Here is a 502,071-nt window from a genome sequence, read left to right on the forward strand (position 1 = left end):
TTCAAAAAGCCGGCAAAACAGCTCCTTGCCGGCCCTTTGCCCCTCAAATTCCTTCCCCAGTGCGCGTTTACCGGCCGCTGGAGCTGCACTCCTCGTCTCTTGACAGGGGGAGCATTAACGCCTCGTTTAGATCTGCCGCCGCTAATGCTGGCTGCGCCCGAGCCGCCCGCTCCCGCCTCAGGCCGGACGCTTTTACCAGCTTCAAAAAGATTCTCAAGCAGAGCCTTCTGCCTGTTCTTTCCCCCCTCAAATCTCTTCCCCACTGCAGGTCTCATTGAGTTCCTTCACATTGCTTACTCTCCTTCCCTACTTTTGCACACTTGTGGTGATAGAATGTATTCAGAAATGTATTATGCTAACTCTTGTGGTTCCCTCAGAGACACCCTGATACTCAGTTTCTCCCTCTCCCATTCTGTGGTACGATCTTGTGCCATATGCTGTCTTGGCAAATGGCGTAAGCAGTATTGGCATATGAGTGATATTTTATCACAGAACTGCTTTGGGAAGAATATTGTCACCACAATGGGAAAGGATACTCAGAGTATTCAGGTGGTGCTCAGAAGCTTTTATTCTCTTCAGTAATAAAGAACACTTGAAAAGCTGGCATTTGCTACTCTGGAAAAAAAAATGCTAGAGAAGACAAAACTCTTGCTATTTTCACTTCTAAACAAGTTAGAAGTTTACTCTGCAAGTAAGGCATAAAATTCTGAGCTTATCTTGCTACCACAGGGTAAGAAATAGAGTTCTTGTTTCAGGTAGGCTTTTACAGCATAAATATCCCGTGTTAGCTATCCATTGGGAAAAATCCACCTTTTTTGGCTACAAAACAGTTTGCCCACTGCCCTTGCAACATTAAACAAAACTTGGTAACAGACAGATGGTATGCTATAATTTCTGGTCAATCACACGGAACAAAGGTTATCATTTCTTCCCACCAGGTTAAATAAAAGTCTAATTCAATATGATATGACCCACAACCACACACAAGCCCACTGTGATTTATTAGGTATAGGTTTGGGCACAAACACAACGTGTTCAGCTGCCAGTTCTGACCACACATCTGTGTACCTACATGGATCACCACCAGCAGCTGCCAGTGCATTATTTATATTATAAACACTCCTTAGGTCCCTTCACCCCCCCTTTACAAAATGTAACTTCATCCTGATTGTAGTTGGCTTAGGTGGCATTTTCATGTCCTCCTCTATACTGCAGAAAGCTCTTTCTTTTTAAATGAAAGTTTAATTTTTAAGCAATCAAACTCCAAGATCAAACCTGAAAGAACAATGCTGCTAATCTAAAGGCTTAATATAAACCACTGGAGACAGCAAATCCATCACAACAGAATCAAGGCTTAGCTAACTTAGATTGCCTTGTGACATGTTATTTCTTTATTGTTCTCATAAAAGTGACTTCTACATTAATGAGAAATACTCTGAGTGTGTATCATATTGAGCTCCTTTCCCTGCTACCTTAAAAAAAATGCATTCATTGTTTAATTAGTTTTTTAGTCATGTTCCTTTTGCAATGAAATATCTTCCTGCAAGTGGCTCTCTCCACCACAGGCTTAAATTAAATCAGCACTCCAGTGTCATTTTATTTAATAGGAGATTACAAGCTAAATACCACTTTAATATTACATACTAAACACTGAAAGAAAAGATCATCCAGGGGAAGACAGCAAATTGCGATGATCTGATCTTACTTGCCTCCTACTGCCATCAAGGAGAACACTTGAGGCTTAGAATGGCAGGCCTGTCATCACCATGAGATGTAGATTCTTGTTAAAAGGAAATACTACTTTTAAAATCTAATACAAATGTTTTAGCAGAATTCGAAACATACCTACAATAATGCACAAATCATTCCACACATAAAAATGGCCAAAACCAGAACAGCTGATGAAATAACACTGATTAGGCAAAAAGTGAGGCTTTTCTGTTTTGTTTTGATTCTTTCTGTAGGTAAGTTTTGACTAATGTAATGCAAGAGCATTGCAACTGCCGCCCCACTAAAGGCGAGTGACTGAAATCATGTAGCAGCTTTTCCCATTGCCGTATTTCCTGGCTCAGGTGCACCCTGAGAAAAGTCCTTCCCAAGCACACTTAGACTGTTCTGAAGCCACCAAATTGATGAGTAACAGCACCACCAAGTCTTGACTATGAAACAAAAAGGATATGATGAGATTTCTGTTATTTGCAGTGGTGCTTAGGTGACAAGCCTTGTGGAACAAGTACATTTGAAGGATGTTTGGGTCAGGCAAAACAATTCAACCAAGCAGTGAACTTGGATAACAATAATTCAAATTACAATCTGTCAGCGTTTTAAAACACAATACTGTCTGAGAAATGAAGCTATTAGCCTCATTCTTGGGTCTCTCCTCTTTAAAGGCATGAACTCTGCCTCTCCTCTGAAAGGCAGAATAGCAGCTCCAGGAAGAGCAGAGCACACAGTAGGACATAAGGCATCCCTTCACTCATTTAATTTTTCAGTTGCTTTTGTAGTTGTTTTCTAATCACACATAGAAGAGCAAGTCCCTTCCCTTCCTTTCCCCTTGGCTGCTGTGCCACTCATGCCCCAGATGAAACAGGGAGTTTCTGCAGCTGAGACCACACAGTACATGGGGAAGTCACACAACTCAAGAAGTACAGTGCTGTAAAGGCACAGATGCCTACCTTCTGGGAAAAGGGCACACAGAGTTGGAGGAAATGTGTATATCTCACACACAAACTTCTCTTTTTAAAAGAGCTGCTATCAGGCTGTAAAACCGAGCAGCCACAACAGCCCAGGACAGAACTGGGGGCACCTGTGCATCCTCATAGCAGCTCTCATCAGATTGGTTGGTTGTAGTGCTGCTCTGCACCATGAGCAAGGCTGGCTCCATCCACAGAGCTCAGAGGACTCTGCCCACTTCTCCCTGCACTTCCAGCTCAAGACTTTGACCAAGGCAACTCATATCTGCCTGCAACTCCTGGTGCATGTGATTACTGGGAGAGCAATGGCTGCACAGTCAGGCTAACGTCACAAGGCTCCTTTATACAGATACCAGTTTATGTGACTTAGCAGCAATTTCACTTTGGCTAGCTAGTGCTAGGTTCACACCAGCAGACAAGAAAATGTAATTATATAAAATGCCCTGACCCCTCAAATCAGCTGTTCTCACTTCATTCCATATGTCTTTCTCTCCATGCTTGTATCCCCTTTCTGCTTAACCCCCGCTGTGAAAATGCCTGTTGATCCCTCTGACCAAAACTTCTCCTACAGCATCCTGATCAGAAAACCCTGTTACACTAACTCCTCCACACCTTCCTCTTCAAAAATGAAATTACTGGATTTCATTTTGGGGTAGAACACGTGACGAACAGCCAACCCTGAGACCAGGACACCTTTGTCCCTACAATTTCCCTGTGTACTAGGGAAAGAGGAGCTCCATTGCACAGCCATCTAAAGAGGAAAACTTTTCAGACACCACTCTAAATTCCCCTCACACTTTAATCCAGTTAAAATATTTTTTACTTTATATCTAAAATTTCAAATGCTTTTTCCTAGTCCTTACTGCATCACTCCTTATAGACAAGTAACAGCAACAGAATACAGTTTGAAGTTTTTTTTTTCCCATTCTAGGAGAACCTGTAATATGGAAATGTGTTTGTATCATATAGAATGTAACTGATGCCAGAAATGATTGTGTTATAGTCAACCACAAGACAATGATGCATGAAGATTATTCCCCAAGGACTAGGAGTTTATAGTTTAGGTGACAGAAAATGTGTGAGCCATGAGAAAGACCACAGTCAGAAGTGTTTAACATGCTGCCCATGTCTTCATGGCAGGAATTATAGCATCATGTCCAAATCCTCTGATAACATACACATTTGAAACTGAAACCCTACATTTAAATAAGGCAGTGATGAAAGTTATAGACTGTGGGATAAAGCAGCAATTGAAGTCCCTGTCCTAAACTCTAAGCTGATGGCAGAAGAATCTGAATGCTAAAAGAAGGAGGGCAGTATCTATCAATTTTATGTCTGTTCTGGTTTTGTTGGGACAGGACAGAAGCATAAGCCAGACATGGGCTGCAAGCCATTAGCAGTTTGGTGTCAGCTGGGGCAGCTGACCTGAGCTGACTCACAGTTAATAGCCCATATCATAAAGGTCACACTCAGTAGAAAGGGGAAAGTTTGCTGATGATAGCCCTGCTAGGTCTCCTCCTTTTCACCTTCATCTTCTATCTCCTGTTCCTAAGGACTACTTTCCTGTTCAGTGCTGTATGTTCACTGGCTGAGTATAACTTTATATATTTTATATTTGCACTGGTAGCAGAGTTTTGTTGTTTCATTAAATTAATTTACATTTCAACCCACAGGTCTTTCCTTTCTCTGCTGGGGAAAGGGCATGGGGCATTAGAGCAGCTTCTGCAATTTAGCCTCAGATATAGGATAAACAAACATCCTTACATTCACGACACAGAGTGAAGATACAACATCTGAACAAGTAATGCAGAATCATCCTGCTCTCAAATACTTCATGATTTGAAAGGAGTTGAAGGCTACAACAAGCAGTAATTAATTGATCCAGTATGGCTCTGTATTTTAAAAGTGATTAATGCTCACCTATCTAGTCTTGTACTGTAAGTACACTTTCCAAAGAGGTGACTTGAACATCAGAAGGATGGGGGAAAAGATCTGTGGGGGTTTTATGTTGTTATGCAGAGCTCCTAGTTCAGAATCCACACTTTATTTGCTGTCTCCACGACTGGAATTTTAGCTTCCAGCTAGATCATGTCACATGCTTGTCTCTGTCTCTTTGAAGGAAATTCTGCACTGTAAACATGTCACCTCTTGATTCTCATTGCTGATAAAATAAACTGAGATACTTAAGTCTTGTTTCAACTCCAAATTCCCAAGCCTTCAAAAAAGAATCATTCTTGCCTCCTTTGTTCCCTCTTTAGTTTTCCATAATCCTTTTGAAATGGCAGGCAGCAGGGGACTGCAATGATCTCGCTGTTGCCAGACATTGCATCAGACACAAACTAGTACCTAATGCAGTAAACTAATCACAAGTATTACCTATATTTCATCACTCCTGTAGTAAAAACAGCTCCTACTTGCTTTATATATGCCTTCTCTCTTCTTCCTCACCTGCTTTGAAAGAGGTTCTAATTTCTGAATTCAGGTGGTATTTGAGAGTAGTATTGCAGTTCATCAACGCCTCTTTGTAACTTTAACTATAACTTACTATTCCAGTTTTCAACAGTGTTAAGACCCTATAAGTGTTTCTCCTATATTTGTGGGGGGGTTTAGCCAGTTTCGCTCCTACAGAATCTTAGAATGCATCAGGTTGGAAGGGGCCCTCAGAGGTCATCTTGTCCAAGCCCTCTGCAGTAAGCTGGAACATCTTTAACCAGATCACGTTGCTCAGGGACCTATCAAGTGTGGCCTTAACCGCCCTCAGGGATGGGGTGTGCACCACATCTCTGGGCAACCTGTTCCAGTATTTGGCCACACTCATTGTGAAGAGCTGCTTCCTATGTCTAATCTAAATCTACCCTGTTCTAGTTTAAAACAATTGTCCCTCATCCTGTCTCTACATGCCCTTGTAAACAGCCCCTCCCCAGCCTTCCTGTAGGTTCTGTTCAGGTATTGAAACATTGCTGTAATGTCTCCTCAGAGCCTTCTCTTCTCCAGGCTGAACAGCCCCAACTCTCTCAGCCTGTCTTCATAGAAGAGGTGCTCCATCCCTCTGATCATCCTTGTGGCCCTCCTCTGGACTTGCTCCAGCAGGTCCATGTCCCTCTTGCATTGGGGCCCCATCGCTGGACACAGTACTCCAGGTTAGGTCTCACCAGAGGGGCAGAATCACCTCTCTCAATCTGCTGGCCACAGTTCTTTTGGTGCAGCCCAGGACGCAATTGGCCTTTTGGGCCACAAGTGCACAGTGTTGCTTGTGTCCAGCTTCTCATCCAGCACAAATCCCTTTCTACAGGGCTGCTCTCAATTTTATCATCCCCCAGCCTGTATTGATATTGGAGATTGTGCCCCAACCCAGCTGCAGAACCTTTCACTTCGCCTTCTTCAACTTCAGGAGTTTCTCCTCAGCCCACTTGTCTAGCCTGCCCAGGTCTCTCTGGATGGCATCCCATTCTTCAGTTTCACCAGCCTTACCACTCACCTTGGTATCATCAGCAGATTTGCTGAGGGTGCACTCAGTCGTGCTGTTGATATCATTGATGAAGATTTTGAATAGCACTGGTCTCAATACAGACCCCCGTGAGACACCACAAGTCACCTGTCTCCATCTGGACATTGAGCCCTTTGTATGTGACTGTACAACCAATTCCTTATCCACCAAACAGCCCACCCATCAAATCTGTATCTCTTCAGTTCAGAGAGAAGGATGTTATGAGGAGTCTGTGTCAAAGGCTTTACAGAAGTCCAAACAGATGGCATCCCTTGGTCTTCCCTTGTCCAGTGTTGTAGTTACTCCATTCTAGAAAGCCACTTTTTTTCCTATAACAGAACAAACTCTGCTCTTTATCAGCCCACTGGACCAGCTCTGGACTTATATTCCTACCAGTGAACTGTATTGGGTGCTAGGAAAGTTCATGAGCTTTTCCAATCACACTTCTTAGGACAGTTTCCTTTTAGATCTCAAATTTAAACTCCTTTCCCTGAATATTACAGTGAAAAAAAAGCCAATTTTATGTCATGAGCTGGGATGTTCTGCATGACAATAACTACTGTACATAATAAAGCACCTGATAATATCTATTATGACATTTATTGAGACTCATTATATCTCAAAATAAAGTCTTAGCCCTGACAGTAGTATTTTGCAGCTCTGTAAATCTTGATGTTGACATTAGCAGTAGTCAGTGGGTTGGACTGAGGCCTTGATTGCATGGATATAGAGGACAACTGAAATTAAAAGCAAGCTGAGTAGATCTGGAAAAACAGCACACTGGGGCATTTTTTCACGTTAGTATGTAGAAGACAAAGATCAGGTTGATCTTTGGTTGTTCCTTATTGGTGATGTGTGTTTTAAATGGTTATTCTGAATTTGGAATATTGGTCTAAAAGAACAAAAAAAGAACTAAAAAATGTGACGTTTGTAAATTGAATTCTGCCACTGAGGAGTGACTACAACTGGGTAGGCTTAGACTGGACATTAGGAAAAAATTTTCAGGAAGAGAGTGGTCAGGCATTGGAAGGTGCTGCCCAGGGAGGTGGTTGAGTCACCAACCAGGGGTATGTTTAGAGGTGGTTTGGATGTGGTGCTCAGGGATATGGTTTGGGGTGAACCTTGTAGAGTAGGTTGGACTTGGTGATCCTGAGGGTCTTTCCCAACCTGAAGATTTCTGTGATTCCCATTGTTTTAGTGATCTGAACAATACACAGTCTGGACCCTCTTGAATCAGCAAAATCAGGGTGATAACATTTTCTGCATTATCAAATCTCCAGTGTCCACTTCATCCCTCTCTCTTTTTTTTTTCCCTCTCTTGCATTTGGTGGTGAGTTTTTTGTTTGCTTGGTTCTTAGTTTGTTTGCAGGTTGTTGGTGTTTCTTTTTTGTTGTTGTTGTTTGCTTGTTTTGGGAGGCTTTTTGTTTGTCTTGATGGTTTTTTTGTGGTTTTGTTTGGGTTTTGTTGTTGTTTGGGTTGGGGGGGGATGGTGGGGGTGGTCTGTGGTGAAAGTCATTTGCAGCAAATTGGCCTTTTCAAAAATTTCCCTCACGAGCCTAAAAACTGAAACAGAAGGAAGCAAAGACATGAAATCAAGTAAGAAGAGAGACCAATGAAGTAGCTGACCCTCCTCAAGATCAAAAGCTCCTTGCCATTTTCTACTGACTTTCCTAAGCAGGACAAAGCAATTTAGATAGAAGATCTCATTTATAATCTTTTCCTCCAGGTCAGTCCGAGACAAACAGTGCAAAGCAAAATCACTTTTCTGTTCAATGAATCATATTGCAGGTTTTTAATATGGAATGTGAATGAGCTTATTGCTAAGGGAGAGCAGTGGGCAGGAGCCTGAACTGCCAACAAATGGAGAAGTTGGTATGAAAAATGAGGTTGTTTGCGTGCCTTCTGAATGGAGGATGAATGGTCAGCAGGATGGGAACAAACAGCAGTGAGGGATCACTTGGCAAAGAAGTGACATTATTTTCTACAAAAAGCCAAGATGAATATCTGAAGAGCAATCTGCTATCACTTCTCCTCAACAATCAAAGTAGTTGGGCTTAAATTATTAAGTTGAAGAAAGCTGCATCTAAGGCCAACATTACTATGGAGAGAGGGTGCAAATGCCACCATATTGGGCTAGCCAAGGTGAAACATTCTAATGGCAGACATCTCAAGGGCTTGGAGGCTCAGCAGTTTCTGAAAATAGGATCTATTTAATGTGTTCCAGTCAGAGCACCAAAACAATGAGGCTTTGTTGCTACTGACAGACAGAAACAAACAGTCAGGGATAAAGGAACAAACATGAACAAAGCAAACCTTTCACTTCCGCAAAGAAAGCTATTTTTAGGTGCAAAATTCAACGTAAGTGGCATACAGCCAGATTCCAGTAGATGAGTGCATGAACAAATGCACACACACAGGTAGCTACTCTAAGTCTGGAGGGATTTCTTTCTAACTTCACTAAGAGCGAAAAAAGGACACTAGAGGCTAATTCTGTGCCCTGAATTATTCTGATTTGGCTGCATTCATTTAACCTGTGAAGTACAGTGCTACCAGAGGTGAGAAATGATATCAACATCTGCCTCTGAGGATTTTGTGGATCCATCTGACTCTAAAAGAACCAAAGATATAAACATTTTCCAATCTCTGACCATACACTAATCCTCATAAAGCTGTCAGTGCAGTAGACTGACAGGCAGTGCTTGAAAGGTCATAAAATCAATAAACAGGAAGTCATCTTGTGGAAAAGCTAATAGGAGAGTAACTGCCCTTTGGCTCAAAACAGGAGAGAAGGGTACACATCCCTGATGGTTTCAAGGTGGCAGTTTCTCTGTTGCTTTTAAAGGCCAGAGGGGTATCATTATTTTTCTACATCCAGCTTGTTTTTGTAATCAGTCCACTCTGCAGACACCGTCATAAGAATGGTTCTTAAATCTACATGCAAACACTATCTCTCATGGATGATTTACAAGCAAGGAATGAGAGAGGTGTTATCTGATCTGCAGGCTTTCTGGATGGGCCAGTAAGCATAGCTCTTCTGTGCAAACCAGAAATGGAGAAGAGCTCTGGTATCTGTGCTGGAAACAAGCTGTGCAGATCCAGCTGGCAGCAGGAGGAACCATGCAGGCTGCAATTGCAGTCTGAATAAGCCCTGTGGCACACCAGTGCTTTGGAGAAGCCTGATGTTGATTCACTCCCATCCCACAGGCACAGATGCTTTCAGGACTATGCCCAAACACTTCCAAGGGACAAACACAGCTTTTCCAATTGACAGTCTCTGTTCTGGGAAATGTCAGTGGAAGGAACTCCACCCTCTGGATAATGAGTGCTTTTCAGACTGGACCAGGGCTGTTTTGCCAAGACTCCATGGGCAGGATTACCCTGGCAATGATGTATTTCCTTCTCCTGTGTGAGGTGCCAATCAAAAGTATAGAAAAATGAACTGTCAGATTGCAGGTGAGGGGGAAAAGTTAAAGGTCCACAGAGAGATCACAAAGGTATGACACATAACTTGCTAGACTGCACGAAATCCCAGCAATTCAGGTTAGGTTACATGCACACGTGCATAATGCAAAGGGCACTTATTCCAGTGTCCTTTTCCTAACAAACTCCCTGCCTCCAAATTTCACAGCCTAATTTCTTTTACCCCTTAAGACCCCAGCATAGTGTCTCCTGAAGAACATTTTTCACATTTTCAGAATCAGCTCTAAGTTATGCAGCTTCACCTGAGCGTACAAATTATTTCTCTGCGGTGTTTCCAGTGCTCTTGAGGAGTGTGAAAGTGTGATGCTGTAGCAGCAGCTGCACTTTGCAGTAGTTTGAGAGAAAGAAGACCAAGGTCCCATTAATCAACAGAAGAACCAGAAATGGGCAAGCATCTCACTTGTATTCTGCTGGTAGTGAAAACACCACTGTAAACTACCCCAGCTGTCCTATTAACTGGGTAGTGAGATCAGGAGCATCCACTTGCGTTTGCTTTCCTCAAATATTTTGTCCAAGCAATAAAAGCAGAGTGCAGTGGCAACAGAGGCCACTTTCAAATAAGAAAGTGATTTTAAAAAATTAATCATTCAATCAGCAAACAGATCCATATGATCTCTACTGATCCACAGTTCACCACACTTTGGGCTTTCATACTTCTGAATAATTTGCTGTTAACTGCTGAGCATCAATGTATGGCTGAGAGCACACTGTGGTGCTCACAGGCAATATATGGTCCACAGTTATGCCCACCCAGCTTAGTTGTGAAGCATTCCTCCAGTTTTTCACATGTATATATTACATCAGTTTATAATAGAGATTGAATGACAGATATTCACATCAAGTTATTTACAAAATGAAAGACATGAGGAGACGGTCTTTTAACATTAGAGTACTGGTATCTAGTAATTTGGAGTCCTGTCATATGTGTGTGAAAGGGCAGAGAGAGAGAAGACTCCTTGCAAGACAAACAAGCTCTATGTTGAGATGGGCTGCATTGAGGAGCAAAATCTCCACCCTCATAATAAGAAATTGTTCCCAAAGAAACCACCACCCCCATAGTAAGGAAATTGTTCCTAATACCCAATCTAAATTTGCCCTTCTCTAGTTTGAAGCCATTGCCCCTTGTCCTATCACCACAGGCCTTTGTAAACGGTCTCTCTCCATCCTTCCTGTAGGCTCCCTTCAGGTACTGAAGGCTGCTACAAAGTCTCCCCGGAGCCTCCTCCAGGCTGAGCAACCCCAGCTCCTTCGGCCTATCCTCACAGCAGAGGTGCTCCAAGCCCCTGATCATTTTCCTAGCCCTACATATGCACACACCTGTACATCTGTAAAATATGCTTCAGCTTGTTCTTTCTGAATGTACAGAGATGTAAAAACCTGACTGTGCCTTTTAAAAAAAATAATAAAACCCAAAAACCAAACCAAAAACCAAACCACAACAATTATATGTGAAAGTTTATACTAGCAAACTTAGCCAGTTCAAGCAAGCTACTTCTATCACACTTGCTGTTCAGCTAAAACTATCCAGGCATACAAGCAGAACGACTTGGTAACACTGATTACCAAAGTAAAGGACAAACCCCTGTTTGTTTGAAACTTTTGCTTTGAACTTAGCAACCATTAAATACTTTCCAAAGCAATGAAAGGTGGCTCTAACTACATCAATATACAGGTTTGATTTTGCTACACCAATATATATGATTCAGCTTGGTGGCAGTTTTCATATAAACCATATCCTGAAAATTCTTGCTGTATTAAGCAATGTGTGGCAATATTTTAAACAACTTCTAAGTAGTTAATGTTTAATATAGCCATGTGTTCTCAACTGATTAAGGTCAGAGCCTTCATTTAAAGAACAAGACCTGGACATATTTTTACAGAGGTGTTTTAAGATAGTTGCTGCACAAGGTCTGCAGGAAGTATAATTGTAAGCTGAAGGCTACTTCTGCAAGTCACCTATCTCATAAGCTACAGCATTACAGAACTTAAAGGTAACAGGGGCCATTAGAGCATCTAAGCCTAATCTCATCTCATTTCCCAGTTTCATCCAAATATCCTGATGCTACAGACATGCATCACTCCTCCAAAACCACACTATAGGACACCTAGAGAGAGCAGGAAAGAGATGCCATCTTATCTTCTCTGCCTTATGGTCCTCCAGTGTCCAAGTCTGTCTGGCAGATGTAAGTGACCCCAGCAGCTGAACCTCTCAGCCCATAAAAAGATGGATGCCAACACCCATCTGATCCAAGAGGGCAATTACCTGGCTGCTCTCAGTTTTGTTGATTACCGTGGCCCAAAGCAAGTGAGCAGGGCATGGTCATCAGGCATATCAGAGAATACTCAACACCCACAGCAAGCCCAGGAGAGGCACAGGATCCTCTGCTTGAAAGCAAGCTGCGTGTTAGGAACAGGGGTTGTTCTTAGACCTGCCACAAAAATGGCCTCTGGGAAAGAGCACATCAAGGACAGAAGCCAAAGCAGGGCTGGCAGGGAAGATGTGAGACAGGACCAGGTTGATGAGGACTGACCAAGTAGGTATGATTTACCTACAAAGAGGAACAAAGCTGGTCCAGCCATGCTGGCAGCTGCTGACTCAGCAAAAGGAGTTTGGGCAGGACAGGATTTGGTCCTGCTGGGGTGCTATCATGCTGCTGGGCACCTCTGAGACACAGCCTTAGGACTGGGTGTCTGCCTGCAGGCTGCCTTCAGCAACCCCATGCCAACAGACATCTGTGTTAATATAATAGCACATAAGTGCTTTGTTTTCCACAAGGTCCCTTTCAATACAGGAATCTGGCTTTATTTCAGGTCAGTTTTGCTTATTCTAGCTCTTCCTGGAGAGGGAACTCCTAAGCTCAGCCGTTGTAATTTGTTTTCATGCCTAGGAACATTAGTACTTCAAACCTAGCTAAAGACAATAAGAGGTTCAAGCATAGCCTGAAGATTTAACAGCTGAAGTCCACCTAAGTGCTTTTATTTTACTGTGCTGTGCAGACCTTATGCATCTCTTGGTCTCTGTGCAGACTTCTCTTTATCAATCTTTGAATACACACAGAAAGAAAAAGCAAACAAAACAAACATAATTGGAGACAAGAATCTCAGGGTCTAAGTAGAGGAAAACAGTTTTAGATAAGTGCTTGGCACAGAGTGCTAATCTGATGTTCAGTAACACCTACTCACGCTGAGAGTATTTTACTCACCATTAGTTCTGGCACTTGAAACACCATTCCTTACAAGGTAACTTGCTCCATGAGAATAGAGGTGGCAGAACTGGGCCTTCATGATTTATCCACCCTCCTGGTAGAGCTGCCACAGAAAGCTGCACAAGCTGCATTGTTCCCCTTATGCAGGCATGACTGGGAATGGTGAAAAGTGATACATTGGTGCAATTAATGTGCCCATCTGCACCTATGACAAATTAATTAGGCTGGAGACACAGCTGAGCTGAATGGCAGCTTGGGACCTGCCTGCATGCCAGAGACAATTATCCTGGCTTTCTAAACAGGGCAACGATAGACGAAAACACAGGTGTGTTTAATTGTTTGCTTATTTGTTTGTTCTCATTCCCATTAATATGTCTAAATGACAGCCTTTAAAAAACATAAAATAAAATTATTTCTTCCCAAATACAGGTAAGATGCAGAGCTGGCTCACTGTCTCTGAAGGAGACATCTCATTTGTTGAAGTCTGGGGATTCTGGTCTGGCCTGGACACATCAGACTTGAAGACAACACCAAGTATTCAGATGTCTCAGCAGCAAAATCTGTATATAAGGCTGACAAAAGGCTCAAATTATTTTGTATGGGTCAGGAGACCTGATAATCTGTGCTAAAAGATAGTGTCAGCAGGAAAACCACTGGATATTCACTGTCAGCCATGCCACTGTGTTTACTCTACTAACACATTTTTCAGACATGCCAGGGACCACAACCAACACCCTTTAACTCAGTAAGGCTTCCTGAAGGATTAATTTAACCTGTTCCATTTTGCAGTCAGCCCCTGTCCTGGCAGCCTTCAGACTGTTCTCCACAGCTCTCAGCCTGTGACAGGTGATAGAAGCACACAGAGAAAAAAAATATGTATATGATAACCCTAGGTCAGGATAATGCTGCCAATAATCTGTGTTAGCTAAACCTGCCTCAGGGTTTGAATTTGCCTAATGCTGACAGCAAAGCAAATTAGATAGTAGTATGCCTTCCAGTTAGGACTTTACAAGCTCCTTTGCAGCCACTCCTCTGAGATGTTTGCATTGCTCCCCTTTCCATTGTACTGTGAAACATCTTAAACTACATCTTCAAATGCAGGCCTAAAATACCAACAAAACATCGTAGCCTTACTGCTCTCCTCCTGCCCATTCTAAGGAGCAGAGGGAACTCACACAAGCATAGCCACAAGGGATACGAATAACAGGGTCCTAGCTGGGAAAATTGTTACAATATCATCAAGCCCAGCAAAAGAAGAAACCAAAGCCATGACCATCATCAAGGTTAGGAATTCTGGATTCAGGCCTTATACACACAAAGCAATACACTCACCTGAGGGAAGCTTAAAAATGACACAGACAACAAACAGCAGGCAGCAAATCAGTCCTTCAGATAGCAGGAGAAACTTCTGAAAAGCAGTCATTAATTTGACTGTTGTGATGAATTTCTCTGTGGTGAAAGCAACAACCCACTTCACTGCTTCACAGATTCATTGCCTAGGAGGCCATGAGGAACACACTGATAATTTAACCTGTCTTCCTGCATAACACTTAACGTAGAAGCTATCTTTTATAATGCCTTCAGCTGGCAGTAAAGGAGTGGCTTTGATGAGACAACATCTTTCATACCTTTGTGTGCAGCTGTTGCCTCACTCCACTTCTTGTTGAGAGTCTCCTGTAACCTTCCCATACAGGCAACTGAGAGAGAAAAGTAAGCATCAGAATGGCTACAACTGGCCCCATTTTGCTTTATTTTCTGCTAAAAGTACAGAAATCTCACCAAAATACACCATCAGCAGAGAAAACCTGCACTGCACACTCTCCTTCAACACCCCATACAACTGTTACACAAATAGCTGAACAGGTTACAGCTGGCAAGATGCTCAGACAGATTACATGGTGCCATATATGGCTCCAACATAGTAGATGCAGCCTGGAATTGCAGCACTGTAGCTTAGGGCAGACACAAGTACAGGATTCAAGAGAACCTGGACATCCTAATGGTGATCTGACTCCCAGGTAAGCCTAGGTCAGTCTTTTTATTTCTTTCTCTCTTATCTTTTTCCATCTGTTTGAAGTAGTAAGTGCTGAGACACAATTTCTGCTCCCCAGATGTGTTTTTAGTACTTAGCACTCTTTCAGCTATTCTAGTTAGCTTGAGAACATAAGAAAGATTTTACTCACTGAAGCAATGCATCAAGCCTTTGAACAAATCTCCCTTATATGAGATTCACATCATTAAAGGCATCAAATTCCCTGGGTTTTTTTCAGCTTTACTCAGAAGCTCCATTTAGCATTATTGAATTCTAAGAGACTGGAAATGTCCATTATGCCTGGCTGTTGATTGCATAGTAGGAGAAAATACCATTACTGTTTGTGTTTCCATCTAGATGGGAAATTATCAGCTGTACCGGAGCCTGAGATTTCCTCATCTGTTAGAATAGGATATACTTAGTATGTCATGTCACATTGGAAGTCTCCCTCAAGCCTTTTGTCCCCTAACCACTTTAATTTTTTCACAGGTGAAAGTGCATCTTTTCCCTCTTCTGTTTGCTTAAGAGCTTTCCTGACTCCCAATAAAATTTCCTCTCTCCTCTATAGAGCACATCTGCCTTACTCTCTCAGTACTCAAACTAAGTGGAGTAAGGCAAACTCAGTGCAACTGTCACTTAGCCTGTATCTAGTTTTGATGTACGCTACTCTTATTTCAGACTTGAAGAAGATGAGCTTGAGGGCACAAAAGCTCATGCTTTTCCCTCAGTTTGTAATTTCATCTGACAAACCTGATTTACACTCTTAGTTCATCTCAGCAATCATAAATGACAGAGCCCTGTATGGTTTTGCCTTGCTTTTGATATAAAAAAAAAATCCATCAAACACATCTTCTTCAGGCATTTCCATTCTTTGATGATGCTCCTGTATAGTTTTGCTAATTGGTATTTGTCCCATCACAGTGAAATTAGGTGGCCCAAGCTTAATTACTAAATTACCCAAGCTTAAGTCACTAAATGCAAAGTGATGTCATAAGAGTTGTGTCACAGGTCTACTGATGAAGTTTCAGTTTCTTGTGACTGCAAAACTCCACTTGTCCAAGGCTATACACAGGCAACAAGTACCACCATAATTTGTCACTCAAGACTAATACATATAAAATTCTAGAGGAGGCTGCATTTCAAAGGAATCACATGGAAAAAAGGCAAAAAACCCCAAACCCCTTATTTCCTGTGCACTGCTGTCTCTCTGTTCACTGCAAGATCTACTTTTTTTCTTCTGCTTGAGTCATTTATCGTTGAATATCTTCCATGTTGTCTTCCTAATTTCTAGTAAGATTCAAGTGCACACTGTACCTTTTTCATGTTTGGCACATAGAGGATCTGTCTCTCTCTTCCATCTACTCTTCTACCCACCCATCATCAAACCAGAAATGTAATTATCTTTTAGATGGCTATCACTATGTTGAATTTGAGTAGAAAGCTCAGTGGAAAGGGACAGAGAGATGAGGAACATGAGTGTGCATACCCCATTTCCCTAGGAAAGCAGGCTTAAAAATGGAAGATCTACAAGGAAAATGAGCTGCACTTTTGCACACAGCAACACACTCTTTTGAAACACCATAGATTGCTGAATTAAAAAACAAAAAATCTCTATCTATTGGTCTTTACCCTGGGTGTTGTAAACCCTCAAAACTCCTCTAAAATCATTGTATTTACATTCATTAATACCAGTGGCCCATTCATTTAGCATTTGTAAGGATGTGTATTGGTTAAAGCGATAAGAGACTATCTCTAGACCAACACACAGGAGCACAGATGCGTGTGCATGAGCATGAGTACATTTGAGTACCACAGAGCATTCACAGGGATATGTCACAACACCTCCCAAAGGGTAGGAGAACCTAAGTCAAAGCTAAAGTTGTACCAAAATTGGAGAGAGAAAGTTGCCCATGGAAAGTAGAGGAGAGCAACACATTCATTTTCCCCCCTCATTTTCACAGGTTTACAGAAGCAGCTTTCTGATGGACCACATAAAAGTCACTTCCACCCATCTGAAACTTGGTTGAGGATCTCAGTCTTCCTTTATTACTGCTCAATGCTATTAAAGCTCTTAATGGAACCAGTGAGGGAATATCCCAGCCAATTTTACTTTTTGTAGTAAGAAAGAAAAGCACACACTAGTCTATTGAAAATAATTTTATAGAATTTTAATCATAGCAAATGTGTCTGAACAGTTCTCATAAAATCAGCAGTTCCACATATACAAAGGACAAGACTCCAGAGACTGGCCTACAAAAATACCACATATTAAAAGGGGACAGAGGGAAGGGGGCAGTTAGAAACTCAGCAATGTTTGCAGTGCCTTCAAGGATAGACAAGCAAACAAAGCAAGCTTCTCCAGACATTCAGATTTATTGACAGCACTTTGATTTCACCTTTATAAAGTCAATATTTGGCAAGGTTTAGTCACGGCGGCCCAGGAGCTTGTGTGTCTGTAAGGGCTGGTTAGCCCTTCACAAGAAGTGTCATCTAAAACTGAGTGATAGGTGTTCTTGCTTCTGAAACACAGCAAAGACTTCAATTCACAGCCACTGAAGAGTGCCAGCTTGCTTAACTAGAATAGAATTAAGGAGGTGTGGGGAGGGAACTTAGGGAGGAAAAGGAGAAGAGACAGTGGCAAAGCTGTGGCAGAGCCATGTAGTACGAACCCAAGGACAGACTCCAGCTTCTCCTGTAGCCACTAATGAGCACAAAAGTCCAGAAGGGGAGGAAAGAGAATATCAGCAGTGCTAGGCAGAGAGAGGCCTTTCTGCCTTAGATTTTTTTAAACTGGAGGCAACCTTTCATTCTGCTCTTGTTTTAATTCACATACTAATTGCATGAATACATATACACATCTTCAAGGTTGGCACTGAGATAGAAAACTAGGTCTCACTTCAAAGCTGTGCTGTGGACAACTTAGCTGATTGTTCAGTATCTTTCCTTTGCCTTCAACAACAGCAACGAGTTTATTTGCCTTCTACAACAACAACAAACCAAACAAAAAACCCAAACCAACAACAAAATCCCACATCCAAACCAACCAACCAGACAAACACACACACAAAAAGAAAAGAAAAAAGAAAACAACCCCAACCATCCTCACTGCTTCCTTTGGCAATACTGAAATAGTTGCTAATAAGGGGAGTGCCCTGTGGGATGAGCTTTTTAGATCTGCTTTAGATTACAGCTCACTTCCAATGCCCCATGGAGCAATTAGGGATACTGCAGCTGAAGTAATCTAAACTGGTATCGAGTGCAAGTAGCTCAAAATGCATGTTGGGAAGCAGCTCCCACAGAGAACACATGAGTGTGCAGTCAGTCCTGCTTTCTCCGCTGCAGCCCTGTGCCACACCATCCCACTGGACTCAAACCACAAGGACTGCAGCAGGGACAATGCCTTTTTGCAGGGACTGCTGCTGCACTGTCCAGCAACCACTGACAACATCTGCTGGCTCCCAGGGATTAAAAATATTTTTTTCCTCAGAGGTCCTCAGCTTAACAAGATTTAGTCTCCAAACCAGGAAGTCTATTGGAATTAAATGTAAGCATAGCTGAAATTCAGGGGCACCTCTGTTTTCTCCTGACAGTTTAAATAGATATGAAACAGATGGTACAAACGTGACCTGAATGAAGAACAACTTTATTTCTTTTTTTTTTTTTTTCATAGTACTTGTTTTTGTTTTTCTGAAACAATTATAAGCAAAATTAGGGCAGGGGAGGAGGGGAGAGGACAATAAATGATTTTTAGAGCCTACCACAAAAGAACATCTGAGCAGCATGCTCACCCTCAGCACAGCAACAGATGAAGCAGCCTGCTTTGGGACTACCTTTTTCACCCGATGCTCAATAGAAGGGCAGGTTGTCCAGTTTGTGGGATACTGATAGCCCAGTAGAAAGCTGCAGGAAATCTTACAGAAAGATTCTCACATTTCTTTTAAACTGTCATACCTACAGCCAAGAAACTGTAAGAACCCATGCTCTAACTGGAGATGTAACAATGGGCCATTCCATCAAGGACAATATTCATAGTGTGTCCTTACAGGGCCACTGTTTCAACAGAAATTTGTGGTGGATCACATCTGTATTTCAACACTCGCCCCAGGACATCACCTCCCCTTGGGCCACTCAGCAAGCACAGCAGGCACAGACAGTGCTGGGACAATTGAACCAAATTCCTGTCTTTCCTTGGCAGACATCAGGTCACTGACCCAATGAAAGATTACATAATCTCTTAAAGAGATGCATAATTTGCCCTCAAAATTAAGTATCTCCTTATCAAAGGCTGCTTGCTTTAGATCTATAAAATAAGGACTGTCACTGCACATAAGACATATGACAAAGATCCTCAGAAGCTGAGTCCACTAATGGCTTTAAATGAGGCATAAGATCTGAGCCTGATCTCAGAGTACTGACAGTCACCACTAATTCCACATAGAGTGCTCTGTGTGCTCAACATCCAGAAAGTCCAGGCTCTGCACATTTCAGTAGGCATTTTAAACTTAATAGGCAGCACATGACATTTCATTAAGATTTTGGTGCTATTGCAGTTTTCAGTTGTTAGGAGGCTTATAAGGTATTACAAAACAGAAGCACATACAAGCATTTTGGACCTAATCCAAACCATGAATATGGATTTTCCTCTTATCTTTCTCCCCCACACCAAAGGAAGTGGAATCTCAAAAATACCACATCTGATACACTCAACAAAGGCCAAATAAAAAGGTTGTTAATGAATGGTCTTATGTTAAAAATCAGTGTGTGTGTGTAGTCCCTAGTCTGAGTTGTTTTCTCTTGCTTTGCTATTGGTTTGGGTTTTTAATAGTAGGGCTATAGTAAAGTAAAGAAAAATACTATTTCAAATAGGATCTATTATAATAATGGCAGACAAAGAAATAAGACACTGGAGACCCAAAGATGTTTGTTTCTGTGGAGACCACTGAAAATACAGTAATTTGCAGTCACTCAAATATACAAAGGTAAGTTTCTCCTCGCAGATCTGCAGGGAAATAGGTGGATGCAACAATGGGATGAAGAGGAAACAGGAGACAGCATGCTCCTAAGAAAGCACAAAGAGCTTTTAAAGCTGCTTCTTATACAGAACATATAGGAATATGCCAGGGATCAGCAATAACAAACACAATATCTGGGATATTAAAAAATCTCCTCATTTATCCAGTACTTCTGACACTTCTCTCAGTCCCAGAGGTCTGCTGGAGTTGCTATCTGGATGGCTGCCGAAAGACAGCAGCTCTTGTTTATCACAAACCCACACTCCTTGCTGGTAACATTTTACAACTCTTATCATGCTATTCAATCCAGCTACAACTGTCCCAATCTTGTCTCCTCTAAACCCAAGGAGGTCAGAAAGGAAAAGAAATAACTCTTTAAGTATCCACTGCAGTTAGCCAGTTCAGCAAATACAATCATTAAGCAGGGATTCAGTTGTATCAACCTGTAGGTTTAGCAAATCCCTCAGCATTTCAGCACAGCAGGAAAGAAGTGATTAGAATTCATTTCTCATGAGTTTCTTAAATCATCACCACTCTGTATTCCTAGGGTGGGTTTTGGTGTGGGTTTGAAATGCAAGCTTTATTTTTCCGTCCCACCATAACTTAAGAATTCTCAGCTACATACGATGAGCAATTAAGCATTCTAGAAATCCAGGTCCCTGTACTTGAGCGCTTCCATACAGCTGTCTTTGGGTATTAGTCATTCCTAGTCAATATGCTTTCAAATTTCAAAACAAAATCTTGCCCAAAGCAAAGCTTGCTGCTTCAAATGGTTTTAAAGAATCACAGAATTATTGAGGCTCAAAAAGACCTCTGAGATCATCAACTCCAGCCCATCACCCAGCACCACCACATCAGCCAAACCATACCACCAAGTGCCCCATCCAATCCCCTCCTGAAGACCTCCAGTGATGGCAACTCCACCACCTCCCTGGGCAGTCCACTCCAGTACTCTGTCCCCCAGAGATCAGTGCTGGGCCCCATCCTGTTCAGCATCTTCACTGATGATCTGGACTAGCAGATGATCGTGCAGACTAGCCAAGGATCAAGAAAACACCAACCAACCACCACCCAAAAAACCAAACCAACCAACCAACCAACAAACCCAAACCACACCTAACTGTAAAGGCCACCTCTAGTCAAGAAAGTATTTAATCATGTGTTACCAAATCCCTGTCTTAAATTAATGCTTTGGTGCTTTCTCAGTTAGGATACTTTCCTGAATCACGTCCTAAATATTTCAATACATGTATTAAGCAAATCTTTGAGAGACATCTGCAACTATTATTGTGAATAATTTAAGCAAGAAATTATTCAGTTGCAGTTCAATCATCTAATTGGCCACGTGTGGGAACTGAGCTGCCTTTTATGCTCCTATCAGCCATATGCATCTCCCACAAGACTCACTGCTTTGAAAGTATTTTTAAGATCGACCACCATTCTTAAGTACATCAAAGTGAAATCATACACTTGACAATGTCAAACTGAATTCAAAACATCTTGCAGGGGAAGATTTTTTCAGATCTGGACACAGATCCAGATTTCTCTCAAGGATGCAAACCAAATAATTCAGACCTAGTTAGTCCGCTCAGGCACCTACAGGGCAATGCTTACAAAACTGAGCAGCAGTGTCAAAACACAGGGATCTTTTTGAAATTCTCAAGATAGGCAACTAAAGAACTTTCAGCATCAAACCACTCAGGTTTCTCTTTTATTTACTCCACCTTTAAAACCAAGCCAGAAAGCTACAGACTTCTAATGTAATCCTATTTCGTCTAAGTGCCATAGCTGTCAAACCAAACAGCCACTTTGTCTTTCCAGCTCCTCAGATCCAATAGGTTCAATAAAACCCATCTTCAACTATTTGGCTTTACCAACATTGTCAGCTTCACTATCTGGCCTAGGAGATGGCCACCTGTTTTTGTGTGTTCACATAATGCACATGCAACATGAACAAGTTTTTACTTTCAGCAATGTGACACATCTGCACGTACTCAGAATTCAAGGCTTAGCTTTCTTTTTTATCCCAACTTCTCACTGAATTCCTGTTCACCTTGTGGCTGAGTCACAGGCTTCAGTGATTCAGCACCCTAGAAAATGTCTGCACACCCATAAAGTTTTTCAGTTTGGTGGAAAAACTGCATTTTTTAAATAAGTAGTTTCCCTGCTCAAAGTTGTTGAGGGAAAAGCAAGAACTGGAATTTCACTGCCATCCTCAAGCTACGGTTTGACAGAAATTATATAGGCAGGCCACTGTAAAACAAGTCCAGTAGATGTTTCTGCACCTACAGCTCTGAATTTCCAGGCTACTGCCTAATCATCTGCTCAGTTCTCTTTTAGATGGACATCCTGCTCTGCAAGCACAGAGCAGTGATGTGGCTCTTCACCCAAACCCAGAAGATAGGTCACCTGTGCTACATCAAGTCTCATTAATCAGCAGTGGGAGTCGGTTTGCAAAGGACAGCTGAGAGGGGATTGTAACTTCTCTCACATGAAACACAGGTAGCAATACCTAGCTGTCATGCCACCAAGAGATCCGAGTACCTCATCATCCCAGCAACATGAAGTATAGGATGTTCCTGAAATGTAAGAGCCTGAGGGACTTTCACTAATCCTCTAGGCCTCTCTCTACCACATGCAAACATGTACTGTGTGCATACTACCCCTGAGCAATGGAAACAAGTCCCTGTGCTCATACCTATAGCAGCCTGCCTGCCCTCAAGTCATTTCATTCCCATGCTCATGTGCTTCACTGTGACACAGATGAGAAGAGTGAAAACAGATTTGTGTAGATCGGAAAGGAGATCCACAAGATGGGAGAGGGGAATTTTCTTCTGGCTAATCCCACAGAATTGCTTCTGATGTTCAGGAGCACATGCCACACAAAAATTACAGGAATTATTTATAACTAAAAGGAAAATTTATTCAAGATGGAAAATGCATTTTAAAATTCTTTATTAAACATTCAGTTTCATTGATCTTGGAAGGTCATTTTTTTTCCATTAAAGATACTCAGAGCAACTTAAGAAATGTCTGTAAATTCAGTCATCTTGAGGATGAAGCAAGTAGCTTTGCTTGTTGACACAAGCATGCAAGAGGGTAAAGTGATACAAAAAACACCCACAACCACACCAGCCCCAGCTGTCAGGCCTACAGACAGTGTACTGCACCAGGAAGGTCACTAACACACTGTAAACTCACTGCAGCATTTCCAGACAACCTTTGTCTTGCAGAAACTCTTGCACAAAACCCTCTCTCTTCAGAACTAGCAGCTCCTTCCATGGCCTCCTAGATGTACCTTCTTCTCTCCCTCTCCCCTCCATCTGCCCATAATAAGAAGTCTCAAAAAACTTCCCAAATCTCAAGACATGATTTGTGTGCAACTAGGATAAGGAAGGTTTTCAACCCCAACATTTACTTGACGGGTGCTAAACTTGACACGTGTATGTCTCCAGCAGTACTCATGCAAGCATCTCGTGCCAACAAGCCACATTCCCTAGGGGCACTTTAGCTGTGGATGGTGGGTACGGCTCCTTTCTATGACCTGGAGCGGGCAACATACTCCATGTGTGGCACTGCTGTGAAAACAACCAGGGAACACACAGGTTTTGACCAGTTTACACAGTAGACTGGTGCCTGGAGCTTTTGATACTGGGACATCTACAGAAGAGCTGAAGTCATGTATGTATTGCTTGGTTTGGTTTAGTCCTGTTGTGAATGCAACAAAACTAGTGCAACGTCAGCTATCTCTACCCTACTAAAGCATCTGTGGTATCAGAAAGCTTGGCTGCCTAGGGCTCCACTGATAAGAATGTAACTGGGAAGACAGACTCGGGAAAGACGGAGCCAGCATGCCAGCCTGTACAATGCATGCTTATGTCAAGGCCAATGATCCATTACTTCCATAAGCAAGACATTTACTTAAAATGTATGAGTTATAATCAGATAACAGAAAGAAAGGAAGTGTTGTGTGGCTCAATAGTCATCAGCTACAATTTTGTATTCCAAGGTAATTAAAAACATTAACAGTTTGCTATTCACAACCCACATTCAACATTTTGCCTTAAAACAGTCAGATTTCAGCCATATGGAGCGAATTCTGACACATTCCCTTCCACGCTCTTCATTTGATGGCAAAGGTACCACAATAAACTTGAGATCAGTTTTTCCTGCTAATGTTTTATTCAGAATGACCTTCATTAATAAAGATGAAACTGGACTCATGATTGCTCCATGTTTACAAAACATCCAGGCTCCTTTACATCTTGATTAAGCATGAACAATCACTGAACACACAATTTCCTAAAAAAGTCCTGCATACCAAAATTGCATATCTTTGAATTTTTAAAATTCACTGAACAGAATTTCACAGAGTGAACCTTAAAGACTGTTTGCCAGGGAAACACAAGCCAAAACCAGAAGCTGGGATCCCCCACCAAAAAAATGTTAAGCTGGACCCCAACACATACATCCTTCCCATTAAACAAGCAAATAAATAAACATCCACACAGAGTTCATTTGCTCTAAAAATGCAGGTGCTTGAGGAACTACCCACAAGTTTTAGCACAAATTTCATTTGCTTACCGTGTCACAGTAAGTTTTCTTCTTTCTTTGGTGGAACTGGGCAGTGATTTCTTACTGGACAGCACAGAACTGAAAACTAGCCCAGAACCTGGTAATTTGGACACAAGTTCAAATATGTCGGGACAGAGAAAAATTATGAAGACAAAAGGGGTTTAAAATAAAATAACTGGGTATTTTTTTTGGGGGGGGGAGGAAAAAAAGTCAGGTAGAGTCCATAGCAGTATCGTTCTTTAATGCCAGGTATTGGACTGAGGAATGGGACAGACCGCACTGCATTTTTAAAACAGCGTGACTAGCGACACACTTGAGAAACAGTTTACCACTGTACATTACAACAAACTATTTAGTTCACTTCTAGACAAGTCAGCGAAAAACCTAGGTGAGCCAACAAGACATGGCAGCTGCAAACGGAAAATGATAGCCACAGTCTAAAGCCAGAACGAAAACATCTCCAGAGCTCTTATAAAAAAGGAACGAACGTACACACCGTGCGCGCACACGCAGGCAACAATCTTGAGGTTTTAGTTATTGCTCTTATACAAGGCTGTGAGCAGGCAAATGTCTGGATCAGAAATTAGGTCAAACATGCATTTCAGCAGGCACAAAAAAGTACAGAAAATTCATATTAATGAAACAATGTGCTGTTATGTAATACAGGATGGTATTCTGCTAATACAATACTTACATCATTAACAGCGGATAAGCTCCGGGTCTGCCTGTTGCATAATGTATTATGCAGTGTGGTATTTTAACCTAATTTCTGATTTCTCTTTCATACTACACTCTCCATGCAAGGGTAAAGATGGTGGTTTTTCAAGACAGAGAAACCTTGGCCTCAAGACCTTCAGGCAGGCAGGTAGGTATGGCTGGAAAGAGGTTAACATTACCATCACTGCATCTCCAGGACCTGCTTTTTGACTGCCTCCCAATTTTGTGCAGTCATTGACACCTCAGATAAACAAATGCAGGAGCTGGTGCAAAATGCACCAGCATTGTTCTTGGAGCATCTTCCAACTATGCTATATGCTCCTGATTCAGCCACCAATTGCTACAGGGAATAAGGCAGTAGAGGGTTGAGTCCTGTATCTGGTCACTTCCTCGAGAGTCTTGGAAAGGCAAGATTTTTTTGTGAACTGGCTTCCCTCTACACAATAAGCAGCATAGGATGGAGATGTCAGTAGAAATTTGGCTACCTACTGGCAACAAGAGACTAGCTGGTTGACAAGACACATTTTGGAATACCTGCTGTTCCCTAATGCAACCAAAATAAATGTGCTGCAGAGAGCTGTCCATGTAATTACAATACTCATAAGCCAGGTCCGAGGCATATTACACATCGGCCTTGCAAGAAAAAGGCGCTGAATGTGCTATCTTTTTTTAGCTGTGCTGGGCATACATACAACAGGCGATAAAAATCAGCACAATGGTTCCTCTCCATACATGATCCAATACACACCATAACAATTAAGCACCATATATGCTCTTCTTCAGTTACAGAAATTGAGGAAGAAAACTGTAGGTTGGGAACAGGAAGGGGAGAAGTCCAGCACAAAATCAGAGGTATGTTTCTGACAGAAGTCCCAGTGAGAATGTTGATGGTGAACCAGCAACTGGATTTTGTGACAATCAGAAAACCACCAACAGGGCTAACCAGGTCAGCATAGCCAAAATGATGTTCTCTGGTGTTATAATATGGCATTGAGCAATTGCTAATTAATTATTAGAAAATAGCAGGTAGACAACAAGAGGTCATGCTTCAGGAAGGTTATGCTTTTTATTTGCAAAAAGAAGTAGTGCAAAATCAACAGAATTTTGCTGTCTTATTAAAGGTTTACCATGATCAAATCCCTAAATCTCACACAAATTTCAAGTTTTCAGACTTGCCAAACACCCCAGTTCACACTAAGCAGTATTTTACTGACAAGCAGTAGTACTAAAGCTAGTGGGAATGCTTAGAGCAAAGTGTTGCTGTGGTGAAGGGTCAGAAATCTGGCTCTTTCCAAGAAGTGAATGGCAAATGACTGGGGTGTCAGGACACTCACAGGTGGAGGGAGACACTTTTTTTGTTTTGTTTTCCCAATGTCTTTAAAAAGGCCAACATTTGCAAGACTGAAATATGGGAAAGGGCTCTGTTATGCCCACCCAGACATTTTGATAATACTACAGCTACAGTGCTTTAGAAGGGGCAGCCTACCCAGTAGAGTGTTAGGTTCACCTGGGTTCTTACTAGACAATTGCATATAAAGGACCTTGGTCTTGGTTGGGATGGTGAAGCTTCCTTAGAGCAACTCCTCTATTACATGGCTGCACAACTGCATGTCCTAGGAAAGAGGGAGGCAAAAGAGATCTAAATTCTTTGAAAATAACTAAGAAAACCCAACCTCTAGAAAAAGAAACAGAACAACTTGCTATCATATCCTTGTAAGAGGAGTTCTAATACTTCTCATTAGCCATTTCTTTACTAATAGCTATGAAAGGCCAGGCCATTGGGAAGCCCTGCTGCCGACCAGAGGTAAAACAGCGTGTTCAGTGTTTACCTTTCAAAGACATCCTTCTCAAGAAGTCAGTTAAGCAGAAGTGTTTTGACTGCCTTTTTAGGTATTCCTCCTAACCCACTTTGCTTCCCTGCTTGGAAGGTCCTTCAAATAAAGGATGCTGAAAATGCCACTTCTCTGTAGTTGACACAACACGGGGGAAAAACCAGAGGCAGAAATCACACATCGTGGAACAAAACAACTGCTTGTAAAATGTTTCCTTTTAAAAACTATCATACAACTCCCTAACTTGGTTTAATTAATGTGCCACTTAAAATACATTAAATGCCTCAGCAGCTAAATGATTTATTGGTTTTCTGGTCTCCCTCCCCTCATTAAAAAATAATGCGTATGTGGAGTGGTACTGAACACCTTGTAGAGCAGTCACGCATCCATTCTTTAATTCTACATGGAGCAGTTTTGGTTTTAATCTACTGTGTTTAGAGAAGAGCTCATACTGTATACTTTACAGTATAACCAGCTACATGGAGGTCTTTAATCTTGTCACATGATACAAAACAAACCAAAAAAAATCACATTAAGTTGCAGTCCTTTTGATAAATGATTGTGGTGACACATGCAGTCCTCCTTGGTGCCACTGCCACCAGACACGGGACATGATTTTCTCTGCACACTGCTGAGGCCTGATGCTGCAATGCCGAGAGCTACAGTCGGGCCAGTACACCGCTGCCCTGGGGCACAGCATTCTGCAGTCATTGGGCAAAGCTGCAGTGAATTGTCTTGCTCCATACCACCACCACCACCACTGCCCCAACCCAGAGCACACCCTTCCCTCCCCACCTCAGCCGCAGGAGATCACCGTGAAGCGCTTGGAAATGCAGGACATGTTGTGGAGGACAATGCCCAGGAGAAAGACCAGGACGCAGGCCACCAGAATCACAGTGCAAACCCCTGACCATGTAGAGCTTTTCACAATGCCTCTTCGGTCTGGCTCCTCTGCTGCCCCCTCAGCAGGAAGGCCACCCTGAAGTGGCTGCTGCTCCTGTGGGATTGTCACCACTGCCAGGGATTTCTGCTGGCCACCAGGCAGGAGGCGGCAGCCAATGTCTCCTGGCAGCAGCGCCCTTTCCTTTGAGAGGGGCAAGGGCAGCATGTAGCAACCATTGCTGGGGAGTTTGATGAAGACAGGGGTGTGCTCTGAGGTGTGGGGGATTGCAATGACAGCGATCACCTCAGGGTCATCAGGCAGCTGCGACACAGAGTACCCTGGTGGCAGCTTGGTGATCCCACGGCACCAGGGGCAACGCAGGTCCTTCTGGCTGGTCCTCATCTGCTGCAGGCACACAGAGCAGCAGGTGTGCTTGCAGTCCAGCAGCTTGGGCCGCCGCCGAGGGCTGTAGTAGTTGAAACAAATCTGGCACTCCAGCAGAGAGTCCTGGGACAAGGTCTCCATGGCAGCCGGTGGTCCAAGGAAGCACAGGAAGCACAGCAGGCCTCACAATGAGCCTCTCCCTGACACCTTACAGCCAAGAAGCAGCACCTTGCCACCACTTCTTCTCAGGTCAGGGATGGGCAGCAGTTATGGAGAGTGCAGGAAAACCTCCAGCTGGAACCTTTCAGTACCTGAGACAAACAGAAAAGCATGAAGGAACAGGTTACTTACAGAAACCCGTGGAAAAAATGAGTCCAGCTAAGGGGAAATGAAACTTAGTGCTGACCCTAGAATCTGGCAGGAGAAACTAATTTGTTACCCTTATCAAGAAAGCATCTTCCCACTGGCTTCACCAAACTGCCCAGTAGCAGATGTTCAGGTCAGCCATCACTAAATGGTTTTGGTTTTTTTGGGGTTCTCTTGCATATAAAATTTCTACCAAACTGCCAGTCTACCACTCAGTTATATTTATAACCATAAGAGGAGAAGCTATAGAACCTTCAGCATCTACCTGCTGTCATATTTTCTGGCCTTTTCAGCCCTCCTGCACTTTAATGTTCTCCTTTAGTCCTTAAACCCTGCAGATTTTTAACCACTGGTTGCAACCACTAAGTCTGCATCAAAGGTGAGGGAAAGAAAACAAGAAATAATGTTTAATCAGATGAATTTCCACAGGCTCCTGGACTTACGGAATTCATGTGCAGGAATGGACAACCAAGTAGCTATACTGAAGCACCTGGTCACAACGAAAAGAAATTACACTCTTTTTAGTTGAATTAGCTGTCTGCCTGGTTAGACAAGCAGCTTGTTAAAACATGACCCTCTGAAACATACAGCTTCTCATGGATTAAGAACTTCATGCGAGGCAAAAGGCTCTGATTAGACCCAGGCTCAGTGAACACCATGGTAAACAATGTTAATGCACTCAATAAAAGGCAAAAATTGTTACGAACTTTATTCATTATTCTTCCCTATTCATTATAAAGAGATTCTTTCTATTTCCCTACTTACTTCTTATAGCTATGCAAAAAAAAGGCAGCTGTGTTTGCTTTCACAGTGAGTTGTTTAGCTTTGTGTGATTTTGGTCATTCCAACACATGATAAATATGAAGGAATGCTATTTTTTACAACTTTTTACATTGCCTTTCCTGCTGTGTTTGAAGAAGTATCAACCTGAATTTGCATCCAGATAATACACTCAAGAAACCCAAAACATCTGCATGGTGACATTTTATCTTCTCCTATTGCCATTTTATTCCCAAAATAGAGTTTTGAGACTACAGGTGTCAGAGGACTACTTCATTTCCATACAATTATTTTTTGCTCTTCCCTCAGGATCATAGCAACTAGGTTGCAACATGCTAATCACTAGGTGACGTCAGTAAAACAGAAATAACGTGGTTCAAGAAGAGAAGACTGGCACAGATGCAGGGTTTGCAATGCAGGACAGCCCTCTGGACCACACTGTCTCATAGCCAGTTTCTGGCAGTCACCAGTATTTGAAGAGAGAAAACGAAACACATGTCATGTCTTCAGATGCCAACAACTGAAACCACTGACACTGGCAGAATTGGCCCTGCTGCTGATTTTGTAACAGCAGCACATTGTACCTCACAAGGAGGTTCAATAAACATGTAGTTACAATCCTGACTCGGGCTGCAGTTATGAAGTCAGGAGCTTGTGAAACGCAGGCAGCAGCTCTAGGGGGAAAGAGCTTGTGCCAGCTGCCTGAATGGCACTTTGGTGATGCTTTGCATGAACGCAGCAGAGGCCACTGCTGGGAGAACCCTGCCCCGTAAGTCTCCTGCTCTGCACCAGTGCCATATTACACACAGTGTTAACAGACACCCTGTGTGCAAAAGGAACCTTACTCTGCCACAGAACAGGCTGTACACTCACTGCCTGCGTGCAGGCCACACCAAGGGGAAGTGCAAGAAAATTCAAGGTTTTATCTTCTTGATCCACATCACAACAGTACAGGTAGGCACAAACAAAGACTGCTATAAAAGGTCATTAAAGATTGGAGTGCATCTGAGAGAAAAGTGGAAGAGAGCTACTCATAATGCTAGGCAATTCCTGTCTGGAAAGCATTAAAATACAAAGGCCAGATTAGAAGTTGCAGAAAGGAATCACTGAAACCATCAGATCCAGTTTTCAGACACAAGCAATCCAGTAGTTTTTGTATTTTGCACAGAAGTATGCATACAAATTTTTTTGGTTATGCACTGCTTAAGGCAAACTTTCAGCTCACACATTACATAAGTCAACTCTGACTGGCTGTATCCACAAAACTATCCAAAACAGCCAGGTATAACAATACTGCAGCATTATGAGAAGAAAACCCCCAAATGCCTGGAAATTCAGAAGCCAAAGATTATGTTTAAAAATAGGGTAGAAGTATTCCTTCTGCAGATGCAAATCAGTGTTTCTGGACAGATGCTCTGCCCTCCCCCCATTTTGGATGCCAATGAACTGGAAGATGAAGATCTCCGTTCTCTTTTAGTTGTCACCTGCAACCATCTCTTGAGTGTTAAAGGTAAACCAGTTTCTGTTGATATTAATGTAACTGGGATAAAAATAATTTGTCTGACCACAGATCCTTGTTCAGGAGTCATACACTGATGTGTTATCAAGCCCTACATTCCCATCCCAGTGACATTCTTAGAGCAGAAGATCAGTGCTAGGAGAGAATGAGGTATTCATAACTGAAGAATAAATCATGTCACCTCCAGCCAACCACCTAAGGAAAAAGAACAAAATCCACCCCAGCAAGAAAATTTCAGCTGTTCTGAATGCTAAGTAATGCTATGAAGCATGTATGCAGGAGATCAAAGTTTTAAAACATTACTGCAATCTGTAAGAAGAACATGGAAAAGAATGGAGCCAGATAAAAAGGTTTAAGATAGGGTTTACAACTTACATGACATATATCCACGTACATCTGAACAATGTGTTTGTAGAATCTGTAGATATAGTGACAACCCCATTTTGACCTGGTGCTGAATCAAGGGAAAAATGATCACTTCCAACTGTGTCTTGAAGTTACATTCCCCCCGAAAAGAACAACTATAAACATTACTTTGAATAACATGGTTGCATTGTGTGTATACTTATACTGAATTATGACGTTTCTTACTCTGCCAGAATGTCTCAAATAAGGTGGATTTTGACAGATCAGTGGTAACAACTGGTAAGCAGAGCGCATAGTATGATTCTTTCAGAGTATGTCTAAAGCCAAGTTAAAAAGTAGCCACAGCTATCTAAACCCTTGGCCTTTGCTGACACTGCCTTGCTCAAAGGTTAGACATGCAGCTTCATAGTTGAAACGTAACTTTACTCCCCATCATACTGAAAGCCCCACAGCCTTCCTGCAGTCTGCCACAGTGCAGCTTGGGAGATGAAAGAAAGTCAAGCCATCATCTACAGACAGAGTTGAATTGCTTTTCTATTTCGTTCATTTTGCAGTAAGCGGATAGAAGGAAAAAGCCACAGGAGCTGCCTCAGTACGCTTCTATCACTTCACTTTATTAACTATGCCATGATTCAACACTGCAGCAGACCTCCTCTTGGACAGGGAACTGGACTCTCTAGTTTGTGCTCAATGCACTTACATACCTGTTAAAGTACTGAATGATCACAGGTGCACATCTTGCTCGGAGCTTACTCAGAGCAGATTCTTCTCAGTGCTTCAAGCACAAAGACTGAGAGACAGCTGGGCTGCACATGACAGCCACAACCATTGTTTTGCTCTCATCACCCAGGGGCACCCAACAAGGGCAAGGGAACTCTTGACAGGAAAACAGAGAAGAAAGAAAATCAGTGTGTCAGGGATATCTGTCTGTCTCTGCATGAGAGAGAGCATATATGTATGTATACACAGGGGCACACATGGAGAAGGGAGGGCTGAAGGCTATGACACTGAAACCATATACACAAAGACAATTTCAACTGCAAGAAGTAACTGTCTGGCACAAACCTGACAGCAACTGGAAGCTCTTCAGGGCTGACATCTAATTAGCAACACAGATAAAAGCTAACTGGGTATTAAAATCCACAAACTCCAAAATGCAGGCCAGGTGCAGCAGAAGCGATGGAAGTGAGAAAAGAAAGGCCTCGCAAAGAAGCATTGAGAGACTTCTTTGCCTCTCTCCTATCCTCTTCTCTTTCCTGCAAGCCTGCTCAACAACCACAGGGCTGAAGTGAGAGATTTGCAAGCAGCTGCTCAGACCCAAAGAGGAACTGCAGCTTAAACTCAAAGTACAGCCATGTGGCTGCGAGCACAGCACAAAGGTCCTCCTTGCAGATTTGGGCTGCTCTCTGCACAAGCCAGAAGTTTTTAAGATTTGAGAAATGATCAGGTGACTCAAGAGCAATAAAGGTCTGGAGAATAAAACAGGCATTTCAGATGTTTGTCATTCACTCTATCTGTGCTGCTCACACCTTGTCAGAGGCTATGGCAGAGGCTTTTTTGATATGCAAGAGGCCAGGAATGCCAAGTCATCACCTTCCCACACCCTGAGAATGAGAAAAGCCATCTGTTTCTCTCTTGCAATTAGCAGCTTCCCAGCATAGTGCAGGGAGCTGCTGCAGGAGGTAAGAAGTTGAAGGTTGCTGCAGCTAGTGTAGCACAGCTACAGACAGCAAGAGGAAGAAGAAAGCACAGGTTTGCTGCAAAGAAAACTGCACAAACCCTGACTGGCCAGGTCAGAAAACCCAGCTATTTTTGCAACTCAGTGCAAAGAAAGACATTGAACATCCATGACAGGAGTTGGACAACAAGTCAAAGAACTGACTAATGGCAAATCCTTGCCTATGGACACGATATTTTTACTATATTTGAACAATTTTAGTGATACTAAACAACAGAAAACACAGCCCTTCAGAGGAGCTGCCTTCACTGGAGAGTTAACTCAGAACTCTCTTCACACATACCTCCCAAATTATTAGGGTACAAAATTATGTTAAATTGAAAGCCCCAAAAATACACTTTAATGATGCCCACGGAACTTAATGTAATTCACATATGATTAAGCAGTACATCACATTTTTAAAGACTGGCTTCAGGGCATGCTGATGTAGTTAGCTGATCACTGGATGAAAGCCTTAAAAAGTTTGCCCAGTCTTGGGCGTGTATTTAAGCATGCTCTACTTGCTCTATGGCAAGGTCAACGACACTTTCAACAAGGCAATGTACTGATGATTCTTCACCTTTCTCAAGAAAGGTTCATTATGTAAACTCCCCAAACACATTACAAATTCTTTCACAGCACTACCGAGTATGTATGATTTATGATGAAGTAAGATCCATTCAGTTCACGTGCCCTTAGGCTGGAAGGGAGATGGGGATGAGGAGGGAGTAGTGTTCTCAGTAGGGGAACTAATTGCAAGAATCATCTGCCCACATATATGAAAGGAAATGTGTGCTAGATTCACTTTAAACAGAGGAGGAAGGAAAAGACTCAGTATTTGGAATGATTTCTGCTACAAAATTCAGCATCTGTGTATGTCTTCAACAAAATCATATTTGAACAATACACACTGGGGCTGTTGCAAGCACCCAGGATGTATTACCTGATTTCCCCTGAATATCCTTCACTAAATGATCCTATTTATTCTTAGTCTGTTCTGTAGCACTAATTACCATAGTAACTAAGAACAACACAACAGTTAATTAAGTTATTCATCACAACATCATTGAGAGAAAAGTTTTATCATCATCTAAGGAGAGAAATGCTGAGAAATGAAGCAGCTGATCCAAGGTCATGCGAATACCACCCACACTGCCTCAAAGCTCCTTGACAAGGTCATCATAGCTCCACTTTTCACCTCATGAGCCACTGGGCAGAAGTGACATTCTTTTTTGAAACAGAGAATCAACAAAGCTCAGCAAACCACCTGTTTCTCCCCATCTCTTCCAGCTGGCAGCATGTCCATAGTATGCCCAAGTGTTTTTGGGCCTGTCATTGAACAGATTGGCTTTTCCACAGATCATGAAAATCATGAGAGGTTGTGATCCAGAATTTAAAGTATCTCCATGGACAGAGTTCATCCACCATGTAGATTACCACTGAGAGACTACATGTATTTTGAGGGGCATAAAGCTAGCAGTAAGATGATAAAGTGAATTCATTCTTCTCTTGAGAATTACCCATTTTCCAGGCACCTTCCTCTCAGCCAAGCAGCCCACACCCACACTCTTTTCAGTTTAGTTGTTCACAACTGCACAGAAATGTTGCTGAACAAAAAGTATTTTAACCTGGCCAAGTCTTTAGCAAGTGCAAGCTGGTACTGTTCCTCTAGCTTGAGTCCAGCTCTTGCCAAGGTGAAAATGAGGTGTATATACTCCAGGATGCATAAAGTCACAAAGAAATAAAGCTGAATGAAACCATGGTATTTGAGCCTACAACATCCTATGAACCAACACCAGGAGATTCATGCTGATGGAGAGAATCTGGTGTGGATGGTCTCAATAGCACAGATCAAACAGGACAGCAGCTGTCCTGCCCCTCTGGCAGCTAAGCAATTGGTAGTGGATCACAAAAAAGGAGGCTAGTTGCAAAGTATTGTCCCACAGCATTTACCTTAGAAACTGTCACCAGCCAGCCCTAGCAACAGGAGATTGAAGCAGAAAGGTCACCCACAGGAATGTAACTGGAGGTAGAAGTTTATGGTTTTAGAGCAAAAACAGAAGAGATGAAAACACCAACCTTTGGTGTTTATAGATAACAGAGAGAGGATTCACATGGTACTTGCTGTTCCATCTCACGTCGCCAGCTGTGCTGCTCCCTCCTTTTATCTGCAAACTTTGACATGTCCACATTCTCTGGCTCCAAAGACCTTATTCTGGTCAAATATGACCATGCTAAGCTGCACTTTGTTCCAACAGCAAACACCACTAATCGCCTGCAACGTGGCTGATCAGCAAACGACAGGCACAGTTTCTTACTGCTGACTCCAAGCACTGCAGTACAGCACAGCACAGCTCATCAGCTTCATGTAAGATGCTTTACCACTGAGAAACATTTTTTAACATCAAAATACTCCAGATAAATGTACCAATTTCAGCCAGGCAGATAGAGAAAGCAGATAGCTTTGCTGCCCTCTTAGCCCTTTGGCAGTCCTCCATGCAGGTCGTGTCAGAGCCCAAGTGGTTGGAGACTGACTTGGTTCCCACCAGCTCAACTGATAGGTCTGCAGGCTTTCGACAGTGACTTGTCAAGCTACCCCAGAGCTCAGGTTGCCTAAATCTCCAAAGGTCTCTCCAGCCTGGCAGAGCAAAGGGGACTCCCAGACACAGCTCTGCCCTGTTAGAAGGAGCCTGAATGTACTGTTCCCTGAAAGTCCTAGTGTTTCTCTTACTGAATAAGGAATACACTAATGGAACGAGAGACTTGACTGTGGTCTTAAGACATCCCAAATCTGAACATTTCCCAGCACAGGATATGAAAAGGTTCCTCACAATTTTTAAATAAACAAAATCTGCATTCAAATCTCTCAAGGGATGGTGTCCATTTCTACAGCTCATGCCAAACACACTTGCAGGGCCATTAGTACTTCTTCAGGTTTTTTTGGCTGCTCTCCATTATGCCTGACTTCTTCCTAAACCCCAGGTGAGAGGAATTAAAAGCCATTTTTTTCCACTACCAAGTAAGAGACCCATTTGCCATTCCAACTGACATCAAGAATGAGAGTGGGAGGGGTGGTGTGATAAGAAATCTACCACTCACCTCCTGAATGGAAGTAGCACCAGTAGTTAGTTATGAACAGGACATAAGGAGCAGGTGGTTAGGTGAGGGGTTCAGAAGTTGCTTCCCTAACTTAAAGTGAAGTCACAAGTCACTATGGCCAAAATTCCACTTTACAGGAGGAGCTACGGGCATTAAACTTGCTTCCAATAACAGCTTTTAAATGCAATGCAACATCTTCTTTCTAAGAAATCTTCATTCTTGACAACGTGGCAGAATTCTGAGGCATTCAAAATCCTAAGCCAGAGAGAGGCATGAAGCACCTGATCACTTAAATGATGAATTTTTGCTCTCCCACTAGAGCTTTCTGCTTCATCTGCCATTGATAATAGTTGCCTGATAACTAAAAAGAAACTTAATTAAAAGATTCATCCCTCCCTCCCCTGAGGACATGGACATACCAAACCAAAAAAAAAAAAAAAAAAAAAAAGTTAATTTAAAATAAAGCTCAAATGCAGGTATTTCTTCCTGATACAAGTCAGTGGGTGACTGAGTGGGAAATTGGCTTGAATTAATGTATTAAGACACCAGTTTATAATTACAGGAGAGACTGCTAAGCTCTCTGAGGTCACTGAGTGGGTTTTGGTAAAACTAGGTCAAAATCTACCTGCCTAAGGGCCCAGACAGAGGAAGAAAGTAATCAATACACATTCACATATTGCCTATACAACTCAAAAGCTGAAAAGCCTATTTCCAACTTACCTCAGGAAACAGAAGTCCTTCCAAAATGAGCTTAACCTATTGCAGTTCTGCTCTGTCCTGATGCCTTGTACACCCTGCTTGCTTTACCATTCTCTGCACTCCTCACATTCACCCAGCACAGCTTCCTGAAGACATGATTCTGTCACTACTGAACCTGCTCTCAAAGGCTGTGATGGTTTGGGTGTGGAAAAACGTTATTTCTTTCTTCAGAAAGTTAAAAAGATAAGCACAACAGACCTAGAGGACTCACAATAATGCATCCTTTTGCAATGAAAAAGATGGGGTTAAGAAACTGGAAAATGTTTTCTTAGAAGCCACACAACAGGAACTATGGAAATTCTCTTCATTCACAGACCATAAAGAAGCAGAGTAAGGAGATTTGATGGGACAGGGGGAGCTTTTTGTATCTTTTTGCCTTTCTTCTGAGATCTGCAAAGTGGGCAGCAGGAGGGAGTAAAGCCCCTTGTGTTGAGCATGAGAAGAGGTGTATCTAATGTCCTATCAGAAGAATGAGTCTGTGGTAGGTTAAGGGGAATCAAGAGTTAATGGGTATAACCACAAAGAGAGTCCAAAAAAAGAGATTCCACAAAAGCTAGAGTCCCAAGGGGATGAACAGTATGTCCCAGCATATTGTAAATTGTTCTTCTGTTCCTTTTCCTGATGTTCCTCTATTTAAGGGAGTGCACAACTGGTATCTTTCTCTTCTGCTCTCTGGTCAGGATGTGTGTGCCTGATTACCTGTGGGGGAGATGGCTTTGGTTGGTAGGGGATTTCCAGCTGTGCAATTGGGCCTGGTGACCCTGTGGTAGGCCTGCTCTGGGGGAGGGGGAAGGGGGTGCATGGAGTGGGGCGGGGGGAATTTGGCCTGCTCTCAGGCCTGCCAAAGCTGAGGGGGGTGGATGTTTCTGGAAGGTTTTGGCTTGGTAGGTCCAGGCAAAGGGCTATGCCTAGGTTGTGAATGTAGTCCTTCTACCTGAATACCTTTTGAATGTATTTGTAGATAGAATTTCTATTTAAGCATCCAATCAGTGTAGAACATCTTTATTTTTATTCCCTGAAAATGGGGTAAAATAAATTTCTCACTCCCTTCACCCTGGGCAGCTCATGGCTCAAAACTGGAACAGAGTCCCAAGAGCTTATCTTCGCAAGAGTGGAAGACAGCCAAGTAATATGCCTCCTCAAGGTCAACTGCTGTCATTTCCTAATGCAGAAAAAATTGTGATCTTCATGCATTTTTGGCCTCTGATAAGCACCACAACTACTCTGGGTCATGGCACTGGTCATTCTGGTTTGCAGTCTATACCAAAAGGAACTGGAACCAATCCAAAAGCTCCTTTCTTATTGGAAACTAATCATTCACCCTGTAACACTCTGTCAGCTAGTAATATTAATAACACACTCGCCTCCTGAATTTTGGGAACAGTCCAACTTTCACTGCAAATATGGATCACAAGCTAAGTTAGACCAAACCTGAACTGCATACATATGGATGATTTCCTATTTTGTGATTTATCACTCTGTCTTTACACCAGTAAAATCCTCCAAAAGAGATTCAACAGACTATACTGGATAAATAATTTCTCCCCTACTTTAACAAGCCACATGTTTCTACCCATTTCTGCACTTCACAAGCTCCAGTTCAGACAATTTATGAAACCTGGCAGTAGCCACAGAAGTGAATGAGATGATACATGTTCTGGAGGTCAGTTGCACACTTAACATATACTTACATTATGCATGGACACAACCAATACAGAATCTGGGGTCAGCAGCCACAGGCAGATCAAGGTAATCTCTAAATGCAGATGCTTTTGCTTCCCCTGCACCACCCTGAAAATATGTACCCTGAAGAAACATTACAACCTTTCCAAAAGAGCTGCAACTCAAGCAACTGGCTGCACATCAATTCACCTGGCCAGCTCCATATCACAAGTTCAAGTCCCAGTAACACGTGGGAAAACTGCAGACTTGTGATGCAACAATAAACTGACACTGAGGAAGGCTTTTGGCTCTCTCCTTCATGCCCATGGATGTAGTCATGAGAGAAACGAGAGGATTCACATGAATAGGCTTCTGGGATGAAACCTAGATCAGTGGCACTTGCAAGACCATTTGCAGACAAAAGCAGTCTTGCAGCTACGCAACACCATGTTCTTAAAGGTGATGACCAGGTTAGCAACTCAGGTTAGCACCATCACAACCCTCTCTGGTGAGCTGAGATAAATTACAGCTTTGCAAGACTGACCTGGTATCTGCAGACCTGATAGATTCCCTGCTCCAGCAGCCAGGCTGTGATGGGGATCAGCAACTGGCTGCTCAAATGCTCAGACACAGGAAGATAAACTATTCTTGCTCATACTTTGTGAAATCTACTATTGCTTTCCTTCATGGAAGCAGCATTCAATTCCATGAGCCACTCACCTTCTGTAGCTGAGAGCTTATCAGATCTGTCAAGTTTTGTCGGGTTGTATTTCATGCTTTACAGTGAGATTCAAATTTGGGACCAGACATCACCCATCATATTTCTGCCAGTCAAAAGTCTGGCTGCTTTTGAAACATCCTGGTGTGAAAACAGCCTCCATTTGGCAGGACTTACAGTATACAGAATTGCTGTATGAAGGACTACAAGTGTTTGGAAAGGACTGCTTTATGCTACATTAGAACAAAACAGAAAAGACCGGGAGAGGATGTTATCAATGCTTATCAGTATCTAAACAGCGTGTGTCAAGAGCATGGAGTCAGCCTCTTCACAATGATGCCCAGCTACAGGACAAGGGCAATAGGCACAGAGGAAGTTCCATCTGAACATTAAAAAAAATGACTTTGAGGGTGACAGAGAACTGAAACAGACTGTCCAGAGATGATGTGGATTCTCTTTCTCTGGAAGCAGTCAAAACTTGCCCAGATGCAATCCTGTGCAAGCTGCTCTAGGCAATCTTGCTTTACCAATCTCTACTATTCTGTGAAATCAACCAAAATGAAGTAAAATGCTTTACCTCTTAATTTTGGACCTAGTTTTGCAGTGCTTGTAATGTCTTAAGACTTCATTCCTCTCCTGATAGTATACAGCCCCAGTCCAAGGCTCATGGGATTACAATCAATTCAGTACTTGGCAAAACAAAAGCTGCTAGCCCCATTTTTCCAAAGAAAAGCCTGAAAACATGAACTTCAGCAGCCCCAAATCCCAGTTAGGTAGAACCCCTAAACTTCAATCTGTCTTTCAAGCAAGTGTCATGATTTCTGCATGTGAGTTAGAGCTAACTAAAGAAATACAGCTTTGAGGTGAACAGGCGATGGCTCAGTTGGTAGTGTATTAAGACCCTTAATGGGAAGGTTGTGAGTTCAAGCCTGCAGTGGGCAGTAGTGTCCTCCCTACTCTACTCGTGAGGTCTGTGGTGACAGGTTGGACTCCATGATCTTTGAGGTCTCTTCCAACCTTAGGAATACTGAATACTGAAATTCATTGACAGTTTCAGATCAAACTAAGCCAATACTTTCTCCTTAGGCAAAAATGGCCATTCCCATAAAACACAGGCCCATTTCAACCTCCATTTTAACTTGACTATCCTATTTCAGAACAAATTTATAATAAGGTAATACAAAGGGCAAACAAAGCTTTTTGTACTAACTCTGTAAGAATTTTCCTTCTGATGTGGTCAGCCACTGAGTGAGCCAGAAGTATCTCTTACTTACACTGCTCTACTGCTAACATCAAATGCTTAGGTCTGTCAAAACACCACAATTTCTTTTGCTTTCCCAGTCTAGCAAGAGCAAATGAGATAAATAAACTCTGACTAGTAGCAGTGGACTCATACAGCATGTTTTCAAAGAGTGTTATTCAGCTGTTTTTGGTTGTTGGCTGAATAAAATCACCATGTGGGGCATTTTCAACAGACTAGTCACGTCTTATGATGTGATCAAAGCCTGAAGAGGGTTATGTGGTTGACAGGATTGCTTTTTTTACAGGTGTCTTGCCAAGGATCTAAAGGATTTAACTTTGAAAGGGCAGGTGGTTCAGGGATTTTTCTTAAAAGTCATATTCGTCCCAGTGGTCTCAAGAGTACGTCTCAAAATCAATTCCTTTGAAGACTTACATCAAATAAGCTTCACCTCTTGTTGTGGGGTGATGGAGGAAATGGCTTCAAATTGTGCATGGGGAGGCTTAGATTGGATGTTAGGAAACATTTTTTCACCCAGTGGTTGTCAAGCATTGGAACAGACTGCCCTGGAAAGCGCTTGAATCACCATCCCTGGAGGTATTTAAAGACATGGAGACATAGTGCTTCAGGACATGGTTCTTTGGTGGTGGTCTTGGCAGTGTTAGGTTTATGGTTGGAATCAATGATCTTCAAGGTCTTTTACATCATAAATTGTTCTATGACTTTAATGATTCTGTTCCCTGTAGAATCACAGAGGATAGTACTTAGAATCGTAGCATCAATAAGGTTGGAAGAGACCTCAAAGATCATCAAGTCCAACCTGTCACCCAAGACCTCATGACTACTAAACCATGGCACCAAGTGCCACGTCCAGTCCCCTCTTGAACACCTCCAGGGATGGTGACTCCACCGCCTCCCTGGGCAGTCCATTCCAATGGCTAACAACCCTCTCTGTGAAGAGCTTTCTCCTCACCTTGAGCCTAAACAGAGGCAATCTCAGGAAAGCTGCTTTTCCAAAGTTATGTCATCTCTTATTTAGACTTTGTCATCAAAGCAAAGCAAATCTTTTCTCTGAGCTGCTTTAATTGTGCATTGTGCAAAAGACAATGAAACTGTAAAAGTGACTTCACAGAATGCAGGTGAAGGAACCAGAGAGGTGCATTATGACTGGTGCAAGAAAGGAGAAAAGGCCAAAAGTCTGTTTTTCCACTCCAGAAAGTGTGGCGTTGGAAGAGATAACCTAAGACACTGCATGCATGCACACAGCTTTAAACATCCATGCAAGATTTAACCAGACTCTACTGTGCTGAGCTCTTCCCTCCATTTTTGTATGATATCTGTGCACCTTACAGTGGTGCACTGAATACTGGAAACATCAATGCACGCACCCAAACCGACGCCAGAGGCGCCACAATGGCTTATGCCCATTGAGGATTTATCCCACAGACAGATAGTTTACTTTCTTTACTTTTTACTTGGGTCAGTGTTTTCCTAACTTTTCCTCAAGTGACTTCACTGGCATGTATTTTGGACTTCAATGATCACTGCTTTTGATTTTTTCGCCAACCACAGAAATAAGCATTTAACTAAATAAAGATGTAAATTAAAAGTACTTCATATTTTGCCAAATAAGAACCACAGGTTGGAAAAATAATTTTCTATTCTTTAAACCATTCCTCTCTGTATTTGTTCAGCAGTGATGGCTCTAGCTGGTTTCTTTCACACTGAGTTTGCAGAGCAATTGCCAGAGTGATGTCTTTGCCAATAAACAGGGTCCTTAAGTGCCATGACAATTAAAAAATAATGTAATGATCAGTACAAATAATTAGTGCTATTGTTCTAACATCCATACTCTTTGGTCTGAGCTCTCATCTTCCAGAGCAGTTGCTTCTAGAAAAGAGTGAAGAGAACAAGTGCCAGCAGGTGGCACTCCAGAATATAAAGCACCAAGAAAGCCAGACCTGTTTATCTGTTCTACTAGCTTGCTGTAACACCCTTCAGGCGGTTTGGTTTAGCATGACCATCTGTGGTAGTTTCAGGCTATGCCCACATTTTTCACAGATCTTGAACAGAAAGTAATAAAATGTAAATAAATCATTATTGGGTGTAAAAAGGAAAATAATGATAGTTCTAAGCAATCCCATTGGAGACTTATCTACCATAAGAAGTAGTCTGGTAAATAGTCTCTCTTTTTCACTTCTTTGCTCTGGCAGAGATTAATTTGTTTCTGCTTGACCTTAGCTTGGCTAAGTCTAACAAAATATCTCTCTGCTCCTTTTTCTTGTCCCCTTTGTGTACAAGAGAGTAAGGGGGGGCAGGGAGGGAGAAGCTATTAGCTGCTCCCCTGGCGTTTGGCGGGGGGGTCCTGTGCTGTTTATAAATTGTAAATACCTGTAAATATTGTACCTTTTGTACATGCTCATTACATTTCATTGTAGGTTGTAGTTTTGCTTGTAAACACAGCTTTCATTTGCTTCCATTCCAATTGAGCTGGTCTGGCAAATTTAATGTTGGGGGGGGGAATTTCCAACCCACCACACCATCTCCACTGCTCCACTCACAAACAGCATGGGCAAATGCTGCCAGTCCTAGCTTTTAGCACTGTAAGATTATCCTGGTGCTGAATGGCATGCATCAGGAAGGGAAGATTCACCTTGTATAGTCAATTCTAAAAGGCAGTCAGGTATCAAGACGTCTACCCAAAGCACTGAGCTCATCACTTGCTCCCTGACTAAAAGGAGCTCTCACAGGCCGGGCAGAGTTGCCTTCCCACATTGTGCATGAAGAGATGGCAGCATCTTACGGCCTCCACCACTCTCCTACACTCCTCCACACAAGCAGCAAGCTGGAATCTGGTTCATATACAGTGGTTTTTACTGCTTTAAGACAGTATGGACAACAAAAACGGCACCCTCATGATTAGGAAACTAATCTCTCTCCTGTTTTGTTTTAGTCATGCATTATATATTAACAGCTACAGTGTTCACCAGCACTCATGCTTCTCCTGCAGCAAAGTCAGTCAAACAGGCACTTCTTCCAACTGACTGTCAGGAAATCTTCTGTCTTCATCTAGAAGAAATGAATCCACTTCGAACACTTGTGGCTCATGTAGTCTTTGCAACTCTTATCCAACTGCAAGAGCAATTGCTTCATTTGCTCTTGCTGGAAATAGACCTAATACTGTCTTCAAAATGAGGCCAATTAAAACAATGCAGCTTGAAGGAGATAGAAGGAAGTCCCCTTAAACCTAGGAAGATTGTGCTGCTCTCATCTTAGAAAATGAAATTCTAAAGAAAAACTGTGTAAGGCAGTTGTTGTGCCTAACTCTAGGCATCTAGCATGGCAATCAACATTCAGAGAGGTAATAAATTGGTTCACTTGACAAAATGCAATTCCCACATCACTGACCTCTGGAAAAAATTAGAATTTAGAACACTAAATGAAGTTCATACAACTGGGTGGGTAAAAAGCCTACATTTTTATCAGAAGTCTTTATGTATTACCTAAAAGCTACACAAATATGGAAAACAATCATCCCTCTTGCAAAGAGCATTGAGTGTTTACTGCTTAAATGCTCCTTAAAGGCCAACCTGTACAATGGGATCAATCTGGTCATGTGGAAATAGCAGGAAAGATCTGTCAGAAAGTAATTTCCTTTCCTTTCCTTTCCTGTATATGTCAATGGACCACTGGCATTCCCTGCCCACCCCTCTGTCCCTGAATTGAACCCAAATATAAACAGACACAAAGTGGAGAAGAATAAGGTCATCTCTGTGGATATAAGCAACACGCAAACCAAATGTGTTTTGATGAGACGCTGGAAGAGGTTGCCCAGGGAGATGGTAGAAGCCCCAATCCTGGAAGTTTTTAAGGCCAGGCTGGATGAGGCTCTGAGCAACCTGATCTAGTAAGAGTTGTCTCTGCCCATGGCTGGATCACAGGATGTCAGGGTTTGAAAGGGACCAAAAGAGATCATTGAGTTCAACCTCCCCGCCAGAGCAGGACCATACACTCTAGCTCAGTGCACTGTAAGTGGGCTCTGAGCAACCTGACCTAGTGTGAAGTGTCCCTGCTCATGGCAGGGGGGTTGGAACAAGATGATCCTTGATATCCCTTCCAACCCTGACAGTTGTATGAGCCTATGATACATGACCTTTAGACAAAGAAAAGAGGCTAAATCTCAAAATATTCACAGCAAAAGCTTTCAAAAAAGGCAACTGCTGGATTTTTAAGACCACCTCAAAATCATCCTGACATGCCCTATGTTTCCTGATCTATTTTAAAATTCCCTTTCAACTGCTACTATTTGTGTTTTCTTCTGTGGAAGTCACACAAACCAGGAAGGTGGCAACTTGCAAGAGGCCGTAAACTGAAAGAAGACACCATGAAACTGAGAGAATAAAAAGAATAAGTTTCTATACGCTTGAAGACTTTCAGGAGTCAGGGTTTGCTAATTATACAGCTGCATAGCAGTAGCAACAACGTCCTTGTAGAAAGAGCTCACTACTTATTAAAAGCAAATCTGGGAGGAATACAACTTCCCTGAATCCTTGCCAGTTTGATATTATTAACCACCTCCTGTCTTCTAGATATGCTTCAACTTCAAACACTGACACATTTCCTACTCCACAGACTGACTAACTGTTCAATCAACTCCAGTGTTTCTGTTTTAAGAAGAGAGTCTACTTCAGAAGGCAAAATCACGAGTCTGAAGAGTTCGTAATTCTCATTCCCAGTCTAGCCCCACACTCCATTCCACTATTCAGAAATATTTATGCCAGACTAGCAAGAGAAGGCTCAGGAGAATCAAATCACCATCTCCTGTTTGCTGTAGTTTGAAGTTACAACAAATTCTAGCATCCTAGAGTTACCTGGGGACAAGCCCCTAAGAAAGGTAATTTTGCACTTGCAAATTAAGCCAGGATGCCGATTTAAAATAAGAGACAAGTGAGTTTTCATGGCAATTTGAGGTTCAAATTAACATCTTGCACCTGGAGTAAAGGATGTGTTGCCTTTCTACTAAACACTGGAAATTTGGCAATTCATTTTCAGAACTGAAATGTTGCTTATAGCAACTCACGGTACTTGCATACGGAATGAGTCATGCTTCCGACCGCCAATACAGATAAGGTTTCCCAGCTAGATTCCATCTCCCATTAACTACAATAGTACCTCAACATGAAAAGAGAAGATGGAAGCTAGACATAAAACCAAGCCCCAAGGGAAGAATGGGAAAGCAAAGTATGCCAATTACAGTTCCTATGGAAGAAGGTGCCAGCATTCTTAAACCTAATCCTTCAGTCCCACTTTTCAGTGAAAGGAGATTTTTTTTTTCCCCTCCCCTTGATAAAATACATCAATGAACTCTGACAAAATTAGGATGAAGAAAACACTTTTAGAAGGCAATGCAGGACCACTCTTCAGGCCTTCCAAGTGAAGAGGCAAACAGCTTCACTCTTTTCATTGTTCAGAAGCTAAAGAAGAGGTATTTTTCCCTTACAGGAACATTCCTGAGGCTTCATAGCAATGTACCCCTGGCTTCATTCTTCACCACACAATTCTTCTGGATCTTTACACCCTCAAAGCTTTAGCTAAGTTTCTGTCACCACTATGACAGGAAAACCTTCATCTACATACAATCTTCACAGTGGTTTCAGTGCTTGACACTGAAGTGAAATGAAATTAGAGGGGGTTTGTGGATTTTGGATGCTGTATGCACCCCATTTCCACATGCAGCTACCATCTCATCCTCAAATTAGAATCCAAATGGGTCTGGGCTTAGTAAAGGGACAAGACAGCTAAAACACAGCACCTCATTACATATGAAGGGAAATAATTCCTTTCACGATATCCAGATTTCTGTGCAAATTAATGCAATTCATGAAACAAACAAACAAACAAACAACTCACAAAAAACCCAACCCAAACCCCAGAGAATTAGGTCCAAAACATCTTAACACAATTAAAAACAAACAAAACAAATAATTATTTAACACAATTCAATAATCTGTATCAATATCAGTAGTGCTGATTATCTGCTCTCTTCAATGGTCCCTTGTTCTCCTTGCTCTGAAAAAAACCCCAAACATCTGTTCTGAGCTGCAACAAACTGAAGGTGCAACGAATGCGCTGACCATGTGCCCATGACAGGGCTGGCTCACCTACTTAAGGGGCTGGTTATGAATTGCAGCAATCTCTCCCAGAGGTGACTAACACTCACTTCCCTCAAGGCACAACAACCTTAAGCAGAACAAAAAAGTATAAACTAACACTTTTGCAGATAGCCCCCCAGCAGAGTCTCAACAGTAGTTTCCTCTAAGAGATCTGGGGAAGGTAACTAAGAAATCATCTGTTGATTGCAAACTTAAATTCTACACCATCAGCTGAAAAACTAGGGGGGGTACTCCTTAAGAAAAAGTTTAAACCCATAATTGCACTCCTGGGTCTGTGATCTATAGTTTACAAAGCATCTCTGGTAAGAGTAACACACTGGGGACAAACATCTGAAGTATTACCCCTGCCATTATTGGGCATCTCAGCCTTTACCTGCATCAGGAAGATCTAAGGTAGCCTAAATTTGACTTCAAACAAGACCTCTGATCACGTTAATCTGCACACAATAGGGTCAGGATTTTCCCCAAGCTACATGCCAGTGGCAGACTCAGTGAACCTGCCCAAGAACCTAGATACGCCATGACCGAAGGAAACTTTCATTCACTGGGTGTGGATCTGCCAAAATGATAATATTCTTTTCCCTTCTCCCAGATGAAAGCCTTGCATACCAGTAATTGCAGTAGCTCAGCAGAGCTCCAATGCCTCCCGTTGACCCCATTCCACTTTCCACTTTGAAATGCATAATTCAATATTCAGGTCAGAAAGGAAAAGTGAGTATGAGGGGAAGGCAGAGACCTGAGTTTCTGTCCCTGCTCCAATGAATGTTTAATTCTTTCATATTAAAAATTCATTTGGAGAAGGGCTAGAATACAGGCAGGCTAATGGGTTTACCTATGAAGAGAAAAAGATCCATGATCAAACGCTGCCAAAGGTGGGAGCTGAGTCTCAGCTTCCTTCAGGCTGAGTATCAGATCTAAGAGAGAGCAACTGCTGGCTCGCCTGCTGCTCACATCTCACCAGAAGGTATCTGACTCCAGAAAAGAATAAAAGTGAGTAGTTAATCACATTTTCCTGGAACAGAAAGCGGGCTGGCAGCTTAAAAGACCTCCTTTTAATTCTCCCTTGTTGTAGCCAGCTCATGTATCTCCTTATTTGGGATTCTGGCTTTTGCAAATCCCACTCTTGGGCCAACTTTTCTCCCAGCATCACACAAGAAGCCTCAATATCTGCATCCCACAGACTACAGTGCCTGGAAGGTTGAGATTGCAGCACTTAAGGTATTTTGTGGAACTGCTCTGGTGAAAATGCTCTTGAGTTTCTTGGTGTTCCAAAAACTTTGAGCTGATTTGACAGCCAACCTAACTGAGCTAAACACCAAACACCAAGTGCTCCATGGTCCTATCTACTGTTCCCCTTCAAATGAAAGAAGTTGAGGGGGTGCAGACATTCACATACTCAGATAATCACATCTTTTATCAGTCACTATAAAGAAAAAAAAGTGGGGCTATTGAGAGGCTTTTCACAAGCAGAGGAAAATAGTTGGCAAGTAAATTTACCTGTAGCAAACTGTTCACATGCAGGTAGTTTTTGCCTTAGTACTTCTCTAAAACAGGGCAACCCAGCAGATTTTCTTGTCAGTGAAAGCAAGCTGTCTGAAGAGCCACAACACCATACAAAGGTTAAAAAGGGTGGGTGAAAGGAGGCGTTCTCTATGCAGAAATCAGGAGCTGCATCTCCTGTACAAACAGGAAGGCACCACCCAGGCTGTCCCTCTGGCTGGCTGTCAAGCAGGAGCCAGGACAGGGACTCAGCATAGGGACTCGTTTGTCTGTCTGTCTAGGCACTGCCAAGGTGACCAGTGTTGCAACAGCCAGCAGGCAGGATGCTGGAAAACTCTGAGGAGAAAAAAACCTTGCCCTATGGATGGCCACCTTCCACCAGACACTGAGGCACAGCTTTTCAAATCAAAGCAAGTACAATTGTGCCTCCATCTCAACCACAACATCTGTCCACAATGGATGTAACAAAAATTCATTTTCTAAACAAGCTGCTCAGTTGTATTTGTTTTGTTATTTTTTGATTCCTCATTCAGTGACTGGCACAGCATTGCCTTCAGCAAAAGCCACATGTAAAGGACAGCATCCCAGGCAGCTTTCCCTGGGTGACACAAGGGTAGACAGGAGAACTTCCTTTACTTTCTAGAAGCAGATGAACTCCCACTGAGTATTTATTTCATACTCTAAGCTACTTTCACCAATCACTTAAAAGTTAAATAATTATCCCATTTCAAGAAATCTAGCAATTCTATTTTGCACTCCCCCTCCCAAGCAGCTATTGCTTTTGTGATGATATTCATCTTGTCCATGATGACTATTATCTGCTGTATAAATATTGATGATCTGAGTAATTGCTGTTCTGTACATATGCTTCTCACAGACATAAATTTCTCTGCCTGAAGTAGGCTGCTGACAAACTGCTTTCCTCCTTTTGCATGGCAATGAAACATTACTGGAGGTGCCACTGAGAGCTGTTAGTCCTTGGAGGGGAAAAAATGGAGGAAAAAAAAGGCAGCAAGGAACAATGGCCTTTGGAGAAGAATGAAGTGATGTTTGCCTGGACTGAGAAGACTGAATAGTCCCAAAGAACAACAAGTTAGCTAAGCTGGTATTCAGGAGGCTTAAGTTCAGCTTAGGCTGTGCCAACAGCTCAAAAGGAAAGAATTGCTGTGGACTAAATGCTGGCCACCACTGCTCTTGGGACATGTTAAATATATCACAGAAATTGAACCCACCCAGTGGTTCAGTGATGACAGGGGTTACTTTGTCTGGGTCACAATCCAACCAGAAAAACATACCAGTGTTGTACTGGAAGAATAATACCAAGCTGAACATTATGTTGGGGCTGACAAATGCCACCTTGTAACCTCTGCCAGTGCACAGCCAACAAGGCACACAATATCAAAACTGCTCTTGAGGCACCCAACAGCCATTCATGGATACCACAGGCACACAACACAGCATTGCTTCAAATTCTTCTCACTCATTAAATGTGTTGGCCTAGCAGACTTTGCAATCATTTGGGTAGTCCTCTGTCAGCCTAAAAACATGCCACTGGATGTCCTGGTTAATCATAATGCCTCATGGTGTGGCAGTACAAAAACCTGGTTTTGATAGACAGCTCTCCCACAGGCACATGACCTCACACTTCCAGGCTTGGATTTTGCCTCTTGATGTTAAACATTCAACAGTACAGGAGAGGTGAAGACTTTGCCTTAGTGGACACAAATCTTCTACAACATAAATCCTGAGAGTCTGAACCTCAATAAAATTAACCCCCACAGAATTATGGGTTGAGAAACAAAGATTTTTTTCAAGCCACGTAAGGAGTTGGTTTTTTTTCTTAGAAATAGATCTTTTTCTAAGTGTCCACCAAGCATTTACTGTCTCTGGAAATGAACACTGGACAAAGACTTTTTTCTTAATTAAAAAAAAATAATTCTAATTTACATATGCTACAGAAATTAAGGGGAAACTAAAAATCTGCCTGATTTACATCTGTGTCAGTGAGGATGAGAGTGGCTACAAAGAGGATGCAGAAAGCAGCAGGAAAAAGAGACATCCAACTCCCTACTGGAGCTGGAGGCCAGGGCAGGAACAAGAGTTGGGTAGAGACAGAGAGCAAGCAGGAAGCAAGGGAAAATACAGATAACATTCAAGCAACATTTGGAGCACCCGGGTGTGGAGACAGAGAAACTGAGTGTTTGCAGTAAGCAAAAGACGTAAGTCTGGAAGCCTTACTTTCTCTGTTGCCTTGTTCAAACAACTACAGAATAAGCCATTATATGTAATCACAGCAGTCACTAATTTTTTGAGGTACATTACATGCACATGAACAGCCTCAGTAAAAGCAGTTACTAAACACTGACAGAACCAATACTCTCCCTGCGGCACCACTTGTTCAGTATGGCCCTCATCATAGAATTAATTCCCCTCCTCCGTTCTGCAGCTTCTTTCCTTCCCCTGTTGAATTCTGCAGCGCTTTGTAGGTGGAGTTTACTGTGATGCAATCTCTAATGACAACTGTTACATGTCTCTGAATCTTGAAGAGAAGTTGCTTCCAGCAGAAAATAAACCACACTGGACTCTTACCAGTAACTCTGGGCATGCTTAACTAAGACTAAGCCACATAGCATAGCCTAATTAGTCCAACAGGTCATTAAGAAAAAAAATCCACATGACCTCACTGTCAGTTCTTACAATGAGTCATTTTTGGAGACCAGTTGAAACAGAGCCTTGCATAGCTCTCTACATCAAATGCACACTGCTTTGATTGAAGTGGACTGGATCCTAAGAAAAATAACCAAGTAGCCTTCACCCTCTCTGCTCTGTTTTTCCCCCTTCTGTTTTAATACAAGACACAATCTAGTGACCTCCAGTAAGTACCCAGTGGCCTCCAACATTTCTCAGACCTTCTTCATTTGCATGCAGGTAAGTTATGACACACACTATCTGCCCATGGAATGCTCCACTGCTACTGCAAATCATTTTGCATGCAAACAGAAAATGCAGGTGGCCCAGCCATTAACTGCCCAATTCACAGGCACACACTTGGCAATTTCAAGCTTTTACATGTGTACTAATTTGAATGCAGTGAAAGGTATCCAGAATTTCAAAAGTCTTACTGAAATATCTTTAAAAAGCATGACTCAGATCTCAAATGTTTACATTCCCATAGTACTAAAAAGTGAAATCAAATTTCCATTGAATAATACTCTGTTTTCCAGGTAATTATTAATCTTGTGTTTCACTCTGAAATCACAATCATGTAACTCTGCTAACACTCTGCTTGTCCAACAGCTTGTTCCTGCAAGCAGTATCAATCCACCACAGCTGCACTGCCAAATTTCCTTAGAGGATACAGAACTGCAGCACTACCAACTTGCATGTTCCCATCAAGAGAGTGACTTGTTTCCTCACGTATGTGCCAAAGTCACTATGTCCACAAATCAAAATGTTCTGTTGGGTTTGTACCCTGCTAAAGTACCCCTCATGGAGATGTGAAAAAGCAGTTTCACTATGAAAATAAACACACTGGAGTTCATAATTTCTGTGCACACAGTCATCTATTATTATTGCTTGAAAATACTCACTGCACTCTTAAGACCTAGGAAGCCAACGTGGATTGTAGGACCCTGCCTCTCTAGCTCTTTGTGATTTGCATCAGCTTTATGTGGATAGCAAGGGTTGGAAGATGGTGTTCGTGCCTCCTGGGTGCCAAGCACACCTTCTTAAGGGGTAAGAGCAGGTGAGTGCTATGGTTTGCCTTCCCCTACTGGTGTGAGAACTGTACATGGGCTATGCAACAAAGACACAGTGAAAGAGGAACTCTTGAACTGTGCTGAAGGAATGGCTAAATCATGTGCATGCATCCTCAACATGGGCCAGAGGCCTGTACAGACTTGGGAGGTGTCTGCCGGTCTTCCCCTTTGCTACAACAGACAGAAGTATTTTGTACTAACTGTTCAGGGAAAGATTTTCCCAATAGCTGGAGTTCTGCACTCTACCAAAGCAGAAAACCCATCCAAAGGACTGACAAAAAGTGCATGGAAACTATTCTAATCAACTTTCTTTGTATTATGTACCTCTGAAACAAAATAGCAGGTATCAAATACATCACCCAGTAATTCAAAGAAAACTAATAAGCAGGTTGAGATTGCAAGCAATCTCCTGAAATTACTACTCCTACAAATCTTTTTCTTTTTGCTGTTTGGTTGCAGAAGGTAAGGTGCCAGCAGTCTATCCTAGAACAGGAGCTGAAGAGATGGGGACACTTACAACAAAACTAATATAATACAGTTCACAAACTGGTCTGCTTGCCAAAAAGGTGTGTTTAGCAGTTTCCTATTATGTAGCACTAAAGAACTGCAACTTGTGTTTCATTGTTTTCTATTTTGCAGTGGCCTAAGATGTGTTTTCCTTCAGCTAATGCCAGGGTGACTCCCAGTTTTCACTTAAAGAATATTTCAAGCTCCAGAGAGTATAAATGTCTGTAACCGGACACACAATAGACTCAACTTCCTACGTGCACTACAACCAAACCACAGTTCTCTTTTTAGATTAAACTAACCTGCCAAAACGTTTTAAAATGTATTAAAGTAAGGGCAAAAATGAATGCAGGAGTGTCCTGTAGTGCTCAGTCCTCTTTGTAATCATCTCCAAACACTGATGGTTTGGTATTGCTTAGTTTTGCAGTAAAGCTCAGCCAATGTAAACAATTCCTCCCAATGTTCACCAACATGGAAGAGGAAAAGCTGATGGCAGACACTATTCCTTTTGGGCAATTCAGTGCTTTCAGTGCTCTGGCTTATAGGTTTCTCTCTCCTCACAGGGATTCTAATGGAGAATACTGATGGGATTCACTGAAGGTCAAAAAATAATGACCAGGAATCAGTTACAGACAAGGAAGATACACTAAAGAAACAAAACAAGTAGCACTGTAAACAAACTGCTCCCTTAACATTTTTTCCCCTCCTTGCCTGTGTATCTTGCCTGCACTAGAAAAGTGGCAAGAAAATAAAAATGTTAATCATAGAATCATAGAATGGTCTGGCTTGGAAGGGACCTCTACAAAGGTCATCTAGTCCAACCCCCTCTGCAGTCAGCAGGGACATCCTCAACTAAGCCCAGAGCCCTGTCAAGCCTCACCTTGATTATCTCCAGGGATGGGGCCCCAACCACCTCTCTGGGCAACTTGTTCCAGTGTTCCTGACATCCAATCTAAATCTACTCTTCTCTAATCTGAAGCCCTTGCCCCTCATCCTATCACTAGAGACCTTTGTAAACAGTCTCTCTCCATCCTTCTTGTAGGCTCCCTTCAAGTACTGGAAGACTGCGGTGGTGTTGGATGATAGGTTGAACGTGATGATCTTGAAGGTCTCTTCCAACCTGGTTTATTCTATTCTATTCTAAGATTGTGGCCCTCCCCTGGACCTGCTCCATCAGGTCCATGTCCTTCCTATGGCCATAGAGGTAGTTGTTTAACCCACAAATTGCTAATAGCTTTATTAAGTACTATCAAGGGTTTTCTTCTCTTGGAAGAGACACACTTCATAAAGCAGCTCAGAATTTCTATTATGTGTAAGTCAATTTGTAATAGTCAAAGACTGCATGTGTTTCTTGCATCCCCTTCACTGAATAAGCAAGCCATGCTGAAATAAAAGAAGACTAGCACATTACCCTCTTTTGATTTGATCGGCTAGAGGGGGAAGCTGATACATCTCAAGAGTACACAGCTTATCACACCAGCAGTCACTGGATGTTGCTCAGACCTGTGTCATGAACAAAACTGAGGAGAGCAGCTCCCAAACTGTAGTGCTGGGACAGCTAAGCAGAAGGCAAGTCAGGCAACTCAAAAAAAGTCCATGGTACACTTCAGAGCTAGGAGTTGCCACTACCTATGGTACTATTTGATCTTTTTTAAATCTAGCCAACAGAAAAATAGCTAGACATGGCTGTCTAATACCCTAGGCTAGTTTTAAATCAGTGCAGCTGTGCTGCAGTTACAGAAGGATAAGAAAGGCCAAGAAGAGAGTGGAGAATTAAGTCTATGCTTACGGGTCATCAGAATACAAAGTGGAATAACTTGCAGAGTTACTGCAAGCTGCCAAATGCATCTTTTTCCTAAAGTAAATTTATACAAGTCACTTATTTTCACTAGCCCTTTTTTTTTTTTTTTTTTTGGTAGGCCAAAAATACCCTTTTTTTTCTCCACATGTTTGTGTCCATACAAAAATTTTTCTTCAACATTTTTACTTTTTTCATTTTGCCACTAAGAGAAACATAGATGAAAGCGATTGAGAGAAGGAAAGGGAGAAGAAGGAGCCTTTTGTATTTTGCTTTCAAATTAAAAATCAGGTGGAATATTTTTTTCATGGAAGTTTTCTTGCTTGGGAAAAAGAATTTTGCATTTGCACTAATTTAGTCAGCTATGCATATAACACCTACCAAGGATAAATAGCTACGGACCATTTTCCACCTCCCCTTCCCCATTATCAGTGTGGAAGGCAACAAATAAAAGTCTTAATGGAGACTTGGGCAGCAGGCCTCCCTCACACTCTGGAATGGATTGAAATTTCCCCCCAGCATTACATTTTGCCAGACCAGATCAGTTAGAAGCAAATGAAGCTGTATCACAGTATCACAGTATAACTAAGGTTGGAACAGACCTCGAGGATCATCAAGTCCAACCTGTCACCACAGACCTCATGACTAGACCATGGCACCAAGTGCCACCTCCAATCTCCTCTTGAACACCTCCAGGGACGGTGACTCCACCACTTCCCTGGGCAGCACAATCCAATGACGAACTTGTATCTACAAGCAAAACTACAATCTACTGTGGAATGCAATGAATATGTACAAAACATACACTATTTACATACAAGTATTTACAATTGATAAACAGCACAATAACCCACCTGGCCAAACACCAAGGAAGCTGCAACAGCTTCTCCCTTCCCTGCCCCCCTCATTACCTCCCTGTACACAAAAAGAGACAAGGGATAGAGCAGAGAAGTTGTTGTTAATGCCAGTCATAACAAAGCAGTGCAGTCACGGTCAGTAAAGGCAGGAGAAGCATCAGCCAGAGCCGAAGGAGCAAAAAGAGAGAAACTGTTTTGTACAGCCAGTCTAAGTCCGTTATCTTCTCCAATGGGATTGCTTAGAACGAGCATTATTTTCCTTTTTACACCCAATGGTGATTTATTTACATTCTACTACTTTCTGTTCAAGATCTGTGGAAAACTATAAAGGTACAACCTCAAACTATCACACACAGAGACATCCCTCCTTTCTGTTGGATCCCCATCTTCCACAGGTCCCTAACAAGAATCACAAGAACCACAAACACTGCCTACTAATCTTCTCATCAGTAGTGCAAATAATCATCGTTGCTTCTCATCAAGCATCTCTCCAGCTTAAACAGCGTGCCCACGCCCTTAAATGCAGAGCCCCGGGTGCAAGAGCTGCCATGGCCCTCCGAAACAACCTCATTGTGACACCACTATGTATGTCACACTTTGCGGCAGCGGCCAGCAGCCTGCTGAGCACAGCCATGTATGGACCCCCAGTGATCCCTCAGCTACCGGAATGGCTCATGAGCACACCCATCCCTAGCTCTGCACACACAGAATAGCCAGATAACTGCAAATGCAGGGATCTCACAGAAGAGGCATTTGTCTACAGCAACATACCTCCAGGCCTCCTACAACAAAATGCTGAGTAAGCAACACAGCAGAATGGCTACAGCACTGGATTGGCATTTAAAAAAATAGAAACAAGACCTCACTTTAATCCCCCCAGGGCCATTCCTCCCTGCTCCAGGGATGCAGCAGCACTTCTGTTCTCCAGCCCTGTCCCTGAATGGACCTTAGGCTCACTCTTGCAGCCCTTATCTCCAGTCTTGCTTTCGTCCCGCCTGCTGCTGGAGGGACCCTGGCCCTGGTGCATCACTGCCATGCCCAAGGCTGTGGATGGACCCTGTTAGAGCACTTTGAAATCAAATTATGAGAAATGCATTCTTCTGTGAAACATCATTACCGCCCTGCCAGCCAGTGCAGACCACAAGAGCTTCCAAAACAAAAAGAAATATATCTGTATTAGTCCCCTAACCTTGGCATCAGGCCCATACTACCAGTTCTCATAACATTTGCTGGGAAACTGGCCTACAGAACAGTGCTGCAAGGAAAAGGAAATCCTGCAAGAACCACATCAAAAAATACTAACCAGGCCTTTATCCCACAAAAGCAAAAAGAAGCTCTAACCTGGACAAGCTGCAGTCATCGATGGTACAACAGATCTACCATGGTGGAAAGAAATAGGCTCCCAAGCATCTGCAAAATAGCATAATTCAAGTTTACTTTTGTATTACATATTTGCAAAGTATTGCTAGAAGAAAAGGGAAGGCTTAAGAAACACAAACATTCCAAATAACAACGCCAGCAATTCAGGACTCCCAGTCCTGCTGCGACCACAGATAGGAACACTGCCGAGCACAGCTCAGTCACCAGCAGCTCCCTTCCTCACTGAAGGGAGAATCGCTGAGCTTCCAGTGCCACTCTCAGCAAATTTCTACCTTCTAAGCAGCAAGTGTTTGTATAACAGAAATCATCGCATCAGCACTACCAGCTGTGCCCAAAGCACAAAGACTGCGTGCATGTACGCTGCAAAATCTCAACATTTGTGTGCATGTAAACAGTGCAGTCCTGGAAAGGCAGAAAAAACATTTTCAGAGTATACACCACAAAAGTTTCAGGTGCTTTAGTACGTCAGAAGGCTGTCATGATCTGCTGCTCACCTTCATTATTTACCACCTGCTCAGTTAAAGCACCTCTGTAACTCACAGGGATTGCAACCATGCCTCATCAGCCTGTTTTACTGCCTGCCAAGACACCAGGCTTGAAAATGGAGGAAAACTTCTCTCATAGCAGTCTGGCTCTTTGGTGTGCTACCCTCCCTAATGTCAGCCTGAAACCAACCAACAGCAGAGCAAAGAAGTGCAGCAGGAAGAACTAATCTCTAAACCCCACCACTCAGACTGCGTTTGGCTGTACCAGGGAGATAAGCAGGGGAAAACTCAGGAGCTCCTCACAGCCCAATCGGCCCCCAGAAATCCTCATGGAGGTATGTGAGAGGTAGGGAAAATAGGCATGCTAAAGCTCTCAGGCAGAAGTCTGTCTCCACACCAAATTACTCACTTGTAGAAACTAAGCAGACCTCCAAGCCCCTGAGAATACCTCCTCTTATACAATCTCACTTGCAACTCATGGGAGCAGAAGAAGGACTCATCTGCAGAAGATGCCAGGACTTCTTAAGTCTGGGACTTCATTAAGTGTTCACTCCTGAGTAGGTACACCTTGAAAGATGTCTCCTTCTCAAACTTGGAAACAAGCAGGAAGTAGCAAGAGAAAAGGCTGATTATTATTCCTTCTCTCAGCCAAACCACCTACGCATGCACTTCTTCAAAATATACACAATTAGGGCAAGTTATGTTTGGGTTAAAGAGATGTGGGGACAAGTTCTCAGGCACAGAAGAAAGACAGGCTAGGGAAAAATACAGAGAGAAAACTGGATGAAGCATACTCAAGCAAAACACCTGTCCATGAGAAAACCTCATGCAACACGCAAGTATCTGGGCCCTATCTTCACAACAGCACTCATTAAAAGGTCACTATCTCCTGCGTCCAGTTCACCAGCATCCACTATGCCTAGCTCATGATCACAGAATCACAGAATGTTAGAGGTTGGAAGACACCTCCAACACCTCCAGAGATCATTGAGTCCAACCCCCCTGCCAAAAGCAGGATCGGTTAGGCTAGTCTGCACAGGAATGCATCCAGGTGGGTTTTGAGGGTCTCCAGAGAAGGAGACTCAACAAACTTCCTGGCCAGCCTGTTCCAGTGCTCCATCACCCTCACTGTAAAGAAGTTTCTCTTCATGTTGAGGTGAAACCTTCTATGTTCAAGTTTGTATCCATTGTTCCCGGGCTTATGACTGTGCACCACTGAAAAGAGATTGGCTCCATCCACTTGACACCCACTCCTCAGATCCTTATGGACATTGATTAAATCCCCTCTCAGTCATCTCAAGACAATGATCATTATTTTCCTGCTGTCTACAAAGGGGAAGGCTATTCCCCTTATCTTGACAGACCACCTAAACCTACTACTTCAGTTTATAGGAAAGCATTATCAGGACTGCACCAACTAAGGCACAAAAACACTCCAGTAACTCGAGCCAGTCTACCAAAATTATTGAATGGCATTTGGAAATTACATCAAATAAAAAATTAACTGCTGTCTCACAAACAAGAATACTTCACCGAGTACTTGCTGGACCTTCTCTGAATACTGTGGAGTTCAAAATCCAGACTCATGAGGCAGAGAGCACCATACTGGTGACAGTAGCTCATCCACTGAGCTATTCTGCCCAACCTGGGCAGAAGCAGCCCTGATGGGTGCAGCACACATGCACCATCCATCCCTGCTCACGACCAGCATGTATCTGCATCTGATAGTGCAGACACTCCCCAGGACCCGGAAGGCATTCCTCCTAGCACTGACAAGAGCAGTAACAAGGAAAACGAGAAATAAGGCATTAGCTGAAGTGCAAGAATGCTTCAATTGTAAAGCAGGTCATCCATTTAGGAGTTCTGACTACTGATGAGTACTGAGCAGGAGGCCTTAACAGCTGCAAAATGATCTTCCCCAGGTTAGAGGCAAGCAGGTGTCAGAAGGCTGGAATGCAGGGTGGAAGAAACAGAGCCGCACTGCTGGTCTCCACAAGCCAAATAGCTCCAACATTCTCACTCCTCTCCATGGAGATGAAAGGCATAGAGGGGAAAATACAAACCCAGCACCTAGGTACCCCTCACAGGTTTGGGGACCCTGGCACCACAAGTGCTTGCAACACTCTTCTCTAGCTGTATCAGGACAGTATTTCAGATCTGACTTACTGTCTAGACATAGCATGCTACCACACAGCACAGCTGAGGAGGACTGAAAGCACCAAAGTGTGAAAAAACAGTCTAGCCCAATTTTTTTGTTCTCTAAAAACAATACATCATGCAGTCTACAACAACATCCTCACAAAAATGCTCTATCTGTCCTGCACCTCAGAAACTGGCTGCTGAAAAATATCCAGAATGCAATTAAAACACGGATTCTGTTAAGTTTCACTTCCCTCTGCAATTTTATAATCGTCTCATCCATCAGTTTTGAAAGAATATTAATACTGGCATCAGCTGGCTCTCCACCTCCTTTGCTGAGCCAGCTTTTTCAAAGCCCTGTCCCTGCCTCTCAGCATCCAACCACAGATGCTGAGAGGAAGAGCAGAGCGAGAGGCAAATGAAGGTGAAGAGACACCAGTGGGGCACAGCCAGCACAGGTGCCACCCCACAGAGGAGCTGCTTCTTTCCCAGGGGAGCTACAGCAGCTTGTTGTAGCTATGGCACCATACCTCTGCCTGAAGATCTGCCCAAATATGATTACCTCAAAGGAAAACCACACACATAAAATACAGAGGACGAGGGATTAACTGAAGCCCACCCAAATTCAAATCAAACCTTAGACATGTAGGCTCATCAGCACCTTCCAGGCTGGAGATGGCTGGGGCAGTTATGTGCAGTATTTTTGTAACTTTTTTTTTTAAAGCACTTTTTCTCCCCCCCCATAAGTTGTGTTCATCTCTCCACTGATACAAGCCATTCTCCCACCTCCTTTTCACAGGCTAGGCAATGTCCACATCCCTCCATCTTCAGATCAGAGCTAAAAACCAGCACCACACCCCCTTTTGCATACGTGAAGTTCTGTACTGAAATATCAGCTCTTGAACTTGCTCACACACGGTGGTAAAGCAGGGAAAATTAGCTGGTGCTAGTTTTGAGCATCTGGCTTATTCATGATTCTGTAAAAGGGTACAATCCATTGAGTCATCCAAATTTTTTTAAGACACTTTGTCCTGTCATTATTTTATTCATCTAGTTCATCGTATTTGTATCTATCATGGCAATGATTTATATCACAAACTCCCAACAATAAGTCTGACTAAAGTAATTGTCATCCAACTGTTTCATTGCAGGTCAGCCTGGTCTGTTCCAAAGTGAGATTTTGTTGGCAAAAGCATTTTCTTTGCTGGTATCATCCAATTTTCCTGATCTATTTTAGAGAAATAAAACAAAAAAAAAAAAGGGGGGGGGGGGGGGGGGGGGGAGAGAAAAAAGGCCCCGGGTACATAAAAAGCACCAATTGTTACACTCATTTCAGCACAATCAGAAACTTAGGCATTGGAATGTGCTGCCCAGGGAGGTGGTGGAGTTGCCAACCCTGAATGTGTTTAAAGGTCATTTGGATGTGGTACTTGGGAACATGGTTTAGGGGTGAACCTTGTAGAGTAGGGTTATCAGTTGGACTTGGTGATCCTGAGGGTCTTCTCCACCCTGAATGTTTCTGTGATTTCTGTGATTCTGCTTCCTCCTCTCTTACTGTTACATGAGGCTTATACTAACCACCATCTCCCTCCACCCCCTGGACAAAGCAGTAGGAAGAAACACTGTAAATTGGTCAGAAGACTGACATGCAGGTCAAAAGCATCTAATGACTTGCTGGGGACTATAGACATCACTCCTCTGAGAAGTGGCTGTGTTGCAACAACTTGTATTTCAACTGGAAGCCCAGCCTGAAGAACTTGCAAGCTTTTGCTTGTACTATCATGTTTCTATTCATTCCCCGAGAATAAAACAGCACAAGGGGCCAGTCTTCCTCTTTCTTCTATGAAGTGATGTAATTTCAATCTCATTTTTAACCCTGTAAAATGGTACATGCACCTAAGATTAATTGTTGAAAGTAGGTGGGATCAAGCAAGACTGCATACAAAGAAACACTCAGAAACAGGGCAGCATATTCCTTAGGTGCGTACTGGTTTTAAACAGTTGGCTTGAACCAGCCACTTGTCCACAACCTGATCTTCGGGGATGCCCATAGTAATGCTTCTGGGCTAAAAGAAAAGAGTAAGAACCCCCTAAAAATACTTCATTCAAAGGTATTGGGCTGGCCTTTATCTACAGTTTGAACACACAAAAATTCCAGATCTAAACTGGAGTCAAGATTCCACACAACCCTACCTGGGTATCCAGAGCTGGGACTTCTGAAAATTGTAGGTAGCACTGGTAATAACAAAAGGTGAGCATGGGCTAGAGCAATGGTACCAGAAAGCAAGTGGAAAAACAGGTGGTATTTGTCAGGGATGCACAGGAACAGAATGAAAGGAGGCAAAACTGGAGACAGAGAGTTTAAGGGAATGAGAAACTAGTCTGTCACTGAGCAATGAGCAGGACAGACAGAGTCAAGTCAGAAAGGACTCAAGAAGCACCAGAGCTCTGCCCACCCCATCCTCAAAAGGGATCTGGGGGTATCCTGGCTTTGGGCTATGAAAACCCCAACAAAGCAGCAGATGATCCTTTGAGCATCTACCTCAGTCTTGACAAACGCCACCATCCACAGCCAAACAGTGCTCTTAAGCAGGCCATTATCTCAGGGGCTGGAAATTAATGCTGCAACCCAGAAGTCTACACCCTCTGCATGACCTGGGTCACTGCACATTCATGTGTCAGGATTAATTTCTAGTTATCTTCCATTTCTCCTTTTGTACAGTTATAAAATTGTGTTTAAACCCTGCTACATTAATTGTTTAATACAAAGACTGCAAACTTAAGCAGTCAAAAATTAAAAGGTATCATAATGAAGCATGCCCCTACAAGCTTCATAAAGTTCCTGTATACATTTGCACCAATTCTGTCTCCAATTCAATGATTACAAATCATTTGAGATCTGGAAATCAAATGCTTTAAGAAAAAAGATAAAGTTGTGTGATAAAAGCCAGGGCTGTCTCTCAAATCCTGCCTTAGTGCAGGTCAGGGAAATTAGTGAAGGAGGCAACACAGGAAGAAAAGAAGAGATAACCACCTTGCCTGAGGAAGTTGGACATACCACCTGCAGGCAGCAATTACCTCTTTCTCAGCTCCACAGTCTTAACCAGTTATTCTTTCAGGGCAGTCTCCATCCTCTGTAAAACCAAAACACCTAGGGTTAACCTGCAAGTGTGCTGAGACTTACACCTGAGGTTAATCAGCGTTGTGCTTCCAGCAGAGGAACTGCTACATCATGCTAGGTATTCTGAGGTGTGTGAAAAATAAAATTACCCCTAACTATCTCTTTCAGGCAGCCAAAACTAAAGGTATTTCAATCATTGGAGCTTTTACTTGCTCTTTACCTTCACTCCTCAGCTATGAAAATGAAGACAGTACGTGTACCTGAGCTGTTGCAAGAGTAAGAACTTCCCCAACTTCGAAGCCCTCGGGAAGGAATTAGCAGCACTGCTGAGTTCAGGGTTTGGGTGGAGTGTAAAATAAGCAGATGTGGAGGCACATGCAAAAAAGTAAATGTGGGGGACAAAAACCATAATTATGCAGTGATCACCTATCTAGTGAAAGAGGGACTCCAAAAAGGAAAAAAGAATGTAGTTCTAGAATGTCCCATAATACAGAGGGAAACCATGCAAAATTAGTCCTGCCACTTCCTTACTTTTGTCTGCCTGATTTTGTAACCCCATTGTTCTCCTAATGTCATTATTTTGTAAGTAATTAAAATGCAACATAATTAAGAGTTCATGTTTATATCTTTTCATCATTAATAACATGTGGAATAACTAGCAGGCTGTGCTCACAGCATGACTGATGCCTCCAGCACATGACTGTGAATTACTCTTTTTTGGCTTTTTTCCCCCCCTCCACCTTTATGGGAGGTAAAGCACAGGGAGGAAAGAGAGAGACTTTCTATTTAAACTTCGATTCCATGCACAAACAGTAAGGGGAGGAATCCAAGACCAGTCTTGATCAGTTGCACTGAAATGAATCATAAGGGATCAGACTTACGCATCAGAGACACTGGGCACCTGATGTGCTTCACTCAAAAGTCAGAATTAAATCTCCCACAGCCTGGATCCTAAATGACCCTGAAGGCAGCCTTCTGCCCAAGCCACTGAATCCCTCCTACCTCCCGCATTAAAACTGAAGTATAATTATTGCTGTTAACTGCAGGTCAGGGAAGAAGCCGAACACCTCCGGGTTGTGTCTGCTGGTGAATGCAGCCAATAAGCAACTTCTAAGAGCAACTGCAAGCAAAAATTATGGTCATATGTGGATGACTAATAATTATATTGGGTTTTTACAATAAATTCCCCTGCACTCCTTGGACTTCAGGCAAATTGTTAATGCATTTCTCAGAGTCAGGCGAGCCTGGCTCACCCTCCTTCATGAGACAATGCAGCTGCAATAGCAACAACCTAACTTGTTTTATTTGTGGATTGTACTAGCTGGCAAGAGGCAGTGTGTCTGACAGCATGCTCACTATGTAGGCTTCCTGCTTTTTAAAAGAAACATATTTATATGCCCCTGTTTACAAAACACACACACTACCTTTTTTTTTTTAAAGTAGTATTTTTACCTTGTATTTCTACTGCAGGTGCTGGCAGCTACTACACAACAAGCTTTGAACAATCTTTTGCTCCTAACAAAGCCAGCTTCACTTCCATCTTTGCCCATTCTCAGAAAGCAGAGCCTGCAAAACCTGGAGCTATCAAGTGTACTGCAGCTAGTCAGAACCTGTGGCATCCTAGGCACTGGGGCCACACCAGATTTCTCCAGTGCACATCTTTTAGAAGAGCACTACTGTGGAAAAATCCATCACAGTGGCCTAAGCATTGCAATCCTCCCATCTTGGCACACAGTCCTCTTTGTTTGGTTTAAAACCTAATAGAAAAAACACTACACCATCACTAAAGGTATGTAGTTAGCACACTATAGTTAACACAGTCAGAAATGTTACAGCAGCAACATTTTACCCCATCACTGCCTGTTCCAGGATTTCTCACAACTGAAGCTTGGATGGCCAGCACCACCAGAAGAGGGACCTGCACAGAATGTGTAGTCTTGAGCCTATGAGCTCATTTTTAGTTATCACTGTCATCTTCTACTCTGCCAAGCTGCCAGGGAGGGGAAAGGAAAGGAAGCAAGAGAGGTACTCCTTCACTAAGTGCCACTTATCTAATAGAGGAGAAACTTACAGACATATGCCAGAGGTGCCCAACTCCATTTCCAGCAGGCAGAGTGGGAACAGCATCCCCTTTTACTCTGTTGGCATGGCTTGGTGCTCTACAGCTTCTGTAACCCACAATGGGGAGCCAGCTACGCAGTTCCTCCTTTCACCTCACCTTGATCTTAGCTGCATCACAGTCTGTACGAAATGGAATAGCATATGGGTGTTTAGATTCAGCTCAGCCCTCTTGGGTGCCACACATTATTCACCTTAAGAGTGACATTGCCAATCTCTGAATAGCCACACTATGCCACAGGACAACAAACAAATATTATCTGAAGACCAGCAGCAACAGAGGGTAGAAATACATGCACTGGCTGATGAATTGCATGTACATCCCATATATGCTCCTCGATACCTCAACACTCCTATCTCCTTAAGCTGGTGCCTGTCTTTTCCTTCACTCCAGATCTGGAAGTGCCCACTGCACCCAGCAAAGCTATACTGAACGGTTTTCCAGAACATGCACAGCCTTGGTGAGGGTAATACTACTTTTCCTATTACAGCTTAGCCTAGATTTCTGAGGAAGATCACCCAAGGCACCCCTGCCAGACCCAACTGCAGCTACATTGGGGTGCTCAGCAATACTGAAGCATGTCCCTAGCATCTCACAGCACAGCATCAACCCAAATACACACCTGTCTAAAGTAACCATGGGGAGGAGACTGTGTGGGAATTAAAGACTGTATTCACTCACAGAAGCTATTTTGGGAGAAATATATGGTGCTGAATGTCATCTTTTCACTACTGTCAAATAACCATTGAATTCAACATGATGACACCAGTGAACACCTAGATAATCATGCTGCCACCACACATAGACAAGTTGTGCACACACACTCCTCTGCAGAAGTTCTGCCCAGGCTGCATGTTCCAATCTACTCTGACGGCCACCTTTGTTCAGCCCCAGCTGTCCTGGAGGTCAAGGAAAGCAGCATCCAATTTATGGCAGTCAGCTTAACAAACAAAAAGGTCTGAGGTAACCTATCTGCTAGAAATTTGCTTCCTCTGCTGTCTTTCACCTCTGTCACAGCCACTGCAGCTCCTTCCAGTGTTACCCCACACTCACCTCTGACCTGGAGAACAATCATGCACACCTCACAAGACTGCCAGGGATATGAAGGTGCCACATGTTTGAGCACCATACATGCAATGCTTTGCTGGGCAGCTACTACCACACAGAATGGAGGACAGCTGAAAGCAAACCTCCTTTTCTTCAGAGAGAGCACTGCCTTGAATATTCCTCAGCTAGACACAAATCTTAACAAAAACAAGTGGGAAATTAATGATCTTCAAGACTGCTAGCCTTCGGTGCAATCTGGTTGAAACTGGCCAAAGGCAAAGGGCAGAAGACAGACCCTACTCATTTCCTGGAGAAACTAAGTTAAAATGAAATAAAATAAAACCAGATGAAAAGTATGATGTGTTTGATTAGTGGCATTTCCACATCAAGCTGCATCCCAGGAAAGACAGCTCAATCAAGCTTTCGAGCTGCACAGCACAGACTGCAGAAGAGCTCTGTAACTGCCCAGCTTTTGCACTTTGAGCAGGAAGGAAGCAAAACTCATTTACAACTGGCAGTTACTCTGAAGGAAAGTATCAAGAAGATAGGGAATGCAAGGTTGTTTGCATCTGAAAGGGGTGAAATGCCTTGTCAAGACTGAAGAACTATTACTCAGTATGTATGGAAGGTGCTGGGGCATTCCTTCATAACCCCAGCCAGGGAGGTGATCTCAACTCGGAGATTTCAGCCTTCGTCTGCTCACCATCCCTAGCATCCCTCCGCTCACACTGCTAGCACTTCACTACCTGCACTCAAGAGGGCGCCCTTGAGGCAGAGGTCAACCCTGCTGTAGTTCGATTGGCAAATGCTGGTCCCTTACCAGGCCACGACGTGAGGAGATGCTGTACCATTAGCTTGCACTGATGAGGGCTAGAAGGGTTTTACCACACTACAGAGCTATGTCAGCTCCAAGGGCTCTTCTGATCCCTTTTCAGAGCCCAGCCCAGAAGCAGGAAACCTACTTGTGCAGGAAATAGCATCAGCAAAGCAAGCAGGCAACTCTGGACAGACTCTGGAACAGCTGTGGCATTTCTCTGGAAGCTGCTTACTGTAAAGGGGAGGAAAGTCCAGCCTCTCATTTCACTTCCAGCCCACCCATCCACCTGACAGAGGCAAAGAGTAAGAAAAAGAAAGAATTTAAGACATACCAGGATCTCAGGCTCTGGAAATTAGCTTTACACAATCTCCACAAAAGTGCACTCTAACCCAAAATCTACTGCCTTGAACTCAGATTGCACACCATTTACTCAGATGAATAACCACACTCAATCTAGTGGGATTACTTGCCTGAATAACTGCTACTTGATAAACAGCAGGGCTGCAGAACTGGCTGACAAATAAGTACAGGTATACAGAAGGAAAAGTAAGACCACCCTTTTAAAAGGCCAGTACCTTAGGCCCTTAAGGTCTCAGAGTCACCAACAATGTGATCAAAACCACAGATTACTGGGTAGAGTCGCACCAACTGATCCATCCATCATCCAGATCACATGCATCCCTCTAGACCTGCATCCTTCAGACACCACCAACTGATTTGGGTCACAGTCTGAAACATTTTTTACTGACTTAGAAATCTACATTCTTCTCCAAAAGATGGCTCCAGAATTCAAGAGTATAAGCTTCATTAGCTTCCAGCAGGACTTCAGATCCCAAGCACAAACTAATCCTCCATAAAACCCCAGCAGTGAGGTACCACTGCTCCTACTCCGTCAGAATTGGTTCTAAGTAAAGTCAGCTCTTCCGTAATGAACCCAAACATGATACGACATTTGTTCTCAGCACCATGCAAGTGAAGAAGATGTGCAGTTCACACCCTGGAAAGTTTACAAGAGGCATCCCTGAGCTTAAAGTCTTTGCACGCAAGCTTGCTCACGAGTATCCCTCTTTAATTTCACTGGGACACATGCACAACTAAAGTTAGAGCTATGCTGAAGCCTCCACCAGACTGTGGCTGATGAAACCCCTGCTCCAGTTCATGGAGGGGTCAAGGTGAGAACCTTGAACTGCAGCCAGGAACAGGCACAACAAAAACATACTCCAGAGATTTTGGCAAAACTAGGTTCTAGTGAAGTCACCTGGGGAAGGGTGACCAGCAAACAGAAACATCAACCTGCCCATTTCCTGCACACTCTAAGCTATAGCCTGTCTTTGGATGAGCCCCTCGTTCAGTTACTGCATTTGCATGTACAATTTAAGCCCATTATATTAAGGCAGAAATATTTATTGTCCTGCTGGCATTTCTAATCTGGATATTTCACAGCACTATCCAGTGCTCCTGAAAAGACTCTAGGACATGCGTATAAAACTTCCATCAGGTGTGGCTCCAGCAACTTTCCTTCCCCTAGACAAGCAGCACAAAATAAACACCTTTTTCATTTGTCTTCACATACCTGGCAAGCCGTCCAAAGCCTCTAACAGACCTTACAGGTTTGAACCAGAGGTTGGGACTTTTAAACTAGACTGCCAACAACAGCGTGTGTGCGGCAGGAATTTTCCACAAAGCCCCGTCTCGACAGTCATGGACACATCAATGCCGCGAACAGCACCAGCACCAGGCTGTCCCAGCTCCATAGTCCTCGGCCAGGGCTACGTTTCGCCTTTCATGCAATTAACAAGAAGCTGGAATCCACTCGCGCATCATTACATAGCAAAAAATAACGTTTCCAGTTGGTTTTTTTTTTTTTTTCCCCTTAAATTGCTATGATTATCATCCCATGAGCTCTGCATTAGTTCAAACTCAGTGAGCATTTCAAAAAGGCCTGTGACACCAGCCTGAGTATAGGAAAGCTAAAACCAAGACCTTCATACTCCCCAAGAAGTTGGAAGGTTACCAGTATTTTCCAACGTCCTCAAATCAGACCCAAAGCCTAACCAAAACCGTATTAGAAGGAAAAAAGCTCTGAAATGCACTTTTTTAAAAGTGTAAATAAAATAAAGCAACCAAACCCCACAAACAACAACAACAAAAAGAACCCAAACCATTGACGATGTCGGTTAGGAGAAGAAAGAGTTTCAGGGAGGAAACAGGAATTACTGTTTATAGTTCGATTAATGAGACCTTATCAAAAGCCTGTTTACCCTTTTTGGCTTTTTTTCCTTCTCAGACACCTATTACACAAACACACCCCCTTAATGTCTCCCCAGATAACACCCTGGTGCAAACATCTTAAGTGTATATACATCCTAGAAGAGGCAGAGAAGTCACTCCACCGGACGGCATTTCGGAACAAAGCGCTCGGGTGACGGATGTCGGCTGGGCTCGTAAATCGTTTTTCGCAGCTCGACCTCAGCTAAGAGGCATCTAACGCCGTGACAAACTCCGAACGCTGCCACTCTACAGAAAGGGGGATCCTATCTAGGCAGAGGGCTTCGACCCTCTCCTTTTGTCTAAGGAAAAAAAAAAAAAAAAAGGGCAATTTTCTGAAAGGCCAACGAGATGTCCAGCACTTAATGACAGCACCCGAGCTACCGCATTTCTTCCCCTGTAGTAGCCAACATAAGGAGGGGAAATTAAAACCCAAACAAACAAGAAAAAAACATCACCACCAACTACTAACCCAAACCCAACACCAAATGCAACACCAAACCTCCAAGAGGAACAAAGGACCCCCACCAAAATCCCGTCTCCAAGTTCTCTGCATGTACTTGCTCATGAAGCACAAGGCTAACACTCCTCGTCTGATGCGATGCAAGCGCAACCCTGCCGGGTTTCAAAGTAACCTTCTCTCCCCGCCACTCTCCCGGGAGGCGGCGGGAAGCGGGCATCCCCAAGCACGTTTCGGTGGATCACCTGGACCTAGCATCACGCCTGGCTCCGTCCTGCTCGCCGGTGGACGGGCGCCGCGGAGGGAGCGGCGAAGCCGGGAAGCGGCCGCAACGGCGACAGCGGAGCCCTGCTCTGCCCGCAGCAAGCAGTGTGCGGCGGGGCAGGCGGTTACGAAACCCGCGTCTCCCCCTCGCACGGGCGGGAGGGAGGCGTGGCGGGGGGCATCCGCGCCCGCGGCGGCCCCGCTCCCCGCTGCCGTGCCGGGAAGGGGCGGAGGAAAAGGCGGCCCCCACCGCTGGATCTAACGCACACGAGCATCGCCCCCGAGGGGGCTGGCCGGGAAGGGAGCACAGGCGGTGGGGAGCGGATACCCACTGACCTTGCCGCCATCCACCGCCGCCGCGCCTGCCCGCGGGGTGGCAGCCCCGCGCCCGCTGCCGCAGCCGGCGCCCTCGCCCCGGCAGCCGGCACCGCCCCCCAGTGCCCCGTCTCCCCCCCCCCCCCCCGTCCCCCGAAGTGCGGGGACGAGGCGGAGCGAGGCAGCGGGAAGCGCCGGAGCCGCCGCGGATCCCGGTGCGCTCCGCCCCACCCCGGGCCGACCACGGCTCAGTGAACTACTAGAGGCGGCTGCCCAGGGGAAGAGCAGCGGCGCTGGGAACAGGAGCCCCCTTTGCCCTGGGCGGGGAGAGGCGGCAGCCCGGGCCGAAAGCAGGGTGACCCTGCGGCAGCCGCGGGTATCCCCTTCCCTACCTGATCCCGCCCGCGGGCAGAGTGAAAATGAAACGCTTGTGGGGCTCCTCAGCGCTTGGGAAGGACTCTGCGGCTGTAAAACGCAGCTTGTTCTGCCTCGACTCGGTGTGTGAGACAGCTGCACCTGAGTGTGTCCTCTCGGTGCAGCTGGCAGAGCAGCGCATGTCCTGCACACCCTTCAAAGGTGCCTCCACGAGGTGCAGAGGGCTGTTGAGGTCCCCATGGAAGGCGTGTTCTGAGGATCACGTAACCGGTGCCTTGAGCCTAGGAGATCTTCAGTCCCAGCTGGAGGTTTAGAGCTGCATTACTGGTGGACATTACAGTAATTAATAGGTACGTGTGGCATGTTGCCTTACTGTAGCAGACTTGGGCCTGGGCAAGAGAATAAGGCCTCCTTTTTAATAATTGCACCAAGGTGTACACCTTCTACAGAGCACAGAACCGCTGATTTGTTTCTCTTGAACTGCCTGCAGAGAAAATAATCCTGTTTACATCATCAGTAAAAAAAAAAAAAATTCATCTGTGCCTCCTAGTGCCTCACATGGGATCAGTAATGGCAAGCAACAAGAGCTACAAATGGCAAGGGCAGAGAAGCATCTGTCCTCGTCTCATCACCTTGCATTTCTGCAGAGCTGGCAGAGGTGGGGGCAAGCAGTTGCAAGTAGCATGAAAACAAACCTGATCTTACCCAGGTTCTGGTTTTAGTTAGAACAGCCCTCTCATAGAATCTTTTTGGCTGGAAAAGACTTTTAAGGTCATTCTCTAACTCTGACAAGTCTGGTGCTAAACCATGTCCCTTATCACCCCACCTATGTACCTTTTAAACACCTCCAGGGATGGTGATTCAACCACCTCCTTGAGCAGCCTATTCCAGTTAAGTTTCTTCAAATATCCAATCTAAAACTCCACGCTATTTCTTCTTGTCTATCACTTGTTACTAGTCAGAGACCAACACCCACTTTGCTACAACCTATAGCTGTAAACAGCAGTAATGTCTTCTTTTCTCCAGTCCAAACAATCCCAGATCTCTCAGCCACTCCTCATAAGACCTGTTCAGCAGAGCAGCTTAACTGTCCTTCTTTGGATCCACTCCAGCACCTCAATGTCTTTCATGTAGGGAGGGCCCCAAAACTGAATACAGTACTCAAGTACTCCTCCCCAGGTTCTGCAGCTCCACAAGGAAATCATTGCCTGTGGAGGAATCAGACCGCTGTAACTGTAGCTGGCAAAATAAATTGTTTTCACAAGCCTGGTTGGTTTGCTCCCTTTCTTTCTCTCTTCCATGTCTCCTTTGCAGTGGGGTAGTTTGCAGAGCAGGGGCTCCAACAAGCTAAGGAAGGTCTACAGTGCATTCAGTAGTACAACTCCAGGTTCTGTCATAAATATTTAAAGCCAATCACCAGTCTCAAAATGAACATTCAAAGCAGATTTTTGTGTTGCACCACGTTTCTTTCTTCAGGTTCTAACTTTCCTAATCAAACAATTGAGATAAGGCAGAAGTCAAATAGACCAAATTTCAGCCACCAGTTTTGAGTCTGGAGCATTAGTCACTACCATCCCTGACCTTTCATGATGTATTTTACACCACAGGCATCCTTTCAGCACACATAGCAGACTTTCACTTCTCTGCTGATTGGCTAGAAAGACTGCATAAAAGATTTCACTGCTCTTCCTTTTCCCTCCCACATGTGACTAATCTGAAGAGCAAACATCCAGGTTGTATCTCCCACTAAAGGTTCTCCAAGTTTTGTTCAGAAAAAGTCTCTGAGATGCTAGAGTGGGGGGTGTGCATGGTCGCTTTTTTACAGTTTGAAGAGATCCTTATGGCAAATGTACACTGGGTGTTGGTCTAACATCCTGGTTTTGAAGAAGTTTGAGAGAATTTTCGGAGGTACAACTCCTTACATGCCTCTGTCTTCCAAGTCTTTACCATTCCATTGATCGTTTCCTCTTTAGAAAACAAGTGGCAGCTATTGCCCACGAGCAGTGCTACAGTACCAGATCCCCATGGACACAAGAGAGGAAAATTCATTACAAAATGGAAACAAATGTCCCACCAACTAAGCACCAACAAGCACTGCTGCAAATGATGTCCACCAGAGAGGCTAGGGACTACACAGACGTAGAGGAGGACAACTTGCTCACTGAGACAGGTCCTGCGAGGAAGTGTTGAAGAGCATTGGCACGATGACTTTGTTAATTATACTGCTGCTGTTGCTGCTGTGGATTATCATTACAGCACAGTTTAGACAGCTCAGCTGAGACCAAGATGCCCCCACATACCCCTATACCCCTATGTGGGTTAAGTGGACAGCAAAGAATCAAATACTTCTCCTGCATGAAAATATAGGGTCCTGATCCTGGAAGAGAGAGTGCAGATGCTTAAATTTTAGCACTGACTTCCTCTAATGAATGGATTAAGTTAATGTATATGTATAGCTCCTGGCAGAAGTGCTATCAGAGAGATGTAGCAGACAAGGGGAAAGGCAAAGCAAGCATAATTACTCCCAGGAGGATTTGTGTATTGCTGCTGCAGTCATCCCCCAGGCTGCACCTGTTATGAGAAGAAAAGTCTTTACAAGATCTCTAGGGAAAATAATCTTGAACTTGAAATAATGGAAGGGAAATGGATTTCAGCTTCAGATTGCTCCACAAAATTTATTTCTGTAAAACTCTTTTCACCAGGACACAGATTGGTAGAAGGCATCAGGTTCTTGGGCACTGCCCTTTTCAGTGCCTACCTTATAAAATGTGTAAAAGGGCTTGTCTGGCACTAGAGGTGTGGAGAACAGCCCCATGCTCTGCCCTGCAAAGGCAGCTATGTTCTACCCATTGCTGTTCTCTCAAGGGACTTTTGTTTGTTTGTTTGTTTTACATCTGGATTTTTCTAACTATTTTATAAGCACATCACATGTAGCAATCAATTACAATAAATTGCTCTTGGAAATGTTTACTCTAGCACAGCTTGTACTGGGAAGGTGGAGTCTCCCATCACCCACAGGGATAATAGCAGCAATCTCTACACATGCTGACATAGCACTAGGACACCATAACAAAGCTAACTAACTCCTGGTTTCTCTGTTATGATCACCTAAGCAATATATTTATAAGATTTCACTGTCAAATTTTCAGCTCAGGGAGCAAGTCACCAAATGATCATCAAATCAAATTTGAGCCTGTGAACATTTTAAAAATAATCAGCACATAGAGGACCCATTCCTTTTCATTTCTGAGCCAAGAGTGGAGATTTAAATCATATTCCCAAAGTTTATTCTGTTACTAAGAAGTTTAGGAACTTCTTTTAACCTAGTTTCCTAGAGAAACAAAGTTTAAACATCCTGCTGTCTGTGTATCTTCCTGTCTTCCTGTTTTCCTTCAGCTGCCTTTGAAACCATTGGCCAAGCTGTCAGAGGAAGAAAAATCAGGGACATTAGTGTCCTTACTTTTTCTTTTTTCCCCTGTTTGAAATCACTAATGGGACAGATGAAAGAAACTTCTTTGACCGCTACTAAGCGAGAGGCAGGGAGAGTTCAGTACTTCTTCTTTCAGCCTGGGAGCCAACAAATGTGTGTTGTGAGATAGCAGTACCTAACCAAACTTAGAATCGTTACTAGTTGGAAGGGACCTCAAGGATCACCTAGTTTTAACCCCCCTAGCATGGGCAGGAACACCTCACGCTACATCAGGTTGCTCACAGCCACATCCGGCCTGGCCTTAAAAACCTCCAGGGACGAGGCTTCCACCACCTCCCTGGGCAATGTGTTCCAGCATCTCACCACCCTCATGGTGAAGAACTTCTTCCTAACATCCAATCTGAATCTATCCATTTCTAGTTTTGTTCCATTCCCCCTAGTCCTGTCACTACCTGATGTCCTAAAAAGTCCCTCGCCAGCTTTCTTGTAGGCCCCCTTCAGATACTGGAAGGCCACAAGGAGGTCTCCTCAAAGCCTTGTCTTATCCAGACTGAACAGCCCCAACCCTCTCAGCCTGTCCTCATAGGAGAGGTGCTCTGATCATCCTGGTGGCCCTTCATAATATCTCCTGCTCACATGACATCTTTCAGTGGAAAGAAATGAAAACTTCTACTGGCTAAGACCTCTGGGCCTAATGAGAAACAATTACATTAACCACCGAAATCACTGCTGAAACAGGGCCTGTCAAATCTCACGCCTGGTGCAAAGGCTTCAGGGAAGGCTGCTGCCTAAAACTTCACGGCAAAAGGCCAGGCCATAGAGATTAAAAAAGCATCAATCAGTGGAAGGAAACAGGCTCAAGCCCCACTGCCTACAGGTGATTGTCACTCCTCATATTGATACCCTGTGATAAAAATCAAATGAACATTTTGGCTCATCGAAATCTGCTTGTGCACTCTCCCTTGTTCTCTTCCATAAAAAATGGTTTATTGCATGCTTTAGAATATTCAGCAGAGTGAGTATTTTTTACAGATCACTACACTGAAAATGGGCATGCTAAAAGGCCAGGTATTTGCGGTGACTCGGTTTAATAAATTGCTTTGAACCCCTACTCTCTCTCTCTCCCTCAAAAAAATTAATAACTTTCCAGTTAGGAGGAGAGCCTTCACCCATGTGCTAGCATTAAAGGCTTCAAGCAAGAGTAGATGGTCATTGTGCTTACCACAGAAGACAAACAAGTTCTATATTCACCTGTATGCCATTCAGCCCACTTTTTGTCCTTATGTTGGGTACAGAAACCTGACCAATAGTCTTCACAGAATTGCACAATTTCAGGGACTAGAAAGGACCTCAAAAGATTATCCAGTCCAACCCCCCTGCCACAGCAGGATCACCTACACCAGATTACAAAGGAACACATCCAGGCGAATCTTCTCCTGTGATAGTTTGTAAATGGACATCTGTTAGGTATAAACTTTAAAATAAAGGTGCATTGACATCTTGAAGTACAAGAGATGGAAGTTGCTCCTTCCCTATCAGCTTCTGCCTTTACAACCAAAGGGGAGATGTCCCAGGAAGTGATTCAGAGTCAGAATCCAGCTTGGATACTCTGTGTCACATTCAGCCTGGGCTAATCTCCCTCCACAAACAAGACAAGGGAAAAAGCTTCCTGCTTTCAAATTTGGTGCCCGAAGACAGGCAGAGCAAGTAGCCCCCTCAGGGTCCTAATCTAGGAGAGCACTTGGGCCTGTTGATATATCCCTTTGTCTCCCTCAAAGTGATGGCCCAGCTAAACCCAGATTCAGGGAACTAACTCAGAGGAGCCATAAACCCTGTGTCCCACCAACTGGGGCTTTCCATCTGCAGCACTACCTCACCACCATCACAGAGCAGCCTGTGTGGATGTGCCTGAGACATGCCAACCTGGCATCCCAGCCACCAGTCTTTGGCTTGGCAAGGCTGAGGTGGGAAAGGACCTCTGAGGATTCTCCTGTCTAACTCTCTGGTCAAAGCAGGGTCAGCAAGAGCAGAGTGCTCAGGGCTGTCTCCTGCTGGGTTTTCACAGAATCATAGCAGCTTAGGCTGGAAGAGACCTTAGAGATCATCTAATCCAACTTCCCTGCCATGGAACATTTTGAACATTTACTGCCAGTACAGAGTGCTAGATAAACACACCAAAGGTTCTACCACAGTGATTACTCTCTGTACAGTCCTGGATATTGTCTCTGCTGCTGCAGTTGTCAAGAAATGAAAGCAGGGGGGGGAAGTGTTTATGAGCTCTGGCAATTATCTGCAGAGCTGTACTTTTATATCCCTTTACCCCATCACAAGGAGATGTTTAGAAAAAATACACTGCTATGAACAACATCTTTGTCCTTTGTTTTTTCCATCTGACAGGACAGAGTCATACCAGTATCTTCTCAATAATTAATAGCTCACTATATATTAAACAAAAAAATAAACATCTGTGTGACAAATATTCTCACATCAGTGAATTTCAATTACCAAAACTTGATTATTTAAAATGAAACAACACAACACAAAACAAAACAAACACTCAAACAAACAAAACCCAGACTCTTTTGTAAGTCAAAGCAACACTGGATTTGTTGCTGGGTATTAACTATATTGAAAATCCATTAGTCAGCCCCTCATTCATCCATGGTAATTCACTCTCCTCCTCTGAAGTAGCTGAGGTTTAAGAGAATTACAGCCCTCATATGTAAACACAACACAAATAAATGACACGGAGATATTTCATCATAATTTACTAAGTCAAACAACTACTTCATTCACTGTTCAGGACTTGCATACCAGAGCATCATGATGGCCCTTTGGCACCAGCTCACTACAGAGAGTCCTATTTGACAAAAGGCTCTATTCAAAAAAGAGTTGAGGTTGCAAACAAGCATTGGAAATTAGAGAATGCCCAAATTAAGGCTGACTCTGCAAGTGCCTCTTGACATAATTGTAGCTTCAATGACAGAAATGCATGCTGCTTCTCACAGCACCCTGGGCACCCCTTCCCTTCAGTTGCATAGGCTCTTGGCAGCACAACTCCCACTCCCCACTGCTGACCTCCCCTGTCACCTGTCCCTATGCCTCCACTTCAGTTCCATGTCCCAGGCTCTTTGTGCCCTCATCCCTGGTATCCAGCCCTGGTAGGCCACTCTCCACGCTTCAGTACAATCTCCTCTGTTTTCCTTGCCAGGCTCTTGCCCACATTTCACCCAGACAGCTTCCAAACCCAGTTTCCCCCTCCAACTCCCAGACCAGGCTTCCTACAGCAGGGAGCAAGTATCTTCTCAACTGCAAGTCCCCAGCCTCAATCTTTCTCTCAAGGCTGCTTTAGTCTAGTATTTATGCCACCTCCACAAAGAAAGGCTAGAACCCTTCCTCCTCACCATTTGGGGTCCAGTAGGTGAATGCCAAGCACATGTTTCTGTGGCTATGCCTGGAAGCACCAAGAAGTGCATTGCCAGAAATCTCACACAGTCCTTGCAGCTGTACATCAGACCATGGTCTCCACAGACAGAAATGTCAAAGAGATCAGAAACCAAACTTAGAAGCCTCTACCAGGTGTATTCCTACTGCAGTTTTCCAAGAGCTTATAACTTGTCAGAATCTGAGTATTTTTCATAGGAGCCACATAAGATGTGTGAATGAAACTGGATTTTCCACATAACATTATCACTGCCTGGTCATGATTTCCCTTTTGAAAGGGCAATGGCACTACCTCTTCCACAAGAAGCCATTCTGGGGAAAAAATTCTGAGAAAGAGCTGAGCAACCAGAAACATCCCTCCAGAATCAGACTAAGGTCATCATCTGGCACAGAAAATGTTAGCCCAAAAGGTTAAGGTTTCAACAAGTTACAAAATAAAAATAATAATAATTAAAAAAAACCCCTCCACTCTGACATTAATTAAAGTGAACTGAATGGAGAAAGATTATTTTCTCTAGCCTAGTACAAGCACCACATATATTAACCTTAGGGTAGTATGAGTCCACAGTTCACATTACAGGCCTTGAGAAGATGACATCAGGCTGTGTAAACACTCTAAATATAGTTCATTAGGACCAAACAATCCAGTGGGTTCAGGGTGTTTTACACTCCTTGATTGGTGTTATAAATCCTGTAGTTACTACGAGCAGAACACTCTGTGTCCAACAACGAAAGTCCAGTGATCACCAAGATACGTCCCATAATGTACTTTAGCAAAGAAAATAAAGTGAGGCACAGAAGTCTTTGTGTTTATGCAGACACATTTGTAAACCATTGGCTGATCTTTCCAGCCCTTACCTGCACAAGAAGCTACATAATTATAGAAACTTACAGGTTGGAAAAGACCCTCAGGATCACCAAGTCCAACTGATAACCCTACTCTGTAAGGTTCGACCCTAAACCATATCCCCAAGCACCGCATCCAAACGACCTTTAAACACAACCAGGGATGGTGACTCAACCACCACCCTGGGCAGTTCATTCCAGTGCCTGACCACTCTTCATGTGAAAAAAAAAAATTCCTAATTTCCAGTCTAAACCTACCTAATCACAGCTCTTGTTCTATCACTAATTACCAGTGAGAAGAGACAAGCACCAGCCTCTCTACAACTTCCTTGGAGGTAGTTGTAGAGAGCAATGAGGTATCCCCTCAGCCTCCTCTTTTCCAAAGTAAACAGCCCCAGCTCCCTCAGTTGCTCTTCATAATATTTATTCACCAGGCCCTTCACCAGCTCTGTTGCCTTACACTGAAGCATCCTCAATTGAGTAACTTTGTTCAGAGAGTTAACAGGATTAGGAACCAGGGCTGGAATTTCAGTGTCAGATGTGAAGCATGCATTGTAAAAGAAGCATACTGAGATATTTATGTGCCCAGCACTAGCGTGTGTGGCAGTGAATGTACATCACCACCACAGTTCCTGAGAATGACATCATTTCAAATTAACACTATAGCTGCAGATTCACCAACATCTAAAACTAATTAAATAACAAAGTTCTTAAGGAAATCCCATGGATTTCTTGGGATATACAATATGGCTAGTTAAGTACATTAATATGAAGTAAATAGGTGGGTTTTACTGGGGCTTCTGAGAATGAGAGCTGCTTGTCTATGCCTCAGCAGAGGGGATGCCAGGAAAACCAGTGCTGTCCCTGTGAGAGGTGCCTGGTCAGACTGCCCTGGTTGAGACTGTTCTTGCACGGCAGTCTTTCACTCAAGGCCTCATCCTGCATTCCTCAGGAAGAAGCTTGGGGGATTTCATTGGTATCTAATTTGAAAACTATTCATGCAAGCAGGCGTCTTCAGGACAGACCTACCAAGGCAGATGCACTCAAGTCTGTCAGTCTGTACAGAGCTTGGTGAAGTGCAGTTGCTGCTCTGTGTTCTTATAGGCTTTCCACCTACTGTCCTACTGAAAACAAGATGATACTGAGAGAATTTTCAACTTCTCTGACTAGAAAGCCATTGCCACTGCAGTGGTGCAGACACCTTTGCTGGTAAGTGTCCTACTAGGTTCTCAGTAATGTGGCAGAGCCATATCCAGTCTATTGTTGTGGCAGAAAAGCTCTCTAAAAGACTTTTCCCAGCCTCCCTCACAGTCAGCACATCTTTTTCCAAACAACCTCCTTATGGTTCGAAAGGGAAAAAGCTTCTTATTAAGTTGCTAGATCTATCTCATTAATACTCACTCTCCTAGAACTCCAGTCAAGTGTGTTCATATTTTCTAGCACACTACATTTAAGTCTAATGCTGGAAAATATATACAGAGGTTCCCAGTTCAGACCTCGTGAGCTGTGACACTTGACTGATCCACATATCTAATATCAGTTCTGTGACATGTCAGCTCCTATACGTGTCTCTGATTTAAAAAGCATTGTTTCAAACCCCTTAATCCACATCTCCCTTAAAGGAGCACAAGTCTCCCTACAAGTCTGGCTGAAGAGCAAGAAGAAAAGGCTGAAGGACAAAAAATTACCCAAGCCTCGATTCTGAAGCCAGATGGGACACTAGACAGGTCTTGGAAAGTTCCCTGTGTCATTACATGGACTGATGCAAATTACCTTTTAAATACCTTGCCAGGCTTGAAAAAGGCCTCTCCTTACTCAAAGAAATAAAAGGATTAAAGTCCTTATCTTGCCTTTTTCAACTTCTCAGCTTTCCCACTGATTAAATTATTCAGCAAATCACATTTTCTGAAGAAGCCAAAGGGTGTGGCTGGATGTGAGTCTCAGGGGCTAAGCCTTGTGGGGCCACACCAAGTTCCATTAAAGGGAGTGGAGGAGTTTCCATTGACTCTAATAGGATTTGGATGGTCCCATAAAGAGGTTGCTACATATCTGTTAGAGCTCATGGCCCAGCTCACCTGTCTGCAAGGAGCATGCATGCACTGTGAACACCGATGGTAAAGAGATGTGTAGGAAAAAGTGGATTACGTCTCTCTCCTCTTTTCAAGGCAGGTTAGCCTGACTCTCAGTTATTTCATCCCAACTTCAGCATTAATAATGGACCGATCTGCAAAAGGAGCTTATCAGAGTAGGTTGTAACAAAGATGCATTTTTTTCCCCCTCCAAGTAGGCTGAGGAGAAGCTTCCTAGGTCAGAAGATGACTTTGTTGAAGCTCTCAAGACTGTTTTGCACATTCAGCATCCTCAATGTGAAGTACTTGCTGCCCTCCATGGAAGAGGGGAGTGTATGGCAATGGGACTCTCAGCACTTGCCAGGGTAAAATAATCCAGAAGGAACATGAATGAATGCAGTACAGTTTACCAGTCCCAATATAACATGACTTCCTCATGCTCTTCCTCTAATGTTTTAATTCCTTTCCAAGAATTTTCTGTTTTTCTGCCAGCCTCTACAATTTTCCATGTTTCTTTCGTTATCTGTAATTCTTTATTTCCCTTTTTTCTCTTTGAAGATAAGCATCCTCAACCCTCTCATTCTCTCTTTACCATGGTGTCTTGACATGTTCTCACTGTAATCTGTACTGCCTTGTCCCTTTTTTAGTTTTTCTTATAGATTGTTCTTTCCCTCTCTCTTACTGTAAATCTTATACTGTTATTTTCACCATATCTGCACTTTCCCCCCTCCCATTGCTTAATTTTCTAATTTCTTTCTTTCAGTCTTCTTTTAACACCATTCTGACATAGCCCCACAATGCCTTGCAGACTTCTTTTATTTGTTTGTTTGTTTTTTTTCTTCCCCATCATCACCTTCCCAAATTTCTACAAAGAAAAGCCTTTGGCTCCAAACCATTGCTTATGCTCAAAAGGCAGAGGTGTAGCTATTCTCTTCTGGAAGTCTATCTTCAGCTGCTTGCCACCAGCCCACAGGCAGGAACTCAGCTAAGGAGACATGGATCTGCATGCAGGGAAATCCTCTGTGGGAGAGGTGACAGCAACATTCCTCTAGGCTTGTATCACATGTACCCAACCCTTACAGTGAAGAAGGATATTACTGGGTAAGTTACAACTGTAGCAGTCCACACAACACATGGTAGGAAATTAATTGCTAAAGTTAGGTTAAAGTTGAGTTTGGTTTAAAACTGTGCACTGTGGCTCTTTCAAATAGTGTGATACTGGTGCTTAAAGAAAAATGTGGCGAATGAACACCAAGAAAATATAGGCAGAGCTTTCCAAAGCAGGATTCACCTATGTGCTCAATTGCATTTTCAAGTCAGAAAGGTTCTGTTTTCTCTGCATGTGATTTTTGTGTTACTAGTTTCAGATGACAGCAGATGGATTTTCTACTCCACATGATAGGCTATAGCAAGAATGGAAAAATCCACTGGTCTGCAGGCTCTGAACTCAGAATCAACATCTTGTGGGTGAATTCCCAAACATAATCACGAGAGAGAGACCAACATCACCCAGCCTTTCCCCTGCTTGAGATTTCACCTTTCCTACCCATCATAGTGGTCTTAAAAAAATTGGGCTGCTCTCCACAGGAGACCCATTAGCCCAAATAGTTTCAATGTTATTCACTGTGGCTTTATCAAAGTCAGATCAAGCAGCATGGTCTTCTGTGCTAGGGTCTTATTATCGTTCCACCTCATGCCACAAAATTCCTTCCCTGCTGCTTAGGAAGTACATTCTCTGGCATGAACTCTTGTAACCACCTTCCTCATCACTCACGTGTCATAAATACAGCACCCTGCTCCAGCCAGGTCCAGCTCCAGATGGCTTGATCTAAACTGTATTTTAGGAGGAAAACTCTGCATTGCGATGGTGGCTTCAAGAGACTGCCAGGTGGCTTTAGGGGAAACACTCAAATGAACAAGAAGGATCAAGCTGTAAATCTGAGGTGAGGAAGGAGCCCTCCTCTGGTCCCTTGCTCCTGCTGCTCTCAGTGCAGCCAATCGTTGCCTTGCATTGGATTATCTTTGAGCTATGAAAATAGATGCAGCTGCGAGTTGCTGCTTGCCAGAGCCTAATATTTTTTCTACCTGTTCAGGCACCCCATACAGGAAAGTGCTGATGGCAGCATGACAAACCTCTCTCCGGAGCTGATGCTATGTAGTCATGTCTGCAGCTGAAGCATCATCACAGCCTCGCCAGCGGGTTGGTTCTTGTTGATGCTATGTTTTAAAGCATGATGGGGTGCAATGGAGATGCCACAGCACACACACACACAAAATAATATAAAGAATAAAAGCAAAGACAGCAAATATTTAAAGAGTGAGGTTATTCTGGCTGATTGTGAGCTGAGGTCTTTTTTTGCTGAGTACCTGTAGCGTACAACTTCATTTCATTCAGTCACCTGTAGTTTATGAGGTAAGAAAAGTGTACTATGGCATAGGCTTCTTCAGGTGGACCCACCACTATTTTCTCCCATTGTCTCACACAACCACTTCTGGGAAGTAGGGCTTTTTATTGTTGCTGTTGAGTGGTGTTAGAGGGAGAATCTCAGTTTATGGCCTCGGTGATAAGAGCCATGTCTGGTATTTATCCAGAGGTTACTGTATACTTATCGACATCGATAAACAGAGACAGTCACTCCCCAGTGATGCACCTACAGAGACTGCCCAGGATATGGAAGCTGATAGCTTAACTACATCCTGACTGTGCCTCTTTCAGGAAACATCCAGCAGTGTAGTCACACTGTCCAGGGATTTCATTGCTTCTAAACCTTCATATTTAATGCTGCAACACTGCAGCAGCCACACATTATTTTTTAAAAACTAGTTCCTTTATTCTCATCACTTCTCTTCTCCAGGTAACATAACCAGCAGTCTGGCTAGCTTTCCCTGTCACCACAAAGACGACAAGTTTCACTCATTAACCAGTCCTTACCATCCATCTCTCTTAGCTTCTTCCCTCGGGGCAACTATGTGACAGGCTGGGATATGGCTGGGATGTTCCTCCTAGGAGCTGATAGTAATCATGGTCTTTGTCTCCCCATCCTCTCCCTCCTGTGAGTCATTAGGATTCACTCACGGTCCTTTATCTTCTTACTTGAATGCCATTTGACTGCAATCCTGTTCCTTGTTTTCTTCCCTTAACACTTAATGGCCTAGGTTTTCGTTGGGTCCCTTGTTCTAGCTTGTCCTTTGTTTGTCCAGACCGAATCCTTGTGGAGGTGCATGCAGATTCCCAGCAATGGTGACAACCTGCTAAACTGAAGATTTTCTCTAGTCTACGAAGTTAGGAGCAATACAGCAAACGCTCCTCATTGCCATATTCTCCTTTGCTCCATTTCTCACCTTTCTTCCACTTGGCAGCTTCCCTACCACAGCAGCTGGTGGTGGTCCAGAATGGGTGATTGTCTCCCAAACTGAAGGCATGCCAAACTTACCTTGCAGGGTAACCATCACAACAGAAACATCAGTGGTTAACACTCCCATTTCCACCAAAATCAAAAAGTTTGGATGGAGGAAAAATCAAACTAAACCCAAACCCTAACAGTGTTCTGTTCTGCACAGCAACAAAGGGCACACCAAGCAATTACCTACCTATAAAGTAGGTTTTAAGGCCCACATTTATGAGGGAACAGTTTGGTACTAGCATTGGCTTGCACCAGTAGAACTGCAGGCCAATACACATTCGTCACTCTGGTTTTATACAGCTGCATTATTTTCACACTTTACGGTGGCACCATCTCATTTATGAAGTACACACAGCAGTTACACATATGGCTGCATTATTTTCAGCACTTCAAGTGCAATTAGTAATTTCATAGAGCTAACATTGTCAAAACTACAGCAGCAGTAGGCAGTGTATTGCAGCTGTCCCAGATTAAGAGAGTCCTAGACATGTTTATACAGTAAACACATAGCAGTTTGTGTGCTTACATTTGGGTCACTGGTTCTAGAATGTTATGAGATAAATCAGGTGAAATTGCCCATCACTGACTCCTTTTCAGTGATTGTGGCTCCAGCTCTTATACTTAGGATGATCATGGCTCAAAGAAACACTGCTTCTTCCCTGCCCAGAGCCATCAGGAGACAAAATACCGATCTGAGCAAACAGGTCTTCTACTCACAGACCAGGCCGTGAAACTAGCCTTTGGAGACATCTGTGTCCATAATGCATCTTCTGAGTCATTTGCCCTACCGTGAATGACTCTCCCAAGTAAGGATCGGTTTTCTAGGGAAAGAGGAACGCTGCTAAGTGGGCAGGTGGAGAAAAACGAAACAAATTTCATGGGTAATTGTGCTTGCCAAAAAAACATGCCAGTTTTCATGTCTCCAATTTATTCCTGGTGCAGTAGTCATTAGGGAGGGTAAAACCACAGCAATAACAAGAGGTGTTACCTAGTGCTAAGTGAACAGAAGATTCAAAACTTTGCTGTAGTCAGCTTCAGTGCTGACTCTCACCAGCATTTGCATGCTGGCAATTTTAGCCAAGAAGTAGCTGCTATTCAAAGTTATGAGAACAAGCAGTTGCCCTTGGTTCATCCCAGGTGCCCGAAGCACTTCTGAAACCCTGACCTTTCATGCAGGTGTTGAGCAGTAGGAAACTGTGAAAATCAACTTTACAGTGCTCCAGTTTCACACTACGCAAGCCAGAGAGAATAAAAGCTACCTCCTGGTGCATTTGAAAACTTGCTTATATTCTTCTAAGCTTTCTTCAACCCCTGTGTGGAAAGTCCTACTGGGGCATGAAGCATGGTAAAGGTTTCCCTTGGCTCCCATGGCTGGCCCTGGGACCATGAGAAGGTGAAGCAGCCTCCAGGCCCCAGATCCAAATTAACAGCTGTTTCTGGTAGTACCATCTCCCTCCTTGCTCCACAAAAGTATAGAATTATCACCATGCCTCTATGCTTGCTCAAATATAAATGTGGTAAAATACTAAAAGCAGGAAATGGAGGCCTGTTGAGGGACTCTGCTGCCTTTGGGCACATTTCCCTTCAAATCCTGACAAAGCCTGGCATAGAATCAGTCTCTGACACATAGGGGAAAGTATACCTTTTTTGCTCTACTTTTTTTTGGCAGTCACTGTTAGTTTGGCTTGCTCTCCCCTGCAATAATGTTGACAAACACATTGCTCACAGTGCTTGGGCAGCAGCATTTCAGCCAGTCCATTTGGGCAATTTATGTTTCATTATTTGCAGTCATCACTGCACCACTCGGGCAATGGGATGAGCTGGAATTTGTATCTAAAACCTTCCAGGACATGCTATTCCTTATTTTATAACTTCAGGTGGAAACTTCCAGTGCAGGGCTAAACCCCTTCCACCTTCCCTGTGTTCCTCCAGCCATATGGTTTCTATGGGGGGTTGGCATTTCACTCCCTTGGTCCTCATTTTGTCTTCCTTTTGCCTGTCTTCTCTGGCCTTTCAGAAGAGTTTTCACCAGGCTTTCTTTCTATGGTGTTTTAACATTTGTCTTACCTCATCAAGAGCAGTTGCTTTGTATCAATTTGATTTTTTTTTCTTTGTAATTAAGCTGTGTTGACTTGAGACAGAGTAGGAACGTTGCCCCTCACAGACATTGCACCTGAAAGTTCACGTCCCCAGTTTCACAGTAAAAATAAAGGTATTAAACCCTTGCACTACACTATGGCTATGTGGTTTTCTAGGCTTAACTTGGTGTGCTTCCTTCCTCTTCTGTTTAATGACTCATTTCCTTAAACTTAATTTGAGCTTGTTATTGAGTTTGAGCCTCAGACAATGCATCAGTAGTGTCCCTAATAGCCATGGATCCGGCAGGAAAAGAAGTGGCAGCAAAAGAGGAAAGGCTTTCATTACTTTCACAAGAGAGTATCAATTATTATTTTTCTGATGGGGACAAGGAGGAACAAGAGTAGACAGGACAGCCATGGAGCAGACCACATACTTCATCCAGGAGGAACCTTATCTGTCACTTGGGTATCCAAGCATGCCTTAAAAACCCCATAGAAATAATGACCTGGAATCGTGGAGTTTTCAGCAAGTCTCTCTTATAGCTGAGAGCATGTTTAAAGATCCCTATAGAAGAAGAACTGAAGCTGAGACTGCTTTTTTTTCAGGAGTTGGGGAAATTAGAGAAAGACACTTTTCTCCCCTACCTAAACAAACTTTTGAGGAAGTTTCTGCTATTCATCGTGTCTGGATTCCACTGGACATGTTACTTAAATGGAGTTCCTCTAAGTTTTTTTTAAAGAATGGGTTAAACAATTCTGTTTCTTATCCACCAGAGTGTGGTTTCAAAGGCAAATGTGATCTTGCTTTTCCATGCTCAGGCATGTATTTGCTCTGAGAGATGCCTTTGAGTGTAAATACCAACGATATTGCAAATGTTCTTGATTTAAAACCACTTTAAAGCCAGCAGCTGTCTGTCTCCTTTATATCTGGTCCATGGTTAAAGACTTTTTGTTTTTGTGGTTTAATGCTTGCCCCTGGCTCCCTTTTAGCAAGTTAAGAGACTTATGTCCAGTGAAAAACATTGTTACAGGAGTGGCTGGCTATTCACTGTTAGCTGGGCTTTGCCCAAGCCTCCAATAACTTGAGCACAACTTTCTGTCTGTTAACTGCATTCATTTAGATATCTGCATGATCTGCAAGAAGGTGCTGGAGCTCCTGCGTTATGCCCACACTTGAACATGTATTTAATATTAAACTGCATGCACCCTATTTGATACTCACTTATAATTGCACCTAAACTGTCAAAATACAGCCTTTGATCAAGAGTGAGTTTCAAGCCCTTGCTTGCAGTTAAGGAATATGTTTAGGGAAGCATCAGGTTGCATTTGGAGTGAGAGTAAAGGAAGTCAAAGAGCACAAGTGCTCTAGCAGCACAGAACACCTAGGCTTCACCCTTCCAACTTCAATCAACTGTGGATACTCACTGCCATGAAATAATGCTGGCTCAGTGTAGCCTATACTCAGATGCAGTATGTTACAAGATACCACCTCGTTCAGTCTCAAACACATCCAAGAGCTGGTCAGACAAAGCTCCTCTCTGAGGTGCACTTTCTTAGAAGCATTTCACAATTCAAACATCCATTTAGCATGAGCAGCAAGCTCTTGCAATCTTTCACTACTGTCAAAAACCCCAGAAGCAGAGGTGAGGCCTGGCTGTTTGCTGCTGCTGGGTCTCTGTAGAGCCAACTGGCTGGCTAGGGCAAGAGGCTCCTTCTCCTAGCCCTGCCTACCCAGTGCCAGCCTTCCCAAAACGAGAACCTCCTCACACTGCTGACAGAGAGTCTCCCTCGTGGGGATGGCCTTGGCCATCATACCCTGCACACCTATACCTCTGTTCCTACAGTAGATCATTACCAGATGATTACTACAGCAGCCAGCCCAGGTCACCCCAAGCTCCTAGGGCTTCTCCAAGGCTTTTTTTCTGCACAATAGTGCTGGTTCATCTGAAGAGTTTAGGTTACATGCAGGTAGCTCCCAGCCCCTTTTGCAGGTGATGTTTACTGCACCACAGAACCTGGGGAGTTGCCTCTGTCTGCAAGTCACCCATCTGACCCAAGTGAAAGCCCACCAGCTTTGGACAGAGCAGTGCTGGCCTCTTGGTAGGCAACTTCAGGAAGAAGCAGCAACAAGACAAAATAAGCATTTACCTTTTGTGCCAGCAGAGGCCAGAGAGCTTGGCAAAGGAGCTGCCTCCGAGGAGCTGTGTATGGACAAAATCAATCATGGTACTTTACACCTGCAGCTAAATCTTCTTCCAGGTTTTCCTGACCCAGGCTCAATTCACTTTAGTAGTGGCTGGGTTGGTATAAATAAGAGAATCTGGCCTTTGCACTCAATTGCATTTTTCATCTCTAAGGTATTTTGCAAACAGTAAGTACTGAGCTCACTCTAAGGAGTGAGTAGAAATTACCCCCAGCTAATTTGGAGAACTAACCCCCAAATTGCCAGACCAGCTCAGATTGGGATGGAAGCAAATGAAGCTGTATTTACAAGCAAACTAAAATCTAGAAATATAAAGTGCAATGAATATGTACAAAATATACAATATTTACATATAGTCACAGTTTGCAAACAACATGAGGACCCCCCTGAACAAAACCAGGGGGGCTGCCAATAGCTTCCTCTTCTCTGCCCCCTTGTACAAGGTGTTGCTATGTCTGTAGAGAGGCCAAAAAGGCAAAATAACTTGCCCAAGGCCAAGGACCATCAAGGCCTGAGTATTTATGAGTCCTGGGCTCAGAGCACTTTATCCCAACCACAGGGTCTCAGCTCATTCTCATAGTGTCTTTACACACAAATTCTGTGTGAAGAGACATTTCTGCTACTGTGTGGCCCTGTTTTGCAGGGAATGCTCTGAACCTAGGGGTCCAGGTCCAAATAACTAGAAGGACAAAGCTTTTTTTTAAAAAAAAGGCAGCTAAAAAAAACTATTATTGTGTTTTTAACAATCAGAACTGCTGTAGACTGATAAAATGCCCAACAACCTCAAAACTATTCCTTATTATTCTTGTCAGAAGAGACAGCATTATCTCAGGACCTTGGTAAGAAATTAGAAGAATACACATAGCAGTTTTGTCTAGCCTAGATTCTACTACAAAGAGATGCAACTTACTGTCCTTCTGCCTGCTTATCAAGAAAGGAATGTCCTCCTGCTTTGTTTTTTGGGGGGTGGGAATAATTCTTGCTACTCTTGATTATTACTGTTTGGCCTGATGCAGGAAATCAAGGGAGGCACCACTAAGGAATATAACCTGACCGTACACCCTACTGTGAATTTACTAGTGGGGTAAAGGATTTGTTTTCTTTCCTCCCCCAGCCCCACAGTCCCTGTCTGTCTGGTCCTACCTCATGGTTGGTAATAAACACATTCCCAGACCTGATAGACACAGTTGGGTTTATCAGCTCCCCCCAAACCTGGAGCGATGGCTCAGACTGCCCTTTCTCACAGCAGCCCCAGCACAAAATACACATAATAGCAAAGGTGTAGTACATATCATTCTAAAACACATCCAGATGCAGGCATCTTCCTGAGTAATGTGGATGCAGATGACATTTGTGATCCAGGGGGTCCCATCCTTGGCATGTGCCTACTGGGCCATGTGTTACACAAGTCAAACAGCAGTAGAGGAAAGTGCCAGTAGCAGCCAACAACAGTATCATTAGCTTATAAATTTTGGTAAGCAGAGATAAACAGCTATTTATGGCAGGTAAAACATGTAATTGTAGCCATCTTGTGTTTTGTGGTGACAAATGGTCAGTATTCAAGGTCACCACTGGTCAGTATTCAAGGACCACCTCCTCTGTGTCCAGGAGCTCTGTGTACCAACAAAGAGAAAAGCAGGTAAGAATGCTAGGAGGCCTGCCTGGATGGGCAAGGAGCTACTGGGCACACTATTACTTAAAAGGAAACTCTACAGGAAGTGGAGGGAAGGACAGGTAGAACAGGGGGAATACAAGGAAGCTGCCCGAGCAGCAAGAGTCCTGGTCAGGAAAGCCAAAGCAGAGTTTGAGTTGAATCTAGCCAGGGAGATTAAAGGGAATACTAAGAACTTTTACAGGTATATTAATGGGAAGAAGAAGACTAGGGAAGGTGTGGGCCCCCTCAGAAAAGAAAATGGTGACATGGTCACCTGTGATGAGGAAAAGGCTGAGGTACTTAATAACTTCTTTACCTCAGTCTTCACTGCAAGGGCCTCTAGCCACACTCCTGATGTTATGGAAGTCAAAGCCAGGGACAGGGAGGAAGAACTGCCCATTGTAAGTGCAGATCAGGTTCGTGATCATCTGAAGAACCTGAAAGTGTTCAAGTCCATGGGACCCGATGGGTTACACCCACGGGTGCTGAGAGAACTGGCAGATGAGGTTGCTAAACCCCTCTCTATTATATTTCAAAAGTCCTGGCAGTCTGGTGAAGTCCCCATGGACTGGAAAAGGGGAAACATTGCCCCCATCTTCAAAAAGGGCAAGAAGGAGGAACCAGGGAACTACAGGCCAGTCAGTCTCACCTCTGTGCCTGGAAAGATCATGGAACAGATCCTCCTGGAGTCACTACTCGCTCAAAAGAATAGTGAAGAGGTGATTGGGAACAGTCAGCATGGCTTTGCCAAGGGCAAATCCTGCCTGACCAACCTGGTGGCCTTCTATGAGCAGGTGACAAAATTAATAGATGAGGGGCGAGCAACTGATGTCATTTACCTGGACCTGAGCAAAGCCTTCGACACTGTCCCGCACCACATCCTGGTCTCCAAACTGGTGACACATGGGTTTGATTGGTGGACCACTAGATGGATAAGGAACTGGCTTGATGGCCGCACCCAAAGAGTGGCTGTCAATGGCTCCATGTCCCAGTGGAGGCCAGTGACAAGTGGAGTCCCTCAGGGATCAGTCCTGGGACCTATCTTATTCAACATCTTTGTGGGGGACATGGACAGTGGCATTGAGTGCACCTTCAGCAAGTTTGCTGATGACACCAAGCTGTGTGGTGCAGCAGACACGCTGGAGGGAAGGGAGGCCATCCAGAGGGACCTTGACAGGCTGGAGAGGTGGGCACAGGCCAACCTCATGAAGTTCAATAAGAGCAAGTGCAGGGTCCTGCATCTGGGTCGAGGCAATCCCAGGCACAAATACAGGCTGGGCAGTGACTGGCTGGAGGATAGCCCTGAGGAGAGAGACTTGGGGGTGCTGGTGGACAAAAAGCTCAACATGAGCTCTCAGTGTGCACTTGCAGCCCGCAAAGCCAATCAGATCCTGGGCTGCATCAGGAGAAGTGTGGCTAGCAGGTCGAGGGAGGTGATCCTCCCCCTCTACTCAGCCCTGGTGAGACCCCACCTGGAGTACTGTGTCCAGTTCTGGAGCCCCTATTACAAGAGGGATGTGGAGGTGCTGGAACGTGTCCAGAGAAGGGCCACGAGGATGATCAGAGGGCTGGAGCACCTCTCCTATGAGGACAGACTGAAGGAGTTGGGGCTGTACAGTCTGCAGAAGAGAAGGCTCCGAGGTGACCTAATTGTCGCCTTCCAGTATCTGAAGGGGGCCTACAGGAAGGCAGGGGAAGGACTTCTCAGGATCTCAGGTAGTGATAGGACTAGGGGGAATGGAATGAAGCTGGAGGTGGGGAGATTCAGGCTGGATGTGAGGAGGAGGTTCTTCACCATGAGAGTGGTGAAACCCTGGAATGGGTTGTCCAGGGAGGTGGTCGAGGCCCCGTCCCTGGGGGTGTTTAAGAGCAGGCTGGATGAGGCTCTGTCCAGCCTGATCTAGTGTGGGGTGTCCCTGCCCATGGCAGGGGGGTTGGAACTAGATGATCCTTGTGGTCCCTTCCAACCCTGAATGAAACTATGAAACTATCTCTGATCCAATAGTATGGCATTCCAGGGCTAACCTGCATCAATCAAGAGTAAATGTGCCTTTCTGCTGTGGCAGGGTCAGTCCTTTGGGAAGGGAGCTCTCTCAGCTGTGCCAATGGGCTGCCTCCAGTGCCCCCTTCCCTCCTGCCAGCCCTCCACAAGCTGACATCAAGAGGATGGCAGTAATTCACCTCTGGCCAGAAGTCCAGGAGCATGAAAGTCATGAGTAACACTGTCATCTCCTAGAGTGCCTTGCTAATAGCCCTAGTTCCTTGGAGGAGGGGAGCACAGCAGTGAGGTCTTATGGAGATGGGCAGAGAGGGATGTCTGGGGAGAGAAGTGTTTGTAGGCTGGTACCCATGTGAGACAGGGCTCAGCCACACATGGTGTTGCTGGAGAACCAGCATCCCAGCTACATGGCTACATGTGAAACCAGCACATTAGAAAAGGTCCCCTGGGTGGGTCAGTGGGACATGGTTTTCCCTTTTCTAATGATCCTGAGAAACTTCTCCTTTGGGGAAACTTGAGTAAGGTGCTCTCAGGAGCCACTGTGTGCTAGCAAGACACCTTGCTGATTCAGGGTGTCCCACAGTAGATTTGGCTGAAGGCCTTTGCACTTTTCTGTTGCCCTAAAGAAGAAACATTACAGTATCACAGTATCACTTAGGTTGGAAAGGACCTCGAGGATCATCGAATCCAACCTATCAACACAGACCCCATGACTAGACCATGGCACCAAGTGCCACGTCCAATCTCCCCTTGAACGCCTCCAGGGTCGATGACTCCACCACCTCCCTGGGCAACCTGTCCCAATGACGAATGACTCGCTCGGTGAAGAACTTCCTCCACACCTTGAGTCTAAACCTCCCCTGGCGCAGCTTGAGACTGTGTCCCCTTGTTCTGGTGCTGGTTGCCTGGGAGAAGAGGCCAACCCCTTCCTGGCTACAACCACCCTTCAGGTAGTTGTAGAGGGCAATGAGGTCACCCCTGAGCCTCCTCTTCTCCAGGCTAAACAATCCCAGCTCCCTCAGCCTCTCCTCATAGGGCTTGTGCTCAAGGCCTCTCCCCAGCCTTGTTGCCCTTCTCTGGACACGTTCAAGTGTTTCAATGTCCTTCTTAAACTGAGGGGCCCAGAACTGGACACAGTACTCAAGGTGCGGCCTAACCAAAGCAGAGTACAGGGGCACTATGACCTCCCTGCTCCTGCTGGCCACACTATTCCTAATGCAGGCCAGGATGCTATTGGCCCTCCTGGCCACCTGGGCACACTGCTGGCTCATATTCAGGTGGCTGTCGATCAGCACCCCCAGGTCCCTCTCTGTTTGGGAGCTCTCCAGCCACTCCGACCCCAGCCTATAGCTCTGCATGGGATTGCCGTAGCCAAAGTGCAGCACTCGGCACTTGGACTTGTTGAATGCCATCCCATTGGACTCTGCCCGTCTGTCCAGTCGGTCGAGGTCCCTCTGCAGAGCCTTTCTACCCTCTAACTGACGAACATCTGCCCCTAACTTGGTGTCATCTGCAAACTTGCTGATGACTGACTCTACTCCTTCATCCAGATCATCGATGAATATGTTGAAGAGGGCAGGGCCCAGCACTGATCCCTGGGGGACACCACTGGTGACTGGCCGCCAGCTGGATGTGGCACCGTTCACTACCACTCTCTCGGCCCGGCCCTCCAGCCAGTTCCTAACCCAGCACAGAGTGTAATGGTCCAATCCACTGGCTGACAGCTTAGTCAGCAGTTTGCTGTGGGGGACGGTGTCAAAGGCCTTGCTGAAGTCCAGGTAGACCACATCCACAGGCCTCCCCACATCCACCAGACGGGTCACCTGATCATAGAAAGAGATCAGGTTGGAGAGGCAGGATCTGCCCTTCCTAAATCCATGTTGGCTGGACCTGAGCCCTTGGCCATCCTTCAGGTGCGCAGTTATTGCCGCCAGGATAATCTGCTCCATCACTTTCCCTGGCACTGAGGTCAGGCTGACCGGCCTGTAGTTTCCAGGTTCCTCCATCCGACCCTTCTTGTGGATGGGGACCACGTTGGCCAGTTTCCAGTCATCTGGGACCTCACCTGTGAGCCAGGACTGGAGGAAAATGATGGAGAGTGGCCTAGCCAGCACATCTGCCAGCTCTCTCAGCACCCTAGGATGGATCCCATCTGGTCCCATGGACTTGTGAATATCCAAGTGGCTCAGCAGGTCCCGAACTAATTCCTCATGGATTTCCAGGGCATTACACTGCTCCCCGACCCCATCGCCCAGCTCCGGAGGCCACTTGTCCTGAACTCCTCCTGCCTTGCTGTTAAACATTGAGGCAAAGAAGGTGTTCAGGACCTCAGCTTTCTCCTCATCTTCAGTCACCATGTTCCCCTCCAGGTCCACTAGGGAGTGCAGGTTCTTCCTGCCCCTCTTCTTATTGTTAATATATTTATAAAAATGCTTTTTATTGTCTTTGACTGAGGTGGCCAGCTTCAGTTCCAGCTGGGCCTTAGCCTCCCTAATTTTATTCCTACATAATCTAACAGCTTCCTTGAACATACCTCGAGAAGCCTTCCCCTCCTTCCAAAGGTGATACAGCCTCTTCTTCCCCCTTAAATCCTCCTGGCACTTTATACATCAAAGGATGGCAGGGGCTTTATTTTTCTTAAATGGCTCCACATCAAATTAAGGCAGAGATTTTCATAACAATAAAAAATCTACTTTGGAGTTGTTGAGCAAAGAAGTTAGGGGTTCAAAGAGAGGTTTAAATAAAAGCTGCACGGGCAAAAATAATACAGATACATTTGTTTTCTCTTTTGAGATCCTTCATGAGCTACTCTGATGATCAGCTTCTGACTCATGGTCATTCTCAGGAAATTAAACACCAGACCTCAAATGATTATGACATTTTTTTTAACTGTAACGTAAGGCATGCTGGTAAACCTGATCTGTTTTCACAAAGGTGTGCATATCTGTAAGCTCAATTTGCTCTTACACTGTTAACCCAGGGTTTATCTGCCTGTTGCTAGGGATGACTACATGTCACAGCTGGAAAGCCAGGCATTTTGAGATGTACAGTATGAGGAATTCATTATTTCCTGAGCATCTGATCTGACCCATCATTAAATCAAAGGCTGGCTTTTCAAAGGCAGGCTCCTCAGCACTTCCTAAAATTGCTCAAGGCTCCTTTACAGTGTCTCAGACTGAGCCCATCACTGCAGAGCTACCTATGGCTGAGTGAAATTGCAAGATCTGTGTCCAGGTAAAAGACCATTTTTTTAAACATAAGCCCACACACACTTGTACAACCAGGTTTGACTGAATAGAATCATAGAATGCACTGGGTTGCAGGGGACCTCTTGAGGCCATATATTCCAACCCCCCTGCAGTAAGCAGGGACATTCCCAACTGCATCAGATTGCTCAAGAGCCCCATCAAGCCTTGAATGTCTCCAGCGATGAGGCCTCCATCACCTCCCTGGCCAACCTGTTCCAGTGTTCCACCACTCTCACAGTAAATAATTTCTTCCTATTGCCAAATCTAAATCTACCCTGCTCTAGTTTAAAACCATTGACCCTTGTCCTATCACTACAAACCTTTGTAAGTAGTCAGCTTAATTGTAGGCCCCCTTCAGGTACTGGAAGGCCACTATAAGGTCTCCCTAGAGCCTCCTCTTCTCCAACTCTCTCAGCCTGTCCTTGTAAGAGAGGTGCGCTAGATTTCTGATAATTTTTGTGGCCCCCTGGGCCCTCTCCATCAGGTCCATGTCCTTCCTGTGCTGAGGATTCCATTGCTGGACACAGTACTCTCACCATAGCAGAGTGGCAGAATCACCTCTGGCCATGCATCTTCTGATGCAGCCCAGAATGCTTTTGGCCTTTTGGGCTGCAAGTGAGCATTGTTGGCTCATGTCCAGTTTTTTGTCCACCAGCACTCCCAAGTCCCTTTAGGCTCAGCCTTCTCCTCATCTGTTGTTACTGATGTGCCAGTCTTGCTGATTGGGGGGGGTACAGTTTCTTTAAACTTTCCTTTCCTCCTTGACATACTTGTCAGCTTGTCCTGCTTTTTATTTTCCCAGCTGTGCCCTGGCCTTCCTGACCTCATCCCTACATAACCAGGCAGCATCCCTGCACTCTTCCCAAGATACTTGACCCTGCTTGAACTGCCTGTGCAGTTCCTTCTTGCCTTTTAATTTGAATAGGATTAAAGAGATACCATAGGGACAAACTTGGCTGAAAACACAAATATTGCATAAAAAAATGTGCACATAAATATACATAAACCCAAAAAATACCCCTAAAGCTTGTGCTTCTTTTCTCAAACCTATAAAGGAAACACTACAAAGGAGAAGACTTAAAAATTTGCCTTTTTTGTCCTAGAGCCTGAAAGTAAAACTATTTGACAGAAAATGAAGCAAAGTTTAATTGAATAGCCCTCAAATGAATTCACAGTGAACATGTAAAAAAGAACAAATACATGTGTGTCAAAGAACTGTTTTACATGTTCTTCATTCACAGCATGTCATGTTGTTACTATAAACATCAGAAAAAGATTTTCTCCAAAATGTGGTACTTCCTTGGAAATAATGTGTATAATATTGTTCACATCATGGCCCCTCAAAGGCTGTTTCAAAGCTGACAGAATGGCTTTGGGTTGCCTCCTATTCCCAGTAGGACAGCATATTGCTCTCAGGATGCACCAGGCTATGTACAACTGGTCAAAACTGTTCCCAGTTCCCTGGGTCAGCTCAGGCAGAAAATAAAAGCTAGTTTAAAGTGGCTTTAATCTAGCTCCTCCCAGGTCCCACTCCAGCAGTCATCAAAATAAGCAGGTCACCTATCTCTGATTAGTAACCACGGAGGGTCACCTTATTTCAGGAACCTGAGCAGGAAACCTGGAGAGCAGAGCTCTGAAAAGCATATGGGTTTGTAGCCAGCAAAAGTGCCCATCAGCCTTCACGAAAGGACATTATGTACACATGCATCAGACACGCTAAATTCATGCAGGTTTACATCCTGCATTTGTATCTATACAAGGGAAATCGTTTGGCCTGTGGAGATCAAGTGCAGAGGTGTGCAGTAAAGTGCATCTGCATCCATGCAATTTTTCAGTCCTTTCTGCACAACCTTTATATTCATCTCTCTCCTGGAAAACCCTCCTTCCAAAACACCTCAACCTCCAGCAGTTTAAAGAAGTAGGTTCAGCCCAGTGGAGAAATGTGGGGTAAGAATCCAGATCTGAACCTGAAACTGCAGCAGGGCTTTGATCCAGAAACACCGCTGGTAAATCCATGAGTAACAATTCTTTCAGTTCCCACATAGTTTGGGGACCAAGGAGGTGTATTGTTTTCTGTCAGAAAATCAATCCATGGAGCCCTCTTTTGGGACAGGTTTTCTTCTGTCTGGCGTGGTCATAAATAGCTAGCCCCTCTCTTGGTCAGCTGCCTCACCTCTTTCTCTGCCTAGGCTTTCTGAAATGGGGGAATCTTAGTTTAGGATGACATTGGGACTGGTTCTACAAAAATGTCAAACTAAGGAACCACTTCCTTGCCCATGCAGGTAAGGCAAGTTTTATGGTACTTGGATGCTATTTAATTCAGCTCTTGATTAGTGATGGCCATGTTCTTAAACACAATCCATTTCTTCAAAGCATGGCTGATTAATGCAGCATGTACTCCCTGGGGGGTCCTAGATACTTCAAGAAGTCCTCTGTAGCCTGGAATTGGCTTAAGAGAGACATTATACTTAGTGTGAAAAAAAAAGATGTAGTCCAACACCCAAAATACAACTACTTTGTCCTACATACACACTTGGCCAGCTTCAGTTGACTTGAAATGCATTATTACAGAAGATAGCAGTGACAAATTAAACAGCCATTTCCTTCCTCCTCCACTATCTCACAGCAGAAATAACCTTAAGCTGAACCTTGCCAGTCATGCTCACAATTAACACAGACAATTACAGATAATCATAATAATTACTAATAAAACTGTGTCAAGGGTAATGGAAGGGGTAATTGCTACCTTTTATTTAAGAAAGTCCAAGATCATGGCAAGATATGATCAACAAAGACATCACTGCTTCCCTGTGAAGAAAGACTGCAATGAAGAGTGACTGAAGGAGCTGGGGTTATTTAGTTTGGAAAAGAGAAGGCTGAGGGGAGACCTCATTGCTCTCTGCAACTATCTGAAAGGACATTCTAGAGAGGCTGGTGCTGGTCTCTTCTCACAGGTAATTAGTGATAGAACAAGAGGGAACAGCCTCAAGCTACAACTGGATAGGTTTAGACTGGACATTAGGAAACATTTTGTCAAGGAAAGAGTGGTCAGGCATTGGAATGTGCTGCCCAGGGAGGTAATTGAGTCACCAACACTAGATGTGTTTAAAGGTCATTTGGATATGGTGCTCAGGGATATGGTTTAGGGGTGAACCTTGTAGAGTAAGGTTATTGGTTGGACTTGGTGATCCTGAGGGTCTTTCCCTACCTGAATGTTTCTGTGATTCCAAGTTCCCTTCCTTCTGCAATGGTGGCTTTTAGGAAACCCCAAAAGTAGAGCTCAAGAAGAGAAACAGGGGTGTGTCCACCTACTTTCCTGGAAGCAGATTTCAGGGCAAGACTGTGAACACAGCTGCAATAAATTTAGCTGTGGTGCCCGAGGACGCTCCCCCCCCAATAAATCCCAGTTTACAAGAGAAGCCAATGCACCAATAGAGTGCTGTGCCTCTGTGCCATGGCAGACACCAAAACTTTTTGTGTACCCAATCTCAGGACCTGCAGGGCAATGCTGCAGATGAGGATCATGCCTGCAGGCTCTCAGCAAACTTCTGGCTCCAGATGGGGACATGGCAGCTCTGTAGGTGGCTTTGACCTTTGCCGCTGATCTTTGGTCTTTGTTAAGCAGGAGACCACACAGCCTCCCTTAGTCCCTTAAACCTGCCATGCTGGTTGCTACAGGGCTGAATACAGAAAGCTGTGGGAAAGGGAAAAGATTAGTGTAGAGAAGTTGTTAGACCATCTGCTTTCCTGGCTGTGGGTCAACTCTTTGCATGGACATGGGGGAATGTGGGACACGGGTGTTTTTCCAGCTACTCAGCTGCCTTCAAAGGTATGCCTTTTACCTCAGTTTCAGACTGATTTCCAACATTCTACATGAAAACATATATGAGCAAGTGGTGGCTTGTGTGCAGGGTGACACAGCAGCAGCAGCAGTTACCATGCTGAGGAACAGCTCACAGGCAGAATCATAGAATCACAGAATGTTAAGGGCTGTGAGTGACCTTGAAAGATCATCCAGTCCAACCCTCCTGCCAGAAAAGGATCATCTATACCAGATCACACAGGAATACATCCAGGCAGGTCTTGAGTATCTCCAGAGAAGGAGAATCCACAACTGCCCTGGGCAGCCTGTTCCAGTGATCCATCACCCTTACAGTGAAGAATTTTTGCCTCCTGTTTCCATGGAGCTTCCTATGCCTCAACTTCCACCCATTGCCCCTTGTCCTGTCATTGGGCATCACCGAGAAGAGCCTGGCTCCATCCTCTTGGCACTCACCCTTGCTGACAGTGCCCTCTGTACCCTCATCCAGGTAATTTATTAATATATTGAACAGTACTGGTCCCAGTACTGACCCCTGAGGGACTCTGCTAGATACAGGCCTCCAACTAGACTCCATCTCATTTACCACAACTCTCTGACTTCTTTTCTTCAACCAGTTCACATCCTTCTCACTGCCTGATCATCCAGACTCACAATTCCACAGCTGCTTCTGTCAAAGGAGCTATATTGAGATGGATGTTTTTCTCCTGTGTGAAGAAAAAGCCTCTGTAACTTGGTGTTAGCTCTTAGTTAAATGACATGTATCTAAAGCACTGGTTCCCACTGTGTTGGGGATTGTTCTGTGAAGAACAACAGAGAAACTCAGCTTGTTTGACTCATTTTAAAAAATGTAAGGAAAGGAAAGGAGTCTCAACAGCCACAGGAAAGAAAGAAGTTCAGTCTTGGTTCAAAAGTAAACCAGAGAGTAAAATTATTGCTCTTCTCCATGTCTTTTAATGATCCTTGCTGGTCCTCAAATCTGGACCCTGGCTCAATTCTCAGTATGTCTTTCCTGCCACATAGTCCCACCAAACCATTTGCAGTCATAGGTCAAAATACCTTTTACTGGTTTTACAGTCCCCTGTATATTGCTGTAGAATAAACAGTATTTGAGTCAGTAGCAACTATGTGTGGCTGAGCACAGAGCAAATTCCCAAGTCTTTTTATTGGATTTCTCTACCTACTACTAGGCAAATCACCCAGGGGGATGAAAATTACTGCACAGTCCAAGAGGAGCAAAAGTTTCACAATAAATAGCTGGCTTAGATCCAGCAGGCAGACTGGAAGGCTGCCAGGCTGCTGTTTCTCAAGTAAAGATATCTGGAATCAGGTTCCAGCAGTGTGAACAATTTCAGGGTGGGTTGCTGCACATTGCACCAGAGTGGGAAAGAAGAGTCACACAAGTCTGATGAACAGGTGGCAGAAGGGCAGAGAAGAGCATGCCATATAGGGGTGAAAAGAGAACCTCCATCCAATTAATGCACAGAAAAAAACAGGTTATTGTTACAGAAAGTGGCACAAAGGTGTATGTGAGTGCTCAGCTACACGGTCCTGTCTGCTGTGCAGGTGTGTAAATGATCACAACAGAATTTGGCTTAAGAGAAGGGCTGAAGAACCATTAAAAAAACAACAGAAAAACCAAAACTAAACAAACAAACAAAACCCCCACCCAAAACCAACAACACAAACTTTAAAATTTATCTTAGGCTATCAGCTGGCTTAGTGGAAATCTTTTGCAACATTTCTTGTGACTTCATGTTGCTCAATTGTCTTTTGAAGGATGTTTTGTGGGGAAAGTGGAGGCAACCATCCTACAACATCTCAGCAAGGATGAGAAAGACCATGAAACTTGAGCAACATGCAGAGATTTGACAGCAGCCATAAATCCATTACCCTGAACAACAGAGGAATCCTGACCACACTGCAAATTATCACTGTTAAGAACTCTGCCACTGTGAAGGCAACCTGATGTTGCCAGCAATGACAAGGAGAGGCTGAGGGAGCTGGGATTGTTTAGCCTGGAGAAGAGGAGGCTCAGGGGAGACCTTATTGCTGTCTACAAGTACCTGAAGGGGGGTTGTAGCCAGGAGGGAGTTGGTCTCTTCTCTCAAGCAACCAGCACCAGAACAAGAAAACACAGTCTCAAGCTGCACCAGGAGAAGTTTAGGCTCGAGGTGAGGAGAAAGTTCTTCACAGAGAGAGTCATTTGCCATTGGAATGTACTGCCCAGGGAGGTGGTGGAGTCACCATCCCTAGAGGTGTTCAGGAGGGGATTGGACATGGCACTTGGTGCCATGGTTTAGTCATGGGGTCTGTGATGACAGGTTGGACTTGATGATCTTTGAGGCCTCTTCCAACCTTGGTGATTCTGTGACAGCCTACAGTGGCAGTAGTGGAAGCTGCTTCTCCAGTGTGCTGCCTTTTTATGATGCTGCTGTATGGTTGATCTATAAATTCTCACCTTCAGTTGCAGGACACACTAGGAACTACTATAAAATATAAGTTTATCAGCTCTAGAATCAAGGAGAAGCATCTGGAATAAAGCCATTTGAGTGTGGATCACTGTAAACTGTAATACAAGATATAAACCACTCCCAGGGACAATCCTTTTTGACAAGGCATTTCCTGAACCGAACTACGAGTCAAAGTTAAATGCCTAGAGATCAATGAGCAGTTCTGAGAAGCATGTAAGAAATATCCCAGGCCTGGGAGAGGAGAGAAGCACTGCTTTTCTTCTGAGCTTTTTCTACAAACACTGCTGAGCATTAGCAGCATGATGGGTGTAACTTAAAACATGCTGGATGAGTAGACCAAACATATGGAAGAGTTATTTACATTAGGCTAATGGCAAGTTTATGCTTTCAATCTGTGTGACATTGCTCTGGACCTAAATCTCAGTGAACATTCCCCTCCCTCTGGACTGCCCCTGACATTGTCTTAACCACCTAGAGGGGAAGCAGCCCCTCCCTTAACCACAGCATCAAGGAATATTTTACAATTAGCCTCATTTTCACAGTCTGATCTGTGATCTCTAGAGGAAATCTACAGTGCAACTCTGCACCAGAGAACTGCCAGCAAATAAACATGGCTGTTCTATCCAACTCCCTCAAAGCCTCTGGCCTCTGGATCAAGTTTGCATGTGCAGTACAAGGGGTAGCAAAATCAGACACGCTGAGCAAAATTGCTTTTTTATCCTTCAGCCCAAGGAGCCCCAGGGTGTGTGTGACCCAGGGTTTTATAGCTTACAGGGTGGTGGCTAGGAAGAAAAGTACAGAGTCTGCTCTCACGCTGCACATAGATCTGCCAGAAATCACCACTGTCTAAACCGTGCACAGCTTTAACCTCATCTGTAGCTCGCATTGCCCTCCCCAGGAGCCACCCAGAGAGATCCCCAGATGACTGGCATCACGCTGCATGCCAGCTGCCAGAAGGGACAACTGAGACTACAGCACAGCAGCCTCTGCTGGGAATCGTGCCCTCTCTCCTTACACCTCCTTGGCTTTGCTGCAGCTGGGAAAACGGGCAGCAGTAAAGCAAAGGAGTCAACCTTCCACAAATATCCTATGGCAGAAAATCTATATCAGCTCCTTGGAGAGGAACAGTTTGCAGAAGATGCTCAGCTTTAGCCACAGTTTGCAGAAGATGCTCAGCACAAGGAGAGGGGAGCTTCTTCCTACTGCCACTGCAAGGCAAATTTTAACGATGAGCAGGAAGCATTAACTGTGGAGTTTTCTACCACCTACAGGAAACTTCCAGTATTAAGAGAAGAGTATGTGTGTGTGTGAGGACGTGTCCATATACACACATGCCTATGGAAATTGATGGTGTAATTTCAGTGTTCTTGGGGAAGCATATGGTGCAGACTCCATTGGCCTTGCATGATTTCCTACAAAGGAAGAAATAAATCCCTACTTAGACCTCAAGCAAGAGAGCAGGACTGACTAACAAGGCAGCTGTGCCTTGCTGAGCTCCTGGAGCAAGTTCCCAAACCCCCAGCAAGTCAAAATCTTGCTAATCAAACCAGAAGGTGAGAATTCCTTTAAAAGGTCTGAGCTCACTGCCTGGGGCACCAAGCTGCCCACAGAGATGAAGAATAGCTTTCTACTAGTGAATTTTTGCAGAACTCATTTCTTGACACAAGGGATACCAGCAGGAACAGCACTTTTGCTAACTGGCTAGCATCTTTGGAGAGATTTGGCAGAGAGCATCCTATGGTCTCCTATTAGCACAGTTCCAGCCGAGGAGATTGGGAGACTCAGCCTGCTTCATGAGGACAATGAGGTCTAAATCTGACCTAGATGTGCAGTAATTCAAGTCACATTCCCACCAGTGGTGCTGAAGTTCAAGCGTACCTCTTCCAACTGCGCTTGGATCAAGTTAGGACGACACTTTATTATGCAGTCATGTTTCCACAACATCTGCTAAGAAGCAGATGCAATGGGGTGTAGGTAAGCCTTGGTCATGTGGCAGCAAAGTAAATTCTGTCTGAGTTTCTTTAAAAGTCAAGAAGAGATAAAAGAGAAGCAAGATTTCCTTGAAGAAGAGATGATGTATGGATATTGCAGTGTCAGGCTACATAAACACAGCTGCAAATCTCCATGCAGAGTCAAGCTGCTTTATGGGGTGTTTATTATACATCTAGATGGATATCTCTTTACATACTTATAGAAAACAAATATTCACATAAAACAGCCCTCTGCAACTGCTCTCCACACTGCAAAGAAATTGTTAAAAGTGGGATAAGGAAAATACCTAATGTAACATCAGGAAGCTTTCAGATCTGAGAGACGACTACAGGCCAGACATCTCCATGACATCAATGGTACTTATGTTTGTGTGTGTTAGAGTCCAGCATTAACCCAACACCCCATGTTAGCAGCATCAAAGCACCTTCTACACTCCTGCAATCCTGGGTCTTTTATGCAGCAGCCTGAGGCCATCGATCATCTGCCAACGTGCCAAGGAACGCACAGGAAAGACAATTACCCAAGCAGATAGCAGCACTATGGTTTCATTAGACATGAAATAGAAATTGGCTGTAAAAGAAATGTGGAGATAAAACTGAATAAAACCAGGTGGCATAGTAAGGTATCTGTCTGGTTTATCAAAACATTTATGGACATAATACCTCAGTTTGCTTTCCTGCATGCAGTCACTAGGGAGAGAACTGTGGCTGGGGAAACAACAAATGTTTTTCATGGCTTGATGTTTTTCACCTTTTTAGCAAGCTCTATACTGATTGCTCACAGCTTGCAACTAGCAGCTTAGCAGTCTGCTGGTTCTCACACCAGTATGTCTCTCAAATGTGCAATAGTCCAAGTTCTCCTCCCTACACTTGCTCCCAACAAGAGTAACATCTTTTGGGGTGCTACATGTATTTTCAGACAGATCAACACCCTAATCTCATAGAATCATAGAGCTGTTAGGGTTGGAAGGGACCTCAAGTTCCAACCCCCCTGCCAAGGGCAGGGACACCTCACACTAGATCAGGTTGCTCAGAGCCATATCCAGCCTGGCTTTAAAAACCTGCAGGGAGGGGGTTTCTACCACCTCCATGGGCAACCTGTTCCAGCAAGCAACCCCATGGAGTATAGGTTGGGGACTGACCTGCTACCTGCTGAAGAGCAGTGATGCGGAAAAGGACCTGGGAGTCCTAGTGGATGAAAGGCTGACCATGAGCCAGCAATATGCTGCTGTGGCCAAGAAAGCCAGTGGGGGTGGATTAGAAGGGGTGTGGTTAGCAGGTCAAGAGAGGTTCTCCTCCCTCTCTACTCTGCCCTGGTGAGGCCACATCGGGAATACTGTGTCCAATTCTGGCCACCTCAGTTCAAGGAGGACCTCAGGAAACTGCTTGAGAGAGTCCAACACAGAGCCACAGAAATGATTAAGGGAGTGGAACATCTTCCTTATGAGGAGAGACTGAGGGAGCTGGGGCTCTTTAGCTTGGAGGAGACTAAGGAGTGACCTCATTCATGTGGATAAATATGTCAAGGGTGAATGCCAAGAGGATGGAGCCAGGCTCTTCTTGGCGATGCCCAATGACAGGACAAGGGGCAACGGGTGGAAAGTGAGGCAAAGGAAGTTCCATGGAAACACGAGGAAGAATTATTTCACTGTGAGGGTGATGGAACATTGGAGCAGGCTGCCCAGGGTGGGTGTAGAGTCGCCCTATCTAGAGGTATTCAAGACCTGCCTGGATGTGTTCCTGTGTGATCTGGTATAGGTGATCCTGCTCTGGCAGGGGGGTTGGACTGGATGATCTCTCGAAGTCCCTTCCAGCCCCTAACATTCTGTGATATTTTTCTTAGAGGCCTCTTACAAACTGCCTCTATGTAAGGAGCACTTTGCCAGCATTTTACCAGCAGAGAGCTTCTTACGGAGATGCCTAGTTCTGGCAAAAGTATTCCACTCATTCCTGCTCTAACCAATATTATTAGACTGGATAGGAATCATCTTCCTTACTTTTTCTCTGGCCAGTCTCAGTATCCAACAACCCACAAACTGCTTCACAACAATACAAGGCACCAATCTTATTAATGTCTGTAAATATCTGAGAGGTGGGTGTCAAGAGGAGAGGGACAGGCACTCAGTGCCACTCAGTAATAGAAGAAGGAATAATGGATACAAGCTACAACACAGGCATTTCCTCTTCAACACGAGGAGAAACTTCTTTACTGTGAGGGTGATGGAGCACTGCAACAGGCTACCCAGGGGGGTTGTAGAGCCTCCTCCTTTGAAGACTTGCAAAGCCAGCCTGGAGGTGTTCCTGTATGGCCTGCCCTAGGTGATCTGGCTTTGGCAGGGGGATTGGACTTGATGATCTCTGGACGTCCCTTCCAACCCCTAACATTCTGTCATCTGCATTGTGGATATCTCAGACGCTCTCATGCCATTCTGTATTCCCACACATTGAGGGAAAAGTGGAAAGGGGCAATCAGATCCTTTCCCAGGACAAAACAAGAGTGGTGACAACAGATGTAAGCTACATGCTCCTGTTTCAGTCTCCCTCCATGTTCTCTCTATATGGGTGGCTCTGGGATACATGGTAGAAGGTGCAAGCTGTCATGGCAGGAGGAGAAGCAACATTTCTCACAGCTAAATTTTTGCTAGCATGAGCTGAAGTTCATGAACTCAGTCATCATCCAGCCCAAGGCTAAGTTCAACTGCATCTGAGGTCTGATGAAATGTTTTACATAGGACTAATATAAATTTTTACTTCAGCTGAGATTTTTTTTTCAAGGCAGAAAACAATTCCTCTGCCTGACTGAAAAACAGGCTTTGAGCTGTGTTTGTTAATGTATTAGAAGTGATTTGCTTTGTTAATTTCAGCAAATACTGAGTCTATTCTGCATGCATAATAAAAATGCAGAAAAAAGTGCAATCCATCTAAGGAACACATAGACAGAATGAAAAGAAGAGAACCTAGTTGAGGCAATCAAACCGCTGAGCTTCAGGGGTCTGTAATTCATAGTGAAGACTTTAAAGGTATTTAAAGTTAAAAAGATATTTCTGAGAGTAGACAACTTTGTTCTAGGAGACAAATGTGTAATGGGATCAAAGGGCTGGAAAATTAGCTTAGAAACAAGATACAATTTATTTTATTTATCACAAACCACTGAAAGCAATTAGCTGCTAGACCAAACTATGGATGAATAATAATAATAAATATCCTAATTTCTGGATTCATTTAATTAAAACTGCATATTTCTCTATAAGGTACACTGTAGCTAAAACAAAAGTTACAAGACTGAAGCAGAAATAACTCAGCAAAATGCTATGACCTGCATTATACAGGTCAAGCTGCATGATCTAATAGTCCCTTCTGGCCTTAAATCCTATGAATTATGAATCCAGGGTGCTCTCCTCGGAGAGCTTCAAAACACTTTGCCAACATCAGGGTGTAACCCACTGTCACAGAGTAAGTCAGCCACAGCATCACTTCAGCATTCCAAAAGCTGTGTTATCTGGGCTTTATGGCCATCTTTAAAGGCATGAGCTTTACCTATTAGGGACTTAAATATTTCAGAGGGACATCTACCAGACTTTATGTGTGGCAAATTTCCCTTTTACAAAGTGAGAGCAGAGCCGAGAGGTGTCATGATTCTCCCTGGTCCGAAGGCCCCAAATCCTGAAAGACCTCTGTTTTCCCTGCAGAAGCACTGTGCTACCTTGAGAAAGATGTTCTGGAGCCCCCCAGCTTAGGTGATGCTAAATGAGCAATGTGGCAAGGCAGAACATGCTCATGTAGACACTCCAAGACCAGTATTAAAACGTGTATTATCATAGCAGGGAATAAATTATTGAGAAGCAACTTTCAGCTATTCAGGGATGGTTTATCTTAGTTTCAGACCAGCATGGCTTTGGCTTGAACTTGGCTATGTGAAAACTCAGCTCAAGCTTTGGGAGATTTATCTGCCCTGACACATTAACACACTGAAGACTTGGCTCCAAAGCAGACCAGCTCCAGGAGATGTCCCACTTCTGCACAGCCTGAGCTAGCTAGCCAACCTGGCTCTGGTTCCCTCAGCACCCTCCCATGGCCCACACAAAGAGATTCCCCAGGGACCCAGGACCAGCTTATGGCCAGCAGCTTGGTGACTTCACCAGAGCCACTGGAGTGCCTGCACATTGTGCTGCCTGGCACAGCAGATCTCCATGAATGGCCTCCCCAAATCATTCAGCTACCATCTGAAACACATGATGCTCTGCAGGTCTCTGGGGTAAAGGATTCACCACTGATGATCAGCCAGGCCCAGGAAGTCCAAAGACCTCCAGTGAGATAGTATTAATGTACCTGAACACAAATGGTTTCCAGCAGAGGCAAGGAGTGCTTCAGAAGCCTTTTCTCTCTGGCATACCTTTCAAATAAATGAGGGCTGACTGTTCCTGTAGAAATCTTAATAGTGAAGCAAGTGTGTGAACATAAAGGCCTGGAAACTTTGTAATCAAGGGAATCTAATCGCTGTAGTATCAGAACTGCTGAAGCAAGGTTTGAGGGCAGAAAGTAGGGAATGACCACTGAGAACATCATCCCATGTTCCTGCTCTAACACAGTGTGACCAGGCTGCTGCTCATGCTCAAGTGACTTGTTTAAACCCCCTTGAGGCATCCCTCTGTTGCAATCATCAAACCACAGATCTCTTGTGCATAAAGCAACCACAGAATGAGTCCAAATCCATTTCTGTAAAAGCCTGACACAAACCTGCTAAAAAAAGGTATTGCTATTAACTGTAATACTTTTCTATTCAAGCCAAAAATAAATGTTTTCTATTATGGCACTGTATTGTTCTTTGTGTCATTTCTCTCCTTGAGCAGTTACACAACTGTACAATTCAGCTGTATTTTGACCTAAGGTAGCATTTTCAGCAGGCACACATCACGTGAGCAAACCAACCACATCTCAGACTGGTGATTTGCTGCTGCTGTTGTTAAACAGATCATGGGAGAGCACCCATGTTTTCAGAAAGCACCACTGGAAAAACACAGCCAATGAGAGAAAGTTAGGAAGGATCAAAGAATTAGCCTTAGGACTGCTATGAACCCTTCTGAAGTCAAGTGAAGAGGGGAGGACAAAGGCACTTGCTTTCATACTGAAGCTCCTTATCTGCTTTTGCCAAGGACCCCTTGCTTCTGGAAAGGACTGGATCCCATTTCTTACCTGTGGCAGACTGCATTAAGGCTATGTGTAGGATGTGTAGGTATATGAGGCTGGCAGGAGATACAAGCACTACAGCATCAGCTGCACCATCTGGGATAATGTTTAATGTTTCTGAGTGATTGTCCTGAGGTTCTTCAAGACTTGAGCAGATAGATTAAACATGACAATAAAACATATATTGGATCAAATAATCTTCTATAAATGAGGAATAAAAGTCTTCCAAGTTCAACAAGTGCATATGCTTTGTCTCAGTTCCATTTGTGCAAAGAAGGGGATTGCTGCCAACATTAGTGCAGAGCAATATGTTGAGCTATGTATTCCAAAAGGCACAGCGACCACAATAGTGAAGCTCTACAAATATCTTAAAATAAAACCACTTGGACAGACACACATAGCTGAAGGACTTCAGACTTCATGGGCATGACCACAAGATGCCAAAATAATGAAATTCATCCCTCAGAAGGCTTGCAAACAATTTGGTCCAGTTTCCATATTTCATCCTCTCCCATTTATAAGATAATTACGACCAATCACTACACCCAGATTTTTGAAACAGAATTCTTTATCTCCTTCTCTTTTCTTTCTGCAGCCAAAAAAGTAGGTGAAAGAAACAATATCTAAGTCTGAGCACAGTTAGGCCTTGTGAGAGACTAAAAGTTGGCTCTCCTGGTGTGACTCAACAAAGATAAAATCACTTGCTGCGAGTCTCTTTCCCTCTCTGAACTGAGACAGGCCTGCAACATGCCACTAGCTTTCTTCCACACTGTTCCATTAAAGTCAGATTAGCTGATTAACTCTGAGATGGCCATCTCTGTAGAATCTCTTCTTCCACAACCAGCAAAGAAGGGGAATTGCTTTTGTGGTTGCCTGAATCAGAACAGTGCTTCTGGCATTTTTTCCATGCACTGTGCCTGTGTAGGAGAGTCAACATATCAGTGCAACATGACAAGACACTGAGCCACAGTGCCAAGACAACTTTCACACGTGGCATTTTTCCTGTTAGAGATGCATCAGTGACTCTGGAGGTGAACAGCCCTATGAGGAGAGGCTGAGGGAGCTGGGATTGCTTAGCCTGGAGAAGAGGAGGCCCGGGGAGACCTTCTTGCTCTCTACAACTACCTGAAGGGAGGTTGTAGCCAGGTGGGGGTTGATCTCTTTTCCCCGGCAACCAGCACCAGAACAAGAGGACACAGTCTCAAGCTGCACCAGGGGAGGTTTAGGCTGGATGTTAGGAAGAAGTTCTTCATAGAAAGAGTGATTTGCCATTGGAATGTGCTGCCCAGGGAGGTGGTGGAGTCACCGTCACTGGAGATGTTTAGGAAGAGACTGGGTGGGGTTATTTCTATTCTATCAGCCTTTCAGGAGTGGAAGGTTGGATCCTTCTCCAAGTCAGGCATCTCCTCAACGCTAATGTAGAGAACAGCAGCGGCAGCTAAAAATAGGCCTCATTTGCTGTAGGAGTCCCTCTCAGCGTAGCCTGCCAGTTGGGCATCCCCAGTCAGCCCTGACCTGGCTCCCCCTTTCCACCTCCAGTGTGCTGCATAGCAGGAGGCCTTTAAACCAAGCCAAGCATCTGGGGTGCCTACTTGGGACCCATGCAACTAAGTGGCAAAACTGTCCTTGAATACACAGAATCACAAAAACATTCAGGTTGAATGAGATCCTCAGGATCACCAAGTCCAACCAATAACCCTACTCTGCACGGCTCATTCCTAAACCATATCCCCAAGCACCACATCCAAATGACCTTTAAAAACATCCAGGGATGGTGACTCAACCACCTCCCTGGACAGTACATTCCAATGCTGGACCACTCTTGCCCTGACAATTTTATTTTCCCTAATGTCCAGTCTAAACCTACCCAGTTGTAGCTTGAGGCCTCTTGTTCTATCAGTAATTACCTGTGAGAAGAGACCACCACCAGCCTCTCTACAACATCTTTTCAGGTAATTGTAGAGAGCAATGAGGTCTCCCCTCAGCCTTCTCTTCTCCAAACTAAACCACCCCAGCTCTCTCAGTCGCTCCTCATAAGATTTATTCTCCAAGCCCTTCCCCAGCTTTGTTGCCCTCCTCTGCACTCGCTCCAGGTGAGTTATCACTCACCTGCCCAGGTTCACTGCCTTGCAGCAGAGCAAGTATTGCCCTCCATCTCCTTTGCACCTTGCAGGGCAGCAGGGACTCTAAAAAGAGGCTTTCAGTCCATCCATACTGCGACCTCAGTCTCACAGGGAGTTATGTGCCTTCTCAGAGTTCTTGAACTCTTTTAATCTGCAGTGACTGAGAAAAGGGTTGTCCATTGCTGAGGAACCCCCCTGCCCAGGACAGGCCTTCCACTGTGCTCGAGTACACACAGACCTGTTTGCTCATCAGGAGAAGGCAGGTCATTGTCAGCCTGCATCACTGCAAATGCATTGTCAGATTATGGAGAAGGAGGGTGGTATGATTTCCAATGGAAACTAGGTTAATTATAAATTAGGAACTTTGAAATAGGATTACACTCTCAAAGAAAAACATTAGCATGCAACTGGTTGTCCTGCTTTGAACAGAATTAATTCTGTTTAGCGGTTTTACTGTTCAGCTCAGTCTTTTCTAGGTAGCAGCATGTTTTCACTGGCCACAGAACAACTGACATTGTTAGAAAAGCTACAGCTCTGCTGGTTTGATACAGTCAATGTAAAAGCTCAAGCCTGATAAAGAATTCTCTCTCAGTGCTCTTGTTCTCAGTAGTCAGTAACAACAAGGTATTTGGATTGACTTCACTCCCCAGCCCCCACGCTTCCAAAATGTCACTAAGATGCAGCATTGTATTACTAACCTATTGGCTAGAGGTCAGGAGGAAGTTTTACACAGAGAGAGTCATTGCCCATTGGAATGTGCTGCCCGAGGAGGTGGTGGAGTCACCATCACTGGAGGTGCTCAGGAGGAGACTTGACAGGGTGCTTGGTTGCATGGGTGAGTTGATTAGGTGGTGTTGGATGATAGGTTGGACACGAAGATCTTGAAGGTCTCTTCCAACCTGGTCTGGTCTGGTCTGGTCTATTCTATTCTATTCTATTCTATTCTATTCTATTCGCTGTACTATAGATATTTGCTCTTGAAGGTCCCCAGAACCCAGCCATCTTTTAGGTCATAACCTATGCCTGGGGCCCTGGCAGAGATTATTAGCTTTACCATTTAGTTGGCTTTCTGACAGAGGTTTTTAGTTCTGTGAATTATCTTTAGAAGGGTTACATTAAACACACACATTTCAGAACTGCTTTATCATCTATGAATCAAGCCTTGGGTGCAAATTATGGACATCATCCCTACTTGAGAAAGGCAAACATATGGATATATAGGGATGTGACAAATGAGTCCTTCAGATCCAGCTTGACAATTAACCTCACAGATTAACATCCATGATAAAGATGCTGTAAAAAACCGACAGAAGGTCACAAGTTGCTTTCCAAAGTAAAGACCTATTTTAGCCCCAACACAGCTTTGCTTGCAGAACTGTGGCCTGAGATTTGCCAGACGTGCTCAGCAAGTGACAGAGAGTATTTTTCTGTGAAAAGAAAATTAACTACAGGCTTTTTTGGCATATGGCTCAGTTAAGAGTTACCCTCTGTTGAGATGCTGAGACCACCACTGAAGCAATCAAGACTTCTACATAGTAACTGTTTTTCCTAGAAAAAGAGGTGTTTGGATTTGTTGGTTGATTTTTTTTTTCCTCTCATAAAACTTTAAACACAGAAATTAGGCAAAAGAGAGCTACTTTTTCAGGTAACATTCACTTTTCAGCAAAATGTTTCCTCTTCAGCCTTGTCTTTCAGTTAAAGGTATTTTTCCAAACTGCCATTTGAAAGACCATAAAGTGAACTCAGGAAAGCTTGGGCTTTTGGGGAAGGCTGAGGCATTTCATTAGATTTCTCTTTTTTCTCCATACATATACAGAAGAATGAAGTCAATAAGATAATTTTCTCAGAGAAAACAAATCCCTACATTTTTTACCAGCTTCACTGCCATCTCTTTCTAATTCAAAGTAGATTTAAAAAATAGTCTCTGTAACCTTCAAACTCCCTAAAAGTATTTTTGACAAATGAGATTAAATAGTCCCAAACTGCTACTTTTATTCAGCTTTCTGGGGGCCAGATCCAGTCTCAGTTGTTTTATCAAGATTTCTGAGACCTTCTGGTTCTGCTGATATTAAGTAATATTTTTGTCACTTGGTTTCACTAGGAGCTGGACTAGGAATAAGGAAGATCTACTTCAGGCATTTCCCATCCAATGCAATGAGTTAATTGAAGCAACAAAGTTAGGAGCATTAACTCTGTGCAGCCTCAGTGGAGGGCAGCCAGCTGCAAATAGGGTCACATCCACAGGGATATTAGCCAAGTCCTGCAGAACATTTTTGGGGTGTGAGACAGGGAGGTAAAGGCTCTGTGTGCACACTCACAAACATCTGTACTTAAAGCCCAAGGAGAAACAGGTTTGGCATATACAACAAGCTCCTTCCTCCTCTGAGAGCTTATTAACCCATGACCTCTCTTTCATGGCTGTCATCTTGGCAGGGGGACCATTGAGACCTGAACACTGCAGGGCTGGAGAAGTCTCTCCTCAAGGCTACCAACCAGATGCTGGAGGTGCCTCATTTCTGTGGGCTTGCATCTGCCAAAGGTACCAATGGAGAAAAATCACTACAACAGCAGCAACACACTGCTAAAACAGGCATGGCAGCGGGTCTGAGATTTGTCCTTCACTCTTTTGGAGCCAGTTGGGGTGTAGTCCTGAGTATCTAGTAAGATGGGAGCCAAGTGTCACCGTGCTGGGAATCACATCTTCGGATCACCCTTTGGTTGTGTTTATGAGTGTAGGCTGTATGCAAAGTTTGTGGCAAGCTATCACTTCTAAATCATAAAAGGAGTTTACACTGTTAACATTTCTCATACTGTTAACATTTCTCATACTGAATCATTTATAAAGCCACACCACAGTGATTTCCTAGGCAAAAGCATGCAGCCTGAAGCCAGGAATGAGGTAGTTATTTGGACAGTAGAAATGTAAATTCAGTAACCTGAAAGGAGGGAGGGGAAAGACAGGAGTCATGCAAGTTCTTACAGAGCCAGGTCCCAGGAATAAGTCACAGGCACCAAGAAACAATCAGACAGGAAGAGAAGGAAGTCTTTGTATGAAGGAATATAGCAACAGCGTAGTGTCACAGAGTTTAAAATAAGAGAAAGAAGTATCAGAATATGCCAGCCTCAGGGGAAGCAACTAATAAGACACCCCAAAAAGCTAGCTGAGTTGCATAAATAGAGAAAAATACTTACAGTCAATTACAATACTAAAAATTGCCTTATTAACTTTATTCTAGTATTGTAATACTAGATTATCCCATTCCTAAGTAAACAAAATTTATCCTTCAGTTTCATCTATTGAAAATGCTGACTGTTGAGTAATGTAAACCAACCAACCAGGGCTTCCATTCCTACTGGAATGGAATCAGAGGATTAGTGTGCTTTTACAACAACTAACAGCTGAATAAAAAGTACTCCTAGGGTGTCACAAAAGAGCAGCACAGACCACCACTTAGCTGCTAGGACACAAAGAAGGAAACATCCTTCAACGGCAGCTGGACATGGGAGCCCCTCTGATGTGCAGCAAGAGAGCAGGAAAGACCCTGAGCCTGAAAGGTATCCAGCACAGTTACACTGGCAGCTTTCAAAGCCTTCCTGCTTTGTGATAAAAGCCACATTCCAAATCCCCCAAACAGCAAGAGGCCAGGACACATACCTGAAGGAGCCCAAGGCAAGAGGAACACTGGAGCCACCACGAGGAAAATAACCAGAAGGATGCCCAGTAAGCCAGCTCTCAGGCTCAGGAGGCAGACCCCCATCCTCCACATGCTTCCCATGGTCCTCCAAATCCTGCCTAAACAGGGGTTGAACCTGAAACTCATAGCATGGTGGCACTCCATTTGAGCGGCTCACAACCCAGGAGGGGCACCACAGCTCTATTTTGGCCAGACCTGGTTGAAAACCCAAGTCCTACACGCAGCAGGGTACTAGCAGCAAGCATGGAGTGTTGCATACATGTTGGAGGGCTGCTTAGGTAGAGCACTAATAATAGAACTGGAGTCCCCATGCCCACATGTGAGTTGCCTCAAAGCAGTGATTTCCTCTCTAGTTAAAACTCATCAGCTGGTGAAAATCAGCTCAGCACACTGTAGGTGCAAGGCTCAGGTCTGTGGAGTGAATCCTGGTTTCTTTTACAGCTCTGAAGACCAATCTTAGTATTTGCTGACACTTGGGTTGGGGGAGTGAGGACATGACATCAACATCCTGAAATGTTTAAATAAACAGAAGCAGCAGCATTTGGAAGCATTGCTTGTTCCTCCAGAGACTTAATTTTAAAAAAGTAAAAAGTGTGACCTTGTGACTATTTTTTTAATATATATAAACCCCTGTTCTACCAGAAAGTTTGTATTTCAAACAGCTGCTTTTACTAACTACATGAGTGCAGCTGCACTGGGCTGCCTAATCCCTGGGCACCAGTGTTTATAAGTACTGTTTCAACAGGCAGGTTAGATCAGATTTTCTCATGAGCTCATTCAGGACAGCTGACTTTCGTGGGCAGGCATGTTGTTATCTCTTCTAACTGCCAGCTTTTGAAAGCCAGCCACAGTTTTGAAAGAGTCAGTACTCAGGAGGAGGAGGTTGCAAAGGAGAATATCTTTTATCGTAAACCTGACTCAGGTAAAGCTGCAAGTAGTGTTTTGAACAACATGGGGCAAGGCCCAATGTCTGATGCTACCTTGGTGCTTTCTTCCTGTGCTGATCTCACACCAATTGTCCTAACAATCCTTGTAGCTGCGAGCCATGAGCTGCCATTCCTGTCAAAAGACATTTTGTGGCAGTCTTGCTAGGGGCGTTTGACAGATGTGTCAGAATTGTCCAGAGGAGCAGGAAGGAGGTGACTTTATTGCTGCTGCAGAAGAAAAGTGCAGATAGTGAAAATTGCAATTGTGTCAACAGTGCTGCTAAGGAAGGGCTTTTTCCTCCTTATGTTTCTATTCCTTTAAAAAGAAAAACAACCCCAAAAGTGCTGGCAAAAAGTGAGGTTTATGGGAGCCCACTGAAACATACATCCTGCAGGAAGACAGTAGAGCTTGCTGGCCTTGGTAGTGTTAAACCCAAGATGTTACTCAGCAAAGAATGATGGACAAAAGGGCTTTTTCCCATGTCTTGGTACGTGCCCTTCCTTAGGATGATCCCACCCCTTAGGGTGATGTCAGCCCAGCTGAAAATAAAAGTATTAAAAAAAGGTCCATGGCATTCTCACCAAGCCCCATACGGCAAAGAGTCTCTCACATGCATCAAGCCCACAAGGGACAGAAGCTCCCTTACTTTCCCAAATTCCCTCAATCCTGAAAGGTGAAGCTCAGGTGTTTGGGGGAGCTGATAGTGAACAGTGGGATGGATGCCCATTTGGCTCATAAGGTGCCCAGAGGCAGTGCTTGCCCAAAAATTGGTGTTCTACCTTGATGATTTCTACCAGGGGGCACAAGTCTTTAATCTCCAATTGCCAAGGGCTGCAATAAGGGAGGGGAAGGATAGGCAGAGAATGGCCAGAGTTATTAGCCCATGTCCTCAGGAGTGATGACTTCCTCATCTCTCTCTGCCTCCCTCTTGAAGCCAATTTCAGTTGAATTTAAAGGAGTCTCAGAGGTGTAAGTCCCCAAAATAATTGAATTTCTACAAGGCCTGGGCAATGCCTAAGAGATCCCAGAGAAAAGCACACAGCCAAGACTGGGCACAACTGGATGGTTTGTCAGCAAATGCTACTCATCTGGCTGTTCCTTGCCTAGGCACCTGGGGCATGTGGACAGATACCCAAGGGACAGGGACACAGGCACAGCCTTGCCCAGGCTCCACTGAATCTTCTGCTCATGGGATGTAACCTCCCCTGCTGTGGAGGGGAGAGAATGTTTATTTTCTGTGACTTGGTGGGGCGTTCTGTGCTACAGGCACAGACTCGGCATCCAATTCTGTGGCTGCAGTTTGAAGGCACATCACCCAGACTGAAAACCATATTTTCAGAGGTGATGAGGATTGTCACGTATGTTGCATGAACACAAAGTTTTCTGCTTGTAGTTGCACACCTTTCTTTAGTGGCTTACAGTTAAGAGCTGTAGGCATGATGCAGTAAAATCTGGTAGCTGACCATGCTGGTTCTTGGAGCCTTAATATTACTTCATAAAAAACCTAAGAGTAAGCTAATAATTTTCAGATAGATTTTGGAAAATATCAGACAGTACTCAGAATCACAGAATTTCAGAGGCTGGAAGGGACCTCGAAAGATCATCTAGTCCAAGCCCCCTGCCAGAGCAGGATCACCTACACCAGATTACACAGGAACACATTCAGGAGAATTTTTAATATCTCCAGAGAGGGGAACTCCACAACCTCCCTGGGCAGCCTGCTCCAGTGCTCTGTCACCCTCGCAGTGAAAATATTTCTCCTCATATTTAGGTGAAACTTCCTGTGCCTCAACTTCCACCCATTGCCCCTTGTCCTGTCATTGGGCACCACCAAGAAGAGCCTGGCTCCATCCTCACCCTCACCTCCTCCACCCTTTACATATTTATGAACATTGATGAGGTCACAACTCATCAATAAGGATAACTCATCACTTATCTTGGTCTTTCAATGAGAAGACAAGCAAAAGAGTAGGGAAGAGAACAGAAATTCCATCACCTTTGCTTGTGTATCACAAAGCAAAAAAAAGAACATTAATTAAAGCAAGCAAACTGGTGAAGACCCTTCTTTCACAGCTCGTTTTAGAGATGTCTTAAAACCAACCCCAACCACACAATGACCTCCATTACCAGGTGGATTCAGTCCCTGGCACTTCTGACATGCCTTACAGAAGTAATGCAAGTGTGTTTGTTTACAGTTCTCCATGTATGGCTGCTGATTATTGTTCTTATTGAGCAGTGGGGCATTTTTCTTTGTGGAAAAAAAAAATCTATAAATATTTAATTCATAAATTTAAGAGGGTTGACGAGAAAAATATGCAGCTAATAAAGATGAATTACTTCTCTACTCACGAAGGCTTCTTATTAGAAGAATTGGTGGGGGAAAAATAAGCATCCCTGCTGGGCAAGGAGAATGAAATAAATTGTGGACTTTTTACTGCAAACACAGCATTAAAAAAAACCACCCAAAACAACAACCACAAACCCCACAACATTAATGAATCACTAAGGCTGGACGTTTAAATCTCCAGAAGCCAGCACAGACATGAAGGAAGATTCCTGCGGCAAAGTTAATTGAGACTTATTGTGGAGTGCGTTATTGATGATCGCACGCATTCGGTTGCATAAGCAAACTGGGAACGCTGCATAAAACGGGAATGCAAATGAGAGATGTGCAGTCATGTGGCTTCCCCTACACTGTGAGACTCACTAGTGCAGCAGCTAGGGCTTATCACAGAATCACAGAATGTTAGAGGCTGGAAGGGACTTTGAGAGATCATCCAATCCAACCCCCCTGCCAGAGCAGGATCACCTATACCAGATCACACAGGAACACATCCAGGCAGGTCTTGAATACCTCTAGATAGGGCGACTCTACACCCACCCTGGGCAGCCTGCTCCAACGTTCCATCACCCTCACAGTGAAATAATTCTTCCTCATGTTTCCATGGAACTTCCTTTGCCTCACTTTCCACCCGTTGCCCCTTGTTCTGTCATTGGGCATCACCAAGAAGAGCCTGGCTCCATCCTCTTGGCATTCACCCTTGACATATTTATCAACATGAATGAGGTCACTCCTTAGTCTCCTCCAAGCTAAAGAGCCCCAGCTCCCTCAGTCTCTCCTCATACGGAAGATGTTCCACTCCCTTAATCATTTCTGTGGCTCTGCGTTGGATTCTCTCAAGCAGTTTCCTGAGGTCCTCCTTGAACTGAGGTGGCCAGAACTGGACACAATATTCCCCGATGTGGCCTCACCAGGGCAGAGTAGAGAGGGAGGAGAACCTCTCTTGACCTGCTAACCACACCCTTTAAACCACCCCAGAATGGCACTGGCCTTCCATGGTCATGGTCAGCCTTCCATGCACTAAGGCCCCCAGGTCCTTTTCCCCTTCACTGGTCTTCAGCAGGTCAGTCCCCAACCTATTCTGCACCTGCTTCCCCAGGTGCAAGACTCTACACTTGTCCCACTTGAACCTAATTAAATTTCTCCCTGCCCATCTCTCCAGTCAGTCCAAGTCCCACTGAATGGCAGCACAACCTTATGGTGTGTCAGCCACTCTAACCAGTTTGGTGTCAGTAGCAAACTTGCTGATAGTGCTCTCCATACCATCATCCAGGTCATTGATGAATATATTGAACAGTACTGGTCCCAATACTGACCCCTGAGGGACTCCACTAGATACAGGCCTAAAACTACACTCTGTCCCACTGACCACAACTCTCTGACTTCTTCCCTTCAACCAGTTCTCAATCCACTTCACTACCTGATCATCAAGAGCACATATACACAGATGCATATATATATATTACATCTGTAAGCATAAGGCAAAAAAGACCCCAAGTGACATACTAAATCTTCAAGAGACATCTTTCAGTTACTTGTGCGTACTTATTTACAGGCAAGTTAACAAAGAGTGTGGCTAACAAAGAATTTCTTTAGTGCATGCATAATTTAATTTATCTCTTGCATCTGCTGAACCACTACAAGGACGTAACACTCCCAGAGCTGTACAGTACTTCTATTTAGTCATTTCTATGGCCAGATGAAAACTTTGTGTTATTTCATGTCCCATATTGCTCATAAAACTGCAGCTGAGCTAACACACCCCAGTCCCTGTGCCTGTTTTTCAAAGCACAATGTCCTGGGGACATATTCTCTAAATTGCCTATGAAGGCTTTGGAACAACACAAAGCTAGCCCACAAAAAGCCCCCATCCATCCTGGCAAGCACACACACGTGCTAGTTTGCAAAGGCTAGTGTCTGCCTCAGCTCTAATAGCTATCATTGGACCACATCAGCACCAGGTGATGTAAACCTGGGAAAGGGCATTTAGTTGATGCTGGGAGTGGGGATTTTTGTGTTACTGGGGTTTTCAGAGACCCCAACCAAGATCAGATTTCTGCTGCAGATGGTACAAAGATAGCAACAGGAAATTGTCCCTCATGTCTGAGCAGGCTATAACCTTCCAGAGAAGGGGTAAAGTGTGGAGCATCCTCTCGAATGATTGCCATTTCACAGGGGAAGCACTGGTGAGGGCTGTACCTTCTACCAAATGCTGTGGATGGCAGCAGGCACCTTGATGTCATGATGTTTAAAATTAAATCAAGTGCAAAAAAAAGTGATCTTACACACTTTATTACATTGCCTGAGGTCACACACTGTGACAGAACTCAGAGCTTCTGGTTTCCCCACTACTGTTTCCCACTAGTCAGTCTCTTCACACCTTTTAGGGGAATAAGTCATATCAGGAGTGACGGAAGGTGCTGGGACTGTTTAGTTTGGGAAAGAGGAGGCTGAGGGGAGACCTCACAGCTCTCTACTACTACCTGAAAGAACATTACATAGGGGCTGGGGCTGGTCTTGTCTCACAGGTAATTAGTGATAGAGCAAGAGGGAACAGCCTCAAGCTGCAACAGGGTAGGTTTAGACTGGACATTAGGAAAAAAAAATCAGGGAAAGAGGGATCAGGGATTGGAATGTGCTGCCCAGGGAGGTGGCTGAATCACTAACCCTAGATGTGTTTAAAGGTCTTTTGGATGTGGTGCATAGGGATATGGTTTAGGGGTGAACCTTGTAGAGGAAGGTTATTGGTTGGACTTGGTGATCCTGAGGGTTTCATCCAACCTGAATCTTTCTGTTAGTCTGTAACTTACTGTTTTTGCCTCACCACAGGATAAAAAAAAATTCCTATGCACTGCTGTGTCTTCACTACTAGTTTTGCTTCCAGGTTCCCCAGCACCTGTACATAGAGTGGAACAGATAGGGGAGAGATTCTGCTTAGATGATTTAACTAATCTCATGCAAATGTACTCAGCAGTCTTGGTACCCCCTGTGCTTTCACCTCCATAATGGCCAAGCCAGCTGAATATTGCTTTTTCCAAAGATAATGGCATTTTTATGCACCATTTCTTAAAGCTTTTTGTGCTCATGCACTGAAAAAACAGCTCTGGCTGAGGAATAACTGAAGGCAATACACTTTATCTCTGTCCAGGTAATTATACATCCTCCTCCCCTGTTAGCTGAAGAGAGTATGATGATGATAGGACATCATTAACATGTCTATTCCCCCACTACCACCTTTTTCCACTTTAAGCATACAGAATGGAAGACTGTAGATAAACATTTACCACTACATCTTTTCTGGCTTATATTAGAAACACTGCCTGCGTGTGTTACCTTGCATGTGAGAAGAGAGAAGGGTTTTGCAGCAGGAAACAATAGACTTGCCTCTCTTGATGTGAACTTAGGTGATTTACTGATTTCTGCATTGTCTGAGTCCATAAGAAAGGGAAGGAGGGAGGGAAGGAGGGGAGGAAGGGAGAGAGGCAGGAAGGGGCGAGGGGAAGGGGCGAGGGGAAGGGGCGGGAATCCAAAGTTCCTTAGCAATTAATGGTAACAGAAGAGTTGTAACCTCATTCACATCGCTCACCCTCTCTCAAAAGTTAATTTGTTGGTGATAAAATCCACTTCAATGTACCTTCTCCTCACAGATTCAGGATTGATTATGAAATGAATGCTAGTGAATTTTCCCTTTTTACAGCTGACCAAGCGTTCCTCCTGTCCATATTCATGAGGTGAGTAATATACAAAGAGTTTTGAGTGAAGGTTGGAATTCCAAATCTGAGACCCAGGGAGGTGGAGGATTTGACTTGAAGGCAGTGGACTGGGTTGTATACAAGAAAACAGACAGTTCATTACCTCAACCAGAGCCATTACTTGAAAAAGTTGCAGCAGTGTGCTACCTGTAACAGTGTATCAGAAAGCCAGGTCTTGCATATAGGTCCAGTATATCAAACTTGGCTTTAAGATAGGAATAATAGACTCTTAAATAATATGTAAGTGCTTGAACTTTTCCATAACCAACCTTTATGTTAAACTCTTGAAAGGTTGTTTTGCCTGTTTATCTACAATTTACTTTTCAACCCATTGGCTTTCACAGATTTTGGAAACTTCCTGCTGAATTGGGTGGTTGTTTGCTTATACAGGAGGTCTATGTGTGACAGAAGCATGAAATCTAATTTGCTGCTTTAATCAGATATGGAGAAAGCTCCAGGTCTCCCTTCCCTCTGACTAGAAAAATATGGCTACATTCATAGTAGCTGTATGTCACACTGATCACTGTTCAGTGTCTTTCAAGTTATTTTCATTAGGAGGAGAAATTGCTAGGGAATTTAGGTATTTTTATAAAATCCTGTTGATTTTGGGAAAAAAAAAAAAAAAGGAAGAAGAAGAAGAAATATGAAAGGCTTGAAGAAAAATCAGATATAATTTTTTTAGCAGGTTTTAGTCTGTCCTCAAATCTGTAAAGAGACTTCTTAGTGATTTTTTCTGGATCGTATTTCCAACTTTTTTTCTGTCTCTGGGACTTTGTAAATCCTTTTTTTCTGATTGTTTCCTGGCCGCTCTGAGAAATAGACACTCCAGTAACAGTGTCTTATTGCTTAGATCTAAATTTGGGCCCTAGAAAAATCTCTTCACCATCCTTTTCTGTTTCTTGCTAATTATTCAGAGCCTGCATTTTGGGCATTGAATTAATTTATTGTTATTCCAAAAAAGATTACAATCTTCCTGCGTGACTACTGAATAAAAGACACTGACATACATTAATTAAGCTTCACCTAACCACCATGAACTTCAGACCTATTTTGAGAGAGACTGCTCTTAGCAGAGGTAAAATAAAGACCAAAAAATTACGGAGTCAAGAGCTTCTCAAAAAGCAAAGAACATGCAACAGTAGCATGCACTGCTTTGTGCTCATGGATAAGCCCTCAAGTGCTGTTGTAAAGATTATGTGCTTGTGTAAATGCCTGATGAATGTAGAGAGGCCATTGCTTTCAGGTGTCTGCTGGAGATGGAAGTGGTAGTCTCAGAACCATATTTTTCTGATGGTGATATAAATCCAAATGTCCTCCTTTAGAAGGGATGAAAAGAAAAAGGAAGGGCTTTGCTTGTAGTTCTAGTTTGCTAAATTTCCCTCAGACACATTAAAACATTCCAGCATTATTACATGGAGTCCAAAAGGAACTTCATCAGAATGACCCTGGTTTGGACCTTCAACTTTGACTTAACATTTGTGGTGCAGAGTAGCTTTTTCCACCTCCAGCCTGAGGAACTTCCAAATGTACTGTAAGAAAGTGGCTTGTGATGAAGCAAAGTCACTAACAGGATTCCTGGTACAAGATGCAAAACTAAGTACCAAATGAACACTGGAGAAGAGTTCGATGGTACTGCAAAATGACACCACTGTTTATTGGGAAGTTGGAGATTCTGTGCCCCCCACCCCCCTTTTTCTTTCTTCTTATTTAATTTCTAATTAAGCCATGTAATGAAAACAGTATTTGGCTAAAGCAGAATGAGATTTTAACAGAACAAAAATGAAATATTGCATATGTCTATGTTCCTCAAAATTAAACCCAAACCAGAACAAAATATTGTTCTGAAATGGGCAGACTAGACCAGTCTTTTGCTGGAATATCTCTATTGTTTCTCTAAGCCTGAGAAACTGACAATTCCCACTTCATACACAGAGGCTGGGGATGCTGCATCCCTGATGAACTTTGATGTCTTTGCAGTCCTACTTACTGCTGCCATCTTGATTTAACTATTACATGAGAAGGTTTTGCCTTTTTATAAGCTCTCTGGGCCAGACTCTGGTCCTTCAGGTCACTTAAACACATTTAATTAGAGTGCAGGAGCTTGAACTTGGAATAGAATCATAGAATTGTCAGGGTTGGAAGGGACCTCAAGGATCATCTAGTTCCAACCCTCCTGCCATGGGCAGGGACACCTCACACTAGATCAGGTTACTCAGAGCCACATGCAGCCTGACCTTAAAAATCTCCAGGGATGGGGCTTCCACCACCTCCCTGGGCAACCTGTTCCAGTGTCTCACCACCCCCATGGGGAAGAACTTCTTCCTGAAAGAGACGACCTTCCTAACAGAGAGAACCTCTTCCTAACTTAAGAGAGGACCTGACACTGCCACACCACAGCCAGCATAGCCAGGTTGTTTGAAGTTAAGTACATGCTTAAGTGCTTGGCTGGATTTTTTTCCCAAACTGTCAGTCTTTTCTAGTTAATCATTTATCACCCTGCTTATGTGCTGGTAGTTATGCTTCAGTGTGCAAATATGTAAATTGCTTTCATAAACCCCTGCTCCCCAAGCACAAATATTGCTTTCTCAGCCTTTTGCAGGAGTTCTCCAGTCCTGCGACATCTCACATAGATCAAACGGCACTTAGAACTGGCACGAAAGTTACTTCTCTCTTAATTAAACAGAATCATTACTGTGTTCCTCTTCTTAATAATGAGGCACAGTCATGGAGTTTCAAAATAAACAAATAAATAATGTCATTTAGCTCTAACATTTCGCCTTTAGGAGCGTGTACATCGATCCATCTTGTACACACTGCCACTCCAAGAGTCAGAAGGAGCAAGCTGTCAAATCCACGATAAGCATATTTGCATAACTGTGGTACAGATGAAGTTAAATAACTGCCTACAACAGGGCTGTTTGTAATGTATCACAAGGGACTTTATTTTTCTTTCCTTCACTGAGGTTAATTGACGTGAACTACAGGGGAACCTTGCCTCCACTTACCTGTGCCCTGCTACTTAGTATTCACAAAGCTCAGAGCTCCCATGATTTTTCACAAAGAGTTATATTGCCAAGAGGAGAGAAAATGCATCCACTAATGAAAAGGCTGCCTTTCCCCAAATGTCAGGTACTTTTGCAAGAAATGAGTATTGGGGAAAGAAAATTACAGAGTCTGTTCCCTTGCTCTGTAAAGCAATTTTGGTAAAAATTTATTCACTGTCAAGCAAACTGCCTGAAACAGAAAAAAAAAAAACAGCCTGCAGTCAGCCACTTCTAAGAGGAAACTTGAACAGCTCTCAGATTGAGTCATATTAAAATGAATTAATGCTGACAACTGGCCTGAAAAAAAAAAATCATCCTAAACTATAAGTATCATTAAAAAAAAAAAAGTCTAAACAAAGAAATGAAAGCAGTCTCCCTGATGGTAGACCAGCTGCCAGCATGACCTGCTGAACAGGGCAAAACTCAGCCCCTGAATTGTCCTGGGCGTGGGCACTGACTCTGCAAACACTCCCAACCTTCTGCTACAGAGACAGGATGGCAGGTCATGTCCTGGGCCACCCAGGACAGAGAGGGTGGAGCAAGGGTAGAAGGGATCCCCAAGGGGAATCACTGAAAGCTATGCTGGTGTGGATGGGGGGAAATCTTAGGCAGGGTTCACTGCAGAGATTGTTTTGGGATTGGCAGTGAAGTAAAGTCCCAGGAAAGAGAAGAGCTTGGGATAACATTTCAGAAGGCTTATGTTCTATTCAGGTCCCAGATGAAGATTTGGCCAGCATCCCAAATACCAGAAGGTTTTCCCTCATTATGTAATTCTTGAAAAATGACACACACTTTTTTATTTCTACTTTTGGCCATAATATCCAAGCTATCTTAAAGCACGTAAGTTTGCAGCATTCAACCCAAAATCTATTGTGTTACTGTAGGTGAGAAGAGATGCAGAAAGATACTGCTTGTATGAAAACACAGCGATGAAAAGGCTATCTTCCTTTCACAGGAGGTCACACAGAACAAGCTTCCTAGTCAGAGGCCACGATGGAAAATACCCACTCCTTTTTGGAGACATAGTGAGATGGAGACACAAATATTTGAGCAGCTAAACATAGTTCTGAATAGCAGTGCCTTGCACAGCAAGTTCTGGTGTCTCTAAGTTAACATGGAAATTAATTAAAAAATACTGAATTAGTATATTCAGAGCCCAGGTGCTCATCAGGACTCACACCACCAAATTCCAGCCCTTGTAGAAATTACTCTGCAGTTTGTCTTGCACTTACATGGCAAGGCAGCAGAATAATGATGTCCTGCACAAAAGGCCACATCTATTGAGATATATAAAGGTTACTCCACAGAAAGTCAATATGAGAACTGCAGTCTGAATGCCCTGTCCTTAAGCATTTCTGCAAGAGTGGTAAAATAAGTTTAATTAGAGGAGTTTAAGTCTCAGTCAGAGGTTTCCCCAACTCTAAATGCCAGTGGTTCAGTTTTGCAGTGGTTGTTACTGGACATGCCTTTTGGATCAGCTTGAGGTTGCTGAAGCTTGGGGTCAGGCTCGGGCAGGTACTGCTGGAACAACACTGGAAACTTCCCAAGGAGGAAGAGAAGGCAGTGAGAACAGCAAAGACCCATGCTTAGTGGCATAAAGCTTGCTCATATTTCTCCTCCCATCTTGCTATGAGGCAAAAAATGCTGGACCTGGGTGTGATCGCACTTGCAGTGATATAAGTTTCAATTCCTCGGGCCTGACTCTTCACTATCCTGCCCTCACTCAGCTACTGGCCCAAACAGAGAGCATGCAGGACCTGGCAGCCTGAATAACAGGATCATTGGATCACAGGACAATTCAGGCTAGTAAGGACCTCTCTTGCACCAGGGTGACACCCCAAAAAGCAGGGCTGCAGAGGACAAGAAAGTCAGGGCAGAAGCAGGTTCCATCACTAGTGATTTCTCATTGCAAGCACATCTGGGCAGGGTTGTCGGTGCAGTGCTCTTTCTCCCTCTCTCATAAGAATGCCCTGGATGGTATCCAGCCATGAACAGGTTTGTCAGTGGCACTGGGCTAAACAAACAGCAAACCTGTGTGTCAGCTTCACCTTATGTAACATTAAAGGAAATAAAAAGAAAAAAAAAAGGCATTTACTCAAACAACTCCTATGGATAATAAAATGCAAACAAAGAAAGCTGTGCTTTCCTCTATTTCCATTTGATATTATCCACCTTCAAAGCTAGAAAGTTATGAAGCTTGCTGTCAAGCATAGGTCAATAAACAAGCAAATAAAGAAAATATTGACAAGCTTGATTTTAAAGGTCACAGGAAGGAGATGAGTGCCATACTTTCAGTCTTCTTCTTCCCCTTTTCAGTCCTTCTCAAATGCTAAAATGCTGTGCCCTGCCCTGCGGCAAAAGGAGAGTTCTTGCAAGAAACAGCTGAGTTCAGAGCCTCTTTAAACTGATGAACTGTATTCAACCCTGCACACCCTTATTAACTTAATCAGTCTAAGACAGACTAGTTGAAGAGAGAGTTCTAAACACTTTGGTGGCCACCAGCTGCTGTGACAGTCAGTTACAACTGACCACAAGCGCTGTCTCACAAATGACCACATCTGATCTCAGGCTGTCCCATACACGTGGCAGCAGCGCAAGATAGGTTCCTGAACCTTCCCCAGGAATGGCAGCTCCCAAAGCAGCTGCCCAATAACACAGAGAAGAAAGAGTTTCTTGCCTTCAGGCTGAAGTCATATGACAACGAAGGGAGAACCTGGAGCTGCCCCACCATTGTGATGCACAGCATACCCCAAAACAGGTGCCAGACATAGGTGTTCTCCCTTCCCCACCACAGAATCACAGAATGTTAGGCGTTGGAAAGGACCTTGAAAGATCATCTAGTGCAACCCCTCTGCAAGAGCATAGAGAGTATGTCACAGAGGAATGCATCCAGACAGGTTTTGAATGTCACCTGAGATGAAGACTACAACCTCTCTGGGCAGCCTGTTCCAGTGTTCTGTCACCTTCACAGTGAAAAAGTTTTTCCTCATGTTCACATGGAACCTCCTATGCTCCAGCCTGCACCAGTTGCCCCTTGTGCTATCACTAGACATCACTGAGAAGAGCCTGGCTCTGTCCTCCCAATACTCACCCTTCACATACTCACATATTTATAAGCATTAATAAGGTCACCCCTCAGTCTCCTCCAAGCTAAAGGGATCCAGCTCCTCAATGTAGCTCCCCAAAATATTCTCTTCAGCTGGCTCATGCTCACAGCACCCCACATCTATCAGAATGCAGCAGCCAGCCTGGCATGTTCCATGCTCTCATCCTCTTTGCCAAAAGGATCTGAAAGAAGCACCACCTCAAAAGACACACAAGAAAAGGGACTGCAGGATTCATGTGGACAGTTTTGAAAAGCCATGAGCATTGAGCATTGCATCCTTTCAGATCGGCTGGGGCAGCAGGAGCTGAAATGACGTTTGTATCATGACTTGGCCAAATCACAGACTGCAGTTCAAAGGCAATACTAGAGAGCAAGGTTTGGGTAAGACCATGAATGTTCATTCATTTCTTTGCTCTCACTCAAGAATGTGAAGGCTGTAGCAGCCTTCAAATATACAAGCCAAGGCATGCATTGAAATTGCCAAAGCTTGTAAAATCTGATTTGCTTTGTGAGGGGGAAGGAGAAGTCATTTAGTTTGAGTCATAAGAGATTTTGATACAATCTAAGCTTCATCAGCTCTGAAGAAAACAGCTCACTCCCTGGACGGGCATAAAAGGCTGCTATGTACAGCCTTGATAGCACAAAAGCAGAGAACAACTCTTAGCACTGAAAATTACAAGATTTTTAGATCAGCCCTTCTTTAGTACAGCTTGCATTGTGCCACCTGACGGGTACTCCAGGTTTATCATTAGGTCTTCAGGGATCCATGGTTCTCAAAGTGAGACAACAGAATATTTGCAGAGGTTTTTACACTATTGAGTGTAGCTTAGAATAAATAAATTTGTGCAGCCCCAGGCATAAATAGCATAACCTGCCTTTCCCTGCCTGAGGTTTTCACTTTCTGGAGTCTCTCCAGCTCTAGCAGTCAGGGAGTCTAACTCTGCTGCAGGTGAAAGAAGGTAGGCAGGAGGACTAGGGGTACATCTGCCTCCATGCTCTTAGCAGAAAACACAGAGGCTGGGCGATACTTGCACTGGCACACAAGGCTCTGCTGGGTCAGAGTCCTCTTTTCTGTGGCATGGGTCCTCTCTGGGCCCCATGAAGAGGAATGATGGTCAAAGACCCACAAGTAGAAGAAAAGCAAGCTTAATCTCAGCCAAGTACAAAAATTCTATTGTCTACCTTAGCTCCTAAGGCTGGAGAGGACTCTTTATCGCTGATGACATTTGTTTCTGGAAAGGAGAGGAACATGCATCCATGGGAGGGAAGAGTCGACTTTGTCACACACTCCATGGGGCTGTGTAAAGTAGCTGAGTTGGGGAATTTTTGACACCTCCCTGTGCTGGAATAAACCCAAAAGTGTGAGCCAAGACTCAGACAAGAGCCTCCCCTGGGGAGACACAGGAATAGCACAGCCAAACCTGATTCTCATAAAAGCTGCTATCTAGCACTCCCACAGCCCCAGCTAGAAACTGAATTCTCAAACGGCATAGAGCTGCAAGGGACCAGCAGGGGAAAGGGAAAGGGCAGCTAAGGTTGCTACCACTATGGCCCAACCACAGTGCAAATGGCAAAATTTAACAGATCCCTTCAGAGCAACACTGGGGAGAGCACAATGTGTGTGTTGCAAATGTTCTCCCATGCTCATTGTCCTCTCTCTGCTTTTACAAAAATAGATCTGAAAAGCAGAACTTGCTTTGCAGAGACATTATGGAAGTCATAAACAGAAAAGAGTAATTGATGCAGGTTGTATTTTGGATAGCTGTTTCCACTTGCCTGCATACCAGAGTCTGTCCACCAGTCCCCAGAACAGGCCAAAGCCTGCCTGCTGGGAGTCCAAAAGCCATTTCTGATGATCCCCTTTCTTTACTTCAATAACTGAGAACTCTTATCATGACTGCTGTGCCCAAAACTGCCCCCAGTTGTGTGACTCCAAGAATTTATCTTTCTCCTATTCCCTGATGGTCCTCAACCTACTTACCTCCTCTTGGAGCTCCATCACTAAGTGGAGAAGGGCTTCTACCCCAGCACACCTGTAGTGGGTTAAAATTATTCCCCAAGATAAAATTGCCAGACCAGCTCAGCTGAAAGCAAATGAAGCTGTATTTGCAAACAAAACTGCAATCTAGAAATGAAATGCAATGAGTATGTACAAAATATGCAACATTTACTTATATGTACAATTTATAAACAACACAAAACCCCCCTGGACAAACCAGGGGGCTACTGATAACTTCCCCCTGCCTGCTCCCTTCCCTCCTGTTGTAATGAATTTATTGGCCGGAAATGAGATACAATATGAATATTATTTATTAAATATCAAAAATTGTTTTCCGGAGCCAATTGTACCCAGGTTCGTTTGCCCGGCCGATGACAGGGTGATTACATACGGTGGAAGGCTAATAAACAGTAGAGTAACAGTCTAGAACAATCGGAACTGGGAACACAGAGGAACAAACTGGAATCCCCCTGTGTGCAGGAAACCAAACAGCAGTGCTGCCTCGGGGGGCGTAGAGGAACCACCCTCGAGTTCACAGCTCAGCTAACGAAGAGGTGACAAGCTATAAACCTCAGAAATAACCAGGTAAAACAGCGTATTTACTCACGAACCGCCGAGCTGCTAACTACCAAACCTTCTGCTGAATGAACAGGTGTTTGAGTTCGTAGTTACAGTCCAGAGGGCAGTATCCACAAATGTAGAGGACACAAGGGAGCACACTGCTGTGGGGGAGGCCCAACTGGAGCACTGTACCGCTTTTGTTATCAAAAGAAGCTAATTGGCCTGAAGAAAGAGCAAGTAGGGTGCTTGTCGCCGCCTTGAATCCCATTAACACACGGGGGAGAGATAAGAGAGTAACCCAGCAAGCAAGCAAGCTATGACTGTAAGGAGCCAGAAGTATAGGAGGTCTTGCCCTGTAAATTGCCTTGTCGAAAGGGAAGGGCCCAAGGCACGTTAGCCATTCCCGTCCCGCCAAGCCGTTCACAACGGTTCTGTGGCAAGCAAGCTGCTCGCGCCGGCTCTCACGGCGCCTGGCACGTGCAGCGCCTCTCTGAAGCGCGAGGCTCGGGGATCAGGCGCAGCTACCGCTCCCCTCCAGGCAGCCTTCACGGCGCCTGCCTGTGAGGCTCCTCGACCTCAATCCGGACCCTGTAACAGAGAGGGGCAGTGGCTCAAAACAGATTTAGCTGTCCTGTTAATGCCTCGTCCAGGACACCTCCCCCTGTACGCCAGACAAGAGAAAGAGCAGAGAGCTGCAGTTAGTTACTTAACCACAACAATAACTCATTCAAGGTCAGCAAAACCAGCAGAAGCACAAGTTAGTATTTGCTAGAGTGAGGAAGCTGAAAAGAGAGAAAGTTAGTTTACCAAACTAACTGTTATGTTAGGTAGCTGTTCAATGGGATCATTTAGACGTTATTATTTTCATTTTACATCCAGTGGTAATTTATTTACCTTTTATCACTTCCTGTTCAAGATCTGTGGAAAATTTTCTAGGCACAGCCTAGAACTACCACACCACCTCTGACAGGCGTGCTCACTGCTGCCATCTGATGGTGCCACATCCAGCTGGCGGCCAGTCACCAGTGGCGTCCCCCAGGGATCAGTGCTGGGCCCCATCCTCTTTAACATCTTCATCGATGATCTGGATGAAGGGGTAGAGTCAGTCATCATCAAGTTTGCAGATGACACAAAGTTAGGGGCAGATGTTAGTCAGTTAGAGGGTAGAAAGGCTCTGCAGAGGGACCTCGACCAACTGGACAGATGGGCAGAGTCCAACGGGATGTCATTCAACAAGTCCAAGTGCCGAGTGCTGCACTTTGGCTACGGCAATCCCATGCAGAGCTATAGGCTGGGGTCGGAGTGGCTGGAGAGCTCCCAAACAGAGAGGGACCTGGGGGTGCTGATCGACAGCCACCTGAATATGAGCCAGCAGTGTGCCCAGGTGGCCAAGAGGGCCAATGGCATCCTGGCCTGCATTAGGAATAATGTGGCCAGCAGGAGCAGGGAAGTCATAGTGCCCCTGTACTCTGCTTTGGTTAGGCCGCACCTTGAGTACTGTGTCCAGTTCTGGGCCCCTCAGTTTAAGAAGGACATCGAAACACTTGAACGTGTCCAGAGAAGGGCAACAAGGCTGGGGAGAGGCCTTGAACACAAGCCCTATAAGGAGAGGCTGAGGGAGCTGGGTTTGTTTAGCCTGGAGAAGAGAAGGCTCAGGGGAGACCTCATTGCCCTCTACAACTGCCTGAAAGGTGGTTGTAGCCGGGAAGGGGTTGGTCTCTTCTCCCAGGCAACCAGCACCAGAACAAGGGGACACAGTCTCAAGCTGCGCCAGGGGAGGTTTAGACTCGAGGTGAGGAGAAAGTTCTTCACCGAGCGAGTCGTTCGTCATTGGAATGTGCTGCCCAAGGAGGTGGTGGAGTCACCGTCCCTGGAGGCGTTCAAGAGGGGATTGGACGTGGCACTTGGTGCCATGATTTAGTCATGGGGTCTGTGTTGATAGGTTGGACTCGATGATCCTCGAGGTCTCTTCCAACCTTAGTTATACTGTGATACAGTGATACTGTGATCTGATGTTGGTGTGAGGGTGGGGCACACCCCTCAGCTCCACCTGAGAAGTGTCAGAGAATCTTCTGTGCATGAGGCCATCTGTACTAACAATACACCCAGTAGGACCACTGGACCACTACCTAGTGGAAAAATTTCTCCCTCTCCAACACTCAGCCACTCTCAAGAGGCACTCCAAAGCTGCATGCATGACTGCAGGCCCACGGCTGGTATTTTTCTAGCACTCAACAAGCAGATGGAGGTTTGTGACTGGTTTCTCCCAGCCAAACTTCCTGTGGAGGAATGAGTAGTTTCCAGAGTGCTAAACAGACAAATGCCAGATGGCTGGAGCAGCCCTCATGACAAATGTCTAGCCTCGGCTGCCAGCATCCCATACCACATGTATCAGCTCCCAGATAGGAAGGCGTAGCTGCAAGTTGGGAGTGTGACTCAGGGATACCACAGAGCGCAATTTTCAGTGGTGCCACCACGTACAACAGGGCAGGGAGCAGAAAATATTTTCTTTCACTCACTTCCATCTCTGTGCAAAGGAATCTGTTTTAAAGGGCCTCCTAGTGATGGTGTAGACAAAAAAAAGCTGTTTCAAAGGCAAGATGCTTAGCTCTGTACCAGCCTTCTGCTGAGCTGGAGATAAAATTTTTGCTTCAGAAGACACAGTTTTGGTGCAATTCTCACAACAAATGACTTCAGGGAACAGTGAAGCATTGAGCTGTAGGCCAGTGTTGTAGTTTGTGCTACATAACTGTGGGCTAGTGGTAGAGAAGTTGATGCTTGCTGTTGTAAGGACTGCAAAGTCACAAGTCTATCTCAAAGCCTCATCCAATGGATTTACTGTTCCTGGGTCTCAGAAGCATCCACAACAGCAAAGCCTCCAAGCACTCTGCTTCTTTGCACTCATGACACCAGCATACAATCAGGGGACTGTGTCAGCGCTTGATTGACGGCGTGGCCATTACTCGGGCTGATGCTTGTAATCAGGAGCAGAACACAAGTGGAAAATAAAACAAGGAAATACAGGAGACAAGTCTCTGTGTGGCATCTCTCTATGCAAACCACTAATTCCAGGTGCAATTTCATGACTTCCTCATGCTGATCTAACTCTGGGCTGCCACTGAAACAATCAGCCATAACCTTCCTGCCTGCCCTGGCACAAGCTGGACCAGGGAATTTGAGTATTTTATAGTTCTTTCATGAGGTTCCTTTGCATTTGGATTAATTACTTGTGCTGGCATACTTGCTTATCCTGCCCAGGCACTGGAGGCAGCAGGAAAGCACAGTCAGCAGCAGCAGTTCACAGTGAGGTTAGCTAAAAGTTGTTGGCTTACAGCAATAGCCTCGCAGCACACCAGTTTTAACCTGTCTGAACATCTCCTCACAGGCACATCGACACAGTTCCACAGCTAGTTTCAGAGATATCCAAATGCATGTGCCACAAACCTCAGACTCATCAGTGATTTGCCCAGACTGATTTCGTTTATGCTTCAGTCTGCAAAATGCTTATGTCAGACATGAAATGAAGCTAGGACTTTGCAGAGTCCTAACAAGAGTGAGCACATGTGAGACAAAGAGCTGGCAGACAAGTTGTAACAGCACCGCCAGACAAGAGAGCTGCCTCTTGCTTTGCAAAAATAATGTTATCGCTGCTTTTATTTTCAAGAAATACATTCACCGAGGGAATAAAGCTGAGGCTTTTTTAGCCCAGTTGATGTCTAAATGGCAATCTCCAAGGGCAAATTTCAGTTCACAGGATTGCATTTCATCTGTATCAGCAGAGCACTCTGATCCCTGGATGGGATTTTGGCCGTTTTTTTATACATTTACATTCTAGAGGTGGTGGAGGTTGGTTCCGAGGAAGCCTGAGGAGGAAAACAAGGCAGGCACACTTATTGCTTTATCACATGGGATGGTGCTTAGTCCTTCTGGGAAGTTCAAGTCTCTGGGTAGTCAGCAGCTGGGCCAGTCCATTCATCAGCATCATAAATATGGTCAGCGACATCACCAGCACATAATGGCTAATGCTGCAAGGAGGAGACAGATAAAAGAAGTGAGAGAAAAGTGCAAATTTGCAGAGTGAAAAACCCCTGACAAAAAACTCTCTGAATTTTCTTTTTTGTAGGCTAGACCAAATTATTGGCCTAGTATGTCATCCTTTATACACTGCTCCTAGAAGGCAACTGTTAGAGCAGTTTCCAACCCAGTTAATTCTATTCTGTTCTACTACTGTGCAAAAACTGAAGTCTATGACAAAAGAAAACCATGAGAACCATAGCAAACACAATGAGCATATACCACAGCAGTAAGAGGTACTGTCTGCATTTTCCAATCAAGTGACTGAAAGCACTTGAAAACTTCCTGTTCGCTGTGAACTGATAACACAAAATCTAGGGAGAACTGTGCCATTAGGCAGACATTAGGCTCAAGGTGAGGAGAAAGTTCTTCACTGAAAGAGAGATTGGCCATTGGAATGTGCTGCCCAGGGAGGTGGTGGAGTCCCTGTCCCTGTAGGTGACCGTAAAAGGATTGGATGTGGCACTTGGAGCCATGGTTTAGTTGTCATGAGGTGTTAGGTATTAGGCAATAGGTTAGACTTGATGATCTCTGAGGCCTTTTCCAACCTGGTTGATTCCATGATTCCTTGCTAGTAAGACAACTCAGAGATTTCTGTTAACTGAAGTGCAGTTTTCTAAAGCAAACATTATTTCAGTGGTAGGCAGCTTTAAGAAAGAAAAAAAAAATCAGTATTTTTTTCACTCAACACTTTTACAAATTGCAGAATTCTCTGCTATGGTAACACATGGTTTTAAAGAAATTAAATAAATGAGTTCTAATGGCTAAGAAGCATAGTATGAAGATGCAGCTTCAGTCACTAATGATTTGTTCTCCACTTGCTCAGATTCTGATACCTGGTGTTCACCAGTGTTTTATAGTTTCATAGTTTCATTCAGGGTTGGAAGGGACCACAAGGATCATCTAGTTCCAACCCCCCTGCCATGGGCAGGGACACCCCACACTAGATCAGGCTGGACAGAGCCTCATCCAGCCTGCTCTTAAACACCTCCAGGGACGGGGCCTCAACCACCTCCCTGGACAACCCATTCCAGGGTCTCACCACCCTCATGGTGAAGAACTTCCTCCTCACATCTAGCCTGAATCTCCCCACCTCTAGCTTCATTCCATTCCCCCTAGTCCTATCACTACCTGAGATCCTGAGAAGTCCTTCCCCAGCCTTCCTGTAGGCCCCCTTCAGATACTGGAAGGCGACAATTAGGTCACCTCGGAGCCTTCTCTTCTGCAGACTGAACAGCCCCAACTCCTTCAGTCTGCCCTCATAGGAGAGGTGCTCCAGCCCTCTGATCATCCTTGTGGCCCTTCTCTGGACACGTTCCAGCACCTCCACATCCCTCTTGTAATAGGGGCTCCAGAACTGGACGCAGTACTCCAGGTGGGGTCTCACCAGGGCTGAGTAGAGGGGGAGGATCACCTCCCTCGACCTGCTGGCCACACTTCTCCTGATGCAGCCCAGGATCTGATTGGCTTTGCAGGCTGCAAGTGCACATTGAGAGCTCATGTTGAGCTTTTTGTCCACCAGCACCCCCAAGTCTCTCTCCTCAGGGCTACTTTCCAGCCAGTCACTGCCCAGCCTGTATTTGTGCCTGGGATTGCCTCGACCCAGATGCAGGACCCTGCACTTGCTCTTATTGAACTTCATGAGGTTGGCTTGTGCCCACCTCTCCAGCCTGTCAAGGTCCCTCTGGATGGCCTCCCTTCCCTCCAGCGTGTCTGCTGCACCACACAGCTTGGTGTCATCAGCAAACTTGCTGAGGGTGCACTCAATGCCACTGTCCATGTCACCCACAAAGATGTTGAACAAGACAGGTCCCAGGACTGATCCCTGAGGGACTCCGCTTGTCACTGGCCTCCACTGGGACATGGAGCCATTGACAGCCACTCTTTGGGTGCAGCCATCAAGCCAGTTCCTTATCCATCTAGTGGTCTACCCATCAAACCCATGTGTCACCAATTTGGAGACCAGGATGTGGTGCGGGACAGTGTCGAAGGCTTTGCTCAGGTCCAGGTAAATGACATCAGTTGCTCGCCCCTCATCTATTAATTTTGTCACCTGCTCATAGAAGGCAACCAGGTTGGTCAGGCAGGATTTGCCCTTGGCAAAGCCATGCTGACTGTTCCCAATCACCTCTTCACTATTCTTTTGAGCAAGTAGTGACTCCAGGAGGATCTGCTCCATGATCTTTCCAGGCACAGAGGTGAGACTGACTGGTCTGTAGTTCCCTGGTTCCTCCTTCTTACCCTTTTTGAAGATGGGGGCAATGTTTCCCCTTTTCCAGTCCATGGGGACTTCACCAGATTGCCATGACTTTTGAAATATAATAGAGAGGGGTTTAGCAACCTCATCTGCCAGTTCTCTCAGCACCCATGGGTGTATCCCGTTGGGTCCCATGGACTTGAACACTTTCAGGTTCTTCAGGTGATCACGAACCTGATCTGCACTTACAATGGGCAGTTCTTCCTCTGTTACAGAGGGACTATTTAGTGTCAGACCTGAGATCTGACCTAGCACATCCAGCATCCTGTGTTCAATGCCTGAATTGAACTGCTGTTAATGTGAGCCACTAACCATTAAGACATCAGAATTTTTCTAAATTCAGTGGATGGCTTTTCTAAATTCAGTAGCTGGATGGCTTAACATCTTATGCATTACTGGTAACATCTCAGCTTTCCTTCTCATTTGGCACTAGAACTGCTGTTTTTCATTTAAGTATCAACACCACTTTGCTTCTAGCTTTCAAAGAAAACTTGAATGAGAAATCTAAAAACAAGAAGCCTGATGAAGACCCTGCCTTTATTCCTACAGACACCCTGACATAGTCACCAGGGGATTTGCAACTTGCTGCCATCAGCCTGGTCCTTACACAGGCAGAGCTGCTATTCCAAAATGATTTTTTCCATCTGTAGGTGCCAATCAACTGGGGAAGGGGGGGGGGGGTGGGGGGGGGGTGGGTATACAGAGGCTTTGTTGAAGGAAAGGTCTCCATAAACTCTGTTTAGCTACCTGTCAAAGGATGGGGTTCTCCATTTTTCCCTTGATATACTACCAAAGGCTGAATAGTTATGCTCAGTTATTAAAATATTAGCAGTTTCAGACTAAATAAATATATTTATACACTACATCATAGAGCACAATTAAAACCAATCTCAGTCTACTCGTCACATAATTACAGCTGACATCTCTGGAGATATCAGCAACTGTTACTGCAGTGCCTGCAGGCAACTCTGCTTAGTAGAATAGTTCTCAGGCTGGAGTAATGGTGTAATTAAACAAACAAAGCAAGACTCTTACAAGTATATGCCACAACAATAATACAAAAGAACAGCAGTGTAGGTACAGTGGGGCAATGCTTATCAAGGATGAGATGGGCAAAGACAGTTAATGGTAGAGAAAATGTAGTTGGTGTAGGGGATCAGGAATGAAGGTAAGGCAGCACTGTTCAGTAAGTGCCTTATGTGCAGTCAAGAGGCAAAGCTGGTGCTAGGAAGTCTTTTTATCAGGAGGGAAGACACCCATTTCAGTGGCAAGGAACCAAAAGGAGAACATAAAAGGCACTACCATCTCTTGGCTTTGTTAGTGGCAGTGTACATAGGTGAGAAGTACTAATCAAAGACAAGAAGAAACAAAGATCAGCAAAAAAAAAAAAAAGAGGGAGGGCAGTAGGGGGAAATCAATCTTGCTCCAAAATGTGGCTCTCTCCCAAGACAGGCTAAATCCTAAGATGGCAGACATGATTAGAAGCTGGGAAGACATGAAGATGGAGTAAGTTACCATAGCAATTACAAAACTAAAAGCAAAACAAGCAAAATTCACACAACTCATACAAGGACTTGGATGAGGACTCTCCAGAAGAGTCCAAGGACCTTATTTCTACATGACATGCTACTTTGACCTGTGAGATTGTTCCCAAGCATATGCTCAGATTTAGATTCCAAATTTTAAGTAACTATATCGCCAGGCAGGATCCCATACCCTCTCTTCTCTGTTTCTTACAAAATAAATCACAAAGCACATGTCTCCTAACTCCTGTTTTAGAAATTATTGATAAGCACTGTTTTCCTTCTAGGTAAAGACCGTTGTTTTAATAGTGAGACCTAGAAGCCCCAGCATCTGTTATCTTAAAACTTATAAAAAAGTATTTTGTGCTTTAGCTATGTCTTCTGAACCTTATAACTGCAGAAAAACAGTTGAGACTGTATCTTTATCTGCCAGCAATTGTTATAGAAACAGTAAGGAAATGGTATAGTTACGTGTCTGTATAAAAATATGTAATACTGTCACATTAAAGGCTTTAGAGTTTACCTTGACTATGTGCATACACAGTATAGATACAGTAGGCTTTAAAGGTTGGATCTCTTTATCTATAGTGGTCTACAGGTGCAGAGAGATCTACAGAGGTAGATAAACATTGCTTTTAAGACAGAGAATTATTTTAGTGACAAAGAACCCAAAAAGCTGGTTATTCTACTTGTCTGCTATGAGAAAATAGAAGACCAAGTCAGAATAAAACTTCTTATGAAGTATTGAAGTATGAAGCATTGACTAATGAGGGTTTCTACTGACCTTGCACAGTCTCCGAGAGGATATAAAGTTTTGAAGCATGGCCATTAGAAAAGCCATAGCAAGCTGTCTCCATTAAAAAAAGACTAAGTATGAAAATACACAGAGGTTTTGCAAACGTGGCACACATACCACTGGATTATGACAGACTTCAGAGGCATGAAGCTTTACGGGGCAAATAAATTGCTTATTTTCCCCCTGTGACTGAAATGATGTGGTAAACTGGTAATACAAAATGAGCCCAAATAATTGTGTGTGCACAAATACACTTCCTAGTAGAGTCACAAAATCCAAAAAGAATTAAAGAAAAACAAAAACAAAAATAAAGAGAGAGAGAAAGCAGCTGCCCCTAAGGGTTCACAGGTTATGCTGAGATATAAACAGCTGGGGAAGAAAAGAACAATCATTTCCTTCACTGACTCAGACTTCTCCAGAAAATGTTGGCAACACGTAAAACATCAACTGAGATGCAATATTTTCACAGGGTGCTGTCAAAGCAACAACAGACAACACTGCAATGGGAATGCCACAGAGCTGTCACTGCAATTGCAACAGGAGGACAGGAAAGAGCCATGGTAGTAACTCACTCCCACTGTTTTTGGGAATTACCCAAAACCCCATGAAGCTCATCTTCCCTTTCAGAAATGAACAACAACTAAAAATAAGATGATCTGTTGCCTGCTGATTTTGCCAAGCTTGTGGATCACACACGAGAAATCAGCTCAGAGGAGAAGGTTCAGGTGCCAAGATATTGCTCATGTTAGGTAAAAGTAGGACCCCTTTGTCTCTGTGTCTATGGTTTAATCTCTTCTCTTATGCAACCTAGCAAATGTTATCTTCTGTGTATATACACACATACATTATAAAACACATATGAAGAAACTACAATAATGTAGGTGGCAAAGTCAAGCACTCAGAAGTGACAACAAATTTAGAGCTGCCTGAGCATTATGCACTACCACATTAAAAATTAATCACAAATTGCTCTTTTGAAAAGACATTTTCAGTGCTTTCTTCAGTGCTCAAAACACACACGTGGAGAGGCAGAATTATGGTTGTGCATAATGAGTTCCCCTAAACTCTTCAGGGTAAGGCAAACTTCCAGCTGAAATGGATCCAAAAATTTATTACCACTGTAAATCTGTTATAGAGACCATACATCAGAGAGGCTATTTGAGTACTTGTAGCAATTCATATTTTACCTAGGATCATAGAATGGTTTGGATTGGAAGGGGCCTTTAAAGGTCATCTAGTTCAAACCCTCTGCAGTGAGAAGGGACATCTTCAACTAGATCAAGTTGCTCAGCATTAGCAATTTTTGACTGCCAAGACCCAGTTAGAAAGTTTCTTTCCAAGAGAACAGAACTTTTCTGAGGTTTTCAATATCCTTTCTTAATCTGCATAGAAATTCAAGCCAAAGGATGAGGCCATCTAATTTATCCTAGACCCATCATAGCAAGGAAGTGTGCTGTTAAAGCATTGTTTGATCTAACAGTATCTCCTCCCATTAGGAAAGTTCAAAGGCAGCTGCAAGCAAGAATTTGAACCTCCAAAACAAAAAAAAGCTAGAATGTGTGTGCATGTGTGTACAAAGCCAACTCCCTCAGCTTGTCCTTGTATGAGAAGTGCTCCAGCCTTCCAATCACCTTTGTGGGCCTCCTCTGGATCCTCTCCAACAGATCCATGTCCTTCTTGTGTTGAAGACTCCAGGGCTGGACACAGTACTCTAAGTGGGGTCTCACAAGAGCAGAATAGAGGGGCAGAATCACTTCCCTTGACCTGCTGGCCAGGCAACTTTTGATGCAGCCCAGGATGCAATTTGCCTTCCAGGCTGCAAGTGCACATTGATGTCAAGCACCTCATCAAAAAGCAACCCCAAGGTCCTTCTCTGCAGGGCTGCTCTCAATGCACTCATCACCCAGCCTGTAACTGTGCTTGGGATTGCCCCAAGCCAGGTGCAGGACCTTGTATTTTGCCTTGCTGAACTTCACAAGGTTGGTATGGGCCCACCTCTCCAGGCTGTAAAGGTCCCTCTAGATGGTATCCCTTCCCTCCAGCACGTCAACCACACCACACAGAGTGGTGTCATCAGCAAATCTCCTGAGGGTGCCCTCAATCCCACTGTCCATGAAGATCTTAAACTGCACTGATCCCAGTATTGATCCCTGAAGGACTCCACTTATCACAGGTCTCCATTCAGACATTGAGCCATTGATTGTGATGCTGAGCAGCCATCTAGCCAATTCCTTATCCACCAAGTGGTCCATCCATCAAATCTTTCTGTCTTTCCTATTTAAAGACCAGGATGTTGTACAGGACAGTGTACAACACTGTGCTGCGACCCCATCATAAAATAGAATAGAATAGAATAGAATAGAATAGAATAGAATAGAATAGAATAGAATAGAATAGAATAGAATAGAATAGAATAGAATAGAATAGAATAGAATAGAATAGAACAAACCAGGTTGGAATAGAACAAACCAGGTTGGAAGAGACCTTCGAGATCGTGTCCAGCCTATCCTCCAACACTATCTAACCAACTAAACCATGGCACCAACCCATCAAGTCTCTTCTTAAACACCTCCAGTGATGGCCACCAAATTCGTCAGGCAGGATTTGCTCTTGGTGAAGCCATGCTGACTTCCACCAATCACCTCCTTATTTTCTATGTGCCCTAGCACAGTCTTCAAGAAAATCTGCCACATTACCTTGCTGGGCACTGAGGTGAGACTGACTGGCTTGTAGTTCCCCAGGTCTTCCATATCTCCCTTTTCAAAAGTAGGGGTTGTGTTTCCCCTTTCCCAGTCAGCAGCAACTTCACCAGACTGCCATGACTTTTCAAATATGACAAAAAATGGCTTTGCAACTTTATCTGCTAGTTCCCTCAGGACTGTGTACCTTCAGCTTCATTAGTCTCAAACCTGGTCTTCTCTTAAGTGGGAGGATCTTCACTCTCCTAGTCCCAGTCCTTACCTTCTGCAACTTGGATGGTATGGTTAGTGCCCTTACCGTTGAAGACCAAGACAAAAAAGCTGTTGAATACCACAGCGTCTCCATCTCCTGTGTGACCAGGTCCACCGTTTCCCTCTGGAGAGGGCCCACATTTTTCCTGTATGTCACTGATGTGCTTATAAAAACTTTTCTTGTTACCCCTGATGTCCCCAGCCAGATTTAATTCTACCTGGGCTTTAGCTTTCCTAACTTGATCCCTGGCTGCTTGGACAACTTCTTTGTATTTCTTTGTCATGGATTTAGCCACTTGAATCTGCAGATGAACATTCAATATCATGCTGAAAGTGCTGGCTGGACAAAGCATCATGGAGCTTTTAGTTTGGATTGTGACATGAGTGGCTTCCTGTTTCCAGTTTCTGCTTCTGGTTTTGGGGTGTTGGTCTTTTCCTCTGTGGGCTTGGGGAGTGAAGGAGCAGTTTTATCACTGGCTTCTGCTGCTGCTTTTGCTCTGCTTTTCTGTGAAACAGCCTAAGGTGACTGCACATTGTATCATTTCATTGGACACTCCATATCTCAACCCACTTTTTTTGTGTTGCTTTCCCTCCCTTCTGTGCGTGGGGGGCTTGCTTGTGAGAGCAGACTGTCAAACCTGGCTATTCTCCCAGGTTACCTGTCCCCATTTCCACCCTCTGTAGGCTTTCTTTGTGCAGCTAATTGCAGACAGAAGCTCCCTGCTCATCCATGCAAGCCTCCTGGCCTCAGAGAAGGGGATCCTTGAATACTAACCAGCTTATTTGTTCTCTCTCCCTTACAGGGCTTTATTCCATGGTACCCTACTAAGCAAGTCCTTGAGGAGTTGAAAGTCTGCTCTCCTGAAGTCCAGGCCAATGCACTTGGTATGCCTTGTATTTATTTCTCTCTCCTCATAAGTAAGACTGCACAGCTGAAAACCTACCCTATGCTGTATGCTGTGAAGGCTAGTAAGAATCAAAGTACACAAATCCTCTCATTTTAGCTGTTACTTCTATGTTTAAATGCTACAGATTTCCTCTTCCCCAACCAGAAGGATGAGAATATGCAGGTCTTAACTGTCACCAGCATATTTGAACAAGGTTCATTACTTCACAGGGGATTGCATGCAGAAGTTTAACTGGATTCAAGAAAATTAACAATTTTGATAAATTATAACAGTGATTACAAAGAATTCAAATGCAAAACAATAATTAAAACATGGGGGGGGGAAGGTGTTGTGTAATTAGTGTTCTTTAGAAATAAAAGAACACCTACTAACTTATTTCTTGCCATGCTAGATTCATTACTTACTCCATACTGCTCTCACACAGACTTTTAGACACAAGTTTTATCTTGGGCCACACATACATGTATACCTGTGTGCATGTGCATTTAAAGAACAGGGAACATAACTGAACTATTTGATTAAGGAGAGTAATTGAGAAACACAAGAGTTCCGAGATGATAAATGATGAGAAGCATAGCCAGCAGGTCAAGGGAGGTGATTCTCCCCCTCTACTCTGCTCTGGTGAGACCCCACCTGGAGTACTGTGTCCAGTTCTATAGCCCCTATTACAGGAAGGATCTGGATGTGCTGGAATGTGTCCAGAGAAGGGCCACACCAGAAGGCTGGAGTTCCTCTCCTACGAGGACAGACTGAGGGAGTTGGGGCCATTCAGTCTGGAGAAGAGAAGGCTTTGAGGAGACCTCCTTGTGGCCTCCCAGTATTGCAAGGGGGCCTACAAGAAAGCTGGAGAGGGACTTTTTAGGGTGTCAGGGAGGGATAGGCCTAGGGGGAATGGGAAAAAAGTTATAAATGGGTAGATTCAGATTGGATGTGAGGAAGAAGTTCTTCCCCATGAGGGTGGTGAGGCACTGGCACAGGTTGCCCAGGGAGGTGGTAGAAGCCTCATCCCTGGAGGTTTTGAAGGCCAGGCTGGATGTGGTACTGAGCAACCTGCTGTAGTGTGAGGTGTCCCTGCCCATGGCCCGGGGGTTGGAACTAGATGATCCTTCTCCCTTCCAACCCTAACAATTCTGTGATTCTACGATAGTAACCTATGAGCCTTTTAAAATGCAATGGAGGCACAAACCCCAAAAAGAAATACTGTACCTTGTTCCAATATCCAGCCAGCTCCCATAATCCTTAACCAAAAAGAAAAAATGCTGGGAAATAAAAACGCTTTTGATTAGTACAACCACATTGCACAATTTGAAATGCAGAATTAAAACCCCATGTTTTCAGGCTGTTCACTCCAAGTTTCCAATTCCTCAAGTAGGACATGGGTAAGACCTTTCCGGGAATGTTTATTTGGACCAGTTTAGGAGCCAGGAACAGATTTTAAATGGTATCAAACACCGACAGCTAAAGGGGGACTAAGTTCTGTCAGGCTGGGGTTGCAACAAGCAGATTACCATCAATGAACTTTTGCAGTAAGAAAAGCCAAGCCACCTCATTGTTTGAAATAACAGGATCACAGGATGTTAGGGGTTGGAAGGGACCTACAAAGATCATCAAGTCCAACCCCCCTGCCAGAGCAAGACCATAGAATCCAGTACAGGTCACACAGGAACACATCCAGATGGATCTTGAAAGTCTCCAGAGAAAGAGACTCCACAACCCCTCTGGGGATGCCAAACAATGCCTAGTACCAAAGAGAAGGCTGCATATGGTTTTCATGGAATTCCACCATACATTTATTTGGGTAACTCTGGCAATTCCCCACCTGTAAAACTGAAATAATGCTGGGAAAAGACAGTGCTTGTCCATCACTGAATCCCACAGATTCTAGCTGGTGGTCATATTGATTCAAGACAACAAATCAGTTGGGTTTGGAATTATTTTTTTCCCGCTAACTTTCTTATTTCTTGATACACACACAGCTTCAGAATATCAAACCTCTTTGGTAATATTTTGTTTTGTACACCAGGTACATAATTGCTAATTGATTTAAACTAGCCAAAGTGAAATAGGAGAGTAAGTGAGACAAAGATATGGATATGCTAGGGCTTGCTACACACCAGTACATGCCTGCACATTTCTTTCAGTTTAGTTAGATTTATTTTATTAGTGAAACGCTGAGTGTATTTTATGGGCATTTTAATCCTTTTCCTGTGGAAGTTATTAAAAAAATAAATAAATCAGATCACTCAAAGATTTTTTTGAAACTACACAAAACTCTACCATCTCCATTTCTCACTCTACAGACAAGTTAGTCATTATTTGGGTTTTTCCTATCAGGTGAGATCCACAAATCACAGGAGGTGCTAGTCTCTTTTCAGTGTGTCCTGTGATAGGACAAGGGGCAATGGATACAAACAGGAACACAGAAAGTTCTACCTCAACAGGAAGGAAAACTTCTTTACTGCGAGGTAACAGAGCACTAGAACAGGCTGTGGAGTCGCTGCAGACTTTCAAGATTTGCCTGAATGCATTCCAGTGTGACCTGCTCTGGTCAGCCCAATGGGTTTGGATTTGATCTTCAGAGGTTTCTTCCAACTCCTACCATTCTATGGTTCTACTGTGCAAGGAAATCAAGTCAGGAATTCTTACTCCAAAAGGACAAAACTAAACCAGCATTTATTGAGTGAGAACACCAGTTCTACTTACTGCTTAGAAAAGGTTTATGTTTACCTTGTAATGCCCAGTGGCACTGCTTGCTAGGTAGCAGACAGTCTGAGTGGGCAATAAAAACATACTGTAACCATTATGTTGCGGTATTGCTTAGCTTTGAACTGAATTTGGGTTTTTTAGCCAGCTTGGTCTGTGGATGCAAGCTTTCTGAAGATAATGTTTCCTAACAGCTCCAAAGTGTTTTTTTGGGTATTGCTGATTTCCTGGATTCTGTCAACTCCAGAGTCATTTCTCCTTGGCCCTTTTTTCCACAGGAAAGTGGGGTGACTAAAAGTTTCAACATTCATTAAAAATGAACTAAACCCTGCACACAGCTACAATTTATATTCTTATTTAGAAAGCACATGAAAAAATCAGAATGATAACTTATTACTTCATTTTTATTTATTAATATGAGGATATTGGTTCTGCAGAAACATTAATTTCATGAAATGCAAAAAGTGGTGACTGGAGGAGTTTTATCTCTAAATTATGTTGGGATTTCAATCCAATTCACTGCCCTAGTTACAAAGACTTTGAAGTCTGAAACAAATTCAGATATCTCTAGATGAAATTAGGAGAACTCTCTGCTTCTTGATCTTACTTGAAGAGAATGTGAAACAACTTACCAAAGCCATGATGTCTGAAATCACAAGAACAATGAGGAAAAGGCTGCAAAGGAAAAAAAGAGAAAAAAAGACCCAGATCATTGACCTATATTTATGGCCACAGATGTTACAGAGCTAACTAAAATCCACATAAATGAATTAAGATGATTTCTTGCCCTTGCCTTTCCATCATTCAGCTACATTTCAGTGTATGACAGAACAGTTAAAATACATGATTTGGACATCTGGCATTTGTAATCCCACCCTGCTCAGAAAAGTATTTTGTATTAAGAGAGTTTCAGTTTTGCAACACAGAAGCCTAACACAAGTAATTTACTGGAGAACAAAAGCATCTTACAATCAGCGTCTGCCCATTCCTGATACAGGGAGCTTCTATGCCAAGTGAAGCTGATTTAGAGGCAAAGCTGGCATCAGTAGATACCTGAGCTGATCGGTCCTATCCTGACAAATAGGTAGGTAGGAGGCTAGGTAGGAAGCTGTTTGATCCCTTTTCATATCCCTAGGTGACTGTAAGCTGCTTAGGGAACACTCAGTATTTTGGTGGCAGGCTCCCAAGCCCACAGGCCTCTCTGTCAGGCAGCAAGTTGCTTCTGGAAAGCAGGCTGGAGCCAGTAAAAGGAACCAGAAGGGAGCACACAGAGCTGTTTTTCCCCCCATTAAACTAATCTTCTTTTCATTAAACTATGTAAATTCTAAATTACATGAAAGTAATTGCTATAGCTAGTTAAAACTAGTTTCTAAGTTAATGACACTTTAGTAATGTTGCAAACAGTTGACCCATTAACAGAGAAGTCTTTAACTAGAATAGAGTTAGTTTGTTAGTACTACCATCATAAATCCATGAAGTTTTTTGGGGGATAAAATATCCTGCTGCAGTGTTGCATGAGCATGTTCTGGGGGAACCCCCATACCAATGCCTCCTGATGAGGAAGTTTCTGATGTTGCCTATGTCAGCCATGCTCCATTCGTAAAAAAGGATGCAACAAACTAGCTGTATCTCAGATGCACTGAAAGGCTTCTGTCCACTTGCCTATGGCTCAGATCACAGAATCACAGAATTTCAGGGTCTGGAAGGGACCTTGAAAGGTCATCCAGTCCAAGCCCCCTGCCAGAGCAGGATCACCTACACCAGATTACACAGGAACACATCCAGGCGAGCTTTGAGTATCTCCAGAGAGGGGAACTTCACAACTGCCCTGGGCAGCCTGGTCCAGTGCTCTGTCACCCTCATAGTGAAATTTTTTTCCCTCATATTTACATGAAGCTTCCTATGCCTCATCTTCCACCCATTGCCCCTTGTCCTGTCATTGGGCATCACTGAGAAGAGCCTGGCTTCACTGAAATCTTGTGGTGCCTAGGAGGCACTCAGCTAGAGGGCTGTTTCCACAGACAAGCTCCAAGAACATATTCTGACAGAACATTCCCCACAAACAGCAAAACCAATAAATCTTTAACCTGTAAACAGGGAGTTTAGAAGTAATTCATCCAGTTCATAAAAATCTGCCTTTTTTTCTCCTTTCTGAACTGCAAGAAGCCTTTCACATTAAGAAAGCACTAATCTGGGGGCATGTTTATGCACTGCAAAGACAAGACTGATTCCTGTGATGGTTTATTTTATCTAACAGGGCCAGTAAGACTTCAGTGCAGCACAGACTTCAGGATGTGCTGACAACTGGAGCACAGCCTCTCCCAAGAACCCTGGGTGCATCTTGCTTCAGCCTGGTCCCTGTGCTGATGCTGTGGCAGCATCAATGTCACTGTTACTTCAGCACAGCTAAATGAAGCTAGCACAAATATGAGCTGGAGCTGTCACTACTGCCTCACAGGTGGCACAGATGTACTCATGTCCTCTGGTTTAAGAAGCTTGGTACTGTTTCCCCTTTCACACACACAGATGCACATTCTAGGAAAGCTTTTAAGATCACCAATGCTGTCATGTTATGCATTCACAAGTTAGGAAATGCTGACCTTTGTGATGCCTGAGCTCTAGAAATGGAAGTTGCCAGCTGGTCTTCTGAGCAACCTCAATTACTCAGTGCACCCCTGCTCTTGTGTAAGCCTTAGTGAAAATGATGAAGAAAGCCTCCCTTGGGGATCAAGGGACAGCCCAAGTATGCTGCACACACAGCTGAGACAGAGAAAGTAAAGGGCTGGTAAGCCTTGTATTTATCCCTCCAACATGGAGTCAGATCTTGGGCTGTCCTGTACCTCATTAGTACTGGATGGTGCTGCACAAAGACATGACAGCACAGCACAGGCAGGATGAAAAGACAAAGGATTTCACATCAAGCAAGAGCAGCTTCTTCCTGCTCAGCTGTGCAATATGCAGGACAGAGTCCCTGAAGCTCTCTTGACATCAACACTAAGACATTTTCTTAACCTCACACACCATTCCATGGTGACAGAACTCAAAACCCTGTAGCTGATAGGGACCTCCACCATCTCAGCACCATTCACAGTCCTGCATGATGAGCAGGGAGTTTAAGTCATGTGCACTGGGTCCATGAAAAGGGGTAGGGAAGGTTAACAGTTAAAAAAGCACAAATGAAATACTTGAAATAGTGAAAAGTATGAGGGCATTTCAAATCTGGATACAGCACTCTGCAAGGCTGGACACTCATATCATGTTATCTTTGAGAAGTCTGGCCAGCAGGTCAAGGGGGTTGATTCTCCCCGTCTACTCAGCTCTGGTGAGACCCCACCTGGAGTACTGCCTCCAGTTCTGGAGCCCCTATTACAAGAGGGATATGGACATGCTGGAACGTGTCCAGAGAAGGGCCATGAGGATGATCAGAGGGCTGGAGCACCTCTCCTATGAGGACAGACTGAAGGAGTTGGGGCTGTTCAGTCTGGAGAAGAGAAGGCTCCAAGGTGACCTAATTGTGGCCTTCCACAATTAGGAAACCTGGGAGGTGGTCAAGGCCCCATCGCTGGAGGTGTTTAAGACCAGGCTGCATGAGGCGCTGGCCAGCCTGATCTAGTGTGGGGTGTCCCTGCCCATGGCAGGGGGTTTGGAACTAGATGATCCTTGTGGTCCCTTCCAACCCTGACTGACACTATGATAAGTCTTTAGAGATGGGCACTCACGTAGTTTTACTGCAAAACATATGTAATACTGAACACACCTGGGAAGAACTGATCTGCAAGGGAAAGGCATTTAGCCTTTATTATTTTTAGTGCTATTTGTGGTGAGGTCAGTACTACAAAGCTGTAAATTGGTTACATTATAAATGAGTTATTTAAAAAACATATTATGCTTCTAGCAGAGATGCAATATAAAATAAAAATAAGACTTCAAATTCTGCTAATTTTTCTGCATTATCCAGGGCAAAAAAAAACCCTCCTGTGTATTGTCAGCTGAGAATATTAAATATTTGATTGTTTCAAGCAGGCTCAATGCTTCCATTTATCTTCATTTATGACTAAGGAAAGAATTCCCGAGCTGGCAGAAATCAGTGAACAACCCCCCCCACCCCGAAAAAAAAACCAACCCAGTAACAAATCAAAGTAACATTGTGACCTACGTTTTTAAAATAAAAGTAAATAGATTGAGATTTGACAGTTCTGAATTCTTGTAAAATACATTGGAAACCCTTACAAGTGCAGAAATATAGCAGTGACTGTACCTCTTTGAAGACAGCTGTGTTGTGACTTGGATAGCTTCGAAAGCACATGACACCAAAACAAATGGGATTACAACCTGTTTAAAACACAAGCTGCATTGTGGTTTACAGCCATATTCACAAAACAACCTGGCAGGCTGGGGAAACATTTCCCTGGTTTCAACTGGGTACATTACAAAAATAAAATATTGGCAAGAAAGGGTAGAAACTCCTTTTTCAGGAAGTCAGCCTTCCCTCCATCCCCCTTCCTTGGTCATAGTTGAACTGCAGTGAAATAAGCCATGAGGCAATATGGAAAACTGTAATTAAAACACATTAATGGCCCTCACTTCGTCTACCCATTTCAGCACTACTGAGAAATACTTCAAGTAGGCTGGAAGACAGAACTACTCAGATCCAGTATCTCTTGTGACAGGCTGTGGAGCTCCAAGCATAACAGGACAATCTCATCTCAACCACACAAAGGTCTGAATATAGAATCTATTCAGTAAGGCAAGGATCATGCTGTCCCTCCAAGTAAAGTCAAGCAAACATAAACAGCTCAGTAAATTAAGGACAAAAGCAAACAAGTTAGAAACATAAATGTTGCCTTTTGCTCTTTCCCAAGTTGACTTGTAATCCTTAAGTTAGCAGTGGAAACACATTGCTAAAACTCTTGCATCCATAAGGTTTGCATTATTGACTTATGCCCTGCAGTGTAACATGCAGTGTACCTGTAACTTAAGTCACTGGGACAGAAGCAGCAGCAGGAGGGCAGAAGCAGGAAATACTGCCTATTTTAGCAATAACTCAAAAATTCCATTTCTCTCTTTCTGTTTGCCTCTTTACCCCTTTGGCAGATGCTTTACTCAAATATGGGAAATGAGCTCCTACACCTTGCCTTCAAACAGGAAGTGCAATCAAATCTTTGACAGATTACAATAATACAATCCCCCCCCAATTTTAAAATGATAATTTAATCAATGCCTGTATTAATGTACTGTAGACAGAGCTAATAAATAAACCAAGACAAATAAATAAATCCTCAGTGTTTTTGTAGCTATTGTACTCCAGGGAAAGCCTATAATTTTTAACATAAGAATTCCCAACATTTTAAATTCCCATTGTAATATAATAAACTGAGCTAATACACTTAAACTCTGCTTCCCCTCAGCTGCTTCTTTTTGGGAAGCAGAAGGACACATCTCTAGAAACACTACAAAGGCTGAAAGCTTCACATATGGTTAATAAGGCCTCTGAAACTCAAATACTTATGTGTTTGTAAACTGCAAAGTGACAGCTGTGTATGTGATATGTTAGACAGTTTACTAACCTTCAGCACAAGCAAGCCTCCCATCATGAAGGGACTGAACACAGTCAAGAAACAATAGACAGAAGCAGGATCAAAACTAGAGAAACATGAAAGCCACATTACAACCTGTCTTTGAAATAACATTTTCCATTAAACCCCAGAGTATTTAATTACCCCTGCAACACATTCTGCATGTATGCATTTTTAAACAGGACTTCCAACTTTCTATCCTCCTGCTCAAGTACCACATTAGCAGGGAAGGCCTACCTCTTTTCTTTCACAAGTTTTCTCTGCTCCTGGCTTTTGAGGTGCCACGCTTTTGGTGAGCAGTTGACCTTTCTCTGCTCATGCTGCCAACAACTTCTAATGCAAATTGAGAGGACCTCATAATCAACAAGGTCAGACTCTTAGGAAGCATGTTAGAGAGCGTAGAAATAAACTGTTATCATTACTGCACTGGCTACTGCTTTAATTCTGCTGATGTTGCTAAGCAAATTTATATTTAATATGCCAACTGCAGGAAGAAATATCCCATCTTTTGTCTCAAATAAAGGAATGAAGTTTACCTATTAACAGAAGCTATGTTTCCGGTGCCAAAAAAGGCTGTCACTAAGAAGAAAACCTAGATGTAGTTAAGGAAAATAGACCATAGAAATGGCTGCAGTAAAACAAAACCACCACTTTGCCCACTTCATTACAATTTACTTTCAAAATCCTATCATGAAACCAGAAGAAGGTGAACCACTATTGCCGCTTTATACTTCAGTATCAAAACCCAAAGTACTGTCTAGTTCTACCCCAGATATCACACATGACTGTCAATTTAAAAAGACAGGGGATGGCCTGGCTAAGGTTTCAGAGCCTCCCTTAAGGACCCTGCCAGAATGCTGCAACTTGTCTTTTCTGGCCCCTACCTAGATAGGAATATCCCTGGGCCACAATCCCAGCTGTACATTTGAAAACATATATTTGAAGAAAGTAATGCCATATGCATGTATAGTGCACACCAACAGAGGTGGCTTTATTAAGGAGTTGACTATGGAAGGTGCAGTTGGCTCTGAATCAAGACCAAAGGTTCCTCTACACCCTCTCTTCCTACAGGGTTGTTGTCCAAGGGTTATGCTCAGTCTTTCCACTGCAACTTCCATTTTTTACCTTGCTTGGGGAAGGATGACTCTGGCAGCATGAGTTTAGATGAAAGGTTTTTTATAAACCCTACCCTTTTCATCAAGGTACAACACTTGCTGATATATAAGCTCATGACAGATAATTTTCTGCCTCCTGAGCATATTTGGGACCATTGCATCTCACATCTCTTTGGTGAAAGAATGTTTTTAACTGCCTTTTTTTTTTTTGCATCAGGCAGCAAGGATGGCCAGTGACAATGGCTGCTGCTGTCAAGAACTCCCTCTGGTCCTTTCACTCCTGTTGTAGCTCCTGCACTGGATCATTTAAGTCTGTGCATAAACAATTTGCTACCAAATATTCAGCAGTGCGTGCAGTATGTTGAAAGGACTAGGTCAGCACAACTAAAGGAATTATGCTCCCCCAGAGTATCCAATCATTTCAAGTTTAGTAACACAGCAGTCTAAACAGCATAGCACAGTTCTGCCAGTTAAGATTTATAAGAACACATCTGCAATAAAATGAAAAACTACCAGTAGCACATAAGTCTAATCCAAATGCTAAGCATAAGCAATCTGAGTCTTCTCCTGAAGGATCAAGCTATAGGGTTCTTCAGCATATGCTGAGTTTTGGGTTCTATAGAAGAACCTTGAGACAACCTTAGCTAACACAACCCACAGGGTCATATGTGCAATGTGATTGCCCTCCCAGAAAAGGTTTCACACATAACACCACTGTTTCTGCACATTAGCATCTGATTAAAAAAGCCACAACATCTTTTGATGTACCTAGTCTCTGCAAAGGAGACCTGCAAAGTGTCCATTTTTTTCAGTAGCTGAAGAAAATACATTGAAGTGTTTTAGATGAAGACTAAAGTAGTGCTACATTCAAGTGCACATCCAGTGCCTACCAGGCTGCAAATGTTGATTGTGGGGCCTTTTGAAACAAACCCATTTTTTCCCTGGAATGCAGCAACTGGCAAAAGGATACAAAGAAGAAAGACCTGCGGATATCATCTAGGTGAAGCAGTCGAAACTGAGTTATATCTGTGGCACAGGCAAAGTTGAAACCAGCAAGCTGGAAAGAAAGCAGAAGAAATCAATATTGTGTATCAACAAATGTACTTTCATAGAACCAACTTTTTTTTACTGAAATGAAGGAGAAATAAACAGACTTCCCTATCAGCTGCTATTGTGATGAGGACTGCAATTCTTTCCTGTATTTTCATTATACATTAACAACTCTTCCAGAAGGATTGTACAAGTAGGATGATCAAATGAACAGTGGAGCTTCCGCTGTTATCTACACTAAAAATGAACTCCTGTGCCTCCTACTTATCATCATCTTTTTTCACCATAAATATTCCTCCTCCACACACTTCCACTGCTCACATGAGATGTGGATTAAGATTCAAAGAAAGAAAAGACTGCAATTATCCTCAGTTGACTTATGTTGTAAGGGAGAATAATAAAAAACCCTTCATTTCCTTCACCCAGTTCTCAGCACAGTATCACTTGACCTGAAAAGACATTGTCTTAATGGAGTTTAAAAGGTCAATGAACTCCTCACTAGGGAAAAGAAAAAAAATAATAATCAAGTAATAGACATTCCACATTGACAATTTTAATTAAAAATAATCTCACATCATCAGAGAACTGAGCTGGACTCTCTAATAGAAAATTTACTTTGTAGCACATATTAACAGGCGTTCTAGAGATGATTTCTATAGGCTAAAAATGGGAAGCAGGGGTGAGCATTATTGTCACAGAATCACCAAGGCTGGAGGAGACCTCAAAGATCATCAAGTCCAACCTGTCACCACAGACCCCATGACTAAACCATGGCACCAAGTGCCACATCCAATCCCCTCTTGAACAACTCCAGGGATGGTGACTCCACCACCTCCCTGGGCAGCACATTCCAATGGCAAACGACTCTCTCAATGAAGAACTTTCTCCTCACCTGAAACCAAAATTCAAGTGATATACAGGGAGTGACAACAGAAAACGTAATTATATGTCACCTTTGTTCTTTGAATTTGAATTTCATTAAGAAAAGCGTTCATCTTGTTTAATATTGCTTTAACAGAATTTTGTTTTAAAACAAACAGAAAATCATATCAAGATCAGACAGGCAAGCATCTCAGAGACCTTAGCATAGAATCAATAAGGTTGGAAAAGACCTCAGAGATCATCAAGTCCAACCTGTCACCCTTATTACAAGACACAAAAGGTACAGTGCGTTCTAGAGCATAAGAGAAAATACATCCCACAGATGACACTGCTGTGCTAGAAGCCTTCAGCTGCAATCATGGCCTCACACTAAATGTACATTTTTACACTCAGATTCCTTCTCTGTCACTGTAATGGTTTAGCCTGCTCCCCCAACACAAAACTGAGGGTAAAAGTAACACACAAAACTCAGGGTTGAGATAGAGGTAAGAGATTAATATAACGTGACATATCATAATCGCAATGCTAATAATCTAATTGATCTAATAATACAATGCATGATTAATTAGTCTGTTTGCAGAAGAAACACGGTGAAATACACAGGAAAAGAACAGCGTAAAGCAGAAAACCAAAACCAATGCTACTCAACTCAGACCCTTCCTCCACCATGCCTGCAGAAAAGAGCCAACACCCAAGAATCCAGAAGCAGCAACCGGAACAGGAAGCCTCCTGCGTTGCAATAAATCTGAACTTCAAGTCCCATAATATTTCGCTCCAGTAAGCACTTCCATTTTTTGAAGCTGGCATGACTATGGCATGGTATGACAGGTTCAATTCAATCCATGGCAGTCACTTAAGATGCTAAAAACCATGCTCACATTGAAGATGTTAATTATATGTAGCATAAATAAGTTACTTCGATTTTCATTTCTGATACTCAGCCCTGAATTGGCAATGCCTGTTCTCTTTCAAGTTTTAAAACGGTCTTCCTTGCAAGAGAATCACAAAACCAGTATGTCAGGTGCACTTTGGTAACTGCTTTGCCTTTTGAGGTCCCTTTCAGCCCCTAACATTCTTTGATTCTTTGACAAAGAGAGTTTTATAGCCTACAGAATATACCATTAAGTCAAACATTTTCTGCATTCCTAGAAATGGCCCTGAGGTGGATTGTTTTCAGTAATTTAAATCATATCTCTGTCTTAGAAGGTCTCATTTCTGTTTAATGAAACTGAAAAGCATTGTTCTAAGAATACCAGTTTGAATAATTACTATATCCTTACAAGAAAAAAAAAACAAAAGCCCCAAACAAACAACAAAAACCAAAGCCAAGCTGAAAATTAAACAGATCATGGCTATCCAGAGCTGTTACCTTTGGTTTGAGGGAAAGGCCATAGTGCTGCAGTGCTTCTTGCTCCATATTTATCCACACAAACATCACACCAGACAGCACCAGTGGAAACAGAGCTTCATACCTGAAAAGTAACATCATAAACACAGTTAAGAGCAGTCCCTAATGACATGCTTCTTTTTCCTTAACGCAAATAATATATCAAAGACATTGTAGCATTTTGGTTAGGCCGCACCTTGAGTACGGTGTCCAGTTCTGGGCCCCTCAGTTTAAGAAGGACATCGAGACACTTGAACGTGTCCAGAGAAGGGCAACAAGGCTGGGGAGAGGCCTTGAGCACAAGCCCTATGAGGAGAGGCTGAGGGAGTTGGGATTGTTTAGCCTGGAGAAGAGGAGGCTCAGGGGAGACCTCATTGCCCTCTACAACTACCTGAAAGGTGGTTGTAGCTGGGAAGGGGTTGGTCTCTTCTCCCAGGCAACCAGCACCAGAACAAGGGGACACAGTCTCAAGCTGCGCCAGGGGAAGTTTAGGCTCAAGGTGAGGAGAAAGTTCCTCACTGAGAGAGTCATTAGTCATTGGAATGTGCTGCCCAGGGAGGTGGTGGAGTCACCGTCCCTGGAGGTGTTCAAGAGGGGATTGGACATGGCACTTGGTGCCATGGTCTAGTCATGAGGTCTGTGGTGACAGGTTGGACTTGATGATCTTTGAGGTCTCTTCCAACCTTGGTGATACTGTGATACTGTGATTTTCCCTCTTCTGTACTAATTTCTGAGGTGTCCCTACAGTTAGTTGGTTGAAGCTCAAAGCCATACATGAATTTCCCTGAAGTGAAATGCTCTCTTCTTTGCTATCTATCAATCCATTGAAACAGCAGCATCAATTCACCCTCTAATTAATCATTAAGTTCGCTGGAGCATCTCTCCTATGAGGACAGACTGAGGGAGTTGGGGCTGTTCAATCTGCAGAGAGAAGGCTCTGAGGAGACCTTATTGTGGCCTTCCAGTATCTTAAGGGGGCCTACGAGAAAGCTGGTGAGGGACTTTTTAGACTGTCAAGTAATGATAGGACTGGGAGGAATGGAACAAAACTAGAAATGGGTAGATTCAGATAGGATGTTAGGAAGAAGTTCTTCCCCCATGAGGGTGGTGAGACACTGGAAGAGGTTGCCCACGGAGGTGGTAGAAGCCCCATCCCTGGAGTATTTTAAGGCCAGGCTGAATGTGGCTGTGAGCAACCTGATCTAGTGTGGGGTTGGAACTAGATGATCCTCGAGGTCCCTTCCAATTCTATGATTCTAGCTACACTCCCAATCTCAGAAGATTATTTGGCTCACACAACACTGAAACATAGCAAACTATGAGTGAATTTACATGAGAGATTAAAACTCCCAGATAATTTAGGGGTGTAGGCGGTAATTGGAGAGTATTATTTTCTCCTTGCTCTTGACATCTCAAGTGCACTATATGATGCTTCTCAGTTGTTTTCCTTTTTTCCTCTCAGGATGAAAGTGCAATAATGACAATGACTGTGACACTAATACTGACAAGATTCTAGTTTTTTTCCTTTTTATGTTTTTCAAGTACTTGTCAAAATATAAGAAACTCATTGCATTTATTCTTGGTGTTGTTTCTTTTGGGCCACGCCACTAGTGTAGCTACAAAGCAGTTTCAAACTGGAACGCAAAATCTTGAACATGTATTTCTGCTTTAATTATCAGAATGACAAGCAGCTAAACATGAAGACAGCAACAGCTGGGTTGTCACTAACAGATGTGTATCACAGTATCACCAAGGTTGGAAGAGACCTCAAAGATCATGGAGTCCAACCTGTCACCACAGACCTCATGATTAGACCATGGCACCAAGTGCAACGTCCAATCCCCTCTTGAACACCTCCAGGGATGGTGACTCCACCACCTCTCTGGGCAGCCCATTCCAATGGTGAACGACTCAGTGAAGAACTTTCTCCTCACCTCGAGCCTAAAGTGACTACAGTCCTCACCATGATCCATACCTGCCTACAAATTCAATGTTTTTAATTGAGTCAGTGAAGACTAGTTGTATGCAATCATGCTCTTATCTGGCTTCAATACTTCCATTTCACTACACCTAGAAAGGTGGTGTAATTAGCTAGGTAGTGCACTGGGTTATCATTACATAGTGCAACAGAGTACTGAGGAGAGAGCCACTGGATACTCTGGGCACAGAGTGACTTGTTTTTGCTGTGATTGGTTGTTCAGGGGTTCTGCTTTGTTTTTTATTATTATTATTAGTTGTTTTTTTAAAAAGAAATGTTCAAAATTTGTTGGTCTAATTAAACATTGTAGGGAAAGCAGACAGCTGTCAATATTTAAGGGCCAAAATACAAAGGGAGGGTAGCAGCCTCAGAGAGAACAACATTCATGTTTTATCCAGAAGGCAGGACAGGCTAAGAAGGTTGAGAGTTAAGAGTGTGCATGCAGACAAGAGTAAGATTAGCATAAAAAGAGAAGTGGGCAGAAGAGGAGTCAGGAGAGTTATTTATTTATTTATTTATTAAAGTGAGCTGCTTTATCTAAAATGAGAGTATCCACAAGAGGCATCTGTTGCAAATGTCTGTGGCGAGATAATTTTATTCCACTTAATTTTCCAGAGTAACTATATGCAGAGGATAAGTGGGAGGGGAAAAGCAAAGGATGGTTCCTATACTGCCTATGAATGATGCTCTTACAAGCTACTGCGTTGGGAAAAAAAGTTGGCTGACACTGTGTTTTCTTCAGTTACAAGCTCTGAGGAGCTGTCTTTTGTCCAAAAAGAAATGAGCTCTACTCTTTATGTGGACTAGCATCCCCCTAAAACAAAAATTTACTTCCATGAAAATCTCTCTGAACAAAGTTTTTTCCTCATTGTAGGGCTGCCTGTTGTGTGTCATTTAAGCCACAACTAGACACCAGGGCTGAGCAGCTAGGAGAAAAGAGACTTCCTTTTGTTTGTGAGCAGGAGAGAGGTAAACTAAAATTGTTTGAATGTATTTCCTTCTATCAACTGTTTGGTCTAGCTGAAAGGAATGTCACCAAAACAGTGTTCATAGTACAAGGAGGAAGGTGGAAGTTTCCCTGAAATTTTGTTTAGGAAACTAAAGCAAGGACATAAATTGGGAGGCTACAGCTGAAAGCAAATGTGACATCCTTAACAGAAATGCTTGTGAGATTCTGCAGTTTCACATTTTGCCCTTGATTTTCATATGTAAGATCAATCCAGATGCAGTAAGAATGAAGTACCCTGTGCTGAGGAGCAGGTAGGTGGACATCAGGGAGAGCAATATGCTGAAGAGTCGCTGAAAGAGAAACGTGGGACTCAGTAATGGCAACAGCAGGGAAGAAACTGCAATAAAAAAACAGATCCATCAATCACTACATGCAAAACATTTAGTTCTTGGTAACAAGATAACATTCTTCAAGTTTTGCCACTATGTACAGAAATTCAGTACTGGTCACATAAGCCTTTCTATTTTTGTAAGTTACTTTTGCCAAAGAAAACCCAGTGTTTGAAATGCTCAATATTTATCAAGAGTAATTTTAGTTCCCTATCATTTTACTTTTCTGATGTTCTATGTCACAGCCTTTATAATTTCTCACGAGCTGATGTTAGTAAGTCCTTAAGCTAATGCAGAAGCACTACCTCAAATCCTAGTCAAACTTGACTGTTTAATACACCTGATATACCTGAAGGCTATGCGGCCATTCAGCAAGTCTTGGACAGACTGGAGAGCTGGGCAGAGAGGAACCTAATGAGGTTCGACAAGGATAAGTGCAGAGTCCTGCACCTGGGAAGGAATAATAAACTGCACAGGTTAGGAGGTGATCTGCTAGAGGGCAGCCCTGTGGAGAAGGTCCTGGGAGTCCTGGTGGACAAGCTGTCCATGGGACAGCAATGTTCCCTTGGGGCCAAGAGGGCTAATGGTATCCTGGGGTGCATTAAGAAGAGTGTGTCCAGCACACTGAGGGAGGTTCTCCTCCCACTCTACTCTGCCCTAGTGAGACCACACCTGGAATACTGTGTCCAGTTCTGGGCTACCCAGTTCAAGAGCGACAGGGAGCTACTTGAGAGAGTTCAACAGAAGACCACAAGGATCATGAAGGGACTAGAGCACTGCCTTATGAGGAAAGGCTGAGAGATCTGGGGGCCTTTTAGTCTGGAGAGAAGACTGAGAAGGGATCTAATAAATGTATATAAATATCTGATGGCTGGTTGTCAAGTTTTAAACCAGGAATATTTAAGGTACCACAGAGGACCTATCTGTCATGATTCATGTACCTTGCCTTCAACTTGTAATGCATTTCTCTAATGCAGGCATGGGATCTTAAGAGTTGCATGTTGCTCCTTAGTGCAGTCCCTTGCTCAGCTGCCCAGTCAACCCTGGTTAGAAAGTCTGTGCTGCTTCTAAAATGACTCTTCCTGACAGGAAATTTCTGCAGGTGAGGACAGGGCTGAACAGCTTGCAGTAGGGTAAGGAAAATTGGGAAGATACGAAATAGGCTACTGGATGAGTGAGTAAAGAGGCAGAAAAGAAGAAGAAAAGTGATCAGTGCTTGAAGCAAGGAAAGCACTGCAGTGATTTAATCTCTAAACCTGATTTTTTTTTAAGATGAAAATTGGATGTGTTTATAAAGAAGTGCACTAACAAAATAACACCAGTGTGATTATTCATTGTGGTATAGTGCCCTCAAATTACTGAATCATTCAAAGACTGCATCAACAGTAAGTCATAATTAATAATCACTCTATTAAAGAACAGAAATAAAACTAGAATATATGGGAAGTGCTTTCTTGTGCACAGTATACCTTAGAATCATAGAATCATATAAGGTTGGAAAAGACCTCAGAGATCATCAAGTCTGATCTGTCACCCAACACCTCGTGACTAACTAAATCACGGCTTCAAGTGCATTGGCTTAGTATTTATAGTGAGCATTAAAACAAAATTAAGGCTGTTCCTAAAACCGGTGGGTCAGTATGTTTTCATTTCCAGGGCACTGCTACAATCACAGAATAAGTGACTTTATTTCAAGGATGCTCCAGCCTTTCAGTACCAATTGTGGCTTTCTATACTTAAAGAAGGCCTAATGCAAGGAGGAACTCCAGGGACCACACTGCAAGTCAGTGTCTGGAAAGAAATTCAGGGTGGCAGCTGGCCTCTGTGAATGGCACTCAGCGCATCAGATGTGTATTGCTCTCCAAGTACAATCACAGATTAGAAGAGATAAGTGGTTGGTAGGTGGTAATTAGCCTTTCAGTTCTATCTCTGGTGTGGCACTTCAGATGATGATGATGATGAACAACATCAAAAGACCTGCAGTTTTCTGGCTGACCTACACTAATCTCTGTACGTGTCCACCATACAGTGTTGTGACACCAAATGCCTCAAAATTTGGCAAGTTGCTGTGATAGACTTCCACTGGTTAGAACTTTAAAATATAATATACATTCATCTAAAAATAACTGCTAGCTTGAAGATGGTTCTGAAGAACATGGGAACCAGCTAAATTAACTGTGTGTGTTATTACGTACTGTGCACGAACCATACGGTGTAACAGCTAAAGCCAGCTGCTCATGAGCCTGCAGGAACACACCCATCATTAATTAATTTGCTTGGTTCTCCAAAAAACCACAGTCTTTCTTTAAAACAAATAAATAAATAATCTGGGCCTACATTGTAGGCCTAAGTGCTGGCTGTGGCTGTGCTAGTGACAGGGCATTTCTCTCCAACAGGAGTATCGAGGACATATTTTTTTGATGCCTTAGCTTTTTACCTGCTTAGTTCTGTGTTCAATTATGTAGAGCAACTTTAGCAAGTACATAGAGCTCTTACCTTGTATATCATATTCACTTGAAATGATTACTTCCAGTTTGAAAGACTGCTAAAATATTCAATACTACTGTGGCTAAAAGCAGACTTTTGGGGTATACACAGTTTGCTTCCTTGCTAGTTTTGTTTTTATCATAGAAACATCACCTACAGCAAAGAATTTCTACTATACATTTTCCTCATAATTCTAGACCTCTCTGACTGCCAAAATCATCTGTTTGATGAAAAATGTTTTTTCTCTCACCCTTTCATAGGAAAGATAACCTCTACCCTCAATTCCTGCTTCAATAAGCCAAGCAGGACATCAGTGATTTAATTGACTTTATAGCTGCAAGGAAATCATCCACACAGAGATCCTTAATTAGCTTAGCAGGCAATGAAGAGTTAGGAAAGCATCATGGAAAAGGAAAATGCTCAAAAGAAAACTACAGTACAAAGACAGCATTGCTCACATACACTTTGATCACCATCAGTTCTATTAATTTTGAATCCATTTGCTCAGACAGAAGCAGGATTGCGGAAACTGACAAGATCTGCTTAAAATAAAACAATGTCACCAGTACAGTAGTGTAGAAAACATCCAGCTACTTGCTGGATAATATAGACTATATACCATAATATAGATAAAATATTCTTTAGGCATCACAGGATGTGAGGGGGTTGCAAGGGACCTCAGAAGATCATTGAGTCCAACCCCGCTGCCAAAGCAGGACCATAGAATCTAGCACAGGTCATACAGGAACACATCCAAATGGGTCTTGAAAGTCCCTGGACAAGGAGACTCCACAACCTCTCTGGTAAACCTGTTCCAGTGCCCTGTGACCCTCACAGTGAAGTTCCTCCTCATGTTGAGGTGGAACCTCCTGTGCTGTAGTTTATATCCATTACCCCTTGTCCTATCATAGGGTCAACTGAGAAGAGGCTGTGTCCCCTTCTCTTGAGACCCAGCCCTCAGATATTTATAAACATCTATTAAATCCCCTCTTAGTCTTCTCTTCTCCAAACTATAAAGCCCTAGGTCTCTCAGCCTCTCCTCACAGGGAAGTGCTCCAGTCCCTTCAGTCTTGTAGCCCTCCATTGTACTCTCTCAAGTATATCCCTGTCCCTCTTGAACTGGGGAGCCCAAAACTGGACGCAATATTCCAGGTGTGATCTCACTAGGGCAGAGTAGAGAGGGAGGAGAACCTCCCTCGATCTGCTGGATATATCTGGGAGAAGTCTCATTGTAACTAGCCTCTGCTCATGGAGAGGTGGTCAACTTCCCTGATGTCTGCTGGAAATACAACACAGCAGAGAGGGAGCAGTTCCAGAGGTTCCTAGAATATGTGCCAGCAGACTGCTCTTGTGGCCAAGAAAGCCACTGCCATTTTGGGGTGTATTAGAAGGGGTGTGGTTAGTAGGTTGAGAGAGGTTCTCCTCCCCCTCTATTCTGCCCTGGTGAAGCCTCATCTGGAACATTATGTCCAGTTCTGAGCCCCTCAGTTCAAGAGGGACAGGGAGCTACTAGAGAGCCATAAAGATGATGAAAGGAGTGGAACACCTTCTTTATGAGAAGAGACTGAAGGAGCTGGGGCTCTTCCGCTTGGAGAGGAGGAGACTAAAGAGTGACCTCATTAATGTTTACAAATATGCAAGGGTGAGTGCCAAGAGGATGGAGCCAGGCTCTTCTCGGTGATGCCCAATGACAGGACAAGGGGCAATGGCTGGAAGGCAAGGCTTAGGAAGTTCCATGGAAACAGGAGGAAGAATTATTTCACTGTGAGAGTGATGGAACACTGGAACAGGCTGCCCACAGTGTTGTTGACTCTCCCTCTCTGGAAATATTCAAGACCCATGTGGATGCATTCCTGTGTGATCTGGTATGGGTGACTGTGCGCTGGCCGGGGGGGGGGGGGTTGGACTGGATGATCTTAAGGACCATTCCAGCCCATAACATTCTGTGATCTGACACAGCTGATGATGGAGCCAGCTAGGGAAGGTGCCCTGCTGGACCTGCTGTTCATGAACAGAGAAGGACTTGTGGGTTATGTAAGGGTTGGGAGCTGTCTTGAGTACAAACATCACAAAACCATAAGAGTTTCTAATTGCTGGAGAACAGGGTGGGTCAGCAGAACTGCCACCTTGGACTCCCAGCAGGCAGACTTTGGCCTGGATTGGAGCCTGGTTGACAAAGTCCCTTGAGAGGCAGTCCTGAAAGGTCAAAGAGTCCAGGAAGGCTGGACAATGGTCAAGAAACAGTGCAAGAGCAAAAAAAGGCAGCAAAGATGGTGAAAGGTCTAGAGAACAGGTCTTACGAGGAGCGGCTGAGTGAGCTGGGACTGTAGAGGCTGGAGAAGAGGAGCCTGAGGAGAAACATCATTACTCTCCACAACTATCTAAAAGGGAGTTATAGAGAGATGGAGCTCATCCTCCCTGGAGGTGTTTAAAAAAATACATAAACAAGGGACTTCAGGACATGGTTTAGTGGACATGGTGTTGGGTTGATTGTTGCATTTGATGATCTTAGAATCATTAAGGTTGGAAAGAGCTTCTATGATTGTCCAATTGTTCCATTAAGGTGTTTTCTAATTTCTCATCTTGACTTTTAGCAAAGAGCTGCTATTGAACTTTGCATGGCATATGTTTAGTTCTAGAACAAAGCCCACAATCCAGATCACTCAGCAATAAAAAGCACTTAACATTTTATAATGTAACCCTACAGACATTATTTTAGAGCTGAAATATGAGTGGAATTGTTTTACTGTATTCCTTACCCCAGTGATAATTCCATTTGCTCTGTTTGATCATTCCAAGGTTTTAAATTTTACAGTGGTGAAAACCCCACAGACTGGCAAATTGCTTGTTTCTTTAATAATTAGGTTGTAACAGATAAAAAACATACATATAAACCATAGTGTCATTAGTTCACACCTATTTTACCAGGCAGCTCTGAAAAGCTGTTACGTATCCCAAGGGTCTCTGTCATTACCTGCACCTTCAAGTTTCTTTTGAAACAGAACCCTGCAATAACCTTTCCTCACTTCCCTATGCTTAACTGCATTGCTTGCATAGTATCTCAGTTCACACTCATCTGGATCCCAGTGAAACAAAAAGAGAATTTATACCATAATATCCCTGGAAAGAGTCTTTAACATATTATGAATATTTAAAATAAAAGATAAAGCTACTTCAAAATAAAAGTTGTTTGCACTTTATTACAAATACACAATGGAGTAATATTTTAGAGGAGTTCTTAACACATTCCTCAACAAATCTCTCTCAAGGAAGAACAGTGAACACAAAGAAGAACTAGTAGTAGTCAAATAAAGGAAGATGTGCAAAAGTATGACATTAATACAGCATTGTCACTGCACCCCACCCAATCCCAAACCCCACAAAGTATCAGCATACAAGCTTGGGAGGGAAGATCGTCTTACCTAGAGTCATCCAGCTAATGATTTGATTCAATAAAGGCAACCCTTGTTTGTTCTTAAGACTCTCATGGGTACTGCTCACAACATATGTTGAAAGTGCAATACTCAACGTCTGGAAGGAAGAAATCAGACATAATTAATGTATGGATCTCTGCCAAACCACACCAAATATATAAATCTACTTGGAGTTGCTTAAACATCTCATCTGAATCAACGTGACAACACAAAGTCTGCTATGTAGTAGATATCACAGTATCACAGTATCGCTTAGGTTGGAAAGGACCTCGAGGATCATCGAGTCCAACCTATCAACACAGACCCCATGACTAGACCATGGCACCAAGTGCCACGTCCAATCTCCCCTTGAACGCCTCCAGGGTCGATGACTCAACCACCTCCCTGGGCAACCATTCCAATGCCGAATGACTCGCTCGGTGAAGAACTTCCTCCTCACCTTGAGTCTAAACCTCCCCTGGCGCAGCCTGAGACTGTGTCCCCTTGTTCTGGTGCTGGTTGCCTGGGAGAAGAGGCCAACCCCTTCCTGGCTACAACCACCCTTCAGGTAGTTGTAGAGGGCAATGAGGTCACCCCTGAGCCTCCTCTTCTCCAAGCTAAAAAATCCCAGCTCCCTCAGCCTCTCCTCATAGGGCTTGTGTTCAAGGCCTCTCACCAGCCTTGTTGCCCTTCTCTGGACATGCTCAAGTGTTTCGATGTCCTTCTTAAACTGAGGGGCCCAGAACTGGACACAGGACTCAAGGTGCGGCCTAACCAAAGCAGAGTACAGGGGCACTATGACCTCCCTGCTCCTGCTGGCCACACTATTCCTAATGCAGGCCAGGATGCTATTGGCCCTCCTGGCCACCTGGGCACACTGCTGGCTCATATTCAGGTGGCTGTCGATCAGCACACCCAGGTGCCTCTCTGTTTGGGAGCTCTCCAGCCACTCCGACCCCAGCCTGGAGCTCTGCATGGGATTGCCATAGCCAAAGTGCAGCACTCGGCACTTGGACTTGTTGAATGCCATCCCATTGGACTCTGCCCATCTGTCCAGTCGGTCGAGGTCCCTCTGCAGAGCCTTTCTACCCTCTAACTGACTAACATCTGCCCCTAACTTTGTGTCATCTGCAAACTTGCTGATGACTGACTCTACCCCTTCATCCAGATCATCAATGAAGATGTTGAAGAGGACAGGGCCCAGCACTGATCCCTGGGGGACACCACTAGTGACTGGCTGCCAGCTGGATGTGGCACCGTTCACTACCACTCTCTGGGCCCGGCCCTCCAGCCAGTTCCTAACCCAGCACAGAGTGTAGTGGTCCAATCCACGGGCTGACAGCTTAGCCAGCAGTTTGCTGTGGGGGATGGTGTCAAAGGCCTTGCTGAAGTCCAGGTAGACCACATCCACAGGCCTCCCCACGTCCACCAGACGGGTCACCTGATCATAGAAAGAGATCAGGTTGGAGAGGCAGGATCTGCCCTTCCTGCATCCATGTTGGCTGGACCTGAGCCCTTGGCCATCCTTCAGGTGCGCAGTTATTGCCGCCAGGATAATCTGCTCCATCACTTTCCCTGGCACTGAGGTCAGGCTGACCGGCCTGTAGTTTCCAGGTTCCTCCATCCGACCCTTCTTGTGGATGGGGACCACGTTGGCCAGTTTCCAGTCATCTGGGACATCACCTGTGAGCCAGGACTGGAGGAAAATGATGGAGAGTGGCCTAGCTAGCACATCTGCCAGCTCTCTCAGCACCCTAGGATGGATCCCATCTGGTCCCATGGACTTGTGAATATCCAAGTGGCTCAGCAGGTCCCGAACTAATTCCTCATGGATTTCCAGGGCATTACACTGCTCTCCGACCCCATCGCCCAGCTCCGGAGGCCACTCGTCCTGAACTCCTCCTGCCTTGCTGTTAAAAATTGAGGCAAAGAAGGTGTTCAGGACCTCAGCCTTCTCCTCATCCTCAGTCACCGCATTCCCCTCCAGGTCCACTAGGGAGTGCAGGTTCTTCCTGCCCTTCTTCTTATTGTTAATATATTTATAAAAATGCTTTTTATTGTCTTTGACTGAGGTGGCCAGCTGCAGTTCCAGCTGGGCCTTAGCCTCCCTAATTTTATTCCTACATAATCTAACAGCTTCCTTGAGCATACCTCGAGAAGCCTACCCCTCCTTCCAAAGGTGATACAGCCTCTTCTTCCCCCTTAAATCCTTAAGTGCATACATAGTGCTAAGTGTTTCCACCTTTATACAATTTATGCTTTTTTAAAATGATTTGGGTTGTTTTGTTTGTTGTTTTGAATTATTTGTGCTGGTTTTTTTCTTCTTTTTTTATAAAACAAGTGTCTGGATCAGGGAATTCACATGGTAAGCTTTCTGTCAAGAGTTACTCCTTTTAAAAATCCATGTAAACCACAGAAACTTACGCACCCAGGTTTTTTTAGGGAGCACTTGTCCTCAAAAAGCAACCGTAAAGGACTAGCAGAACCTCTGGCTTTGCTGCAGGATTGTGTTCAGGGTGAAGGGGAAGGCTAGTTAAGGCGAGAGCTTTACACAGGCAGCACTGCTCATGTAGGAGACAGCAGGAGAAGAGCAGGTTGGAGAGCGGTATTAAGAGATGGAAAGCAGCTGCAATCTTAGCAGATTGTTCAATTAAATTGTCTGAAACACCTCAAGCAAAGCCACTGCCTTGGAGAAGCAGTGAAGCTGAAGAGGTTTGGTGATTTTTTCCCTTGATTAATTCAAGAGACACCATTCAGTCATCAAGTAGGTGCAAGAAACCTTAGGAAAATTACCCCATGAGTCAGTTATGTTTGAAAGTGACAATTATCCAAGAAAATGCTTGAGCCAAGTTTTCAATTACTGCTATTTATTCACAACTCCACTAAAAGGTAAATCAAGCATGCAGGGTACTTTGCAAACACGTGCTCTAAAACTGCATTACAAGACATAATTGCTGTTGTGGCTTTTTCAGTGCAAAGCAGCTACACAGTGCTCACATCCATCAGTTTTTACCATATGAATAGCTACCATTCCTCTGTGAGACAAAGAGATACCTAGTGGAACCTGCTTAGAGGATACATTTAGTCAGCATCCTTTTTTTGGTTCACTTTCACAGGTGTGCAGCATCTGCTGCTTCTATTTAATTTCAGGTCACGAGAATACGTAACTTGTATTTCTGTGTGACATCAATAAGGTAGTTCAAAGCAGTAAGCCTTCAAAAGGCCAGGGAATTGGCTCCTTTAGAACTCCAGTGTTTATTTGGGATGCTTTTGCTGTATTCAGGGCAGATCTCTCCCCTTTGATATATCTTTTCAACTTCTTCTAGCATCATGAGCTCTGGTAATTCCTCTGATATCTCCTAGCCACTGGTGAAGTTTGCACTCACTTTGTGTCGTGCCGATAATCTATCTTGTGCCTTGGAAGACTTGTGATGACCTAGGCACATTAGTAAACCTAACTTACTGCTGCTTGGTCTACACTACTGACCAGGGAAGGGCCCAGCATCTGCTTTCAAGATTCATGTGTTCAGAGTTTAAATAATGTTCAAACTGCTCTCTGCTTTCATAAACATCTTTAGGACTGTGGAAGAGTGCAGAAGCAACTTTGAGATAGAAATTGTAGTCTCCAGCTTAAGAACCTGTCTTCTTTCCACCTTCACAACCTTCTTTGAAGCTCAGAAATTGTTCTTCAACAACTGGCATCTGAGAAACTCTCATGCATAGGCCACAGCTGGAGAGAAGAGACCAAGGGTGACATCTGCAGTCCCTATACCTCTTTGCCAGCAGCTCTGGCTGGAAGCTTTCCCAAACATCTAACACAGTAACAACCCATGCAGAGAATAGTAGGAGAACCAGCATGATCACCTAGATGCTATACAAGGCTGGTTGAAAACACTTCTCTTGTCCCCTAGTTTCATCAAACATGGCATCAAACTGTTTATTTATCTTCTAATTTAGAAGAGAAAATCAACTGAACACCTTGGACCTATATGAAGTTCAAAAGCCTTCTAGGGACAATAACTTAGGCCCAGCATTATCAGCCAGTGGAAACAGCAGTGCTTTTGGCTGAGCAGCAAAACTGGACTTCACCTATGAAAATGATGACAGAGAATTGGTGATCTCTCCAGCAAAACACTTAAGCTGTACAGTAAGCACTCCAATCCAGCAGTCTAGCTGATGGATTTAAAGTAACTCCTGTTTTTACTATTTCTGAAAGCCTTAATGTCTTCTCAAAGACCACAGAATCATGGAATCATTTAGGTCAGAAAAGACCTTTAAGATCACAGAGACCAATCTTTAACCTAACACTTGCCAAGTGCAGTATTAAACAATGCTCCTAAATGCCATGCCTATATGTCTTTTGAATACCTCCAGGGATGGTGACTCAATCAGTTTCTTGGGGAACCTGTTCCAATGCTTGACAACCCTTCCAGTGAAGAAATTTTTCATAACATCCAATCGACCTCCACCACTTGGCACAACTTGAGGCCATGTCATAGATTCATAGAATGGTTTAGGTTGGAAGGGACATGAAAGATCATCTAGTTTCAACCCCCCAGCCATAGGCAGGGACACCTTCCACTAGACCAGGTTGCTCAAGGCCTTGAACACCTCCAGGGAGGGGGCATCCACAACCTCCCTGGCCAACCTGTTCTAGTGTCTAAGCACCCTCACTGTAAATTTCCTTTCATCCTCTCATTCCTCTCACTTGTTACTTAGGAAAAGAGACTGATGCCCACCTCACTAGAAGACAGAAATAGCATTAACTAAAAGACAATTCTCTCCTTGCCCTAGCAAACAAAACTCAGGGAAAAAAAAGGTCCTTTAATGATAACAAGAGAGAACATGAGAAACTCTTAGCAATTCTCAGAAACTGTGTGTAATCACTATTTTCTGCTTCAAGCAAAAGGTGACATGTAGCAAAGCTTCAAAACAGGTCTAAACATAACTAAGTTTTTGTAACAGAAATGCAAATGGAACCATAGGAAATTACTCATGCTTGCATTTTTACATTTCTTTACAGACTTTTGCTGAAAACTCTTTTTGATCATGCTGTTAGATTGTCTGGAACTTTTTTGTTTCTTTAAGGCTAATATCCATGTTGGAAACTGACACTGTGTAGGTAGAAAAAATAATGAATAAAGGAGTAGTCTGTAAATGGCCTCCCAAATCCATGCAGGTATGTAGCTCATATTCATTTGCTATGGTGCATGCTTTGTCCCTTCTGTACAGAAATCAACACTAACAGGGCTGGATTGGAGGGATTTAGCTTTTCTGCAAACTGGCAAGTTTTTTTGCCTACTCTGATGGTCTCTGTCAACTCAGTTTTCTTTTTCTTTTAATGTAATGGAACAAGCTTTGTTCCTTACAAGGCATGATAGCTTCGCTACAGACTAATTCACACGTGGAAAAGGGAGCTCTCTTGGACAAGAAGGAAGAAAACTGACTTCAGAAGAGAAAAACAAAACAAAATATGATAAGCATAACACAAAGTTTACACTACCCTGACTCTGACTGAAGCAGGAAGAGAACTAAAAAGGGAAGTATCTTTATTCAGATGCAATTGAAAAAAAAACCTTATGAAGAACAACTCAGGCAAGTAAGAACTACTTGATCCTTGGGGAAATATTAGCTATTGTTTTGTATGGAAATACATCTCATCCCAAACGAGCAGGTGCAGAAAACTGAGGTGAGGTGAAATGAAAAATTTAAAAGAGGGTTCTTGAACATTTAAAAAAAAAAAAAATAAAAATTATGAGATACTGATCAAAGAAATCTGGCCAGATCAGTAGGCTTTTTGCTAAAGGGGAAAAATAGATCTAGAAACACCAGCTATTGTTTCTCCCTTGGGTAATTTAAAGGCTTTTAGCCAATGCTGAACCTAAGAGAGATGCTAGCAGTGGCTAAGGGAATCCCCAAGACAAACCATCAAGAGTATCAGGCAGAGACACTCTATTTTCCCTTCCACTTCAGTCAATACTTGAAAGAAAATGCCACATGAAGAAGAAAAGATGTGTAAGCAAATTAATCTTTTAACTCTCCAAAATGAATAAACATCAAGAAATCAATCCTAGTTTTTTGTCTAGGAAAAACCTTACCAGAGAGGAAAGTGAAACCATCAGTGACTGCTTCCAAATACCACATATGGGAGAGCTCAAAATGCTACTTTTGAGAAACCCTTCATCAGATGCAAAGCAGGAATAAGAAATTCAGTGTCATGATCACTGTCATTGCAAAACAACATGTTTCATCTGGCTAGGGGATTCGTCTCACCCTTAGAACTGCCTGGGAGTCATAAATCAAAACCCATGTTCAAAACGCTCCAAGCATGCATTTATGAGGATTACTCCCCTCCACTGTCCCCACTGAGAACCCCAACTCTAAAGAACAAAGGAATTCCATTGCCTAGAAACACCAGTCTTCTGACAAACATTTTCCTTTCACATTTCTCTATGTTTTAAGGTCACTAAGTGCAACCTAACCTCAAAACAAATTATTTATTTTGAACGAGGTAATGATTCTGTTATGTTCCTCTACCCCCTGGAAGTCTGGATAATCTCTTCTTCCAATCATTCTCTTACCCAGAGTACAAATGTTAGATCCCATGTTTTCCATTTCAAATAAGATTTTGGAATACGAATCCAATAGAGGCTAGTAATGAGATGTCACTGTTGCAAAATATCCTCTCATATAGGGAGAAACTTGTGGCGTTTTGCAATCTTCTCGAAGGCTGAGAGAGAAACAAAGACATTTCTCCCTGAATAAGCAGGCAGAACATTTTAATCTAATTATCTCAGGGCTCTGTGAGTGAATTTCTTGATTCTCTACTCTTGGCTCAAGAATAGTCTGGCATTACTTTCTGACTACACATCTATTTCATCAGCAGCAACTTCTCCACAGTCAGACTGCATGAAATGCTGCAGAAGTTGTCTGGTGAGTTGACACTAACCCACTGCCAGATGTCAACCCAGCTGTTCTCTCCTCCATCCAGTATCACTTATTTTCAGGTATTCCAGTCAGAAACCTACTGCTGAATATATATACTGAAAATATCTATTCTAAATGTTTTAGGAAAGAAACTGATGCCTCTTTTCCACAGTTAATCTGGCTAAGTTAAGAGAAAACACCAACATATTATACATGTGTGCATCCTCAGGTAAAGGCATTTACAGAATCACAGAATTAACCAGGTTGGAAAAGACCTTCAAGATGATCAATTCCAACCTGTCACCCAACACCATCTAATAACTAAACCATGGCACTGAGTGCCTCATCTAGTCTTCTTTTAAACACTTCCAGGGACAGTGACTCCACCACTTCCCCAGGCAGCCCATTCCAATGCGCAATCTCTCTTTCTGTGAAGAATTTCTTTCTAAGATCAAGCCTAAACTTCCCCTGGTGTAGCTTGAGACTGTGTCCTCATGTTCTGTCACTGGTTGCCTGGGAGAAGAGACTGACCCCCACCTGGCTACAACCTCCTTTCAGGTAGTTGTAGAGAGCAAGAAAGTTTCCCCTGAGCCTCCTCTTCTCCAAGCTAAACAACCCCAAATTCCTCAGCTGCTCCTCTTAGAGCTTGTGCTTCAGACCCCTCTCCAGCCTTGTTGCCCTTCTATGGGCACGTTTGAGCATCTCAACATCTTTCTTAAATTGTGGGGCCCAGAACTGGACACAGTACTTAAGATTAAATAATTCATTTTTCTTCCCCCTCCTCCTTGTAACTAATTTAACCTCCATACTTAAACACTGATATAATGAATGCATTGCTTAGCTCAATAAGAAATTCCTTCAATTAAGTTATAACAAATAAAGGTGGTCCCGAAATAAAACCATTATCTTGGAATAAGTTGTGGGTGGTTGTTTTTTGGTTTGCTACCATTATCTTGTAATAAGTTGTAGGTTGTTGTTTTTTGTTTTCTTTTTAAAAAGACAGCAGACATGCAGGGTATTATTTGAATTTTGAAGGCTCTCTAGAACTTAATTATCACTTACTATTAAAAGATGTACCTATTTCACAGTATCACAGTATCACTAAGGTTGGAAGAGACCTTGAGGATCATTGAGTTCAACCTGTCACCACAGACCTCATGACTAGACCATGGCACCAAGTGCCACGTCCAATCTCCTCTTGAACACCTCCAGGGACGGTGACTCCACCACCTCCCTGGGCAGCACATTCCAATGATGAATGACTCGCTCAGTGAAGAACTTTCTCCTCACCTTGAGCCTAAACTTCCCCTGGCACAGCTTGAGACTGTGTCCCCTTGTTCTGGTGCTGGTTGCCTAGGAGAAGAGACCAACCCCTTCCTGGCCACAACCACCTTTCAGGTAGTTGTAGAGGGCAATGAGGTCACCCCTGAACCTCCTCTTCTCCAGGCTAAACAATCCCAGCTCCCTCAGCCTCTCCTCATAGGGCTTATGCTCAAGGCCTCTCACCAGCCTTGTTGCCCTTCTCTGGATATGTTCAAGTGTTTCAATGTCCTTCTTAAACTGAGGGGCCCAGAACTGGACACAGGACTCAAGGCGTGGCCTAACCAATGCAGAGTACAGGGGCAGAATGACTTCCCTTTCACCTGGAAGATTTAACCAACACAAAAACAGCTCACTTTCAGTCTTCACATCGATATTCAACAGCCAGAAGTTGGAAAGAACCCTTTGTACCATAACAAGCCTGTCCTTAGTGTGCATGATCAGTTCTTGCAAAGGTCACTGGAAGCTAGGTACACAGACTGGAGCTAGGGCAAACTCTCCAAACACATAAATAGCCATAAGCTTAGCTTTTGGGAACACACCATTATGATATTTAAAAATGTGTATGACCATGAGCACATGGTCCTCTTGAAACAGTCAAGGGGAAAACTTTTAGGAACAACCAATTTTTTCCTTGAAAATTGTGGCACTGGTAGGAACATGCTATTGGTAGGAACATGCTATATTTAGTATCTCAGGTAGTGATAGGACTAGGGGGAATTGAATGAAGCTGGAGGTGGGGAGATTCAGGCTAGGTGTGAGGAGGAGGTTCTCCACCATGAGAGTGGTGAAACCCTGGAATGGGTTGTCCAGGGAGGTGGTCAAGCCCCCATCCCTGGAGGTGTTTAAGAGCAGGCTGGATGAGGCTCTGTCCAGCCTGCTCTAGTGTGGGGTGTCCCTGCCCATGGCAGGGGGTTTGGAACTAGATGATCCTTGTGGTCCCTTCCAACCCTGAATGATACTATGATACTATGCTGTTAGGAAGTATGTAAAAACTCACACACACAAAGTCTTTAACGTTCAGAATGACTGAAAAGTAGCAACTGACCTGATAAAAATGTAGCTTCAGATCTTTGTTATTCCTGTACTTATTTTCACTTCTACAAAGAGAGGCCAGCGAGAAGCAAGAGATCAAAAGAGTCAGTAAACCAGCTGCTGTTCTGTAAAAACAAACAAGAGAACAATAAAATCCCAGGAAATATCATCAAAAGGTTCAGGAGATTTTCACAGTAGTGTTCTTCACTAAGATGAAATAATTCATTACACTATCAAGAGTTAGCATGTTAAGGGAACTTCAACATACAGCTTTAGAAAAACAAAATCCAGTCTGGAATCAAGTGTGACTTAGGTTTGGTTTGGGTTTTGCTTTGGTTTTGATAGTGGTTGGTCGGGTTTTTTAGGTCTTGGAGTTTTATTCTGACAGGGGTCTGAGGAAGTGCTGATGGGTTTTGTAGGTGGATTTGGTTAATTTGGGGGTTTTGTTGTCTAGGTTTTTATCATTTGGTTGAGTTTTCTCGTGTCTGTGTATGCATGTGTGTGGGTTTTTCTGGTTTTGTTTGATTGATTGATTGATACAAACTTTTCCATCTGCAGAAACAGCCACGCGCTTTTCACGGCAGTGGCAAAATACTTTCATCTTGGCTATGTCTGACCTGTCACCTGTTATTTTTAGGTACTTTTGAATACCTCCAAGTAATATTTTTAATAAAATAGTGATAGTGATCAGTGACCTAGAGAGTTAGTGCATCGGAAGAAGTGTGGCAGGTCAGGAGAGGTGGGCGATTGTGCCACTCTACTCTGCTTCGGTGAGACCTCCCCTCGAGTATTGTGTCCAGCTGTGGGGCCCCTAACACAAGAAAGACATAGACCTGCTGGGGGGCGGTCCAGAAGAGGGCAGCCAAGATGATCAGTGGGCTGGAGCACCTCTCCTATGAAGACAGGCTGAAAGAATTAGAGCTTTTCAGCCTGGAGAGGAGAAGGCTCCGGAGAGACCTTATAGCTTCATATCAATAGCCAAAGGGCTGTTTAGAAGGGCTTGCAGTGACGGGATGAGGGGCAATGGTTTGAAAATGGAGAAAGGTAGATTTAGTTTGGACATAAGGAAGAAGTTCTTTACAATGTGGGTGGTAAAATATGGGAACAGGTTGCCCAGAGATGTGGTTGAGACCCTGTCTCTGGAGACATTCAAGATCTAACTTGATGTGGCCCTGGGCAATCTGATCTAGGTGGAGGTGTCCCTGCTGACTGCAGGGCATTTGGACAAGATGACCTTTGAGGTCCCTTCCAAGCCCATGCAATCTGTGAATCTTTTTTGAGGTTTGTCAGGTTTGTCATCTCACAGTGTAATTCCACCACTATTACTATCAAACAACACAGCTGTGTCTAAAAGCAATAGCAAGACTAACAGGAAGATTGTCACTCATCACGTAAACACAGGAAAAGAAAATCTAGTAATTATGATGTTGTTCCAAAATAACAGGCAGGAGTCACTAAAAGATCAATACTAATACCAATTGTTGCCCTTCAGTTATCAAGTAATTGGAGAAGTGGTAAAAGCAGCAGAAGTATTTGTATGTCTTTCTCTGCCATGCCTTGTTGTCTTTCTCTGGACATGTTCATGTTTCTCAACGTCCTTCTTAAACTGAGCAGCCCAGAACTGGACACAGTACTCAAGGTGTGGCCTAACCAGTAGCCTCCAGCTGGGCTTCATGTCACTGATTACAGTCCTCTGAAACTGACAGTTTAGCTTGCTTCTAGTCCACCTCATTGTCCACTGATCTAGCTGGTACATCAATGGTTGGTCTATTAAGATGTAATGGGAGATATTACCAAAATACTGTGTTAAAAGTCAAAATAAACACCATTCACTGCTCTACCCTGGCCAGCTCCCTCAGCTCTCTTGTGTGCACCCCAACAATGCCCATAGATGCATGCCTGTCCAATTTGTTTCAGTGTTCACTAACCTGATTCTCATTCACTAAAGTTATGTCTTCCTTGCTCCAGACTTGCCCCCAGGTCTCAGCAGTCTGAAGGCTGGGGCTCCTGATGGCCAATCTTATCAGTAAAGATGGGGACAAAAGAAGACCTCAGACTTTTCAATGTCCTTTAGCACCAGGTCACTATCCCAGTCTGCAGCATGGACACACTTTCCTTTAACTTCCTTTTGCTGCTGTACACTGTCTCGTTGCACTTCACATCCCACACCAGATTCAACACCAGGAGAACTTTGGCTTTCCTAACCTATCCTGTATATCCAGACAGTATCTCTACTTTGCTCCTAGGTCACTTGACCCTGCTTTCGCCTCTTGTATGCTTCATTTTTGTGACTGAGTCAGCAGCTCCCTGTTCATACCACAGAGGTTTTATTAATGTATTGAAGAAGCCCTGAACACAGCGCCACTGCTCAAGAACAGATTTAATAAATGCACTTTCCTTCTCACTGGCACACTAATTTCTCCTTCTTGTATCTTCTCTCCCAGCATCTCCTTAACTTCACTATCCTGAAGTGTCACATCTACATGTATTTTTAATTGCTGCTTCAAGCCTTTTCAGCTTCAGAACTCCCTTGGCAAGACTCAGACAGGTGCAAACTATTTCAGAAGTAAAATGTTTCATTAGAAGAATAAATAGGATGACATACAGCCTGGGTAAGGTGAATGTAAAGAAGTGCCACGGAGAAAGATCTGAGGGTAATTTAATTCCATTTTAATTTCTAAGCTGTGCTCAAATGTTCTAAAGAATAAAATCCCCTCAGTTTGGATCAGCAGAAATACATACATGTGTATATAGAGTTGAGAGGTGGTAATAAAGCCAAAGCAAATCTGTGAGTGTTTCTAACCTACCCAGGCATCAAACCTAAGAAGAGTTTTCAACAGATGGATTTAAATCACAGTGAAAATACAATGTGTCAACAATTTGGAAATATCTCGGCTCATCAGTCTATCTGAAATTATATATTACTGCTTAAATCCCACATTCTACTGAGTATCAGGCACTCTGGCTCTGATGGGGCCCAGCAGATCTTCTGCCAGTCATGGCAGTGTAGATCTCCCTCTGCAGTGACTACAGTAATACCACAAGTTGAACACCTTCAGACCAGCCACTTTGATTGCATCCAGATATCAGAGAATGCTTGTATGATGAAAAACTATCTGACAAGAGGAGAGGGACATATGACAAAGATGCACTAGAAAAAAATGCCAATCAGCCACTGTAGAAAATCAAACAAGCAACACCAGAAAGAATAAGGCAGAATAGAGAAGCTGAGGTGGAAAAAGAAGAGACAAAGGAGACACTGAGTAAGAAGAGAGATCTACCTCTCCTATTTGTCCTGTTTCCCTAAATATCTCATTAGGTACAGAGTAACATTAAAAATTTAATGGAAGATGCTGTCAAAGTAAACTACTTTTGAAAGAATATTCATAGAAGTCAGTGCTATTTACCAGATCTGCACCCCACCACAGCTCCTCCTTTAACAATGACCTTTATTTTCATGTAAAAGTTGCAAATTTCAGAATGTTAAGAAATGTCTTCCTCAACAAGGAAATACAAGATAATGCAAAGAGCACATGGATGAGGCAAAAGAATCAAGTCTATTCTTGTTCACATTAAATAACTGAGGTCTCTGTTATTCATGCTATTTAAATTCTCGATTTCAGTATTTGGCTCAGTCAACTTTCAGTAATACGATTTACAGACTCACAGATTGCACTAGGTTAGGGAGGGACTGTTGAAAGTCATCTTGTCCAACTCCCCTACACTGAGCAGGGTGATCTCCAATTAGATCAGGCTGCCCAGGGCCACATTGAGTCTAATCTTGAATGTCTCCAGAGACAGGGCCTCAACCACATCCCTGGCAACCTGTTCCAATATTTTACCACTCTCACTGTAAAGAACTTCTTCCTTATGTCTAACCTAAATCTACCTTGCTCCAGTTTAAAACAATTGCCCCTCATCCTATCACTACAAACTCTTCTAAATGGTCCTTCCCCAGCCTTACTGTGGGTCCTTTTGAGATACTGAAACGTAGCCCTACGGTCTTGCTGGAGCCTTCTCTTATTGAGGCTGTATTCCTCACACATACCCAAAGTCAGCCTAAATTTTGAAACATCAAAGAGGGAAATAAAAAGCTTTAAGAACAATAAAAAGTTTTAAGAATAACATAAGATTCTTACACCAGAGAAATGTTTGGTTCTCTTCCTACAACAGGCATTAAGGGAAACACTGCCAGGAGCACACAGAGAAGAATCCAGACCAATACTGTCCTCTAAAAGAAGAAAAACAAATGGGATTTTTTTTTTTGAGGTCACACTGAGAGGTGATTGTCTGATAGAAAAAAATACTTCACTGAACTACTAACAGCTACTAGTATCTCCCACAGGCAACCCCCCTCTGCATCTATCTAAAGTAAAATTCACTGAAAAAAGGGCACAGGGTCACTGGTATTACAGCACTTCAATTGAATACAGGAAAGAATCTCATTTACACAGCTGTCAGAATGCTATCAAAGACAATGTAAATTAAAGCTAAGCCTACACTTAAAAGCACTTTCTCAAAGTGTGGCCTTCACACACATTGCACTTGCCAGAAAGCTAATGAGTAACCTTATGGAAGAAAGGAATAAAACTCATCCATCAGAATTTTACAGCAGCTAATGATTTAATCTCTAGAAATATAATAACATTTTTTCAGTCTTAAAATCTGAATGCACTTGACTTGACGACCATAATTGTCTAAGCATTTCTCTAAATTCTATGCTAAGAGGAAAAAACACAAACTAACCCAGATATCTTACCCTAAATAAGGACAGTAAGAGCTCTAGCACTTAACTTTTTAAGCTCAAATCAGATTCAAGTTCATGAAAGGAAGGATGCTACAAACCATCTTCTGTATATTCCCAGCTTTAAGAACAGCAACTTAAATACAATTAAACTTGTAGATAAACAAACAGAAGCTTCCATCTTAACAGTTCTTACAGAGCATGACTTAGCAATTTGACTTTTTTTTTTTTGGTTTTAATTAAAACAGTAATTTTCGTCCAGAACTTTTTGGTTTAGCTATCCTGTGAAATAAGAGATACCTGAATAAACTAATGGAAGAAATGCTTCATATTAAAAGTTGTGGCACTTCACCTGGGAAAACCAGTACAGAAATCTGCCTCTGAGGAATGATGTGTGCCAGCTGATTTCAGACAACAATGAATTGACAAACATTTTCAAGTTACTTTTTTTTTTTTTCCCCCAATAAATGATTATATTACTTCAATAGTGGCACTAGCACCATGTCAAAACTTGTCACTATGACAATTCAATAAAGTGTGTGTATTTAAGTCAAGCATTTTTTAGTTATCATTAGCAACACAAAACTGATAACTCATAGTTACCCTGAAATTCTTAGGTAGTCTTATTATTTATCTTGTACAAGAGATGTATCCAGATATATTAAAGCTCCCTTGCCTTACTACATGCTGCATAAGCCAGAGATCACAATAAGAGCACAGCTACATAAAAATCTAAAGCAGCATTCCAAATGCAATCAATTGTTAGCCATTTAAAATGCTCCTTTGGAACAAAGCAGTTCAGTACCTTTGCTTGAACCCACAGCTGAGTGATCACTGGCCAGCCAGCAAAGACCACAAGACCAATACTAAGTGTGGAGCGGTAAAAAAAGCTGAAGACCTATTAATAAAAAAGAAGTAATTCATCAGAAGTCTGAAAACCAAACACATTAATAAAACTTACAGCTCCTCAGAGAGGTTGAATACTTGCAACGAGATAGGCTGTAGATATATATGGGTAAAGTACTTACAAGTATTTCAATTCCTAGCGTACACACCAAGAGGAATCCTACAGACTGACTGATAGGAAGCGACAGGAGATTTGTGGCAAGGCCTTGAATAACAGGAAGTCTGTTCAAAAGGATGGAACAAGACAGGAATTATTTTTAAAACCCAGAAATACTAGAGGATTTTATCATTGAAGGGTGGGAAGGAGGTCAGAGCACAAGAAATGTCTCAGGTATTGCTGATTCTGCCTGCCATTTAGAAACAGAGTGGGTGACGGCTTGAGGTTCCTTCTGCCTAGTTTTACTTGATATAAAACCTACAATAAAACCCTCCAGCTTTCCCCCTCCTATTTCCAGCACATCTTTGCCAATATTTGGATTATTCGTTATCCAAGTAGACTCTGAGTTATGAACGTTTTTGGTTGTTCTGTGCTCAGTGTCTGTCATAACTGATAATACATTCAGACTTTAGAGAGAGAGAAAGAAAAATTCCCCAGTTAGCTTTTCCAGGGTTTTATGGGGCAGCTCATTATCTAACTGCAGTTGGTCTCATTTTCTCTGAATAATACCAAGTTGGTATCTACAGAATTGCCAGTGGATTAGGTTAGTAATAGAAATCAGAAAGTAACAACTGGTTTTGGATTTGCAGTAAAAGGAGACCCAAGTAAGTCAAGCTTGTTTTAATATCACAACACTCAACTTGACTAGTATCACCAAGGTTGGAAGAGACCTCAAGGATCATCAAGTCCAACCTGTCACCACAGACCTCATGACTAGTACATGTTCTCCAGAAGCAGTTGAAGGTCACCACACTTGACAATTTGCAGGATCAGACTATTTCAAAGTTACCAAAGAAAGGGAACAACCTAGCCCATTTTACAAAAGAACTGTAGGCATCCTTTGGCTGCAGTTACAAGAGTACCAAAACCACTTCATCTTGCAAAAATATTAATTTTTGCTAATAGAAAAATATATCTTCTAGAATTGGCAGATGAATCAATCACTTTGGAATCTACTCTAATATGTCAGTGTTGTGGGTTTAAGACTGGATGTCTTGACCATAGAGAAAAGTCCTCCAGAAGTACCAGAGAAGTACAAGGAGGAGGTGGACACAGGAAAAGTGTCATCATTGTTATTTCATCCCATCATGCCTGCATATTCCCTACACAAATGAACATTACTGTCTGTCCTGCCCTTTTCTCTCTCTGCTCACAAAGTGTTCTAGACTGTTATCTCTCAGGTATTCTGGGGGAATTGTGGCTTTTTCTGCAGCTTTGGCCATGAGGCAAATTTTGTGCTACACAATTACTGTGTCCAGTTCTGGGCCCCTCAGTTTAAGAAGGACATTGAAAGTCTTGAATGTGTCCAGAGAAGGGCAATGAGGCTGGGGAGAGGCCTTGAAAACAAGCCCTATGAGGAGAGGCTGAGGGAGCTGGGATTGTTTAGCCTGGAGAAGAGGAGGCTCAGGGGAGACCTCATTGCCCTCTACAACTACCTGAAAGGTGGTTGTAGCCAGGAAGGGGTTGGCCTCTTCTCCCAGGCAACCAGCACCAGAACAAGGGGACACAGTCTCAAGCTGTGCCAGGGGAGGTTTAGACTCGAGATGAGGAGAAAGTTCTTCACAGAAAGAGTAATTGGCTGTTGGAATGTGCTGCCCAGGGAGGTGGTTGACTCACTGTCCCTGGAGGTGTTCAAGAGGGGATTGGACGTGGCACTTGGTGCCATGGTCTAGTCATGGGGTCTGTGTTGATAGGTTGGACTCGATGATCCTCAAGGTCTCTTCCAACCTTAGTTATACTGTGATACTGTAATTCGGGCCTAGGTTGCAGGGGGCAGCAGGGAAGTGTGGGGGGAAGCAGAGAGGCATGTGGCAGTGCATTGAGGACTGGGGTTTGGCCTTGCTGGGGGGAAGGTTTTGGTGTTGACCTAGTGAGGTTTTAAAAAAAGCCCAGGTTGGAAAGAACTGGACTGAGGCTGAATAGGAATTTGTGTATTTTGTATTTCTGTATATATTTGTGAATAGTATTTCCATTTAAACTTTCCAATTCTGTGGAGCATTTTTATTTTACTCCTTTGGGGAGGGGTAAAATAGCTTTCTGTCCACTCAAACCAAGACAGTCATAAGTCTGGAATGACTCAGGAAGCATTTCGAGAAGTTTAATACAATTATATCCAACTTTTTCCTCTCAAACACATGTCAGAAGTTTGTCAAGAAAAAGGAGGCACAGACCTGGTTCTATAAAATAGTCTTCAAGAAGGGTATTTTTTACTTACTCTTTCACAACTGCATACCATACTGGTACCGGCAAGAGACAGTATATGTAGTATGTCCAAGGACACATTTGAATCAACAGGAAAAAAGCTATCATCATTCCAACAAAGGCAAAACAGTAGAAGAGAAGAGTAGATTTCTGAAAAACAAATGGTTAGACAAGCATTCCTGAAAACAAGCAATGAAATGTTTTAAACTGCACACTATTTTCCAGTTGCTAGTTACACAGTAAAGCAAATGGCATTTTAACACAGACACTCAAGTTGCCTTGTGTCTGTGGACAGAACTCTGGATGCTGCTTCCAGCCAGGTGAAAAAAACAAATAGCACACAACAGTAGGACTTGAAGATCTAATTCTAAATATGTCTCTATATAAGGTCCTGCACTAAAAACTGCATAGAATTACATAGAATAAACCAGGTTGGAAGAGACCTTCAAGATCATCGCGTCCAACCCATCAACCAATCCAACCCACCTAAACAACTAAACCATGGCACCAAGCACCCCATCAAGTCTCCTCCTGAACACCTCCAATGATGGTGACTCCACCACCTCCCCAGGCAGCCCATTCCAATGGGCAATCACTCTCTCTGTATAGAACTTCTTCCTAACATCCAACCTAAACCTCCCCTGGTGCAGCCTGAGACTGTGTCCTCTTGTTCTGGTACTGGCTGCCTGGGAGAAGAGACCAACATCCACCTGTCTACACATACAAGGCACGCTTGTATGATCTGGTAGCCCAATGTATGCAGTGTTGCGTGTGTTCAATGGTTACTTCCTGTCAATTGAAAGTCAAAGATGCTGAGAATCTTGAGGAAAAAAAAAGAACTCTATTAAATTTAGATTCTAAAACCAGACTTGGAGCTTAACCTTCCGAGTTCAATGTCATAGCATTACAATCAAAATGGTGAATGAAAATTCCATTAGCATATGTTTCCTCCTTCTGCTTGAGACATTTCTAAGAGAACTGATGGAGTTAAAACGTTAAGCATTAAATCCTAGCAGAAAAAAAACCCAACACTTCAGAATCTAGGGACAGCACCTGAAGGAGGCTTGGGAGCCACCTTTCACAGAAGAGATAAGCTTCCTCAAAGAACCTACAATTTCAGAATACAACAGAGGACTAGAGTTGCATGGCATCAAAAGGTTGCTAGCATAGCTAGAACTGTTATTGTATTTAATCCTACAACACCAGCTTTGGGGTTTTCTTAAAAAAAAAATAATGAAGATATGAGATTAGAACAGTCTCCCTACCACACAGCCAAAGAAATATGTTCTTGGACTGAGAGAGCTGGAAGGAGGAATAGCAAAGAGAAGGCGTTTCAAATGGGTAATCTCAGACAAGTAGGCTTGTCCTTAAGTCACATGTAGCGGCAATCTCGTTTGTGCAAAGAGGAGCATTTAAAGAATCACTCTGCATCTGTTTTATTTAGAATAAACCAAACCAGGTTGGAAGAGACCTTCAAGATCATCACGTCCAACCCATCAACCAATCCAACCCACCTAAACAACTAACCCATGGCACCAAGTACCCCATCAAGTCTCCTCCTGAACACCTCCAATGATGGCGACTCCACCACCTCCTTGGGCAGCCCATTCCAATGGGCAATCACTCTTTCTGTATAGAACTTCTTCCTAACATCCAACCTGAACCTCCCCTGGTGCAGCCTGAGACTGTGTCCTCTTGTTCTGGTACTGGCTGCCTGGGAGAAGAGACCATCATCCGCCTGTCTACAGCCTCCCTTCAGGTAGTTGTAGAGAGTGATAAGGTCACCCCTGAGTCTCCTCTTCTCCAGGCCAAGCAATCCCAGCTCCCTCAGTCTTTCCTCATTTCCTCTTTTCCTCATTTCCTCTTTTTTCACCTGGCCATCAAATTACTCTTCATTATTTAGGGACATTCAGTTATCAGAAGAATTACTAGTAAGGGATGATTATGTACAAGTTTTAGATAAATAATTTTATGTTCTGCAATTTGACACAGCAAAGGCAGCTTTGGTGACTGAGCAGTCTTTAGTGTATTGTATGGGCAATGACTGAAGGCACTGTTCAGTTTCACAGTTTCTTTGAATGAGTTATGTAGAGAGATATGCAAGTATATAAAATATGCTGAGAAAAATCATTCAATTAGTAGTTCACATGGAGGGGTTAACATTTTTCTGGTCCTCCACCCTCTCCCCCCATAACGGGAATACAACTGTCTTGATCCAAATCTAAACTGACAGCAAATGCAAGTTCTACATGATTTTTAAAATAGAATTTCTGCTAAGATATGCCATTAAAGTAAGAAAAAATGTCATACAGAGAGCTGACCTATTGCAATTTTGTTTCACTTCTTTTTAATCTTACTGACATATAGAACAGATATGTCTAGAAACGATATGCACACATATATAACTTACTGAGCAAATGCATACAATCAACATTTCATTCCATGTAGAGACATAATAAGTATCATCCAGTCCCTCCAGTTTGCCATGCATTGAAAATGGAAACCAGATTTGCATTTTCTGTGCGTGGTTCAAAATAGATTAAAAGGTTAGACTTCTTGTGCAGCAAAACATGAAAACAAAGAAGTTTTTTTTCCATGTGCTGCATAAGAAGTCAAAAACTTTTAAAGATGATAAATATACATTATGCAGTTTCATTATTCAGAGGCTCCTTTCAGATTTCATAAGGCTGAGCTTTGCAGAAAGCTATTTCTTAATGGTAGATTAGTTCCTCAGCAACATTTTTAAAGTAGCTCAAATATTAGCTATAAAACAAACAACTTTCATATATGAAGCATTAGTATCACAGTATCACAGTATAACTAAGGTTGGAAGAGACCTCAAGGATCATCGAGTCCAACCTACCAACACAGACCCCATGACTAGACCATGGCACCAAGTGCCACGTCCAGTCTCCTCTTGAACACCTCCAGGGACGGTGACTCCACCACCTCCCTGGGCAGCACATTCCAATGACGAACAACTCGCTTGGTGAAGAACTTCCACCTCACCTCGAGTCTAAACCTCCCCTGGCACAGCTTGAGACTGTGTCCCCTTGTTCTGGTGCTGGTTGCCTGGGAGAAGAGACCAACCCCTTCCTGGCTACAACCACCTTTCAGGCAGTTGTAGAGGGCAATGAGGTCACCCCTGAGCCTCCTCTTCTCCAGACTAAACAATCCCAGCTCCCTCAGCCTCTCCTCATAGGGCTTGTGTTCAAGGCCTCTCCCCAGCCTTGTTGCCCTTCTCTGGACACGTTCAAGTGTCTCGATGTCCTTCTTAAACTGAGGGGCCCAGAACTGGACACAGTACTCAAGGTCTCACACTCTGATTCCCTAAGTATTTAGGAACACCAGAAAGAGGTTTCTACAGAAAAAGGTCTCTTACTAATACTGAGGCAAGAATATTTCTCTAGACAAAGAACTAACAAACCCTATTTTTTTTCTACCATTGTCACTAGCATAACATTTGTCAACATAAAAAAATCAATATACCAAATGCAAATCTGATTCTAACTAAAGATGTGAAGATTCTGCCTAATGTAGTTATTAACATGCCCAATACTCACTACTTATTGTAATTATTTTGGTCATTCCTAAGATAATATGCATCTTGGATTATTTCTTCTCAATTATTTGATGAAAGAGAACCTAAATCATGCTGTGCAGCACTTATGAATATTTTCCATTCCAATTTTGTTTGAACATTTTCATTAATGGCCAAGACTATCTCATTTCAGCCAGTAGTAAAAGCCTCAAGATAGCACAAGAGAATTTTTCTCAGAGTAATATACTGAAGGCGGTAAAGATGCTGAGTGCTCATTCCCATTTACATTACCGAAGGAAACAATTCCCTTTATTCTGAAACAAATCCTTGAAGTCTGTGAGATTTTTTTTTTCCTTTTCCTCCCTTCAAGGCTTTAATCCTTCTTTAGTGAAATGCTACCTTTTAGCCTGTTCACCTTTGCGAGGTATCTCTTTTCCTGACGAATGACTGAAAGTAAATGTAATTTCCTAGGATTTTGCACTTTGTGAAACATCAAACCATAATCATGCTGTCAAAAAGAGTTTCCTTCCTCTTTGATGTCTTCTGCTGTACTCTTGCACATCACAAAGAGCAAGCCAACCTGTGAAACCACAGTTCACCTACTAAAACTCTCTATAAATGTTTAAAATGCCATGGTTGGACTGCACAGCAGCTGAAAAGTGATTTTACATTGCAAAACAGGGTAAGAATAAAATGATTGACATGCTGACTTCTTTTTCTTTAGCCTTAACAGTAAAGTACTGATGCTTGCATTTTTCCAAACAAATATTTTTACAAGAGAGCACTGATGTTGCTACAACTAATGCTGAATACTGACTTTGGGTTAAAGATTGACCCTCTAATAGTTTTAAATCACTCTGTTTGCTTACACTTGCATTAGCATCCAGTAAAATGTGCAGCTACAGGACAGAAGTAATTGAGAAAGTACAGTATTGCATACTCAGAATTACACAGTTAAGGAATACTGATGCTAATAAATGGGCCAAACAGTAACACTGTGCAGCAAAACTCCACAGCTAGACAGTTTCCATACAGAATCATAGAATTGTCAGGGCTGGAAGGTTCCTCAAGGATCATCTAGTTCCAACCCCCATGCCATGGGCAGGGACACCTCACCTTAGATCAGGTTGCTCAGAGCCTCATCCAGCCTAGCCTTAAAAACTTCTAGATATGGGGCTTCTACTACTTCCCTGGGCAACCTGTTCCAGTGTCTTAGCACCGTCATGGTGAAGAGATTCTTCCTAACATATTTTGTAGTCAAAAAGAAGTGGAAGGTGTATTCACAAAGAGAGTAAGAACACATATAATGTTGAAAACTGACAGAAAAACAAAACACTGCATGTTTTCAACCTACCTTATTACTGGTCTGGACAGTCTTGATCAAATTGGTATGGGTCTTGATAATCATCAAAATCACGTAAGTCGTCCAGCCCACAAAACTCGATGTAATACTCAGACCCAGGAATAACCTGTCGTAAGTATGGTAGTAAGACAAGCCTTCCAAAGCAAGCTTAATTAGGGTTTTGCACAGAGATACCTAGAGGCAGACAAAATATATAAGCAACAGTTTAGAATATTGTAAGCTTCATTCCAAAAACAGACCTAACTGACAGCAGCTGGAACTCAGGCAGCTCCACCACTCTTGGCATATGTGTCCTCTCTGCGCTCAGTTAATAGCACTTTGGCCAGCATCAACTGCTGGAGTACACGCTGGTTTGGACTCCTGTTGGACAACGTCAACAATCATTTAGCTCCTCCACCATACCCCCTAGCCACGACAGCGTTCAGATGTTGAAAGCCACACAGACATCACACCTTGACCACTACTTATTACCAAACATGCCACTTACTTTTCCCATAATCATTTGACCATATACATATTTCAGTGTAAGTGAAGCCTCCCCAAAACCAGGTGTTTGTTTCTGAGAGCACAGCATTTACACAGGAGGATTATGGATGCAGCTGAAACGATGTCACTCTCCAAAGTTTGACATACATCCCCTCCTGGGATTTGGTGTTCTCCCACTTCAGTACTACCTGACACCCCTAGTGCTTTGCTTAAGCACCCAAAATGAATTTGGAGACAGAACTAGAGCCCAAATTTCATTCACAGAGCAGCTGCTTAGGCCTTCAGGGTGCTAATCATTTGTAAACAGAATGTCTAACCACAGGTCCCTTTACTCAGTACATCCACGGGGAAGACACCATGACAAAGAGAGTAGTTTTCCCCCATTGTGTCATTCCTTACACAGGGGTGTTTTGAGACCTATGATTTACCCAAAGATGGGAAGGTCAGCTGTGATATTTGCATGCACAAAGGATTCTCTGGTGATTAAAAAATACATAAGGAAGAGTATAAGTTGGGCATACACAGTGCTGCTTCTTTAGGTATCCAGATGGGATTCAAAACTAGCAATCAGCAGAAAAAGGTATGTCAACTACTGAAGAGATCACAAGACTGCAAATGGACAAACTCAGCCAAAATCATGTCATTTCTCAGGGTGCAATTATGAACACATAATGCAGTGCATAAAGCTGTGGAGCTGAGGAGGCAAAGAATCATAGATCCCCCAGCACTTGGTAATGCACCGACTTGTATTGCAATTCAAGAAGCTGAGAATAACCAGGGCACAGGCACAAGCCCAATGTGTTAAGCAAATAAAAAATGAACATGAGGCACTCAAGTGAGCCAGGGATAAAATTTATATATAACCAACACCACAGACTTGAAATTTCTGCTGCTGAAATGTATAAAATGTGTGCTATAAGTAAATGTGACAGCCAAGTAGAAGTAGTAGGAAAGCAGAAAGAAAACCTGCTACCACTGCAAAACAAGATCCATTGATTTAAACAGAGCTCTTGCCAGTTTACAATAAGGTAAATAAAAAGGCACAAGGTATAAAATAGATTTAGCTATGCTCTGCATAAAATAGTAATTTACAACCCTGAGGAACATATTAGGGAAACAGAAGAGCTGAACCATAACACATAATGGAATTATTCTTCCATGCACCTGGCAGGTTAAATGTAATCTTACATCCTTGACTTTTTAATGTACTTTTTAAACACAAAAATCAGAGACCAAACTAACTCTGTTTAAAGCCTTCTTCGTATCATTTAGCTCTACAAATTATTTCTGTGAATGGCAGAATACAAGCACGGGTGAACTGCACCCATCAAATACCCTGGTAGCAAACACTCAGGAAAGTAACACCAGAACTGGGAAGCACAGAATGATTCCACTTATGGCTCCCAATCAACCCCAAAAGTGAAATTAAAAACAAGAACAGCAGGTTCAGGCAAATGAAAAAGACAAAGCAGGATCTATGATGGAGCAAGGCATCATACTTCTTTTCATGCGACTAGCAGCCTAATAAGTGGCTACTCTGCCCTGGTGAGACCACACCTGCAATACTGTATTTAATTTTGGGTTCCCTAGTTCCAACCTCTAATGTTCTGTGATTCTGCGAACATGAACATCCCTCAATTTCTTTCTCAATGTACCCTTTTCTACAGTGGAAAATAAAAACATGCTATGTGTTAGAATGCTATGGAACAATAACAAAAAGAGAAGTATAAGGGAAAAATCCAGCAAGTCAGTATTATTCATTAGGTTCTCCTCTCCTTCTACTCTGCCCTGGTGAGATTACACCTGGAATACTGTATCCAGTTTTGGGCTTCCCAGTTCAGGAGAGACAGGGATCTATTGGAGAGAGTCTAATGGAAAGCTACAAGGATGATGAAGGGACTGGAGAATCTCTCCTATGAAGAAAGACTAGGAAACCTGGGGCTATTTAGTCTGGAGAAGAGAAGGCTGAGAGGGGATCTTATCAATGTCTATATATATCTGAGGAGCATGTGTCAAGAGGAAGGGGACGGCCTCTTTTTGGTGTTGCCCAGTAATAGGACAAGGAACAATGGGTATAAGTTGGAACACAGGAAGTTCCACCTCAACATAAGGAGAAAATTCTTTACTGTGAGGGTGACAGAGTACTAGAACAGGCTGCCCAGAGGGGTTGTGGAGTGTCCTTCTCTGGAGACTTTCCAGACCTGTCTGGATGTATTCCTGTGTAGCTCACCCTAGGTGATCCTGCATTTGGCAGGGGGGGTCGACTCAATGATCCCTGGAGGTTCCTTCCAACCCCTAACATTCTATGATTTGACATCGGATTAGAACCAATGTCAAAAGGCAAAATTTCAGAGGCTTACAGTGGGAGTTTATTTGTGTTACTAAGTGACATGTGCATCAGAAGGAAAGAAAACAGTTTTATTTCCCTGTTTCATTTCAAGCTAAACAAATCTAAACATTTACATGTTACAGAAGCTCCTGCAAAGTGTTTCTAGGTGGTGTAACACATCAAACCCAGGCTTACCGCTGCATCGTACTCCTGCTGCTGAATAAACAGTCTGATTTTCTTCAAAAAGTTGATCTGTTCAGCATCAGAAAGTGGTCTGTGCAAAAGTACACAGATATGTTAGTGTTTCTTCTTTTCACAAGCAAAGGGAGAGGCAGAAAAAAATTAACTTTCTAATAAAAAAATGGACACTGGAACGAGAGGCGCCAATATAGTCTGATTTTCATCAGAGGTAATTGGAACTAATCCATTCCTCTACAGTCATCTTTGTGCTGATTTTAGGCTATGCCTTTAAAATTTAGCTACAGATTTTGAGCAGAAAAGTAGAAAAATATAAATAAATCACTACTGGCTGTTAGAATGAAAAGTAAAGATTATTCTAAACAAATTCATTGGAGAAATACCTTCTATAAGATTGGCTGTACCAAAACAATTCTCTCTCTTCTGATCTCTTCTTTGCTTGCTTGGCTCAAGAGAGACTAACCTGCTTTTTCAGCTGACCTTGGCTGTGCTGTTTAAGTTAAGTCTAACCCTGCTTTCTCTCCACTCCTTTCTCTCTTAGGACATGGGAAGGGGGCACAGCGGAATGGCTTCCCTGGTCTCTGACCAGTGGGGTTTTCATGTTGTTTGCTAATTGCAAATATCGGTATAATATTGTAAATACTGTATATTTTGTACCTATTCATTGCATTCCATTGTAGAGTGTAGTTTGGCTTTGTAAATACAGCTTTTCATTTGCTTCCAACTGATCTTCCAACTGGCAAAGTTAATGCTGGGGAGGAAATTTCACCCCACCACATTACAATCTTCACACTTGTGTCAATGCTGCTGCTGTCTAAATTATCCGAAGATCTCTCTGCATTAAGAGGTACTTCTTTTATGTAGATGTCCCCACCTAATACTGCTGAAAATTATCTCCCTTGTGTGTTATTATTCACCAAGAAGCACTGTGCATGCAAGAGTTAAGTGGATTAACTGATTTGATAAATGTTGTGAGCAGTTTGTAAGCCTGTCAGAAAAGAGGTATTGTTCAGGTTCCGCAGTATATGAATATGATGCCTAACAATCTTCTCCTTGAAAAATAAGAGCTTGTCTCCTGTTACAAAGAGAGCTGTTAGCAGACTCCCCAGAGCAGGGGATAATGCAGTTAGCTGGTTAGCCTAAGGTCAGCGATAAAAATACCTTTGATTTTAATTAATTTTATCATCAATAAATAATTTCTACACTTATTATCCTACAGAAAGTAGTAACAAGGAGAAATAAGTCAGTCAACCAACTTCTACCAAACAAAGGAAAAAAAGAGCAATTTTCTCTGCACCATTTTCCCTCCCAAGTTAACAATGTCAGCTGAGTAAGTTATAAGCCACAACACAGTCACTGTAGGCACCACAAACAAACTATAGCATGTCACAATTTCCTGCTAGCTGCAAAAAGCAGTTTTTCTTCACACCTTCCACAATACTTCTGTGGCACATCATCATCTCCTCAGCATCCCCAGCACATGGCAGTCCAGTTGTATGCCTCCTTCCCTTCCACATACTCCATCATGTGCCTCATATACAACCACCACCATCATGTGCAAAATCAGATCCTCCCCTAGTGTCTCACTCTTTCTTGTTTAAATTAGCAGCAGTCACCTTAGTGGTCACTCAGCTGAACCACAGGGGCAGGTCTTACATAACTACCACACAGAAATGCTCATTCCTGCAGCTTCCAAGCACTTGTGAACCACTTCTGCCTACAACCCAGAAGCATTTGATACATAATCAATACCTTTCAGGGCTCAACAGTTAAACAGGATTCTGTACTTGAACAATCTGAATTTTATTACTGATATCATACTGTTATGTTTTTTGTACTCTTTCCTTTTGATATTGATTTTAGAGCCCAGCAGTGTAATGCAGCAGTCTTCTAAGATACTGGATAACAGGCACAGCTCTTGAGAAGCGGAAATGAAGTAACTGTATTTTTAAATGTTTGATTCTTTTTAATCTAGAAAAGAATCAAGGGATGGTATCCATAAACAGGAAGGGACAGGACCTGGGGAGAAGGATGAAGGAAGGAAAAGGTGATGACAAGATGATGTGTTTGATCACTTTAAGTTTGAAGAATAGAATAGAATAGAATAGAATAGAATAGAATAGAATAGAATAGAATAGAATAGAATAGAATAGAATAGAATAGAACAGAACAGAATAGAACAGAATAGAATAGAATAAAATTAACCAGGTTGGAAGAGACCTTCAAGATCATCGTGTCCAACCTATCATACAACACCACCTAATCAACTAAACCATGCAACCAAGCACCCTATCAAGTCTCCTCCTGAACACCTCCAGTGATGGTGACTCTACCACCTCCTTGGGCAGCACATTCCAATGGGCAATCACTCTCTCTGTATAGAACTTCTTCCTAACATCCAACCTAAACCTCCCCTGGTGCAGCCTGAGACTGTGTCCTCTTGTTCTGGTGCTGGCTGCCTGGGAGAAGAGACCAACCTCTGCCTGTCTACATCCTCCCTTAAGGTAAGGTATTCCTCCCTTGGGAGGAATAACAGAGGATTATAGAAAAGAGAGTTGAAAAAGAGCAGAGTGAATACTGGTTGCTTCTGCACCTTCATAACACATGCCTATGGAAACCAACCTTACAGCTCCACAAGTCAAGGGCTACCAGCACACAGCCTGCGAGCGTGCACCAATGAATCAAGTTCGAATCAATTCTTCAAATAGGCAAACCAGACCCAAGCATTGCCTCAAGAAAAGATGTAACCTTCAAGTTTAGCTGTATGCTTTTTGGCAGAGGAAAGGGAGCAAAGCACCAAACCAAGGCGGGATTTTTCACCATGTGTGGAGATTAATAGGAGGAGAAAAGGTACCTTAGCTTTTAGGTAAGGATTTTTTAAAACCTGGAAGAAATATTAAGCAGCTTTATTTAGGACTTAAATACACCCAAGACAATTCCTATATTCACTGTCTCATTTTTATTGTTTTACACATAGTTATTTTCTGAGAATTTTGTCCCTGCCACATTCAATGTGAATTTTTAATAAGCTAAAATTATCTTTCACTTTACATCTTTAATAATTTACATGTAAACCCTTTAATTATCTTTTTTTTACCTCAATGAATCATTTTATTATTAATGAACAATAGCCTTTACCTAATCCTTCTTAGATGACACCAACTGGAATCTCTCTGCATGGATGGTATAACAAAATAAATGGAGCTCCTAAAGAGTAAAGCTTTGGTAAGTCAAATGCAGAAGGTGATTATTTTGTCAAATGGGGTTACCATTAGCAGGTGCATTGTTCATTTTCAACACATTTTACCTTACTTGCATATGAATGCCTTTCAAGATGCTGAATTTATAATTATCTACAGATTGGTTTCACACAGTTTATGAATTCCACCAGAAACTAAGGATTTTGTATATAGCTGTATCAAAATGCAAGTTTCATCCTGAATGCAAGGGCTAATTGTGATCTTATTTTTTGCCTCTCTATTAAGAAAAACCTCAATAGAGTGACTAGAGAACTTTTACATCTCACATCAGACTAGAAGATTTACCCAATATGCTGATTATCTTTTAAGACATGAGTATAGTTCACCAGAAGCAGTTTATCATCCATTGAGGACCCTGATCCACTTCCTAAAACTGACTTCAAAGGAGCCCCTTGCTAGATGTAGCAGAAAGTGTAAAGAGATGAAGCTAAGCCATGAACAGAAGTGGAAAGTTGCCTATAGAAAATACTCCAGCAACTTCAGAAATAGTGATTCTATAAAACCTACAAGCCTCAACCAACCACAAGAAAAAAAATAAATCTGAGAAGGTAAAGCTTGAATTATTCTTAGCACCACTCAATTCTAACTTGAACTATTTTAAAGACAAGACATATAGTGTTAAAAAGGAATAAACTGATCAGTTGCTCCCTTGTATGGGCAATAACACAGTGCCAGAGGCACTGCGATGTCAACCTGTTCTAAAGGTCACACATCCATGTAACTAGCAGTGATGAAGTGAATTTTCTTTTCATTATTAGAAAGATCCTTAAGTCCATACAGAAAATTAAAGTATTTATGTATATACTCTTCCCAGATACCTGTCACCAAGAGCCAATTCTACCAAATTCAAGATGAATAGTCTTGACCAGTAAAATGCAAAGTCTTTTTTCATAAAAGAAAAATACCTGTTCCATTAATTAACAAGCAAACACAAAGAGAATTCATTAGTGGACTCAGCTCTGTCTGCCTGTTCTTTCCTTGAAAGTACTGTTAAACACATAGATTATAAAATGTAGTACCCTAAGGCTTAGCTGAGAAGAAAAACCAAGAGCTCTTATGGTCACATGTAAGCATGTGTTATTCTCCCAACCATGCAGGGTGCCATCTGTTGTGCTTCCCCCAGCTTGGGGGCCACTGGGTGACGAATGAAGACACAAACCCCCCTGCCATATAGCAACACAATTCCAGAAATGCAGAGAATCTCAGAAGTCTTCTCAGAAGTCCTCTATTGCTGTGTTGTAGAATCCCTAGCATTAGAGAGTCTTAGAGTGTCCTTAACAGCAGAAGTCCTGGAAGCCCTTAACGGAAGAAGCAGCTAGCGCAAGTTTCAAGTGTATCCCTAGCAGCATTGGAAGCCCTAGCCAGAAGAAGTAGCTAACTAACAGAAGCAGAAGACCCAAGCAACCTAAACCCCCAAGCTGTTCCTAACCTAAGTCCTTAACCAAAGTAGCTATTGCTCAGAGTAGCTGTTTATATATCTTTTGTTATCAATCACTTAACCAGTAAAATCCAACCACATATGTAAGCTAAAGTATTTTCCCAATAAAAGGTGTCAGCATGCCAAGGAAGTGGCTTCTGCAGCATGTTCCAACAACAGTGTGCCAGCGTCAGGATGCTGCTCTTGGCATACATGGAACGTTATTGCTTTGCTCTATGCAGCATGGTAAGGTAAGGAACCATGCACGCTGCATGCATCCAGCAGCTGCCCTCAGAACAGTGGCTGCCACAAGCACACAGGCATTCAGGATACCATCAGGATTCTAAAGACTTCAGATTACATTCTTCACAGAAAACAGTGGTGGTTCTAGAAGACTAATTTTGTTTTTTTCATGATGGCTATCAGAGATTAATTTCCTAGTTCCAGACAGAAATCCTGGCTTCATCTGTCAACAAACATAATTAATTATGAATCAAAACAGTTGGGGTAATCATGCAAGTGCTTGTAAAATGTCCCTTCTGAAATGTTAGCTACCCTTGTCTTAAGTCTACCTGACAAAATTAATCTTTCCAACATATCATTCACACTTCATATAAGCCAAACTATTTGACAGTACTGACAATAAAACTGTGATGAAGTACATTCACCATAGCAATGTCAAAGGGATCTTTGGCCAGTGAGTCTTAGGCCAGACCCAAGCACCGCCTCAAGAAAAGACGTAAACTTCAAGTTCAGTGAGTCTTGATTATCGTCAAAGTACAGAAATTACCATCCCAAATTACGTAGGTAGTATGCTGCACTCACACCATGATACAAAAATCTTGGAACAGAAGGAGATGTCTTCCAAATACATCTGTATCCATCACTTGTTAATTTAATTATGCCTGGTTATTTAGGTAATGATTTATAGTCCTTTTATCATACAGTAAATTTCCCTGACTTCTACTCTAAGAAGTAACCCCTTAGGATCTCTAGTAGTTTAATATTTTAAATGATGCATTTTTATAAGGAAGCAACACAGACCCGTAGATGTGATGTACAAAGAGAAAGGCTGACATCTTTGCCTAGCTCACTGTCAGATGAAAAGTATTTTCTTTCGGCTGCTTCACTCCTCCCTGCCCCAAGCTCCATACACCTGACTACTGTCAGCTCATGCATATCTGCAACCTTCATCACTGCCTTTTCACTTCCTGATCAGAAAAAAAGAAAAAGAAAAATCACTAAATATTGTTCATCCTATAATCCTTTGAGAGTGGCAAGATTTGCAGAAGACACAGTGGTCCTATTTCTATGACCCATATCCAGCAGCATATCAGAAGCAGCTGCTCAGCAGACTTCAGTCCTCTAATTTTTCACATTGGCTATCTAGGGATTGGGAAGAAAAGGACCAACTCCTCCTGCTGATGAACAACTAAAAAAGCTGGACTATACATAGCTAGATATACACCTCTTACATCTCTTGATAGCCTCAGTATCACAGTATCACAGTATAACTAAGGTTGGAAAGGACCTTGAGGATCATCGAGTCCAACCTATCAACACAGACCCCATGACTAGACCATGGCATCAAGTGCCACGTCCAATCTCCTCTTGAACACCTCCAGGGACGGTGACTCCACCACCTCCCTGGGCAGCACATTCCAATGACGAACAACTCGCTTGGTGAAGAACTTCCTCCTCACCTCGAGTCTAAACCTCCCCTGGCGCAGCTTGAGACTGTGTCCCCTTGTCCTGGTGCTGGTTGCCTGGGAGAAGAGACCAACCCTTTCCTGGCTACAACCACCTTTCAAGTAGTTGTAGAGGGCAATGAGGTCAGCCCTGAGCCTCCTCTTCTCCAGGCTAAACAATCCCAGCTCCCTCAGCCTCTCCTCATAGGGCTTGTGTTCAAGGCCTCTCCCCAGCCTTGTTGCCCTTCTCTGGACACGTTCAAGTGTTTCGATGTCCTTCTTAAACTGAGGGGCCCAGAACTGGACACAGGACTCAAGGATGGAGCAAGGCCATCTGAATGAAGCCTGCTTGGATTTCGTCTGGCCTGACTTCTCTTGAACACCACGTAAGGCAGACCTTCTCACTTTCTGTGCTATGAAATTTCTAACTTCAAAACAGTTTACAGTAAAAGAGACTGTTGCTGTCCAAACAACTCCTGGAACTTCTGCCAAAAGACTAAGTAAACAGTGGTTCTTGTTCCCTGACCCAGAAAGAGTATTCCTGGCATCCTAGTAATTTGCAATGTAAAAAAAAGTATGTCTCCCAGGTTAATGTTGCCCCTCTCACCATGAGGATGTTCTGCTGTCATAATCCCTCAGAGAAGCCCAGGCCTCTGTCACCCACCCCCATCCTCTTGCCATTTGGGCAATGAGGAGGGCAGGCACCCTTGTCTCCCTGCTCTCGCCGTAGGAGCAAACTATCAGGAACAGAAACAGCTGAATATGGTCAAGCTTGGTTGGTACACACCTCCCTCTGACAGGCCCATACTAAAGGGGAAAGTGGGTTTTCAGTCCAGCAATTCTGCCATCAGCTGAAACAATACTTATAGGACCCACTATTACTGCTTTGATCTACATCACCACTGCTGGCAAAATGGCATCTTGAAAAGGCAGAATGTAAGACTGGCCTGATGTTTTCGCAGAGTTGCTATTGAAAACTTAATACAAGTAATCAAACAACACTTTTATCAAAGCCTTGTTCAGAGTAGCAACAGACTTCAAAGGGTCTCCCGTGACAGCTGAATTCAAATATTCCCACTGTACAACACAAGACAGCACCTCAGAAAGCATCAGGTGGATAAAGGGAAAGTAGAGACACAGATCTTTCACTAAATACTATGAATTTAGCAGGAACATGACTGCATGCTATTCCTGTTCCACATCAAATTCACCCCAGTTAGCAACCCGTGAGTGCAAAGGCTTGATATAAATGACAGTAAAATCACAAAGTAACCTAAATTTATCACTCTGATGTTTCTTTTGAAAGTATGGTAGCAGCAGAATGAAATGCACACTGCAAAACCTTTTCACTTCTCTATCAGCAGCAGAAAGTCATCAGAAAGAAGTCATGAATCATTCAGCAAAACATGCAAAAAAATGCCCAAATATTAAAAAAAAAAATAGAAATCATAGAATTATAGAATGGTAGGGGTTGGAAGGGACCTCCAGATATCCAGAGGTCCAAAGCAGGATCACCTAGAGCAGGTCACACAGGAACACATCCAGATAGGTCTTGAAAGTCTCAAGAGAAGGAGACTCCACAGCTTCTCTGGGCAGCCTATGCCAGCGCTCTGTCACCCTCAAAGAAGTTCTTCCTCATGTTGAGGAATCATCAAGGTTGGAAAAATCTCCAAGACCACCAAGTCCAACCATCAACAAAGCAAATCTCTTACTCCTTTCCCAGTTAGCTGAGAGAAGCACAACATGGTGACCTGTGTCCAGTTCTGGGCCCCTCAGTTTAAGAAGGACATCAAGACACTTGAACGTGTCCAGAGAAGGGCAACAAGGCTGGGGAGAGGCCTTGAGCACAAGCCCTATGACGAGAGGCTGAGGGAGCTGGGATTGTTTAGCCTGGAGAAGAGGAGGCTCAGGGCTGACCTCATTGCCCTCTACAACTACCTGAAAGGTGGTTGTAGCCAGGAAGGGGTTGGTCTCTTCTCCCAGGCAACCAGCACCAGAACAAGGGGACACAGTCTCAAGCTGTGCCAGGGGAGGTTTAGACTTGAGGTGAGGAGGAAGTTCTTCACTGAGCAAGTCGTTCGTCATTGGAATGTGCTGCCCAGGGAGGTGGTGGAGTCACCGTCCCTGGAGGTGTTCAAGAGGAGACTGGACGTGGCACTTGATGCCATGGTCTAGTCATGAGGTCTGTGTTGATAGGTTGGACTCGATGATCCTCGAGGTCTCTTCCAACCTTAGTTATACTGTGATACTGTGACCTTCACACAAGTAACCACAGCAATGACATCAGGGCTGGTGTAGTCTTACCAGGCAGTTCAGGCAGTACCTGGAACCATGATGTTTACTTACTGTTGAACTTCCTGTGTAGTATAGGCTACATGATCCTGCTACAGGCAATGATCAGGAAAAAAAGTGTTACAGTTCTTTGGACTTCACCAAATTACATAGTTACATAAATGTTAATAGCCAGAAGCTGATTTTTCCCATTTTCAAAATGTGTTCCAGTTTTTCAGATGTGACTACTCCTAAGAAGAATTGTTTTACTGCTGAAGACAAACTGAAAGCATATCCTAGGAGATAATACTCAGAGTAGGTTTTAACTTGGAACAAAGAGTGAAGTTTCAAAAATTGAATTATTTAGTGGGTAACTTGATGATCCTCAATCTGTTTAGATGGCCTGAATTTTATGTTGTTTATGAAAATATTTTCAGGTAAGCTATTAAAATGATCAAGTCCTATGAAACTTGATTTTCATAATTCAGAAGCAAGGGGTATGTAGTTTACAGATAAAAGTAGTTATTTTTTTTGTGTGTGTGCTAAAGCTGTACCTATTAGAAGAAAAGCTACTCCACATAAACCTCCACTAAAGGGTTTGTTACAGCTTCTTGAAACCCAGTGCCCTCATCATTCCCTCTCCCAACTTACCTACACTCTTTCCCCCTGCTGTTTCACTGCCAGGAATTTCAGTGTTGGAGTGTAAATGTCAGGTAGGTTTTTGTGTTTCTGGATTTTCTGACTACCATGTTAGACTGTAAGTCAGCCAGGCTAACTGTAGAGTTGTACTCAGTTACCTTTGCAAGAGTTTGGTTCCCCCTCCCCACTTTTAAGAAGCATTAGAAAGCTCTACTGCATGTATGAGGCACTCCAAAAGAAATTAAAGAAGCAAGAAAGTCAGCAAAAGGCTCTTGGCTTAACTTCTGAGGTTCTTGCTCTTTAAACCCTAATGAAATGAATGGAGGGGACCCACACTTCCAAAGGACAAAGACAGCACAAAAATCTTTACTGCAACATTGCAAAACCCTACCAGTACATACATGCTTTTGTATTCAGATTTACAAACAGGCAAAGGAGGAAGCAGTGGGACATCAGTGAAGTGGTCTGACTACTGATGGTCTAATCCTAGACTGTCATGTCCTAGGAATTAAAATAGCCTTTTAATGTTCACAAATCAGTGTCCTTGATGCAGCATATACACAACAGCGAAGTGCCTGAGGATATTTATGTAAATCCTTTAGATAACAGAGATGAGAGAAAAAGGAACTCGGGCAAGCTAACTGCCAGCTGCCAATTCACTGAACAGAGAAACAATTAAGATAACTGGGCTGCACACAGCAGATTTGCATGCAAACGACTACAGCAAGAGCTGCCAACAACCAGAGGCCAGGAGGGAGGAGGCCATGCTCTGAAGCAGTCCCTCCGGACCCCTCAAAGCAGAACTGGGAAATTGGAAGTAGGGATCTAGCACAGGCAGGGGTTGTACCTAAAGAGTCAGCAGGACATAATGCAGTAGCCTTGGAAAGTCCATGATAAGTGCTGCATTTAGAGAAGGATAAACTTGGTAAGAGACAAATCCCCTTGTGTGTTATAGCCAGTCCTGAGATTAGAGAGGCTAGAGGCAGCTGAACTTATCTCTTACGAGATACGCCAATTATCCCTGTGACTGTAGGCCCGACACCAGATGCACAAACAGCCTGCCTGCTGTAGGTCTGGCTGCATTCAAAAGAGGCAGTTGGGTGCTTTAATAGTACAGTTTATTCATATGCAACATACAGAGGTTCTTCAAGATTGCCAGTGAATAACAGAATAGCTCTATAGCTCTAAAATACAATTACAATCACACATTCCATCTCCTGGGGCAGCACTCAGTGTAGTGGAGGGCACAAATCTCACCAAAAGATGTCCCTTTTGTTGGGAGGACAAACCTGCCAATCTCTTCCTGCTGTTTGGTATTGAACTCTCAATCTTCAATAAGATATGAAATTTGGGTAATATTTATACCTTGTTATTTACTATAGTGCAGAGTGCATTGGTGAGACCGGTCAAGCTATCGTTCCTGATGGTCAAACAGTTGTTTCTATATCAGTTGCACAAAACATTTCTTGGTTTTGGTGTAACTCAGCAGTATTGCAGTGGATAAGTAGAAGAATGCAATGGCAGGCCTCTTACCTCTTCCATTCTCCCTGTTGCCATGGCAGCATAGACCACCAGGTCTCCACCCAGCCTCTGTGCCTGCTCTGGGCACCATGTGTTTATCGGCAACGCTGCCTGTGGTAATCTTCCACTATTTTATGCTTCCAACAATAGGGAATATGAAGGAAAGGAAATTCACTCTTTCTAAAGACTCTTCTAATTCAGTAGTGCAGAGGCCATGTGTTGACTCTAAATAAAAATGCCCTCACCTTTGCAAAATGTGTGATGGATTTATGTCATAAATTGGAGCTGGACCTAGATATCTGCACTCTTCTGGATATGTAATGCTGTGACACTGGTCTGCTTCTGGTCCACAATGCCACATGCCAAACCTAAAGCACAGCTATCATTTTCCAGCTACTTGTATTCAAAGCAGGCAGCACATGCTGTATTTGGTCAGGTATTTCACAGCTGGGCCCCATGGCCACTGAAACACGTTTGGCCGGGATCCCTGTACCAAACCTGACAAAGAGATCATCTTACATTAAGAAATCAGTGATCTGCATGACAGTTAATCTCAATAGGCCCAGACCTGTGCTGCCCATCCAGCATAGCTCCATGCTGTGTTGCACAAATCCTTGGCTGCAGGACAAACCCAGACACCTCGCAGAAGCTGCACACAGCTCCCACTCTGTACCGGTGATTACGCTGCAGGGCTGTGTTCAGCTGCAGCAAGAAGTTCTCATGTGAACCTCTACTCTATTTGACAGTAAAAGTGATTACTAGAGTTGGTTTATTGCAAGCAAATAATGTAATAGCTTGAATGCCCTAAAAAAAGGGAATCTCACCAAAGACAGGATCTCTGCAGCACCATAGTAGAACACATTTGGACTCCATCTGATGCTCCATGAACACAGGATACCGCTCATCATCTGAAGGGATGTATATTTTACTTGCTATCTATATTCTTCTTTAATTAAACAGCTTTATATTAACCTATTTGTCAGGGGACCTTTCTTATTAAGATCCAGAATGCACCCTGCATTCTCTCACCTCATGCTCCAGTGCAAAACATTCTCTGCCCATCACATCCCACTACCTGCTTATGCCTTCCCTCATCCTCACTGTATGAGTCCTGACAAGCTTCAAGAAAAGGCCAAAGGGATTTATATAAGGAAATAGAGAAATACACACAAGCCTTTTGATATTTTATCTAATCCATTAGCCTCTTAGCTTCTTACCTATTTCCTACTTGATAATAAATCCAATTATGCCTGGTTCTCCTGCACAGAAGCTGCTGCCAGTAAGCTTTTCATGTACAAACTAAAATCTCCTGAGCGTGCTGCTGAAACCCTGAAATCCTGCCGAGACCAACAGGATGCCTGCTTTCTAAGAGGATTGCATCCTTCTGCAGCAGTGTTAAACAGAGCGCTTCAGACAGTCCATTCAGTGAAAGAGAAGCTGACATTTTAGCCAGAGAATGCACATTTCATAGTACAGACACTCATTTCTCTCCAAAGAGACAATACATCTACCATTAAATAAAATTAAGCTATTATTTCCATTGCAGCACTTGTGTCTCTACAGCAGTGCATTTCTATTTTTTGTTCACATATATATACACAGGTTTCTAAACCTGTGGAAGGTGGAGGCAAGAGCGCTGCCAGTCTGCCTCCCCAGTACCTAAAGGCTAAGGGCACCCATACCAGCCTGCTTGTCCCAGCTGCTCCAGAAGCAAGCTGATGGCTCAGATTTCCACCTGTTAACACAGTGGAGACAAAGTAGAAAAAGAAAGGCTGCCTTTCCAGGGTTCTCAAGAAGCTGCTGGTTCTTACTCTTGACCACAGGATAAAGGAACAGGCTGAAATGTCATACTGGATAAATCAGTGCCTTTGCTAAATAAAGGGTCCTCTGGATTCACAACATATTCAGACAAATGGACAGGGAGAGCAACTGTTCTTAGAAATACACTTCCCTACTTCAAGAGATTCAGCCTTTCTTCCTGATGATCTCTTGTGGCCAAGAAGGCCAATGGCATTCTGGGATGCATTAGAAGGGGTGTGGTCAGTAGGTTGAGAGAGGTTCTTCTACCCCTCTACTCTGCCTTGATCAGGCCACATCAGGAATATTGTGTCCACTTCTGGGCCCCTCAGTTCAAGGACAGGGAACTGCTTGAAAGAGTCCAGCACAGAGGCACAAAAATGATTAAGGGAGTGGAACACCTCCCTTACGAGGAGAGACTGAGGGACCTGGAGCTCATCAGCTTGGAGAAGAGGAGACTAAGGAGTGACCTCATTCATGTTTATAAATATGTCAAGGGTGAGAGCCAAGAGGATGGAGCCAGGCTCTTCTTGGTGATGCCCAATGACAGAACAAGGGGCAATGGGTGGAAGGTGAGGCATAGGAAGTTCCATGGAAACAGGAGGAAAAATTTTTTCACTATAAGGGTGACAAAACACTGGAACAGGCTGCCCAGAGGGGTGTGGAATCTCCCTCTCTGGAGATATTCAAGACCTGCTTGGATGCATTCCTGTGTGATCTGGTATAGGTGATCCTGCTCTGGCAAGGGGGTTGGACTGGATGATCTCTCGAGGTCCCTTCCAGCCCCTAACATTGTGTGATTCTATGACATTCAGTCCTTAATGTTTGCTTTGCAATCCATGATCACATCCATCACAAATCTCCAGCATAGTAACATTTAAATAAATGCCATTTATTTAAACAAAAGCAGGATGCTTCAAAGGATGTACTGTTTACTGCCATCTTCAGGGACTCTGCCCCACTTAATGGAGGAGAAATCACTTACTTCACTTTGCTCCATTTGTCAAATTGGTGGAAATATCTATTATTTAAGTTTTGAAAGGCCATCAGAGAGAGGGAACAATGTAGTGCTGCATCCCTACTCATTAGTGAAAGGAATAAAAGAGATTTCTGCACATGGCATTTCTTTGAAGTTGCTGCACATCTTCAAAGACACTACATTACAAAAGAACTACTTTGTCTTCTATCACCATTTCCAGATGATGCACCGTCATGTGGAACGACTTAGTCTACCTGCCTGACACTTGCATCAAATCGATGCAAATGCTTAAGGGAGTTATATCTCAGTTCATGTTGAAGTGGAGAGGAAAACAGAAAGAGTTAAATTTTCATAGTGAGGGAAAGGCACATTTTAACTGATTAATATTTAAAGTATATAATAGAATAGAACAGAATAAACCAGGTTGGAAGAGACCCTCAAGATCATCATGTCCAACCTATCATCCAACACCACCTAATCAACTAACCCATGCAACCAAGCACCCTGTCAAGTCCCCTCCTGAACACCTCCAGTGATGGCGATCCCACCACCTCCCCGGGCAGCACATTCCTGTGGGCAATCACTCTCTCTGTGTAAAACTTCCTCCTGACCTCCAGCCTGAACCTCCCCTGGCGCAGCCTGAGACTGTGTCCTCTTGTTCTGGTGCTGGCTGCCTGGGAGAAGAGACCAACCTCTGCCTGTCTACAACCCCCCTTCAGGTAGTTGTAGAGAGCAATAAGGTCACCCCTGAGTCTCCTCTTCTCCAGGCTAAGCAGCCCCAGCTCCCTCAGCCTCTCCTCATAGGGCTTGTGTTCCAAGCCCCTCACCAACTTTGTTGCTCTTCTCTGGACTCATTCCAGCAAGTCAACCTCCTTCCTAAACTGAGGGACCCAGAACTGGACACAGGACTCGAGGTGTGGCCTAACCAGTGCAGTATACAGGGGCAGAATGACCTCCCTGCTCCTGCTGGCCACACTGTTCCTGATGCAGGCCAGGATGCCATTGGCCCTCCTGGCCGCCTGGGCACACTGCAGGCTCATGTTCAGCCTACCATCGACCAGCACCCCCAGGTCCCTCTCTGCCTGGCCGCTCTCCAGCCACTCTGACCCCAGCCTGTAGCACTGCATGGGATTGTTGTGGCCGATGTGCAGAACCCGGCACTTGGATGTGTTAAATCTCATGCCGTTGGACTCTGCCCATCTGTCCAGCCTGTCGAGGTCCCTCTGCAGAGCCTCTCTAGCCTCCAGCAGATCAACTCCTGCCCCCAGCTTGGTGTCATCAGCCAATTTACTGATGATCGACTCAATGCCCTCATCCAGATCATCAATAAAGATGTTAAAGAGGATGGGGCCCAGCACTGATCCCAATAATATTCTGTTGAAAGTGCAATTCAATTCTATACAACTGTGCAAGTTATAACTTGAGTCTATAAAAAAAAGAAGAAACCATATAAAAAAAAAAAGCAAAAAATATAAGTATTTAGGATTATTAAAAATCACTATTCCAGCAATTAAATTATTTTAAAAATGCATGTTGTGAGGTTAAGCACTGGAAATCTTAACCATAAAGACAGAAAGTACTCCAGGGACTAGACAGTCCAGGAGGTGGACCAGGAAATTGCATTTCTGTTACTCAATCCCATAATTCTGCTATCTCTTTATAAGCTGGCAGCAAAGCCAAGTCGGTTTTTGTCCCTCCTTTTGGCTCTCCAGAGGGAGTCCTTATCTGGTAATACGGAGGAGGAGGAGTCCTGTCTGTGGCCTTCAGAGGCCTGGCTAATTTTTGCTGCACAATTTTTGCCTGTTTAGGCTTAATGGAAGGGAGACAAAGGGCAGGGTGGGGGGGGGTGGCAGCGAGAGGAAGGGGAAAAGGAGCCCTGGGGCTTGTGCTTTAGTCTAACTGGGGGAAGTTTATTCTAAATAAAGGTTATTTATTCTAAATAAAGTTTTGGGGGGTTTTCATGTATCCTGAATATGTATTAGGTATTTCTCTCCAACTTAATGAGAGCATCTTTACTTTACTTCCTTTGGGAGTAAAATTATATCTGTCCACTTTTTAAATGAAGACAATGCAGCAAGAAGACAGTATGGGATTTTTTCATACGAGAAGAAAAAAATCCACCTCTTAATGATACAAACTGCTCAAGACCTTTGGCAGAAAGAGCAAAGCTAGCGAAAAGAAAGCACTAAAATTCATCTGCTCATTTATTTGGGTTTCTTTTTTAATATGGTTCTTAAACTACTGCTCTTGCCATCTCAATGTGAGGCACCAGAACCTGAGCAGCTGAAGTACAGCCTTCTCTGAAAGCACCGTGCATACATAAAAAGCATTCCTGTGCTTTTGTGTAATTTACCATCTTAAATCTCTAGCACTTGTCAGGATAATCAAATTGCATCAATTGGTTAAGAGGATTTCAATGCCCCATCAGGAATCTCTTTGGAGATATTCAAAACCCACTGGGGTGCATTCCTGTGTGATCTGGTATAGGTGATCCTGCTCTGGCAGGGGGGTTGGATTAGATGGTCTTTTGGGGTCCCTTCCAACCCTTAACATTCTGTGATATATTCACCTCACTAGGATAGTCTTCCTGCTGCTCCTTGTAGAATCATAGAATGACAGAATAGATCTGTTTCAAAGAGACCTCCAATATCATCCAGTCCAACCCTCAACCCAGCACTGAGAGGTCAACACTAAGCCATGTCCCTAAGTGTCACCCCCAGGGAGGGCAACTCCACCACTGTCCTGGGCAGACCATTTCAATGTTTGATAACCCTTTCAGTGGAGAACTACTTCCTGACATCCAGCTTAAACCTCCCCTGGCCCAGTTTGAAACCATTTTCTCTAGTCCTGTCACTTGACACCAAGAAGAGGCTGGCCCCCCTCCTTGCTCCAACCTCACTTCATGTTGTTGTAGAGAGCAATGAGGTCTCCCTTCAGTGTCTTCTTCACTAGACTGAATAACCCCAGCTCCCTCAGCTGCTCCTGTAGGCCATGTGTTCCAGGCCTCTCCTGAGCCTCACTGCCCTTTTCTGAACATGCTCCAGTATCTCAATGCCCCTTCCTATAGTGAGGAGCCCAGAACTGAACACAATACTTGAGGTGTGGCCTCACCAGTGCTGAGTACAGCAAGATGAATTAGCTTCACAGTCCAGAGATGCCAGCCTTGGGAATGCTTTTGCAAAAGCAGCATCTGGCCCTTTGGCACACTCTTCTTCAAACTGTGCCAGCACTGCGTTTGCCTTAATGTACATCAAAGTTCAGAAAGCTAATAAGATAGTTCACTATCCTGGACATCAGTTGTCCTCCATCAGCAATCTTCAGAATTGTCCTCCCTTAAGTTTCCTGTTTCCTTAAAACACCTGGCATCTTAGTACCTGCTGATTCACACCATCACAGATGGTCAAAGCAGGTCTCAGAATCCTGAGGAGAAAGTTTCTGATTTTTGCTAAGCAAATCATTTTTGAAAACATGTCTTTCATAGCTGGGGAAAAAAATGTTATAAAGAGGAAGGAAAAGGCAAGGAAACTTAATTCAGACAGTAAATCCCTTCAGGTATCCAACTGGAACTGCAGATAAGCCTTCTGAACAATTATTCAATATCAGCAAGGGAGACACTTGCAGCTGAGCTTTCTGACATGTATTCTGAACAGCTTCACAGGTAACCTCAAGATACACTTTTACACAGATTTGTTCCTTGATGAAGGCACTTTGACAAAATGAAAATGGCATTACTGGCAGCCAGACGTATCCTTTTAGTAGGTACAGCTATCCAGATTCTAACCTGCCTCAAACCTGCTCAAGTAGACACTACTGAAGTTTCTATCACAGTACACAATGATCAGCTCCATGATTCTCATTATTACACCTCTGACAGATGGATTAGAGAGAGATGCAATTTAGATCAAAACAGGAAAGGGCACATGTCTAACAAACTCCTTCATTCCCTGTACATATTGCCAGTCATGCTTCTACCAGGAATTTGATTCTCCAACAAAATCAGAAGCCTGCCTGTGCTGCCATCCAACAAGATCTGGACAGGCTACAGGGCTGAGCAAAGGTGAACCTCATGAAGTTCAATAAGGGTGAGTGCAGAGTCTGGCATCTGGGGAGGAATAACACCAGGCACCAGTACAGACTAGGGATCATCGTGCTGGAAAGCATGGACAAAGACCTTGGAGTCCTAGTGGACAGCAAGGCATGCCATTAAACCTGGGCTGCAAGTCCAAGTACCGTATATCTGTGCAGAAATACAATTTCCATAGCACTGCCAATTCCTCTGAAACACAGCACAGTATGCCAAGAGAGCTCTTACACCAGATAAAGGAGTAAGCTCTCTCCAACTCTGCCTCTTTAACTTCTGTAAAAAAGGTAGTGTAACTGTACTCTTCTACACCCTTTTTCATCTATTGCTATCTACATTTAGCCTGTATCCAGGACTAAACTGTAGCAGGTGCTCTGCCACCTCATGACCCCTCAGTACCCAAGAAGGGGGGTTAGGAAAATGAGAGGACATCCATGGGTTGAAATGAAAACTGACTGAGCAGCAAACTACCAAAATAAAGTACCAAACTAGTACCAAACCCCAGTTATACTCAGCCGAGTGAATGCACAGTGCCCACAGTAAATGGGAAAGCAGTCCTCGGGAGCAGAATGATAAGCAAACTCCTCCAGTATTGGTAAGCAGAAGGAGGAAAAGGAGCCCCTGTCCTGGGCAAAGTTCCCCTTTTAGAACAAGCAATAAGTTTATGGTATGGATACCTCTGTCAGTGAGCTTGGGTCAGCTGCCCTGGCTTCAGCACCTCCCAGCTTAAACTCCTGACTAAACTGCCAGTGGCCTGCACATCACGGCTGGTCTATGATTCTGTCCCAGTGAAACCAGGACAACCACCAAAAGACATTATGAAAAATATATCCTATCTGACAGGATCAGTGTTATTTCTTGGTGAAAGGTAAAACAAAAGAAAGCTGTGAAATAAAATTAATAGCAAACATGACTGACCAACCCTTCCATGTGACATTTTGGTTCTACATTAGGAAACTCTTTGATAATGCACCTGTCATTCTTAATCAGAATTTGTTCTAAAACATTCAATATGAACCCAGGATTGACTTGACTATCTATCCAAGGCAGAGACTCCCGTCTCAGAGACTATCTTGAACCTTCCCCTTTAAAGAAACTAGTGGTATAGAATACAGTAAATCTCTCTTCAGAAAGACAGCAATCTTATTTAGCAATTAAACATACTTCACAGGGATAGATTCAAGTACTTTTTACCACTCCTATGATTTACAGATCTTAATTAACATCAGTTTTATTTCCCAAAGGAAAACAGCTGCTCTTGGTGAAAAAAAAACAAAACCAAAACCAAACCAAACAAAACAAAAACATTCTCAGAGCATTCCACAAACCCAAAGCTGAACTGGAAGCAATCACATGCACCCATAGAAAAGCTTTCAAAAACCTTTCACAGAGCAAAGAAAAAGCAGCTTTAATTGGAAAGACTGAAGGGTGAGTAGGTCATGAACTGCTCCCACACACTGCAACAATGAGCTCACAGATAGACAAGCAACTAGAGACTCCTTCACAGCACTGGAAACACCACACTAAGCACCAGGAACCCCAAATAAATTTTACTGAGTATTTTTTATGGATGCTGAGAGCAGCTGCTTTGGAACAGGTCTGGCCATGAGTGGAGAGAACAGACCTGGGTGTACAGGACATTTCCTGCAGTTTTCCTTTAGAAAGGTCTGGGAAGCAGACACCCACTAGGAACCTGCAGCTCTTGCACGAACAGGCTGATGAGGTTTGGGCATTCCCAGGAAAATGGCAGGAGATTTAAACCTTCCGTAATCTGAACTAACTGCTGGTCACCAGGAGCAGCTGCTTTGGAATTGGCTTGGCTAGTAGTGAAGAGATCTTGGAGTATAGGGGGTTTCCTGAAGTTTTCCAGTGCTAGGGAAATGCCAGGGAAGCAGAGAGATGCACCAAGGAGCCAGCAGCTCTCGTAGGACAGGCTGACAAGGGCTGGGCATTGCCAGCACAGTGGCCACCACATTCACACCTTTAAAGGAAACTGTGAGGGAGCCCAGCAACCCGGTCACTGTGTACTGAGCAGGTAAATAGGGTGTGGGACATCAACCAGGCCATGGTGCAGAAATCCACCCAGGACATGGAAGAAAGGTGCTAAAGTTTGGTCAGCTAAAGCAGAGAGTGAGGAGCATCTGATGGAACAGGGGTTGTTTAGATGGGAGAAAAGAAGGCTGAAAGGAGACCTTCTCACTCTCTACTACTACTTGAAAGGAGGCTGTAGCAAAGTAGATGCTGGTCTTCCAGGTAGTAAATGATGAGATAAGAGGAAATGGCTTCATGCTGCATCATGGGCGGTTTAGATATGGTATTAGGAGAAACTTCTTCATTAAAAGGGTTATCAAACGCTAGAATAGGCATGCCAGGGAGGTGGTTGAAAACCCATCCCTGAAAGTATTAAGAAGATGCATAGATGTGGTGTTAAGGGACATGATTTAGCATCAGATCTGGTAGTTACATAATGGTTAGGCTTTATGATCTTAAAGGTCTTTTCTAATCTTAATGACTCCATGGTAGTATAATCTTAAAGGTCTTTTCCAAACAAAACAATTCTGTGAATCTGTGCAAGGAGTTTTGTTTATTTTCCATTAGAATTTAAATCATAGAAGAATCAATTCATAGTTCAACTTGTATATACCTATAAACAAGAACAGATCACACTTCCTGATTCTACAGGGGCTTAACATCTCCCAAGAAATGCTACAGAAATATAGCAAGAAAGAGTCGAGGAAACTACTGTGCAGTCTATATGTAGTTATAGTGTCAAAAAGCAAAATAACACTTAACAGAAAAGTAAATATAAGGAAAATCTGGTTTGGTTTTTGTGCCCTTTTGTTGTTGTTTTTTTTAATCTAATTCTAACCAGATTTTAAAACGAGAAATTAATTGCAGAGTTCTAGAGCAAAGTTTCAGTCAACACTATTGTCAAAAAAAACCAACAACAAAACACTGAAGAGACAAAATTTCTGTTGCTGCATCTCACTAAAATGGCACAGTGATAGGAAAAATCAGGTAAAAATAATGTGTATAGTTTTTGCAGGCACTTACTTGAATGGTGTGAACAGAAATGACAGTGTAGTTTTCTTTTTCTGATACATCTTAACCTGCATTAAAAAGAACATATGTAAGTTGTGACAAGACTAAGAATTGTGTCAGGAATTAAATCTAAAATGACAGAAGAGTTCCAAGACATTGGAAAAAGAATGAAATTACATTGTCAACATATTGTCCAGGAAACAGGGTGTTATCCTCCTATATGTCTAACTCCTTTGAATTCCTGGAAATGCAGACCTGCTCTAAAGTAGTCAAAATAAACCACTTGTGGCAGTGTGAGCTGATGGGTGCCTTTAAGAGGCCCACAGAGTTGAGACCTCCAGTGTCCAAAGTGTCCAGCCCAGTGGGTGGACACAGGAAATAGTGTATTTCTTCCTATAAATCCTGCATCCCTATGAATCTGTCTGCAAAGTTATTGTCTTTCTCTTTTCTTCCCTCTCTTCTCCCTGGACACAGTGAGCTACCTTATCCAGTGTGTTAGGGGGAAGGATGGTTCCAGGTTTGTCTGCGGCCTTCAAGGCCAGTCCAGTCTCATCTTTGGCCTTCAAGGCCTGACAATTTTTTCCTGCACAACTTTGCCTGTCCATGCCTACTATGGGGGGGGAAGAGTGAACCCTGGGGTTTTGGCAAACCCCAGGTGGCCAGATGAAACAGCACTGAGGTTTTAGTCTGAATTGGTTGGCCTGGTGTCAAGGGAGTTTTGTGTAAAGCTTTGGCTTAATGAGCTTATGTGTAGACTGTATTTTATATGCTTTGCTATGCTCACCACTATGTAACTGTAGCATTATGGTTTGTGAATTCCCTTTCCAGTTGAGCTTTCCATCACTATCCAATCCAATTGTGTGACTGTTATTCTTTCCCCCTTTTTGGAGCACTAGAGCAATCTGTCTGCTCGTTAAACCATGACACCACTCCTCAGTAATTTTCAGAGAAGGACTTCTAGAGTTTGCAGGATAAAGAGAAGTTATGGCTAGAAGTGCTACCAAACTTCAGTGCTGACCTCCCTTGATCAAATGGATACTACATATATGTATGAGAGGAACTAGCACACTGTGGCAACAGTGCCAAAGTTATGCTGTTAGATTGATTAACCTGCACAAGCATAAAAAGTTTTGATGCTGTCAGAGCCACTTTGCCCAAGGCCCTTCAGAACATCTTTAAAGCCTTCTACAGCATCCTGACTTGAGGCTGACTGTTGGCATAAAGTGCAGATAGGAACTTTCTAAGAGCACTGCTCCCAAAACCTGACAGCTTGAAGTAGCAACTCACAAGTCTCATCCTATCCATCGAAGGCAGCATCCTCCCCAGGGAGTACAAACTGTGGCCAGGTCAGTCCATCACAGGAAAAATATAAACCAACTTGGCATGTCTAAGCCAGTGCACTTCTTTGGCTTCAGCAGAGAACTCAAAGAAAATTCACATGTGATCCTTCCAAACAATGCTATAAACAAGCCAGCCAACTACAAACCCAGAGAATTTAGCACTATGAAATGATGGAATAAAAATGAACTTGAAGAAGCAGAGGACCAGAGCCATTTCTGTTTTTAAATAATCCCCAAGACATCAATATCAAGTCACATCCTTAAGGAGCAGAGCTTTTCCAGCTGTGCAGTGTGCTTCAATGTCACAGCCAGCCAGTCACCTCCCCTCCTACATGCCAGCTTTCCACCACAGATTTGGAAGCAACTCTCCTACTAATGCTACCAACCTGGTATTCACACAAACTACACTGTGGAACCTGTCATCCTAGGGATAGAATACTTTGATGGTTTTAATGTCTAAAAGGTACTCCCAGGGTAAATCCTTGTCCAACTATTCTTGCACAGATTACCCTGCAGAGCAAGGCTTCTCTCTCTCTCCGCTTCCTCTCTGCGGAAAAGGGAGTTTATATGGTTTTTGTTTGTTGGTTTGTTTCAGTTTTGATTGGTTGGTTTGTATATGGTTTATATGTCTTGCCAAAACTCAAGACTTTTTTTGCATTTGGGGCCATTTCTTCTTCCACAGTTGAAAAGCATATTGAAACATCATGGTTTTTGTTTGGATCATGTATGTGTTCTTGTAATATAATATTTGACATTAGATGACTCAAGACAGAAAAGCCAGAGATGAACACTTACAGAGTAAACCAGTTAAAACAGCTTTAGCTGAAAGTTAATTAGGCCACTAATTTAATTTCTCTAATGGAGGGTTACCTTTTTGATCTCTTTGTGTATTCATCCTAACTTACAGCCTTGTTTCCCAACCCCTGTTGCAAAGGTAATACTTTCCAAATATCAGCACCCAGATTCTATGTACACACTGCAAGCAGGTTTACATTAAAATCAGTAAATATCAGCATTTATGTAAATAATCAATAGAAAGAATACTCATTCACCTTATCAAAAAACTATTTATTCAGTCTTTCCAACTCCTTCAGATATGGCTCACAGCTAGTCCATCAACATCAGCCAGCATGCACATTCAATTTCAGTCCTCTGAATTACAGCATTCTACCTACACTCTATGGCCTACTGTAATCATTTTAGACATAGCCAACAACTGTTATTCAAAGAAATGTTTTTCTTTACCATATGTTTAGTTACCTTAAATTGCTCAAGAACTTGAACAGCATTGGTAAACATGCTCTCTGCTTTGAAATGAGCACTGTTGTTCAGATATTCCAGAGGCAGAGTTCCCTGAAGAAACAAAATACACATATACACAATAAAAAAATATTAAATTAAGAAACAGGAATTTCTCTAACTGAACTGCAGGCTAAATGAGCAGTAAGAATACTTCAAATTATGCTGAAATAACTCCTGTAACTCCTTTGAAAATACTCTGCCGTCATTTCTCAACATCACAGCAACAGTTTATAATATCCCAGCCCCTACAGGAATGCAACAAAAGGTAAACAATGGGAGTAGTTAATAAACTGTATGTTATACAGCAATACAATCTCAACCTCTAATAAGAAGCTAATTTCTAAATACCTAAAATTTTCCATCCAAAGCCTCTCCTGGGCGTGACTCACACAGGGCTCTAGGCGGGAAAGTGAACAGTTCCTGTGCCACCCTCTGCTGCACAGCTTTCTCTCATGACCAGCAACGAGAGCAGGATTTGGAGCAGAGTCTCCAGAAGAAGTATTTTGAAAAATATGCTGCAAATATGTGTTCTCTATGTGAAACATGAAAGCAGTATAACATACTGCTAACTGTCAGTATAACATAATGCTAACTGTCAGTTGGATATTTATGAAACGCTTTTTGGACTATGGAATAACATACGAAACAAATTCAAAGAAAGCCATCTCAAGGAAGGCACACACTGTTCACTAAATTAAAGGCACAAGATATCATCTCAAGAAAGTACACTGGTTTAAAAAAGAAATACTTAAGCATTAAATTGCAAGAGCCAGCTTGTTTACAAGCTCAGGTTTCATGGCCAAAATCAAGCGTTATTCAAACCATATTGCATTTTTACCACACCTAAAAAGATACCAAGTAACAAAAACCTTTTATGCAGTTCAAGAGTATAAAGTTCCAGATTATGTAAGAATCAGCTGTCTCTCCAACTGCAAACATTACCCCAAACATAAAAAGATAAAAGATTCACAGATGGCATTGGGTTGGAAGGGACCCACAAAGGTCATCTTGTACACTCTGAACTTAGGATGCATACATATGAAGTTAAAGCTAGAAACAATCTCCATATAGCACTTTACCAAATCCATCACCTTTCCTCTCACTCTTGGCTCCAACACATCCTCCTCTAAGATGAGTGTATTTCTGTTACAGAAAATGTTTGTATGTCTTACCACTGAATTCAGGGGGAAGGGCACACCAATAAGGGAAGCCATCAGTGGTGCAATATCAGCCTGTGCAAACAGAAGCATTTCCATTTTAATACAAATCCAAGCTCTAGAGCAAATAAATTCAGGTTTTCTTTAATGTATCTGCATTTGCAGAACTAAATGGCACAATACTGTGAAGTTATAACACACAATTCTCCTTTATATTTTATTTTCTAGTAGTCATCATGACCTGATTAGATTCAAATTGTGAGGCACCACTACTGACAAAGCTTCAAAAATACACTTAGTTTAAAAAAGCAAATATAACCCCTCACAGGATTTATTCATAGGAATTCAGTACCTCCTTCATTGCTCTCAGAGAGGTACAGCAGAAAGAACTAATGTCATATTTACAGTTTTGAGCAGTGCACTGAAGATATTGCTCTTCACAGCACTCATTATCCCATGTTTTACAGTGCCAATTACTCACCATCTCCCCTTCAGAGGGGGGATTCTGCACTTTCATTTGTGTCCAGTCAGCCCTCAATAGGTCTTTCACAAGGCATATCATAAAATAAGTTACCATTACCTTCTCCTGGTAGTGATAAACACTGCCTCTCACCAGGTTTATATTTTCCCTTAACATAAAAGTAGGCATCAGAATTTGTTTCTCTGGCATGAATCAGAAGAAATTACACTAAAACCACAGGCACAGATCCAGCCTCAGATCTCCTATAATGAAGTAGACTCTGAACCAGTATTTGTAGAGGACAATATACATGTAAGGTAACAGTAACTGGACATCTAGTTTGCTGTTTTTACCCATAGCTTTGTCAAAAGCTCTGTCTTTGGAGATACTTACCCAGTGTCTCAAGCAACACTTGAGACCCTTCTACACCATCTCAAAATAACATTCTCTTAATTCCTGCCAGTCTTGAAAGGAAAATTTTGTAGCAGGGTTTTGGTGAAAACAGTTGATCTAGAACATTTTCAACTTCCACCTTCTAACATGAGTTTATTTCCCTTGTTTGAGCATGTGTAGAGTTTGTTATTTACATACTGGGTTCCATAGGCCTCTCAGTTTGACTTTGGTGTCAGGGAAGCTGATGGATCAGATCATCCTAAGTACGTGCAGGGCAACCAGACAATCAGGCACAGTCAACACAGGTTTATGAAAGGCAGGTCCTGCTTGACTAACCTGATCTTCCTCTACAACATGGTCACCTACTTAGTATATGAGGGAAAGGCTGTGGAAATTATCTATGTGGACTTTAGTAGAGCATTTGACACCATTTCCCACAGTATTCTCCAGGAGAAACTGGCTGCTCACAGCCCAGATAGACATACACTTTGCTGGGTAAAAACCTAGCTGGATGGCTCGGCCCAGAGTGGTAAATGGAGTTAAATCCAGTTGGTGGCCAATCACAGGCAGCATTCTCAGGGCTCAGTACTGAGGCCAGTCCTGTTTAACATCTTTATCAATGATCTGGATGAGGGGATTGAGTGCTCAAAAGCACCATAAGTAAGTTTTCAGACAACATCAAGCTGGGTGGAAGTGTTGATCTGCCTGGAGCCAGGGAGACTCTGCAGAAGGATCCAGATGGACTAGGTGGATGGGCTAAGGGCAATTGTAGGAGTTTCAATAAGGCCAAATGCCAGGTTCTGCACGTGGGCCACAACTACCATGCAATGCTGCAGGCTTGAGGAGGAGTGGCTGGAAAGCTTGTTGGCAACAAAAAGAGTGACCTGGAAGCATTGACTGATAGCCTGTTGCACATGAGCCAGCAGTGTGCCAATGTGGTCAAGAAGGCCAACAGCATCCTGGCCTGTATCATGAACAGTGTGGCCAATAAAACCAGGGAAGTGACTGTGTACAAAGCTCTGGTGAGGCCACATCTCGAGCATTGTGTTAAGTTTTGGGCCCCTCACTACAAGAAGGATGCTAAGGAACTACAGCATGTCCAAAAAAGGCATGAAAATGCATCCCTGGGAGGTGAAGTTGTACATAGCTGCCACATGCAAACAAGCAATTTCAGCTATTTCATACCATGTTCAGTATGGCTGTGATTCCTGCAGCTCTAACTTTTAAGTAACACATTCCAGAGAAAAGCTACATCAGTGTGATCATTACATCAAATTCTATGAATTAGGTTAAGTCACACAAAACTCATAATTTCAGGTGGAAAAATGATGAGCTATTAAATTAGGTATATTTGATACCTGATTGACATCCAGCCTCTTCAAATTCTCTAGTTTCCATTCTGCAAGACATAACAGAACACATGACCAGCTAATTTACACAGATTTGAAAGGGATAACTCAGCTGACATTTAATGTCTTGCTACTGTTTTCTGTAAAGTGCTGTTACTAAATAAAACTATAATTTGGCTTTAGGATGCTTGCTCAAAAAGGGTTACTGATGGAAGTCAACAGGCAGAAATAAGAAAAGGCATTCATTTCAGTTCACTTTTTTTTGTATCCACCACCAGGATACAGTGCTGCCTGCAATTGTGACCCAGATCAGTTGAGGAAAGTCTAAGGTTTCAGTTTTTTTCAGCACAGGACAGGCAATGATATATTACCTCCTGGGCCAACTAAAAAATTCAAAGTCAGGTTCAGGAGGAGGGCTGTTAAATTTCTTCAGTAGTTTTAAAAGAGATTAACTCAAGGTCCCAGATACACTAGTATACAGTGGTACAAACATACTTCATATCTGACATAAGCAATACCAGCCAACAGCAAGCTCAAGGGAGAACAACTACAATGAATGCAGAAACAATGTCAAATGTACAAGACTCTAAATGTATGGGGCATCATACAAAAAGCATGTTCAAAACTGTATTTTCCTGCTTCCCAATAGTCTCTAAGGAAATAAAGAGGAACTTGCCTGTTTTATTTGGAGGGGGGGGCCATAAAAGTTATGGAAACACCAGAGTGTAGCAAGGTGTCATGTCTTCTTTTCCCAATGTTTAAATGCACTGCCCCTCTACCCACAGCAACAAAATGAGCAGGACAGGAAACAAAATATAACAAGAAACAGAACACCAAAAAGCAGACACATACACACACACACACACACACACACAAAATAAAGCCCCAATACACCCCCCAAAAAAAGACTACACACAGATTTAAAAAAGTTATATTATTATAGCTTTAAAAACCAAAATCATCACATACACAGGAAAATACAGGAGGGGCGGAAATAGACTTGCTGGTACAGTACTTAGAGCTGATCCCAGGTACAGCAGTAAAGATGCTGGGGGCACCTATCCTCAACTTAGGAACCAAATTTCATGTTAACAACAGGGGCACAGCCACCTTCCTCAGTACAAATCAAAAGCCAGATGGGCCAAGCACTGCCTTACTAATTCCACTTGTCAAAGTAAAAGAGCATAGAAATAGCACAGAGGGAAGGAGGCCACCTAGCATCTCAGACCATTAACAGTGTAGCTGTGCTGCCAAAAGAGTCCTCTGGATTTATGTGAAGTGAAAGTTTAACTGCACCAGAAACAGGCTTCAAAAAAATACCAGAAGACCATCACTCAAAGGTCTGTCTTAATCTCATTTATCTCCTCCAAACAGGCATTTAAATCTTAGGCCATACCTCCCTTTCTCTGTCTTTCAATATATACTGTTTGTACCAGACCCAAATGTGTCTCAGATGAAAATGTCTTGAGACAGGAAACATTCACATTTGCAGTACTTGAGCCAGGGGCATCCTGGCCTGTATCGAAACCAGCGTGTCCAGAAGGAGCAGGGAAGTGACTGTGCCCCTGTACTCAGTCCTGGTGAGGCCACAGCTTCAGTGCTGTGTTCAGTTCTGGGTGCCACAGTATTGGACACTGAGGTCTTGGAGGGTGTCCAGAGAAGAGCAATGAGGCTGGTGAGGGGTTTGGACAGCATTTCATACGAGGAGTGGCTGCAGGAGCTGGGGTTGTTTAGACTGGGGAAGAGAAGGCTAAGGGGAGATCTTACTGCTCTCTACAACTACCTGAAAGGAGGCTGGAGTGAGGCCAGTGTTGGTCTCTTCTCCCAAGTACTAATGATAGGATGAGGGGAAACAAATTATGCAAGGGGAGGTTTAGATTGGATATTAGGAAAGATTTCTTTACTGAGAGAGTGGTGAGGCACTGGAACAGGCTGCCCATGTACCTTAACAGCAGTAGGACATACAGGTACAGAGAGTTCCCATGGCAACACAGGGGAAGTATTATCAGCACTAATCATGAACTGTGTTAAACTCACACCAAAATGAACATTTGCTTCTTTTGGCTTCCCAGAAAAGGAAATAGATTTATATATCTAAAGATACAATCTTTGGCTTTCTTTAAATAACATTTTCCAACAAACTGTGGAAAACTGTCCACGCACATTATGTGCTTAAGGTAGGAAGAAACTGCAGCTCTGCTAGAGAAACACCTAGCTTTGTCAGAAGCTTTTACATCTCTTTCTCCTACTCAGATATTCCCAACAGGCAGAGTTAAAGACATCTGCCTTGGACTGCCTCTGCCTGAGGACTGGGATGCATCTGCAGACCATCCAGTTCAGGTTGTACTCCCAAGAGTGAGGCACTCCTCACATTGGTTTATGATTCTAGCTCACTCCTTAGGTTTCCTGCACCATGCTCAGAAATTTTTCATCTATGTGCTAAGTTTTATTTGTTTGTTTTGTTTTTTCCCCTTTATCCTTCCCTGCTTTACTGCAGTCTGCTGGGCAGCCAGATGCAAAACAGCGCAGGGGAAACAGTAGGGAAGCACCGGCTGAAGAAGAGGCTGAGACTACATGTACAAAAGGGAATGTCACAAAGTCTCACAGAAACAAAAACAGTGAAGGGGTACACCGAGCTCCCTGGTACAGGGCATAGCAGGCTAAGTCCCCTGAAAAATAAAAAGGGATGTATATAGATAAACACAGCCACTGCCACATCCTTCTGCTGCAGAAAGCTGTACCTTCTCTTACAAGCCTCTTTGGACTTGCGCCTCAAGGTTACCCAGTGAGGCCTGTGTTGGAGAGTCAGAGAGAAGTTCTGTTTCTGTTTCCTTCTGAAGGGGGTCAAGCCAACAGCCAAATGGGTAATATTGCACCCTGCCCACAGGATGCAGTGCTGCCATCAAGAATCTTTCAAAAATGGTGCATGGCCAAGCCTGAGGGAAGGCAGAGCACAGGTGAAGGCTGTCATCCCAGAGTAAGCACTATACCCTTTGAGCCATGCAAGGAGCACATTAACCTTTCCATGACAAATTGGACAGGCTAAGTCCTGCCTATTGGCACTGTCTTTAGGGTTATCAACCCTTGATAGCATTGATAAGAAGACAGACAATTCACCGAGCTGCCTATAGCCTGCTTGCACTGAACAGAGCACAAGAACTTTGCCAGCTTTGGAAATAGTCTGCTGTTTCCATGAGCTCTTAACCTGGGGGAATTCAGAAGGGTTGTCAATAGATGCAAGAATGAACATTGCTGCATGGAGTCACAAATGTTAAGTCAGACACCTGCATACATCAGTAACACAGCAGTCTTGGAAACATTCTCCTCTCCTGGACAGTCTTGGCTGCATTAGGATGGAGCAGGAAAGGGAAATCGGAAGAACTTTTCAAGAGACCTCTTTTAAGCATCTTTACTTTCATATCTTAGCTTTATGAAAATACCTGGTTTGTAACTTGATGGAGTACCTGAACTATGTTGACCTGTGACAGTACAGAGTTCCCTTTCAACAAGATTTTTTTTTCTTTACTTTTAAGCTCTGTAGCCTACTAAAAGCTATAATGTACTGCCACAGAGAATGGTCACTTTTCAAGAAGATACTTAGTACTCAGATTCAAATTCCCAAGACACAGAGACTCATATCTCCAGTAATGATTATCCCTAGCAATTAAGAAACTGTAAAGACAGCATCTAAACAGACCAGCAACATTCCAGACAGCTGGAAAGACACAGAGCAAGTCCAGAACAAAGAGAGGCATTCCTGCTGTTGGATTTGGGCTGTTTGGTTTTTCTTTTTCTGTCTGGTTGTTTGAGGATTCTTTTTAAACCATCCGAACAAAGACACAAAGCAGGCACAGCAGGGTGCACACATTCCCTCCTTAAAAGAAAATACACATTTCCTAAAAGATGACAACCTAAAAGCTTTCCCTATTGTGTGCACCTGGGAGTCAGCTCAATACTCATCTTCTCTGAAATGCTCTCACTCCATTTTCATTATTACTTGAAATCAAATGCTGAGTTTTGCACTAAAGCTGATGAGAATCAAGGAAATCAGCAGCTGTAGAAATAAACTGTCACAGATCAACCCTTATAGACATAAGGTGTCCTTAAGAAGTCTAGCAAATCAGCCATCACAGATACCAAAATCAGTTGATTTTACTGTTTCCTAATTTTTATTCAACAACTAATTTTCAATTTTATCAGCAATGTCACAGTTTCACAGCAGCAGTAAATCACTATGAGAGAAATGCTACATGGCCTAAATCTGAGAAATCCTCTTTATTTAATGTTACCAAATACCTTCTCAAGAGCAGGGCAGGGTTAAAACCTCAAGACTGAACTAATTTTTGCCTTTTGTCTCTTCTCTGATGTAGCTCAACAAGCAATCCAATAAAACAAAGTCAATACCTCATTGTTCTCAGTTCTCAAGTAATAATCTGCAAGATTCAAGGCATCTCAAGAAACAGAGCAGGCTGCAAGAGTGGGGCAACATGGAAGAAGAATCACAGAATCACCAAGGTTGGAAGAGACCTCAAAGATCATCAAGTCCAACCTGTCAAGAAGAGCTTGCACAGTTTAATCACACAGTTCTGGAAATTCACTGATACTTCAGTAAGCCAATCTTCATTATATATTTGAAATATTAAAAATTAATTAATTTTTAGAAAGTTTACTCTTAAATAAATCAGAGGGGGAAAGTAACAGTAAAAAGTCAACACTTTTTCATTGAGAAAGACTGTTTACGTTTCCACAACTGCCTCAAGGATGCAAGTGAGACAAGACAGCCCCAGGAAAGTTCCCAGGCTTGTACAGTGAAGCTAGAAAATGATCTTTGGACACGTTAACTTCAGTCTCTGTAAAAAGAGCTTTTAAGCTCTGGAAGTCTTCCTAACAATTAAACCACAGAATCATAGAATTAGTATGGTTGGAAAAGACCTCTAAGATTAAAAGTCCAACTGTCAACACCACCATGGCCATTAAACAATGTCTCAAAGTGCCACGTCCATATGTTTCTTGAATACCTGCAGTGACAGTGACTCCACCACCTCCCTGGGCAGCCTGTTCCAATGCCTTACCACTCTTTCCCTAAAGAAATTTGTCCTAATATCCAATCCAAACCTCCCCTGGCACAATGTCTGGCCAGTTCCTTTTGTCTTATCACCTGATACTAGACAGAAGAGACTGACAGCACCCCCCCCAACCTCCATTCAGGCAGTAGTATGTAGCAATGAGGTTTCTCCTCAGCCTCCTCCAGACTAAACAATCCCAGTTCCCTTAGCTGCTTCTCATAAGACTCATTCTCTAGACCCTTCACCAGTGTCCCAGTTTGAGCTGAATGTTTTAAGAAAGACCACAAAGTTACGGACCTCCAGAAGCTGAGTATCCAGAGTGTCCACCCCAGTGGGTAGACACAGGAAATCATGTTTTTTTTCCCATAAATCCTATATCATTATAAAGCTGGGTGAGAAGTCAGTTGCTTTCTCTTTCTTCTTCTGCACATCCACATCCCCAGATGCAGTGAGCTCCCTTATCTGGTGTGTGGGGAAGAGGGTTTCAGCCTTCAAGGCTGAACTAAGTTTTGCTGTGCAATATTGGCCTGCTTGGGCCTACTCCAAGGGACTAAGGGGAAGTAGTTTCAGACCTGGCTAGCCTGAGACCAACCTAGCAACTGGGGGGAAGAGCGAGCCCCGGGGCATATGTTAAACCCCAGGCTGGGAAAAAAGGAGTACTGGATTTTGGTTTCATTTGGTAGAGGTTTTTGTGGGAAGCTTTTTGCTTAATGAGCCTCTTTGTTAAACCCAGATTATGCATTCCATTGTATTTTATATGCTTTGCTATGCTCATCACTACGCATTGCAATATTGTAGTATTGTAGCTTGTGAAAAGCTTTTCCATCTAACTTTCCAGTACTCCAGTCCTGTGTGTAAAGCAGTCTCCTTTTGCCACAGAGGCATTAGAGCAATCTGTCCTGCTCTGAACCATGACAACCAGCTTTATTGACTTCCTCTGGACATGTTCCAGCACCTCAATGTCCTTCTTATACTGAGGGCCCCAAAACTGAACACAGCAAGTTGCAGCCTCACTAGTGCCGAATAGGGGCACAATCACTTCCCTCCTCCTCCTGGCCACACTCTTCCTGATACAGGCTGACCTCCCCTGGGTTTAGGAGTGTGAATAGCCTCCAGTACCAAAGAAAGAATCTCTTCAATTCCACTGTGCAATATCCTCCATAGGCATGCCCTGTCGCCTTTTCATTCCACACTACATTAAGTCAGTCACATTTACTGTAATGAAGCAGAAGCCAGTGACAATCAACAGGTGTAATGGTTAAACACCTCCCTTTCCACCAAAATCTTTCACTTCAGTTTTATGCTTTACCTACCTTTCAAAAAATTGTCTTCAAAGAACTGGGATGTGACTCTCTGTGGATAATTCACACCAGCACCCCAAACAATCAGTGGTGTCAAAGTTTCTGAGGGATGACCAGCTCCATGGGAGCCTACAACACACCAAATCAAAAAGAGTAAACTTCAATAAGACATATGCTGTATAACCAGACAAAACACACACATATAGAAACACACACATGTAATAAGTTCTTGTTAAAAGTGTACATTACAGACAACCACATTGGTTAGGGGAACACTAGTCCTGCAAGAAGCTGAGGGACTGGGACTTAAGACCTAATGGCTTTGGGGAGGATGTAAAAGAACATCCTGCCTGTGTCCCACTGTGTGGGGGCGGGGTTAAGAGAAGATGAAACCTGAGGCTCACTGCATTGCATGGTGAGAAGGTGTGAAACACTAAGCATAAGTTCAAACAAAGAAGGTTCAGACTGCAGACAAAGAAAACATTTTTCCCCTCCATAAGGGCAGGCAGGCAGGCAGTGGAGCAGGATGCCCAAAAGCATTGCATAGGCTCCATTCTCTGAGGCCTTAAAGGCCATTACTTCAGCAAAAAATATAGGCCAGAATTAAAATTGTACTGCAAGCAGCAGTAAGACCAATAGTAAATAAGATTCAAAACAGAGTGTCTTGCAAATGAGCAGAGGAAAACTAGGCTGATTTGGAATGAATACATGAACACTTTTATCATCTCTTATGACAGAGAAAGTCTGCATCCCTTCCATTTGCAAAATGGAATTTCTCCAGACCATGCCTGAAGCATCATTAGTTTGAGAGTATCACAGTTAAAATTAGTTATGCTAAAACTGCCTCAAGTCATGCAGCCACTATGGTCATGCCCTTCACAAGTGCCCTGTGCCACAAGTGCCACCTGTCTGGCTGCCTGCCTCGTTCTGCTTTCTGTACTAAGTTGCTTTATCTGCATTTCAGAGACAGCCTTCTATAGAAGGATCACATAGCAGTCCCATCCTTTTTGCTATGACTAAAAGGCCAAAATAAAAAGACATCCATCCCTGCCCTCCCCACTCCCACATGAACAAGAAAGTTGTCACCCTCCCAGGTGCTTGAGAGCAAAGTGATAACTATTTCTGTCCCACATTGGCTGCAACAAGACCAGCTTTGCAGCTGGCAGACAAATTAAAACAACCTCCACCTGCTTGGGCTAGTTTTCTGCAGGGAGGCTCTGACAGAGATGATACTCAGATCTTTTTCTCCCCACTAGCAGCCACTGAGTGACTTCAGCTATTAATTTCCCTCCATTCTGTTTTCCAGATATGCAACTCAGCCATCACAGGGCTGATGAGGACCCCTGCAGCCAATTAAACATTTCCTAATTTTCACAGGTTTCATACAGGAGCAACACTTACAATAGCAAATCAAAGCACAGGCTCAAAAGCTTCTAAGGGGACAGAGCTCTGACCACACTCCAGATAATCACTCAAACTCAACATTTAAATCACTCACCCCAATCTGTCATTCCATGGTCAGAAGTTAAAATAAATGCAGTTTTCCTATCATTTCTATAGAAATTCTCAATCATTGAAGCAATTTCCTTTACACCTTCATCAACTGTTTTAATATTCTCCTTGTATTCCCTAGAAAAACAAGAGAAAATGCTGTTAGAATAAAGGCAGTTCTCACACTTGGTATAAAGCAAGTCCTTCGATTATAGACAGTTTAATACTCTATAGAAGCTCAAGCTAACAGGACATCATAGATGTAAAATCTCTCTACCTCTAAGAAGTACTAAAATTTCCCTCATGTTTCCATGGAACTTCCTGTGCCTCACCTTCTACCCCTTGCCCCTTGTCCTGCCATTGGGCATCACTGAGAAGAGCCTGGCTCCATCCTCTTGGCACTCACCCTTTACAGATTTATAAACATTAATGAGCTCACCCCTTAGTCTCCTCTTCTCCAAGCTACAGAGCCCCAGCTCCCTCAGTCTCTCCTCATACAGAAGATGTTCCACTCCATCATTTTTGCAGCTCTGTGCTAGACTCTCTCAAGCAGTTCCCTGTCCTTGAACTGAGGATCCCAGAACTGGACACAAACTTCCAGATGCAGCCTCACCAGGGCAGAGTAGAGAGAAGAGAACCTCTCTTGAACTACTGACCACATCCCTTCTAATACACCGCAGAATGGCCTTGGCCTTCTTGGATACAAGAGCAAATTGCTGGCTCACTGTCAACCTTCCATGCACTAGGACCCCCAGCTCCTTTTCCCCTTCACTGCCTTCCAACAGGTCATGAACACAGGACTATAACCAGGAATATTATATATGCCAAAATTCCGTCACTTCCACAGAGGAGATATTAAAACCAAAAATGCAATCAGAAAATGCAGAACATCAGTAAATACAGTGACATGCAACCTACTGTAGAAGTCATCAGGATTACAAGTTGTTTCAGGCTTGATAAATAGCACTGTTAAAAAAGTTCCTGTATGCATGTAAAACTAATAGGCAAGATGTGCTTAATCTCTCAATTACCTTGAGTTTGGCCGATGAGCATGTCCATTTGTGTCTATGCCCAGCAAATGCAGGAACAGAACCACTTTCTCTTCGTTCAGTGCAGAGAACAATGTTTGGTTACTTCTGGAAGAATTCAAGAAGCTCTGTGTGGAATAAGCCATTAAGATATTAATCAGGGGAAAATGGAAAAAAATAATGATAGGCAACCTCTTAAAAGGAAACTACTGTGGGAAGAGGGTTGTTTTTAGATGGCTTTAGAAGAGTATCACAGTGTCACAGTATCACCAAGGTTGGAAGAGACCTCAAGGATCATTGAGTCCAACCTGTCACCACAGACTTCATGACTAGACCATGGCACCAAGTGCCACATCCAATCCCCTCTTGAACACCTCCAGGGACAGTGACTCCACCACCTCCCTGGGCAGCACATTCCAGTGATGAATGACTCTCTCCATGAAGAACTTTCTCCTCACCTTGAGCCTAAACTTCCCCTGGCGCAGCTTGAGACTGTGTCCCCTTGTTCTGGTTGCTAGAGAGAAGAGATCAACCCCTTCCTGGCTACAACCACCTTTCAGGTAGTTGTAGAGAGCAATGAGGTCACCCCTGAGCCTCCTTTTCTCCAGGCTAAACAATCCCAGCTCCCTCAGCCTCTCCTCATAGGGCTTGTGCTTTGGGAATATTTGCCTTTGCTCGAGTTAGAGAAAGCTATGTTTTGTCTTTGACTCTGAAAGCAATGTAAACTCCTTGTAAATGAAGGAGAGAAGCTTGGCAGAATTTGGCTGGATGTGTTAAAATATTGTTTTGTTATTTTAGAATAATAGAATAATAATAGAATAATAAACCAGGTTGGAAGAGACCTTCAAGATCATCGTGTCCAACCCATCAACCAATCCAACCCACTTAAACAACTAAACCATTTGGACCTATTTTGACATTTTGACCTGTGGTGTGCCTTAATCACAGGTATGCCAGTAGAAAATGACCAATTGAGAGGAGACACATGTGCCTTCTGATACACCAGTTGTTGTTAGAGTTGGAAAAGAGGAAACTTAATTACTTCCCAATTTAGAATAGAATAGAATAGAATAGACCAGACCAGGTTGGAAGAGACCTTCAAGATCATCACGTCCAACCTATCATCCAACACCACCTAATCAACTAACCCATGTAACCAAGCACCCTGTCAAGTCTCCTCCTGAACACCTCCAGTGATGGCGATTCCACCACCTCCCTGGGCAGTCCATTCCAATGGGCAATCACTCTCTCTGTGTAAAACTTCCTCCTGACCTCCAGCCTCAACCTCCCCTGGCGCAGCCTGAGACTGTGTCCTCTTGTTCTGGTGCTGGCTGCCTGGGAGAAGAGACCAACCTCTGCCTGTCTACAACCCCCCTTCAGGTAGTTGTAGAGAGCAATAAGGTCACCCCTGAGTCTCCTCTTCTCCAGGCTAAGCAGCCCCAGCTCCCTCAGCCTCTCCTCATTGGGCTTGTGCTCCAAGCCCCTCACCAACTTTGTTGCCCTTAATTTACTTCTTGGAAGATAACTACCATCAATATAGTCAACCCAAAGTTTCAGCTTATGTAAGGCAACACTCCTCTAGTTGAGAGATTTTTTTTTTGCTGAGTTTGCCTTTTTGGTTTGGTTTTGGTTTTGCCATTATGTTTTTTGGGGGGGTTGGGTTGTTTGTATTTTTTGGTTGGGTTTTTTTTTTTTCAGTTTCTTTAGGCAGAAATACCATGTAACTGCATATCATCCCTGTTTTGCCTCCTATATAATCAACCCAATTAACCATTCCTGAGCAGCAATTAGGGCTTTTTACTTCCATTTATTTATCAGTTTCAAGCTGGAAGCAAAGGTCTCAAATATTCCTGCTCCAGAAGCGAGTTCTGCAGAACCAAACCATCAAGCTACAACTTGTTTGCAGAAACTAAATTAAAACAGAAGAAAACAAGACATGTTTTGCAAATACATGAACTACAGAACATATATCTGCCTTGCTTATGCCCTACTTAAGCATCCCTGAGGCAGATGCCAGGGGGATTTTGCCCTCAGATTGAATGAGTCTTGACATGACTATTCTGTGTTAGACCAACCATACTACAGCAATGCAAAATTTAGGCAGACAGCTATTACAACATGATCTCCTCAGAAACAGCACTGCCCAAGGAAACAAAGCAGGCTTGGGTTTCAGTTCAAAGAGTATCCAGAGAACCTCTCCGCACATAAAGAAAGTATCTTGGAATTTCATGCAGGAGTCCAGGAAAAATGCTGGCAGAGCCAGTGAACCAGATGTTAGTCAGTTAGAGGGTAGAAAGGCTCTGCAGAGGGACCTCGACCAACTGGACAGATGGGCACAATCCAATGGGATGTCATTTAATAAGTCCAAGTGCCGAGTGCTGCACTTTGGCTATGGCAATCCCATGCAGAGCTACAGGCTGGGGTCAGAGTGGCTGGAGAGCTCCCAAACAGAGGGAGCTGGGGGTGCTGATCAACAGCCACCTGAATATGAGCCAGCAGTGTGCCCTGGTGGCCAAGAGGGCCAATGACATCCTGGACTGCATTAGGAATAGTGTGGCCAGCAGGAGCAGGGAAGTCATTGTGCCCCTGTACTCTGCTTTGGTTAGGCTGCACCTTGAGTACTGTGTCCAGTTATGGGCCCCTCAGTTTAAGAAGGACATCGAAACACTTGAAGGTGTCCAGAGAAGGGCAATAAGGCTGGGGAGAGGCCGTGAACACAAGCCCTATGAGGAGAGGCTAAGGGAGCTGGGATTGTTTAGCCTGGAGAAGAGGAGGCTCAGGGGTGACCTCATTGCCCTCTACAACTACCTGAAAGGTGGTTGTAGTCAGGAAGGGGTTGGTCTCTTCTCCCAGGCAACCTGCACCAGAACAAGGGGACACAGTCTCAAGCTGTGCCAGGGGAGGTTTAGACTTGAGGTGAGGAGGAAGTTCTTCACTGCGCGAGTCGTTCGTCATTGGAATGTGCTGCCCAGGGAGGTGGTGGAGTCACCGTTCCTGGACGCGTTCAAGAGGAGATTGGACGTGGCACTTGGTGCCATGGTCTAGTCAGGAGGTCTGTGTTGATAGGTTGGACTCGATGATCCTCGAGGTCCTTTCCAACCTTAGTTATACTGTGATACTGTGATTTCTGTGACTGAAGGAGAGAGCAGTTCATCACACTCTCATGATAGCAGGGGAGCTCTTGAAAACTAAAGCCTGCATCTCACATAAAGGAAAGTCACTGCACCCAGAGGAAGACCAAACTGTTTGCAATGGTATCAGGGTAAGCTGTGTCAGAAAACCATGGCAGTACACAATTCCACCTTTTTTTCCCCCTGAATATACACAAACTGCATGGATTGATATTTGCATGCTCTCAACTTCAGCTCTTGTCCAAATAAAATCTTGGCCAAAGTGAAGGGGTATTTTAAATTAAGATATAAGAACAAAATCTGATCACATCCAATTGTGATGTCATTATTTTAATGAAGATTTCCATTTCCTACAGGGGTCTGTCCACCTGCACGTATTTGACCATAGATTACAGAAGCCTTCCAGAGCACACCACTCACTTGCAGCATACAGTATCATTATTTTTCCTCATTTTTAATTAATGGAAACATCCTATCAAAACAGATAATCAGGGAATCCCCAACACTAAATCCCAAAATGTAGATCAGTATTAGAAAGCAGATATTTTTCTATTATGGACTGATTAAATGAAAGGAAACCCTCAGTTTGAGAAGGACAGAGAACTGCTTGAAAGAGTCCAGTGCAGAGCCACAAAAATGATGAAGGGAATGGAACATCTTTCTTATGAGGAGAGACTAAGGGAGCTGAGGCTCTTTAGCTTGGAGAGGAGGAGAGCAACAGGTGACCTCATTCATTAACCTTTACAAATATGTGAGTGCCAAAAGGATGGAGCCAGGCTCTTCTTGGTGATGCCCAATGACAGGACAAGGAGCAATGGGTGGAAGGTGAGGCATAGGAAGTTTCATGGAAACATGAGGAAAGATTTTTTTCACTGTGAGGGTGACAGAACACTGGAACAGGCTGCCCAGGGGGGTTGTGGAGTTTCCCTCTGTGGAGATATTGAAGACCTGCCTGGATTCACTCCTGTGTGCTCCGCTCTAGGTGATCCTGCTCTGGCAGGAGGGTTGGACTGCATGATCTTTTGAGATCACTTCCAACCCCTAACATTCTGTGATTGTGAGGAAGGTAAGGCCTGAGCTCCTCCAGTCCCACCAGCTGTCTCTCCATGACATAGCTCTACCTCATAACATGAAACAGTAGCAGCCAGAAGAGCCTGCCCAAACTCTAGATAATTAAGCACAAGATAACCAAAGGAAGATGAGTGCAAAGATGAAGCAAACTTTACCCCATGGAACATTTGTTTAAATAGTTTACTGACTCAAAAGAAAAAACAAACCCAAAGTTCACCACAAGGAATCATCTTAGCCTGATAAAGACCGTGATCAGGACACTAAACAGTAGGGGAAAAGTCCATTTCACCTTGCTCTGGAGGCTGCTGAACTGTTTGTCCAGCTCTATCCTTTCTATGTCCTTGTAGACTGCTAAAGGACTCTTCTTTTGGGTATTCAGTATTCAAAAAACTTGAGACTTATTGCCACTGAACACTAGTTTCCAAGCTACCATGATATGCTAACTACATCTTTCTGTCTCAGTTTTTGGTTTCCTGTTTATTTGCTCTATTCAGTAATATTTCCTCCCTTCAGCTGAATGTCACCAAGAAGTTTCAGGGATAGAAGCAAACAACAGTAGGCAAAGGAGAATTTAAATTTTCAGCAAATTGTCACTGTTACTTATACATAATGTCACCAGCACAGCTGAGAGTTGTTCGAGTTATGATAGCAGAATGACTTCAGTTTCACTCAGCCTGACGGTTCACGTTTCTGAAGCAATCACTGAGGTATAACTGAAGAGACAATTAATGGAATGAGTGTTTTACACCAGTCAATCAAGTCCTATCCATTCAAGGTATAAACTAATGGTGCTGCTTCCAAAGAAAAAGTCACCAGTAATGACATACACATCAAATGTACCATTAGAGTTTGAAAGCAGAAATGTCATTAGGTGTTTTGAAGCAGAAGAAAGGTAGCACCACCCTCATGTACCTGTGCAACTCCAAATGACAGCAGAAAGTAATTTCAGGACAACACCTATTAAAAGTCTAACTGACAGCCTAATTTGATTTGTCTTATTCATATGCATTATGACATGCAAACCTGGCAGAAGTGCACATTCAGGGATAAGGATGGCAGTTAGAAAAAAGTTACTTTTACCTGTAAATTCAGCAAATAACTTCCTTTGCAAACTAGGAAACTATAATAAACTTTTCTGCCCTACTTCACTGTTTCAAGCAGAGCTGCCTTCAGCTTCCTAATACAGGTAATGATTTGGTAAACTGATTTATTTAATTTTTCACAGAATTAGAATCATTGAGGTTGGAACAGACCTCTGAGATCAAGTCCAGCCTATGACCTAACACCACCACATCAACTATACTATGTCACAAAGTGCCACATCCAAACTTTCCTTAAACACCTCCAGGGATGGCAACTCCACCACCTCCCTGGGCAGTCCATTCCAGTGTCTGATTAATCTTTGGGTGAGGAAGTGCTTCCTAACATCCTACCTAAACCTCCCAAGTCACAGTTTCAGGCCATTCCCTCTCATCTTGTCACAAGCTGCCTGGGAGAAGAGCCTGACCCTCACCTTCCTACAACTTCCCTTCAGGTATTTGTAGAGCATGGTATGTTCTACTGCCAATGTTCCCCTGAGTCTTCTCTTCTCCAGGCTAAACAACCCCAGCTCCCTCAGCCTCTCCTCATCAGATTCTCCCTTCAATCCCTTCTCCAGTCTTGTTGCTCTCCTCTGGACCCACTTCAGCATCTCAGTATCTTTCTTGAAGTGAGGAGCCCAGAGCTGCACACGGTGCTTAAGGTGAGGCCTCACCAGTGCTGAGTACAGGGGCAGAATTGCATCCCTAGTCCTGCTGGCCACACTATTCCTGGTACAAGCCAAGATGTCATTTGGTTTCCATGCCACCTGGGCACTCTGCTGGCTCATGTTCAGCTGCTGTCACCCAGCCCTTCCAGGTCCCTCTCTGACAGGCTACTCTCCAGGCACTCATTCCCCAGTCTGAAGTGCTGCATGTGGTTATTGCGGGAAAAGAGCAGGACCCTTCACTAGGCCTTGCTGAAGCTCATACCACTGGCCTCAGTTTGAGGTTTGTTTTGATCTGATTGATGCTGATTAGCTAATGCAGTCAAGAGAACTTGTGGGAAAAAACTGAAGTCTTAAACTCCATTAACATTGCTATGAGAACCAAAAAGTAACTCACCTAATTGCTCCACTGATACAGATATTTATATACCAATACCTCCTATTGGTGTTTCTTAATCCAGGACAAGTGAGGTAGTATGAAATAACATGAAGATAGGAACTGGTGAATAATCAGAAACCTGGTGCCTTGGACTATTAATACAGTGACACTGTCACAGAAAGCACCAGTTGTGAACCAGCACTGACCTATGCCAGCTGAGCAGAGCACCACATGATGTTACTCTGCTTCTTGACTGGCCTGTTCCCCCCCAAAACTAACTGTGACTCCTTGGGTAGCTGTAGCATAGCATGAACCACATAGTTAATTAGGAGCCAGCTACGTGCACCAGAACAAGTCACACTGTATAATCATAGTGTGCACAAGCCTGCCATGAGGAAAGAGTTAGAGATGTGGGGCTGATTAGTCTGGAGAAGAGAAGGCTGAGAGAGGACCTTACCAATGTCCACAAATATCTGAAGGGTGTCTGTCAGGGGAATGGAGCCATTCTCTTTTCAGTGATACCCAGTGATGGGATGAGGGGCAATGCATGTAAACTCAATCACAGAAAATTCCATTTCAAAGTGAGAAAAAAAAAAACTGTGAGGCTAATGGAGCACTGGAACAGGCTGCCCAGAGAGGTTGTGGTGTCTCCATCTCCACAGATTTTCAAGACCCACCTGGATGTGTCCCTCTGATCTGCTTTGCAGGGGGTTGGACACAGCAACCTCTGGAGGTCCCTTCCAGCCTCCTGCATTCTATGATCCAGTTGTACCTTATATATAGAGGTAGCATAAAAAGATTCTCTGCTCACCTTAACATGATCAAACACCCACGTGTCTAGCTTGGCTGCATCTTGTGCTCCAAAGTCTTCACTCTCTGCTGAGTAACAAAATGTATAAACATGATCTCCAGTAGCACCTGCAAAAACAATATAGATGGAATAGGAGACAGAACAAAGTTTTCTTCCTTTTCTTATAGTCAAAACCACATTAATATTAATGCACAGCAATAGAAACCCATCACAAATGACAATCCTGAGAGAATCAAAACAGTTTTATCTTTATTTTAAACCTTCCCATTCTATGTAGGTTTTTTGGAAACCTGGATACCATTTTAACTCATTAGCTTATCAGCACCTCAGAGGAATAATGTTATCCAGTATGCTCAGGTGAGCAAATCAAGTATGGAAAAGCAGATAGGAGTAGAACAGATCTCAGTTGAAGCAAATTAAATGGATTTTAGTTTTGAAACAAGGAATTTTACTGAGAAACTTCTAACAGAGAAAGAATAGAATAGAATAGACCAGGTTGGAAGAGACCTCCGAGATCACTGAATCCAACCTATCATCCAACACTATCTCATCAACTAAACCATGGCACCAAGCACCACATCCAGTCTCTTCCTAAACATCTCCAGTGATGGTGACTCCACCACCTCCCTGGGCAGCCCATTCCAATGGCCTATCTCTCTTTCTATGAAGAACTTCTTCCTAACATCCAGCCTAAACCTCCCCTGGCACAGTTTGAGACTGTGTCCTCTTGTTCTGGTGCTGCTTGCCTGGGACAAGAGACCAGCCCCCACCTGGCTACAACCTCCCTTCAGGTAGCTGTAGGCAGCAATAAGGTCTCCTCCGAGCCTCCTCTTCTACAGGCTAAGCAACCCCAGCTCCCTCAGCCTCTCCTTGTGGGGCTTGTGCTCCAAACCCCTCCCCAGCTTTGTTGCCTGTCTCTGGACTCGCTCCAGCAACTCAACATCTTTCCTAAACTGTGGGGCCCAGAACTAGACACAGTACTCAGGGTGTGCACTCAAAGTACTCAAAGCTACAGATGAAGAGCCTTGTTTGAACACACTAGGGTTTTGGGGGGGTTGTTTAAGAAAATGTACTTAGCTTTTGGTTGTTAAAGTGAATCATACAATGCCCTATCAATGAGGCATTTACACAGGAAAATATATATCGCATATAAGGAAGGCAACAGGAGGGATATAACTTATTACACATTGATTCCAGGAGACAAGATAGTACTGAAAGTCAATTGGACAGCTTCAGAAAGACAAGATTTAAAGTCTGCATCTTTAAAACATGGATTCAAAACATAGAATAGAGAAGTACTGGACTAGGTTCAGGCAAAAAGTACAACATGAGAGCCAGTGATGTAAAAACACAGCATCTGGACAAGGCATTTTCATTCTGTACTCACTGTCAGGAAAGCAAAGCAGAGAAAGCAAGAGGGGGGGAAGGCTGAAGACCTAGAAGAAAGTAAACTTCTGAAGTCCTGGAAAGATCTAAAGTGGGGTTTACGAAATAATTCAGTCAATGGCTGAATTTTAATAGCTTGGGGATGTGGCCTTGTAAACTCAGAGGGAAAAACATTCTTCAGTCAGCTGATAGCCTGAGAGGACAGATTTGCTGGATGCCACAATTACATAATGGAGTTCTGTAAGCTCCCAGACTTGTGAATGAACTGACATCCCAGTATAAAGGGACTGTTTAATCAAGATTTCATCCAAACCCACACAAGGGACACAGGTATTTGGGGCTAAAAAGATGAAAGCTGGCACAAATGTCCTGATGCAGCTCCCCTCTGCCACCCATGAGACATTACTGCTACTTACAGCCCAGAACACTACAGTTCTCACAGTCTGAAAAGAAAGGAAGAAAATACTCCCAGGCATTATGAAGTGAACTAAGGAGTTCCAGTTGGTGGATAAATCACTTCAAAAGAAGAAATAAGCCCTGGCTGTTGCTGTCAGCATGACTGATAGCCTAAGAGGGCAGAGTGCTGGGCTGTTTTTCCTCAGTGTCACAGAAAATGAGAGAAGACCTGTCTGTAAGGGTTACCACATCAAACAAGCCGAATGAAAACATGCAGTGTGCAGACCAGGCAAAGGAACACATCTTCTACCTACTCATTGCACCAAGTTGCCCAGCCCGGACCTCTCATGGTGCAACCTGAGACTATTTAAGAAGGACATTGAGACACTTGAATGTGTCCAGAGAAGGGCAACAAAGCTGGGGAGGGGTCTGGAGCACAGCCCTGTGAGGAGAGGCTGAGGGAGCTGGGGTTGCTTAGCCTGGAGAAGAGGAGGCTCAGGGGAGACCTTATTGCTCTCTCCAACTCCCTGAAGGGAGGTTGGAGCCAGCTGGGGGTTGGTCTCTTCTCCCAAGCAAGCAGCATGAGAACAAGAGGACATAGTCTCAAGCTGTGCCAGGGGAGGTTGAGGCTGGAGGTGAGGAGAAAGTTCTTCCCAGCAAGAGGAATTGGCCATTGGAATGTGCTGCCCATCCCAGGTGGTGGAGTCCCCATCCCTGGAGGAGATTGGAGGGGATTGGATGTGGCACTTGGAGCCATGGTTTAGTTGTCAGGAGGTGTTGGGTGACAGGTTGGACTTGCTGATCTCTGAGGTCTTTTTCAACCTTATTGATTCTATGATTCTATGATTCTAAATCACCATGGCTGGAAAAGATCTCTAAGGTCAAGTCCAAACATTATCTAACTCTACTATATCCAGTACTACATCAGATCTAAACATCTTTTAAATACATCCAAGGATGGTGATTCAACCACTCCCCAGGGCAGCCTGTTCCAGTCTTTAATAACCCTTTCAGTACCGAAGTTTTTCCTAATGCCTAACCTAAATTCCCCTGGCATAACTAAAAGGAAGTGAATATACCTTTCTGTTGTGAGAAACCATGATTTGCTCTTCCACACAGCATCTACTTCTTAGATACAGCACTGCATTAAATCCTTCTCAATTTGACAGGATTTCCCTCCCCCAGCAGAAGAATCATAGAATACCAGAATCATAGAATCATTAAGGCTGGAAAAAACCCTTAAGATCATCAAGTCCAACTGTAACCCAAGTACCACGACCACTGAACTATATCCTGAAGAATGACACTTCTGGAACACCTGCAGGATGATGATTCCACCACCACCCCAGGCAGCCTGTTCCAGCTCTCAGTAAAGAGGTTTTTCCCAATGTCCAACCTAAACCTTCCATGAGACAACCTATACCCATTTTCTCCCAGCCTATCACTAGTTACTTGGGAGAAGAGACCAACACTCACTTCACTACAATCACCCTTCAGGTAGTTGTAGAGAGGAGTAAGATATCCCCTTAGCCTTCTCTCTTCCAGACTAAACAACTCCAGCTCCCTCAACTGCTCCTCATATGAAATGCCCTCCAAACCCCTCACCAGCCTCATTGCTCTTCTCTGGACACCCTAAAGGACCTCAATGTCTTTTTCTATACTGTGGCACCCAGAACTGAACACAGTACTGAAGCTCATTCCCTTGACCTCAGCCCATCGATTCAACCTGTCCAGATCTCTCTGCAGTGCCTTCCTACCCTTGAGCAGATCAACGCTCCTGCTCTGTATAGTGTGACCTGCAAACTTGCTGATAGTACATTTGATCCCATCAACCAAACCATTAATAAAGGTATTAAGCAGAACTGGCCCCAATACTGAGCCCTGGGGACACCACTTGTGACTGGCTGATGCCACTCAGAACATACTCAAGAGAGACAGCACCAATATGGTATTACCCTTGCACATCCCTTTGGATAACATCAAAGCTTCTCAGAGCCCTCTGCTTATCTTCTTATTTAAATACGACTGTGCAGTTCTTGAATTCCCCAAATATTTTCCCAAGAACAGATCTCTAAAAATGTAAATCATCTGTGCAAGGGCAGTGTACCACCTTTCCCCTCTTCCCAGCTACCATCACAATAGTCCAAATACAAGCTGTAATCTGAGGTCATGGGAAACTATCAGGAGATACTTTTACAGCTTAGCATGAGCTATGCTTGCCATAAGGATCAAGCAAAGAACAGAAAAAGGACATGTGTGTGTGTAATATCAGGAGGAAGCAGGGAGAAGACTGGAGTTCACAAAAAGTTCAAGAATACATCATATTTCTCATGATTTTTCTAAACCAGTATTTGATTTCACTCCCATCCTGCCTGTTGCATTTTTCTGATTTGTCAATGCCAACACTTTGAACAAAACAGCAGCATATAGCCCTAGGTTGCCCCTTTTCCACTTCAAGTGATTATGAAATGATGGAAAAGGATGTATATGCCCTCATTCTTCCAAGAACAAAACAAAATTAACCTTGAAGATCTTTTAAGCATTTGAAGTGTTCAGCAATCTCTGCATGCTCAAGGAGCAATTGCACTGGGCTAACAAGACTAACACACTGCACACCATGAGGAAAAAACTTCAGCTTAGGGAACAATACCAGGCAGTTCCTACATGCACATATTTCTTCCCTTTACATATTATTGTTCTGGAGCAGAAGCAAGGTAACTCTCAATAAAATTCTTCTCCAGCTCAGATACTCATAAAGCACAGCTACAGTTCTGTTACCCGACTCACTGGGAGCTGCATGCAGAGGATGAAAAACCCCAACTGTAGGCTTGCAAGCAAGAGCTGTAAACCTCAAATATATATAAACCTCAAAAATAGTAGGTCTTTTAACTAAGGGTGTGTTTCCTTTAGTATGCTGATAGGATCAGGTAAATTCATGAGTAATAAATAGGGATATCCTCTTTAAAACTTTCTTTTTCTCCAAACAGTCTTGAAGTCACAAACTAGAAATCAGGTATACACAAATAAAACCAGAAATACTTCATTCACCTTCGTCTCTAACTCAAAAATTGTGACTGTCTCTATTTCACTATCTGATAACTATATATTGCAGACACATTAAATCTAAACCTTACCTTTTGCAAACATTGGCAAAATATCTGGGCTTCCCCAGCTCCAAGTATATTTACTTTCATTGAACACAGAGTCAAATTCCACTGGATTCTCCTTCCATCCTGTTAAGCAAACATAGCAGAAGAACTTATGGACTGCTTAGATTGATAGACATGGATTTTTTTTTTTCTTTCTCATTTCCCTCATATTATTCACAATAAACTCCACTTTGTGAGTCTTGATTTTACTTCCATTTCAACTTCTATTTGTGATCAGTCCCCCATTAAGAAGTGAGCTGAAAACCTAAGCCAATCTCATTATGCAGTGATTCAAACAGACAAAACACATGGCTTGTTTACCTTCTAAAAGCGAAATTGTCGCTGAATTCTAGATCCCTTTGTTGTCTGAACTCTACTTCTGGCATTTTAGGCATTAAATGACATACTCATATATTGTATTTCCAGCAGTCACATTCCCTCTCATCACAACAAAACCTTAAAGATTGTTTCCACGACAAGGCAGCTAACAGGAACATAGAGATGCTCTTAATGACAATTCCTGCCAATCCTGCATTTGTTGCAGATGTCAGGAGGAAGAATCTTTTGATTAAGAACATGGCCAAGACCAACCTCTTAATTCTCCTTTCAAAAACCAACACAGCATTACAACTGTTCAGACCTGGAAACCTGGGAGAAGGCAGAGGACCCCAGGAAAGATCAAAACTGTAAAGCTTGTTCCACAGTATTAATCATTAAGCATGCAGTAACATCTAGCCCTGGACAAAACACACAGTCTGTGGTTTTGCTTTATTTTGCTATGGATTCTCCAACTCAAAATGGTTCAGCTAAGACACTGCAATTCACTTCTTGTTTGCCATATCTGCTTAGCTATCTCCCATTAGAAACCAAATGGTAATTAAAAACTATTACACGAAGAGATCACTCCATATGATAATTCTGATTTTAAGCCCAGAGTTCTACATTCTACCATGTTACAAAATATTCACTTATGTAAGCTATAGTCATAGCTATCAATATTGAGTGAGAAATCCATCCAGACTTACTTTTTTACATATAATCTTGGAATCCAAACCAGTACACAGATATCAATCAATAATCATCCAGAGGACCAGCACATCACTGAAACAAGTTATTTTGGAGGACAGTGTCCAAAGCTTTAGGACCAGCATACCTTTAGCAACTGCACTGACATCTTCATAAAATCCAGCTATAAGTGCAACATGCCCTGGCCTGGATTCTGTTGGAACCCGGGTGTGAGAGATTCCCCAGCTGCCATTATTCTCTAGAATACTCCTAAAAAACAGAATGCAAGGCAGTTACTGCTTAAGACTCTTTGAAAGTACAGTGAATTGGAGATTAAAAAGAAGTGACAGGTAGATGTGAGGCAGGAAATGAAAACAAAACAGAACATAACAACCCCAGACTAAATCAGATTTTCACTACCACCTGCTGTGCCACAAAAGAAGCAGAATATTAACCTGCAAGTAGTAACCTTCTCCACTTAGCTTGAAAGTGTCTGTTAAATATGTTCAATTATAGTTAGTTCCTGTGATCATGTTTGTCTTTATTTCTGCTGAAAATTGTAAGCCAGCATCCGGAGACTTCAAAAGCCATGTAAATCTAAGGTGCAAATCATTTCAGCAACATGGAGAAAATTTGGGCAAGCCTTGCACCTTTTGCAATTACACCAAAGTGAAGGAGATACCTTCTCATATATGGAGCACATAAATTGTCCAGGGATTATGCACATACAATAGTTACAAAAAATAAAAAGCAAAGAAAGTAGAGGACAGAGCCCAAGTGTAAGAAACAACCTCAAACTACTCTTGTCTGACGAAGATATGAGTAACTGCAGCCTGTTGGAGAGCATTACCGTATGCTGTTTTCTTGTCTCCATCTTCTGGAAGAAGAGAAAGATTCACTGCCACTTTAAGAGCAAGGGGAGAAAAGAAAACCCACAGCACTAGGACAATACCTTATACTGATGTTTAGGAAAAAAGAAGCAGAATCTTCTGAACAAATTCTAGGCAGATTTTAAAGAGTCAAATCCACAGGGGAATTGTATTTTTGTTGGTCATGATCTAAGCTACAAAAGTTGCTATATTTTTATTGGATGTGTTTTGGGATATTCTACATTCAAGCTATGAAGCTTTGTCACCTTGCTTTTTTTTAACAGAGATTTTATACAACTGTATGTAATCTGCACATTCAGCTCTAAGCATATTTCCCACTAGGGAGGACTCATCCTACAACCTAAAATTTCAGGCTGCACTCTAAGCTTGCAGGACTCACAGTTGGATTTTTTTTTGTTGGGGGCTTTTAACTCATCTTAGACCTCACATTTTCAGGCCTATTTGAAAGTTCACAGGACTATTTGGAATAGCCCAAACATTGCCGTGAGAAATGTCAACAGTAATACAGTACTGACATTTTATTCCTAGCTCTGACTTCAGCTAGAGTTTTGGACAAGATGTACCGATTACAGTAGCAATTTGGAAAAGGGATTTAAGTATTAAAGCGATTTGTAATTTCTTTGCACTGGAGACTGATCAAAATGCATTGCACTAGGATTAATGAACAACTTCAGACAAAAGGAAAACACTTTTGACCCTCCTCACACTTCACTGTCAGAACAGACAGAAAATTATTCACATTAGAACTTGATTTTTATTGAGTAGGAAACCTTTACTTTTGCTTTTGTTACTGTTTTGCTTTTGTTACTGTTTGTTTGTACTCTGCAATGGTTAGGACACACCTTGAGTACTGTGTCCAGTTCTGGGCCCCTCAGTTTAAGAAGGACATCGAAACACTTGAACGTGTCCAGAGAAGGGCAACAAGGCTGGGGAGAGGCCTTCAGCGCAAGCCCTATGAGGAGAGGCTGAGGGAGCTGGGATTGTTTAGCCTGGAGAAGAGAAGGCTCAGGGGAGACCTTATTGCTCTGTACAACTACCTGAAGGGGGGTTGTAGCCAGGAGGGAGTTGGTCTCGTCTCCCAGGCAACCAGCACCAGAACAAGAGTACACAGTCTCAAGCTGTGCCAGGGGAGGTTTAGGGTCGAGGTGAGGAGAAAGTTCTTCACTGAGAGAGTCATTCGCCAGTGGAATGTGCTGCCCAGGGAGGTGGTGGAGTCACCGACCTTGGAGAGGTTCAAAAGGGGACTGAATGTGGCACTTGGTGCCATGGTCTAGTCATGTGGTCTGTGGTGACAGGTTGGACTTGATGATCTTTGAGGTCTCTTCCAACCTTGGTGATACTGTATCACAGCATCTGAAGTCAACAATAATACATATGATGGCAAAAAAAAACACAAGCAAGCAGCACATAGCCTGATTCTGACATTTACCTGCTTAAAATTCATTTAGCTACTTTGAATTACTTCAAAGACTTTTACTCAGAAGAACCATTTAAAAATTAATTTACTTGACAGTATAAACATTAGCTACCCATAATAATGATGATGAATAGGAATATGATACAGTAACATAGTGGAAACATGACAAGCAAGGAAGAAACATCTTCCCCGCAACCACCACCATCGCAGCAATTCAGACTACCTACTGTCCCTCACAGCTATCACAAGACTGCTGAAAAAGACTGTTCAAGAATATTTGCAAGAGAAAAGACTAAGTACATGGCACATATAAGTCACCAACTTGCTCCAAGCCCAATGGGTATTTCTTATTAATTTTATGTACATACTAAAATGTTGCTTCTATTTATAGCACACTGGTTTTTGCTCATTGTGGGTTTAAGACATTGAGTAGAAAAGTCCTCCAAGGGGCTAGATAGGTACAGGAAAGGGTAGTCTTTTGTTATTTTATCCCATAAGCCTTGCATCTGCTATATAAACTGGTTGCAGAGAACATTTAGCCCTTTTCTGCCTCTCCCTCCCTTCCCAGTGCAGATTTCTTATCATTTGCTATGTGGGGGAGGTTTGCTGCTTGTCCTGACCTTGGCAAAACTAGTTTTGTAGTAGAGCCATTTGGCCATTAGGGTAGGAAGGAATCACAGTATCACCAAGGTTGGAAGAGACCTCAAAGATCATCAAGTCCAACCTGTCACCACAGACCTCATGACTAGACCATGGCACCAAGTGCCACGTCCAATCCCCTCTTGAACACCTCCAGGGATGATGACTCCACCACCTCCCTGGGCAGCCCATTCCAATGATGAATGACTCTCTTGGTAGAGAACTTTCTCCTCACCTCAAGCCTAAACTTCCTCTGGCCCAGCTTGAGACTGTGTCCTCTTGTTCTGGTGCTGGTTGCCTGGGAGAAGATAGCAACCCCTTCCTGGCTACAACCACCTTTCAGGTAGTTGTAGAGAGCAATGAGGTCACCCCTGAGCCTCCTCTTCTCCAGGCTAAACAATCCCAGCTCCCTCAGCCTCTCCTCATAGGGCTTGTGCTCAAGGCCTCTCCCCAGCCTCACTGCCCTTCTCTGGACACGTTCCAGCAAGTCAACATCTTTCCTAAACTGAGGGGCCCAAAACTGGACGTAGTACTCCAGGTGTGTCCTAACCAGTGCTGAGTACAGGGGCACAATGACTTCCCTATCTCCTAATCCCTGTCTCCACTATTCCTGATGCAGGCCAGGATACCATTGGCCTTCTTGGCCACCTGGGCACACTGCTGGCTCATGTTCAGCTAGCTGTCAACCAGTACCCCCAGGTCCCTTTCTGCCTGGCTGCTATCCAGCCACTCTGACCCCAGCCTGTACCACTGCACGGGGTTATTGTGGCCAAAGTGTAGCATCCAGCACTTGGACTTGTTGAATGCCATCGTGTTAGACTCCGCCCATCTGTCCAGCCTGCAGAGTCCTTCTACCCTCTAATAGATCAACACCTGTTCCCAACTTGGTGTCATCTGCAAATTTACTGATGATGGACTCAACCCCCTCATCTAGATCATCAATAAAGATATTGAACAGGATGGGGCCCAGCACTGATCCCTGGGGCACACCACTAGTGACTGGCTGCCAGCTGGCTGTGGCACCATTCACCACCACTCTCTGGGCTCAGTCCTCCAGCCAGTTCCTGACTCAGAGCAGAGTGCTGCTGTCCAAGCCACAGGCTGACAGCTTGGCCAGGAGTTTGCTGTGGGGAACGGTGTAAAAGGCCTTGCTGAAGTTCAGGTACACCACATCCACAGCCTTTCCCAGATCCACCAGGCAGTAACCTGATCATAGAAGGAGATCAGGTGGGTGAGGCAGGACCTGCCCTTCCTAAATCCATGTTGTCTGGGCCTGATCCCTTGGCCATCCTTCAGGTGCACAGTGATTGCCCCCAAGATGATCTGCTCCATAACTTTTCCTGGCACTGAGGTCAGGCTGACAGGCCTGTAGTTTGCAGGTTCATCCATCTGGCCCTTCTTGTGGATGGGCATGACATTGGCCAGTTTCCAGTCATCTGGGACCTCTCCAGTGAACCAGGACTGGTGGAAAATAATGGACAGAAGCTTGGCGAGCTCATCTGCCAGCTTTCTCAGCACCCTAGATAATGCTGAATGGCTGAAACTGAAAACCTCAAACCACTTAATGTCAAAATGACTGTTTATAGTGGTGGGGCCATCACAGCATTCACACCTTGGTGATGGTACAAAACACCAACAGTTTTACTACTAAGAGAAGAAGCTGCTCTGGAGGAAGTGTGAAGTCCACTGCTGAAATAGTACACTGAAAACTCACACTGATGTGGCAGACATCTGCTGGTGGCAGACAGCACCTTACAAAACCAGGAAGGACAGGAGAAGCAGGTACAAGTAATCCCATATAAACTAGCAAGTGCTGTAGCAAAGGCTCCACAGATTTGTGTAACAGACTGCAAATGTCCTAAGGCTTCAGAGACCATCGATTATTGGGATTTGCTGTGATAGTCAAGCCCAACAGTGCTATTACACAAAAGCAGTCTTATGAAATGCTGTCTACTTTTTAAAGACAAATTATTTGTCTTATGATCAAATAATTATCTTGATATAAGGAAACTGGGAAGGTTGTGAAAATTAGGTTTAAGCACTCCAGAATATGACTTTTAACACTCTTTTTGGGCAGGATTATTTTTTCATAATTCTGAACTGAAACATTTATTAACCAAGCAGACACACAGCAGAGATCACAAGGTGGGTAGCAGGGTCACACATGCAGGGAGGGTGGAACGAATAGGAAGTGGCAGTCTGCTGTTAGATCCGTTCAGGCCATTTTCCTTAATTACTCCTTTAAAAGGTTGATCAGTAACTTAGAATTACAAGACAAGTATGTTAATGAACTAAGACTCCTAAACTGAACATCCAGGAAGCAGTTTAAATTAATGACTGTGTTAGGCTTCAGAATTGATACCATGCTGATGTAACTGGAGGAAGTCCACATTCTTCTCAGTTACTGGTTTGCTGTAGTTTTCAGAAGACAATATTGACTCAGTTTACTCTGTCTGTGGTTTAGCATCTTTACTGGTAACAAGGGCCACCAGCTCAAATTCATGCATTTCTCCAGAGCATAACTCTGTTAAGTTTATTACTTCACAAGCAGAAGGAAGGCAGTACCCAAGCCAACACAGCTGCCATTACTCCACTCAGCCTCTTTCCAAGATTACATAGACATGCCCCCAGGAGTGAAACCTCCTGGATGTGCAGTGTTTTCAGACAGACTTACCGCAGGTAAGGTGCCTGGGGCATTTCATTGCTGTTCAGTTGATAGAGCGAATCCGCCCGCAGACCGTCAGCAACAAAGAGTACAAGACGCTTTGCTGGAGGGGGCAGTGGAGTCTGTTGAGGAGTCATGCCATGAACCAGGGGAGAGCTGAAGTAGATGTCAAAAATGGAGACCAAAAACACCAAATGCACGAGAAGCCCAGCGAGTATGAAGACTGGTACACCCATTGCAACCATGGACTGGCAAGGCAGAGTCCAACACTGAGGAAGAGTGAGAAAAATGAAGTTAGGCAGATGAGACTTATCAGAATCAGTATTTATTTCATTTGTTCTATAACAGGAGTACCATAACCACAGTCATTACCCAAGATCTATAACCAATCTCTGCTTCCAACAAGCCTCCCCCCAGAAGTTTTGGTCAAAAGTCACTGTGTGGCTAATTCAGACTTTCGCATAGCCATTATGTCTCAGCAACTCACCTGTGGTGTTTAGTAGAGTATCAGGCAGCTTCAAAAGACCACTGAATCAAGCAAATTGGTTTGATACTCAGCAGCTTTTGTGTTACCTACATCAGTGACAGAAGACTCAGACAACACAATGTCTCTGTGAACCTAATACCCTGTGCTGAGTGCCTGCATGACAGCTTAGAGATCTGTTCAGGAAAACACAAGCCAAAGACAGCTAGAGAAAGTCATCCTACAGCAAACATCCATCCAAAGTTACTATTTCTAAGTTTACTATCAATTCTGGGCCCATTATATTCTCCCAAAAACATAAAACTTCTTCTAAAGGAACAAAGATGCTCTGTTGAGTGCAGAAGAGTTCCCCTTCCAAAGCAGGTGAGAAAAGCACAACAGCTGAAGGATTATGTTTCATGGACAAAGATATTCCCTTCTGGGTATTTTTTCTGCCCTGTTCTCAAAGATGCAATACAAAGTCTCAGACTGCAAGTGCAAGGAGGGATGTCACTTAGCAGTCAACACTGCCTCCACACAATCAGTGCAGGAGCAGCTGGAATTAGCTGACAGCACCTCTAAATTTGAAAATGCATAGACCTTCACATATCTGACTCCTCTACCACATAGAGATCTCACTCTTCCATCCCTGCTTTCTTCCTGCTTTGTGCTTTTGCATCACCATTGGACAGGGTAGTTCAGAGCCAGTCTTAACCTGCAGGTCCAGTGTGGGAACCTGAGACTGAACAGGATCTTGTAGGTGTTCTAACAGACCTGTTGGCATCAGGAGCTGCAAATGGAAGCATCAGTATCAAAATGCCTTGGTGCCCAGCAGGCTACTAGCATGCTTTGCTGGCTAGGAAGAAGAGACAGCAGCTAAGCCAGTAAAATGTGGGTGTTCAGACATTCCTCAAATGTATAGTGTCTACTCTCATGCCTTTGAGGCACAGAGAGAGGGCACAGCAAGCACCATACACATCTTTCCTAGGAGGAAATATGCTTATCTGTATATCATTCCTCTCTATTTCACATGAGATACAGAAATGAAATACAGCTTATGAGATACCACTCAAAGGACAAAAGAGTCCTTTAGTTTTCACCTCCCCCTTCTGCTTCAGAGGTCATTGTAAGCAAATTTCTCTGTAGAGTCTGGTGCTTCATGGTTCAAGGCAGAAACCCCACATGGCATGTTAAAAGGAAGAAATAACAAAGATAAAAGGGGAAAAAGTGGAATAAGCACCAGCTTATGAGAAAGAGCAAAAGCCACAGCCTGCCAAGAGAAGAAAACCAAACCCTTTTCACTTCGAAGGTCAAGGAGACAAACCTAAGTTTTTTGGTGGGTTTTATTACCAGTGCAAAAATCTCTTTGCCCTCAGGTGCCTGGTGATCCAAGAGGTGGAAAAAACAACCATCACTTGAAAAATGTATCTTAATATCTGTCATGAAAACATAAGACAAGAAATCTCAGCACTTTTCTGTCCTCTGATACTTTCCCAAGCAATCCCTTAGCAAGTGACTTAGTGTGCTATCTCCTACAGCAAAACACAAGCATTGCCCAGATCCTGAATGCATTACTCTACTTAATTCTGTTAAGCCATTGCCTATAGCATTGAGAGGAAAAAAAACTTCTAGTCATATAGATAACAGAGGAGCATGCTGCAACCTAGTTGCCATGTCCATCCAAACACATCACTTATTAGAATACAGTTTAGACAACCAATTCACCTCCTCTCCAGACTCAGTCCAACTAACAAAGTCTGTATTACAATCAGATTTATTGTTTTCTTTCTATATTATCATTCTGTCACCGCTTTCTAATAGCCAATGAAGATAAGGTCCAGCCTGCAGCATGTCAGAATTTAAACTACCCCAACAGGGCTTTTTTGTTCAAACAATTTGAAACCAACAATGCAAAGCTAACAGGGATTCTTACAGACTCTTTTTGGATCCTTAACACAAAGAAGTACTACAGATACACCAAGTTCCTCACTGCTTGTTAAATACAAGTTGTCCATGTGCACAGAGCACGAAGAAAGTTAGCACTGCCCTGGCTACACCAGGGGCTTCAGCAGACTTCAGGGCTTCTGTCATGGTCTGAGTTGAACCTGCTGCTGCTGCTCATACCATGCTCCAGTCATGCCAGCTTCAAAAAATGAAAGTGCTAACTGGAGCAAAGTATTATGGAGCTTGAAGTTCAGATTGCAGCACGGAAGGCTTCCTGTTCTGGTTGCTTCTTCTGGGCTCCAGGTCTTGAGTGTTGGCTCTCTTCTGCAGGCATGGCAGCAGAAACAGTGGCAGTCAGGTAGCTACTGGGTTTGGGTTTCTGTTTTATGCTGGTTTTTCCCCCTGTGTATTTCACTGTGTTGCTTGTGCAAATAGGCTAAGCTAAGGTAATCATGTATTGTATTATTAGATTAATGAGATTATTAGCTAAGGTAATTACACATTGTGCTTATGATATCCTACGTTACATTAAGCTCTTATCTCTTTATCGCAAGCCAGAGATTTGTGTGTAACTCTTGCCCTCACTTCTGTGTTAGGGGAGCAGATGGTTTAGCCCTTGTACTAAACCATTACAGCTTCTCACTTTATTGGATGTTGCACAGATGTAAAGAAAACAGTGCACAGATGGAGGGGAACAAAAATTCTGACAGACAAGGCAAAACCTTTCTTAAAGTCAAGGAGGTGAAACAAAGATGAGCAGCAAGGACTTCCTGACCACAATTATTTTTACAAAGTGATTTGCACAGATTAGAGAAGGGGTTTTTGGTTGAGGGTTTAAGGGGGGGTATGTTCAGTTCTGGGGTTGGGGGGTTTTGGTGGTTGGTTTGTTTGGGGGGGGTTGTTTGATAGCCAGTTGGTTGAGAGGTGTGGTTTTTGGTTTGGTTTGGTTGGGTGGTTTGTTTTTTTAGAATCCTCAGAAAGAAATTTCAGCTCCCAGCTGATTGCAGATGAGATTAAGAGACCTTTTTTTTTTTGACTCACACCTATCAAAACAATACCAAAAAAAATCCTGCTATTAGCTGTGAGTTGCTCGCCAACAGTTATGTCAGTGCAAGGACTAAAGCACCCAGTCTGTGATGGTGACAGGGGAGCAAGACAGCTGCAACAAGCCACTTCAGTACAACCAGCAGAGACAAGAAGCAGGCAGTTTGTTTGTTTCACATGAGCTTTTCTCTCTTTTCAAGTTGATCCATAACAGCTGACAAGACTCATTTTCTTCCCTGTCTGCCTTTATTTTTTTTTTTGGCTCATGCCACAGAAGCAACATCCACAGCCCCAAGCTGGATCAGGTCCCTCAGCACTTACCAGGAAGACTGACACAACTTAAGTGCAGCCCTCATTTTCCCAAAGTCATCTACATCTAAGCTGCATTCCTCTGAAGTTACAGTCTCTCAGAATTATTTGTAAGGCAAAGAAAATCATACTTGTGCCCCCATGCAGTATAGTTCGTTGTGAGAAATGGAGCATTTCCCTTTTATATTTTCCTTTCTTCACATATGCAATAAAACATGCACAAAATACTACATGGAATATGCTCCATTGGCAGGAATATTTTTTTAAGGATAATAAAGTGTCAAGACAGGGAGCTCAAGGTACATTATTCATTCCTTTTAGAGGACCATGCTTCACTAATACTGTCAAGTCTGTTGGTTAAGATGAAGAAAATTCACCGGAAATGTATTTTCAATAAGCATCAATGGCCTTGGTAAGTATCTTTTACAGAATAAAGACAGGAGTGTCTGTGTTTCTGGGTGACTAATACATTTTTCAACTAAACTGTGTTGTGTATTTTGTAATTTAAACTGTCAAAGTGACTATAATTTGTCCACACATAAAAGATTATCCTTTTACTCAGGGTAGGGGAGCAAAGCTGAAGTCGTGTAGTCTAACTGGCAGTATTTTTTGCATGGTATGGCATTTACACATCATCTAAGGTGGTTCCAGCAATCCCTACTCTATTCTCTTACTAATTTAGATTTTTAAAGAGTTATACTGGTCCAGAAATGCCATCAAGTAATTTCTGCTGTTACAACACATATACCTACTGACTGCAAAAACTATGCAATAGACTTACTCGCCAGAGAGAGTAACTCTCTCTCTTTACACACCACTTAAATACCAGAAACCCCAAATCCTCATCTTAGAATCATAGAATAGAATCATAGAATCGGTCAGGGTTGGAAGGGACCACAAGGATCATCTAGTTCCAACCCCCCTGCCATGCGCAGGGACACCCCACACTAGATCAGCCTGGCCAGAGCCTCATCCAGCCTGATCTTAAACACCTCCAGAGATGGGGCCTCAACCACCTCCCTGGACAACCCATGCCAGGGCTTCACCACTCTCATGGTGAAGAACCTCCTCCTCACATCCAGCCTGAATCTCCCCACCTCCAGCTTCATTCCATTCCCCCTAGTCCTATCACTACCTGAGATCCTGAGAAGTCCTTCCCCAGCCTTCCTGTAGGCCCCCTTCAGATACTGGAAGGCCTCAATAAGGTAAACTTGGAGCCTTCTTTTCTCCAGACTTAACAGCCCAAACTCCTTCAGTCTGTCCTCATAGGAGAGGTGTTCCAGCCCTCTGATCATCCTCATGGCCCTTCTCTGGACACACTCCAGCATGTCCCTATCCCTCTTGTAATAGGGGCTCCAGAACTTGACTTCATTGTATAATCATACTATGAATAGAAGTGGGATAATGACAAGGCCTCTTTTCCTCCTTCCCAAAATTTCATTTTTTCTCTATTGAGGCATGACATGCTTTGCCAGACAATGAAACTGCAACTACAGTATTTCCACTTGCTCTTGCACTGAAGCAGCTGTTGTAATTCAAACTCTCTCTTTATTTTACTTTTAACATTTTCATTGAGCATTTTAGGAACAAGTTTTTCATTAACATCACTTGATAATCAAAATTATTTTGCCTACCTATTTGGCCTTACTTTCCAGGCAGACATTTGACTATTGTCTGCAAGGTACTGATAAAACCTCAAGTGTCCTAATAATTGACTGTACTGCAAATCAGCTATCCCACTGTCAGCTGATGCAATTTTCTCTGAATTACCCTGCAAACATGGGAAATCATATCCACAAGTCATTCAGGCACAAAAACATACCTGAGCTACTTCACTGGACAATAGCAGAGTGTGGGATGTATGCCTATATTGAAGAGGGCTTTGCAAATCCTCTCGGATATTTCTAGAATTCAAAGTCATTCAGCAACACTCTGTCAGCAAGTTTTCTTCCAGCACCACTGTTCTACAGCCTAAGATCATGGCCCATCTCAATATGGACTGTTCAGTTCTTTTTGTGCTGCCAAGAGCCTCTTGCATTATTCACATTTCTCTCTTCATGCAAAAAGTAAGAATTTTTCTGTCATCTGTTTTTCTTCCTCGCCCTGTTTGGAGCTTCTCTAGAGAGATTTTTCATATTACAAGCTTCATGGGATACTTCTGGGGAAGGAACATCAGTTGGAGAGTGTCTAACAGAACCTTGCCCACCAAATTCCATGGCTGGTAGGGTCAAGGGACAGAAAGCAAGCACATGGAAGACAGCTTGCCACAGCAGTCCTGCTCTTTGGAGTTCTGTCTGACAAACTGTCCTGGAGGGAAAAGCATGCCCTAAAACAGCCAATGAGCTAGGTGCCTGCAAGTCTGCAAACCTGGACATTGCCCAGGCTTGTCTGGACATATCCTGGGGTCCAGGAAAAGCAAGGGTATGTGTTGCATATGACACGTGTACCTGACCTTGTGACACTCCTATGGACTGCGTGTGCATTGGGCCGTTTGGGCAAACTTGATTCTATAGCTGAAGGTATTGTGTTTCTATCTTATGTCATTAATTTTCCTCAGACATTATGAGCTGAGAAGATAAGCATATTGTCATGCTTGCCCAGAAAGTAACAAGAGCTGAACTGCTGCCGAAGTCACAGCTGAAAAGTCTTTCCTAGCAGGCAAGCCTCACCGTGCGAACTGGCAAGCAATCCTGAGCAGCAGAGAACCCCAAGCCACAGCCTGCTGCCCTGCTGCATCAGCTGCCTTGCCTGAAACGCGCCAAGGGATGCATCCTCCAGACAGCAAAGCTGCAAAACCCCGGAAGCCCTTCCCAGCAGAGCGCTCCATGTGGTGGAATGCCATCTTTGCTTTGTGTAGCCATGTGAATTCAAACGTGCGCCGCACTTGGATCATAACTAGCATCTGGAAGGCTACCAGACTAAAGCAGTAAGCCATGAGTAAACCCAGCAAATCTAATTTTCTAAGTCTCTGTTACAAGGTTCTGTTGCCTAACCCTTCCTTGAGTGGACCAAGAGTTCCCCTTGTGGGCAAAGCCAGCATCTGCGCAGTGTACTTCTTCCAATTTGAATTGTTTGCACATTTTGGATTTTCCTAAATGGCTTAAATCCTTGTATGTTAATTATTTTGCACCAAAGGAAAAAGTTCAACCACAACTGAATACTTTGTGAATAGGTTTATATATATCTTCAGTGAGATTTTGGGTTAATAAATTAATATTTTTATTTAATTGTCCCACCTATTAGTAAATAGTAAATAATTCTGTAACACAAGCCAAGGCTTAAGACCCCCGGGATACTTTTAAAGAGATTTGCAATAAAGCACAAGCACCAATACAAGCAGCAGAGTTCCTCCCTTTGGGAATAGAATAGAATAGAATAGAATAGAATAGAATAGAATAGAATAGAATAGAATAGAATAGAATAGAATAGAATAGAATAGATCAGACCAGACCAGACCAGACCAGACCAGACCAGGTTGGAAGAGACCTCCGAGATCATCACGTCCAACCCATCATCCAACACCACCTAATCAACTAAACCATGGCACCAGTCTCTTCTTAAACACCCCCCGTGATGGTGACTCCACCACCTCCCTGGGCAGCCCATTCCAATGGCCAATCACTCTTTCTATGAAGAACTTCTTCCTAACATCCAGCCTAAACCTCCCCTGGCACAGTTTGAGACTGTGTCCTCTTGTTCTGGTGCTGCTTGCCTGGGAGAAGAGACCAGCCCCCACCTGGCTACAACCTCCCTTTAGGTAGTTGTAGACAGCAATAAGGTCTCCCCTGAGCCTCCTCTTCTCCAGGCTAAGCAACCCCAGCTCCCTCAGCCTCTCCTCACAGGGCTTGTGCTTGAGACCTCTCACCAGCTTTGTTGCCCTTCTCTGGACTCGTTCCAGGAAGTCAACATCTTTCCTAAACTGAGGGGCCCAGAACTGGACACAGTACTCAAGGTGTGGCCTATACAGGGTCAGAATGACCTCCCTGCTCCTGCTGGCCACACTGTTCCTCATAGAGGCCAGGATGCCACTGGCCTTTTTGGCCACCTGGGCACACTGCTGGCTCATGTTGAGCCTACTATCAACCAGTGCCCCCAGATCCCTTTCTGCCGGGCTGCTAAAAGGGACAAGGATCAAACTCTTTATAGTCAGACAACAAATATTAATGTAGAGCACACAAGGAAAAGGATGGACAATGAACATCTTACAGCTGCACCAAGCTTTGCAAAAATCAGCTTGCAGATGTATTCTGTATATACACAGAAGAGAGAACACACTTTGACAAAAAAGCAAACAGTGCTTAAAGTATGTTCCCAAGAAGCTAGTATGAGTAAGGAATGCTTAAACAAGCTGACAGAAGTTGTTTGTCTTTTGAGTCATATTTTCTTATATCAACCGTTACAAATTAAGAAGAATTATGACAAATAGCTAGAAGCCACAGCTGCTGAATCTTGAACATAAACTCCAAATGTCAATTTGCTAACAGCTTTAGATTGAAAGAAGGACTACAAAACAACCTTCCACACAAAGAGCAATACTTTCAATAAAACAAATACAGAAGTTGAATAATCAATTTGTAGGGTCCCCATCCTTTCAAGACCTTTGTTTAAAAAAGTACAAAGGAGCTTTTGAGTTCAAAAGTACTACTTAATGAGGCCAGTCAGTTGAATACAATGCATAACTCAATACAACTCAGCAGACTAGCATAATTGATCCTTTATACATCTCCACCTGGCGTACCGCATCTAGTTGTGGTGCCCCTGACAGACAAAGGATGTAAAACTGCTAGATTTAGTCCAGAGTAGCACCATGTTATGGTTTGAGCCTGGATGCCTTTACGAGCCAGGACTAGAAGATGCACACTGGAAAGTGTAATCTTTTGTTATTTCATTCCCATAATGTCTGCATCTCTCCTTTATAAGCAAACACCATAAGCTGTCCAGCCCCCTTCTCCTCTACCTGCTCCCTTCCAGGCACAGGCTCTCTTATCTCTGGCAATGTGGGGGAGTGGGGCCTTGAGCATGCTGGAGCTGGCAAGCTGAATTGTCAGCCGCATCACTCGGGTTTGGTATGGGGGATGGGAGAGAAGCATTACGGGGAGAGCATTTGAGGCCAGGGTTTTGGTGTGGTTTGGAGGAAGGCTGTGGAAAGCTTTGGCCTAAGGAGGTTTTGTGGAGAACCATGGCTGAGGCAGACTACAAAGCTTTGGCCTAAGGAGGTTTTTGGAGAACCATAGCCTGTTGCAGACAAGGGCAGCTGCTGGGATGTGTGAAGAGCACATGATTCTCCAGTGGGCAAATCAGACACTGCAAAGAACAAAACAGTAACATTCCATGTGTGCAGGAACAACATCCTGACATGTTGGCACCTCTTAGTGGGGAATAATTTTAGCTTACATACTTAACAGGACTCTATTGGTTTAGTGATTGATAACAAAGAGTATATAAACAGCCACTCCAAGCAATAGAACACATTGAGAATACAGTTTGCCTTCTGAGCTGCATAAGCACAATTCCAGCTCATGTTGAAAGCATCTTCACACACACACCCCTCCTTCTTCTGATGGGAAATACATATTTCAGTCATGTTCACTTCATCTCTGCCATCCCTAAATTATTTTGGAGTAATTGAATTACATATGCAAGTGTTTTAGTTAGTCTCATCAAATGAAAATAGTCTCTTTTGAGGTACTGAAACAGAGGAAGACTTTCCATTATTTTAGGTGAGGAAGGTGGGGAACACACACTACTGCAACAGCACACAGAAAACGGCAGAAAATAATCTCTTTAAACAAAAGTAGAATTTAGTGTTTGAGCCACATTTGAACGTCAAGTAACGTGTAAACATCGCGGTTCGCCACTAGAGGATGCTACAGGACAGCGGGAAAGTTTTCCCGCCCATTTCAAAGAGGGATGCACACCACAAGCCTGTTAACTATTACCACATTTGTAACCAACATACTTTCATTTTCCAGAAAGGAAAAGCAGCAGCACAAGATTTCTTTAAGGGTCCCGAATTCCACCAACAGTAAATTATTTTTCCTATTTTTCTTGTCATCTGTGTCGAACTTTAAGGCATTTTCAATATATCACCATTTTATTTTATACTACCAATTAGTCCACACTACACTACTTACTCTCCCTTTGTATAATGTTAGTAACATAAAACAGCACGTTAACAAAGAAATTCGAAGTTTATTATAAGACAAAAAGAAACATTTATGAAGTATTTACAACAATGCATGCAAATTAAAGACGGAAGCGTCAGTCTTACAGCATACTGTCAAGGTATGAACGGAACAGGTTGCACTCCAGTAGTCAATATTGCTTCTAGACCTCAGTACCATTGCCAAATGTTGTCTCTGTAGCCAATATTGCTTCTAGACCTCAGTATCACTGCAAAACTTTGCTTTTATTTTACTAGACAGATTTCAACCCCGATTTTGCTCTCTGTAAAGCCAATAATGAATCGGCTTTACACCAAGAGAGCTCCTATTCGCAGAATGAGGCGTCATTTTCAACCCAACACTGACACCAGCTGACCCCGCTCTGCATCGTTTCCAGTGAGCAGTACTTCCTTCAGTGGCAAACACTACTTGTTGCCACACTCCAACTTCGAGGTCCTTGCCAGTTAACAGCTTTGCATCACCTTTTTTACAACCGACAGAATCATTTTTACAGCTGCACAATGTATTACCCTCCAGTACTCGCACTCTCCCTTGTTTCAGGCCTCTCAGGCACACCTGCTGCTGGACGCCGGCTCACACCCATAGGAGGTGCAGGGCTCAGGTCGCCCAGGCACTCGCCCAGCCTGCGCATCCCACGCGAACCCAGTCAACAGAAACGGGGCACGGGCTCTGCCGATGGGCACCGTGGGGTAGCGACCCAAGGTGGGCGCTGGCGCCAAGCCTCACACCCCTTCCACTCCAGCAGCGCCTTTACAGCACAAGTTAAGCGGCCGCCACGAAGCCTCTAGAGCTCTCCAGAGGCTGAGAAGCGCAGGCGATACCCACCCCAGCAACCAGGAACCCGGCCCCAGGAACCGCCTCGGCAGCCCCCTTCCCCGCGGTAACGACCACTGCGCACGCGCCACGACTCACACATCTCCCCGGCCCGAGCACAGCCACCTTCCGCTTCCGCTTCCACTTCCGTTTCCGTCTGGACACGCCCCCGACCAGGCGTGCCCTACAAGCTCCGCCCCCCAAGCTGGGCACCTCCTGTTCCCTCAGGTCCCGCCTTGAGCCCGTCCTCGGCGCAGAGGGGGCAGGTCCGAGGCCGGCAGAAGGGTCTGACCGCCAGGGCACTGCTCGCGGTTGGTTGAGGAAGCTCTCGCGAGAGTTTGGATCCGGAAGCGGTAGTGGGACCGGCCGGAGGTGGCAGAGGAGGCGGCGGGAAGGGAGTCACTGTTCCTGCTGGCGGCAGCGCCCGCGGCAGCGAAGGGGGCTGACAGCGGCTCCGGCCACGCCAGAAGTGGCTGCTGCAGTGGCGGTTCCACACGGCTGTGCCGAGGTGGCGCCTTGGCAGCGGTCGCGCCCTGTCGGGCTGTAAGATGGCGGCGGCGGGCGGGGGCAGTAGTGTGAACCCCTTCCTCAGCGACTCTGAGGATGACGAGCTAGAAGAGTCTAGGCCCGGCGGCGGCAGCAGCAGCAGCAACGAGCCGGGCGGCCCGGCGTACCCGCAGCATCATCAGGAGACGGCATCTGCGGGGAGCCCTGAGGAGCTGCCGGGTTTGCGTACGGCGGTGCCGGTCGATGGCGGCAGCGATGCGGGGGCGGACGGCGGTGCCGGCGCGGTCCCCGGCGCGGGGGAGCCGCCGCGGCTGCCGATGGACGCGATAGCGGCGCAGCTTCTGCGGGACCAGTTCTTGCTGACGGCGCTGGAGCTGCACACGGAGTTGCTGGAGAGCGGCCGGGAGCTGCCCCGGCTCCGCGATTTCTTCTCCAACCCGGGCAACTTCGAGCGCCAGAGCAGCACACCGCCCACCGGCGGGGCCCTCGGCAGCCTGGGCGGCGGCAGTGTGCTCGGGGGAGCAGGCGGCAGGGAACCCGGGTCTGGGCAGCTCAGTAAGTGACCCTGTCTCTGAGGGTGGGGAGCAGGGTTGGGGGCGATGGGCTGAGCGGTGAGGGGCTCAGGGGAGCGATGGCAGCTGTCGCTGGGCGCACGGAGCTGGGCGGGGATGCTTCACGGTGCGGCAGTTGCCGGTGCGTGTCGCTAGGGAAGCTGGGCGGCCGGGCAAGGCGTTGTGCGTCGCATCCTGCTTTCTGTAACCTGCGTGCGGGGCTAGGGAGGCTGTAGAAGCCGGGTAGCAAGGGGGTTGAGAAGATGGGTTGCCAGGGACGGTGTTACCTAGGTCCTACTCACGTGTCTTCTCGAGCCCTAGTCTTTTGTGAAGGTTATGTGTGTGCCAAATGTAGAAGAAAGGCGAGGATTGGAAATGTTAACCGTACTTTTTATCTGGTTTTTATTTTGTCCCTTCTGTAGTGTTTACTGTCAAAGGATTAGTCGTGTGCTGCTAGGAGAAAGAGTTAAGTGTTAAGCTATGGCTGCTATATATAAAGTCTAAACTTGTCAAAAATGGGGTGTCAGGAACCAGCATGTTATTTCTTCTGATGCATGGGAATGGCTAAGCCATTCAAGGATAGGTCTGAGTCTCACAAGTCATACACAACTAATGCAGTGTTTCCTGTAATTAATGGTGGCACGTTTATCAAGTGCCTGCAGTCTATGGCTAACCATTTTGAGATTTGGAATTGGGGAGTAGTAAATAGACTGGGTTCATATAGTGCAGATACTGGAAAATGACCACCGAGATGGTCCTAGAAGTTTTGAGATTTAGTAGTAGAGCAGGTGACTTAGAATACAGCTACTTGTGTGTCTAATTAAATGTTACTGTCACGAAGGGTAGAGCTGCAAAAAGGAGGTAGCTTGTGGGAAGTAACTTGAGAAGCTGCCCAGCCACTTGACTTTTAAAGTTGTGCATTGAAATCTGTTATCTAGATTGTGCTTGTCAAACCTGGGGGTTTTTGTCTCATCAAGGTAGGTCACATTGAGTGACTTTGAAAGGTGATAGATCCAGAACAATAACAAAAAGTATTTTTTTTTTATAGCTCTGGTAGATTTTTTTTTTTTTTTAACGTAATTGCCATCAGACTTTCTTGGAGTCTGGAGTCTAGCATTGTGCCAGCAATTGTGACAGTGCTGTTCTACCTGATTATGGTTTATGTCAACAAGAGCTGATAGTCTTATGCCTCTGAATTTATGCCAGTTTCCAAATGTTAAAAACCAGATTGCAGAGGACTCCAATGGGCTGACAGTTAGATGGTCTGTGAAGCGTTCTTTTTACTTCTCTGTTAACTGTCTGGTGTTGCTGGATTTGGGTAGAGGACTAAGGCACTGGTGAGATCCAACAGTAAGTCTGAATCATTTCCTAAGTTAGTCAAAAAACGTTCAGTTTTGCTGAGAGCTCTATTCTTTTGTCCCCACATTCAGGGATCCTCACATGGCGACTTTCAGAGAGTGTATGTAAGAGTAGTGCAGGTAGCTCCTCTCACTTTCACGTGCCAAAAGGCATTCAAGAATAACCCAAGAGTTTTCTTTGTAGAAATGATGCAGAAAGTGGAGTTTGGCATGATTGTAATTTTAAGGTCGCTTAATTTTATGTTTTAGTGAAGAGCAATTCTTAACATGGTCAAGTGGGGGCTGGTCTCTTCTCCCAGGCAAGCAGCACCAGAACAAGAGGACACAGTCTCAAGCTGCACCAGGGGAGGTTTAGGCTGGAGGTTAGGAAGAAGCTCTTCATAGAGAGAGCTATTGGCCATTGGAATGTCCTGCCCAGGGAGGTGGTGGAGTCACCATCACTGGAGGTGTTTAGGAAGAGACTGGATGGGGTGCTTGGTGCCATGGTTTAGTTGATTAGATAGTGTTGGATGATAGGCTGGACTCGATGATCTCAAAGGTCTCTTCCAACCTGGTTAATTCTGTTCTATTCTATTCAGATGAATAAAAAAAACAAACCCAAACATCTTTATTTGTGTTGATATCTAAAGTCAGAATTTCTTCTCAGCACTGGCTTTGCACCTGCTCTTCCCTGCCCCCAAGTGAGATGAATTTCTGTGGTTTTACACAGAAGTTTTTGGTAATTTGAGCAGATGAAGACAAAGTGTGCCTGGCAATTCTTATTGAATGTGAAGTATGTTTGGAATGCTGCCTGAGGATTTCCACGGAGCAATGGAAAGCTTTTGTACCAAGTGTTCCTATACAGAAGGGGAGAATTTCAGTGTAAGTGTTCATTGGCACTTCTCACAAGCCTTTTAGGCAAGCTGAACTATAAATACACGATGGAATTTCTTGGGTTTTTTTTTTCTTGCCTCGTCATAGGCTGCTCTAAAGAGATTTTAATGGAATATCATGGGATTTAAACAACTGGCATCATGTGATCAGCTAGTGACTTAGAAGCTGTTTTGTCTTTAAACCATGCTTCAGAGCACTTGGTTACAGAAGCAAATGGTAGTCAGATGACTAGGATTTCTTAGCTTTTTGCAAAAACATCTTTCCATTTTCCACCAGCAGTGATGTCACATCTGTGAACAGAGATTAAAATACATTTTAATGAGGAGCATTGAAATGCATATTGTGCCTAGCACCTTTGCTCTTCTAATTTGAAGCAATTTCATTTTGTCAAGGAGTCAGTACTCTTTTCTTTAGATGCAGAGCACTTGTGTGCAGTCATCCATCATGTCCTGCATCTCTGCTAGATCTTCCCAAGCTTCTATGACAGCTTTGTCCATTGACTTCAGAAGCAATAGCTGCACATCTAGGAGGCTGTTTTGATACCACGCTTCTAACGCTGCTCTAGTGAGTGATACAGCGTGGAAGTCCCTCCTTCATGCAGTATTCGAGATGATATGCAAGGCTTTGGTTATCACCTACACATCAAAGTTGAATTTATATTCCATTCCTTATCATCTTTGTATAAAAAAAGCACACTATAAATTGAGACACTTGAAATTTAGGAATAAAACTGTGGCGTGCATCTCATCCCTGCTCCTGAACCTCAAATGTTTTCCTATGTATCATAGTATCAGTCAGGGTTGGAAGGGACCACAAGGATCATCTAGTTCCAACCCCCCTGCCATGGGCAGAGACACTCCACACTAATCGGACTGGCCAGAGCCTCATCCAGCCTGGTCTTAAACACCTCCAGTGATGGGGCCTCAACCACCTCCCTGGACAACCCATTCCATATGATCGTAATTCAAGCTTGAGCCTGGTGGATGAGGAAACCCTTTTTTCCCCCCCATGTCATTGATAAAATGCCCTTTGGTTGGTAATGCTTGGCAAATGCCCTTTCCTGAAAGGGTGTAGCTTATACTGTTAGACCTAGATTTAGTCTTAAAGAAAAATAAATTAAATTTAGTATGGCTACGTAAATTGAACATTTTGAAAGTGTGAGATACTTTTAATGAAAATCATAAACAAGGGGCTTGAACATTTATGTTACATCTGTGGTTTTCAGGAAATTATTTGTTTCTATGAATTTCCAAAATAAAGTTGTTTGTACTTTTCTGGGGACTCAATTCCAGTTATTTTTAAGCTAGTCTGTGAGTACAAAAATAGAAAGCATTGCTGCTTCTTCATAGTAAGCTCCTGGTTTGGGGATTCTTTTATTTTCTTTCAGATATTGTGAAAGATCTCTCTGGTTTTGCTTGCAGCCTTTGAAATTTACAGAATGACAAAATTGTCAGGGTTGAAAGGGACCCCAAGGACCATCTAGTCCCAACCCCCCTGCCACGGGTTGGGACACCTTCCACTAGCCTGGCCTTAAAAACCTCCAGGGATGGGGCTTTCACTACCTCCCTGGGCAACCTGTTCCACTGTCTCAGCACCCTTATGCTGAAGAACTTCTTCCTAATGTTTAATCTTAATCTACCCTCCTCTAGGTTGCATCCTTTCTCCCTAGTCGTATTGCTACCTGACACCCAAAAAAGTCCCTCAAAAGCTTTCTTGTGTCCTACTGAAAAAAGCCACGTGAGATGAGCATACTGACTTTGTATTTATGAGAAAGGAGTATCTGGGTAACACTTCTCCAGCCTGAGTTACAGACATTGTGACTATGTGCAGACCCTTGTCATGGTCAGTGTTTCACCCAATTTTTGTTTTGTATGAATATATAGTAGAGTGAGGCTACCTCAAAAGGATTCATTATATTTCAGTGTAAAAGGCAGCCTAAGTAAGATAGGAAACTGAGAGGATGACAAGTATTTTCTGTTGTTCTAATGGTGCAAGTTCTTTGATTGTTAGGTATTTTGTTGTTCTCAGCTCAAGTGAAGTAAAAAGTAAAGTAAACAAAAACATAGTCTTGTTGGCTACCTCTCCAGATCCTGTGAGATGGAACAAGGACTTCTGGATGAGACAGTAGTTTTACTACCTGATTTGGGAAGTCGCTTCTCTTCCAAGGATCCCTGAACAAGGAGCTGTGGCTGGGATTCATGGAAAAAAAAATAAGGGGAGAGTTTACTTTTTGGAAGAAGGAGCAGGCAGCTGAAGAAGAGATCTTGTTAGGTCATGAAATGAGAAAATTAGAAAAGCAAATGCCCAGGTAGAAATCAATATGGCCACTCTTGTAAAAGATAACAAAAACCATATTCACAAATACATCAACAAGATGAGAGCCAGGGAGACACTTTATCCTTCATTGCATGTTGTGGGGAACGTTGCCACCAAGGATGAGAAAAGGCCTGAGGTACTTGATGTATTCTTTGCCTCAGTGTTTAATAGTCACACTAGTCATCTTCAGGGTATTCAGCCCCTTGAACTGGAAGGCAGGGATGGAGAGCAGACTATATCCTCCATAATCCAGAAAGGTGCAGTTAATGCACCTGGACATTATGGTGCCCATCCATAAGAAGGGCCAGTTGGATGAGCCAGGGAATTACAGGCCTGTCAGCCTGACCTCAGTGCCAGGCAAGATCATGGAACAGGTCATCCTGAGTGCAATAACACAGCACTTACAGGATGGCCAAGGGATCAGGCCTAGCCAGCATGGATTTAGGAAGGGCAGGTCCTGCCTGACCAACCTGATCTCCTTCTATGATCAGGTGACCCGCCTGGTGGATGTGGGGAGGCCTGTGGATGTAGTCTACCTGGACCTCAGCAAGGCCTTTGACACCATCCCCCATAGCAAACTGCTGGCCAAGCTGTCAGCCCATGGCTTGGACGGGAGCACACTGCGATGGGTTAGGAACTGGCTGGAGGGCCGAGCCCAGAGAGTGGTGGTGAATGGTGCCACATCCAGCTGGCAGCCAGTCACTAGTGGTGTGCCCCAAGGATCAGTGCTGGGCCCTCTGCTCTTTAACATCTTTATTGATGATCTGGATGAGGGCATTGAGTCCATCATAAGTAAATTTGCTGACAACACCAAGCTGGGGGCAAGAGTTGATCTGCTGCAGGGTAGAGAGGCTCTGCAGAGAGACCTCGACAGGCTGGACAGATGGGCAGAATCCAACGGCATGAGATTGAACACATCCAAGTGCCGGGTTCTGCACATTGGCCACAACAACCCCATGCAGTGCTACAGGCTGGGGTCGGAGTGGCTAGAGAGCAGCCAGGCAGAGAGGGACCTGGGGGTGCTGGTCGATGGTAGGCTGAACATGAGCCTGCAGTGTGCCCAGGCAGCCAAGAGGGCCAATGGCATCCTGGTCTGCATCAGGAACAGTGTGGCCAGCAGGAGCAGGGAGGTCATTCTGCCCCTGTACACTGCACTGCTTAGGCCACACCTCGAGTACTGTGTCCAGTTCTGGGCCTCTCAGTTTAGGAAGGATGTTGACTTGCTGGAACGTGTCCAGAGAAGGGCAACGAAGTTGGTGAGGGGTTTGGAACACAAGCCCTATGAGGAGAGGCTGAGGGAGCTGGGGCTGCTTAGCCTGGAGAAGAGGAGACTCAGGGGTGACCTTATCACTCTCTACAACTACCTGAAGGGAGGTTGTAGACAGGCTGATGATGGTCTCTTCTCCCAGGCACCCAGTACCAGAACAAGAGGACACAGTCTCAGGCTGCACCAGGGGAGGTTCAGGTTGGATGTTAGGAAGAAGTTCTATACAGAAAGAGTGATTGCGCTATGGAATGGGTTGCCCGGGGAGGTGGTGGAGTCGCCGTCATTGAAGGTGTTCAGAAGGAGACTTGATGGGGTGCTTGGTGCCATGGGTTAGCTGTTTGGGTGGGTTGGATTGGTTGATGGGTTGGACACGATGATCTTGAAGGTCTCTTCCAACCTGGTTTGGTTTATTCTAATAAAGGTAGTTTATTCTAATAAAGACACTCCCAAGTCTGTCAGGACAGATGGGATGCACCCAAGAGTGCGAGGGAGTTGTTGGATCTTGCCAAGACACTCTCCATCATTTATCAGCAATCCTGATTGACAGGGGAGGTTCCAGCTGACTGGAGGCTTGCCAGTGTGGTGACCATCTACAAGAAGGACCAGAATGAGGATGTAGGGAACTACAGGTGTGTCCTTGGTACCAGGGAAGATTATGGAGCAGTTCATCTTGAGTGTGCTCACACACCCTGTGCATGACAGCCGGAGGATCAGGCCCAGTCACCATGGGTTCATAAAAGTCAGGTCCTGCTCAACCAACTGAATCTTCTTCAATCACCAGGTGAGCCACCTAGTGGATGAGGGCAAGAGAGTGGATGCTCTGTACCTGGTCAAAGCTTTTGACACTGTCTCCCACAGCATTCTCCTAGAGAAGCTGGCAACTCATAGCTTAGACAGGTATACTGTTTGCTGGGTAGAAAACTGTCTGGATGGCCTAGCTCAGAGTTGTGGTGAACAGAGTTAAACCGAGCTGGAGGCTGGTCACAGCCAGTATTTCCAAGGGCTGAGGTTTTAGGCCAGTATTATTTAATATCTTTGTCAATGATTTGGCTTAAAGACTTGAGTGCTCCCTGGGTAAGTTTGCAATTGACACAAAATTGGGTGGGAGTGTTGATCTGCTTGAGGGACCTGGACAGGCTGGATCAGTGGGCCAAGGTCAGTTGTATGAGGTTTAACAAGACCAAGTGTTGTGTCCTGCACTTCAGTTGTGACTCCATGCAACTCTGCAGGCTTGGGGCAGTGCCTGGAAAGCTGCCTGGCAGAAAAGGACCTGAGGGTGCTGGTTGACAGCTGTTTGTATGTAATGCTGAAGGAAAGGGGAGCTGAGTTCCCTGCAGTCCTGCCAGAAAACAGTAGTACCTGAATGAAACTCGAGAGATTTCATAATGCTTACAGATGTTTGCTTTATTGAGGGACAATCCAGGTGAACTTGTTTCCAGTCATGACTGCTTTAAACCCTTCTCCATTTTATTGACACTGATGTTTCTGAAAAGCTGAGATGCACTTCCTAGCTTGTGAACTTCTCAATTTAAGGCTTCTGTAACTGTGGAGCTGTTCTGATGAGTGGATAATTTAAGATTTGGCTGATACCTATGCTGGGGTGATTTGGGGTGTAATGATGAGAGAAGAGGTTAGTTCCTATAAGGGTATAATTACACAAAGAAATAACAAGATAAGGTGCTATGAGATAAGAATGTTAGAATGTTAGAATTAACCAGGTTGGAAGAGACCTTTGAGATCATGGAGTCCAACCTATCATCCAACACTATCTAATCAACTAAACCATGGCATCAAGCACCCTACCGAGTCTCTTCCTAAACACCTCCAGTGATGGTGACTCCACCACCTCCCTGGGCAGCACATTCCAATGGCCAAAAGCATGACATCAATGAGCAAAGGAGGACCTACTAGTGACCACTAGTACTAGGAAGGCAAATATGAAGTTACCATTAAGTGGCAAATACACCATACATTTACATTATGTTTTACTCTGTAGTACTTATGTGTATGATGATCTTTTCTTAGGAACACTCAAGGATTGTTGGTTTGTTTCCCTGCCAACACCCCAAAAAGAAGTGTGGTGATTTGGCCCTGGCTGGGAGCCAGATTCCCACCAAATCCACTCTATCACTTCCCTGCTTATATGGACAGGGGAGAGGGAAAATACAGCAAGAAGCTTGTGGGTCAAGATAGAAGCTATATAATAAGACAAAGCAAGCAAAAATACTATGCTGCCCATCAGCAAACAATGTACAGCCCCTCCCTGGGAGTGGGGCTTCAATACACATAGGAGTTGCTCCAGAGGAGAAATTCTGTTAATAAATGCCTTCACACTCCCTTCTTTTGCTTAGGTTTTATATCTAAGCTGACATCATATGGCATGGAGTATCCCTTTGGTCAGTTTGGGTCAGCTGGCCAAGCTGTGTCCCCTCCCAAGATCTTGCCCATCCCTCAGCCAACTGTTTGGGGGGGCAGTTTGGAGGAGTGTTGGAAAAGCACAGCATTGGTGCTTGACTCAGCAGTAGCCAAATCGCTGGTATGTTATCAACACCCAGCTACATCACTGCAAAACACAGCACTGTGAAAGATGCTATGGGGAGAGCTAACCAGCTCAGCCAAAACCAATAGATTACAGGTTTGCCATGGGTAAATTAGTTGCATTAGTCCTGACATCCTGTTCTGTTCAGGTGCCAGAGCTACTGTTATTTTTCCCTGTTGGGAGAGGCAGAAGTGCACTGCTATATATAGGCACTGTAACTAGTTCAGTTGTGTGAGCTTAATCGTGCCTTGGTTGAAAGCATTGGCAAAGTGAGCTAGCTTTGTGCTGAAGAACATGTTTCTTTCTGATAGTTTTGCTGTTAGGGAAAGGAGGTAGTTTGGGTCAAAGAGAGGGAGAAGGGAAGCAGTAATAAGTAATTAGAACCAACCATTGGAAGCTTCTTTAAGCTCCCCCGTATGTAGTTTTAATTCTGTATAAGTTGTATGATAGAATCGTAGAATGTTAGGGGTTGGAAGGGATCTCTAGAGATCATCTAGTCCAACCCCCCTGCCAAAGCAAGATCACCTAGGGCAGGTCACATAGGCATGCCTCTGTGTGGGTTTTGAAAGTTGCCAGGGAGGGAGACTCTACAGCCTCTGAGGGAAGCCTGTCCTAGTGCTCCATCATCCTCACAGTTAAGAAATTTCTCCTCATGTTGAGGAGGAATTTCCAGTGTTTCAGGTTATATCTGCTGTTCCTTGTCCTATTACTGGGTACCACTGAAAGGAGACTGGCACTTTCATCTTGACACCCACCCCTCAGATATTTACAGACATTAATAAGATCCCCTCTCAGCCTTCTCAAGACTCAACAGCCCCAGTTCTCTCAGCCTTTCATCATCAGAGAGATGTTCAAGTCCTTTAACCATCCTCATAGCTCTCTGTTGGACCCTCTCAAGCAGATCCCTCTCTCTCTTGAATTGTGGAGCCCAAAACTGGATACAGTATTCCAGGTGTGGTCTTACCAGGGCAGAACAGAGGAGAACCTCCCTAGACCTGCTGGACACAGTTCTGTTAATGCACCCCAGGTTACCATTTGCACTCTTGGCCACAGGGGCATGTTCCTGTCCCATGGGTAGCTTACTGAGTTTCCTGTAACTTTTCTTCTTCTGGAGAATTATCTTTTTGACTGATGATGTGACTTGTAAATTCAGTTCAGCTGAGAGAGCACTCACTGGAAATTTTATGAGATTCATTACCTAATATGTGAAGATTTGTCTAATATTTACAAGCAAGGTATTGTGATGTGCTGTGTTGGAAGCTGCTCTGTGTGCAGTCCATCATCTCTGTTTATTTCAAATAGTGGACATCTAGATTCTATGAACTCAGAAGAAATGAAAATACAGAAGAATAATCTTTTTAAAGAGGTTCTCATGCTTTCAGACTAAACTAAGTTTTGTACAAATTCTCAGTTATGTAACCTGTATATGTGGAACTATCTAAAGCATAGCATCAGAAGCCTTTTTCCTGTAGTCTGTAAAGATAAGTCGTAAAACCTTTTGTTGTATGTTCAAAGGTATAACTATCTACAATGTATTATTTGTGTTTGTTTTCTAGTGTATTGCAAAGATGCAGGTTTGAGAAATTGAGTTGAATACTCCTCTAGCACAGGCTAAAACTTTGAGTAATGTAGTAAAGAATTAGACTTAACCAGGTTGGTAGCAGGCCTTGTATTTATGCACTTGCAGTGTGCTATTTCTTTTTACAGCAGTGTCTCTGCAAAATATGTTTCATCTGTCTGGTGATTGGGGTTTTTTTTTGTTGTGCTGTGTTTAGCCTGGAGAAGAGGAGGCTCAGGGGAGACCTCATTGCCCTCTACAACTACGTGAAAGGTGGTTGTAGCTGGGAGGGGGTTGGTCTCTTCTCCCAGGCAACCAGCACCAGAACAAGGGGACACAGTCTCAAGCTGCGCCAGGGGAGGTTTAGACTCGAGGTGAGGAGAAAGTTCTTCACCAAGCGAGTTGTTCGTCATTGGAATGTGTTGCCCAGGGAGGTGGTGGAGTCACCGTCCCTGGAGGTGTTCAAGAGGAGATTGGACGTGGCACTTGGTGCCATGGTCTAGTCATGAGGTCTGTGTTGATAGGTTGGACTCGATGATCCTCGAGGTCTCTTCCAACCTTAGTTATACTGTGATAGTGTGATACTGTTTTTTCCTGTTGTTTTTGGCCAGCAAGTGTAAGTTAGTTTTCTCCTGGCAGCTTTAGGTTTTTTACCTTCATATGCTATGAATTTTTATGGGTTGTTAGTAATAGGAAGAAGGTAAATGTGTCGATCATCTGTTTTCCCTCTGTTCTGGGTTGCCCGGTTCCAGGTAATTTCAAAGTGAATTGCTCTGGCAGCCCAAAAGTTTGTTTTGTTCTAATAGCTCTTAGTATCCTTTTCATTTGATGGTCCAAGGACTTATTTTCAGAACGTACAAACTGAATATTCCATAGGTCTCACTGACTGAAAACATCTGGCACAGAGCGAGGGGCAAATCAAGGATGATGTGCTTACAATTTAGTGCCTGATGCAATTAATGTCTTTAACTAAATAGTACCATCTCAGAGTTACCACAGTGGAGTGGAATATGTTGATCTGGTAAAGTTTATTCTGCAAGTTCAAATTGGCTTAAAAAGTGAAACAGAATTCTGTTTCTACTGTAAAGATTTTAGACTAGATCAGCTATCTGCTGCCATGGATCGAGTTTGCTTTGCTGGCTGATCTGGCATTGGTAAGCTTGGAACAAGTTGAAACATCACAAGTTTTAAATGTAGCACCTGGTACTTGAGAGAAAAGACTGACCGCCACTTCCCTCCAGCCTCCTCTCAGGGACTTGTAGACAGCAGTGAGATCTCCCCTCAGCTTCATCTTCTCCATACTGAACAATCCCAGTTCCCTCAGACACTCCTCATAAGACTTGTTCTCTAGACTCTTCACCAGCCCTTTGTTGCCCTTCTCTGGACATGCTTCAGCACCTCAACCACCTTCTTGTAGCGAGAGGCCAAACTGAACACAATGTTGGAGGAGCCTCACCAGTGCTGAATACAGGGGCACAATCATTTCCCTACTCCTGCTGGCTATGAAGTTGGTTTTGTGTATGGAATTTGCCTAGGAAATAGAGTATGTTAGCAGAAACCTGAATATCATACAGGTGACAGTTCTGGGAATAAGGAGTTAATTAAAATTCCTTTTCTCTGAAGTGAAACATGTTGTATATTTCAACAAGGAATTAAAAACTTCTTAGCTTTAAGTATCAAATATTGATCTTAGTTTTTTGATTTTGTGAATTCTTTTCCAGTGGTAGAGGTAAGAGGCAGGAATTATGCACAAGGTCTCCTTTGCTATCCTGGTCTGGCTCCTGGCATTTCACTGGTACGAGCTACAAAAAGCCTAAGCCTGTTTTACTTGTTTTCTGTGTACCTGTGGCAATCTCTTCTTCCATACTGCAGTGACACATTTTCTGCAGTCATTTTTACCTGCTTGTCAAAACTCTTCTTATTATGTTGCTTTACCATTGCTGAAACATTAAACTGACAGCTTTTTTTTTTCTTCACTATTCACTGGGAAAGCCTTTAGCAAAAAAAAATAAATTGCTGATTAGAAGGGAAAGTGTTTTGATTTGGAATACAGAAGAAGTGTAAAATCCATGCACAAGAGGCAGTTGGTAGGAACAGCAGAATGGCTTTCCTGTGTCACAGCTGTCGTGTTGGGTTGTTTTTCTAGAAAAGAAACAAAACTCAGCCCAAGTGTACTCCTTTTCAACAGTTTCCCCCTGCTAGGTTCTGCTTTGATTATTCTTCACCAAACAGCTTCAACCTAAGATTGTTAGTTACAAAAATTCAATTAAGAAACCTACATTGTTCTTCTAACAACAACAAAATACTTTCTTTTCCTCTCTCAGTTCAGAAAGTAGTTCTCTTTTCTGAGCCACAGGCTCATAGAGTCATGGGACCTCTGGAGATCATCTAGTCCAACCCTCCTGCTGCTGTTGAAATGCTTTAGTTGAAATACTTGCACTCAGTGTCCTGGAGTGCAGTGATTTGTACTTCAGAAAAATGGTGATTTCACATTCCTCAGGTGAGCTACCTGCCTGAGCACAGCCCTTCCCTTGCTGTCTCCTCTCCTTTAAACAGCCCTGCTTGTTTTCCTGGGAAATGAGGCCATTGGATTGCCATCAGGGAGGTACAATTTTCACCTTCTGATCCTTCACTAAGCAGTTACATCCTTTATGGAAGCATAAAATTTGAGGTTATAAGATGTTATTGCATCATTTTCTGGATGATGGTGGTAGTCATAGGAGATAAATGTGCACTGATAACTGACCACAGAGACAGTGGTACAGTGAGGGGCAACAAATAGTTACCCCTATGGTGATGATCTAGGTAGGTGAAGCGATGGGGCAGGCCTGCCACTGTTCAGTCTTCAGCACAGCTGTGCCTGGCAAGCATCTGTGTGCCATGACTCCTATAATACATCTGGCAAGCTTGCCAGCCCTCACCTGGTATTTTCAGTTAGTTGTCTCATTCAGTTTTCTCACCTTGTTATCCCATGACTGATAACTTAAGGTAGCTCTATCAGAAGTCCCTCTTTGCTGTTTAAACCCACTAAGTTCCTGTGTGGTGCTTGGCTCTGTTCCTTGAGAGACTTCAATGTGCTGTTCAACAACAGCTCCCAAGATTCATCTTGCCTGTTACTGGTGAGGTGAGATCCAGGTCACTGGTGCTGCCTTGGCATTTGATAGAAGCAGCAGGTTCCTTTGCTGCTTGCTGTCCCCTCAGCCATGGCCCCACTGCATCTGTGCTTCTGTCAGCAACTGTAGTGTAGCCCCTGCAGGCAGGACAGGGCTGTGTGGCACTACAAGCTTTGCAATATGAGTGCAAAGGGGTGGAGCTGCCGTTCAGATCTCACCCAGCCTGGCTTTGGTGGAAGCATGTCTTTCTGGGTGGGTAACAGAAGCAAGTAGCTACTGTGGGACTGAAGGCAGAGGGAGTAGCACCCACATAGCTTCCTTTCCCACTGTTTGAAACGTCTGCTTCAGTGGCAGCTGTGGCAGTGCAGCAGTGTCTGTGACTGGGCACTCCCTGTAGCTGGCACTTGGCATGGGGTATAACCTGAATGCTGATGATTCATTGATGCCTGTGGAGCCACTTGGGCCAGCAGATGCCTTAGCTGAAGTGCTTCAGCGCTGGTGACCTCTTGCTTTAGCAGCAGAACAACTTCTGTAGTCACATCACATAAGCAAAGCAGTGGTAGAAGTCTTGATACATTATTCAAGCTAACCATTTAGTTTGAGTTGCATTATGGAAGCTATAATTGCCTAACTTGGTTGAGTTCTGCGATATGTATCACCAACTGGAGCACTCCACTGCCAAGATAGCTTTTAGCTTGTGTGTGTATATAGTTGTGCCTTACTGTTTCATTTCCTTCAGCTTTGAGTTTGGTATCTGCAGATGGTTCTCTGTGTAGGTTGAGCTTCTGCCAACACAATGCATAAAGACAGACAGTTTTCATTTTAAACTTCACCTTCATGGCTTCTAGCACCCACATTACTTTGGTTTAGTAACAAGAGCATGCTTGGGGGATGATGATAAATGGGGCAGTATTTTTGTAATGGGAAGGGGCATCAGCATTCCTGGGAGAGAGAAATGAAGCTGGTGTTCCTCAGCACATCTTAATTTGATTTAATTAATCTGGATTCATATATTTATGTCTCTGTAATGCCAACCTGTGTGTAAATAGTGTGTCAATGTTTCCTATTTAAATGAACACTGTAATGATAGGGTGAAATCTGAGTGGTGAATGTATGAGCTTCAACCCCACAAATTTCTGCTGTATGTGTAGATACTTAAAGCTCTTTCTGGGTACTAGAATCATACAATCCCTTAATTTCATTTAATTTCTATAAGGACCATTAAGGTTGTAAACCAGATTGATGTTCACTGGTGGGGAATGGTGAATTGTGGGATATACAGCTGCTGGTGTGACCTTAAATGGCTTCAGCTGTGTGCATGCTAACAGAATTTGATTACCTCATGCTTTTTTTCTAGGTAGCTGCTTTTTTCAAGAAGTTTGTGGCTGCTTTGGCAAATGAGTTTGCTTTATGATTCAATTTGCCTTTCTTTGTCTCTAAAGTGTGTCACCAGTCATATGCAAGCTTTGCATGCTTTAATACTTATAATGTGGTTTAGCTTGCCTGAAAATTGGAGCATTGTTTCTCTAATATTAACCTGCTTCATATGGGAAATGGAAAATTGATCTGTGAATGTGGCAAGACTACAGGAAGAAAGAGAGTTGTATTTCTGCTTTTGCCACAGCGATGCTATATATGAGACTGGGTCACTGTTCTCAAGTGTCAGCTTTTCCTTGAGATCTGTATTTGAATGTTGTCTGAAAGCTTAGGCTGCTGTGTATGCAAAATTTTTACTTACTTCTGAACTGAACTTAATCACTCTGTATATGGTTTCCTACATATAAAATCTGTTTTATTTTTGTAACAGTCCCATTTTGCAAAGATGCTATATAAAGAAGAGTTTGTACTGTGCTGCTAAGGGCTATAGGAAAGTTTAGAGAAAATCATTGCATTAGCTTTTGGCAAAAATGCATTAGATAAGACCAGCACCTGCAGATGAGCAGTGAGTTTTAAAACTAAATGGTGACTAGAGGCTCGATGAGAAGCTGTTTCATTGCCTGGGTGACAAAGAATAATTATGGGAAACTGTATACTATTACATAATACATGTCCCTACTAAAGGCAAGTTAGGGCTGCCAGGCATTTTAATTTGTTTCCTGTGTAATTTGGCTACAGTTGGCAAATTTAGTATTCATAGATTCCCTTTCAACCCAAATCATTCAATGACCTTAAAGATCACCTAGTTCTAAGTCCCCTGCCATTGGTAGAGACACCTTCCACTAGACCAGGCTGCTCAAGACCTCCTCTGGCATGGCCTTGAACACCTTCAGGGAGCAGGAAGAACTGTGACCTCCCTAGGCATCCTGTTCCAGTGTCTCACCACCCTCAAAGTAAAGAATTTCTTCCTAATACCTAGTCTAAAGTCCAGAAGAGGGCCACGAAAGTTGACTGGTCAGAGGGCTGGAGCACCTTCTCTAAAAGGACAGGCTGAGAGTTGGGGTTCAGCCTGGAGAAGAGAATGCTCTGGGGAGACATTATAGCAGCCTTCCAGTACCTGAGTGGGACCTACAAGAAAGCCAGGAAGGGACATTTTGCAAGGGCTCGTAGAGATAGGATGAGAGGGACTGGATTGAAGCTTGAGAGGGACAGATTTAGGCTAGTTTTCAGTTGAGTGTAGATGCTTTGTTCAGTCTCACTCCAGGTGTTCTTATTTCAGTCTAGTAGAGAGGGTGTCACAAGACCTTAGAAGTTAGACTCAAATGTACAAAAAAGAAACTCATTAATAAATTCTTCTATATTTTTTTTCTTGACACAATGTGGAACTGAGGGAGGATTTTAAAAGTTTGTGCTGGTCATGGCAGTATTTGATTGACAATTGATGAAATAGAAACTATTTCCACTGACAGATATGAGGGTTTTTTGACAGCCTTATGAAACTTGTTCTTTATAAAGGTGACAACAGCCCTAGTGTAATTAAATTTATTCCTGAGTTACTGAACAAAAATTAATTTCCATAGGAAGGAAAAGATATTAAGTTACTTAATATAATTTCTGCATGTTCAGTTGTGATAGGAATTTGGGATTCTGTCACTGAGCGATATCTTTGCAAGTTTTTCTAATAAAACAGCAAGTGTGTTTCAGACCTGAAATCATCAAAATTGCATTTTATTTGGTTTTCTCCCCTTTTTTTCCCCTTTTTTGTTTTACCTGAAATGAAAAAAATGTCAGAGTCAAATCAAAACCTTGTGCTGGTTACTGCATTTCTTGGGGTTTTGTTTTGGTTGTGGTTGTTTTGGGGTTTGTTTTGGTTTTGTTTTATGTTGAGTTTGGTTTTAGTACCAATTTAGTTCTAGAGTGTGATTACTAATCCTGCAATACCATGGATTGTATTTGCTTTGCTTCCATTTTGCTGGGTAATTGCATCCTTTAGGAAATGTTGTATTGGCTATGTATTGAAGTAAACAGCTGGATCAGGAGATGTGTAGAGAAATACTGAATCACATGAATATGCCTTAAGATATTTCTTAAAAGGAAAAGGAAATAGTGGTTTGGGGGCAGTTAGAGGTTTCTGTAAAATGAGAACAGAACTGCTTGAAACCTGTTGCAGAATATTTTGTGGCTGAGTTTTTTGTGCGTGTTCATTTGCATTTCAAAGCAAAGGTCCCAGGTCCTTGTGGAAAAGGGGAAGTGCTACACTGCACTGTTCCTTGTCTGTCTGCAGGGTAGAAAATGCTGGGTGGATTTCTTACAGTGTTTGTTTGCTGAACTTGCTGCAGTGCTGTATTTTCTTTACTCTTTACTTAGACATTTAGAAATGTGTCAAAAATGCAATAAAATTTTGGTCTTGCAGAACATTTAAGTAGTGTTTGCTTTATAGTCTCTGAAATGCCAAGATGTTTTAACTTTGACTATCAAAGCCAGTCATCTCTTCAGGACTTCTTTTTTTTAATCTTTTTTTGTTTGTTTTTCCCCTTTTTTCTCCCCCCTTTCCCCTCTTAAGATCGTGCTGGAAGCATCAGTACTCTTGATTCATTAGATTTTGCAAGATACTCTGATGATGGCAATAGGGAAACGGATGAAAGAGTAGCAGGTAAGTGTTTGGTATGATTTAGGAATCATAGAACGCTAATTTGATTGTTTGACTTGTTTCTCTCATAAGTGTGTTTAAAGGAACATTCCTGAAGATGACAAGACTTCACTGGGATGGTCACTTGATATTATCACGTTTTGGAGACTTCTGGTATAATTACTGTAAATATTCAGTTAGGTGTCCTTCTGTAGGCTTCCAGATGTCACCAGGGTAGAAGCAATCAGTACACTTGAAAATTGTGGCCAGGTTCTGACAGTATAACAATATCTTGATATTGCCTGCTGACTACTACTGGTTAGCTGAAATGTATGCTGAAATATTATATGTGGTAGTCTGTGACTGCAGTAGCCGCTGACAGAGTCTGTGACTACTACACGGGTTGTAGCTTTCTGATGTAGTGATCTGCAGCAAGTTGTCCCTTAAACATAGCTCATGTGTATATAAAAAAAGCATTACCAAGCCCAGAATAAAGTTGGGGTTTTCTCCATTTCATAAGGCTTAATTGGAATCATAATTGTGCTTTCCTTCTCTCCTAATTGATTTCTTGATCACATAGGATTGTTTCCAAGAAGTGACAGGATTTTTGCCTCTTGAAGTTGTTCCTGAATTCAGAAGCCTGTGGCATTTGTAATTTTGGAATTTGTGATTATCTCATCAAAAGCAGAGAGCGCTTTTATCTTAGATTTGAAGTGATTATTATAATCTCTTCTGTGTGTGAGCCATGTTTCTCTAATCCAGGCTTTTTTCTAAGTTCAGCTATTAAGTTATTGACAGCTGCTGCACAGAAACCCACAAAAGCTCTCTAGAAATTGCTGCAGAACTGTGTTTACTTCTTGTCAATTAATACTGTTTAATATCATGAGGACACGAAGCTTGTCCATGCCTGTGACATTTGTTCGCGTAGTTTACCTTTATGAAAGCTGAAATAATGCAAGCTGCTGTGTCTCTGCTCTGAACTGCTACGCTTCATCCTAGCAGAAACACTGTCGCATTTTTAAGCAGACTGGTGAAACATAATCCTGTAAAAGATCTTTATTCTGAAATTTCATCTCTCAGTCAGTCTCCAATGGCAACCAGTATTAACCCAGAGAGAAGAAACAAAAATGTTGCAAAAATACTTTTCTTACCTGGCCAGTGTTTCTGAAGTAAAGGACTGGTTAAATTCTTAAACAGGAAGCAAATTCAGGTATTTTGGTGCTTTGGTCTTGGAACTATATGTACTTGCTGTCCTTCAATTTATAGGGAAACTCTCAGATTCTTATTACTATCTAATTATTGTCTTTTTTCCAATAGATGTAGTCAGTTTCAAGGAACCCATGCTTGTAAATGCACAGCTAGTCTTCTAAACAAAGTGTTTAAGGAAACCAAGAGTGCCTGCATTGTGCCCTGCAATACAAGGAAGAAACAAGCAATTTATGAATATTTTAACTTTTTCCGTATTTTTGGTAGAGTTTTCCTGTTTGTACTGAATGCTTTTTGGCTATAGTGTTACTGGAAGAGCTAGTTTTGGTCCTTGCTTCAAGCTGTCTGTAGTAACTGAATTGAGTTAGAAATGCTCATAGAAAGTTAAGACCAATCGGAATTGACATCCAGTAAAACGATTAATCTTCTGGTGGAACATTAATGACAAAACAGTGATTACTTCCAGTGTGAAATCAATATATCCTAAAAGTGAATACTGAATTTAATTAAGTACATCCTAAAATAGAGATTTTTGAAGATTAGAGCATATCAGTTGACTCCTGTCATAGGTAATAGGCAAGCAAATTATGTGGCAGGATATTTGTATAGCATTACTGTGTTCCTTCGGAGGTTTTCCAAAATACATCATTTCTACTTAAAATTCTGGTTCAGTTATAATTCCTTAAAATCTTTTACCTCAGTTCTGTTTAAAACCATCAACCTGAGCAATAGACTTCAGAAAACTTCTAAGTATTTAATTTGCACATTAAAACATTTAATCAGCCATGGTTTCAAAAGCTTTTTCCTATCCAGCTCCTTCTTTGAACAAATTCTGGCTTAAACCTGCTTTTGAAATAGTTCTTAGCTGCACAAATACACTTTGAAACATAACTGGAAGCCCATCCTGCTGATTTCTGCCTATATTTACTCTTTCCATGAAGAGATTAGGAGATAAAATTGTAATTTGTTGTGAAAGCTCGAGGCCATGGTATCTGATAGTCATATTTTTCTTGTGGTAGTTTTCAGAGTGAGGTTTGAGTAGTTTCTTTTTCCAACTCATGCTGTTATCTTTCTTTTTTACTGTTTGGGCAGAACACATGATTTCTATATCAATTCCATAGCCAAATGTCAAATAAAGGATAGAGAATAAATACACATCAGTCACTAAAGGAACTGGTCCTGAGTCAGAATGACTTTTAAAATGTGAGTTAAAACATATCCAGTTAGAAATACTTTTATACCATGACAATGTTAGAAAGCATTGAGTGAAAACATGTCCAAAGCCATCATATTTCTGGTTTGCCCCTACAGATGGTATTAGACTTAGCTACCATATTTTTTATTTTACCAATCCAAACATTCCTTGAAGTAACTAGAGATGCACTTGGTTGAAATTCATGTCAGTATTTCAGATCTGTTACTTCAGTTCATTCCATCTGGCATTAAAACAGAATTTTGGCCTAGGAGCAATTATGTTTTGCAGTGTTAGTGTGAACTTGTCACTTGGAAAGTTTGATTGAATTAAGCTTAACTGAAAAGATGGAAGTCATGAAAGCTAGTCAGGATGTGGATGAGCATGGCAGAACTAATTGCAATTTAGAAAACATCCATTTTCTTCCTCACCTACCTGTTTTTAACACAGATTGCTGTGTAACAAAGTGGGTAATACTTTAATCATGTAATTAACAAGGAGTTTCAAAATCTGCATCCCTAATGCTTGCAGTTCAGTAGATGGAAACAACTTTTTCCTCTAAGACCAGTAAATCTTGGATCTGAATTTGTGTATTAAGTGCTGAGATGGTGCTAAGAGAAATTGAGTATTGAAGGATTTATTAGGGCTAGTAAATGTCCTCCAAGTATTCATTGTTGTGACACAACCAGAAAATGGAAAACCTGTTCCATTCCCATGGAATAAGAATATGCCTAAGTTGAACTAGAATACTTACAGCTTGTGGTGTAAATAGGTCATCTGGCATTCAATCTAAGGAACTGAATCTTTTGCCACATCTTCAACTGATCATGTTCACAGGTATGTTTCTGATCTAAACCTCTTACTTTCCACAATTCAAAATACTTGGTATTGCTAACCTGCCCTTGACATCTCCTGTTTGGAGAATCTGATAATTTTAAACCCACAATGTTATGTTTTCAATTTTAATAAAATTAATTCTCATAACTAAACTCCAGTTCAATCATTTGTGTTCTCAAATGTGCCTCCATTACTGTTTTCTGGCTAGGCTATGTGTCTGTGATTAGCAGAACAAAATACTATCCCTATCAGAATTTGAAGGGAAGAAACAGGTTCAAAACCCACTTGATTATTTTTGAGGATTTAATTTGTCTAGACTTAGGTTCACCATTTCTGGTGTGTTTTTTCTTTCAGAGAGCCTTTTTGTCTAGGCTCTATAAAAATTGTGTGCAGTCAAAATTAGAGATGAATCTTCAAAACAACAGCTTCAGGTCTGGTTCAGGTCAGAGTTGTTAGGGTTGGAAGAGACCTCAAGGATCTTCCAGTTCCAACCCCCCTGCTATGGGCAGGGACTCCTCACACTATTCATGTTACACTTTCACACTGACTGTAAATGTGGTCACCTCTTTTCTTCTTAGAACTTGTATGAGAGAAGTGGGACTTCAAGAAGCCTCAGGTCTTTATGTACATATTAATAGTGGCTTCACTGGTAATTACTGTCATAGAATGTAAATTTCTTCCATTGGATTCAAACACAAATCCATCGAATGTAATGAGATGTCATACATGTTTTAGAGGGCACAATTTAGGACAGCTAGAGTTCTATGTTTACTTAACCAGGAGGAATAACTCAAAATGACAGTTATGAAATAAACAACAAAACCTTCTAACAACATGTCCAAATTTGAGAAAAGCTACATAAGCAAATACTTCAGAGAAGTGCCTTCCCATCATAAAACTAGCTTTCTAGTGTTGTCTGAAGTACTTCTTACTGAAGTATGTAAAATCTGATGAGATAATTCATATGTAGAATGTAAAATTCTAATACTGTTTGAAAAATACTGCTTATACAAAAGCAAGTACTGAACATTCTTGTTATTTCTTCAGCTTCTTGGACTTGGCCCAATATGACTGCTACTCATGTAGCTCTCAACTTGCTAAGTACCCCAAATCATAGGTGGTTCTTCATAGCTAACTGCTCAAACTCTGGTTCAGTAATTTATGAAATCACTAATAAATGGGGGTGAGTAGAATAAAATCCTTGAGAAAACTTCATTTTTAGCCTTTGAAGCTGACCAGACAAGCTACTCACTCCTGATGCACATCTAATGTTTTAAGATGTATTAGATGAGCTGTATGAAAATGGAGACATTTAAAAATCACTAATCTGAGAGTCTTTGTTTAATGCTTAGCTGCTTGCAGGAAATAGTTAGCTCTTTTAAGTAAGTTGAAGTAATTTTGTTTTTCAGAATGGTAGCTGTAGAAATTTGAGTACCTTAGAAAAAGCAAAAGGACCACTTGAATCCCGAACAGTTTTCTGCCCTAGGGCAAAAGAGATTGTTCAGAAATGCCCTTTCCTTGCATAAAGATTAATCCATTTCAGAGCTCTAAATTTCTGTCTCTGCTTTCCTGGATATCCTGAGTAGAGGCGTATCAATTTAGTTCTGTTTTTTCCTAGGCTTTCTGCAGCAAACTTGTCCTGTCCTGTTCTTAAGGAGTGTCAGGTCCTTTCACCAAGCACTGCAATGAGTTATTCATGTTATCAGTGCAGTCAAGCATGAAGTTAAACTTCAGCTGGCTTTTTATCAATGCTTTGCTTCTCCTAAGGTACATAAACTTCCCAGCAAAGGAGAGGGAGAGGAGAGACATGAGGTCATTTATTTTAGAAGTCAGTAACAATGGTTACAAAGAAAGGTGTTAGAGGTAACTTTTGTTAAAGAGCATGCCATATCATCAACAAATGGGGATTTCCAGTGTTGATTTCATTAATACCCATGTTGAGTTAAAAGTGATGACATTTCTGCAGAAGATTGCATTTCACTGTAGCTTCTCAAAGAGCTTTTCCTTGCAATTTAAGATTTGACATTATGTTGTAGCTATTTACAAATACTTATGCTTGTGTTGTAAAACCTACAAATTCAGCTTTTATTTGAAGAAGTTTGTTTGTATGGTGGTACTTCTGTAATGGTGGTGGCATTAGTAAGACTAGTAGATGAGGTGTGACTCTAACAGTGTTTGCTGAAGTAGAATTATGTGGCTGTTGTGATATGCTGTGAAGTGACAACTTCTCAAATGTATTACATTCAGTCTTCCACTGTATATAAAGAAACATGCAGCAGAGTAATCTTCCATGGTTGAATGTGTAAAGTCCTAATGGCTTCTAAGTATTTCCAGTGTCATGACAGTTCACTAAAAATGAATTCTTGCCGTCTGACATGGGGTTGTCTGACCTGAGGGTTTTGGCTTTCTATGCTTTCAGACATGTCTTACTCCTATTTTCCTTAATGGGACCCCTGAGTTTTTTTTTCTAGTTTGTGTTGGTTTTTTCCCCTAACTTTTTTTATTTCATTATTTATATCATTCTAGTGCAGGGCACTCCTGATCTGCAACTGTTCTGGTCTTGGAAAATGTTTTCAAGAAGAAGATGTTAATCATACAGTCATTTCCATCAGAGAAATTACTTAATTTGAATTCTTTACATTTTTCAAAAGCTAACCAATTAATAACAACTTAGAGTAACTGAATTAGTAATTTAAATGCAAGGAAGTGCCAAAATTATTAGATACTTTACTACAAGAGCATTTTCTAACTTTGTTGCACAGAAGTATTTGCAGATCAGCATTGCTGAATACTAGAGAGATTTTTACATATCTTACTCATCATATCCTCAGTTGCGCTTCTCTATCGCTGCAGTAAAATTCTGTGCATCAAACAAGTTACTTTCATGTAGCAAATGTGATGTACTGTAGTTATTCCTTCAGTTTTTATGGATAAATGCAAACTGAGTGAATCTTCTTTTCCATGCATGCCAATTATAAACAAATTCTTAGTAACAGATGCTCAAAAGAGGAAATGGTTTTATTTGCAGTCTTCAGTAGCATTTCTTACAAGCAAGAGCCAGTGTGGTGTTTCTGCCATGCATTGTCCTCTCTAAATATTTCAAAATGTCAAATTGTTTCTAGGCAGTGATTAAAAATCTCATTAATATTTTCTCATTAAAGGCAGCTGCAACATTTTTAGTTTTACACAGGAGTAAAGGAAACATTAGATGATCTATTTAACACTTCAGTGGTAGCTGTTACGTGCTCATCTCTTCTAGTTAAGTACTAAAATCCTCCCTTCTGGTGACTCTTTTCCAGTGTGGTTAGATGAATGTGGGGAGTTAATGAAATGCATGTAATTATCTGGTAATTCCTTAAATAGGTTCCCCGAGATGCCCTAACTGTAGACTGCTATAAAAGGAACATTTACTCTATGATCTCAAAGGTTTCTTCCAACCTGGTTAATTCTGTTCTGTTCTATGTTTTACAAAGGTACAGGGCTCTAAAACGTCAAGCCACAGTATAGCTGTGACCTCAGCATCAAAACAAATGACATTCCAGCGTAAACAAAGCACTACTGGCCCTCACTGGAGGAAGCATTGTAACATGAGAGACACATAACAGTGATCCGGGGGGTGGGCAGGTGGAGTAGGTAATAAGAACGGCCAGAAATACCCATTTTGGAATTACTGGGAACTGTTAAGGATAATGGAGCAAAGACATTTTTCTTTCAAGTGTCTCTGTAAGCAATACAGGAAAGCTGCATATTTTGCCCCCTCCCTTTTTTTTTATTTTGGACTTGTGCATCTCTTAAATGTATTCAACTAAATTCAAACTCTTAACTGTAGGATATTCCTGAAACTCCACTATTTTAAAAGAGAGATTTTTTTTTTTTTTAAAGATCTTTTTTTAGTAGTAAAATAAGTATATTTCAAGTTCTGACACTACTGAAATTTCAGTGAATAATTAAGAAAACATTAAAAAATATGTAGTCTGAATGAGAGTCCACTCACCTCATGGTTTAAGCTTTGAGACAGTCCACTCACCTCATGGTTTAAGCCCTGAGACAGTCCCTTCATCTCATGGTTTAAGCACTGAGACAGTCCCCTCACCTCCTGGTTTAAGCACTGAGACAGTCCCCTCACCTCATGGTTTAAGCACTGAGACAGTCCCCTCTCCTCATGGTTTAAGCACTGAGACAGTCCCCTCTCCTCATGGTTTAAGCACTGAGACAGTCCCCTCTCCTCATGGTTTAAGCACTGAGACAGTCCCCTCTCCTCATGGTTTAAGCCCTGAGACAGTCCACTCATCTCATGGTTTAAGCCCTGAGACAGTCCCTTCATCTCATGGTTTAAGCCCTGAGACAGTCCCCTCGCCTCATGGTTTAAGCTTTGAGACAGTCCACTCATCTCATGGTTTAAGCCCTGAGACAGTCCCCTCTCCTCATGGTTTAAGCACTGAGACAGTCCCCTCTCCTCATGGTTTAAGCACTGAGACAGTCCCCTCTCCTCATGGTTTAAGCACTGAGACAGTCCCCTCTCCTCATGGTTTAAGCACTGAGACAGTCCACTCTCCTCATGGTTTAAGCTTTGAGACAGTCCACTCTCCTCATGGTTTAAGTTTTGCTACATGGAGACAGCTTCCTCTGCTGCCAGCATGTGTTTGCTTAATTTAGGTCTGTCCTTTGCTTGCATACTCCCTTTGTCCCAAGAAATCAAAACACTTGACAGTGTCAGGTGATCATAAGAGCGGGGAATAAATCAGAAGCATTTCCCAGCAATATGCAAAACCCCAAAATCTTACAGCGAGTCCTTGTCAGACAGCTTGAAGTTTTGATTCAGGTACCTCAAGGCCTATGAAACGATGGAAAATGTTCACCAGTTTGCTTTCGGACCAACTCTGCTGCATGTGTTCATTAGTTCCATAAAGACTGCATGCTTTCTGTTTAATACAAACTGTATCTTTTTTTTCACACCCATCCTTGCTTTTTATATTTTATTTTTGTTTCCCTTGCCTTGGTTGGATGCCTGTGTGTGTTTAATCCAAATCCCTGTCCAGTCCTGGAGTTTGAACTACGGAAAGCCAAGGAGACCATACAGGCCCTCCGAGCCAACCTGACTCAGGCTGCAGGTGGTGTACATAAACCTTTTCTTAAGTCTCTACTTCGAACAATGTAGAAGTAGTTGAGCTCATCCTGTGTGAAACAGTAAAATTTAGTTACTTTTTTTTCCTCCCCAGAAAATGAAGTTCCTTTGCAGGAACGAAAAAATTATAAATCCAGTCCTGAAATTCAGGTAGGTTGCTGGAGATAACTGGGAGTTGCATGGAATTTAAGACAGATTTGCTTCTGTATTTGGAAGGAAGATGAACAAACAAATGTAGTGTATTATTTTCATATTTTCCAGGAGCCAATCAGACCTCTTGAGAAAAGAGCTCTAAACTTCCTAGTTAATGAATTTTTATTGAAGAATAGTTACAAGCTTACATCAATAACATTTTCAGATGAAAATCATGATCAGGTAACATTTCAATTTGTTTTTTTTTTAAAGTGTTTACTTTGCATATTCTAATCTTGTAATAAATTTAGGTGAATTTAAATGGCATTTCCTCTATAAGTAGTTCACTTTGTACATGTGAGTATTCTGAGTACTCTAAATGTATTAGCATTTGCATGTATAAAGCATTGTGTGAAAATAGCACTTTGAGGAAGTGGCCAGAATGCTTGCATTCTTTAAAAGAAGCAAAACAAGGAGAAAAATCTTGGGAATTATAGGTACTTACACACTTTCCTGTACTCTGATAGACTTCCTTTCAGTTAAGGACCTGGGTGTAGTAAAATTTTGAACATAATCTTTTCCTCATCTTATTCGTGCTGGATATACAATATACTCACTGCTTCTCATCTCCTGGGCTGCATATGTGTATGAGTATGCACTTGATCATACCATAGCATTGAATATAGTCTTGGAGGAGCTCTCCATAACAACATTTTATCTTAGATAATTCCAAACACAGCTGTGCTGTGATGAGTTTTTCTTAAGATCATGAGTTTTATGTCTCTTGGGAAAACTTTTCAAATGTCTGGAGGATTCTAATTATGTTCTGACTGTTACTGGGTGATTGAAACATCCAGTAACATCAGCACTCAATATACATTCATCACAAAACAGGAATACTGTGATTGAATATTGAATTTCAACCAGTTCTGTCTACAATTAGTCCTCCAGTATCTTCTCTTCAGTTCATATCCTAATCTCTAAAGAAAATGGGTTGTTAAATAAAATTTCTGGATCACCCACTTAAGATTAACAGTGAAAAAAGAACATGGAGTGGTGGTTTAAGACAGAAGGTCCTAGTACTGGTTACACTTCTATACAATTAGGACAACTATGTACAGATTTCACTGAGAACATGCACCCTGTCTGCCAGTCACCTGCAGAGCTGTCTGACTCTGCATCTGGAAAAATTACACTGGCTCTTGTCAATGAGATGGGAACAAAGTGTTCCCTCTTCTGTTGACTGCACTGATTTCCTGCTACACTTTAATCAGTGTTATATCTGATTCAAAAGTGTTCAGTCCTAGAAAAACTGTAAATGTGATCTATGTGGTTTTGGAAGCTCCTCTCTTTAGCTCCCTTGATATAAGCTTTCATCTCTTTAATTGCAATGCAGTCTATATGTCATTTTTCTGTTGTTGTTGTATGACTTGCAGTCAAATGAGGAAGAGAAACAAAAAGAAACAGAAATATATTGTGTGCTCTATTTTATTCCTTTGAAGGATTTTGAACTTTGGGATGATGTAGGATTGAACATTCCAAAACCTCCTGACCTGTTACAACTCTATCGTGACTTTGGAAACCATCATGTTACTGCGAGAGATGTAGTGGATGTGTCCGTTGGTGTGGAAGATGATGAGTTAGAGGCTGCTACTCCTGTGCTTGGGAGCGTCCCTGTGTTTGAAACAACACCACAGTCAATAGAAGTAAGATTGTACAGAATAAACACTTCAGCTTTTTTGCAGTAGTGCTTAACTTCCTTGTACTAAACTCTTTTGTTTCTATCTTGTATTTAGCAATGTTTAATAGTGCAAAAGTTAGAAGATCAAATTAGTGTGTTAAACAATGAGAAATGGTCTTTGATGGAACAAATCCAAAGACTTGAGAGGTATGTACTTATCAATATCTGCTCCACTGGTGATAAATGCTGAAATAACTTCTCAATGTTTTTCTAGCACATACATAAAAACATACAATTTACTTTAAGGAAATTACTAGGAGTGCTTCAGAGCAGAGTAGTCTTTCCTTTCTAATATGTAGTATTTGATTTAGAAAACGGAAGACCTTTCGAACTGACTATTCCCCTTTCATTGCTTACATCATTTAACTTGATCAGTTTTGTTCTTTCAGTACAACTTATTCACTTCTTTGAAACCAGCATACATTCTGATGTGTTATGTGTAGGTTTTCTCCTCAGTCAGCTTTATTTCATTTCTTAGCACTATGGTGTGTACAACTTGCAAACACAGTTTGTAAGATATTTGTTTTAATAACTTATTTCAACACAATTTTACTTTCTATAGAGCATGACTAGTAGAAATAACAGTATCTTTAACAACAAAGGTTGGGTCAAAATATGATTCTGGAAGGTACAAGAGATCATTCCTCTTAAAGAGATGCACCAATGCAACATATGGACAAGTGCCTAATGTTGAAGTGGTTTTACTGGCTTGTGTACTTACCATTTCAAGCCAGATGGGATGCTACATATTAATTCACCAAGTATTGGAAGTTTCGCATCACAAATAGAGTTCTGTCTCCTGGTGATTTTTGACTCAATGCTTAAACTTCAGCCAGAAGCAGGTAACACTATTGTTCATTTATTTAATGGATTCACTCCCAGTACAACATGTTTCCTGCTATTCATTATTGACTAAAGAACACCCTTAAACTAGCACTGATTTGAACAGCTTGTGTGATCTTAAGTTCTTTCTTTGAAAAGAATTTTCAAACATACTGGAGCTGTAGCTACAACTACCTGAAGGGAGGTTGTAGCCGGGTGGGGGTTAGTCTGTTCTCCCAGGCAACCAGCAACAAAACGAGGGGACACAGTCTGAAGTTGCATCGGAGGAGGTTCAGGCTGGATATTAGGAAGAAGTTCTTCACAGAGAGAGTGATTGGCCGTTGGAATAGGCTGCCCAGGAAGGTGGTGGAGTCACCATCCCTGGAGGTCTTCAATAAAAGATTGGATGAGGCACTTAGTGCCATGGCCTAGTTGATTGGATAGGGTTTGGTCATAGGGTGGACTGGATGATCTTGGAGGTCTCTTCCAACCTGGTTGATTCTGTGGTTCTATGAAAAGGGAGCTCTTCAGTGTGTTGTCTTTGTTTCTGTGATTCCAACGAGATTCTCATGAAAACTGCACAAATGTTTCATCCTTTACTTTTCCCTTTTTTTTTAGTGAAATAGATATTCTCAAGAACGAAAACTTTGCTGTGTCAACAGTTTATGGTGTAGCTCCCCAACCTTCTTTAAAACAAGTGCCTCTCACAGTCTCGGAGGACAATGGTCGGTACTTGGATATCAAGAGCTCTGAGAATGACAATAAACATGGAAACACTGAGGAGACAAGCCTTTCTTTATCAGCTGAAGTGGATTCAAGGACTTGTAAAGATGATCTGTTAAGTTCAGTGCCCCGTAAAGAAATGGAGAAACTGTCCTCTTGTGCTCCATCAGCTAAAGCCGCAGTCCACTTTGATAAACCGAATAGGTTAGTGATAAGTTGTCAACTGGAATGCTTTAATTAAACACCCTTGTTAAGTGGATAGATCTTTTTCTAATAGTAAAGTTACGCAGAATTCACAGATCAATTTGTGTTTTGAATGTGAATAAAAGACTTAACTTTAGGGTACGGTGCTGCTATTTTTGTTTTCCTAGCGTTTAAGAATGGAGTACAGTTAAGGAAGCCACATTCATAGCGTTAAATTTAAGGGTTTCACCTCCTACTTGTTTCTAAAACCAGTCCTTTTCCTAGCAATAACAAAAAAAAAACCAAATAAACCAGAAAAACACACTAAAATCAGAGAGTTGAATAGGAAGATAGGATATTTTCATTCTCTTTTCAAATTTAATTTCATAGTGAAATCTCCTCTGCTAGAAGAGTGCTTTGGAAGTTTTGTTTTTCTGTGTAGATAAGTATAAATTCTGTTCATACTCTGAGAGCTGTATGGAATTTTTAGTTTTTCTAGTTGTTTGTTTGTTTGTTTGTTTTAATAATCAAATATTCTATGCCATTCTGCTCCTTGAGCTTTGAATTTAGGGCAAGTCTTCACTGGGCTACTATGATCTTTTAGTCAAAATAGGGTATTTGTGTTGTGTTACGTGGAGGCTGATGAGTTTGTGTCTGAGTGTTCTTAAGAACACCTCTCAAACCCGTGCAGATTTTAATCATTACAGTAAAGAGTGGAAGTGACATGTTCATTAGGTAATAGACAAACCACTGTGTAGCCATCAGGAGTAACACAAAGCACAAACCTTACTGAGGGCATGTACATCTTCTAAAATTACCTTTGTGGACACAGATACCTGAGTAGCTCACCTTATGGCTGCTATTCCTCTGGGAGCTGATAGCCATTCTGCTTTGTATTTTGACAGTTTTCTTAGCCTTCTTTTGCTGGTGTTGATACAGCATTATATTTCTAGAATTATTTTTCATCTGAAAATACCACATAGAAATCTGTGTGTTATTCTGTACAGATGTAAAATTAATACAAGATGTGAGGGGGAAGAAGAAGCAACGCCAGAATTTCTACCCCTGCTAGTAATTAACATTTCTTGCATACCCTAAGTATCCTGTTTCCTTTGGATTTCCTGAACTTCTTGGACTAAGTCTTAGGGACACAGGCACTTTTTCAGTGGTCTCTCAACTTTACAATTCAACAGGAGGAAAGATTTTTCTGATTTACAAATACAATACCTTAGAGTCTTAATATAAATCTCTTCTACTTAAATATACTGGTGTGTCATGGGAGAGTAAATTTGGACTTAGATTTGTCTGAAAGATTTCTAGTGCTTCCATTTAAGTTTCCCAGATTTTGTTTTTATAATTTCTTTCCTATCCTAGCTGAATATCCAGACTATGTAATCAGCAAAACTTATAGACATTATACATCAATTGCTATAAACTTGTCTACCCAATTTCCTCTGTGACTTGCTGCCAGCTTTGTTTGCTTGAGAAATTGAGAATGCTGGGAGGCACAAAGTGCAAGAATGTTAGATTTATGGTTTGGGGGTAGTGAGAATGGATATCAAAATAGGATGAAATCTCTGAGTGAGGAGGCAACTATGAGTATGTGCAGTGGGGTTTGTGACAGTAGTCTCTAGAAAAAACAGAATTGATTTTGCTGCTCACAGCTCTTTTAAATATAACTCCATGTGATTTGGAAAAGTAGTTGAAAAAAGCCTCGAATCCCCATTGAATTAACCTCAGAAGTCCCCTGAAATGCAGTTCACTGCAGAAATAAGTAATGCATGTTTAGTGTGTAGCTAATTTTGCACTGAGTTTGGGGCTTACCATGTCAGTGAAGCGTCAAAGAAGACCATATTTGATAGTGTTATGTAGAGCTGTATGCCTAAATTTTCTTCCTGCATTATGCACTGAATTTGTAATGATAGAGTAAATTTTTTTTTTCATTTACAATTCTGTTATTTGTTGTGTATTTTGAGATCTGTGGGAGAAGCACACTAGAAGGGCAGGATGGTCATTGCAGCCCAGGAGTAATTATTTGTAGACAACAATTACTACAATTTATTCAGAATGTATTCATCTGGCTTGAAAGGCAGAATTTTTACTACTATAGCTAGAGAGCGGATTCTTGGCACAATTCTTGCCCAGATGGGAAGGGAGGATAGAAGATCGAGTGAGTCTGCTTTGTGTGACTGCCCTAGGAGAAGCTGTGCATGCATGCCTGCAAATGAGGACATGGCCATCGTTGGAAAAATGCCTCGTCTAACAGATTGCAGCAGAAAGCACTAGCAGCAGTTTAAATAGACTGTACCATATGTATTTATTCAGCTCACTTTAGGTGTTTGCATCAAATACAAGGTGTTTTCTGTATGTAGCAATCACTCCTGACTTTTTCAGTTAATTGACTCTTTTGTCTCCTTTAAGGAATAGAATAGCAGTGCTTAGGTGGTGGATTCATTATACTTTCTTATATTTTAGTGCCTTCGCTACTGGAGTCTGCTGGCCCTTGAAAAGACATACTTGTGTGCAAGAGGGGTCAGTCTGACACCATTTCTGTCCAGCCTAGCCATCAAAGATTTTATTAGACTTCATGAAGGAGAAGTTTCCTTGACTAAATATAACCAGCAATTGTAATGGGATGCATGCTGCCCAGAGCTTGATGCTAATTAACCCACAGGGAAAGTCAATGGTATACTGTCATACATTGTTTTCAGTCTCTGCAACAGAGGTGTGAAACTTTGACCTCACATAGGATTTTAATTAAGGTTTCAAGTGGGGAGAGCTCTGCTGTTCTGAAGAATAAACCCTGAGGTGCTTCTTCCCTTTTATGAAAATTAGTATTACCTCACAAGTCTTAAAATTCTGGTTTGGTTACAAAGTCTAATGGATGTGCAACTATGTGCATGGACACGTTTTTATCTAATAGATTGAAACATCACACTACTTAGAGTAACCGCACAATCATTCACCATTGTCTGACCAAAATGCTGTTTGAATCCTCTAATGACATTATGATGACACATAGTGGGATGGGGGGTGTGCATGTCTTGGAAGACAAGTGTTCCTTTTCCCTCTTTAAGCATAGTGGACATGGCAGTCTTAGATTAGTGTCTAAATACAGGGCTCAGATAAAGCAGAGGGAGTTGTTGCTGGGAAAAAATGGGATGTCACTGATGCTTGCCTGTTTTATGGAATGATCAGTCCAGTAATCGGTTTCTGAGAACATTTCTGCCAGATTACCCTCCTCACACAAGGTCATTTTGAGACTCTTATCAGGGTTTTATGTGTATGCTTAAGGCTTTGAGGAGCTCAGCTGTGTTGGCCGGTGCTGTGCATGGCAATGAGGCAGTTCTTCTAGCTATACACATCTATCTACCCTAGGGATTAGAGAGAAATTTAAGGTTAATTTTGAGATTCTCAGCATGCACTGGAATCCATCTTTTATATCCCAGAGTGGCAAATGGGTGACCTCTGTTTAATCCTGAAGTTTCTAAGTGTCTACTCATATGTTTTTATGCAATGTGCAGAATCAGAGCATGAAGCAAAAATGCTGTTTCTTGTGATTTCCGCCCCTGCCCCCTGGTTTGCATAATTGTATGCTTCCTCTTGTGTTGCTAAAGCTTCTTTTTCTTCCTACTTTAGTCCTATTTTTGTCTGTGCAGTTCAAAGGATGTTACATATTTCAGTACTAAAATGTATTTCTTAATTAGGACACCCAATCCTTTTATTGCTACAGCTGAAACACCCTAAAAGCCGAAGATTATGTGAAAACTTCTGTAGCATGCTTCACTTAAAACATACTTTCTGAATAGTGTTTTACCTAGTTGTTTGAGTCAGCATGAAGGGACTTGCTCAGTCACTTTTCTGATGGATACTTTCTTTTCCCCCCTCCCTTTTTGACAATATTTCAGGAAATTGTCACCAGCTTTCCATCAAGCACTACTGTCTTTCTGTCGGATGTCAGCAGACAGCCGTTTGGGATCAGAGGTATATTTCCCCATTGACATACACCAGCAGACTCTTTATTCTACATGGCAGCAGTAGTTAAAGAGGCAATAATTGCTTTCACACAATACTTATGAACATGTACGGAGAGGCAAATTTTTGTGCGTGAAACTTAAGAAATAAGGATAGGCTTTCAGATTTTAGCTTAAATCTGAAACCTGCTGATAGATGTAGAATTACTGGGAAGTTTGGAGTCTGTACAAGTGGATTCATGCTTTTGAAGTCAGCTGCCAGATCAAAAACATAATAAGGCTTAGTGTGTGTGAGGAAAGAAAATGTTTTCTGTTAAGTGAACAGCTCACTGCAATTGTTGTATTTACTTTGAAAAGATGCTTTTCTGTTGCTGTGCTTCATGTGAAACTAACACACACAAGCAAAGCAATAAACAAACCACTTGGTTTTCCAGGTCTCTCGAATTGCAGACAGTGAAAAAAGTGTCATGTTAATGCTGGGACGCTGCCTGCCTCATATTGTTCCCAACGTGCTGCTTGCAAAGCGAGAGGTGAGGAAGCCTGAAATTCTACTTTTTATTGTTATCAGGATGTTTGCTTTTTAATATTGAAGATGTTGTGTCTAATTTCATCAAAGGCTGTTACTTGCAATCATATTCTTACTTTTGTGCATGCATCTCTTCTCCTAGAAAATGGTGTTACACCTCTGTCAGGTGAGTTCATTAAACCTGCATGGTACCCTAGTATTTCTTCCTTTGCTTAAGGCACCCACTAGCATTCAGCAAGACTAGCTGTTACTGTAGGTCCATCTGCTTGTGGTAGCACAAAAGTGTTTGGTTGGTTTGTTTAGAGATCATGGCTAAAGTGTTTCATAAAGACCAGAGGATGTGATTTCAAACATTATATTTGGTTTATTTTCTCTATTAGTAGTTTTAATAAGGATTCATGTTCAGGTTCTTACACAGTACTGTGTTATCATCTTTTTCTAGAAGCTCCATGTATTAGCCAAGATAAAGTTCATCAAAAACATCCTTTCATAAAGAAAAACAGCAATCTTGCTTATATGTTTTCCTTAAATATTAATAGAATAGAATAGAATAGAATAGAATAGAATAGAATAGAATAGAATAGAATAGAATAGAATAGAATAGAATAGAATAGAATAGACCAGGTTGAAAGAGACCTTTGAGATCACCGAGTCCAACCTAACATCCAACACCATCTAATCCACTAAACCATGGCACCAAGCACCCCATCCAGTCTCTTCCTAAACACCTCCAGTGATGGTGGCTTTAAGCTAAATAAACTTATGAACATGCAGTATTTATTTTGAATGTAAATGAGGATGGTGTTTTGCATAATCATACATGCTATATTGTGTAGAAAAGACTTTTGATTGTGGATGGAAGAAAAGGAGACTGGCTTTGTATTATCTTGTTGTAAATATTGCTCATTATCAAATGTGTCAAAAAAGGGGAAATATGAAGATGTATCAAATGAATATAACAGCCTTAAAGCTGACACTGAACTAAAGGGTTTGAAGTAGCACAGTTGCAGTAAGTTTTTAGTCCTGGTTGAGGGGACGTACTGTACGGTAGATTTTGTAGTGTGTTTTGCATAAATTCATTTGAAGGCTTTGAAAAATCCCTAAGAAATTTGTACTGATCCTGTAATGTGAAATTGTAGAACATTCGAGCAAATTACCAGTAGTTGGAATGGTGAGTTGGAAATGTACCATGTTTTGAAAGTCTCAAACTTCTTCAAAGGTTGGTTGGTTGTTTTTTTCTGAGGGGATGGGGATGTTGACTGAGTGCTTGGGAAAGGATTCTGTTAAGAGTCTTCTGGAATAATTCTGTGAGTGTCCCTGGATCAGTGCTTAATTTCTGACTTCTTACTCGTTCCTTTCCTTCCCTCTGCTTGGCAGGATGTGGTATTTTGGCTTCTTTTCACAGCTTGTAGCATTATGTGTGTAATGTATTTTAATATTTTTGTGACCTTTTTAGGCTAGTTGTTACTTACTTTGTTTTTACAGTTGAAGTTAAATTTGATGACATGTATTTTTGTCTTAAATGAATCACCTGTTGAAAAAACCTGTGAGTGAGAATTGTGTAACTGGATTGCATAGGATGCTTAATGTTCCTAGAACTGAAATTTGCTTTTAAAAATAGGTTCTTTCAGTTACCACCCATTGCTGTAACTATTGTAATGTTCTTTCAGATGTAGGGGTGGAATTTGAAGGAAAAGTTGGGTAGACCATCTGTTAATATTTATTAATAACCTAAGAACTAGGCTCTCTTGAACAAAGTACAGCTTTGGGTTGTATTTGAAAGCAACCTTATTGTAAGAGAGTCTTAGCACAATTTCATGGAGAAATGGTGTAAAAATGTACCAAAAGATCACTAATTCAAGAAAGATAAAGAAGAACTTCAGTTTATAATGAGAAGTGAATCACCAGTCTGCTCTGAAAAGCTACAGTGGTAATCTTTAAGAACTTACACTGTCAGTGTGTTAGACTTGAGAATTAAACATAATTTGTCTTCCTCAAGTACCTATCCTTGTTCTTTAAGCATCCATCACATTGACATTGGTTGCAAAATCTTAAGCTGAAAATGTTGTGCTATATATTTTCATTTTGAAGAAATTGAGTTTGTGGAAGTTGGCAATCTCTCAATAGGTATTGTCCTTCATCAGTGATTCAGGAGCCATTTCACCAATGCTTTCATCCCTCTTAAGGTCAGTGGGAGCCTGCTCAACTTCGTAATAAGGGGTCCAGTAAATGTTGCAGTTAACATCTGAGTGACTAGTTAGTGTCAGAATGTCTGATGCATTTCTAAACTTATATTATTTTTGTGTATTGGTGCAGATCTAATTGTTCTTCAGTGTCTGTAGTTTAGGTTGTGATGGAAGTTAAGAAAGAAACAAAAATATGGTATCGACATGGCGTGGCTAAGGAGGTCATTTGAGTTTCTAGAAGAGCAGGTCATCTGTGGAAAATCAATAATGCATAATATAAGAAAATTGCCTGAAAGCAATTTGTAGTCATTAAAATTCCATGTGTCAACATGAAAAATGAATTTTGTTTTTATCCCAAGTGCCTAGGTTATCTTGACTGCTTGAGAAGGTTTATCAGCGTTCAGGTTTGTTTGTGAATGCGCTCAGAAACGACAGGGATACGGAAGCCAAATAGTGATTGGAATGAATGGTGACAAAATCCTGAAAGAGGTTTTTCAGAACAAAAAGCCCTCTGGCTGGGTTTGCAGTCTGTGATAACACTTCTTGCAGTTGTGCAGCTGGAGTTCATAAAATTTAATCTGTGCTGGCATCTGCTTCTTTAATTGTGTTTTTAGCACTTAAAACTAAAACATTTAAGATTAAAAAATAATGAAGTCAGCCACCTTGTGCTTGCCAAGAGTTGCACCATAACAAGGGTCCCTTGACTAAATTGTAATTGGAGAAAAGCAATCCTTTATATTTTTATGATAACTAAGCAATGTGATATTGATTGCTCACCCCTTATACTAATTTTTACATCTTATCTTTTTTTCAGTTGTCAGGAATAACCTTGTTTGGCCTTTAGCAGAGTTTGGGCCAGAGCGAACTCCTTCACTTAATAGAGGGATCTTGTTATTCTTGATCTTAATCAAGAAACACTTTTTCTTAATGAGTTATACTTTTCATTATCTCTATTATTCCAGGGTTAGTTTCTGTAACTTTTATTTTTCGCATGCAAGCTTAGCAAGGCCTCACCCTGACACAGACAAAAAGTGATGGCAGCAGTCACATGCCCAGAGCGGAGAGGGAGAGGGAGCAATGACTGCAAGGGCTGCTCCTTATAAAGGGAGATACAGGAAGAGGGAATAGAGTAAGAGATGACAATATCCTGTGTCCTCCCCTTGAGGCTATCTAGTCCTCTGGAGGAATTGATGGTAGGACAGTTAATCCCTAACCTACAAGAGTCTGGGGGCTTTTTTTTGTTTGGGGGTGGAGCTGTCCCTGCACTCATGAAAGAGAGACATAACCATTTTTTATTGAAGTCCTTTAGTTCTGTTCTTTGGATGTGAGGGGCTAGTGCAGTTTTCTTAGAGGGGAAATGGCACAATCTTAGAGTGTCCTTTTACTCTCTGGTCTGAATTTTAAAACCATGTCTTTAACATAATTCATGATGCAAGGAGTTGAATGACAATGTTTGTGGATTTATGTTTATGCCAGTAGTTCTGTCACAGTGTTTCTATATGCAAGTTTCCAAATAAACAGGAGATACAAACAAAGAAGTAAAAGGATTTTTTTCACATGTATGTCTGCCTTGATTCTTCTGTGAAACTATTCCTTTGGGTCTGTGAGAGGCATAATTTGAGTCCTGGAATAATAGTCTTATCCCATGAAATGTAATTAGAGTTGTAATTTTAACATGAATAAGATGAGGAGCACAAAGTTCTGAGTCATGGATTAATTCTATAATTAACTGGTTTTTCATTTTAAAACTAAAAGGATTAATTCAGAACTTTAAATCCATATTTGTGCAAGAGACTCCATATCAGTAGTACCTGCAGCTACTGCCTTTCCTGCAGCTAATCTTATTTTGCTTCATTTACTGGTTGTCAGATGCAGAGCTACGGAGGAATTTTAACACAGCATTGGTTCACAGTAGAAGCACTGACTATTGGAGAAGGGTAAAAGAGGCATATTTGCAAATTCCACCCTGAAGTTATCCTGGTTTATATATTATTTTGTCACCTGTTTGCCATATGATTATGTTAGTATTTGAAATAATAAAAAAGATGACTATCCTAAGCTATTGAAGTAACCAGTCTTGCATTTAACAGTGAGTAAATGAGTCATTGAGATAATTATTTCGCTTATGAGTGCTTCAAGTAAGACACTAATGAAAGACAATAACATGTAGAAGACTTTTGTCAGAATATGAACTTAAAAATTAGAGTGAAGGCAACAGCAGAGGCAGAAAATTCTTCCTACCTTGTAGGAAAATTGTCAGCAAATTTGACAAATGCTTACCATAGGATGCATGTTAAAATGCATAATTTTTTTTTTATTTTTATACTTCTACCATTTAAAAATACTTCTTATAAGTAGGAGAAACTGCTTGACATATGGTTTATAGATGTCATACCAGTTAGCATTAAAATCCATAATATTTTGACCATAATGAAGAGATGCTCTATGTGCCAGTGTAAATATTGCCTGTATTGAGAACCTGAGTTGGGTCAGTGAATCCTGTTCAAAGGTAACAACAGAGCATGTTGTTATAAGTTAGGGAGAAGTTGTCCAAAGGAACTAGGGGGGGAGGGGGGGAGTGAGGTTTTCTATGGAGAGACCTGCCTGAACAGAAGCAGAACAGAGAGAAGATGTGCTGTTTCAGTTCTTCTGTGCAATGTCAGCTTCATTTATTCAGTCTAAAATAGAGCATTTTGCTCTAAAATAGAGTATTGTTCTCTGTTGATTTCAAACATATCACATGCTGTTTAGGAGAATGCAAGTTGGGCAGTGAGAATGTGTTCAGTCTTGTTTCCATGTGTCCCTTTAGTTCAACAGGCTTACTCTCAAGACCATCATGAATAGGTCACTTAGCAGGGAGGTGCTAATTTCTTCTTGCAGACATGATAATTTATTACTAATAACTATTGGTTTTTCCAGGTTTTGTATAATCTTTACTAGTAACTTCAGGAATGTTTCCCACTGTCATCTGCTTATCACAGTTTATTAATTCACAAAAAGCTTGTCTGCCAGAAGTGGCTCAAAAGTATGTAACAGGCAGGAGAGTCTCCCTTATCACTTGCCCATGTTTTCTCTGAAGGCACCTAGGTTTCATCTGGTTGTTTTACCCCGACCTCTCAGTGTGATAATTGCTTCTAGAAATTATGTGGCTTCCAAATTTGCTTAGAGTGAAGGCTCACATCAACAAGGTCAAGGAAGGGGACTTCCAGTTCATGTTTATAGCCATTTGGGTGGTGGTGGTTTTTTTCTGGGAATGAATACCACTAGCTTTGAAGGCATATTTAGAAAGGAGAAAGTCTTCACTATTGTGAACAGCCTTCTGTTTTCTTTCAGTTAATATTTTACACAGTAGTTTCTTGATGATTTGTTCCTTAAAGGAATTGAATTGCTGTAAAATGAAAATTCAGCTTCATATGTTGCCTCTTTATAGAAAAAAATATCAACAAACATTTAAAATCTTACAGTTTTCACTCATCACAAAACAGAGGGTATCTCCCTGGAGTCACCTTTACCATTGTGTGTTTCTCAGTATTTATTCTAACTTGTGCTCAAAACTGTGCAGGTTTAATGGGAAACTTTAATCTTTCCTCTGCATGGCATTGGCAGCTTTGTTCCATAGATATCTATGGAATTTGTTTTGGTTCAGTAGGTAGTGAAGACAATTTAAACTGTGATTGTCCTCTTAACAGGTTACAGGTGACCTGCATTTGTTAATTGTAATCTTTGCAGACATTTCTATTTTATGTACTGGTGCTCCCCTGATCTTTCCTAGCAGGAAAACATTTCTAGCTTTTGTAAACTTCCACTTCCTTTCTTTTCAGGTCATTTAAGGAATCAAGACTCTAAAACTCTCTGACTGTTTTGGTGTTACGTGGCTAGATTTATTGTCTTAGTTTCTTTTGCCATTTATGAATATATGCCCAAAGCATTTTTACTTTGTTTGATTTTTTCCCTACCCACAAAATTTTAGGAATTGATCCCACTCATACTGTGTACAGCCTGCCTCCATCCTGAACCCAAAGAGAGAGATCAACTTCTACACATACTGTTCAATTTGATCAAACGACCAGATGATGAGCAAAGGTGTGTGTGCGTGTGTGTTGCGGGACAAGAAGGAACTCTTTATCTCTGTCAAAGAAGCAGAACTTAATAGAAACTGGATATTGTTGGATGATTTTAGTCAAGTTTCGCTTAAGCTGATACTTTGCTGGTGTAGCATCAGCAAATTTATGTGGACTTCAGCAGTTTCCATGATTGTGCTATCTAGTTAGTGAAGTGTAAGAATATACTTGGTAAGCTGCAGTGTAGCATTTCAGTTCCTCTTTTATTTAAAGAGGATCTGAAAAAATTTGTTGAAATTACCTTTAAGATCATAATTCTTAAGCAGTGGCTGATGTAGACATCAAAACAGCTTTTTTTAAACCTCTGTCTTCATGTATCTTAGTGATCTATATGTTCTTAAGTTGACTACTATGTTTAGTTGGGGAAAATAACATGAGAACATAGTACTCTCCCAACTTATGCTTCAGTACTATTTTAGCAATAAAAAATTCAGAAGACTGAAGCAGTGATTTAGTTGTGACAAGTGTTAAGCGCTTTGTTTTATGACTTTGAAACAGAAGTATGTTTTATGTGTTGTTGTATAAATTTAGTTCTTCCATAGTATTCAGGAAATCTGACTTCATACCAGACTCAATAAGTATATCGTTAAAGTTGAAAGACAGTTTCCTAGCTGATATTTTTCCTCTTCTAATTGTGGAAGGTTTTTTCATATTTGTTCTGTAGCTCTTCCATTATTTTCATCAGAAGTGTTTTGTAAAGTGTCTGTATCTATTGTGGCTCTATTCTGTCTTCAGACAAAATATCCTTTATGAAATAGAAGGAAAGCTTTTTCTTTTGAAGATTCTCTGAAACTGGAGTGTTCTAAATTGTTTCCATGGTAAAATTTATAAGTGAGACACAATTAAAAGAGATTGCTTTGGAGGTAAAAAAAAAACCAACAAAAAACAAAACACACCAAAATCCATACATTAAACCCCAAATTTATAGCATAGTGGCACTGTGCAGGTTGAAATTACAGAAAGATGCAGTCCTTGTCTTACTTGAGATTCATTAGAAATCTTCTTCTGAAACATCTACTATTATCTAAAATGTTTTGAATGCCCCATGCAGATTAAGAAGCTAAAATTATTTTGTTGTTGAGGAAGGAAAGAAGTTATACTGTAGTTTTTTGTAGTTAATTTGTCACAGGATTGGTCATGTGTCAAGAAGATTTGCTATACAGCTATTCAGCTGCAGTTAGGTTTGTATTTTCCAGTGGCTAAGAAAAAAAATCCATGCAGCTTTTTCTTGAAGTTGTTCATTCTTTATTGTGAGTAGAAATTGATATCCAAAAGTAATCAGTTTTCATTAGAAATCTGGGGAGAAAGTTCTCCATAACCTCCAGGACAAAAATTGCACCTACATAACCTGCATTTACACATGTGAAAATCATGATCTGTTTTAAAGATGCCATAACACCTGACCCAAGAATAAATAAATTTCCATCAAGTAAAAGAGATTCTGAATACAAATCAGATTAACAAATATATTCCAAATTTCAGTATGGATTTGTACTTAAAGTAATTGTATGGAAGTGTATTATAGTTGCTTAGTTTTTATCTGAATAAGTTTAAATTGTATTTTGGCAGTGTTGTGCAATATGAATTAAGCAAAGGCATTCAGGTTTAGGCACCAGAACAATGGTGTTAAGGATCTTACATGTTATTTATTTACCTCCATTGCAGTCACTTTCTAAAAGCTCTGCTCTAATTTCTGCCTCGTTTCTCTAGTGTGAGTCTCAATTTCACTTTGGTTTCTATACTGATGAAGCAAACTAATGCTCTGCTGAATCATACTGATTTGCTTTGTGTTCCCAACTAAATGATCTAAGTGATTCTAAGTGCATGACCTGGGGAGAGTTCTTTGAGAGAATCATTCCCAGCATCTTGTTAACAAAAGGGATCATTATGACAATAAGTAGAAAGAGGATTTCTCTATATCCAGCCTAGACTGCAATTTTTGTGATAGCTTAGTGTTAACATTTTCTCAGTGACCTGTCATTGAGATCTGTCACAACCGACTGTCCCGAGCCAACCCTGGGCAGCAGGGGAGGTCTTTAAGGTCCCTTCTGATCTAAACTGTTCTATGAATCTCTGTGCCTATGAAATTTAAGGAACAGCAAACTTGGAGGAAAGTTAAATGGAGAATATAAATGCAAGTTAGTCAGGTGATCATAGCTACTATTGGTAGATTAATTGCTTCCCTTCTGTAATGGGCTTTTGATGATTTCTGACAAGAGTTAGGTCCAGTAGTTTGAGAGAGGTGACAGTAACTTGGATGTTACTATGTTGCAAAACCATGTCATAAAATAATTAATTTACTTGCTTTGACCAATGTTAATTAAATCTCTAAATAAAAACAGTATGCTTACTTGAGTAAAATACCAATAGTATGATGGTGTGAAGTAACTTAGATCCTTATACTGCATGCTGCATCTTTAATATTCAATAATAATTGTTAAACCAGAGATTTAATCAGAGATTCCTAATCTCAGATATTAAGGAATCAGATTCCCAAATCAAATATTCTCAGGGTCTGGTTCATGGACTCTGAAGCCTGCAGGTTTCTATAAAAGGTACATTAAATAGAAAACAAGATAGAGTTTTATAGAATAGTCAGGGTTGAAAGGCACCTTCAAAGGTCATCAAGTCTGAGTCCTCCTGCAATCAGCAGGGACCATAGTGGCTTTCATTTTAAGATTTAGCCTTTAAGTCAGTGTGCATGGTGTGAAATTTTGATTGTAGAGATCTCTCTGTTGTTTGGCAGCATCTGTTTTTCCTAACTTAAAGAATGTTTTCTATATGTATTATAGAACTTCACTTTCTAATAGAAGAAACCTTTATGTTTTCAGACAGATGATACTGACTGGGTGTGTGGCATTTGCTCGACATGTTGGACCAACACGTGTAGAAGCTGAGCTTTTACCACAGTGTTGGGAACAGGTAATTGATCATTTTGTGCTTTAAGCTGGGAAATTGGTTGCAAATTGATACAAGTTGAGTTTTATTTGAGAGGGAGCTTGTTTCAATCATGTTTTTCAATAAAAGGCTGTTGAAAATGTTTTTTCAGCAAGATGTTTGCATATTCTTTGTCCTTATTATTTATTCTTGAATATAGTAACATTTAATAGAACTCAGAAGCAGAAAATGTCTCAAGACTGTCTGGAGATTCTAGTTAACTTGCATATATTTGTTACATTGAAATGTAGATATGCACATGTTCATCAGCAGTTTTACCTAACTATTACCAGGTTTATAATTTGTACTGTAATTTCCAGGCTACTGGAAATCCATTTTCATTTGAAGATTTATTCACTGACTTTTTTTAATGACTTTTTTTCAATTGCATTAAGTCTGTGGAGTGGTGTCCACACTTCAGCTGGCTTAAATTAACAGAAACTTAAAGATCAAAGTATACAGAAATAAGTGCCCTGTAGAGGGGACCTGTAAGATCAGCTGAAGTTTACTTGTGTCTTCTAGAATCACAGTGGTCTTTTTCATTTTCCCAGTCCTCATAAAATTCTAACTGTTTAAAAAGTCTTCAGGAAGAGCCCAGCATCATACTGGTTTCTTGCAAATTGCTGATGCAAAAGAGAAACAGTAGCAGTACAAATAACAGGCTGCCAAGCCATATGTCATCTTGCATTTATTTAATGCAATTTGCCAGACTTTGTTTGCAGTACCGAAACCAGGTCATTCTTTTCAGCTGGCAGTTTGGCAGAGAACCTCATTGAGTTTGTAGAATAAACACAGGTTTCTACATTTTCTCAGTAGACACTTTAATCATGAAAGCATTCATGCAGTTGATCTCTAACCAAAATCTATTTACAGATGCTAAGTATTGGGCCCTCAGAAGACTCGGCATTGTCATCCATGTGTTCTGGAGCTCAAGAGTTATTAGATTAGTCTTTGTGATGTTTCTATGTGCTCTTCACTGGTAGAATTTGGTAGCTTGCTTATCTGAATTTAGATGAGGGTTCTGTGAACACTAAAATGTCCTTTCAAACTAGTGACCAGTGATTTGGCTTCCAAGTTTGTACTACTGCTTATTAAATACAAAAGGAAAAGAAATGGTAATAAACATTTTACAGTTATGTTTACGTTTTGAAGATCTAATAATCTTCTCTGGCCACAGACCTTGCAGATACTTGAATTGCCTGCCTCCAGTGTGTCATTATGGTACTGCATTGCCAGCCCTCAGAAACCACTTGAAACTGATCTTTGCGATTTCCCTCAGATAAGCAGCGCTCCAGTAGGCAAAGTCTCTGTTACCTGTAGGGAATTTTCATTTGGGAATCTGGCATGCAAGCAAAGATCTTTAGGTACTAAAGCAGCCTGTTGCATGCCCATAGTGTGTCTCATCTATGAAATCTCCATACTTAGAAAAAATTGCTACAAGTGTCCTACTGATATATGAATGCAAAATAATGATAGACACTCAAAAAAATTTCTCCCATGTTTGAGACTCCCATGTTTGAGACAGTTTAGTCCTGAGGCTTGTGGTTTGTTCATTCAAGTCTTTTTGAAATGATCTTTGCCACATTTCACTCTCAAGAGAGTTCTTGGTGGTTTCAGATCAAAACCAGAAGAAAGCTGAAGACATCAATACTAACTGAATTAGTGGTTAGGTACTATTGTTGAGTGTGCTGTGGAAATAAAGTCAAGATAAGAAATTGTCCAGAGTTGATTTATTACTGTATCTTCATCTGTAGTTTCTCCTAAGCCAGCAGAATTGAGAGTCACAGAATGGCTGAGGTTGAAAGGGATCTTTGAACACCCTGTAGTGCAAGCCCCCTCCTTAAAACAAGGTCAGCCATAGCAGGCAGTCCAGCCTGGTTTTGAATGTGTCCAAGAATAAAGGCTCTAATGTGTTCCAAGGTTCGGCCATCCCCTCAGTGAAACAGAAGTTCCTGTATCCCATTTCTTCTTGTCCTTTTATGGAGCATCTCTGTGTTCTTTACCTTTCTGCAAATAGGTATAGATATTTATACATGCACATAGGGTTCCTCCTGAGCTCGCTAAAGACCAATCACAGCTGTCTCATCCTCCTCCATATATGAGATACTTCTGGCTCTTAACCATCTAAATGTCTTTCTCCTGGACTTCCTCTAATATGTCTGTGTAGCTGGAAAACCCAGAACTGTACACTGTACTCCAGATGTGGTCTTACCAGTGCTGAGTCAAAATTACCTGCTGGTGATGTTTATCCTAGTACTGGCCAGTGTAGCATTGGTCTTCCTGGCAGCTTGGTATTTTTCAGGCCCTCCAGGTCCTTCTCTGCTAAACTGCTCCAGCCATCTGTCCCCATCTCTATCCTGGTGAAGGGGAATTATTTCCACTCAGGTCCAGGACTTTGCAATTCTATGTCTTGAACTTCATAGGGATCCTGTCTGCACATTTCTCCAGCCTCTTGAGGTGCATCTGAGTGGCAGTACACCCATCTGAATATATCAACCATTCCTTCCAGTTTTGTGTCATCTGCATACCTGTTGAGGTGCATTCTGCCTTGTCATCTGTCGTTAATGAAGACAAGCCTTCATAATAAAATCAGAGACAAAGAAAGCAAAGAAGACCTTGGTCTTTTCTGTGGTAAGATGGTTGTCTCACCAAGGCTGTATGCTGCATAGCAAGCAAGCAAGACATAGTCACACAACATGCATACATTGCTTTATCTGACAGGATCCAACTAGTCATATTTCCCTCACCATTCTACCCTAAAATTCTTTATTCACAAAGTATGGTGGAACACATCATGTATCTCATGGTTCAACTGTTGTGCTGGCCACTAAAGCTGTTTCCACAAGGATGCAGAATTGGTTCCATACCATCAATATTAAGTTTGTAAGGCAGAATATTCAGATGACCTTGAGTGATAAGAGAGAGCAGCCCTGCAGAGAATGACTCAGGGGTGCTGGTTGATGTGATAAGGCTCTGGGGAGACTTTATAGTGGCCTTCCACTACCTGAAGAGGACCTACAGGAAAGTTGGAGAAGGACTTTTTATAAGAGTGTGTGGTGATAGGACAGGGGGCAATGGTTTTAAACTAGAGCAGGACAGATTTAGATTAGACATTAGGAAGAAATTCTTTACAGTAAGGGTGGTGAGACACTGGAGCAGGTCACCCAGAGAAGTTGTGGATGCCTCATGCCTGGAAGTGTTCAAGACTAATCTGTATGAGACTTTGAGCAATATGGTGAGTGGGAGGTGTCACTGCCCATAGCAGGGGGGCTGTAACTAGATGATCTTCAAGGTCCCTTCCAAGTCAAGCTGTTCTGTGAAAAGGGGAGGTAGCACACGGTCCAGAGGTTCTTGAGTATAGAAGCTGTTACATTTTGGAGACTTGACATGTTTAAGCTGGGCTTGATAGGAGAATTTCAATAGCATGCTAGTGCTGTTTGTTTTAATACATGTGTCATCTGACTTTGGCTGCTCAGCAAGACCTTGGCAGCTGTGCTACAGTGGTTGGCTCAGAGCACTAGAGGGCACTTTTGTCTTTGAGGAAGACAAAATATTTCATAATGTGCCTGCTCAGAAGTAACTCATATTCTTTAGAGTTCAGCACCCCATATGTTGCTTTCCACCCTTGTTTTTACTGCATAAATGCTTTCCAATTCTTCTCTTACTAGCAGCTGTATTTTGTGTGACAAAGAGTAGGTTGTGTCTGCCTTGCCTTTATGCCTCCATGTGAGAATTTAAGGCTCCTTAGTGTCTTTATACAACTTCAGTGGGCACAGTTAGTGTCTATCTAAGATGAGGACACCTCTTCTACATTTTATTCTTACTGCATATTCAGTACTGGCTACTGTAAAGCAGCTAACCATTCTGTTTCTCTTTCCAGATAAACCATAAATACCCAGAGAGGCGGCTACTGGTAGCAGAGTCCTGTGGAGCACTAGCACCTTATCTTCCAGTAAGTATTAATACTGATATTAAATCCTTTGCTAGTGAAAGCAAGGTGCAACTCTGTTGCATAAGACAAACATCCTTTATTGTTTTAAATTGTTTAAAGTGTGTGTGTTATGCATAGATACTCACATGGTCTTCAAAAATGTGAGATTCATTAAATCCTATTAAGAAGGAGATAGCTTATTATAAAAGAATTGGGTCAATCGACCTCTAAAATGTCTTTTTAAGCACTATGTTCTCTATGTTAGGCCAATTAAGGAAATAATCTCTTTTAAAATAATTGGCACCCAATAATAGAGTTCTTCAGATACTGGAATGGTGCGTGAAGACTGCCACCAGTCAGAAGCAGCAGCAAAATTAAATCAGTGGTGAACTACAATTTGAAGCTTCAGAGAAAGAGGAGAGTAATCCAAATTAAGTCCTCTGCTTCAGCAATGCAGTGATTACTGCTACTGTCTTAAGTCTAGGCCTATAGTAGTGTTTTGCTGATAGTTATTTTTGGTTCCATATGAATCAAAGGACCTGAGTTCTGGGCTTAGTAGGACAACATACTCTCTCTGGTGAGGCTACTGACTTCTTATATTCATACATTTTCTGTTGTGAAAACAGAATGTCTTAATATAAAAGGATCTGTGGTTGGAGGAAGGGATTTAATTTGTGAGCACTAATAGAAGTGCAACCTATTTGTAAAATGGATACAAACCTATGTTTCTGTGTTTCATTGAATTTTACAAGTATGTTTTCCTGTTTACAAACAGAAAGAAATTCGTAGTTCATTAGTCCTTTCCATGCTGCAACAAATGCTAATGGAAGATAAGGCAGATCTGGTACGAGAAGCTGTGATCAAAAGCCTTGGCATCATTATGGGATATATTGATGATCCAGACAAATATCAACAGGTATAATTTGGTTTGGCTTCTGTATGTATAAAATGTCTTCAGTAGTTATTTCATTAATAGAGAGGTGCATAATTTCATGTATTTCTGTTGAGTCTTTCTAGATGCCTGTACAGGCCTCCAGAAGTGAGATAGGTCCAGGAGGTGGATCGGAAAGTGTAATTGTTATTTCATTCCCAGAATGCCTGCATCTGGCCTTTAAAAGGAGACAGCACAAGCTGCATCTCGCCTTCTCCTCTCCCTGCTCCCTTCCAACATGGTCTCCCTTATCTCCTGTTTTGGTATGGGGGAGTGTTTTGGCCTTGAGCAGCCTGCTAGCAATCTGGGCAATGCTGAATTTCTTGCTGAGTCATTTTGGGCTAGGGGGGTGGAGGGGAGGGGCAGTAGCAGGGAGGTATTGGGGGGGTGCATTTGAAGCCTGGATTTTGGCCTGGTTTGGTGGAAGTTGGGGAAACTTTGGCCTAAGGAGGTTCTTGGATAACCGCGGCCTGTGGATTTCTTTGTATGTTACATGTTTAGCACTGCAGCATGGAGCTACAAATAGCACTTCCATTTAATCTTCCAGTAATATACTGTATTGCTTTCCAATCCTGTGTGAAGTTTTTCCTTTAACTACTTTGAGAAGAGTTAGAGAGCCTGTCTTGCTTTTGTTGTATAACCAAGAGCAAAAAGAAAACACATATTTAAAAGTATGGATGTGGCACTTGGTGCCATGGTCTAATCAGGAGGTCTGTGGGGACAGGTTGGACTCGATGATCCTCGAGGTCTCTTCCAACCTTAGTTATACTGTGATACTGTATCATTAGAACCTCAGGTATAAGCCTTATATAGAAGTTTCTCTCATATCTCATAATTTAGCTTCAAAACATACTGCTCCAATGCCCACCTGATACTGTTAGGCAATTTGATATCATCACTTCCTAAGAGAGATTCGTCTACTACAACAAACCCTTCTTGTAGTTCAACTTAATGCAGCCTAATAGCTTCTGATAAGTGAAAATTAAGCACTCCTAATCCTGTCTTTGAATGTTTGAAAGCAGAGTGGAAGAAGGAGTTTGTATTGATTCTGAGAACCTGCCTGCAGAGAAATATTGGCCAGGACCACTGAACCACCAGCTATTTACCTTTTAGATGTGGTGGAAATATCTGTTGAGATGTCTCCAAGTACTGACTTGTTCTATTTTTATGGTTGTAGAGTTTTAAAAATAGGTTCTAATCTTTCTAGTTTTCATCTTCCATGTAGGGAACTTCAGCATAAATTACAGGGAAATAATGAAATTAATTGTTATCTTTTTCCAGGGCTTTGAACTGCTGCTTTCAGCTTTAGGAGACCCTTCAGAACGTGTAGTTAGTGCAACCCATCAGGTGTTTTTACCTGCTTATGCTGCTTGGACAACAGAACTGGGGAATTTACAGTTCCACCTTATACCTACACTGCTTAATAAAATTGAAAAATTGCTCAGGGTATGTGTTCAGCTCTTTCTACACTGGAGAATTTGCTTTGTCTCTTAATTACATATGCACTTAAAAAAAAAAAAAGGTAAATAATTACTATCTAACGTTCCATGGGGGCAAATTTTTGTGGAGAATTCTGTTGTAACTCCATAACTCACACTGTGGAAGAAGGAGAGGGGGGAAAAAAAGAGAAGGAAAAAGCCCAAACCAACCAAAAACAATAAAAAACAATAAACAATACACAATAAACACCACAGAAAAAACACACCCAAACTAACCAACAAAACACAACACCAAAAGCAAAAGAAGAGAAAATATTCATCTTTAGTAACATTTTCCTTTATAGCCCAGTAATCAGAGTGCAATTCGGGAAATGCTTGCTTGGGGTGGTGACTGCATGATCTCTATTGTTCTGAGTACATTGGCCGTACCTTTAAATTGTTTTGTAGTGCCATATACCATAGTTTGCAACTTTTATTGGATAAAATAAGTAGAATTTAATGGTTTAATTAGGTCAGTTGCAATGATGAGCCACATTGTCTGCGCAATTCATTTGGTAGATCCCTGGAAAGTTCTGGAAGATAGAGTATCTTCTTATGATCTAATACACTTAGCCAAGGTGCTTGTTTTCAGAGTTCAAGCCACTAGTTTATTCAGTTGTCAGATGCATTGGTCTCTGAGACCAAGGAGACACATTTCCAAGATGTGTGGAAAATGTTCCTTCAGAATGTCAGTATATTCACTGACATGAACAGTTTGATTCTTTTCAGTAGAAGTAACTTAAGGATGACAAGGGGATTTGGACAGTGACAAAAGTAAGCTTGTGGTTAGGATAAGTTATAACTAGAGTCTCTGTATAGAAGCTCATCACAGATGTGTTGATCTCTTGCCAGAGAATACATGCCTAAGCAACAGATTGTCCAAACCAAGAACTTGAAGTAAATGTCCTGTTTATTTCAGGAAGGAGAACATGGCTTGGATGAACATAAGCTCCACATGTATCTGTCTGCTCTGCAGTCACTGATTCCTTCACTGTTTGCGCTGGTGCTGCAGAATGCACCTTTCACAAGCAAGGCTAAACTTCAGGGAGAAGTACCACAAATAGAAGGTAAATTATTAATTTCTGACATGTGGAATTTATGCAAAATCAAGTGTAATCAAGTCAGTCTCACCTCTGTGCCTGGAAAGATCATGGAACAGATCCTCCTGGAGTCACTACTCGCTCAAAAGAATAGTGAAGAGGCGATTGGGAACAGTCAGCATGGCTTTGCCAAGGGCAAATCCTGCCTGACCAACCTGGTGGCCTTCTATGAGCAGGTGACAAAATTAATAGATGAGGGGCGAGCAACTGATGTCGTTTACCTGGACCTGAGCAAAGCCTTCGACACTGTCCCACACCACATCCTGGTGTCCAAGCTGGTGACACATGGGTTTGATTGGTGGACCACTAGATGGATAAGGAACTGGCTTGATGGCCGCACCCAAAGAGTGGCTGTCAATGGCTCCATGTCCCAGTGGAGGCCAGTGACAAGTGGAGTCCCTCAGGGATCAGTCCTGGGACCTGTCTTATTCAACATCTTTGTGGGGGACATGGACAGTGGCATTGAGTGCACCCTCAGCAAGTTTGCTGATGACACCAAGCTGTGTGGTGCAGCAGACACGCTGGAGGGAAGGGAGGCCATCCAGAGGGACCTTGACAGGCTGGAGAGGTGGGCACAGGCCAACCTCATGAAGTTCAATAAGAGCAAGTGCAGGGTCCTGCATCTGGGTCGAGGCAATCCCAGGCACAAATACAGGCTGGGCAGTGACTGGCTGGAGGATAGCCCTGAGGAGAGAGACTTGGGGGTGCTGGTGGACAAAAAGCTCAACATGAGCTCTCAGTGTGCACTTGCAGCCCGCAAAGCCAATCAGATCCTGGGCTGCATCAGGAGAAGTGTGGCCAGCAGGTCGAGGGAGGTGATCCTCCCCCTCTACTCAGCCCTGGTGAGACCCCACCTGGAGTACTGTGTCCAGTTCTGGAGCCCCTATTACAAGAGGGATGTGGAGGTGCTGGAACGTGTCCAGAGAAGGGCCACGAGGATGATCAGAGGGCTGGAGCACCTCTCCTATGAGGACAGACTGAAGGAGTTGGGGCTGTACAGTCTGCAGAAGAGAAGGCTCTGAGGTGACCTAATTGTCGCCTTCCAGTATCTGAAGGGGGCCTACAGGAAGGCTGGGGAAGGACTTCTCAGGATATCAGGTAGTGATAGGACTAGGGGGAATGGAATGAAGCTGGAGGTGGGGAGATTCAGGCTGGATGTGAGGAGGAGGTTCTTCACCATGAGAGTGGTGAAACCCTGGAATGGGTTGTCCAGGGAGGTGGTCGAGGCCCCGTCCCTGGGGGTGTTTAAGAGCAGGCTGGATGAGGCTCTGTCCAGCCTGATCTAGTGTGGGGTGTCCCTGCTCATGGCAGGGGGGTTGGAACTAGATGATCCTTGTGGTCCCTTCCAACCCTGAATGAAACTATGAAACTATGAAACTATGTAATTCAGCAATGAATCTCAAATCACTATTGGCTGAAAAAGGAAGTATTTCAGGAAGTGGTTTGTTCTCCACATATAGATGGGATTTGTATGTATTTAAGCTTACTACATAATCACCTTACATGTGTATAAATTTCAGACTTTTATAGCACAGTGCACAATAATAATTCAAGTTTATGCCCCAAAGCCTTTTGTTCTAATCCACTTGTTTCTTATGTTGTGTTTTCATGTATAGCAGGTACAGAGAAAGAAAATTCACAACATAAAGCAGAGGTTCCCTGAATTTCTGTCTTTAATACTGCTGTGTTGGCAGATATAATTCTTTTTTATTAAGTATAGGAAGATTTTTCTTGACTTGTCATGACTTTTGCCTGTATTCTATTTCCTTTCTGGAAAAACATTTTTTAACTTCCTTTACTCCTGCTTCTACTTTATTCCTATGAAAGAATTCAGTCCCACATGAACCCTTATCAGATAATTATCTAGTTACAAGTATCAGCTTACTGATGCAGAAGAAATATGTAAGTAGTGAATATGTACAAAACGATTGCCAGCAGAATGAAGGGGAACTAAATGCTACCTTTATGCATTAGTTTTCCTGCATGTATTTAGCAGTGTTACAGGCAAAATGGCTTCTTTGTGCACACTGACATGTCTTTATGTAAGACAATGTGTCTTGCAATGAAATATTTGTTGTCCTAATGCACAACATAATTTGTGGGGAAAAAATAAAATGCCTTCTGTATTGTCTCTTAAATGTTTCTTCATATTGGTAGCAAATCTTAAAGTAATCCTTCCTGTTCCCACTCATTTCTATGGTTGAGAGACCTGATTATCACCAAAAAACTCCAATGTATTTAATCTCTCATTTCTCTCTACTTTAAAAAAAAAATCATTTGACAAAGCACATCAAGTCTTAACTAACTTTCTAAAGGTTTCTTGAGAATTGATTTCCACTAATAGCCAATAGTAGCTCAAGAAGGCTGGACTCAATTGTAGTTAATTCTTAACAAATAAAAAGATTAAGTGGGGGAAAAAGTACAGCCTAGTGCAGGACCTTTGCCATCTGTTGTGTATTTGTGCAATATCTTAGCAAACTGAATTGCCTCAGAGTGAAAATTATATTTAGATCAGGAATCCATGCTTGCAGCCCAGAAGGCCAACTGTGTCCTGGGCTATATCAGGACATGGAGGGTGGTTCTGCCCCTCTGCTCTCATGAGACCCCCCCTGCAGTATTGCATCCAGTTCTGCACCCAGCATAAGAGGGACATCAAACTGCTGGAGAAGGATCAGAGAAGAGCCACAGGGATCATCAGAGGGCTGGAGCACCTCACCAGTGGGGACAGGCTGAGGGAGTTGGGGTTGTTCAGTCTGGAGAAGAGGAGGCTCTGAGAACACCTCATAGCTGCATTCCCAGTAGCTGAAAACTGCCTACAAGAAAGCCTGGAGGGGACATTTTACAAGGGCTGGTAGTAATAGGATGAGAGGGAATTAATTGAACCTTGAGGAAGGCAGTTTAGACTGGATATAAGGAAAAAATTCTTTAGAGTGGGGCTGGTAAGACACTGGAACAGGTTGTCCAGGGACCTCTTGGATGCCCCCTCCCCTGAGGTGTTCAAGGCCCCGTCAGATGAGGCTTTGAGCAGCTTGGTCTAGTGGAAGGTGTCCCTGCCCATGGCAGGGGTGGTTGGCACTAGATGATCTTTGATGTCCCTTCCAGCCCAAACCATTCTGTGAATCTATTCTATCATAATTTTTGTCTTTTTAAGTCTTTGCTGACCTCACCTCCAAGAAATTTTCATCTTTTGTTCATGATACTTGTTCTCTGTTGTTACAGTCACTAGATTTCCCCGACCTGCGTCACCTCTTCAGGATGTGGCCATCATAATTGGAAGCCGTGAACAATTGGCAGTATTGTTGCAACTCTACGACTATCAGCTAGAACATGAGGGTACCACAGGCTGGGAGACTTTGCTATGGGTAGTCAATCAGCTGTGAGTTAATTTGTATCCTACAGTTCCTCATTTTCAGGTGTTTCAAAATCAATAGTTCTTAAGCATGATTATGTTCAACAGTTACTAAACACAAACATTTTAATTACTAAGGAGTGAAAGGTTGTGATTTTGGTAGGCATTTTAATTTTCATAGTGAATTGGCTTGGGTTTTATTCAGAAGATACCAACAGTCTAGGGAATGTGTAGGTAACTACTTGCCTCAAGAAATTATTTCTTTTATCTCTCTACTAGCACAATCAATTCTCTGTTGGAGATTGTTGTTTTCTGAATATCTTGTGAATATCTCACATTCTACAGTAACAGATGTTAGAAAATACAGGTCAAACTATCCTTGCACTTAAGCCCTTGCTTTGTTCAAGTGTTAGGAATTGTACAGAACAGTAGGTAATTCTGTTAGAACCAATAATGCTGTATGTCTGAGTGTATAAATATATATTAATATAAACAATCAATACAGATATCAATACAGACATAACTGGAGAGAAAGGAAAGGTCAGAGTAGTGTTTAATGTCTTTCTGTTACCTCATTTTCAGGCTACCACAGCTTATAGAAATTGTTGGCAAGATCAATGTAGCATCAACTGCCTCTGTCCATGAGTTCTCTAGATTTTTCTGGAGACTTTGTAGGACATTTGGGAAAATTTTTACAAACACTAAGGTAAGATATTACCTTGAATATTCTACATACAGAGAACTTTGGTAATAAATTCTCCATATTTATAGTGTGTCTGAATACCTGTGCTTCATGTGACCATTTATATTTGCATGTCACATCAATGCTTTGCCACAAGTACATTTAAACCTATTTTAGAACCTCTGTGTGCATCCTTCTGACTTCCGTTTTTTACTGTTTTGGAATGTCCTTCTCACCTTGCCCAGCATGGACAAGAGTTTTTGGGTTTGGTTTTTGGTTTGGTTTTTTCAGACAGTATTCTTCATAGTTACTTTGTGAACAGGGTGAAGAGTGGGAGAGTTCATAATAATTTAACAGTTTTCTTTCTTCAGAACTCCCTACTGTTCAGTATTTGTGGTGCACATGAGTATCCATCCTCTACTTGACTGGAAATCTAAAATTAATGGTTTCCCTGCCCAAAATATTTTCTGTGCGTGAGATCTAAACATTTTTATCATGGAAAACTATTATTTTCCTCAATAAAATAACTTCTGACTATAATCTGAAAATATTTGAATGGGAAATTAAAAAACAAGAGCTGATAACTTCAGATAAAATTACCGAACACGACTAGCATGATGTGCTACTCCCAGAGAGGAGATTAAACCCAGTCTCTGGTCTTGGAAAGCTCCATTCCTAAGTTATCTTTCAAAACTTTGTTTTTGTAAAATTGTTCTGATAGTGATTATCACAGCTTTATTTTGGCAGAGAGCACTTCATGGACAGCAAAGATATTTAAAGAAAATATATATTACAGATAGTTTGGTAAACCAAAAAACCCAACTAAGCATGATGTTACCACAGTGTCTGTTTTTCTGTATCTTCAAAAGGTCCTTTTTTTTTCTTTCCTTGTTTGTTTGTTTCATTTGGGGTTTTGTTGGGGTTTTGTTGTTGTTGTTTTGTTGGGTTTTTTTTTGGTGGATTTGGTTTTGTGGGGTTTTTTCTTTCCTTTTTGGTTGGTTGGAGGTTTTTTTGTTGTTTGGGTTCGGGGTTTTTTTGGTGCTGTTGTGGGGTTTTGGTTTTATTTTGGGGTTGGGTTTTTAAATTATTCTTAATAATTTCCTCAGTTAATTGACACCAGTAACAGCTTTTCTTACATGAGATTCATCATTCTTTGAATAGGTAAAACCACAGTTCCAAGAAATCTTAAGGCTTTCTGAGGAAAATATAGGTAAGCAGCTTTTTAATCAGCTGAATAAAAATTAATCTTAACCACAACTGGGGAAAAAAAACAACCTTCTTTTGTTCACATAACAATCTCTTGTTCACATAACATTTTCCTACTGCAGTTCTCAAATTTGTCATCCTTCTGAAATGTTGAAAATCTTATCTTGTTCTGAACAGAACACTCAGAGTTGAAAAAAGGGTGTGTTTTGGTAAAGTACAAATAAAATCTCAAATCCAAATACCACTTGAGCATATTTCAGAATATACATGCATACATATGTATACAAGATTTCATTTATCTATAAAGAGGTGAAGATATATATATTTGTATTTCTTATATATATAAAAAATATTAAATACTTACAGTACCCACACATAAACCTACCCTATATATAAAAAAATAAGGTTATATGCATTACATGTACATATTCAGCCTGGAGAAAAGAAGGCTCTGGGAGACCTTCCAGTACCTGAAAGAGGCCTACAAGAAAGCTGGAAAGGAACTTGTTACAAGAGCTTGTGTTGCTAGGATGAGAGGGAATGGACTGAAGCTTGAGGAGGACAGATTTAGAGTAGATACTAGGAAGAAATTCTTGGCAGTAAGGATGATGAGATTCTGGAACAGGTTTCCCATGGTCATGGATGCCTCTTTGCTGGAGGTGTTCAAGGCCAGGCTGGACGAGTCTGGTCTGGTGGAAGGCATCCCTGCAAATGACAAGGGGAGTTGGAACTAGAGGATCTTTGAGGTCCCTTCCAACCATACCATTCAATGAATCTGTGAAGATAGATATAGATATATATGTATACAAAATCTTGATTTTTCACTGTGTTCCATTAGATTCCACCTCTGGAAATGCAGTGCTAACAAAAGCCACAGTTCCCATCTATGCAACAGGGGTCCTTACATGCTATATTCAGGTAGGTTTGTTTTTCTTTGTTAAATGTCCAGTAACATGTAAAATTCATTCTATAAAAAAGCCCTTTTAAGACTTAGAGTGCTCATGTGCTTTGAAGATAAGTAGAGAAGTTGTAAACACATTTAGAAGCAAAGTTTTCTAGCCAGGTTGTCTACTACATTTAGATGATAGTCATCAATATTAAAACCATTTCAGTAAATCTGAAAATGCCATTTTGCGTTACAGGAATACAAGGTTATTGTGTTTGCTTTAGCCCACATTTGATTGTTAGAGGCTAAATCTAGTTTGTTCTCATTCATAGTTTATCTTTCATAGCTGTAGGTCATCACAGCTGCAGCAATAATTCTACTACATTCAGCTATCTACACTTTTCTTTCAGGAAGAAGACCGTAAGCTATTAGTTGGATTCTTAGAAGATGTCATGACCATGCTTTCACTCTCTCATGCTCCTCTTGATAGCCTGAAAGCTTCCTTTGTGGAACTGGGGTAAAGAATATACCTTGGAGTTGACTAGATTTAAATGTCTTAGAAATTTTTATCCTACTAATCTCGTTGTAAATTTAATAAGTGACATTTCAGGTAAATAAAGAATATACTTGTGGGTTTGTTTTCCTTGATGTTTAACCTAAAGTAAGCTTTGCATCTCTTAGAATAAAAATGTAGTGGTAAAAAAAAAGCCCAAACAAAAGCCTGCAAAAAATAAGTCACTTAAAATAAATACAAGGAAATGCATTTTGTATTTTCCATACAATGGGTTCTAGATATATATTTGCATTTCAGTTCAATGTATTCACTGAATAATAGTTTCAATAATTTCATTTATTGAAAACTATCTTCTGAAGGTTTTTTTTATTGAAAAAAATGAACTTCAAAATGCAGCATGTTTTCCAGAGAGCAACATGTTGCATGTCCTTCAGAATGAGATCAATGTTAGGTGTCCTTCAGAAAGGATAATTGTTGGAGTTCTGTGTTTGTTCAGCAATTAATTCTAGAGACTACATTTTTGTAGGCAAAGAACATATTCAGGGTTTGGGAGTGATGGGTGGTTTGTTTGTTTGTTTGATTGCCCAATTGTTTTCTTTTAGTGCAAACCCAGCTTATCATGAACTGCTATTAACTGTCTTATGGTATGGAGTTGTCCATACTTCTGCTCTTGTTCGATGTACAGCTGCTAGAATGTTTGAGGTAAGTGTTATTCAAACTTTTTTTACACCTGTATAAAATCAGAGTTTATTTTTAAATGCTGTAACTCAGATCATGTTACTATGTTCTTGAAAAGTATGAAGGGCTTAAATAAGTTATGTACTGTGTGATGGAGCAGGAAGTTGTTGTACAGTTGCTTCTGTGTGTTTTCTGTTCAACAGCACGTCTTTCATTAAGCAATTCTTCCTATCAGCCACTTGCAAGATTTTTGTGAAGTAACTGTGTGTATGTCTTCTATGCTCTGCTCCTTACCTGATTGCTGCATTCTGTTTATTGCATGCTGCTTTCTGATGCTTTTTTCTGATGATGAAAATGTATTTCATTGCTAATCTGTGTTTAAACTAGAAATAAATAGTCAAATGTCTCTGCTCAGGTGTAGAGATAAACATAAGCATCTCTCTGAGTTTTAACATTTGCTTTTGCTATTCAACACATCATCAGTAGCTTAATTCCCAAGTTAGCATTTTTGCAGTACTTTTTGTGTGTACTCATATGGTGGTAAAAACAAACACTTAAACCCTTTTGTATTTCTGAGTTATAATTACTTTTCATGCCACATAGTGACAGCTTCATTTTTCCCATAACATTAATCCATTTGTTCAGGATACAGACTGTCATTAGCTAATCAGAAGAGTAAACTTATATCCACATCATGCCTTTGTTTCATCAAGTGTTAATTGAAAAAGGGATATACAACAACACTGGGTCACATTCCACTTGCTGAAATTGCATGTTAAAAAGACTTACCTTCTAATCACACTGTCACAGTTTCTTGTTTGGTTGGTTGGGTTTTCATGTTTCTTCCACATTTGACTCATAGAATTGTTTTGGTTGGAAAAGATCTCTAAGGTTGTCAAGCCTAACTGTCAACCTAAAACCACCATGGTCATCGAACCATGTCCTGAAGCGCCATGTCCACATGTTTCTTGAACACATCTAGCAATGGTGACACCACACCTCCCTGGGCAGCCTGTTCTAATGCCTGACCACTCTTTCCATAAAGAATTTTTTCCTAATATCCACTCTAAACCTCCCCTGGCACAATTTCAGCCATTCCCTCTCATCCTACCAGCTGATACTAGGGAGAAGAGGCTGGCTGATCCCCCCACCTCACTATAACCTTCTCTCAGGTACTTGTAGAGAGTAGTGAGATCTCCCCTCAGACTCCTCTTCTCCAAACTAAACAACCCCACTTCCCTCAACTGTTCCTCATAAGATTTCTCCTCTGGGCTCTTCACTTCTTTTCAGGGATTTGTAGACAGCTAGAAGGTCTCCCTTTAGCCTTCTTTGTTTTTCTAGGCTAAATTCAGTTCCTTCATTTGCTCTTCATAAGACTTGTTCTGTAGACCCTTTATGAGATTTGTTGCCCTTCTCTAGACCTACTCCAGCAACTCAATATATTTCTTGTAGTGAGGGGCCTAAAGCTGGTGCCAAGTACAGGGGCATCATCACTTCCCTGCACCTACTGGTCACACTATTTCTGATACAGGCCAGGATGCCATTGGCCTTCTTGGCCACCATGAGCACACTGCTGGCTCATGTTCAGATGGCTGTCAACCAGCACCCCTAGGTCGTTTTCCACCATGCAACTTTCCAGCCACTCTGCCCCAAGCCTGTAGCATTGCATGGGGCTGCTGTAGCCCAAATGCAGGACCTGGCACTTAGCTTTATTAAAGCTCGTACAGCTGACCTCAATCTATCAATCCAGCCTGTCCATATCTCTTTGCAGAGCCTTCCAGTCCTCAAGCAGATCAATAGTTCCACCCTCTTTAGTGTGATCTGCAAAGTTACTGAGGGAGCTCTCAATGTCCTTGTACAGATCATTGATAGAGATGTTAAAGAGAACTGGTCCCAATACTGAAGCCTGGGGAACACTGCTTGTGACCAGCTTCCAGCTGGATTTAACTCCATTCATCACTCTTTGAGCCTGGCCATCCAACCAAGTCTTAACCCAGTGAATCCTTGGATGGATATCCCAGCCATAAGCAGCCATTTTCTCCAAGAGGATGCTGTGGGAAATGGTGTCAAAGGTTTTACTCATTTGGGTAGGTTTGCAGTGGATGTCTAGCTGAACCTACCAGCTTGTATCCATTTGGAGAAGAATCTCCAGTCTGCCTCCCAAAAAGAGCAGTTAGCATAACCATCAGTATTCTCTAATGAGCATTATCCAAACATGTGAAAAACCTCAGTTACAACAGGCTCTTGTCTGGGCTGCACTTTCTTTTCAAGCTCAACTGCATGTTGAGTATTTTTAGGTAGTCCTGCATGCTGTTTCACTGCTTGTCTCCTAGTACACTTAATTTTCTCTAAAGCATAAGCAGCTTTGTTGCAAGCATTTTTTCTTAGTTGAAAACAGTATCATAGTGTCACTTCCTTGACAGCCATAGCATGCATATTTATACATGGAGACATTGGGGATGTGTCCTGTGTAGAGGTGGGAATAGCTGGTTTTGCTTTCAGAAGATTCCTCCATTCACAGAATTTCTGACATCCCAGAGGCTGCTGAATGGCAAAGCTCAGCAGTTAGATAGTAAAATAAAGAATGTGCCACCTGCAACGCAGCTATATGATCTGTACAGCACCATAAAGACTGCCACAAATTAAGTCTGGCAGATGTCATTACCAAACCTTTACAGTCTTCTTGTGGTTTAAAGCGGGACAGATTGCTTTATTGCTCCAAAAGAATAACACAAAGGTTTGGATAGTATTGGAAAGTTTAAATGGAAATGCTGTTTACAAACTACAATGCTACAGTGGTATAGTACAAAGCATATAAAATGCAAAGAAATCCGTAGTCTGGACTTAACAGCAGAGGCTTATCAAGCCAGAGCTTCACACAAACCTCCCTTTAAACCAAGCCAACAAAACCCAGGCTTCTGTGCTCCCCTCCCTACTAGGCCTCTCCATCCTCTATACCACCATTGTGATGCAGCACAAAATTCAGCTTGGTAACTCCAGGCCCCAGTGAAGCTTCTCCAGGCCTAACTGGCAGCATTGCCAAGGTTGACCAGGCCTTACTCTGCCACCAGGGAGAAAAGATCCTGCTTGTCCTTCCAGGAGGAGAAAGGGAGGGAAAAGGGAAGAAAATTGATTTTACAGCCAGTTTAATAAAGAGGCAGGACTATGGGTATGAAATACAAAGATTACACTTTCCAGTACACCTCCTGAACCTTTCTCTCTTCTGGAGGTTTGTAATTCTGGGGTATTCTTAAAAGTCACTAGCCTCGAAATGCCACATGTCTGTTAAGGATTGGAAGGACAAAGTAGTGATTTGGAACCATTCTACCCATTCTTCCTTTCAGGTGCAGGGAGCTTTGTGTTACCATTTTCAGGGCATAGTGTGTTCATGGGATGATCACACATTGATCTAGAGGAATCAAAGTAGAATAAAGATTCGCATTGTTCGTCTCACTGTAACCTTACATACTGCCACGTGGCTATTGCCCACCCAGCTGTTTCCATTGCTTCTGTGTCAGTGTTTTCAATCAGTAGTTTCCCATTTGAATGTTGATGCAAATGGGTTTGATTGCTGCTGGTTTGATGAACATGAAGTGTTGAGTTGAGTTATAACCTTTGTGGGTCTCTTTAGGTTCAAGGCTAGACATGCTTACTCTCAGAACAACACTTGAATTCTGAAGCATGTTTTACTTCCTCTAAGACAGAGCAATGCTGTTTACCATGCTTTACCATAATTAGAAGCGTGGCAGACCACGTACCATGAAGCTGTGGTCCTTTTAAATTGTTTGCTAATTATACAAATCCCAAGCATTTGGCTTGCCCCTAGGTTAGTAAAGAAAGCTCAAGTCCCTGTTCATTCAAAATTGCAAATAGTAAACATTCTCTGTTTTAGTCAATGGGAAAATTGGTAAATCTGTATGTGAGAGTAAGGTCATCATAGTCCTTAGCAGCTGTTTGATGAGTAGCTCAACACATCAGCACATCGAGTTGTTGCCACTGGAAATAACTGTGGAATGTTTTGATGTTGAAATGTAGTAGCTGAACTGACATTCCTAATACTTGCTGAGTAGCAGTGTTAGGAAGTTGCAGCTTTCCCCCTTCAGGTGTTTTGCAGCAATGAGACATATGTTCTTTGTGGTGATTTAGACCCAGCTGGCAGCTGAACCCCATGAAGCCACTCACATGGCCCATTCCCTGCTGGGATGTTATCTCAATTTAAGGAGCGAGACAGGCTCTCTAACTCTTCTCAAAGTAGTAAGAGAAAAACTCCACACACACACTTGGACAGAAATACAGCATATTATTGGAAGTTTAAATGGAAGTGCTATTCATAAACTACATGCTATGGTGCTAAGCATATAACATACAAAGAAATCCATAGGCCATGGTTATTCAAGAACCTCCTTAGGCCAGTGTTTATGTTTATATCCAGGTTTCCTCTCATGAGGTACAAAATAGAGTGTCTCAGCTTCACCTTTTTATATAAATGCAGATAAAACCTTTTTGCTGTATATGGAAAAATTTTGGGACATGTTATATGTTTTCACATGTAGAAAACATGTAAAGGGCATCTGCTCTCTGTGCAGTAAATGTATGTTTGTGTATAGACACACGAGTAATGTTAAAAAAACCTCACCTGAGAACACCTAAATTTGAACAATTTCCACATATTTATTCAGTATTCAGTATCACTAAGGTTGGAAGAGACTTCAAAGATCATTGAGTCCAACCTGTCTTCACTGGGATCTCAGCTTTTGAGCATATATTGCAGCAAATGTATCTCTCTTCTTTAGTTTGGAAAAAAGAGTCGGTGAAATACATTTCATGGGTCATCCAAGGAGTCTTAATTGTTCACCTGCAGAGACCAGCACATGGGAAGTTTTGCACACATCCTGGTTGGATGGCAGTTAAATAACAAATGGCTTAGTAGATCTGAGGAAGTGCTGCTTGTCATAATATGAAAGGTCTGAAAGGTATCACTCACAGCAGGCAAATTACACACATTTTGCCTAAGGACATCTATTTTGCATGTGAACAGCCACCCACTAAAATAAATACCATTCCTTTCAGTTAGGAGCAGCATTTAGATTAAACTGTCAAACTTGGATTGGCATCACTTCAGTATGTAATTATATGTCATTGTGTGCATCATGATAATACATCATTCCATTAGTATTTTAATTATAATACACAATTCCTTGCTAAAGTTCAAGGTTTAAAATAGCTGAAAACAGGAAAAAAACCCATCATCATAGGGCTGAATTTGTCAGGTTTGTGCTGATTACCAGGCCACTTCAGCTTTCTTCATGCCTTTGCGTATATGAAGCCCTACTGTAGCAGTATTTGCTTAGCTTCTAATTTTGGTTTGCTTTTTGTGTTTTTTCTTTCTTCCTCTTGGTTGTGCCGTTCTTCTTCCATGATACTGTGCTCACGCTTTCCGTGCATCACCTGTGATACCCCCCTGCTCCGACCATTCAGCTGTTGGTGAAGGGGGTACATGAAACTCTGGTAGCTCAGAGAGTTGTTCCTGCTCTCATTACTCTCTCCAGTGACCCTGAAATGTAAGTTTCCTGACTATCTTATATACCCAGTATCCCTCTTAATACTTAGGAAGAAATAACCATCAGTTCTATTTCTTATTCTAGCTGAATAAAAATCTTAACTGCTTTTAAACAAATGTAACTTCTAAATCACTTACTTGCAAATAAACAGGTTTACTGAAACACCTGGAACACCTGGAAGTGGACTGGATAAAATTGCTAAATAAACTTTAAATAGAAAAGTTAAATCAATGCCATGTAGTTTTTATGGGTTTCTTATTTGCATTGAATTCCCAGATTTGAAATTTCCTTACCTTATTCCTAGCAGAAAGATGGATATTAATATTTTCTATAACTGTAAAATTAAGTACCATCTGCATTACTGAAATGCAAAATGGTTTTGGCTGTATCTGATTGCTGATAGCCAGCCACAGTGCTTCATTTCCTAGGCAATCTGATGTGGTATTTCTTTCAAGCTAAGGAGGGATGCTTTGCTTATCTCACTAACAGGTTGTTACTAATAAATGCTAGAGCATGAATAGAGTCTTAATCATTTCTATGTCTTCTGTGGCTAACTAAAGCAAGAAAAACCCCAAGAGTCTGCCTGCCCATCCACAGTCACAGCTAACTCAGTTCTTCAAGTTCACCAAACCCTTTTTTATTGCATGTTGACTGGTTTACAGCTGACTCTTCGAGGCATGAGTGAAGCCTTAGTTGACAAGCGGGTTGCTCCGGCCCTTGTTACCTTGTCCAGTGATCCTGAATTGTGAGTTTCAGATTGAGACCTTGAGTTAATCCTGTCTGTCTTTTTCCTGGTCTGCTTTCTTTGTTTTGTCATTGCTAGAAACTAACATAACTTAAAGTACTAATTCTTAAATTTTGCTTTGTTTTTAATACTTTTGTTCTGAGGATTTAGTACCTCTTAAAGACTCTATTTTTCTGTTGTAGTTCAGTAAGGATTGCAACAATTCCTGCCTTTGGCACCATCATGGAAACTGTTACTCAGAGAGAGGTAAGACATCTGTTGTCAAGCTGTTGGTTTTGTAGCATAAAAGGGGGTGATTTTTGATAAATCCAGAAACATATTAATGAACTTGGAGGAAAAAAAACATAATATCATATAATAGCTTCTAAGTCATCTCTTCTTTTGTTTATATGACCTCTTCACAGAATCACAGAATGTTAGGGGTTGGAAGGGACCTCAAAAGATCATCTAGTCCAGCCCCCCTGCTAGAGCAGGATCACTTAGAGTAGGTCACACAGGAATGCATCTAGGCAGATTTTGAATGTCCTCAGAAAAAGAGACTCCACAACCTCTCTGGGCAGCCTGTTCCAATGCTCTATCACCTTCACAGTGAAAAAGTTTTTCCTTATGTTCACATAGAACTTCCTTTGCTCTGGCTTTCACCCCTTGCCCCTTACATTATCATTGGATATCAATGACAAGAGTCTGGCTCCATCTTCCCAAGGCTCACCCTTCATATGAATGAGGTCACCCCTTAGTCTCCTCTTCTCCAAGCTAAAGAGACCCAGCTCCCTCAGCCTTTCCTCATAAGTGAGACGTTCCACTCTCTTCATCATCTTTGTGGCTCTGCACTGGACTCTTTCAAGCAGTTCCCCGCCCCTCTGTCTTCCAAAATGCTTTCTGGTTTTGCAATATTTTTTTGGTGATTTTGTTTTGGTTTTTGTTTTGGTATTAAACAACCAACCTTCCTTTAATTAATAAAAAACATTTCTTTCTAAATATCAAACCAAATATAAACAAACAAAACCAAACAAATCAAGGGGGAGGCCTCTGCTAGAAAAGGCAAAATCCCATGTTCAAAGTTTTCTTTAAAAACATCCTCCAGTGCAGTTGAGAATCCAAGTCCATTATGTCCAAATAAAATAACTTCATTTTAAAATGTGAACCAAGATGTCACAGTGGGATGCAGCTACATCTGCATATGTGTATTGTACAGTTTTACATGCTTTAGGTTATCCTACTTGGGTTTGGACTCCTTCGGAAGGGCACGAGTCTCCTGTAGTTCCTGTCATATCTGCTGGTTTAGCCTGTGGTGGCCATGACATCACAGTGACATAACTAAAGTAATCCTTGAGTACCACATGCATATGCAGTTCCTCTTTTTTTTCTTTTTTTCTTTTTTTTTTTTTAATGAAGCTCTGTTAATAGATCACAGCTCTGACACCCAGAATTCTGCTGTGAGCAGTAGAAATACTGTGGTCTGGTTTATGTAACTGTACAATCACACTACTTCTTAAGGGCCTCACAGCTTTTTGCAGAGCTTGCATTCTTCCTGTAATTTCAACATATTCTAAAAGAATGTGTTTGAGGAAATGTGAGTAAGAAGTCAGTGATGACTCACAAGTACTTGGAAGATGGATAAGTTACAATTTTGTAGCTTGGAATGCATGCCTATAATCAGTTGTAGAAGAATACTGTTTTGTTACCAGAAAAAAGACTATCCATTGCATTAATTAGAATAAGAGTACAGAGGTGATAACATCTTCCAAAACACATCAGAAAACTATCTTTACAGCTTTGAATTCAAATGAAATACTTAAATTATCCTAGATATATTGATAACTTTAAGTGTCCTAGCCTTTAGCTGAGGAAATCTTTTTAAGTCTGTTGATTTTATCATACTTACTTTTGCATCTCTGCCTTCTGAAGAAAAATTTTTAGCATACTAATTGAGATGTATTGCCCCCAGAAAAATAATAATTCAGTTTTCATTGAACAGGAAAACTCCAAAGATATTAATAGCAAGAGAGAAATTTTAATAGCAGGCAAAACCTCAGGAGGAAATTTTAAGAGCAGGTAAACCTGCAGCTCTGTGAAAACACCTGTCTATAGTTAAAGGTAGATGAGCTTAAAATACTGTTAGTAGTCTCTAGAATGTAGATCTGAATCAAAGAGTCTGGAACATCTTGTCAGGAAAAAACATCTGAAATTAACAGAAGATCTGAGGTTTATCATCTGAAATAAGAAACATTATAGGCATGCTATGAACTGACCATATTGGTTTCTAGCATTTTCATTCTTCTGTGTCCTTTTTATTTCTCTGGGAATATTCAAGCTTCTGGAAAGAGTAAAAATGCAGCTGGCATCTTTCCTGGAGGACCCTCAATATCAAGACCAACATTCTCTACATACAGAAATCATAAAAACATTTGGAAGAGTTGGACCTAATGCTGAGCCCAGATTTAGAGATGAATGTAAGTTGCATTAGTGTAAAAATGCAGTCTTTTTCTTTCTGTCCAAAAGCTAATGGTGTGCTTGTTATATGGTGTGCTTGTTATATGGATGGGGGGGTTTTGTCTTTACACAATGTTTAATGAAAACTCTTATTTCAGAATTTGATATGTCCCAATGTTTAAGATTTTGCTAATAAAATTTTCACTTGACCTAATATTGATGTGCACAGGGCAGAAACCCCAACTGTTTCATGCTAAGGAAGTCAGCTGAAAGCCATTTCAAATAGTTATTCCAGTATTTACTTTTACAGTTGTTATTCCACACTTGCACAAATTAGCCTTGGTCAACAACCAACAGTCCGTGGATTCGAAGAGACTGGATATTGCTACCCACCTGTTTGAAGCCTACAGTGCTCTTTCCTGTTGTTGTATCCTTTTTGCAGGGGAAGTGTAGCTGTTAATTCTCTGGTGAGGGAGGAGGATTCATATTTGAAAAATATGTAAGTTGGTCTTTGAATGTGTGATGTAAAACATGATCTGCTCATGAAGAGGTTGTCACAGAAGGTGAATGTGGTGGGTTAACCCTGGCTGGATGCCACTCTATCGCTCCCTTCCTCAGCCAGACAGAGTGGGGAGAAAATAAGATGGAAAAAAAACAGCCTCGTGGGTCAAGATAAGGGCAGCTTAGTAAAGCAAAAGCTGTGTATGGAAGTACAGGAAAAACAAAAAAATATATTCTTTTCTTATCAGCAAACCATGTCTAGCCACTTCCCAAGGAGCATGGCTGCAGCACAGCGGTCATTGCTTTGGAAAACAAACTTCATCATAACAAATGCCGCCCCTCCTCTTCATTTCCTTTAGCTTCTATTGCTGAGCAGATGTCGTATAGTAGGGGATATCCCTTTGGTCAGTTTGCACCAGCTGTGCCCTGTCCCAGCTGTGCCCTGTCCCAGCTGTGCCCTGTGCCCTGTCCCAGCTGTGCCCTGTCCCAAGTTCATGCCCACCCCCAGCCTACTGGTTGAAGTAAAATAAAAAACACTCTCACAGAATTGGAGGTTAAATCAAAGTACTGTTTACAAAAACATACAAAAATACAAAAGGTGTTCAGGGAAAAGGAGATACATATATGTGTGTGTGTATATATATGTGTGGAGGAGACTTGATGGGGTACTTGGTGCCATGGGTTAGTTGTTTGGGTGGGTTGGATTGGTTGATGGGTTGGACGCGATGATCTTGAAGGTCTCTTCCAACCTGGTTTGGTTTATTCTAAAAATAAATAAAGTATATATATGTGTGAGTATGTATGTATATATACACACACGCATAAACACACACAATCACAATCAGCTCAGGCCTAGCTCTCCAGCGGGGCCCACCAGGTCTCAAACAGTCAAACCTTCCTTCTGCTCGTCAAGGCCTCAGTAGGCCTGACTGTCTTCCACCTCCCTTCCCTCTAGTGCCCAGCCAGGCCTACTAGGTCTCAGCTGCACAGCAAGCAAACAGCTTGCCAGCAAGGCCTTCACTCCCACACAAACCCAAGCAATAGCAGCAGACTCATTCTCAAAGGAGAGAGGCGAGAGGAAGAGCAAACTGGCTGTGAGGTCTGCTTATATAGGGAGATGCAGGACTATGGGATGGAATAACAAATCACGATATCCTGTCCTCCCTCTGGGATGGACCATCTACCCCCTTGGGCTCTCTGGTCCTCCCTATGGTAGAACAGTTAGTCCTTAACCTACAACAGGGGGGAATGGTAGACAGCCTGGATGCTGCTCATGTAATGCTCATCAGTAGCCAAAACACTGCCATGTTATGAACACCTTTATAGCTACCAATAAGAACCACAGCACTGTGAGGGCTACTGTGGGCAAAATTAAGTCCCCTCTCAACCAGAACCAATACAGTGGAACTGATAGATACTTCTTATTTTTTATATGCTACAAAAGCAAAGTCCTTGATCTTAACCAGTAAATTAAAAAAGAAAAAATAAAGTGAGAATAATCATATGGATGGATGACACATAGGAAGTTCAATATATTTAAGATCTTTCTTCTAAGTCATGAAGTGCCAAATGCTGTTCTGTTTTCTTTGGGTTTGCTGCTGTAGCTTGTCCCTGTGTTCAGTAGAACAACATTATGAGAAGACTGATAAAATTTGTGTAATTGCAGAAGACAACACTTACAATACCTTAACAGCCTGGCTATTAGTTATTTCAGAGGATTTAATGGTCAATCACTTTTTACCAGGACTCAAGTGTTTACGAACTGACATGGAACATCTCTCTCCAGAGCATGAGGTGAGCAGCTGTGTTTATGAACTGAGTATGAGATGCAGGTGTCAACACAAGTTGAACTGTAATGGTATTTAAAACCAAAAGTTAAGGAGTGCTACTCCTCATGGTGCAGTCACCGTCCATGGAGACATTCAAAAGCCATCTGGACACTGTCCTGGGCAGCTGGTTCCAGATGGCTGTGTTTGAGCAGGAGGCTGGACCAGGTGACCTCTGGAGGTCTCTGCAAACCTCAACCATTCCATTATCCTGTGAATTGTAAAATCAGATTATAGTAAACAGAGAGGACCAACACAGGAGCTAACAATATCTTCTTTGATAGAAGGAGCTCACAGAAAGTAGCAGAAGAGACAATGATGCCTTGAGAAATTTGAAAATCTTCCCCATATGTCTATGCAATATTTTTGTAAATACTTAGAGGATGAACACTGACAGAGACTGAAATACAGGTACTAAGTCAGTAGCTGAAAATGGGAATCATAGTTTAGTTGCACGTTGGGAAAACCTTGACAATATGAACACATCAAGTGATGGAGGAAAAACTAAAATTACACAGGAAAGTCTGATTTTGGTAGGTTAATACTGCACTTTGGATTGCTTTGTACTTGTCAAAAGTAATTACTTTCCTTATCTTTGCAAAAGTGACCTGGGAATGCTATGTATTCTCTAGGATTTCTAGGATCTTATACATGGTAACAAAATACCTTCTTCCAGTTATATTTTCAGTCTAGCAGCCTATAGTCTCATTCTCTTATTTCCTCTATTATTATGTTACGTGATTTTCAGTATGTGGAACTGCAGGTAAATGGATTTGAGGAACCTTTCACATGTAAAAGGAAAGAATCTGACTTCAGAGGGCTGAGTCAGAAGGGACTGAGCATCAGTCAAAGGCAGAATAGCACTTCCTTACCGCAGGCAGCACTGGACGAGATCTGGCAATGCTACTATATATTCAGAGAGAGCGGGAAGATGTATTGTGTTTTGGGAAGTCTAAGAATATATCTGAAAGCTGCAGTAGGCAGAGTTGGATTTAGTTTGATTTTCTTTGTTCTGTCATGTTGACCAATGGGATAACTGATATCAGCACTAATACTTTGTTTTTGTGTAGTAGTAAAGTGCAACTTCTAAGGTTTAAGGGCATAGTCCATTCAAAAGGTGCCCTGAGTTAGAACAAAAGAGCATATTTGATTGAGTCTTGGAGCCAGAAAGGAACTGAGGACTTAAACAGAATTAAAAATAAGTAAAGACACTACTAATTTTAGTTACTTGTAGCTTTGAGTTTAATATTTCAAAGAAAGTGCTTAGCTTTCTCCTGAGCTGCGAGCAGAGAAAGTTTCCATTTCTGCGGTGCACATGTGTATGCAAATGATTGTGGTTTCACGCTTGGCTGTTTGACATAAGTGTTTCAAATGCTTTTGTCTTAGTCTGTTAGAACAGCACTGCTCTGAGCAGGGGCTTAGGCTAATGAACTGTGCTCTTGCTTTCAAAGACTGCTATGGGGAATCATTCCTATATTTTTGGTATGCTGGAGAAACATAAAATGTCCCTGCAGGGATGCTTTTAGTCTTAAATATTCTGCATCAACCTTTAATGCTACAATTGCTAAAGAAAAGAAAAACAGTAAAGAGGTAAACAGTAAAGGAAAAAAGTAAGGAAGAAAGGAAAAAGCAAAGGAAGAGAGAAAAGGAAAAAGGGAGGGAGGGAAGGAAGGAAGGAAAAAGCAAAGGAAGAGAGAAAAGGAAAAAGGGAGGGAAGGAAGAAAGGAAAAAGCAAAGGAAGAAAGGAGAAAAGGAAAAAAGGGAGGGAGGGAAGGAAGAAAAGAAAAAGTGAAGGGAGAGAAGAAAAGCAAAGGAAAAGAAGAAAGGGAAAGGAAAAGAGTTAAAAACAAAGGCAGATAGGAAAATGCAAAAGTAAAGTTTAAAAACCCCCAACAAACTGCCTTGATACTGTAGAAATGCTGGCAGACACCAGTGAAATGATATCAAGTTTGTTTTAGCACTTCCTTTCCATTAGGATGCTGTCTTAGGATGCCAGCACACCGTTTCTTTTCTTCCCTTGCTTTTTCTTTTATGCATCATGTTGACAAAGGCAGAAATGTTAAAAGGTATTTGAAAACTCTCTGAGGGAAAACAGAGCAGATGAACATGTCAAAGTCAATTGCTAATAAATAAAAGTACTGTTTGAAAAAGGAAGATCGGGAGGTGTATCACAGAAGTGGCTTTTCCTTTAGCTCTACTTTAAAAAGCCAGGGAAAACAGGAGAGAGTCTTGAACTCCTTGTGACAGTTACAAAAACATCTTCCTCCGAATGGTTTTGTTGTTTCTAGCCACAAGGCATTATCAGATAGTGGGAATTTCAATGCGCTTGAAAAACAACAGAGAAACTTTTTAAAACAGTTCTGCTAATGTCAGAATTAGTTGCAGAGTAGAGTTCAAACAAAGTTGTAATGTAAAAGAAAAGCTGTCATGTATGTCTCTTCCTTATGTGTCTTAGGTTATTTTAAGCTCCATGATAAAAGAGTGTGAACAGAAAGTTGAAAACAGGACCGTCCAAGAACCGCAGGGGTAAGACTTCCACTTCTCTTTTTTTTCTTTCTGTGCCTCCAGAGTAATGTTCTGCCAGAGTGTATTCCAGAATGGTGTCCAAGGCTTGTGACCAGGAATCCCACACTGACATATTCTGTGTCTGAAAGCAGAATTTAGGAGTTTTATGTTTAATTCAGTTTGTGGTTGTTACCCTCTCTAGTATAAAACAAAGGACAACACACTTTTATTTCTATCATAGTGATGCCATTCCTGTTTGCTTATACTTTGTTCTTAATTTTTTTTATCCTTTTTAAAGCAGTCATTGAATTTCTGATCTGAATCTGAGAAAGCAGGAAGTGCTTGCCCTAAGTGCAAGTGCCTTAAGTGTGGCATGCACCTTTCAACCCTCTTTCATGGGGTTAGCCTGCAGGCTAAAGGTTGTGGTAATGACCACAGCATCCTGGAGGCTGCTGTCTTTGCTTGCATGTGACTAGTGCACACAAGAAGACTTCCTCTAGTGCATAAACTAACCTACCTGTGTGAATACACCCTTTAGTAAATATGTTGGCTTTGGGGAAAAGCCACCTATGCCACATTTCAGTGAAACACCCATTGTACCAATGCACAGCTCTCCAGTGAGGGATCAGACATGTGGTGTGTGTACATCAATTCACCTCATGTGGTAGAGGTGGCAAGCTAAGCCTGCTTGTTGCTTGGAATGGCATACCAGCAGAAAAACTTCTCATGGGCTATTATACAACTTAATAAATCCTTAGCACTGTTGCCAGGAAGTTTGAGAATAGTAAGTATCTGAAAAAAGAATCCATGTTCAGTTCTGATACCTTGCCATGAGAATCAAGACAATTACTGAGACTTGTTTATGTCATGCTTCCTTATCTGTAACAAACTGATAGAATTTACTTCTTGAAAGAGCTCAGGCAAAATCTAGGAAGCAACTGGTACTTTGAGAATGACTTCAGAAAGGTGTACAAGAATAATTAAAAAAGGCCATGCTTTACAATGAATCACAGTCCATAGTGTATCTCTGCTCTGTCTGGTCATGGAGAAATCTTGTCTAAGGGAAAAGAAACATAGAAACTTTAAGATCTGAAGAATGCACTGTCAGTCACCTTCTTCACTTTTTCCTGTTCATGTGGCAATATTATGTGCTAGGGACTGTGTGTATTCAAGTTGAATGGCTGTTTTCATTAGGAAATAGTTATTTCATTAACATATTAGCTATTCACAGAACACAACAGGTTCATTTGACTTAATCCACAGGCGTATTCCTGGCTTGAAACATAAACAACCAGTCTAATGTTGAAAAATGTTTGCCATTTTAACTACAAACATAGGAAATAATGGCATCATTACTAATATTCCTGCTTATCATACATTGGCCTTCTTGCACTCCATCTTGAGACAGTTTACTTCTATGCAGAACAGTTGCATGTATCTGAAGTTGAGCTCACTGATGTGTTATAAATTTAATTAGTTAGTTAATAAACTAGTTTTGCAGAATTGGGTTAATTTTGTAACATCTAGTATAGTGGAACACTGGAACAGGTTGTCCAGGGAGGTAGTTGAGGCCCCATCCTTGGAGATATCTAAGGTCAGGCTCAACAGGGCTCTGGGCAACCTTATCTAATGGAGGATGTCCCTGCATGCTTGCGGGGGGGTTGGACTAGATGACCTTCAGCAATCTCTTCCAACACAAACAATTCTATGATTCTATGTTGTTTGAAGTTGTAGCATCTTGTAGGTTCAGTATTGATTGGGTTGTTCATTCCAGTCCAGTCTGTGGGAAAACTGTAGACTCTCCATTTTCCTCTCTGGTGCATATGATGCAGGAATGCTCGAGCAGTAGTAGTAGGAGTCACATTCACAACCAAAAGCAAGGGTTAGACCTAGTAGGACTCAATGTCTCAGGATGAGATTTACAAGGAATTTGCAAAGGGATTGGAGCAAAGCTGAACAAGTACTGTCAAACAGAGATTCTTTGGTAGTTAGTAGACTGACAGTCCACACCAACTTTAAATGTTCCTCAGATGGAAATATTCAGAAATATAAGAGAATTATGTTCAGAACCATTCAGTTCAGAACTCAGAGTTCAGAAATGTAAGAGAGCTTTTATTAAACTATACATCTGCTCATGGTCATTGTTGGAGGCAGGATACTTGGGCTGGATAGGTGCTTGGTCTGAATTAGTACTGTTGCCCTTAGATTGAATAAGACTGACATTTCAAGTGCAGAGATAAAGCCAGTCTTTCACAGAGGTATCCGTCACTAGAGCAGATTTCAAATAGGTAGCAAACACTGCTGTGGTGACTTCTCACAGTAGTAAAAAGCAATGTGCACAAAAATAGTTTACAGCTTCTCACTGGAGCCATGAGGGCATGACCATTCGTTTAACAGTGTCTACTTGTGCTTGCTGCTGATGACTTTTTGGTTCTTCTTGGTGCACTGGTCTTTTGTGACCTTGAAACTTCTAAACTGCAAAGGTCATGTGGATGCTTACTAAATAGCAGCACGGTGTTCTTTTTTCTTTGTAGTCTTGTCACTAAATGTTTTCCTTTCCTAGCTCCATATCGATTGCAGCAAGCCTTGTGAGCGAAGACACAAAGACCAAGTTTTTGAACAAAATGGGGCAGCTGACTACATCAGGAGCGATGCTGGCAAATGTCTTTCAGAGGAAGAAGTAAGACAGGGAAAGGAACTCACAGCTAACACTAAGGTGGACCTCACAGAGACTGGTTCCTGTACTTGAATTACTTGCCTTTTAATTTCTTCTGTCTTACGTTCTTGTAGTATAATTCTATTCTAACCTCCAAAGATATTTGCACTGCTTTTGAATATCGCTGTGTATCTGTTGATTTGGGGTTAACTGTGGGTGGTATAAAACTGAGATCATAGTCTGTACCAAGTCCCTGTTCTGTGTTCTTGTCTTTCCAGCATCATTTTTTTATATATATATATATATATAGTGGAAGGATTGGTTGTTTGGGGTTTTGTTCTGGCTTTTTTTAATTGTCTGACAGGATATCAGCAAATCTCTGTACTATACATGGAGCTATTATCACGGTACTTAAACTAATGTAAATTTGAAGTCATTGTTATGAGGTAATAAAAGTGGAGATTACTTATGTATTTAAATTATGGAAGAGTAATGCAGATTTTTTTTATTATGTTTCTAAAAAGAGGAGGAAGAGCCACCAGCATTTGTCTGTGCTTCTAGGGTTGTTTTTATAAGCATTGTGCATCTTGAATCCAGAGGAACTGCAGTATCTAATGTATGAGACTGGTTGCACTGTTATCAGTCTGCGAGAAATGCTCATGTTTCAGATGCTTTATGCTGACATTGTAAATGCTGTACAAAGTCCTTCAGATAAAATTCTCACATCTCTTGTGGGGTTTGTTTCGGTTTGGTTTTGGGTTTTGAGGTATGTTTCCTTTTGTTGGGTTTTTTGTTTTCTTTTGAAGCACTTTAACAACCAGTCTGTACATCCAGAGGCACATCCACTAAGTAAAGAAAAAAAACCTAATAAATTACTTAATGTGGACAAATGTATAAGCTACTATACAGGGGTCCCAGTACAGTTCTGCAGGCAGAGGAAAGTTATGCAGGAGAAAGTGCTTTCATCTTGCAGTCAGTATGCAGTTCTGTGTACTGTGAAAGCTAAAATGAAGTTGTTGTGCTGTTTAGATTGAATCTCAGCTCAATATTCATTTCAGAGTATTTGAAATAATGTTAAGATGAAAACTAAAATTAATCTCTTTTGCTGTTCAGATTGAATCTTGGCTCAAATTTTATTTCAGAGTATTTGAAATGATGTTAAGAGAGCTTGACATGCAGGTGTTTTTACATGTTAAGTGGGCTGCATACAAGGAGTACCTTCAACAACTACCAGTTAGTTTTGATAGCAAGGAAGCATTAACAACTTAAATACATTTATTCTTGTGCAGCACTTTTTCTGCCCCCTTCTTTATGTCAGTGTAAGCTTCCTAAAGTAAACTCAAGTGCATGCATGAACTGGTATGAGGTAGCAAAACACAAAAGCTCAGGCATTCTCTGAGATGGTACCATTCAGGTGTCATTACTAACATCTCTGAGGACAAGGGAATCCCCAAGAGAGAGAGAAGAAGGAATTCTTTTCTGAAAGAGAATAGGGACAGAAGTAGCACTTTGGGTGTTGTCCTTAGATGGAAATAATGGAGATAATTTGAGACTTTAACTGCTTCATGTTTCCGCCTGTTGGCTCTGCCTATAGTTGCCTGCCATGTTTGTGTTGTGACAGCGCCTGCTGCACACCTGCACTGTCGGTCCCTTTACACTGCACTGATGAAACCTTTTTCTTGAGATTACAGACAGCTCCATGCCTTCGTGTTGCTTGTTGCCATGAAAGTATACTTTTAGCAGACTGACTGTGAAATTCCTGGAGACATTCCTGAGGAATGGGAAGTGGTGACATTCCTCTCTATTGTTCCGTTGTCAATAAAATGTTTTCTATACCTGCCTTGTCTCATTACTTCTACTCTTCTCCAAAACAGGTTATTGCACCAAACTAGCTGTTACAGGGGAGAGGTCTGATGCACAGAAATTCTTCAGCCTTAACCTTTTTTTTTCCCCACATAGCAGATGGGAGACTGAACTTGTTAGATTTCCCATCTCAGTGTGCCTTTTTCACTTTGGCTTCTAGTCATGTGGCTTTTATTGGCATTTTCATGCAGGGTCTCTTTCTTTCCCATGCCACAGGTTTGTTTTAATTTACTTTTTTCCTCTGTCTCTTTTCCAGTAGTTGCAGAGATAGCTCTGTAGTCATGAGACCAAAATGACTTGTTTATGGTTAAACTCCTACTTACCAAAGCAGGGCAGCTGCCTGCAGGCTGCCTGTGAAAGTGGCTCCTAACCCACACTGAAGTTCAGCCAGTGTTTGGAAACCTGCTAATTGGCACAAGGCAAAAATCTGACAGCAATTTAGCTGGATGACTGTGGGATGAGACTCTGTTAATATAAATGTAGCATCTTTGCCCAGCTAGGTTCAGTCTCTCAAACTCCTTGCAGTGTTTAGTCAGCAATTTACTTCACACCAGTTGAGCCAAGAAGGAATTTGAGAATCCTGACCCAGTAACTTCTAAGGTGAAAAAGAAAATATCTGTATAGGCAACAACTCTTAGGCAGGATGTGTTCAATAATTTTGTCTCCTAAATTTCAGGTCTCTGTTCCTAGATGTCAATTGCAGAAGGTCTTTTAAGTGTTTACCAAATGTGATAAATTTTTGAGATGTCTAATTGTTCTGACTGGGGTTGTTTTACTTTTTCTTCCTAGCTATGGCACTAGCATTCAGGAGATGGAAGGTGGTGTGGTTCAGGTCCAGCCGGCAACCAAGCCCCACGCAGCTGCTCCCACCACTGCCAGCTCCCACACTTCTTTCCCCTGCTGGGACAGGAAGGAAAATGGGAAGAAAAAAGCAAAAGCTGGTTAGTTGAGATAGGACAGAACAGCAGAAAGAGATAAAAACAATCAGGAAGAAGGAATACTGATGAAATAGTCTGTGAAGAGAGTGATACAAAATGCAGCACTGACCACAGTGGCCTGGCCTGCTCCCACCACACCACAGTCACCTGCTCAAGGTACCCACTTTGGCCCCTTCCCTTGTATGTAGTGGGCCTGATGTCACTATAGTATCAAATGCCCATTGGCTAGCTGGCTTGGCTTTAGTTGGGGGGTTGGACTAGATGATCTTTTGAGGTCCCTTCCAATCCCTGACATTATGTGAGTCTCCAGTTTTTCTCAGCTTCTTGTGAAGGGAAAAAAAAAAAAAGGGGGGGAGTGGGGTGACCAAAAATACAAAACCAAACAACCCAAAAACTTAACCCTACCCTCGTTGAACCCAGGACAGAAAGAAAAGTGAGTAATCTCTAAAGAATTACCAGAATATTTTAACTTTTTTCCCCCCCTGCTGTTGTTATACAAACAAGTAAACCTTTGGGGGGAAAAAATGCTTCATGAAAAGACAACAGCTGCGTGGAAAAGCATGGAAAACAGAGAATCCCCTAGTGGTTGTCTTAAAATGTTTATGTTTTGGATTTATGTTTGGAGGTTTTCTAATAATCACAGTAATTTGTTATTCCATCCCATAATGCTGCATCTCATTATATAAGGAGGCCTCCCAGACAGCTCTTTCTCTCCTCTCTGCTCCAGGCATGTAGCAGCTGCTGCTATCTCTTTGGCTTGTGTGGGAGAGTGGACTTGTTGGAAAGCTATTTTCTTGTTGTGCAGCTGAGGCATAGTAGTGCCAGCTTGTGGAGGGGGCATTCAGGCCTAACATGAGGCTTGGTGGGCCTGCCTCAGTGGGGGGAAGTGAGGTGTAGTGTTGGGGGGGGAAGAGTTGACTGGTTGAGGCTTGGTGGGCTCAGCTGGAGAGCCAGACCTGAGCTGATCATGACTGTGTAGATACCTCTCTTTTTTCCCTGAATGCCTTTTATACTTGTATTTATTTTTGTAAATAGTATTTTTATTTAACCTCCAATTCTGTGCAAGTGTAGTTATTTACTCCTTTGGGGTAAATTCATTCTGTCCTCAATCCAGAGCTGTTTCAGCTCTAAACCGAGACAGCAGGATTGGAATGGATTAGTGGATAGAGAAAATGAGGAAGCTGATGCTTGCAAATTAAAAATGTGCAGATTGAAAGATACAAATTATCCATGGAAAGATCTGTTGTGAGAACAAGGAGTTTTTGTCATATTTAGCGGGAATTCATTGCTATGTATGGATGATGATTCAAAATGATGCAGAAAAAGCAGAAGTGTGGAATATTTCTGCTCTGTCTCCTGTGACAATGTTAATGGCATTTTTTGTTCCAGGCCTGAATGATTCTACATTGTAGTACAGTTTGTAAAGGTGATTATCATCCATTCCAAATGTTCTAAGTAATTTCCCATGTGAAACTTGCTGTTGTTGATGTTTAAGTGACCATGAAGTACCAGCAAAGCTTCACAAGGTAGGAAATCATTAATATGCTGGTTGGCGTGGCATTGATCCAGGCTGGAATCACAGAATCTTGCATCAGATGAAAATGCTGCTGAATTACAGGGTTGCAGTGTGGCACTGGGCAACAAGGCTTCAAGGAAACCAGTTTGATGTTTACTGGCTGCACTTGGCTAGCCTTTCTAGCAAACACATGCAGATAATTAGCTAATTTGTTGTAGCTTATAAAATGGGTTGATATAGAGAAGGGCTGTTGAGTAAGTAGGCTAATCAGGTTCTGAGTAACCAGAAATGAGTGATTATTTTCCAGCAAAGCTGTTTCTAAAGTGTTCTGCCTTTAGGTTTAATGCTGGTCAGGTTTCATGCTTACAGGTAGGTTGTAAGAAAGGATTCTGGGTTTGTATGGTTTATAACACACAGGCAAGTTGGTGGTAAATAGCCTGTTTCTTTGGAGGTATCTGCACTGAGCTTGAACTTCCATCATACTTCCAGTGTAGTGAAAAGCTTCTTTAGCCTGAAGAGTTCAAGTCCCTAGAAACATGGAACATGAGTAGTTCTACTGTGTAAGTCAGTAACTTGAAAAGGTAACTCACAAATCGATGTCAAGAGCCAACACCATGCTGGTAGTCTGCCCAGTTCCTTTCACAGTACGGTATTGCACATGTTCCTCACTAGGGCCTAGAATGATTTTGTTTGAGGTCTTGTGCTGTTGCTTTTTGCCTTACACTTCAATTGAGGTTTTTCCCATTCCCCAGAAAGGGGAAACTTCTTCAGCCTGGCTTGCAGCTGAGGTAGTATGACGGAGTCCTCAAGTCAGAGCAGCTGCAACATGTGCTTTGTAGGATCCCATGTGGCATCTTGCCCGGGCCTGTTACACCTTCCCTTTAAATACGCTGCAAGGGGATCAGGAAGTGGGAAGAAGGAAGAAGCAGCTGTCATGTTTAATAGGCAATAAGGTGTTATTTAGATTTGATCCTTTGCTAAGGGATGAATGCACTCTATTGAGCCAAGTCTGAGTCATTCAGCAGAGTTTTCAAAGACATTCAAGATCATTCCATGCGCTGATAAGAGGGTGACGCTGCAGAACTGATAATGGGCTCTTGCACAGTGTTTCTAACATCTCAGTCCACTTGAGGAAGGGTTGGTGGGTGTTTGCCAGCCTCGAATTTTCCTCTGCAGGCAAGAGAGACAAGCTTCATGCCAGTATTGCTCTTGCCCTAAGGATGGATATATGACTTGTCGCCATTTAAAGACTCCAGGGCAAAACCTCCCAGGACAGATTTTAGATTACTCTTCCCTTCCCCTTCCCTCTTCCCCAACAGGGAAAAATAGACAGGGGAAAGAAAAGGGTTAGACAAACCACTTACATGGAATTGGAAGTTAAAAAGGTAATTTTAACTAGAAATAACAGGTATTAAGGAAGAAGAAATACACAGAGAAAATAAGGGAGGATATATATACACAGATCAGTCCTGACCCACATGGTCAGCAGCTCTCTCAGGCAAGGCAGCTCTAGACGTGAAGGCAGGAAGCAAGGGAAAGACAGACCCTGGACCTGCCCCCCCACCTGCCAGTACAAGCAGGAAAGGGGAGGGAATAAACCCAGTCTAGTGACTCCCACACCTTAACCCAAAACATGTCCTAAGTCTTAGAAGTCACCAGGCTGGTATCTCTTACAAGCACCATCAAGTATTTAAAGTTAAAAATTCACCACAACTTTGTATTTCTTTCTAGAAGTATGCAGGTATCATTATTGCAGGTACAGTGGTTGTGTGTGCTTGCACAGATGTCAATTATTGGATGTATTAATGATGGCTGCTTGGGAGCTTTTTTTCTTTTGAGTACTGCAGACTTCAGGGTTTTGACATTCAGGACTTCTGCAGTTTTGTGGGATTATAAAAGATGAGCTGTGTAAAGCAGACCAGTGTGACTAAAAAGCTTTATTATCCATAGATTGATAGAGTGGGTTGGGTTGGAAGGGACCTTAAAGATAATCTAGTTCCAACACCCATGCCATGGGCAGGGACACCTTCCACTAGACCAGGTTGCTAAAGGCCTCATCCAAACTGGTCTTGAACACCTCAAGGAAGGAGACACCCATGTCCTCCCTGGGCAGCCTGTTCCAGTGTCTCACCACCCTCACTGTAAAGAATTTCTTCCTAATACCTGCTCTGAGTCTCCCCTCCTCAAGGCCTTGCCTCTCATCCTATCATTACAAGCCCCTGTAAAAAATTTCTTCACAGCTTTCTTGTAGGCCCCCTTCAGGTACTGGAAGGCCACTATAAGGTCTCCCCAGAGCCTTCTTTTCTGTAGGCTGAACAGCCCCAACTCTTGCAGTGTATTCCCTCAGGGGAGGTGCTCCAGACTTCTGAGCATCTTTATGGCCTTTCTCTGGAGCAGCTCCAGCAGTTCAGTATCCCTCTTATGCTGGGGTCACCAGAACAGGATACAGTGCTGCAGGTGGGGTCTCATAGGAGCAGAGTAGAGGAGGAGGATCACCCTTGTCCTGCTGGCCAGCTTGATAATAATTGCTCTGTCATTAAAAATACTTTCGTACTTGAAAATCTCAAAGAGATTGGGCAAAGACTGCTATGGGAAGTTGCATTTCACAGGAAGGAAGCAGTTTTACATTGCTGGCACCATTTTGTGTAGTAACTTTTTTTTTAAGGTAAGTAAAAAGATTTCTTTTTAATGGATTAATTGTAATAGCTAGAGACCTCGACTGAAATTAGAGCAGCCTGTTCTAGAAAGGCACAAATATTTTTCTGCCTTTTTTTTATCTTTCAGCATAGGAAGCTCCACATAGTGGATGATCCAACAGGGCCCTCTCCTTGTAGCAAGTGATGAGGCAGCCGCCTTTCTCCCTTGCCCCATAATGGACTCTGTACATGGCTTGCTGACACTCTATAAAGTGCACTGCAAGCTACCTGCCCCCCAAGGCATCCCCCTAATTTAGAGGGCACTCCTGGAGCTCTAACTCTGCACATGCTTTGGGCTTCTCCCTCACCTGCTGAGAGACAAATGTTTGTATTTACAAAGCTTGCATTCAGTTCAGAGTCCAAAACCCCAACCAAGCTTTATGACATCTAGTGGAAGAAAAACCTTGATCTTGATCCAGTAAAGACCTTTATCTTATCCCTCATTCTTCCAACAGAATGTGAGAGACAGGTGAACAGAAGCACCTTCACAGCCTTCCTGCACATTATGAACAGGTACGCTGGGGTGCAACCATGTGCCTTTTACTGTTCTGCACAGGTTTCCTTTGCATTGTTTCAGTGACCTAGGTTTAACACACAGCCTCCTAGTTCTCTGTCCTAGTGAAATGGGCTATTGGGAGGAGCTGGGAGCCTTGTGCAGGTAAAGGGCAGGGGAGTTCAGCAGCATGGATAAAGTGAAGGAGTAGTGAGGGATGTGAACGTAAGCCTAGAGCTGCTGTTCAGATGCCCAGCATCAATTGCTGCATACACCAAACTAATCATTAGCTTTGCTTTTCAGGTTGAAAGTTTTGGAAATGGGTCAAAATCAAGGATTCACCTGGGACTTAGCCTCTTATCCCATCTCCTGGAAAAGAGGCACTCTTACATTGATTCTGAAGTGGTTCCATTTTCAGACAGTCACAACACTTGCAGCATTACACTGAATGCTGTAGGTTCTTTTAAAATATTGTTTAGTATGCACTTTGCACTTTTTGCTCTCTAGGAAGCAGGTAAGAAGAGATCCATACTGACTGCAGACCTGCTAAATGATGAGACGTGCTCACAGTTTATTTACCATGGGAGGCTTCACCGTGGAAGCGATCCTGATACTACCCAAGGGAGCATTTTGATTTGTCACAGCTCTATGGCTGCATGTGATCTTCCATCTCTCTTCTCTACAAAGAGCATCCCAAAGGCTAGTCCAGTTTAGGCTTGCATGCCCTAGTGATGAGCAGAAACAGGAGGTACCCAAATACCACTGTAAGTTTGAAACTTTCCTATTTCAAGCATTTTGGTTTTATTCAAGAATTTTTTGAAAAGGGAGTAAGACCTTGTGAATAATAATGATAATAACAGTAGTACTAGTAATAATAGTAATAATAATAAAGCCTTCTGTATAAAGTAAAAAGCTGACAAGCCAGTTTGGGTATAAAATTCTAGTTTTTCCTTGTGCTACATAGAATGATACACATGACAAATACAAGAGCATTGACAGCACTTTCTCCTATACATTCCCTCATTCGCATTTTCAAGCACTCCCCTTCCAGTTTCTAACAACCTACTGCAATGCATAATTAGGACTATAAAGCACCCAGTAGTGGCTTCTGTGGGTTTTGGCTCAGAAACCTCAAATCTAACTTGGAGGAAAATGTCTTGAGTTTCCAAAAAGAGGCTGTTTTCACATAGTGGTAGAAAATGAGAGAAATTTCAGCCTGAACAAGAAAAGTCAGACAGAATCAGCAACAACACAAAAGTAATGGAGCTAAACGCAAAATATTGAAACATCTGGAGTAACTCTGAGCTGACCAGGACTTGGCTTCACTCAATGGCTTCAGAGCCTTTAATCAACACCTTCAGAATTAGCCCACAGTATGTGTAACTTCTCATGAGAGTGTGAGTTTGCTCCTGTAAATCTATGGTTAGAAAGAGCAGCTGATAAATAAACACTGCCCATAGCCTTAGTGCTGTGCTAAATGTGAAAAGGGGAAGAGACTTGGCAGACTTCTGTTTAAAAAGAAACATTTCCTTGTACTTTAAATACAAACATTTTAAAACAACCTGTCCAGAACAGGGCTGCAAATTTTTGGTTGTGGGTGGATATGGTGCTGGCAGAAGGACCTCCATCTGATGGTGCCCTACCATGCCACCAGCATCCCCCCAGGACCTACACAGAATGGCACCACAACCAGCAGCTGGGCACATATGTTTCACACGCCTCATGCAAAGCCCCTGATGAAGTTGTCTTGGCACACATTGCCTACCAGGCAAGCCAGGTGACAAAGCCACCCCTTCCCCCCCTTACTCCAAACTCAGTTTCTGTTCAGTACTAGAGGTGTAGCCTATCCAGCCCAAATGCACTGAAGAACCCTGACTTCTCTGGCAGATCAACAGGGTTCTGATGCTGCAATTAGAACTTCCATAGCTTTCTAAAACTGATCAGCATATTCCTTGCCCTAGTTCTTCTTGAGGTGAATGGGCAGCAGGACCAACCACTGGCCCTAAGCCAAGAACATTTAACCCCAACTGGCACTAAGCATCACACAGTTGCTCGCTCACTCCTTCCCAGTGAGAGAATCAGAAAGGTGTAAGTGAGAAAACTCATGGGTTGAGATGAAGAGAGTTTAACTGGTAAAGCAAAAGCTGCACATGCAAGCAAAACAAAACAAGGAGTTCATTCACTGCTTCCCATTGCCAAGCAGGTGTTCAGCCTCCCCTAACTTTATATGCAGAGCATATGGCATGCTGACATCATATGGTATGGAATAGCCCTTTGGTCAATTGGGGTCAGCTGTCCCCACTGTGTCTCCTTCCATTTTCTGTGCACCCCCCAGCCTTCTTTCTGATGGGGTGGTGTGAGAAGCAGAAAAGGTCTTGCCTTTGTGCAAGCTCTGCTTGGCAATAATGAAAATGTCTTTGTATTATAAACACTGTTTTCAGCACAATTCCAAAACATAGCCCCATGCTAGCTACTGTGAAGAAAACTAACTCTATATGATCAAAACCAGCACAGTGTTAAAAGGAACTTTAAGAAGGTTGAAAAGATCTGGGTTTATGGCCCCTTGAAACTCCACAAGAGTTGGAGCTTCATTTTGCAAAGCAGTCAGGCCCTCCCCACTAACTAAAGGAGAGAAACCTGACAGCTCTTTCTATCACAAGTGCTCCCTGGCTATGAGAATTGCTCATCTGAGCAGAAATCAGACCACAGCAGCACAGGTAAGGGGGATGGGGGTGGTGGTGTTGTATCCTTTCATCTTTTATGTTTACATTTGTTTGCAAACATGGAGTAATTTCTAAAGAACCTTTTTTCCCTCCCCCCACCCCCCCTTGGTCAAGGGTCTAATCTGAATACCTAAGCGAACGAACAACTTCCTTATTTACTCCAGTCAAAAGCAAAATCCCAGCTTATTTCACAGCAGCGTGTGAACACAGGGAGGCAGAGAAGATGGAGTAATGGCATGGCCCACTCTGCTGGATGCTCAGCCCCTGTGAATTGGTGCTGCTGAGAGGCACTGCCCTGTCCTGCCCCACTGTGGAAGATTCCTGCTCCTTTTGTGAAACTGAGAGCATTGCCAGCTGCAGCCACTCTTTAGCCAGACGAGGTGGTTGGTGCTGAGTCGATGTTGAGAAGGACTCTTTCAGGGGTCCAAGAGGCTGCCTTGCACTGTCCCAAGCTGGGTCGCAGGTATTGACGCTGTGCGTGGTGTGTAGTGTTTCAGGAGAGCTCCCAATGCACATCTTCTGCATGGGAGCAGAGGGGGGCTAGGTAATGGGATGGACTTTTTCCAGCACCCGGGGGCAGAAGAGTGGTTGCACCGGGATGGATCACAGAGCTCACTGGGAGGCCACCCGAGGCATAGCTGAGACCAAAAATGTTCTCTAACCGCATAAGGCAATATCCCGAGGCGACGAGGAGAAGGCAGCGACGGTGGGGCAAATGCACGGCGAGGGACGGCGCTAGATAAGGGGAGGGCTGCGAAGGGAAGGAAGGCGGAGAGGGTGGGAGGCAGGTGGATAGATGGCCCTGCTAGCGCGGGAAGGCAGTCCCGGGCGGCAGGAGGAGGGCCGCGGGCCGCGGTGACTAACTTCTTGTAAAAGGGGGTGGAGAAAGGAAAGGGAGGGACAAGAAGAGGGGGAAAAAAATACTCTGCATGTCAAGCCTGAGGAAATGCTGTGGGAACTGCAGCCGGCACCTTTTTTTGTTTTTTGTTTTGTTTTTGGCGTGTTGTGTTGGAGTTTTTTTTCCTCTCTAATCTCTCTTTTCCCCTCGTGTAGCTGAGAGGAAGGAAAGGAAGAAAGAGAAGTAGCTAGGTCAGATGTGCCTCACTGTGCTGCCGGGGTGCAGGGGCTTGGCTGGAAGGATCTAGTTTCTCTTCTGTGGCAGGAAAAGGAGCCACAGGAGAAGGCAGAGACGGACACCAGACATGCCCGTCCCGTCAGGCTGCTGGCTCCTTTTCCTTTGCCTCGCTGCTGCTGGCAAACAGGTAAGGCTGAGCTGCCAGGGCTGCGCCGGAGGAGGGGAAGGAGGGTGTCACAGCTCACGTCGGAGGGTGTTTTCTTCGCCTGTCGCTCGCAGAAGGTGATGAAGTCGGGGCCGTGGTATCTTGCACGGCCAGCACTCCAGAGTGGGGTTTAGTAGAGCAGCTTCCCTTCCCTTATTTTCCCTCTGTTTAGGCTTTGACTTTGGTTTTCCTTTCAGTTCGCCCTGTCTACCAAACGTCTCTCGATTCTTTAAAATCAAAATAGCCCAGACCCAAAGTTCTGACAGGAGCCAGAGGATCTGCAGAGAAAGCAGCGAGCTCCTGCCCAGGGCAGGGTGTTAGAAACCAGAAAATATTTGCAATGAGGTTGTTGAGGGTTATAATTTGCATGCAGAATGAAAATACGGCAGCCTCCACCCTACTGAACGGATTTATTCCAGAGAACGTGGGCACACTTGTCCCTCAGACACGGGATGAGCACATACAATCCTCGCAGCCCAGCTATAGATTTCAGCCTTTCCCCTTGTGTTCTGACCACCTTGCCATCCTGCGTGTAACACCTGGCGGCCCCAGGAGGACATCAGGTCCACAGGTGGAAAACTGAGGCCCAGCCCAACTACGTGACTTGCTTGGAGCTTCATGTGCTGTCCATGAGAGAGCTGGGGACCAAACCTCAGTCCCAGGTCAACTGCCCCAAAGGGGCAGCCCTTTCTGTTCAAGGGAAAAGTTCTGAGCAAGGTTTGGCTCAGTGTTTGTTTACAAACAGAGCATCCTCTCTTTGCAGCTTCATGCAATGCAGTGGTCAGTATGTTTTACAGCTGAGATTGTCATTGGCCTTCCCCTGCTTTCAGAAAGACCATTTTCTACAGTCAGCTTTTCCCGAGCCTTGTGAGTGACTTTCATTAGGTTTCCTTCAGTGATTTAAATTTTCAGTATCTTGCTTTGCTTTTTCTTATTACACAGCCCAAAAATTATTTCATTCCCTTTGGGTTATTTAAACCCTTCTAGGCTCACAGACTGTTTGCAAGTCCCATGCTACAGGCACTTTATTTCCTTCATTAATCAGTGTTTGGCAGCCTTGCCACTGTTTGCATTTCTTTCATTTGAACTTCTAGTATATCTCTGCCTCCCATTATTCTTGATTAGTTGTGTCATTTTAAGTGCTTCCCTGAATGCAGTGCTATAACTGGGCTATGGCTGTGTTCCCTGAGAGCAAGGTGCAGCTTCAAGGGGAAAAAAAAAAAGATAAAGATTAAAAACCAAAACAAAAAAAAAACCTCTGCTGTCTACAGCTTACAATTTAATGTCTGACCACATAGTCCTGAGAGCCTTTCGTCTGAATCTCTGATCCTAAATATGTTGCCTAAAACCACACAGGCCTTTTTTTCCCCTGTAAAACATATGTTTCATTCTGTCCACCCTTGCTGCTTAAGCTTCTCTTAAATTGCTGCTTTCCATACGTATATGAATGAGCCCCACGTGTTTGCAAAGTGACTTTTACATCATAGCTTTCAGGTGGTGTGTCCCATTACTCAGTACCCTGTGTATTTCTCTTGGTTTCTTCTCCCCTGATGTTCAGGAATGTGATCAAATACAGCCTGATGAGGAGACCTCAGTGTTCTTTGTACCTTTGCTTCAGGTTGCTAGCATTACATATATTCTTCCTACCGGAGCCATTTGGGTTTAGGGCAGTTGTTACCCTTAGAATCTCCTCATTGCCTGGAACCTGCCCAGCTCTTGAACAAACCTTGGAAATTCAGATTTCCATTCTATAGCTCCTAGCATATTTCACATACCCAGATGTAGAGACACTCCTCATTATTTCTCACCTCTCAGTTCATAGCCTTTCACATGGTGCAAGAACAGGGAACTTGTGTTTGAGGGTGATGTTAACATCTTTCCACTTCATTCAGCACGTGCTTAATTCTGAGTCTCTAAGAGGTTGCGCATGGTGCAACTTTCCATGGTCAGTGCTCTGTGCAAGTAGCAGTATAAAGAGTAGGGGGCTTCAGGAAAGTTGTCTTGTCAGTTGACATAAAATAAGCCACACTGTCAGAAAGCCCTTTAATCTTAAATCCTGTGTGCAACACTAAGCAGAGTCTGCAAGTCAAGAACGTGTAAGCAAGGCAAGCATGGAGACGTGCTGCTCCCAGCCAGCCTTTCAGGTTCTCCATTGCCTGGCTGATTTGAACAATAGTTACTTAAAAGGGTGTGTTTTCTGACGGAACAAATGTGAGAGTAAATGTAGTAGGGCTGAAGTTTGTCTGTTGCACTTGTGTTAGTTTAGAGTGGATAATATGGCAGGGTAGCGGCAAGGCAGTGCTATTTGCAGCGTATTTGCTGCAGAGAATGAGAAACACTTGGAAATGTAATTTAATGAGTAGTCATAATTCTGCTGAGAACAGGCATGATCATCGTCATCATTTTCACCAGAGAGGAAACAGGAACAGAAAATTTGTGACTTGCTGGAGGTCACACACCAAGTACAGAGCAGAACTTCTGGGAGCAGAGCTCAGCCCTCCCTCGTCTTGTGCTTCAGCCACAAGTTGATCTTTCCAAGTGATTTGACTTGGATGCCCGTCAGAAGTGTTTTGCTTTCTGAGACATGATGTGCTCAGCTTCTTCCTTTGTACAGAATAGTTACATCCCATTCTGTGCTTAACTCTGGCAGAGAGCATAAATGTTTCTTATCAGATAGGAGTTAGAGCTTGGGAGAATGTGTGTTTGCAAATATGCAGTAAAGCAGTTGCCTGATTTAATGCAAAGGACTCTTCCCTTGTATGGCCATGGGATGTTTTCTTCCAGTAGTCCATAATAGTAACTTTATAGGGAAATTTTGCATACTGCAAGCCTCTGGAATTCTTTGTAACAGAAAAATCTTGTCCAGAATTCTTAAAATACACAATCTTTATGATGAAGGGGAAAAAGAGCATAAAAAAGTCATAGAATCACAGAATGGTCTGGGTTGAAGGGACTTCTGAAGGTCATCTAGTCTGACCCCCCCTGCAGTAAGCAGGGGCATCCACAACTAGATCAGGCTGCCCAGAGCCCTGTTGAGCCCCACTTCAAATATTTACAGGGATGGGGCCCCAACCATGCTGTTATTTCACGAGCTTTCCTGATCCAGTGTTCCTGCTCTGATCAAGGCCCTAGGAATCACTCAGCGGAGCAAAACTTCTATAGTATCTAAACTCTTGCATTTACTCTGTTGTTGACAGCGTGGGTTTCAAAGTGTCTGTAATTCAATTAGTTCACTTGACAGAATGCCCTCACAGGAGTGGTTCCTATGGACACTGGCAAAATTTTCCTTGCTTTACAATTTCCCCCAGAACATGTGGACATCTTGCAGCACCTCTTATAAAGGGCATGCAATGCACATAAAACTGAATCAATCCACAGTTTGAGAAACCTCTACCACTTCCCTTTTCATGTTAAGCATTATCTTCCTGATGTAATTTCTTCTTTCCCACAAATGGGACCAAAACAAGCCTGCAGTGCATTTCACAAGTCAGTAGATTTCAAAGCTTAGTAGCCACCTTGAGGGTACTGATTGACATAATTTATGGCACAGGGCTTCTTCATACTGTGCCAGAAAGGGCTGGGGGGAAAGCAGGTCAAGCAGAGAGATTAACTGTGGTCCTAAGGATATGTTTCTGTAGCCCGTTACTGGCATCTCAAGCACCCTCAAGCTCAGAAAAATGGGATGTAATTTGATCACTCCTCAAGAACCATTGGAGATGGTAAAAAGGATGCATGCAAAATCACAGAAAACTTCACCAAATGCCTTCTGGTATTTATACCTTGATACTGTTTAGAGGAATCCTATCAAAGTCACTTCACTGTGTTTCTCCATCTATCCTTTGGAATTCAAATGCTGTACTGGATACTTGCATAGATGCAAGTCTGCTGCAAGTCTGTCCTTTTTCATGCTCTTCCCTGCCAGCTTCCTGTCTGTATGACCAGGTCTCCAGGAGGTGGTTGCAGTGACCAGAGCCAGCAGGGTTCTGCTACCACATGCTGTGACATCTGTGAGGGTCGCAGAGCACTGAAACAGGCTCTGCAGAGGGGCTGTGGCGTCTCCTTCTCTGGAGACTTTCAAGACCCATCTGGATGTGTTCCTGTGCAACCTGTGCTAGATTCTGTAGTCCTGCTCTGGCAGAGGGGTTGGACTCAATGATCTTTGTTGGCCCCTTCCATCCCTAATGTCCTGTGATCTGTGATCTCCTTCCATCCTACACCCAGTGCTGCAAGGGGCTGCTCTGCAGTATGGAGATTGTTGGATGCTTGGAGGAATTGGTCGCTTCAGATGCTGGTTTAGCTTAGTGGAGGCAGGTAATAGGGAAAGGAAAGAAACAGAGAGGTGGCTGGTGCAGCGCATCCTCAGCTGCAACCATGCTTCTTGCACACACTGCCCTCTTCATTTCAATGGAAACTCAAACTTGCCAGGCACTGGCTTCTGCTGCAGCTGCTCACCCTCTGGTTGAAGCAGCATTGGCATTGCCTGCACGGAGAAGCAGCTGCCCTGAGGATGGTTTGTAATTACTGATGGAAAGCGCAAAGGCAAATATTTGTGGGTTACAAATGCACTCTGAAAATGAAGTGCTGTTTAACTAGGCTGCACTATGGACTTGGTTCTGCCTCATGCTGTACGCAGCACAATAGTCTGCCTGCAGGAACTTGCCCCGTTTTATGACTAACTCTTTGTTGAAAACGGTCCAAAGTTCATGAAGTAGAAGAAAAGCTGCTGTTGGACCTCCCTCGGTGGCTAAGGCTGAAAGTCACAGTGAGCTGCAGGAAGGAATCCTGCTCCGCAGCCTCCTCTGGCACCCACAGCAGTCTGCTGTTCTTTTGGCTCAACAGCAGCAGGGTTTGGTGGCCTTCAGCTCTGGGGCAGTGTAATTTTCCTGATATTCCTTTGTCTGTCACCTCGGTGTGCAATCATATTTGCAGCATAGTGTGAAAGCCCAAGGACTCTTGTCTCAAAACAATGCATGTGGTGTGGCCAGGCTGCTTAGCCCCCAGTTGCTCTATTGTCTCAAACAAGATATTACCTGGTCTGAATAGATAAAGTGATGGGTTTGATTTACCTTAATAGCTCCATAGTCCCTTACAAAGGGCTGAACACACCAGAGCAGTGATACTGACTTAGGCCTAGTGCTCCAGGACATCCTGGGTTTTGTCCCATACCTATACAGCCACCTTAGTTGTTCTTCACAGCGCTTCCTGCGGTTACATTTTTGTTTGCCTTTTCAGGGTGTGAGTTCTCTGGACCCAGTGCTTGTTTTCTTCAGTGTTTGTACAGCACAGAGGATGTCATAGCTGCCAACAAAGAGCCATTAATCACTACAGGATAGAAGCCTGTCCAGTTCCCACCAAAGTCAGAGTGAGATCTTCCCTCACAGGCCCAGGATGGGACTGGATACAGTCCCCCTGGCCAGCTGCTGTCACACAAGATTCAGCATCCAACCCTCACCCTTATTCTCTGGGTCCTTTTGTGCCCATGACCCCACCAGCATCTCCACGTTCCCCCGCACCACATGGCCAAATGTGTTTGTAGTGGATCCCTGCCTCTTCCCTGTGATGTCCCCAAAGGACTGGCTGGAGCAGGGGCTGCAGCAAAGGATGGAGGCACAGTGGGCAGGCGGAGAGCTGAGAAACAGAGCCACCTCTTAGCTCAGCAAAACCCACTGGCTGCTCCTCCCTTAAGTCTAGATAAAAGAGACCAGGAAAGGCTGTGCTCAGTAAAAGAGCCAAGCTGGCTGGTTTAATCCACTCTGCAAGAGCCAATTAGCCAAGGAGGGAGAAAGAAAATTAGGTCATTCACCCTCACCACTTTGTGGCTACTCCAAAAGGAAAAAAAAAGTATATAGGATCTGTTCAAGAATGACAAAGAACAACATTTGTGACTGCAGATGGGTGCAGAACATATTTAGTCAGTGGTCAAAGTGGAGGGAAAAGAAAAGAAAACTTGCATGGAAAAAAAAATACTGTGAGGTTTTGTTAGGCAACCCATTAATCTAGGATAGAGATAGGGGAAAATGTGCTACTAAGTTCATATGAAGTCCTAAAAATTGCTTATGTAGCACTCAAGAGAGTCTATTTTGAGCATGTTGTTTTGCCACAGCAAATAGTTTTGCCTTAGGAGCATCATGTTCTTCCGTAATTTTTCATTGTTCAGGAGCAAGGATTGAGATGATTCCTTGAATTTGCTCTCACAGGAGAGAAAAAAAATCTCCCCTGTGATACCACATGTAGTGAAGCAGGCTGCTTTACACAAACCAGCCAAAGTCTGTTCAAACGAGGAGGAACTTGACTGGCCCACAGTAACCAACAGAATTCCTTGTGGTAACACCAAAGAGTAAACAAACCAATTCTCAACCCAGTCCTGCTCTCTTAAATAACAGCAGCAATTCCTTCATGATGGAGAAGGTACAGGTCTGGTCATGCAATTCTTACTACAACTTGCTGCAAGCCAGAATGGTTTGTGGGTGTTAGATGCATCCTCTCTACACAGCCATTGTCCAGAGTAAAGGCTACAGCCCTGCCACTACCCCTCCATATTTCTGCCTGCAGAGTATTCAGCATATGTTCCACAAGCAATGCCAAAATCCAGAAGGAAGCTAAAGCACAGGTGGGGAGAGCAGGCTTCCCCTGTTCTCTACAAGCTTTCTCATTCTTCCTGGCAGCTCAGCTAGGACTGCAGAATCTCACCTCACACTGAGATTCATGTGTTGTGTTCCACTCCAGTGGCATGCTGAAAGGAGAGGGTGCATAAACATACGGATTTTTAACCATAGAAAGCTGAACTCCTAATCTGGCATCCAGACATAGCCAAGCCCAAGAAATCTCTCATGGTCGTTCCTTCATTAAGACTTGACTTCCACTGACAAAACCTGGAAAAATAACCTGCTGAACTAAAATGGGAGAGGAAAGTGCTCCCCATAAATAACTGTATTCAGTGTCTTTATTATTGTTGTGATTAAGCAGGAATGGGTGTCAAGTTACTCATGGTGAGTCATTGAGACTGTAACCAGAGAGGTGGGACTGCTAAACTTTCCTAGTGAGCTCTGCTGCACCTGTTTAATCTGTAGGATTTGCCTTTTCACAGAATTAACCAGGTTGGAAAAGACCTTCAAGATGATCAAGTTCAACCTATAACCCAGCACCATCTAATAACTAAACCATGGCACTGAGTGCCTCATCCAGTCTTCTTTTAAACACTTCAGGGATGCTGACCCCACCACCTCCCCAGGCAGCACATTCCAATGGCCAATCTCTCTTTCTGTGAAGAACTTCTTCCTCACATCCAGACTAAACTTCCTCTGGCACAGCTTGAGACTGTGTCCTCTGGTTCTGTCACTGGCTACCTGGGAGAAGAGACCAACCCCCACTTGGCTACAACCTCCTTTCAGGTAGTTGTAGAGAGCAGTAAGGTCTCCCCTGAGCCTCCTCTTCTGCAGGCAAAACAAACCCCAATTCCCTCAGCTGTTCCTCGTAGGACTTGTGCTCCAGACTCCCTTGTGCAGGCCTTTTCACAAGCACAGCTGGGTATTATCATTAGTAATGCCATTATTCTGTAGCTTTTATTTCTGCTTCTTATGGGCTGTTGTCTTGCTGTCATGCCTTTTTGTTAAATATTTTGATTTAGATTTGGGTTTTTTTACTATCTGACTCATCTTTAAAATATTTTACCTAGTAGTCATTAGTCTTTGAATTGCTGTGACAGGGAGGACAGGTAGGTTCAAGCTTGAGGTTTTGCACCAAAGTGGAAGCAACATGCAAAAACTCCCAACTGCCCAGTCAGTGAAAATGTGAGGTGTACCCTTCTGGCTGCTGTATGAAGAGAGCTTTGTCTGTGAATACCAAAATGCTGAACACGTGACAGTGAGTTTTGTATCCACAGAAGGAAGGTGGCTAATGCACACAGTTGACTGATAGCCACTTTAACCCTGCCATCTATTGTCTCCATCATCTCCCATCTGATACACCTGAGGTTTCTGTCTGCTTTACTCCCACCGCCCCGCTGTGAGAGTGGTCAGTGTAGCACTTCTCCTTCACGTAGTCTGAGAGCTAGAAATAACTCTGCTGGGTTTTAAACTGTGGAATGGTCCTTCCTATTGGTGGAGCAGCACCAGTTACTTAGATGTTTGCTTTTTGCCCTGCACTAAAACAAAGGGAATAGTCAGGATGGAGCTTTTATTGCTGTTTGCCTGTTTCCTGGTTGCAAGTTAAGTTTTCTCTTGACCTCTTTATTACCAGTTTTACCCCTCATGCTCTTTCAGGCCTTTTCAGATATACTAACTCCATCAGGGTTTCAAGGACCTATTTTTAAGAGTGAAATAATATTTAGTTTATAGCTGTTGCCATTTCCCGGCTCTGTTTTACCACGTGGTGGTAGTTCTGTGATGTGGTTTACTGGTCACTGGAAAGTTGACATCACCAAAAGCATTTCATTCACAGTCTAAGATTTTTGAGATGAATTACAGACCTGCAAGTGAATAACTGAAATTGCAAAGCTGTGAGTTGTGTGCTGCTTTGATAGAATTTTTATCACCAGTGAAGTTTGTCTATGAAGGAACTGTTGTATTCAGCATTCATGGGGGTCTGATTTTCTTTAACATAAGACTCCTCTTTTGCCTTATAACTTGACAATTGTAAACGATCCCAGAGTCGTTCATGGAGACCACATCTGGAGTACTGTGTCCAGTTCTGGGCTCCCCAGTTCAGGAGGGAGAGGGATATGCTACAGAGTGTCCAGTGGAGCGCTATGGGGATGAAGAAGGGACTGGAACATCTGCCTTATTTAAAAAAGGCTGAGAGACCTGAGGTGTGTAGTCTGGAAAAGAGAAGACTGAGAGGAGATCTTATTCGTGTGTATAACTATCCAAAGGGTGGGTGTCAAGAAGAAGGTGCTAGTCTCTTTTCAGTGGTGTTCTGTGATAGGACAAGGGGTAATAGATACAAACCAGATGCAGAAAGTTCTACCTCAACAGGAGGAAAGACCTCTTTACTTTGAGGGTAAACAGAGCACTGGAACAGGCTGCCCAGAGAGGTTGTGGAGTTTCCTTCTGTAGAGACTTTCAGGACCCATCTCAGTGCGTTTTTGTGTGACCTGCCTTAGGTGATCCTGCTGGACTTGGACTCGATGATCGTCAGAGATCCCTTCCAAGCTGAGATTTAGAATAGAGTAGAATAGAATAGAATAGAATAGAATAGAATAGAATAGACCAGGTTGGAAGATACCTTCAAGATCATTGTGTCCAACCTATCATCCAACACCACCTAATCAACTAAACCATGCAACCAAGCAGCCTATCAAGTCTCCTCCTCAACTACCATTCTGTGATTCATTACACACCCCATAATGGAGCCTGGGAGCACCAGCCAAGGAGCAGTGCACACTGAGAGCAAGAATTTATTTTTATTCCTAAATATTTTTTTAGGCAAGTCTCTGAAACTGGCAACAAGCTGAAGAAATCTGGATTTTGCTTAGCAATAGTGCTGACCAAATCAGGTAGGAAGCTTGAAGGCTGAAAGCATATAGTCCATACCTGTGAGAGGAAAGGGAGTGGCTCATATGTGAAGGAGAAAAAGCAGTAGATGACTGCAGAGTTGCCCCAGCTGAACACCAGGGTGCTGTGCCTGCAGGGGCTGCTTTGGATCAGGAAATGTGGTCAAAGCTCAGTCCTCTTAATGAAGATAATTCAAGCCCCAAATCCACACAAGTATTATATTTCTACAGCAGGCAAGTTGAAGGACATCAAATGAAGTGCTTTGAATAAACTCAGGCTCCAAAGTGCAAGGAACAAATGGTGTGCAAGGCAGGACAGACTGTAGTCATCTCTTCCATGGGTGCTTTGGTTCTCTAATACAAAATGGAGGAAACAAAATGTGCTTTGTTGAGTGAAATGATGAGAGATGACTTGAAGACTCTCCAGAAACAACTACACTGAGCAAGAAGGTGTCAATTTAAGATAGCTAGCCCTTGACATGTCCCTTTACATCTCAATTTTTGCCAAACTGAGATTATTGCTAATGAGCAATCCTCACTGAGGTCTCAGGTCCTTGTTCAGAAGTGACATGGGAAAAAGACTGTGGAAACCCCCGAGCTTGTTCTTCCAGATTTTTTTCTTTTAAAGGAAAGAGGCCCATGCAACTCTATCTTCTCCAAAATGTCTGTCTGAACATTCATCTGAGTGAAAAGTAATTTTAGCATCCGTGACACACAGCTTCTGCTGCCATTTGATTGCTCAACGGCACCAAGAATAAACATTTCCTGAAGCCTGAGGACAGGAATCCAAATGCTGCTGGTTCCCCCTTCAGAAACACCTGTGCATGTGTTTTTAAAAGGTCTGAGTAACGCAGTGGTGCTTTGTAGCTCTGAGTCATCGAAGCTCTCCCATACTACAAGCACAAGCACACTCCTGCTTAGCGTCCTTTTCAACACCACCACCACATTAAAATAAAATGCAGCTGAAAAGACTGCTTGCAGCTTGACTCTGCAACACAGTGCTCCTGCAAACCTTCACATGAGCATGCTTGTTTTGCCAAAGAAGTCAATGGTGGATGTGTTGGCATTCTTGACCTCGTGGATCCACCAAGCCCAGAGGAGGTTTATCTTTTTTCTTCTGGACTCTTCCCCTGTGAGATATATTTGTTCTGAAATAGTGTTAATCAAGTGGGAAGGTTGGCTGGTTTCTTCATGAAACCAGTGCAAATCTGTGTGCTTTACACACTTACTAAGTGACAAAATAGGCATTGGAATGGCTGCCCAGGGAGGTGGTTGAGTCACCAACCCTGAATGTGATTAAAGGTCATTTGGATGTGGTGCTTGGGAATATGGTTTAGGGGTGAACTTTGTAGAGTAGGGTTATCAGTTGGACTTGGTGATCCTGAGGGTCTTTTCCAACCTCAGTGTTTCTGTGATTCCATGAAATTAATTTGCACAGGATACTCGGAGCTCTTTGAAGCATTCATATCCATGTAGTGGTGGTATTTATTGGGCATCTTCACCCACAGGAAGGTACTTAAAGGAATGACCAGGCTGGGTTTTGTCTTTCTTAATCACCTCAGAAGTGGTTTGATGTCCTCTCATTCATTGAGCCCCTTCTCTCTCTAGAGAAGAGCTCAGTGATGCCCAAATCACTCTGACCCACAGGCCAGCACCCGATGAGAGGAAGGATGTTCCAGGGGTTACCAGGCGAACTTGAGACTTGGGAGACTTGATTTGGTTTCCTGTCACTTCTGTAAAGCCAGCCTGCCTCCGGGGGCAAGTTCCTCATCTGTGAAATGAATTGCACTTCCCCGTCTCAGGACACTGTTGGCGGGAATAATCTGGTGATGGCGAAGCATCAGGTCATCGTGCTGCCAGCAGCACAAACACTGCTCAGACCCCACGGGAAGCTAAAGTGCAGTTTGAGACTGGCAGAGGCTTAAGAGAAAACCCAACTTCAATAAGAATGTGTTTGCAAAAGGCCCCAAGTTCAACCCTCACCCTAAGAAAACCCCAAGTTGCTTTATTTCCCTTCCTGTCCTCTCTACCTGTAGCTTTCGTGCTCAGCAGGTCCAGCCAGTCCATACCAGGCCAAATTCCCTCGCCTTTGTGAGGAGGTTGGGCTCAGATGGACACCGAGAGCCTTGTCTTCATGCTGTTGAGCATAAATCAAAGGAGGGAGTGTTGCATCTCTGTAAATGCATTGGCTTGTGTGAAAAGGGGAAGGCTGTGGTTGCAGCAGAGACTACTTCTTGACAATAGTGTAGATTTAAGCAGCTGCAGCTGTGAATTACACTCTTAACAATTGTCCTCTTTATACAGTGAAGTGTGGCGGTACGAAACAATTTCTCAAAGGCTGCCAAACAACTGGCCTGCTCCCCTAGCCTCAGCGCCCGTGCTGCTTCTCCTCAGGCGGAGTTGTGAGTCTCAGAAATTATTCCAGACCCTTTAGCTGAATGTTCTTTATTGGATTTGCATATCCTTCCTTAAAAAGGATGGCTTTGCCCTTGTTTGACACTTCAGTAATTTTTTAGTCTTTTCTTCTGAAGAGGAACCACCAAAGTAGGGTAAACGAGGACGAAGAGGGCATTCTGTGACAGAAAGCAAGTGGCTGGACCCCTTTGTCTCATCAGTTTTGCTGCCTTGAAATAGGAAATCTGTCACTCAGGACCCCTCTCTGCTGTTTGGTCCTGCAGTGTCACCTCAATCCTGGGATGGCCAGTTTTGTTTTCAGCATTTCCTCAGGAATGCTGAATGGCTGTTCAGCTGGCCCAACTTGCCATTTCCTAGATCACCTCTCACCTTGTCAACTCTGATGGTGATCCTGTGCCCCTCCTGGGACGTGCTGCACAAACACAAAATGCACTGTTTTTTCCACAAAGCATGTAATCCTGTTACAGGAAAGGACTGCTAATGAATGCAAAGAATCAGGGAGACAGCAGACTATTTCTTGCAAGACTAGACTCTTAGTTTGACCTAGAACTGTTGTAATGATAGCCCGCAAAAATGTAAAATCATAGATCCATAGAATTGTTTTGTCTGGAAGAGATCTTCCTGATCATCAACTCCCAACTGTCAGCCTAGCACTACCAAGACACCACTAAACCATGTCCCTCAGCACCTTACCTACATATCTTTTAAATACCTCTAGGGGTGGTGACTCCACTACTTCTGTGAGTAGCCTGATCCAGTGCCTGACTGTGAAGAAATTATTCCTGATAGCCAAGTTAAGCCTCCCCTGGCACAACTTGAGGCCATTTACTCTTGTCATATCACTTGTTATTTGGAATAAGAGACTGACCCCCACCTCACTTCAGCCTCTTTTCAGGGATTTGTAGAGAGCTGGAAGGTCTCCCCTTAGGCTTCTCTTATTCTTGGCTAAACAATCTCAGTTCCCTCATTTGCTCCTCATAATACTTGTTCTGTAGACCCTTTATGAGCTTTGTTACCTTTCTCTGGATGTGCTCCAGCAACTCAATATATTTCTTGTAGTGAGGGGCCTGAAACTCAACAGAGTATTGAAGCTGCAGCTTCACCAATGCCAAGTGCAGGGACATGATCATTTCCCTTCTGCTGCCCACACTGTTCCTGATACAGGCCAGGATGCTGTTGGCCTTCTTGGCTGCTGTGAGCACACTGCTGGCTCATGTTCAGTTGGCTGTCAACCAGCACCCTCAGGTCCTTATCTGCCAGGCAGCTTTCCAGCCACTCTGCCCCAAGCCTTGCATGTAGCATTGCATGGCTTTGTTATGACCCAAGTGCAAGACCCAATTTAAGACCTCTAACTTGAGGTGCATGTTCTGTTGCAGTGACAGCTAACGCACTTTTGATAAACACCAGTCATGCACAAACCCCAAACTAAAAGGTGGCGTCTGAAAGAAAAATTTCAACTTTTTGGTCATCTTTAAGTTGCAAGAGTCTTCCCAACATTAGAATAGGACAAGGTGCCTAGGGAAAAATATTTTACATGTAAAGAGATTGCTGTTGATGAAACTAGGAAAGGAGGAGAGAGAAAAAGCCAACTGTTTGTAAGATGTTGAGTTTGCCTGGAGGACCACTGCTAGGAGACTCCTGGGCAGTCAGAACAGGGTCAACAAGGGACTGGGCACAGTGCTTGGCTGGCCAGAAGCCCCAGCACAAGTGATGCCCTGAAGTCCAGCCAAAGGAGCCCTGTGTTCTGGGCTTTGAGTAGGATCACTGTGTGTACAGGCAGAGCAGGTGCAAAGGTACATAAGAGCTAGAGGCAGCACTGCTGCTTGCTTTGCAGATGCCCTCTCATACAACACTTTCAGGTGGTTTGAGGGGGTGGTTTTATTTGGTTTGGTTTTTGAGAGGCAAAAAGCTGTTGGCTTAATTGTATCATCTCTCTGGATGGCTGCTTTGGTTCCATGAGACTATCTCTGCAGGACACAGGGGGAGTCATAAAAAGCTGCAAAAATAAAGTCCAATATTTTCTGGTGCTAGACAGGGGTATCCCAGTGGGAAGCTGGAACTTCTTCTTTTTCGGGAGTATAAATTATCCACCTTACTTGTTTGCTCAGTGTTATACATTAAAACTGTCAGTTGCCCAGGTCTTGGTCTAGGGTCCTATCTGTGAAAGAGACTACAGAAGTATCTCTGTCAACTTTTTTTCTTTACAATTGTTTTAAAGTCATAGATTCCAAATAATAGAGGACTGTAAGAAAAGGTGATATAGCAGGCCAAAAGTTCATTGTGTTTGTTATATATTTATCACTTGGCTGTATTACAAGTCCCTGTGTGTGCAGCACCAAGTACGTATTCTTGGTGTGTCTACAAAGCACCTCTGAAGTCATAAATGTTGTGCAATTTTTACTGCTTAGCTATCCAAAATGCAATGCAGAAGAAAAGTTTTCCTTGTTATTGCCAGGAATAACCAGGTAGGTCTGAAACTCTCTTAAGTATACTGATTCTTATGTTCTCTCTCTCCTTCTATGCCGCAGTTGTCACTAGAAATAACTCCACCATGTGAAAGCGAACAACACTATGAATACTCTGGACGGTGCTGCAAAAAGTGTGAACCAGGTATGTGAGCACTGAGCTGTACCAGTGTCATAACTGTTGGCACATAACAACCTTGTAGCTGTATTATTTCAGACTTAAAGTGCCTTCTGGTGCAGGAGCTGTCCTGCTGACCTCAGCAAAAGCCACAGTAGCTCTTTGTTTGGATAGCACTTTGCCACTGCAGGAGAAAGCAGATAGCTTCTCATGCGTGTAGGTAGGACTGTGGGCTTCACAGATGGTTCAGTGGCACACTAAATGGGGGCCAGGCTGGGGAACTGAAAAGATGGCAGGAAGAAACGATTGTCCACAGCAGTACAGGAGTGTTACCCCTAGCTGTTATTTTCCCTAAGCATGGTGTGCAAGTTGCAAATGACCTACTTGCCCTTCTCTTATTCACAGGAAAGTATATGTCTGCTAGGTGCACTAGCACTTCTGATACTGTGTGTCAGCCATGTGGCCCAAATGAGTATATGGATGTCTGGAATGAAGAGGATAAATGCTTACTACATAAAATATGTGATCAAGGTGAGCTCTACATACTGAGGAACTTTTTCATGTGAATTAGTGAAACACAAAGACAGGAAAGCGAATCTGGGGAAGTTGCTTTGTTCAGGTACCTGACACTGGAGGCCAGGAAGTGCCTGGCAGAGAGGGAGGTCCCCAGGCAGCGGAGATTCTGTCCGGAGCACCACAGCTCAGTCTCTGTGCTGTTGATAATGATTATCTTCACTGAGGCTATTCACCTTTGTGAGTTGAACCTTAAAGGCTGTCCTTTTGCCCAGCTTACTATACATTCACTTCCCATAACATGTTTGTCTCACCCTTGCAAAAGATCCATTTGCTTTCCACAGCAACTACAAGGAAAAATATTGCTTAGGAGTGCAGTATTTTTCAGGAGGGTGAGGAGCCCTGTGCTGATCAAGGGTGTCTCATGCTTCTGGAAAGATAGCATTTCCTCTAACACGAATGATTTTATACCTGGCATTCAAGCAAAGCAAATAGAACAAGAGGTTTATACACTTGAGCATTATTATCTGAGAGATTTTTACTCCCATCTAAAGGAGCAGGATAAGTGCAGAGTCCTTCACCTGGGAAGGAATGATAAACTGCACCAGTACAGGTTAGGAGGCAGTCTGCTGGAGAGCAGCCCAGTGGAGAAGGACCTTGGAGTCCTGGTGGACAAGAAGTTCTCCATGGGTCAGCAGTGTGTCCTTGTGGCCAAGAAGGTCAATGGGATCCTGGGGTGCATTAAGAGGAATGTGTCCAACAGATCAAGGGACGTTCTCCTCCCTCTCTACTCTGCCCTGGTGAGGCCACACCTGGAATATTGCATCCAGTTTTGAGCTTCCCAGTTCAAGAGGGACAGGGATCTGCTGGAGAGAGTCCAACGGAGAGCTACCAGGATGATTATGGGACTGGAGCACAGCCTTATGAGGGACCTGGGGCTGCTTAGTCTGGAATAGAGAAGACTGAGAGGGGATTTAATAAATGTTTATAAATATCTGAGGGCTGGGTGTCAAGAGGGAGGGGACAGGCTCTGCTCAGTTGCACCCTTTGATAGGACAAGGGGCAGCACAGGAGGTTCCACCTCAACATAAAGAGGAACTTCTTCACTGTGAGGGTCACAGAGCACTGGAACAGGCTCTGCAGAGGGGTTGTGGTGTCTCCTTCTTTGGAGACTTTCAAGATCCATCTGGATGTGTTCCTGTGCAACCTGTGCTAGATTCTGTTGTCCTGCTCTGGCAGGGGTGTTGGACTCCATGATCTTCATAGGGCCCATCCAACCCCTAACATCCTGCGATCTGTGTTCTCTTTTAGGGAAGGCTTTGAAAGAAGTGGCCCCAGGGAACAGCACATCCCAGCGGCGGTGTGCTTGTACGATGGGCTACCACTGGAGTGAGGACTGTGACTGCTGCCAGAGGAACACCATATGTGCGCCAGGATTTGGAGTCAAGCACCCTGGTGAGACACAGAAAGGCAACGTGCAAAGTGAAATGTCTGACTGAGGCCTGCAGGAAAAGGCCAGCATCATGTGGGCTGTGATGTGAGAGAGGATACTTGTGGCAGTTTTAGGCTGTGCCTAGGAAATTTTTCACAGATTGAGTAGAAAGTAGTAGAATGTAAATAAATTGCCATTGGATGTCACAAGGAAAATAATGATAAGTTCTAAATAATCTCATTGGTCTGATATCTAACATTGAGTTAGTTGTGTAAACTCTTTCTCTTCTTGGTTTCCTCACTCTAGCAGATACTTAGCAGGCTTTTGCTTGGCTGTTCCTGACCTTGGCTGCGTTTCTTTGTTGTGGCTAAGTACTAACAAGCTCTACTCTTCTCTTTTCCTTGTCCCATGTACAGGGGGGAAAAGGGAGGGAGAGGAGGAAGCTGTTGGTAACCCCCTGGTTTTGTCCCTGGGGTTCTTATGTTGTGTATAAATTGTAAATATATGTAAACATTGTATATTTCCTACATACTGCATTCCATATTTCTAGATTTTAGTGTGCTTGTAACTATAGCTTCATTTGCTTTCAACTGAGCTGGTCTGGCAATTTTATGTTGGGGGTTAATTTCAACCCACCACAATACTCTAGACTCCCAGGTGACTGTCAACAGAAGATGCATATCTAAGTTGTTGTTACTACTGCATATAACCCTCCTGGACTATTTGCATTTTGAAGGCTTCTGTCCCTGCAGTTTAAATACTATCTTGTGATACCTTGTGAACAAGTGACTTTTGCAAGGCATCATATAGACATAGCAGTAGTTGCAAGGTGTTCATTGCATTTCTAATGTTTGCTGTGGTGTGACTGTGAGTCACTGGGTCATGCATTGCCTCCAGTATTCAGAGAAGCAGTCTGTTAGGGATTGCTTCTAAGACTGAATTTGAAGTTATTTTTTGTCCAGTGACTTTGCTCTGCCATTTAAAAATGTTACAAGCAAGTTAAAGGTGATGAACAGCTTCCAAGTAGTGCAACTATTCTGTTTCAGATGACTTGCAATACAAAGATTTATTAGACTTTTATAGCCTGAAGTCTGATCAAAGCCAAGATACAAGTGTTTTGTGGGTAGAAAATAGAAACAATCAAGTTCAGAGTTGTAACAAGCACTGGGAACACCTGTGCCAGGCATGGGGAAGCCCAAGTAAACAGCATATAATAGGGAGAAGTGGGAGGATGAAATGCTGCGTGGGCCTGGAGAACAGTGGTGCTGTTTCTTCTGCAGTCTAGCAAATCCTGATACAGCATTTTGTTAGCTGTGCTTTCCTAGAAGTGACAATAGCAGTTAGTGTCACTACCCGTGGCACAGCATCGACACGAGGAAGTTAACGGAAGGGGAAGGATGTAATAGCTCTGTGTTACTTTACAGCGGGTGCAAATGGCTCCTGCTCATGCAGATCACGTAGAGAAGTGCTCAGATGAGACTAGCATACTTTTTATCTGCTTGCATGGGAGTGTCATTGCTGCTCTAACGTAATCTAATATCCTTCTCTCTTCAGGGAAGCTTTCAGGGGAATTTTGGAGGGGGTGGAGCAGGAGGTTGGGGAGCATAGTCACCTTCTCCTCATGTGAAAGGAACCTGCAGAAACTCAGCTATGAAATTTTTCTTTCTTTAACTACACACAGTGCAACAGGACAAGGACACGATGTGTATACCATGTCCCAGAGGCTCCTTCTCAAAGGTCGCTTCATCCACCAATGAGTGTAAATCCTGGACCAAGTAAGTCCCTCTACCTTGTCAAAAGACCACAGCAGCCAGAAAGCAGGGAGATGCTTGAATGAAGGCAGTTTTTAATGGGGTATCTTAGGCTGTCTGAGCATCTCTGTTGGCTGTGCAGCAATAAAGCCTTCCGAGAATGAATCTTGAAGTCCTCTTGGGGGGGCAGCAATAGAGAGCAGTAACAATAGAACTGTTGACCTGACACCGCTGAAAATAAAACATACCTGGGTTCTTAAGGAGGGAGAAAGACAAGAGAAGTCTTGTATGTTACAACAGAAGGTACTACTCTGCATAAATGTAGGAGTCATGACATGCTTCCTCTTTGAGCATTTGAGAATATAAGCTCTTTGTCTTTCTTTTCTAGCTGCACAGCTCTCGGAATGAAAGAAATCTTGCCTGGGACAGACAAATCAGATGCAGTTTGTGTGGAACGGAAGGTGCCTGAGCCATCAGAAGATGGTATCTGCCCTCATACAGATTTACTGTTAGAAAGTAGCAGAGAGGAGGTGGGGTGTGTTTGCTAAGGTTTTTGGCTGGCTTAACTCCCATTTCCACTGTGGGTGACTCCTACCAAGCAGAGCTTTCCATCTCTCACTGCAACTACATAGCAAGCAGCTACACCCATGACCTCCATTACATTTACAGCTCTCTGAATCTTTCAGGCTGCTGATTTTCACACACACATCTGTATAAAGGCTAGCAGCTTCTCTCCATCCTTATTTCATAGAAATGGACAGTCTCAGCTGAAGGTAGCTGTTCCTTCTTGCCCACTGCCTATTTCCTTCTCCAGAGTGGATATGGTATCAGGGAAACTGCTTGCCTGGCATGCAGTTATCCCTCATAACCTGAGATAAAGGACAGATTTTGCCAGTTGAATTCTACAGTCTCCATGAGAAAAGTATGTCCTCTGTGCCCTGAGGGAGGGAGCAAGAACAGCACATGAGCTGCTGTCATATTGCAGGGGGGCATTCAGAGGAAACTGCATCATGTCTCTAAGACACCAAGCCTGTTGTTTTATGGAGGTGGCTCAGTACCAGGTACCTTCAGTAAGGCTACTTGTCACAGACCTGCCTGAAGGCTACAGCTGTTGTTCTTATTCTAGAAACTGAAAATCCAACAGGAAGGGTTAAGAAAACCCTCTCCTGTGGGAAAGAAGTAAAATGAGCAAGAACTGTCATACTCCTGAGTACAACTGGAAGGTGACAGCATTATCTTTCTTACACCCTGCAGGAACAAACAGGATCTTATACGTGTTGATCCCCATCTTGTTTTTTGTGGCACTAATTGGCATTGTCATCTTCATCATATACTACAAGAATAAAGGAAAAAAGCTGACAGGTACGTGACAGCTAATGATAGTCACAAATGTGACACCTGCATGGCTCTCTCTGCACTCTGACCTCAGGGGTAAGAGCCAGGTTAAGAAACTCAGGAGTTACCTTGTAAGTTCTCTGCTATCCCCGTATCTGTCCATATGGATGTGCTTTAACTAGTGCAAAACTGGGATCAGATTCCTTTCCTCTAAGCAGGTAGCATAATGTATAATGCATATTGCTTGGTATCCTCCTGCAGCCCTGACCTCCCTCGGGGTGACTGCCCTCAGAGTGGAGGCAACCGCTATGTGGATGAAGGAGGCCTGCTGGAGGCTTGTATAGCAGTATGGCTGCTCTGCATCACATGGCACGACACACCTCTTGGCTGAAGGGAAGCAGTGAAAGGCTTACAGGGCTTTCATCACCTCCACTCCTTCCTCCCACCTTCCCTCCTCCCCCTCACCTTCCCTCCTTCCCTGAAACCTGCATCTGGACAGGTTAAAATAGGGATTTAAAGGAAAAGGCCAGATGTGTATTTGAAAATATGATAGAGGTAATGTTTTTATCTGCAGGCTGAATTACTGATAAAGTATGGAAAAAAATACTAGAAGGAAATAGACTAAACAGTAAGCATAGAAAAATAGCAAAATTCTAGCAAAGACATTGGGTAACAGCAGAGCACTGAATATGTTATTAATACAGTGGAATTATTTGCAACACTTACTCAACATGTGTTAAGCCCTGGATCTCCTTAGTTAAGGATACATACATATTGTTCTGTTGTGGGGTTTTTTTTCCTCCCCTTAAACAAGGAAAGCTTTTTCTATTCTAGTTTTTCCATCATTTCTTTTGCCTTAGCTCTAACAATTCATGAAATGTTTTGGGAGCAGCGGAAGGGAAGACAGCAGCCCTCTCTTGTAAAGCATATTTCAGCCTATGTTTTAGAAATAGGCTGCCTCTGCCACACTAAACACAGGTTGTGCTAAATCTGGAATTCCTGGGATGGGCTGGAGGAAATGGTGACTCTCCTTGCAAACCAAATACTTATGATGCAAAGCATGTTAGAGGGGAATGCTCTTTATGTGACATTTCTGTTGCCCTGCTGCTCTGCAGTGACAGTCCTTTGTTGCATTTGCATGGTAAATCCTGCTAAACTGGAACCCCAGAGACTTGCAGGCTCAGGAAGAAGCTCTGCCTGCTTGGAGGGGTTAAATGTGCAGCTTCAACATCAGAGGAACAGTCATTTCTGAGAACTGGCAGTGGCTATATAACTGATTTATCTTCAGACATACAAAACCAATATAAGCTTCAAATGTAAATGAGACTTGAGACTACAGAATCTCCTGAAAGCATAAAGAGACAAGAAGACAAGAAGAGTGGCAGCCTTTACCATAAAGCATTGCTGCACTAAAGGTTTTCCTTGGGAGATACTCCGATTAAGAAATTTCTCCAAGAAGTACATCCTGATTAAGTGGAATATGCTGTATTTGAGCCTGCCATCCTGTGGTTTCAGTGGCTTACCCTCTTCTCTCCAAGGTCCTCACTCCTGTCTGAGTGCCTTTGTGCTGTCCATGTGACTTCTCTTGAAATGGTCTGTTCGGCAGCAAGCGGGTCGGTATTGGGCCAGTCATAGCTTGGTGTGACATATGACCAGGAAAGAAACCCCATTTCATGTGGAACACAGTTTAACCCTGGTCTATTTTAGGAGCTTGGAAACTTCTGTTCCACAGAAATCTATCCTTGTTCCAGTTACAATGAATCCTCAGCTACACCAAGGCTAGGACACTTGAACAGTCAGTGAAAACAGTCTTGCTGGTTTTTATTTAGCACGCTGTTGCAGATTGTGAGGGATTGGGTGTTCAGGTCTGTGGCTAACTTCAGTGCCTGCTGTATGTTACAGCTACACTTTCTGTTTTCCCTACAGCAGATCTACAGAATTGGGCTAATGAAGTGTGCAGCCAAATAAAAAGAACTAAGGTAAAGACGCTCTCATTTTCTCTCTGTTTTAGGTTTTCCTTCTGGCATTCCTGACACTCCTCCTGAAGCAGAGTCCATGTTATTGTTTGGCTAGAAAACAACTTTTGAGTTCCTCAAAAAACACTCACAGCTTTGGCTTTTTCAGTCTGGTTTTCTGCAAATCAGAGGCATATGAAATCACGATTCTCAAATAGCTTTGGAACCTGCTCTCTGGTTTCAGCCAGCATTAAGAGTGGTAAAAGTCTCTAAGATGATTAAATATTTATGAGGAGGACGTTAAACATGAGTCCAGTGAACACCTGAGATTCTGCTAGGAGGGAGCCTTTCTAAATCCTAGGAGCAGGAAATATTTAAGTTGAGTTTGCACCTTTTTATATACCAGAGTGCTCACAGGGGAGAGACCTGGATTTGAGGCAATGCCAAGAATGCCAGACATACAAAGCATAAAACACAGAGCCATCAGCTACAGACACCCTTAATTAATAAGATGTGAGACACCTTAATTATAGTGCTTGAAGAAACCCTTCTTGTCCATTCAGATGTGAAGAAAGTAAGATCTTACAAGAGGCTTTGCTCTGGGATCCCACTCTTAAAATGCTCCAGATAGGTTCAAATTTGTCTGTACTGCCTGCTTCACACCATGGATGCAGACTGAGCTGTCCCAGGTGCATGCTCTCCCTGCCACCCCATCTAAGAGCTCTCTCTAGCTTAGCTGTTGAAAGACTCCAATTCCACTATTACCAAAAAACCTCTTACCAACCAAATCTACCTTTTTGAGCAGGTAGTTCCTCCTCTGACTTGGAAGTTTTCACGCAACCTCCTGTACTGGCATCTGCTCAGGTCCTTTGGGACAGAGTGAATCAACAGTAATTAGTGGTTGGCAGCATTTACACTCTTCTATCCTGGAAGACCTGAACAGACACTAGAAATTAAAGGTATCAGCTCTCAACTACCCAGCTTTGCAGCACAGCTGGCATGAACTGAAGGGAATCCTTGCAGTATTTCCCAAACCTTTTTTGTTGTTGTTGAAGCTGGAACCAAAAATACAGCTTTACTTTGACAAGTACTGGCAAAATGACATTGTGGGCCTTTGCATTTGTTTTCCTGACATTTTCCAGGTTAAAGCAACCTTGCCTGTGTGACTTCTTTTTTCCTAGCTTTTCTTGGGCCCTCTGATTCAACCCAGTTTCTTTCTTTGATTCTCGCTGATAATAAAGATTCTGCTCCCAGGAAGGCCTTCACAAGTCACAGCCCTTCAGCTACACTGCAGGGTTCCAAACTCTTAAAAGCAGTTAGGTAAGGTCTTGATGATGGTTTTTAAGGAACAGCAGAACAGAGCAATTTTTCTGGATTTACTAACTCTTAAGTGCCTTTTTAAGAACTATGAGTAGTTGTCCCCTAAAATGAACCATTAGTGCCTCTCAGACCTCCAGGTATTTTTCTGAACACCTGCTGAGCCCAGCATCACCAGTCTAGTTTCAGACCAGAGCAGAATTACCCTTCAAGACTTGAGAACAGCACATGCTGCTCAACCTCAGCAGCTCCACACCAAGGAAGAAGAGAGATGTGCCTCTTCCTTCTCTGTCTATAAAACAGCTTTCTGCTGGTATATTTATGAAACATGCTTTTATTTCTTCTTTCTCTCAGGAGCCCCCCCGAGACGCATTTGTTACCGTGAACATCACGAATGCTGCTGTCCCCCAGACCTCTGAAGGCATGCATCTCCTGGGCCCCACTGTCTCTCCTGCCCCTGGAAACTCATGCTGCACCAGTGGTCATGCTCCTTGCAGGAATGGGAGCCCCAGCAGGGTGGGAGGGAGCCTCCAAGAGTTCTCTGAGGTAACTGAGTCTGATGATGGCAGTTTTCCACCAGTTCCTACAGAAGATGAATACATGGATAAGGATCTTGATACAGCTGATTATTTGTCTTTGCTAAGTCAGAGGGCCAGTAAAACCATGTCATCGTTTTCAGAACCAATGGAGGCAGGGGAGAACGACAGCTTAAATCAGTACTTTTCAGGGACGGGGAGCACAGAGGATGTGTCAGTCTCTCAAGGCTGTCACCTGTCCTCCAGTGTAGATGGAGAATACACTGCAATGGACAAACTTCTTCAGAAATCTTGCCAACATGCCCACGCTTGCCTGAAAGAAATGGGCAAGAAAGACACAGATGGTTTTGCAACAAACTGTGACTCAGAGAAGATCTGTGTGAGGTGTGGCATTTCATATAGGGAATCTCCCAGAAAGTGGAGCAAACCCTGTGGTGCTGTGGCTGACAACGCTTCCACCTCCCCAGAAACTGGATCCTATGCTCAGTGCACATGGGGCTTGAATTCTCTTTCTGCTGCTCAGAGCACTCTAGCAAGTGATCACGGTATGGAGGATGCATCTTCAGACAGTACCAACGTGAAGTACCAGAACACAAGCAGAAGCACTTCAGGGACAAACAGCACCACTTCAGACCTCCCTCCAGCATCTGGTAAGCCCCTTAGGCTTGACCTATAGGCAGTCATAGAGGATCATTCAGAGGGTCTAATTTAGGAGAACAGCAAAATGATGCCTTTTCACTTAACTGCCCTGAAGCTAATCTGAAAAACAAAACTGAAATGGTAAAGGCCACTCTGAGTTTCAGTGAATTCTGCAAATCATATGAGCACTGCGAGGGACCACTGTCCTAGCCTGATTCATCCAGCAATGCTGAACCCATCTTTTGGCTGTCACCACAGAGGCTGGGTAGTTCTGTTGATGAAGTAGTCTGGTGATAGCAGGTCTGTGTACCACAGAAAACTTAGAAGAAGGAGAGTATAGGGACCTGGAGGCTGAGTCAGGAAAGGAAGCATAATGCTCAGACTATTTTCCATTCAACAGTCTGCACACACATTTTTACCATTAGGTGTAAATCCAGTTACATTTATATGGTGGCCAGTGAAACACCAGCTGGAGCTGTAACCTGATGGTCACAACTGGGTCTAAGAGATTATGTTTCAGTTTTCTCTTTTAGCTGTTTCTGGTTTAGTTGTAGCTCTTTCTGTTTTAATTTGCTAGGATTTAAGTGTTCCCCTAAAAATAATTTCCTACAGACATTATTTCTCCATACAGAAGTGCTCTGTCTCCATACCAACACTGTCACTAATTAACTGACTGCTAATTTATTAATTGGGTAAGTGTATTAAAACTGTCACTGCCAATTTACTAATTGAGTAAAGACACCAAAATTGTCAAATGAAAGCAGGGAAAATAAAACACTGAACCAAAACTAGCAGAAGGGAAGTTATGAGCCTTTTCTGGATTAAACCTTCCTCCCTCAGCCTTTTTTTCAGTATAAAAGTCTGCAGCCTGCCTGTCATGTGTTATTAGTCACTTTAGATTATAATCTCTTAAAGTGAGATGATCTATCTTCATTTATGTTGACGCACTGCCAAGTGCAATGAGACCTCAGTTTTGACTGGGACATCTTAAATATGACCATAATACACACAGCAGTTGTAAGCAATTACCCTTCCTTAAAACCATGTTGTGCCTTAAAGTTTCTTAGGGAGGCATTCTTGTCAGGCTATAAAACCCCAAAGTGACGTTTTTGAAGGCGCTTCACTTCCTCTCTCACCATGCATGCCATGTGAGAATTTGGAAGTGTGTAGCACACATCTTTCTAAGGCAAGATACTCTCTCTGCTGCTTCAGTTTCCTGAAATCATGGCACAGTTTCACTGCCTGCTCTCTACAAAATTGAACAGTGGTAAAGAGAAGACAGAGTCTCTTTTGTCATTGTTACTGGAAGGTGACTCTGAGGTCCCACTGAAAGTCAGGCTGTGTTTGGCGCTGCAGCAGTGCTACTTTTCTTTCAAAATCTGACACGAAGAGGAAATTAAAACATGAAGGAATAATAGGGCAAACAGGAGATCTTGGATTTAAGCAACATGCTAGAAATTGCCATCTTAGATCTGCAGCATTACTCTGTAATTTTCTGTAACTGCCTGTGCCTTTGGGTATGTCCATGCTATAGTGCCACCTGGTGAAACCTGAGCACAAATACTCTGTTCCTAGTTTGTCGTGTTTTTTGGCATGAGTGCCAGAAGGCACTACCTGAGCTGTTAGGCAGTATGAGAGTGGGGGTTAGTTAATCTGTAGGTAAGGTGGCTGGCTGGCAGAGATATTTTTCTGTCTGCAGAGTGGCCATGCCCTGCTGGCAGCACCTAGTTACACTGGAGGAGAAGGACAGGGCTTAGCTGTAGCTTCTGGACTGAAACAATCTGGCCACACTTGGGGCTGCACATGGAGCTTTGACAGCATCAGCCATTTTGCTGAGCCTTGTGCAACACCCATATGGAATAAATGGGCATACAACATTCTGTAAAGCTTCTCAAAGCAACTGAAGCCACCAGGCTATGCACACAAGCCTGCTATGACAGAGCAATACAAAAGAGGGTGGATGATCAAATGGAAAGAAAAGAGCCATGGGTAATTCGATGAAGTTTTGATTTTAGTTCCCTAACACTCAAAATGACAACAGAAATTGCAAACTGGGTGAAACAACCCTAGGAGACCACAGTAAACCTCTGGAGTGGTGCCACTTACAGAGATGGACATAGGCCTTTAAGTGTTCTTTCAAACACTCCCCCCCCCTAAATTCTGGAGGGAGTTGAATGTGAAGTGCCAGTTCTTGACCACTTCAAGTCATGTGAAGGGCTACAGCATCAACCATGAGTGCAGGAAGACTTAGGTGAATCACAATTAGGAATGGTTTTGCAGAGCCTTTCACTTCCAGAACAGGGCAAACAGTTCCTGCCACACAGAGACCATTAGATGGCTCAGAGAAAAGTAACTGCCTGCATTGTTTCAGTTCTTAGTGAATACTAACTACAAAACTGATTTTGTCATTGTAATTAATATAACGAGGTAGTGTGAAGAGATCAAAAGGCTGAAATATTGCAGAGAATGATGCCTTTGCTTCTCTGAAGATGTCCCTTATTACTTTCCAGGTTGGAAGCACATCTCTTAGTACAGTCCAGAGAGGTCTTGTGTCCATTTTCTGTGCTTTTGGGCCTCAACTATCCTATTATTGTAGCATGATGTCTTCAAAAAGCAGGGAAAATTTGCCAGCTACATTCAAGTGAACATTGTCAATGTGTTAGTCTGCCTTTTTTTTTCCCACTGTCACACAGATTTCTAAATTCTTGATCTCATACTGAGCAACCTATAAACTTTTCTGCAATACCTTTTGCAAGTGACAGGCAATCTGTACAAAGGCAAACAGCTATTTTTGTACTCCCATTATGCTTAATAGCTTTGTTGATGGCAAACAGCCAAACAGAACTGAGCACAGGGGAAGCAACTGGCAGGGAAAAAACTCCTGCAGAGAAAACTTATTGACACCTCATGTTAATCAGCCACATATGGAAGGAATGCAAGGAATTGGCAATACAGTGGTTAAGCTGAAATAAATAGGATTGCCTGAGGGGGATTATTAGATTTGAGTGCTACCCAGACTTGGTCATGAATGGTCACGGGTCCTATCTCAGCACAGTGGCCACTGCTGATAAATAAACATTACCTGTGGCTGCTAGAAAGAAAGGCATTTCTCTGGGCTGGGCCATGCCTAGCTACAATGAGAATGGGAATGTTTCAAATGTTGAGGAATGTAATGAAGAAAGGCACAAAGTGTCTAAAAGGCATCAGATAAGTTTGCAGGGAATGATTAAGTGAAGCACAGCAGGTAAAGTGTTTCATAGGAAGAGTGTTCACAGTCCGGTAATATTTTTGTTACTATTATTTGGTTGCCTTTTTTCATTTTCAAGCTGTAACAAGCTTGTTAGTTTGTTATGGAAAGTTTGCTTTCTGCTCTCTTCTTTCTGCCCTGAGGGAATTTACATTAATTCTCAGAGCCTCGTTCTGTTGTCACTTGAGTCAGCAGCCAGCCTTTGATTGGCAGGAGGATTGAATTGATACTGAAAATCTTTAACAGCAGGCAGACTGTAACTCCATGAGGCTTCTATAATATAAAACTGCATCCAGGTAAATCCATGAGGGCAGTAGGTGAGTACTGGAGTGTGCTTACACAGAGGATCAGGGAATATAAGATAACTGTATAAGCTTCATGTCATTTGAACGCTGGGTGAACCTATGGTCTGAGATGAAGTCTTTCAAGTATTTATTCAATAAACCAGCTACCTAGCCCACACTGTAAGACTGACCAGAGGGATAAAAAACCCCAAACCACTCCAATGTGATGCCTGGGACTCTACAAAAAAATCTCATCATTAGAAATAATGACCATTTCCTCACAAACTACAAGCAGAGGCAGTTTGGACACAAACATCTGCATGAGGCAGCAAAGAGAGCACGAGATCATTGTGCTCCCTCTTGCTTCACAGAGCGCAGCTGAGAGAAAATGTTTCCAAGCCTTCCAGACAGGCCCCCTGTGGATGACAGGCTTCATCCTAAGGAGGCTACAGTGGAAATAATGAAAAGATCCAGTGGAAGGCATTGGTTATAAGAGCAACCTCGTGTTATGGGGGAAAAATAATGAAACAAGTAAAGCTACCACAATGGATTAAGTTCACTGTGCTAAGTGTCCATCTCATGAGGGGAAAATACTAATCATGTGTTTCTTCTTTGCTCTCCCCCTCCTTCCCCAGGAAATGTGACTGGAAACAGTAACTCCACCTTTATCTCAAGTGGACAAGTAATGAATTTTAAGGGCGACATCATTGTCGTTTACCTTAGCCAAAACTCCCAGGAGGGGGCAACGGCCTCAGGGCCAAGTGAAGAAAACGTGGGCAGCCCCGTGCAGGAGGAAAACCTCAGCCGATGTGAGACTTTTGCCGGCAACGCCCAGCACTACAAGGAGAAATGTGCAGAGCTGCAAGGCACCTCCCTGGTGGCAGGGAGTGAGGGGCTGCGGCGGCCTGCTGGACTCCTGGCCCAGGAGCGGGGCCCATCCTGCTGCAGCCAGGCCTCCCAGCCCGTGCAGGAGGAGGGGAAGCTGGGACACTACTCAGAGAAAGTGTTGAACTGAGGCGAGCCAATGTCCTTGCTGTGGGCCGAGGCACTGACCAACAGCCTGCGAGGGGGCGTGAGGCTGCTCTCCGGGGGCTGCCACAATCCTGGGTATCACTACAGATTCAGAGACTACTGCTGCCTATGATGTCTCCTGGGAAGCTTTACAGCTGGAAGGGACCCTTGTGGCTCACGTGGTGGTGGTGCTCTTATTGAGAAGGTCACCAGTGGGAGCAGGTGCACATATGAAGCTGGGCACACTGCCCCCAGTGCAGAAGCAGGGCTGGCTTCTCTCCCACCTGGGGCAGCACTCTCACTGCCCACCACCCCCTACTTCCTTGCATCTCTTTCCAGCAAGCAGTGAAGAAGAGTTAAAGAGATCCTTAAGGCTAGGGACCTTGTGAGGAGGAGACCATTGCTGGCCAGGTGTGCAGCACACTCCCAGAGAGGGCACAACATAGCAGAGGACTGCACTGAAAGTGGCCTCTGAGCTTTGACTCGAGGTTTTATTTTTGCAACTAAGCTGCACCCATTTTGCTGGGTCCTGGGCCTTCTCCATGCCGCTGGGATGGAAAGAAGCAGCAACCACCTCTGTCATTGAGTCCACTACTGCTCCTTTCCCTCCCTGTGGTGATTTGGCACATGGCACGCGCCCTTTCCGATCTTTCCCCAAGGGAGCAGTCTCCACCAGCACCAGAGTCAAGATCCTTGTCTGCCCCTTCTTAACTTTTGGGTATGAGTAGGTACCATATCGCTCCAAGTGCACAGTAACAGGCAAACCACAGCTGATATGCCTTAAAAGCCTGTCAGATTAATCCCAAGTAAAGAACATTTCTAATTTTGGGCTCTGATTCACCTCTTATCTTATTGCTCCTTGTCTGAAGAACTCAAGCCCCTGAAGAAGAGAGTGTGCCCAGCCATTATTAATGTCACTGAAGTTTAAGACACAGAGCTGTTTAGCAGGTGGAGGAAAGGTCTGTGATAACCAGTTGTGAACATTTCTTGAGTGACAGGAGAGGGAGGGGGTACCAAAGAATGGAGAATTTGGTCAAACACACATTCCTTCAATTCCTTAAAAGAATTTGTCATTCCCTCTGGTATTTTTATTAGTAAGCAGAGCTTTACTTGGGTGGCATGAAGCTATTTCCAGAGCTGAAATCAAAGTGTAGCCACTGTCACACTGAGAGCTGGTGAGCAACAGGACCAAATGTTCAGATTTAAGGCACAATGCTAGCTGTAATTGCAAGGGAGTTTCACCTACTCGGTTGGGTTTAACTTAAGTCCTGTATCTTGCAGCAACTGTGGAGAGCAAGGTCAAGGGATCAGAGTCTCAATGAACTCCCAAGAAAAAAAGATGATACTTTAAATTATTTTCTGACAAGAGGTGGTTTTCTCCTGCACATGTGAACACTGCAAGAAGCTATCTTCAGTGTGAGCCTTCAGGAGGGTCAGTGCCATGTTTCCTGTCAGACAGAAAAGAGATCTCTTACCTAGTGAGATCTCATCTGTCCTGATGGAAAAGTTCTCTGTTAGAGAGGTGTTCTCCCTGGGGAGATTTTAAAGCTGAAGGGTTTACTATGTATCTGCTCCGTTTGCAGTGCACTTCTCTGTGGGTGAAGAGCACCTCTAAAGCTGACAAAATGATGACTGTGTCATGATGAGCTTCTCATCCATAAAACAAAAGGATGAGCTTAGCCACCTCCACCTCTCCAGAGTACAATTTTATTATTTATATATCTGGGATGCAAAGATCAGTACAAACATGCAAGGCTCTCTCTTGGCTGGCTGGCAAAAAGGGTGCGTGAACAACCAATGTCCCTTTCACCTCTGCACAGCCTTCAGAAAACAAGCCACCCTATTCTAGATTCAGCCAGGTAGGTAGGTTGTCCAGTGGTGGCCCAAGCTACTTCTGCCTCTTTGAAGGTGTGTAACTGAGGCTGTCTTAGTTGTGGTAATATTTTGTCTATCCTGCTGGATCATTTACAGTCTTTTTCTAGGCTCTTGTGGCCTAATTCTATATGCCCTAGGCATTGGTGCAAAAGGGACAAGGAAGTAGAGCCACCTCCATGCAAAGTGGTGCAGATGTTTTCCCACTTAATTTTCTTCATTTGTATTTTCCTGGAAAGCATTTATCCAGGATATCTGCCCCTGAAAAGCGATCAACTATCCCCACTTACAGGGCAGGAGGGACTGAAACATGTTCAGCTCTGGGTAAACTTCCTGCTTCCCTTTGCAGCTTCTTTCTTCTTGTAGTTCCTGTCTGCCACCAGAGATCAAGTTCCAAATCCTGATTTCATAGAGAAGTTTACTGTGTGCCCTCAGTGAGGACACTTTTTCACTCACTGAATTTCAGGATCCTACTAAGTAAGGATTGAAACTAGGATCATCAAGAAGCATGGAGAAAGGGTCATAATGATCTCAGTGCTATGGCCACTCCCTTATGGGAAACACTGCACCAACAGGTATGATTCCTTTTTTTCCTCCAGAGCCTACCCAAAAGTGAAGAAACCACATCACACTCCTCAGTGTGCTGTATATTCCCTGGGTCTCTGCCTGGCTAGTTTGACATGGACCCCAAAGAGATTTCTTTATCCTCTTGACCTCTTTTGTCATCAGTTTGGAGCTGGGGCATTTTAACATCTTTTTGTACAAGGGGGCCTAAGCATTGGGCACTATTTTGGAGGCTTCTGGCTGCTATTGCAATACACATAAGTAATGACAATAAAAATCTCAAAGATCTACTTGAGAAAAAGTGAAGATTTCACTTGAATTAATGGAGAAAATTCAATACATTATTACATGGCTATGCTTACTATGACCAAACAAACAAACAAACAAAACCATTCCTGGCTAGTGTTGTGTAACAATTTTTGTATGTAGCATTGCTTTAATAAAAGGTGCTTCCCTACCCTAGTATATGCCACAGTAGTGCACAAGCACATCCACAGATGGGTGTGGAACTAAAGAGGAGCTCTCATAGAGCTGCTTTACAGCTAAGAACTGGGCACCAGTTCCAGCTCATTCCTGGAGTTTCCTCCTGCACAGTATGCATTTTCACAAGTGTTCAGTCTGAGGAGTCACAACATGCATTACCCATGATGAATATACCAGGTGCTCTTGAAACTCAGTCACTTCAGGCCTCGAAGGGCAGCAGTAATTCTGCATATAACTATGGGAAACTGAGGAACAATCTTGTGCTCAAGAGCACTTCTTACCCTGTGCAAAACAATATGGCATTAAAGATCAACCTAAACAATAACTGCTGTTGATCTGTGTGCTTTGCTGTATGTTCACACAGAGATTGGAAGTGACTCTGCAAGGCTTACAGCAGTAGGAGTAGCGTCACCAAAATGTCATAACTTCTACTTGTCCATTCAAGTTTCCTTTGTTTTATCATGTTGATGGTACCTGAGCAATTACATCCTTGTATCTATTATAAAACAGAAGCCTGCTGAAGGATGTCTGGACATGAGGAGGAAGTTCTTCACCATGAGAGTGGTGAAGCCCTGGAATGGGTTGTCCAGGGTAGTTGAGGCCCCGTCCCTGGAGGTGTTTAAGAGCAGGCTGGATGAGGCTCTGGCCAGCCTGATCTAGTGTGGGGTGTCCCTGCCCATGGCAGGGGGGGTGGAACTAGATGATCCTTGTGGTCCCTTCCAACCCTGACTGATACTATGATACTATAGTTTTATCAGATAGCTCCATGCAAATTGGGCAGCAGTGCCCCCTCACCAGCACCCTTAAAAACCATCTAGAAGGATTGGAAAATTCACTTCTGCCAGCACATGACACTGGACATGGTAAAATGGCTGCAAATTCTTCATGTGGAAAAGTTATTTCTGGAGTATGTAACATATATTATTAATAGACACTGAATAATAGTCACTGGAAAATTGAAGTGGATTTGACCAAGTTGCATGAGGTTTCTGGCAAGGGATGCTGAACCACTCCAAACCTTACAGACAGTATTTCAGACCTCCTCCCAAATGACTGTTGCCCATTTCAGTCCCTCAGGAATGCCTTGATGTGGACCTGAAAGGCATGTGATAGGGCAGCCTGCCCACAACACTGCTTTACAGCACTCTTCCTTGGCAATGCAGGCACCAGAGATCTCTGCCTAGCAGCATTTGGCCTGTGATGATTCCCATCCCCTGCTCTGCACAATGCTAAATACCAACAATTCACATGCACCTTGGCTGAGTTGTAGTGGTATCTGGACAAGTCAAACTGGTCATTTTGTGGCAGTCACAGTCACTGCTGAAGCAAGAGGCAATCAAGACACTCCCTGACATACAGGGCCATGCCGCTGCCTCTTCTCTCTTGCCTATTCTTTCTGAAGAGTTTGTAGCCATTGGTTGTGGCACTGCAGTGATGTGAGACATCCCACTATGTTTCTGTAATGGCCACTAGATCATAGTTTTCCTGATATACAATGGCTTCCAGCTCCTCTTGTTTGTTTCCCATGCTGTGTGCATTAGTTTAGATGCACTTAGTTGGTCTAATGGTCTTGTCAGCTTTTTGTAGGAGAAGTCCCAATTCCCACCTGGCTGTTCTCAGGTGCTCCTGTGGTTGCTAATTCATCAGTGACCCACGTGCTTTTGCTGCCATGTGGCTCTCCATTCCATACCTCCACTGACACAGAAGACTGACAGATCTCACTAGCACACCATCCTTCAAATATTGGTGTGCTGTCCCCAAGCTTAATTCTAGTATACCAGGTTTTGTACCCTACCCCCTTCTGATCCAGTTTAAAGATCTTTCCATGAGCCCTGATAGCTCCAGGGCTAGGATCTCTTTTCCACTTTGCAACAGCTATACCTTCTCTGTTGCCAGCAGGCCTGGGGTCCTGTAAATCAACCCATGGTTGAAGAACCCAAAAGTCCTGCTGGTGCCACTAAGCTCAGAGCCAGGGGGAGATAGGTTAGATATTAGTAAATACCAGACACCAGAATGGTTTGCCCAGGGCAGTGGCAGAATCACCATTCCTGGAGATATTCATGGACCTGGTGCTTAAAGACCTGGTTTACTGTTAACCCTTCAGTGCTGGGTCAAAGATTGGACTGGATGGTCTTTAAGGTCTCTTCCAAGCAGATCTATTCAGTAATTCTGTCTGAAAGCTTTATCTTGTGCCTGTGCACAGGCCTTCAGATTTCCCACCTGTAGGAATGGGAAGATGAGAGGCAAGGTCTGGAGGTGGTACAAAAAGGGGAGGCTGAAAGAGCCCTGCTCCCTCCTCTCACTGCCCTGTGGGGATGCAGGGAAGACAGCAATTTGCTGCTACCAAATAGCCCCTTGCCCCTCTTGTGGAGGCAAGGTGAGCAGTAGCATCACAGAGGCTTTTCTGTGTCTAGTGTTCAGCACCAGGTGTAACCCAGTAAGACCTGGGTCCCTGCTTTCCCACAGAGATGACTGGCAAGCAATCCAGGGTTTCCATCAGACAAACCCAGCCTTATGTGTCTCATACAAAATGAAGTGAAATTAGCCACAGGCAGCCATGAAGAGACAAATGAGAAGGCAGCATATAAGGACCAACCATTTGAAATGCAGAAAACACTGCCCTATGAGGCTGTTTCTATTGATCTTCACCCAAATTTAATGGCAGGCTATTTAAATGAACTCTCAATTATTTGAAGCATCTCAAATGAGGATTTAGCAGGCATATTTTCAGCTCCTAGACCTGCCACTGCAGCTCTCAATTGCTTAGCCTTTCAAAAGCACCTTGCTTTTTTTAATTCTCTGGGTTTGATCAATTCTGACATGTATTTCTCTTTGGCTGTTGTAGGTACTTCTAACATACAGAAGGTCTTGATCCCTGTGGGAAATACAAAACAATATCCCCAAGTATATTTCCGTTCTGCATCATTTCAGTTCCTCAGGCTTTCTACAAACTTAGCTGGTGACAAATGAGCTAGACAACAGATGGTAGAGCTCATGCTATAACACAGAAAATGTTTCTTTAACAGAGGTGCCCACTGATGCACAGATGAAATTTCCTTCTGAGGACACACTTTGCATTGAAGAATGGGATGGATGCCAGTGACTCTAATGATTATCTCAGCAGTCTGCTCATAAACATTTCCTGCAACTCCTGTCTCTTTCATCCTCATCCCCTGGATTCAAATTGTCTGCTGAATGGTTAACACTTTGTGGATCCATCTTTGCTTACACTAATAATTATTGCAAGGGTTTTGTCTTCTTTGAAAGGATGCTCCAAGTGTGTTAGAGAAGGCACATAAAAATAAATCCAGTGCTTAGGTTTTGGCAGTCAGGCCAGACAGCAGTGTTTAAATGTTGATGCATGTTAAGTCTGTTCCCTCCAAAGTAATGTCCTTTGTCAGGTCTACCAGAGAGTATACTTTCATCTGTTCCATAGTAGATTTGGCATCTGATGCTTTGTTGGTGAAAAACACTGCAAATTACTTCACTATTTTTGTTCTTCTTTAGGAAGAGACTGAACATGAGGGAAAAGACTCAATTCTGTCCTGTTAAACAGTTTTTAAAGTCTTGAAGACTTGTTTGCTTTTGGATCTCAAGGTTTTGAGGAGCAGCTAGAGATTAAGCACTCTTCCACGCCACCATCTTGTCCCCCCAGCACTTTTGCTAATTTTTTTCCCCTGGAGGTGGATGAAGGCTAGGAATGTCCTAAACATGGAGTGTGTTTCTAAACAAAACGCACAAGTGGTTCCTTTACTGGATGGAAGGACACAGAGAGCTTTGCCCTGCTTTACTGTGACCAGAACATGCTTGCTGCAGAGACTGCAGTGCTCCTGACTTGAACGCCTTGACAGTCATGCAGATCCACTAAAAGACAGCCACAGCAGTAACTTCTTTAGCCTGCATCTGAACAGCAGCAGCTATACTTCAAACAGCTAAGAGAGGCTTGCCTTGAATGTGTGTTCTTTTTCCTTTGGGTTTTTTTTTAACTTTCTAGTTTTCTTTCTCCTATCATTTCTTTTTCAGTGTAAATACAAAGGTCGTGGTTTTCAGTATGGTGGGTGACTCATTCTGACATTTGAGCAATATGATCAAAATGGAAACTTGGAAGTCCCAGGATGGTGCATATTCCCTGCACCCAGCAGACATGAAAAATGCCTTTGCAGATGGTAGCTAGCCTGAGCAGTGCCTGTATCAGGTATGATTGCCTGTGGACTTCTGACTGTGTGTGAGATCAAAGACAATGCTTTAACCTGACAGCACTGTATAGAAGTAAGCAGGTTACCTTTTGCCATTGGGTACAGCAGCCATGTGGATGCATATATGTGGGACATAAGACTATGCCTAGCATGTAGAAAGCACCCCAAGGTCATCAGGAGTTGCTGCTGCTACCAGAGGTGTCACATCCAGCCTGGCATGACAGATTTTTATGCTAGCCCTGGATGCCTTCTGGTTTTGGATGCTCCACCCATAAAACCAGGTTATATTGGTTTAGGAGGCAGAAGAAAGGTGTCAAGAAGAGAACCAACAAACCACAAACCCACAGAAAAAATCCCATCTTCTCTGATGTCAGCATAACATATTGGGCTCTGAGCAACCTCGTCTGGTTAAAGATGTCCCTGCACACTGCAGGGGGGGTTGAACTAGATGACCTTTAAAGGTCCCTTCCAACCCAAACCATGCTAAGATTCTGTATAGCCTACAGGCATCAAAGAGCAAGTACTACATGGAAGAACTCCAACATGCAGTGGTTACTGTAAAAAGAAGCAATGGGTGCTTGTAGCAGGAGATTCTGTTAAAAGGCACTGAGACACCTACATGTTGTCCTGACAGAGTGGTGAGAGGTTTGCTCCCTACTGGGAGCTAAGATCCATGTCATTGTTGAGAAGGTGACACACCTTGTCGAGAACACTGACTACTGCTCATTGTGGCTCTTCCTTTTGGGCATCTATGAGACTGCAAGCTGGAACCTGAGCAGGATCAAAGAGGACTACAGAGCCCTGGGAGAGCAAATGAAAAACATTGGTGCCAAAGTTATCTTCTCTTCCTTCTCACCAGTTTAGAGGAAAGAGGGGAGTCAGGTAGAGACAAATAATGAATATTAATTCCTGGCTATGTGGCTGGTGCCACTGTGAAGGTTTTGGTGTTTATGACAACAGGACAATCTTTAATGACTATAACCTACTAGGAAGGGGTGGATGTTGTAGTTTAGTGAGTGGACAGATTGCTCTGCTGCTCCAAAAGGGGCAAAAGAAAACCACTCACAAAGGATTGGGCAGTATTGAAAGTTTAAATGGAAAGGCTATTTGAAAACTATGATGCTACAGTGATACAGTGCAAAGCACATAAAATACAAAGAAATCCATAGTCTGGGCTTAATACAGAAGCTCCTTAAGCCAAAGCTTCACACAAATCTCCCTCTATATCAGGCCAACAAAACCCAGGCTTCCATGACCCCTGCCTCCCTACCCTCCATACCACTCCATTTGTGACGCAGCACAAAACTCAGCTTGGCAGCTCCAGGCCTGATTTGCAGCATCACTAAGGCTGAACAGGCCTCACTCCCCTGACAGGGAGATAAGAACCTGCTCATTTAGAATAAACCTTTATTTAGAATAAACCAAACCAGGTTGGAAGAGACCTTCAAGATCATCGTGTCCAACCCATCAACCAATCCAACCCACCCAAACAGCTAACCCATGGCACCAAGTACCCCATCAAGTCTCCTCCTGAACACCTTCAATGACGGCGATTCCACCACCTCCTTGGGCAGCCCATTCCAATGGGCAATCGCTCTCTCTGTGTAGAACTTCTTCCTAATATCCAACCTGAACCTCCCCTGGCGCAGCCTGAGACTGTGTCCTCTTGTTCTGGTACTGGCTGCCTGGGAGAAGAGACCATCATCCGCCTGTCTACAACCTCCCTTCAGGTAGTTGTAGAGAGTGATAAGGTCACCCCTGAGTCTCCTCCAGGCTGAGCAACCCCAGCTCCCTCAGTCTCTCCTCATAGGGCTTGTGTTCCAAACCCCTCACCAACTTTGTTGCTCTTCTCTGGACTCATTCCAGCAAGTCAACATCCTTCCTAAACTGAGGGACCCAGAACTGGACACAGGACTCGAGGTGTGGCCTAACCAGTGCAGTATACAGGGGCAGAATGACCTCCCTGCTCCTGCTGGCCACACTGTTCTTGATGCAGGCCAGGATGCCATTGGCCCTCTTGGCTGCCTGGGCACACTGCAGGCTCATGTTCAGCCTGCCATCGACCAGCACCCCCAGGTCCCTCTCTGCCTGGCTGCTCTCCAGCCAGTCTGACCCCAGCCTGTAGCACTGCATGGGGTTGCTGTGGCCAATGTGCAGAACCCGGCACTTGGATGTGTTCAATCTCATGCCGTTGGATTCTGCCCATCTGTCCAGCCTGTCGAGGTCCCTCTGCAGAGCCTCTCTACCCTCCAGCAGGAAGCCCAGAGTGGAGGTCATCTTGCTGCCCCTCTTGGCTTGACCAAAAACCGAGAATTCAATTATCTCGTGGTCACTGGACCCCAAACACCCTCCAACCACCACATCACCCACCAGTCCTTCCGTGTTGGTGAAGAGGAGGTCAAGCATAGCCTTGCCCCTGGTAGGCTCTCGCAGCACCTGGGATAAGAAGCTGTCCTCCATGCATTCTAAGAACCTCCTAGACTGTCTCCTCTCTGCCGTGTTGAGATCCCAGCAGATGTCAGGCAGGTTGAAGTCGCCCATGAGAACAAGGTCCGGAGATCTTGAGACAGCCCTAAGCTGCCTGTAGAATGCTTCATCAACATCTTCCTCCTGGTTGGGTGGTCTATAACAGACTCCAACCAGGGTGTCTGCCCTGCTGGTCTTCCCTCTAATTCTTATCCACAAGCACTCAACCCGATCGTCCCTAATCTCCATCTCAATGGCATCTAGTGCCTTCCTGACGTACAGGGCCACCCCTCCACCCCTTCTTCCTTGCCTGTCTCTCCTGAAGAGCCTGTAGCCATCAATTGCAGCACTCCACTCATGTGAGTCGTCCCACCACGTCTCTGTGATGGCAACTACATCATAACTTTCCTGCTGCAGCAAGGCCTCCAGCTCCTCTTGTTTGTTACCCATGCTTCGTGCATTAGTGTACATGCACTTCAGCTGGGCTGCTGGTTTCACCTCCAACTCTAGCTTGTCGCCCCCAGACTCTTGTCTGAGGGGACTAGTTTCAGCCCCTTCCCCCTTCGAAACTAGTTTAATGCCCTTCCCATGAGGAGAAAGGGAGAGGAAAAAAGGGAAGGATTTTGGGTTTGTAGGCAGTTTCATAGGGAGGCAGGACTTAGGGGTAGGAAATACAAAGATTACACTTTCTGCTATACCTCCTGGACCTTTCTAGGTTCTGGAGGTCTGTAACCCTGTGGCTTTCTTAAAGGCACTAGCCTCAAACTGCCACAGTGGGATATGCTTGTCTCAAAGGGTCAAGGGGATCTGTGGCAGTAGGCTGGCCAACTTAGTCAAGAGGGCTTTAAACTGAAGGATTCAGGGGGGCAGTGCAAAGTGGCAATGCTTATATTATTGCATCCAGATGGGCGATAAGCCACAGCAGTGACAAATGCTCTTTAGCTGCCTTACGTGATGACAGCCAGAAGGCCAACCACCTCAAGGCTGGGCATGATTGTGGTGGTTCTTCTTGTTCCCCTCCAGGGCTGCCTTCTTCCTCAATTAAGTCTCTAAAAGGCCTGTATGCCAATGCACACAGCATGGGGAATAAAAGGGAAGGGATCTGGGTGCAGTCACAAGGCCATGATCTTATTGCAGCCACAGAGCCATGGTGGAATAGCTCATGTGACTGGAATGTTGTCAAGGATGACTATGCATGCTTTAGGAAAGGCACACCAGCAAGGTGAGGTGCTGGAGTTGCTCTTTATGTGAGAGAGCAACTGGAACGTACTGAGCTCTGCCTAGTGGGGGATGAAGAAGGTGTTGAAGGCTTATGGGTAAGAATTAAAGGGCAGGCCAATATGAGTGATACTGCTGTGGGTGCTTACTACAGACACCACACCAAGAAGAAGAAGTCAATGAGGTCTTCTACAGACAGCTAAAAGTGGCCTCAAGATCACAAGCCCTGGTGCTCATGGGTGACTTCAACCACCCTGACATTTGTTGGAAAGGCCACATAGTGAGGCGCACACAGTCCAGAAGCTTCCTGCAGTGCATTGATGATAACTTTCTGATGCAGGTGGTTGATGAGCTAATGAGGAGAAGTACACTGCTGCACCTTGTATTAATGAGCAAAGAAGGTCTGGTTAAGGCATAGGCTGGGAGCAGCCTTGGCTGTAGTGACCATGAGATGGCAGAGTTCAGTGTCATATGAGAAAGAAGCTGGGCAGTAAGGAGAACAGTAACCCCGAACTAACTTGGTCATCTTCAAAGACTTACTTGGAGGAATCCCATGGGCTAGGACTCCAGGACTAGAAGGTAAAAGAGACCAAGAGAGCTGGTTAATATTCAAGGAGCACTTCCTTCAAGCTCAAAGTCAGTGCATTCCTTCAAGTAAGAAATCAAGTAGAGAAAGCAGGAGACCCGTATGGATGAGCAAGGAGCTGCTGGAAAAAGTCATATGGAAGAAAGTTTATAGTATGTGGAAAAAGGGACAGGTCACTTGGGAGAATTACAGGAACATTGTCAGGGAATATAGGGGTGCAACAAGGAAGGCCAAAGCACTCTTATAATTAAATCTGGCAGAGGAAGTAAAAGTATTGTGTCCAGTTCTGGGCTCCCCAGTTCAAGAGAGAGAGTGAACTACTGAAGGGAGTCCAACGGAAGGTAACAAGAATGATCAAGGGAATAGAATGTCTCTGTTATAAGGCTGAGAGACCTGGGGCTGTTTAGCCCGGAATAAAGAAGGATGAGAAAGGATCTAATTAATGTTTACAAATACCTGAAGGGTGGGGGTCAGGAAGGATGTGGCCAGCCTCTTTCCAGTGGTGTGCAGTGACAGGACAAGGGGCTGGACACAAAAAGTTCTGCCTCAGCACGAGGAAAAGCTTTGAGGGTGACAGAGCACTGGAACAGGCTGCCCTCAGAGGTTATGGAGTCTCCTTCTCCAGAGGCTTTACAGATTGTTTGGATGTGTTTCTGCATGTCTTGCCTTATGCGATCCTGCTTTGGCAGGGGGGTGGACTAGGTGATCTCCAGAGGTGCTTCCCAATCCTCACAGAATCACAGAACACACATCTGGTTGGAACAGACCTCAGAGATGATCCAGTCCAACCTCTGACCCAGCACTAAAGGGTCAGCACTAAACCATGTCCCCAAGCACCAGGTCTACTGCCTCTCCTTCCAGGCCTATCCATTCTGAAGAGCCTCGACACAGCACTCCAGCGATTCACCCCACCATGTTTCCTGCAGGGCAATATCGCAGCTGTCCTGATGGACAATAGCTTTGAGCTCTTCTCGCTCGTTACCCACGCTCTGTGTACCGGCACAGGTATTGGCATTGACACACTTCACTCACCACGCCGTGATGTAGTGACTCTATGGACGCTTTGCTCTGTAGCTGCGACGTTTCCCGCCGTTCTCGTCTGGTAACGACATAAACGCCACACCTCTCCCCCCCCCGGCGAGCCCGCCGCCGGTACCCCGCCTGCCCAGCCCGCCCAGCCCGCCCAGCCCGCCAGCGGCCGCCTGCCTCCTCCCCACCGTAGGCTGGGAGGGGCGCGCGCTGCCGCTAGGTGGGGCCCGCGGGCAGAGCGTCGCACAGCCGTTACCGCCACGGGCGCGGGCGCCAGCCGGGAGGGGGGCGCGGAGGAGGAGGCGGAGAGGTATGTATGGCTGCCCGCCTCTTTCTGCACAGGCTGCTGCCCTCAGGGGGAGCGATTTTCGCGCTACAGCCCCGTTAGTATCGCGTTGACAAGTGCGCGGAGAGGGAGAGCTCGGTTTCCGTGCGGTTGGAGGAGCGAGGCGCTGGCGGTGAGCCCTAGCGCAGACGATTAGCCTTAGCAGACCGCAGGTCTAGGCTGTGCCGCCGCCATTGCCTTGCCGCCAAACAAAGTGCTTGCTCTGGAAGCACTGCGAAACTGCAGAGCCACAGAGAGCCAGCCTGAAGGGAGGCACAGCTAGAAATAAAATACTGTATAATCTAACCCTTCTTGAAAAATAATCCGAGAATGGAACAAAACTAGAAGCGGGTAGATTCAGATTGGAGGTTAGGAAGTTTTCCCTCGTGAGGGTGGTCAGACACTGGCACAGGTTGCCCAGGGAGGTGGTGGAGGCCTCGTCCTTGGAGGTTTTTAAAGCCAGGCTGTGGATGTGGCTCTGAGCAACCTGATCTAGTGTGAGGTGTCCCTGCCCATGGCAGGGGGGTTGGAGCTAGATGATCCTTGTGGTCCCTTCCAACCCTGACAATTCGATGATTCTATGGAAACGCTGCAGTAGCCAGGGAGGACTTACAGCAGCCTTCCAGTACCTGAAAGGGACCTACAGAAAAGCTGCAGAGAGACTTTTTATAGGAGGCTGGGGTTTTAAACTACAGCAGGGTAGATTTAGATTAGACATTAGGAAGAAGTTCTTGAGAGTGGTGAGACACTGAAACAGGTTGCCCAGGGAAGTTGTGGATGCCTCATCCCTGGAAGCATTTTTAGACCAGGCTGGGTGAGGCTTTGCACAACCTGGTCTAGTGGAAGGGGACTCTGCCTCTGGCAGAGGGGGTTGGAACTAGGTGATCTTTAAGGTCCCTTCCAATTCAAGTAATTCTACAGCAACATAGTCTCACTACCTCTATTGCTTAACAGTAACCTCTACATTAAGTCAGCACTGCCACAGTTGAAGCTCATACTCTTGTGTTTAGGCCACTATGTACACATAGAAAACATTACTCCTGTGCCTTTCTGTTGCCCAGAGATCAGGTAGATGGCCTGTCCCTGGAAGCAGTCAAAGCTGGATTGGACCAGGCTCTCAGCAACCTGATCTAATTAAAAATGTACCTGCTCACTGGACTAGATAACCTTTAAATGTCCCTTGCTATCCAAAGCATTCTGTGATTCCATGATAAATAAATCTTTTAATCTGTTTTACACATTCACCAGTCCTTAAGTGAAACATACAAATTTTGTGCCAGAAGCCCATGAGTGTGCTGTCACAGAGCCTAACAAAGGTCTATAAATAGGATAACTGGGATTCTTCAAAGAAATTTAAATAACACAGACATAAACCAGAAAAAATGTGTCTAAATCTCTGAAGCTGCTTTGAAATTCTTAGTCAATGAAGATAAACTGTCCTCAACAAATAATGTAACTGAAATTGGAATGAGAGTAATAATAAAATTGTGAACAGATGATGATGACAGTTTTAAAATGAGATCCTATCAGCTGTCAAAGTCAGTGGGACTTTAGGCTGCATGTATGTAATATGCATAATTATGCATTTTATCAAATGGATGAACTAGGGCACTTGGTGAGCTGGGCTGCAGCCAGCACTGTGTGCCACTCACTAAAATGCTTTACAAGAACAGACATTCAATTAGTAGAAAATAAAATCTGAATAGGAAATTACTAGTTTTATTCAGCCTGTGCCAACTAGAAATTAAACATTTGAGGTCATAGACTGTTTTGTGTTAGTATTAAAGCTTTCTTATCTGACTTGTCATACAAGGGCAAGAGTTGCCTTGATTTGAAATCCTTTCCTAGGAGTCTCATTTTTGAGCTGTCTTTGAGAGCAGAAATTCTGGGGGGAAAACCAACCCACAATTTTCTTAGAAGAGAAAAAATTAAAAATCCCTGAAATCTACTGTATTGAAAATTGCAATATAGGAAGCAGGTTGTGTCTGTTGAGTCTAACCTGGACATACTGCCCTGAAGTATTTTATTTCATGTGATCAACTCAACACAAAGGAAACAAAGTTGTGAAATATATACTCTAACCTGTGCACCTTTGAGTCTGAATGACAACATTTATAGTATTAAAGACAGAATAGGCTTGTGTGTATTTTTCCATCAGCATTTCTGCAAAATACACTGTATGGGTAAAATTTAGCTTGCATGTGAAGGGCATGCATATAGCCTGAAAAGGAAAGCACTGCTGTAAGACTCTGGATTTGTGAACAAAGGCTATGCATTGAGGCCCCCAAAAATTTGCATGGAGGTGTAACACATATAGCACTGTCTAGTGCTGTCTACAACTAACTGAAAGGTGGTTGTAGCCAGGAGGGGGTTGGTCTCTTCTCCCAGGCAACCAGCACCAGAACAAGAAAACACAGTCTCAAGATGCGCCAGGAGAAGTTTAGGCTCGAGGTGAGGAGAAAGTTCTTCACTGAGCAAGTCATTAGCCATTGGAATGAGCTGTCCAGGGAGGTGGTGGAGTCACCATCCCTGAGGTGTTCAGGAGAGGATTGGACATGGCATTTGGTGCCATGGTTTAGTCATGAGGTCTGTGCTGACAGGTTGGACTTGATGATCTTTGAGGTCTCTTCCAACCTTGGTGATTCTGCGAGTCTGTAGTAGCAGCCTAGTAATATCCTGGAAGACTTTCATTGCACCATACACAGTGTTAAAAAAATGGTAAAATATTTGTATTTAGAATGAAATGTCATTGAAAATGCAAACAGGACTTGGTTTTCCCTACAACTCCTTTTAACCAATTGGAGGCTGTATGAATAAGGCATGGATGTTGTGATGCAAAACTGATAAGTAGTATTAGTAGTATATATAAAAATATGTACTACTAAACTCTGAAGAAAATGCATTTCTTCTGAAAGATCTTTTTTCTCTGTTTTCACCCATGTTAGGTGCATATAGATTTAAAGAGAAAGTCACCAGAAACATTCCCTTGCTGAAGATCTTTTCTTACTTCCTAACACCTTAACATCCCAAGGTGAGGTGTTTGGTGTCTCATGGGAGGCTGGTGAGCTTTAAAGGCTTGGCGGCCAAAGAGATGTCTGGCAGGACAGAAGGAGAAATGGTGAGACAGAGGAAGAGGAGGCATCAGGTACTCCTGGTGAATCAGAGGAAAAGGTGATGTATTTGACAAATGAGAGGATGAAATGCTGAGGAGCACCAGCTTGAGGGGACAAGGAATTATTTATTGACTGCAAAAATCAAAAGAGGAAGAAAGTAAACCCAAGTACAGTGGATTAGATGGTCAAGTTGTGTGTAGCAGCATGTCTCAATGTCAGAAAGGTCAAGGACATCCAGCCCAGTAAGGTGGAGAAGCAGAGGGATGGCCAGAAAGGCTTCTCTGATCTCAGGAAATCTGTCACAGGTGGTTGGTTGAGTCCCTATTTTATGTGGCACTCAGGACCAGTGCTCCTGGAGAAAGACCAGCATTTCCAAAGTTTGGCTGCCAAAAGAGAAGCTTCACTAGAAGGAACAGTAGCAGCACATCCTCTTGGTTGCATGGCTGTGCCCAGCAGTGGGTCTGCAGGTGTGTCCTCCAAGAGGCAGGAGTGCATTGGGAAGTACTCATAAAGGTACAACTTGTTGCACTACGCTTGGTTTCAGAGCACATTTTCACTTCCTCTTCTTTTCTGTAGAGCAAACCACTGTTAAACAACATCTAAATCACATAGTGAATCAGTCACACCTTGCATTTAGAGACTTCCTTGCTCTGGCAGGGCAGGATAGGACACGTCCACTTGGTCACTGCCTGAGATACCACCACACTCTGATACACTGGCCATTTTGCTCAGGGCCCATGCAGTTATCACCACCAAGCACTGTACTTTTATAGGAGGAGCTGGTTCAGAGGGCTTTTGTTCAGTTCTGGTTTTAATGCCTGTTATTTAAAACAAACTAAACCAAAACCACAAAAAAACCCCAAAACAAACAAAAAATCAGTTGACTTTGCTTTCAAACCAGTCTCAGTAATCTGATTCTGTAAAACTCAAGTCCCAAAGTCCCATCACACAAAGCTCAGGCTGCTCTTTTGCTTCTGTATACTAAAGCAGTGCTTAGTGTTCTGAGTATCAGGGAATGAACAAAAGTGTTCAGACCTGTCACTATATGTCACTATAAAGAAAGATGATTCTCGAGGGTGAGCCTTACTTCACCCTGCTCCTTGAGAGATAGCTCCTACAGAGGGATTAAATCCCCATCCCAGTAGGACACTAGCTTGTTCACTGAGTTTCGAGTCTTTAGGTCTTCTGTCTGTTCCCATGCTTGTTTTCAAGTCAGCTCTGAAAATCTGGTTCTTTTTACAAAAGTTTTTGCCATAGACCTGAGTATATATAAATAATCATGGCTCCACTAGAGACTGGAAAAAAAAAGTAACTTTTCAGATTAATAGAGAAAGACATGTGTCTGCAAAAAACATGTCTTGCAGGCTCTCTTTCCCCTCCATAAACCGGTGTTTACTTAGAGCAGCTTGTCCCCGAGGAAGGCTGACACAGCACCAAAGACGTTATGTGCAGCGTAGGACTCCTGGTTTCTGCAAGCAGCCCAACTACAACATTCCTATTAAGATCATGAGGGGTTCTGCACCTAGCAGCACTGTGTGTGTGATTGGATCACAGAGGAATCTTGGCACATCAACAGAAACTTTCCTGTAAAGGCCTCACAAACCTGAAGCCTAGATTTTACATTCTGAGTGAAAGTCATAACGTTTCACTCTTCCACCAAACACCTGCTTTGCTAACAGCCCTTCTACCCCTCCTGCCCACAGCAGGAACCATGCTCTCTTCTGTCCTCTGGAGCTGCCTCAGTGACTACAGCATTAATGTGGCAATTTGGTGATGGTAAAGGAACCACCTCCCAACAGTTTTACATGGAAGAAAGATCTAAACGTGGGTTTGACTTGTCAAAAATGACTTCTTCACAGGTAAAAAGCTAATTGATTTCTGAGAAATTTTTGTCTGGCTTAAAATTGCTTCTCTGTTTTTTCTTTAATAATCCCCGCTGATTAACAAAGAATCATAGAATTGTCAGGGTTGGAAGGGACCTCAAGGATCCTCTAGTTCCAACCCCCCTGCCATGGGGGGCAGGAACACTTCCCACTAGATCAGGTTGCCACTTCCAAGGATGAGGCTTCCATCACTCTTTGGGCAACCTGTGCCAGTGTCTCACTGCCCCTATGGTGAAGAACTTTTTCCTACATCTAATGTAAATCTACCCTCCTCTAGCTTGGATCCATGCTCCCTAGTTCTATCACTACCAGACACCATGTAGTACACAGTAATGTTTCACAGATGTACAGCACCAGAACAAGAGGACACAGTCTCAAGCTGCACCAGGGGAAATTTAGGCTTGAGGTGAGGAGAAAGTTCTTCACAGAGAGAGTAGTTTGCCATTGGAATGTGCTGCCCAGGGAGGTGGTGGAGTCACCATCCCTGGAGGTGTTCAAGAGGGGATTGGACGTGGCACTTGGTGCCATGGTTTAGTCATGAGGTCTGTGCTGACAGGTTGGATCTTTGAGGTCTCTTCCAGCCTTGGTGATTCTGTGATCACTGCTTAACATACAGTGATGCATCAGGAGTTGGGTGAATTGTGTCCCCCCAAATGATTTTGCTTCTCTGTGCCAAGCTGATGTGGTGTGACCCCATTCCTCTACCTTCTCTCTCATTTCAAACACTGCCCAGCTAATAGTGTCTGAGTGACGCTGATGAGCTTGCTGCACCACTGTTGAAAGGTCCTGGCCATAAATTGTGCACTGGGTGGAAAATGCAGTTTTTCTGAGGTATCTGACAAGGTTGCTGTGTTTTCAGAAGGTCTGGCTGCTTAGTCTCCTTTCAGTCTGCATGGAAAGAGATAAATCCTCTATCAGTTAACTTAGGTGAACTCCCAAGGCTCTGGTTACCCACACAACTTGCAATCCTGCTTGAATCTGATTGTGGTTTTGACATTCATGCTTCCTCTGTAGATTAAGGTTTTGCAGCTGACTTGTATTCACTGAGTCAGCAGCTGCAGCTTCTTATCGTCATGTACTTGTTACTAGACCTCTGTTGGTGGCTTTCAAACTCACAAGGAGATAGGGTGGAGTATGTACCCAAACTCCTAGCTGACAGACCTCATACATCTTGCTATATAGCCACTTTCATTCAGGTTTCAAGATAAGAATTCAGCCAGTCATATGGGGTGACTTAGGAGCCAGCACGTGGTCCTTCAAGGCACTGCACTGCAGGTACAAAATAGGAAAGGGTCTCCAGACAGTAACCTCCTACACTACTTTCACAGCAGTCTCCAGGAATTTGTAGTGCATGGTCTGTGTAAATGTATTTCTCTTTTTTTATGTTAGGGGCTTTCCATCTTTTAATTTGCTGAATATTCCTTATTTGTACTCCAAAGAAGGTGGTGTGGTTTTAGGCCCAGCTGCAGCCAGCCCACATGGCTGCTCACACAATTGCCCCCTTATCCCCTTCTTCTGGTAGGATGAGAAACAGCAACTATGAGGAAAATGTAAAACCCTGCAGGCTGAGATGAGGTGAGCTTAATAGAAACCCTACAAAGAATGAAGAGACAACAGGAACAAGGACAATAGTAAAGGAAGTAACATATGACAGGTAATAAAGAATGCAACACTCACTGGCTGAGCACCAAAACCCCAACATCCAGAGAACCACTCCACCCAGCCCTGCCAGCATCTCACCCCCCTCCTAAGAAACAGGCAAGAGGTTTATAGTATGGAATAGCCCACAGGCTGGTTCTGCTGGCTATTCTGCGTGTGCCCCCCCCCCCCCCCCCAACTGCTTGTGAAGAAAATTAACCCTACCCTAGCTGAACAGGACAGAAGAAGAAGCTGCTGATCTTTCTTTTATGGATCATTTCTCACTTCCCATGCATGACCTCAGATTTCCTCCCAGTTTTCTGCTTCTTAAAGCATACAGTCTCACTCCTTCAAATCTCTCCTTGGTTGGAAAGGTTTCTTATTTGCGATTTTTTAATTCCTTCAAATCTCTTTGTGAATTTTTTTTTACCAGGGAACACACAATATGATAACCTAAGTCTGCCCAGTGCTTGGTCATTTGAAATGGTCTTAAAATCACGGAATCACAGAACAGTAAGGATTGGGAGTGACCTCTGACGATCATTGACAGAGATGGATGACCTAAAGATCACATAGGAACGTATCCAGGAGGGTGCTGAATGTCTTCAGAAACTGAGGCACCACCACTTCTCTGGGCAGCCTCTTCCAGTGCTCTGCTACCCTCAAAGTTAAGAATTTCCTTCTCATGTTGAGATGGAACTTTCTGTGTTCAAGTTTATGCCCATTACCTTGTGCCCTGTCACTGGGGTCCACTAAGAAGAGTCTGGTCCTATCTTGCTGGCACCCACCGCAGACTTTTGTAAGCATTACAAATTTATTTACTTTTTTAACTTGCAGCCCATTCTTTTAACTTTGTAATATCTTGTCAGCAGTTTTGATTGCATATGGAGCAATGATTTTCAATGAGCTGTGCATTGCCACCTGGGTCACCTTATAAAACTGAAGTAGTTAATTCAGTGCTTGACGATGCTCTTGCTGCTCCTCCAGAGTGTATTACTTTACATTTACTGAGACTCAGTTTCAGCAGGAGCAGGGAGGTCATTCTGCCCCTGTACTCAGCACTGGCTAGGCCACACCTTGAGTCCTGTGTCCAATTCTGGGCCCCTCAGTTTAGGAAAGATGTTGACTTGCTGGAACGTGTCCAGAGAAGGGCAACAAAGCTGGGAAGAGGTCTGGAACTGGGGTTGCTTAGCCTGGAGAAGAGGAGGATCAGGAAAGACCTTATTGCTGTCTACAACTACCTGAAGGGAGGTTGTAGACAGGTGGGGGTTGGCCTCCTCTCCCAGGCAACCAGCACCAGAACAAGAGGACACAGTCTCAAACTGCACCAGGGGAAGTTTAGGCTGGATGTGAGGAAGAAATTCTTCACAGAATGAAGAATTGGAATGGGCTGCCCAGGGAGGTGGTGGAGTCCCCATCACTGGAGGTGTTTAAGAAGAGGCTGGATGAGGCACTTGGTTTAGTTGATTGGATGGTGTTGGGTGATGGGTTGGACTTGATGATCTTGAAGGTCTTTTCCAACCTGGTTAATTTTATTCTGTTCTATGTCTGTTCATCACACTGGTTCACATCTCTGAAGTTAAATGGCCAAAAATTCCAAGAGGCCAATTTAATAGGAAAAAGATAACCTTACATTAGTTACCATTTTTCCTGTTTAATGGGGAAGATATCCTAAAGAAAACAAAACTCTGCATAGATTTCAGTGGAGGAGCATGCTGAGGTGAAAAGATGGGGTCCTCCTAGTTTAGACATTGATTTCATATGTGAGTAATATAATAAGGCTGCCTTTTGTGGTTGGGAAGACATTGTTGGTAGGGTTAATGAATGATGCCTTTCTTTGGCAGAAGAGGAGCTGGGTGACTATTTTAACACCCTGATCTTTTAATGAAATGCATCAAATGGAGCAGTGATTCTGGTTTCATTCTATAAATGTCTGTAGTTTTGAGCCAAATAAGAAGTGAAGGCTTTGTCCTAGCGATGTAGAAAATATTTCTGTGTAGGGATAAATCCTGGTGAGGGATCTTCAGGCAGCATACAGATTCAGCTTTGCATGCAGATTTATTAATACAGCTTTTCCTGCAAGCTAGAAAAAAAAAAAGAAAAACACCACAAAAGCACCTCAGACAGACATTTTGGGCATAAACATGTTTTTCTGGCAATCTTGGATGGTTCACTTTCAAATCTGGGAACACTCACTCCTTCTTACTGCCTCGAGCAAAGAGGTCACTGCACTTTGAGTGCTCTTTAATGACTTCCTACAGGGTTGACAACCCACCATACAAAGCCAGAAAACTGCTCGACTTCTAGCAGATTGGCTAATTATTCTGACAAGCACCAAAATAATCAGCAAGTGACAACTGTGCATCGTTTTCTGATCTGTTTTGTGGCACTGCAGCACATTACATCACCTAGGTGTGGTGTCACTTGTGCCATTACAGTGGTGATACTTATGATGTGTCTTCACGTTGGAGGTGATTCTGGTCACCACAATCTTTTCTAGTTTAGGGCAGTAAGGGGTTCATGTTGACTAGGGAGGTGGGGTGGCTTACTGTGAAAATAGCTCAGATACAAATACTGGTCACTCCCCTCTGATCATCCCAAATATTGCTAATATTCTATGGCCAGTTGTCCTGCCACAAGCAGATGTAAAGGGGTAATGCACTCTGATGGTTATACAATCTAATGCTAGAGTATCCTCCCACCACAGCAACCCTTGCCATTAACTGCCCTGTGATGCTGTTGCACCTTCTGCACCTGCCTCTACTCTACAGAAAAGCTATTTTGGAGCCTGCCAAATTCAGTAATGTTGATCTATTTCTTATCCCTGTCCTTGTAATATCTAGTTGCCATAGTTACCTCATGTATCTAAGGCAACCAGATGTTACAGACAGAGGTACTAAAATAGCATCAACAAGTGAAAAATTAAGTATTTTAACTATTTTTTGTATGCTAAACAACTCAGGGCTGCTTTCCTCCTGGCTCTGTAGTTTGATACCCCCTCTGATAAAACTTGCTGGCCTGTTTCACCTTGCTCCCCCAGCCATTTGAAGCTGTTGATGTCCCAGTGTCTAGGGTGGGAGGGAGCAGTTCTCTGCTCCTCTTCCCCTGGAGCAATGGCTGTGGGACTGCTTGATCCACAGGATGTACTTTCAGTAATTTATTACTGGGGTCACAACATGGATTTGAGTAAAGCATTTGCACTATCCTGCATGACATCCTGGTCACCAAATTGGAAAAGCATGGACTTGATCAGGAATTGGCAGGATGGCCGCACTCAGAGGGTTGTGATCAGTGGCTCAGTGTCCAAATGGAAACCAGTGACAAGTGTCATCTCTCAAGGGTCAGTACTGGGACCAGTGTTTAACATCTTTGTCAGCAGTATGGACAGTGGAATTGAATGGACTCTCACCAAGGCTGTGGATGATACCAAGCTATATGGTCTGACTGACATGCTGGAGGGAAGGGATGCCATCCAGAGAAACTTGAACAAGCTTGAGATGTGGGCCCAAGCCAACCTCATGAAGCTCAACAAGGCTAAGTGCAAGGTCCTACACCTGCATCAGGGCAATCCCAAGCATAAATGTAAACTGGGTGAGACTTGAGAGCAGTTTGGAGAAGGACTTGGGGTTGTAATTTGATGAAAAATTTAACATAAGCTGTCAAGGTGCACTTGGCAGTCCAGAAGGCAACTGCCTCCTGGGTTGCATCAAAAGAAGTATGACCACCAGGATGAGAGGGGTAATTCTCCTCTGTTCTGCTCTTGTAAGACTGCACCTGGAGTACTGCATCCAGTTCTGGTGTCCCCAGCATAAGAAAGACATCAAACGATTCCAACACATCCAGAGGAAGGACATGAAGATGATCAATGGGCTGGAGCACCTCTGCTATGGGGACAGGCTGAGAGAGTTTGGGCTGTTCAGCCTGGAGAAGAGAAGGCTCCGTTGAGACCTTATAGTGTCCTTCCAGTACCTGAAGGGGGCCTTCAAGAAAGCCAAGAAGAGTCTTGTTTACAAGGGCTTGTCATGATAGGATGAAAGCGAATGGGTTGAATCTCAGGGAAGGCAGATGTGGACTGGATGTTAGAAAGCAATTCTTCACATTGAGGGTAGTGAGAAAACTGGAACAGGTTGCTGAGAGAAGTCATGGTTGCCCCCTCCCTGGAGGTGTTCAAGGCCAGACTGGATGAGGTCTTCAGCAAACTGGTCTAGTGGAAGGTGGCGGAGGGCTGGAACTAGATGATCTTTCTTTAAGGTCTCTTCAATCCAAGCCATTCCATGGATCGATGAACCTACTGAGAATGCAGTAGTGGGAAGCAAGGGGTGTTTACAGTTAGCACAGAGCTAGAAGCAATGACCTGATTTTACTCAGTTAGGGTAAGGAGAATTTATCACATAATCTGTTTTTCTAGAATAAAAAAATTCTTGCAAGTCAGTCAGATGGTTTCCACTTTCTAAGCATTGCCCAGTGGAAATCATGGCAACTTGTCAGACATCAACAGTACTGCTGTTCTCAGGGCTAAGTCTGTCAAACTCAAAATACTAGTCAGCTAATCCCTGTTCCCACTGAGTAAGGATCCCACTGAGCTGTCAAACAGAAAAGCAAAATGTTTCTGGTGTTGTATTTTCCTTTGTAAAATGGCAGCTGCCCCAAGCTGTCCAAAACGTTGGAAGGCTGAGATGAGTCTCCCTGCAGGTGTGGTGCAGCACAGGGGACGTATCAGAAATTCAGGAGGCACAAGCTCCTGAAAGAAGCAAGACAGAGTGACTACACATACTCCAGAATCAGTCTTCTAGGATAATTCCTCTGGGTGAGGAATATCTACAGGCTGTAAGCCAGTCCCAAAGGGATTTGATTTTGCAGGCATGATGGCTGTATATGCTCACACAACTTTTAAGAATGAGCAGTCTCCCCTTTGCACCCTTCCAGGAGGCCGTGGGATGGATCACAGAATCACAGAATTTCAGGGGCTGGAAGGGACCTCGAAAAATCATCTAGTCCAACCCCCTGTCAGAGCAGGGTCACCTACACCAGATTACACAGGAGTGCATCCAGGATGGACAGGCACCTACGTGCCAGGTCACATAGGAGACGTACGTGCACTTTGCCTCATGATGGCTATGAGCTGTGTCACTGGACTATGGTTAGAGGTATTCCCAAAATCCCTCAAAGGGCTTTTTGGAGAATGCAGCCTCCTAAACAAGATTTCTGCCACTGCAGAGCTGTATGAGTGGCTTTGCTTCTGCTGCAGGCATCTCACACAGGCAGGGCTACTGCTTAGCTGTGCCTGGCCAAAGGCTACCTGGAAGAGGAGAGGGCCTGTTGTGCTGCACAGAAATTCTGGAGGAGAGAGAGACTTCTTTAAAGAGATGGGGGAATGCTGGGTGGGGCCTTTGACAGCTGTCTGTTTGCTTAAATTATTTTTGTTTTAAACACCAAAAAGAAAAATAATTGAGACTGGAAAAGGAATAACTGAGCCATGTGAAGTTCTGAGGTTTTTAAAAGTACATTACAGTGGGAAAGCAAGGGTTAAGCAGCTGAAAAACTACAAAGCTAACTATGGATGTATTGTAGGGAAAGGTAAACTTCATTCTGCAAGGTGCTGCCTTTATTCCATCCTGAGTTTCATCTTACAGCTGTAGTGTTTTCACTCCTTTCTTCAAAGGCTCCAATTTCCATGTGAGGGCCTAGGGAGGGCTTCTAAGCAATTAATTTCACATTGTAAAAGCACCATCCTCTCAAGGCTGTAAAAGTACAAATTAGACATAACACCCTTCTAAGGTACCTTTCTCAGGATTGGAGGAAGCAGGTGTTTAGTGTTACATTAATTTTAAACCCATAATTAGTGTAACTTGAATCCTGGATCTCTTCCAGTTTAATTCATTATATTCCTCAAACAACACTCCCCTGCTGACTTTATGTGAACATTTCAGCTACCCAAGCCTTTTTTTATGCTGTTCAGGGTGCAGGAAATGAGGTGCCAGGGAGCTGCCATAGAGGCTTCTATATAGCCTCTTGTAATTGAGGTGTGGCTGATACGGCCTGCATTCCAGGTGCTCCTTGACCATTACAAATGATGTTGGGGGCCCACAGGTGGATGTTATAAGAGAGAGCTCCATGGAGCTGCTCTTGTTTGGTAAACTCCAAGATATAAGATCATCAGAAGTTGCTTAATCAGGTTTCTTCTACTTGTATTCCTTGCCCTTGAGGTGCTGGATCCTGTTTGGTCTGAGTCTGGTGGAGGATTTTTCACTTCCCACTCCAGCTGGTGGGGTACACTTGACAGAATGGGAGCTACAGTGGTCTGCATGGAGGAGGTATTGCAAGCATCTTTTATTTTATCAGATGCAGGAAAATCAAAACACTGGATAAAGCAAGTTGGACTGTTATCACAAAGGGTATAAGGAATTGCTCTGGTTTCCTTCCTGGAAGCAAATGCTATCACTGGGAAGTACTTTGTGTTGGGAGTAGCATGAAGTGCATTAGCTCAGCCTAGGGTGAGGCAGGGAAGGAGATGCAAACAACTATACCATGACCAGCTGTTGATAACAAGCAACACAAACAAAAAAGAGTATTATGTACCTTGTGTGTGTGGGTTTCCTCTGTGGGAAGCAGGGAGGAATTACAAAGGCTCCAGCTGTGGTGTTGTGGTTAGGGCACTGTGATACAAGTTCACGGCCCAGTTATGAAGCCAGTCAGATTGGGTCAAACCCACTTCTGTCTTTGCTGAGTTGTGCCTAAATATGAGCTGCCCAATTTAACCCTTGCTTTGTGCAACTGCTATTTGGCAGAATATATCTGGGACATGAGCAGAAGTAGAGAAACAAGAGGAGAGATGAGTAGGGGAGAAATAATTTTGTGCGTTTTAGACAGGTTTTGAATATAGTAGAGCACTCAGATGATCAGAAGCACACATAAAAATGCCATTGTGCAGAACCAGCTTCAGAGCTTGCCTTCCTTCCAGGGGAAAGCCATAAGGTCAAGGTGAGGGGAGATGAAGGACTGGGGGAGGGTTGGAAGGGAGAGTGTGGTGCTGCAACAAACTGTGTGATTTGCAGTCTGACACACAGTAGGCAACATGGAGTACCATAATTTACTGGCTGTTTACTGAACTTGGTAGGAGATAGGTTAGGCATGCATGAACAATTAGTGCTGATTACCAGTTCCCTCTGCTGGCTGAGCTAATGAAGTTATTCCTCCAGTTCTGCAGGCATATTTCTAATGCTGAGAGCAGGCAGTTAGCTTGAGCAATGCAGTATCTCTGCATATCTGTTAACAACGATGACTACATAAAGCAGTGCCACGGGAGACCTATGCAGCAAATAGCAAAAGCATGGTTTGACCTACTGCTCTGTGATAAGAAAAAGAGCAGAGCAGCCATAGACTCTCTTTCTAGGAGTGATGTGCTGGATGGTTCAGAGCCATCACTGATGGTACTTCATGTTGGATTTGTTGCTGCATCATTTTGAGGCTTTTTGGTTGTGTGTATGTTGTGTTTGTTATGGTGCTTTGAGCAAGGACATGGCAACTCATTATTTAAGTTTTATAACACAGTATTTTAAGAGATTCCACATTTTTTAAATGGAACAAAGTACCGTTTGCCTTCAAGGCACCATCATGCAGACCATTGGTTTTTCTTCTAAGTCTCAGACAAAATGGTGATGTGGTGACCTACCAGTTAGCTCTTCACTTGACAGTGATGTTTTGTAGCCCTCTGAAGGCTTAGGCCACTCTGAAATAAGAAATTAAGCTGGGTTGTCAGCATCCAGGCCATGTTTCCCTTCTGTTCAAATAGCTCTTACTAATGGGGTTGTTTGGGGAAGGAGGGATCACTGCAAAGCTGCTGTCTGCTCACAGACTTAATCAATGTTGGCTGGAGTCACAGCTCCAATAATGATCCCATGAAAACACTTTTACAGATTAATGTGCTCTTAGTACCTTCTGTGGGCTTCATTATTTTTTTAATTATTTTATTTCCAAACATGGCCTGTGAATAAGAAGGCCCAGCTTGTCTTTGTGTATTTGACATTAATTTGCTGGGTGCTTTCGGACATCTTGGTCTGCCTCTGCTCTCTGTGGAGCAGAGTTCATGTTAACTCACCTGTTGCAAAGTGCTTTACAAATAAACATGAGGAAGGCTATGAAACTGTTAAGTAGTTGGTTTTGCTTCCAGGGGACCTGGCTTGAGCACAGTGTCTCAGGTGGCCAATGGCTTTCCATGAGGAGATTCCTGTGGGTTTCTGTGCAGAGCACTCCCAACTCCCCTGCCACCATGCCTCACTATCCAGGCAGGAGTTTGGCCTCAGGCATAAAGACTGCTGCCTTCCTCCTGCCAGAGAAATCCTGTGGCCCACACCACAAACTCAAATATGTGTTTCCCGTGCCATGGCTCAAGCTCCAGGAAAACTTCAGCCACATCCAAAATGCAAACTGAATGCAAACATCCCAGTCTAAGAGCAGGCTTACTGTGAGAACAACTGGATGCTGCCAGAGAGAGCAGCCGCTGTGGGAAGTGAGGAGAGCCAAGCTAAACAAGCACCGTCTGGTCCTGTGTCCTCCTCCTTGGGAGCAGCAGCCCTCCCACCATTCACCATTAGGCCAGGATCACGGCAGCCTGTTGGTTGGTGCCACTAGCTGAGGGACAAGTGATTTCTTCCATGCCCAGCTCTGCCATTGCTGAGGCTTTGGGTTTCAGCTTGCTCAAGTGTGCCTGGCTGCATGTACTACAAGTAACTTTCACTTTCTAACTTGAACCGTGGGAATTTGCATATGAAAAGCTTCATTAGCCCTGATCAAAGGATATTTAGCTTGCTGGTGTTACACAACCAGAAGCAGATTGTCAAGTGGTAAGTTGAACAGGCTTCCCACCTAAAAATGAGACTTTTGGTGATCATAGGAACTCTTTACTAACCTGCTAACAATTAACTGTACTGCTTTTCTTGCCAGGTTTTCACCACTATGGTTAAACTGCATTTCTGTAATGGCAGGAAGTTTAACTTCAGGAAAGGTAAAATATTATACATGGGGTTTTTACATTTAATTTTATTTTTTTGCATAGGGTGTTGAGCCTTCCTTACAGAGGCATTAGTTTGCCATGACCAAATTAAATTGATTTGGTTTCTGATACTAATAATATTAACCAACCAGACAAGAATCCTAACAGAGCTGCAGACCCAGCCACTTCATCTCCTTTGTGGACTGAGCTACCAACACCTTTGTGGTAAACACTAGGTCATAGTTAATTACCCCTGAGTAACTCTTGATTTACTGAAGCACAGTCAATGTTCAGTTTACACCTTGCTTTATATGTTGGGCAATTTACATAGAATACATAGAATAAACCAGGTTGGAAAAGACCTTCAAGATCATCGCGTCCAACCAGAGAAGGGCAACGAAGTTGGTGAGGGGTTTGGAACACAAGCCCTATGAGGAAAGACTGAAGGAGCTGGGATTGCTTAGCCTGGAGAAGAGGAGACTCAGGGGTGACCTTATTGCTCTCTACAACTACCTGAAGGGAGGTTGTAGACAGGCAGAGGTTGGTCTCTTCTCCCAGGCAGCCAGTACCAGAACAAGAGGACACAGTCTCAGGCTGCACCAGGGGAGGTTTAGGTTGGATGTTAGGAAGAAGTTCTATACAGAGAGAGTGATTGCCCATTGGAATGGGCTGCCTGGGGAGGTGGTGGAGTCGCTGTCATTGGAGGTGTTCAGGAGGAGACTTGATGGGGTGCTTGGTGCTATGGGTTAGTTGTTTAGGTGGGTTGGATTGGCTGAACCATTAGAATGTAACCCTTCTGATATTTAAGTTATACAGTCATAGAATTGTTTTGGTTGGACAAGACCTTTAAAATCATAGAGTCCAACCATAATATAACTCCACCAAGTCTGGTGCTAAACCATGTCCCTTAGCATCATGTCTCTGCATCTTTTAAACACCTCTAGGGATGGTGACTTAACCACCTCACGGGGGAGCCTGTTCCAGTGTTTGACAACCCTTTCAGGGAAGTTTCTTCTACCTCCCCTGCTGCAACTTAAAGCTATTTCCTCTTATTGTATCACATACAATAGAATAGAATTGACCAGGTTGGAAAAGACCTTTGAGATCATCAAGTCCAACCCATCACTTGTTACTAGGGAAAAGAGACTGACCCCACCTTGCTACAACCTCCTTTCAAGTAGTTGTAGAGAGAAATAAAGTCTCCCCTGAGCCTCATTTTTTCCAGACTAACAGGCTGCCCACAGAGGTTGTGGAGTATCCTTCTCTGGAGAATTTAAAGACTCATTTGGACACATTCCTGTGTGGCCTGCCCTTGGTGATCCTGCTTTGGTAGGGGTGTTGGACTAGACGATCTCCAGAGTTCCCTTCCACCCCCTACTGTTCTGTGAAAAGCACTGAGGAGTGATGCACAGTAAGGGCCTCATGGGTGCATTCCAAGCAGCTCTGCATCACACTGGGGACCTATACAACTGGGCATGTGGAGATGACTGTACCAGTAGCATGACAAAGGAGGGTTTTGGGTTGGAAATGGAAGAGGAAAAAGAGAGCAGGCAGGTGGGGCCTTGCTTGGCTGAGAAAGGTGAGAGGAGAGATTCATAGTAAGGTGCACTAAGAAATTTGCGTTGTATTTCAGAGTCCAACATGTGCTGTCAATAAACCTGCGTGGTTTAGGGAGAAAAGGAATGAAAATTCATTCTGAAGATCCTAGAAAAAAAAGAAAAAAAATATTTTGGAGCAAAGCTGTATTTAATTTGGTTATAATCCACTGGATTGAGATATATTTCAAGTAGACTGAAGACTCCCAAGCATAGCTCACAGAGGAAACCTGATCATTTTTTTGGCAGAGAGGGAAGAAAAACTGTCTGTTAGAACTAAGTTCTCTCAGCTGGCACATTTATCACAAGAGATCAATGAAAACCAGAGGATAAATAATAGCAGATTTTGAAAATGAATGGATAGACATTCAGGCACCAATTTATTTATTTCTTAATAATTTTTTCTTATCCCTGAGTCTCTTCTTTTATTTTTCTCCCTTGGAAAAAAAATTGAATTGAAAGGTATTTTATTGACAAGCCTGTATCTGATTTGCACATCAGTGACTAGTGTCGTATAGGTCTCAGATTTGCTGCCCCATCACATTTATTAGTTTGCCCCATTAAATGTAAACACTTGACTGTAGTGTGTCTTTCAAGGTGGGACACATGGTTCTGCTTTAACAGAAAGCACATGGCCCAGTTTTCAGCTACATAGCAGGACTTTGATGGGGCTAAATTTATCAAGCAGGGTGTTGATGATTTATAAAAGTTAACTGTGTTTTCCTAGGGTGACTTCATCTTTCTAAGGGAAAGCGAGAATAAACTGTATGTTGGGATTTAATAGCAGGCCTTGGAAATGTACTTGAAACATGGGCAAAGCTTCAGAGATGCAGGGGATGAGCATGCCCCATGTAGATATAGCTGCATTCCTCACGGGACCTTATGCAATGTAGGAGCACCCTTGATTGGTGTCCTTACACACATCATCTTGTGTATCTTCCTTTCTTTAGATTCAAATGCACTGGAAGAGTTGAGCAGGGTCTGCCCCAACTGACCTCTCTCCTTTGTGCTCTTTTTCCTGTGTTAAACAGCACCGCATTTTATTTCTATCCCTTTCAATATTCTTGCCATATGTTGTGCATCTTCCACATCTAATTGCTCCCACTTGGCCTAGTTTTGATTCTGGGCTCCTTTTTCCCTCTCTCTGCCTCCTTCTGTGCCCATGCTTTGAACACCATCCCTGTCTCTGCTGAAAGGACTAGCTGCTTCGTTTCCACTAAACACTGCCATCTCCATTTTCTGAACAGCTAGTGAATTGAACACCATCATGTTTTCTCTGATGCTGCTTTTCCCACTTTAATGGAGTTCACTGAAGGCATACACAAGGCTATTTTATTAACTGCCTTCACTAGCTACCTTAAAGCACCCTGCTTTTCTTATGCTGTTGATAAAAAGAAAATACAAGAGTGCTGAAAACAGGACACTGCAGTTAATTGGTTCCATATATTTTCCCACATGTCCACTGCATCTGGGTTTATATCTGTGCTGTAAAATCACCATCTTTTTGTTCTGGATTTGTGTGGAGTGTAGTAAGATCCACACTCTTGACTGAGATCCTAAAGGCTTTCTGTAATTCAATATTTAAGAAGAGTAAGAGTAGTTGAAGTCTATCCATTACCAATTCTTGTTATGGCTGGAGTAAGACTTTAATATAGAATTCAAACATGGAAGTCCCCAGTAATTCCTGTGCTTTTGGTATATAAATATATGTTTTAGTATGAAGGGTTTATGATCTAGGTAGTTGGGGATCTGTATTTTCTCTAGAACAACAGCAAAGCAAAAAAAACCATTACCAGCATGGAAAGGTAGAGTCTTGTTCCTGTAATACTCTGTACTTGAAACAGAGTCTGTACAACAGCTGCCTCCAATAGATAAATCATTATGCAGAGAACAAAATTACAGCAGTCATGTGTGCCACATCTAGAATCGAAACTCCAGCAAGAGAGGAGAAATTCCAACTCAGGAATACATAGTTGTGTGTGCCTTTTTTGCAGGAATGTGAAGACATAATGTGCAAGCTATCTTGAGGCAAGCTATGTAGTACTCAGTATTCTGGCTGTAAGAGTGAGAGGTCTACGTGTCTGGTAGCAGAGGCCATCAGTCTACTGATTCTGTTTTATTTCTTTTTTCTTTCATTTTTGTTCCTGAGAACAGCACCACTTTAATAGACAGGTGGAATGCAGGGAAAAAATGAGCTTGGATGAAACAAAGGCTTAGTTCATTGACGTGTCATGATAGGAATAATATATTTTTTTTCCCTCTTTGAATGAATGGATCTTATCAAGACTCTTTAATTTCCCCCTAATACTTGAAGCAGACTCCTAGTATTTAATAAGCTGCAGAACACAATGACAGTTATAATTTGGCTAATTAAAAGCGACAGGCAAGGATTCTTCCTCAAAGACAGGAAAAAGCCCACACTCATTTCTCTTAATAGTTTGTTGGCAAGTCAGGATTTTTCTCATCAGCATGACCTAGTGAAGTCTTCTCTGGCCAGATCAATGCCTGGCCCTGTTCCTGAGAGAACATCTTGGCTGTTCAATTAAATGTCATGCAGAGGCCAGTGAGGTAATGACGTACCAGCTGACTTTGCAACCTGGAGCTGTGTGGTGGAATCCCCATAGGTATGTAGCTGTATTAGATATATTTCCAGTTAGTCAATTCAGTTAGTCTGCACTACTGTATTTTTGTTGCTCTTGTTACCTGGAGCAGCAGGATTAGAGCTAGCCCACTAGCTTCTGGGCACCACCAGAAAAAGAGCATGACCTGTGTCTGAAAAGGGAGCATAAATAAAAATGTTTAAAGTTCTCTGATCTTTCAATACTACAAGTCAGATGGGATTCAGAAGAGATTCTAGACTTCCTTGGATTAGACAAAGAACACTGAAAACAGAGACTGAATTGTCTGAAGGATATGTTATAGCAGATGAGGCCTCTGACAAATCAACTGCTAGTTTAAGGAAGCTTAAATGTGGTATCTAATTACTGTTATATCTGTGATGTCTGCTTGGTCATCTCGGGGGGCGGGGGGCGGAAAACAACAACAAAAAAACAACCAACCAAACAAAAAAAACTCAACCAAACAAGTTTTGAAGAGATTCCCAGTGTACAGCTAACAGTAGGTCTAAAGCAACTAACACTGACCCATGACTGCAGCTGCTTAGCTTAGAAGACATCTAGGGTCTATTTCCATGACAGTTTAAGCTGGTCTAAGTCCTCTAGACTTCACCCCAATATAAATTTCTCTGGTGATGAGACAGTCCAAAGGGCAAACCAGAAAAGAAATAGATATAAAACTAAAACAACCAAGTTCAAAACAAAACAGAGACTCGGTATATTTTTTTTCTCACTGCCTGAACCAGTTTGCAGTGGGATCAGGAAAACACCAGCAGCTGACACTGTCACCCTGCATCCTTACACAGTTGAGGCATGTAAATGGGTCAGTGCTTAGGCCTCTTTCCCTGAACGCTAACAATTAGTTGGCAGCTTTTCTTGTTCTGTGCTTTCTTCTTAACCTTGCTCTCCTTCACAGCCTTTCCATCTTGGTCCCCTCGGTGTGGCTGAAACTTGGCCTGTTTGCATTTTTCCTTTTCCATAATTGCCTCCTGCAGCCTGCTTTCTTGTCAGCTGCTTTTCCCTCCAGTGAGGTTTGAGGTTTGAAAGACTTTTCTTTTTCCACCAAAGGTATCATGCCCATTATGCCTGTAGAATAAACACTATCCAGAATTTGCTATGTCTGTGAACTTCTCAGAAGGACAGGAGTTCTGACATGTGAAATGATTCAAAAGACAGGGGAGGATCTGTTTCTTTCAACAGTTCTTATTTTACTAGCTGTTCCTTCATGACACCTATGCTGGTCTTCTTTATAGGCTTCTGGGCATAGAAACCCACATCTATAAAAGTAAACAGTGCCAATACTTCCATTGTGTGCGTACACACAAGTTTTGTTTGAGATGATGCTTCCTGTGCTCTGAGTTAGTCTCATTTATGTAACAGCAGTTTTGTACCCTTGTAGTCATGTAGATGGGCTTTAAAGAAGACACAAGTATAATTTGTAGCTAGCCTCAGGATATGAATTCCCTCCCACCCTTTGGAAATATGTTATCAAGCTGCATTAAGTTTCAAACCAATTTTTATGCAACAGAATAAAATTCTGGTGAAGTGGCTAGTGCGAGACTGAAAAATCTCAAGGTTTTGTGTTTTTTTTTTTTTTAACCCTGTTTGTATCTTGGTGAGCAATAAGAAAGTAATGCTAGTTTTCTGAGACCATCAGGAATTTCATCACAACTAATACATCCCTACAAATAATTTCAGCTTCACCAAAAAAAAAAAAAAGGTAAATTTCAACCTCAGCTAATTTTGGTGGGTGTTCTCCTGGGTTTCGATCATCTGACTTCCATTTTAAGCTCTTCTTCATATGGCTACAGTGTAGTAAAATGGATCTTCATGTTGACTGGTGACAGAGTGGTGTGGTTGAGAGTGAGACAGATTGCTCTTTTGCTCCAAAAGGGGCAAAAGGCAAAAAAACCAAACACTCACACAAAGGATGGGATAGGATTGGAAAGTTTAAATGGAAAGGCTATTCACAACTATATACAACAGTACAAAGCATATAAAATATATCTGGGCTAAACATAGAAGCCTGTTAAGCCAAAGCTTCACACAAACCTCCCTTTAAACCAGGCTAACAAATCCAAGCTTTCATGCCCCCCCTCCTTCCCAAACCTCTCTACCCTCCATACCACACCATTGTGATGCAGCTAAAATTTGGCTTGGCAGCTCCAGCCCTGAATTAGGCCATTCCATGCCTAATTGGCAGCATTGCTGAGGCCAAACTCCAGGCCTCAACTCCTCTGCAAGGAGATAACAGCCTGCATATCCTCCCAGGAGCAGAGGGGGAGGGAAAAAGGAAGACAACTGACTTTGCAAGCATTATTTTAAGGATGCAGGACTTATGGGAAGGAAATACACCTTCTGGTCCACCCCCGGAGGTCTGTAAATTTGTGGTTCTCAAAGGCACCCAGCCTCTAAACTACCACACAGGGTTAGGCAACACGTTAGGAATACAGAACTCCTAACATCTGTGAGGGGTGGTTGAGGGAACAGGGATTGTTTGGCCTGAGAAAAGGAGGCTCGGGGAAGATCTTATTTCTCTCTATAACTACCTAAAAAGGACATTGTACTGAAGTGGGGATTGATCTCTACTTCCAAGTGACAAGTGACCGGAGGAGAGGAAACAGCCTCAAGTTGCATCAGGGGAGGTTTAGAATGGATATTAGGATACATTCCTCACAGAAAGAGTGGTTAAGCATTTGAATCATTCTCCTTGGAAGTGCTCAAAGAAATGGCACTTAGGGACATGGTTCAGTGGTGGATTTGGCAATGTTAGATTAGCAGTTGGGCTTGATGATCTTGAACGTCATTTGCTGCTTCTGCTCCACCCCTATTTGATAGATTTATTACAAGTAAAGCTGTTTATGAGAAGTAATATTTTTCAGATCTGACATCATTCACAAGTTCATGCAGAATGCAATGCAGTGTCATTTTCAAAAGCCTTTCCTCATTTTTATTTTTTGCTTTTGTTTTTAAAGTCAAAAGTTCTGTGTGCTCTGATCATCTTTAAAAGGGCAGATCCTGCGTAGGGATAAATCGGTCTACTTCAGCACCTAAGAGCACCATCTCACATTATCTCATTGGCAAAGTTCCTAAAATTGGATTTTTAATCTGCAATTAATTGCACACTATAGACCAATTCTGCCAAGCTTTCAGGCTAAAGCTTTGAGGTTGCCACAGGAGAGACAAGCTAGTGGGAATCAAGCTATTAGACCTTGCCTACCAGGTCTTACAGCTAACAAATAAACCACTACTATTTTGCTGATGTTGCACAGCAGCATATTCTTCAGATATGCTGTCAAGGTTTTTTTGACCTGTAAGGTTTTTTTATTGAAAACAACTATTTTGGCATAAGACCAAACAAGACAACTGACAGTGCTGAAATGTGTACTAGGTATATGTCTCTTTGCACTGACAACAGTAGATGGCTTGTGGCATAGAGTCATCATATGGGTGTGTTTGGAAGAGACCACGTCCCAGTTGGAGGCAGATCCTCCCTTGCCTCCCACCAGGGCAGGAAGAAATGAGACTCAGACAAACGGAGTGCAGAAGTGATGGAAAATTTAAATGGAAAAGTAATAAGGTGTTTTACAGAGAGCTACAAGCACAGTGACAGAAAGGATCCCAAAGCATACAGAATCATGGAGTACAACAATTAATGGCCTGGAATTGTGTCAGGGGAGGTTTGGGTTGAATTTTTGGAGGAACTTCTTGACTGCAGGAGGAGTCAGGCATTGGAGCAGGCTGCCAGGGAGGTGGTGGAGTCACCAACCCCAGAGGTGTTCAAGAAATATGTGGACATGGCACTTTAGGACATGGTTTAATGGCCCTGGTGGTCTTAGGTTGATGGTTGTGCTCAATGTTAGAGGTCTTTTCCATCCAAAACAATTATGTGAAATTCTGTGGTGGTCAGTCGGTGTTTGGCTAACCAGAGGCAATGAGGAGCAGCTGTATTTGTCACTTCTGTTGTTAAACACTCTCCTTTGCTCAATGCTTCTACAGTGCTTTCATCCCCTCTGTGCCTAAGTACTAGGAAGACAGAGACAGGAGAGGGTTAGTTCCACAGCATGAGATAGGCTGTGCAACTCACCTTTCCTGTCACCCAGAGTATGCCTGCTCCTCTGAGGCACCGTCTCCACCTCCCTCTGCCCCACCAGGCCTGTGGATTTCACTTTACCTCTCAGGCATTTTAAAGAGCTTCCAAATAACCATTTCCACTCCTGAGCATGATTCCAGTTTTTGTTTTCTTTAATCTCTGTTCACTATTAAAAGATCTCTTCCTCTGGAAACTTTCTCATTTCACAGTTCTCTTCTCCAATTGCTCCCTCCAGCCATCGCTCTTGAAGGTGGAATTGCCAAAGAGATTACATCCACTGGGAATACATTCCTAAATGCTGAGGCTTAACCATGTTTGTTTCAATTTCTACACCTTGAAAAAGAACATAGTCATTTCCCCCTGGCCCCCCAAGAGAGTTAAGATGAAGCAAACAATGTTTGAAAAGCACTTCGCTGATGGCAAAAGTCCAAGCATTTCCAGAGATCTAGCGAGAGGAAACCTTTTGTTAAGTTACACATCTCAAATCAGTTTCAACAATTACTTTTTTTCTCTTATAATTGGAAGCTCATTTAAAAGGAAAAGATGTGTTCACTTTTTTTTGGCACTTGCAGTTTGAAACTCGCATCTCTGTTACATTCCAAGTCCAACGGCATGAGATTTAACACATCCAAGTGCCGGGATCTACACATTGGCCACAGTGACCCGATGCAGCACTACAGGCTGGGGTCAGAGTGGCTGGAGAGCAGCCAGGCAGAGAGGGACCTGGGGGTACTGGTTGACAGTAGGCTGAACATGAGCCTGCAGTGTGCCCAGGTGGCTAAGAAGGCCAATGGCATCCGGGTCTGCATCAGGAACAGTGTGGCCTGCAGGAGCAGAGAGGTCATTCTGCCCCTGTACACCACACTGGTTAGGCCACACCTCGAGTACTGTGTCCAGTTCTGGGCCTCTCAGTTTGGGAAAGATATTGACTTGCTGGAACATGTCCAGAGAAGGGCAACAAAGCTGGGGAGGGGTTTGGATCACAAGCCCTATGAGGAGAGGCTGAAGGAGCTGGGGTTGCCTAGCCTGGAGAAAAGGAGGCTCAGGGGAGACCTTATTGCTCTCTACAACTACCTGAAGGGAGGTTATAGACAATCAGGGGCTGGTCTCTTCTCCCAGGCAACCAGCACCAGAACAGGAGGACACAGTCTCAAGCTGCACCAGGGGAGGTTTAGACTGTATGTTAGGAAGAAATTCTTCACAGAGAGAGTGATTGCCCATTGGAATGGGCTGCCCAGGGGAGGGGTGGAGTCACCCTCACTGGAGGTGTTTAGGAGGAGGCTTGGTGCCATGGTTTAGTTGATTAGATGGTGTTGGGTGATGGGTTGGATGCAGTGCTCTCAAAAGTCTCTTCTAACCTGGTTTATTCTTTTCTATTCCTTTGGGTTTTCTCTTGTGTTCATCACTATGCTTTTCAGTGTTTAAAAAACATGAGCTCCTAGGACAACAGAATTTTAAAATTTGTCAGTGTGGTGTTCAGAGGAATTGAGGGAGCTTGGAACCCCTTGGAATTCATTAGGTGCTGGATTTAAGCTAAATATCCAGTCTAGGTGTTCGCATTTCAAAGATTTCTTTTCACAGTGTTTAAACAGTGTTCAGGACTGAAGAAGGGCAATCCCTGGAGAGCCTTTAAAATGGGAAGAAAATAGAAGAGAAAGAAAGAATTGGGCAAAATTACCTTACAACTGGCTTCTGACACCCATTAGTAATTAAACTGGTAAAATTTAAACTCCTGAGGTTATTTAAAATGCAGGTACAGAACACCCTTTCCCAAAGAGCTGGAGTGCCCTTTAGGGATCCTGCAAAAGGCTGCCACAGTAATTCATTTGATTTAACTGATTTTGCCACCTTTTGTCTGGAAGGTGATAAAGCTGGTTGTCAAGACAGATAAGAATGCTGCATGCTATTCATGTTTTTCAATTTAAACCTTCCATCATTAGGGCTTTTTCATCATCTTCAAGCAAACTCACAGTATTATGGTTGGCTATTCTTTTAGTGTCTCAAAGCACACCAGGCATATTAAAGCTATAGAAAGCAACATGTGTCTCTGACTAAGAGATGATTTCTTAATTACTATTTTATTATGTATGTTATTACTTTCTCAAGGTCACTGAACAAATACAGAGGATGATTCTGTCATGGCCAAGTGAGTTAATCACCAAAATGGATGATTAAGATGTAGCACATAAGGCAATTAAGTTCTTGAATGGGGACCTAAGGCAAACATTGTAGTCCGCACTGGTCTCAAGCCAGCCAGCTCTGGAAGCACTATCTCCACCCATCTTAGAAGCACCCTAGGCCCCATCCACATTACCCTTGAGGCAGCCTGACTTCTACAGATAATGTCTGCAGCAAGCAATACTGGGGCATCTGTGGGAAAAGCGCTGAGCAACCCTGTTTGGCAAGTGTTGCAAGAACAGAAGGGAAGGCTGGAGCTGGAGCAACTAAGAGATTTGGCACAGGTCACAGCAAAAAAAGCCATTGTTTGGGCTAAAAACAGATATATTAAGGGAATGAGTTTCAAAGGCTGTCAACAGGCATTTGAAACTCATTGATATCCAATAGCAAGTATTTAAGGGAGAACAGCAGTTGTGAATGAAATGGCACAAAGAGGAGAAAAGTCAGATAAATGCAGAAAACAAATCAGTAAATCTTGAATTGGGTAATTGAGAATGGTGCTAAGAGCTTTTTTGATAGATAAGTGTTCACAGTTAATTAGAAATCAGCCTTTTGCCAATGTTTTTTTCGCTAGGCTTTTTAGTTCTTCATAGTCTGTAATACTTTTAATACTTTCCAGATTTCTGGGAAAGAAAGGGTAGTCCTTCTTCAAATACTGATTGCTTATTCAATACATGCTAGAGAAAGCTAGACATGACTAAACTATTATTTCAAGAGTTAGAAGATGATTGTGGATGATAACTATATCCTGTTGAAAAGATCCCTTGGGGTAGGGATTAAATGGGGGCAGGGTGAAATGGGGTAATTTGTGACCCTTCACTTGTGTTCAATTATTAAGGACAGCCTGTAACTGAGGACAAAAAGCCAATGGGGCTTTCAGCTTCAACCACATGAACCATATTTCTCTGCTAAATAAAGCACAAGCATCATCATTTTTACATGCAAGTTCAAGCTAAGTGTGTGCTGGAGTGCCTTTGCTGAACTGCAGTGGGAATGAGGTGAGTGTCCACTGTCATATGGAAGATGGCCTGTATCTTTCACTTACAAATTACTCTTTTTCTGTATGAAAAAGAAACAGCTGCTCCTCAGACTGGGCACTACCACCACAATAACCAAACCACACAGCCAGAGGAGGGCCTTTCCGTGGGAGTTTGCAGTGCCCCAGGGGATGAGGCTGAGGGCTGACCGTGCTGAGGGCAGTGGTGCCCTCCCATGGGCTGCACTAGTAGATCCAAGGATCATGCTGGTCAGTGCCCAGAGATGCTTTAGATATTTTCTGTACAACAATCTCCTACTTCAGCTTTTCTCAGAACTCAAAGAGTCTGACACTAAACATAAAATTTGATGCTTTGGTCCTTTTGAAACCACTGAGGTGGGGCTAGTAGTTTCAGGAGGGGGGAAAAAAAGAGCTTATCTAGGTTTCTTTTTTTTTCCTTTCTTTTTTTCTGTAGGAGGTAAGCAGTTGACTGATTCATTGAATTAGTTCTTTTTTTTTCCAGAATAAATTTTGAGATGCTTTTCCTCATATAGCCCAGATTGTAAGCCATCCCACTTACATGCCACAATGTCCTAATACATACATATCAGACTTAGAGCTTCTACAAATGTCATTATCTCAAGACAACCTACTTCTTCTTCAAAAGTGGAAAGCCAGAAACAGAGCCAGTATGGAACACCTACCCATCAAGAGATTTCCAATTCCTTCTTTTGTTCTGAGAGGTTGCCAAAAGGAGAACTCCTAGTTTACAAGCAGGAATTCACACCTGAACTAAGTACTGGACAACTTCAAAGAGCAAATAGGAAAACTTTCAAGGACAGCTAATTTGAATGATAGGTGCCTCAATGTAAATACATCTATCATGTAGTAGAACATAAGGGAAGTGAAGGTTGCTTCTTTGGGTTTATATATTTTTCACAGCCTACTTTAAATTAGTGAATGGCAGTGTGTAACACTTGCTCTGGTAGGCACTCCATTGTTTTCAGTTTAATGTATGCAGAGGGTGCAAGCAAAGAACAACAGCATGCTCAGGTGAGTTGAAGCTCAAGAATATTTTGAAGAGTGATGTTGGGGCCCCAAGCCAAACAAATTGTGTGGAGCAGAAGGCAAATGAGCAGTTAACAGCTGACCACCTCACACCTTCAGCAGCACTTGAGTTACGCAGCTGAGGTGCTAATTTTTGCACCAGACCCCATCTTGTCCACAGGCTCATGACAGCAACTTCCACTCCAAAGGAAGATTGTTGCTTTGTCCTTCAGCTAGGCTTGCTGGCAAAGACCTGTGGGGTCCTGACCTTGACAAATTGGCTCTAGCAGTTACAGCAACAGTTAGTTACTCTCGAGGGCTTCAGTGGGACATAAGCCATGCTTGGCTCAAGGGGGTCTCCCTGGCCGAAGGTGAGATGCTAAGCAAGGCTTCAGCTATAGAGAATGCCACACTGAGCACTGTTGGTGACTACTTTGCACAGTGACAGCAAGAGCTGTGTGTCTAATTTGGGCAGCAGCAGATGGATAATTTAAGACAGAAAGAGACTGGCACTACCAGCAGAGCGAAGGGATAACATGTTCCTTCTGCAGCACAAATCTCACAAGTGACTCATGACTCTCCTCAGCTCATTCTGGCATCCCTTGATCTTTGTGACTGTGACTGCACATTTTTAAAGGTCAGGATGTAGTGCTTCTTCCCCAGTATCTTTGAGACCATACTAGCAAGAGTTTTGCTCTGAAGAATGGCCATGCACACCATGGTTCTTTACAGTTTGATCAGCAGGTTGCTCTTCTCTTCCTCCTGGCCCAAGTGTATAGATTATAAATTAATCTAGCCAATAAAGCTCTTGGGAGAGTTTGATTCCTGAGTGCTCTTTGCATACATGATTATCATGTATATGACTAATATCGGACAGGTCTGGCGCTTAGGCTCCTGCATGCCTGAGCCACATCCACATTCCTCCTGCAAGCCCTCATTTCAGAACAAATTTCAATTAACTTTCATCAGATGTTTAAGGTGGCCTAAGTCCTTTCTTCTTTTTGTAGGTGTTTAAAATTTCACCACCTTCCACGGCTATCAAGAACAGAGAATGGTTTGGACGTGTGCTTAAATGGTCTTTTGTTTAATGGTCTTATTTAAGTAGAACTTCCTATGACAGCAAAACCTTGACATTAGCTGAGTTGTGCATGCAGGTTGCCCATGTGCATGAATTAATGTGCTGCTCACTGTGAAACACAGAGTGATGGCTCACCTGCAACTCCCTGAACTCATGGGCATTTCACCGCTGTCCTGGATGGCATATTAGAAAGGCCCAAGCTGAGCAGTGTGGAAAATCCCAGTGTTTTCCTTCCCAAAACTGAATTGTCATCTAGCTCAGGTAGTAACTTTCTTTGCAAATTTCAGTTCTGGGTAACATTTGCAGTCATTAGCCATGTGGAGAAAAGCAAGGTGACTGCTTTGCATACCACGGGCTGGAATACCATGCGCATAAGGGACTTGCTCCATTTGCACAGAGGCTGAAATAAGCCCCCTTATTGTAGCAGCTTGGTAATGGTTCCATTTTTCATACATTTTTGAGTTGCATCCAGCTGAAAATAGTTATCCTTCACCTTTGACAGGTAAAAGAAAGTTTGCCATCTCAAGCTTCCCTTGAACGGTGAGCTGAAATTTGCACCTGTTTCATAGCAGCACCTTACTGGCAAACTCACCACAGAGGCCTGGGATAGGTGACCTTGGCAAATGAATAACCAACAACTTTGACTTTAGAAATAGCCTTTCACAATGAAGTTGATCCTAGGATCACACCCTCTGCCTACACTGAACTTATTTTTCAGTAACTTTTAAATCCAAAACAATGTTTAGACTAGTTAAACTATGCTTAAAATTGTATGTTTCTTACTGCACAGGATGCTAACATAATTAGGACTGTGGGTCCTCTTCTGTATTTTTCTATTTATGTCAAATATAAAGTCCTAAAAATGCCCATCCTCATTGCATAAAAGAACACCAAAAGTATGTCATTTCTTACTGCAAGCTTGTTCAACTCCTTCTGAAGAAGAGGTCCAAAGAAAGAATAAGCAAGTTCAAAGAATCAAAATCCATCAGTGTTACAGGTTAAGGGACTAGTGTCCTAATTGTAAATAAAGTTTTCCAGAGAATTTGAGTCTAGAAGGATGGACTCTTCAAGGGGCTGAACAGAATAGGAGAGAGAAATTTATTCCATTTCATTGGTCTGCAGACTTTCTATATAGCTTGCAGCACAGCTTGTTTTCTCTCTCTTGCTTGCTGCTTTCCCTCTGTCTCTGTTTCTGACCTTGCTTGGCCTGATCATTCTTGTTTGGGCTGGTAAGGAACAGCAGTGGGACAGAGATAACTTGTTAGCTTGTACAGAGCTCTCTGGACTTTTGTCCAGGGTGGTCTGGGTCTGTAGAGGGGGCCTGTATAAGGGAGTGTCTGGGCTATTGTCTAGTTGTAAATGTATATTTGTATATACTTATTACCTTTTGTATTTAGACTACTTTGGTAAACAATAATTTCATTTAAGTTCCAAATTGTGAACAGTGTGGCAATTTGCTCCCTGGGGTAAATTCCAAATGGTGTGGTGATGCAAAACCAAACCACTACAACCAAAATAACAACCGCAGTAATAATAGTAGTAGTAATAATAATAATAATAGCAACCTATTGATTTGTCAGGTTTTATTTTAACGCATTTCAAGTTGTCACGTTCTCAAGACCTTTTTCTTCCAGATCCCAGGACTAAAAAGTAACTACCTCTTGTTTCATAAACTATAAGATACTTGGGGTGGGGGTGGGGGGGAAGCCAACCATCATGGGATAAATGACAAATTGTGACTCAGAAAAAGTGCCCCAAAGCTTTACCAGGGATCTATATTTCCTTTGAGGTTGCTTTTTGTGTGTCAGTTGTTCGACTTACCTGAAATGATTCCTTTACACCTCAGGAGTTTGGTTGAGAGATCTTACAGTAGTCCACATTACTGACACATTTGAAAATGCTGTCTGAAGAGGCAGTTGATGAAGTTCAGTCTGGGATTGGGAAGGAAAGGCAAAGAAAGGAAGCTTTTTGTTTCCCAATTCACGTATCTTCTGCTGTGTAGTATGGGAAAGATCCATGCAAAGATCCTCACTGAGCATTCCTAACAGCCTTTTGTAAAACCAAAACCACCAATAGTGGAGACAGTAGCTGGGGAACAGTATCAACATGAAAAAAAGAAATCTTGATATATAGGAAATACATGGAGTACTCTATATGAAATATACAGAGATCCAACAGCTTCTGTATCTGATTTTTAAATAGGCCCCAGATGAACTTCATTCACATCCTTACAAATCAGTTTTGGCAGATTCTTAGTAGTGGTTAACAAACCAACCAAGCAACCAAACAAACAGGGACTATGAAACTGGGTTTATGTTGCTGAAATGAATGGAAAAATCCTTCTCTGTCTTGGTCAGAAGTCAATATTGAAAAAAATTGAATAATTGTAGAAAACAAAAGAAGTGTATGTGGCTAGTGTTGAAGATTACTCAGCTAGTTCTTCCTTTAGCTTCAGCATTCAGCCCAGTATCCCAGTATTGTGCTTTTTATTCTTCTTAATGGCTTTCTCCTTTCTTAAAGCATTGCTGGAGAAGTTTTAGGCCTGCTAACAAAAACCTCACAACGCCGATCACCTCTTTGAAAGAACTTAGTGAAGGAGGCTGTTTTACTCGGGACACTGCCACAGTATGGTGACACACAAAGCACAGGAAATTGGAGCTCCTTGGCTTGTGTGTCTCTTGGTGTTTTCTACAGCTCATTCATCCAAACTGCAATGGTCACAGCTAGGTGTAAAAGCTGAGTCAGCAGCCTGTAGCAACCAGGTTCACAGAAGAATCTCTCAATAGGGACGTGAAGCCTCTGTGCGCTCAGGAGCCTCCAAGTCTTTGATACTATGAGCAGGGGTTATACTGTAGAGCTGAAAAGACAGCAGAAGGAGGAAGACTCAGAAAAGTCACTATTCCTACCACTGAAAATCCAGTTGTGGCAATAGTGACTCTCTTGGACATGGCATCTTGCTTCACATGGCACATTCTGGCCCTTGACCTGGAGTGTGAGGCTTGAGACCTGCTGCAGTCTTACCAAGCCCAGAAGGGCAGTGCAGGGATCCTGAACTGGCAGTAATGTCCTGCTGCTCCTCCACTTACTCTGTGTTGCATCAGAATTCACCTGGCTTTCAGCTTGGCAATTAAAGACATATTTTTCCCTCTAAGGCTGTGTTTCATGCTTACCCTAGGTCAGCATGACTGTGGGCCCAACAGTCATTAAAGATCTGTGCAAACTATACTTAAAAAAAAAGGCAAATCAGATTCAAAACAGTCAAGGGCAGATGCCCTGGGCAAGTCATATTTTATAGGAGCCTGTCCTCTTATGCTGGCTTGTCAGTATTGCACTTCTCCACAGTTCTTCCTCTGTTCACAGCTGAGTTTCACTTTCATTTCTCTTTAAGCACTTGAGTTTCAGTTCCCTTTCCACACTGTCCTTTCTTGCTGCAACCTTCCACAGCTACTGAGATACTTTTAAGTCCACTTGGAATATCTTTGTCTTCTTTTTGCTTTCTCATGCTATTTCTTTTTTGTATCTTTCCCCCTAACTTCACTTCTTTGAAATGTTTGTCTCGAGTATCATAGTTTAAGCCATTAAGAAAGGGGAAATTAAGAAGGGCTGAGTTAAGCAGGTTCTTAAGCTTGTTTGTGGGAACTAAGTATTGGCTTGGGACCTATCACAAATAGGGATGGGCTCTAGTATTTTCTGGACTTGGAGAGTGTACATTCAACCATTACCCTCATGCATGTGCAATGTATCTAACCTTTGTAGATTTATGAATGGATCAGCAGACTTTCTGTTACCGCTCTCCATCCCTTCCCCCAGATTAATTTTTCACTCTTGGTGGTACTGTCTGTTTGGAACTATGCCACATTTTATTTGAATAACATATTGAAGTTGGAAATGTTATTTCTAACATTCAGATAATTGCAATTCTGATCCTGCAAATTCTGTTTAGGCTACATATCTGTTCAAAGAGAAACCTCAAGCCTTATTTCTGTGCTTCCATGATTCCAGCTTAGCACATCCCCTGAGATAGTCACAGTAATTTTTATTTGGAGAAAAAAGCCATGATAACAGTATCACAATGTGAGAAACTGGTTATAATATTTGGCTTTCGCAAGGGGAATTACTGGGGACCGGGCGGGCCTGATCGTTGTGCCTGGATCGTTGGGCTGATGGGTCTGTATTGTGTGGGGTAGTGGTAGAGAAAGGGGAGGCACCAACAGGTCTAAAGACTGGCCAGGTCAAGGGTGCAGGTTTTGTCTGTCCTGATGGAGAGGGGTGGGAGCGTGCTGGGGAATATATGAATATGTACGCTTTAATATATTAATATGTATGTTTGCCGTCTATATCAGTTCATCTCGTGTTGTTAGGGTGCGCCTCTAGCAAACTCGCTACGCGCCCAGCGCTGTGTTGCCTTTATTTTATATTAAACTGGTTATAAATTTTCAGCAGTGAGTTCGTTTCTCACAACAAGAAGTGCGGTAATTCTAGAATTACGACTTCATAATGACAATGTAAGAAAATGTTGTCCTGGGGCATTATGAGAGTTACTTTGACTAATAAGTGTAGGGGTCTGGAATGATTCACAGGTGAAGCCAGCCCCTATCCAGCAAACAGCATGGAGTAAAAGATAAATTTGGTTTATGAGACTTCTTGTGCCTCTTCTTCATCTTCCTGGTCCTGGGACCACCACAGAACTGCTGGCAATCCAGGATGAAAGGGAGTTCATGGGATTGACCGATTTCCCACTCCTCACTACAATCCAGATGCCACAAGTTGGGGAAGAGTCCCTGACAACAGTGACAGCACTGTTGTAATGTTAATGAATGAGGAGAGCCACAATGAATCAGATTCAAGTCCAGAATCAAGTACCAGTATCCAGATCAGATTCAAGTACTAGAAGAGGACCAAGCAACCGTTAGGACTGTTTAAATGTAACACATGATACCTACAAGTTATTATTTTAATTTTTAAAAATAAAACCAGATTGCTGCATGTATATAAAAATGTAGGATATGCTTTTTGTCCATGACTGCTATTCAAGACTGCTGTGGTGCAAATGAGAGGTATGTACAAGATTATTGTAATCTGCATGATATTATTTACTTAGTTGTTTAATAAGCAGGCTCTTTCATTGTGCCATGCTCAACTTCTGGACAGACAGATAAGGGGGACTTAGCATTGGCAATTTATACTTTATTGCTGTAAGCAGTCCAGGGATGCTGCTTTGCATAACTGTAATTAAAACACATTTTATTCTTCACCTTGTTGTTCTGCAAGCCACAGGCTTGATTCTGTTTCCAGATACGCTGTCTTTATGTAAATGTACAGGAACCAAAGCAAGGAGCCTTGCAACTTTCTTATGAGTACTGTTTAATCTTGAAATTGTAGGCTCTTCACAGTAGTAGACTGCAACAGCTGGGAACAAAACCAGGAATGAGAATGAAGCAAGCCTGCCCCTTCATGATAGGCTACCCCCAAGCCCTTTTGCTGTATATTTTCCCATAGTATTTCCTGTATTCCCAAACAGCCTGGTAGAAAGCCACGTGATCCCTTAACAGCAGTAATTTAAAAATGGGAAATATTACAGTAGGAGTAGTTTCAGTTGCATTAGAAATGTAAAAGCCTGTAGCAGCTACGCTTCTGTAGTGATCACTGCACATCCCTGTGATACATCTTTAAGGCGGGTCCTGTCAGCTACGGGCAGATCCAAATGCCTAATAATCATCAATGAACCCATAACCGTATCTCAGGAGAATCTTTTAGGTAGGAGACAGGAAGGTTTGTTCCCTGATTGGTCTCAGTTGAACTGCTGAGTCGTTTCTGTTTGTCTGTGTAATTGAACGAATTAGGCAAACGTGAGGCTCGGGCAGGCCTTTGGCAGCGACCAGCTGCGGGGCGAGAGAACGGGACGCTGCCCAGCTCAGCTCCCACGGCCTGGGGTCAAGCGCGGCCACTTTCCACCTAGTAAGAGATGAGCAGGTGCCCGCTCCAGAAGCCCACGGCCACTGCTCGCAGCAAGGCACCATCTGAGCACAGACGGCAGTGTGACCTCGGGAGAGGCAGCCTCCGCCTATTCACGAGCTTGGCGCCGGTGCCTGCCCTGCAGCGGGCAGGACCCCAACCCCGGCTACCCCACCTGCAGCCAGGCAGAGTGGGGACAGGGTGTGCCGTAGTGGCAGGGCAAGGCGCAACCCCACCGCGTTCACGGCCGCCCGACGCGAGCCTCAGCCGCGGGCGCCGCGCACGTTGGCAGGCGCGCTGACGTCAGCGGTGCCGATAGGCGGAGAGGCGCCCAGTACCGCCCCCTCTCGGCTGCGTCCTCCTACCCTGCCCCCCGCCAGCAGCTCGGGCTCGGTCCGCGCCGCGAGAGACAACGGCTGCCTCTGCCGCTGCGCGCGCAGGGTGCCGGGGACGCGGGGGAGGGGAAAGTGCTGCGGGAGCCGCAGCCGCCACCGCCGCGAGCGAGACCCGCCCTTCCCCCCCCCCACCCTCCCGCTTGCCCGCCCACTCCCCACGCGCGCACACGCCTGGGCTGTTGCCTGCGCGCGCCTCTCCCGCGCCGGCAGCATGAGCGGCTCCCCCTAACCGCCGGTCGCACCGCGTCCCGGCCCCATCCCCGCCGCCTGGTCGGGCCCCGTCCCGGCGCCGGACCCCGTCGGATGCTCGCGTCCCTCCTGTGCTGAGGATGCTGAAGATGAAGCTGCCCCTGAAGCAGACGAGTCATAAGGCAGCGGCGGTGGAAGAGGCGGCGGTGGCAGCAGCATCAGCTGCCGCCGCCGCGGGGCTGGGGCTGAAGGAGCCTGGCGGTGCCCTGGACTGTCATCTGCAGCTGCAGCAGGTGCCCCGGGCGCCGGCCCGCGGGGGCGCCGCTGCGGGGAGGGGGTGCGGGCTGGAGAGGCCGAGCCAGCTGCACGGCTTAGGGCCAGGGCCTGGGCCTGGGCCTGGCCCGCCGCCCCCCCCTGCCGCGCTCGCTGCGCCGGGCGGCGGCGGGCCTGGCGCGGCGGCGGCCCGTACCGACAAGGAGACGGTGTACGAGTGGTTCGGGCTGGTACTGGGCTCGGCGCAGCGGCTGGAGTTCATGGTGGGGCTGCTTGACCTGTGCAACCCGTTGGAGCTACGGTTCCTGGGCTCCTGCCTGGAAGACCTGGCCCGCAAGGACTACCATTGCCTCCGTGACTCGGAGGCGAAGGCCAACGGGCTCAGCGACCCCGGACAGCTCGGTGACTTCCGTGACCCGGCCGTACGCTCCAAGCTCATCGTCTACCTGGCCCTCCTGGGCTCCGAGAACCGCGAGGCCGCCGGCCGCCTCCACCGTCTCCTGCCCCAGGTGGACTCCATCCTGCAGAGCTGCCCGGCGCGGCGGCCCCAAGTGGGCGCTGCCGAGGAGGAGGGGGCCGAGGAGGAGGACGTGGTGGTGATGATGGACGGCACTGGAGAGAACGGGCAGGCCAGCCTCACCGCCGCCCAGGGCCTGGGTTTCGGCGCGCAGGAGGAGCTGCTCCTGCTCTTCACCATGGCTTCGCTGCACCCGGCCTTCTCCTTCCACCAGCGGGTCACCCTACGGGAGCACCTGGAGCGCCTTCGGAGGGCCTTATGCGGGGACCAGGAAGAGGAAGGCTTCCTTCGCCACCAAGCCCAGGTAACGCCGCGTCCTCGTCTGTTCCCGCTGCGCCATCTCATCAGGCTGTATCCTTCTCCTTCCGTCACCCACTCCCGATTTTCTGGGAGCTGAAGACGGCCGTTTGCCTCTCCCTGAAGCCCCCCGGTGGCCCCTCCCATCTTGCTTCTTGGCTTGTTCTGTTGTTCCCCCCAGCCTCAGGGCAGTGTAGGCCCCGGCCACCCCCACAAGCAGCCGCAGGGTGCAGAGTACTGCTACGGCTTGAATTGCATGCTGCAGGCTACTGCTGGAGTTGGTATGATGCAGAAGTGCGAGTGATAACTTGACTAAACTTGTAAAAATAATAATGCTAGATAGAAACCATATGGCCTAAGAACGCACTCGATTGGGGCTTAAATAGTTTTTATATGGAACCTGCTCTATTCTCTGCCCCTCAAAATACGAGGTTTGGTCAGGGAGAGAGGCAGCAGTTGGGAGTCAGCGGCTCTTAAGACTTGCTCTCTGAAAAGCTATGAGCAGTAACGTGGCTGAAGACGTCTGGGGAGGAATGGTAATCATTCTCCCAAAACAGCAAATTAAAATGTCACAACTGGAGCTTCTGTTCAGAGAAAAGTGGCGTTTTTCTGGGTGGCTGTCAGGAAACGGCAAAGCACATCTTGAATGCAGATGTGCCACTTGTTGCTAGAAGGTGGCAGTTACCAGGAATGAAGACTTAACAGTGAGTGGCACTGGAGCATTCTCTTGTGCAGCTGCTATGTTTAAGCAAAGGTTTTCCCCTAGTGCCATTCATAGTCTCTTTCTTAACGAGTGTTGTCTTGAAAATCTGCCCCATATTTATGCAACTAAGTCATCGCCTTGGAGCTCTGCAGGTTTTGGTCTATAGATGGCCTGTTGTGCAAAGGGGAAGAGAGGACTGGAAGATAGGTGTTTATAATGCTATTCAGAAGAGTGCAGCAGGTTTTCATCAAGTCCTTCACAGAACAAGATACACAGCAGAGAGGGCTGCGGTTTGGGGATTTTGTTTCTAAACTTTCTTGCAGTGTTATCCAGTTCAGCCACTCCTAAGAAACTATTCTATATTGCCTGCCATATGAAAGGAATGGCTCCTTTTTCTGTTTGGTAAAGATGGAATATGTTCACAAGGAGTACTCAGAGGAGACGGTGATGAATTTCTCAGCTTTCAAATACATTAAGTAAATACTTGTATCGTTTGAGGGCTAAAGCACGTTTGGCAGATCACAAACTAGTGGGTGTAGTGTAAGTCCAAAAGGTGTGTGTTTTTGGCTCATTCTTGCATCAAATCTAGCACTATCCCAAAATGAGCCTTAGAAGCCCATCCTTTAGTGGGACAAGATCAAGTTGCAGGGAGTGATAAGAAGACTGGACACTGGTCTTGCTGCGTTTAAAGTGCTAAAAAATGGAAACATACTTCATGCCTGAACCTGGCAGGAAGTTGTAGATGCTATGTCCCACCAAATGCATTAGAGCGGGCTCTCATGAGCTAGTGGAATTGAAGTCAGTTTTGTGTAGCTTTCTGGCTTCAGCCTTCCAAGTTGTGGTGGTTTTGTTTACTAAGGGAACGTTGAGAGGCCTGAGTCAGCTTAGCTGAACATGCCCATCACTTACTCCCTAGTCCACACAAGACTGAAGTGGCATCTCTTTTCTATGCTGACAGGGAACAGGGGATGAGTGGATCAGTGGTTGTTCTCTGTAGTATTCACAGGGGGTGGTGAGATCCTCGCAGAGAAGACACTACAGGAAATGGAGTTAGCAGCACAGACTTCCTTGGCAAAATGCAGCTGTAGTTGGACTTAATAGTCAGCTGCTCACAGGCTTTTGTCCTCCTTTAATCGTTGCAATATAAGTGCCTTCAGGGCTCTGCATTAGTGAACTCAAACGGTTCGTCAAGAGCTCTGCATTTTTGTGTGGCTGGGTTCCCTCTCTCGCGGTCACCCGCGCTGTGGCCATGTAGCCAGCAGCCCTGCGGCACAAGCAGCGTCCCCGCTGGCCCGTGCCACATTCACGGTGTCCTGCGCCTTTCCCGCCCTCCCCGGCCAGGTACGTGTCCCCTGGTCATTTACATGTCCCCTGGCCACCCTGCTGCCGCGCCTCACGCCCGCAGAGGAAGTGCACAGAGCAGGCGGTTCCTGTCACGTTTTGCAATGGCTGCAGCTGGAAGAAGGATTCGAACACTCTTCTTCATCGTTAAATAGGGACAGCTAGTTTCTGCGAGGGCGAACGGGATAAGAGAAGGGGGCCGGGACACCCCAGCCCCAAAAGCACCGTGGTGGCCCGGAGCTCTCTCGCCTTTTCCGGCCTGAGGGGGGAGGGAGTGACCTCTCGCTTTGTTTGCGGGGAGGACGGATCGATCATGGCGCCTCCCCCGTGAGAGTGCAGCCTCTGTCCCAGTCCGCCCATCCCCCGCCGTGCTGGTCACGGCGAAAGGGCTGGTTCCGGATGAGAGCCCTCCCCGGGCAAGGATGCGGTGGCTAATGGTCACCGTTGCTTCCCGCCCCTATTGAAGATGGCGGCGGCGGAGCCTGCTTCCCCGGTCACGTGCCCGCTGGGCGGTTTCCTCGCGGGGGAAGCGCCCTGTGTTTCATAACGGGAAGGGGCTCGGCCGGGCCGCGCTGACGCAGCGGCGTGTGGGCCCAATCACAGTCCGGTCCCGCCGCTGCCCGGGGTTGGCTGGGACCCGCGCTCCCAGCCGCCCAATGGCAGGGCAGCGTGCCGGCGCGTGCCGCCCGACGCTGTAGGCCTGCAGCGCCCTTACTACCCTGCCGGCCTTGCGGCCCCACCGCGCCCGGGTCTGGCCCGGCGCTGGTCCTGCAGCGCTTGCCTCGAGCGCTCGGCGTTCCGCAGCCCTTGTCGGGTCGTGGGAGGGAAGGCTGTGCCGCAAGCGCGGCCTGTCCTGGGAGGGGCTGTGGTGTGCCTGTTTCACCAAGCAGATAACCACGAGAGAACTTCGTGCTTCGAGGCTGCTAGCTCAGCTCTGGTCTTCCCTTCCTTAACACTCCAACGCTTTTGCGGCTTACCCCTTCTGAACAGTCTGAAGATGGTAGGACAGCTGCTGTTCACATGACCTGTGAAATAATCTGTATTTATGGCAGATGATGATGTAAAACTGACCTACAGAGGTGATGAAGTACACACCTGGATTTGAGCCAGGTAGTTCCTTAAGATTAGATTCTGAATTCCTATGGGTCAGCACTGTCACAGTACATTAGAGGTTGGAGGGGGCCTACAGAGATCATGGGGTCCAACCCCCCTGCCAGAGCAGGATCACTTAGGGTAGTCTGCACAGGAATGCATCCAGGTGGGGTTTGAAAGTCTCCATGAAGGAGACTCCACAACCTCTCTGGACAGCCTGTTCCAGTGCTCCGTCACCCTCACTGTAAAGAAGTTTCTCTTCATGTTGAGGCGAAATCTTCGATGTACAAGTTTGAACCCCTTGTTTTCTTATTACTGTGCACTGCTAAAAAGAGCTTGGTGCCATCCACTTGACACCCACCCCTTCAGTATTTATGCACATTGATGAGATCTCCTCTTAGTCTTGTCAAGACTAAATAACCCCAGGGATCTCAGTCTCTCTTTGTAGGGGAGATGCTCAAGTCCCCCGGTCATCCTCATGGTGCTCTGTTGGACTCTCCAGCAGTTCTCTGTCCCTCTTGAGCTGGGAGCCCGAAACTGGACACAGCATTCCAGGTGTAGTCTCACCAGGGCGGGGTAGAGAGGTAGAACCACCTCCCTAGACCTGCTGGACACACCCCTCGTGATGCATCCTAGGATCCCATTGGCTCTCTTGGCCACAGGGTCACCTTGTTGTTCCATGGAGAGCTTGCTGTTCACCAGCACTCCCAAGTGGAGCTGCTTTCCAGCAGGGCAGCCCCTAATCTGTACTGGTGCATGTTACTCCTCCCCAGATACAGGACCTTGTATTTGTCCTTACTGAACTTCCTGACGTTTCCCAGCACCCAGCTCTCCACCCTGTCCAGGTCTTGTTGGATGGCTGCATGGTTTTGAATATAGCATATCTAACAAAATGTCTTGTATTGAGGTTTCCAGGAGCTATAAAATTGAGCTGTAATGAGCAGCAGAACTTCAGAATGTTACTTGCAAAGAGTATGTGTGACTTACTAGAACATACAACAGTTTCTTTTTTTTCATGGTTGGGATTGGATCTGGGTAGTCTGACTGATCTCCCACTAAAGTTCTTTTTGGTCTATTTTAATGATCCTTTAAGAACTCAACATTTCTTAGTGATACATTTTAAGAGATTTGGCTGGAAATGTCTGGAAAGATGAAAAATCGTAAGAGATAGGACTATTGGAGTGGGCTGGGCAGAAGTAGGATTGCTTTATAATTGCATAAATTTTGTTTCTTTAAGAAAATGTTCTAAGTACTACTTCTCACTTCATACTGTTTGCAAATTTTTAATTGAAGGTGTACTTTCTAGTAACATTTTCTTAGGAAAAAAGTAATGAATCTATCAATCTATGCAGAATATGAATTTTAAATGTAAAACTGAAGTGTAAGAACAAATCAGCAGCATTCACATCTGTATTCCTAAAACAAGAGCAAAGAGTCTGCTATATATTGGTTTAAGTAACAGAACACACAGGTTAATTCTTCTGATGATTGTATTTGTTTTACTGAATGCATTAGTATCAAAGCTGTTTGACTTTCTGGCTTACCTTGCTCCATCCAATCCAAGATCTGAGATCAGAATGCTAATATACAGAAGGAGGTCTGAATATGAGCTAGCATTATAAACGTGGCTTGCATTAGAGACTGGAACGTTTAATCAGGCATACTTAACAGTAATAGAACTAAGGTTCTGTCGAAATAAGCAATCTCCTGGAGAAAATAGTTTGCTGAATAGGATTATAATTAGGTGGCTGGAGGATTCTTTACAGCAAAATTCTCTACAAATAAAGGGAATGTTTCTGTTTACAGACTATTTTTCTTGAGTAGGTTTCTATTTATAACATATTTCATCTGCAAATTAGAAGAGTGCTTTTAGAACTGATCTTCAGTGACTTGCCAGCAGACAAGGTAGTAGAACTTAATTTTAGACTCTTAAAAGCTCCATCTGTGAGAACAAAAACCACAGGCAGTCCCATTCTGAAGCTGCAGTGTACTCTCTTCAGTGTCATGGAATTAAGTGTAAGGCAAGGTCTGTCTTTAGAGTCTAGTTTAAATAAGAGACAGATTTAAAAAATGTCATTTTACTCTTGGTAAAGGTCCAGAAAAATATGAGCATTTTACATATATTGATGTAAAAAGTATTCCCGTTCCCTCTGAACCTTACACCCTTCTCAGACTTCAAACAGGTCTTAAGGATTGCCAGAAACATTACTGGAAGTTTTCTGGAAAGGAATTCATAACTAGGTAAAAGACAAGGCCTAAAATCAAAAGCTTTTTGTTTAGACTTATGTGTTAGTGCTCCTGGAAATTGTGGAGTAAACTTTCAGTTCTTTCAGTTATTTGAGTCAGTTCTAAGTACGAATTGTTAGGACAAGACAAATATGCAGCCTTGCTCAGTCCCATTATACCAGGGTTAATGAGCCTCTTGCTGTTTTCATGCCAGTTTCTTCTCTCATGTACTAAAAGAGCACAGAGGACATTGAAAATATACTCATGGCTTCCTAATGCTTGCCCTTAGATTACTGTTGTTAAGCTGTGATCTGATGTTGACTTATTCATAGATATCTTAGTCTCACTGGGCTTGGAGTGCCAAGGACTCTCATCTCAAGAGCTGCAGAAAAGGATGCAGACAGTAGAAGTAAGATGGCTGTATCTATGAAACCACTGATATCTCTGGGGTTCAGTTTACTTAACTCTCTGTTACCTCCTTTACCTGCCAGTGTCTGCATCTAGCCATGGCTGTCCCAGAAAATGCTACCATTGATTTTCCATTGACTGTGGTTAATACTAAATGGTTATTTTTCCTCCAAGACTTGGCAAATTTCTGTAGTATCCTTCAAGTCTAAGCATTTACGTTTAGAAAAAAGAACATGTGGAGGACAAGCTTGGAGATCTGCCTAAAAACTACATCCCTTCATGAAGCGTCTTGCCTTTCCTCAACCTCTTAATCGCATCCTGGCAGGGAGAAAGGAGTAAAATAATAGCAAAAGGGGATCTAATGCCTTGGGAAATGTCTTAAGAGTGAGATAAGAACATGACAGAGATTTTCTGTTATTCAGAACTGCTGTACATGATGCATTACTTAATGATGCATTAAGTATGCTGCTTAAACCTATTGGCTTCAAGAAATGGACAAAATGACACATGACCCTCTGCTGGTAGGTAGAAGCAGTAATGACCACAACTTCTCAGTAGTAATTGTACTCCAGTGAGCCACTCTTAAGGGGCATAAGTGGTGTAAATCACTTTAGGCCATTGTGAGAATAATAATTTTTTTAATCAGTCTGAACTAATGCATAGAAGTAATTTCCTTTTTATTCACTTAACAGACAATTGTAACAATGCTGAAATTATGCAAAGCTGTTGGGTGAGCAACCAGCTGGCAATGCACTGACATCTGAACTGTTGCATTGCTGCCTTTAGCTTAAAGGTTTTTATTTTGTCATGGGCTAGCTGGGTTAGACTGAAACTGGGGGGTGTAGTCCAGCTAAAATCTCAGATGTGCATGAGACTTAGATGAAGTGTGTGCTGGGTTTCTAGCAACCACAATGTGTGGTATTCCCCAGCACTGTAAATCGTTGCTGACACGTCTGGTACTTCAAGTATAATTGCCACAGACCTTGATAGCTGAAGTTGTCAGTTGTCAGCTGCCTAAGAGGTTGATAAGCCCTTTGTTTCAAAATTATCATGATTTTACAGTGCTCCAATTTAGTCAGTATCTGATTGCTGAAGCTGTCATATGGTGTGTTTTTTCTCCCCTCAATTAGCTGATATTTTTTCCAAAGGTTTCTGTCTCACAATATTTTGTTGCTGCCTCTTAGAGGTGAGCTCTTAAAATAGTTTCACTAAACAAATACATCTTGCGCAGCATTTTCTCTAAGCATTCCAGCTTACTAGATTAAAGGTAGTAGGACAGTTGCATGTTATCCATTTACACCATATGTTCAGCCAATAAGGCTTTTCTTTTCATGTTTTATGGAATTTTTTATCTGGTCACAGAATCACAAAAATGACTGAGATTGGCTGGGACCTTTGAAGATCATCTTGTCCACCATATTCATCAGCTTAAGCAGGGCTACCTACAGCCAGTTGCCCAGGAGCATGTCCAAACAGCTTTTGAGTATTTCCAAGCTTGGAGACTCCACAACCTCTCTGGGCAATGTGTGCTGGTGCTTGAGAGCTGTCACAGTGAAAAAGTGTTTCCTGATGCTTGGAGGGAACCACCCATGTTCCAGCTTGTGCCCATTGTTGGCAGGGCCTGTCACTGGCACCACTAGAAAGAGCCTGCTTCTCTCATTCTTTGCACCCTCCCTTCAAAGATGTATGTATACATTTTTATATGTATGGGTCCTTTTCTGCAAAGCAGCTTTCTAGCTGGTTGGCACCACCTTGGCACCTGTGGTGCCTGTAGTTGTTTCTCCCCAGGTGCAGGACTTTGTTTCCCCTTGTTGAACTACATGATGTTCCTGTCAGTCAATTTCCCCAGCCTGTGATTCTTTGTGGAATGAGCGGTGTTCCTCTGGAGGTTGATGCTGTATGTGAAAAGATAAGGTAACAAGGAAGCATTTAAGTTAGTTGTTGACTGTGGCCAGAGAAGACATCATTTCATAGATGTTTGTGGTCTTAGACCTTGAAGCCAGTTCTGTACTTAACTCTTGTAGGATAGCTCCCTGCAACTTGCATCGATCAGACAGTGCCATTGTGTATTTCAGAGCTTGCAAACTGAAGTGGAATTTGGCAGCAGTGTCAGTTGTGTTTAGTCTTGATCTTGCATTTGTCCAGCAGCTTATCCAAGACTAGTGGATTTTTTATGTGCTTGAGACAATCTGCTACATCCACAGGTGTCAGTACTAAGATTTTTGAAGCATTGCTGCCTTGTATGTTTGCATTTGTGAGTATTAAATGCGTGTGCTGGTTTTCTATTTAAGATGGTAGGAATGTTCTATCCTTATGTCCAAGCAACAGTAACAGCCAAGTGATAGAGTGCAGGTAGAGTTGTACACAGCCTTGAGGAATGCTTTGTCTTTGCTACTGTTGTTGAGAGGAGCTTCAGCAGCGCACAAATACATGTGCACTTTCAGCTGGTTGTTGCTTCTCAAGAGGTGATGTTTGTGCTGACATAGCTGTATCTCTGTGTATCACCCTTGTGAAGCAATGGGGTAGTAGCTTGTAGGGACTATTTTAAGCAAATCATGGCTTTGGTCTGGCACCACATCTATTAATAATTATTTTGGCATAAGTTATATTTCTGTAAGGTACAAGTGCTGTAATTGGTAACTTGATTAGACCTTGACTCTTCCAAGATGCTGCCTTTCACCTGGTTTTGTTAGCCAGTTCCCACTTGTATGTGAATGAATGAGCTGTGCTAGTTTACATCTGCACAGCCTGCCAGGCCAAGTAGTGCTGTCTATAATAGCACATTTACTGAAGTCTTGCAGAAAAATAAGCTTTCGTATTGGGGCACGTAGCACTAATCAGGCTGTCCAGCTGCTGTAAGCAGGTTTCCCTTGTTAGTGCCCATCAGAACGGATGCATGAACAGTTCTTTTATGAAAGTGCACTGCAAACATCAGAAGACTTATGTGCATCAATCATTTGCACATGTTGCTTAGTAGGCTATCCAATAACAGAATTCATTACATATTGCCAAACCAATACCAGCATGACATTTTCTGATCGTCCATCTATGTTAATAGAAGGCGGAGTTTGGACATCTGTCATGTGTAGACGAAATTTACTCATTCACGTATGTTGCTCATCAGGAGCAAGATCCTTTTAAGCAGGATGGCTCTCCACGTTAGGCTTTTGGTGCTTGTCTTTAGGATCCTGGGAAACATCTCAAGTAATAGGTGTTTTTTTAAAATACAATTCCTGCTTTCAGACATATGAGGAAAGATGTCTTGGATACAAACCTCTGGTCTAGATTGTGAGAGCAGACAATTTTTAGAGTGCTCTCTTCACTAATTGTAAGGAGAAATCCTCTAGCTCAAAGGTCTGTGTGACTATCAAATAATTTATCTGGCAACACACATTTCTCAATGTCTGTTAAGCATCATAAGAAGCACCATGAGCTGCAGAGAATTCTTGCATGTGAAAGCCTTACAGTGGCAAAAGCTTATTCATACCACACAGGTTCATTCTTGCATAAATTTTGTTCATTGTCAGGAAACGACTAGCACAGCTGGCACTATACAACATAACTGTTGACAGGAGCTCCTCTGTGTACTCCAGTGTACCTAGCTTTTAAGGACTTGTGTTTGTGGTTGTCTGGCACCTCCAAAGTCACTTAATATTGGGCCTCCAGACTGCCTTGACTTCCAGTCACTTGCATGCTAGAGGTGTCCGCTCTGCCAGTGCCACTTGTATTTTAGTTAGTTGTGAGTGTTTGATATAGGACTGTTAAGGTAGCTAACACCACATGTGAAGAGTTGTAAAGCAGCTTAAGATAGGATCTGGAGCTGGCACAGAAACAACCCTCACATGCTTTAAGCTGTAAGGTAAAGCTATGTCTGCCCTGAATTACCCTGCTGTCCCCCTCATGCATTCCACTAGGTATAGTGAAAGCTACCATTCACAGAATACATAGTCCATATTGCTGGTTTGATATTAGGACTTAAATACAGTTTGAACTGTTTTGCAGTTTAGAGGCAGCCTTCAAATATGGATGTAGTTTGCCTGGTACAGAGTGCTGCCATGGACAGAAGATTAACCATTTTAGAATAATTATCTGCAAAAAGATTTGAACACTATTTTACACAGGTTATTTCATATGGTAGGTGAGAAGCAGTTTTCTGGTATTAGGACATGTAACAGCGATGTTTAATGCTTCTTTGACATGAGCTGACCACAGCATGTATTTGAAATAAATTCTATATCTGCGCCTCTCTCCTGAAATCTGCTTAGAATTTGACTACTTAACTAGTGATTATTTATTTGAATAGTCTGTAATTTGTTTTTCCATTAATCAGAACAGATAGCCTGGCTTTGAATGCAAAAGGAGCCCTGACTTTTATTTGTTCTAGATCCATTTATGAATTTGAAAATAATTGATTATGATGGAAGCCTGAACTTGTTCCTTAAAATGAGTGAAGCTCTGCCTTCAGCTCTTAACACTGATTTCAGAGGTGGAAAAAGACAAATGGAATGGTTTGAGAGCCTCTGTCAGAGTTAATCCAGATGTCTGTTGTACGCAGTGTGGAAGAAAGGTATCGAAGCTGCTTTTGGCAGAATGCATGGCTGTAGTTCAAGGAAGACCTTACCTCTGCCAGAGAGCTGACATTGATCTTCACTAGAAATCTTGGTTCAGTTGTTTGACTTCATGTCAGGGAAGCATTCACTCTTACACTGAAATACGTGCTAAACTTGCTAGCTTATATAGTTTGGACACAGCCAGTTAAGCATAGTAGCAGTGCTTTTTTTGGACAGTCTTAAAGGAATCACAGTTTTAACAGGGTAATTTTAATGCTCACGTGCCAACAGTTTTTTGAATAGTGCATGACCAGGAGTTAACACTTAAAAAGTGAAGTACTTGGGTTTGGTTGTGTCCACAGTTGTTAAGAAATACCTGACAAAACAATGTCTGTGGGAATGTTGAGTGGATCTGAGTGGCTCTCACCAGAATGTGTTTGTGGGTTGATTATTAAAGCTAAACTTGGATATTTGCTAAAGCTGTTAAAAGGCAATCTCACTTATCTACAGCTATCTTCCTTTCTTACTCCAAGTCTGACAGTACACTCATCATTTGTTAGATGTCTGAAGCGTCAAATAGTGTTTTGATCGCTTAAGTTTGCTGACGTTGAGTGACCGAGGCCTGGTGTGAATTTTATCTTGAGGAAACAAAACATGCTTTGTATTTGAAATCTGGTTGTTTTGAAACCTGAAATTAGTAATGCTCAGTGTAGAACACAAACTGTACACTGATTTGGATGGAACAGCTAAAATGCCCTTCAGTTCCTCAGACCATTGGTAATGCTGTCTAAAGGTACATAGGTGGTCACTGGCTAATTGTGTACTGCTGTTCATGTGAATGCTCAAAGTCAGATTTACAGTATGCCCACAGCAGCCTTGGTGTCTGTCTACTTACTGGGTCCTAATTGAATTGCATGTATTGTTAGGAGTTGCCATGGTTTGTAACCACACTATAGATGATACAAAGCTAGAGTAGTAAGATGAAGCCAGTTGTTTAGCTGTCAAATCTGAAGAATTTAATGGAAGAACTGACAAACTGCAAGAGGATTTTGATAGGGGTTTTTTGTCACTTCTGGACTGTCCACTTGTGACAGTCTTGGGGTCCTCTGTAGCAAACAAGATAACTAGTCATGGCCACTGCTGCACAATTCCCTCAGGGGAGAAAAATCACACATTCTGGCACTTTGCTGGAATCTTAACGCTTCTGTATTCACAAATAAGAATACTGTCTGAAGATGTGTATTTTCCCTCTGCTTATCTTCTATGAAGGTCTTTCAGTGGATCAGTACTTCTATCCTGAATACTCCTCATCCTGAACGAGAGGAACAGACTTTCACCCTTCAATATCCATCTACTCCAGGAATTGTCCCTTTTCTCCCAGAGGAGTTTTATTTTTTATAGCACTACTGGGAAGATGGGTATTTATTTACCTTCTAGTTTTCATGCAGGCCAGTTGCTAAACATTTGGTGTGTTGAACAGCTTTTAATTTGCTTGTTTTGGAAGATTTTCCAAGAAACACTACTTTGTGTTTTGGCTTCCAGTGCTTAATAAAAAAATAGTATTTGGTTGATTGGCTGTGCTAAACAGAGAACCACCTTCTGTTCCACTCCACTTGGCTGCCGTTGCTGCCACCAATATGGTATTTGCATATTGATGGCAGTTAGGTACTTACTAAGCTCATGTTTTACGCTGCTTGTTACAGGTATATAGAGGTGCATCAATTGAAATAGAACCATAGAATTGTTCTGGTTGGAAAAGACCTCTAAGATCATTGAGTCCAAATGTCAACCTAACACCACTATGGCCATTAAACCACGTTCCAAAGTGCCATGTCTACACATTGTTTTTTAACACCTTCTAGAACAGCCTATTCCACCACCTCCTTGGGCAGCCTTTTCCAGTACCTCACTACTCTTCCAGTAAAGAAACTTTTCCTAATACTCAATCTAAACCTGCCCTGGCCCAACTTCAGGCCATTTCCTCCTGTTCTGTCACCTCATACTAGGGACAACAGGCTGACCCCTCCACCCTCCTACAAGCTCCTTTCAGGTAGCTGTAGAGAGCAAGAAAGTCTCCCCACGTGCTCCTCTTCTGCAGACCGAATGATTCCAGTTCTCTCAGGTGCTCTTCAAAAGGCTTGTTCTCTAGACCCTTCACCAGCTTCATTGCACTTTTTGGATACACTTCAGTAACTCAATGTCCTCCTTCTATTGAGGGGCCCAAAGCTGAACACAATATTCAAGGTGCAGCCTCACCAGTGATGAGTGCAGGGGCACAAACCACATCCCTGCTCTGGCTGGTCACACCATTCCTGGTACAGGCTAGGGTGCTGTCAGCCTTCTTGGTCATTTGTGCATGCTGCTGGCTGTCAACCAGCACCCCCAGGTCCTTTTGTGTCAGACAGCTTTCCAACCATTCTCTCTCAAGCCTGTGCCACTGTGTAGGGTTGTTGTGACTCAAGTGCAGGACCCAGCACCTGGCTTTGTTAAACCTCATAAAACTGACTCCAGCCCATTAATCCAGCCTGTCCAGATCCTTTTCAAAGCCTTTCTACCTTCTAAGCAGATCAACACTTCCACCCAGTTTAGTGTAATCTGCAAACTTGGTGAGGGTCCCCTCAATCCCCTTGTCCAGATGATTGATAAAGATACTAAGCAAGACTGGCCTCATTACTGAGCCCCAGGGAAACACCACTAGTGACTGGCCAACAAATGGATTTATCTCCATTCTCCACACTCTTGGGACCCAGCCAACCAGTGAGCTTTTAACCCCGCAAAGTGTCTACCCATCCAAGCTGTGTGCATCCAGGTTCTTTTGTGTTTGGCTAGGATAGCCTTTGGGCGTGGTGGGATCCTGGAGGATGCATATTGCAGACTACAGCCTGATTGTCAGCCCTTTTACCAAGTTTCTTTTGGCAAGCACTTTAAGGAATTTTTGCTCCTGATTTTCTTTCCCATCCCACTGCGGGGTGGGGAGGCAGTTGTGTGACTGCCTGTGTGGGGCTCAGCTGCTAGCTGGGCTTAACCCACAGCAACAGATTAATCCAGAATTTTACTGGTAACTTCCAGGATTTCATACTTCTTAGTGACTAAATCTTTTTAAGGCAATCTGTCATTTTTTTGAGGCATAGAATTACTCTGCTCAGCTGGCAAAACCAGTATTGTCTGAAGTCATTGGATGTTTGAAAACATTTCTGAATTTGCTTGATGGGTCAGTTTGTATTTTTAACAACATCTGGTCATTGAAGGACATACACATGGGTGTATTAATGTTTTATTTTAATTTGGGAAAAATTCTATAGGCTTTTGTTACCCTAGAGGTACCACTTAAAGTCTTTACTGGTCTGTATTTTTCTCCAATGTATCATTAGCCTAGCTTGTTCTGTCTTCAGTTACTTACCTATGCTATCTGTGTTGTATGATTTCCTGTTCTGTTCCTCCTTAAGCACTGTATTACCAAGTAGTAATTCTTGACATAGAGTTTTTAACTCTACATGCAGATGTGGGGAGAGATCAGCTCTCTCCATTTCTTTAATGGAAGAAAAGGTGTTGGTTGCACCTGGTTCCATTCTGAATGCTTAGTTAGTTAGAAGTGCATGTATTTAGCTATTAGGATCATATGTGCACTTGCAGCCTGCAAAGCCAATCAGATCCTGGGCTGCAGCAGCAGAAGTGTGGCCAGCAGGTCGAGGGAGGTGGTCCTCCCCCTCTACTCAGCCCTGGTGAGACCCCACCTGGAGTACTGTGTCCAGTTCTGGAGCCCCTATTACAAGAGGGATGTGGAGGTGCTGGAATGTGTCCAGAGAAGGGCCACGAGGATGATCAGAGGGCTGGAGCACCTCTCCTATGAGGACAGACTGAAGGAGTCTGGAGAAGAGAATGCTCCGAGGTGACCTAATTGTGGCCTTCCAGGATCTGAAGGGGGCCTACAGGAAGGCTGGGGAGGGACTTTTCAGGATCTCAGGTAGTGATAGGATGAGGGGGAATGGAATGAAGCTGGAGGTGGGGAGATTCAGGCTGGATATGAGGAGGAAGTTCTTCACCATGAGAGTGGTGAAGCCCTGGAATGGGTTGTCCAGGGAGGTGGTTGAGGCCCCATCCCTGGAGGTGTTTAAGAGCAGGCTGGATGAGGCTCTGTCCAGCCTGATGTAGTGTGGGGTGTCCCTGCCCATGGCAGGGGGGTTGGAACTAGATGATCCTTGTGGTCCCTTCCAACCCTGACTGATACTATGATACTATGTCCTGATAGACTCCAGTTATTCATGATTTCCTATACAGAAGAGGTGATAGGCTGAAGATAATTCATGGCATGAATATAATTGAGAAGAGTATGTTTAGACTTCAGTGAGTGGATGACTTCACAGATGAGTAACTGAAAGAGTTTGTTCTAACAGTAAAGTAGCACTGAAGTTCTGAGCTAATGATTGTGAATTGTACAGCTTGAGGTACTCTAAAGGCACATGATCACATTGTCCCACTCTGTTCTGGTTTTAAAATGTCAGTGAACACTGAAGGCTAGTAAATAGAGACGTGGCTAATGACCACCTTTTCACTGCTGCCAAGAATTTTGGTGTTTTCCCCCTGCAGAACAGCAAATGAAGAACTTTTTTTGTTGTTAGTATCTGCTGTTTAAAGCAAGCTTTTGATAACATGCATTCTATTAAGACATTTTCTTTCCTTTCTCAATTTAGAATGACTTTTCCCATAGCGACTGCATGTCAGCTAATGAGACCAGTTTGCTAGAACGAACCGCAGCGCCTCATGATGGAGTACCAGTGGCTTCCCATAGACCTCAGCGAGAAGGTATGTTGTCCCAAGTTTCTTTTGGCAAGCTCTTTAAGGTTGCTTGGAATGCTAAACTGTGCTTGGAGTTAGAGAAATCTTGCATCTGTCTTGCTGCTCATCTGAATGAGAAACAGTGGTGATTGCTAAATATATCTTCTCTGCTGCCTACTTGGTATTTTCTTCATTATAACAAGTTGTCATTCTTGCTAGCTGCTAGCTAGTAGTGTCTGCATGCATGAAACTTGATTGCAAGGGGACTTCCTCTTGACAAAAGAGGTGATAGTTGGGAGAAAAGAAAATTTACTGTGATTGTACTAATAGTGTTTAGGTTGTTTGTCCTTTTAAGTAAAACTGAACATGAAGACACTGTGAAACTGCATAGCTTTTGCTGCTTGATTCAGTTGTGTTTGATTAGTCTTAACAACAAGCAAAGGAAGGAAAAACTACTCTTTTAGGAGGTTTTATAGAAGTGGTAGTTTCCATGGAAGTTTTGACTCTGTTGGAGAGAATGGGAACAAGGCTTCAGAGCATAGACAGAACTGTTCTGTGCAATTGTCAGCACGGTTTCTTCTCTTTGAATAAATGAATATTATTGAAAACAGACTTAGTCTTAGCCTTTATTCTCCAGCAAGATTAGCAAATGAGTTGTATACTCATGCAGGTAGTGAAGAGCTGGCAATCTGAGAAAACTCTCTACTGCGGAGGTACAATTATGCTTTGAAGGTAGGCAGTTTGAGAGTTTCAGTTCCTTGCAAAACAATCCACAGAAAGATAATGGTAGACTACAGACAACAAGCTTGTTTCAAATCTGTTCACAGAGTTCAAAATGTTCATACTCACAAATCATAAACACAAAAGGGAGACTTTTCTTTAGCAATGCTCTTAAGTAGCAGGAGCAGGGAAAAGTTGAATAATTGAATCTAGGGAAGAACTTAAATGTTTCTTAAAGTTTGCATTATGCTACCTAGAAATTGCTGTGAAAGATCAGAATAATTTTGCTACATTTGCTGTATAGGTATGTGATAGATAGATTTTAAAATGTTCACTACACTTAGGCTGGAACTGGTGTCATGTATACATGCTTGACTGGGTCCTCCTGCATTCATGCTTTGTGCCCAAATGGATGTAGAGGTGTAAGATGTTTCACTGGCTTGGACTTGCATATTCCAATATTTATTCTGGGGCTAGCTCTCTAGAATATTTAAAATAAGATTGTGGAAAGAGAATTTTTTAAAGTGATCTGCTGAAGCTGTGAAACTAAAGCTGTGCAGCAACAACCCTGTAGTTACCTGCAGTACCACTGGTTACAGCAAAGCATGCCACAGCAACAAAAAAAACAATGAGGTGGCTGAAGGTACTGCAGTGTGTAATAGAATTTCTTTGTGCTTGAGGACAAATACATTGAGCATGTTCAAAATTAACAGTCTCATTAGAAAAGAATCTTGTCTGTGCTTGTTGATTGTATTAGTTTCCATAATAACATATGCTAAATATATGTGTGTAATGAAATGCAATTTAACAGCTGTTCTCAGTTGCACTTGTGGGAGTAAACTTGTTAATTAGTTTATGAATATAAGCTCAGCTGATGGTATCAATTTTAACATTGGCTATTAAGAAACTCAACTGCACTAAAACTCATGCCATAGTCCCTGTTCTAACAGACAGGTTGCCTGTTTGGTATTTTTTTACTGGGCAGGTAAAAATTAAGGTCACTAAACATTTGCCTTTTCATGGTTATATTGATCTATGTAATTGTCTGGCATCCTTAGCTCATCTCAGATTTATTTGTAATAATTAATATTCATTAATTGATAAAAATGAACTGATCATCTAATGCTCTAACTCCAGGTGGAGGGTTACAGCCAGTGTACAGCAGCACACTCAATACTTCTCAGTCTTTCCATTTAAAAAACTGGAAGCTGTAACACTATCACTAGGCATATATGGTGTCTTATTGTGCCTCTTAAGGACATTTCCAATACCTGGGTGTCTTAGGGCATCTTTGATAGAGAAAATACTTTGTGTAACTTCAAAAAAAAAATCATAGAAGGTGTTTAAATCAGATTATATGGTAACTAGCTAATCCTCAAGAAGAGGCTTTGTAACATATGCTTGTAGGAGGTTGATTTTTACTTTACTTTTTACATTGTTGTTCTGAGTAATTCCCAATATATCCCATATAAACATGCAATTAAAAATTGGAAGGAAAATTTTAAGTGGTAACACCATCCACCTCCTCTCCCCAAAACCTAAAAAAGCTTCAAAAGTATTGGAAGGAAGCATTGATGGTGTAGGGGTGGTTGAAGTGTTTCCTTAAATCAAATTTGCACATCCAGAAATGTATTCATGCTTGTAAAGGAACAGAATTCTGGTGATTTCTTACCACAGATTAGCAGGAAAGGTGAAAAAACCTATCTTGGCTACAGTAGGCTTCGGGCCCTGAAAGCCCTATGATGGTGCTGCTGACAAAGTCACAGCCAGAACTTTCCTATTGCTGAGTACAATAGACTGTGGGGAGGGGATGTTAAAGTAGCTAGTACCTGAAAGTACCTTTCTCCCATTTCAGTTCTCTTCAATGTAATGATACTCTTTACAATACAATTGTCGTAGCCTTCTGCTTCGCCTCTGCATTTTCTGTTTGCTAACACTCATTTCTGTCTTCTTCAGGCCTTCCCCAAGTGTTTCCTTCCACCTAAGTGCCTTTCAGAAATGTGGTTCTTCTGCCTTAGTTTGCTCTCATTACTACTGATGTTTCAGAAATTTGGATGTGGAAGGCACTGGCTTTTATCAACACTTGTTACTTCTTGGAGTAAAGACACAATTTGACTTCTTTTTGTCGTCTTTTCACTGATAGTGGTTATATTGTTGTATTTTTATGACTTTGGTCTAAATAAGCTTTTGGGTAATGCACAAATTCCCATGATTTGCAGTGAAGGAATTGTGGTCAGGCCAGAGAAGGACTTTGTAGGGAACAAGATTCCATCTGCCACCTGCAGTTTGTTATAATAAAATAACGTCTGAAAAAGGGTGGAGTTGTGTGAGTCAGTAAATAGCATACAGTGATTCTCAAAGTGGCTAGATGGCATTTTCAAACTGTCACTTTGGCATGTACAATAAGGTGTTTTTCTTTCAGCTGTACACATTGAGAAGATAACCCTGAAAGGAGTACCAAGAAAAAGGGCTGACAAACATTTGGAGTACACATTCAAAGTAAGCAAATATCTTGTGTCCAGTATTTTAAAGCAGTTGTCTTCATGATATCCGTGTGTCGTACCTATTTAGAGCTTGTTTCAAATACCTCCTCAGAAGGCCATTTTGAAGTAAATCAGTCTTCAGAGCTTCTTGGAATTATTCTGGAATTCTTTTGGATTCTGTGTGCAGAGCAGTTATTTTATGTAACTGTGGGCATAAGTTGGGAAGGTGTAAAATACGAGGCATAGCCAGGTGTGTGACATCACGTTAGAAGACTTGCCCTTTGCTGACCTGGTGTAAGCATTGCTCAAGTGCCACAGGAGAACAGGTCTTGTGTGTTTCTTGGAGTCACATGGTCATCTTAGAACGTTTACTATAAGAGGACGGCTCCTGTGTTTTCTGACAAAACTAAGGATTGGTTTGTTGGTTGGTTTGTTTGAGGTAAAAGAAAGAAGCTACAAAATGTCAACAAACTTGAAGGCTGCCTAATACAGTCTTCATGTATTATAATAGCCAGAGGCAACATACAAAACAATTATGTGAATGGATTTTAAACAAAACTGAAGCGTGGCTTGTTTTACTGCTTTGAAAGAGAAGCTTTCAGGATTGAGGTTTGGTATTAAAGGCTGTAGGTGTTAAATAATACCTGCTGAAACCCTTGGTGGTGATGTTCTAATTTAATAAAAGTAGCAATTTTCTTAGTAAGAGCTGACTAACAGTGTGAGTCAGTTGGCCAATGGGTATGTTTCTGGTAGGGTACCTTTGTTTCCCCCCAAAAAAGACTGCTTTAGATCAAACATTACAGCTGGCTACTTGACACAGGTCATGGGAACTCTTTGAAGAGGCAAATTTAGAATGCCATTTTGAGCTGAAAACTGATACATTGCTCATTGTACCGATAGTTTTATACTCTCTGAATGGATGTGAATTAGAGTTTTGCCTTTTCTGCTGTTACTGGAGGCTTGAATTAGTTACATTGAGTAGCAACAAAAACCTTGTTGATCATATCTGAAGGTGAAATTTGCAAAAAATTCTCCACTCTCTTGCTGAGACGGTAATGTAGCCTTAAGGCTTAAAGGTTAAGCTGCCCAAGTATTTTAACCTTGTCAGAGATGTTTTATTCAAATAGGCTGTGAAATGAGCACTAAGTGAAATACGGTGGTAAGTAGCAGAGGTTTGGACAGAATTGCCATATGGATTATTAATGTTTCAAGTCACAAAAGCATTCTGGAAGTTCAGTGTGCAGACAGATTTGACATCTGGCCAGGCTTTCTTTTACTTCTCAAAGCATGCATGTGAAGGTGCTATTTTACTGCTTGTGTGTTGTGCTAGAGCTGAAATTTTATGGAAGTGTAGACCAAATTGTTGTCTGATCCTTGAGCAACTTCTTTTAGTGACTTGGAGTACATTTTATGAACTGTATCCTACAACAACTTCTAAATGGCCATGTAAGATTCAAGCCTGGGGCAGATAAAACTATTCCTAGATACCACGAACAAAGACAGAGCATTGAGAGCTGAACTCAGTTTATCTGACCTACAGTCCTTTTCTGTGGTACCTGGGTTTTGCAGTTAATGATGCCTCTTTGACCCAGGCTTTCTGCTTGGCTTCTTTCTGAGTCAGTAGGTCAGGAATCTTCAGGGACTTCATTGCATTCACCTGACTTCAGCCATACTGCCATTAGTCAAAATTATTATATGTCTTTGAAAAAGTCTGTTTTGGCTGGTATTCACTCATCTGCAAGTGCTGACTGTTGCACTGAGATCATCAGATTTATGGAGATGTTAAGATCAGCTGATGCATTTGGAAGAAAACAACTTCCCTTATTCTCTTTTCCTTCCTTACTAGGTAATCTGGTCCGATCTTTCGGTAACATGTGTAACAAAAACACACCAGGAGCTTCAGGAATTCCTGCTAAAAGTATGTATTGAAATGCAAAAGTAGTGTTTACACACCAGATTTAGAACTCCCGAAGCAGCCTAGGAGAGCTGTGATTTCTGGGGGATAATTACAGAAACAAAAGCATGCTGCTGGATTTTTGTCATTGTGTTAACTTTAAATTGTGTATACTGTGGTGCAGTAGCTTGACAGATGAAGCAGCTCAGCAGAATGTTTGGAGTGTTTCTCAGCAGATTGTATCATCTGAAATTGCTCTTACAGTTTTAACTGAACTACCATAGAATCATGGGATGGTCTGCGTTGGAAGGGACCCTCAAAGGTCATTTAGTCCAACCCCCTCTGCAAGGGCATCCTCACCAGATCAGGTTGCCCAGAGCCCTGTCAAGCCTCACATTGAGTATCTTCAGGGATGGGGCAAACCTGTTCCAGTGTTCTACTACTCTCATGGTGAAGAATCTGTTCCTAACATCCAATCTAAATCTACTCTCCTCTGGTTTGAAGCCATTGCCCCTTGTCTTACCACTACAGGCCTTTGTAAGTAGTCACTTTCCATCCTTCTTGTAATCCCCTTTCAGGTACTGGTAGGTCATTGTTAGGTCTCCCTGGAGCTGTCTCTTCTCCAGGCTGAACAACCCCATGTCCCTCAGCCTGTCCTCATAGCAGAGGTGTTCCAACCCCCTGATCATTTTCACAGTCCTCCTCTATACCATAAAACTATCAGATGAGTTTTTGGTATATCCCACATAGTTAATGTATTGGTACAAGCACTGCTCATTTGCTTATTAGTGTCCATGTTAGAACAACCTTATTTACCTCTCTCTATCTTATGGGATCCTGTACAGTTCTGGAATGAGTGTTCAACTGCTGCCTGCTTCCTGTTGTCCTACTTGTAAAGATGAACACCAGTTTCTGAAATGGACCCTCTGTTACTCTAGGAGGAGGAGCCAGGAAAACAAGATCAAAAATGTTGCATGACTGTGCAGTTTGATGGGCAGCCCTCCAGATGTGGGGATTCCGTGTGCTGGCTTAACTGCTCCAGTGCAGTCTAGATACAGGATGGCAGAATAAGAGGAAGACAACTACAGTATCTTACAAGCTTGCTGAAGTGTTCCATGAAGATTGTGCATAGTGAAAATTACATTTGGTTTATATTGGTTTTATGGCCATAAGTAGAGGAGAAAAAGAGTTCTTAAATAAAGCCAGAGAGAACTTCTTTGCTTCAAAAAGCAGTGTAGAAGAATGAATGCCATACAGTTCACACACACTTGCGTTTTGGCTTTTAGTTATTCTTATTTCCACCCTGCCTGGCATTGTTAAGTAATAGATTCAGTTTCCTAGGGACAGAAAACAATGGTCACATTGCTTGATAGCAAATTCCAAGATTGCGGGTGATAGGAGGAAGATAACTGAGAAAATGGTTTCAGAAGAGAAGCATCAGAGGAGAAAAACTATGACAGTAAAGTGGGTAACTTGGATGCTTTATATTTCAAGAGCACCTTCTGTTATGTGGCAAGCATAAGAAGTTGGTTGCATGTGGGAAATTGCCCACATATGTGGAAGAACTAATAAGGTTGTAAGGAACAAGGCTCATAACCTTAAGTTAAGTGAAGCACCTAATCTTGGATTCATGTAACTGAATCTTTAACTACAGAAGGAATTTCATTCCTTTAAATGAAAGCTGTAAAGAAGTTGTGGTTGTTTCCAGAGACCAATTTAAGTACAAATTAACCAGGACAGATGATTGGCAATCACATTGATTCTGTGTTAGCTTTTTGGTACTTTTACTAGTGAGTAATTCTTGGGAATTCTTCAGTTCATAGTAAAGCTAAGGTGGTCGGTTAAGAAGAACTACCAGCACTTCTTTCTAGTTCTGTATCTAAAATGCTTCAGGTCCTATAGCTCTGTACAAACCTAATGCTAACAGCACCTCTCTGTCTGGATTCCAGAAGCTCCTTATATGCATGTTAGACATAGTATCTGTTTGGTAGTAGCACTTCATTGACTGAAATAATTACTTAGTGCTTTGCCCTTGTAGGGTTAGCAGAATGTAACAGCCAGTTGGCACTGTGGACTGGGTGTATTCCAGATATGCAGGAAGATGATGTTGCTCCAGTTTAATTACTTAGTGCTGTTGATAATAACTGATGGCAGATGTTAACCAAATTAGCAGTAGCTTTTGGCTTTAGGAAAAAGCATTTAGGGGCAATGGGTGTGAGCTGGAGCAGAGGAGGTTCCATGTAAACATAAGAGAAACGTTTCCACTGTGAGGGTGACAGAGCGCTGGAACAGGCTGCCCAGAGAGGTGGCGGAGTTTCCTTCTCTGGAGACATTCAGCACCCTCCTGGATGTGTTCTTCTGTGACCTGTTGTAGGGGATCCTGCTTTGCCAGGGGGGTTGGACTAGCTTATCTTTTGTGGTCCCCCCCAACCCCTAACATTCTGTGTGACTCTGTGTTCTATGGCAGATAATTTTTAATTGCCCCAAAATTAAAAGTGTTTTTTTTTTAATTGCAGTAGAAATCAAACATTTGATCAGCATTGCAGTACTTAAGTGTGTTATTCTGGTAGTCATAAATGTGAAAAATCTTTGCTCTAGGAAATGTTTTTCATTCAGAAAAGAATAGAAATGTATTTTTGCCATCTGAACTGGAACATCAGGAAATCAGGCAACAAGGCTGGTGAGAGGCCTTGAACACAAGCCCTTCTACTCCATTTGGTGGTGAATGGTGCCACATCCAGCTGGCGGCCAGTCACCAGTGGCGTCCCCCAGGGATCAGTGCTGGGCCCCATCCTCTTCAACATCTTCATTGATGATCTGCATGAGGGGGTCGAGTCAGTCATCAGCAAGTTTGCACATGACACCAAGTTAGGAGCAGATATTAGTCAGTTAGAGGATAGAAAGGCTCTGCAGAGGGACCTCAACAGACTGGACAGATGGGCAGAATCCAATGGGATGGCATTCAACAAGTCCAAGTGCCGAGTGCTGCACTTTGGCTACAGCAATCCCATGCAGAGCTACAGGCTGGGGTCAGAGTGGCTGGAGAGCTCCCAAACAGAGAGGGACTTGGGGGTGCTGATCGACAGCTGCCTGAATATGAGCCAGCAGTGTGCCCAGGTGGCCAAGAGGGCCAATGGCATCCTGGCCTGCATTAGGAATAGTGTGGCCAGCAGGAGCAGGGAAGTCATTGTGCCCCTCTACTCTACATTGGTTAGGCCTCACCTTGAGTCCTGTGTCCAGTTCTGGGCCCCTCAGTTTAAGAAGGACATTGAAACACTTGAACGTGTCCAGAGAAGGGCAACAAGGCTGGGGAGAGGCCTTGAACACAAGCCCTATGAGGAGAGGCTGAGGGAGCTGGGATTGTTTAGCCTGGAGAAGAGGAGGCTCAGGGGTGACCTTATTGCTGTCTACAACTACCTGAGGGGTGGTTGTAGCCGGGAAGGGGTTGGTCTCTTCTCCCAGGCAACCAGCACCAGAACAAGGGGACACAGTCTCAAGCTGTGCCAGGGGAGGTTTAGACTCGAGGTGAGGAGAAAGTTCTTCACTGAGCGAGTCGTTCGTCATTGGAATGTGCTGCCCAGGGAGGTGGTGGAGTCACCGTCCCTGGAGGTGTTCAAGAGGAGATTGGACGTGGCACTTGGTGCCATGGTCTAGTCATGGGGTCTGTGTTGATAGGTTGGACTCGATGATCCTCGAGGTCTCTTCCAACCTTAGTTATACTGTGATACTGTTTCTTTAAACACAAGTTATTCTAGCTAAGTGCTGATAGTGAGTTCAGTGCATTCAGTCCTCCTTGGTAATTTCTTAATGTTATTTTCAGACATTTTACATATGAAAGATTTAAAGAAATCAAAAAAGGCTGCAAATTACTCTGGAAAAAATCCTAGTATTGGTAAATTTCAGAACAGAGTTCTTTTGCCTAGACCTTTAAACTGTATTACACCTGTATTAGGAAGATTTACAACCAAGTGTTTCTTCAGCAAAACTAAATTATGATGATTTATTGTATCTTTGGTTTGTAAATTACCTTACTCAAACTGGAGCAATAAGGTTTCTTGTTGATAGCAAAAGGCATAAGGATTGATGGAGAACAAATAGAGTCTGTCAGTTACTCAATTTTTCACATTAACCTTTTTCTCAGCTCCCAAAGGAACTGTCTTCTGAAGCATTTGACAAGACTATTTTAAGAGCACTAAATCAGGGCTTTCAGAAGAGGGAAGAACGAAGGCATGCTGATCTTGAGCCCGTAATCAGGTGGGTATTTTAGCAAATAACCTGAAATGTGACTGAAGTCAAACTAGATGACTTCTAGAAACGATGGAAGTTCTGCTGCTTAAATAGAATGTGTGAAGAAAATGGAAAGGCAGTGATAAAACAAATACTCTTGACTCTCTTCTTTAAATTGAGTTAAACTTTAATGGGTTGCTTTTAAAGAAGTAGTTGCTCAGTATTTGTCCTGAGCAGCATTGTACAGCAATGATTGGCAGTTCTGCAAGGATCTCTACCTCCATTACACAAGGGTATATTTAGAAATACTAGAAACAGTAACTCAGAGTGCCTATGTTCTAATTTTATGACAGGATAGGGTAATAGAATAGAAATTGGGAAGAGTAAACAGTAATACTAAAGCATGTGTATAAAATTAAATGTAGCTCACACATTTGTAATAGAAATGGTGCATACCTCATAACCTGCTCTTCAGGGATGAGAGAGCTTGCTGGGATGTGGAACATGTTGGTCAAATCCTGTAACTCGGAACAGCAGGCTGAATTTGGGTGTGCTTCCCTGTTCTATTTGTTTGTGACAGATCTCCTCTTACATTTGTTCTTTTTTTGTCAGGGTTGTTCAACCTTGTTCAAAACAAATTATCAGGTTAGGCAGCATCTCTAGGGTAGTGTACTTGTTGAAGAGTCAAGCATTGCTTTTCAAGCTCCTGCTCAGAATGTACTGTGAGTCCAAGCATATCATGCCTTTGAGTTTTGTCTTAATAGCTTAGCTAAAGAAAGTAATGGAGCCACTATCTGTCTCAGTCTCTCTCTTCCCAATAATTCATTTTGATCTGTAATATGATTTGTCTGTCTGTACTGGCTTGATTGTCAAGTCAAAACCCAAATCCATCTGAAAAATTTTGGCCAATAAACATTCTAGTTTTAAATGAACAAACATATGAAATAGAGGTTGATTGAAGAGAACATGTTGTAATAAGACTGCACAATAATTACAAATCCAAGAGATTTCAGTTGGAGGATAACCTTTGAACATATCTAATCATGTTACAATATGGAACTATAACTGCATTTTGCAAGTTGTGGTATGACTGTCCTGGAATGCTACATGAATAATCTCCTGATAATAGCATTACTGTGTACAAAACTAATTTTCTTGCACACTGGCATTTAGGGGTCCTAAGTATGTGCCTAGTGACCCAAAATTACTCTCCACTGCCTCTCCTCCAAATAAATAGAACCGGGTAGTTTTTCCTGGCAAGCAATAACCAACAGCTTGGTGTGGGATGTAAAAACCATTCATTCTTGGCCTGTTTTCTTATCTGAAGCTAATAGAATTTGTCACTGACATCTTGGGAACAGACTCAGCCTAGTGTGAAGCAATATTGAGAAACTGACCGTTTGATCTTGGTGGCAATTACGAAACTCTGATGCTGTCATTATAGGTGAATTTGGCTCTGTATTTAACCAAGTAAGTGTATTTAAAGGAGAGATGCATTGTTTGGGGAAATTAAATATGTTCTCATTTGAAAACAAAAAAGTTAAATATAAGATCCAGTGGTTTTTGACTCTGTCCAAACTCTGGTAAAGGGTTAAAGGTGTTTGAATTGGGATGATTCAAAACCCCAACAACCAAAACATAATACAATTGCTGTACCTCACACTGGCACTGAAGAGCAAAGCTGATTTTTTTTATACTGAACATGCAATTTGAAGTGTTTGTACTGTGTAAGAATTGCCTACTTTGTTCTTAAACGATGCTGTTATAATTTTCATATTCTTCCTATGGAATATTACTTACAGTTTCACAAACTCTCCCTTCAATTTCAGGCAGCTATTTTCAAATACATCGCAAGCATTTCTGCAGAATCAGAGAGTATACAACTTCTTCCAATCAATTTCTTCAGAATCTTTGCACACTCACAGTAAGAAATAACCTAATACTCTTGTATATATCCTAAAGTCTATAAAGCAATTATTCCTTGCCTAAGTGGCGGTTTTCAGTTGTGTCTTCAGTTTTCATTGGTATTCCACAGGACATATTTGAACTCCCTGCCAATGAAAAGTCACTTTGGCAAATGCTTTTGACAGCCAGAACGTGCTATGTAGCATCAGCTTCTGCTCTTTTCTTTCTTCTCTATACCATCATGCTGTTAAAAGAGGTGATTACAATTTGTTATGTGCAACAGTTGAGGACTTTTTTCCTTTTAAAAAAAATCATAATCTTTGGAACAGAAAGCTTGAACTGACTCAAAAAAAATCCTACCTGTTTTTTGTTTGGTTTCTTTTGTAGATGAAGCATTTGTCTTGATATTTAAACTAAGATTCAATTTGAGTGCATAGTACACTAGTGATGGGATGACCCTAATTTTAGAACATGCAGAATCCTGTTCAGAGCATTTAGCCTGCATAGATTTCCTTGGTGAACCTCTTACTTGTGTATTAAAATACTTTTTCCTGCCATCTAAGCTTAGCTTCTCTCTATGGATGCCTTAGACTATGATCTTGGTTTCTGTTGGATCTTTGCTTCTCTCAGAGCCGTGTTATACAGGATGAGAGTTAAGGCACCAACTGTGAGGCTACTGCCTCAGAAGCTGGAGATCTTAGTAAGGAATTAAATAAGTTGGCATTTTCAAACAGACTGCTCATATGTGCTAGGAAGAAAACAGGGATGACTTCAATATGAAATGTGTGTGATCTGTGACAAATGTATTCTTTCCATGGGGAGATGTAGACATTATGATTAGGGTACAAATACAAGTAATTTTGTGACCTTTTTTAAGTAATAGGACATTCTTACATGGCAGTTTTGTGAAAATGTTAAGGTAATGAGTTTCAGGCTGTGATTTACTGCAGTGAAATTACTGCAGTGAAAATTCTGTTGTACTGAAAGGCTGCATGGGGGGGAAAGAGTTTCCAAAACCCAGAAATACTCATTATGGTGATAGGCACACAGCACAGTGTATGTGTATTTTAGTCTGTAGACTGCATCTAGGTTGGAAAGCTTTGCAAATTCATTGTTGTGTGTGATTGTTATTGAAATGGTCTGAAAAAGAACCAGTGTTGGGTTCCATCAGACTAGATTTGATTGGCTTACTGCAGAGTGAAAGTGATCTACAGGGTATGTTTAGCAGGAGGACAAATGTCAAATGTGCAGGAAATCCTACAGATTAAAATGTGATCATAAATGGGAGATATTTTTATGCTAATAAATAATTCAGTACATTGAGTTTCATGCAGATTTGTCAGTTCTAGAATCCATGATGCATAGGATGAGGAACTTAATTTTTTAGCAGAGAGGAGTAAAAACTCTGAAGGAAGACAGCTTAAGTCTTCAAAGACAATAGAGTCATGGTATAAAGAGGATGATCTCACAGAAAGCACTGGTCTTAACTTGCTATGGAAGAGATTAGGAATGGGGCAGGCAAAATCTGGTGATTACCAGACATGTCCAAAGCAGTGAGACAGGTATGAAGTCAAGGCAGAAAAGCAAGTCAGTAGGTCAGGGTTCAGAAACAAGATCAGTGAGGTATGTAGCCAGGCACAGGCATAGCTGCAGTGCAGCCCAGGCAAGGGCCTGAGCTCAAATGCAGCTCCCAGAACCAAAGGATGGAGGCCTTGTATTAGGCCTCTGGCAGTTCTTTTCACAGCAGTCTCATCCAAAATTGCAAAACTGCACTGTATCAGATTGGATCTTGAGCACTGGCTGGTGAAGCTCTTGGGAAGGCAGGGGAAGAGGTTTCAAAGCCCATTGGTTTGGTTCAGGGCCCTGATGTTGAGTTAGATCCTAAGGAAAGAGTTTGGTGAACCTTGCAGAGTAGGGTTATCGCCTGGACTTGGTGGTGGTGCGGTCCCGAGGGCAAGAAGTTTAAGCGTGGCTGTTTTGTTTTAAGGGGGAATAGATGATCTGTCTACGGTAGCTCCCAATCAGATTTCCTATGGCACAGACTAATAGAACCTGTACTAAGATGAAAGCGCTCATCCTTCTCATTGCCAAAATCACCACAGTTAAGCGGAGATTACCTGTGAGATTGTGGTGGGGGTTTGTTTTTTGGTTTTATTCTTAATTGGTGGCTTAAGTATTTTTTGAGGTTTCCTGTTTGGGAATCCTGGAATCCTGCTCATCCTTGCAATTACAAGTTAGCCTGTGGTGACATACTTTGCATGTGGTGACTGTGCTGGGAGAGGAAGCCTGGCTTGAAAGAAAATCTCATCATAGTTCTCAAATCAGATGTGCAGAATGAATTGGCAGAGAAACTATTTGTGGCTTGAATTGGCCTTCAGTTGCTGTTTAGAGTTGGGGATAAAAATATCTTGTCACGGAAATACAAAAATATTTGCCCTTTCTACAGGATATGGGTTTAGTAAAACCTACATGGAAATAAAGTCTGTGTTCAGTGAAAGGTCTTTATACCTTAAATAATAGTTGGGATCTCACAGTGAATAATATATTCTGTAAGTGTAATTATGCCTCCACGGTTCCATTAAAGAGGAAATCAGTTAGCTCCCTCCTGGTTCATAACATCAATTATTTTAGGTACTCTTTTAGGTTGGAGTAGACTTTATTAGAGCATGGTCTCTGGGGACTTAGTATCTTTAATGCAGACAATATTCAGAAGGATCTTCCTGTCAATGTTTCAAGCTCCTAAGTAACAGCTTTCAGATATTTTTACCTGCACTAACTTGGAACTTTCCAAGAGAGGAAAAAGTAGACTCTTGGAGTTAGATTCAATACCAAACTAAGTCCATTTTTAGAGCATTGCAATGGTGTTTTCGCAACAGAACTGTTAATACTATTTCCACTTACTTTTCCATCCCATCTGGCATGAAAATATATGTGATGACTGTGTTAGGGATACTAGAAGGCTTTAGTCCAAATTAGGTCTCTCTTGGCAAGTGAATGATTTGACTTGGAGGAGTGTCGCTTGTTGCAGAAGTATCCTAGTAACTGTCCTTGGTCTCCTCCCATTTCCTGATGTAACACAAAAGTATTGTTAAAAAAACCCTGCAGTGCAGGATAATAGCAATATTTCTGATACTATAATCCCAATCCCAACCTTTGGAAATTGCACCATAGCTTTAAAATAATTTGGCACACTTTCCTTAAAAATAAAAGTCTCTCCACAGAGCCTTTGCTTTTGGAGATGGCCTACTTTGAAGGAGATGACGTTGAAATTACTGCCGCGTGCAAAGCAGTAAATTCAGTCTTCCTTTCCCCTAGCTTCCAGTTTAGTGCAAGTATTCAGGAGCTGCCTAGTGGTTCAAGTTCTATAAAGTTATCACGTGAACTTTATTCTCTGCAGGTAACTTACAACCCTCTTTGAAGACGGTTAAAGCACCAGAACACTTCAAGGAGGACAGTTCAGAAGCTTCAAGTCAGGAGGAAGGTAGTTGTGTACTCAAAGGTGGTGGTTCTCTGAGAAATTTTACCACGCTGAGTTCTGGAAACAATAGAATTGACTGATTTATTTCATTGGTACAAAGCTGAGAGATTTGAATGACATTTGCTACGTAAATGAAGAATTTCTGTATACTTTCAGGAGTGTCCTTAGGAAGTTGTCATAAAATCCAAGGAGTGGGAGTGTTCATAGCAGCTCGGAGGCAGAAATTCACAGCTGTGTTGAGCAACCAGGAAGATAAACTTTACAGTTTACCTCAGCCAAAATTGTAGCTTTTTGTGTCTTTGTCTATTCTTCAGTTACCAGGATTCGAAGTTGAGCACAGCATTTCAAGAGCTACATGAGTTTGCACTGGATGTGCCAAATTTATCTAGCTTTTAGTTACACACAGAAGTAACTGTGTGTACACACAGAAGTAACTGTGTGTAACTAAAAGCTAGATAAAGAAGTGACTTGAACACAGAAGTGTTCAAGTTTTCCTTTTCTTATTCTTCACCTATGCTGCTTTTATGCTCTGGACTGTTTGGGAGTGTAATGAGTATTGATGACAGTCTGAAAGCCAGTGGTTTCCAAATGGCTCCAAAAGAGTTCGTGTGTTTAAGAAGCCTAGTGGCTGGTCAGTAATTTCATTCTCAAAGGAATAACAAGCCAGTTTTGCATTGTTTTCAGTAGTGAACAAGTAATCAAAGTAGGTGGAAAGGATGAGAAATGAGACTGATAAGTGAACATGAACTACTGAACACCCAGATTAGTTTTCACAGAATGACACCACCCTTATCTTGTTACACATTAAGAAGCTTGCAGCTGATCTTGGGTGCAATGAGGAATCCACATATGTATTTCTGACACATTTTTTTTTCCTTACTTAAAAAAATCATTACCACATTCTTCTTACATGCTATCCTTATATCTGTTTACCTGGTGAATGCATTTCACAACACCTTTAGCACCATTTCAGTGAAGTGCTAGCAGAAGTTTGGAAATGGTGATGATGTTTTTTTTTACCCCAAATGATAATTCAGAGAAAGAGGATTAAGTTTTGCTATTACCATATATTGTCAATTTTCTCTTACATCCATCATCATCCAGTGCTGTATGTGCTTGTAGAAACTGATGCCATATGGCTCTGTGCTAATGAAGTAGAAGTAGAAACAAATGGTCCCATGGTACCTCCCACTACGGGAACTGGCTTATTGCTGTATGAAGGAATAAGCAACCAGATCTCTGCAGTGGGAACAGCATAAAACTTAATGCATCTGCAACTGTCGTGGAGAATAGCACTGGCAGAACTGAAACTGATCTATGCAGCAACGCTGTTAGAGCAGCTTCAAAACCATCATAAGACCTAATAACAATTTGGACTTCTGTGTAGCATTGAGAGGAGTTCAGGCAAAATGAAGGCTACCAAGAAAGCTGAGATCATCAACAGTGACAATTAAGAAAAGTTGGCTTTGTTAACATTTAAGAGTTGCCTTTAAGAAAAGGGTATAGCATATTCTGAAGTTCTTGTTTCTTGTTTGAGTAACACCTCCTTTTATGTCCAGTGTCATTTGCAAAGCTTCACTTCCATAGGGAATTTTCAGGTTCAGAATGCATTACTTCTGTGCAAGACTTGTCTTTGTTCACTATTCAGTACGTGTGACGTAGTTTTGAGAGCAGTTTTAGCAGTTCAGAAACACAAAATTCTGTGCTTTGACTGAATCCTTTCTTCTCTCTCCATCCTTTCATACCGTGTGACACTCAGTCACGCATTCAGAGCTTGTAATTAAATACAGAGGTGAGCACACATAAACAGTTAGAGCTTGTAATTAAATACAGAGGTGAGCACACACAAACAGTTGTTCTAATTCCTATTTTGCCATTTCATTCTTCTGTGAAAAGGAAGGTAAAGAGTCTTAATTTTCCTGTCTGTACAAACTGATCTGTCCTCTCTGCAACACCTGTCAATTTCAGCGCTGTAAATTAAGCCTGTTTAATGGAGATGTCTTCTGCTTGTCTAGTAGTGATGGAAAGCTGAATTTATTTGATTTATCTGAAAGAGGAAACAGGAATTGCCATTGAAATTATGCTTTGTTTATTTTTTTTCCCAGATGTAATGCAACACACAGCAGTTCACAAGAAACATAATGGGAAAAGTCCTGTTGCCAAGTAGGTACTAAGATGTAATGTGACCATGCTACAGTTTGAACTTCATTTGTTAGTGCTTTGAGACTTTCCTTCTAGGTGAAAGCTTGCTCAGGAGATTTCTGTTCGCTTGGGGTGGAGGGTGATTTTTATTTTTTGTTATTTGAAGAGCCATTATTAACTTAATCTGTATTAGAAAAGTATTTCAGAAGAGCCTATTTCTAAATCTGTGGGTCCAGGTCATTTGGAACTCTTCTTTGCCAGATTTTGTGACTCTTCCTTACCTGAGTTGATGTTTTGATTTGTGTTTAGAACATGAACTGCATGTATTTTTCCCTTGTGCACACACACCCACTGTGAGAATGCACTGAACATTCCCAGTGCTGTTGATTGTGAGCTTTTCTTCAGCAGCTTCAGAGCTCACCATACAGGAGAAGGTAGAAGATGGTCCATTCTTTTCCGTGATTAATAGTAAAAGTGTGGCTGCCTTACTGGTTTACACCTATTTTAGGTGGAAGCACTTCTTGACTGTATTACTGTAGTTTCTATATGCTTTCAGGTAGAAGATGTAGCTCAAATTCACCCACTCACGTGTTTTAAACAGAAACTTTGGATGGGTTTGCACATTGTTGTGAAATACTTCAGCTATTATTAAGAGGGAAGAAATATACAAATGTTATTGTGGTTTACAGTTTTGTTCTGTGGAGTTTTATCTGTGAAATGTGTATCTCATTGCGGGGGAAGTTACCTGGGATTATAGTAATTAGAATAATAACACAGAACAAAGCAATGTTGGTTATGGTTTACAGATCTTTAACAGACAGTCTTGATGTGAAATTACCAATTGGGCAATTTAGTACATCTTTTAAGTAGTTTGAGCACTATTTCCTGAGGTATTAGCTGTGTAGCTACTGGAACTTGAGCATGTCTTATGCTTTGGAGTGAGATAGTATAGTATCATAGTATCAGTCAGGGTTGGAAGGGACGACAAGGATCATCTAGTTCCAACCCCCCTGCCATGGGCAGGGACACCCCACACTAGAGCAGGCTGGCCAGAGCCTCGTCCAGACTGGTCTTAAACACCTCCAGGGACGGGGCCTCGACCACCTCCCTGGACAACCCATTCCAGGGTCTCACCACTCTCATGGTGAAGAACTTCCTCCTCACCTCCAGCCTGAATCTCCCCACCTCCAGCTTCATTTCATTCCCCCTAGTCCTATCACTACCTGAGATCCTGAGAAGTCCCTCCCCAGCCTTCCTGTAGGCCCCCTTCAGATACTGGAAGGCCACAATTAGGTCACCTTGGAGCCTTCTCTTCTGCAGACTGAACAGCCCCAACTCCTTCAGTCTGCCCTCATAGGAGAGGTGCTCCAGCCCTCTGATCATCCTTGTGGCCCTTCTCTGGACACATTCCAGCACCTCCAGATCCCTCTTGTAATAGGGGCTCCAGAACTGGAGGCAGTACTCCAGGTGGGGTCTCCCCAGAGCTGAGTGGATCACCTCCCTCGACCTGCTAGCCACACTTCTGATGCAGCCCAGGATCTGATTGGCTTTGCGGGCTGCAAGTGCACACTGAGAGCTCCTGTTGAGCTTCTCCTCCGCCAGCACCCCTAAGTCTCTCTCCTCAGGGCTACTTTCCAGCCAGTCACTGCCCAGCCTGGATTTGTGCCTGGGATTGCCTCGACCCAGATGCAGGACCCTGCACTTGCTCTTATTGAACTTCATGAGGTTGGCTTGTGCCCACCTCTCCAGCCTGTCAAGGTCCCTCTGGATGGCCTCCCTTCCCTCCAGCGTGTCTGCTGCATCACACAGCTTGGTGTCATCAGCAAACTTGCTGAGGGTGCACTCAATGCCACTGTCCATGTCACCCACAAAGATGTTGAATAAGACAGGTCCCAGGACTGATCCCTGAGGGACTCCGCTTGTCCCTGGCCTCCACTGGGACATGGAGTCATTGACAGCCACTCTTTGGGTGTGGCCATCAAGCCAGTTCCTTATCCATCTAGTGGTCCACCCATCAAACCCATGTGTCACCAGCCTGGAGACCCTGATGTGGTGCGGGACAGTGTACTTCTGCCATCATGGGAACTGAGTAGCATTTCATATTGCAGTAACCTTCTTGAAGCAGCTTGCCAATAGCCCTAAAGTCAATTCCATTTCAATTATCAGCATGATATTTTGATTACATTTTAAAGACTTACCCACTTGTCATTCAGTCAGTCATGGGGCATGGGTTTGTGTAAAATATGGAAAGTTTATAGGTCCATGTGTCCTACTAACTCTGTCAGAACCCTGACAGTTTTTTCAGTACTCTTTGCTGACCAGCGCTCTCAGGTCTACTAGTTAAATATTGCTTCTCACCAACTACTGTTGAAAGAAGCTTCATTGGGAAGCATTTTCAGGTTCACAGTAAATACCAAATGCAGCTCCACTTCCCCAGCACTTCTCAAAACCAGAAATCCTGAAGGTAAAAATGCAAAGCAAGATGACTCTTTTGGCATTCAAACGAATACAGCTGCGGTACGATCGGCAAGTAGCTGTGCGCTCCTACAAGATCTTGGGAATTCAGAACTAGAGATAACAAAGTAATTCCAGCTCTGTAATTAACAATAATGAAAAAAGATGATGAATTCAGAGCACATTTCTGTTTGGAAAATTTCCCCCTGTCTGCTATGAAAAGGGCAAACAAAAAGACTTTGTGTGCAGAATACCAGTGAAAACTCCTGCCTCAAGTACTGCTCTCCACAAATTTCTGGTGTTCTGAATTTTGTGTGAAATTATAGTAGATGAATGAAAAAGGATGTCCATTTATGTTCAGCTCATTAGTGTAACTTTACAGTGCAAGAGCGTCCTGTAATTACTACTTCTGCATCTCTTAAAAATTTCTGGGGTTTTCTGAAAGCAAAATACTGTGGTTTCCCAACACAATGTGAGTTTGTTCACATCAGCATAACTTCTGTTTTTTCCTTTCAGCAGCACTAGCAGTGCAAAATGTTCTTCACTGGATAGCCTTAACATACAGCACTCTGAACAAAATGGGGTCATGGACTGGAGAAGAAAAAGCTGTATGGTCCAGCAGCACCCAGAGCACTGTACCAACCTCCTCGACCAGGTGTGTTGCTAGTTTTTCAATTTAAAGCAGAATTCTGAGACACTTGAGAAAGCTGCCCACTACACATGGTTAGATAGAGCTTCCAAAGATAAAGAGCACTGCTAAAAGTGTACAAATAACTGTCAGAGTTCAAGTTGCTACTGACTTACCTTGATCGGTGTCGTAGTTGAGAGCAAGACAGATGCTCTTTTGCCTCTTCCAAAAGGAGTAAAAGAAAAAAACCACACAAATGATTGGCTAGAATTGCAAAGTTTAAATAGAAATGCTATTCATAACTAAATACAACAGTACAAAGCACATAAAATACACAAGATCTATAGTCTAGGCTTAACACAGAACCCCATTAAGCCAAAGCTTCATATAAACCTCCCTTTACACCAGGCCAACAAACCCATCTCTTCATGCCCCCACCCCCCATACCTCTCTGCATGTCCCATACCAAACCAATGTGACGCAGCTAAAATGTGGCTTGGCAGCTCCAGGCCCCAGTTAGGCTGTGCCAGGCTTAATTGGCAGCATTTCCAAGGCCGACACCAGGCTCCCTGCAAGAGGTAACTACCTGTGTGTCCTTCCTGGGAGGAGAGTGGGAGGAAGAAAGTGAAGAAAACTGTGCAGCCATTTTTATTGAGATGCAAGACTTATGGGAATGAAGTATACTTCCTGGTCCACCTCCTGGACACTCTGGGCCTCCTGGAGGTCTGTAACTTTGTAGTACTTAAGGCACCAAGCCCCTAAAACCGTCACAATAAGAGAAACTGTCATAGTCACCACAGTCTCATAGTTGTATATTTTGGTTATGAATTTGTAAATAAAATTTCCCAGTAGGATATCAGTAATCAGAGAAGTCTAATGTTCAGTTTCTAATCAAACAGTTTGTTCCTGTAACATACTGTCATGAGACAGAATTTCAGAACTGAGGAATTTCTGTGTTATTGCAAGAACTAGAAGCTGTATTAACAATGGAACTGTATTAATGGTATAGGAGGGGGAACAGGTTAAGCATATTCTTTCTGTCTTACCTGCATTATCCAAGTAACTTAAGTATTTGTTGAGAAAAGCTAACAGCTAGATGCATGTACACTTCTGGTGAGCTTTCTGTCTCTTCAAGTGCTCAGTTTTAGTGTAGGAATAGTTGAGAAGAATAATTATAAGCAAAATAATTTCTGAGACTGGGAGGAGGAAGATTGCTTAGTGCCTACCTCTGGAAACCCTTCAGTGTTAGAATTGCTCAGTATTGCTCTTACTCTGCATGCAAAATTTGGCTAGTGATTATTTTATGGGGAACAGCAGGCCAAACAAAACCAGTTTCCTTGTTTCACAGCACAGGGTAAGGAATTGAGATTTGCTTCTGAAGATGAAGTGGTAGATGGCATCAAAGCTTAAAATATTGCAAGCTTAAGGCAAGAAAACGATTAATGTTCTAAAGCAGAGGAGAAGCTACTTCCTGTCTAAAAGATGTCCAAATACAGTGTATTTGGGCAGATTATGTCTGAGTTTTTATGAATTATACCCCTTTGCCAAATATAAGATATTACTAGCAGCTAGTAATAGTAATAAGGAGTTATTACAGAAGCTATGGGATTTTTCTTATGTGCTGCTGGGTGGAATTACAGAGTTTAGTTTAGCAGCAACCTCCAGTTTAAGGCTGGATACTGCTTTGCCACTCTGTCAAAATTATTTGCCATGTATGCTTCCCACCACACAAGCATCAAATAATTCCACTTAAATCAATACATTTGTAGTCCCTTAAGACTTGTGATTAGCCTTTTTAGCTGGTATGTGATGAAACACCTTTATTTTTTATCCTCAATGGGAAAGACAGCACACAAACAATAATTTGAGTGCTACCTTAAGACTACTTGCAAGCAGTAATTTGCTGGCTGTTTTGCTGATAGTGGCATCAACACAAGACAAAGTGCATTACTCTAAAGGCCTTGATGCAGTGTATAAGCAGTTGTTTGTATGGTGATAGCACCTGTGTGAGTGCACTGTGATGGACTCTCAGACCTATAACCTAGATGAGGTTTTTGGTGATACAAATTCTGTTTAACTGGTGTCTTGGTATTTTCTGTCTAGCATGCAGGAGAAAAACGAAGTCTGTCTACAGTAAACAAGAAGAAAGGAAAACCACAGCTGGAAAAGTAGGTTTCCGATGTAACCAGTAATCCAGAAACAGTGTGATGCATTCAGTGGTAAACTGTCTACAATTGATTAGCTGCTTTATTTTGCTGTTGTGATACAGGAGTGGGGTGTAGTGTAAAGCCAGTCTATGTAAAAATCCTTATTTTATCTCCTGAAGTGACTTGAAAAATAGAAAAATTGTGTGCATTAATTTCTCAGCATTTACCAAGAAGATGGAGTGGAAATAGATCCTTCACCCATACTGAATTGCCAGTTTTCCCATTATTTGAAAGTTAAAAGGTGTAAAGTGGCTTTCCAGTACCTGAAAGGGGCCTACAAGCAAGCAGGGAAGGGACTTTTTGCAAGGGCTTATAGTAACAGGATGAGAGGGAATGGATTGAAAGTTGAGGATATAATAGATTACATATGGGGAAGAAATTCTTTACAGTAAGGGTGGTGAGACACTGGAACAGATTGCCCAGGGAGGTGGTGAATGCCCTCTCCCTGGAGAGGTTCAAGGCCAGGTTGGATAAGGCCTTGAACAACATGGTCTAATGGAAGGTGTCCCTGCCCGTGGCAGGGGGGTTGGAACTAGATGATTTTTAAGGTCCCTTCCAACCTAAACCAATTCTATGAATCTCTGAAAGCTGTCCAGAAAACACTGCAAATCAAAATAAGCATTACAGAGTGGGTGGTAACTTGTTGACATGTTTTATCGTAGGCTACACAAACCTGTACTGTGAGGAAGCAAAAACATTTCCACCTTACCTAATGCTCTGCCCCTTTCCAAGTTGAGTTTTTGTGGTTTTGTTACTCTGTAGATAGATACTACAGAGTAGCTGCCTGGTGTAACACTGCTTTACACACACCAGTTTTCAAAGATGTTGCGCCAGTTCTTTTTTTTTCAGACCTGTATTCGTAGTGTTCAGTAACACTGCTTGCAGTTAAAGTCCTACTGTATATTGCGCTAAGAGCCTTTGCCTACTTGCTATTATCTGCATTTCTTGTTTCATCTACTAAATAATGTGTTTCTGCCCTGGAGTCACTGCCTGAGTTTACACTGGCATTTTATGTTCGTTCATTGCTGGCTATTTGTGCCCATGCATCTGAAAACAAACAAACAGAACACAACAAAACTCTGAAAATTACTTAAACAGGGAGAAAGGAAAGAAAACTGACTGCCGGTTGAACAACAGGACTAACGGAGTTAGAGTTGCGGCATCACAGCACATCCATACAGGAACAGGAAAAGGTAAGGTGGCTTTTCCCAGGCTGTCTCTGAGAAACAGCCTGGCTGTCTCTGAGAAACAGCCTTTCCAGCTTTGTGTGCTGTAAAGGGGATCTCACAAGCCTGAAATCTGTTTTGGTGCAAGTCAGCATGTTGGCTGCCTACTCTGTGCTTTGACTTGCTGTGTTGAACATGCTAGACACTATGCAACTGCTTAGGGTATGTCTCTTTCCATGTATGACTGGAAAAATAGTAGTAAAGTCTCCATAAGTTGTTTTATGTGAAGTATCAGTGGCAGAAATGGCTATGTTGGGCTACTTCTATATGAAATTTAGTAGTCTGTGTGGAGGCTCAACATCTTGTCCTCAGTATTCTCTCAGCATCTTGCTACTTACTTCAGCTGTTGTGGAATGGCCCTTGAGGAACCTGTATAAAAACCCTCTGGGGCAAACCCCTGATGAACTGTAGTGTGTCAACTAAAAGAAGTGACTGCTGAGCTACAACACAAAACTCTGTGTGCTGCTCTAATGGGGTTTTCAAGTCTGGGTAATCCAACAGCATCAAGCGTCTAGAGGCCAAAGCCTCTCTACGTCAGTCAGTTGTAAGACAAAATTATACTAATGTTCCTTTAGTAAATCGTGTCTTCAAGCTTTATTACAGATTTCTGAAGGGCTGTGTTACACTTTGAGCCTGCCATCTTGATGTTTTCTAAGCTCAAAATACCAGTTGTGACCTCACCTCTCTTACTTCATATGACAAACTTGACAAAGAGTTTGCCTTTTCCTACACCACCTGATTGGCAGAAGTGTTGAAAGGACTTTTACAGAGTTCCTTGTGAATCTCTGCCTAACTTTGCATATCCAGGCTTGGCTTTAAATGCTCTCTTTTGAATCTGAAACTTTCAACTGCATCATCTATTCTTCCCTTTTTTCCCCCCTCCCTATTTGTAGCTTTTCTGAGGCATCAATGAAACTTGTCCCTTTGATAGTTCTGTGCCTAGCACTTCAGACTCTTGCTTTCAGTGATGTGAGGTTGACACTGTTGCTCCACATTATATTAGCTATTCAAAATGCTTGTTAAAGCAGTTTGACCAGTTACAGATTTAATCCAAGAAGTTCTTTCTAGAATTGAAGCATTGAGGTAGCTTTCTGATGACTTATCCCAACCTGCTAAACTTCCAGTAGCAATAATAAACAAATTAATAATAAAGTAAGACTTTGTTGCAGTTAATGAAATAAATAGTTGTGTTCTCATTTTTGTCAAAGAGCTTTGCCAACTGAGGGGTTAGGATTTCCTTGAAGGTAATGTCTGGCACACATTCTAAGAGGGTGCATTTGTCTTGCTCTGTCACCTCTCAGGCTGAACTTGAAAGCCAGAGATTTACTAGCTACCTAGATTGACTTCACTAATAGGAGCTATAAACCTACCTTGAAAACTGATTCTCAGCAAATGAGTTTCCCATGATCCCATTCAGAAAAACAATTTTACACTGTTTTAGTTCACCTCTTTTTCTTTCAAGAGGTTTTGTTGATGCAGTTGGCTTAAAGGCTATTTTGAAAGAGTTAATTGTAAGGAGGTGCCTTGTTCTGATGTTGCCCACTGAGTTGGCTTTCTGCCTTTGCTGGTGTGAGCAAGGAGTACTGCATCAGAGTCACATAGTTTATAAAGGGTGATCATTCTTTTCATTATGCATAAAACCCATTTTTCAGTGTCACCTTCTTAAACACTAAGGATTCCATCATTGCATATTCAGGGACAGGACCAGTCCTGAATGCTGAGAGTGGGAATGTTGGGAACACAGGGGACAGATGGAAATAAGTAGGAACAAACCGAAGTGAACTAGTATGAGATGTGAGCAAACTGAACTAACCTCACTTTCATGTGCTGAGATTGAAAATAAAACTGCCAATTTTTGTTTTCAGATCTGAGTTTGGACACTGGATCTGGTCATGATACCTGTGGAGAAACATCATCTGAAAGTTACAGTTCTCCTTCTAGTCCACGACATGACGGAAGGGAAAGCTTTGATAGTGAAGAAGAAAAAGACCGAGGTTGTATTTATGGAGAGTGTGCATGAACAGTTTTATCCTTAGACTTATATTTTTCTTGTATTAACTTGAATTAGTTGCATTAGCTGCTTTTCTTTCTGAACTGGCCACAGAACACGTTTTGCTTTGTGGGGTCTATTACTGGACAGTTGAAAGCTTCTAGCAGGACTGTTTAAATATCACTTAGATGACTACATTATGTAACAATTTTCTGACCTCGGTGGCCTAGCTCTCCTGAGAAATTTCAGCGGTACAGAATGGGGAAGGAAACCTTTGTCATAAAATGAGCTAGTTTGATCCTGGATTATGTGGCATGTCTGAGAGGACCTTCTTTTTGTATCGAGAGTTTTATTTGCCACTCCTTCCACATCTGAGGAAGCTCTGTAATGTCTTCCTACATGGATGCAAATTCCTAATTCGGTCTGTGTCCTGCTCTTCACCTTTGCAGATGTGCGCAAGTCAAAGACACAGAGCTAGTTGGGCAGTTTGATACAGGCAAGTGATGGAGGTTGACCTAGCTTGATCAGGAAGAATGAAAATAATTTCCAAGTTGTTACAATTCAGGAAGACATAACTGTCAGTTATGTCATCAAACTTAGGAGGTTTTATATGGATAAATGAGTCCAGAGCATGACACCGTGTTGTTTCAGACTCGTTCTTCTGACTGACAAATACATTTGTCTCCACAGACACAGACAGCAATTCTGAGGACTCCGGGAATCAAAACACAACCAGGTTTACAGGCTACAGTGCTGTCAGTTCATCAGATCTGAACAAATCATCTGCTCAGATCTCTTCAGTGAATAATGAAAATGGAAGCCTTTCAGAAGATCCTTTGAATACAAAGTTTCAACATATTTCCTTCATGCCTGCCTTACACTGTGTGATGCACAACGCTGCCCAAAAGCCTGAAGCGGTTGTCCCACCACCCATCTCTGCAGATGGTAAAACAATGGGAATGCTTGTTACCACACCTGTTGCTGTCTCACCAGTGAGAGAGTCTGCAAATTCACCTCCCGGTGGAATGGGCCCAGTGACCTCTGGTGAACCTGAGAAACGCCTCGAGCTGATGGCTTCCCCTTTGCCAGTCCCATCCACTTTCCTTCCACATTCTGTCCAGCCTGGTAGCCCTGCTTTGCATTTGGCAATACATAGATTGAAAATGCCCTCTCCGCAGGGATCATCAGAAAGTTGCACAGTTAATGGACCCCAGCAGCCGACAGGAAACTTAAGTATTGGATCACCAAATACTGCCTTTATCCCAGTCCACAATCCAGGTAGTTTCCCAGGATCCCCAGTTCCTACTTCAGATCCCATCACAAAACCTGCATCCCAGGTGGTAGGACTGAATCAAATGGTGCCTCATATTGAGGGAAACCCAGGAGCAATCCCTCAGCCTACCAATCTAAAGGTAGTTCTTCCAGCAGCTGGTCTTTCCACAGCAGCACCGCCACCTCCACCAGCTTCATATGCTTTGCCAGGCAGTCCTCATGCTACCAGTGTGTTGCCCAACCAGAATACAAATGTGCTAAACACTGTAGCGACATCCTCACCACCTCAGTCAGCTGGTTTAGGTGTTGGTCAGGTCCAGTCCACTGTTCCTCCTGCAATACCTACCCATACACCAGGTCCTGCCCCTAGCCCAAGCCCAGCTTTAACACACAGCACTGCACAGAGCGACAGCACATCTTACATAAATGCTGTTGGAAATAATAACACTAACGGGACAATGTTACCTCCGCAGCAGTTGGGATCTGGTCCTTGTGGCTCTTGTGGACGTAGATGTAGCTGTGGGACCAATGGAAGCCTTCAAATTAATAGCTATTTTTATCATAACCCACTTCATGGACAAGTCTACAGAGTTCCATCTTTCTTCACTCTGCCATCCCTTTGCAATGGCAGCTACCTCAATCAAGCACATCAAAGCAATGGAACACAACTTCCTTTCTTCCTGCCTCAGTCTCCATATGCAAATGGGCTTATGCATGACCCAGTGATGGGGAGCCAAGCCAACTATGGTATGCAGCAGATGGCAGGATTTGGGAGGTTCTATCCTGTATATCCAGCACCTAACGTAGTTGCCAACACAAATGGGTCAGGACCCAAGAAGAATGGGAACATTTCGTGTTACAATTGTGGTGTAAGTGGACACTATGCGCAGGACTGTAAGCAGTCATCCATGGAGGCCAGTCAACAAGGTAATCATGATAACTCCCAGCGGACTTGCTTTGGAGTTTAGCAGTTTCTCTTTACCTTTCTGAATGTGCTGTTTCTGGTCTTGCAGAAAGGTGTGCGTGCGTGTGTATGTTTTGTGTAAATGGTTGTGCACTAGTGACCCGCTCTAAAAACTGCAAAAATCTTCTCTCTGCCTGAAAATGTTGTAGAACAGTGCAAGGGAACGGGGTTCACAGCCTGAAGTTGCAAATGGGTATGATTTGGAGCTGGAAAGTCAAGCTATTATCCATCTTAAAACTGTCATTCTTTTTTCACTGGTTTGGTTTTGGCGTTACGTTGAGACTTGCATGTTGTTTCAATTTTTCCATTCGTGTTCAGTGTTGTTTTGGAGAGAACTCAGTGGCAAAAAGTGAAAGATACCCAATTGCTGTCTAGGGTAGGAACTTGAATTCTTCAAACCTCTGTGAGAATTTAAAATAACTAGCAGACTGGCCACTTGATAATTTACCATTTCTGAAGCTAACCTTTGTACAATCAGCCATCCTTCTGTGCCGCATCATGCAATACATAATGAAACATGCTTTAACTTGTCAGAGAAGTTGCAGCAAAAAGGCAGGAACCAATTGGAAGTGAAAATCGAAGGAATGGCTTTGAGTCTTGTAAGCCATTTCTCTGTCCATCCAGAAGAATGGGGAAAACCATGTTTGCATAGGGCATAAACTATTTTAGATGCTTGGCCTATGCCCATTCTGACTTTACATGTTTGGCTGGACTGGAACAGGAAAGATGAACATTGATGGAGGTCTTTTTTCCTTTGCATTGTTCCAGTAAGGGTGAGGTTCTGTATCTGCAGGCTAGATCCTATTTTGAAATGACATTTTTAGCAAGGAGATGGGCAAAAAAAAAAAAAGGCATAAAATCTTAGGACCTACTTTTAAAGGACTGGAAGGTGATAGTGGCTTTTGAAGAGCATGTCCATTTTGAATACCTTGTAGTGGTTTTGTAATCCATTTTAATTGTGAGCAGTGACTTAGTAGTTCTCTTTCCTGTTTTAGGCACTTACAGACTGAGATACGCACCTCCCCCTCCCCCTTCCAATGATACCTTGGATTCTGCAGACTGAAACAAGTAAACATTGCCTACTTAAACTGAAGCTTGGGGAATTGGGGGAAGGTGTGTGTGGGAGGGGGTGGGTTGGTCTTGTGTTTTGGGACATTCCCGGTTTTATATTCTTTTGGAATTTTTCATTGTTTTTGCACCTCTGTTCCATACAAAAGAAGAAAGCTGAGTCCCTGGTTTCCTCCTGGTTCTGCAAAAAGCTTGTGTAGTGCATGTAATCCAAACATACAGCCAAGCAATCAGACAGAGCAGTCGAACCATGCTTTTGCACTGAAGACTTGAGACATGTGCAATGTTTACTACATTTTTTAAAAATAAAAAGTCCTCTCACCTCTGACATCACTGCTGGAGCAGCCATATGGTGAAAGAAGAAACTTGGTTATGTTCCCCACCACAATCTTCTTTTCTCCCTGTCCTCCTTATGCTGCTGTTTTATTTTCTTTCCCTGTTTGTCCACGTGGATTCATTGGACTTGCTTGACTGTTTAGCAGTTCGTACAGACCCTGCCCATACTCTAAATTAATGCTCATGAATTGAGGGGAGATGCTCAAACATCCTGTTAGGAGAGTCCAAAGGAACACACGACACTGTGTACTGTAACTGATAAAAGTACCTAGACACCGCTCTTGAGAGTCCCAGATAAATGAAAATACCTAGAGCAGGAAGGGGCTGAAACTATGTGGACTGGAACAGATTTAGAAAAAGGAATGAGCTGAAATTGACAGATTTTTTTTTCCTCCATTGTAGCTTTTTAGCCTGTATGTTCAGCAACCAAGGTGAAAAAAAACAATGGTATGAATGTTGTACTCAGTGTGTTTGCATTTGTAATGAAAGCTGATGGCATTTTTTCCTTTTTTAAAGCTACTCTACATCGTGTCAATACAGAATGAACATTACTTGATTGAATATTCTTTTATTTTTGGGGGGGGGTTGTTTTCCTGAACTATTACAGTGTTGCATTGTACTTAGAATGTAAATGTTTTCTTTCAAACTGAACAAAAGCTATGGTTTTTCTACGAAAATAGTCAGGTATTAGTATTAGAAACCTGTCTACCAAATAGCAAAGTCACTATTTTATAACACTTTACCACTATGCGTAAGTACGGTATAATGTGAAAGACTGAGCTGAGTGTTAAGATGGTATTAATCATGTCAGTATCATGAGTAAGTAAGTTTAATGCTGCTGTATTTTTTATTTTATTTTTCAAAGCCAATATATGTACTAAATTGCTTCCAGGTAATATTTGATTTCCTAAAGTGCACTGAGGTTATCTGGAAGACTGAGCGTATTTTTTGACTGCTGCATTCAACACCGACGAACAACTACCACTATATATCCATAGGGTTTGGCATTCCTCACAGTTCATGGCAGAAATATTTTTTGTTTGGTGTTTTTTTTCCCTTTTTTTTCTTTTGTTTTTTTTTCTTCCTCTTTTCTTTCTTTCTTAAAATCCAACCTGGTGTCCAGTAGAGAGATGAAATAAAATCAGTCTTTGGTTCAGCCGTCTAATAAATTGCTAAACAAACCAACAAACTTGAAGAAAAAGAAAAGCTTGATTACTGCATTTCTTCATAGGTAGCATTTATATTTATAGCACCAGTGTACATTTTGAAACTTCTTGGGAGGGGAGGGGAGGGATTGGGGAGGGAGGTAGATGAAAGCTTTAATTTAAAAAAAAAAATAAAAATTTAAAAAAAAAAAAAAAGAGAAAAAAAAAAGAAGTTTAAGTAGTAAATGAAAATTATTTTGATTAAAATTTTTATTTGATCTAGGTATTTTTGGACCACTTGAAAATGAATGAACTGCGTTTGAGTTGAAGTGAGGGTGTTAAACCACCAATGGATTTGTATTGTGAATTACCTGCCAGTTGTACTTTATGGAACTTATTTTATGATTTAAGATACTGTACTGTAAATAGGAGGTATGTTACCTTCTCTTTATTTGTATGTTTACCATATACTTTGATATTTGAAATGTACTGGAAAGGTCACTTATATTTCTAGAAGAGATTGGATTTTATGCAACCTTTTTCCTTGAATTAACAGCAATAAAAAAAAAAAAAAAAAAGTCCCTGTGTGCCAGGACTGTCCTTCATAAGTACTCCCCTTCCCCTCTGGGAACAGGCAACTAAGTCTGAGGCTGTGACTCTGCTTAGAGTGATGGGACCGGGGAAGGTTTCGGCAAGCTACCATTTCAGTTGGAATCTCACTTTCAAGACAAAGCTGAGAGTGTTTGACCTAAGGTAAGGTCAGTCGTACATCTGAGGTCAGGATACTGCCTCTGCATGGATATTCCTTTGAGATGGATAGATGTCTTGGCAGAAAGAGGATCACCTTGTACAATAGACCCAGGACCTTGACCTAAGTTCTTTGGGAACTGTTAAGCTTGTCTTGTCTTCTGACGGTTCCTGGATTTGGGCTAAACCCCAGTTTAAACATGCCTGCCTTTGCTCTGCAGCGCAAATAATGCAGATGCTAGTCGGGTAGTGACATCTTTCTTCTGTCTGCTAAAGTACATGGAAGCACAGCAGGAGTGCTGGGAGTAGGGAAGAAGCTTAGAAATGTGCAGATAACAGCTGAAGGGTCTGGTTATGAATGTAGTACCCTAATGTGCTCAGTAATCATAGAATGGCTTAGGTTGGAAGGGACTTTATAGATCATCTACTCCAACATCCTGCCATGTCTAGGGACACCTCTCAACTACACTCATCTGCTTGAGGCCTCATTCAGCTTGGCCTTGAACACCCCTAGGGAGGAGGCATCCACAACCTCCCTGGGCAGCCTATTCCAGAATACCACCACTCTCGTACTGAAGAACTTCTTCCTAAGATCCAATTTAAACCTACTCTCCCCAGCTTAAAACTATTCCCCCTTGTCCTGTCTCTGGATACCCTTATGGAAAGTCCCTCTCCAATCTTCCTATAGGATCCCTTGAGGTATCCTAATATTGAGAAAGAGAAGAGCACTAACTACTCTCATCACCTTACTTTTGCTGTACAGGTAGTACTTCCTTCTGCTTAGCAGCAGCTTATCTACAGAGCTGAGAACCATAGACTGGCTTAGAGCTTTATCCCAGCTTCTTTCCCAGAACAACATACCTCCCGAGAAACCAACCGGCCTGGTGAGAAGGCTTAAAGTTGCCAATGAACCCAGCCTTTTCAGGCAGCTCCCCTAACAATGGTGGGGTAATTGAACCCAAGAGTCATTGGGGCATCATCATATGGCTTTCATTTCTGCAGTTGTTCTGTGTGCCCTCCCTGCACACAATGTGCACCTGTTAAAGGAGTTTGTAAATTCCTGTGTTACTCAGAAAATGCAGTCTGCTCCTTACAGTGCCATCTTGAGTGGCTGATGCTGCAAGCAGTCCTGACTTCAGATCCTTGTTAGATCTCTCAAAAAATTAACAAAATTTGCCAGAGGGCACAGCAAACAGTACAAAGTGTCTCACTCTTCTGATGCTTGTCATGCTGGAGACCTAAAAGCAGTTACACAGAGCAGTCCTCTTCATCTACACCACTGCTATCTGGATGATCAGGTTCAACTACAACTGCAGTACAAGAGAGAAACTGCCTTTTGCACCAAGCGGCTTGGCAAACAGTTGAGTGCCCAAAAGATAAAGAAGGAAATGCTACCAGCTGGTTGGTTTGAGGCAGCTATCTCAGCTGTCCAGGAGCGGCTCCCAAATACTGTGCTGCTGCTGGTTTGCATTGCCTGCTGCAAATGGACACCTATTGGTGATGCAAATCATTTGGTTCCTAGCACTGGAATAAAAAATTAATGATGTGGTGAGCATGGACTGGCAAGATGGGAGCATAAGGGAATGCAATGATGCACACTGCTCATGAGTGAACAGATGGCTTCATTTTCCCAGCTAAGTGACCTTAGGATGACAGTGATGGCCCAGTGCCTGGAGCTTGACTTGGCTGATAGTACTGGAGAGATGAAGGAACAGAGGGAAGATGCATTGTGCCAAGGTAGATGGAAAGTAAAAGGTGCAGAGGAGTACACTGAGAACTGTGAAATTTGACCAGTGGCAAGCTACTGAAGCTGTAAAGATGCAAGCACCGTTGAAACTTGTTTCAGTTTTGCTTACCACAGCCTCTAGAGGCATGCTGACCTGGGATTTCTGCAGCTTCTCTCCTGAAATAAGGTTCCTTAAGTTCTGTGCACACAAAAAAGCAGCTTTGGGCAACAGTGCTTCTGGCTCAGGGCTGGTGGCAACTACGGCTGCTACAATTATGCACAATATATACAAAGGGCGTGTGGACTTGAGCTTGCAAAAAGGAAGATGAGGTGTCCTAAAGGCATAGCCCTGAGTTTATACTCAGTCTGTGCTGTCTCAGTTACATAAACGTGCTCCAGGTACTAATTTACATTCCCGTGCATCTCTAGCAAGGGAGGAAGGAAAAGCACATGACAAGGCATTATCGCAGGGAGAGCCTCTCCCCTCTTCATGTGGCTGTTACATGTATCTGTTGATAACTAGAACAGAGAAACAGGGTTCCAGTTTTGATCCAACCTTTGAGCTAACAGCAGGAGACAGTTATGTTCCTGAGCCTATTTAAGCTTTACATTGGAGAAAACTCGAGATCAAATGTATGAAGAGCTGTATTTGATCAGGCTGAAAGTCTGTCCACCTAGGCTTCCATCCTGTCTCCAGCAATCATCAGCAGACCTTTCAGAAGTACATTAAAAGTAGAAGGGAAAAAAATGTGGCAATTGCTCTAAATGTATTGCTCAGCAGAATGAAATGAATCTCTCAAGTTCATCTTCACAATAGGTGGCAGCATAAATCTTCTAGTGAAATGTATGGGACCTTCTGAGGTACCACATAAGCTGCTTCAGTTTAATTTGGGTTTAGCATATTTGTGCCATCTAATTGAGCTTACTTGGGGGTTTCTTTGACTTGTGATTTTATAAGGCTAGTTTCTGTAGGGTTTCTCATGTTTGTATATTCTCTCTTGAAGAGTATACAATTTGTCTCTCACAAAAATAAATGTGCTAAATGTGTATCTGAAGTACCTAGAGCTAAAATAGCTCAGGTTTTATAGTGAACACTGAACACCCAGGCAACTGCAGCCAAATATGAAAGCTGTGTCTTAAGAACTAATGAGGATTAAAATGGTTCCAGGTCCTGTAGTCACACAGTCAGGAAGGCTTTCTGAGGAACACATAGGTTTGGGTTTTTTCCCCTTTTGCATAATTCCTGATGGAGTCTGGTTGTCTTTCAGGATAATGTCTCTTATTTATCTCTCTCTACTTAGTCTGAAGGTCCAGAGATCAGATATATAACTGGAATATCCTATGCTTAGGAATGTGTTACCCAAGAGATTAAACATAATAACACCATTATTTTTAATATGGATTGGTGCTCCCTGACTGCTGTAAAGGGTCACTGTTGTATGAATGGAGCAATAAAACAATGCCTGAAAGCACAGGCTGCAGAAAATGTGCTCAACTTGGTAAAAGGGTAGAAGAGCTGTGTCTCAGCCATCAATGTATTAATTCTACAGCTCTCCTCTTTGATCTAAAATGGTCGTTTTTAAATTGATTGCCAAAGTATAGGGTTTTTCCTAAGACAGATAATGCTGATTGGTACAGAGTTAAGAATTAACTTATCCTAAGGTGACTAAATGATTTGCTGTTTAAATTGGAGTTTAAAGTACTGGTTAGAGACTTCTTAGAAAATAAATCTGTCTTCTACATAATAATAGAATAGAATTAGAATAGAATTAACCAGGTTGGAAAAGACTTTCGAGCTCATCAAGTCGAACCTATCACCCAACACTATCTAATGAACTAAACCACGGCACCAAGCGCCCCATCCAGTTTCTTCCTAAACACTTCCAGCGATGGTGATTCCACCACCTCCCTGGGCAGCACATTCCAATGGCCAATCACTCTTTCTGGGAAAAATAAAACATCATTTACACAATAAGAAGATTGCATTAAAATAAAAAATCATCTTATTTTAATCACTTGTAGTTTGACAATTTAAACCATAGCAATTTCAACCTCTTCAGGGTTTTTTTTCTTGCTCTGACTGAAACTTAACTTTTGAAACTGATGGCATGTCTAGGTAGAGTAGTCAATATAAGGTATAAAAGTAATTGTATTGCAACTGTTTGATCAAAACCATCTGAATTCTGCATTTCACAACAGTGCACTTGACCAGGATGGCTGGGGAGGGACTGTTTAGAAGGACAAGTGGCAATAGGATGAGGGGCAATGGTTTGAAACTGGAGCAGGGGATACTTCAGTTAGACATTAGGAGGAAGTTCTTTACAATGAGGATAGTGAAATACTGGAATGGGTTGCTCAGAGATGTGGTTGAGGCTCCATGCCTGGGGACATTCAAGATCAAACTTAATGGGACTGTGAGCAATCTGATCTAGTTAAAGGTGGCCCTGCTTGCTTCAGGCGTGCTGGACAAGATGACGTTAGAGGGTCCTTTCCAACCTGCTGCATTCTATGATTCTATGACCATCTCAGGCACGTAACAGAGGACATGGGCACTTCCAGCATTCTACATAAGGCTTAGTGGACCAGGAATATCTTAAAGTGTTGTTTCCCTTTGACTGGTTTTGCATTTTTAATGTTTACCTTTTTTTCATCTTGCTTGTGCCCTGATTAGCTTTTTAAAGCCTCTTTTACATGCATGTTAGAACAATGCACATGATGGAAGGGCATTTGAAATGCTTTAATCCGTGGTACGCCAACTCCCAAACAGTAGTAACTGGAGACTTGCTAATCCAAAATAACCTGTGCTATGGGTTCTGTATTTCAGTACAGCCTGTGCCTGTACCTGCCATTGCAAAGGCAGCTAAATGGGAGCTGGAACCTAGCATTGCACTTTGAAACCATCTCATTTTTCTTCTCTAAGGAAAGATATCTCATTTCTAGTGTGTTCTCAGGTGGAGAAGGTGGAGGCAGCCAAGAATGGGATGTTAATTTAGAGTTAGACAGGAAAACAAATGTGCTTGGCTACTCTACAATTTAAGTGTGGTGCCTAAAGGCTGTCACGCCTCCAGCTCCATGGAAAGAGCAGCTACCCCAAGAGGTGTCATAGCTGTTGCTTTGTCTAAGCCAAAGCTGCCTAGTGAAGTTGCTAGAGACTTATAAAAGCACTTGCCTAAATGTTGTTCTTTATCCTGGAGGAGAAGAGAACACTGCAATGCTTTTATTGCTGTCTGTTGCCAGGAGGTTTCTAATGCCAGTGCCTGCATGGGACAGCCAGAGTAATGGTGCTGTAGTTCTCCAATGCCTCTGTGCCTGAGAAGATCATGGAATAGATCTTCCTGGAAGCCATACTGAACATATGGAGGATGGGGGTGGCAATTCACCAAGGGCAAGTCCTTTCTGACCAGTGCCTTGCACAGACCTTGCAGATTTGCAGAAGCAGGCAGTTATCTCCTGATCAGCACTTTGCCTTCTGGCTACGGGCAAGAGGACTGCTGCCCAAAATGTGGCAGAGGAAGAGGACACTGAAGTTCTTTTCAGGCATCTGAGTGACCCATGTTCTCAACAGCCCCATCATTTGTGGCAATGACAGAAGCAGGAGGTGTTTGGCAGTTGGAAAATTAATTCACTTGAGCAGTGACCATCCTGTCACTTACAGGTTACATTTCAGCTGGTGACCTGCCCTGACCTCCTTACTCTTTCCAGAACACCTCAGATCACTTGGGGCAGGGAGTATTACATCCTGGCTAGTGGCAGGTGGCATGCGCTGCACCCAGGTAGTTTCAAAGCATGTTTTGATTTGTGCATGCATACAATGGCAGAGGAGTGGGTACTGGTATGAGGAGCCATGTAGGGGACCAGGACTGCTCAGTGGGGCTCTATGCTACAGAAGCTCCATTTCCAGACTTTAATCATTTCTGCATTTTGATTTTAAAAGCAAAAACCTTCCTAGCCAATAGTATATCCCCAGCTGAGAGGCTGTGCTTCACTGACCTGCTGCACAGAGCACCAGGAAGGTGTTTTTTTAATAGAGGACAATGTAAAAACAAGCCAAAGCTAATGCAAAACTGAACAGCTGGCACCATCAGGATATTGGGAGCACTAATAGGCCTTAATGAGCTTGTGCAGCCTGCCATGGGATCTCTACCCACCCTGTCCTGGGCCCAGCAGCCCTGGTTCAGCTGAGCTGAGGACTTCGGTGCTTGCTGGCAATGCTCTCCTTGTGCCTCATCCAGGCTAAGTGAGAGACAGGTCTTCCCAGGTGGGTATCAGACCCATGTTGTAGGTTCACCTCTCTCCTGCTGCTCCTACCCAGACCCTTTGGGTGAACTCTGGAACTACATTATTACTGTACCTGGTCTGGGGTTGTCAATGGACTGTCCAGAAAGGACAGGCAAAGAAGGAGGCATGGAGGCATTGGTCTGTATCCCAGGAAATAATTAAGAGCGTGAAGAACTGTCCCTGAAGAACTGCCATGAACAGGTCAAAAGCTCACAGATAAGAATCAGAGATAAAAGCAACAAAGGGAACCTTGTGGTTGGCACCTACTACAGCCTACCTGATCAAGGGAAGCCCACTGATGAAGCCTTCCTCCTCCAACCAGAGGAGGCTTCATGCTTGCAGGCTCTTGTCCTGCTGGCAGACTTCAACTACCCTGACATCTGCTGGAAAAAATGTCATGGCAAGCTGTAGGCAATCAAAGAGACTCCTGCAGTGCCTCAGTGATAACCTCCTGAGCCAGATAATAGACAGCCCTACCTGAGGAAAGGCAGTCTTGGAACTGATGGTCACAAAGGCAAGTGAGCTTGTCAGTGATGTCAAGACTGGGGGCAGCCTGGGCTGCTGTGATCATGTACTGGTGGTCTGCAGACCTAAGGCATATGGGACAGGCAAGGAGCAGAGTCAGGACTCTTAATTTTAGGAAGGCAAACTTACTTAGTAGGATCCCATGGGAAAAAATCCTCAAGGACAGGGCAGCAGAGCAGAGCTGGCAGATCTTTAAGGATGTTATCCTGGGAGATCAAGACCTCTCGACTCCCTTAAGAAATCAGGCAAGGAAGAGAAGAGACTGGCATTGCTGAAGCAAGACCTGGAACTGCATAGACAGTGGAAGCAGGGACAGGAAGCCTGGCAGGAGTATAGGAACACCACCTGTTTGTGTAGAGAAGAGGTCAGGAAGGTGAAGGCACAGCCAGAGCTGAACTTGGCAAGGGATGCAAAGCATAGCAAAAAGGGCTTCTATAGGTACATCCACCACCAAAGAAAGTGTTCTCTGAGGAGTGAGAATGGAGAGCTTTTGTCAACAGATGAGAAGGCTGAGGTGCTCAATAACATTTTTGGCTCAGTTTTTGCTGGCAATTCTGCACCACCCCTCTCCTCGGTTGATGGACCACTAGGTGTAGACCAGCAGGGTAAAGTCCCTCCCTCTGTAAAGGAAGATCAAGCTCGGGACCACCTGAAGAACCTCAACATACATAAATCTATGGGACCTGATGATATGCATCCTAGAGTTCTGAAAGGATTGGCTGATGCCAATCTGGATGCTAGACTGGATAGGGCACTTAGTGCCATGGTTTAGTTGATTAGATGGTGATGGGTGATAGGTTGGACTCGATGATCTCGAAGTTCTTTTCCAACCTGGTCAATTCAATTCAACTCAATTGAATTGTAAATTTCTGTCATACAACAAATGGAGAGCTGAAGTGAGACAGTGGTGACTGAGCCAGCTGTGTGTCTCCAGTGAACAGGGCTTTGCAGCTCCATTTTGATGCAAGCATTTTTGCAGCAGTGCAGAAGCCATTAAGCTGTGTGGTTATGGATTTCACTGCTCATTTGAAACCTATTAAAATAAGCTAGTGCACCTGAGGCAGCAGGGACAGGTGCAAGAGGGAAGATTCTGCTCCTGACTACCACTGCCTTCTCAGAGAAAACAGTAGTTTCTCTAATTTGCAGATACCATAGTCTCAGAAAAACATAAACTGATGATTTTCCAGTGCTTGTCACCACTTGGGGTCTAAAATGTCACTTTTCCCCCCGAGACAAAGAACAGCAATAATCCTGTAGTGCTGCCTCACAAATGTGAATGCAAAATCATTTTGAGTGACTTGTTTTATTGCCTGAGACGTTTCACGCCTATGGGCTGCCTGCAACCAATCTAGGGCTTTGCCTGTTGTTTTTCTGTTAAGAGCAACTCCAACCAGGCTCTCGCAGGTGGGGTGTTCAGATAGCACCTGGGAGGAGCAATTTAGCCTCAGCTGGACACAACTATCCAAGTTGTGTCCTGGAAGACAAGGCTCTTGGTCCATTCATCTCTGTTTCTATTGAGCTGCCTCTGTTGGGGCCTTCTCTCATCTTCTCATTTTTGGCCTCAACATGTGCTGCACTACTACCTCCTACCTGTCTGCTTCCAGTGAGGCAATGAGGTAAGCCACAATATTTCTGCTTCTAGGTCTGCTGGACAATACTTTCATTCCTCTGTTTTTGCTGTGGTTTCCTTCTGCTTCATGCCTTTGTGAATGCTGTGCTTTGCTGTTTGTCTGCCTCAGTGCATCCACAAAGACCTTGCTCTATCTGGTTTTCTTTGCAGATTTTTTTTTTTCCAGAGCTATCTTTTAGTTCATGTACATATTTTTTATTTTGTGTTGTTTAACTTAGCATTGTGTTATGTTAGAGGTACATCATGCTTTGGCTTGGAGAGTTTTAAAAGGTCATAATATGTGACTGGGGACAAGCTTTCTCTGCACATTATTTTTTTTTTCCTGAGCATTGGCCTTATGTGCTCACGCATGGTGAGCATCAGTTACAGTGAGGGGATGAGGCCTGCCCATGTCTGGGGCACAGAACATTGGACACAAGCATAGGTTTGGTTTCTGACCTGCAGAGAAAAAACTCAGGTTCAGGTGAGGTGGTCATTTTGGTGGTCACCAGAACCAAGTAGGTGGCAGGAGGAGGGCTAACCTCTAGGCTAGTCTGGCAAGAGATGGAAGTTCATATGCATTGAGCATTCTTCTGCCCAACAAACCAAAGCAGAGCTGAACTTGTCTGTTACAGCCCAAGGGAAATGCAAGGCTTAGACATAAGCAGTGGTGGAGATTTCACCCAGCACAACAGGCAGATTTCAGTGGCTCTGCAGTGCCCTTGTCCTGCTTCCACTGCCTGGAAACTGGCTGTTTCTCCTCTCCAAGATACTTGGAGTATCTCTTGGAGCAAGGGACATCTGAACCACCTCTGGGAGGGTCCAGGTTCTCCCCTCTTGACAGACTTATCTTTCTATTAAAAACAAACCAAACAACTTGTTTTTTGAAGATGGGCTGAGAGTACTTCTCCTAGCTGTGGGTAGTTTTAGTGGCAGTGAGACACCCAGGTGCAAACAGCTGAATAAGGCTCTTGCTGTACAGCCTTTACAGGGTGAGCAATGAGCAAAATTAACAATTATCAACTGATACCAATTGATTGCCAATTTTTATTCACTTTCCCCCTCTGTTGTGCTAGCTACAAGTGGAATTTTATCCAAAGGGAGGCATGCCTCCTGGAGACTGGCAGCTGAGCTTGGTGCCATTTCTGATGTGACTCATTTCTCCCTTTAGTGCTACATGGTTCCCCTTTTCTTTCTCTTGCTTTTCCCTTTGCTTTGAACATGTCTCTTGAGTGGGGGGCACACAGCCATGTGTCTTACTTCCTGTCCCACTCAGAGGGAAAGGTGTCCTATTCTGCAGGTATCCAGCTGTGGGGATGTTTGTAGTGTGGGGTACAGTATTTAGAAGGGTCCTAAAACCTGTCCTCTAAGCACTCAAGAACTCTCTATATACTTACTTCCATCCTTCCGTAAGAAACAGAGATGCTGTCATCCCATCTTCCAGGCTGTAAACTGCAGTACAAAGCTGAAGGCATCAATCATGTTATCTTCAGCAGGGAGAAATGCAGGCAGCTGGGGTTAGGATCCCAGGGCTACATCCATACTCTTAAATCAGGCTTATTCTCTGCCTGTAGGATGCGCAGTGCTGCTCCGGCCCAAGGTGCGTGGCCTCATGCTGCCTCTTGGGGGAAGGATGCTCCCCTAGACTTGCTATTTGTGAACAGAAAGGACTCCTGGGGGGATGTGATGGTATATGGCTGTCTTAGGCACAGTGATCATTTAATGGTGGACTTCAACTTTTTCAGTGTAATGAGAAAAAAAAGTACAGCAGAGTTGCTACCTGGACTTCAGGAGAGCAAACTTTAAGCTCTTCAGAGATCTATTTAGCAGAGAAATCTGCATTTCAGAGCTTAGAAGTCCATGAGTGATGGTCAGTATTTAAGAACCACCTTTTAGAAGCACAGGACAGACAGTTCCACTGTGGTGTAAATCACCATTGCATAAAACAGCTGAAAAGTAGAGGGAGTAAGCAGGGATGGAGGCTGTGTGGAGCTTTATTGGCCAGAAATAGAGGGCAGAGTTAGCCCTTGCTGTGCACAGCCTTTCAGAACAGGGAAACAAGTACAATAGTAATTAACTTAATTTTATACTGCCACCTGTTTGCCTCACAGAGGGGTTTTCATGCTTTTACTCATGCCAATTGCTCCTGCAAGTCCTAGATTGGTGATGTTGTGAGCAGGAGCCTTCGCTTTCGTGTGCTCCCATTCAAGGTCCCTTCCCCAGCGTAACACTCCAGCCGCCAGGGCTGCTTCCTTGGCTGCGTGTGGTCCTTCTGCCGAATCCTGACGGGTTTTCTTTTTGGTTATCAGAATGGAGCTGTGGAATAATTGCTCTTTCACTTTCCTCTTAAATAGGCCACACTGCTCATCTGCATAAATGTTCTCTTCATGCATCTTGTCAGCCTGCCTTGCAGGCTTCCTTGGAGGGGGGAAAAAAAACCCCAACAACCCACTTTATTTTTTTAAAAAGATGCCTTTTCTTCCTTGTGAATTGCCCTTGCTCTGTCTGACAGCCAGCAACTGGCCCCAAAGGCTGAATACTAAGCAGCTTTGCCAAGGTGCAATTCAGCTATAAGATATCCTCTACATCTAGGGTTCTCCTAGAAGACTTTGAAGGTAGGAGGTCTGAAACTGGGGAGGAAAGCCACCTTGGCAGCTCCACCCTGCTCAAGCACTTGACCTAAAGCCAGAGCCAGGTTTTAGCCACTGATGTGCAAATTCTGGATGCAAGTCAGTCTTCTCCAGGATGAAAGCTTTTGCTGTCAATCTATTCAAAGGGAAACATCCCAAGGCTGAAATCTGAGGCAGAATTCTACTCCAGAGGCTGGCCATATACCTCAAACCTTCAGGAAGAGAGGGAAGGAGACAGCCCTGGGGGAAAACTGTTCACAGTGCCCTGCCCTGCTCCTCCTTGCCTGCCTGCTCAGAAGTAAATGTTGTTATTTCAAATGTGATTTGGCCACAGATAATGCAAAGCTCTGTCTCTACCATGAAGCATAATACCAAGGACTTTTCCCTCCTTGCCGAAGTACTTGTCTGCAGGGATCACAAAACTAATCATGTCTAATGGTGTTTACACAACCTGATTATTTATCAGGATAAAAGCCAGCTCAGCTTTCAATGATGATTGTTTTTTATTGTAATGCTCTCCCAATGCACCGAGGTCACAGTGAAGGAAATGCATGAGGAAGACTGGACCATGCACTATGCTGGGCTGAAGCCCCTATCGTTCCCATGAAGCCACAATGGAGCTTGTTCCATACACAAAAAAAACCCCAAGCAACAAAGCTCCAAGTTGGATCACAGTGGAAAATAAAGCACATGGAAGAGAGAGGATGCGGATGGGAACAGCACCCATGCCTGGAGGGGTGAAGAAATCGAGGTGCAAGAAGCTACTTGGCTCACCTTGCATGACTCTGCCTATTCAGAAGAAAAAAGGAGTGCCACAAAAGCATGATCTGAGATCACTGCTGCAGGCCATGCCTTGCTTTACAGGCACAGAGATAAGGGCAAGCACAGGTTTTGCATTTCAGAATGAGGAGGAACATTGGGGCTTAAGAGACATCCAGAGACTCCAGTCTAAGACTGCAACCCTGACCATCACTCACAGCACACTGTAGACTTCTGTTCCAGACTGCCCTAGCTCCATCGTAGAGGTAATTAGGTTGGGTATTGTCCTGCTTCTCTCAGTAAAAGGTTGTTCTGGATTCTCCTAGCTCTGATAAATTAGAAACCAGACAAGAAGAGAGGAGTAGCCACGTAGGGTCAGCCAAAGGATCCTTCCAAGTATAATATGCCTGGCATTAGTCAATCGCATATTTAAACAGGAAAAGCAAAACCTCTTAAATTAAGAGACCCTAGAATATAGCCAAAGCACAGAAACTATCAGAGTCTATGGAAGAAAACACATAGTATTTGTGAGGCCACATGTAACACATGTAAATGTACTGTGTCCAGTTGTACGGTCCAAGAAGACGTGCCTTACGGCAGTATCAGGAGACTGATGCTCCAGCTGTGCAGATGATCAAGGTCTACACTTGAGCTCATCTCCTGTGTCTCCTTTCTGTAGTGGTCCCCTTTTCCAGAGGGTGGCACAACCAGCCATGTATGTGTGTTTCCAAGTACCAGTTGGTGTTGCTGAGAGCCCTGCTCTAGTACCTCCAAAATCTGGCCATGGGCTCCTAGATTTTGGTGCCCAGACCATGCCTGTGGCACACATAATGGTTCTGTATCTCCACGCAGGGGACAGAATCCAATCTTGTGGTGTCAGGAAGATCATTTGAGCAATTGCAAACTAGGATGGGACAGCAGATCCAAAATGAAGTGATTCCTTCCCCTCTGCACATGTACCATTGCACTGAATTCACTGCGTATTATTTTTGCTGTCTGTCCTCCAGTGCTTTGCTGCAGAAGGTGGCACTTACTCATACCTTAAGGACCATTGTTGTCACTTGTGAATTCTTCATGAACTGAAGTAAAAATCAATAATGAGTTTTTAAAAAATCAGCTCAAACATATCTCCTGTGTCAGCAGATGTGCAGAGCAGGTTTAGGGTTCTTTTGTATACAGGATTAAAAAAATAATAATTAAAAATTGCAGTGTATCCTTGCCTGTAGGGAATTAGGTTTAATTCAAAAACTTTAAACAAAGACAGAAATCTTAGTGTAAGCTTCTTGAAGATTAAGCACTTTGGCATGAATTTAGAAAGAAAGATCATAAAGCTGAGACTTGAGAGGCTTTAGGATTATTGTCTTCTCTCCCACTGTGCCACCTGCAGCATGACCATCTATTTCATTTAGCACAGATCTTCCAGGCTGACTTCTACTTCACAATGTCAGTGGGAGCTGAGATCTTATATCTGAGAACATCTGTTTGCTTCATTTTCTCTCTTTCACTGCTGCTTGCTCATCTTTGAGCAAGAGCTCTGGGATCAAGATTTGGTCCCTAAGTGTTTGTAAAATGTTAAGGTCTGATTTTATTGCCCTTCTCTGAAGGACATTACATGAAGTCAAGTCACCGTGTGCTGGTGTCTCCATTCTGGCTGTGTCTGACATTGCAGACCACAGCTTGAGGTCTTAAGGCTGTAAAGGGTGACAGTGATGCAAATGACTCTGAGTGGGCTATAGTGAGGTGCAGGCAAAGACTTCAGTGAGGCTAAAATGTTGTGTGACTGATGCTGAGCCTGGTTAGAACTTCTGGCAACAGTGCCCATCCCCAGCACACAGCCCTGCTCCACGCACATCTCTGCGTCCTCAAGTGCACATCCACAGCACCCATGGGAGAGGGTAAATTGTCTCTCCCCCCCCCCCCCCCCCCCCCCAGTTTAAAAAGCCACACAAAACCAAAACCAACACTGTTGAGCTAAGGTTGACTAGTGGGGGGAAAAAATATAAAAAAAAACACCAAACACAACCACCCCTCACTCCCCACCCCACCCCCAATAATCTTACCAGAGAATCTCACAGTATCGCTTAGGTTGGAAAGGACCTCGAGGATCATCGAGTCCAACCTATCAACACAGACCCCATGACTAGACCATGGCACCAAGTGCCACGTCCAATCTCCCCTTGAAAGCCTCCAGGGTCGATGACTCAACCACCTCCCTGGACAACCCCTTCCAATGACGAACGACTCGCTCGGTGAAGAACTTCCTCCTCACCTCGAGTCTAAACCTCCCCTGGTGCAGCTTGAGACTGTGTCCCCTTGTTCTGGTGCTGGTTGCCTGGGAGAAGAGGCCAACCCCTTCCTGGCTACAACCACCTTTCAGGTAGTTGTAGAGGGCAATGAGGTCACCCCTGAGCCTCCTCTTCTCCAGGCTAAACAATCCCAGCTCCCTCAGCCTCTCCTCATAGGGCTTGTGCTCAAGGCCTCTCCCCAGCCTTGTTGCCCTTCTCTGGACATGTTCAAGTGTTTTGATGTCCTTCCTAAACTGAGGGGCCCAGAACTGGACACAGTACTCAAGGTGCGGCCTAACCAAAGCAGAGTACAGGGGCACTATGACCTCCCTGCTCCTGCTGGCCACACTATTCCTAATGCAGTCCAGGATGCCATTGGCCCTCTTGGCCACCTGGGCACACTGTTGGCTCATATTCAGGCAGCTGTCGATCAGCACCCCCAGGTCCCTCTCTGTTTGGGAGCTCTCCAGCCACTCCGACCCCAGCCTGTAGCTCTGCATGGGATTGCCGTAGCCAAAGTGCAGCACTCAGCACTTGGACTTGTTGAATGCCATCCCATTGGACTCTGCCCATCTGTCCAGTCGGTCGAGGTCCCTCTGCAGAGCCTTTCTATCCTCTAACTGACTAAACTCAGAACTGTTGAGGTTGAAAGAGACCTTGGAGATCCTCATGTCCAGCTGCTCACTGAGCGCTCACAATCATCACTGTTCCTAAGCCACCACCCCTGAGTCACGTTCCTCAGCATTACCTCCACACAGCTTTTAAACACCTCCAGGGATGCTGACTCCACCACCTCCCTGGGCAGGCTGTGCCAGTGTCTGAGAACCCTTTCTGGGAAGAAATTTTTCCTAATATCCAACTTGAACCTCTCCTGGCACAATTTGAGGCCGTTTCTTCTTGTCCTTTCACTTGTTGCATGTGAGGAGCACCCCCCCACCCTCACCTGGCTCCCAGCTCTGTCAGGAAGTTGCAGAGGGCGATGCGGTCTCCCCTCAGCCTCCTCCAGACTAACCAACCCCGGCTCCCTCAGCCTTTCCTCGCTGGGTTGTGCTAGAGGCCCTTCACCGCCTTGGTTGCTCTTCTCCGGACCCGCTCCAGCACTTTTTACGGTAATGCGTCCCGCCGACAAACACCCCTCAGGAGATAGGGGGTGTCACATTAGCCTGGAACGGGCAGCTCGGGCACCGGCGGCCTGCCGAGAGCGGCCTCACCGGTGCCCAGGCCTCACCGGTGCCCAGGCGGCGCTGGCTGCTTCCCGGCGGGCGCGGCCCCTCACCTCGCCAAGCCGGGATGGTGGAGGCCCCCCTGCTGTCTCGGCCCCGACGCTGCACATCATCTTGTCCCGGATCGGGAGCGGCTTGCTGCCGATGCCGTACGGCACAGGGGAAAACCCGCTCTGGAACGTGTTTTTGAACATGTCGCAGCCCCCGGGCGCTCTCGCCCCCGGGTCGCGTTACCAGACCTTATGTTCGCACTGCCACAGAAGGCCACGGCAAAATTGCCGCGCATTTCGCCCTGAGGCGCGGGGCAGCGCTGGTGGCCCCCATGGGCATTTGTACAGCGGTGCCCAACTTGCTCCCTTCTCGAAGTGAAACGTTTTGAGCCGCTATACCTCTGCTGACACCAGGTACAAAAGTTGGCCAGCGCATGTGGGTGGGTGGGTGGCAGGATTTTCTCATCTTCTTTAATGTGATAAATGGAAACGACCCAGGGTTTATGAATATCAGGTGGAAAAATGTGGGAGTGAAAAGCAGAGCTGACCCAGGAGTTGCAGACCTGGTAGGCAATTTGTATTTGCTTTTGCAAGTCTCATTTTGGGCATGAGATGCATGAGGTTTTGGTACACTGGGGTTATGGTTTGTCATCCTTCCTGTATGTAAACTGACATCTACCAGTGCAGTGCAAATACCAAATCAAAGTGGTCATGGACTTGCTTCAGCTTCTGACCTCGTTTTCCTCACACTTTGCAGGAAAAGGAGGATCGTTTCCTGGTTGAATAAGCAAGTGATGTTTTGTGCGTGCATCAGTCCACAGCCTGGCGAGGAGAGGTATGTACAGTGTACAAATATGCTCCTGCTCGCAATACAGCTTTGATTGCACAGTTGTATCACAGATAGAGGTGACAGCAAATAGCATGCTGTAACAACACAAGGTTTCTCCAGAGTTACACAAGACTTGAATCCCGTCCTGTCAAGAAACCCTGGCTAATTGATTTCAGGTAATGAAGCATGCCCTAGACACTGGAAACTTTGGGCATTACAGACCCTCTCCCCTCAAAACTGTTCCAGCATAGATGACAACATTTTTATTTGTTTTGCTTCAATATTAATGTACTTGGCATAATTGAGGGAACAAAGATAACATTTTTGAACTAATAATTAATGTCTGTTACAGGGGGAAATGTAAGGTGTCAGAGTACCCCCATTTGTGAGAAACAGAAAAAAAAAGTCAAAGCAGCAACAAAACCCCAGCTGACTGCATCAGGTGATGGTGGCACATCAACAAAGCACACTTTTGCATGTGGTCACAGTGAAGTCTAAATTTCCTTCTTTGAATATCCAGGGGAAACAATCCATGTCAAACCTGGCTTCCTCAAGATTTATCTGGCTTATAGAAAGAGGGAGATTTTAGAAGTGCCTGGTGAGCTTTGGCTTTGAAACCTTTTCCTATTGCTTCTAGAAAAATCCTGCTGTAAATCCCTTGCAGCAGCTTGGTTATTTCTGGGAGACAGATGAAGTTATCATCTTCTCATGTATCCCTAGTAGACTCTCTTCTGTGGTATAACCATCTCCAGGCAGAGACACCTAGATTCAGCTGGGAGCCCCACAATGCCAGACTAGGAGAACTGAAGACTTTGCATAACACACATTGCAAGGCTTTTAGCAAATGCCACAGTCAGTGTTGGCAGCCTCTCTCCCTGCTGCAGAAACACCCCTGCAAGGCAGCACTAGTGGTAAATATAGATTTGGCTATATAGCAAAAAACCCACGCACACCTAAAAAACCAAGGTAGGGTTACTATAGAGACCCAAGTTACTGACTACTTCAGAAAAATCATGAAATTGGTTTTGCCATCCACAGGAAGCCAGGGACAGCTTGACACCAGAGTCAGGTTGGACCAAGAAATAGGCCATCACTCCCCAGTGAAAGTTTCAGCCCTCAGATTTCATGAAGGTGGGGAAGTCCACTGTTACAATACAAGATTTATTTGCCCCTGGAGCTGTAGTATGAAATGTGTGCAGATGTTATTAATTGAAAATGTGTGTCAGGATTTTATGCATTACCACAGTAAAAAACAAAGTCAGGAGTCCATGACAGCATTTACAATGTACCAGTCCAAATTTGCACTTTGCCTCAGGCAGGCCAAATTCCCATTAACGCTTGAGGTTCAGCCAGAGATAAGATTCTTGTCTTCCTTTTTGTCCTGTTTTTTTCTTCAAGCTGGTTCACCACTTTTTTCATTCCCACACACCAGGTCTGTTTAACATTTCTGGCCAAACAAAAGCAGTAACTGTCTGAGCTGATACCCAGAGGAATAGCTTAGGGCTGTTCTGCAGGGAGTGGGAAGCAGCGCTCCTGCTACAAAGAGGTTATGCAATTGCATGTGTTACAACTGGGATAGAGAGGTTAGAAAACCACTTTCAGGCAGAGCTTGTTGCATGGAAGCAGGTAAAACCTCTCATGTTATAATGTCTTGTCTCCCACATTGTCTTCTTTTCAAACCCTAAATGACCCGGATGAAAAGAAAACTGCTTGTGCTCTGCTCGCCCATGATTAAGAAAGAAAGAAGTTTAAACAGTGCATGTTTGTGCGGGCAAAGGGAGGACTCGTGCTCCCCAGTCTGCCCCTGAAAATTACTCCTAATAGGACTAAATGGTGTTTTGCAACCGGGCTCTCGGCAAGCAATAAAATGCCATTAGAAGGTGCGCCTGCATACTGCCATGAAAAGGCCAGCGTGCTTTTGCATGTATCATGATATTGTTATTCTAATGGAAAATAACTAGCTGTAAACAAATGATATGTCTTGATACAACCCTTTAATGAGTTCAGCTGCCTACCTCGTGGTAGGTAAAAGGTAAAACAACAGCGCTAGACAAGTAATTTCTGGACCCATTACAAATAATTTGCAAGTGCAAGCATCCCAGTTCTGCAATCTCATTCATCTTCATTTCCTTCAAACCCTGTGTCTTCTTGCCAGTGTCAGTGTGCTCTGGCTTCTTTTTTTAAGAAGGTTTGCTTTTACTCAGCAGTCTTGCTCTGCCTGTGCAAGTGTCCATCAATGATTAACTCCCTTCACGCTTACAGCCTGGTGTAAAAGAAAAAAGAAAGTTTTTTATGGACAGGGATTAATATTTTTGCCTAAATCTGCCCTTTTAATTACTAGGTGGAGAAAGTGGGGTTATGTTGGCCTAAAGGTGCTACTTTTGTTAGATGTTGCTCAAATGCCTGAAGCCATTGCTCTAAGCTTCGCCAGGCAATTTTGCAAATCAGAGCACGTTTCTGAGCCTGTGCCTCGCTGCCTATCCTGCTACCACATGTTTTTGTAATCTCCCCTACATGCAGGGAATGGCCTAGCAGACAACTGCAAGGACAAAGATTATCATAAACAAAAATGAAAGCAAAAGGATGCACTGGGTGAGTAGTGCAAGACCCTGCAAGTCTGAGCTGTGGGAGCCAAAAAGTGTGCAGGTTCCTGGCAGACAGTTCAGTGAAGGGGAAACAAGGGCAGGAAGACAAAGTGTGGGAGCTGCTGGGAGCTCCAGCCTTGCTGTAAAAAAAGAAGAATCCATATGCCAGCAAACAGTTGTCAAGTAACACTTTGGACACTGGTGGAAGAAAGGCTGGTAGTGGAAAGCTGCACAGCTTAAAGGATGAGGCAAGACTTGGTTTGTTTGTCCCAAGTCCCTCTACCTATGGGTTCAGGATACAGGCACAGATCTCTGCATTATAACACAGCCAGCATAAGGCAGCACCTACCCTGTCTGTTGTGGGTATCACAGGGCCCCCAGTGCAGAGGTATGACAAGCCCTGATAGCACAGTGGCTTGCTGGGGGCAGTGTGACAAAACATGGTGTGACACAGTGGTCACTGGTTTCACCTCCATGGGAATCTTAAAGCATCTTTGAATTTCCTGGCTTTTATAGGATATGTCTTTAACATGTTTCCTTGTGCTTTGGGGGGAAAAAAAACCAACAAGACGAAACAAACCCAACCAAAGCCAACCCTCCAGCACTTGCAGCTTATTTAAATTATGCTTGCTCAGCTGATCTTACCAGTGGGAAACACTGGATTCTCCCAGAGCAGTGTCACTATGAGGAAAAAAATGAATAATGAAAGGGTGAAATACGAAAAGAGGAAGCACAAAGACAGTTTTACAGTAAGGTCTTACACATGTTTACCTACAACAACAGTGTAAGCACCAAGCCACAGCACACAGGCAAGGTGAGTGGGGGTGAGCTACCAGCTTTCTGCTTTGAAATGGGAGTGAAACCCCTTTGAAACCTGGCTTTGCTGTCTGGGGGGAAACAGGCAGACACGCTGTGCAGAATGTAGGTCAGTGCCACCTCTGAATCGTGAGGTAATCTGCAGAGACTTGCATCATGGACTAACCAAATTACACAAAGCAAAAACATATCAAGATGCCATACAACTGGCCTCTATTTGTATTGCTTATTAAATATTTGATGAATGCTAACTGCCTAACCTATTTTACCCGCTTCTGCTTACCGCAGCATTGACTGGCTTCTCCGTTTTCCTTAATTATTGATGCATTTTGAGGGAGACAGTGTCTCATGACAAAACAATGGTCTTAGATGTAGAGAGTGAGGGGAAAAAAAAAAAAAGTAATGAAAAAGGATATCATAGGATGTTAGGGGTTGGAGATGCAGAAAACTAATGTAAAACAGACACAGCCCTGAGAGGAGAAATGTGATAGGGGAGCAAAGGAAAATATAAATTGAGTGGCAGGACGACACCATCACCAGTTTACAGCAGAGAAGAAACCAGCAATGTCTGGGAATGAAAGTACATGGAGAATCACATTAATTTTCTGCCCCCCCCCCCCAAAAAAAAAAGGGATTTTGGCTTTCACCCTGGGAACTGCACATGCATGAATGTTATTGATACAAATATGTGGAAGAATTGCAAAGGAACTTAGTTTTATACTAAATTGCTCACTGCAAAATTTGTACATCCTGAGCTAATTCAGAGTATATCTAGATCTGCCATCATAAATGTTCATGAAGAAAAGGAGGTGTGGGCAGGACTACAGATGGCAGGATGTTTTTTATGTGACAGACACCAGCCAATGCACAATTCTCATACCGCTGAGGTCACTGAGGCAAGAGGCACTCTGGCCTTGTCAAAATCGGGGCAAACAGATGAGAAGCAATAAACCAATCACAATCACCCATAATTATATTGGATGAAGCCCCACAACAGCTCTTTCTCCAGTATCTTGGAAGTCAGGGTTCATAAATCTCCTGAGCAGAGATGCTCATGGCACATCTAAGGTGTGGCTCTGTCAACAAAGAGCCATTTTTTGATTACTGACAAAGCTGGTTGAGTTTTTCTATCAGCCAAAGAGAAGGAAAAAAATGGTGCTTATGTGGCAATGTGCTGCCACTGGCCTTTCCCAAAGATGATGTCAAATACCTGTATGCTGGCGTCCTGTTAGCTGCTCCCTCTCTGCTCCTTCATTCAAAATGGTGCAACAGTAGCACTACATCTCTGCATCTTTTAAACACCTCCAGGGATGGGGATTCTACCACCTCTGTGGAGAGCCTATTCCAGTGTTTGATAACCCTTTCAGTCAAGAAGTTTCTTCTAGTATCCAGTCTAAATCTTCCCTGGTGCAATTTGAAGCCTATCCCTTGTTACTAGGGAGAAGAGACGAATACCCACGTTGCTGCAACCTCCTTTCAGGTTAGTTGTAGAGTGTGAGGAGGTCCTACCTGACCCTTCTTTTTTCCAGACTAAACAACCCCAGTTTCCTCCACTACTTCTTATAAGCCCTGTTCTCCAGACCCTTCATCAGTCACTTTGCCGTTCTCTGGGCCCACTCCAAGACCTGAATGTCTTTCTTACAGTGAGGGCCCCAAAACTGAACACAGTACTCAAGATGTGGCTTCACCAGTGCTGAGAATAGAGGGACAATCACTTCCCTGGTTCTGCTGGCCACACTATTCCTGATACAAACCAGGATGCTCTTTGCCTTCTTGGCCACCCAGGCACACTGCTGGCTCATATTCATCCATTTGTCAATCAACACCACCCACGCCCCCTGCCCTGTGTCTTTACTGGGCAGCTCTCCAGCCACTCTTCCCAAAGCTTGTAGTGTTGCATGAGGTTGTTGTGACCAAAGTGCAGGACCAGGCACTTGGTCTTGTTGAATCTTATACATGGGCCTTGGGCCATCCATCCTGCCTGTCCAGATCCCCCTGTAGAGCAGATTAACCCCCTACCTTTGAGCAGATTAACACTCCCTCCCGGCTTAGCATCATCTGCAGGCTTACTGAAGGTGCATTTCAGCCCCTCGTCCAGATCATTGATGAAGATATGAAAGAGAACTGGCCCCAGTACTGAGTCTTGGGTGACGTAACATCACTCATGACTGGCTGCCAATGGGATTTAACTCCCTTCACCACCAGTATTTGGGCACAGCCATCTAGACAGTTTTTTACCCAGCAAAGTGTCCACCTATCCAAGCCATGAGCAGAAGTTTTCTCTAGGAGGATGCTGTGGGAGACAGTGCTTTGCTGGAGTCCAGGTAAACAACATCTACAGCCTTTCCCTCATCCACTAAGCAGGTCACTTTGTCATATAAGGAGATCAGGTTAGGCAAGCAGGATTTGCACTTGATGAACCCATTTGGACTGTACCTGATCACCTGGTTTGTCCTGCATGTGCTGCATAATGGCAGTAGAGATAATCTGCTCCATGACCTTCCCTGGCACTGAGGTCAGACTGACAGGTCAGTAGTTCCTGGGATCTCCAGTCAGCTGGGACCTCCCTGGTTATCCAGGAGTGCTGCTAAATGATGGCAAGTGGTTTGGTGAGCACGTTCTCTAGCTCTCTCGGTACCCTCCAGTGTATGCTATCCATCTCCACAGACTTGTGTATGTGTGAGTGGTGCAGCAGGTTGCTGAGCACTGACTTTCTTTAGGGCTGATGTACACTGCCATAGAAGAGGGTTGCTCAAAGCCCCATACAGCCTGGCCTTGAACACTTCCAGAGAAAGACCAACCACAACTCCTCCTAGCAACCTGTTCCAGTGCTTCACCCTTCTCATGGTGGACACATTCTTCCTTACATCTAATTCTACACTCTTTCAGTTTAAAGTCATTACCCCTTGTCCTATCACTGCATGCCTTTGTAAAAACTCCTCCTCTGCCTTTATGTAGGCCCACTTTAGCACTGGAAGGCTGCTATAAGGTCTCCCCAGAGCCTTCTTTGGGGCTAAACAGCCCCAACTAGCTCAGCCTGTCTTTGTTGCATGTTGAAAGCATATAATGCAGAGTCATGTTGAGCTTCTTGTCAACCAACATCCCTGAGTCATTCTCCACAGAGCTGCTCTCAATCCACTCATCATCCAGCCTGTATTTGTGCTTAGGATTGCCTCGACCCATATGTAGGGCCTTGTTGAATTTCATGAGGTTCACACAGGCCCACCTCTCAAGCCTGTCCAGCTCCCTCTAGTGTGTTAACTGTTGCATCATATGTGTATATCTGTCGTTCTGGATTGGTAAACAAAGCCTGGGCTGTGCTGTTTCTGTGAAACCTGCTGATTTATTGATTTATTTATAGTGGCAGGTCCCAGGGCGTGACTCACTTATTTACTCTCTAAAAGCTCCACCTTTTATTCTTTAATGGTTATTGTCTTCTACCCCCCGCACAAGAGGGAAGTGCTCAGGGAGAGAGAGAAGACTTAATAAGGCAACAGGCAGCACATACAAAACATTGCTCCAGCATGCAGGGGCAAGAAAGGGCTGAGGCATTGGCCAAGATGGGATTAACAAGGGGCATCAGGAAATCCAGGTATTGTTCTTTGGGTGCAGACCTCCAGTCACTGAAATAAGAAATCTTTCATTGCTCTTCTTTCTGTAGGAGAAGCATTTAATGCTTTTGGGTTTCTGTTTCTTTTCCCCAAAGCACCATTGTATATGGGCAAAATATCAACAGTAACAAGTGGTAAGAGAGCTGCTTCTAATAAGACAAGAACCAAGAGAAGAGTTCATGCAGACCCTGCACTACAAGAAAGACATTGTATTGATGGAGCATATCCAGAGAAGGGCAATGAAGCTGGTGAAGGGTCTCGAGAGCTGAGGGAACTTGGATTTTATAGTCTGAAGAAGAGGAGGCTGAGGGAAGACCTTACTGCTCTTTACAGGTACCTGAGAGGAGGTTGTAGTGAGGTGGGGACTAGTTTCTTCCCTCAAGTAACAAGTGATAGTACGAGAGGAAATGGTCTCAAGTTTCCCCAGGGCAGGCTTAGATTGGATACTGGGAAAAATTTCTTTGCTGCAAGAGTAGTGAGGCATTGGAATGGGCTGCTCAGGGAGACAGTGGAGTCACCATCCTTGCAGGTGTTGTAAGAATGTGTAGACACAGCACTTTTGGGACATGGTTTAGTGGGCATGGTGGTGTTGAGTTGATGGTGGGATTTGATGATCTTAGAGGTCTCTGCTAACCTTAATGATTCTATGATTCTGTTTGCAAATTGTCAGCCACACTTCTGTCTCAGATACTTGAAGACTTGGTTAATGGCACCTCTGAGCCATGAGTAGTTAGTTGTCTAGAAGACTTGAAGAAGAATGAGTCAAACTGTGACAGTCAAGAAGGATAAATAGGATCTCTGCCTTTAAAACTAGAGAGAAAAGAGAAAATTGGCCAGCTTCATTTCAATGCCCAGGAACACACTGGAGGAAATAATCAAATGGATTTGATTTACACTTGGTGATAAAGGAGACAGGCACTAAATGAGTGAAACCAGATTAATTTCCTTTATCAACCAGTCACCAGTCTTACAGAAAGGGAAGAGGCAGTGAATGTCATGTATCTTCTCTTCCAAGTACTGCCTCTCCAAGTGCCTCTTGGAAGACAAGATGTCATTCTCATCCTAAGTAAGCTCAAAAGAGAGATTTACAAGAGAGTGACACAAAATGTTTTGGAAAAGCATAGCAAGAGGGTGAGCAACAGTGGGCACGGTGGCAAGATGTACCAGGAACAACAGGGCAGGCTCAGCATTGTTGCTGATGCTGCTGAGGGCAGCAGGGACACTGTGCTGGTCTGCACTCTGACCTGTGGGGTGGGATGGGGAGAAATAGTGCAATTCAGAGCAGGGACAAGTTCATAGGAGATAGTGCTATCAGGTAGGAATGATGGACAAATCCAGCTGGACAATAGTCTGGGTAGGACTCCGGCTTGGAAGCTGAAGCCAGGGAGCACCATGTTTCTGAGACAAAGGCAAATGACATACTGGGATGTAAAAAGTTGGGGGGCAGACATTTGACTGACAGGAGAACATCACCTCCAAGGAAGGACCAAAGGCACTGCAATTGTTCTGCCTGCAGAAGGAAAGAAGTGTGTTTCAACATATGGGACTGCAAAGCAGAATCATAGAATCAACCAGGTTGGAAGAGACCTCCAAGATCATCCAGTCCAACCTATCACCCAGCCCTATCCAATCAACTAGACCATAGATAGACCATAGACCAGAAGGTAGTTACTCTATTCTCTGCCTGTGAGGCAGCAGGGAAGTTTCTGGTTAGTCACTGGGAAATAATTATTGCTGGTAAGGGCAATGAGGTAGAGGACAGATGACAGCAATGGAGATGCTGGAGCCTCCATCACTGCTTATCTTCAAAGGCACAATGTGGATACAGTTTATATATCATTACTTACATTATACTAAAAGTAGTATTTTTTAATGGTATATATAATGCCCTGAACTCATTAAGAGACAGTAAATATCCTAGTGAGGTCCCTTCCAGCCTGCATTCTTCCCCAAGCACAGCTCAGGCTGAAATTCTACATGTTACACATTGTTAGCAGGAGAAAACTCACCCATGCTGAGCGCAGTGTGAATGTCAAGTGGAAATTCTCCCTCAGTGCAGTGCAGTAGCGCTTGTTTTCCAGGCCACAGGGCACACCCAGTTTTGAGGTGTCCATCAGAAGCTCCAGCAAGTCAAGATCTGTAGAGAGTGAACCACTGCTAAAATACTAGAGCAGTACAGGCCAAGGACCTCTCAGAAGGATTTGCCTACAGATCAGGGAAGCAGTACAACCGGTATAATTTGTGGTTTGGAGCTCTTAGGCAAGCTTTGCACACGTTTTAAAATGCATCCCTCTTCCAGAATAAGCACACACAGAGTGTGTGTGTGTCCTTATCTAACTACAGGACTGGGAGAGATGAGGCTTTCAGAAAAAAACCAAAATAACTTGTGACTTTTGCCATAGCTGTGGCTGCTGGACATGTCTGTGGTTGTCTCTTCGGCTCACATGCAGGAGGCAGCCCAGATCAGAAACTTGATATGGTGAGTGGCCTCAGATGCTTTAGTTTGCTTCTAAGTGGCTGCTGGAAAGAAGAAAGAAACTAAAAATCTTTTTATCTATGGGTGCCTAGCTGGCCTGTGCTGCCCTTATTTGTATGCCACTAGAAACAGCAAACTCTGTTCTAGGAATTACATCTTGATCCTCAGCATTTCCACAAGCTAATGGAAAGCATTTTGGTATTACGTCAAACATAAGGGAAACATCTTTATAGTTACTCATAACTAAGATACTTTATCAACACAGAAGTGACTGAGTTCTTATTGCCTAGTTAGTTACTCAGAAAAAAAATACCTATTTACAGCAGAGGCATTCAAAATCCTGTATCTGCTAATCCTGCATTTCAGTGGTGCAGCCATGGAAATCAAGATGCCTTAATAGACTGGTGTCATAGAATCATAGAATGGTCTGTCTTGGAAGGAACCTCAGAAGGTCATCTAGTCCAAGCCCCTCTGCAGTAAGCAGGGGCACCCTCAACTAGATCAGACTGCTCAGAACCCGGTTGAGCCCCACTTTATATATCCCCAGGGGTGGGGACCCAGCCACCTCCCTGGCAACCTGTTCCAGTGTTCCACCACCCTCATAGTAAAAAACCTGTTGCTACTAACCAATCTAGATCTGCTCTTCTCTAGTCTGAAGCTATTGCCACTCATTCTGTCACTTCAGGCTTTTGTAAACAGCCTCTCTCCATCCTCCTTGTAGGTACTGGAAGGTTGCTATTAGGTCTACCCAGAGTCTCCTCTTCCCCAGGCTGAACATGTTTTCATGTTGGACTCGTGTATGAATCCCTTCAGAAAAAAAAATGAAAAACAAAATGCTTGCAGAGAATATTTTATATACAGAATATTTTATACACAGGCTCCAGGCCTGCACTGCCAGATTGCTCACACTGCTCGTCGCTGGCATTGCCACATAAAGTGTATTTTATTAGATGATGGAGAATTAAACTGACATAGTGAATCAGAGGACACTGATACTGTAAACCTACTAAACTTCAGTTCCCAATGTAATGGTTAAGACAGGTACTGCTGTGCTGGAGCTTATACTACCAGAGGCACTTGAAGGCCTCTCAGCTGATTCAAGTCAGGGTTAAAAAGCAAAGAAATTTCTACTAAATAGGGCAGAAGAAAGAGAAAAGGCTGCCTTCTGTCTGTGGGCCTCTAAAATCACCTCTTCCTAAGCACCAAGAAAAGGAAAGACCAGCTGTGAGAAAACATCTATTTAGGAGGCTGCTTTTAACCATGGCTGCTGGCATACTGCTGAGAGGCTGGCTGTTTTAATGTTTCACTACTGCCTCATGATTTAATATACATACCATTCTCTCTCCTCTCTGTTTCAAAATGAGTGGAAGAGATTAGCTGTGACATGCAGTATGGGGAAAGAATGCACAAAAAAGGTATACCTTTAAAGTGTGAAATAAACCACAGTGTTTGATATCCTGCAGTTAGATTTAATTAGGATAATTAATTGTTGCTTTTTGCAAGTGGAATGAAATGTGCAAAGCCACAGGCCAAAGACAAGTGGCTTGATGGGGCTGGAAGAAGGGGGGAGGAAGCCACTAGCTGCACCGCGGCCCAGCAAGAATTGCTCCCCTTGCCACAGAGGGTGGCATAAATCATCCCTGTGTCACGGCTCGCCATAACTGCACACTCCTCAGGCCACCATGTCAGCATGTCAAGTCCCACCTTGCCCGCAGGTTCCTGAGCTCACACACACCTTCTACCAACCCAGGGGCTCCTTAATCGTGGGCACTGCCTCTGGTTGCTGGTCCTAGCAGCAGCTCACCCTTCAGCAGGATACGGAGAGCTTCATTAGAACTCCCTTTAACTGGCAGCAAGCATGGAGTATTTCACTGAAAATGGGGAAAAGAGGAAAACACAGGGAAAAAAAAAGTACAAGATCCTCTGCTGCTCTGAAGCAACTCCCTTGCTCTTTCCAAAGTAGGCTGCATAAATATTGATCTAGCTGGGATATGCCCTACATTCATTTGCACATTCATTATACATGTGCTCAAGAATGAGAAATCAATCTTGTTTTCCTGTGTGGTAAACATGTACAGCCAAGAATGCATGCAGACAATACAAATCACGGCTCTCAGGCTTACCACTTATACACTGAGCTGGAAAAGGTGTTCTTGGGAGAATGCAGGAGAAAAATAGCTTCCTACCTATTTGTTTATTTTCAGATATTTCCATCAATCCCCCATACAGACCATTTAAAACACATCCCCTCTCCCAATTCTAGTTATTATCTATCATCTAGCTAGTTTTCTGCACAAACCCTATGAGGACAGACTGAGGGAACTGGGATCGTTTAGCCTGGAGAAGAGGAGGCTCAGGGGAGACCTTATTGCTGTCTACAACTACGTGAGGGGTGGTTGTAGCCAGGAGGGTGTTGGTCTCTTCTCTCAAGCAACCAGCACCAGAACAAGAGGACACAGTCTCAAGCTGTGCCAGGGGAAGTTTAGGCTCGAGGTGAGGAGGAAGTTCTTCACTGAGAGAGTCATTCGTCATTGGAATGGGCTGCCCAAGGAGGTGGTGGAGTCACCATCCCTGGAGGTGTTCAAGAGGGGATTGGATGTGGCACTTGGTGCCATGGTTTAGTCATGGGGTCTGTGGTGACAGGTTGGACTTGATGATCTTTGAGGTCTCTTCCAACCTTGGTGATTCTGTGATTCTGCGTGTGTGATTTTGCCTGCTGAATTTGTTTAGGTCACTTTTTCATAATCTTCTCCAAGTAAGGGGAGGGATAAGCTTAGGCATCCCTCTAACTTTATCATTCCCTCTGTCATTAGCCTTCCATCTGGTTGGGCACTGCAACACTGCAGTTGGGAAAATCGTATTATTAGGTTGCAGAAGCAGTGGAGTTCCTTCGCTAGAGAGCCACAGGGTGGCTTTTGAATCACTGGGTGATTAATAATTAATACATAATTGTTGGATAATCTGTTTAGACAGTCACTGTGTAGGAAATATATTAGTATTTTTGTGGAAAACACTGCAACTGAAATAAAATTTTAACAAGTCCCCTCTCTTTATAATCCTACTGAATTATCAAAATAGTGTAAGGCTGCCTCATCTTGCTATACACTAGTGAAAGATTCTGCCTTTTCAATAAGGAGCTGTATGTATCCTAGTATCATAGTATCAGTCAGGGTTGGAAGGGACCACAAGGATCATCTAGTTCCAACCCCCCTGCCATGGGCAGGGACACCCCACACTACATCAGGCTGGCCAGAGCCTCATCCAGCATGATCTTAAACACCTCCAGGGACAGGGCCCCCACCACCTCCCTGGACAACCCATTCCAGGGCTTGTTCATAAAGTAAGGGTATGTTCATAAAGTAGAAGATGTGGCAAACATTAGGTAACAGATTTGCATGTTCTGCTGGATTTTAAAAGGAAATGATTTGACTAATTTTAAAGTGTCTGAGTTACCTTGTTTGAGCTACCATTTGGCCAATTCCAGTTTTATTGGCCTGACTCATTGTATTCAGTTATTTTAATTTTCATTTATGCACTGTAAATTGCATGTCTTCTTCAGAGAGGCTTTAAAATATCTGTGTTATTGCAAAGAGGAAAAAAACCTCTTTAAATTAAAAATGCAGAGTCCCTTTTCGTAGACGTAACGCCAGCACAAGGTGATGCAGTAAATGAACAGAGGAGGCTTTTAATGGTGAAAACAGATTGTTTGAACACTTGGCAAAGAGAGGAGGAAAGAATGAGTCAAGTGATCCTTCTTTCTTATAATTACTCGCCACACTGACAGAGCTCATCATTGTTGGCCTCGAAATGAAGTAATTGTCATGCTGCGTTTCAAAGCTGTGATTCAGGAGCTGCGGGATGTGTCTTTCTGTTTCACAACACTGTTATATATGGAAATGCTCACCTATACTGTGAGGATGTTGAACCTAGAATAATCTTGCATTATGTAAATGTGGTTTATTTGAATACTGGTTGAAATATGCAGAACTCAATAATTTATCAGCTAGCTCCTGGTGATTAATGATCCTGTGTTAAAAGGCTGCAGATTCTTATGCCATGTTATATACTGTATTGTGTCCGGTTCTGGGCCCCTCAGTTCAAGAAGGACAGGGAATTGCTTGAAAGAGTTGAGCCCAGAGCCACAAAAATGATTAAGGGAGTGGAATATCTTTCCTTATGAGGAGAGACTGAGGGGCCTGGGTCTGTTTAGTTTGGAGAGAAGGAGACAGAGGGGTGACCTCATTAATGTGGACTCAGGTTCTCCTCAGCGATGCCCAGTGACAGGACAAGGAGCAACGGGTGGAAGTTGAGGCATAGGAAGTTCCATGTAAACATGAGGAAAAATCTTTTCACTGTGAGGGTGATGGAACACTGGAGCAGGCTGCCCAGGGCGGGTGTGGAGTCTCCCTCTCTGGAGATATTCAAGACTCGCCTGGATGTATTCCAGTGTGATCTGCTCTAGGTGATCCTGCTCTGGCAGGGAGGTTGGTCTGGATGATATTTTGAGGTTCCTTCCTGTCCCAGATTCTGTGATAGAGTGCGTTTTGTTTAGTTGCACATTCCATATGATTTGTAGCCATGATGCAGAAGCCATCCAAAAAGATAAATTTGCTTGCTGAAGGTAGCTACCAGGCTAAATGCAGGAACTGAAGCAACAGCTTATAGAAAGCTATGTCTTCCAACAAATCAGCTTTAGCCAAAGAAATAGAGCTTAGAGCATAATGCAATGCTATATCTGAAGTAGTGGGATAATTAAGCCTATATAACATTTGCCCAGATCTAGTGACACCAAAAATAAGCACTTTTGTCCTTGTTATTATTCCTTCTTGAAGCAGAATGTAAACATGTGATGTGACCCCAGCACATCAAGGAAGCTGAGGACAGAGCAGCTTGCTATCACAACTACTCTTCCTCTGCCAAAGAATGTTCACTTAAGCTGAAAAGGGACACATTTAAAACTGATAGAAAGGAAGTTGATTTTTTTTGCATAACCTGCAATTCCTTAACCGAATCCCTTCCTTCTTAATGTCATCACAATCAAAAACTTAGCAGGACTTGGTAATACATACATGATAATAAACAAGAGCTTCAGAAGGGATTTACACTCATGCTTTCAAGCAGAAGTCAGCATGAAGCTGGTTATCCTGCAGCATCTACCATTGTGCTCCTGGCATCTTTTCTTGAACTGTGTGGTAACAACCACTTTGCAGCAGGATGCTCTCAAGAAGGACTAGTAAGCCTAATCCACTTATGTTCCTGGAAAGATGTAGGTAGGAAATGTTACAAATTATTTACAAATCATTTCCATATCTCAGCTCTTGCAAAAGAAGAGCTGTTGGTTAGTTATTTGACAACCTGCTGTTACATTTCCTAGGCAGCGACTGCATTGACAACCATTTTCTTGCTGTGTGACTCAGACTGCTAATTTCAGCCTGTCAATTCTTGCCTCTCTTAGGTTTTGTGCCTGACGAGGCCCTGGGCAATGTGATCTCACTTTGACGTTTGCCCTGCTTTGAGAAGGATGATCTCCAGAGGAGGTCTAGAGGTCATCCACTGTAATGGACCTTACTTAGCAATATTTCCCCTCTGCAATGAGATACATTCATTTGAAGTCTTGCATAGAGGCTTTCTGAATTCCTTGGCTTCCTTCAGTCCATAGATCCCCTCAGGGCTATATATTAGTCATAGAGCAGCCTGTCTTTGCACCTGCCTGGTCTCTGTCACTGGACAGTGACTCCAGAGCATTCTGATGGCTTCCTTTGACAGCTCTTCTACATCGATGACAGCAGGAGACTCAGCAGAGCCTTTCTGGTCATTGCTTCCTGTATGTCCCTTCACAGTTCACCTGAGAGCTCCTGAGTCTGGTTTCTGGTTTTAGAGAGCTACAGGGTCCATCTAATTTGGAAGAGCATGTTTTCTCAGAGTAAGAGATGATGAGCAGGCTTGCGTGAAGGTATAAATGCTCCTTCAAGGTAGCAGAGCTATGGCTAAAGCACCTGAAACTAAAGCCTCACATACTGGGATGTGCAGATACTTTATACCACTATGTGGAGGAATGATGTGGAAGTTTTTTCTGCCAGTCAGCTAAGAGTCCACTGCAGATTCTTTGTACACTGTGGTATCTGATACAGAGAAAATATAAAAGGGCAGCCAAGAATGATAGGACACAAAATATTTGGCTATCACGCAGAAATGTATGCGGCCCAGCTGTGCTAAGTCATGATGGATGTGAGCCCTGCCAGCAATCTGTCTGCAAATGCTGTGGAGAAGAGCTCTGCATCTGGGTCTTATTTGCTATACTATGAAAGTACAATATGGAGAAAACATCATTCCTGGTGGTGTGTTGGGTTTTTTTTAAAAGCCTGCTTGCTCATGGTCACAGGTACCAAGATAGCTTCCTCCTTCTGCTTCTTCAACTCTGCAAGGAAAATCTTCACCATGTGCTCCAGGCGACACCTTTGTCAGAAAACACACGCTTGAAAGCTTTAGTTCTGGCAATATTGAATCCCAAGTCCACCATTGGTGCAGGAGAGAAATATGTCTGGTAAGCGTAAGCTGAAGTTTGTGGTATGATTACCAAAACAGTTTACTGGTATCTGTTGGCAGAAGCAATCTTCAAACATTCAGCTGACTTCCAATGCATGGTATTTCCCAACTGTATGGAGGACACTGAGGGGTTTTCTCAGGTTCATAACCTGTCTTCTCAAGAGGACAATGTATATTTTAACAACAAGGTATGTCTTTATCTGTGGAATAGGTTAGATCACAGGCACTGAGTATTCTGGAGAGAGTGCTGCCAGTGACAGTACCTGGGCATTTATTTTTTTGGGAAAACTAAGACTTTAATATTCTCCACAGTGACTTTGATTTGGAGAACCTGGTTTATTCTTGCTCTGACAGGAGGCTTTTACAGAAGACACTTTTGGAAAGCTGAAAGCAGGATCGTGCTACCTCTGAATCAGTTTGGATGCCAAATAAAGACTGTAGTTTGCTGTGTGCTGGTCAACATCTGCAAAGCTAACAACACAGGTTTTCACCCCAGTGAAATCTGGATGACAAAATATTAGCTGCTTCCCCTTTCCTATGGCTTCCCTTCCCCTTAGTCCCAGGCCAGCTTCTGCACAGACTGAGAGCACAGAGCAGGGCTGTACAGTAAGCTGGGTTAGTCCAACAGCAGCTATATGATCTATTGGCAAAATGGTAGACTTATTTTCCTGAAAGTTTTGCTTAGACTCACCTTTGAACACCAGGCTCTTTCTCATCATTCCAGCATATCACTAACTTAATCTCATGCAACATCATGGCACAGACCTATGACTACACAGCCATAGCCGAAATGTCCAAATTAGCAAGGGAGGAAGGAAAATTTTAAGCCAAGGCATCTTTGGTAGGCAAGCTCACAAGCCACTGACATGGCACAGGAGGACGATTCTGCACACAAGCACACAGCTGCCTGCCTAGAAGTCAATGGGCATTTTGTCGCTGTAGTAGCTAATGAAAAGGAGTCCCTACTCTCCTAGACTTAACTCCTTCTGGTCCTTTTCATCAAAGACAGCCCTGAAATTCCCTTCACATTTCCTGAAAGTCCTTCTGAGAGGGCTTCTTGTGGAGCTGCAGATGTGACAGTGAGCTATTTTAGGATTGACTTCTAGGTTGATCCTGCCAATATTTTAATTGTATAAGGCTTTATTTTATTAATCTCCTTGGAGAATGTCTATGTTCACTCTTAACAAGATACACACTTGGTGTCAGAGAAATAAAGTTAAAAAGGCTTTTTCAAAAGCCATAATGTGCATCTTTGTTTATATTTCCAGTAAATTACTGTAGATGCAGCTGTTGATAGCACTCTCTACTAGAAGAAATCATCAGTAATACATATTTTGAGAGTTTAGCTTCCACTATGGTATTCTCAATTCAGTGCTCATGCTGTTCACAAATAAATAACATGTATTTATGTGATAGATTCTCACTGTATTGAAGTAAAACTTCAGATTCTTAAGGCCTAATTCATTTTAATGCAGAGCATTTCCATTACCTGGCTGACAGTGCAGCTCCAGTCATACTAGCACAATACAGTGGGCAACATGCCATGCAGAAATGTCAAATACAACTGAGTAGGGGTGTAAATTTTCTAAGCCAACTTTGTTGCCAGACCTGCTGTGTGGCAGAAATACATCCTCAGTCATGCATGGAAGTTATGTATAGCCTTTTAACAGCAGATAGTATCCTCTAAGATATTTACAAGGGAATTAATGGGAGATGACTAACCTCATGAAAAGCTGATACCAAAAATGTCTGAGTCTCTTGGGTCACTTCAAATGCATCAGTCACGCTATTTAGGGCTGTACAGTATGTAAACCCATTGAATTTAAGTCACTGAACTGGCTGCAGCTTAATGAATCCACATTAATCCATTTCTATCAGTAGGGATGAATACTGTACCTCGAGCAGTTGTAGGGCTCTAAACCAAAAAGGGCTTAAGATGCCATATGAGAATGAAAGATTAAAAAAGAAAATAATTACAAGGAAGGATTTATAAAGTACTGGAAGAGAGTATTTTTGTGCATTAATATCTAACAGGCAATTAAATGATTTCTTTAAAAAGAAAAAAACAACAAGCCAACAACACAAACAAACCACACAGCTTAAAGTGGAAGAGAGGAAGGCACAGTAAGAGGATTAGCAGCATACAGGGGTTGCTGAATCTACTGGTAATTACAAGGTCTGCCTTTGCAATTAGCATCCACACATGGAAACCAAAAATCTATAAAATACTGCTTATAATTTGAATGCAGTGTTTAATATAACAGTAGAATATATAACAGACCTGTAATCCAGGTAACAAAGCTGGTGTTGCTTTTTCCCAAATTTGTTTCTTCTGTGTAGGGCTTTCAGCCATAAAGTTAACTCAGTGTCAGATGCTTAGCAATAACTTCTTTGTATGTGATGAGAACAAAAAATTTGTGCTGGAGAAGAAATTCCAGAATTTGCTAAGATCACAACAGCTCCAGCCTCTGCAAGGATTTCAGCTAAGCTTTGGTCTGCTCTGTTGCTCAGGGACCCTCTGGCTCTGGTGATTCTGGATGTAATATTGTCCACAAAAGTAATCTTACAGTTTTGAGATACTCTGCCATTTTCTTGTCACTGTCTGTGGGAAAATATAATTTGCTAATTCACAGAATCACAGAATTGTCAGGATTGGAAGGGACCTCAAGGATCATCTAGTTCCAACCCCCCTGCCATAGGCAGGGACACCTTCCACTAGCTCAGGTTAAAGAGTTTTGTTATGGATTGATTTGTAGTAATCTGCAATTAATTACTCTTTATTCCCCTTTTTTAATTGTTGTTGACAACTCTTATAATCAGAAAACTCTTCTTCAAGATTGCCAGATTCTAGTTAGAAAACTGCATATTGCAAACCATTCTGTTATGTTTTACCTGTCTTCCAAACAGCTGTCATCAATCAAACTTCAGAAAGTGGAAATGTATGTTTCATCCTTCAGCTTCTTCCTGATAAACATCAGTTTCATAAGATCAGCTTCTTAAGTTTCCATGTCTTACAACAGCAGTTAGTCCCTATGAAATTTCACAATTCCAGGAGAGTTTAGGATGACCTATCAGTTACTGGAAAACAGAAAATAGCATAGCTTTCTCATATGCCTGAGAGTTCAACTTAAATATGCATAGACTCAGAGATTTCATGGACACTTCATTGCATAAAGGAAAAATAACCAGACATGGTACCAGTAATATTTGAAGATGCTGGGTCACTACAGAAACTGCTGCCTTCGTGTTCAGGAAATTATGAAGAGCAACAGCACAGTCCCTTACTTCTTATGGTGAAACTCAGAGCTCACAAGATGCTGGGAGTACCACTGCAGTCTTCTGCTTCTCAACAAATTTGACAAGGCAGTGATAATTCCAACATCTTTTCCATCCTTGGGACTTAGTACCACCATTTTTTTTTCTTTTTTTTTTTTTTTTAATTGAATAAAGCCCTTAATTAGTAAGGCTGCTGGCAGTGGTGAGTTAGCCTGGCAAGAGGGAGAGCAAGGTCATCTCAGTCTCTGACCAGTTCTCTGAGTTGTATTGCAGATGGTGGTTGCTCTTTGGACTTGGAAAGCTTTGGCTAAAATCCAAAGTTGAAGCTATACCAGTCTACCCCACAGAGGACCTAACCCAAGGCTATTTAAATTATCTTAACTATGTATTCCTACTCTATGTGGACTATCTCACCAGAGGAGACAAAAGGAGAGTGTTTAGTCTCTCAAAGAGAAAATATGAAGTGTGCCAGGGGATACTATTGCTGCCTACAAGTACCTTGGGGATAAACACTCTGAAGTTAAAAAAACAAAGTTATTTGAGTCAAAGGGCAATGTAATGCTGCCATGTGGGCAAATGGGTATAAACTACAAGAATTCAGGCTCAAAACTGGTAGGAAGTTTCCAGCAGCAAGGGCAGGGTAGCTCTTGAACAGTCTTCTGGTTAGAGCAGAGGACAAATCAGACCATCTCATTTAAAAATAATGTTCAATATGTTTATCTGTCATGTTAGGGAGACCTCACCAACATGTAAGATGTGGCATCCCCAGTCACAAGGGAGAAAACTGGATGGCATCCCAGGAGACCTCTCTTTGGTTCTGTGTTCCTAAGTAACGCTGGAGAATCTCTGTTCTGGATTTTTTCTGTGTGCATGAACATTCCAGGTATTTGAACAATTTTAAGAAGAGCTTCTTGCTCCCTGCTTTCTCCAAGTAAGAGAAGGGCTAGAAACTGTGTTCTAGAAACTCTCTTTTATTCAAGTACTACTGTTAAGAATAATGTCCCTAGAGCTCACTGTGTCATTTTTCTAAGCATGTCTATGTTTGCACATAAAATATTTCTCTCCCACATTTAAATCAGGAGACCTGGAGTAACCTTCACAAAGTAGGTGGCACGAAGGTGGTGCAGGCAGTAGAAATAAACCAGAACATACGAAGCAGCCAGAAACAGAGCTCATTATACTCGGTGTTGCATTTCTGCTGTGTGCCGCTACTGTCAAAAGTTCAGAGCACCAGTTTAAATCTTTAACAGATAAGTGCTGCCTCATCTTCTGTCAGTCTCTGCTCTGGATGTGGTCGTGGCTGTCTCATGCATCCGGAATTCTAAAGACACTTGCTGGTGATTGCAGCTCCAGATATGGGCCAGTGAACTGCATGGTCAGGCCATAATTAATTTACAGATTGTGCTGTTCAGGGAGTGGATGGTTTCCATGTAAAAGTAAAACATCAGCTTTCTTGTTACAAAAACCTTTGAAAGGTATAGTCACGTATTTCCACTGCACGTTTCTTAGGGAATTCCTCTGTTTTCCACGATGCGTTTCACCTGCATGTACAGGGTATGTGGAAGTGTGGGGGAATGTTTTATAAGGAGAGGTAAACTTGGCTTTTATTATGGTTCTGGTCCATTTATGGTTCATACATTATACATACGGACTAAAAAACTCCACCAACTAAAATGTTTCACTAAGAGTTTATCTCAGTGATGATTTATTTTCCCTAACAGTGATGCAACTGATTAAGTGCCCCAAACTCCCACTTTATTGCAGTCTACAGCATTTTTGTTGAGTATCTGGCAAGATGTTTCACTATGATTTTACAAAATGCATTAAAAAGATTTCAAGCAGTTACAGCCCCATCCAACTGGCATTACTCAGCTAAAACATCCCCAAGAGCATGAGATTTCTCTGAATAAATGCCATAGTATGGTGTCCTTACAGTATGAAATCTCACTTTCATATTGCTAATTGAATTTATTGGATTTTCATATTCCTTTTCATAAATTCATTTAAAATCACTTTTTTGGGACACACACACACACACAGAGTTGCTATTTAGTAGCTGCTTCTAAGGAATTTTCAAGAAGTAAGGACTTTCAGTAATTTTAGTCCCTGAAGTACAGTGACAACCAATACTGAGTACTACTCTGGTGACTTCACAAACAACTGGACACGTTTCCATGCAACCTGATCCTAGGTGTATTTATTTTTGCAGAGGGGTTGGACTAAACTATCTATCTCCTAAGGTCCCTTCCAGCCCCTACCGTCCTGCGATTCTGTAAGCGAGGGAAAGCAGTGTAAACTGCAGCGTATTCTGAGCTCTTGCCCTCACGCTTGGGCCGGTCAGAGGCCTTTGGAAACGGCGGGTGGGGGAGGTGAAGGGACGCCGGACCACGGCTAGGGCTGTAACGCACCGCGGGGCGCAGGCCGCATCAAGGCGGTGCTGATGACCGTTACGGCATGACCCCACCGTGGGGGTGGAAGGGCGGCCCTCAGGCACATGAAGCGGCGATTCCCCGCCACCTGCCCTCCTTCCGGGAACACGGCTGGAAGGCGGCCGCACCAGGCACTCCCGCCTGGAGGAATGGGACC

General features: G+C 43.1%; 5 protein-coding genes across 20 annotated transcripts; 3 read left to right on the top strand and 2 right to left on the bottom strand.

Annotated features, from left to right (window-relative positions):
• Window positions 1-18,539: 18,539 nt before the first annotated feature.
• RNF152 (ring finger protein 152) lies at window positions 18,540-127,955 on the bottom strand. Of its 7 annotated transcripts, XM_068160993.1 has the most exons (3): window positions 81,833-82,270; window positions 56,462-56,530; window positions 18,540-28,612 (listed from the first exon to the last, which is right to left on the bottom strand). In XM_068160993.1, exon 3 carries the CDS (start codon window positions 28,440-28,442, stop codon window positions 27,831-27,833), a length of 612 nt encoding a protein of 203 aa, XP_068017094.1. In that variant the 5' UTR covers window positions 28,443-28,612; window positions 56,462-56,530; window positions 81,833-82,270; the 3' UTR covers window positions 18,540-27,830. The 7 variants fall into 7 exon arrangements, with proteins under 7 accessions (XP_068017094.1, XP_068017099.1, XP_068017098.1 ...); XM_068160998.1 differs by lacking the exons at window positions 56,462-56,530; window positions 81,833-82,270 and adding an exon at window positions 127,928-127,955; XM_068160997.1 differs by lacking the exons at window positions 56,462-56,530; window positions 81,833-82,270 and adding an exon at window positions 69,928-70,080.
• Window positions 127,956-128,820: 865 nt separating this feature from the next.
• PIGN (phosphatidylinositol glycan anchor biosynthesis class N) lies at window positions 128,821-254,178 on the bottom strand. Of its 4 annotated transcripts, XM_068161005.1 has the most exons (31): window positions 254,074-254,118; window positions 243,226-243,485; window positions 237,754-237,875; window positions 236,586-236,684; window positions 231,670-231,776; window positions 224,537-224,661; window positions 223,513-223,643; window positions 222,027-222,143; window positions 215,657-215,697; window positions 213,461-213,520; window positions 212,247-212,339; window positions 209,659-209,714; window positions 188,949-189,027; window positions 185,930-186,112; window positions 181,048-181,184; window positions 178,798-178,897; window positions 178,575-178,667; window positions 177,165-177,256; window positions 173,039-173,150; window positions 163,753-163,861; window positions 157,749-157,851; window positions 154,510-154,612; window positions 152,179-152,265; window positions 150,630-150,685; window positions 150,085-150,160; window positions 148,776-148,849; window positions 145,150-145,192; window positions 143,021-143,073; window positions 131,825-133,330; window positions 130,200-130,389; window positions 128,821-129,893 (listed from the first exon to the last, which is right to left on the bottom strand). In XM_068161005.1, exons 2-29 carry the CDS (start codon window positions 243,459-243,461, stop codon window positions 133,207-133,209), a joined length of 2,811 nt encoding a protein of 936 aa, XP_068017106.1. In that variant the 5' UTR covers window positions 243,462-243,485; window positions 254,074-254,118; the 3' UTR covers window positions 128,821-129,893; window positions 130,200-130,389; window positions 131,825-133,206. The 4 variants fall into 4 exon arrangements, with proteins under 4 accessions (XP_068017106.1, XP_068017108.1, XP_068017104.1 ...); XM_068161007.1 differs by having other exon boundaries at window positions 128,821-130,389; window positions 254,074-254,178; XM_068161003.1 differs by lacking the exon at window positions 254,074-254,118 and adding an exon at window positions 253,987-254,067 and having other exon boundaries at window positions 128,821-130,389.
• Window positions 254,179-254,240: 62 nt separating this feature from the next.
• On the top strand, window positions 254,241-330,584 carry RELCH (RAB11 binding and LisH domain, coiled-coil and HEAT repeat containing). Of its 3 annotated transcripts, none has more exons than XM_068161001.1 (29): window positions 254,251-255,036; window positions 271,997-272,086; window positions 280,337-280,408; window positions 280,517-280,572; window positions 280,684-280,797; window positions 282,057-282,260; window positions 282,351-282,442; window positions 283,736-284,044; window positions 287,932-288,007; window positions 288,432-288,527; window positions 294,680-294,792; window positions 297,662-297,752; window positions 301,648-301,719; window positions 302,474-302,614; window positions 303,911-304,075; window positions 305,027-305,174; window positions 308,427-308,583; window positions 309,139-309,262; window positions 310,400-310,448; window positions 311,283-311,362; window positions 311,741-311,847; window positions 312,447-312,546; window positions 318,746-318,828; window positions 319,011-319,074; window positions 321,143-321,281; window positions 321,572-321,688; window positions 323,468-323,556; window positions 326,044-326,114; window positions 328,657-330,584. In XM_068161001.1, exons 1-29 carry the CDS (start codon window positions 254,523-254,525, stop codon window positions 328,775-328,777), a joined length of 3,654 nt encoding a protein of 1,217 aa, XP_068017102.1. In that variant the 5' UTR covers window positions 254,251-254,522; the 3' UTR covers window positions 328,778-330,584. The 3 variants fall into 3 exon arrangements, with proteins under 3 accessions (XP_068017103.1, XP_068017102.1, XP_068017101.1); XM_068161000.1 differs by lacking the exon at window positions 318,746-318,828 and adding an exon at window positions 318,001-318,083 and having other exon boundaries at window positions 254,253-255,036; XM_068161002.1 differs by lacking the exons at window positions 318,746-318,828; window positions 323,468-323,556; window positions 326,044-326,114; window positions 328,657-330,584 and having other exon boundaries at window positions 254,241-255,036; window positions 321,572-321,660.
• Window positions 330,585-339,860: 9,276 nt separating this feature from the next.
• On the top strand, window positions 339,861-372,010 carry TNFRSF11A (TNF receptor superfamily member 11a). Of its 2 annotated transcripts, none has more exons than XM_068161008.1 (10): window positions 339,861-340,240; window positions 354,692-354,773; window positions 355,152-355,277; window positions 356,571-356,714; window positions 358,373-358,466; window positions 358,831-358,925; window positions 359,697-359,804; window positions 361,704-361,756; window positions 363,404-364,235; window positions 368,391-372,010. In XM_068161008.1, exons 1-10 carry the CDS (start codon window positions 340,181-340,183, stop codon window positions 368,768-368,770), a joined length of 1,974 nt encoding a protein of 657 aa, XP_068017109.1. In that variant the 5' UTR covers window positions 339,861-340,180; the 3' UTR covers window positions 368,771-372,010. The 2 variants fall into 2 exon arrangements, with proteins under 2 accessions (XP_068017109.1, XP_068017110.1); XM_068161009.1 differs by having other exon boundaries at window positions 361,707-361,756.
• Window positions 372,011-417,085: 45,075 nt separating this feature from the next.
• On the top strand, window positions 417,086-465,276 carry ZCCHC2 (zinc finger CCHC-type containing 2). Of its 4 annotated transcripts, none has more exons than XM_068161010.1 (15): window positions 417,086-418,346; window positions 433,351-433,462; window positions 436,578-436,654; window positions 438,485-438,556; window positions 442,674-442,786; window positions 444,589-444,683; window positions 448,062-448,145; window positions 450,248-450,305; window positions 453,255-453,393; window positions 455,470-455,534; window positions 456,672-456,766; window positions 458,665-458,793; window positions 459,480-460,988; window positions 462,021-462,093; window positions 463,858-465,276. In XM_068161010.1, the coding sequence occupies exons 1-14, from the start codon at window positions 417,393-417,395 to the stop codon at window positions 462,086-462,088; spliced, it is 3,570 nt and encodes a 1,189-aa protein (XP_068017111.1). In that variant the 5' UTR covers window positions 417,086-417,392; the 3' UTR covers window positions 462,089-462,093; window positions 463,858-465,276. The 4 variants fall into 4 exon arrangements, with proteins under 4 accessions (XP_068017111.1, XP_068017112.1, XP_068017113.1 ...); XM_068161011.1 differs by having other exon boundaries at window positions 453,258-453,393; XM_068161012.1 differs by lacking the exon at window positions 448,062-448,145.
• Window positions 465,277-502,071: the final 36,795 nt, after the last annotated feature.

The sequence above is a fragment of the Melanerpes formicivorus genome, unplaced genomic scaffold (assembly GCF_026170545.1).
Source record: "Melanerpes formicivorus ecotype bairdi unplaced genomic scaffold, bMelFor1.0.p_v2 SCAF_55, whole genome shotgun sequence".
NCBI classification, from domain to species: Eukaryota; Metazoa; Chordata; class Aves; order Piciformes; family Picidae; genus Melanerpes; species Melanerpes formicivorus.

Coding starts and splice junctions, on each gene's coding strand:
- TNFRSF11A (XM_068161008.1), top strand. CDS start 340,181: ATGCCCGTCCCGTCAGGCTGCTGGCTCCTTTTCCTTTGCCTCGCTGCT. Junction 358,926..359,696: donor GCCTGAGCCATCAGAAGATG/GTATCTGCCCTC, acceptor TACACCCTGCAG/GAACAAACAGGATCTTATAC. Junction 361,757..363,403: donor GCCAAATAAAAAGAACTAAG/GTAAAGACGCTC, acceptor TCTTTCTCTCAG/GAGCCCCCCCGAGACGCATT.
- RNF152 (XM_068160998.1), bottom strand. CDS start 28,442: ATGGAGACCTTGTCCCAGGACTCTCTGCTGGAGTGCCAGATTTGTTTC.
- ZCCHC2 (XM_068161010.1), top strand. CDS start 417,393: ATGCTGAAGATGAAGCTGCCCCTGAAGCAGACGAGTCATAAGGCAGCG. Junction 433,463..436,577: donor CCATAGACCTCAGCGAGAAG/GTATGTTGTCCC, acceptor TTTTTCTTTCAG/CTGTACACATTGAGAAGATA. Junction 455,535..456,671: donor GGAAAACCACAGCTGGAAAA/GTAGGTTTCCGA, acceptor TTACTTAAACAG/GGAGAAAGGAAAGAAAACTG.
- RELCH (XM_068161001.1), top strand. CDS start 254,523: ATGGCGGCGGCGGGCGGGGGCAGTAGTGTGAACCCCTTCCTCAGCGAC. Junction 282,443..283,735: donor CAAATCCAAAGACTTGAGAG/GTATGTACTTAT, acceptor CTTTTTTTTTAG/TGAAATAGATATTCTCAAGA. Junction 318,829..319,010: donor TTGTCCAGTGATCCTGAATT/GTGAGTTTCAGA, acceptor TTTCTGTTGTAG/TTCAGTAAGGATTGCAACAA.
- PIGN (XM_068161007.1), bottom strand. CDS start 243,461: ATGGTTGCAATGGGTGTACCAGTCTTCATACTCGCTGGGCTTCTCGTG. Junction 212,340..213,460: donor CCTTCCCCCTGAATTCAGTG/GTAAGACATACA, acceptor TTGTTTCTTCAG/GGAACTCTGCCTCTGGAATA. Junction 157,852..163,752: donor CATTAGCTGGATGACTCTAG/GTAAGACGATCT, acceptor TTTTTATTGCAG/TTTCTTCCCTGCTGTTGCCA.